This window comes from Muntiacus reevesi, chromosome 10 (genome assembly GCF_963930625.1).
Source record: "Muntiacus reevesi chromosome 10, mMunRee1.1, whole genome shotgun sequence".
Classification (NCBI taxonomy): Eukaryota; Metazoa; Chordata; class Mammalia; order Artiodactyla; family Cervidae; genus Muntiacus; species Muntiacus reevesi.
The window spans coordinates 49532002-50108717 of NC_089258.1; the positions used below are offsets into that span (position 1 = coordinate 49532002).

Sequence of the window (576716 nt, forward strand, 5' to 3'; positions counted from 1 at the left end):
TGTGTCTCTAAAAAGACACAGACATAATCTAGGTAAAAAATTCAACAGAAAGAAACTTAAATGTACTATACAAATGATTACTTAGTCGTGGTGAGTGTGATCTTATGAATTCTTTAGGAGATCTTTGATACTTATATCTGAAATAGATTTTTGGTAAGGAAATAAACTATTATCCAAATAACCATTTGCTTGCCTGACATGTTTGACATGCACAGCTTTTTATTACATAAGTATGTATTTTTATCTTAACATCAATTTTGACTTATTGATTCTGACAGAAATTAGTCATCTAGATAGGAAATACTGTCACTCTTAGTCATGGCACCTTGAGCTCCAGCTCTGTAAGTTGGCCATGCATTTAAAAAGCAAAATAAGTAAAGCTAAATAATGCTCTGGTTCCTGGATGAAAATCCGACAAATTTTCCAAGCAGTATTTACTGGTATCCCATTTAACTAAGTCACTTCTAGCACTGATAGCAGATAGCAAAGTAATGATTTTTCAGCATTTTAAATTTGAGAACTGAAGCTGTAATCAGGTGCATGAACGTTTCAGGTTGCTATGTCTTCTTGTTGAAAATCCACTTTGTCTTATATTTAAACAGTCATGACAGTCTTCTTTTGTTTAGGTTTTTTGGCATCTCTTGCTTGATCATTTTGCTTTTGACTTATCTAAGGCCACCTAGCTGTGTCTTCAGAAATAATATCTAGTTATGTCTCGCTTTCTTTTATTTTTTTAATCCAGCCTGAAAAGAGTATTCTTTTATTTAGTATCTACTGAATGTGTATTCAATTTGATTACTGATATGATTGGATTTAACCAGCATCTTCCTCTTTGTTCTGTTTCATCTACTGTTTTTTAAATTTCTTTTGATTAATTTTTTTGCTATTACATTTAATATGCTCTTTTAGAACTCTCATTGTATTATTTTAGTGATTATGTGTCCATAACTTGTAAAAGTACCTTAAATTAGAATTTTATCACTTTCCATAAAATCCAAAATCTTGCCACAATTTAACTGTACTTACTCTCTTGGCTTTTCTTTTATTGTTGTTATATAGTTAACTCTGTATCTTGTAAAAACACAAGCATAGTTTTGAACATAGCAATTATTGTTTCTTTAGGGACTTCCCTGGTGGCTCAGCTGGTAAAGAGTCTGCCCACAATACTGGAGACCTGGGTTCAATCCCTGGATTGGAAAGATCCCCTGGAGAAGGGAACGGCTACCCACTCCAGTGTTCTGGCCTGGAGAATTCCATGGAGTGTATAGTCCATGGTGTAGCAGAGTGGGACACAACTGAGAGACTTTCACTTTAAGTGGTTATTATTTTTTTCATATTTTCCCATCTATTTTCCCTTTCTAGTGTTCTTTATTTCTGCTTGCAGCTTTGAACTTCTACTTGGAATCATTTAAGTTCTACCTAAATAATTTAATGCTTCATACAGTGCAGTTCTGGACCTCCCAGATAGTGCTAGTGGTAGAGAACTCATCTGCCCATGAAGGAGGCTTAAGAGACTTGGATTCATTTCCTGGGTTGGGGAGATCCCCTGGAGGAGGGCATGCCAACCCACTCCAGTATTCTTGCCTGGAGAATCCCAGGGACAGAGGAGCCTGGTGGGCTGACTGAAGCACTTAGCACATGCTCATGCACAGTGCCCTTCTCTTGGACATGAATTCTCTCAGCTTGTGGCTATCTAGGAAAATAATCATTTTGCCATCGTTTTTGAAAGATACGTTGCTGAGCTAAAATTCTAGGTTGACAAGTTTTTTAAGACTAGTAAACTATTTTATTGTAGTTTTCATTGTTTTAGTGTAAAGGCATCTGGAAGTCTTACTGTTGCCTCATATGCCTTTTCATCCCAACCGTGGTTGGTTTTGAAGTTTTCTCTTTATGTTTGGTTTTCAGCAGTTTGGCTACATGCTTAGATGTGGTTTGTTTGTTTGTCTTTATCCTCCCAACAGTGTGGTGAAGTCCTTCAGTGTATGCATTGTATCTCTCATCAGTTTGGAGAAAGTCATACCATCTATCATTTCCATGTTGTTTTTGTCCCATTTTCTCTCTTCTTTCCTGCTGTTACCTAGTTACACCAAATTAGACTGTGTGACTGTCCTATAAGTTTTCCACACTCTGCAATCCTTCAAAAAGAAGAAAATACCTGCTACCAGCTTATTTAAAATAAGTGAACTTTCTTACGTAGTATGACATCTTATAGCATAGCATAGATTAGAAGACACATTTTGTAAATGGAGAAATATCATTTGAAAGTTACATGTATTTTCAAATTTTCAATCCAAGGGAAAACATTTAGAAATACAATATTGTTGTATAATTCCTTTATAGACAGCTATAAAGTAGATGTGTTTATTTTTTGATTTTGTTATACCTAGTGTTAAATGCATATTACTGGTCCAGTAGGCCATAGTACCATATATTGCAGTTGACTTCATGTGAAAAAAATTCATTTTTCTGGGCGTGTTTTTTCCTTCATCCCATAAGCCCAGCCTCACATCAGGGATAGTTTTACTCTTGAGTTTCGAACTCATTAGAGGAGACCACCCACCTCTGTCATTCTATAGAGATTTAATTACTTAACACTCTAGAATCCCCACTTCTGCAGCTTCTCTTTTTGGTAGTCCTGTTACCAACTTGCAGTGCCCTCAGAATCTCCCTTCCTTCCTTAATCAAAGCCCATGTAGAGAAAAATCATAAATCCCCCCCAAAATATATTAGAAATCAGAGGTGCTCAAGCATTTTGGCCTTGGAACCTCACTGTACTCCTAAAATTTATCAGGCACCCTGAAGAGCTTTCGTATATGGGGGTTAAATACATTGATACTCACCATCAGAAACTAAAACTGAAAGATTTGTTTAAAATCTTTATTTGGTAGTTAAATTTAAAATACTACTAATGAACTATTGCATGTTAGCATCAGCCACACTTTTAAGAAAAATAACTTTATTTTATAAAGTTAGAAAAAAGTGACAAGAGTGACAGTGTTGTACGTTCTTAGCAAATCTCTTTAATGTCTGGCTTAATAGAAGAGAGTGCTATTTTCAGATCTGCGTCTACATTCAGTCTCTTGTGAGTTTATGTCTTATAGAAGACTTCTGAGAAAATGGGAATTTTAAAAGGCAAAAAATGTCTTGGTATAATTATGGAAATTTTTTTCACCTTACAGAACCCTGAACGGGTCTCATCAACCCTTCAAAGGTCCCTAGAACATGGTTTGAAAACTGCTGATGTAGGTATTAAGATTTGTATGACTGGAAGGTATTTAATTCAGTATACATTCCAATGCCATCACTTTAATGAGGAAACTGGGAACTAGGGGTTGAGAAATTTTTATAAGTTCCCCCAGAGAGTTGGTGGCAGAGAAGCAGAACAAAGACCCAAATCTTTTGTTACCTCTGGCGCTCTTTACAGGAAGTAAATGGAATTAAAATAGATTAGATAGAGGCACGGAATATTAATGATGCAACCTCAGGCCTGGGTGGACAGATTGGGAGTTATTTTTGGAGTAGCAATATCTTCAAAATCAAACCAGTGAGACGGTTCCACACTTTCTATCACATCCAATGCCACCCTGTCCTATTTCCTATTGTGATACAAGCATGGAGAAATTCTGGCAGAATAATAATGATGATGATAAAAAACAAATAGCAAAAAGTCTCTTGATGTCTGTTATCACAGATATAAAAAAATCAAATGAGAGCAGGAGTACTCCCCCTACTGGTAGTGAGGCAGGTTGCAGGTCCTTGGCTCGGTCCACTGTTAACTAGTGCTTGGACTTTGTTGGTCTGTCAGTGCTCTGACTCTGTGTGACCCCGTGGACTGTAGCCCGCCAGGCTCCTCTGTCCATGGGACTTTGCAGGCAAGAGTACTGGAGTGGGTTCCCATGCCCTTCTCCAAGGGATCTTCCCGACCCAGGAACCGAACCCAGGTCTTCTGCATTGTAGGCAGATTCTTTACCCTCTGAGCTAATTAGTACAGCAGAGACCAATTGGATCAGGTCTGGATGACCTTCAGTGCCCCCAAGAGACTATGTGCTCTTTCACACCCGTGCCTCAGGATATAACTCACTAGACTCAAAGAGTATGGCTCAACAATGGGATCACACGTGGCCTCAGCAAGATGAAGAGAAACCCCATCTGGTACCTTCACTGAGTGGATAGGGATGTTACCCTGCAGGGTCCCTGTCACGTCACATGATAATGTAGCAAAAACTGGGTGCATTTGGGAGGCAGGCTGCTAGAGTTTATATCTAAAATCACTGTTTTTTGGGTTTTTGTTTTTTTACAAATTGAGTGATTAGAGAAACTTTAATTAAATTGTAACCTTAGACCATGCTCTGGAATTAATAAAGAGCAGTCACTGAGGGGGAATTTCAGCTAAGTAGCACAAACACAGAATACATGCCATGGTAGCATACTTTGGGTAAATTTGTTTGATGTAAATACAAGCATGTTTGTATGATAAAAAAAAATCACAGTGCTTTTCTTTTAATGCCAAAATATCATGCCATCTTGTCCTTATCATGCCATCTTGTCCTTACTGTAAGAGCCACACCAGGTTCTTTTCCATATTTACTAACAATAGTTTACAATTGCTTCATACCAAAAGATGAAACCCATTCTGAAACTTAGTAAGCAATTATTTGTGGAAGCATTTCTCACAAAGAAGATGACCAGTTTAAGGGATATTATCCGCTAGTGAAAGTTATGACCAACCTAGATAGCATATTAAAAAGCAGAGACATTACTTTGCCAACAAAGGTCCGTCTGGTCAAGGCTTTGGTTTTTCAGTGATCATGTATGGATGTGAGAGTTGGACGGTGAAAAAAGCTGAGCGCCAAAGAATTGATGCTTTTGAACTGTGGTGTTGGAGAAGACTCTTGAGAGTCCCTTGGACTGCAAGGAGATCCAACTAGTCCATCCTAAAGGAGATCAGTCCTGAGTGTTCATTGGAAGGACTGACACTGAGGCTGAAACTCCAATCCTTTGGCCACCTCATGCGAAGAGTTGACTCATTGGAAAAGACCCTGATGCTGGGAGGGATTGAGGGCAGGAGGAGAAGGGGACGACAGAGGATGAGATGGCTGGATGGCATCACCGACTCAATGGGCATGAGTTTGAGTAAACTCCGGGAGTTGGTGATGGACAGGGAGGTCTGGCGTGCTGCGGTTCATGGAGTCGCAAAGAGTCGGACACGACTGAGCGACTGAACTGAACTGAACTGAACTGAAAGATTAACCTGGCTACATATTTCAAACAGTGTTGAGGGGAAAAAAAGTGAACTATATAATTTATGTACTGTGTTAAAAATACACAAATCTGTCTCAAATACCTATTCAAATATGATAATATATAGAAATGATGTAATTCTCTTCATGGTAGCAGTTAATTCTGAGGAAAGCAAGGGGGGAGAGGGTTAATTCTGATAAAGACAGTGCATGTAGATAGTCTCCATTACTATGTAATTTGTTTATATTTTTAAGGAAGAGTAATTAGGAAATTCTTAAAGTATCCTCTGTATAATTTTCCAACTAGATGGACTGGTTTAAGTATTAATGAAACATGTTATAAATGAATACTGGAATGGCAGTGAACATCAATAACTCACCTCAGTTAACACTGCATCGAAATGTGTACATTTAAGTTCTACATCTGGTTGCTATCATCAGGCACAGTACTTCCTTCAGGGAACTTATTTTATTATTTTAAGATGATAAAGATAGCACATTATGCATTGACAAACCTGGATGATGAAGTTGTGTGTGTTTAGTATAATTATGATTTTCTATTTTAACATAGATGAAAATAAAGATAATACACAAAATTAAAATAATGCATCTAAAAAGTGAAATAAGCTCACACCCACATGAAACCAATGAGCTGTCATCAAACTAACTTGAGGAATATGGATGAATGATGGTGACAGCCATTCTGGGGGCATCCTTTCCAGTAGGGTTGGTGGAGCACACATGAGGAATATTTTGAGCTCCAGAAGAGTTGAGTTTCAAAGGGAGTGGGTTCCAATAACACCAGATTCTTGTATTTTATTTTTTAAAAATAGCTAAAATACAGTATTTTGAAATAGATACAAAGGTACTCCAGCCTATGGAATCCCTATGTATGATTCAGTTGAAACAGTCTCCTAAAAGACTTTGACAATTTTCAGGAAAATGTTGCCTTTAGAGGGTTCCAGCAAACCTAATCCCAGTTCACTCAAACTAACAAGTCATCCCATCTCTGAGCTTCAGTTTAGGAATGATTTTTTTTTTTTTTCCATATTCCAGTCATCAAGGTATGTGCCTGAGTGTGGTGGTTATGCGCTTGGGGAGGCAAAGTGGGTTTGTGGAGAAGACAGAGTAGAAATTTCTAGATTTCCCCTCTCCTACAAACTCTCTCATCTTTCAGATGCCCAGGTGAGCATAAACGCCAAACCTTCAGATCATTACACTCTGAAGCAGGGACCAAAATCTGCATTGCCCATGGGAGCTGCAGTCTGTGCTTGTCTTTTTTTCTTTTTTTCGCCTCTCACATCTCTGACAGCTTAACTTGGCAGAGTTCATGAATAAGAGCACCAAGCTGATTACTTTGCATTTTCCTGTCACAGAAATGTTGTCTGTGCAGTCACTTGGAAAAAATGAATGTAAATTCCACAAAGGATCAAGTTCGTGCTAAGGAAGCTTTTTGCAAACTCATTAAATTGATGGTTTTTTGGAGAGGGACCAAGAAGAGAAGCCATGATGGGGAAAAATTGTCAAGAAAGTGCTCAGTGTAATCTTCTTTCTAGAATAAGGTTTTTAGTGTGTATAATGACCAATGGGGGAAAATATACATGAGGCTTAGAGAAATGTAGTAGCAGTAAGTATTAAACTAAAATTATAACATGCAGAAAAGAAGGGAGGGAGGAAGAAAATAAGTTAAAATGCATTTGACAAAATGCGAACTAAGTCACTTCAGTCATGTCCAACCCTGTGATCCTATGCACTGTAGCCCACCAGGCTCCTCTGTCCATGGGATTCTCCAGGCAAGAATACTGGAGTGGGTTGCCATGCCCTCCTCTAGGGGATCTTCCCAACTCAAGGATCAAACTTGTGTCTCTTACATCTCCTACATTGGGACGTGGGTTCTTTACCATTAGGGCCACCTGGGAAGCCCTTTGCCAATTAGCCACATACATTAATGTATATCCGTAGAAATACAAACTCATTAAGATGTGATAAATGCCAAATACTCAAAGCAGAAAGGTTCTAAGAACTATTATGGGGCCACCCTTTTGTGTGTATAACATATACCATTGTGGTCAAGCAGGTAGAGCTGAAAAATTTAGGGAAGCACTCAAAAATGTCAGAAAAATTTCTCTCTCAAGAGGCTTACTTCAGATTACAAAAGGTCTAAGTCAGGGAACAGCAAGGTCATTTATAAAGATGTTCTCCATAGGAAATGAAAAGGATGCACTTTCTTCAGCCTTAGGCAGAATGTGGAGTAAAACTGATCCTGAACTGTACGTTTCCCTTCAGCTTTTCATTCTGTCTAAGTATCGGCAGAAGTTTAACATATAAAGGACCATGATGGGCCATCAAAATAGGCTACATGCGTGTGCCACAGGTGTGCCCTGGAACTAGGAGGTGCAAAGCGTGCAAAGAGGAAGCAGTGCAGTTGCGCTTTGTAGCGATGTTTCTGAGAGCCACCAGATGTCAGCATCCGATAACTCTCTGAAAGGGGCTCTGGCTGCCTTTTTTATTTGTCTCTGCGACAGACTTTCTGTTCAGCCATTTTCTCCATCCATAGCGAGAGTCAATGAGAAATTGTATAACATTTAAAACAATCCAGATTAAAAAATGTATGAATATCAGCAATTCATTGGATATAACTATTTTCCAGTCCCAGATTTATGATATGTTAAGCAAAGTTATTAGTAAAAATATCAGCGTGCGTGCGTGTGTGTATGTGTGTGTGTATAACGTACATTGCCGTGGTATAAAAAGGACCACTTCAGACATATTCTTATTCCCTTTAGCTCTTAACAAGTGCTTTCTTATCTGCTGCATCATGGGGAAAATGAGGATATCTGATTGTTTCTTTCCTGTTTTCACTCTTTTGTAAATTTAGCCCTTTCTACATTGTGTGTGGTTATTTTCAGATCTCTCAACATTTCTGCAGAGCTAGTACTACCTTGAAGGCTAGAAAAGTCTCTTGGTGATCACATGTGCAAAGTAAAATTAGTGAATTTGTGAATGAATCAATGTGAGGAATTAATTAATTCATCCTAGGGAAATAATTTAAAGAGCAAGTCACGTCTCTTAAGCCAGACCATGCGTTTTGAAGAAGGCGTGCTGGAGAATCCGCATCATTAAAGTTCTTTGGACTACAGGTATTCTGAGTCTGCAGATGACAACTAAGGATTTACCATTTGCCTTTCCCCCTTACGTCGCTTCCTCTTAGCACCTGGCTTTAGGGAGTGGAGAGCCAGACAGGAAGTCTCTGTCTTTCTCAACTGTGAGATATAATCCAGTGAGACCCATCAAAGTCCTCTGCTTACAGTCGACAAACGAATATTATACAAAGTCTGTGTATGTGCAGGCGGCAGTTTTGGGGAAAGGGAGCCACGGGACTAGGGAATTTTGACACTCAACAAAGGTCCTAAAGATTAGTTATGCAGTGATTTCCTGCTGAGAACTGGCTACAGTTTGGGCATATTTATCCCTCAGTTCCTTGGGTGAGGTCACTCTTTCAATCCCAATTCTAAAACAAGGTCTCCCCTTTTCTCTGAGAAACTGTAGCTACAGAATGAGATTGTAAAAATCTATTCATTTCGCAGATGTGTATTCAGCCCAGCTCTCTGTGAAGCACTGTGCTAGGTTCCATGGGGGGATACAAAGATGTATTCAAAACAGCCCCTGTTTCAAGAAGCTTAAAATGAATCATCTAATGAAACGACAACATATTTTAGTCTTAATGTTGCAGAATTCATTAATACTTGAAACTCCTATAGCACAATTAGGAAGAGGACGCCGAATCATCTTGCAAAAAAATCCTCATTGGTACATTTAACATACAGTGAAATTAAATCTTACCAGCTGACTTTTTATGATAAAGTAATTGAAGTTTTTAGAAGAAAATGGCTTGCCTCAGGCTATGGAGTGAGCTGAGATTATATAACCATTCTCACCAGCAAGCTGCTGCCAGTCTGTTCTAACTCCTAGTAAATCATGATTAAAAACACTTTGTTAAGCACCAGGTACAACAGAAAATGGAAATTCTTGGGTACTTTTACATTCAGTGTCACTGTTAATATAATAATTCTGGACTTGGGTTCCTGGGCACTAACTATTTGGCAGGGGAGAATTTATTTCAGTTTATCTCAGAAGGATATGTAGGATTTACCTCTTCTTTTACTTCAAGTTTGTGAAACTGAAGCACTTCCCCACTGTTAGCTGTTTCCCCACCAAATCTATCCACTTTTTAGTAAATACGTTAAAGCAGCGGCCCCCAGCTTTTTTGGTACCAGGGACCAGTCTTGGGGCAGACAGTTCCATGAACTGGCAGAGGGGGGTTTTGGGGATGACTCGGGTGCCCTGTGGTTCTCGTGCACTTTATTTCTATTATCATTGCATCAGCTCACCTCAGATCATCAGGCACTGGATCCCGGAGGCTGGGGGCCCCCGCAGAACATAGTGCAGGGGGGGCTCAGGTGTGTCTGTGCACCTGGGAACGTTTCCTTCCTCCTGCTACTAACGGGGGGCTGGCAGGAGCAGAGCCATCACTCAGACAAGAGAACAGATGGGGGAGAACATTCCCACATACAGCTCTGGGGAGCTGGGTGGAGAACAGATTCCATGCTCATTTAGCTTTCAATCTGCCTTCACATCATGTTTATGATTTTGCGGGGGAAAAAAAAAATGTCTAGTTAGGTTAACTGAAGGCTGAATTGAATTACCTCCTAAACTTGCATTCTGACCCAACAATAACTCTTCATGGACCATAAGGAAAAAGAATCCCAGATTCACACGGCTTGTATGTAGACTTGAGTAGACTTGTAGCTCGCAGTTTATTCCTTATTTGTGAATATTTGCAAACATGATATTGACAAGATGATGGAAGAGACCCATTAGTGCTAGAAAAATGACATGTGTATGTGCCCGTGTGTATCTGTCATTTAATAAAATAGAGATGAAAGACTGATGAAAATAAGCAAGAGAAAATATTTGGAAAAATAACTAGCTATCAGTTTGAGGATAAATAACTAACCAATTAGTTACTGAGCCTGCATAACACACCATACTGAGCAAGGGATTCATTTGAAGACGTTTGAGCCTATGACACTATTCATTTGATCTGTGTGCTTCAGATACTCTCAGACATTTGAAAGAAAAAGTATGTGAAGGAAGGACTAACAATTTTTACTTGTAGAGAAATGCTTTGAGATACAGAGATAATATGATTTTTTAAAGTTGGTTATTCACTGAAATTAAAAAACATTTTACATGCTAATGTAACGAACTCATGGACATCCAGTCTTATAGCTCCTATAGGCAGGACAAATCAAAGGAATAAGCCCATCTAATCATTGTACATTCCTCTCAATTTTGCTGTGAACCTAGAACTGCCCTAAAAAAATAAAATAAGGTACACTGGGTAGGATCTGTACTAAAATGTTGAAAAGAAATTGTCGTAAAAGATAGTCTTACCTTTTCCTGATCTCTGTGCAAAACATTTACCTTTCACTCTTATGTGCCATCATTGTTGTGGGTATTTGTAAATCCTCTTTATTTTAGCTTGATGAAGTTGCCCTTTATTCTTAGTTTCTTAGTGTTTTGATCACAATGGGTGTTACATTTTGTTAATTGCTTGCTCTGTATTAGTGAAGATAATTATATGTTCCTTCGTTTAGTGTATGTGTTGATGTGGTGAATTGAAATGTTTAATTTTCAAATGGGAGACAAACCTTGCTTTCCTGAGATAAATCAGAATTGAATTGTTCCTTTTTCTATTTTGCTGGATTCATTTTTGCCCAAACTGTGTTAAGTATTTTTTCATCTCTGTTTCTTGAGACGTGTTTGTCTCTGTTGTTCTGTTTGTAATGTTGGCATCCTCTTCTGTCAACTGGAAAAATTTGCACAAGATTGACATTACTTATTTTTTTAAACAATTACAGTTGTATATTTCCTTTGTGGGACAGTTTTAAACTACAGATTTAATTGCCTAGTTGACAAAGGACTATTTAGGTTAGTAGCTTCTTAGTAACTTTTGTCTTTCAAGGAATTTGTATGTTTCATCTTTGTTATCAAATTTATTGATGCATAGTTTTTAAAGATACTATCCTTTTATCATTCTACCTTAAGGATCTATAACATTGTCCTCACTTTCTTTCCTGATATTGGTAATTCATAGCCTTTACTTTTGGGGCTTTTCTGGATAAATGTTTATCAATTTTATTGAGCTATTCAAAGAATCAACTTTTCAGGTCATTGACTTTTCTCTATTTTTCTGTTTTATACTTCATTGATTTCTGCATTGTCATTATTGCTTCCTTTTGCTTACTCAAGGTTTGATTTGTCCTTATCTTTATAGTTTCCCAACACAGATTAGTTTTAAGATCTTTCATGTCTTCTAACATAGAGATTTAATGCTATAAGCCCATTTTCACCTGAATTCTACAAGTTTTGATATGCTGTATTTTCACTTACATTCCGTTCTAAACATGAACTGAATACAAAATCAAAATTTCTGTTTTGAATTTTTTTTTGACCTATGAGTTATGTAAGAGTGTGCTAATTTATTTCCAAATTTGAAAGACTTCATCAGATACTATTCTATATCGACTCCTAGATCATTTTGTTGTGGTTACAGATCACATTTTGATGGTTTTTCAATTTATAGCAATGTGTTACCACCCGGAATATAGCTTATCCTTGTGAATGGTCTGCATGATCTTGATATGATTAGTAATCTCTGTTGTTGAATCAGACTTGCTTTGGAGATTTGCTTAGGATTGACCAAAGCTTAGGATTGATCAAAGCCTTTGGTCCAGGGCTAACGAGGCCCCCTGTGGAGCTGATGTTTCTCTCAGGCCTGCGTCCAGTGATCATTTATTATGAAGTCTTTCTGTTCGGGGATTTTCCCTGCATATGCTTCAAGCAGTGTCTGTTCCATTGCTTTCCGGTCTTTCCCAATCTTCTGGTGGTGCCCTTGTACACATTTGCAGATCAGTAGTCCAAGACGTATGTGCATCCCTCGGCTGACCCATGGAGTTTGTCTTTTGTGACGCTCACTCCTCTCAGATGACCTGCTTCACACACTGGGCCCACCTTGGTGGACTCAAACACCAGTCTGTCTCCTCAACTGATAACTACTGCCTGGCTTCCCCAGCCTGTACCATGGCTTCCAGACCACTAGTTGAGGCAGGTACATGGTGGGCTTGATTTTTTCCTTCCTGTCAGGAGTCACAGCACACTGCTGCCTGTGGTCCAGTGTTGGAAAAGTATTGTTTCACTTTTGCCTAGTTTTTTAGTTGTCACGGCAGGACAAAATTCCCAGGCCCATGTACTTGATTGTGTTTAGTCTTTTTGCAATCTTCTGTTTTTGAATTACATTTGTTTCAAGTTCACATTTCTCACAATTACACCTATCTTTGAAAGAACGACAATTAATTACATATTTTACAGAAGAGAAAATAAACTTTAGAGAAATCAATAAGTGGGTTAGGCATAATATTTTCTTCCTCTTAGGCTGTACCCCACACTGATTCTTTGAAATCAGTTAGTTGTAGTTTTGAATACAGTACCATCACTTAATAACAAATTAATATCTCTGTTTTCTCATATGCAAAATGGAAATAACAACAAAAACTCTCAGTAGTACCTCATGATAATAAGCATTGATACATACAGAGTTACAGTTTGGATGATAAAGATGATGGTTAAAAATTGGTGCTCCCATAACTGGTCTTCATATCAACACTCCATACATATTCTGCATTGCTTCTCTCTCAGCATTAAAATTAGTGGTAAAAAAGGGGTTGAACTCTAATATCTTCATTGCTCATTTAAGGCTCAATGTAATACATATCTTGTTTTATGTTTTATCACCTTGAGCTGTCCAATCTGTCACATGAGTGTGTGATGACTATTTTTGTTCACCATCAGTGAATATTACTGTCAACTTTTATTTGTGCTTAGTTCATCTTCTTAAAAATAGTTCAGTTCAGTTGCTCAGTTGTGTCTGACTCTTTGCGACCCCATGAACCGCAGCACGCCAGGCCTCCCTGTCCATCACCAACTCCCAGAGTCCACCCAAACCCATGTCCATTGAGTCGTTGAGGCCATCCAACCATCTCATCCTCTGTCATCCCCTTCTCCTTCTGCCCTCAATCTTTCCCAGCATCAGGGTCTTTTCAAATGAGTCAGCTCTTCACATGAGGTGGCCAAAGTACTGGAGTTTCAGCTTCAACATCAATCCTTCCAACCAACACCCAGGACTGATCTCCTTTAGGATGGACTGGTTGAATCTCCTTGCAGTCCAAGGGACTCTCAAGAGTCTTCTCCAACACCACAGTTCAAAAGCATCAATTCTTCTGTCTCAGCTTTCTTTATAGTCCAAATCTCACATCCATACATGACCACTGGAAAAACCATAGCCTTGACTACATGGACTTTTGTTGACAAAGTAATGTCTCTGCTTTTCAATATGCTGTCTAGGTTGGTCATAACTTTCCTTCCAAGGAGTAAGCGTCTTTTAATTTCATGGCTTTAATCACCATCTGCAGTGATTCTGGAGCCCAGAAAATTAAAGTCAGCCACTGTTTCCCCATCTATTTGCCATGAAGTGACGGGACCAGATGGCATGATCTTAGTTTTCTGAATGTTGAGCTTTAAGCCAACTTTTTCACTTTCCTCTTTCACTTTCATCAAGAGGCTCTTTAGTTCTCCACTTTCTGCCATAAGGGTGGTGTCATCTGCATAGCTGAGGTTATGGATATTTCTCCTGGCAATCTTGATTCCAGCTTGTGCTTCATCCAGCCTAGCGTTTCTCATGATGTACTCTGCATATAAGTTAAATAAACAGGGTGACAATATATAGCCTTGACATACTCCTTTTCTGATTTGGAACCAATCTGTTGCTCCATTTCCAGTTCTAACTGTTGCTTCCTGACCTGCATATAGGTTTCTCAAGAGGCAGATCAGGTGGTCTGGTATTCCCATCTCTTTCAGAATTTTCCACAGTTTATTGTGATCCACAGAGTCAAAGGCTTTGGCATAGTCAATAAAGCAAAAATAGATGTTTTTCTGGAACTCTCCTACTTTTTTGATGATCCACCAGATGTTGGCAATTTGATCTCTGGTCCCTCTGCCTTTTCTAAAACCGACTTGAATATATGGAAGTTCACGATTCATGTATTGCTGAAGCCTGGCTTGGAGAATTTTAAGCATCACTTTACTAGTGTGTGAGATGAGTGCAATTGTGTGGTAGTTTGAGCATTCTTTGGCATTGACTTTCTTTGGGATTGGAATGAAAACTGACCTTTTCCAGTCCTGTGGCCTTTGCTGTTTTCCAAATTTGCTGGCATATTGAGTGCAGCACTTTCACAGCATCATCTTTCAGGATTTGAAATAGCTCAACTGGAATTCCATCACCTCCACTAGTTTTGTTCGTAATGATGCTTCCTAAGGCTGCTTGACTTCACATTCCAGGATGTCTGGCTTTAGGTGAGTGATCACACCATCGTGATTATCTGGGTTGTGAAGATATTTTTTGTACAGTTCTTCTGTGTATTCTTGCCACCTCTTCTTAATATCTTCTGCTTCTGTTAGGTTCCTACCATTTATGTCCTTTATTAAGCCCATCTTTGCATGTATTGGCTTCAAATTAGCTCTTGCTTGTCACTTGAAGATAATCATTTTGGGATTACATACTTTGATAAAGCCTGATGTAGTTACTATAGTTGCTTTTTATTCATTAAATGGGATTGTATCCTTTCAAAACCAAAATATATAGTAGTTTTGACGTAACATTATTTAAGATAACAAGATGCTCACATTGATGTGCAGCATTTAGCCTCTGCACATATGTCATCCAGAGCCAGAAACCAAGATTTTCTTGTTTTCAAAAAGGCTTGAACATTCAATCTGCTGTTAAATATTTTGTGCCTACTTAATCCTTGTGTAATCCTTGCATAATCCAATTTCTTGAGTTAATTTGTTCATTTATAAATGTTTCCACAGCATTTAAAATTAAGAGCTAATGTATTTCTAAAATAGAATTGCATCCTTCATAAATATAAAATGACTTTATAGTGAAGGTATATTTATATATTGTGGTTCAAGATTTCTCTAGTTTTAATGTAAGCATGCAGGATTCCATATTACACAGAACTGGACCAGCTGAGACCTGAGTCCGTCCTGTAGTGAGTTTCGGAGTCTGTAGTGATTTATCGCAATTTTCTTTCTGGTGAGATCCACACATGTGCACCTTGGAAGCTCATGATGCCCTCGCGGCGACTCTCCCCAGCTTCTCATTCTGTTTCTCTGCACAGTGCTCACCAGTTTCCCCTGGGCTCTCCTCACTTCTCCAGCTTCTAACTGGAGGTTCCTCTGCCTCATTCTGTCTGACATGTTTCTGTCGTTGCCTCTGCATCTGAGGCAGGAGGACAGGAAATTATTTAAAGTGCAATAGATGATCATGCCATCCTCTTAAGACAATAGTCCCGTCATTCTGCGAGAGGGATGCCTTTGTCACGGCTGTCATCCACTACCCCAGGCTTGCTAGGGAGCCGAGGTGTGAGAAAGTAAAGAAAATGAAACTAAATGGGATTTTCTCTTACCTCCCTCCCTGGTGGCTCAGATGGTAAAGAATCTACCTGCAGTGCAGGAGACTGGGGTTCACTCCCTGATTTGGGAAGATCCCCCGGAAAAGAGAATGGCTGCCCACTCTGGTATCCTTGCCTGGAGAATCCCGTGGACAGAGGAGCCTGGAGGGCTACAGTCCCTGGGTCGTGAAGAGTCAGACATGACTGAGCAGCTAACACTTATCACTTCCCTTGTGTGTTAGGAGATCACCATCGTGCTCCTCAAACCAGGGCTGGAGGACTCCCCTGGAGCTTCGTCTTGGTCCATGATGATGCCACTTCCAAAACTGTGGCTGCATTGAGCCAAGACCAAAGATAATAATTGGGGAAAAAATTAGGTAAAACCACCACTATTTGAGGTACTTCATATTCTAGTTAGTTCTTTAATAAGCCTATTACTATTTACTTTTTTAAAACTAGACTTTATTTTTTACAGTAGTTGTGGGTTCACAGCAGTATTGAGCAGAAGGTAGAGGCTTCCCACATACCCTCTAACACACAGCATATACCCTCCAACAAGACGGTACATTTGTTCCAACTGAAGACCTATACTGACATATCATTATCACCCAAACTCTATAGTTCATACTAAAGTTCACTTTCAGTGCTGTAAATTCTGTGGGTTTAGAAAAATTTATAGTGATACTGTTTGCCATTTTAATGTAACATGAAGTAGTTATACTGCCCTAAAAATCCTCTCCACCTAGTAATCCTTCTCCTCACTGACCCCCTAGCAACCACTGATATTTTACACACACACACACACACACACACACTCTCTCTATATATATATATGTATATAAGCATATATATGTGTGCGTGTGTGTGTGTGTGTGTGTGTGTGTGTGTGTGTGTGTGTACACCAGAGGATCCTCTCCTCTTCCCAAATATGTTTATTAGCATAATGAAAGCTGAAAGTTGTCACTGAATTCTTCCAGGTAGAAATGTTTCTCTAAAGTTATAAAGCAAAAATTAAGACGTACACAAACTGAACAATGATATTTATAGACTACATCTCTTATTAAACACGCAAACTGTTAACATGTTTTTAAAGGAAAATAGGTAAGCTAACACAGTTTCAGAAAGCTTGTAGACAAATATTCCCTTGTAGCATACTGTCATTGACCAAGACAAAGCTCTATCAAAGAGCAGATGCATTCCGATATCTCTGTTGTTATGAAATGGAGACCTAATCATTTTCTTAGGCAGTTTATTTGCCGTCCCAGGATCAATACTTTATATCAGAGAGTGAGCTTACTGTGACAGCGTGACATTCGAGTTGGCTCTCCTTCTTCAAGTGCTATAAAGCACACTAAAGAAAATCAACAAGCCACAGTAAACATCCCCTCAAGTACAATTTTAATTAAAAATAATAAGCCAAATAGAAATATAACAAAACAATATATTAATTTGCTACCTCAAGTTTGCATCCCAAAGTTAGTTGCAAAATTATCCTAAGGCAGGTCATTTAAAGCTACTGATGTCAGTTTCCTAGATATAAATCCTACAAAATAATGATTCCACAGAAAAGTGATGAAAAACGTCTAAGTACCTTTAAACTGAAAAGTGTTCTAAAGTGTTAGATTTGATAACAATGCAGAGACATGCTATATTATTGATCCCAGAGGTTGAGCCATGTAATGAGATGACCAGGAGCAAGCATGAGTTTATTTCAAAGTACAGGATGATCACAGACCTACTCTGTCATCGGGTTCTGATAGTGATTCCATAGTGCCATCTTAAAGCATGAAGAATGCGTGCACGCTAAGTCACTTCAGTTGTGTCCAACTCTGCGTTGCTATTAACTGTAGCCTGCCAGGCTCCTCTGTCCATGGGGTTCTCCAGGCAAGAATACTGGAGTGGGTTGCCATGCCATCCTCCAACAGATCCTCCCTACCCAGTAATTGAGCCCGTGACTCCTGTATTGCAGGCAGATTCTTTACTGTTGAGCCACTCAGGAAGCCCATGTAGAATAATAAAGGCTAAAAAAAATAAGCTTTCATTGAAAAGTAGCTTACATTGACATCAGCTTACATGCTAACTCATCTTCCTATTTTAATTCACTCATCACTGGAAATCTTTGTTCCGAGGTTTAAGCTATTTCTTTATCACGAAAAATCTGAAATGATGGGATAACTAAGTACACAAGTTTTTTCAATCCAAAGCCTGAGACTCTCCCAATTTGTGGTTTTTTGGAACTAAAGGCTAAAATACAAGATACTATCTATGCAAACAAAAGTAAAGACGTACCCTTTGGTATACACAATCCAGTATTGTGATTGGATCACCTACAATTGATTGTAATCATTTGTAAACTCCTTTACAGAATATTATTGTTGAAAGGACCACATGATGAAGGAATTCTTTCCTTCAAAAACCGATACTCTGTTTTTTATGTAAAATAATTGTCATTTCAAACATGACTAATTTTTAAACACTGATTTTACAAAAAAGACTGCAACTATTTTTTGGGAGGCCAACTGTTTTGCCTTTTAGTACGAGATTATAAATTATAAACACATAAATTCCCCCCATTTTCTTCATGAACAAAATGGGAAAATGGTAAACTGCTAAAATAGTCATTTGGGCAGATGTCTGTGAAATAGTTGTAATAAAGAAACAAGCTGTCATCAGTTTAGTCTATTTGGTTATATTATTCTTTTAATTTTTCTACAGAACGCTACATATTCACAGTGAAATCCTGAGTCCAGCGTCCTGTAGGAGTCACAGGAGCAAAGAAGAGATGACATGATGTTATCCCCTTCATCTACTCCTCACCTCATGTGAATCATAATGACAGAAAACTTGAAATATAATTCCAGGTGGTTTAATAAATTATTATATTTTGGGGGCAATTCATTTAATGTCTCTGAGTTTATTTATAAATGACAAATTTTTAAAAAATGATCTCTACAGTCCTTTTCAACCCTCAAATGAAATGATTATAGTGACATAGTCAACTGTTTAAGACAGTAATGTAATCAGATCTCATCTGTCAGCTACTTCACACACATCATTTTACAAAACGTTTTGAAGTCAGTACTATTTTATTCTGATTTCAGTTTCATAGATATGGATGCTGAGACAAAAAGAGATGCATGATCACAAGGGCAGAAACAAGATATGAACCCAAAGAGATGTTCTCAAAGGTCTGTATTTTCCTTCTTGTGCCTTTCATTTAGCTTAATTTGATTTTTAATGCAAGGGAGTCATCATGTAACACGTACCTGAAATGAAGTTGATAGACTGAAGTGTATAGGTTCATTGCTTTGGACAAATGTGTGCATCCATATGGCCCCCACCCCAATGAAGATCTGAGTACTTTCATCAACTCAGGAAGTTCCCTCCATAGCTTTTGAAAGAAGTGAGGTGTCCGATGACAGCCCACAAGGAATCCTGCCGCAACACTGTGGATGAGTGAGGAAGCTACAAAGGGGCTCCATCCCAGGCGAGCCTTGAAATGGGTGAGGTCTGCTACGAAGATCCAGAGCCAGATGACCTGGATGGTCTAGATAAACTGTGACTGGACTGCTGACCTGCAGAAACATAATACCTGTTGCTTTAAGTCACTACCGTTGGGATAATTTGTTAGGCAGCAATAGAGAAGGACACAGCGACAACAGGCTTGTAGTGAGATTTGCATTTGCTTTGGGAGACTCAGTGCAGTGCTTGAAGATGCATCCTCCAGACTGGAGGCTGTCAGAGTGAAGGCAATTCTATGGTTGAGCATCTCAATAGTTTTTACTTAAAAGGCAGGAAGAACATGGTGCCCTTAGAGGTCAGGTGGTAAAGAAGCTGCAATCATTTCCATTAGCAAGCACAGAGAGAAGTAGACTTCTTGTGAGGTTGGTTTGGACAGTTTTGTTTTGTATTATGCCCAAATAATTCTGGAATGCTCTTTGTTTTGTCTTGTTCCATCATCGTTGATTGACTTATTTTTGATTTGCTGATCTTTAAAATTGTTTATGTTCATCTGGAGAAAATTTCCAATAACCAAACCAACTACCTCCCAGTTGACAGCAGTGAGGGCTCTTTTCTCTCTCTTTCTCAATCCATAAATATGCTCCAGACATTCTTGCACAACTCTTTTTTGTGGAACCCCCCCCCCCGAGAAGTTCATTTCTCTTGAATAATATCTAGGAGTAGAGTGTTCATAGTCTAGGCAGACGTATAATGTCATAAGTATATTCTTTAAAAATTTTATTTTAATTAAAAAAATTTTTTTTACAATTTTGTGTTAGTTTCTGCCATACAATTATATTCTTATCAGTAATCTATGAGAATTACAGATGCTGTACATTTTCAAAACATAATGTTGAAAAATTTTCAATTTTAGCTATTCTAATGAGTGTAAAGTAGTGTCTTATTTTGGAAATGATTTTAATTCCCCTGATGATTAATGATACTGAGCATCTTTTCAGTGCCTATTTGGCCATCTGTACATCTTTTTTAAAATTTATTTTTATTTGGATGGTAGTTGCTTTACAATATTGTGTGTACATCTTCTTTCTCAAGTTTCAAGTCCTTTGCCCAATTTTATTGGATTTTCCCTTCCTTATTAATTTGTAGGAGTTCTTTGTACATGTTGAATATATTTCCTTTGTCTTTTGTCAAATATATGCACAATGAGTACTTTTATCCAGTTTGTATCTTTTGTTTTCATTTCTTTGTCCTTTAATAAGCTAAGGTGTTAAGTTTTGATGAGTCTAATCCATTACTGGCTCCTTTAGACTTTCACAACCTGTCTAAAAATTTTGCCTATCCAAGGGTCAAGATGATATTATTCTCTGTCTTCTTCTAGAAGCTTTACAATTGTAACTTTTATGCTTGGGTCTATAATCCACTTCAGATTAATATTCAAGCATGGACATGGAACAATGGACTGGTTCCAAATTGGGAAAGGAGTACGTCAAGACTGTATAGTGTCACCCTACTTATTTAAGTTATATGTAGAGTACATCATGTGAAACGCCCAGCTGGGTGAAGCACAAGCTGGAATCAAGATTGCCAGGAGAAATATCAGTAACCTCAGATATGCAGATGAACCACCCTTATGGCAGAAAGCTAAGAGGAACTAAAGAGCCTCTTGATGAAAGTGAAAGAGGAGAGCAAAAAAACTGCCTTAAAAGTCAACATTCAGAAAACTAAGATGTCATCTGGTCCCATTACTTCATGGCAAATAGATGGGGAAACAATGGAAACAGTGAAAGACTTTATTTTCTTGGGCTCCAAAATCACTGCAGATGGTGACTGCAGCCATGAAATTAAAAGATGCTTGCTCCTTGGAAGAAAAGTTATGATCAACCTAGACAGCATATTAAAAAGCAGAGACATTACTTTGCCAACAAATGTCTGTCTAGTCAAAGCTATGGTTTTTCCTGTAGTCATGTATGGATGTGAGAGTTGGACCATAAAGAAAGCTGAGCACAGAAGAATTGATGCTTTTGAACTGTGGTGTTGGAGAAGATTCTTGGGAGTCTCTTGGACTGCAAGGAGATCCAACCAGTCCATCCTAAAGGAGATCAGACCTGAATATTCATTGGAAGGACAGATGCTGAAGCTGAAACTCCAATACTTTGGCTACCTGATGCAAAGGGCTGACTCATTTGAAAAGATCCTGATGCTGGGAAAGAATAAAGGCAGGAGGAGAAGGGGACGACAGAAGGTTAGATGGTTGGACGGCATCACTGACTCGATGGACCTGAGTTTGAGCAAGCTCCAGAAGTTGGTGATGGACAGGGAGGCCTGGCATACTGCAGTCCACAGGGTCGCAAAGAGTCATATAAGACTGAGTAACTGAATTGAACTGATGATTTTTTTCCATTGGGTTACTACTTTGGCACTTTTGTCAACAATTTGTCATCTATCTATCTATAAGATCCCAACTCCTGTCCATTGGAATATTTGCCCATTTTTACTCCCAAATTAATTTTTATTATGAGAATTTTCAAATAAATCTTGATGTCAAGTGGTATAAGTGCTCCAACTTCATTTTCTGTTTTGAGTGTATTGCAATTATAGATCTATTGCATTTCTAATTTTAGAGTTGATTTTAAGTTTGTTCTTATTGTTGTTTGCTTGTTTAAAGATTGGAAAAAGCCATTAGAGAGTGAAAACTGATGATTCAGGAGAGACTGGGGGAGGGAAAACTTGCTGGAGTGATCTTTACCCTTCAGTAGGTGACAGGAAGTGGGATCTAAAATACATCAAGTGTGTCTGGCCTGAAAAACGTGAGCAATTCATCCAAATTGAAAAGAGAAAAAGCAGATATTGACACAGATAGACTAAGAGATTGGTGATGGGGATTCATGGAGATGTTGTTCTGTTTCTCATTTCCCCCTGAAATAGGAGACCATTTCTAACTGAATGAAAAGAAAGCACTGGAAGTTTGATAAGAGAAAACTGTGATACAGGAACCATCCAGAGGATGTAAAATGGTGAATGCTCTAGGGCAGAAGTCAGTAAATTATGGACCTCAGGCTAAACATGGGCCACCATTTGTCTTTGTAAACAAAGTTGTATTGGAATACAGCTATACCCATTTATCTGGAGAAGGGAATGACAATCCACTCCAGTATTCTTTCCTGGAGAATTCCATGGACAGAGAAGACTGGCAGGGTACAGTCCATGGGGTCACAAAGAGTTGGACACGACTGAGTGGCTAACACACATGCCCATTTATTGACACATTTCAATTGCTCTTCTTAAATTATAATGTCAGTTAAGAAGGTACCATAGAGAGTTCACGGCCCACACATAAATCCTTAAATATTCACTATGTGGTCATTCACAGAAAAAGTTTCCAACTCCTGTTTTAGGAAAATAGAGTTGATTTCTTGACAACTCCTAGAGCTCACCTAGACTTAAGTGATGTTCGTCAGTCTGAGCATGTGATTTTCTCCAGTCATGATTAGTTATATAGGTTCAGATGTGGACAGAAGATGAATTAAAGCAAGGATGGCATTTTACCCTGTGAGTTTAAGGAAGAGAGAGGGTCAAGGATGCTGAGGATTTGCCAAGGGAATAAGTACAATGATTGGTCATGCAATATAAGTTAGTTATTGGAGGAGTTGAGGACATAGAGGAGTAAAAAGCTGTAAAATCAAGATCAATAGATACATGGTCCCAGTAGAGTAAATAAGCAGGAAAGATATCAAATAGGAGTTAGAATACAAACAGTTTAGATTATACAGGGTTGACAGTTATTGAAAATGATGAGTTTGGGGATTAAGCAGTGGCAGTGGGTCTCATTTAATCAGGAGAAAGATATTTACATTTGAACTAGGAGCATTTTATACAGACTTGGCCTACACTGACTTTGAATAATCTGTCATCTAAAAACCTCGCTTATATGCATAGTACATCATGAGAAATGCCAAGCTGGATGAAATACAAGCTGGAATCAAGATTTCCAGGAGAGATATCAATAACCTCAGATATGCAGATGACACCACCCTTATGGCAGAAAGCTGAGAGGAACTAAAGAGCCTCTTGATGAAAGTGAAACAGGAGAGTGAAAAAGCTGCCTTAAAAGTCAACATTCAAAAAGGTAAGATCACGGCATCCAGTCCTGTCACTTCATGGCAAATAAATGGGGAAACAATGGAAACAGTGACAGACTTTATTTTCTTGGGCTCCAAAATCACTGCAGATGGTGACTGCAGCTGTGAAATTAAAAGACGCTTGCTCCTTGGAAGAAAAGCTATGACCAACCTAGACAGCATATTAAAAAGCAGAAACATTACTTTGCCAACAAAGGTCTGTTTAGTCAAAGCTATGGTTTTTCCAGTAGTCATGTATGGATGTGAGAGTTGGATCATAAAGAAGAAGGCTGAGTGCTGAAGAATTGATGTTTTCTAACTGAGGTGCTGAAGAAAACTCTTGAGAGTCCCTTATACTGCAAGAAGATCAAACCAGTCCATCCTAAAGGAAATTAATCCTGAATATTCATTGGAAGGACTGATGCTGAAGCTGAAACTCCAATACTTTGGCCACCTGATGCAAAAAACTGACTCATTGGAAAAGACCCCAATGCTGGGAAAGATTGAAGGCGGGAGGAGAAGGGGATGACAGAGGATGAGATGGTTGGGTGGCACCACTGATGCAATGGACATGAGTTTGAGTAAGTTCTGGGAGTTGGTGATGGACGGGGAGGCCTGGCGTACTGCAGTCCAAGGGGTCACAAAGAGTCGGACACGACTGAGCAACTGAACTGAACTAAAATATAAGCATATATTTTTACATAGAGAAATGAACTTTTAATTTTTCAAAGATTAAATTATTTTATAATGATCAGTTTTGAAAAGCATATATCATGAAATTTTTGTTCATGTCGAAGTTCTTTAACATTTAGTTCTTTATTATCTTGTTGCTATGCCTAGAAGGGCTTCCCAGGTGGCATAGCAGTAAAAGAATCTGCCTGCCAGTGCAGGAGATGCAGAAGACTTGGTTCCGATCCCTGGGTCTGGAAGATCTCCTGCAAAGGAAAGAGCGACCCACTCCAGTATTCTTTGTCTGGGAAAATTCCATGGACAGAGGAGCCTGGCAGGCTGCAGTCCGTGGGGTCGCAAAGAGTTGGACACAAATGAGCACAACAACAACAAAGCTAAGCATCTCATAAATATGGAAAGAATAAGAATTATTATTTCATGAGGTTTGAATAAGGGATAATTTTTTTATTGTCATCAAAGTGATTTTTTTTAAAACACGACATTTTCCCATGATCTACTTATAATTATTGTAGCTATTAGTAATTTAACTTTATGAAATTTCCAAATTGTCATTTACAATTTATACATAAATGAAGAATAATATAATTCCTTAGGTTTTATGAAAGTTTAGGTTTTTTAGATAACTATTTTATCATTTGTAAATTGCCATTGCTTGATTTGACCAGAAGAAATTACACCCAAAACAAATGAAGTCCAGAAAAAAGTTTTTTTTTCATTTCATTGGTCTCACCTTGACATTTGGAAGCAAAGCAATAAATCATTTTTTCTTTCTTAATTGCATTAGACATTTTTGTTTCTCTACTAGTTTATGAAACACTAAAGAAAACACAAAACAATAAACATTAGGCAAGGAAACAGCATAAACTGGGAATCGCTATCATCTGCTAAATGGAATGGCCTCCACAGCCTCCACTTCACCCTCTCCCCTCTGCCCAGCATTCCCCCACTGTAGGTCACGCACAGACTTTTCATTAAATTGTGAAGCGTTAGGTCGGCTCAACCAAGGCAATAAGCATCCTAAGGAATTAGCACCGATTGAATTGGAAAGAATGCACACACAGGAAAGAGGAATAAACAAAACAAGAAAGAAAAAACAAAAACACACTGCAGAAACTAATAATAAGTACACAAAGTACACGAGTGTATTTATTACATTTGCAAGCACTTTGTTCTACATTTCAAAAACGCCACCATCAAGCTGTTGGCACATTTATGTACAAAACAGATTAATTGTAATGCCTGCTACAAAGCACTCTTTGTGAAAATACAAACTCTAATACCAGAAAAAAAAAAAAAGCCAAAAACATCAACATCATTACATAAGTTTAAAAGACAGTTTTAAAAATCATCACAAACTGTTAAGACACAGAACCGAAACACTATAAGATAGAATTTAAAGAAGCCCATTAATACTTTTGCTGAATATCTGTAATACTGCATATATCAGAAAAATGTTGAACCAGTAAGATAACCTAAGTGTAAAAAAAAAAAAGAAGCAAAACCCCAAATTAATTAAATAATACTACAGAATGCATAATCATGCCACAGATAAGCCTAGTAATACACCCCCTACCTACTACAAGAATTGTAAAATTATGGATGATGCACAGCTAGTCATTGTACAAAGATTGTTTCACTCAATAAATTTTATTAGAAATGCACTTACACTGAGAAAAGATTTCACAATGGTCAAATAGTGCACAATACTACCTAGTTTTTATACACTGGCAAGAAAGTCTTGTCAGGCTACATCATTTTAAAAGACACTTTACAGGATTCTTGTAGCATTAGAAATAACCCGAAGAAGAGTTAAGGTTAAAACAAACACCAAATTTGGTCCAATAATACTGATTGTTTTTTTTTATTCCTTTGATACAGGTACGTCTTATAAATGAATACGAATGAACATTTGGTTAAAATGACTTACTTGAAATAAAAACACAAGATATCACTACACTTCGAAAGGATACATTGTATAGTGGCCTCTGACCTCACTTTAAAAAACACTACAGGTAAACCAACATAGATTGGAAGGCTGCAAGCAAAGCTATTATATTAATGGAAGCCTTTTCAAATATATCATACACATTGAGGGAATCAGTTACAGAGGTGCAATCCATTAAAATGCTTTAAAGTAGGTAAAACAACTTCGGAGGGGTTAGTGTGCTTATTTTTAATATACCACCTTCATAAAGGTAATTAATGTTCCACATTAGCATATTAAAAGTTCCAATCCAGCCACTGCTTAAGTCACAAAGCAATCATTCGTCAACAGTCCATGGTAGTTATTTCTGTTAAAGTTGTCTCTATACTAAACTTTAAAAGGTAAGCCTGGTGTAACTATCTTAAAAAGGTAACTAGCCATGCATTAGCATCACTGTTTCTACATGCTCACAACAGAAACATGAGTCATCAGAGAGAAATGCTTTTAGGTACATCAAGGAAAAAAAAACAGTGTTAACAAAGATAAGAAGCACTTTTTTTAAACCTACCCTTACAAATTTAGAAATTGCACCTTAGATTGATGAAAAGATTAACCAGGGCCTATAGCAACACGGCCACTGATCTTCAGACAGGACTTTTGTGTTTTGAGTCATGATATCATTTCTGTCTATTGTCATAATGTACAGTGGTCCCTTTGAAGGTTACCTGTAGTTAAACTAGTTACTGAAATCAAAACTAAAAAGTATAAAAAGCTACTTTTCTTTTCAAAACATAAGAAAGAATGCAAAAGGTGTAATGTATAACACATGGAAGTGGTTAGAAATCAAACCTCTGCATCTGACAATGTTAGTCTCTTTGATCTTACAGAATTAAGTGAGTTTGAGAAATTAAAAAAAAAAAAGGCTGGATAGGAGCTTGTAGAAGAGATCTGATTACACCAATTGAACAAATTAGGAAATGAAGTGCTACACAACAAAGACGTGTATTCGGGTAATTCATAAGTCACCCCCCATATCATTGATGAGAAGCACTTTCATTTTCTTTTTCAAAAGATTGGATGGTTGGATGGCCCTTAGTTAAACACCAATGCATTTGAGTGATAGAGCTGGAAGGTGGTGTTTATGTGTACGCATTGAGCCGCTCTTTGGAGCGAGTGGAGTGGATATCATGAAGCTCCTGCTCCTCCTTCGATTTGATGTCTTCATACTTCTGCATCCGGCAGGCGTCCTTCACATAAGCCCAGTTGGCAGACAGAACCATAAGGTAGTGAACCTAATCAAAGACAAAGATAACTGATGCGGGAAGTCTGTCCCATGTCTTCACTACACCTTGCTATTAGGAAGGAAATGTTCAAATGATATACTTCTGTAGAATATGTTCATTAACAAAATGGGGTGAAGATTTCTTCTGTAATAGAATATAAATAAAATATATTCCTTCCTCACTCCCCCAATGATGACAATATCTTCTTGGCTCACTTTTTTCAGAGTATCTTTCTTCTTCTTCAGCTTGGAGGTATCCAAGAGTCTTAATTCAGTATTTTAAAGCTTTTGTGTGATGCTTCCTGTCCTTCTGCCCTCACTTACTCAAACTGAAGACTACACATTTTATGGTTATGTATTTATGTTTTCTATTATAGGAAACAGTCTCACATACAGTGGAGTCCAGTGAACTGGGACTAATGAAATGATACACTGCCCAATGTGCAATAGAAAATGGGTTCATGGAAACCCCAACATAAACCTGTGGATTTCATTACGTTAATTTTCCATTCAATGAATTTTGCACTTTATGTTGCTAACTACAAGAGAGCAAGCAATGTGTCATGTGAATCTTGTATTATTTTGTTTAAATTTTTAAAAAATGTTTATTTGTCTGCACTGTTTATTTAGTTGCAGCATGCCAGCTATTCAGTCTTCATTGCACCATGAGAACTCTTAGTTGCAGCAAGTGGGATCTAGTTCCCTGAGCATGGATGGAACCTGGACCCCCTGCTTTGGGAGAATGGAGTGTTAACCACTGGATCACCAGGGAAGTCCCTGAATCTTGTACATTTATATACATTCATAATAGCTAGAATAGTTCAAGAAGGAAGCTCCCTATTTTTCCTGAGGAATAAAGTATGAAATAATGAAGCTCCTGGTTTTACCTGAATAGACTGAGCAATGAGATCACTTATTTGTTTTTCTTTCTTTGCCTTCCTTGTAGTCTTGGAGAGAGAAAAAGACATTTTCCAATTGGTGGATTTTGATGGATGAATAGGAAAGAGAAACTAAGTTGTCGGGTATGTACTTTCTCTGAGCCTTAAAGGGTAGCATTATTTCTACTTAAAGTAATATAGAACAGGAAAAGTTTTTATTGAATTATAGTGATATTCTATATTATGTAAGTTACAGGGATACAGTATAGTGATTCACAATGGCTAAAGCTTATATTCCTTTGATAGTTATTATAAAATATTGGCTATATTCCAGTGTTGTACAATATGTCCTTGTAATTTATACATAATAGCTTGTATCTCTTAATCCCCTGCCCCTATGTTGCCCCTCTTCCTTCCCTCTCCCCACAGGTACCTACTAGTTTTTTTTGTTTTTTTTTTCCTGTGAGTCTGTTGCTTTTTTGTATATTCACTAGCTTGTTGTACATTTTAGATTCCATATATAAGTGATATCATACAGTAGCTGTCTTTCTCTATCTGACTTATTTCACTTAGCATAATACTCTTCAGGGCCATCTGTGGTGTTGCAAATGGCAAAATTTCCTTCTCTTTTATGGTTGAGTAATATTCCATTGTATATATGGAATATTCCATTGTAGTGGAATAGTAATATTCCATTGTATATACACCTCATATTTTTCCATTCATCTGTTGATGGACAATTAGGTTGCTTGCATGTCTTAGAAATTGTAAATAATGCTGCTGTGAACACTGGGGTTCATGTATCTTTTTGAACTAGTAATTTTTCTTTTCCGATATATATCCAGAAGTGAAGTTGCTAGGTCATACGGTAGTTCTATTTTTAGTTTTTTGAAGAACTTGAAAATTTTGATTAGTCAAGATAGGAGCTAGGCTCATTCTAGAAAAGTACAGATGAACATAAAGAATGCAAAGTAAATTCTAAACAGTGACTACTGTGGTATGTTCATGTTCAGGCAGTCAAAAGGCAGTAGAAAGGAATTTTGACAAAATAATTTTGATACAGCGATACAGTAAAGCAATGAAATTCCTCTCAAATTCTGTGTTTTGCTTCATTTGTTTAGAAATTGTAAGCCACATGGAAGTAGGAGCTCTGAATTATATTCCTGCATTTTCATAGTGAAAGCTTAATCACTGTACGTATGTGGATTAAGTAAGGCTTGTACACGTAGCCAAATTTGTGTTGTTGTTGTTGCTGTGAAAATATCAAGGGCCTTGGAGAGTGCTTATCAAGCAGCTGAAACTCAGAATATTTGCCATAGGAATGAATTTATTTTTAGATGTTTAGAAACTTTCTCTTTGAAATCTGAGAAAAATATGACCCTTAAATTATTACTAACAATCTATGAGTGAAATACTGAAAAGAATGTCAGCGTTACTCTATTTTAGAGATTGGAGTTTCCCAGTAGGTTTTCAGATATTTCACCTGGCCCTAGGTTAATGCAAGCTCCAGGCAGATGAATCCCGATCACCGAAATCTAGAGATGCTAAGTTGACTACTTTTGTCAGCAGACAGACCTTCCTAACATAATAAAAAAAATAATGGAGTAGTGCTATGCCCTGCTGAGTCGCTCAGTCGTGTCCGACTCTTTGTGACCCTGTGGACTGTAACCCGCCAGGCTCCTGTGTCCATGGTGATTCTCCAGGCAAGGATGTGTGAGTGGGTTGCCACACCTCCTCCAGGGGATCTTCCCAACCCAGGGATCGAACCCAGGTGTCCCGCATGCAAGCGGAGTAGAGCACACATGAATCTTAGTCCACATTCTTACAACCTTTGTCTTAAATTACAGAGGATTTTTAAATACCTTGGTATTTAAGAGTGAAATTCATCTCAATTTTCTGATCTCTAATATAGAAATAATTACGGTAGCTGTCTTGTGAGAGTTGGATGAGATATGTTGAGGTTAATGACATTTGCTATCTTACAAGTACTGATAAAGCATTTGATGGTAACTTCAACCAAGTATATTTTAAAGAAATGTTAGCTAATAGCAGTGCTATGGTAGCTATATTAATACTGGGAACAACAGAAGTAGTTTTATCAGTATTTTCCCTGTTTCCAGAAATACAAACTTGGGATGTCAATCAATATTTAGAAGTTATTTACTTCTCAAGGAATTTATGCTTTGCCTTTATTTAGATATCTAAAAGGATGCTTAGTACTTAAGAAAGTAATCTTCTAAACTCTTGCTGTTTTTAATAAAACTTATTTATAAGTTAATTCCTAAATCTATGCAGATTTCTTAAGAAATATGTAACATCTAAATTTTCTATCATCTTAAAACCTTTTGATAATAGAATCACTTTATAGGAAGCATTTTTAGAGTCATTTAAACACTATTGTTCAGACAGGTATTTTCACTAATGTGTGCCTGAAGGCATGTGTTTTTACACAGAATTTCACACACACATATGTTGCAAATGCAAACAAATGCTTTATTATGTACTTCTTTTCAGAAAATGATTTGATAGATGTTTTATACATAGGTGTGTATTGCTTGAAGATACACGACCTAGATTTATCCACTGTGCAGAGATGTGTGTGTGGATGCCGGTAAACAGATGTTTCCTGTTGTCTCACAGCTGGGCTATTTGGGATTATGGGGTCTGGGATATCACTGCCCAAAACCCATGGATGATTCTATGTTAAGAATATAAGGCCTTTGCTTATTGTTTTATTGTGACCCCTCATTTACTCAGGCAGCGAGATCTTGTTAAACATCTCATATTCTGAAGTGAAATTCTTATGGAGACGTTTATACACCAAATCTACAATGTTGAGCAATTAGCATGATATTGAATTAAAATATCTGAAAATCCACTATTGCCCTGATATGGCTATTTTTGTCAGGTATTTTTGAAAATAGGGTGGTGCTAGTGGTAAAGAACCTGGAGACATGAGAGATGCTGGTTCCCTGGAGAAGGGCATGGCAACCCACTCCAGGACTCTTGCCTGTAGAATCCCATGGACAGAGGAGCCCCATCAGTGGGCCACAGTCCCTGGGGTTGCAAAGAGTCAGACATGACTGAAGTGACATGTATACACATCTTTGAGAACAGTTTTATAAAACAGAGTCAGGTCTTAATACAAATTTATTTATGAAGTCACTGAAAATAACTGGTCTGAAGTGGCTCACCAGCACATTGTCTCTGCTTTCCTGTTTTCAGTCTTTGACGAAAGAAAAGCACTCATTTTTTCCCGAATGTTCCTTTCACCAACACGTTGGATAATGTATTGGCACCATAAGGAAAGGAATTAGATAGTTCCAAAATAACTCATCATTTCTGGGTATTGAAGTAGCTGTTCCATAGCTGAGGTTACTGGGCACCTTCGAGAGCTCTCTGCTACTTATATTCTAGGACACGGAAATAAGGACCGAGCAACCCGGCCGCAAAAGTTCCTACAATGTGCAGGGTCCTTGTTCATTGTTGCCACTTGGCCTTCCACTAAACAAAATGGAACTCATGGTAAGTTACAAAGAAGAGACTGGATCTGGCAAAATTCAGGTCCTCAAAACTTGGTAAAACCTGACTTTCAGGACTTGTTCTTAATATTTTTTAAGAAAGTTATATACAGAAGACACGACAAGAAACTACTAAGGTTTATGTGAAGAAAAATAAATTAATCCTTTTTTCATAAATGACTCCATAAGGAGGAAAAAAGTGTAATGTAAGATAAGGAATTGATTAAATTATTCAAATATCCCATTGATGCATATGTAGTATATGCTAAATAAATGATTTTTTAATGTTACTAGTAGTCTCATATCTAAAATGTTAAGGAATTTACTTATTTTGGTTAGTGTTACCAATATTATGGTTACCAATATTATGTTACCAATATTATGAATCCTTCAACTGATTACTAAATGTCAATTCTATTGTAACGAATATCTTTCTTTAGATTAAGCCTTATTTTTCACTTAATTATTTGCCCATTCCCCTCCTCTCTTTTTTTAAATGATGCTAAAATACATATGATTCCTACAGACTTTGGATATTAGAGGCAAATGATCGTCTCTACAGGCAAAGTGAAAAACCAAGCCTCAGAGCTTTGAGGTCTTACCATAGCAATGACTGCAGCCCCAGCTCCGGCAAGGGCAACAATAAACAAGTGGAAGGTCATGTTCAGCTGCAAAGAAACCAGAGAGAAACAGACATGCATCAGGGTTACAGCAGAAGCGTGATAAGGCGTCTGTAGCCTTAGGAGTAAGAACTCTGCGCATCTTTAACAGAAGTGCACCTCACAATATCTTTTCTCCTGCAAGTTGTTTAAATCTTTGCAACTGCACCATTTTAGTATAATTTCATGTTAAAGATGAGATCATGATTAATAATGATGGTTTCCAGTAATATTATAACCATGAAGGCTATGGCATATCTTTTAAAATATAGCCTTATGATTTTTCAACTTTCATTAAAATGATACTTTCTAGAAAAAAATTTTTATCATAAGTTTTTATTGAAATACGCAGAGTATGTCATTCTTATTTATCTTCTCATCCCCCTGCATAACAACATTGCAAGTGAACTTGCCTCTGAAAGAAAAAGGCGGAAATTCGATGTCGCTTTAATTATATATTCAAATAACAAAATGAAGCTCAAATTCTAACAAAATTAAAGGCTGTAACAACACTCACCTCAGTGGATTCACACATTCTCAGGAAATTCTCAGAGACGGTGCAAATTTTCTTTTCCTCTCCAATTGTCACAATTCCTACAACATTCAGAAAATTACAGTTTAATATTTTACATATTTTCAGGATCCCAAAGAGAAAAAAAGAAACTTGAGTGGATAAAATATAAGTAAGTTTCTTTTTATGTTATATTGTAATGGAAAAACTCTTCCTCAGCTTTCATGGCTTGACAATAATCATGAAAAATAAAACTAAGAATGAAAGATCAAGACTATTCAAGCCTTAAGCAATTTAAAACATCTTCAATCTGAATTCAATGGGATCTAGCCACCAGAATCTTCAGATTCAATTGTAGCTATTTCATTGGTTTGGTCCATTAATGTCATGGTGTAGACATCAGAATTATTTGGATAACTATGCTCCAGATGAAGTCAGAATCTAAAAGTATTCTGCTTGTACAAAGCCTCTGTTAGTCTATAAAAGCATATTGCCCAAAGGAGCAATTTTTCTCTGCTAACACTGAAAACAGTGTTATTAGTAAGAAGAAATAAAAACCTGCAATTTCACTCCTATTTATCCTTGCTCCAGTTGGTTTATGGATCAACTGAATCAGAATCTCCTGACTAGAGATTTCTTCAAGAAAATTAGAGATACCAAGGGAATATTTCATGCAAAGATGGGCACAATAAATGACACAAATGGTGTGAACCTAACAGAAGCAGAAGATATTAAGAAGAGGTGGCAAGAATACACAGAAGAACTGTACAAAAAAGATCTTCATGAGCCAGATAATCACGATGGTATGATCACTCACCTAGAGTCAGACATCCTGGAATGCGAAGTCAAGTGGGCCTTAGGAAGCATCACTATGAACAAAGCTAGTGGAGGTGATGGAATTCCAGTTGAGCTATTTCAAATCCTAAAAAATGATGCTGTGAAAGTGCTACACTCAATAGACCAGCAAATTTGGAAAACTCAGCAGTGGCCACAGGACTGGAAAAGGTCACTTTTCATTCCAATCCCAAAGAAAGGCAATGCCAAAGAATGTTCAAGCTACTGCACAACTGCACTCATCTCACAAGCTAGAAAGTAATGCTCAAAATTCTTCAAGTCAGGCTTCAACAGTGTGTGAACTTTCAGATGTTCAAGCTGGAGTTAGAAAAGGCAGAGGAACCAGAGATCAAATTGCCAACAACTGGTGGATCATCGAAAAAGCAAGAGAGCTCCAGTAAAAACATCTATTTCTGCTTTATTGACTATGCCAAAGCCTTTGACTGTGTGGATCACAATAAACTGTGGAAAATTCTTAAAGAGATGGGAATACCAGACCACCTGACCTGCCTCCCGAGCAATCTGTATGCAGGTCAGGAAGCAACAGTTAGAATTGGAAATGGAACAACAGATTGGTTCCAAATCAGGAAAGGAGTATGTCAAGGCTGTATATTGTCACCCCGTTTATTTAACTTATATGCAGAGTACATCATGAGAAATGCTGGGCTGGATGAAGTACAAGCTGGAACCAAGATTGCCAGGAGAAATACCACTAACCTTAGATATGTAGATGACACCACCCCTGTGACAGAAAGTGGAGAACTAAAGAGCCTCCTGATGAAAATAAAAGAGGAAAATGAAAAAGTTGGCTTAAAGCTCAACATTCAGAAAACTAAGATCATGGCATCTGGTCCCATCACTTCATGGCAAATAGATGGGGAAACAATGCGGAACAGTGGCAGATTTTGGGGGGGGGAGGCGCTCCAAAATCACTGCAGATGGTGACTGCAGCCATGAAATTAAAAGACACTTGCTCATTGAAAGAAAAGTTATGACCAACCTAGACAGCACATTAAAAATCAGACATTACTTTGCCAACAAAGATCTGTCTAGTCAAAGCTCTGGTTTTTCCAGTAGTCATGTATGGATGTGAGGATTGGACTATAAAGAAAGCTGAGTGCTGAAGAATTTATGTTTTTGTACTGTGGTGTTGGATAAGACTCTTGAGAGTCCCTTGGACAGCAAGGAGATACAACCAGTTCATCCTAAAGGAGATCAGATCAGTCTTGAATGTTCATTGGAAGGACTGATGCTGAAGCCAAAATTCCAATACTCTGGCCACCTGTTGTGAGGAATTAACTCACTGGAAAAGACCCTGATGCTGAGAAAGATTGAAGGCGGGAGGAGAAGGGGATAACAGAGGATAAGATTGTTGGATGGCATCACTGACTCAATGGACATGAGTTTGAGTAAACTCCAGGAGTTGGTGAGGAACAGGGAGGCCTGGCATGCTGCAGTCCTTGGGGTCGCAAAGAGTTGGGCACGACTGAGTGACTAAACTGAATTGCATCAGAATCTCCTGGGGACTGTCACAAATTTGTATCTCTGGATCCACCAGAGGACTATTCTATCAGAGTCTGTGAACGTTTGCCAAGACTATTGCATTTTTAACAAGCACATAGGTGATGCACTGCCACAGACGTGATTTTACAGAAGTGATCAAGTTCATCCTAAAATGGGTCTTTGATTTTGTTTTGAGAACTCCTGAAGTGTTAAACACATATATACATGAAAGAAAAAATTCACAACTTCTGGGCAAACTAATACCTCAGCTTTTAGCACTTGCTGCATAACAATATATGGACATATTATTTAGTTTTAATGTGTACACATATTCACACATTCTTAGCTTTGAGGTGCACCATCAACTCTCCATGTCTATTGATCTGCCTATACCAACCTGCTTTGCCAATAGTATGGGCAATTATTTGAGTTAAAAAAATCTACTTGCAATATCTTGAATTTAGAGATCTTTCTCTGGGACCTTCCTTTTTTGCCATGGTAAGTCTAAGAGGGGTTAAAAAGAACCTCTGGAAGATGTATCTAAGAAATCATCATTAGTGAGAAATCTTCCCAGGAAGGCCATCTTTCTCCTTCCTGATCTGTTGCAGACTTCATTCATTCACATGAAACAGCCTGGCTATGCATGCATTTCATTGCCTATTTCTTTATTCGCATTTGCAGCAAAACTTCTAGGAAGTGTTGCTTAGGCTCAGTCTGCAATTCCTTTCTTTCTATTTTCACTTAAACCCCTTCCAGTCAAATTTCACCCCAATCCTACATTGAAACTTTCCTTGTGAAGATCACTCATGCACTCCACATTGTTAAAACTGAAGATGAATTCTTAGTTCACCTTCTATTCACCAGTCAGCAGTATTGGAGGCAGCTGATGACTCCTGCGAGGCTTCCCTGGTGGCTCAGTGGTTAAAGAATCTGCCTGCCAATGCAGGAGACGTGGGTTCAATCCTTGGGTTGGGAAGATTCCCTGGAGAAGGAAATGGCAACCCACTCCAGTATTCTTGCCTGGGAAATCTCATGGACAGAGGAGACTTCCATCCTTCCTGGTCTCTTTATTTGGATTCCAAAATCTACATCCTCCTGTTTTCGCCTTTCTGTCCTCACTGGCTTCTCCCTCTCAGTATCTTTGTTGGGTTACTCCAGTGAGCTAGGATCTCTTTCAACGGTGCTTCCCAGTGTTCGGTCCTCAGTTATCTGTCTCCTTTGCTGAGCTCAGCCGTTCTCAGAGCTGTCAACTTTAAACATTATCAAGATTCCTAAATCCATACAGGTGGCCCCATACTTCTCTCCTGAAACCAAGACCCAAATATCCAATTTCTTACTTGACAACTCTATTGAGACTTCTAATATGCATCTGAAAAATAACACTGCCGAAACTGAAGTCTGATCTTCTCCCTTGCCTGCCCCACTACTGAGCAAGCTCTTCCGGTTGGCTTTCCCATCTCATTTGATAGCTAATCAACCTTCCCAGTTGCTTAACCAAAACGATGAATTCCTTCTTGAATCCTCTTTTCCTGGCAACCCCCACATACAACCTATCAGGAAATTCTGTTGCCTCTGTCTGTATCCATTGTGATCCACAATTGGGGGGTTGGTTTTTTTTCTTTTCTTTTCTTTTCTTTTCATTTATTTTTATTAGTTGGAGGCTAATTACTTTACAATATTGTAGTGATTTTTGCCGTATTATTCAGCCATTGAAAAGAATTCATTTGAATCAGTTCTAATGAGATGCATGAAACTGGAGCCCATTATAAAGTGAAGTAAGCCAGAAAGATAAAGACCAATACAGTATACTAACGCATATATATGAAACTTAAAAAGATGGTAACAGTAACCCTATATGCAAAACAGAAAAAGAGACACAGATGTACAAAACAGACTTTTAGACTCTGTGGGAGAAGGCGAGGGTGGGATGTTCAGAGAGAACAGCATTGAAACATGTATACTATCAAGGGTGAAACAGACCACCAGCCCAGGTTGGATGCATGAGACAAGTGCTCAGGGCTGGTGCACTGGGAAGACCCAGAGGGATGGGATGGGGATGGAGGTTGGGGTGGGGATCGGGATGGGGAACACAGGTTTTTTTCTTTTCTGATGTCCTTTGTTTATAACTTGATTGCATATGAACATTAAGGATTCTTATTAAAGACATTATTTGGAGGGTAAATAAATGCTATCCAGGCAGTAGATTCTTTGTTAAGAGCAAACAGAAAGCTGTGCAGATGATGTGAAAGGTTGCATGATACCTCTTCACATCACAGAGAAAAGCTAAGCCTGAATAAATCCTGGATGAAAGTGTACTAGGAGAGTGAATAAGTTGGCTTAAAACTCAACATTCAGAAAACAAAATCATGGCACCTGGTCCCATCACTTCCTGGTAAATAGATGGGGAAACAGTGACAGACTTTATTTTTTTGGCCTTCAAAATCACTGCAGATGGTGACTTGCGGCCATGAAATTAAAAGACACTTGCTCCTTGGCAGAAAAGCTCTGACCAACCTAGACAGCATATTAAAAAGCAGAGACATTACTTTCCCAACAAAAGTCCATCTAGTCAAAGCCATGGTTTTTTCCTGTAGTCATGTATGGATGTGAGAGTTGGACTATAAAGAAAGTTGAGGGCTGAAGAATTGATGCTTTTAAACTGTGGTGTTGGAGAAGACTCTTGAGAGTCCCTTGGACTGCAAGGAGATCAAACCAGTCCATCCGAAAGGAGATCAGTCCTGGGTGTTCATTGGAAGGACTGATGCTGAAGCTGGAACGCCAATACTTTGGCCACCTGATGTGAAGAACTGACTTATCTGAAAAGACCCTGATACTGGGCAAGATTGAAGGTGGGAGGAGAAGGGGACGACAGAGGATGAGACGGTTGGATGGCATCATGAACTCGATGGACATGAGTTTGATCAAGCTCCAGGAGTTGGTGACGGACAGGGAGGCCTGGTGTGCTGCAGTCCATGGGGTTGCAAAGAGTCAGACATGGCTGAGCAACTGAACTGAACTATGCTGTAACAGGGCTAAGGTTCAAAGAGCACCTTTAATCATAGTCATGCTTTACACTTACCAGATGTATGTCCCCTACAATATCTGGGATGTACTGCACTAAAAAAATATACTGCTTATCAGAAATTCAAATTTAACTGGGTGTCCTGTAACTTACCTGGCAATCCTCTCTGTGAGACTAGCCATATCTCTTCCAATTTTAATTTTTCAGATTAGAAGAATTAAAGGAAGACATTTTAGTTGGGGGCTGGGATGCTGAAGTTAGGGCTGTGGTTTCCCGAGCAGCTATTTTCCAGTGACCTCCAGCAGTAGGTGCCAAGGCTTCCTTTCCTTGTGCTGCTGCTGCTAAGTCGCTCCAGTCGTGTCTGACTCTGTGCGACCCCATAGATGGCAGCCCACCAGGCTCCCCCGTCCCTGGGATTCTCTAGGCAAGAACACTGGAGTGGGTTGCCATTTCCTTCTCCAATGCATGAAAGTGAAAAGTGAAAGTGAAGTCACTCAGTCGTGTCTGACTCTTAGCGACCCCATGCACTGCAGCCTACCAGGCTCCTCCATCCATGGAATTTTCCAGGCGAGAGTACTGGAGTGGGGTGCCATTGCTTACATGGACATGATTCCAAGGTTGAAACTTTCCCCAGGGAAGACCTGTCCACGTTCCTTCCATCATCTTCTTGCCAAGAACCCCATGTACAGAGCAGATCATCCTGATTTTCATCTGCATCACACAATGGGGGCTGGAACTCCTAACAAGAGCGTAGATGGACACTGTTTTGGAACATAGGGCTAGCTGGTGATGGACTGGTTCAACCATACCCTGCAGTCTGTCTACAGTCTAACCTCAGAGCCACAGTCTAACCTTGCAATCCCCTCTACTGAACTGTTTCCCACTTGCCTGAAGTATGGGGACACCCGCATTAGAGAAAAACATTTAGAACACCCTATTAGATTTTAAAGGTCTTCCCTGGTGGCTTGGATGGTAAAGAATTCACCTGCAATGCAAGAGACCTGGGTTCGATCCCTGGGTCAGGAAGATCTCCTGGAGAAGGGAATGGCAATCCACTAACAGCTGTGTTGTAGAAAAAAATCAGTTTGAGCACATGACTTTGTACATCTTCTATAAATTCTGTAGCCCCCATATTATTACAAAGGATGGGATGGAATTCCAAACAGGTTAGGTGAGATTAGACTCAACTTTCCACATTCATAGTTCAGTACTTGTTTCAACAGGTGAGGCAGCTCACTTTGAACCAAAAACAGACTCTGAAACTGGATGGGGTGAAGCTGGTGCGGTCACTTACTAACTGTGTCACCTTGGACAGGAAATTTAACCTCCTGGGACCTCAGTTTTGTCATTTATAAAGAGGATAACCACAGTATCCACCACACAGAATTACTGTGAGAACTAAACAGGCAAACATATACAAACTCTTGTAAGCCCTTATACACATAAGAAATTAGTATTATTACATGAGGTTTTGGCCCTAAATAAAAATAACCAAGAGGACTACTGACTGATTTAGTATTTTTTGATTTTTTTTATTATGAAATGGTAAAGTTTAGTTTTTTCCCCTGTTTCAGAAAACAATGAAGTATCTATTTCTTAGGTGATCTTCACAGCAGACTTCACAAACTATATAGTTTATCAGGGGAGAATGAAAATACTATGCAAACACTACACGGTTCATGTCATAAGAGTAACTTGCAATCACTGAAATTCCCTTAGTTTGGTTTTAAAAGAATGACTTAAACATGAAGATTCTGATGCATCTATCTCTTTGGTAGAAGTAAGGATGGTTCCAAAGTGGTTTACACTAGTCTGCTCAGTTGCTCAGTCGTTTCCAACCCTTTGTGACTCTTAGGACTGTAGCCTGCCAAGCTCCTGTGTCCATGGGACTTTTCAGGCAAGAATACTGGGGTGGGCTGCTGTTTTCTCTTCCATTACGCTATTTTAAAATGAGGCAAACCGTATGAGGTGCTGTATTTACAGCCAGGGATCCACCTACCAAACTGACGAAGGTCCAGGCAGAGATTCGCTCCCTCCACTAAGGTGGTGTTTCGACATATGGTCCACAGGTTGAAATACATGTAAACCGGCAGTGAGGTGAATGCCGTGACTCCCAGCCAGGCCAGCATGAAAAGGTATGTCAGCATAATAAACTGCAACAGAGAAAAAGTCGAGACAGAAAACATATTCCTTCAGAAAACATCCTTCCTTCTACTGGAAAGGAGGGATTCTGTGTTTACCCTACACAGCTCAATATTTATCACAACTCTGGTAGGTCCTGCCACCAGTAAAGACGCTGAGAGATGGTGAACATCATGGATCACGAGAAGAAAGGTGCTGGAAAAACTGCGTCACAGAGGTTCTGATGGACAAAGGAAGAGTTAGTCCATTTGTATCTTAATGCCTGTTTCATTCATGTATTGATCTCAAAAATCTCACCACACATTTTTTAAACTTTAGAAAACATTAACTGATAAATTTAAGATGTGATCCTGCACATTGAGTTAAAACTTTGCCAGTAGCTTTGTATGACAACCAAATGGGCACAATTTCACCTCATAAATATTTAAGCTACTTAATCATGCTTACATTTAACATTCTAAGTACGATGACTCACAGGTCATTTTGGTATATACTGATATGAGTGTGTGTTTCTACTCCTCTTTTTTAATGACTTTTGTAAACTTTAAGTCTAAATCTTCTTTCATGCATATTCATTTTACCTTTGATTGACTGATTGATTTATCAAGCATTGATATGCCACTCATGTACTGCGTCCCCAGCCTGAATGTCATTATTTGTTTAGCAAGAAAGGGGGCCGTAGAGCATGCTGGTTAGAGGCACAGATTCCGAACTGGACTGAGTCTAGGCCGCTCTTTATGCCTCTTTGTGATTAATTTAGCAGAGGATGCCTGCTAAACTGACCCAAAATTACAATCACAATTGTAATCTACAGTTACAATCACGGTGTGATTGTGGAGAGGCTGGAATGAGGTGACTCGGTGAAAGCACTGAGCATCAAACCTGGCACGTAAGAAGCCCAAAGTGTTAGTACTCTTTATTCTAGCTAGTGTTATTGTGATTATTACAAACATATATCTTGCCTGAATGATAGGAATGTATAGAATAAGGAAATTAGGCTTCATTTCATGTTTGGAGAAAATAAAAAGCATGAGAAGTTCTCAAGTCTGGGAAAATTATTTAACAAGGGCTTCTGCTGGCAAGAAGGCTCTCGAAAGTCTGGAAACTACCCCAAACTGAAGAAATCTGTTAATGGGACTCCTGGGAGGAAAGAGCTCTGTTTATTAACATTTTCATTATTCAGAGTTGTAGACCTCAACGCTAATTTACAATCTCAAGAATAATGAATATGATACTGCCACTCCAGACGCAGTCCTCTGGAGGGTAATAGCAACTCAGAACCCACAAGAGAGTAATCAGCATGCCTTTTGGCTACGTTCTACCCTGTTTTCCTTTCGGACCCAGGGGACTTTTCTTTTTTTATAATTTCTTTTTTTTTTTTCATTTATTTTTATTAGTTGGAGGCTAATTACTTCATAATATTGTAGTGGTTTTTGCCATACATTGACATGAATCAGCCATGGATTTACATGTGTTCCCCATCCCGATCCCCGCTCCCGCCTCCCTCCCCATCCCATCCCTCTGGCTCTTCCCAGAGCACCAGCCCAGGGGACTTTTCAAAAGCTTCTTTTGATGGTGCTGTTCACCATAGAATGGGACTTTGAATTTGATGGGTTTACATTCAAACTGGCTTGGAATTCTCTGAACTGTGTTGCTGCTGCTACTTCACAAGGCAAATGGAAGGAGTGAATTCTGAAACCGTATTTGCTATAATGTCACAGCACAGTAATAAAACTGCATTTTATAGAATCAATCTTTGCTGCGAGAACATGTTTTCATGAGGACTAGTGCATTAACTTTTGTTCTAACATACAAAAGACTTTACATCTGAGTTGGAGTACAAAGCAGTTACATTTTTAGGGAGTTCATAATCACTAAAGTATCCATACTAAACATGCTAAAAATATGTCTATCTTCCTACTTTATGTTTTCCCTTAGAATCTGATAATTACTAAGATTGAAAAATTATTTGAATTGATAAAGTGTGATTCTAGGTAAAAATTCTCTATATGTAATAAAATATCCCATGATTATCATCTTATTTCTAGCTTTCCACTGCTAGTAATATGACAGGTATTTTGTTGTCTGAGCACTAAATAAATGAGCTACTCTTTTTTCTAAACTGAGGTATAGTTGATATATATCATTATATCAGTTTCAGGTGTAAAACATAATGGTTTGATATTTGTATATATTGTGAAACGGTCATTGCAATAAGTCTAGTTAACATCTGTCACCATAAATTGTTATGAAATATTTCATAAACTATTTATTCATGTGTGGTGTTTATTGCCTTGAACAACAACATATTTTACTTTCTAAACTAAACAGTAGTGGCCCTATTTATAGAAAGGAGAGAGGGAGGGGTCTTATGGAAGTCTGATATATAAAGTGGACTCACTGGCTTTTCCTATTTCAGCCACAGTTTAATGTATCTCTCACTTATATTAAAACACTGACCATTTCCTCCTAATTCACAAAGAAAAATAACTCAGTAAAATTTCTTTGGTTTGGTTTAGATTAGTTAACTTGTTGATCTTGGATGGCAAAAACTGTCATTTTTTTAATGACATTAATGCCATTTAATGCCATTAAATGATAAAGACCTGGGTGCCAGATTCATAATTAATACCCAGCAATCTTATTATCACATCATTATTGAGTACCATTTCATCAGAACATGCAAATGACTTTCACAATAGGCACCTTCTTGGTACCATAGTTCTTGTTTCATTTTTATTTTTATTCAAAATACATTTGTTGAGGGTCTAATACATGTTAGTATTACACTCAACAACCTTGCTGTGAATTCCTTCTTAGTGGCTTAAAATTTTAAAAAATATGTATTATTGTTTTGATTTCAACCTAGATGTTCTAATTATTGTTTGAAATTTAGAAGGGAAATTGAAATACAGAACTGCAAGAAACAAGGTTTTCTTAGTCTTTGGAAGAAAAACAGATGATTACCCCTTGCTGATGCAGCTTTGAGATTACAGTGTATTTAACTTAAGAGTGACTTGTAAAAGGTAATTCATTTTTCATTTGAGTGCCTATGAACTTAAGCTTGATGTCTAAGAAAATCACACTTGGTTGAGCCATAGACTTTCTGGGGGAACTTCAGCAGATGTGTACCTGGGTACACATAGTCTGGGTAAAAATAACATCTCAGATGTTAGCTGAACTGATGAAAAAAGAGTCGGCTGACTCTGACTCCAAGAGTCTCTAAGGACTATGTAAACACTGAAAAAGTTAGCCATATATCAAATTTAATGTTATGATATAATGAATAAATTCGGGCATAATGCAGACTCAAACTTCAGTGAAATGAATTAAATGGATCTATCAGTTCAGTTCAGTTCAGTCACTCAGTCGTGTCTGACTCTTTGAGACCCCATGAACCACAGCACGCCAGGCCTCCCTGTGGGTATATGCAAACATATACCAAACATATACTGTTGGGTTCCACTCAGCACACTGTCTATAAAGTCTCTTTCTCATCAATGTTTTACAGCACAGCTTATAAAAATACTTAGATAAAGTATTTGTTAACTCAGAGCTCCCTCATTTCACAAAAATATGTTTTCAATGACATTTCCTCATTGGGAATGGATTTGTAAAGTATCAGTTCAATCATGTCCCCATTTGAACAGCAAGAGGAAACAGCTGTAGATTTTAAGGCAGAAACATCTCTGGGTTTAGGGATCTGGTCATCCAGCAGTCTTGCTGGGTGAACGTGAGCTGAGGGTCATGGCCTCTGACAGAGGTTTCCAACCGTGGACACACTGTAGGATCATCTGGCAAATCTGAGAAAGAGATCAGGCTTTGCCCATGACAACTGTATCTGAATTTACAATACCTTTGCAGACAATTTTAATGGGTATCTGACATGAAGAACTACTGCTCTATGGGAATCAATAAAGTTCTCATGAGTACATTTGATGTGAAAACTTCTCTGATATTTTCCTTAACCTCTTCAGGATACCACACCTGAAGTCGAAAAAAAAAAAAAAAAAAGCACAATTGGAATGATTTGCCAGAAATCCATGCCAATGTCAACAAAATAGCCAAATGTGTAGATGAGTGAGGGACTAATATGAGCCAAATTTGAAATCAAGATTTCCCAGATTCAACACTATTGAAAATTTGGGCCAGAATATTCTTTGTTATGGATTGTATTGCAACATGTTTAACAACATCCCTGGTCTCTACTCAATAGACAATAGTTACATAACCAAAATTTCTGTGTCCCCTGGGGGAGAAGGCAAGGAGTGGGGAAACGGCATCTGGTTGAGAGCCACAGCTCTAATATGAAGCAAATGGACACCTGAATATGCTATCACTAAGAGTGCAAAATGAAACAGCACTAACAATATTGAACTCAGTAGGCTGTGAAAAACACAGTGTAAAGTTTACTGATGAAAAAATTACTCACGTTATAATGTAAATTACTTGAAAATATGCAATCATCATTATTGTCAACATTATGGCCTAAAACTATCTTGGCACAAGTGGTGATCAGAAACTTGCTTTTAAAAAAAACTATTTGCCATGTTTATACCTATTTTATTCATAACTGTCAAGACATGGAAGCAGCTAAAATGTCCTTCAGTAGCTGAATGGAGAAATAAACTGTGCTACATTCAGACGGTGGAATATTATTCAGCTCTAAGAGAAATGACTTATATAAAGCCACAGGAAAACATGGAAGAACCTTAAATGCATATGACTAAGCGAAAAAAGCCTGAAAAGATTACATAATGTATGATTCCAACTATATGACATTCTGGAAAAGGCAAAACTATGGAGACAGTCAGAGGACAGGTGGCTGCCAAGAGTGGAGAGAGGGGCGCGAACAGGTGGAGTGCAGGATTTTCAGGGCCGTAAAAGTATTCTGTTTTATGCTATAGAGGCAGATATGTGTCAGATACGTGTCTAAACTCACCGCATGTGCAACACCAAGAGTGACGTCTAGGGCAAATTATGGACTTTGGGTGATTATCATGCGTCAGTGTCGGGTCATTGATTGTAGCAAATGTACCACGTGGTGCAAGATTTTGAGAGTGAGGAAGGCTGTTTATATGTCGGGGTGGGGGATATTTAGGAAATTTCTATTAATATATTTTCTGTTCAATTTTTCTCTGAACCTAAAGTTGCTCTAAAAAATAAAGTCTATTAAAAATACACTAATTGTAATGCTCTTCTTTATTACCTTGCATTGGTCTTATGCATTCAACAAATCAAACTAAAATGCTTCAGAATATAGTACAGGATTCATCATGAGTTTGCGGTTGCCCTATCTGACACTTGGATGATTGCAGTATTCTAAACAGTTCATTCTAATTTGCATCCTTCAGGTTACTTATAGAGCTTCTTTCTATTTTCCAAACCCTTGATCAAAGTCCTTTACTTTTTAATTCATTAATAATTAAAATGTCCCCTGTGTCAACAATGTGTACTATACAAGGCCTTGGGTATATACTGGTCAACAACGTCTTTCGAAGATTTTAACCAATCTCTGAACAAACACTGTAAGCCATCCATGTTCATCAATGTGCTCAGCACGTGTGTGCTTATGTAGGCTTTACTTTTTCAAGTGAAAGCAGAATTCAAATCAAATCAAATCAAATTATATTAGAGATAAAAGCATCGCCAGCCTCCTTTCCAACAAATATTACCATAGAGGAAATTTCCCTTTAGTGAATGTTATTTTGTTGTCAATTACATTGTGAATATCTGAGAAATGGTCTTCTGACCAAGAATCCCAATATAATAATACTAGGCTTAGACATGGGCCTTCCTGGTGGCTCGGTGGTAAAGAATTACCTGTCAATGCAGGAGACGTGAGTTCAGTCCCTGGGGGGTGGGACTCGGGGTGGGGAATATCCCTTAGAGAAGAATATGGCAACCCACTCCAGTATTCTTGCCCGGGAAATCCCATGAACATAGGAATCTGGCGGGCTACAATCTATGTGGTCACAAGAGTTGGACACAACTGAGCAACTAAACCACCACCACAACCAGGCTTATTCATTCCTCAGTGAGCTTTTGATTTTTATATCCTTAATTTATATCATCTCCCCATAAAGTAATTAAAAAACATAAACTATGGTTGCTAATCCTAAAATGAGAAAAAGAGATAAGGAAATTGAGTCTCAAAAATGTGGTAAAATTTCATGTTTTGTAAAACGTTACTGGTTTAAAGGCAAAATCAGAAAGATGTAATTCCTTTTTTTCTAAAAGAAATGATAAAATAAAAATTTTTTGTGTGGAGGTTATTTCCAGTACAGTGGGCATGAGCCTTCTGATTGGAAAAGACAGGTATCTACTAAACAATAAGTATTGGCAAAAGACCATCTGTAATCCACAGTTATCACTGAATCCCCAATCCAGTAGCCTGTTTAAATTATAACTCTTACATGTATGGAAATATTTGGCACATTGAAATCAATTGAACCAATTAAAAAAAAACATTTCTATTTGCAGTTTCACCTGAACATATAAAATTGAGGTTACTCACAGTAGAAGCAGTTGCTGTGAGTGAATGGATTCAGGATGCCACATTAGGATTCATAAAGTCTACAAATTGGAGGATATTTTCTATCCTTAAGGTGAATTTCTAGCTTTATTATAAAATTTGATTAAAAAATCTATATGTGAAAATGACTTCATTTAAACTAGAATATCTTTATAAGTAGAAATTGAAAATTCATTAGTTATAGATATATTTCCTTAGAACTTTTCAGTTCAGTTCAGTACAGTCGCTCATTCGTGTCCAACTCTTTGCGATCCCATGGACTAGAGCACGCCAGGCCTCCCTGTCCATCACCAACTCCCAGAGTTTACTCAAACTCATATCCATTGAGTCAGTGATGCCACCCAACCATCTCATCCTCTGTTATCCCCTTCTCCTCCCGCCTTCAATCTTTCCCAAGAACTTTTCAGTGGGCATCGAATTATAAAATTTAACGTTATATTAATTAAATAAAAAACAGGGCTTTAAATATTCTGTAAAAATGAAAACGGAATATTATCCTGCTATGTACAATTAATCTATGATAACTGTATTTTAACATATTTCCCCCACATTTTATTTTATTTAGTTACTTTGCTTCCACTGCATGGCATGTGGTATCTTAGTTCCCTGATCGGGGATTGAACACTTACCCTCTGCAGCTGAAGCACAGAATCTTAACCACTGGACCTCTAGGCAAATCCATCAACAATTTATTCACTCTGTATAACTGAAAGTTTGTACCCTTTGATCACCGTCTCCCCATTTCCCTACTCTCAGCCCCTGGCAACCACCATTCCACTTTGTGCTTTTATGTGTATAACAGGATTGCTTTTAATAGAACTATTTCGTTTGGGAAGACATGAATCAGAGAGTGTTACTTCAGATCTCTAGCTTCCTTTTTCAACAGTTCATTAAATGTATGAGAAATGATGTGATGAGAAAGCAGTCTCTGTAGTGTTCCTTCCCAAAGTCCAAAGCCCCAGTTCAAATCATGAGAAATATACCAGGCAGATTTCAATTCAGGTGCATTCTATAAAATGCCTAACTACTACCCCCACAAAACTTTCTAGACCATCAAAAACAAGGAAAGTCTTGGAAAATGGCACAGATCAGAGTAGCCTAAGGAGAAATGACTAAACTGTACCATGCTAACTGTTCTCCCTGAGTGGGATACTAGAAGAGAAAAAGAACGTTTGGTTAATAAAAACTAAGGAAACCGACCTTGGAAGGAAAGTTATGACCAACTTAGACAGCATATTAAAAAGCAGAGACATTACTTTGCCAACAAAGGTCTGTCTAGTCAAGGCTATGGTTTTTCCAGTGGTCATGTATGGATGTGAGAGTTGGACTATTAAGAAAGCTGAATGCTGAAGAACTGATGCTTTTGAACTGTGGTGTTGGAGAAGACTCTTGAGAGTCCCTTGGACTGCAAGGAGAGCCAATCAGTCCATCCTAAAGGAGATCAGTCCTGGGTGTTCATTGGAAGGACTGATGCTGAAGCTGAAACTCCAATACTTTGGCCACTTGATGCGAAGAACTGACTCATTGGAAAAGACCCTGATGCTGGGAGGGATTGGGGGCAGGAGGAAAAGGGGATGACAGAGGATGAGATGGCTGGATGGCATCATTGACTCGATGGACATGAGTTTGAGTAAACTCTGGGAGTTGGTGATGGACAGGGAGGCCTGGCGTGCTGCGGTTCATGAGGCCGCAAAGAGTCAGACACGACTGAGTGACTGAACTGAACTGAAGGAAACCGAACAAAGCATGGACTTTAGTTAACAGTAATGTTTCTACACAGGCTCACTAGTTGTGACAAATGTACCATGCTAAAGTAAGATGTTAGTAGGGAAAACTGAGTTTGAAGTTCTCTGTACCATCTTCATGGTTCTGTACATCTAAAACTATTGTAAAATTAAAAGTTTATTTTTGAAAAAATGCTTTAGGATTTTAAAAATATGTGTGTGCATTAATTACTTAATCATGTCTAACTCTTTGTGACCCCATGGACTGTAGTCCACCAAGCTCCTCCATCTGTGGGGTTCTCCAGGCAAGAGTACTGGAGTGGGTTGCCATTTACTTCTCCAGGGGATCTTCCTCACCCAGGGATCAAACCTGGGTCTCCTTCATTGCAGGCAGATTCTTTACCATTTGAGCTATAGGGATGTCCTTTAAAAATACAAGGAGCATTTCACAAAGCATTTCATGAATATTATGAAATTATATCCTAGGATGATCTGATATATAGAGAAGTCTAATGAGAATTAAAATGCCACTGAATATACAAATGCAAAAAAGAACAATTTAGCAGAACAGTATATTTCATGATCTGAATAATCAAAAGAACAAAAATGAACACAAAACAAAACCTTGGCTCAATATTTTTGAGAAGTTATTTTTATTTGAATTCAATTCCAACCACGACCTATGGTGACTGGAGAGGAAGCAGGATGATTCAGACTTTTTTTTTTTTTTTTTCCAATTTTTGCTTTCCAGCAGTTTTAAGTATTTTGAATTAAAAATTCCAACACTAGATTTACTTTTTATAAGAAATTTTCCCATTCTGTCAATGTCATCTTCTAAGGCTAACCGAAATTTTTTGTTCATTTTTATGCTCGAAACCTGAATAGAACGAGACCATGTTTTCTGTTTTTGCCATAATTTATGTACCAGCACAGTTAATGACTGCATGGTCACACTGAGATTGGTCCACTGTCCTGTATTTACAGTCCAGTTCTGAAACCATAAGTGCATGCGTGAGATCTACTTCAGATACTTGCGGCAAATCTTTCTAAATATTACCACTATGCTTGAAGCAGTTTATGTTCCCCCATTCCCCTTTATGCCCAACTGAGAGAGTGCTAAAGTGTATTGCTATAATCTGAAAAAAAAAAATGATGTTGCCTTCTTGAGGTTAAATTAAGAATATCCTAGAGAGAGACTAAGCCTTATCTGAGGAATTTGGCAGTCTGGGATCAATGGTGTCATTATTTTTTAAAATTCACTTTTGAAGACACTGAATTTAAGAGGTAGACTAGAATGCAGAGTTCCTTGATGACAGCTTTACTTAGAAACTTACCTTAAGACTCTTTTAGAGGTTGTCATCAAAACTGACTACTGAGTTATTTCACCTTGCACAGAGCATCCTTGTCTTATAAAAAGAGATAATTCATGATTTTGGATAAAAGTCAAGGCTAAAATGAGGACATCTCTGCCATGAAAGAACTTTCCAGTCACCAATGAATGATATCACTAAAATGTAAGGGGCTGGTGAATTATTAAAAACTCTCACAGCCAGATAATTCTCCTATGAAATTAGCCCAAATAAAACATAAATGACAAGGCAAATCTTGATTATGAGGTTAGTGAGGGACCCTGTGCCACAGGCTTGAATGCAAATCTGACTCCACTACCCACCATGTACTCATTTCTTGGTAGCAGATTCATCATCTGTGAAATAAAGGTAATTATTAATATTTACATCACAATAATACTGGTACCTACTCACATAGTTTGGAGGATTAAATATCCTAGTATTTTGTAAAGTCCCAAGTATAGCAACTGGCATATATAAGTACCTAACAAACATTTCCTATTATTAATACTGGATTTATTATTAAAACTAAACTTAAAGTTAGGAAAATGAACCATGAGTCATGAAACACTCTGTAAAGGTAATTCTACAGAATATGTCTTATGAACACTAGTCTAATATGCTGCAGTCAAAATCTATAAATATCTGAGGCTAATAGAAAAGAATAAAATAACAAATACAGCTGGTCTTCCTTTTTGACATCCTTGAATTTAACCAATGATGAATGGAAAATATTTTTTAAAATATGCCAGAAAGTTCCAAAAAGCAAAACTTGAATTTGCCACATGCCAGCAACTGTTTTATAGCATTTATACTGACAATTACAGAGTTTATATTGTATTAGGTATTATAAGTAATTTAGAGATGATTTAAAGTATACGGAGGGATGTGTGTAAGGTTAAATACAACACTACACTGTTTTATATAAGAGACGCAAGCATCTATGGGTCTTGGTCTCTATAGGAGTTCTGGGACCAATCCCCTCAGATACAGTAGATGACTGTAAATACATATGCTTCTTTACCTGTAAAATGCGGTAAAAAGTAATGACTTATTTTTGCTACTTTAAACATTGTGTGTGCTTCCCAGGTCAAAAATCCACCTGCTAATGCCGGAGATACAAGAAACATGGGTTCGATCCCTAGATTGGGAAGATCCCCTGGAGGAGGAAATGGTAATCCACTCCAGTATTCCTGCCTGGGAAATCCCATGGACAGAGGAGCCTGGTGGATTACAGTTCATGGGGTCGCAAAGAGTCGGACATGACTGAGCACACACACACACACACACAATGCAACATAAACACTGTGTGTGGCATGCTGTTGCTGTTATAAGACTGTTGCTGTTTGTTATGAGTCAAAATTGTGTTCCTCTGAAATTCATATGATGAATTCTTAACCCCCCGTACCTCAGAATGTAACCTTATTTGGAGACGGGGCCTTTGCAGAGGTAAGCAAACTAAAAATGAGAACGCTAACCCAGTGTGACTGGGGTCTTCAGAAAGGGAAATCTGAGCAGCAGACCTGTGGACCAAACACCAGGTAAAGATGAAGGCTGTGGTTGGGGTGATGCTTCTACAAGCTTGGATCGCCAAAGATCACCAGCACCCACCAGAGCTTAGAGGAACAGAGCTTCCTCATGGCCCTCGGGAGGAACCAGTCTTGCTGACACCTTGATCTTGGACTTGAAGCCTCCAGAAATGTGAGAAATACGTTTTTGCCATTTAAACCACTCAGTTCATGGTACTTTGTTATGGCAGCCTTAGCAAATGAATGCATATACTTTAAAATTTTTTATTGTCTTATAGAATACTTAGAGCAGGTAGATTTATGGAAAATAAATATATTAATTTCCAAGGAAAGTACCACATTTAAGAACTCTGTTACTTCAAAGCTGTTGGGCTTCAAAATCTGATGTGTCAGAACTAGCATAGATAAAATTTGAGATCCATATTGCTGTCATAACGAGAAATTTTTAGAACAAGATAACTTAGTGATGGGTGTAACAAGTATCCCAAGATTTCAAGATGTGAGCCGCTGAATAGCTCCCAAGTTGCAACTGAATAAATGTACTTTTTGGTTTAAAAACTTAATGGGGAAGAAATTCAAAGGAAAGAAAATATTTCTATATTTATCAAATTTAAGTTCACATTTAATATATTCAGCAACATTTGACTTGTACTCATGTTGGTGCCATTTACTACTTAATTTAGATAAAAATTGTTACTGAGTTAAAGAAATTTTCACATGTTTTTAATAAACTAGTGGTCCTCACCCCTAAAAGTTAATACCATGCTATTGTGTTTTATGTGCCTCACATTTAGAATTTCTAGGGACAGCATTAAAAATCTGAAATAAATTTGAAGTGGTCTTGATGCTGCATGACAGAAGTGCACAATGCAGGTCAAGTTATGTTTTCAAGAGATTCATTAGGAAACGAGAATAGCATTTAGCATCTTCTATTCAGAGATGCAATGCCTCTTTAAAATAAACTGCATTTATGCATTGGGCATAATTCCATTTTGTGAGCAGAAAGCAGTTGCTAGTGACCACTTTACATTTGATACAGCATGAAAAAAGCAGGGGTAGAATAATAATTTTCTTTCAGCACTAACTCTGAAAGCTAATCCTATAATATTATAATATGGTTGTTTCAAAAAGTTTTTTTCCAACTGTTAATATCACTCAGAACTCCAAATAGAAACTCATCAATATATTTTCAAGAAGACATTTGTAAAGCTAAGGAAGACTGATTAAACAGGCTAACAGGTGAACTCATAAAACAAACAGTAGACTGTAAGATACTTTTTACCTACAAATGGGGGCGGGGGGGAGTGAAAAGCAGCAGAATGGAAACGAGAAAGCAAAAAACCTAAGCAGCAGGACAGTGTGACTGATAAAACATTATTATTTCCCCCTCTGATTCCATGGAGTCCCGAGGCCTGCAGGGAGCTGGGTGAGCGGCGGGGAGAGAGGCTGGCAGGGTTGCGCCCTGCGCGGTCCGCAGCTGCCGCTGCCCACCTCCGGCGGCGGAGCTGGCCTCTTTCTGCAGGCGCTGCCCCGGCCTGGAACAGCCCAGGCCTGACTCAGCGCCCTCCCTGCTGCACCGATGCTTCTGCAAAACCCGCAAAGCGCAGCTCTGCTTCTGCCCGGGTTCCGCTCGTCCGGGCGCAGGGGGCTGCTTGTGGAGCGGCTGGTCTCCGGTGTGGGTCCCCGCTGCCTCCCTCTGCGGGAGCCCATGCCGCTGCCGCCACCATTCCCGGCTGGTAAGTGGGACCGGTGACAAAATGGTTACAATTATAGAAAAAAAAAAGTGGCTCCTGGTTTTGCTTTAAAAATCCTTATTTGAGATATCTTTGAAATGCTTGAATGGCAAGCAGATAATCATTCACGACACATAGGCGGTTTCTTCCAGGACCTGCGTGCAATCCTATGCAGAAACTTCACAATCTCAATGAAACAACAGAGCCAGCTGCCCTCTTCCCGGCACAAAGTCACTCTTCAGTGGTAAATGTGTGCTCAGAGACCCTTTTTCTCTGTGATTCTAGCGCTTCAGAATGAGGGACTCTTCCAGCTAGACTGCGCTTTAGAGATGATCTAATGTCTTTATGATATAAGAGAGAAAACTGTGATCTGGAGGAGTTAAGTGATTTGCTAAGACAAACAGTGGTGTTACAATGATACTGTCCTAATTATAAGAAAAAGTCTATCATTAAGTGAAGTCCTCATACTCTATTGGCACAGTATTTGTTGCCACTTAGTGACTAAGTCACTTCCCACTCTTGCGACCCCATGGACGGTAGCCCGCCAGGCTCCTCTGTCCATGAGATTTCTCAGGCAAGAATACTGGAGTGCGTTGCCATTTCCTTCTCCAGGGGATCTTCCTCACCCAGGGGTCAAACTCACGTCTCCTGCATTGGCAGAACCACCAGAGAAGCCCTTGGCAGAGTACAAGAGAACCTAAAATCACAATGTCCCTTCTTAAAAGAGAAATCCCTTAGGTATCACTAAAAATTGGCCCAGTGAATATTCATATCTTACGTATTGATCCAAGATCTTTAACTTAACTTCCTTTGGGTCTGTAATTTGATATTGCCGATCCTAACACTGAGGTGTTACAATAAACAGTGTTCTCCAAAAGAGCCTTACAAGAAATTATTGCAGAAACAACAACAAATACCCATAACATGTGCAAACTATTTTCTCATGTTATTATCATTGTGGACACTGAGCGAATAATACAACTTTTACAAGCTGGTGGAAAAAACAGTTGGTGTTTTCGAACTTTTCTGTAAGACTGAAATAAATGACACCATCCTTATTAGAGACACCTTACATAATAGGAAATATATGCTGTAATTAAATATATATTCTCATATAATATTAGGAAATAAGAAAAAATATGTTAGTTAAAAATGGAAGCTCCCAAGTTTGTGAAAATTATTCTGCACAAACATATGAAAGTACTTTAAAGCATATTACTCTTAATTTTCATGTCATGTGGTTAAATTTTCTGCACTGCATTATTAAATCAAAGTTTGATTTACCATTAAATATCAATAAAAATTTAAAACCTAAATAAGTATAATATAGGGTAATTCTTACCTTACATCAAAACTAAAAAGAAATTACAGTTCCCACCCAAATTTACAGTAAAATATAGAAACATACACTTAAGGAGGAGAAACATACATTTATCTATAAATTGCAGATGGATTTGTCTATTATTCTAAACATTGTATGGGAAGCCCAGGGTCATTTGGAAAAACAAAATATAAATCCAGAAGCTCCAGAAGCAAAACAAGTTGTATTGCACATGATTTGAGAATTTGAACCTGAATTTTCACATGTAATAATCTTAAATTAGAAAATAATATCATTAAGATTTTAAATAGCCATCACAGGAGGGAGTGTTACTGTGTTAAAAAAATATACATTACTTCCATTTCTGGCAGATGAACACAAACACCAGAGAGCTACTGAAATAAACCCGCATGAAGCTCTGAGCACAGACAGAGAACGTACCCACGCGCTCACACATCTGCCGCAAGTGGTGATTTTGAAATCCCCGTAGAGATCTTTGATAGCCCCGGTCGTGAAGAAGCCTTCCACCATCAGCAGAATGCCGTACACAAAGAAGGCAGCTGCAATTCCGTAGATGACATACTTGAAGATGTCAATCCTGGAAGGAAAGACCAAGTGATTTAGTTTAGCAACTCTTCACGGCTGATCCACAGCGGCGGACGCCCACGTGCTCAGGGTCCTTTGGAAGGAAAGCTATGGAATATTTATGTTCATGATGAACGTTGGATTTTTAAAATATTTTTCTTTATATGCCTAATGCTTGTACATTTTCTTCTGCCACTTCCAGGATTTGTTGGTTCCTCTTGTTTCTAAGTTTCTTCCTCTTCCACTGCACCACCCCCTCTCCCCTGGTTCACACCAAGGTAGCCCTGGGTGAGCAGTGGATCATACTGGACTTTGCTGAGATGAATTTGATAAGTAGGATAATTACCGTATACTTCTTTAAAAATTATGACAAAATAGCAGATACAAAGGTTTAGGTATACAACACTTGAGTTTTTAAGACCTTACGACATTACAAGAGGAAGAAAGCTTTATGGCTAATGATGCATTCGTTTCTGATAAAGTTACAATGTCATATTTTTCTTCTAGTCAATTGTAATTATGTTTTATTTCACACTTACTGTGATGGTTTCATAACTAATAGTTTCTGTTCACAATAATGAAAAAATGATGGTTTTATAACTAAGTTACAATTTTGACAATTAAACTTTTAAAGCAGAATCACTAATGGCATATTATGTAATGGGATTAGCTGGGCCTGAGTCAAATTATAGAATAATTCCACAGAGAAATGGGAAAGTATTTTTTTCTCTTCTGACAATTGAGTGCCCAGGTATTGAAGGGGGAGAGAAATACACATTGTCTATAAATTGCAGATGGATTTTGTTGTTGTTGTTGTTGTTCTAGATATTGTATGGGAATCCCCAAACCCTTTGGAAATTAAAAAAATCATAAATTAAATTAATCAGTTTTTCTGCCTCTAGAACTAGTAGTTATGGAGCTATAGTATGTGGAGACATAGTATGAGGAGAGATATACATATTAGCTGCAGTTCCATGTTTGTGGTCTTCATATCCATTTGAAAGAGAATCTCTCTTTATTTCACTGGGCAAACTTGATTTTTACTCTCCTCAATAATTAAAGTGAGTGTAACAGACAGGGTGGCAAGAAATGAAGGACAGATGCTGTTGAGTTTATACAAAGGGGGAAAGAGTGAATAGGAAGCTCGCTTACACTGATGGAGCGTTAGAAACTTTGAATGCTATGACAATTTTAAAAAAATATATGTAATAGCATAAATGAACTTGTTGCATGTAAAAAGAGCAAGAAGAGTTTGTCAACATTCAGTGTACCAGAGCGATGGGTTAGTGACTGATTCCCACTGTCTGAAAAATCTAAGTATTCCACAATTCTCTTTGTCATGGGCAATGAGGCAGATGACGTGAATTGCATCAGTCTATCATGCGTGTGAAACAATCTGAGGATTTCAACATGCAGATCCCATTTGACATTACTAACACTTTGAAGAGTTTAGTTAGACCAAACTTGTATGGGTTTGTCGATACAATGCTTAGATTAAAATAACCTATTTTAAAATATATTTTAATTTTTATTTGAGAACGAATTCACATTTAAAAGAAAAGTTGCAGAAAATGAACAGTACGAAAAATCCTGTAAACCCTAGATCTACTTTATGACATTTTCCCTCATTTACCTGTGTTTTTCTCTTTTGGGATAATTTTATCTGAATGGAGGGAAATTCTCTGAAGTACAATGATAGATCTTAAGAAATATAATGTTTATAAAATAGACAGCCAGTGGGAATTTGCTATATGAAGCAGGGAGTTCAAACCCAGTGCTCTATGATAAACTAGAGGGATGGGATGGGATGGAAGGTGGGAGGGCGACTCAAGAAGGAGGGGACATATGTATACCTATGGCTGATTCATGTTGATGCATGGCGGAAACCAAAAGAATATTGTACAGCAATTATCCTCCAATTAAAATAAATTTTAAGAAGAAATATAATGTTGATAGAGTACTTGTGTCAATTCTATAATTTGTATTCTATATACAATTCTATATATAATTTTTATTAACTGGACTGACCCATAGCATTTCCTCCTTGCAACGTGGGATCCAGTCCAGAGGTAAGTACTGGATTCATTTGCCAGGTTTCTCCCTAGTGTCCTTTAGCTCAGAACACATCTTCAGCCTGTCTTTGTCTTCGGGACATTAACATTGCTGAGGAATACAACCCACTTCCTCCTTACTAAATACACTATTCTTCATCTGGGGTTTATCTGATATATCCTCATGGTTAGATTCAGATTACTCATTCTTGGCCACATACTAGGTAGGTGATAACTCTGTCCATCTGATACTAAAAAATTAGTAGTAATGCTGATTTTTATCATTTAGTTGGTGATATTTGATTTCTGTACTGACTTCTGAGTTCTTCTCAAAACATCCTCTGCCTGTCTCTCATAAGGATATATGGGATTGCTTTTAGTGCCTACCTGAATACTGCGGGATAATTTTCTCTTCCCAAGATCTCTAACTCAAAACCATTTACACCATATAAGGCAAAATTCACTTCTTTGCCACATAAAGTAATATTTATAGGTGTTAGGGATTAGGAAGTTAGTGTATTTAGAATGGAGCATTTGTTTTTTAATGTATTGCAGTAGCCAAGATTGCTTTTTTTCCCTCTTGTAACAACTGTTGCCTATAAAAATTTTTTCTAAGCATAGAAATATTGGTAACTTTTCGAGATATATGAGCAAAGTAAATATGCCTGTACAGTTCTTTCTGGAGGTACTTCTGATCCCCTCTTTTTTACTGTGAGAAGAATCCATGTGGGCCTAGGTAGCAACCTGGGACATGAGAATATATAGGCACTGAAAGGCAAAGTATCTTCCTAGATGCAGAGACTAGAGATCATTTTTACAAAATCTAAAAAGTGCACCCCGACAACCTCTTACTGATTGTCTTTATTTCAATATGTGTGTTATTCCAGTAAAACCACTGTGTTCCCTAAAAGATCCTAAGAAGTAGGAATGGGTGCATTTTTCATAATGGAGTAAGTGTCACAGTCCCAAACCCAGGATACTACTCACTAAGGCATTCCGATTCAGTCACAAGAAAACCGTGAATAATCTCTGCTTCTGTTCCACACTGTTTTGGATGGACTAGCCCATCAGAGGTCATCCTGTGTTATATAATCACAAGGTCGTAGTGATCAGAGATGATCACTAGGATCATGAACCAGAGATGCAGGAAAGTCAGGGTCAGATGCAGAGAGAAATCTGAAGACGCTCCACGGCTGGCTTTGAAGAGGGAAGGGGGCCCTGAGCCAAGGATGCAGGTGCCCCTGGAAGCTGGAGCAAGTGAGAACGTGGATTCTCTCCTGGAGCCACCAGATGGAGCGCAGTCCTGCCAATCCCTTGATTTGACCCCATTTCAATAAGCCCAGTGAGATCCACTTCAGACTTCTGACCTCAAGAAATGTTAAAAAACAATAAATATTTTTCTAGTCCACTGGATTTGTTGTAACTTCTTACAGCAGTAATAGGAAGCTACGCACCGCTATTACAAACACTATTTAAGATAAATCCTTGGGCAGTGTCGGTCATTTCTCTGGGATAAATTCCTAGAAATTTTTAAGGTATGTATTGTGAAAATAGTGTCCAGAAAGTTTGTGCCAAAATAAAAATGCATGGATAACTAGTAAGAGGGTCTATTCTCTGTTTCCCAATACTGAGAATTACCATTTAACTTTCCTAATAAACTGATAGTTTAAAAGCAATGGCATTATCATTTTAATTAATTTTCTTGGTTTAGTGGTATGGATAAACATATATTTACAAGCTATTAGTCATTTGCATTCTATAAGAAACATGTTTTTATATTTTGCCAATTATTCTACTAGAATATGTATCCTTTTCTTGAATTTATTCTATTAAATCTAGGAAATCTTGTAAGTGGTAAATATATTTCTCAGTTTTTAAACACCTTTTAACTTTTTATAATACTTTAATGAGCAAAATTTAATTTTTATTATCTCAAATCTATATATTGTAATTTCTTGTATTGTTTACATACTTCTTGCCCAATAAGAAGTAAAATTTTAAATCTATACTTAAATCTGTGTGTGTCAGTCGCTCAGCTGTGTCTGACTCTGTGATCCCTTGGATTGTAGCCCACTAGGCTCCTTTCTCCATGGAATTCTGCAGGCAAGAATACTGGGTGGGTTGCCATTCCTTTCTCCAGGGGATCTTCCTGACCCAGGGATTGAACTTGTGTTTCCTGCATTGCAGGAAGATTCTTTACTGTCTGAGCCACCAGGGAAGCCCCATTTAAATCTGAACTTTTAATATTAGTTTACTCTTAAAGTTTAACTTTAAATCCATTTGAAAAATTTCTGGTAAAAATGTAAGTAGGAACATAATTTTGTATGTACTTATAAGTACTTATAGGTATGTCTGTGCCAACACCATGTGGTATCAATTATTGCAGCTTCTCAACTTTCTCTACTTCATTAACCTGATGCATCCTCGAAATCAGCTCATGTACTAACTACCATTATCTGATTCATATCTGTTGGGTCTAATGTTTCTGAACTGTGGTGTTGGAGAAGACTCTTGAGAGTCCCTTGGACAGCAAGGAGATCCAACCAGTCCATCCTAAAGGAGATCAGTCCTGGGTGTTCATTGGAAGGACTGATGATGAAGCTGAAACTCCAACACTTTGGCCACCTGATGCGAAGAACTGACTCATTTGAAAAGACCCTGATGTTGGGAAAGATTGAAGGTGGGAGGAGAAGGGGGAGACAGAGGACGAGATGGTTGGATGGCATCACCGACTCAATGGGGATGAGTCTGAGTAAACTCCGGGTGTTGGTGATGGACAGGGAGGCCTGGCGTGCTGCAGTCCATGGGGTCGCAGAGTCAGATGTGACTGAGTGACTGAACTGAACTGAACTGAGTTTAATGTGGATGGCACTTTGCTAACATATCTTTCCTATGTCAGTACAAGAGGAAAAATAATTTGTTCTGTTCTACTTTGTGTCCCTAAAGATTAGCACAGTGATTTGCACAGAGTATAACCCTGTAATATTTGCTAAATGAATTAATTAAAAAACAAACCAGACTAAAGACTGTCTTGAAAAAAAATGTGAATATTTGAAAAGAAGTACATGGTAGAAGTATAATAAATTTAAGGAGTTTTAAATATATTTCCATACTTGATATTTGCAATAACCCAAACAGCAAAATAAACACTAATCCTAAAATAACTGTTCTTGAATAAAGAAGACTGAGGTTTAGCAAGTGAATATAAATTGTAATGTGTAATAGGTAAATATAGACTGTATTTTCTTGAGCTCCAAAATCACTGTGAACTGTGACTGCAGTCATGAAATTAAAATATGCTTGCTCATTGGAAAAAAAGCTATGGCAAACCTAGACAGTATATTAAAAAGCAGAAACATTACTTTGCCTACAAAGGTCTGTATAGTCAAAGCTATGGTTTTTCCAGTAGTCATGTATGGATGTGAGTTGGACAATAAAAAAGGCTGAGCACTGAGGAATTGATGTTTTTGAACTGTGGTGCTGAAGAAGATTCTTGAGTCCCTTGGACAGAAAGGAGATCAAAGTTCAAGGAAATCAGTCCTGAATATTCATTGGAAGGACTGATGCTGAAACTGAAGTTCCAACACTTTGGTCACTTGATACGAAGAGCAGACTCATTAGAAAAGACCCAGATGCTGGGAAAGATTGAAGGCAGGAGAAGAAGGGGACAGAGGATGAGATGGTTGGATGGCATCACTGACTTGATGGACATGAGTTTGAGCAAGCTCAGGGAAATGGTAAAGGACAGGGAAGCCTGGTGTGCTGTAGTCCATGAGTTGCAAAGAGTTGGACACGACTGAGCAACTGAACAACATAGATTGAAAGCATCTCAGAATTGGAGGTTCATTACTAGCCTTGTCTAAGCACATCCACTGACAGCAAATCACTACATTCTAAGAAGCCCATGTGTTCTTTAGAAAACTCTGACTTCTGAAAACGCTACCACTTCTCAGTCACTATGTGACCTTGGATGTACCGCCTGGTTTAATCATACCCAGGAGTTACTGGTACACATCTTCCCTCTGTGTTTTCATGAACTATTTGCCAACAGGAAGAGGGTTTTAATTCATTCGCTAGCTTCAAAGGGCTTAGGATAAGGGATTTTAGTTATCTGAAATATGAAAAGAGAGAATTTGAGCACTTGCTTTTATTCCAATCTAAATGGCATTCTTCTCATGCCAAAGATGCATTATTGATTTCACATTTCACTCCCAATATAAGAGATCAAAGGTTAAAGTTCCAAAGTTAGCATATGACCTCTGATTTTTCTGCTGCACCCGCATATGTGCAACCCTGTGGAACACTCATCAAGGTTTGTGCTCTATAAAGGTTTGTTGTCTAAATATCAACTAAACATGCTGGCAACTGGTTTTCAGCAGATTTATACAGTCAATCATTCCGTGCCACTTATTAAGCTTCTTATTTCTTCCAAACTTCTATAACTAAAAGTTAGCACTTTGGATGTAGCCTAAATATAGAGGATCTGTAGATCTTAAAGACATCTGTGGTAGCTTAAAATAATGCACAGTGAAAACATATTTTGTCCAGTGTAGGCTGAGATAAAACTAAAAAGAAAATGTCAGTATTGTCACATTAAAATATATCTGTGGAATCATTTGCTTAAGGCTCTTTGCAAACCAACATGTAATAATCCAAAGCATTTTCAGATAGTTTAATTATATTCCAAATGATGAGTATCATTCATAAACTTTCAAGGATCAATTCATGTTATATACCTAATTCAGTGTTAATCGATAAACTGTCTACTACAGGCTTAAAAAATTCAATTTAATGGATAATGCTGAATTTTCAGAATTTGTAAAATAAAGTTACACTGGGAAATATAAGGGGTATAATTTCCTTATTTCTTTTTTCCTTATTTTTAAAATTTTCTATTTATTCATTTCCATTTGTCAGTGACATTGACGAAGTTCTAAATTGATGCTTCGGAGTTAGGGACTATTTTAAAATAATTTACCTTCCTATCTGAGTGTCTAATCAACAACTACGTCCTTTTAATCATTATGTGTGTGTATGGTTTGGGGGGTGGGGCATTATCACACACATGTTTTGTTATGTTTCTTATTTTATGACCAATCTGTCTCCAATCTTAAGTGCCAATATATTTTAGATAAACATGAATTATTTCAATTTTTCCTGAAAATTTTGTTATCATTATGTCCAAGGGGACATGCTTTTCACCCTCCCTAAAAGTATTTTTTCTTCTATAAAATGCTGCCTCACTTATCTCTAGACTCGTTTATTTAACACACAGCATTGAGCACATACACTCTCAAAATGAGAAGCGATAGCAGAATGACCTACATGGTAAAGACGTCCAGTGTATCTCCAGCAGTTCTGGCCATCTCAAAGTAGGTTTGCAGGATGTTGACAGTTCCAGAAAGTGCTTCATGACCACAGCCACAGAACAGGGCAACCCCAGCATACAGCAGGATGGTAGCGATCAGAGAGGCATAGGGAATGCCACCCAGGCATTTAATACAGCACTCAAAACACCCTGCAAAAGACCAACAGAAAAAAAAAATTAGAAATTAATATTCCGTGTTAATCTAATGAAACTTTTTCTCAAACTTAAAGGAATATGGAACATATTATGTATTGCATTTATAGATGACATCAGATCAACCACACAAATCCAGTCCTATGGTGTCCTGGAAAGTACAGAAATCAAGTTTAACTAGCAACCATCCTCCACAGGCAAGAGAAGGCTTACTTCTGCTGGGGGTTTCCTCTTCTACCCCCAAATTACAGAAGCCCTTCCTTCCCAAATCAGATTTCCATTTTCTTTTTTTTTGGCTGCACCACAAGGTATGTGGGATCCTAGTTTCCCAACCAGGGATTGAACTCACGCCCCTTGTGTTGGGAGTGTAGAGTCTTAGCCACTGAACTACTAGGGAAATCCCAGATTTCCTATAATAATTAATCTTCACTATACATGCATATCATTCTATCTTGACTGTATTGCTCTCAAATTTCACATTCTGGTTTTTATTTCCATGACATTTATTCTTTTCAACTCCCTGGGCCTGTTTCTTTTACACAGTGAGTCAAAACCTGTTAGTTGTGTGTGAATTCAATTTAGTGAACGTTGACCAGCATTTATTAAAAGTGAAAGAGAATGCAGGAAGGCACTGCATGTAGGAAGGCACATTACTTTTGAATCACTTTGAGTTTATAAAAGAGAGACCTGAATGGGTTAGGGACTCCACCCCCCTGTGTTTTAGGGTGAGGTTATTCTTCTGAATTAATCATTTGTAAAAGAGTGACAATAAAATGGACTCAAGTGGTTCTTGTGAGCATTAAATGAGCTAACAGAAAACAGTGCATGACATAGAGTAACTACTCAGTGAATGTTACATCTATCATTATTGGATATATCTGTAACTATTATACAGATTAATTATTATTATGTTGTAATATGGTTTCCAAAAATCATTTGATCATAGTAATTATTTTTGCTTTTAGAAGTTTCATAATTTTAGTCTTCCATTTTCAAAAGATGGCTTTAAACTAGTCTGAAACATCACTTAACCTTGGTTGTTGATATTCAAAATAAGTATCAGAACTCTCTAGTCAACTCAGATATGTTCTTCTAAGGCATTAACTAGAAATGCCTAGGTATATATGTTTTGCCACAAGAAATACTGATGAGATACTGTTTCTCAGCCACTGCTGAGAAAGGGAAGTTCAGGTTAGATGGGCAGCAAGCACTGAGGAACTCTATGTATCAGTTTCACCTCTCTTCCCCACTGCTTCCCCACACATATCCTATTTCAAAAAGTTCCTCCGACCTGTCGTCTTTTGGAAATTTTGGATCAAATTTCCTTCTGTAATGCTGAAACCCGTCAAACTCTCCATGTTATTGACTTTTCATCTCTTCAGAAACTAATAACAAATAATATTGGAAAGTGGATTATTATGTACTGTACTTCATTCATGGGGAGATCTGTGTGTTGTTATATCTATAATGTGTATATGTGTATAAGCTACATATGAACCATGCAATGATTGCAAAGTTCCTGTGTGAGGTAAATTTACATTCAGAGGGGAGCTAGTCTGCTGTTTTAGTGTTCATTGAACTAGCCTCCTTAAGAGAATTATGGATCATCTTATCTGTCCCAGGAGAGGTTAAAAAAAGAAGTTTGAACACCTTCCCACTTCCACAGCTCTTGCTAGCACAGGCAAAATTATTTCCTAAACATTCCTCCCCAGACACACATGATACATACACCACACATGTGCATGCAATCACAACACGCATGTGCATGCACACACATACACACACAATGTGGTTAAGTAGAAAAGGTTAGAACCTCTTGCCACCTCATGTGATAGGAAGAAATTTCACTGGTAGTTGGGTGAGACCAGTGTGTGGAGTATCTGAATGTCACTGAACACAGTTTTGAGCAGAGATTAACAGGGTAGCAAAAAAAAAAAAAAAAAAAAAAATCTTTGGACTGTTTTTAAAAATAAAGAAAAATCCTAAAACTGGTACCAACCCAAAGAAGAGCTACTCTTAATTTTGGCAAGTGTCCCAAAAAGCCCCATGATCTCAAATCCTTGTCCTTTGTAGTTTCTCTCCCGATTTTTCTTGAAGGATCTAAATGTGTGGCATTTCTACTGCAGACACTGAGGTGTCTGATTAAAGTATCCACGAAACCCTTAGGAACAGGAGTCAAATATACAGGAAAGAGTCCAAACACTGAATTCATAGATAGGAATTACCTTTGCTGATCCTACACCTCAAGCTTCTAAGAGAGTAAAGATAAATTGTGACAGTCTCAGGATCAAAGGGAGTGGTAAGTCCACTGGTGGTCACCAGACTGTCATGAGTAACATGGAAACTCGCAATACCATATGCAAAATAGATAGCAAATGGGAATTTGTTATATGACTCAGGGAACTCAAACAGGGGATCTGTAATAATCTAGAAGGGTGGGATGGGAGGGAGATGGGAGGGAGGTTCGGGAGGGAGGGGACGTGGTTATACCTATGGCTGATTCTTGTTGATGTCTGACAGAAAACAATAAAATTCTATAAAGCAATTATCCTTCAATTAAAAAATAAAGTGGCAAAAAAAGAATTTCTGATTAATTTTGTTACTAATTTCAGTCAGTTTCTGCTTATTTCATGTTTTCTCCGTTGGACCAATTCTAGCCTAAAAACCAAGCCTGGTTGCCTAGACTCTATATATATGGTGGGAGGGGAGATGCTCTTTGTGCCATAGTCTGTATAGTATAAAGTATAAAGGGAAGGTGTGAGTCGCTCAGTCATGTCTGACTCTGTGTGACCCCATGGACTGTAGCCCACCAGGCTCCTCTGTCCATGGAATTCTTCAGGCAAGAACACGGGAGTGGGTAGCCATGCCCTTCTCCAGGGAATCCCCACCCAGGGATCGAATCCAGGTCTCCAGCATTGCAGGCAGATTCTTTACCATCTGAACCACCAGGGAAGCCCAAACATTAAGCATAGCTTTCATTGAAAACTGCCTTTTAAATTTAGGAAAACATGAGAGAATTTCAATACTAAGTAAACCCAAATCGATAAGCCTGAGTTAACAGGCATTTCCAGATGAGCTTAAAATCTCCAAATTAAACAGAAATATTTCTTTAACCTTCTATTTAAATGCTGTCACTTAAATCTCTCAGACTGACGATACCCTTATGGATAAGTATCAACTCCTCTAAACCTCCTTTACCATCAGATCAGGTTATAATCTTTCCATTTCAGTCCTGTGAAGTGAGAGTCACTCAGTCGTGTCCGACTCTTTGCAACTCCATACACTATCCAGTCCATGGAATTCTCTAGGCCAGAATACTGGAGTGGGCAGCCTTTCCCTTCTCCAAGGGATCTTCCCAACCCAGGGATCGAACCCAGGTATCCCGCACTGCAGGCAAATTTTTTACCAACTGAGCTACTAGGGAAGCCCCATTTTCAGTCCTGATCCTCTGCAAAACTTTTACTCAAAGTAAGAAACTTTTGATGCACATTTTGTACTCGTAATGGGCTGGACTCTGATCGCCCCACTCTTCTGAGACCCGAGTTGCCTATTGGCTTTTAAAGGCAGCTTTCAGAACTCCCATCTGGGGAAGCAGTGCACCATTTCGGTGCTCTCTCCAGCTGCCAGAATCCCACGTAGCTGCTGGCAGAGGAGCTTCTTTCCTCCCACAGAGAGAAGCAGCCTTGGCAGAGCAGCAGAGTTACCATGGCAACTGTGCTCCGGGGCCCAGGAGATGCTCCCAACAACCATCTTCGGAGGCTGAGGATTCTGCTGCCACCATCGCCATGTTTCTTACTGTGCCTCCAATGAGAAAGCACGCTATTAAATGATATCAGGGAAAGCATAGTAGGTGGAGGGCTGGCACTGGGGAAAATACCTTTTCTTGAAAACTCTATTAAAAACAATAAAATGACTTTCCCCAGGAAACATTTCCAATATTAGATATGATGAAAGTAGGGCCACTGATTCTCAAACAGAGCTGATGGTTGAAATCCTGAACCCAGAATTTACATGCTATAGACATACCTGTATACACAAACAAGCATTTCTTGTATTTAGTTCCTGTTTTTTGTATTTTTCTCATAATGAATTAATGCCCATGTTCTTACTATCACATAGAAGAAGAAATTACTAGACTTTCTTTTCAATACACTCTGAAATATTAGCAACTGTATCAAAATTTCAAAGAAGATAAAAGCTATATTATATATTAGTCTATAAAAAGTCTATTTTTTTAAGTGAGATGTATGCTGCTTAATTTTCTTTCATTCAAACATTGTGAAGTAAACACAAGCCTTCTCTCACTCCACAGAGTGCACCAAAATAAAGGGAGAAAAGTCTAAATCAACAAGAAAGAGAGCAAGAGAGACAGAAAACTGAGAGAGAGGCCAACAAAACGGAGGGCCCTGGAAGGGAGACTGATGTGAGGCTGACGAGAGACTGGCAATGTACTCACCGACAATTTTTTTCCAGCATCATTTACCAAAGAGTTGATTCTTTATCTTCCAACCTACCAGAACACCTTTGTCACTACTAAGTAGCCACAGAGGTCTGAGTCTATGAGGGTGGTCTAATTCTGTTCAACCATTGGTCTATCTCTACTGGTCTGTGTCCCAGCCTTGGAGCTTATCTTGGTTTGTTGTGGAGAAAATTCCCTCAACTTGCTCCTCTTCTTCATGTGTATCATGCCATTGATGGCACTATTACATTAACATACAAATTTTAGAAACAGTTTGTGTGATTCAACAATTTACCTTATTGGGGTTCAGATGGGTATTTTTATAATGATTGCATGTCTAGAAATTTTGCAAAACCAGTTTTTGATCCTCTGAATTATTTTAGATCTGTGAATTATTTTGTGTTGATAATTATACCATCTGTGAAATTTTTGAGCTTTCTTTTCATTATTTGTACCTTTCTACTACTGACCTTTCTCTTGACACAACTCTCTTGTTTGACCATCAAGCGTTATGTATGCTATTGGTTGATTGGTTAAAAAGGTATCTTCAGTTTTGAATTCCATAACTGGCTTTTCCCCATCTGTCGAAATAATTTTATGTTTTTCTTTTTATCTGCCATTTCAATATTTTTTTCAATTTTAAATTAAACTTGCATCCTTGAGAAAAACCCAACTGAGTCATACTGTATTTTTTAACATGTTGCTGAATTTGTCATGCTAACATTTTGTTCAATGCTTTTGTATGTATCAGTTCATTCCACAAATAGCTGTCAGGCCCTCACCAGGTGCCAGGCACTTTGCAAATTGCTGGTGCTGTGGAAGGAAGTCAAATTAAAAAAAAAAAAAAATTCTGCTCTGGTTGTAGAGGTGGAAGACAGACAAATGAGATGCAGAAGTAATATCTGTAAGAATGTGAAAAGTGCAAAGAAAAGCAAAATATGGAAGAGGGGTAGGGAACATTGGAATAATTCAGGGAAGGAATAACTGAGATGACAAATTTTAAAGGATGGGAGGAGGTAAAGGGGCCAGGCAAGAGAGTCTCAGGAGCAGAGGGCTTCAAAGACAGGAAAGGCACATGTGAACGTCCTGAGAAGGGCCCCTGAGGATTCGAAGAGTGTCTAAGAAGTCAGTGGTAAAAGAGACTGAAGCTGAAACAAAAGAACATAAGGGGAGATGATAAGGTGACCGATGTACCGGGTAAGAACAGGGATGCGCATGTTCATGAATGGGACTGACATCTAATTTGTGCTTTCTTGTTTTATAATCAAGTTCATACCAGCCTTGTAAGGTGATCTTTTTCCTGCACCCTGAGGTTGTTTGCATTAGGTTTAGCTGCATAATAAATATTTGGTAAAACCAGCCAGTAACACCATCCAGGCCACTTGCATACTTCATGGAAGAAGGTTAACTACTGATCTAATTCTTTATAGAACTAATCAAGCTTTCTTTTGCTTCTTAAGTTTGTTTGCTAGGTTCAATGTTGTAGGCATTTGCAAACTTAGTGTAAGTTTTCAAACTCTGGATGAAATTTTATGTAACTTGTATAGTATTTTTAACCGATTCATCATCTGCATGTATCTCCTTTTGTTTTCCCTGATGATTTCAGTTCCCTCCCTCCTCCTCTTCTCCCTTCCGTCTTTCAGTCCTTCATCCACACCTTCCTCTCACTCTGCTATTTCTACTCATGGTCCAGTGGCTAGAAAGTCACATGCCTCCCCCTCAGCCACACAGAGCAAACAGTGCAATTCTACCACGTATGCACAGGGCAGGGTCCCATAAATACTCAGCCGACAGCCCTAATTGCTAATGTAATAAGTAATGTCAGTGGCTTTTGAATACTACTGTCAGGCTTCCCTGGTAGCTCAGATGGTAAAGAATCTGCCTGCAATGTGGGAGACTCGGGTTCGATCTCTGGGTCAGGAAGATCCCCTGGAGAAGGAAATGGCAACCCACTCCAGTATTCTTGCCTGGAAGATTTAATTCCATGGACAGAGGAGTCTGGTGGGCTACAGTCCATGGGGTCACAAAGAGTGGACACGACTGAGTGACTAATACACGCACACACACACACATTCTTTTCAAATAACCCATTTTGCATGATTACTTTGTTTCCTTAGATTCATTCTTAAGTTTTCCGTTTTTACCATCTTTTCATAGTGTGTTCCTGTACATGTCATCCTGCCTAGAGAGAATGTGTCTGCTTAGGTGCTCAGTTGTGACTCTGTGACCCCAGGGACTGTAGCCTGCCAGGCTCCTCTGTCCACAGGATTTTTTCGGGCAAGAATACCAGAGTGGGTAGCCATTTCCTTCTCCAGGGGATCTTCCCAATCCAGGGATCGAACCTGAGTCTCTAATATCTCCTGCCCTGCAGACAGATTCTTTACCCACTGAATCAATGGATGCTGAGCTATGAATCTTCAGCCTTTTATCTTTTCTAATATAAACATTTAGGGGGATAAGATGAGTTCAAAATTGTGCTTATGAAGAAGTTTTATACTGTAAGATTATAGCAAACAGAATTTCTAACATTAATCCTTTGATTAATGACATGATCAACTAAAGTTTTAAAGTGTCCCAGAATATAGCTCAAGTAATCATCCAATATTTTTGAAATGTTAACACTTTATTTAAATATATTTCTGGCCAAATAAAGTACAGAGTTAAGGTAAATGTTTGAATAATTACAAATCAATGCTTCTTCATTCAGTTCAGTCGCTCAGTTGTGTCCAACTCTTTGCAACCCCATGGACTGCAGCACACCAAGCCTCCCTGTCCATCACCAACTCCCTTCATTACAACTTCACCAACTTCCTTCATTACAGTTTCACCAACTTCCTTCATCACAGTTTCACCAACTTCCTTCATCACAACTTCACCAACTTCTTTCATTACAAAGGGACAACAAAAGATCTGTAGATATTTGAGGAACACCTCCAACTTGAAAGAAGGAAACAAAAATAAAATAATAATAAAAAATAAATTAAAAAATAAACACAAAAAGAGCTCAGAGAAACGAAAGACAAAGCAGGCAGCTGGTGAAAGTTTAAATGGGTATGTGCATGCACACCCACATATATCCCTATGTTCTCCTAGGATATAATTAAATACATTGTACATGGGCTTCCCCGGTGGCTCAGATGGTAAAGAATCCGTGTGCAATGCGGGAGACCTGGTTCGATTCCTGGGTTGGGAAGATACCCTGGAGGAGGGCATGGCAACCTGGAGAATCCCCATGGACAGAGGAGCCTGGTGGGCTACAGTCCATGGGGTTGCAAAGAGTTGGACACGACTGAGTGACTAAGAAATAAGAGTAGATGCTAAAAATAGGTAACTGCAAAAAAAGCTAAAAGTTCTTATTTAAAAATAGCAGACGTTTAAAATTTAATGGATGAGCTAAAAGACAAAGAAAAGGAAATCTGTCTCAAAGAACGAAAAGGTGAAGGTGGAAATTGGAGAGAAAAGATTAGCAACTTAGAAGATCAGATGAGGAAGTCCAATTTTGATATTCAAATGTAATGAGGTCCATCAAGAAGAGCCGAGAAAATGAAGATTAGCAAATTATCAACTACTACAAACAGTCTCTTAGAATCGAAGAACACACGTCTCCAGATGAAAAGGACTTTTCCTCATGGGCTGGTTTCCTTTCTAGAGCCCTTACTCACAGCCTTATGATACCAAGAAGATAAGCGTCCTGGGGTTGGCTGTGTGCCTCTTCCAGTTACAACAGCTGGGGCCACAGACAATAAGCATCTTAGACAACACCATCACCAGACAAGAGAAATGGGAAGTTATCCACTAAAGTGAAAGCAGGTGACTTTTTAGGGGACCGTTTCTGAAGACGTTTAACAATTCCATTTGGCCTTAGGATCCTTAAGTGTTTGTGGAAATCTTAGTGACAGGAAGCCAGCCTCGCTTCCTCTTATCCTATTACACAATTCCTTGTCCCGTGGGTAGAAACAGTATAGCCACCATTAAGTCAGACTTGACTGTCCTAGGTTTATTTCAAATGCTCATTCATTGTTTTCCATGTTTTGCTGGCAGCTCAGTTACTGAAACCTCTACCAACATACTGTGAATGTTTTTTAAGCACCTACTAGTGCTATGTACTGAGTCTACAAGAGTGAAAGTCACTCAGTCGTGTCCAACTCTTTGTATCCCCATGGACTGTATAGTCCAGGGGATTCTCCAGGCCAGAATACTGGAGTGGGTAGCTTTTTCCTTCTCCAGAGGATCTTCCCAACCCAGGAATCAAACCCAGGTCCCACACTGCAGGCGGATTCTTCACCAGCTGAGCCACAAGGGAAACCCAAGAATATTGGAGTGGGTAGCCTATCCCTTCTCCAGAGGATCTTCCCGACCCAGGAATCAAACCGCGGTCTCTGGCATTGCAGGCAGATTCTTTACCAACTGAACTATGAGTGAAGCCCATATGAGGGAGTCTACAAGAGAGACAAGAAATATGACCTCTACCTACCAGTAGTGAGAAGTCCACACACTACTGGGAAATGAAATTCGAAATTTCTAGCACCTTTCTACAAAGTTTTCCAAAAATATTCCACCTGAGTATTTAGGATTATTGTGACGTCTTGCATGTCCAACCTGAGCAGCCAGAATCACCATGTTCATCAACCACTAGAAAGAGTGGCAGTGACCGTGGAGTTCAGTCACTTGAAGGACAGTAGAAAAATGTCCTTGGTGTAAAGTGTAGCATACTAGAAAGATGAGCAGTAAGATGAGAGTTCAGAATTGTGCTCATGAAGAATTTTTTATACTGTAAACTTTACAGCAAACAGAATTTCTAACACTAGACCTTTGGTTAATGACATGATCATGTAAAGTTTTAAAGCATGCTAGAATATACCTCAGATAATCCCCCAATATTATTGAAATGTTATTAACACTTTACTTAAATATATCCCTGGCCTATAAAAATTATAGAGTTGAGATAAATATTTAAATAATTCAGGATAAAGTGGCATTATAAAGAATATAAACACACACAACAGGTTTTAATGTTAAATACTTTACTCATTGCTACAATACTGTGATTAGATAAATTAGTTCCTAACTTTAAAAAGAACATCTTGGAAAAGGAAGAGAATGGGCAGAGTTTGGAAATATTCTTTATACTCTGCTAAGTTGTTGGCTAGGAACCAAAATCACCAGGAATTTTTCTCAAAAACAGAGATCCTAGGATCCCCTCCCCATTGAAAACACTGCTGTTTTTATCAAGTACTTCAGCTGACTCTGATGTACAGATGTAAGAGCATACGGAAACCATGCAGTATTCTATAAAATCATATTAAATATCTCACATACTCTAAAATGAATTGACAAACCAGATACACATGTAATACAAGGATTAAGAAGGATTTACTCTAGGAATTTTGAACAAATCATTAAACAAAACATGCAGTCTATAACTAAATGACATCAAAAATAATTTTTTGGACAATTCCAAAGCTTCACAAATAGTACCAAGACTTTTAGTGTACTGCCGGTTGAGTGTCATCTTCACAGTAACCCTGTGAAGGGGGTATAATCATTCATTTCTCAAATGATTATTGAGCACTGGTATTGAAAAAAGTTTGTGAAAGGCTGTGTATAGTGAATTTTTCAGCAGAATGATGACATTTTCCTTTTAAACATGTTTTTATTATGGACACATTTATAATACTATTTGCAACTCCAGAGTGTAAAAAAAATATCATTAATTACAGAACAATCTGTACTGGTCAACATGACTTAGCAAGAATGTTTTGATTAATTAAACTCATTTCCCTAAGGCAGAAAAACTAATTGTTTAGATAATGATTGGAGCCATACTCTTCTGGCTATGATAAATAAACCTCAAGGGCGAGGGAACAGTCAGGTGGAGACATGTTTTTGAGATCCAGCCAGAGCAATTCCTGGAAGGAAGAAAGGTAAGCCCCCAAACTGGTCTGAGTTCCAGATACCTGTGAGGTATTTGAAGAACCCATTGTGCTTGTGTGAATGATGTTTAGAGATCCAGTTAAAACCTTATCTCCCGCTCTATTGAGTGAACCTATCAACATAAACGTCAGTGTGGCCATATCCTCACAATGTTCAGACCTATGTTCAGAATGCCATTAGTTCTGGGGTTGATCCACTGCTGCCATCCCAAAGATGTATTACCTTAGAACAAAAATGTATTACAATTTCTTACAGTTGCATAGGTTTACTGGACTCTGATGGGCAGTTTTCACTTGGGATCATTCTACTGCAGCTGAAAGAGGAATGGGGACTGATCGCTTGACTCAGCTGGTTTCTCCACTTGCACTTGGCTAATATGGTGAACCAGGGATTGTGAAAATTTTTTTCTAATGTCTCCTATACAGCACAAAGAAGCTGCTAGAACTGTCCAGAATTTTCAGTGTAATAAGGTGTTCTGTGTTTTGAAATAAACATGTGCTATATAATGAAACAGTATGATATTGGGAGATTATTTTTAAGTTTTAAACAGTATACAAGACTTTGCAAAATTACACGTTACATACAGCAGTCTAGAGTCTAAATCAAGTATCATAATATCCTAATATTATATTGTTACTTTAAAAATTATTTGCAGAGTACTTATGCAGTACTATGCTTCCCTGGTGGCTCAGACGGTAAAGCATCTGCCTACAGTGCAGGAGACACGGGTTCAATCCCTGGGTTGGGAAGATCCCCTGGAGAAGGAAATGGCAACCAACTCCAGTATTCTTGCCTGAAAAATTCCATGGACTGAGGAGCCTGGTAGGCTACAGTCCATGGGATCACAAAGAGTCGGACACGGCTGAGCAACTTCACTTCACTATGCAGTACTATATGCAGAGTACTTATATGCAGAGTACATCATGAGAAATGCTGGACTGTATGAAACACAAGCTGGAATCAAGACTGACAGGAGAAATATCAATAACCTCAGATATGCAGATGACACCACCCTTATGGCAGACGGTGAAGAAGAACTAAAGAGCCTCTTGATGAATGTGAAAGAAGAGAGTGAAAAGGTTGGCTTAAAGCTCAACATTCAGAAAACTAAGATCATGGCATCCGGTCTCATCACTTCATGTCAAATAGATGGGGAAACAGTGGAAACAGTGGCTGACTTTACTTTTCTGGGCTCCAAAATCACTGCAGATGGTGACTGCAGCCATGAAATTAAAAGATGCTTACTCCTTGGAAGGAAAGCTATGACCAACCTAGACAGCATGTTAAAAAGCAGAGACATTCCTTTACCAACAAAGGTCCATCTAGTCAAGGCTATGGTTTTTCCAGTGGTCATGTATGGATGTGAGAGTTGGACTGTGAAGAAAGCTGAATGCAGAAGAATTGACGCTTTTGAACTGTGGTGTTGGAGAAGACTCTTTAGAGTCCCTTGGATTGCAAAGAGATACAGCCAGTCCATCCTAAATGAAATCAGTCCTGGGTGTTCATTGGATGGACTGATGTTGAAGCTGAAATTCCAATACTTTGGCCACCTGATGGAGAGAGCTGACTCATTTGAAAAGACCCTGATGCTGGGAAAGATTGAAGGTGGGAGAAGGGGATGACAGAGGATGAGATGGCTGGATGGCATTACCAACACAATGGACATGGGTTTGGGTAAACTCTGGGAGCTGGTGATGGACAGGGAGGCCTGGCGTGCTGTGGTTCACGGGGTTGCAAAGAGTTGGACACGACTGAGCAACTGGACTGAACTGAACTTTAAAAATAACAATAAGGGAATTTTAAAAATTAATCTTAAAAATGACATTTACAGTTTAAAATTATTTTGATCAAAAAAATTTAAAAAATTGCTCCATGTATAAACCATATGACAATTTTTTAAGAGTATTGATCAGTTTTATTTGAAACTCCAGTGAGAAAAGGCAAAATGGGATCATTTACTCACACAGTCCATGTCATGATCAAACAAATGTTTTCTATAGAACTAGAGCATATTTAAAAAATAATTGTGGAATTCGAAGATATTCTTGAAAATAAAAACATATCTTGAAAAGTTAAAGGTAGTAATTCCAAATTATAAATTAAAGTTGTGAAAGAAAAATTATAAAGCTAAAAAAATACAAATTCTCTTTTTAAACACTGTGAATTACTTATAGAAAGTTTATTTATTCAATTTAGTTTGTAGAAATTCACTGAGACATTTGCAGAGACAGCCATATTTCTCTAAACATAATGATAGGGTTTTTAATGTAATCTGGTATTTTAAAATTTAGACATTTATTCTAAATTTAATTTTTTTTTTAGAAAGGCAGGTATTAACATTTTCTGTTTCATAGTCCCTTGGTAGCTCAGTTGGTAAAGAATCCACCTGCAATGCAGGTGACCCTGGTTCAATCCCTGGGTTGGGAAAATCCCCGGGAGAAGGGCATGGCTACCCACTCCAGTATTCTTGCCTGGCGAAGCCCATGGACAGAGGAGCCTGGTGGGCTACAGTCCATGGGGTCACAGAATCAGACACGACTGAGAGATTGAGCACACACATTTCATAGTTACTAAAACATACACTAATCTGGTATGAGTCAAAATAAAAAGTCATTGTCTGAACCATCAAAATAATATTTTCAAGTACAATTTCTTACATCATAATGTTACTTCAAAATACATATGGAATAAAGAGCAAAGCAAACCACCTCTGGATAATCACAGTAAGATGTTTTACCGTGAACATTAGCAGAGTTTTTAAAGCGAGTATATTTTTTCCCAATTAGTTGCACGACAAGTCATTGTTTTCAGCCACAAACAACCTGTCATAATTTGTAAGAAGGAAAACTCTGCTTCCACAGTTGAAGCATTATTGAGTATCTAAATTATCTAATGTCTCTTTGGAAAGAGGCAAACTGGCAGCATTGCAAAGTAGAAATGTCACTTCTGCAAGTGCTATCTTTTCTCAAGTACCAGAAACTTGAAAAAGCTAGAATATATTTTTAAAATCAACAGAATAATATTCTTCTTTTCTCTCCCTCTCTGGCTTCTTCTCTCATCAGAGGGGCTATGGTCCTCTGCTCTGCTCTCTAAAGACCAGGGAAGTACTAGTTCAAAGTCTCCAGTAGATCTTTTTAAATGTTGCAGAAGAAATGTTGATTTTATCTGAGCCAAGCAGAAGCCTGCCATTTTGTTGCTTCTATTACAAACTGAATGAGCTTTGTGATCACAAAATATACATGCACTGCTTTTTAATTACAGCAATTTTCATCCCTGGTTAATTTGTCCCATGCCACACGTATTTCATGTCCTTTGCTTCTTTTGATTATGACCCAAATGACTCTTAGATGCTGGCAGTTGAAAAATAGAGGTTTAGAGACAGATGACTACAAAGCAGCCTTGAACATGTTATAAGGGAATCGGCCTTTAGGTGTTTTTGTATTCTGCTCACCACGGGGCGCATCTTTAAGAGAGCTCAGCTTATGTATGAAAACCTGCACTTCACACAAATCTTTTTATTTCATGTCAGTAATCCCCACAATTTTATGAATACAGACAAAGCTCATTTTCAGTTGCTGCCAGTCATCTCAAGTGGCTGTGGAGTTAAAGTAAGAATTGCTGCCAAAGTAATAGAAGAATGCTCATGGAGAACTGGAAAGGCAGATATATTACACAAAACATTAGATTTTTATAATCTCTAGTGTATACTCTACACTTTGGTATAGCGCGCCTGTGTTGTGGTTGCAGTGAGTTGACAACTTCTGGTATCAGGGACTAGGATTTACATATTTTTACACATCCGGGATTTCATAAAGCTTGGTTCATGCACACAACAAGCATGGAAAACTCCTAGGACTTATCTTCTATCTCTATTTGGTGGTGTGTTTTTTCTTGTTTTGATTGCCTATATACTGAAAGGATAAGTCAACATCAATTTCAACATGTTGTCCATTCAAATTATATTGGAGAAAAAATTAGAGTCACAGCAATAGCATCAAAAGATGCAGTTTAATTCAAGGAAACCTTAGAAGCATATTTCACAATGTAAAGGAAAACAGTCATTTCTGTCTTTGGCCAGGACTGGTCACTTCTGAGATATAATGGAAAGAACCCTGAAGAAAGGACCAGAAACGTGGCATTTCTGCTTTTTCTCAGTAAGTAGCAGTTCTCAAACTTACCTAGTGTTTGATTTTGTTTTTTGTTTTTTAATAAAGCAGAATCTAATTCTTAAAAACTCGCTTGGGGGGTTGTGTGGGCATACACAATTGACTTTATTACCCTGAAAGCTGCTCTATGAGCTCACTAGCTTGACATTTTTCTCTCATCATTGGAAAGTCTAAGACAGACAATCCTTTTAAGACTCTGCTTACTAAACAAATACATTGTTTGGCCTTAAAACATGGAGAACAATGTTCTGTATTTTTGATAAATACCACTGACACTTCCTGCAGTTTTGACAAGTATATGAGATCAAATTTAGATAACTGAAAGGATTATTTTTATCCAAGATCATCTGTCAATGCTCATGTTAAGAATGAACCTGGAAGTGAGTGAAGGGAATTGGAATGAAAGACATTTAAAATTGTTTAATAAGTGACAGTGAGTAACATATTCCAATGGTCTGGTAATTTTTACTATTTCCTTTGAGCTCTTAAATGTGACCAAACCCCATGTGATAATTTATGTAATTAAATTATGGATAATGTATAACATGTAAAGATTTCTCTCTACTGGTAAGAATAATATATATTTATAAAAAAATCCTATTATCATTTTTAGATAATATTATTCTGGGAGAAGAGTTTACAGTAACTTCAGTGATTTACCTGCACAATGAGACTCTAAATGAGACCTATATTTGCTGCCATTTAGTTACACAAACATGATACTTATGCCTAAGATCCTTCACTTAAGAAACCACAAGATCTGAAGCATTTCACAAACAGAATTGAATGAGAAAAATCCAGGGGAAATATGTACAGAAGTGACCTTGACCATCTCGTGCCCAGGAAGCAAATGTCCCTGAGGGGCTTGGCTCTATTTATGTTTGATCCCAAGCGTTCAATGAAAGCAAAGTCATCGCCTGTTGGTCGGGATTTTCTGCCTCCTTTTTCAGCATTATCATGACTCCCATTTCAACCATATATTTGATTTGTAAACTATAAAGATGTAGCTAACTAATTGGGAGGCCTACCCATTTAAAAACTGAGCAGGGGCTGCAACGCTAAAGAACAAGCAAAAGGGAAGCTTCTGAAGGAGTCTAGCCAGAAGATTGCATTTCTACCAAAGAGTCCTAGAATCTGAGCTGGCAGGCTTCTTATATTTACATGAGTTAAACCTAAATTAAGAGAAAACATGCAGCATTCATCTAATAGCTGGTTACTTTTGAAAAATGAAGATGAGTAAGAGGAAGCTGACCTTTATAAAGATATGAGTTACTAAACGTCAAATCTATGTCTGGACATACAATAGCTAAACTAACAGAACGTCTATGAGGCCAGATAGTAACACCAATATATTTGGAATTCTAATATTGAAAAAAGTATATTGAAATGTACCATGCAGTATATTTTATATGTGATTTGTTAATGAGAAATACATATGCATGACTGTACCACTGAGAGAGAGCTTGGGGGGGGTCAGATAAGAATAGAAAAACAGGAAGGCCTTGCAGGGGGTGCAGCTCATTTCCCTTGGAACAAAGCTAAAAGCCTTACAAAAGGGTTTGCCAGCCGCTGAGGTTCTCCCTCATTATCTCTCCAACCCCTCCCTCTCTCAGCAGCATCTTCCTTCCTTCTGTGAGAAACACCCAGCCTTGGGCATTGCTACAAGCTACACTTTCTCCTGCAAATATTCTTTCCTCGGATATCTGGGGACCCAACTTCCTCACGTCCTTCAAGTTTTCACTTAATTTTAATCCTGACTCTCCAATTTACAAATTGTATCCTGCTTTCCCCTTTTCACAGCTGTAGACTCCAGAGTCCTATTACCCTGCTCTTCTTTTTCTTATTTCCACGTGACTTTCAACACAATACAAAGTTTACTCCTCAGTACTATCTCTTGCTTACCTGTATTCTTCTCCTTGGGGCTCCCCTGGGGGCTTAGCAGTAAAGAATCTTCCTGCTGTCAATGCAGGAGACACGAGTTTGATCCCCAGGAGAAGGAAATGGCAACCCACTCCAATGTTCTTGCCAGGGAAATCCCATGAACAGGGGAGTCTAGTGGGCTACAGTCCATGGGGTAGCAAAGAGTCGGATATAACTTAGCAATTACACAACAACAACAAATTCTCCTTGAAGTGTAGGCTCCTACATAGTTGATCCTCAATTAACATTTGTTGAACGGGTATTATCTTTTATACATATAGAAGCTTATGCTTGTGATTGCCAAGTAAAAACCTAGAGTTCACTGTCAACAAGGAAAATAACAAAAAGAATTTGCTTAAATATAAGTTTCTATCCAATAGCCTAACGCATATGTATTTGGAAGAAATATACTTTTATCAGGCAAAGAAAAGATACTTAAAATATATTCCTAGTCAAAATACAAAATATAAAAATCAAATCCACATCCATAAAAGTGATAACTTCACATTAAAAACTGCACTATTTATTATATAAACACAAAGAAAAGACTGCACAGGCATTTGACTGGATCCTAGTTTTCCACAATAGCACAAGAGTTCTCACAAAACTCCTGGAAAGTAAAACTATAACATTATTTGGAGACATTAACAAATTTAGCAATAGAGTCCTTCCACAAAGATAGCACTGCCCAGTGCCTACAGCCACCAATCTAATCAATGTGGCTCATACTTCAAGAAACAGAAGTAAGCATAAGATTTAGCTCTTACTCAGTCTCACTCTGTAGAACTCTTCTTCTAATAGCTTAAAAATAACAAAGAAACACATCAAAATAAAAAGCCATAAATAAAAGGTTATGGCTATTATTATTGCAGCCATAAATACTGCACTGTTTACAAAAAAAATGGTACAGATATATTTACTATCTAGGACAATGAATTTTAAGCATATGTTCTAAATTATTCGATGGTAGGCAAGACAGAGCTTTTTAAGATTCAGTGGCAAAAAGCCTTGAGTAGGGAGCCAGCAACTTGGCTGCTAAATGAGTTCCACCACAACAGCTTTAAAGTCTCAGGGCAAGTCTCTCAACCTTCCTTCACTGTTAAAGGATCCAGTGGCTGAATGGTCTCTAAGGTCTCATTTTGCTTCTAAAATGTTTCTTAAAATCTTTAAAAAGAATTCAGTGGGTTTTATTTTCTTCCTCTGATGCTCAGTGGATCCTAAACAATGTATTCAGGACAAGAGGAGAAAGAGAGTATTTTTAGCCCAGTTATGACTGAGTATCATGCGATGAGAAGGTGTTTCATAGAACCATCCCCACACTCAGGGGGACGCAGGGAGAAATTGCCTCCGGAGGATAGAACACTGAGCTTCCCTTCCATTCTGCCTATGATTGCTCACCAAGGAGCACCCATGGTTCCTTGAGGCTCCCTTTTCCCAGGAGGTTTTGGGAGGATGAGGGGTGCTGATAAGGCAAGGTGGTCCATTGTTGCCACTGGTTCACCTACCAGACTCTAGGCAGGAAGTGTGTAACATTATAGCAGAGTGTAATGTTTTGAACTTTAGAGGCCTTTTAAAGAGTAGAGTTTGAAACTGTGTTATAGTGCTAAACCTAGCTCAGTGCTAAAGAATCCACCTGTCAATGCAGGAGATGTGGATTTGATCCCTTGGTGGAGAAGATCCCCTGGAAGAGGAAATGGCAACCCACTCCAGTATTCTTGCCTGGGAAATCCCATGGACAGAGGGGCCTGGTAGGCTATACTCCACGGGGTCACAAAAGGGTCAGACACAACTTAGCGACTAAACAACAAAAAATGTTTTTGCTTTGCAAATACTTGCTACTGCATTTGAAATCACAAGAAATAATTTAGTATGTTCAGTTCAGTTCAGTTCAGTCGCTCAGTTGTGTCCGACTCTCTGCGACCCCATGAATTGCAGCACACCAGGCCTCCCTGTCCATCACCAACTCCCAGTGTTTACTCAAACTCATGTCCATCGAGTCAGTGATGCCATCCAGCCATCTCATCCTGTGTCGTCCCCTTCTCCTCCTGCCCCCAATCCCTCCCAGCATCAGGGTCTTTTCAAATGAGTCAGCTCTTCGCATCAGGTGGCCAAAGTATTGGAGTTTCAGCTTCAGCATCAGTCCTTCCAATGAATACCCAGAACTGATCTCCTTTAGGATGGACTGGTTGGATCTCCTTGCAGTCCAAGGGACTCTCAAGAGTCTTCTCCAACACCACAGTTCAAAAGCATCAATTTTTCAGCCCTCAGCTTTCTTCACAGTCTAACTCTCATATCCATACATGACCACTGGAAAAACCATAGCCTTGACTAGACAGACCTTTGTTGGCAAAGTAATGTCTCTGCTTTCTAATATGCTATCTAGGTTGGTCAGTATGTTAAAGTCCTACAAAATGTAACATTACTCTATAAGGGGAAAGTAAACTCTAATACACATTTTACAAGCCCCAGATACTTAAACTTCATAGTTGCACATGTTCTGTCACTTTGTAACATCTACTCATATTGGGAGAATGAATGTTGGTAATAAAGTATCCATTTTTATATATAAAGCAAGGAATGGTTACTGACAAAGGAGTCCTAATACATTAGCAAAACCATGAAGTGATTGTCTTTAATAGTCATTCATTGCTTTCATTCAGATAGTTGTGTCTTGGTTTCACTAGATTTTGAGTAATTACTTTAAAATACAGAAATGACTTTAAAGCAGAAATGAGGTTGAAAATCACGACCCACTTGTGCATCCTGAGAGTCTAAGTGCTGCCTGCCCGACTGGTAAGTTTATCACTTGAGCTCTTCTTTTTCTGTGGAGGTCAGGCCTTTTCCTTAATTTTTAAATTTGGTAGAAAGAAAAAAAATTCAAAAGAACAAAACATATTTCCTAACAATTCCACCCAATAATAACCACTCTATACATAACAATAACATCTGTGTGTAACTGGATATTTTTGATATACATTCTGTATTATTAATTATCTACATTACATTCTCATCTACATTCTAATCATATTCAAGGAATGCTTTCATATATAAAGGTTTGTGTGGTTCTCCAATATAATGTTATATGCTATGCAAATTGTTACATTTCTCCTTATGCAGTCAACATAGAATGAAAGTCCAAAACTTTATTATAATGTATAATGCTGAGGAGTAAGGAGGCATAAGAACCAAACTGGAAAACTGTTACATTAACTTTCTGTAAGAAAAAATATCTCCCCATTAATTCCCAATTCTTAGTACTCAAGAGGGAGAAATGCTCAAATAGAAAATGGATTAATGGCAGAAATCCTACACTACATTTTACATAAGGAAATGAAAACATTACTGAATGACATTATGCCATCAGTATCACTGACAGATAACTTGCTTGCAATCTGTAACACATACTTTCAAAGAAAACAGGAAGCAATACTAGGCTTCCAAAAAGCAATCCAGCAGATAGAAAAACAAACTGCTACCAAGGCAGTTAGTCTCCTCATATCAGGAAATCTACAATGTAAGAGAAGAGGCAATAACCTTCCAAAGTTGCAAAAATGAGAAAAAAAAAAAAAAATCTCACTATATTTAATGGGAAAAGAAACACAGCAAAGAACAAGTTACCTTGTCTGTAGTCATTCAATATTATAAACTTTTGGTCAGGAATCTATGAGACATACAAGATATAGGATAATTTCTGGTCTTTTTAATTAAATAACTCATTTGCCAGAGTATTATGATTCATGGGGAAAATGCTAAACCACTGTGGTCTGGTTTGCTGTGGATCTGTGTCTAATAGTTGATTAGACAACCCACCCCCTAGTGATATACGGCCTTCTTGTTACCGACTATCCATGCATTTCTTCTATTAACATCAGTATATAATCACAAAAAAATTTCTACAGGGTGTGTCTAAGAATATTTAAAATAATTCCAGAAAGTATAGTTTCATATATACTACTCACAGCAACGGAGCAATTCATGGTCCTAGCGACTTATTACACATTTACTTTTTCATGGTGTCAGTTCTACCTGCCAAATGCAGATAAAGGTGAAAATAAAAACCACTATCACCACCATCTCAACCACTGCTAGAAGTTTCCTAGTTGTGGTGCAGAGACCTACAGTATTCAAAATAACAGTAGGCATGTTTCTTGTATCATTGTTTATATTTTCTCTATGCTCCTTCCAACTTCCCATCCATCTCCTAGCTCTCAGGAGCTCCCCGGGTCTAGCCTAACTCGGTGTCATGGGCACTATTGGTGCTCTCTTTGTAGGGCATTTGCTCTTAGTCACATGATAGCTCAACTTCCAATCTGTGGCATCTGCATTTTCCCCCCAAAGATGTCTTCAGTCCCATAAGCACTTTTTCTGCCAGTTAGGTGAGGACAAGGGAAACTAATGTCCATCTGAGGACCATCCTTATCTAATGATTGACAGGAACTGAGTATAAACATCCTGGTGTCTCTCCTATGGTGAGACGACTCTGCGGAGGTGTGATCTACCCTGGCTCCTAATGTTTCCCCAGCAGGAGGAGGACCCAGATGTTCAAAGTGATACCTGGCTTGTCACTGCATACTTTATCAGTGTCCTTTCTCTTCCAAACTTCATTAGCTGCCTCAGTCACCTACTTTTTTAGTTGTATTTCCTTTGCATATCAAACAAATAACCAACCTCAAATCTCTGTATCGGGGCAGTTCCTGGGGGAAAATAAGACAGTGACCATTAATTCTAGTACCCCAAAATACTCCAGCTTAATTATTAACAGTACCTACATTCATTCCTCAAAGTGTCCCAGTTTGGATGACAAATTGTATGGTCATTCCATTCTAGGGACCACAGAAACCACTGAATTAGAAAAATCTCTTCTTCCTGATGGCAATCACGCCCATTTGCCAACATCTTCACTCTGGACTCTTAATTTTATCCTATTTTAGACATGAAAATTCCTTCTCTATTGACAAGTGAGACGATCTCTGTACATATTTAAAGCTAATTACTCCCCCCACCCTGAAATCTACAGATTCTTATACAATCAATATGTTTTTGTTTTTCATGCATATTCAACTTCTTCTACACTGGACTTTCCCATTGGCTTCCAAAGATCCTTAAATCTCTCTTTTAGTTTGAAAATAAAATTTCAGAAAGCTTTCCCTTATTTCCACATATTCTGACAGACACCATGTGGCTGCTGTCCTGGATTCCTCCTCCCTCTCGTAGAGAAATGGTTTCTAGCCGCTGCTGACATATTGACCTCTTTTTTGTCATTTTCATCTGCTCGGCAAGCCATCCCTCCAGCCAGGCTTCCCAGTCCATCACTATCCTGAAGCCACTTCCCACGGCTTCCCATTTTCACCAACATACAGGATTCACATCTCCCCTCAACTGACCACCAGTCACCCCTCCCTCGTTCTTGACACTGCTTTTACTTGGACTTCATGATCCAACAGTTGTCTGGCTGCTTAGTTTTCACCCTGCCTTTCTGGCATCTCCTCCTCTATTTCTTTGCCTCTGTCTTCTTCTACCAAGGTTCTCAATCCTGACAGTCTTTGCTGCCACCCTCTCTCTTTTAGATACTGAAAGTATCCTTAATGGGTCTTGCTGCATCCCACTGGCCCATCTTAATCAGAACGCTTTGTTTGGATATAAATTTTATGTCTTTTCTCTGCTTTATAATTCATAAATGACTTACATCTTAGAATAGCATATAATGTTCTTAATTTTTGAATAGGGACAAGCTCTTAGCCTGGCTTTCGAAACCCTTCATTCTCTGGTCTCTGCTTAGCTAGATCTTCATCACTTGTGGCAGCTGACATTGGGCTCCTGGAGTTTCTCCCTGACACAGGACCTGAATATACACTGCACTGCCCCAGGGTCTGGCATGCGCTCCCATACACACACACACACACACACACACACACACACACACACACACACACTGCACCTTCATTTTCACCTATTTAACTCCTACACACCTATGATCGTTCCACTTAACAGTTACTTCCGGAGACAACCTTCCCTGATCTTCCTGACAAGGTCATTTCCCTCAGAACGTGGTCTCAAGCATATATTTGACTCTTAAGCTACGTCACTCTGCACAAGGATAAAGCACAACAGTTTTTTGTTCAATGTCATATTGTGCTTAGCACAAGGCCTGGAAGATATCTGCATGGATTTTCCCTTTACCTCATCTCTGCTCAAAGTGTTATTTTTAGAGTAGTCCCCATCTTTTAAAATCTTATCTAAAACTCCAGTCTCCCCATTCCTCAGTATTTTTTCCATAGTAATCATTGCCTTCTAGTATATCTCTAGTATACTATTTAAATTCAATATTCATATGCTTTTAGCATGAAAGATTCACAAGAACTTCTTGCCCACTCTGTTCACTGCTGTAGCTTCAGCACCTAGGACAGTGCCTGGCATAGAGAACACGCTCAGTACCTATTTGTTGATTACACAAAAATCATGACCATTACATTACTCTCTCTTAGCTACTAAGGCAGGAAAAGGAGTTTTAACCCATAACTGCCATGAAGATGAAATATATATTCTTTAAAAATATTATTTCTATTAATTGCCATTGTAAGCCTGTCATTACACTACAATTAATAAAATTAAATGTTTATCTTTTTTTCATAACAATAAGAAACTGAAGTCAGAACCCAGAGAAAAGGAGCTGAGACTTTATCTACACATGGCACAGACCTGCATACAAAAATAAAGGCATGAGAGTCAACAGACAAACAAAACACAACAGACAAACAAAACACATGAAGACCCTGGAAGAGTGTACAGATCATAGGCATGGAAGCTAGACTTTGATATTTCACTTGGCCTCCTCCATAACCTCTGCAAACCACAGAACATGCACCTCAAACTGCCTTAGCTTTTTTTCTTTTTTCAGCTATAACACAAGATAACGCTGAGTATCTGTGGGACTGGACAGAAATCAGAAATGAAAAGCATAGCAGAGGTGGGAACTAACAGACCTGGCTTAAAACTCTAGGCCAGCCACTTCCTAGGGGTATGGGTTTAAACCAGCTCCTTGCCCTTTTACAAAACACCCACCTCTGAGATCTTTTTGCAAGTACGAAATGTGACAATAAAATATACCTCCCAATTCAGAATACTTTTGAGAATAAGACAGGGTGCTCTTGATAATTAAGCATAGACAACAAGCAATAATTGAGATTCTTCTGGAAACACTGAGACTATCCTGAAAAACTTGGATACAGAGTCACCTCAATTAAAGGAGACTACATAGCTGGAAAAACCTGGCATCGATCATGTGTCCAACAAATACCTGTCTTAAAAAAGACTCAAGGGAGGGAGGCTCAAGGGAGATGGGACATATGTATACCTACGGCTGACTCATGTTGATGTATGGCAGAAACCAACACAATATTTAAAGCAATTATCCCTCAATTAAAAATAAATAATTTTTTTTAAAAAGGGGAAAAAAAGACTCAAATTACCTGCTACAATTGGAACAAATTAATTGCCTAATTTTGAGTAGGTCACTTAATTTTCAAATGCTGTAGTGCCCATACCTTTTATAAGGGGACAGGTTTTATCCATGAGTATTTGTGTGTGCCTGTGTATATGTGTGTATGTATATTTACACGTACTCTTTTTCATTAAGGTTTTCCATCTAATCTGAAGTAGCAAGACATTTTGGAGGATTTACCTTAGTTCCATAAATGACACATTTATATTAATAACAGATAAGAAATATTCTATCCTGTATGTTAAAAACATATAAAGAAAATCTTTGGACATGAAAATATTACCTGTATGCAACTAACTCAAAGATTTAATGCTCCAATTTAAATAGCTGATACCAGGAAAGCTTACTGTTGTTTCTGTATAGTATTCCTTTATATAATGGAAGGTTATCATTAACTGGTCACTGGCCTCAGAAATATAATGAAATAATACTGGGATTTACATATATACAGGAGCTTGAATTTTGAAGAGATGTCCCATCTATTAAGTCAATGGTTACTCAAGAACTTCTATGTTATTATCTATATTTTATAACCCGAGGAAACTCAGCCATGGAGAGAGGAACTGATTGGCCTAAGGCCACACAGATTGCAGGAGCAGAGCTAAGTTATAAGCCACATCTACTAAGTGTCAGAACTTCGTTAAGTTCAGGCAATGTAATGATGAGTGAAACTGACAGGCGACTTTCCTCTTGAAGCTTTTAGCCCAGTGATGAAATGGTTTTTTACTGAAAAACATCACCTCTTTAAGAAAAGTATGCTGCTTCAGAAAAACATAAAGACATTGAGAAATCAAGCTATCTAAACAGTTCATGTTCTCTTTTTAAAAGCTCCATTATCCTTTGTCTTTGCTGTTGTGTTACCTACGTGTGAAGAAATGTCCTTTCATTGACTATTTATTGAATATTTAATGGTCTTTCCTTTAAAAAAGATTTTTTTTTTTAACATGGATCACTCTTAAAGTCCTTACTGAATTTGTTATAATGTTGCTTCTGGTTTTGTTTTTGTTTTTTGGGGTTTTTTTTGGTGTTTTGTTTTTTGGCCAGGAAGCATGCAGGATCTTAGCTCCCTGATCAGGGATTGAACCTGCATCTCTACCTTGGAAGGCAAAGTCTTAACCACTGGACTGCCAGGGAAGTTCCCCCCCACCCCGCCCCACAACCACTTCTTCTTTTTTTTTTTTTTTTTAAAAGATTTAACAATCTTAATAGATTTCTGCAGGAAACAAATGTTTCTTGCAAGTCAGCATGTGCTTTTAACTTTACTCATGGGATATCTAAACTCATTCATTTTATCTCTGAGAGACCAGGAGAAGAAGGATACAAAGACCCAGGTTAGACAATGTCTTGTATCTATGTGTGCATGTGGACTTCAGTTGCATCCAACTCTTTGCTACCCCATGGGCTGTAGCCAGCCAGGCTCCTCTGTCCACGGAATTCTCTAGGCAAGAATACTAGAGTGGGTAGCCATTTCCTTCTCCAGGGTATCTTCCTGACCCAGGAATCGAACACGGGTCTCCTGCATTGCAGGCAGATTCTTCACCATCTGAGCTATAGTTAAAGATTTTTGGCCTGTTTGCATGTTTAAGAATAGTAGGTATACAGAGCACAGACACTTAATTTTGCATAAAAAGTAACCTTAAACTATCTTTAAAATAGTATTTTAATTCCAATTTGAAAACTAGTCTAATTTATATTAAAATGGTTTCATTCATTATAATAACATTATGGCGTGCATGCTGTCTCCTCAGTCGTGTTCGACTCTGTGCCACTCTATGGACAGTAGCCCAACAGGCCCCTCTGTCCATGGGCTTTTCCAGGCAAGAATCCTGGAGTGGGTTGCCATGCCCGTCTCCAAGGGCTCTTCCCCACCCAGGGATCGAATTCATGTCTCTTACCCACATCTCTTGTCTCCTGCATTGGCAGCCAGGCTCTGTAGACTAGCACCATCTGGGAAACCCCATATTAATGGCATTCCTATTTAAACTTTTGGGCTTCCCTGGCAGCTCTGTGGTAAAGAAACCGCCTGCCAGTGCAGGAGATGCAGGAGACTTGGGTTCCATCCCTGGGTCAGGAAGATCCCCTGGAGGAGGAAACGGCAACCCACTCCAGTGTTCTTGCCTGGGGAATGCCATGGACAGAGGAGCCTGGAGGGCTACAGTCCATAGTGTCACAAAGAGTCGGATGCAACTGAGCATACATGGGCGCATTTAAACCTTCATCCTAAACATCTAAATTCATGTCAATGTATGGCAAAAACCACTACAATATTGTAAAGTAATTCGCCTCCAACTAATAAAATTAAATGAAAAAAAAAATTCTATAGAGTGTGCCAAGTTTGATGTTTTGTCAGACTCAAAATTGTCAAAATTGAACTTTTACCATCTCCTGCAAATTGACTTCCATTATTCCAAGGCAGAAAAATTAAAGTGTATTTTGATTAAATCTCTCTCTTTGGTTGCCTATATTATTTTCTGCCAAGTTTTTTTTTCTTCAATATTTCCTTGCAATTTCCAGTGCTGCCATTATAATTTGTAATTCTTCAGTCCTGTTCTGTTTCCTTGCTTTGAGTCATTCTTTTTTCTAATATACTCACAAACAGTCATCAATTAATATGCTTTACCACCATCCATTCATCATTTCCCTATTCAAAAATGTGCAGCAACCTTCTGTTTTATGTATAATTGTCAATCTTTTTTGTGTGTGTTAGTTTTCAAGGTTCCTCAACTTACATCAAATTATTTCAAATGTGGTCAGTCAGTCCCTTACTTTACAAAATACTTTAATATTTACCTTATGTAAACTAGTCCTTCTTCTGTTTTGGAATCTCACCTTTTTCTGGAATTAGATTATACCTTTGAGAATGATTTATTTATAAGAACATTTTCATACCACCTATGCTTTCCAATAAGCCAGTAAGCAATTATTGAATACTTTCTTTAAAAATGTCATGAAACTATTTTTATTGAGAACAATGCTTTCTATTCTATATTTCATATGAGTCACTTAGCTCAACCTATAGTAAATTGTTTTCAATGTACATCCTTCTGGATTTTTCCATTGTTTCAGCATATTTTGAATTAATAGTAACACTTATACTTCCTGGAAAAATATCTTCCAGAAACACACAGTGTGAAGAGTGAATGTGGGAGTTAAACAGAAAAATAAAAAACAACTGGGTCTAGACTTTAGGACTTTAAGATCTTTAAGGTCATATAAACAGAAAATTGACTATAGTCATGTTCAGGTTTGGTCCTTAATTCTGTCTGATTTGGGAAACAAGAAGTTGTTATTCCTAATTATTGCTATTAAGTGGACCATTCTTAGCTTCTCAAAAGGACAAATACTTTCATCAAGCTGTAAATGTATTGGATGCACATACAATATCACTCTAAATTTTTCACAAATAAAAATCATGAACCAAAAGAATACAAATTATGGGCCTATATTACAAATAACCATCAGAACTATTTATGAGTCTGAGAGCACAAATGGGCCTGAAAAATAGAGTCATTTAAAAATTGATTTGTATGAAAATATGAATGCAATCACATCCCTTTCTAAACTCAGTCTGGTGGATTTCACCCAGGAGATTCCTAAGACTAAAAGATTGCTAGCTTACAGAAAGAACTCTTAGAAGAAGGCATCTATAAAATGTGAATAAACGAATCTATAGAGTCTTGACACATGAGGTTCCACCCACTTATTTTCTCAGATTGACCATCTTGCCACCTAATGATCATTTTCTGGGACACCAAATAGCAAAAATAATACCAAGTGTGGTTTTTTCCTGTTTGAAAATAATTTAAATGCTTTAATGAAGAAGATATTTTTTTCTCTATAAAAGTGCTTTATGTTGCTGAAATAAAAATAAATTTTAAATAATATCTCCAGACAGCTGAACTTATCAATTGCAAACTTCCAGCAAAGCACAGCCTTCAGATTTATTTTTAGCAAGTATTGTTGGTTACTAGCATACTTGTATAAAAGTCACTTCTTAAAAGACAGTTATAAATTAGTAGTACTAAGATAAAAACAAGCAAAACTATGCAAATTATTTTAATCACAAGATAAATTTCATGCTATTTTTGTTAGGAGACAGTTCTGGCATTCATTGATTTTGGGGTCAAAAGAATTTTCATAAAATGAAATATGTTTTCCTTAAAATATAATTACTATCAAATTCCTAGCTCTATGAAAAAATAGTTACAGACATTATTCAAAATGACACTATTCAGAAACTGACTTCAGAAAGTTAAAAAATTTACTACTAGTTCTATTTAACTGAAGGCATGTTAGTTCCTTTTGCATTTTTGGTATAAATGTGAAAGAGAAAGTGTGATTTTAAGGAGAATATTTTAATAGCTGAAGAGATACATGTCTATTAAAAGCTTATTTATTTCAAATGATGTCTTGATTTTTAAATTTACATCCAAGAAAAGCATGGAAGGAAAGTTTTAGTCAATATTGAACAGCATTTGTTGAGAACCTGGTGTATACTGAATGCTCAGTTTTGTATAAGACTTTATCCTATTTTAAGATGTTCCTCATCCAGCAAGACACACACAACAGACCCTGATCACTTCTGCTACTGTCTCACGGACTTCATGTCTTCACTCACCTCCAGCCGACATGACCTCCACAGCACTGGATCCCACCCTACCTCATGCCTTTTCACCGGTGTTCCTCTTCCTCAAATACCCGCAATTTCTACCAATCAAGCTCTTTTTCAGATGTGCTCTGCTCACTGGGATGTCCCTGACATGTCCCCCCAAGTAAAACTGTCAGCCCCTTGACTCCTGGAACCACTTACTCTCCTCCCATTCTTAACTATTTAACTTTTGGGTTATCTGTTTTTAATCGCCTACTTCTCTGTCACTTGGGGGTCTCTTCCCACGGCAATGTGAGATGAGGGAAGCAGGGATCCTGTCTTCTTTGTTCACTGCTATTCCCCCGGCAGTACTTGCTTCACAAACGGAACAATTCAATCTTACAGACGACGGAAGGGAAGCAAGCGTTTTTAGAGATAGTGACATTTTCAACGAGCCTCCAAGGAAACCCATCCTGGCAGGTAGCCTGAGACCATGTTTTCTAGGGAGGAAATTATGTGGAATTCAGCCTGCTTTCCTACCCCTGAGGCTGCCTAAAGCAAACTCGAAAAGCCTTCTATTGACTATTTTTAACCACATCCACTAAATGGTCTCAAGTTATCACTGACATTGCTTTCAGAAAAGTCTGACTGTGGGATTCTGTTGCCAATGCCCAAAATAAAAACCATTCTAATATTCTTTCACTCATTTGGTGGCATTTCCCTAACCATCTGGATTACATCTGTGAATGTCACAAAGATCCATGAGCCCACAAATCTTACATCCTGGAGTGTAATGAACAATAACCAAGAAAACACAATTTAAAAACACAGAGTAGGTTAAAATGTTACAAGAGTGGTAGCACAGAGAAAACATCAGAGCAGGATAAGGCTGATCCGACCAGCGAAGGGAGGGAAAGACCGGTCAGGAGGCAGCGTTAACAGGGCGGCCAGGGCGGGACAGCAGGCTTCACCGTGCAGGGGAGAGTTAAACAAAAACCGGACGCTTGATGGGGGTGGGAGGCAGGAGAGAGTCACCTGTGGATGTCTGAGGAAGAACGGCCAGGGCAGAGAAGCAGCTCCAGCAATGCCTTCAGCAGTTCCTTGAAAGAGAAGCCAGGCAGCCACCGTTGCTGAACCTGGGAAGCGAGAGAAGGAAGGGCAGGAGGAGATGAGGCCACAGAGCTCAGGGCTGATTGCATGTGACCCCAAAGCCGCGATGGGAACACCGGCATTGACTCTGCATCAAGAGAGAAGGGAAGGATGAGATAATCTAGCTGTTTAAGAGGATCGTTTTGGCTGCTTTGTTGAAGTGGAGGCACATCAGAGCAGGATGGTAGCAGCAGCAATGGTAGGGAAAGGTCCGATCTGATGCATTCCAATGCTATCGGAAGGCAGGGTTATAGGGTGTCATCATGGGATGGATGAAAGGACCTAAGAGAAACAGGAGCCAAGGATTTTACTTTGAGCGGATAGAAGGGCACATCTATCACCAACTTGAGATGGGAAGATATACCACCAGTGGTGGGACAGGGGGTCAGGAAATAGTGGATTCCATTTCAGATGGGTTTGAACTTCTCTTATCTTTAAGATATTCACGTGGAGACCTCAAGTAGGCCATTACACAGATGGGCCTAGAGTTCAGGAGACAGAATCAGTTTGGGAAAACGTGGACAATACAAGAGGCTGGAGAGCCAACTGTGAGGCTTGCTTCCACCTTCATTCTATCACAGGCCTAACTGCGCTCATCTTTCAGCACTGGCCAGGTTATAAGCCTCTGCTATTGGTAATCGAGGTTAGCCGCTGCAACCGTTGATGAGACTAGTGAGAAATAGGTAATCGCTGAGGATCAGGAAGGTAATATTCTTTCCCTGTGAAACATAAATCACAAATTTCATTTGGAGAAACATCCTATTTTGATGGACTTTGAAAATGATTTGAAATTTGTAACTGTGGAATCAAAAATGGCAGTTTAGCCTGGAAAAATACCAGTGAAAACATACTTTCTGCCCCCTTGGAGGAGGAGGAGGAAGAAGAGAGTGTAACCTACAAGGAAGGACCTGCTCAGCCTTTGGATTTCATCCAGGTGACCAGGCCTTTGTAATCCTGGGCATATGAGGCAAGTTGAATTAATTTAAAAGTTGCTACACAGGCGAATGAAGAGATAGAGCCAAAGCAAAAACAACACCCAATTGTGGGTGTGACTGGTGATGGAAGCAAAGTCCGATGCTGTAATGAGCAATATTGCATAGGAACCTGGAATGTTAGGTCCATGAACCAAGGCAAATTGGAAGTGATCAAACAGGAGATGGCAAGAGTGAACGTCAACATTTTAGGAAACAGCGAACTAAAATGCACTGGAATGGGTGAATTTAACTCAGATGACCATTATATCTACTACTGTGGGAAAGAATCCCTTAGAAAAAATGGAGTAGACATCATCAGTTCAGTTCAGTTCAGTCATTCAGTCGTGTCCGACTCTTTGCGACCCCATGAACCACAGCACACCAGGTCTCCCTGCTCATTACCAACTCCTGGTGTCCACCCAAAAACAAGTCCATTGAGTCGATGCCATTCAACCATTCATCCTCTGTCATCCCCTTCTCCTCCAGCCCTCAACTTTTCCAGCATCAGAGTCTTTTCCAATGAGTCAGGTCTTTGAATCAGGTGGTCAAAGTATTGAAGTTTCAGCTTCAACATCAGTCCTTCCAATGAACACCCAGGACTGATCTCCTTTAGGATGAATTGGTTGGATCTCCTTGGACTCAAGGGACTCTCAAGAGTCTTCTCCAACACCACAGTTCAAAAGTATCAATTCTTCGGTGCTCAGCTTTCTTTAAAGTCCAACTCTCACATCCAGTCAACAAAAAAGTCTAAAATGCAGTACTTGGATGCAATCTCAAAAATGACAAAATGATCTCTGTTTGTTCCCAAAGCAAACCATTCAATATCATGGTAATCCAAGTCCATGCTCCGACAATTAATGCTGAAGAAGCTGAAGTTGAATGGTTCTATGAAGACCTACAAGACCTTCTAGAATTAACACCCAAAAAAGATGTCCTTTTCATTATATGGGACTGGAATGCAAAAGTAGGAAGTCAAGAGATACCTGGAGTAACAGGCAAATATGGCCTTGGAGTACAGAATGAAGTAGGGAAAAGGCTAATAGAGTTCTGCCAAGAGAATGTACTGGTCATAGCAAACACCCTCTTCCAACAACACAAGAGAAGACTCTACACATAGACATCACCAGACAGTCAACACTGAAATCAGACTGATTATGATCTTTGCAGTCAAAGGTGGAGAAGCTCTATACAGTCAGCAAAAACAAGACTGGGAACTGTCTGTGGCTCAGAGCATGGACTCCTTATTGCCAAATTCAGACTTAAATTGAAGAAAGTAGGGAAAAACCACTAGACCATTTAGGTATGACCTAAATCAAATGCCTTACAATTATACAGTGGAAATGAGAAATAGATTTAAGGGACTAGATCTGATAGGCAGAGTGCCTGATGAACTATGGGCAGAGGTTCATGACACTGTACAGGAGACAGGGATCAAGACCATCCCCAAGGAAAAGAAAGGGAAAAAAATAAAATGGCTGTCTGAGGAGGCCTTGCAAATAGCTGAAAAGAAGAGAAGCAAAAAGCAAAGGAGAAAAGGAAAGATATACCCATTTGAATGCAGAATTTCAAAGAAAAGCAGAGAGATAAGAAAGCCTTCCTCAGTGATCAGTGCAAAGAAATAAATGAAAACAACAGAATGGGAAAGGCTAGAGATAGAGATACCAAGGGAACATTTCATGCAAAGATGAATTCATTACAGGACAGAAATGGTAGGGACCTAGTAGAAGCAGAAGATATTAAGAAGAGGTGACAAGAAGAACTATACAAAAAAAAAAGAACTATACAAAAAAGATCTTCACAACCCAGGTAATCACGATGGTGTGATCGCTCACTTAGAACCAGATATCCTGGAATGTGAAGCCAAGTGGGCCTTAGGATGCATCACTGTGAACAAAGCTAGTGGAGGTGATCGAATTCCAGTTGAGCTATTTCAAATCCTGAAAGATGATGCACTCAATATGTCAGCAAATTTTGAAAACTCAACAGTGACCACAGGACTGGAAAAGGTCAGTTTTCATTCCAATCCCAAAGAAAGGCAATGCCAAAGAATGCTCAAACCACCACACAATTGCACTCATGCTACACACTAGCAAAGTAATGCTCAAAATTCTCCAAGCCAGGTTTCAGCAATACACGAACCGCAAACTTCCAGATGTTCAAGCTGGTTTTAGAAAAGTCAGAGGAACCAGAGATCAAATTGCCAACATCTGCTGGATCATCGAAAAAGCAAGAGAGTTCCAGAAAAACAGATTTCTGCTTTATTAACTATGCCAAAGCCTTTGACTGTGTGGATCACAGTAAACTGCGGAAAATTCTGGATGGGAATACCAGATCACCTGACCTGCCTCTTGAAAAACCTCTATGCAGGTCAGGAAGCAACAGTTAGAACTGGACATGGAACAACAGACTGGTTCCAAATAGGAAAAGAGGTACGTCAAGGCTGTACATTGTCACCCTGTCTATTTAACTTATATACAGAGTACATCATGAGAAACGCTGGGCTGGAGGAAGCACAAGCGGGAATCAAGATTGCTGGGAGAAATATCAATAACCTCAGATATGCAGATGACACCACCCTTATGGCAGAAAGCAAAGAAGAACTAAAGAGTTTCTTGATGAAAGTGGAAAAGGAGAGTGAAAAAGTTGGCTTAAAGCTCAACATTCAGAAAACTAAGATCATGGCATCTGGTCACATTGCTTCATGGGAAGTAGATGGGGAAACAGTGGAAACAGTGGCTGACTTTATTTTTGGGGGCTCCAAAATCACTGCAGATGGTGACTGCAGCCATGAAATTAAAAGACACTTGCTCCTTGGAAGACAAGTTATGGCCAACCTAGACAGCATATTATAAAGCAGAGACATTACTCTGCCAACAAAGGTCTGTCTAGTCAAGGCTATGGTTTTTTCCAGTAGTCATGTATGGATGTGATAGTTGGACTATAAAGAAAGCTGAGCGCCGAAGAATTGATGCTTTTGAACTGTGGTGTTGGAGAAGACTCTTGAGAGTCCCTTGGACTGCAAGGAGATCCAACCAGTCCATCCTAAAGGAAATAAGTCCTGAATATTCATTGGAGGGACTGATGCTGAAGCTGAAATGTCAATACTTTGGTCACCTGATGTGAAGAACTGACTCATTTGAAAAGATCCTGATGCTGGGAAAGATTGAAGGTGGGAGAAGGGGACGACAGAGGATGAGATGGTTGAATGGCATCACCAACTCAATGGACATGAGTTTGAGTAAACTCTGGGAGTTGGTGACGGACAGGAAGGCCTGGCGTGCTGCAGTCCACGGGGTCGCAAAGAGTCAGACATGACTGAGCAACTGAACTGAACTGAACACAGGCGACCGATTGATAAATAAAAGTCTTTATCACTGGATATGGTATAGAGGAAATGGCCAATAAAGATGATCTTTATTTCTGTTTTACAGTGTTCAGAGGCAGCTTGTAGACATTCATAGCAGTTGGGAATGCTCACCACTCTGCTGATCTTACAGCCCAAAGCAACTCTTAGTCATCCACCTTCTAACACCAACAGTTCCTGAGAATGCCAGCATGTTTTATCCCCTCACTACCATCTTGCTTTCACAGGGTACATGCACTTGAGAAAATCACCTCCCTATCTTTTCTTGAAAGCACCCCAAACTAACTAAATGCAGACACTGAATCAGCACGCAGAGTCCTAGCAGTCCTGTATTCTGCACATTGCCTCTGAAGAAGTTCATGAGAAGGGAGTGAAAATGGCAAAATGGGGCCAGAAGAAATGGGAACACAAAGTGTTCATAGACGGAATGGAGAGTGACCTGAGGGTATTTTTTTTTAAACCTTAGACAAGTAGTATATAAACACTTTGATAAACAAAATGTAAAGATAATTTTTAAGGAAATTCAGGATTTAAACCAGAGCAGTGTGTACATATTGGTAAAAAATGATGTGTAGTTAAGTCAGAGAAATCCATGAATTTTCATTTCAGATGTATCCTACACTCTACACTCCCACCCTCCCCACACACCATCTGCTATTTGTTTTAGAAATATAAAGTTATAGGTGGGGTGGATATGAAATTGAGTTTTAAAACTCTTAAGAACTCATGGCTTATTTTTAAAGCCTAGTGGTCTGTGCTGTCATAAAAAAAATTAACCATAGAATTGACATAATTTGTGTAGGTGGTCAAATCTTGTTCTAAGACACTAGAGAGCTTTTGGTATAAGTCTAAAGCAAGCATTAAAAAGAGCTACAGCTGTGCCTGACAAGGTGTTGAATAGAAGGTATTTTATTTTAGTTTTCATTTGACAGGAAACGTTCCTAATTAGTCTCACTAAATTTGTTGCCTGAATTTAAAGATTGGTATATATGTTTCTGTTAACTTTGTTCTCTCAAAATTTAATGTCATGTCATACAGTCAACTAAGGTATATATTTTTGCCAAGAAAATGCAAATTCAATTATAAATAATAAATTAGATGCATTTTGTCAAATATCTATGTGCAGAGGTTTCTTTCAAAAGGTCTCAGGCACAAAATTCTACCATATTTTACACACACACATACACACATACAGTCTATTCCTAGAAACAAATGTTCTCTCTAAACTTCCATATCACTAACGCCTATAGTTTAATTCTGACAATTCCCAATTGGAGAACTAATAATAACAACTAAGTATTATTGAAAGGTACTAATTACATGTATAGAGGAAATTCTTTATATATGAAATGCAAAAGTTGGTAGACTAGCTAAACTGTTCTGAAAATAAAGAGCATTTTTTTCTTAGTGAATGTCATTAATGAGTCACATTTTTATAAGTAAAAGATCCTATAATATTAAACCTCTAATTCTGGGCAGTAAAACAGAACCATTTAAAAACACTTTGATGAGCCATCAGAAGCCTGAATTACTTGGTGTTTTAAGACACTGCTTCTTTTATTTTTCTTTTAACTGTTTCTTTTAACACTTTTGCTTTTAACACGTTCAGTTCTGTTCAGTTGCTCAGTTGTGTTCAACTCTTGGCAACCCCATGGACTGTAGCACACCAGGCTTCCCTGTCCATCACTAACTCCCAGAGCCTGCTTAAAATCATGTCCATCAAGTCAGTGATGCCATCCAACCATCTCATCCTCTGAAGTCTCCTCCTCCTCCTGCCTTCAATCCTTCCCAGCATCAGGGTCTTTTCCAATGAGTTAGCTCTTTGCATCTGGAGGCCAAAGTATTGGAGTTTCAGCTTCAGCATCAGTCCTTCCAATGAATATTAAGGACTGATTCCCTTTAGGATTGACTGCTTTGATTTTGTAGTCCAAGGGACTCCCAAAAATCTTCTCCAACACCACAGCTCAAAAGTATCAGTTCTTCAGGGCTCAGCTTTCTTTATGGTCCAACTCTCACATCCATACCTGACTACTGGGAAAACCATAGCTTTGACTAGATGAACCTTTGTCAGCAAAGTAATATCTCTGCTTTTTAATATGCTGTCTAGGTTTCTCATGGCTTTTCTTCCCAGGAGCAAGCATCTTTTAATTTCATGGCTTCAGTCACCATTTGCAGTGATTTTGGAGCCCAAGAAAATAAAGTCTGTCACTGTTTCCATTGTTTCCCCATCTGTTTGCCATGAAGTGATGAGACTGGATGCCATGCTCTTAGTTTTTTGAATGCTGAGTTTTAAGCCAGCTTTTTCACTCTCCTCTTTCACTTTCATCAAAAGGCTCTTTAGTTCTTCTTCACTTTCTGCCATAAGGGTGGTGTCATCTGCATATCTGAGGTTATTGATATTTCTCCTAGCAATCTTGATTCCAGCTTGTGCTTCATCCAGCTTGGCATTTCACATGATGTACTCTGCATAGAAGTTAAATAGACAGGGTGACAATATACAGCCTTGAAGTACTCCTTTCCCCATTTGAAACCAGTCTGTTGTTCCATGTCCAGTTCTAACTGTTGCTTCTTGACCTGCATACAGGTTTTGTAGGAGACAGGTAAGGTGGTTTGGTATTCCTCTCTGTTTAAGAATTTTCCACAGTTTGTCATGATCCACACTGGTAAAGAATCTGCCTGCAATGTTGGAGACCTGGGTTCGATCCCTGGGTTGGGAAGATCCCCTGGAGAAGGGAAAGGCTACCCACTCCAGTATTCTGGCCTGGAGAATTCCACGGACTATAAAGTCCATGGGGTTGTAAAGAATCGGACACGACTGAATGACTTTCACTCACTTATTCACACAGTCAAAGGCTTTAGGGTAGTCAATGAAGCAAAATAGGTGTTTTTCTGGAATTCTCTTGCTTTTTCTATGATACAACAGATTTAGCAATTTGATCTCATTCTTCTTCCTTTCCTAAATCCAGCTTGAACATCTGGAAGTTCTTGTTTCATATACTGTTGAAACCTAGCTTGGAGAATTTTCAGCATTACTTTGTTAGCGTGTGAGATGAGTGCAATTGTGAGGTAGTTTGAACATTCTTTGGCATTGCCTTTCTTTGGGATTGGAATGAAAACTGATATTTTCCAGTCCTGTGGCCATTGGTGAGCTTTCCAAATTTGCTGGCATACTGAGTGCAGCACTTTCACAGCATCATCTTTTAGGATATGAAATAGCTCAGCTGGAATTCCATCACCTCCACTAACTTTCTATGTAGTGATGCTTCCTAAGGCCCACTTGACTTTGCACTCCAGTATTTATTTAACATGTTAATACAGCTCTAAATATGAAGTGAATTTTTAGAAATTATCAAACTCTTCATATTTTGTTTTCACAAAAAGAGTTTTGCTATTGATCATTTTAGTCTTCAAATGAATGTGAGAATTATCTAAAACTATTACAGAAAATAAGATATAAAGCAAAGTTCTTCAAAAATATCTTTAAAAGTAGTAAATAATGTTTGACTGATAGCTTGCTAAGATAAATATATAGAAAATATTGTCTCGAAAACACAGGGTTTGTTTTTCTTTTGGGTTAACTTAGTTAAATTTTAGGGAATAAGGAAGCGACAGTTTAGTAAGCTTACATGATCATATCAAACATATTTGTGTTCACCTTATCTAAACAAGAACTCAAAAAATTACCAAATGACTGCTGGAAACATACTTTGTTGGGTAATGTATTTAAAGTAAGAATCTTATTAAAATCATTAGTTATAATGTACATGGGGAGATGAGTGTCTTAAGACACTCTACTACTACACATTTTTGGATGATACCTGGAACCTATTAAAAATTGTGCAGAATCATCATTACATGTAAATTATGAATAGACTTCAAATAATTTATAAATTTCAGTTAAAACCATTAAAAATGAGTTCTTTGGTGGAATCCAGTGTAAAAGACCAGCAAGTGTTATTGCCAACTTCTTCAGCAGAAAAACAACACTAACTTTGTTTTCCCTATGAATGCCTCTGAATAAAAAGAAAAAATTAAAACATCTCAGTATGGAAACATTTGGAGGTGGATGAATTTTGCTTCATATATATATCTCTGCAGAGAGATAAGCAGCTATTAGATTAGGAAAAAATGCTTCACTTTTATTTTATTGTCATTGATTTTACTGTTTTAGTTTTTACAAGAGTTTATTTCATGTTCATGTTTCTTTCAAAAACTGTCAAATGTAAAGGGCTTCCAAAATAAGCTGAAAGGGTGATATTTTAAGTAGTGCTACAGAGACCCAAGAAAGGCATTTTAGAAGCAGCCTTCTAAATGTCACCAGCAAATATGAAAGCATGCTCAGATAAATGCATACAGACCCAGACTGCAAGTTGATTCTAGTTTTCACCCTCAAGAGTTCAAGTGCTTAATAAATACTATTGAACTGTCACTCACTACTTCTACTTCCTTTCTTCCCCCAATCCTCAAATTTGAATACAATTTTAACTCTACAGTTGGAGGTCACCTGATCATTTCACTGAAATGGCTCTCCAAGAGGCCAGTAGCCAGTTATCATCTACATTCCAGACCTATGTGGGGGTGGTGTAGTTGCTAAGTCCTGTCAGACTCTTTGCGAACCCATGGACTGTAGCCCGCCAGGCTCCTCTTTCCATGAGATTTCCCAGGCAAGATTACTGGAGTGGGTTGCTATTTCTTTCTCCAAGGGATCTTAGGGATCCAGGGGTGGAACCTGGGTCTCCTGCATTGCAGGCAGACTGTTTACCAACTGAGCCACCAGGGAAGCACTTTTTTTAATTCCCTCATTGGGAGATTTCCACACGTACTTTTGATGTTGAATGGTGTACATCTGCAATATAAAAATAATTCCCTCTGCTCCTTCTGGGTGGGTTGGTCTGTTCCAGAGGAGCTGTAAATGCTCTATGTATCATGAATTAGATAAATTTGCACAATGTCTCACTTGCTTAAGATGTAAATTAAATACCCAGAAGCATTTATGAAACTGATATACAGAATACATCAATAATACATGGTTTATCAGTGACTTTTTAAATATTCATTTCCCAAAATTGAGTTAAGTTGTCTACTTTTCTCTACATTATTTGATCCTCTTTGTATTGAATAGCTATGTTCACAAAATTCATTATTTTGATTACAAAAGCAGACACAAGAAAAATAGATACTTAAATACACTTAGGATTGAGTTACTGGATGTTCAGTTCCAGTTACAAAATGTTTCTTGGAATAATCTTCTTGTAGAAAGCAGTCTGAAAGCTAGATAAATATAAAAGCTGTAACAAAAGCATATATGAAAGTCTCTATAAGTAATCAAAGCAGCTAAGATGTAAGGGACCAAGATCCTGGAGAAAAGTGTATCAAGAAAAGTCCTAAATGTGTTGTTTTCACAACACGAATGATAGAAGCAGAAGACATGATCTATTTAAAGAGTTAAAGAGGAAAAAGAAAATTTTTCCAAAAACAAAAAACAGAAAAAGGGAAAACAAACTATAGGAGTTTTTGGTTTTTTTTTTCTTTTTATAGTCACAGAAATCTAGAAGGAAAATGATACCAGAGAGAATCAGGGCAGAGAGAGGGAAAGGCTAAATTTGGGGGTAACTCTAAATGAATATTAACTGACTTTTAAAAATTAAAGTACTTTTAAATGCCAATTAAACTACATAAGGAGTGAGGTATGTAGAAACAAAGAGTACAAAGTCTGAAAATCTGTATATGTTTTCTTTAAGGTAGATTCAGATAACTTAAGAATGGCATGCTGTAATTTCTAGGGGAACCAATAAAAGAATTTTAAAAAGGTGTTAATGTTAAAAAAGTAATAAGGGGGACATTTTTAAGAAATATTATTAATATAAAATAAGGCAAAAGGAGAAAAGAATGAACAAAGAGAAGTAAAGACAAATAGAAGGAAAAAATGGTAGATTTAGACATAAATATATTATTAATTCACATAAACAAAAATGAATTAAGTACCACAACTAAAAGACAAAGGTCAGAAAAGAAAATGATATGCTTCTTACAGTTAAAAAATACCCTTTAAATATAAGGACACAGAAAGATGAAAAATAAAAGGGGAAAAAAAGGGTATAACACGCAAATACTAAACAAAAAAGTCATATGATAATCCTGATATCAGACAAAATGAAGGTTAAGGTAACAGTTATCATTAAAGACAAGGAGGGACATTTCACCTGATTAGAGATTTAATTCAAAAGGAATATAAAATATCCTAAATTTCTAGATAACCAATTAAACAGCATTAAATATTGAATGCAATAACTAATTGAGTTAAAAAGGAGAAATAAAGAAGGACAAAATGACAGTTGAAGAGTATAGCAGACATATGTTAGTAACTGAATGAACAATAATGCAAAAACCAAGAACAATACACAAGAGATTAACAAAATGATTAACAAATGATTAACCAAACTGACATACACTTAATAGTACAAACACATGCTGTAGGATATAGATTATTATCAAATGCATATGGAAAATTTACCAAAATAGGCCACAAAGGGAGCATTAAAGTTTCATTAGATGTCAAAAAAATGGAAGTATATTCTGTTCTCTCACCAAAGTGAAACTGTTACAAATGAAAAATTTTTAAACTAGGGAAAATTTCTAAATATTTCAATTTTAAGCAATATTTTTCCAAATCACTTATGCCAAAGGAGAAATTCTTAAAAATTAGAATGGTATTCTGAAATAAATAATAATGGGAACAGGGCATATCTCAAAACCTCTGGTATGTGCTAAATCTCTGTTACAGGGAATTTATGGTCAAAAATACATACATTTTAAACTAAAAAAGTTCTCCGCCCATGACTGTGCATTTTTATTGCAAAGAACTCTAAATTGTTCAGCATAGTGAAAAGAAAAAGAAGGAAAAATAAGAAAGTTTGCCAGGGCCTCAATGTCTACTTTCACTGATCCTTTTCTCTAAAGTAAAACCAAAAGCTTTTCCCACACTACAAAGATGAAGACAAGAAATTAATCACCCATGAATTTTGATGAAAATTCAGAAAAGGCATGAAACATCAGATTCTTTGCCACATACACAGTCTTTATGTGCTAAATCTGCTATCCTGACATACATTAAGTGTCTGCTTTTTTGAAACAGCATAACTTGAGACTATAGGCAATGCATTTATCTAGGATACCCATGGCAATTATTCATTAGTCAGCTAATGAATTTCATTGAAAAATGAAGCATATGAAGAGGGTTTTCTTGGGTCAATTCCTCCATACTGTGTGTCAAGCTGCAGCTGTCCTTGTACTGGGCATGTTTAATGTGCAAATTAGCAAATGACAAAGAGGAAGAACATGAGCTTTGTCAGTCAGCTAGGTGCTAGAAGTACCATTATTAAGAAGAGAAGTCCCTGCCTCAATGGACCTGGAGTAGCTGGCAGGCAGAAGGCAGTCTTCCCTCTAAGATGATGTGATTGTGTAGTTCACAAAATCTTCTTAAAGAGGGAATGCTTGCATTATTGTTATTATATGATACATAGGAATTATTCAAGTAAAGGAAGATAAGATTGGCAGAGGGTGCATAAAATACTTAGGAAACATCACGGTATATAGAGACAAATGCTGTCACTGTCGATATCAGCAAAGGGCGGAAAGACAGAATCTGAGTCTGGAGATGTGCGTCACGTGGGGGCAGGGAGGGCTTCTTCATGCTATTTATTCAGAGAGTGACATGGTGAGATTTACATTGGAGAGGGATCTCACTGATTGCTGTGTGGATGGTGAATTTAAGTCGGGGCCAGGCCTGAGGCAAAGAAATTGGGTGTCAGCTTTAACAGCTTGAATGAGAGACAACTAGGGTTCTTGTTAGGGCAGTAGAAACTGTAGAAGGAAAAAGGCAACTGGGAGTGGATTTATCACCTGCTGAGTTAAAAGTGTATGTTTTGAGCAGTTCTAGAGAGACAGGCTGAATTTTCCATATAATTAAATGTCCACATCAGCTTCCCTCCCCAAAAGCTTTCATTCAGGTTCAGACATGTACAAGATCTAGATTCATTAAAGAGAGAAAATTAGTATCTGATGGGGAAACCACTAAGAAAAACGAGGAAGAGAATCTAAACAAGGCCATTATAGAAACACTTTCTGTAGTCATCTTTGACTGTTTTTTTTTTTTAATTCCTTAGTGAGAAAGTATCTGAAGTTGTTTTGTTAATTTCTTACGTACATTTTTGCAAGTCACCTGTGTGTTAACCTGAATATGTCAGACAATACTGTGACCTAATCATTCTCAGCCAACCTGGTGTGGCCTCTTGAAAGATCAGAATTAAAGATTTATATTCTCATAGGTAAGTTTTTGAAATGTGAAACCCATCATAATAAGAATCGAACTTTAGATGCCCAGAACAGACATGTCAGAAACATGATTCCATTTGGATCATAGACCCTTTTCACACTCATTTTTTTCCCACAAGGACTTTATGTTTATATTTCTAAACTTAAGCCAGATTATATTTGGTCTGAAAAGGTAGAGTTTCTAAGATTAGCTAGATGGTAAGTATATCTTTTGAAATCTTAAATATTACACATCAGAAGAGCTGAAGCTTTACAAACTGATTTAAGACTAGGCCTATAGACTATTAATATATATCTAGATTATAAAATACATCAATATCTATAGATATGTAGATTATCAATACACTAACTGAAACAAAATCAGAAAGCCAACCTTATTCTTTTGCCTGATACCAATCAAGTCATTCGGCAAACTGCTAATGGCGCTAGTGGTAAAGCACCTCCCTGCCAATGCAGGAGACAAAGAGACGAGGGTTCGATCCCTGGGTCGGGAAGATCCCCTGGAGAAGGGAATGGCAACCCACTCCAGTATTCTTGCCTGGAGAATCCCATGGACAGAGGAGCCTGGTGGGCTACAGTCCATGGGTTGCAAAGAGTCTGACCTGACTGAAGCAACTTAGCACACACACATGAATAACTCATTAAAATAGTCTGGATCATCTCTTATCATGTAGACTGCAATACTTAAACATATTTTTAAAATAGAAAGAAAGAAACCTAGAACATAGTGCATTTTTCATGCCTTTTATAGTATTAGACTAAACTAATTATTAAAGCACCAAATGAGGGAATAGGAAGTGGGAGGGTGATCATTTTGTTAAGCCAACAGTTTTCAAACATACAGTACTGTGTTCTTTAGATCCTTTCTATAATAATTCATGTCTAGAAAAAGTTTTCTCACTCTGCTCAAAGAATGAACAGAGAGTAGAACATTATGTCTTGACTCCCACAACCGCAGAGTTCTACATGACACAAATACTTATGATAAACACATATGTAAAAAGTGATGAGTATCACCAAATCACAGTTTTGCTTTGTTTTCATCTTTAAGTAAAACATGGTTATCTGCACAGGAGCTCCTCTTTTTAGGACATTCTTCTGAAACTATTTTAGGACAATTTCCCCCAACTAATGGGCAATATGAGCTCTAAGAAGGAGACAGTTGCTCCAGCACAGTTTATTCCCTCTACCTCCTTCTGGTCTATTCTCTGGGACCTGCCATTTAACACTTGGTTGACAGGTGAAGTTTTCACAGCCTTAGCCATTTTAGTATGTGTGTAAAGATCAGATCCCATAACCACACTCCTGTTTAAAATGTCTATGGACGTTTATCCAAAGTACATCTAACTTACTTCTCTGTCGGCCCAAAAAACGATTTCTTAGAAATACTGTTGACACAAACAACCAATTGCATTGTAGGTGATTCTGCAATGCTTCTGATTGAGTCAAGGAGTCTGGTAATCCATCTACCCAGGTCACATTAATGAATTTCTGTTTTCATTCATTAGCATTTTACTTGATGACTTCTGTGTATCAGTCACTATGAGCTCAGAAGATCTGGAAAGTAGAATTAGTCATAATCCTTGACACCAATTAGTGTATAGGAAGACAGGAAGATGTTGGTTAGAATGTGAGGTTAAGGAAACCTTTTCTAGAACAGACAAATTTTGCCTGAGACTTGAAAGATGAGTTGGTGTTCTGTAGGTGACAGAGAGTAAGAGGAGAAAAGGCTTCAGGATGGAGTGTGTCATCATGGGACCCAAGATTGGACGCATTAGGAATTGCAAGTTGTTCAGATGATTAGGGGTCTATATGTTCTGAAAGATAGGGGAGTTGGATGGGGGTGATGAAGGGATCAGTCAAAGAAAGAACAGAGTGTAGAGTTATGTTACAAGATAATGAGAAATCACTGAAGGAGGCTTTGCAAGAATTTTATGGATGGAGGTGCCATGAGAGATAGAAACAAGGGTGAACATTTAAGAGATTAATGATAATAGTCCAGTCAGAGATGACAAGATTTGACTTATGATCATGGCAATGGGGAAGGGAAACACGGTCATCTTAAAAAGATATTGAGAAGTTAGACTCCATGAAACACTGAGACTGGCTTCATGTTGAATTTGAAGACAAGAATCTCAAATAACTGACAATGCTTGTCTTGTGCCACTAGGCTATGGTAGAACCATTCACTGAATTGAAAGGATAAAAATTGCAAATGCATTACATAATCTCCAAACCACAGCAGAAGCATGGGGAAATGAGCAGTGCAGCCTGTCCGTTGAAGAAGTGCTGTCCTCGGGGAGGGCGCAGGGTGGGGGATGGAGGTGGAAAGCTGTCAGTCTGATCAAGGCGGTCCTCACTTCTAGCCACTGGAGTGACCTGAGGCAACAAATCTACCCTCTCCAGACGCCTTTGTTGTAAATTGTTAGATCAGGATAATATACAAGAGCTACTGTCAGGTTTAAGACACGTATTACTTATTTTAGAACACCCAGCACAAGCCTGAGACATAAAAAACAAAGTGCTTAGCAAATATTCTTTACTTAATTTCCTTTTTAAAAACTGGAAAAGCATAAGAAAACAAAGGCATTTTGCTTTCTCATCAGTAACATCTTTCTGAAAATAAATAACAATTTGTGAGGAGTCAGTACACAGTAATACATTATATGAAAAAAGTCTTTAAAAAAATCTTTAAAAATGCTAGAATCAGTCAAATCTGCTAGCTTCAATAGTTTAATTCCAAGCATGTGATTATTATACACATGAAATATCAAACTGGACAGCACTGTATACATGTGAATTGGTGCTTAAGAGAAACCGGCAAAGGGCATCAGCTGAGCCCCTAGGGAGAAAATGGCAAATCACATCTAGAAATAACCATTTTCATAGATGCTAAAAAGAACATTGAGAAAACGTCTTGAGATGTATAAAAACAAGCAGCGTTTTTTTCAGTGATAGCTCCCAGGGTTGGAACAGTATGAAAATCCTGGTTTATAAAAATAAATACGAGATAATGAGCACACCTTCCTGGTCCTCCGTTGGGGCACAGCAGGCAATGCAAATTCCACGCAAGGGAAACATTCAGTTTACCTCCAGCCTGTAGGAGGCAGCCGGCTTTTTACTTCGCCCTTTAAAAGCCACCAAGACATCAAGTGCTCTTTCCAGTTTCATGTGAATTTATACAAGGTGGTTCATCTCTTCCATTTATAAGCTGATCAAAGGCACAAAAACTGCTAGACTCTTTGACAGTAGGGAATGGGTTTTGTTTGTAACGTATGACACAAAACAGACAGTTATACTATAAAAATAGCACTGGCCAAAATGAAATCTCTAGCCCATACATTCAGTCACTCACAGTACCCATCAGATACCAGCACAGCAAGAGTGTGGCGGTTCTTCAGGCTCTTCAAGGTATGTGGGTCTCGCTGTCAAGTGTCTGAAGAAAATACCCAGTTATTTAATGCTTGTGGCTACATGCACTTCCTGGAAGTGGTTATCTGCTTCTTGACAGTCATTTCCTCTAGAAAAAGAGTGAGTGTTTTGTGACTTTGATGCATGGAAGCAAACAAAAGAGAAGATAAAGGAATACAATATGAGAGGAAGACAAGATACTGACTTAATCATAAGTAGATAATTCTTCAAGAAAACCTAGCATTAAAGATAAAAGATCAAGATGATAACATATCAGATCTTTTAAATAAAAAGTGTAAAACCTTCTCCAAACCCATCTTCTCCTTTATGAAAATAGATGGACAAATAATTTATGTTGTGAATTTTGAGGATCTTTTATTCTTTCTTGAAAAAGACTTCAAAGGTACTGTGGCAGTCTACCTATGCCACTTAAAAAGACAACTAAGTTTACTTACTGACAGATTATAAATTGCTATTTGTTTGAATTGAAAATTTATAGACATAAATGAATCTATTAACGATTGTTACCTCATAAATGAACCTCAGGTTTTGGGGAGAATAAAAATGAGACTGCTAATTTTTGTCTGATACATTTTTATAGCTTTTGATATTTTAACATGATGGTGCATTATTTTGTAATAAAAATTTTATTATCTCTAAAATATGAAGAATTTGAATGGAGGGAGATAGCAATTCTCTCAGAAGGAAAGAATTGTATTCTTTGGAATATAACTACAAATATGCTTACTCAAACTCATGTCCATCGAGTCGGTGATGCCATCCAACCATCTCATCCTTTGCTGTCCTCTTTTCCTCCTGCCCTCAATCTTTCCCAGCATCAGGGTCTTTTCCAATGAGTCAGTTCTTCACATCAGGTGGCCAGAGTATTGGAGTTTCAGCTTCAGCATCAGTCCTTCCAATGAATATTCAGGACTGAAGGACTGACTTCCTTTAGGATGGACTGGCTGGATCTCCTTGTAGTCCAAGGGACTCTCAAGGGTCTTCTCCAACACCACAGTTCAAAAGCATCAGTTCTTTGGTGCTCAGCTTTCTTTATAGTCCAGCTCTTATATTCATATGTGACTACTGCAAAAATCAGAGCTTTGACTAGATGGACCTTTGTCGGCAAAGTGATGTCTCTGCTTTTTAATATACTGTTTAGTTTCTCACAGCTTTTCTTCAAAGAAGCAAGTGTCTTTTAATTTCATGGCTGCAGTTATTATCTGCAGTGATTTTGGAGCCCAAGAAAATAAAGTGTCACTGTTTCCACAGTTTCCCCATCCATTTGCCATGAAGTGATGGGACTGGATGCCATGATCTTAGTGTTTTGAATGTTGAGTTTAAGCCAACTTTTTCACTCTCCTCTTTCACTTTCATCAAGAAGCTCTTTAGTTCCTCTTCACTTTCTGACATTAGGGTGGTGTCATCTGTGTATCTGAGGTTATTGATATTTCTCCTGGCAATCTTCATTCCAGCTTGTGCTTCATCCAGCCCAATGTTTCTCATGATGTAATCTGCATATAAGTTAAATAAGCAGGGTGACAATATACAGCCTTGATGTACTCCTTTTTCTATTTGGAACCAGTCTGTTGTTCCATGTCCAGTTCTAATTGTTGCTTCTTGACCTGCATACAGATTTCTCAGGAGGCAGGTCAGGTGGCCTGGTATTCCCATCTCTTTAAGAATTTTCCACAGCTTGTTGTGATCCACACTGTCAAAAGCTTTGGCATAGTCAATAAAGCAGTTCAGTTCAGTTCAGTTGCTCAGTTGTGTCCGAATCTTTGCGACCCCATGAATCGTAGCACGCCAGGCCTCCCTGTCCATCACCAACTCCCGGAGTCTACCCAAACCCCTGTCCATCGAGTTGGTGATGCCATCCAGCCATCTCATCCTCTGTCATCTCCTTCTCCTCCTGCCCTCAATCTTTCCCAACATCAGGGTCTTTTCCAATGAGTCAACTCTTTGCATGAGGTGGCCAAAATATTGGAGTATCAGCTTCAGCATCAGTCCTCCCAATGAACACCCAGAACTGATCTCCATCTCTTTGCAGCCCAAGGGACTCTCAAGAGTCTTCTCCAACACCACAGTTCAAAAGCATCAATTCTTCGGCGCTCAGCTTTCTTCACCATCCAACTCTCACATCCATACATGACCACTGGAAAAACCATAGCCTTGACTAGACAGACTTTTGTTGGCAAAGTAATGTCTCTGCTTTTTAATATGCTATCTAGGTTGGTCATAACTTTCCTTCCAAGGAGCAAGTGCCTTTTAATTTCATGGCTGCAATCACCATCTGCAGTGATTTTGGAGCCTAAAAAAATAAAGTCTGCTACTGTTTCCACTGTTTTCCCATCTATTTCGCATGAAGTGATGGGACCAGATGCCATCATCTTAGTTTTCTGAATGTTGAGCTTTAAGCCAACTTTTTCACTCTCCTCCTTCACTTTCATCAAGAGGCTTTTTAGTTCCTCTTCACTTTCTGCCATTAGGGTGGTGCAGATGTTTTTCTGGAACTCTCTTGGTTTTTCAATGATCCAACAGATGTTGGCAATTAGATCTCTGGTTTCTCTACCTTTTCTAAATCCAGGTTAAACATCTGGAAATTCATGGTTCACATACTGTTGAAGCCTGGCTTGGAGAATTTTGAGCATTAGTTTGCTAGCGTGTGAGATGTGCGGTAGTTTGAGCATTCTTTGACATTGTCTTTCTTTGGGACTGGAATGAAAACTGACCTTTTCCAGTCCTGTGACCACTGCTGAGTTTTCCATATTTGCTGGCATATCAAATGCAGTACTTTCACAGCATCATCTTTTAGGATTTGAAATAGCTCAACTGGAATTGCTCAACTCAATACAGACATATCTATAAGATATCTGAGAAAAGTACAAACAAGTAACGGAGCATTCCTTGGGATACTGTTCTCTCTCCTTTACTTTTTCATATTATAGAACTCTGGAGTGCTTTACAAAAACATATTTAAAGACTCTGAGGTTGATGAAATGTGATCAAAGTTTTAAGATTAAAGTTAAGATTCAAAGATAGATTAAAAACTAGAGGACAATTATAGAAAAAGGACATATATTCTCTATACAAATTGATCACATACAGAATATTTGTAAAATTATGGCTCCAGGAGTAGTGAATAATTTAGTCAATAAATGCAGATGAATAGATAGAACATGACAGAGATAGAGATATATATCAAGATACTTGGTTGGGGGTGAAAATATTAAAAAATACTACTCTTAAATTGGGAGATGCTCATCTAGGTATGTTGGGAATGTAAACAGTAATGTTGGAAGATCAAAATATATATGTGAGCATTAAAAATAGTAAAAGCTTATTTTATAGCAGGGTCTTGAATTAAGACAATTTATATGCATTGTTCTTTTGTCAGTCCCTAAGTCATGTTCGAATCTTTGTGAACCCATGGACTGCAGAAGCCACACCTCAATGTCCATCGTCATCCCTGTCATTTATATGCATAAACTCTAGCAAAAACATATTAGGGGTATTCATCCTGTCATACTGAATTCAATGACAAAATAACTCAAGGAAAGAAGTAAAGAACCATTCAACAATTCAACAGATGCCACACTGAATATGGTTAGACACTAAAACCACAAAAATCACCTAAGGGTCCCTTATTACAAACACTAATGTACTTGCAGACAGCCTCAGCTCAGTATATGTGATGAATGAAAGAAATATGATTACTGTTCTTGGGGGCTTCCCTGGTAGCTCAGCTTGTAAAGAACCTGCCTGCAATGCAGGAATCCCCGGTTCGATTCGTGGGTTGGGAAGATCTGTTGGAGAAGGGATAGGCTACCCACTCCAGTATTCTGGCCTGGAGAATTCCATGGACAGTATAGTCCATGGGGCCGCAAAGAATCAGACACGACTGAGCAACTTTCACTTCACTAAGATACAGGACCTTCAATGTATATTTCAGATATGCATTAATTGGTAAAACTTACAAACAATTTTATTTTAATTCTAAGAAAGCAGGAGATTTTTGAGGGAAACCTGACAGAAAGGAGACATCTGACAGAAGAAAGGAGACATCTGACAGATAAAAGGAGATGCCTGAGGAAAACCTAAGAGAAAGAAGGATATTTCTGACTTCTGACAGAAAGAAGGAGATTTCTAAGGGAAAACTGACAGAGAGGAGATTTCTGAAAGAAACCTCACAGAAAGAAAATTTCTGAGGGAAACCTGATGGAAAGGAGATTTCTGATAGAAAGAAGGAGATTTCTGAAGGAACTCTGACAGAAAGAAGGAGATTTCTGACTGAAAGAAGGAAATTTCTCAGGGAAACCTGACAGAAAGATTTCTGAGGGAAACCTGACAAAAATAAGGAGATTTCAGAGGGAAATCTGACAAAGAAGATTTCTGAAGGAAATCAGACAGAAAGAAGGAGATTTCTGACACACAGAAGGAGCAGCATTCTGATAGAAAGGAGACTTCTGATGGAAAGATTTCTGACAGAAAGCAGATTTCTGAGGAAAATCTGACAGAAAGAAGGAGAGTTCTGACAAAAAAATCTTCACACTTCTATTTAATTTTTATATTTATGTTGGATCATTAAGTCGATGGTAGAGTTCAGACTTTGGATTAAATAACCTGGCAATGTATTATTCTATGATTAATAACATAGTGATAACTTTTAAAATAACTGCAATACTGGAACTATATGTTTCCCTCTCCCAGCAGAAGTTTAAAGATAAGGATTATGTTCCTTAACATTAATTTAACATTTGTACTGTATTAACCTGGTAAATATCATTCAGAATTTCTTAGCTGTCAATAATGAGCTTTATATCCTGACGCATATCATAGCTTCATAGAGTCTAGTGTTCTCTTAGCGTGCTTTGAATTTCTCATGAGTCTCAGGCTCACCAGACATCTAGTGCATTTGATCAGTTTGCTAGTTTTTAACTGATTCCATTTAATATTATTAACACTACCAAAGAAATACAGTCACAAGCATCTATAACTGGTATTAATAATATATGATATTTTGCTAATATATGATCAGTTTACCATGTTTTTATTTACTCATTCATTTACTTTTCATTCAGTCACTCAAAAAATATTTACTATATCACTATCATCCCCTCTATTTCATGTATTAATAGTGATGGTGTAAACTCATTATTTGTTGTGCCATTTTGCTGCTCTTTTAGGGATTATTTTTCTATTAATTATGAAATATTTTAAAACTCTCATTGAAATCAATACAGTACATTCATCAGACAAAAATGTAACGAAGGATTCAATGTCCAAATCTAAGTATATATTTCTGGCAGATAAAACGGTAATCATATATACTATAAAAAGCTGCTAGGTTTAAAAAACAAAAGGATTCTAAAGGAACTCCAGCTGGGGAAAACAAAAAGAGAAGATATGAACATCCTATAGTTGGCCAGAAATAAATACGATTGTTTCTTATTAGAATAAATTCTGCATAAATGGTGCAGATTGTTTTTTCTTTCCCCACAACCTCCAGAGTGTCACCTTAATTCAAATAGTAAGAGCACTAGAAATAAAAGCAAAATAGATTAGCACTTTAAAACAGAGCTGCCCATATACTGAAAGAGAAAGATTTACCAGTAATTACCTAGGATTGGGCTAGTGGGAGGGGAGGTGGATAGGGATGCCTGATGGGTAGGAGGCCACTTTCCTGGGTAATGAAAAGGTGCAAAATTAGACTGTGTTGATGCTTTCAAAACTCTACCTATATGTAAAAACCCAATGAACTGTAATCCTTAGAGAATGTTATGATATATGAATTACATCTCCATAAATCTGCTACCAATTTTTTCATAAACAATCCAATGTTTGGCAATTTATTTTGCAGTATTTTTGAAATTTATTTCAGAGCTGTTTCTACTTCCAAAAACACGTGTTGTAAAAAGGAATCCTTCCCTCTGGATGATCATCAGTTGACTCATACGCAGTCAGTTTCCTTCCTTTGATTGCCACTGAGCATTTTTTTCTTTTAAAGATATGCTATTTTTAATAACCAATTATTTAGACTAATATTATTATAAGTTTTAGGTTTTAAATACAGCATGAGTTACTCAATGACCTATGAAACTTAATTTCACTTTTCACTTAATGATGTGTCAAATTCTTAATATTTGCAATGTGGTCTCATTAAATGTAGTTTATCTAGCGAATAAAATGTAATGATGCAGAATAACCCCAGACTGCTTAACTATAAACTCTTTATTTAACAGTGAAACAGAATATTCTACATGTCTCAGTGATAATTTTTAGGTAATAATGCTGATTTCTTATGGAAATAGATATCCTTAGAAAAAAGGTAGTTTTTTCCTAAACATTCTATAAATCCAAAGAAAATAACTCCCTTAGAATTTTTCTTCTCTGACAGAAAATTTTTAATTTGAAAAATCCTAAGATCCTGTTAGTCTTAACAGAATATAATCAATATCCACATGAAGCTCTGTAGTGAGAATTATTAGAATTGTTTTTGTGCAGTCGCTATGTCATATCTGGCTCTTTGTGACCCCATGGACTACAGAATGCCGGGCTCCTGCAATCTCCACTATCTCCTGGAGTTTGCTCAAATTCATGTCCATTGGGTCAGTAATGTTATCTGACCATCTCATCTTTTGTCACCCCTTTCTCCTGTTGCCTTCAATCTTTCCCACCATCAGGGTCTTTTCCAATCAGTTGGCTCTTAGCATCAGGTGACCAGCGTGTTAGAGTTTCAGTTTCAGCATCAGTCCTTCCAATGAATATTCAGTGTTGATTTCCTTTAGGATTGACTGGCTTGATCTCCTTGCAGTCCAAGGGACTCTCAAAAGTCTTCTCCAGCACCACAATTAGAAAGCATCAATACTTTGGCACTAAGCCTTCATTATTAGAAGTAATCTCCAATAAACACTTTGTATAATTTGGGAAATGCTCTTTTAATCAGTAAATAGTTTATTTGATTTCTTTATGACTGTGGTAAAATGCATATAACATTTAAAATATTTTAAAGTACACAATTCTATGTATTTAGCATATTCATAATGTTGCGCAACCATCACCACTGTCTAGTTCCAGAATTTTCCATGATCCTTAAAAGAACTTCTATACCCATTAAGCAACAGCTCTCTCCTTCTTACCTCCAGGACCTGACAATGACTTATCTGCTTTCTGTCTCTATGGATTTGCCATTTATATCATATAAATAAAACCACACAATATGTGTCCTTTGTGTTTGCCGCTTGACCCTTAGTATAATGTTTTCAAGATTCATCCATAGTGTAGCATGCATCAGTACTTCATTCCTTTGTATGGCTGCATAGTATTCCACCATGTGTATATATCATGTTTTGTTTGTCCATTCGACAGCCTATGGCATTTGGATTGTTTCTACCTTTTGGCTACTATTTTAGCAGTTCATTTTGTTTGCTTTTATAGAATATATAAACACCATGTGATTTATTTCTTTCTCAAATACAAATCAAGAAAACATGAATATAAAATGTAGGGAAACATATTTTTTCTCTAAAGAAGAAAAACTTTTGCCCATTAATGACTTCATCCATCACATATCAAACAGAACATGGACACTTTCAATGAAGGATGAAACCCGCTGAATTTTAAGGATATAATAAAATGCTGAGACTGATAGCCAAGAACCCACTTTTTAATCACCTGGATATCCTGTATACATCTTGTATACATAAATACATGGCTGAATTATTCCATCTCCACATTAAATTTTCTTTGGCCGTCTTCATTTCTATGAAATGGCAACTCCACTCCGCTAGTCTCAGTCCAAAGTCTGGTGGCCATCCTTAGCACACTCTTCTCTCATTACCAGTGTAAATTCCACCTCCGAATCCTGTATATATGGAGTACAAAATGGCTTGAACTCCCACTTTTCTTTATTTCCACTGCCATTAACTGGAATTAGTCACCATCACTTGCCATCTGGGCTGTCCCCTCTTGCCTGGACCACCTCAAATTTATTCTTAGCCAAAAAGATCGGAGGGACGCTCTTAAGAATTTAACTAAATTACATCACTCCCCTGCTTTGAGCCCTTTGGAAACTTTCTGTTACCCCTAAAATAAAACCCACTCTTTAATACAACCTGTTCATCTCTATAGCTTGGATTCTGACCATAAATTGATCTAATAGCACTCTACCCGTTCCTTATTATACCCCATCAACACCAGGCTTTTGTCAGCATCTTCCTGCACCACACTGTTCTATAACTTTGCCTAATGTTGTTTTAATTCTCCTGCCATCACCAAATCTCACTCCTCGCCTAACAACTTCCTAATCACCTTTTAGCCTCTACTCAGATGTCATGTTCTCCAAACCACCTTCCGACACCCCAGTCAAAATTAGAGTGCCTTGATGTTTTTCCTTTGAAATAAACTCACTATTTTTTCCTAGCATCTAATGTGTTTTATTTTTTTATTGTACATTTATCTGGCTGTTTGTTTAATGTCCTATTCCCACAGTAGGTTGTAAAATTATTGGGGGTTTATATAGTAAGAAAAAATATCTCTCTTTTAAGTAAAACAATCATAACTCAGCTAAGTACATATTATTCTTTGGTTTCTAAAATGTATCATTTATTTAAGATGTTTCAAAAATGTTAATAATTAGCGATTTACCCCCTTTTTCATAGATTTATAGATGAAGAAAATAAAATCCTTGCCAAGGTAAGGATTCTGAAGCGTAGCAGGTTGAACTTTGTTTAAAAAATTGCTCATTAAAATTTTAAAATTTGGAAAAACGCATCTCTATTTGGAAAAAATAATCTGAAGGGATTCAACTCAAATTACATGAGTGACTTCAATTAAAGCAAATCCAAATTACACTAACCAGTTGACTTTTGGTCACTTCATTTTTCCTTCCCCCCCTACTCAGTTGTATTTGATTGTCTTTACTATATCAATTTATAAGCTTAATAGAGTTAAATTCATCAGGTACCTCTATTGTTGACATGGTTCTCATCTCACATTATGATTTCCAAAGGAGCGTTAGAATGTCAGTGTGTCCACTCACTCTTTACCTCTGAATCTGCCCTTCCAATCACAAAATTTCTCTGCAGTTAATGGATCAACTAGTTGGCTTTCAGCCATTACCTTTCAGGGAATGGAGAGAAGAAGCAGTCAAAGGGAAAGATGCTGTTCTCCTTTCTTTTCATAATGAATGAGTATAACACAGTTTCTTGAAAGAAAATCTATCAGAACTGTTTAAATATTCTGCAGGCACATCAGTTCTCCTGAAGACACATACCATTCTTCTAAAAGAAGTCAGAGAATTTATAGACATGATCAAGAGCTACAGATGGAACAGGTTTTTGAAAGCCAAGATTCATAATCTGCTCCCCTTTTGGCAACAGAAGGCTACATATGTTGTGTCGAGGTAACACTCCTGTGGGGGGCAGGAAGAGGACTTCTCTGTACTTGAAGATGTCTTGCAATCCAGCCAAAGAAAATGTGTGTTCACTATGTACAGCAAACCTTGGCCCAAACCATAAACCCCTGACTGCGCTGCTTCACAATGAGGACCTGAAAAGATCCTTTACCCACTGTCTGGTCTCACAAACCAGAAGAAAAACATAGTTTAAAAAAATACATTTTCGCAGAGAGAATATTTTTCACATTTGTTAATTTCTTTTTTTATAGGAGATTTTTTATATTGTGTACTCTTAAATCAAATATAGGGCAACAGCTATGACTTCAGGCATTGAATGACACATTTGAGGAGTTTGTAATTTTCTATTTTGTTCATGACACTAGCTTGAAAGTTTGAGTGTGCTGAGGTATGTATATACATCAGACATAGGCTTGGCACCCATGAATTTAGATGTGTGATATTGATACAGAGTGAATGGTTCATTCTAGAGCATTCAAAGGTCTCCAAGTTTCTACCACATGGAGAAAATATAGACACACAGATGACATCTAAGATGTCATACACTACAGATACACAAAAACTGAGGTGTCTGCTTTGAGATTCGAGTGGATATCACAATTTTCAAAAGTTTAGGATTACAACACTTAGTTTGGCATTTTCCAAAATGAATGCTATTTTTATATTCACCCCTACAATTGAGATAAAAATACAACTAAATAGGCACTTCCATTATAAACAACAGCATGCTTCATGTTTATCTTGAAAGTGAAAATCTGTAGTTTAATTATCATCTGATTTTGAATTACTGCTTGATTACAACATAATGGTGCTCAATTTGACAAGTATAATTCTAAGAAAAAGTTTTTACCTGATTAAGAAATGACATGAAATGCTTTGAAGTGCTTTTTAAAAAAGACGCTATTTTTAGACTGAATGTTGTATAAAAGAGTAAAAGTATTCTATAAAGGAAGTATCGTATCAACTTTGTGTCATTGATTACATTGTGACTTCCAGACTTCCAGAGACATAAACTCTATAGATGTATTAGACGTCATATATTGCAAATACAGGAAAAAGAGGCAGTCTGTTAGGGAGATTCAAGTGGCTACTCCATTTCTTGGTGATTTAGAAGTTACCAGAACATATAGGACAGAAAAGAAACAAAAAAGCTTTAGTTCTATACAGTGACTAAACTCAAAGAAGATGAGAAAGATACAGTGAAGGTAATGCAAAAAAAAAGGGAAAAATGATCCATTGCCTACAGATTTAATTTGTGACCCAATAAAAGTACTTTGTGGATTTTTAATTATTATCATACTATATACTCTATTTTACATTGATTACAAAAGTTGAATTTAAATATGTGGGCATCATTTATCATCTTCAATATAAACATTTAGAAGTAAAAAGCAACATTTGTGTGTAATGCAAATGAAGAAACTAAGGTACTATTTGAAAGGCAGTTTTTGGAAATATTCACTATATTTCTAAATAATAGAAAGTTAATTAAAAGGTAGTTTCCTAACTGGGATTGTGAATGATCTTGTTTTAAAAGATCTTAGGGCTAAATCTGGACTTTCCAATGACAGTGTTCAAATGAGTAATGGTGTGAATTTGGATAAACCACATCTTTCTAAGCCTCATATAAAAAAATGGGATATGGATACCAAGGTGGGAGAGAGGGGCTTGGAAGACTGGGACTGAGACATACACATGACTATGGATGAAACATAAGCGATGAGACCCTACTGACAGCACAGGGCGCTCTACCCGAGGCTCCATGGGAACTCAGACGGGAAGGGAATCCGGAGAAGAGGGGATATTCGTACACGTGGCTGACTCAATGCGCTGACAGCAGAAACGGACACAGCAGTGTAAAGCGACTATACCCCAACAAAAGTAAATAAAAACATTTACAAATGGGGTGATTTTCCTTACCTTATAGAGTTCAATGAGATAATACATAAAAACTCTTCTTGTAGTATTTATTTCAATTAAGGATAAAGGGCAGCCTGGGTTTGAAGTTGACACAGAGCATAAGGTGCATAAAAGAAAAAGGTGAGTTCACAGATACAGAGAGGTGGAAACTTCTCCCCAGCACCTCTGTGCTTCCTGAGGGTTCACTCCACGGTTGGCGATTCACCCAGCCCAGGGTGAAAGCTCAGCCAGATCTGGGAAGCCCCGGGCGGCATGGTGGCCAGCTTTTAGACCATCAGGTATAAGAGGGCTCAGGGTAGCATTTGAGGGTACATCATTTACTAAATAAATTCTATATTCCCTTCTCTTATTTCACATTTGATCATTGGACCTAAAAAGGCCAGGCCATGGATCACATGCTTAAGAGTCAATACTGAACTTGCCTGCTAATTGTTTCATTCTGCGATATTTTGTCTTTTCAGTTTTCCTTCCAGTGTAAAATTAATGTCGAGGAAAAAAGTCAAATTTATACAGTCTCCACAGGTTAGCCATCTCGGCAAAAGGCTGAATTTTATTTCTAAGTGACAACCTGCAAGCAGACTCAAGCAGAAGAATGGTATGGTAAATGTTATAAGATCTTAACACCTTTGGCCTATAACCTTACTCTGAAGTTCTGTGAACAAGAAAGGAAGATCTTTTTCATAGTCCTACAGCTGCCAGTCTTTCCAGCCTTTAATCTCTTAGCTCTTAATCTCATCTCTCTGCATCTCTCCAGGGTGACATTTCCAAAATGCTAACTTCCCCATATCACTTACAGTATTAAGGCATTTTCTAAGAGGTTTTCCACACCTTGAAATGAATTTCAAGCATCTCAGAATGGCTCATAACCTCCATTCTGACGAGGCACTTGCTTAACTGTCCAGCCTCATCTCTCAAACGTGCTTCTTTACACTTAATACGCTCATAATACTGAGTTACTTTAAATTCTCTTTCTTCAGGATTTTATGTGTGCTATATTGGTGCTGGGAAAACCTTTCCCTTCAACATTTTCCTCTGCAGGTCCTGACTCTGAAGACTGAGTTTTGGCATCCCTTCCAAGTCCTGGTCCTTCCCACCTGTCTGAGAGCTCACAGGATAGTTCCCACTGCTGCATCTTTAATACCGCTCTTCCTATTGGTTCCTTAGCCATCATCTCCAGACCTGCTCAAGTATGACCTGTATAGACCTTTTAAAATCTCTGCAACAAGGATCACGTCTCCTCTTAAGCTTCTGTTCAGTTCACATGCGTTGACCTTCCCAGGTGAACCACAAGAGGAAAGGCAAGGATATTTGACTCATGAACATCTCCACACACCCCCGGGGCTGTAGACATGACTCCCTTCACATGGGATCAGTATATCTGTCCATCACAACCTATAATAAGTTACTTCAAGTAGGACACAGCTCCTGCATTGTTCCTTAGGAAATGCCAGGTTTTAACTGGGAAGAGAGGGATGAATGCTGAGCAAAAACCACTGTGAAAGAGGCTTTGGTGGAAATCAAATCACTAGGAAAGGTTAAAGCACTGGGAGTTATAAAGGATGAAGAACAAGAATGCTGTGTGCTTACAACTGTATATCAGGGGATACGGTGCTCTTTTGTATCCTGTCACCAGCTTCCCTGGAAGCTCAGTGGTAAAGAATGTGCCTGCCAATGTAGGAGATGAGGGTTTGATCCCTCTGTTGGGAAGATCCCCTGGAGAAGGAAATGGCAATCACTCCAGCATTCTTCTCATACTGTTCATTGGGTCCTTAAGGCAAGAATACTGAAGTGGCTTGCCATTCCCTTCTCCAGGTGACCATTATATCTACTACTGTGGGAAAGAATCCCTTAGAAGAAATGGAGTAGCCATCATAGTCAACAAAAGAGTCCGAAATGCAGTACTTGAATGCAATCTCAAAAACGACAGAGTGATCTCTGTTCGTTTCCAAGGCAAATCATTCAATATCACAGTAAACCAAGTCTATGCCCCGACAAGTAATGCTGAAGAAGCTAAAGTTGAATGGTTCTATGAAGACCTACAACACCTTCTAGAACTAACACCCAAAAAAGATGTCCTCTTCATCATAGAGGACTGGAATGCAAAAATAGGAAGTCAAGAAATACCTGGAGTAACAAGCAAATTTGGCCTTATAGTACATAATGAAGCAGGGCAAAGGCTAACAGAGTTTTGTCACAAGAACACATTGGTCACGTTAAACACCCTCTTCCAACAACACAAGAGAAGACTCTACACATGAACATCACCAGATGGTCAACACCGAAATCAGATTGATTATATTCTTTGCAGCCAAAGGTGGAGAAGCTCTATACAGTCAGCAAAAACAAGACTGGGAGCTGACTGTGGCTCAGATCATGAACTCCTTATTGCAAAATTCAGACTTAAATGGAAGAAAGTAGGGAAATCAACCAGACCATTCAGGTATGACCTAAATCAAATCCTTTATGATTATACAGTGGAAGTGACAAATAGATTCAGAGGATTAGATCCGATAGGCAGAGTGCCTGAGGAACTATGGACGTAGGTTTGGAGGTTCATGACATTGTATAGGAGGCAGTGATCAAGACTACCCCCGAGAAAAAGAAATGCAAAAAAGGCAAAATGGTTGTCTGAGGAGGCCTTACAAATAGCTGTGAAAGAAGAGAAGTAAAAGGCAAAGAAGAAAAGGAAAGATATATCCATTTGAATGCAGAGTTGCAAAGAATAGCAGAGAGATAAGAGAGCCTTCCTCAGTGATCAGTGCAAACAAACAGAGGAAAACAATAGAATGGGAAAGATTACAGATCTCTTCAAGAAAATTAGAGATACCAAGGGAACATTTCATGCAAAGATGGGCACAATAAAGGACAGAAATGGTATGGACCTAACAGAAGCAGAAGATATTAAGAAGAAGTGGCAAGAATATGCAGAAGAACTATACAAAAAAGATCTCCATGACCCAGATAATCATGATGGTGTGATCACTCACCTAGAGACAGATATCCTGGAATGTGAAATCAAGTGGGCCTTAGGAAGCATCACTACGAACAAAGCTAGTTGAGGTGATGGAATTCCAGTTGAGCTATTTCAAATCCTAAAAGATGATGCTGTGTAAGTGCCACACTATATGCCAGCAAATTTGGGAAACTCAGCAGTGACCACAGGACTGAAAAAGGTAAGTTTTCATTCCAATGCCAAAGAATGCTTGAACTATTGCACAGTTGCACTCATCTCACACGCTAGCAAAGTAATACTCAAAACTCTCCAACCCAGGCTTCAACAGTATGTGAACCATGAACTTCCAGATGTCCAAGCTGGTTTTAGAAAAGGCAGAGGAACCAGAGATCAAATTGCCAACATCTGCTGGATCATCGAAAAAGCGAGAGAGTTGCAGAAAAACATCTACTTCTGCTTTATTGACTATGCCAAAGCCTTTGACTATGTGAATCACAATAAACTGTGGAAAATTCTTAAGGAGATGGGAATACCAGACTACCTGACCTGCCCTCTGAGAAATCTGTATGTAGGTCAAGAAGCAACAATTAGAACTGGACATGGAACTACAGACTGGTTCCAAATTGGGAAAGGAGTACGTCAAGGCTGTATATTGTCACCCTGCTTATTTAACTTATATGCAGAGTACATCATGAGAAGCGCTGGGCTGAATGAAGCACAAGCTAGAATCAAGATTGCTGAGAGAAATATCAACAACCTCAGATATGCAGATGACACCATCCTTATGGCAGAAAGCAAAGAAGAACTAAAGAGCTTCTCGATGAAAGTGAAAGAGGAGAGTGAAAAAGTTAGCTTAAAATTTGACGTTCAGAAAACTAAGATCATGGCATCTGGTCCCATCACTTCATGGCAAATAGATGGGAAAACAACGGAAACAGTGACAGACTATTTTTGGGGGGGCTCCAAAATCACTGCAGATGGTGACTGCAGCCATGAAATTAAAAGACCTTGCTGCTTGGAAGCAAAGCTATGACCAACATAGACAGAATATTAAAAAGCAGAGACATTACTTGGCCAACAAAAGTCCATGTAGTCAAGGCTATGGTTTTTCCAGTAGTCATGTATGGATGTGAGAGTTGGACTATAAAGAAAGCTGAGCACCAAAGAATTGATGCTTTTGAACTGTGGTGTTGGAGAAGACTCTTGAGAGTCCCTTGGACTGCAAGGAGATCAAACCAGTCCATTCTATAGGAAGTCAGTCCTGAATATTCATTGGAAGGACAGATGCTGAAGCTAAGGCTCCAATACTTTGGCCATCTGATGCAAAGAACTAACCCATTGGAAAAGACCCTGATGCTGGGAAAGATTGAAGGTGGGAGAAGGGGACAACAAAGGATGAGATGGTTGGATGGCATCACCGACTCAATGGATGTGAGTTTGAGCAATATATGGCAGATAGTGAAAGTCAGGGAAGCCTGGTGTGCTGCAATCCATGGGGTTGAAAAAAGTCAGACACAACTGAACTGAACTGAACTGAACCAGTATTCTTGCCTGGAAAATTCCATGGACAGAGGAGCCTGGCAGTCTACCATCTATGGCAGGCTACAGTCCATGGCAGAGCCTAGTCCATGGGGTCACAAAGAGTTGGACATGACTCAGCGACTGAACGACAATCCTATCACCAGTGTCTCACCCAGAAATGAGACAAGGAGATTATAGAAGAAGAAACTTCTGCCGACCCCAATCCAAATAGCCCCTGTTTAGATGGACTAAATTTCCTTCCTATCATTGTGCTGAGGTTAAGCACAGCACGATATTCTTAACTGGCTTCTCTCCACTCCCTCTGGGGGAAAGAGGAAAAAAGGAAAAGAAGAGTAGAGATAAAGGGAAGGGAAATAGTACAGAACAGACTGCAGTCTCACATTCTCTTGGGGTTAGCATCCATCTTCCTTTCCTACTGTTATATACTGAAAATGAAAAAGATAAAGAGATTCATCATATAGGAGAAAACACAATTATCTAGTATTTCAAAATCAAATGGAAGCAGGGAAAGTCCAATTACTCTAAAATAATGTGCTTACAGATGGAGGCATCTTGAATTTCCTCTGAACCCCATTGATCAATAAGTCATCCTAGGTCTTGACCAGGTCACTGGAATAAATCAGCATACTAAAAGCTCTTTTATATGGTTATTTAATCAACTGATGCCCTTCTGTTTGTACATCTTCATTCAAAGCCCTTCGTCCTTTTGGTGGAGATTCCATACATCCCTATCTCCATACATCCCTATAGACATTCTCATACAAGCATTTACCAGCCATCTCACACACTGAAAAACAGCTGAATGGCTTTTCAAGGGATCAGTTTTCTACATTCAAGGCTTATTAATCACTACCATCATTGTGTCTTGTCAAGGGATAAGATCAGCATATGCCTTTCAGGATTAGTGGAGAAAAAATCTTTATATTCTCATATACTCAAGGCTTTAAAAAGAACAAAAGCCTTGCATTGAAATTAGTATCAGACTCAATGTTGCATCTTCACAATAAATATAGAAAATAGGAGACCCTGTCTGGCATAGACTGATCACCAAATAGAAAACAAACAAAATCTTAACGTTCAAATTTTTTAAAAAGCATTTTTATCTGATACTAAAGAGGACAACTCGCAGAGTAAATATTGATTTTGTATTTATCAAATTGTCTTTTCAAATAATAGCAATACTAATCCTATGTAAAACTAATTTGATACAAAAGATTATATGTAGATTATAACACTTGTGGGGGAAATGAATGGAATTGTATCATAATGGAATTGCGTTAGGATTCCATTGTATTCTGGACTCCATATGAAAGAACTGAAACCACAATTTTATGTTAATGAATTGAAGGGAAGGAAACTCTGATTGGCTATCACTGTGCACTGTTGGGCAAAAGTATCTATACCTCAGATTCCTGCAGTTTCCATAGAAACAGGGCAGTGGCTAGCGTAAGAGCAATAGTTATCTCTAGACAAAAGACTTGCCTGAGCTTTCATTTCAGTGCATCAAAATCTTAAGAAAAGAAGCCTTTATCTTTAAAAATAGAAAGGAAAATTTTATTATGCTAAATGTCAAAACTCAAATGACATTTCATAAATATCTTTAAAAATAAATCCTTCAACATAAATTAACTGGAATAAACAAAATTCCCTTAATTTTTTCTTTGATCAAAATAATCAATATCAAAATAATGAAACCCAGCTCTCTCAAGTTTGTTGCCAACATGGCTTGCAGTTTATGAGCAAAATAGAAAATCCCAGTTGTCTAATGTCCATCAAGGATAATCAAGGTTTGTAGACAGAGTTCTATCAATACCACTGTTCTTAATTTAGATATTTGCTTAATAAATTATGATCCCATTAGCATGTATGAGGGCCTTGCTGGTGGGTCTGACAGTAAAGAATCTGCCTGCAATGCAGGAGACCTGGGCTCGATCCCTGAGTTGGAAAGATCCCCTGGAGAAGGGAATGGCTACCCACTTCAGTAGTCTTGCTTAGAGAATTTCATGGACAGAGGAGCCTGGCCCTCTACAGTCCACAGGGTCACAGAGAGTCGAGATTCGGACATGACTGAGTAACTAACAAGTGTGTATGAACACATGGGGGGAAGAAATTTGCATTTGTTTATCTCTTCTGCTTTGCCAAAGTCCCTGAAAAGGTCAGCAAAGAACCACTGGATTAACAACACAGTATCTAATATAACTCACCCTGGTACTTAATTAGAAGTATTAATAAACACTCATTTTTTCATATCAAATCTAAATTCTTCAAACAATATGTCATTAGATTCCCCTCCCCACCCAATCTATAATACTAATACTGAAGAATTTGACATATATATTCACAAAATGGGGATATTAATACAGTCAAATAAGAAAGTCAATCTAATTAAAAAAAAAAAAAACTAAAGTATTTTATTTTGGCATAGAATCCAACAGTACACAGGTCCCAAAGAGAAAATGAAAGCAATCAGGCACTAAACTTTTTAGATAAAGTAATTTAAGTCGTGAGTGAACTTGACAAAAATTTTATACAATGAAGAGTATTACAAGTAATGATAAGATCCTTGTAACAACTAAACAATAGAGCAAAGAATAATTGCTTACATCAACACTGTATCATCAAACTACAAGAAATCAGTAAAAAAAACATGTTACAATTGTGACTGTTTAATAAGGAGCATTTTTAAAGAGCATATAACTGATAAATTCGGCTTTCCTGGTGGCTCAGTGGTAAAGAACCCAGTTGCCAATGCAGGAGCCACAGGTTCAATCCCTGGGTCAGGAAGATCCTGTGGAGAAGCAAATGGCAACCCACTCCAGTATTCTTGCTTGGGAAATCCCATGGACAGAGGAGCCTGGCAGGCTATAGTCCAGAGGGTCGCAATACAGTGTGACATAACTTAGTGACTAAACACCAAAACAACAACTGACAAATCACTAAAAAAGATTGCGAAATACACTTTCTATCTCTGAAATTATAAAATGATGATGTATAAAAAAACTATGTCTTCAAATAGGCTGAATTAGTAATAGGTTGAATTTTATTCATTTATTCATTGTTTTAATTAACAATGTTCATAAAATAGTTTTTATTTTTAAGGTAACCTGCTGATCCCAAAGTTGTGACCAAGCACCATTTCAAAGTAGATACAAAATAAAATCAGGAGGTAAAGGGAGCAGATTTATGCAGTGCAAAATTTTTATTGTCTGTTTTGTATGTGAATGTGTAAAATCTACCAGGATGAGAAGTTTCACACACATAGATGTTTTAGGCTAAAACCAATGGAAGCAATTGCAGTCAGTCTAGAAATCTGTAAGACCATATAAAATTAGTATCACCAAAATATTTGCAGTTGAAATATCTGTGTCAAATACAGTATCAACCTCACAAAATTTCAAAAAGTTGAGGAATCTAACTTCAATCATGTACAGAAAATACATCTGAGAAGGATCCCAGACACTTTGTGACCAATAAAAAACACAAATGAGTAAAAACCAAAGTATTTCCTCTAAGATTCCTACTTAAAAAATCAATGTAAAATAACAACTATTTCTATAATGGTGTTTCTCCAAAGTTGTGGCCCCAAAAAGAAAGTGAGGAAATCTGACGCTTAGAAATGTACTCAAAATTTTATTAAAATCTCTGGATTTTTCCATTAACCCAAATGTTATTTCAGCCTGCTAGTAATTTTTAATCCTTTCCCACCCACTACCACGTTAGTTGTATTTCAAACTCAAGTGAAAAATGTCTGACAATGCAGAGGAAAAAAATGACTCCTTTCTTTCCAAAGTCTTGCCTTCACTACTACATATAAAGAACTATCTGGTGAAATTCAAAATAATCAAATTAAAATGGAGAAACACTTCTGATTGTCAAAAACGACACAAATTGTTATAAAGCAAGTCTTGTGTGAAATACATGCCAAAACATAATCGAATGTCTTCAGAAAAGTGAATTAAAACCTCATGAAAAGAGTTGCTTTTTCCTACCATGGATTAGCATGATGTGAAAATCTAAGTTATAAATCTATAAATCAGCCCACTGGGATGAAAGCCCAAAAAGAGAGGTTATATTTTGTTTTGTACAGAATGACATTGAACTAGAATACCAAAGAGGAAACTTGAGGAAAAATGTAAAAATGTCAACAGACAGTAATCTATTGACACTAAATTTGAGGAAATCTTCAGATTATTAAAAAAAAAAAAAAAAAAACAAGGACACAATATGCCTGGCATCACTATTAATGTGTGGTGTGAGAATCAGCATAAAATGGCGAGGAGTTAAGACAGGAGAGTTGTTTTAAAGGGACAATAAAGGCAATAACAGTGAGGAAAGGCTTCTTCAAAAAGAGATCTGTGGCAGGAACCTTAAAAAAACTTTCTTAGATAAAAATTTCAATTCAATATTATACTAATCATTATACTAAGTGTCTATCCTAAAAGTGTCTCCCATTTTTTACTGACTTACCCCCTGTGTTAAGTCAATTTATATGTAAATTCTATGGAGAATTAGGTTAATGTGCCTTTTTCATGTAACTGACAGTAAGAGCAAATGTATCTTTCCACTTGGCTTCCAAACAAAGACCCAGCCAAGCCCTGAAGAGAGGAAGAGAATCTAGAAAAGCAACAGAAACCCAGACTCTGAAAGAGCAAACTGTGCTGATTCATGATGTCAAAAACTTGAGCAGCTGCCAAAAAAGTCAGGTGTGTAAAGGGTCTCTGAGCATCTTTTAACTTAGTCTTTGATATATTCAAACACTGATCTTGGAAGCACGACAAAAAGACAAAGTCTTGGTTGGCAAGAGGAAGAAGCTGCCCTGGAAAATGAATTCCATGAATAGGTGGAGTAAAAATTCCCCCTCTAAATAATATTTAGTTTCACTGTATATTTAATTTCTAACAAAGTTTAATTTTTTCTGTTAAAGGTGACTATTCAGTTTCACGCTACAATATGACTCCCACTTCTAAAAAGATTCAAAGGTTGTGTCGTAAAATGAACTTAAGCAAAGGGGCAAGAAATGACATACCCAAACTTCAAGTTTCTCAACTATAAAACGTTAAAAAGTGGTACCATCTACCTCATTGGTTTGTTGCAAGGCCTGGAAAACAAGAAGGCTCAAGAAGTGCCAGGTAGAATAAGCATTATCACTTTTATTACCAAATTCCACTGTTTAGAGACCTAAATGTTTAGGCTAACACTGTCCCCTCATCTGGCCTTAATTTTATTTCACAGACCATTCTTCCATATACCCTGGGACAACAAAGAAAACATTTTTAATTTCTCAAAACTCTTTTTCCTTACCAAACCCGAGCTTTTGTTAAAACTGTTCCTCCTTAAGGAATATCATCTCACCCATTTCCACCTTTCAAAGTCTTAACCATCTTTAAACGGTTCACAGAAAACAATCACCTTTACACAGAAATCCCAAACAGAAGGGATAGCAGGAAAGTCATATCCAGCCTTGTCAGGTAAAATTTCACACTTAAGACCATCGCCTCCTCCCAATCCCCGCCACTAAACACATGTTCTTCAGAGACAGAAATAATGCTTTGTTTATTGTTGCATTCTTGATGATCCTTTGCTAAACAACTTAGCAAATTAATACAACTCAAATGCAGTTATACTCTGCAGTCTACATAAATTCATTACATTTGATTAACCAGCAGAAGAACAAGTAAATAAGAAACAGCACTTTATTATCCCAAAATACTTGCAATTATGGAAATCACAGGTAAGTTGTATAAATTACATTATACAACTTAGTATTAATAATTTCTATTCCATTATTTGCATATACCATAAGGAATACAGTCAATTAATAAATAGTTTTCAAAATTAAATAGTTTGTAAGACTTAAATAGTTATGCTGTTCTCCTTTCTTCTGTTAAGATGTGGAGTTCTCCTTTGAATTACTAAAATACTATTTACATTCACAAAGGAATGTTCAATGATTATCAGTCTAAAATAAACATTTATTTTGTTCTGAATTCACTGAGTAAATTCAGTGCATAACTGGTGATACTTTGTGTTTGTAATGCATATTGAAAAAAATATACTGTCCTAAATTATCAGCAACAATCAAACAAAACTCAAAAAGGTAATACTAATTCTAGGCTACTTTCAAAACTTTCCTAGTTTAAAAATCATTTATTAAACTTGCTTGTGCCTTTTTTTACTTATTAAAATGAAAACTGTTTTAAATTAACTTTGTATCCTTGCAAAGTAACACTTCTTTCCTTCCTTTGCTATAATAGTCATGTAAAACAAAAGTAAAACAAAACCACAAATTATTAAATAATTAGGCATGGCCCTGATATTCCCATTATCATCTACATAACAAGTCTTCCTTGAAGTAAAATTTGTTTTAGATTAAGTCATATCAATTTCACCAGTGAAAAAAATTTTTAAGAGTTGATAAAGGAACTGAACAATTGTGAAGTATTCAAGGCAAGTGTCATTTCTTGATTTTAATCAAAAATTTAAAAATTCTTTCTGACTTCCTTATTCTAAAGATGCTTTAAGAAATTTGATATCTGTAAAAGTCCAAATTTAATAACACAGAAAGAAAACTTGAAATGATGCACAATCTATTAAAGCACATTAAAGCCTAATTATGATTTGTATCAAATTGTATGCTTTGATATAACTACAGAAGATGAATGCATATTTTGATCATTAAGGCAGATCTAGTAAATGAAACATGTGGAGGTCAATAAAATTTTGTGAACTACATGTGTCGAATATGTTTTGCATTTTAACTTGTAAATAAATTACATTAGGAATTATATATGTTGATAAGAATTATTTGCACTGTATTATGGTCCTTCATTTTGCCACATTGTCCCATAGAATTTACAGACAAAAATATTGAATAATTATAAAAATAAATTCTGTAGACTAAAAGTTCAAATCTGAGGAGAAAAAATCAGGATTTTCTGGGGAGGTTCAGATTCATTCTGTGAATGGAATCAAACGCATAGCCTTTGAAATATTTATTAATGCTGGTTGGGTGGTTTCAGCACATTCACACATTTTTTGACAGCACTTCCTCTGAGGGGGGAAGCCTGAGTTGAGCTCCTTGATGATAGGATGGACATAATGAGCCATTTCTAACAAAAACTGTCTGAAAGGGAAGTTGTAGACAGTACAGTATCTTAACCAAGCAGCCAAGGATACCATTTGGTACACTAAGAATACCAACTCTGTGGTTTTCGTCCTCAAAATAAGAAAACATTGGACAAACACAAAATAAGGAAATTTTTTAAAATACTCTACCAGTACTGTTCAAAAATATCAAGGTCACATAAAACAAGGAAAGACAGAGAAATATTCACCCACTAAGGAAACTAAAGATATAGGACTAAACTGAGTTTGCTGGACTAGATCCTGGAACATTAAACAGCAACTGTGAATGACATTCAAATATCCAAATAAAGTCTGTAGTTAGTTAGATGGTATTGTATCAATGTTCATTTCTAACTTTTACCAAGTTATGGAAGCAGTCAATTAAGCTGGGTGAACCTGCACTGAAACTTTCTGTACTATCTTTGTAATGCTTTGGTAAATTAAAGATTATATCACCATTAAAACACTGAGGAAAGAACATATCCCATGAGTGAATAAAATAATCAATGTGAATTGCAATAAACTATGCAAAAACAAAGTATTATATAACTATATGACTATTAAGTAGCAACTGTGAATAACACTCACAGAATAAATGCATATTCAAATCCCTACCATTATCATCACTGTCATCATGATCTCTAAATTTACTGAATGTGTAATATATATGTGTGTATGTGTGTGTAATCACATATGAGAATGATCAATATTGCTAGAGGTGAAGCAGTAACAGGTTGTGACTAAGAGCATATACTCTGGGACTCTGAGTCTTGGTTGCTGCATTTATCATCTATAAATCTAAGTTACCATTTCTTCATGAATCTATCTCTCCACTTCTAAAATTAAAAAAAAAAAAAAAACTAGTAGCACCCACAAGAAGTGGATAGCCAATGATGGCCACTCTTGATTCGTTCCCTCTCCTTTTATGCTGCTTTTCACATTGATGAGTGGGATCTAACTCCCCCCCACTCCACCGTGAATCTGGGTGAGCTTTAATAATCCCCCCTCCGATATACAATGTGGCAGAGACGTTCTCAGGTTTCTGAGGCTAGAGTCTAAGAATCTTTGTGACTACTGCCTGGATCTCTAACAGTACTTGTTCCTCGGTCGCTCCCTCTCAGAATCCAGCCGCCACAATGAGACGTCCAAGCCACATGTGGAGGCCATAGGTGTATATATTGGCCCCGAGTCTCAGCTAAACTCGCAACCAACAGCCAACATCAACTGAGCACTCTCGGACATTCCAGCCCAGTCAAGACCCCAGATGACAGCAGATTATCTTGCAGCCAATACGACATGGAGCAGAAGAGTAAATCAGACAACACACACAACTGTGAAACAGAAAAAAATAATACTATCTTAAACCACTAATTCTCTGGGTAGCGTGTTAAGCATCATATTTCCTACCACTGTTTGGAGTTAAAGGAGTTAGGTGCACTTAATTTTAGAACTTTAACTATTGTTAAATAGAATTTTAGCTATTGTTAGTTATTATTCTCATGTCTACCACAATTCTCTTAAAAGTGTACCCAGATTGGCGATTCATGTGATTTGTCTTCTCTTATGCAGAAGGAAAAAAGCAATTCTTTTTTTAGCACTTGCATTCATTCTACTCAGTTATTGTCAACAGATTTCACATAGACCATTAATATGACTCCACTAAAAGGAATATGCTAGAAATTAACCTTGGAGTTTGAAAAGTGCATGCAGACAAATTAGCATTGTATATAATTAACCCATTCATAATTTGGACTAATTCAACAACTAGTTATTGAAGACCTGCCATGAGCCAGTGCTGGTTAGAAAGGATACAGCTATGAACAAGATAAACATGGTCCTCTCTTTGTGAAGTTTGTAGACTCAGTCTGGCAAAAAGGAAGGGGAAAAAAATCACACAAGTAATTATGATAGAGTGCAATATATATTGTGACACAACAAGAAGAACAAGTTTGAGAAAGCACATCATCAACATACGGTTTCCAGCTTGTGACCCAAGGCACCTACACTGCTGAGCAAACTCACAGGATACCAGTGGATATTTAAAACTGTCAACTGAAAATACCATGACACCTTTCAGACACTGTTGGACTACCATTAGTAAGATAACCATTTAATACATAATGTGCTAAGTATTTCTATCAGCCTAGAAACACTACATGTTTCATCAGTTTTCCCTCATATTTTTCCCTTGAATTAATGGAATCTTTCCAATGTGCAGCTTTATCTTGGTCCAGCCTCCATGACTTCCAATCTATAGTCTAATATTCTCCCATCTGTCCTGTACAATACCAGACTCATTTCACCACAACCTCAAACTAATTTCACCAAACTGTGCTTTTCCAACAGAAATATGTAAAACCAAACACACAAAACATGATACACATACATCTTCTTTCTTTGTTTTCAAGAAACAAAATGAAACTTCATTCTTTAAATAGGGATGGGAAAAGAATCCGTGGTTGTCTTTCAGGGTTTGTTATGAACCTTTCCAGCTGCACTCTAGATTTTAGCACCTCTCACAACTGACCTCCTTCTTGTTTTATTTTATTTTCTATTTCTCCCACTATCCTGATTCTTCACTCTTCAAATGTATATTCACATCCCTACCATATCAAAGGTCAAACAGCTCAGGAAATAAATGACATCACTTTTATAAGATATGACGTGCATGGATGCGTGCATGCTAAACCACTTCAGTTGTGTCTGACTCTTTGCAACCCCATGGTCCATAGCCCTCCAGGCTCCTCTGTCCATGGGATTCTCCAGGCAAGAATACTGGAGGGTGTTGCCATGCCCTCCTCCAGGGGATCTTCCCGACCCAAGGATTGAACCTGTGTCTCTTACATCTCCTGTACTGGCAGGCAGGTTCTTTACCATTAGCACCACTTGGGAAGCCCATCTTAAAACTTTAATAATATACTTAACATGGTATGAGTTACGAAGAAATATAGCAGAAAAGGTTTACTCAAGGGTCTGACTGACAATGTAATCTCCAAAGTTACCCTTGACCTTATCTGGTCTTCACAAGCACGGGCTACTGCTGGCCGCTTCTTGCTCGTGACTTCTCTTTGCCTTCCGTCAAAGGCCCCAACACATGCTTTCTGCCCACTTTAGCGCTCTCTTTCCTGTTACCAGCCTCTTTCTATGATGTTTTCCTGAAGTCTCTATTCTAGTCCCTTCTAGGTCCACAAATACCTTTAGGTTGGTTTAATCAATAACACTATCATCAATGATCACATACACGTTGATTTACAAGCGCAAAATTTCAACACAGATTTTTCTCCCAAATCTGAGTTCATGCATCAAACTGCTTACTGGACATCACTCATCACATCAGGCAAATAAATTTAACTTATTCAAGACACAACTTTCTGTGAAAAATCTTTTCCTTTTGTTCTTACTTCTGAAAGAAAGATACTCATCAACAATATAAAGCACCATTTTCTAAGCTAAGTTTTTATTTACTGGACTATAGGCGCCAGGAAGATGAGGACTCGGTGTCTTGGATTGTGTGTGTTCTGATTGCTACAACCTGAGCAATTCAATTAGAACTGGCAAAAGTGGGTACTCATTATATGTTTATTAGGTGATGAATCAATCATCTAATAGAGGATGAAAAAATATAAATATAAGCTGCGAAGTTTTAACTGACAAACTTAACATTCCTGTCCACTCGTTTATCCTTTTCCCCCTAGTTTTTCTATTCATGATCTTCTTATCTTTCATTTCATCTTTTACTTTCCTGCTCATCATTTCTCCATCTCACCTTCCTCCTCCACCCACTTTTTTTGTTCTTTCGAAGATGTTCATTAATGTGAGCTGATCCAGTCAAAGTAACGGGAAGGGGGGAGAGAGGATGGGTCTGAAAGGGAAGAACAAGACAGGGAGAGACCTTTAAAAGGAAGATGAGAAAGGTCTGAGCACAGACTAAAAAGAAGAAACAAAGGAGAATGAAAACAAAGAATGTCAACTGATGTGTCAGAAAAAAAAAAAAGACAAGGAAAGGCAAGACACATGTATTTTCAACCCTGAAATTAAGGAAAATGGTCAATATTTTTCTCAAAGAAATATCTTTAAATTTGTTAAGATATATTCAGTTCATATTTTTAATGAAATCACAGAAATATAAAATAGAAATACACAGATCATTGAGTTTTTAAAAATACAATATTTTTGAGTCTTGGAAAGTACTCAAAGAAAGTACTTTGGAAAGTACTTGGAAAGATCTAATCAAAACCTCATGAAAATAATATAAGAAAGAAAACACTTGCTTTCAAAACTAGAAAAGTTAAGGAGAGTGCCAATTCTGAAACAAACTGAAGCTAGAATTTATTATCAATCATTGGCTAGCAGAAAATTAAAATTTTATATTTTAATTTATCTGCCAGGGTAATTTCAAGAGTTTATATTGCTTTTCAGAGTTAATATCTAAATACCAATGGTGGATAATGTTTAGCCCTGTCCCTCCTTCAATAATTCTTCATGAGCAAATTAGACATTTAAATATAGTGAAAATAAAAATATGCCTCTCTCAAGTCAAAATTAAAAAGAAGCAAAAAATAACACATAAAGTAATAAATTAGAGCCCTTAGCTCTGAAAAAGGAGCTATGACAAGGAAAGAAAGGAATTTCAAAATAAAAGAATGTTGCCTTCTCTTGCACTAAATGGACATCTCATGCAACCAGGAAGTTATTATGTTTGACCACAACATGGATGGTGGGGGGATTAGCAGGCATCACAGTGCTATAAAAAGAGCCTGCATTTGAATGAGGCCAGCAGGGTTTTAGGCCTAGTTCTATCATTAATTAGCTCCTTAATCCCACACAGTTAATTTCCTCCTGTAGAGTGAGGATGACCTGTAAATCTCGTCCTCTCAAAAATATTATAATGAATAGTGATTTAAAAAAAATTTCTTCAACAATAGATTTTTTTATCTTGGCCTATTATAAATTATTTATATTTATATCTGATATTTATACTTTCCATCGATTAATCAAAACATCTATACTTGAATTTTTATATAAGCATCCTAATAAAAAAATCAAATTAAAACATACAACCTTCCTTACCTCATATATTGATTGTCAAAACTGATTTACAGAAACAGTTTAAATCTGTGCTGTCCATTTTATCTTGTCTTTTAAACTTTATTAGCCAGATCAGAGCAAACTAATTTTTTTTAAAAATCTTGCTAGACAGTCAATTCCTTCTCCTCCTACCACCCTAAATGTTGTCTGTATTAGATATAAAAGAAAATATATGGCAAACAATATGAAGTGTCTTATAAGGCATAATAATTTGCTTTCATTGACTACCTCCAAATTTCTTTTAGGTTAATAGCTATGTATTAGCCAAAGGGGTGGAGTTGAAAAATAGATGAGGAAAAAATGATAGTGAGCCATACCATCCGTCTTTGTCCAATGCTCTGCCTCTCTCGTTAATGATTTATCCTTTCACCATCTCTTCAGTCCCTAAATTTGGCTATGGTAATACTGGCCAGCAAAGGCAGTGCCAATCTATGCCATCTGTACATGTCATCTGCCATGTGCTTCACAGAATGGCTTGAAAGGGAAAGAGCTAGATAGAAATGATCACTTACAGCAATTATACTTGTTCTAAAGAATAATAAGTATTTTCCCTAAAAGAGGACTTTGTATTTTAAGGCTATTTCAACCATTTCTTTTTAAAATCCATATAAAATCAAAAACAGTTTTGGTAAACATCTAAATGTGTTTTTAAGGATCTAGCTTTTTGTACATATTATAAGCTGATCTTATCCATATCATATAAATGAATACGGAATAGCAGAGCAGTTCTTAGAACCCTCGGTCCCTTTTGCCACCCTCTGAGCAGGGCTCTCTTCCCACCAAGTTACTGTCTGAGAAGCACAGTTTCTCCATTTCTGAGCATGTTTAATCGACCACTGTGGTTGTCATGCCAACCAACGCAGAGAATTCTGAGCTTACATGGGGTATTTCAATACAGTGACCTAATTACTATCTGTAAACAAATTCACCAGCAAAATAAAGGGGCTAACACATTAGTAAGATTTATTTCCTGAATCTGAACTATAGAGATGTTTGCAATAAGACTGTCAACATTTTAAAAAATAATCAGAATGCTATAAGTATCACAACTATGATCCTTTTAATCCTTTGCCTTGGTTATTGTCTTCACGAGTTTCTCTATTAAAAAATGCCTGAAGTCAATATATATTTAGCTTCTCTTTTACGACAAAAGCAAATGCCTTTTGGCATTTAGTTATCCTCAATGTAAAGATACCATATTCTCAAAATAGGAAATCACTGAATAGCAAAATTACCTCAATTGTGTATCATAAAATGAAAATTTATGAAGACATGTGTTATGCTATATAATCTTGTTAGCTATTGTTTAAGGAAGTCTTTAATTCAAAAGCAAGAACAGTAAAATTCGAAGGACTGGAGGACTTTGCAAAATGATGAAGTCATTAATTGCAAAAAAAAAAAGACATATTATTCCTTCTTGTAGAGGAAAAGAAGACCAGCATAAAGGTCACCCTGGGTTGAAAAAAAAAATTCAGACTAATCCTTTAGATATAAGACATTCAAAATATTTTACTTTCACTTGGCAATTTATTATATTTATGATAGTTTGCTTTTGTTATGTGTGTGTTTATGTGTGTGTATCTGTCTGTATCTGTGTCTGAGAGAGAAATAAAAAAGAAGGGAGAAAATAAATTATTAAAATATGAAAGTTCCTATTTTCTGGTAAATATTTCTGTATGTTTTGGACAAGAAATCATACTTTAATATAATCATTCTATGTGTAGACTCTATCTAGTACCTAAAAGAATACTGACACTCAGATGAGTTTCTCCTACATAAAACATCAGATGAAAAATGTGCTTATTTTATAAGAAATAAGTAAAGATAAATAAAAAGCATCAATAGAAAATATATTCTACTTCTAGTAAAGCAACAGTCTAACAATGTTCTTACATTACCTTTGACATTATTAGGTTTAAAGAGCATGTCTAAAATTCATAGAAGCATAAATATGGAATTCTAGCATATTTCCTTAATATTGAAAATGGGAAATTTAAGGTCATAGAGGTGAAATGGTTTGCCACAGGCCACTCACCCATGCCACCCATTCAGTGGCAGTCACAGAATTTGGAGGTGACTTTATTACTCCACATGAATTTGTAAAGTTCTTGGGTGTGCTGTTATAAATGCTCTTATATGTAGAGAAAAACGAATTTATAAAAGACTAACTTTACTTGTGTAAGACTGAACTCAGGAACTGACTGCAATCATCTCAATCCAAGTTAGGAGAAGAGCATCAGTTATCTCTTTCCTGATAGAGATGACACAGAGCATGATGATATTAAGATACAAGCACTAGTCTCAAACACACAGAAGAAACTTTGAAAATACTTTTTTTATGATAACATAAACTTGATTCTATTCATTCACAATTTTCATCCATTTAGCTTTTCATCCAATTAACCTTCATCTTATAGTTTTTATTTCTTTATCCCTCTCTGATTTATGTTATCTCAATTTGGGTATCTTTGGAAACCAGTTACTTTCTTGAGTATTTGGGGTTAGATTGCCTCGGTTTAAGACCCAGCTTCACCACTTTCTAGTTGGGTGACTGTGGGAAAATCACTAAACATCTCTCTGCCTTGGGTTCCTTATCTTTAAAGAGAGAATCATAACATCTAATTGATAGAGTTGACAGGATTGGGTAAATTAAACATAAAGCGCTGGAAACAGTGCCTAGCAAATAGTGTGACCCTAATAAATGTTAAATTTTGTTATAATTTCTTTTAGATTTACATATGTAAGTCCCTAATAGGAACTAAAATCAAACATTTATCTTGGTCATAGTCCTTCTTTGGAACTTCTACATTCAAGTATTTTTTTTTTAAACACTGCAATTACACACAATAACTTAAATGAGAATTCACTTATTCAATCAGTATTTATTGAATATCAATTGTTATACCACTGTACTCAGAAGTTTGAATTCAAAATTAATAATTCGTGGATTTTATTTGAAAGGGAAGTCTAGGAAGTATAACTCAGTGAACTGAGTGACATGATAGAATCTTACTGGACCTTAAAGAAGTTCATGGCTTGTGATGAATGTGGGCGTCTGGCAAAGTTTCCTGAGAAACACTGGTTAAGCTGTGACTCAAATGGTGAATGAGATTAGCAGGTGAGAAAGAGCATAAAGCAGGAAATCAGGACAGGCCAGAACACATCACAACAGGGCATGCCATGATGAAAGAGTAAGGATTTCTGTGTGTGAAGGATGAAATCCAAAAACAAGGCTAGTGGGTTGGTTTTCCCAGTGTTATAAAGGGTCTGATATGCCAAAATAAGGATAATGGATTTATTCTTACAGGGAGTGAAAATAACGCAAGTCTTGAAGACACAGAATTCATGGATATATTTAGTGTGAGAAAAATTATTCTAAGTAAAGCAGATAGAAATTAGAGGAAGAAAAGCATAGTGAAGACAACTGCAACAGCTTAAGGCAAGAACTGACGAAGCCTCAAGACTACAACTGAACAGATATAGATGAGACATCAGAATCAAAAGACATTTCTGAGGAAAAAGCATATGGCGACCAATCTGATGCCGAAGAAAATGTGGAAGAGCTTAGCAGTGACCCTTTGGCTTTCAGGTTTTGACAAACCAGAGTGACGGGAGTCAAGAACAAAGGATGCAGAGTAGATTCAGAAGTAAATGAATTCCTTTCTCTCAGGACACGTTGCGTTTGAGGTACAATCTATGGCGTGGCCTCTTACATGGTACCCACAGATCCAGCCCCATAGTATTCACGTCTTTCTGAAATCTCCTTCACTTGAGTAAGGGCTACATTCCTTCATTCACTGATTGGCTACATTTACTGACTTGCTTCTAACGAATAGAATATGGTACACATGATGGAATGTTGTTTCAAAGATCACATTATAAAAGCATTGTGGCTCTCAGCTCGCATGTTCTCTTCCTGTACCTTTACATCTTTCATTCAGAAGAGCCAGCTACCCTGTCAGGAGGCAGACCTATATTGAGAAGGCTGCAGCAAGGTGACGGGTGAGTCACAAAACAAGTGTGCTCTGACAAGTCGAGCCTTCTGATGAGACTGCAGCCATTGGCCAACAGCTGGACTGCAGGCCTCTCAATTCTAAATCCCACGCTGCTTTTCTCATGAGTATACCCTTGATATTCTCATGTTTATTTTGTGTGTGGTTATTGTTCTAGTTATAGTCTGTATCCACTTCCACATCAAAATCTCCATAATCTAGTTTGCCTTGTTCAGTGACACTTAGACGAATGGCTGGCACCACGTAGTTATTCTAATATAACTATCTATGTATAACCACAAAATCTGCAGATTTGATGTGACTTTTAGCAAGGACAGGGAGGTCCTATAACATAAAGGAAAGAAAAAGTAACATATCCTAAAACATTAATAAAAATCGACTTTGATCACCTACGATTTATCAAGTCATTTAGATGATTTATAAAAGTTATCTCATTAAATAATTTATCAAGTTCCCTGGCGACTCAGATGGTAAAGAATCTGCCTGCAATGTGAGAGACCTGGGTTCGATTACTGGGCCCAGAAGATCCCCTGGAGAAGGGACTGGCTACCCACTCCAGTATTCTTGCCAGGAGAATTCCATGGACAGAGGAACCTGGTGGGGTACAGTCCACGGGATCGCAAAGACTTGGACATGACTGAGCAACTAATACTTTTACTTTCACAGAGATATTGTATTTTCCTATTTTACGAATGATAAAATTGAGACTCTTGGTCAGAAGCTAAGTCACTGGACCAAAAACAAAGCCAGTATATGAACAAGTTAAGATTCAAACCCATGTCTGCGCGACTCAGTTCCACCACCTCCCTTCTGACAGTTGAGAGTTTTTCATTACAAACATGTAAAAACTAGAAATATAAGCCATTTGTCCCATTCTATTGCATAAACAAAGCTATTAGGTCGTGTTTACCAAAAACAGATCATAATTCAGCAGAGCTATTCACATCTGGGAATTCTGGAAGAAGAGAAGCATAATTCCTAGGGGCAGTACTGATGGAAGACACAGTCTTCAAGCCTTCCATCTATGCAAGCTGTTTGCTGGCTTGTTTCTAACCCAATGAACCTGTAATAAGTTCCCACAGGCATTTCCTTCCCTAGGGCATACTGAATTCACTCTGAAAGCTGTTCTGATCTGAAACAAGAATTTCAAGAATTTCTATAAGCTTCTAAACTATGTTTTGTGTATGTTAAGCCTATGCTTTCATTATTTTATAGTAAAACAATTATCTTTGGTTCTTAAACATTCTGTTCTCTGAAAAATTACCTAAATTTGACTTCATATTCCATAACAATAAGTAAAAATTGCAATTATTCCATTTCTTTAAGATAATTTATGTACATTTAATAAGAAAATGCAAAAAAACACACAAATAAATTATAACACATGGTAATAACTGAGATTTCAAGTCACACTTTTTGCTTTTATTTTGTCAGTAAAACATAACTTGTGATCTTAGTTATAACTAATATTTACCAACAGTGATAACCAACTGATCCAACTAAGTTTAGAGCTGGTCTTCATGTGATCTTTCACGATCACTGACACAAAATTTCATTTATATTTGTTAACTAGCTAGTGAGAATGACAATAGCATTAATACCAGCAACAGGTCTTGGCAGTCAGGTGTGACATAGAATCATTCTCCTAAATGATTGAACTCTCATGCCCACTGAATACAAGACAACTGTTTTATTGGTACACACATAGCATTTTCGGTAACTGTAGGTTTCCTATCTCAGTCAATTTTGCCCATCAACCCATGATTATAATTTTCTCCTACAGTTACTGAACAATCCAGATGGAAAACTGTATATCATCGCACATTTCACAAAACTTTTTGAAGGCTTGCATAACAAGAATTTATGCAGATGATCACAGATTTCAAAAATCTGTTTGATTTTCAAAAGCAAAATGTTTGAATTGGTTACCCAGAAAGTTCTAATTTTTAATGACTGCCATTTCTATGTTTTTATGTAGTTACCCAGAAAGTTATTTAAATGATTGCTATTTATGCATTTTTGTCTCAGACTTCAAATCCATGATATCTTAATTTGGATATATATAAATTATAAATCTCTGTTGGGAAATTCACCATGAGTTTTACCCAGTAAAAATAATATACGAGACGAATGGCTCTCTATGTGTGGTCCCATGACTAGTCCCTACCGCATCGCTTGGAAATTGTTGGAAATACAGATTCTTGGGCCTCGCCCCAGGCTTACTAAATCATAAATTTGAGGTTGAGGGAGGAGGGGCAGCAACCTATGTTTTCACACACCCCAAAATAGGTGAGCATCAAGCAAAATAAGACTGAGAACTACTCTGCTAGACTATGGTCTTGCTACACTTACAAAGACACATAACACATAACGTAATAAAGACACATAGATCCCAAAGGCCCCCAAATAGCACATCCATTGCAAAGTACAGTTAATAATGATTCTTGTCTTACAAGTTATTCATTGCTAATGGCTTCAGGCAAGATCATCCCCTTATCTCTCCCAAAACCTGCTATGTATCATTTAATAATTTTTAAGGAAACTCGGTTGTTTCAACCTGAGATTATCTTTCAACCAAATGTTCTATGGTAGTGCTCAGTTCATGACTTCACGGTGAATAAAATTCTGTGTATGACATTTATAATATAGTTACATGGGGGTGGAAAAACATTTTCTTTCAGTGCCACTGCATCTAACTAGCAAGACAGAAGCCCTTGGTTCTGGAAAGAAGGGAACTTGAGGAGCACAGTGGATTAACAATCAGTTCATTTCCTTGGAAAAGCAGTTTTACCAAGGGAAATATAGAATGCAATTTTCACGCCACTCCGAAAGAGGTATTCAATATTTTTGTCTGGCAAATCCTCAGCTGTATTCCACATAAAAGAAAATGAAGGAAATTGGAAATCATTGCCAGAGGCTACTTATAAGCAGAAAGTTCAAAGATTTCAATGGCCTCATATGTAGTCACATTTTTTTTTCTTTCTCATTTTGCAAAATGGGAAACAACATTATGCTTTCCCAACCATGCCCTCTAATAGCTCCATCAGGCTCACTGCCAGCCCCTGAAGACCTTAAGACAGAGTCCACACTTCTCTTTGCTTAGTGCCTACGGACTCCAGCCAGCTCTCTTCTCTTGACTCTTATAGGCCTCAGGTCTCTTCTGAAATATACATCATTTCTTTTTTGGCACAAACATATACCCATTTCTTTAATGTTTGAACCACTGTCATTTCTTGGCAGTAGCACTCAACAATCTCTTCCAAATAATCAGACGCTGAGTTGATGGTCCTTAAACGTTCCCCTGTCACCCTATAAACTACTAGAAATTGCCACAAACCTAAGAATCAGCTGAACACAACTTTGGAACCTCAACTTATAATAAAGACTGATGTTAGCACAACAAAGTGAAAGTACATAAAGTACAGAGATAATATTGACATTTTCATAAATAAAAGGAGAATTTTAAATAATGCAGTGAGTGACAGGGTGGGCAGAGTACCACGGATACCTGTGAAAGGCATCTAAGTGTCACCTTAGAAACAGAACATTTTCAAAAATACACAAGCAACCCTTAGTTGAAAGACATGAGAAGAGCATGTATATTATCTATAGGAAAACAGATCACCAGCCCAGGTGGGATGCATGAGACAAGTGCTCGGGCCTGGTGCACTGGGAGGACCCAGAGGAATCGGGTGGAGAGAGAGGTGGGAGGGGTGATCGGGATGGGGAATACATGTAACTCCATGGCTGATTCATGTCAATGTATGACATAACCCACTGAAATGCTGTGAAGTAATTAGCCTCCAACTAATAAAAATAAATGAAAATAAATAAATAAATAAATAAACAGAACATCTTAGGGACATATTAAAAAAAAAGAAAAATAAAAAAAAAAGAAAGAAAGACATGATGAAATACCCTTTCCATAAGGATAGGATTCAAGTATATTTTCAGGTTTAGTTCTTTTTTCACTCAGCTTGTTAAGGCATGGCTTTTTAAGTGGGATGGATTTTTTTTTTATAATAAATTCTAAAGAAATTAAGAAAATTTTGTCTCAAATAATGTAATCCTGAGACTACAAAATTTTAAGCTTTAAAGATTTCTAAGTGGTCAGGAAGTGGTTAAATAATTCCAATAACTGTATAACTTGGGCTTCCTGGGTGGCGCTAGTGGTAAGAGAATCCACTTGCCAATGCAGGAGACACGATAGACATGGGTTCAATCCCTGGGTGGGGAAGAACCCCTGCAGTAGGATGTGGCAACCCACTCCAGTATTCTTGCTTGGAAAATTCCATGGGCAGAGGGGCTTGGCAGCCTACAGTCCATGGGGCTGCAAAGAGTTGGACACAACTGAGTGAATGAGCACACAACTGTATAACTTGTGGTAAATGATTCAACATTTTCACAGAGACTTAAGAGGAATTTCAAATTTTACAAAATTGAAAACATAAATAGTTAAAAAGAATATTAAAAATATAAAATAGAATTTAAATTTATAAAACAAATTTAGAAATAAATCATACTTGTACCAAAACCTTGGTTAGAGAAGTAAATTGCTTTATTTAATCAATGTATATATGGGCTTCCATGGTGGCTCCAATGGTAAAAAATCCACCTGCGATGCAGGAGACATGTGTTTGATCTCTGGGTTGGAAAGACTCCCTGGAGAAGGGAATGGCTACCCAATTCCAGTATTCTTGCCTGGAGAATTCCATGAACAAAGGAGAGTGGAGGGCTACACTCCATGGGGTTGCAAAGAGTCAGACTTGACTAAGTGACTAACATTATCACTTTCAATCAATATATACTAACCTGAGTTCAATTTCATAACATGATTTTTAATATTAACTATACTGAATGCAAAGCACCTGACCTAGGGATGGGACACTCCAACATCTGGGCCAAAACTGGTCTGAAACTATGAGCATCCTGTAATAAGATCAGAGGCATCCAAGTCTTTTCCATCCATTCTCACTTTTTCTCACAACCACATTTAAAAAATTAACAGAGTTACACGTATTCCCCATCCCGGTCCCCCATCCCACCTCCCTCTCCACCCGATATGAAAGATAAAAAAAATAAATAAATAAAAAATAAAAAATTAACAGATAAAATTCTGTATCTACATAAACTAAAGGGCATTCCATTGTTTTCCAGTGCTGTCCTGCATTATTGGGCACCTGAAGCCTAAATATTTTAAAAAATTATTATTCAAAATTATTGCTTTCTTATATTTCTAAAGCACAGATAGTAAGACCTCTTCAACAAAAGATTCTGTTTCTTCCACAATAAGCTCTAGTCATGGTAAGTGAGGAGTATTTCCACACAATATTCTGAGTTACATTCGATATTGAAATGGTACACAATTCTTTATCCCTCAAGGACCACAAACAGTCCTGTAAACTTATCTTAGATGATATTAAAAAAAAAAAACTCTCAAAAAATGGCATTATCAATTTGTGGGAGCTGAGAGTCCACTGATCATGCCACGTGTATGGAAAATGATCTTTGTAGTTTCATTTAATCCAAAGAAAAACATGGCAGATATTCCACCCACTCTCTAGAGGAAAGGACATGCCATCTACTCTGAGGCAAGCAAAGTAAATCACAGATCTGGAAGCAGTATGTTGAATAAGTCCCTAAAGTACCAACCTCACACAACCTTAAAAGTGAGAAAAGGTTAGCTTTGAGTTACATATGAATAAACCAATCAAGTTTTTTTTGCCAATTTTTGCTTAAAAAGGTAAAAATAGCACAACAAATTTAAAGAGCTCAGAATGATTTTGGAGAAAAAAATACTTGATAAGCTTACTGCATACTCCATGTAGACATGCAAACCATAATCATGTCATATCACATATTATTTTTCTATTTTCTATATAGGAATGATGAACACATTAAAAAATTTCATTAAAAGTAGCACACTGATAGTACAGACATATTGAAGTGCCATTTTTTAGAACAAATTGTCTATTATTAGAAATTCAACATGGTCAACCTAATACATCTATAATATAGTCAAATAAGTCATAAATCACCCAGGAGACACTTAAAGCAATTCATTTAATACTTAAAGACTGAAGTAAAAAAAAAAAAAGTAAAAAAAAAAAAAAAAAAGACTGAAGTAAAATGAACATACATCAATAAATAGGAGGAAATGTGCCAATAATCTGATAGAAATGGAATGAAGTGGCCAGTGAATCTGATTTTTTTTAAGTAGAGCATATTAGAAGAAAAAAAAGTACACTCTGTGTTTTTAATCTATTTTAAAAATTGTGCATGGGACAGGGGCCAAATAAATAAATAAATAAATAAGTGGCTTGAGAAAGCCAGGATTAAAGAGTATGGGTAAAAGTATACAGAAAGTGACTTACAGGGAAGGAAAAGAGCCCGTAGCAAACGTCATCTGTTCTGGAAACCCACAGAACATCTGTCTGGGGTTATGACAGTTGATTACAAAAATGACTCAGTTCTCTACAGGCTTAAAGTTTATGGAGAGAATCCAAGTATATGGTCTCTGAATTCCAGATCTTACAGCTTACTTACAACTTTCTATTGTGGATGGTGGAGTAAAAGGATTGAAAATGTTTTATGTTCAGTTATTGTATGAGTAACATTCAAAAGTCATCTTACTATAAAAGGATGAGTTCTTTTAATTGATGAAAAATTATAATAAAATTTCTAAAGTATTAAGTGAATAACATGGGGCTCTACTGAAGACCTTCAGAACATCTCAAAGTCTGCTTGCTTTAGTGGACAAATAATATTTAGTGTCATATCTGAGAGTTCCACAGTTCAGACAATGCTCAATCCTATCTTTTTAAACACTGATTCTAGTAGCAAAGTACTGAAAGATGTTTTATCAAAACTATAAACAATTCTTTACTAGCACTGAAAAAGAAATTTCCAGTCTAAAATCCCAAAATTTGTATTTGAATGCTTTTATTACGGGGGTGGGGGGGGGGGGAATGCTTTTTCTAACTAGACACATTTTTTTTTCTTTGAAATGAAGACTATCTCACTTCATTAAGTTAAAATCCTCCTTGTTCTCTGGATATTTATATAAGATTTTCTTCTAGCTCCTTTTAGAGTTTAGTTTGAATGAAATAATCATTGACTAAGAGTGTCCATAAAATCAAAGAATCTTTGAAATTGTTACTTAACATATACATGTTGACATTAGATACTTGACATGAAATGCTAAGAACAGTGCATAGAAAATTAAATATTAGCTATTATATTTACTATTTTTCCACAAAAAGTAAATCACGTTAATATAGGCAGTGAGCTATGTTTCAGACATTCAATCACTAAATTGAAGTGCAAAATTGGCATGGTATTCATACTACGAATGAAAATGTATATCCACTGATCCAGGAAATGTGGAAAGATGTCTCAAAAATGGAAAAAAATTTACTAAGCTTTCAAGGAAAGAGATTTGATCAGATACTATTTCTTTATTTGAGTTCTTTACTAGAACTTCTCATCAAATAACAGTGAAAGAATATAAACAATTATAAGGTTTTTCATCCACATTTTACATTATTAAGAAAAAACAGCTCATTCATCTTTCAAAGGATCTCTCTAATGGAGATCTCTGATGGATCTAATGGATCTAATGGAGATCTCTAAAGGATCTCTCTAATGGAGAAAATAAATTGTTTTTAAAAGAGAAAATATTTACCAAAACACTAAAATTTCTATTATTAATTAGTTGGAAATTATAGCTAGCAAATTTTTTAAATTCTCTCACCTTTACTTGAGAATAAAGAAAAGCCACACATGCTCCATAATAGGAGGCAATGTGAGCAACGTCTTATCTTCCTAAAGCCATTCCCAGGGATCAATTCCACAAAAGGGCTCTCTTTTGTAGAGGTAAGTGTACTATTAAGATTATTACTTCTCTGGTGATAGAAATTTAAGTCCAAAAACATTAAGCAACTTAAACAATATGCTCAAATGTCTTTCTTTTGGGAATTCTGGTTACACACAGTAGTAATGCTCTGACGTGTTGACATGTCTTAATACTTGAGGAACACATATCATTTAAAATAGCAGGCTTCCTTCCTTTTCTCTCTGATCTCAGACTTGCTCACATTGTAACTTAATTCCCCAGTGAACTATATACTCAGACCCTAATAAACAGACTTTCATCTGTGACCAAAGGTAAATTTTCCACTCACGAGCTAAGAGAAACAGCTATCTTCTGTTTTTCTTTCCTTTTATTTTCACAGAGCAAAAAAAGGAAGTTTCTTTCAGATTAAGAAAATCTAAGACAATGGACACCATTTGAGCAGAGAACACATGGGAAAACATGAATTATTTTTATAATGTCAGCTCATCCACAGCTGTGCCACCTGTTAGTATGGATGCCATCCAAAGGGATTCTGAAAAATAAGCCAAGCAGTCTGCCTTCAATGGATGACAAAGAAAACTGCCAAGCATTTTGCATGCTTGTGGTAGTGGCGGGTGGGGGAGGCAGGGAGGATGCTAAGTGTAGAGGACAATGGAGGCCAAAATCGACAAACCGGAGTCATTTTCTATATCCTAGGAATCCCACACGTACCACTGCCTTTGAGATTCAAGAGTAATTAATTTCTAAGAAACAAATTTTAAGATTTTTTTGATGTGAACATTTAAAAGTCTTTATTGAATATTATAATATTGCTTCTATTGCTTATGTTCTAATTTTTTGGCCATGAGGCACATGGGATCTTAGCTTCCTGACCAGGGACTGAACCTGCATCCCCTGCATTGGAAGCTGAAATCTTAACTGCTGGACCACCCAGGGAAGTTCCCTCTAAGAACCATTTTGAAGTCATCACTCTACCTACATTCTTCATCAGTATACCATACCCATATCTCAGTCCAACATACTGTTCTATTTCCTTAAATGTTTAAGATCAAGTTTCAGTTCAATGAGTTAATGACATAGCTATATTAAGCACCTTCATTTTAAAGTGAGGTCTTCCCTGGTGGCTCAAATGGTAAAGAATCTGCCTACAATGCAGGAAACTCGGGTTCAACCTCTGGGTAGGGAAGATTACCTGGAGAAGGAATTGGCAACCCACTCCAGGATTCTTGCCTGGAGTATTCCATGGACAGACGAGCCTGGCAGGCTACAGTTCATGGGATTGCAACAAGTTGGACACGACTGAGTGACTAACTTTCCCCCCACCATTTTAAAAGATGAATACACTCATTCTAATGATATGAATGGACTATAAAGAAAGCTGAGCACCGAAGAATTGATGCTTTTGAACTGTGGGGTTGGAGAAGACTCTTGAGAGTCCCTTGTACTACAAGGAGATCCAACCAGTCCATCCTAAAGGAGATCAGTCCTGAATATTCATTGGAAGGACTGATATTAAAGCTGAAACTCCAATACTGTGGGCACCTGATGTGAAGAGCTGACTCACTGGAAAAGACCCTGATGCTGGGAAAGATTGAAGGCAGGAGGAGAAGGGGATGATAGAGGATGAGATGGTTGGATAGCATCACCATCAATGGACATGACTCAATGGACATGAGTTTGGGTAAACTCCAGGAGCTGGTGAAGGGCAGGGAGGCCTGGCGTGCTGCGGTTCATGAGATTGCAAAGAGTCAGACACGACTAAGTGACTGAACTGAACTGAACTGAATGATATGGTCAAAAACTGACATATATCCTCTGTCCTAACGTGATGGTGTTGCTTGTGTTACTGAGCATGGGGGTCTCAAAGACAAGTAGCACCACAGTTAGAAAAAACCTAATTATCAGCAGAATCGGTGCAAATAAAAGATGACAATTCTATTTACATTCTATTCTAAAACATTAAATCTAAACTACAGAAGTCACAATAACCAGGACAATGCAGAAGTTCTGAGAATATTTACTAAATTTTATGAGATATATACATAATTGTGCCCCCTGACAGGCATCTTAGAACCACATTTGGTAACAACATGAAGTTAATTTCTGAAAGTGCAGCAGACACCAGTAAAGCACAGCTGTCAAATCACAGGACAGTGTTTTCTTATGTTCTTTATAAATTCTGAATCTCTAAACTTCTTCTAGCTTTTGTCCAAAGGCAGAGATGACATCTGATGATGCTTGTTGAGAATTTCGTCCACTTGGAACTACTGTCTATGCAAGGCAAACTCCCTTTTTCATGGGTCTACAAGGGGCTGACATCCAAAAAGCAAAAGGAGGCTAATTAATTCCTCCATTTCCATGACTGTTTAAAGCTTTTTGATGTTGTTGTTATTTTCCTAGTTTCAGGTCTATGGATTTCAATGTCAAACCATTGAAGATTCCAATTCTATTAATAAAGCAGACATTTTTGACTCATGCTGGTTCTTTCTCTTGCAATGGTTCTCAAAATATTTTATTACCAATGTTTACTTGGTAAGGTTTAAGGTGAACTAATTAATCAAATTATAAAGATAAAATGATGAGGGAAAAATTCAGCATCACCCAGGATGTGTTTGATAGTAGCAGAAAGTGGATAGTGAAGTATACAATGAGTGTACATTTGGTCCACTCTCCACTTAGCAGGTTAAACTTGGGAAACAGTTCTTAAGATTAAGGCCCTCTATATCAGATCCTAAAAGGATCTAGACATGTTTTATTTAGAGGTCTCTTGACGGCCAACAGAAATTCACTCAGATTACCTGGGGGCTGGGCAGCACAGTCACTCCATAGACACATGGAGAGATAAACAGACTCTGCCCACACCAAGAATCATCTCCTGATCTCAGCAGAGGAGTCTCATTGACCCAGCCCCTTTCTGGAGTCAAAACTTCTAGGTCATAGGTTGCTGGCTCACCTAGGGACTGGTTGCCCTTGGTGAAGCTGTTTCACATCTGGGCAAAAAAAGCCAGAGCTGGTGATAGAGAACTGCCATGATTGCTGCGCTTGGCTGATTCAGGCAGCATTGGGCACATCTTAAATGGAATCACTAAGAAGGGGGTGTGGCAGGCAGGTCACACTGACATCTAATGCAATGCGGGGTGTATTTGAAAGTCAGACCCTGGCCTCCTCTGTCTGACTGTATCGAACCCCAGCTCTTTCTACATGCTACTCTGAGACTTTGGTCCAGTTAATTAACCTATTTGATTTTTAGTTTTCTCAACGTTAGTACCAACAAAGGTCATGGTGACGAGTCAATGAGGTAATCTATGTTAAAGTCCCTAGGCCACCATCTGGCACTGAAATTGCAGGGTAATTTAAGTTAACCAATATCATCTAGTATCACAGAGCTGAAGCCGACTCTCTTCTCATTTATTACAGCGGTGTCTCTTCTCCAGGAGGACGTCTGTCTAAGGAAGGGTTCGGCTCCAAAGTCATCTGGCAAGGCAGAAATAACCCTAGTCAAGAAAAGTTCTGATACAGTAGCTGTAAATACTGTTTGACTCTAGGTAGGAGGTACCTGAAAGTGAAGTGAAAGTGAAAATTGTTCAGTTGTGTCCGACTCTTTGTGACCCCTTGGACTATACACTCCATGGAATTTTCCAGGCCAGAATACTGGAGTGGGTAGCATTTCCCTTCTCTAGGGGATCTTCCCAACCTAGGGATTGAACCCAGGTCTCCCTCATTGCAGGCAGATTCTTTATCAGCTGAACCATAAGGGAAGCCCAAGAATACTGGAGTGGGTAGCCTATTCCTTCTCCAGGGGATCTTCCTGACCCAGGAATTGAACCCGGGTCTCCTGTATTGCAGGCAAATTCTTTACCAACTGAGCTATGAGGGAAGCCCTAGAACAGTTAAATTCATACAGTGAGAAAGGACACTGGTAGATGCCAGTGGGTAAGGGGTGGGGAAGGGGAATGGTCACTTAGTGTTTAACGAGTACAGAGTTTCAATATAGGAAAGTAAAAAATATGGAAGATGGATGATGGTGAGAGCTGCACAATAATAATGTACTTAGTACCACTGCAACGGACAGTTAAATATGCTTAAAACAGTATGTTTTAGATGTTATGTGACTTTTACCACAATTAAAAAAAATTTTTTTAAGTTTTGAAAAGATTTTATCAGCCCATAAATACAGTATATATGCTTTTCTGATGTGTATCCTTTAATGGTGATATATGTGTATACATGTCCATGTAAACTGTATAATTATGAGCAGATGTGTCAAATATAATTGTACAGTGTTGTTAATTATGAGATAGACATTACAACTAAACTGGGAAAAAAAAAAAAGATCCGTGCACTGTCCTTTCACTGAGATACCCCTGTTGGTTTTAGTAAGTTAAGGAGATGCTGATGCCATGTGTTAGCGGTGCTGGGCTAAGGATGAATGAGGCCCATTAAGCAGGGGCCATGTGATGGGTGTTGAGATAAGGAAGCCGGGCTGTTCCCACCAAGTCTGATCTTCTGTGTCCTCAAGTGACCCAGTTTTTCAGGGTCACCAAGGATGGATTCTCGGAGGAAGTCAGTGGTGGACTCTGTTCAGCCAGAGAAGTTGATAGGTATTAATACGCTGCTGGTTAATTATGGTAGAAAAACATGGTGGATAACACTGAGGCTGTTACCTTTTGGGCTGATCAAACATTCCTGGTACACGTAATTTTAAGGCTTTGTTTCATATGCTGTTCCTGTTCTAAAAGGAAATCAATCAGGTTTTGGCTGTTTGGAACAGTCCTGCCAATATATGAAGATTCCAACTTGCTTGCTCTTCCTGTTCATTGCTCCTTTCTTTTTATCTCTGTATAACCACTCACTTGTTCTAATCATTGATTCATCAGTGACGATCTCTGTGTGTGTGTGATAAGTCACTTCAGTTGTGTCCGACTCTGCGACCCTATGGATTATAGCCCTCGAGGCTCTCCTATCCATGGGTTTCTCCAGGCAAGAACACGAGTGGGTGGCCATGCCCTCCTCCAGGGGATCTTCCTGACCCAGGGATCAAACTCTCATCTCTTATGTCTCCTACATTGGCAGATGGGTTCTTTACCACTAGCGCCACCTGGGAAGCCCTGACATTCTCTGTGATCTCTCCTAATTCATAATGTGTTCACTAAGGTTATCGACAAAGCCATGGTTAGTCACTTGGTGGGCCATAGAAACACACATTCTCACTAATACACTAACGATCAGACACCCTCAAATCATTTACTTTTCTTCCCAGAGGACTGGACAAAATGTTCTAGACATAGTTAAATATCTACAAGTTATAAATGTATACCTTTTAAATCTTTATAAAAAGAAAAACACATGTCTTCATGCACTTTGTTCAACTGTCCATGGTAACTGAAGCCCTTGTTCCTAGATCTGGTGACCATGTATCTTGACTTTTGATGACAGTGATGCTGGGCTTATGATGGCTGCATGTAAGCGCCAAGTTCAAAGGAGCCTCTTTTGTTTTCTTGTTTTTTTCCCCTCTGATACCAGTATACTATTGCTTTGATTGAACTTGAGATAAGATAACTGATTTCATTTAGAGGGCATGTTTTACAAAAAACATATTTACTTAAAACAGTAGACTCACTCTCAGCACAATAAGATACTCACCTTTGGGAGGCTGGCAGACACAGATGGAGCAACAGATTAATGACCCACATTTCAGTTTCACATCAAGACAGGTACTCACTGAGCAGAACGGCTCGTGAAGTCACCCCCTTATTACTATTCTCCTCCCGAACTGAACACATAGAGTTAAATTAGTGCAAATGTCATAGGATTGCCTTCAGTGCCTTTTATAAAGTAAGTGGAAAAAGGAGGTCTCATTTCGGAGAAAAATACTTTTCTTACAGAAGATCTTTTTAAGTCCTTAAGTATCAACTCTATTCTTTTTCTCCAAACACGTTTATGAAACCACCAACTTCCATTTCACATGGAAGTTGAATGTGGAAGACGACATGACTAACCATTGACATGAATGTAAGTCCTTTAAGTATGTAACAGGAAAGAATAGATTTAAATAGTTAAGAAAGGACAGAAAAGTCTCTTTCAAATCCAAGAGAATTCTCTGATATCTGAATTATTATTTTAAAAAATTCAATTTAAGGGAAACAGGATAATGGTTACTTTAAAGTGTTGCCATCGTTTAAGTGGATGGGTCATTAAATCTGTCTACCTGAACTCTTGAAAAATCTCTAATGATTTTTATCTGCTTGTCAAGGAACTCCAACTTAGATTTCATCACATTGCCTCCTGCTCCCACACAAGCAGAAAGAACATTTATACTCAAATATAACAGTCTAATAACAAACTTATATAGGAAAGGTGTCATAAGCATAACTGAAAGGAATGGAAGATTAAAAATGAAGAAAATTAAACCTTCTCTTTCTTCAGTAAGAGAAAAAAAAAAGCTTAACCACAGATATTTTACTTCTGTATCTCAGTATACTTATAGATCACTATATGACATTTAATTTTATTGTTTTCCACTACTGTTCCTAAACAAAACAGGCACATCTATGGTGAAAAGAGCCCAGTGAGATGGGAGCAGGTGCTCGACCCATCACCACTGCCCTGACCGCAATGAAGGAATGATTTTCAGTGGTGTTACTGGAGGAAAAAACATCACAACTAATTACATCATTTCTCTTGGTTCCTACATCCACCAAGGCATGCTCAAACATGCTCAGACATACTCAACCTGCTACCACAATCCATGGATTATCTCAAGGTTTCATTTAATGTAATGAATATCATTTCTCTATTTAAAATGATAAACTTCTATTTCCTTAAATAGAATGACTGGCCAAGAAGCAATCTTGCTGTGTGCTATAACACGGTATTAACATAAGGCATTTTATTCCTAAAATAAGGTAATCAATTGAGAAGTCTTTTAAGGATGAAAATTACCAGGAACATTTGCCATTTCATATCACTGATGAACATTTATGTTATTAGTTCACATAGTAAAGGTAGATGAGGATTTTTTTAAATTTAAAAACATATCATATGATATCTATGTAGATTATTGTGTTTCTGTTAGAATATCATTACGAAGTGTGCTAATGTCTAAAATTTGGGTACTGGTTTATTGCCTTTCTCTACTGCTTCTACTGCTTTTATTTATGGAATGTCTCTGGTTATATATATATATATATATGTGAGTACATGTATGTGTGTGTAAAAAAACCCAGCAAAGCTGAAAGGTTCAAAATAATAATAAAAAAAAAAACCCCACTGTATTTCCACTCTATTTTATCATGTAAATTAAAATAACGCATTTGTGTACATTCGAAATCAAATTTAATAGCTGAATCTTTTCCATACTGCTCTTAAATATAACCTTTAAGTAGTTTTACCTGTATTACTGTTTGCATCCTAAGAACACAAGAGTGTTTTCTATAACATTACATAAGCCTTAAAGAGACAGAAGAGAAAACGCTGCCAATCCTGGGGTAAAAGCCACAGTTCCCTCCAAAGCTACCCTTGAGACACACACAAATGCTAGAGTGTTGGAATCATTTAAAATTGCTGATATTTGGCCATTTCAACCTTTAAAAAAAAGGACAATTTCACTTTAACTTAAACAGCCAGATATACCTAACAGGCTTAGAAAATACATCTGAAGATATCCTTGACAATTATTATGCAGAAGTTAGTGACAATCAACTCCACAGAAATGAAAACCTTAACATCAGCATACGCTCTGAAAATTTATGAACCTTTGCTCCATCTTTATTAAAACTCAACTGCATCCATGCAAAGAAAAAACGGATTTTTTTTTTTTAAACAAAGGTGCACCAATGAAAATAAATATCCTCTCCGTCTTTGTTCTATCAGATGTCCATTCAAAGGTCGTGATTATGGTCACATCGCCAGATTTTTAACTACATCTAGCTCCCAATATTACATTTGTGGCTCACACCAGGAATCCCTTGACCCCGCTCGACAAGCGTGAAAACATGAAATAAATGAAGATTAACAAAGACAGGTCTAAGGGACAGCTTGCACCAACACCGCAATGCCCTCATCACTAATACTCGACTCTGCATCTGGGTACTTGTATCTGAAAGATTTGCAAATAGTGACAACGTTCACGCCAGACATGACTGCAAGTGGGGAACAGGCTAAAGGGGAAATAAAAAGAAATGCCTTCCAAGAGAGAAACATTCATTAGCCTTCCTGGCAAGTGTCTAAAGCAAACAAGGAAACTGCAAAATAATGACTTCGTTACAAATAAACCCTTTCGCACACAGTACCTTTTTGTGTCTGTCCCTCTTCCATATTCTCTTCCATGGCTACCTTTCTTCAGTAGAATCTGGTACACGGAATTAATCAAAAGCTCAATTAGATGGAGGAAAAGCAAGTGATTTCTTTTTTTTTTTTCCCTTGGGAAGCTCCCCCAGCAGTGGCTTGGGTAAGTCCTCGGAGCTTAGCTCAGGCTCCCTCGCGCCTCTTGTTTGCTTGGAGACAGGCTGTCAAGTGCAATTTCATTCAAATTACTCTTCCGTGAAGATTATCAATTTTTCTTCTCAAAGCTGCCCATTGTGCGCCACTGTAAGCAGGTATTCAAAGCAAAGAGCCTGAGAATTTTGGGGGGAAATTTGGTCTGAATCCCAGTGGCAGAGACTCTAGGACTCGAAAGGCTTGCTTTGCATTTCAAATGGGGAAAAGAAATTGAGGTTTGTATTGAAATCTGGGCTTTAAATGGGAAGCAGGCTGAGCTGGGAACAGATGGAGGGGTGTCCTCCTAACAGGAAGCAGACCACCAACCCACAATTCCCCCTCTCTGCCACCAGAGTGGGAAAGCCCAGCTCCCCGTGGGTTCTTTATGCTGCAAGCTTACTCCTCACCCAGTCAGATACCTTGCGAAACTGCGTTTTCCTGTTCCCTCCTCCCCAAGTATCTGGTTAATTTGATTTAAAAGTGCCAAGACAGGATGCAATTATACCATCTCAGGGTTTATCTCTAAGAGGTTATGATGGAGAGAGGACTTGCAAGCTCACAGCTCTCAGATTTAAAAAGATAGAGAAGTATGGTTTTCAAAAGAAGGAGTATAAACCTTTAAGCCTGAAAGATATGCTTAAGTCATTATTTCACTTCAGAGCCATGAGACTCTTAAAGGGAAGGGAGAGAAACTGAAATGCCTGTAGAAAGAAATCGATGGATGACTTTGTAATCTATCGTGATGATTTTCGCCCACAAAAACTGATTTGAAATGGGAATCTCTTGAAAGAGAATTGCTTCAGAGGGTCGTCATTGGGGAAGCAGAAGGAACAAATTCTAGATAAGGAACGACAGGATAAGCAATTTATAATGGGATTCTGCAGTCTGATTTGGAATGCAAATCACAACGCTGCCGTCTGGCAATAAATTAGCATTTGTACTTCAGTCTCCTGAGTCACAGGGCACGATCCACCAGTCTCAATACTTCACAGAAAGTAGAGGAAGAAAATAAACAGTACCCCTTTCTAGGGGGCATAAAGCTTCCTAGAAGATAAAGGCAGGAAGAAGCCTTGTCTCCGTCTCCATCTTTTAATCAGCAAGTACACAGAGAAACACACATATGTGTGCGCACACACAACTAATTCCTTACCTTTCATGAAAAATAATTTGCCTTCTAACCACCCACAGAATATGTTTCTCATATTACAGCACATATTTAACATATATTGTTTAAAGTGGGTCAGTAACATGTTCCATACCACCCTCGAAACCATGACAAAAGCCACTCTTGAGAAGAAAGGCAATTCTCATACAACATTTCACTTTATTTCTCATTATTACTCCTAAAAGAATGTTTAAGCCTTCTCACTTCTACGATCATTCGCTATTTATTTTCTCTAGTCAAATGATTTTAACCCAAAGGTAAATATAATTCAAATAAATCAAAAACTCATCTCCACTGAATAGGTTTCAATTTGTATTCAAGGGTTCATGAGAGAGCTGCTTGCTCAGGGCACGGACTGAAAGAAGGAAACCATGAGGGAAATCAAAGAGGCAAATCATAGCAGCATCCCTGCTTCCACTTGTCCCCAGGCTGACATAACCTGGCATACAGTCAAAACAGAATGAAGCATCACTTCTCATTAATATTCTCTATTCATTTAATACCACAGGAATCATCAGTGAAACACATCATTAATAGCAACAGCAGTAGAAAGAATAATGCCACTTGAAATTTTCAGAGCACTTTACAATCCACATGACACACGTGCACATGCATTAACCCATTTGCAAAACTAAGAGGGAAAGTGCTGTTTTCGCCCCATTTTATGCTGGAAAAAACTGAGACTCAGGGAGACCCAGGGACTGGACCAGTGAACAAACAAGTCAGTCTGAGATTCCATGTCAGCAATTCCTTGTCTAAGGCTCTGAACCACAGGCAGCTTTATCCCCTCGTGAGTGTCCTTGGCACCTTCACAAGTCAGACTCAGTCCAAAGTTTCACCATGTGAACCAATGGAAAGATATGGAAGGGAGACAAAAAGAAAACTGTAAGAAATCTTCACTGGGCAAAGGTAGATGGAAAAGTTACTATAACTTACTTCCCTTCTGGAAACTTTGCAACAAAGCAACAGATTCCTATAATGATCAACTTTTTTGTCTGAAGTAGACTTTTTCATGTACAAATCTTTAAAAGAAGACAACAGCAATTTACACCAATTTTTCAAATATACAAAGAAGCACCTCTAATCCAGGCTAAAAAGCCTCTTATGGGGAGAAACAAGCATGCACACAACTTCCTTATGGCAATCACTTCTTAGAGAGTGGAGATTAATTTCTTTATTGTGGTAAAATAGATATAACATGAAATGTACCATTTTATCAATAACCTCAGATATGCAGATGACATCACTCTTATGGCAGAAAGTGAAGAGGAACCAAAAAGCCTCTTGATGAAGGAGAAAGAGGAGAGTGAAAAAGTTGGCTTAAAGCTCAACATTCAGAAAACTAAGATCATGGCATCTGGTCCCATCACTTCATGGCAAATAGATGGGCAAACAGCAGAAACAGTGTCAGACTTTATTTTTGGGGGCTCCAAAATCACTGCAGATGGTGACTGCAGCCATGAAATCAAAAGATGCTTACTCCTTGGAAGGAAAGTTATGACCAACCTAGATAGCATATTAAAAAGCAGAGACACTACTTTGCCAACAAAGGTCCATCTGGTCAAGGCTATGGTTTTTCCAGTGGTCATGTATGGATGTGAGAGTTGGACTGTGAGGAAAGCTAAGCACCGAAAAATTGATGCTTTTGAACTGAGGTGTTGGAGAAGACTCTTGAGAGTCCCTTGGACTGCAAGGAGATCCAACCAGTCCATCCTAAAGGAGATCAGTCCTTGGAAGGACTGATGCTGAAGCTGAAACTCCAATACTTTGGCCACCTCATGTGAAGAGTTGCCTCATTGGAAAAGACCCTGATGCTGGGAGGGATTGGGGGCAGGAGGAGAAGGTGACGACAGAGGATGAGATGGTTGGATGGCATCACCGACTCAATGGACATGGGTTTGAGTAAAATCCAAGAATTGGTGATGGACAGGGAGGCCTGGTGTGCTGTGATTCATGGGGTCGCAAAGAGTCAGACACGACTGAGCGACTGAACTGAACCCTATATAAGTGGACAGTTCTGTGGCATTAAGTACGTTTATGCTATTGTACAACCACCATGAGCAGCCATCTCCAAAACTTTTTCACCTTCCAAAAGGGAAATTCTGACCCGTTAAACACCCTGATTCCTTCTCCCCCTGTTTGAGGGCAGGTGAGTTTCTGGGGCTGATTGGTGTGTTTAGAATTATTTTTTAAAGTCTTGTTTTCATTTAAACTAAATCTTTTGAACAACCAGTAATTCAAAACTGTTTCAAAAAGAAAAAGAAATATAGTTGTCATTATTGTATTAACCTTATGAATTTGAAAATATACTTCCATGAACCCCCAAGAATTGGCAATTCTCTGCTTTCTAGATTGTTTTTTTAATTTAATTTTTAAATGTCTTTTTTTTTTTAAACCATTTTGACCACATTGCACAGCATGTGGGATCTTAGTTCCCTAGCCAGGGATGGAAACCCATGCCTCTTGCATTGGGAACATGGAGCCTTAACCACTGGACAACCAGGAAAATCCCTATGTTGCATTTAAGACCTACAAATTGAGATGATGAGACATCTCATCTAACATGCTTTCCATCACATCACATTATGGGTGCCACACTCTATTTTCAGTAGATTAAAACATATAATATTTTATCAATGGGAGTTTAAAAATATGGTACTAAATGTTAAATATGATTTCCCTTTCAAACATCGCCTAAGAAATATTTGTGAAATATATGACATTTTCCCCATGTAAACTAGAAGACACAATTGCTCACTAAATCTAAAGCTGTTGTGAGAAGATACTTTGCAAATAGTACATCAGATAAGAGGTTAATATCCAAAATATGTATAAAACTCATAACTCAACAACAATAACAAAGGAAAAACCAATTTTTAAAATATGGTCAGAGGAGCTGGATTGAAGTTTTTCTAAAGAAGACATACAGATGGCCAACAAGATGCTCAACATCCCTAATCATCAGGGGAATGCAAATCAAAACCACAGTGAGATATCACCTCACACCTGTCAGACTGGTTATTATCAACAAGGCAAGAAACAGCAAGTGTTGAGAAGGATGTGAAGAAAGGGGAACTCTTACACACTGTTGGTAAGAATGTAAATTGGTACAGCCACTATGGAAAATAGTAAGAATATTCCTCAAAAAATTATTAACAGAACTAACATATGATGCTTATTAACTGCATATGAACTTACATGCAGAGTACATCATATGAAATGCCAGGCTGGATGAATCACAAGCTGGAATCAAGATAGGTAGGAGAAATATCAACAACCTCAGATATGCAGATGATACCACTCTAACGGCAAAAAGTGAAGAGGAACTAATGAGCTTTTTGATGAGGGTGAAAGAGGAGAGTGAAAACGCTGACTTAAAACTGAACATTCAAAGAAATAAGATCCTGGCATCCAATCCCATCACTTCATAGCAAATAGAAGGGGAAAAAGTGGAAACAGTGACATAGTTTATTTTCTTGGGCTCCAAAATCACTATGGATGGTGACTGCAGGCATGAAATTAAGACATTTGCTCCTTGGAAGGAAAGCTATGACACCTAGACAGCATATTAAAAAGCAGAGACAGGACTTTGCCTACAAAGGTCTGTGTAGTCAAAGCTGTGGTTTTTCCAGTAGTCATATATGGATGTGAGAGTTGGACCGTAAAGAAGGCTGAGCACCAAATAACTGATGCTTTCAAATTGTGGTGCTGAAGAAGATTCCTTAGAGTCCCTTGGACTGCAAGGAGATCAATCCAGTCAATCCTAAAGAAAATCAACCCTGACTATTCACTGGAAAGACTGATGCTGAAGCTGAATCTCCAATACTTTGGTCACCTGATTCAAAGAGCCAACTCATTGGAAAAGACCCCGATGGTGGGGAAGATTGAGGGCAGGAAGACAAAAGGGTGACAGAGGATGAGATGGTTGGATGTCATCATCAACTCAATGGACATGAGTTTGGGCAGACTCTGGGAGACAGTGAAGGACAGGGAAGCCTGGCATGCTGCAGTCCATGGGGTCCACAAGAGTCAGACACGACTAAGTGACTGAACAACAACAATGATCCAAGCAATTTCACTTCTGGGTATTTATCAGAAGAACATGAAAACACGAATTCAAAAACAAACATACACTCCTACATTTATCCTAGCATTATTTACAGTAGCCAAGATATGTAAAACACTTGAGTGCCCACCAATGGGTGAATGGATGAAGAAAACGTGATACACATGTTCAGTTGAAATGCCATGGCTTAGGAGTTGAAGGCAGAATGATACAGATATTTCATAAGTGAAACTGTAAAACAAACTGGCAAGTGGAAAATGAGTAATCATATGCCATGTCTCTTTTACCAGGTGCTTGTCACAAGCACTGATTAGTGTAAGGGCAGATAGAAAAATTCAAGAGGAACACTATCTAGACCAAATTAACCCTTTCAAAATAGGAAAAATCTATTATAAGTATTTATTGTAAACCAAAGTTGAGATCCTCAAAGTTACGTTAACTTTCTCCGGGTGACACAGGTTGTGAACTAAGGAACTGGGATTTGAATTTCAGTCTTTCTAAATCTACATCCACTCTCACAAGAAGATAAGTCATTCAGTACTTGGTTACCACAGTCATAAGACATGTCATGTCACCATTTCTTCATTTTTGAGTGAAGTCTTCATGTTAACACTAATGACAACAGTCATAAGTTATACCTTAGCTGAAAGATGGATTTTTTTGCTCCATTCATTTGAATCAAAAGTCAGCAATTTGGAACTCTCAGTTAAGTCCAAACTTACACATCACACTGGATACTGCAAATGACAAACCCTTAAAAATAAAAAGCAAAATGGGAATGTGTATGTGTGAGAGAGAGAGAAAGAGAACAACGAAGACAGAAAGGCTAACATAGAGCTTGCAAAGCTCATCAGAAGTGTTGAGTTTTGAAATACTGGTTTTAAATCTTGCTTTGAATGTTCCTGCAGACACAGATGATAGGAAAAATCCTTTGCAAAAGCTGATTACACAACATGGTGCTAAAGATATGATGAGGAAAAATCAGATTCAAGTCATCTAAGCTTTATAATGAGCACTCTGGTCTTTTTGGTTATACATTAGACTGCAAGTCCTTTCATGGCTCAAAAAAATATACTGGCGTCTACTCTTACATTTCTGGAGAGCATCTCGGGTAATCTAAACATTCTTATCTCAGAAAGAGGCTATGCACAGACAGACAACTTCTCTTCAAAATGTCACCTGCCAGTACATATGAATTCAAGACTCAGGCAGGTCACAGCAGGCTTGTCCCAACAGGCACATCAGGATGAAAGACACTTCCTCTCCTCTGTCTAAGAGGGGCGAGTGATCTATGCACTGTTCCTTTTTGGTGAATTGTACATTTAAGACATTTAGGGGGTTCTTAGTCTTGAGCAAGACACCTTTGATCATGATCTACACTCCATGAATTACAAGTGTAGAAGTGAAAGTTGCTCAGTCATGTCGACTCTTTGCCACCCCATAGTCTATACAGTCCATGGAATTCTCTAGGCCAGAAATCGGGAGTGGGTAGCCTTTCCCTTCCCCAGGGGATCTTCCCCACTCAGGGATCGAACCCAGGTCTCCCGCAATGCAGGCGGATTCTTTACCAGCTGAGCCATAAGGGAAGCCCATGAATACTGGAGTGGGTAGCCTATCCCTTCTCCTGCGGATCTTCCTGATCTAGGAATTGAACCGGGGTCTCCTGCATTGCAGGCGGATTCTTTACCAGCTGAGCTATCAGGGAAGCCCTAACAGCTAAGTCCTTTATGCACCAGAAACAACCAGAAAACTTTCTCCCAAGAGCTGTACTGGCAACGACGTAGGGTCTATTTGGATGACATACCACGGTAATGTGATATATAAGGAAGATGGACACACTCAAGCTTTCAAGCACCACAAGAAATTTACATCCTAAAAGTTACTTTGCTCCATGCGCACAGGGTAAATGAGCCCTGGAGAGCAGCCCTTGGTTCCCATCTGGTTGTGCAACAGCCACACACAATCCATCCATTTGCAACTAGTCTTTAGGTTTGCTGCAGGATGCTCCAGTCATCCCCAGCACCCCACTGCAGATGTCCAAGACGAATGCAAATCTATTTTTAGGATCTGATATTGCAGATATTAAGGGAAAACTGATGTCTTTCCTCCCTCCATTCCAAAGCCTGAATTTCAATATCTTTTGTCTACAATGTGTATTTGCCAAGTATCATACATTTTTTCCATTTTTAACATTTCAATACAAATGCTATTTCATTCAGATCTGGTTTCCTTGGTGTGTATGCCCAGAAGTGGTACTGCTGGGTCATATGGCAGTTTTATTTCCAGTTTTTTAAGAAATCTCCACACTGTCCTCCATAGTGGCTGTACGAGTTTGCATTCCCACCAACAGTGTAAGAGGGTTCCCTTTTCTCCACACCCTCTCCAGCAACAAATGCTATTTCAATATGTATTTCTCCTGCCTGTCAATGAGAGCAGAAGCCGTAAGTTGCACGTGTTTTCTCTGCAACCTTTCATCCAATGAAGCTGAGGACATACCTACTTTGAAGTGACAGGCTTCCCAGGGGCCAGGGGGAAACAGTGGCTGACTTTATCTTTCTGGGCCCCAAAATCACTGCAGATGGTGATTGCAGCCATGAAATTAAAAGACGCTTACTCCTTGGAAGGAAAGTTATGACAAACCTAGACAGCATATTAAAAAGCAGAGACATTACTTTGCCAACAAAGGTCCGGCTGGTCAAGGTTATGGTTTTTCCAGTGGTCATGTATGGATGTGAGAGTAGGATGGTAAAGAAAGCTGAGCGCCAAAGAATTGATGTTTTTGAACTGTGGTGTTGGAGAAGACTCTTGAGAGTCCCTTGGACTGCAAGGAGATCCAACCAGTCCATCCTAAAGGAGATCAGTCCTGGGTGTTCATTGGAAGGACTGATGCTGAAGCTGAAGCTCCAATAGTTTGGCCACCTGATGCGAAGAGCTGACTCATTCGAAAAGACCTTGATGCTGGGAGGGATTGGGGGCAGGAGGAGAAGGGGACGACAGAGGATGGGATGGTTGGATGGTGTCACCAACTCGATGGACATGGGTTTGAGTAAACTCCAAGAGTTGGTGATGGACAGGGAGGCCTGGTGTGCTGCGGTTCATGGGGTTGCAAAGAGTCGGACATGACTGAGCTACTGAACTGAACTGAACTGAACTGACTCAGTTTTCCTGTTCAGTTGATAAGTTGTGTTCGACTCTTTTGCAGCCCCATGGATATAGCACACCAGACTCCTCTGTCCTCCACTGTCTCCCAGAATTTGCTCAAATTCATGTCCATTGAGTTGGTGATGCTATCTAACCATCTCATCCTCTACCATCCCCTTCTCCTTTTGCCTTCAATCTTTCCCAGCATCAGGGTCTTTTCCAATGAGTTGGCTCTTCACATTAAGGGGCTGCAAGTACTGTAGCTTCAGTTTCAGCATCCAATGACTATTCAGGGTTGATTCCTTTTGGATCAACTGGCTTGATTTCCTTGCTGTCCAAGGGACTCTCAAGAGTCTTCTCTAGCACCACACTTGGAAAGCATCAACTCTTCAGCACTCAGACTTCTTTACAGTTCAATTCTCACATCTGTACATGACTACCAGGAAGGCCATAGCTTTGCCTAAATGGACCTTTGTGGGTAAAGTGATGTCTCTGCTTTTTAGTATACTGTCTAGGTTTGTCACAGCTTTCGTTCCAAAGAGCAAGTGTTTTTTAATTTTCGGCTGCCATTACCATCTGCAAAAGCATTTAATAAATACTTGTGTGGCAGCCACTGTATGCTAGGCACGTTTTTATCTTTCTGATCATTTGTGATCTTGGGAATAACTGGTATTCCTACTGCACAGGTCATAAGACTTAGACTAAGAGAAGCAATTAATTTACAAGGAAATCAGGAATGAGACAAAGGCTATCATATGTCCCACTTAAAAAACCCTGCTTTTTAAATAGAATATTCAGGTGACCACTCAGAATTTCTGTGTTGTTAAAAGATTTGTTTCAACACTATGTTGACTTCGATTACATTCACTAAAAAGAGGTAGATACTGACATCTATAAAGCTGAAATAGTACACAAAACTGGATCCTAGAAGCAAGTGGTCACAAGTAGCTTCTCTGGATGGTCCAGAGAGAAGAGAATGCAAAACGTCCAATCTGTTCAGTGACATCTAAAACACCTTTGGGAAGTCAACAAAAACAAGTTTCTCATGTCTCAAAAAATAGAGCTGCACATCAGTGTTCACTGCAGCAATATTTACAATAGCCAAGATACTGAAGCAACCTAAGTTTCCATCATCAGATGACTGGATCAAGAAGATGTGGTACATACACACAATGGAATGTTACTCACCATTGAAAAGAATGAAATCCTGCCATTGCAACTACATGGATGAACCTAGAGGGTATTATGTTTAGTGAAATAAGTCAGACAAAGACAAATACTGTATTGCTTCACTTATATGTGGAACCTAAAAAACAGAATGAATAAATATGACAAAACAAACACAGAAAAAATAAAAAAGATTTTAAAAATTACCAAAAAAAAATTTTAATAGAGCTTTTGGAGATTCTTGTCAATGAAGCCATATTATAACCCCCAGGTCCAAATACATCAAATCATGCAACAATATAATGCAGAGTCTTATTAGTCTAAAACTAACTAGGCTATTAGTTATTAGTTATTAATCACTCTATTAGTGATTTATTGCAATATTTCTATAGCAGGCATTCTGTCAGGTATTCTGCTTTGAGCTTTCCGTACCACTACCCACTATATGATTTTGGTCAAGGAGGGTCTGTCTCAATTTCCTCAAATACAAAATGAATGCATTAACACTTGCCCTGTTGTCTTCTGACTGCACCAAGTGCCAGACACTGTGCTAAGTGCTTTATGTACATCATCTCATTTTATCCCTCCAACATCTTCATAAGATAGGCCTTCATCAGTTGAAGCCACTTAGTAGGTGATGAAAGCAGATGAAAAAGTTCTTCCAAAAAACTGTACAAAAATAGTCTAATTATAACCCTTGTTAAAAAATAAATATAACCACTGTTAGTAAAGCGTGCTGTATGAAAAATATTAGCGTTAGAGTGATATAGAAATTGCAAGTTGACAGCAGCAGATTCGTCCACCTGATACAACTCAGAAAAGCAATGCTAAACATTTAGGGACTATTATATGCCACTCACAATTCTTAGCATTTGGGGCCATACGTTTGCTCAAGAATCTTCAAAATAACCCTCCAAGCACGCACTAATGTTATCCCCATTTTACAGATGCAGAAACAGAGGGAGAGAAAGAACTTGCCCCAGGGAACAATATAAATGGCAGAGCTGGGCAAAGAGACCAGGCAGTCCGATTTCTGAGCCTGTGCTCTTAATTCTAGCACTAAACCACTCCTGTGAAACAGGCTCCAGCAGATGCAAACCAAATAGCTGTTTATTCCCCAGGCTTAGGGAACAAATAGCAGGATTACTTTTTCTCACGTAGACGGCTTTCGGCCATTCTCTGGGCTCACTGAGGTCAGCGCAGTGCCCTGGCTGGGCTTGGCTTAGCAGTCTGTTTCCAAGGGCAGCTCTGCCTGCTCTGCACATCCTCCGTGACCTCTTTATGGTTCTGCTTCTCATTTGTAAACTAAGAAACAGAAAGTCTATTCATGGGGGATTTTGCAGGATCCAGTGCATTCAGCACAAATCTTGGCACAGGTGTGGCTGGCACTCGGTACACATGAAACTCCCTCCTTCCTCGAAGGTGACATCAGTTCAAATAAATAACTCTCCCATAAACTGCTTAGAAAAGAAGAGAGAAAGACCTCAGGTCTTGAAGTGTTAGGTTTGAAATGAACTATTACTGTCTTGAGTCATAAGGTAATCCACTTGGCAAAAACAATTTTATCCTGAGTATCTACAAATAGGATTTTTTTTCTTCCTAAAACAGTGTGTAAAGATTTTCTCAGGGGTTAGGAGATTCCCTTTGATAGACTGGGGGACTACTCTGGATTAGCAATCCCTGGGTCAATTCTAGACTTGCCCAGGTCATAGGTCTGCCTAAACCAACTGACCACAAAGTAGAATTGTCTCAGAACTGTTATCAGTTACAGTGGGAAGCATGGTATTAGCTTCCTGCTCATAAACCATGTTGAAGTAACCAAGAACATGTGAGTTTTCATACTATAAACTGTCCAAAGCTTAGTAAAGGGCATAATTTTGTCAAAACCTCATTTTAAAACTTTAAGATTTCCTAAAGTAGAAAAGACCAGGCAGGTAACAATCTTACTATGTTGCTTCAAGACAACAGTTATTCTCTGCAAAGCGGTTCTACTGTTCACAGACCAAATAAAATCCAACAATGGTCATTGCAATAATAATAAGAGCAAATGCTCAGATGAGCCTTTTTGATGTGCCAGGCGCCTCTAAGAAAAGGACACGTATTTCCCCCATTTAATCTTCTCAATAATTTTATGAGATAGGTAACATTATTATTCTCACCTTGTAGATATCGAAACTGAGGCACAGAGCGGCAGAGTTGAGAGTCAAATCAGGCAGTCTGTCTGCAGGGGCCACACCTGTCCATCCATTTCAAAGAAATGTGTGCACATAAAACAAAGCACTCGAATTCCAAAATACTGAAGGGAATTCGAGCGCTTTGTTTTATGTGCACACATTTCTGTGCTTGATCTGTTAATGCCATTTTCTTTCTCCTTTCTATAATAAAATCTGTGGCTTTTAAGAAAAAAAACAAAAAACAAAGCACTCTTCTTAGGGCTGTCATTGAGGCATGCCAGCTGATAGCTCAGTTGGTAAAGAATCTGCCTGCAATGCAGGAGACCCCGGTTCAATTCTTGGGTCAGGGAGATCCCTGGGAGAAGGGATAGGCTACCCACTTCAGTATTCCTGGGCTTCCCTTGTGGCTCAGCTGGTGAAGAATCCTGTGATCCCTGAGTTGGGAAGATCCCCTGGAGAAGGGAAAGGCTACCCACTCCAGTGTTCTGGCCTGAAGAATTCCATGGACTGTGTAGGTCATGGGGTCACAAAGAGTCATACACGACGGAGCGACTTTTTCACTTTCACTTACCACATTCCTCATCTAGCTCATAAAGGGGTCTTCAGTCCCTCATGTTTGTATCTTCCTAGCCAACCAAAATCTTTTTATGGAATAAGTCAAGGCAGGATCATGAAAACAAATAAGTATTTGTAGTCAGGCCTAATTCTGCTTCACGTTGTTCCCAGTGGAGAAAGGAAGGTGTACTACTTTCCCATGTAACAAACAGGGAGATTAAGGGACAGAGAGACTGAAGCAGTGCGCTCCGCGGGCGGCCCTTTGGCACCCGGAAGCCGTGATTCGCTGAGACCCTCTGCCCTTGTCTCGCTAGGCGCCATCCTCGGACCATGGCGAGGGGCCCCTCCAAGCAGCAGTACTCAGCACAGAAAACCCAGGAGTGGTCAGGCCTGAGTGGGACGAGAATGGAGAGAAGAATCTGTCTTACTAAGGCCTTCCTCGGGCCAGTGAGATTTAGGCCACCGTTTTTTTGAACGGCGAGTAGAGAAACTGGACTAGAAGGCTCCGCGTCCTCCAGAGAAAGCCCACAAGGCGAGGTCTCTGAGTCGCGTGAGGGAGACAGCCCTCAAGAGAGAGAGGCCGCGAGGGGCGACACCACAGAAACAGATGCCAGCGGACTCTTGGAGCCGCCCGGGTGCGTTCTGACGACTCAGCCGAGAGAGGTGTGGTAAGAGCTACTCAAACACTTGCCAGTGTCTGAAAATGGTGGCTGGGCTTTCACACGGCAAAGCTTAGACCCTCCTATAGGAGGCCCCCAAGGCTCCCTACCGGCTCCCAGCGCGGCGACCTGGGCGAGGGGCAGGTACAGGCTTCAGCAAAAGGACACAAGGCTCCCTGCCCCCCAGGACAGAGCTGTTCAGCTGCTTTTTTCGAGTTTTGTTTTATTCTTGCCTTGTTTGTTCACTCGGGTGATTACAAAAATCTTTCAAAAGCCAGACATGGGGATGAACTCTCAGTTCCCCGCCTCAGGGAGGCCGCCCGCGGGGGTGTTCACGGAGCAGGGCTGCACCTCCGGTCTTCACAGGTTGCTTCCCTTCCCCAGCGCCTCCGTGCTGAACGCTGGAGTCAACTCACCGTGCTGGTGTGTGGGTCCCACGGCTCTGTTACACCGCGAATCCTGAACGGAATGGAAGAAGCTATCACATTCTCTCACCTGCGCACTTTCCCCTTAACAAGAGTTTAAAAGAAAAAAAGAAAAACCAACATTTTTTATAAACTGACAGTGACAAGAGCTGCGAGAGCCTGAACCACAAAAAATAATAATTAAATATTAGAATTATGACCATCACTACTATAATAAAACAAGGCATGTCCCTCCAGTTTTTTGAAGCAAGCTCTCATGACTTTTTTGCATCATACATCTGCCCCCAAAGAGAGGGAAGAATAAAGCATGAAGGTCATTTGGCTGATGATTTGTCAGTTTAATTCTTTTCGTACCTGAATCCTCCAAATGGGATCAGAAGCCCCCTGACTGGACCTCACGCACCTCCTCTCTCCTCTGCTCTAGCACTTTCTACAGCACTCTGTTCTTCCTTGGCTTTGCTTATCTCTCCTGGTCACCCTGCCCTCACCACAGGGTCCCACCACATATTCGCGTGCTACTGCTGAGAAGAAGGTGTTGTAAACTGTATCTTGTTTTCCTGGGTGCTTATGAAAAACTGCCAGTTCCTGGGAGCTCAGGAAAGCCCACCATGACTACACTGCCCAGATCCCTTTATCCTGGAAACGCATTGCTATCATATTTCTCCTTAGGAACATATGACTACATAAATAGCACATGAGACTACTGTTGAGGAGAATCCATTTAAGTGATTAGGAAGCACAAATTTTATCATATGATGGTAAAAGATAAAGAAACTGAGGAAGAGAGAGGTGAAATAACTTGCCAAGATCACACAGCTTGTTAGGAGTAAATTCAACCCCAACATATCTCTCTGTAGTAATGAATTCTCCAGGGAAGTGGCTGCTGACTCATCAAAGAAAATGGAGGTCTGGTAGGAACTGGATAAATAACATGAGCAGTGACACTGTTCTGTTCATGTTTCTCATTTTTTTCCTACATAAACTGTACTTATACAACTAACAATAATGTGAGAGTGATATTCATTTTAAATGCTTGACACAGGAGCTGGAGTCTGCTTTTTTTTAAAACTTTAATTTTAATTGAAAGATAATTGCTTTACAGAATTTTGTTGTTTTCTGTCAAACCTCAACATGAATCAGCAGTAGGTATACATATATCTCCTCCCCCTTGAACCTCCCTCTCTGGATTCTGCTTTTTGTTTTCTTTTTCTTTTTTTTTTAAAGAAAATCCTGGTGTATATGTAATGTACACTCCTGGAAAATCTAACACTGCCCTACTCCTAGGTTTTTAAGAAATCTTATTGAGGAAAACATTGAAAGTTGGTCAAGATTGGTGTTTTTATTTAAAGGATAAAGATGCTTGTCCAAAACCAACTTGAAATGATAGGGAATCCATAAAAGGAAAGCACTGCAGATAAACCTACTTGAAAATCGTATTTCCATGACAACAGAAACAGCATTAAAGGGCCAGTACACCTCTGCACTGCTTCGTTGCCAACAGATTCTATCATCTGACACATTTTCAAGAAAAGAAATAATCTTTCACATATATGCTAAATCATAACTATGTATGAACATATAAAAATGCTAGCCCTTTTTAAGAACAGAGATAAAAAGCTGATATCCTTAATAGTAACATATAGACTAGCAGGTTCTCCACTGATGCTGGAAAATGTAGAAATAAAATGCAAGCTATAAACTAACATTGCATACCAAATGAGTTTTTTAGTTTCCATATTTGTCATTAAGTTTATTGCCTTTAAAAAATCCAGTTAATCTGTATTGTCTTAAGATAACACAGAATGTGCTTGCTCATGAATATATAAGTAGCTAAAATAAATTTTTATTCAGAAAAAATAAGATTATTTTATAGTATGAGACATACATCATTGTTTCTACTCAGTTTTTCTGAAACATGAGTTTAGTTCTTTTTGGTTTTGCATATATAAAACATTTGAGAAAATTATGGGAAAATAGCTTTGTTTCTCTAATGTAATAACAATATTTTGTACAGAACTCCTTTTTAAGATAATGTTTCCAAGACTTCCTAAATTTAAAGATTCTTCAAAGGAAAATTTAGCATTAAATTATGTAAAGTAATTTTGAATCTGCAATTTAAAATTATGTGTATATTGGATTATAGATTTTAAAGGCATTATGTGATTGAATTTGGTCTTCACAGAAACTCCCAATGTAAAATAGAAAGGTCGGATACCATTATCAACTTATTTTTCATTAATTAGGTATTTGATACTCACAAGCATTACATGCTAAGTGGCCATAAGAAGAATAAACATAATTCTATATATTTCTATGCTAAGCTTTTTCTTTTCTATGATGCTACACTCCACACTTAATTTAAAAGACTAAAACTGTCATCATAGTTTAATTTAGTCATACTTTAGTAAGAATGAGTTAATAGTTTTATACAAAAAACAGAACATTCTTAATCTCTAATATTTGCTAACTTAATAAGAATGCTAAGTACTTAGCAACTGATGTGTCTTTGATTTGAGGTTTATCAAAATTATTAACTATGTGCCCATTCTTTATATCAACCTGTAGATACAGATGATAGACAGATCTCAATCTTCAAGTAGGAAAGCGTTCCATCTCTAACTCTACAAAGTAAACAGGCCAATCTCTCTACACCCATGAATTCAAGGAAAATTATTTATGTGCCAAAAATCAAATGCAAAATTCCAAAGATGAAAGTCATGTAACAAAATACAAAGCATGAAGATTATTTCACCTAAAAATAGAGAAGAATTAACAAATGAGAATTTCATTAATAGTTTCTCCACATGTCTTTCTTTTCCACATTCTTTTATTTCCTGCCACAGAAAGTTCTAGAGCTGAATCTGGACCTGGAACCCTACTGAGCAGAGCCCTACCCCCAGAGCACGATGCAATGACTTGGAAGGCCCACTGGATTGGACCATTTCATTTGTAATCCTAATTCTACCACCAAAATGCTGAGTGAGTCTCACTGCTGCTAAGTCATTTCAGTCATGTCCGACTCTGTGCGACCCCATCCCTGGGATTCTCCAGGCAAGAACACTGGAGTGGGTTGCCATTGCCTTCTCCAATGCATAAAAGTGAAAAGTGAAAGTAAAGTCGCTCAGTCATGTCCGACTCTTCGCGACCCCATGGACTGCAGCCTACCAGGCTCCTCCGTCCATGGAATTTTCCAGGCAAGAGTACTGGAGTGGGGTGCCATTGCCTTCTCCGGAGTGAGTCTCACAAAACTACTTAAAACTGTTGAGTCTGTTTCAACATACACTTATTCAGGGCTTTCGCAGATCCTACTCTCAAAAGTTGGAAGCCGGGTCAACTTCATGGATGGGCATCCGTGGGGTCACACAGGACCCCGAACTCAAAAGAGCCAGTACTTGGTTTAGTGATCTGTTGTCACTGTTTAGAAATTGTGTCTTTTTAAATGTAAACTTTTTATTTGGACATAATTGTAGATTCCTATACAGCTGTAAGAAATAATATGTAAAGGTCTTGAGTATTAACTACCTTCTTCCAACGGGAAACATCTTGCAAAATTACAGTACAAATTCCAGAGGGGCATGATGTATTCTGGAGAAAAGGGGAAAAGCCAAAGCTTATTTTTGATTTTCTAAATAAAAAATGAGAAGATTAATGCAGAAAAGTCATCGAAACAGAAGGTAGATCTCCAATCTCAACAGGTGCTGCCTACCTGAATCAGACAACTGTGCCCTATCTTATCACAGGAACTTGCTGTGGTTGCAAAGGATGACCACCAAATCCCACTGAATTTTCTAGCACCATATCAGCGCCTTTGTTTTACAAAGCTTCATTATGAGATCAAAAGCAAATGATATTCTTGGAATACTTTTGTTGCCAATATAAACTGTAAAAATAAGAGCCAGAAATCAGTGAATTGCCCTTTGTTGGTTTAAAGCATACTAGAATATATAGAAAAAAGATACAGCAGATAGTTACCATACCAAAATAACAAGCCTGTAGGAGGCATTAGTTGGCCTAACAGGGGACAAGGAAGAGAATACTCCACTCAATACATAATCGAACAAATGAACTCAAGAGTACTTCACTGGAATACAGATTTTCATTCGAAACTATCCACTGGATGATGACTTGCCTTTCTTTTTCTTTTCTTTTTCTTTTTTTTTTTTTAAGTATAAATGCTTTACAATGCTATGTTAGTTTCTGCAGTACAACGAAGTAGATCAGCTATTCGTGCCAAGTCACACGGTCGTGTCCGGCTCTTTGTGACCCCATGGACTGTAGCCCACAGGCTCCTCTGTCCGTGGGATTCTCCAGGCAAGAATACTGGAGTGGGTTGCCATGCTGTCCTCCAGGGGATCTTACCAACCCAGAGATCGAAACCAGGTCTCCCGCATTGCAGGCGGATTCTCTACCACTGGGCCCCAGGGAAGCCATATACCCCCTCCCTGTTGGGCCTCCCGCACATCTCCCAGACCCAGCCCTCAGGTCATCACAGAGCACTGAGCTGAGCTCCCTGCACCATCCTGCAGCTTCCCACTGGCTGTCTGTTTTACATGTGCTAGTGTGTGCATGTCAATCCTAATCTCCCAGTTCATCCCACTCCTCTCCCTCCCCACCCCCGTGAACACATGTGTTCACATATACATATACATATATGTGTGTTCACATATACATATATGTATATATGTGTGCATGTGTGTGTGTGTCTATTAATGCAAACTCCTTTCCTGAAGAAACTCACAGCACGTTTTCTAACCAAGAACAGCATTCTGCAGATGAAATAATAAATTCTTTCATTCTCTCAAGATCATATCTTCATTTCCCTCTGCCTACCCCTTCAACTCCTAGCTTTTTTTAGTTGTTTGTTGGCAAGAAAGTTCACATCTCTTCCTCTTGAATAGTTGTCAAAACACCAAGGCTGTCATCTACCAACTCTCTGCCGCCCTGTGCTGAGACAGTGTTTTCTTGAACATTTGCAGTTGTGTATAATGTTGATGACAGCTTGTTTTGTAGTTGTCTTGCCTTCCTAGCTTCAAAAACAGCAGCCACTAGTGCAAAGAAAAGCCTTTTCTCACATGGACACACTTCCATTTTTTAATCTCTGAAAATTCAACGAATTAAAACTAATAGATGCCTTTTAGGACCCATCAGATGAGTTCTTAACAAGGGGGTCTTCTTTCTCGTTTTATATCTTCCTTCTCATTTTATACTTAAGTTCTAAAACTATCTTACAAACTTTAAAATCAAATATGTTGGAGATTAAGAGGCAAACTAAAGTCGTGATTAGGACCTCTACTAGTCTACCTGATGCATGTTATAGCTTAGAGACTAGAGTCAGAAAAAATGTGTATCAAATTCTACTGCTACCTTGCGCTAGCTGTGGTATATTTGGAAATATCCTATCTTAGCTTCAATTTCCTTACATGTAAAATGAGAATATTAATAATTTACCTACCAAAGAGGAATGTTCTGAAAATTTCAAGAGATAAGATACGTAAGATTTTGGACAACGAGTTTCTAGTTCACAGCAATAAATACTGTTATTTACTAACTAATAAACATACAACTTGTATATTGCTATTGTTTTTGCTATTGCTGTAATTATTAAGCAAAGGAGATATTATAATAATTTTAGAGAAAGTAAGAAACTAGTATGAAAATAAATATATACAATTCAGATTCATACTAGGAAAAGTGACAAACCACTCAATTTTAATTTTGGAGTTTTTGTTATTCAACTGATAAAATTAAATGGTATGAGATATTGTTCTATGTATAGAATTCATTAACTTCAAAATTGGTAATTTTATGAGTATTTATAGTATCATAGTATAAAGAATTTTCCTATTCAGAGGTAAGCACTGACAAAGTAAGTAGAGAAACATGATAGAGACAGGGTGTCAAACATTCACATGAAACTCAGTTCTTCAGGCACTCTTCAGTTGATTGGGACTTTGTGACTAATTATGACCAAGTAACTATGACTGTCCAGTCCATCCTAAAGGAGATCAGTCCTGGGTGTTCATTGGGAGGACTGATGCTGAAGCTGAAACTCCAATACTTTGGCCACCTGATGCCAAGAGCTGACTCATTGGAAAAGACCCTGATGCTGGGAAAGATTGAGGGCAGGAGGAGAAGGGGACGACAGAGGATGAGATGGCTGGATGGCATCACTGACTCAATGGACATGGGTTTGGGTAGACTCCAGGAGTTGGTGGACAGGGAGGCCTGGCATGCTGCGGTTCATGGGGTCGAAAGAGTTGGACACGACTGAGGGACTGAACTGAACTGAACTGAAATGGACTATGACTGAACCTACAAGTGTTACTTTTAAGCAGAAGCCTAGACAACAGATTTAAGAAACAGAAAAGTGCTTCTACTTTTTTTGATTGATGCAATATTTGCCCCCTGCCCTGAATCACAATGTGAAAATGAGTTACCCTGATGATCCACACTGGATCTGTGCCATTCGCAAAAAATAATCCACTGATGTGTTAAACCACTAAGATTTGCAAATTAATTTGTTATCGCAGCATGATCTAGCCTGCACTGATTAACACTGGAATGGTTTCACTGACAAAGAGCTGAAAACAATAGCTGCATGGCATTAAGATTGACCCTTGATAACTGCCTTTATCTTTAATATTTGCCAATTTGATCATCTTTCCTTCACTTAACAAACAGATATTGGAACTTGAATAAAAGCACTTGTCCTGCCCAAAGTAACTCACTGTCTGGTAAAAAAGAGAAGACACATACATTTATAATAAAGCACAGAATCATAGTGATATAAGCTCAGATAAAGTCTTAAATGAATTCTGAGAAAAGAGATACAAGTCCTACTAGAAGATTTCTGGGAAGAGATTTTGAATGGTTTACATCTGAAAGAATGGGATGCATTCAAACATGTGTGGGTGAGCAAAATATGGGAAGAGCAGTGAGTAGCATTCCAGTATCAGGGACCAGCAGAGAGAGGGACTGGTTGAGTGTGGAAGGAATGAAGGATGCCAACAAATAAATCAATAAAAATTACCATCTCCCCTCATGTACTTCTGGGAAAAATTAGAGGTAATCTAAAATGCTATTGAAGTAAACAGCTGAGGAGAGAGATGGGAAATTTATTCAGTGAGAAAGAAGACAACCTTGAAAGATCTTAATCAGGAGGCGAATATGATTCTATAACCTAAGAACCTTATGCTGCAAAAGGGATGGGAAAGAAACATGACTACTATAGAAAGTTGAGTTTATTATCACTATTATTAATATTCCATATGGAACATAATAAGAAACTAAGGAAAATGGCAAGGGGCTAACATGTAGAATTCAGATGAGATGATGAATTGAAACACTGTTTAGGAATGCACATTCAAAAAGTTCAGGAAAACAAAAATATGAGTATAAAGGTAGTGGGACCAGAAGACAAACAGATGTGAATCATTAAGGACTGTAATTAGAATAAAATATTTAGACATGAAACAAGAGAAACAAATTTGGGATGAGGCAGATTTTGGATATGCTAGCTTTGATATACTAATAGCATTCAGCATTCATATAAATATATATGCATATACATATACAAAACCCAGTATCTCTTACATATATACACATATATATCACATACATATACATATGTGGTGTTGAAGAAGACTCTTGAGAGTCCCTTGGACTGCAAGGAGATCCAACCAGTCCATCCTAAAGGAAATTAGTCCTGAATATTCACTGGAAGGACTGATGTTGAAGCTAAAACTCCAATACTATGGCCACCTAATGCAAAGAGCTATCTCACTGGAAAAGACCCGGATGCTGGGAAAGATTGGAGGCAGGAGGAGAAAGGGGTGACAGAGGATGAGATGGTTGGATGGTATCACCAACTCAATGTACATGAGTTTGGGTAAACTCCAGGAGTTGGTGATGGACAGGGAGACCTCACGTGCTGCAGTCCATAGGGTTGCAAAGAGTCAGATATGACTGAGTGACTGAACTGAACTAAACTGAACCTATACATATAGTTCCTCTTTCTCTTCCTATTATTCTCTCAACAATTATTCTTACTCAAAATATCCCTCCCAAGATGTAGTGTATGACTGCAGCCCATTTTCTCCTTTTTTCTGCCCTTCTGCTTTCTAGAGGCTGAACTCTCCAACCTAATACACAAATACTCTTCATGTGCCATGAGAGGAGATACTCTTCGGGTTACACTAAAGAGGGATGAGCACCCAGTCCTCCACCTGGTGTAAAACATGATCATGGATATAGTGGTTTTGGAGGAGGAGGAAACATGAGACCCTCCATTCAGATGGACAGTTCTTTGCAACCACAGGTGGCTAAAGACACAAACAAGTTGTGATTCGCAGGTCCAGTTTGTATACTACAGACATTTCATTCACATTCAAGGTCTTATTTGGGTTTAATCATGAATATCAACAATTTTCTGTCCTGTGTTATCATCTTTCCTCTATTATCCTTTCAGTTCAGTTCAGTCACTCAGTCGTGTCTGATTCTTTGCAACCCCATAAATCACAGCACGCCAGGCCTCCCTGTCCATCACCAACTCCCGGAGTCCACCCAAACTCATGTCCATTTAGGCGGTGATACCATCTAACCATCCCATCCTCTGTCGCCCCCTTCTCCTCCGGCCCCCAATCCCTCCCAGCATCAGGGTCTTTTCCAAAGAGTCAACTCTTTGCATCAGGTGGCCAAAGAATTGGAGTTTCAGCTTCAGCATCAGTCCTTCCAATGAATATTCAGGACTGATCTCCTTTAGGATGGACTGGTTGGATCTCCTTGCAGTCCAGGGGACTCTCAAGAGTCTTATCCAACACCACAGTTCAAAAGCATCAATTCTTCTGCACTCAGCTTTCTTTATAGTCCAACTCTCACATCCATACATGACCACTGGAAAAACCATAGCCTTGACTAGACGGACCTTTGTTGACAAAATAATGTCTCTATTTTCCAATATGCTGTCTAGGTTTGTCATAACTTTCCTTCCAAGGAGTAAGTGTCTTTTAATTTCATGGCTGCAGTCACCATCTGCAGTGATTTTGGAGCCCCAAAAAATAAAGTCAGCCACTGTTTCCCCATCTATTTGCCATGAAGTGATGGGGCTGGATGCCAAGATCTTAGTTTTCTGAATGCTGAGCTTTAAGGCAATTTTTTCACTCTCCTCTTTCACTTTCATCAAGAGGCCCTTTAGTTCTTCTTCACTTTCTGCCATAAGGGTGGTGTCATCTGCATATCTGAGGTTACTGGTATTTCTCCTGGCAATCTTGATTCCAGCTTGTGCTTCCTCCAGCCCTGCGTTTCTCATGATGTACTCTGCATATAAGTTAAATAAGCAGAGTGACAATATACAGGCTTAACGTACTCCTTTTCCTATTTGGAACCAGTCTGTTCTTCCATGTCCAGTTCTAACTGTTGCTTCCTGACCTGCATACAGGTTTCTCAAGAGGCAGGTCAGGTGGTCTGGTATTCCCATCTCTTTCAGAATTTTCCACAGTCTATTGTGATCCACACAGTCAAAGGCTTTGACATAGTCAATAAAGCAGAAATAGATGCTTTTCTGGAACTCTCTCGCTTTTTCAATGATCCAGCAGATGCTGGCAATTTGATCTCTGGTTCCTCTGCCTTTTCTAAAACTGGCTTGAACACTTGGAAGTTCACGGTTCACGTATTGCTGAAGCCTGGCTTGGAGAATGTTGAGCATTCCTTTCCTAGCTTGTGCAGTGAGTGCAGTCGTGCGGGAGTCTGAGCATCCTTCGGTGCTGCCTTTCTTAGGGAAATCCTTTAGCTCTGAGTAAAATCTGGCTCATGCCAAAGACATGTGTCAGCAATGCCTTAAGCAGAAAGAGGGCAGTGGCCACACACAGGTACAGCCATGGCCGGGGGCAGGGGGCAGCCTCAGGAAGTGACTGGATATGAAAAGATCAGTCAGAGCAGGATTTAAAATAAGATACAAGGATGCCAAGGAAGCCAGGTCTCAGGAGAGGGTGTTGACCTGCCTACAGTAATTGGAATGGGACCAGCGGTCATCTCACTAGATGTTAAATAAAGGGATGAGATCAGAAGGTAAAATCAATATTCCTAGCATTTGGTACTATTCCTAGGACACAACAGATAATCAGTTTATCAGGAATAAACATACAGATAGGTAGAAATGCGGGAGAACCTGAAGGAGCAAATAGCAAGCAAAAAGATAATGGAAAAAAGGATACTTTTTGGAAGACCTATACCATCAAAATGTACTAGTAAGAAAACAGATGGACAAGAAAGAAGGGACGGTTACAGAGGCAGGCGGAGCACTGGTACAGAGGCTAGTACAATGAGACCAAATATAGACTGGTTTTTAAAAATTTAAGTGTTCTTTCAAGTCACAGACTCATCTTCATTTTTTCTCTAATTTGCACTGTATTAGAGTCGGACACGAATGAGTGACTGAACTGAACGGAGAGATGACAAAGAAAAATGGAAACATTCCCTTCCTTGTGTCCTGTCAGAGCTTTATCCCAAACCCTCCCATTCTGAGAGTTCTTAGAGTTCATATTAGTAATCTTTCTGCTCTTGAATTCAAAAATGCACTTAGCCTTTAAAAAAAAAAAACTTAAGGAATGGAGTGTGGAAAATAATTTCAGAGCACTAATTATATAACATTCAAGTTTCTCTCCTACTTGTTTAATATTCTGTTGCCTTTGACATATAAAAAGGAAATTCTTTTTTTGCTCTCAGAAAAAAAGCATGAAAGAAAAAAAGCTTTGAAGCTTTAATGAAAATTCATTAATACTAATCAAATAAAATATTTCACAGTCTTACTGCAAGGTGAACATCAGAAAAAGATATGTAGCCTTGTTTCAAACAAGGAATAGATTATGTAAGACCTAGCAGAGAGTCTGGATCAACATTCAGTAAACAATGTTTTCCCTTTGTTAACATTGGACCCAAACGGGCCATCCAGGTACAGCTGCCATCATATTTCTCAGTTTAACAACCTCTTCTCCACAGTATACGAATCCTATAAAAGTCAGCTTATAGAAAACCACAAGGATAACTGAGCATTACAGGTAACTTGCATTATTTTTCCTTTTTCTCCTTTTTAAAAATTTTATTGAAAGATAATTGATTTATAATGTATCAGTTTCTGCTGCATGGCAAAGTGCCTCAATTATACATTCATATCTATTCTTTTTCACTTCCTTTTCCATTGCGGCTTGTCACAGGATACTGAATATAGTTCCTTGTGCTATATAGTAGGACCATGGCATTTATCCGTTCTCTATAAGCTTACCTTATGTTTCTCCATGATTTATAGTTTAAGGAAAAAATTTCAAGCCACTTGGGTACAAAGAAATCAAAGCACTTTAAGACTAATTTACCACTTTTAATCCTTAATAACAAATATTTACAATCATTACTTCAGCTCAACTCTTGAGTATGACTGAAACGAGGCTTTTGGGGCACTATATCAGAAAGGATTATTTAATTAAAAAAAAAAAAACCCTGGAGCTAAGTTTTCAAGAAAGTATTAACAAAAGAAGCTTTTCTTCCTTCTCCCACTTTTACCTTATCTTACCTAAAAACTTGAGTTGAAGTTTATCACAATGTTAAGGAAGTATTAAATAATAGTGCAGCGCTAATCAGGCAATAATGGGCAAACAGAACAAGCTCTTCTTTTGTTTGTTTTCCTGAGCTTTGCAAATCCTCAGAAACAATGAGATCAAAAAGTAAGAAAATCAGGAAATCTTCATTGCTCTTTACAAAGAATTAATAAGATTACAAGCAGAGTTATTCTATGCTTTTACGTAAGGGGATAGGTTCTAAGGAATTTTTTTTTTAAGGGAAAGGACAATACCTAACAAACAAGAGTGGGGGCAACTTGAGAACTCACATGACTTTACTTCTCAGCAGTACTTTTATGTGAGGATATTACAGTATTAATATCACTCAGTTACCAAAAATAAAAACTTTAAGCCTTCTTAGCATGTTCAGACAGTTGTTGTGAGCCTAAACACTCTTAACTATTTCACTATCAGAATCTTTATGCAATATATTTTATAACTGGTCCATATTAATTTGAACATTAGACACTAATGTTACCTTGAAACGAAAAGCAAGCTCCCAAATGACTTAAGCCAATAAATTAGATTAAGAAAGAAGGGACTCTCATGAAAGGAAAATAGGATAAACCTGGGAAGCATATTTCTGACTTAAACATGTCAACTGAAAATATTGCTAAACAGAGTTCTGGGGATCTAATTTTAATTATAAAAGAGGAGGTTATTTTGGAAATATGTGTGTGTATCAGCACAAGTTAGCAGAAGGTAAGTAACTGCAGGAGAAAGACCCTGAGACCATCAATTTCAAAAGCAACAATTCAAAAGCAAACCAGAAAAGGAAATGGCAGAAGGGAGGAAACTAAGAAAGTTTTGAAGGTAGTGTGAAGATGTGTCATCCAAAACTTACCAAAGCCTCCTGTACATAAAGATGAGTGAGGTCAGAGCCTACGTGTCATGAAAAGCTGTGTTATCTGATACCACTGAGAGTTCAAGAGGTAGACGTCCCAGGACTTAAGAGGAAGGAAAGTCTTAATGAATGACTAGGGGCTTAGACTGACTAACTAGGATTGGATTTACTCTCACAGATGAGACAATCAAAGACTGAACACAAGATCTTTTTTTTTTTTTTTAATTTTTTTTATTAGTTGGAGGCTAATTACTTCACAACATTTCAGTGGGTTTTGTCATACATTGACATGAATCAGCCATAGAGTTACACGTATTCCCCATCCCAATCCCCCCTCCCACCTCCCTCTCCACCCGACTCCTCTGGGTCCTCCCAGTGCACCAGGCCTGAGCACTTGTCTCATGTATCCCCCCTGGGCTGGTGATCTGTTTCACCATAGATAATATACATGCTGTTCTTTCAAAACATCCCACCCTCACCTTCTCCCACAGAGTTCAAAAGTCTGTTCTGTACTTCTGTGTCTTTTTCTGTTTTGCATATAGGGTTATCATTATCATCTTTCTAAATTCCATATATTTGTGTTAGTATACTGTAATGTTCTTTATCTTTCTGGCTTACTTCACTCTGTATAATGGGCTCCAGTTTCATCCATCTCATTAGAACTGATTCAAATGAATTCTTTTTAACGGCTGAGTAATATTCCATGGTGTATATGTACCACAGCTTCCTTATCCATTCGTCTGCTGATGGGCAACTAGGTTGCTTCCATGTCCTGGCTATTATAAACAGTGCTGCAATGAACATTGGGGTGCACGTGTCTCTTTCAGATCTGGTTTCCTCAGTGTGTATACCCAGAAGTGGTATTGCTGGGTCATATGGCAGTTCTATTTCCAGTTTTTTAAGAAATCTCCACACTGTTTTCCATAGTGGCTGTACTAGTTTGCATTTCCACCAACAGTGTAAGAGGGTTCCCTTTTCTCCACACCCTCTCCAGCATTTACTGCTTGTAGACTTTTGGATAGCAGCCATCCTGACTGGCGTGTAATGGTACCTCATTGTGGTTTTGATTTGCATTTCTCTAATAATGAGTGATGTTGAGCATCTTTTCATGTGTTTGTTAGCCATCTGTATGTCTTCTTTGGAGAAATGTCTGTTTAGTTCTTTGGCCCATTTTTTGATTGGGTCATTTATTTTTCTGGAATTGAGTTTCAGGAGTTGCTAGTATATTTTTGAGATTAATTCTTTATCTGTTTCTTCATTTGCTATTATTTTCTCCCAATCTGAGGGCTGTCTTTTCACCTTACTTATAGTTTCCTTTGTAGTGCAGAAGCTTTTAAGTTTCATTAGGTCCCATTTGTTTAGTTTTGCTTTTATTTCCAATATTCTGGGAGGTGGGTCATAGAGGATCTTGCTGAGATTTATGTCGGAGAGTGTTTTGCCTATGTTCTCCTCTAGGAGTTTTATAGTTTCTGGTCTTACATTTAGATCTTTAATCCATTTTGAGTTTGTTTTTGTGTATGGTGTTAGAAAGTGTTCGAGTTTCATTCTTTTACAAGTGGTTGACCAGTTTTCCCAGCACCACTTGTTAAAGAGGTTGTCTTTTTTCTATTGTATATCCTTGCCTCCTTTGTCAAAGATAAAGTGTCCATAGGTTCGTGGATTTATCTCTGGGCTTTCTATTCTGTTCCATTGATCTATATTTCTGTCTTTGTGCCAGTACCATACTGTCTTGATGACTGTGGCTTTGTAGTAGAGTCTGAAGTCAGGCAGGTTGATTCCTCCAGTTCCATTCTTCTTTCTTAAGATTACTTTGGCTATTTGAGGTTTTTTTGTATTTCCATACAAATTGTGAAATTATTTGTTCTAGTTCTGTGAAAAATACCATTGGTAGCTTGATAGGGATTGCATTGAATCTATAGATTGCTTTGGGTAGAATAGCCATTTTGACAATATTGATTCTTCCAATCCATGAACATGGTATGTTTCTCCATCTGTTTGTGTCCTCTTTGATTTCTTTCATCAGTGTTTTATAGTTTTCTATGTATAGGTCTTTTGTTTCTTTAGGTAGATATACTCCTAAGTATTTTATTCTTTTTGTTGCAATGGTGAATGGTATTTGAACACAAGATCTTAAACAAATGATGCTCAAGACCAATGACCTCACGCAACAATAGATGGAGCCTGAGAGATGGAATGCAAACGAGGTGAGCTCTGTAACTGCCCAGGTACCACCATGCAAGAACTTCAAAGGTTCCTCTCATGGACTGAGGAGGGGAAAGCAGGGAGTGCTTGCTGACCTCCCTGGGCTGATGGCACAGAAAGACCTGGAAGGGCCATGGCCAAAGAGCCAGAGAGGAGACAGCTGAACAGAGAGGGCAGTCTGGGGACCCCACAGGGTCTGCCATGAGCATCAGCAGCATGCTGCTCAACAAAGACGCGTGAGGAGGCTCCCAGAGGCCAGAAGACGACCCCCGAGAAGACCCAGAGGACCAGCACCACGACGCACGCAGAGCTGGGAAAGGGATTCCTCCACTCCCTGGGAAACTGAACCAGGCATCTTTGGAGAAACGGAAGACTCTAGAACAGGCAGGAAAGATACAGTGTGAGCCTGGAGCATCTTATAGTGCTAGAAAATCAGAAATTGCTCACAAAAACAAAAATATGTAGAGACTTCCCTGGCCATCCGGTGATTAAAACTTTGTCTTCTAATGTAGGGGGTGTGGGTTTTCTTCCTGGTCAGACAGCTAAGATCCCACATCCCTCACAGTCAGAAAAAACAGAACATGAACAATAGAAACAGAATCGCAACAAATTCAATAAAGGGTTTAAAGAGAGAGAGAAACAAACACACTGATGATTCAACGTGGTTTCCTGGAACAGAAAAAAGAATACCAAGAAAAAAAATCAGAATAGTGTATAGACTTTGATTAATAACAATGCATCAAGGGGACTTCACTGGTGGTTCAGTGGCTAAGACTCCATGCTTCCAATTCGGAGGGGCGGGGTTTGACCTCTGGTCAGGGAACTAGACTCTGCATGCTGCAACTAAAGATCCTGCATGCCACATCTAAGACCTGCTACATACAAATAAATAACATTTTTAAAATATAATAATAATGTATCAGTATTGGTTCATCAATTATAACAAATATGGCATACTGATGTGAGAGGTAATTAATCAAAAAACCTGTGCGTAAGCAGTATATGGGAATCCTCTGTACTATCTTTTAAATTTTTCTGTAAATCCAAAATTAACACCTAAATTTTAAAGAACACAACTGATTAAATAAATGAAGTGTTAACATAGAATGTGACTTTCAGGACACAAAGACAGGTGATAGGAATTCATATGGGGTGCTCTGGGATTTTCCTGAAGAATATCACAAAACATCAAACTGCTAGGAGCTTGACGCCCAGAGACAAAACCAGCCATGCTGTATCTCCATGAATTTACAAAAACCATAAGTAATATCTGATGAGCTCTAATGTAAAAAGTACACAACCTAAAGATAGCTGGAAAAACCCAAATATTTGAAAATTAAGCAATACACTATTAAATGACACATTGGCCAAAGATATTTCATGAGAAATTCTTAAGTGTTTTGACAAAAATGAAAATACAATTTATGGAAATTTGTAGAATTTAGTGAAAGCAGGATTTAGAGGAAAACTTATAACATTAAATTCATATATTTTGCTGTTCATTTTGCTCAGTTGGGTCCGACTCTTTGTGACCCCATGGACTGCAGCACGCCAGGCTTCCCTGTCCATCACCATCTCCCGGAGCTTGCTCAAACTTATGTCCATTGAGTCGGTGATGCCATCCAACCATCTCATCGTCTGCCATCCCCTTCCCTTCCTGCCTTCAATCGTTCCCAGCATCAGGGTCTTTTCTAATGAGTCAGCTGTTTGCATCAAGTGGCCAAAGTATTCGAATTTCAGCTTCAGCATCAATCCTTCCAATGAATATTCAGGACTGATTTCCTTTACATTGACTGGTTTGATCTCGTGCTGTCCAAGGGGTTCTCAAGAGTCTTCTCCAGCACCACAGTTCAAAAGCATCAATTCTTTGGCACTCAGCTTTCTTTATTGTCCAACTCTCACATCCATACATGACTACTGGAAAAACCATAGCTTTGACTATACGGGCCTTTGTCGACAAAGTAATGTCTCTGCTTTTTAATATGCTGTCTAGGTTGATCATAGCTTTTCTTTAAAAAAAAAAAAAAAGACTAGCTTTTTTTGGGCAAAATCTCTGACTTTGCCCTTATTATTCTAATGGGTCATAGGTAAACGAGGGCTCATATTCTGCCAAATGTCTTTGAGAAGCTGCTACTCCCAGGCTGGTTATAAATAACCAGTGATAATGCTGTGTCCTATAAACTTATTCCACAAACTAACCCAGGAGAGTTCTGACATATTGTCCACATGTTCACTTTCCTAATTTCCATGCTCTTGATCCTATTTCAATATATTCTACTAAATAATTTATCTTGTTCTGTGGGGTTTATTTGCTTTAAATATTTATAGGATATTAAACAGGAACTAAAATGCTTTCTGCTATATATGCTCCAACTTAATTATCCACATTTTTCAGACTTGAAGAAGGGTATCCTGTTTTTTTCTTCTGTTTATAATTAGTTTAAATTTAGCCTACTCAAAGCAGTGTTAGTCGCTCAGTCGTGTCTGACTCTTTGTGACCCCACGAACTGTAACTTGCCAGGCTCCTCTATCCCTGGGATTCTCCAGGCAAGAATACTGGAGTGGATTGCCATTCCCCTCTCAAAAGTTATCTGTTATCCAAGAAATTGTACATTATAACGGTTTTTCCTAAAACAAAAATTATGTACTTTTCCATTTATTAAGATATATGTGTGAAGTTCTAAGAAACATAAGCGTACCCTAGGACCCTCATACTAGTCTACCAGCTGAGAAGAATCTACGGCAAGGTTGTGGTTTAGTAGGATTCAGTTTGGGAGATGAGAGACATGTAACAGTGTATCCTCAAAGGTTCTCATTCCTTTGCCCACGGCACCCTTCAAAGCACAGGATTCCATCTAGAACCCTGAAAACATCCTCTTTTAAATATGAAGAAGTCCTGTTTCTACTACATGATTTCTTGTCTCTCCTAACCTCTCCTCATTTCCATATGTTTTTCTTTGTCAATAAAATTTGCTCTTTCAGCAGGTTTTGTCTCCTTTTTTCTGCCTAGTGACTAAGGGCTCTATGGCTGGACAGCTCAGAAGTGAACCAATTTCTACCAGCTTAGATCCTAGACAAGTTCCTTGGTCTCTCAAAGCCTTGGTTTCTAGGTTTATAAGATGGAGACTAAATTCTTATTCGAAGCAGTTGTTGTAAGGATGAAATAAATACACTGAAGATGCAAACATCTGCAATACAAAAATTAAAAATGTTCAATAAATGTGAGTTGCTCTTATTATCATTTATTATCTTAAGGGTGTTAGCATCATGATTTTAAAGCTTATTTAAAATTATGCATCCCTTTTTCTCCATAGCTCTTATTTATTTGTCCACTGACGGGTATGTTGCCCCAGTCTCTCCTTCTGATTATGGTCACTTTCCCTTTGCCTTAGATAAACAGTTTTAACAAAAATATTGAAATTTTTATCATCAAAAGAACTCAATCTTACTAACAAAACTGGCTGACTTTCCCCCATCTCTGAATATTTCTCAAGCTCCTTTTTTTTACCCTGGTCATTACTTTTGTCTAACTTCTCATGACCTCTATTGGCAAGTAATGATACCAATCCCTACACCAACCCACACCACCATTTCTTATTTATTTTGATCTTTTCTAACCCAAATATCCTGTCTTTATCTTTCTCTTTATTAGAACATTTTATGTTCAGGATCTTTGGATAAAGGGCTTCCCTTGTGGCTCAGCTGGTAAAGAATCCGCCTGCAACACGGAAGACCTGGGTTCGATCCCTGGGTTGGGAAGTTCCCCTGCAAAAGGGAGAGGCTACCCACTCCAGTATTCTGGCCTGGAGAATTCCATGGATTGTGTAGTCCATGGGGTTGCAAAGAGTCAGACACGACTGAGTGACTCTCACTCATTTCTTTGTGTAAAATACATAACATGATGATGGCTCTTTCACCTTAGCCCAGTATAATCTATAGTGACCATTTTATACATGAACATCTGTGATCTACTCACAATTTTTGCTGCAGAAACCAAGCAAAAGTTTTATTTCTTTTTCTCCTCCAGATATTCCCAAAGGAATCATAGACCAATTCATTACTAAAGCTCCACTAACACATTTTTTACCTGACATGTGCATTCAGAGAAAATGTCTGGCACAATCCAAAGGGAATTTACAATTATGGCACAATTATGGCTTTGAAAGAATAGTCTATGTTCTGTTTTGCTGTTGTTCTCTTATTCTCTTATTTACCTCAACTGGCCCTTCCTGTTTCTCCTGGTAAATTAGTCATGCTAACATGTTGAATCGATAATAAAAGTCTCTCATTTTTACAGATTACACGTGTGCCTCTTCACCATGTGGGGGACCCATAGCCCTGAGCTCCGTGCCCCTCTGGGGTGTCTCTGGCCCTCATTCCATCCCCGGGCCCCAGGCAGCGTCCACCTCCTCTGCTCACCACCATCTTCAGGCTTACCCTCTTCTCCTCTATTACCAAGCACTTCTTGAAATTGCTACAAAAGCTTCTTTCATTTATTTCTTTCTCTTTGAAGCATCAACCATCTCGGGTTTTGCCCAAGAAGCATTAAAATATTCCTAAAAAGTAGATAGGCTGAATTGCCACACAAATGAAAGTATATAAAACTGAGGCAAAGAGAGAGACTGAAATAGTTCCAAAATTCATATGCTAAAACTCTCTACTTGGTTTTCTTTGAGAATTAGAAGAAGCATATAAATTTCTTCTCTTACAGGGAAATCAGTATTAATACTCTGGTCTTTAAAGTTGCTTTACTATTTGAAGTATGTAGAATAAAAGTCATTCAGTTCTAATTTAGGAATACAAGGGTTAAAAAGTAAAAATGCCAAAATTTATGTGACAAAAGGTGCCAAAAAGTTAATGTATTTGAAGCAATAAATTAACATGGAGACAGATGGTATAACCTTCCTGTGAAAATAAGATTCTAAAATTCACACTTCTGTGAAACCAAAATGTGATTATCAGAGTTCTCTGTAACAAGTCTTATTAGGATTGATTGAATTATATTCCTCTGGGTTTAGAATTATTGCTAATTAACTCTCATAAAGGACTAAAAAGAAATGGCATGTGTACTGGACAAATAGAAACCAAGTGATTTTATTTAAGGTATTTGGGGGAATAAGAAGGATAAAATATGAAGGCATATCTAAAAGACTTTTGTTTTTCTGTATATATGTGCACGTGTATGTATGAGTCTGTGCTTTAGCTATTTCCATTAAATACGTGTGTGTGTGTGTATATACATATACACATACACACATAATATGCTACTTTTCAGATGAAAGGGAGATGTGTGTGCCATCCTTAGCTTAATGAGTTAACAATTGCAGTTTTTAAAAAAAATAATCATTTACCTAGGGCTCCTAATTAAATGTCATATTAAGATTTTTTAATTAAATTAACGACTTTATCATTTGTAATTTTATGTCTACTGAAAACTTATCTGCCAGTGTGCAACTAACTTAGTAAAGAAGAAAAGAAAATGGTCACCATAAACATTTTGTATGAGATGTTGTTTAAATTACAATTAAGAACATAATCACATTTTCTGCTATAATAGGAATCTGTTTACATTTGAAAATGTACATAATCACTACATTTCTTGCTATTCAGTTACATCATTATAATTTTCACAATAATGAGAAAATATATTCTAGTAAAACTATGAAAAAATATTCTAGTGAAAACATGATCAAATTATGAAGCAATTAATTGGAATAAATCAAAGATTTGAAAGAGCAACACTGATTTTTCTCATCGATGACTAACAGTCATCAATGAATTAATTTCATTTTTTCCCAAAAAGCACTTAATTCCTAAAATAAACCTTTAATTTTTAACAAATAATGCAATGTGATATCCCTTGTATCCTTTCAATATGGAAACAGATCCAAATATCTGTAATTCAAAAGGCTCAGTAAATAAAGATAAATACTGCATGATATTACATATGGAATCTGAAAAATACAACAAACTAGTGAATATAACATAAAAGAGCAGACTCACAGATATACAGAACAAATGTGGTCACCACTGTGGAGGGGGTGGGGAGGGGAAATCAGTGATACAAACTATTGGGTATAAGATGGGCTAAAGGATGTACATACAACATGGGGAAAATAGCCAATATTTTGTGACAACCATAAATGGAAAGTGACCTTTAAAATGGAATAAAAATTAAAATTTAAAGAACAAAAGAACAAAAAAGTCAGTAAACAGTTATGTTTGTTTTGAATGTGCTTATATTCATAAAATTTAGTGTGCCTTAACTTATGTTTGATTATCTAACACCTGTCTTTACTGTACTCCACTTTCCTACCTTCCCTCCATTTTCCTTTAATCATGTTAACTTATTTCATTAACTTTGCAATTATTTTTTGAGCAACTGTCATATAGTAAAAAAAAAAATAATAATAATGAAAAAGTCCCATAAACTCCAAAAGCTGACAATTTACAAAAAACTAGAGCAAATACATGAATAGCTGGTCTAAAAAGCTAAAGAAAAAATGACATTTTTCATGAAAGAGCTGCAGTGAAATTACAAGAAACAACAGAGTACCAGAGAGCAACACATCTCCATGTGGCTGCAGGTCAGTAAGTGAAGTGAAGTCGCTCAGTCGTGTCTGACTCTTTGCAGGTCAGTAAAGGTTGTGGAATAAGAGAAACAGAAGCGATGCCAAGTCTAAGGCTGTATCACTGATGAACACCCACGTGGAATTTGTTAAGAGAAACAAGACGTTCCAGGAGGAAGACAGAAAACAAGAGGTCAGAGACATGTTAAAAATAGGAAGTAATGCTGTGAAGTTAAAGGAGGAGAAAAGTTTCAAGAAAAGACAAGCAGTTGGTTTCATTTGGGGTACAAAGGGGGTGAGGATGGATAAGAGGTCTTTCGCATTGTGTCAGGTCTCTGGTGACTCGGAAGCAGTTCCAAAAGAAAGAGAAGAGGAGATACTGAAGGAGCAAAACTAGTGGGGATGACTTTTATTTGAAACTTTCACTGAGAAATGGGGCAGATTTGATGGTCCTTAAAGACAAGAAAAATGTTAAAGGCAATATTTTAAAAATAATTTGTAAATGAGGAGGCCCTTAAAGCTCAGGAGGAAAGAGACAGTGATAATGAGATTGAGTATGAGAAAGAAGGTACCAGTGACAAACAGATGCCTCCAGGAAAAAAGTAGATGGGACTGAGACTAAAAGAACCTCACTTTGAAATACACAGGAAATGGGGGAAGAGGAAAATCCATACAGCTGTCCCCAGTGGGCACGCATCTTTCGATCGATCCAGGAGCACGGTCACCTGCCAAGAAGTAGAAGGAAAGGATGCTGGATCACTGAGCAATGCTGTTTTCCACACTGCATCCTTTCCTAATTCCTAATACTTCTTTCCGGCTTCAATTTCCTTCTGTGGCATAGCCTGCACCCTGACATTTGTGGATGTGCTGCAACATGAAATCCAGGTGCCTGCTTCCAGGGAAAAGAGCTGAAGAAGCAGATCTTACTTCTCATCACCCCCTCCAGCCAAGGGGAGGCCACGTGTCCTAAGCTCAACCAGATTCACTCCTGGGACACTCCTGGGAAGCTCAGTGTAAGACTGGAGACTGGGCGGGGGTACGCACTCCCCAGCAGCTGTGCCCACATGTTCCTGCCCAACAACCATTCTCACAGCTGCTGCCTTCTTGCTCCCCAAGCTCCTCAGTCGTGTCCTCCCGAAGGCTGTTCCTCCAGCCTTCCTGCAATTCCATGAGCTTTTGATATCAAGCCAGTACATTTCACTTGACTGAACTTATACATAAGCAGCTTTATTTCCTGCAACTGGCCCCCACCCCCAACACACACTCAAATGGAACTGGCCCAGGAGTTCAAGACGAAAGGGAGAAAGCATGCAGACATCATTGTGATCACGAGATAATAAACGGAGAGACAATTCAAAGTGGAAAGATCAGTAGCACTGAGAGTCCAGTTACAATTAAAGGGTATAAACTCACAGTTTTACCCTGGCCAAGTATTATATAATGACCTACATGATAACTATTTTCCACATCTTACAATTTTTATAATAAATCAGGTGATGCACTCCAAGATTTAGATGGTCAAGATGCTGGCTACTGGTAAAAGCATTGTGCATGGGTTTCCTAAAGACACCACTGCATTTGCCAAATAAAAATGCAGAAATATCCAGACACAGCAGAATGATTTATGGCACGGTGAATTTTTCAAGGCTCAGCAACCTGTAGAAAAGCAGCAGATGATCACTCAAGATTGTTCCAAATTCCCTTAAATCCTTTTAAGAATGAATGCCTTGGAAGCAGAAATAGCACACTTGTTCTCAAGAGCAGACTCTAAAGAGGATGACCTGTCATTAAGAAATATGACTTCCCTCCGTGTCTTGGAATGATGAAATAAGCAGTAGAAACCTACCAGCAGGTGCAAGAAAAGGAATCCCAGATTTAACAGCAAGGGCTGGTTTTATTTCTAATCACCTACTTGACTAGGTAAGTCAGATATCCTTTTTTGTCTTTTATTTTCCTCATCTGCAAATTGAGATTTCTGTCAAAAAATTTTCACCCAGCACAAGTCTTCCAGAATCTGTGCTGTGACTTCTCTATGTAGTTTGATTCCCATATGGTACATAAACCTAAAAATAGTCTTACTGTGGGAAGAAACCTAGGAGGAGTGTGGTGACAGTCCCACGAGTTTCAGATGAGCTGTTTTACGAAGTACCTTCTAATAGATTTCTAGAACCCTGACTCTCTTACCAGCATGAGCTACAGAAGTAACGGCATGACTCATGTCATGGCCAACATCATAATAAATTCATAAAATAGATCTCAAGTAATAAGGACATTTTAAAAACTAAAATTACACTAAGGTATACTGGACTTTATGTCCTCTATTTCTGGGGAGAAAACATGCCAATCTATTTTCAGGTTTTACTTCTGTTCGTGGAGAAGATACACGTCTCTCTGAGAGCTGTTTTCTGAGTACCATGGTAACCACATCTCTGCTGTCAAGGCTGCCCTGTCGGATGCGCAATTTAAGACATTTGCAAATGCCACCTAAGATCACGTGAAACAGACCGGAAAGGGTACACTTTCATATGAATGTGGGACCGTTGCTGGTGTTATTCAACACAAAATGCCAAGAATGGGGAAGAGGAATGGGATTCAACCAACATAACAACTTTTGCCACGACTCTGAACTGCTGCGCTTCTCTTTTTTTTTTTTCCTGTCTATCCTCATCTGTTGTTTGTACCTCTCCTGGTCCTGTGCACTGGGGCTGAAGTTTTTCTCTTAAAAAGAGAAGGACCAGAAATGATTAGATTCCAGCTAAGGGGTAAGAAAAGTATAAAAGGACCAATGACGCTGTCCTGATAGGATTCTGCACAGGCAGAGTGTCTCAAGGTCCAATCCTGGAGGCTCTAGAAGCATCACTAGAAGAAGCACACCTTGATGAGTCCTGGCCATCAGGGAAATGAAAGTCAGTGAGTGTCACATAGCAAGTTCAGCAGGAAGTGACACCGGCCCTGAGGCGAATGCAGTAGTAGATTGATCCGTGGGCCCCCATGAGGCAAGGCCACTGTGGGCTTCGCTGGGGAAGAAGTTTAAGCCCTGCTTCAGCTACAGGAGAAGAGGGGTGGTCAGTAATCAGTGTCAGTCAACACAAGTGAGTCCAGATGTAGCAGGACAGCAACCCAGCTGCAGGGCTCTCTGCCTTTATAACAAAAAGGCCAGCAATGTTACATGTATGTGTGTGTGTGTGTGTGTGTGTGTGTGTGTGTGTGTGTGTGTGTGTGTGTGTGTGTGTGTGTGTGTGTGTGCGCGCGCGCGTGCTCAGTCATGTACAACTCTTGGCAAATCCACGGACTATAGCCCATCAGGCTCCTCCATCCACGGGATTTTTGAGGCAAGAATACTGGACTGGGTTGTCACTTCTTCCTCCAGGGGATCTTCTCAACCCAAGAATTGAACCCGTGTCTCTTTCGCCTTCTGCATTAGCAGGTGGATTCCTTACCACTAGCGCCACTTGGGAAGCCCCAGCAATTTTATTATAGGAACATTGAAATAGTGGAGGAAATGGTTTTCTTTCCTTTGTTAAATGTTACATGTAAGAAGTCGGTGTTATTTTTGATGAAAATTTTTGGTTAAAAAATAATGTTCCTTATTATTTAATGTTAGAGAAAAAAATCAAGATAATAAGGATAATAATAATATTGAAATAGCTTTTTCTAAACACATGTCAATCAACAACCAATATATATAAGTTGGAGTCAAAAGAGTTAAAAAATATTTGGTGAAGTAGTTAATTAAAATAACATATCTGATTTTTTTAGATTAACAGTTCATAATACATTTATAAAGAAATATATATTTATGCTTGTAAATATATGTGTAATTACCATTTCAATACTTAAACATTAATTTATTAGTAGTAATATATTATTATCAATTTAATCAATTAAAATTAGAAACCCTATCACTCATGTTGGGGCTTCCCTAGTAGCTTAACATAAGGAAAGGAGAATATATATTTTCCATTTTGCCAAAGGCAGTATGCTTCTTTAATAATAACTATTATCATTTTAGTGACATAATTTGTCTGTAATATTTTCCATGAGGTCTGCTGTGTACTTATCAAAATATTTAAAACTAGCTGACACAACTGGTAATTTAATGCATGAGTGAGTACTGAAATTATTTTATGCTTCTGGATGGTTAATAAAACTATCAGTAAGGAATGATAAGGATTCAATATTAATATCTTGGATTTATATAATAGTGAATTTCATATTAAATAAAAATTGAGAAGCTCATCCTTTTTCATATTATTTACCCTCCGAGTTTCAACAAACAGTTAAAATTATTCTCCCACAAATTTAAAAAGACTGCTACAGAAACTCACCTTACCATCTTTATAAACTTTAAAAGTTAAAATTTTCCCTTTATCCATCTCATCCTCTTTTTGGAATCAGATGTTTTGCTTTATTTTCCTCAATCATGCATTTAAAAATATTAATATATGTATTATGCCTATAAGGAATATCTACCTCCTATTTATACTATGCAAGGAACAAGGCTAGAAAGAATTCACAGGCTGACAGGGAAATAGATTTGTAAAATAAAAAATAATCTGATAAAGGGTAATGAGAGAGGTGTGAGAAACGCACAGTGGTTACACAGAGGGAGATTAACCTTCCACTGGGGAAAGTCAACGTCTCAAACAGGAGAAAACAAGAGGAGAGTCTTGGAAAAATGAGTAGGAGTTTACCAAGCATTCAAAGTGATGAAGGAGCAGCAACAATTCATACAAATGTTAAAAAACTGATGAAACTGCATGATATTATCAAAGATATTTAAAAGAGTCAATTTTTTAATGGGGGAGATCACACTGTGAACAGGAGTCAGAATCTCACCACAGAATTCTACCATCTAAAAGAACTTGTATAACCTCTTGAAGCCCATGGAAACCCACAGGATCAAAACATGGGATAATCAATTCAGTCTGTTCTGCAACATATTGGTATGGGACTTTTTGCTCTGAAAACAGGCACATCTAAGCTACTACACTACATTATCACTGTACAACAGAAATATAAAGGCAGTCACATATGTAATTTTAAATTTTCTAGTAGCCATACTTTTAAAAAATACAAATTAGTGAGGAAGTTAATTTCAATAATAAAATTTATTTAATAACCTGATATCCAAAAGAGCCAAATATCATCATTATAAATCTAATCAATATTATAAATTAAGAAGATATTTCACATTACTTTTTTTTAATTAAGTCTCCATAATCCACTATATATGTTTCTACCTATATTACATCTCAATTTGGATACTTAATTTTCATCAGAAATACTTGATCTGTACTTACACTGCATAAGGAAGCATATAGGAAAAGTAGATTCACATTTCCAAGTATTCCAAATATACTTAAAAGTTTCCTAATAATTGAACTGGATATCAAAAATCATTTTCCTTTGATTTCTGCAATAATATTAATAAAACTGATTCATATTTGTTAGAATTATAGATTTGGCTTTAAACAAAAGCTTATCAGTTTCAAACCATGTTTCAAAAGTATACTCTCCAAGATAGGTAAATTAACTTTTGTGTCAACTCAGTGTTAACACCTAATATAGGGATATTGAATGAACTGAAAAGCAATTTTAAATTTATCAATAGTAAAAACATACTACCCCAATTTTTCTTGTTGCCTTTATAGTCAATTTACAATTCTTTTAATTACAATGTTCTACACATTGACTCCTAGTAGAAAACTGTGTAAAATCATCATTGATTTGTATTAGGAAGAATTTTTATTTTGAAAAAAATCTTCACTGCTATCTAGCTAAATCAAAAATAAATTTTTACTTTCTTTGGAGGTTCAAATTTAGGTTACGTGTATGCAGTGTGATACTGATGACAAAATGTAAATCACATTGCCATTTCTGTCTCCAATGTTTTAATATTTGGCAAGCATTATTTCTGGTTCAAGAAATTCTGAATGGAGTTAACAGAGCTACAGATTTTATAAAAAATCTTCTATGACTCAACTAGCAAGCACTGGCAAAGAACACAAGATTCTTGAATTCATTGTCTTCTACTTCTTTCAACATTTCCATTCACTAGTGACTATTCAGATCACTTACACATACATTCAGAACCATCTTACAACTGTAACTCTGACTCTTTCACAGAATCTGCTTTAGGAAACTGACCACAAAATTTTTCAAAATGTATCAAGCAATGGAACAGAGCAAGAAGCAAAGGTTGTCTCTTGAATTAAAATTCCAATAAATCTGATATTAGACTTAACATATGTCAAGCATCATTTATTGTTAGAGATGTTTTCATATCAAGATGAAACACTTCTTTGACATATGTCAAATAATCAAAAATATCAACTATTGAGTTCAAATGTCATTGTAAGTTCGGAAGCTCTTTGAGACAAAATGGTAAAATGAAAGAGGCAAAACTAAGTGCTGATGAAAATATCGAGCAACTGGAACTCTCCTATGTCTGATAGAAACAATGTCAATTCAAAAACTCTTTTATATTAGGTACTAGATCTGAAAACTAACCAAACTGATCACATGGATCACAGCCTTCTCTAACTCAATGAAACTATGAGCCATGCCGTGTAGAGCCACCCAAGACGGATGGGTCATGGTGGAGAGTTCTGACAAAACGTGATCCACTGGAGAAGGGAATGGAAAACCACTTCATTTTTCTTGCCGTGAACAGTATGAAAAGGCAAAAAGCTATGACTCTGAAAGATGAACTCCCCAGGCTGGTAGGTGCCCAATATGCTACTGAAGAAGAGTGGAGAAATAACTCCACAAAGAATGATGAGGCTGAGCCAAAGGGGAAACAAGACCCAATTGTGGATGTGACTGGTGATGGAAGTAAAGTCCAATTCTGTAAAGAGCAATATTGCATAGGAACCTGCAATGTTAAGTCCATGAATCAAGGTAAATTGGAAGTGGTCAAATAGGAGATGGTAAGAGTGAACATCGACATTTTAGGAATCAGTGAACTAAAATGGACTGGAATGGGCAGATTTAATTCAGATGACCATTATATGTACTACTGTGGGCAAGAATCCCTTAGAAGAAATGCAGTAGGCCTCACAGTCAACAAGAGTCCAAAATGCAGTACTTGGGTACAATCTCAAAAACAACTGAATGATCTGCTCATTTCCAAGGCAAATCATTTAATATCACAGTAATCCAAGTCTATGCCCCAACCACTTATGCCTAAGAAGCTGAAGTTGAACAGTTCTATGGTGACCTACAAGACCTTCTAGAACTAACACCCAAAAAAGATGTCCTTTTCTTTTTTTTTTTTATTTTTAAAAAATACTTTATTTGGCTGCACCGCATCTTAGTCATGGCACGTGGGATCTTCAATCTTCATTGCAGCACGAGGCATCTTCAATTGCAGCCTGCTAACTCTTCGCTGTGGCATGCGGGATCTAGTTCCCAGACCGTGGGATTCTGACTGGTACGGGTGTTCTCAGTCGTGTCCGACTCTTTGCGACCCCGTGGACTGTAGCCCACCAGGCTCCTCTGTCCGTAGGATTTCTCAGGCAAGAACAGTGGAGTGGGTTGCCATTTCCTTCTCCAGAAAAGATGTCCTTTTCATCATAGGGGACTGTAATGCAGAAGTAGGAATTCAAGAAATACCTGGAGCAACAGGCAAGTTTGGATTTGGAGTACAGAATGAAGCAGGGCAAAGTTTTGCCAAGAGTTTTGCCAAGAGAACACACTGATCATAGCAAACACCCTCTTCCAACAACACAAGAGAAGACTCTACACATGGACGTCACCAGACGGTCAACACCAAAATCAGATTGATTATAATCTTTGCAGCCGAAGATGGAGGGCTCCATAATAGTCAGCAAAAACAAAACCGGGAGCTGTCTGTGGCTCAGATCATGAACTCCTTATTGCCAAATTTAGACAAATTGAATAAAGTAGGAAAAACCACTAGACCATTCAGGTATGACCTAAATCAAATGCCTGACAATTATACAGTGGAAGTGACAAATAGATTCAAAGGACTAGATCTGATAGAGTGTCTGAAGAACTATGGATGGAGGTTCATAACATTGTATAGGATGCAGTGATCAAAACCATCCCCAAGAAAAAGAAATGCAAAAGAGCAAAATGGTTGTCTGAGGAGGGCTTACAAACAGCTGAGAAAAGAAGAGAAGTGAAAGGCAAAGGAGAAAAGGAAAGATATATCCATCTGAATGTAGAGTTCCAAAGAATAGCAAGGAGAGATAAGAAAGCCTTTCTCAGTGATCCGTGCAAACAAATAGAAGAAAACAATAGAATGGGAAAGACTGGAGATCTCTTCAAGAAAATCACAGATACTAAGGGAACATTTCATGCAAAGATGGGTACAATTAAGGACAGAAATGGTATGGACCTATCAGAAGCAGAAGACATTAAGAAGAGGTGGCAAGAATACACAGAAGAACTACACAAAAAAGATCTTCATGATCCAGATAACCACGATGGTGTGATCACTCACCTAGAGTCAGACATCCTGGGGTGTGAAGTCAAGTGGGTCTTAGGAAGCATACTATGAAGAAAGCTAGTGAAGGTGATGGAATTCCAGGTAAGTTATTTCAAATCCTAAAGATGATGCTGTTAAAGTGCTACACTCAATATGCCAGCAAATTTGAAAAACTCAGCAGTGGCCACAAGACTGGAAAAGGTCAGTTTTCATTCCAATCCCAAAGAAAGACAATGCCAAAGAATGTTCAAACTACTACATAATTGCACTCATCTCCATGCTAGCAAAGTAATGCTGAAAATTCTCCAAGCAAGGCTCCAATAGAATGTGAACTGAGAACTTCCAGATATTCAAGTTGGATTTAGAAAAGGCAGAGGAACCAGAGATCTAATTGCTAACATCCTCTGGACCATAGAAAAAGCAAGAGAATTCCAGAAATCATCTACTTCTGCTTCACTGACCAGGCTAAAGCCTTTCACTGTGTGGATCACAACAAACTGTGGAAAATTCTTAAAGAGATGGGAATACCAGACCACCTTATCTGCTTCCTGAGAAATCTGTATGCAGGTCAAGAAGCAACAGAACTAACAGAAGTTAGAATAGGACATAGAACAATGGACTAGTTCCAAATTGGGTAAGGAGTACGTCAAGGCTGTATATTGTTACCCAGCTTATTTAACTTCTATGCAGAGTGCATCATGTGAAATGCCAGGCTGGATGAAGCACAAGCTGGAATCAAGATTGCCAGGAGAAATATCAGTAACCTTAGATATGCAGATTGACACCACCCTTATGGCAGAAAGTGAAGAGGAACTGAAGAGCCTCTTGATGAAAGTGAAAGAGGAGACTGAAAAATCTGGCTTAAAACTCAACATTCAAAAAACTAAGATCATGGCATCCAGTCCCATCACTTCATGGCAAATAGAGGGGGAGACAATGGAAACAGTGACAGACTTTATTTTCTTGGGCTCCAAAGTCACTGCAGATGGTGACTGCAGCCATGAAATTAAAAGATACTTGCTCGTTGAAAGAAAAGCTTTGACCAACCTAGAGAGCATATTAAAAAGCAGAGACTTTACTTTGCCAACAAAGTTCTGTCTAGACAAAGCTTTGGTTTTTCCAGTAGTCATATAAGGACATGAGGGCTGGGCCATAAAGAAAGCTGAATGCCAAAGAATTGATGCTTTTGAACTGTGTTGTTGGAGAAGACTCCTGAGAGTCTCTTGGACCTGAAGGAGGTCAAATCAGTCAATCCTAAAGGAAATTACTCCTGAATATTCATTGGAAGGACTGTGCTGAAGTTGTAGCTCCAATACTTTGGCCACCTGATGTGAAGAAGTGACTCACTGAAAAAGACCCTGATGCTGGAAAAGACTGAAGGCAGGAGGAGAAGGGGATGACAGAGGATGAGATGGTTGGGTGGCATCACTGGCTGAATGGACATGAGTTTGAGCAACCTCTGGAAGTTGGTGATGGACAGGCAGGCCTGGCATGCTGCAGTCCATGGGGTTGCAAAGAGTCAGACACGACTGAGTGACTAAGCTGAACTGAACAGACTAGATTTGAGCATGTCTAAAGTATGACTCAGGAACTTCACTAACATGGAATGTATATCTGTATGCACAGCAGAAGATGTATACAAAGTGTTCAAAGTAGCCCTTTTCCAGCCCAAAACCAAACAACCCAAATATCCATTAATGTCAGAAACAGAATGGGGTATAATGATACAATGAAATATCATAAAGCAATGAGAATGAATGAACTACTTCCGTAGGCAAAAAAAAAAGGAAGAGACACAAGAAGGCTATTAGGTGATGGAAACTAGACACTGCAGAGTTCCTGCCTAATGAGGACTCAAAGGTGTGAACAAACCACTGGCAAGTTTCAAACAGAACAAAAGAGAAAAGGAAAAGACAGTTTTAGATGGAATAGACTATAACTGTGATAAAACTTTTGAAACAAAACACTAAGAACAATTTAAGTATATTAAAAAATGTTGATGAAACAGACATTTTAAATGTTTCAAGGGAAATAGAAAACTTGAATATTGTTCAATTCAGTTCCACTTAAGTCGCTCAGTTTAAAATATTATTTTTTACATTAGGTCTTTGGTCACATGATGCTTTTGTATGGGCAGGGTACATAGGCGTTTGTTTGAAATAGGCATCTGATTTTCTTTTTGGACCATAGAGTTAGTCTGTTATCCAGCACATCTTTCCTTCTAAATGATGCTGTTATCTCATTGCTAAGTGAAGTTTCCATATATACTAGGATTTATATCCAGGGTCCATATTTTCTTACATTCTTCAGTTTGTCAAAGGCAATATCATCCTGTTTTGGTTATTCTTTGTTCTTCTATTTCTTTAAAACTAATTTACCTGTTTTTGTTACTTTATGTTTCTATATTATCTCAGATTCACCATGCTATGCTACTAAGGTTGCTTTGTGAATTCAGTGTGAATTGCATTATTTTTTTTTAGAATTATGGGGAAAATATTCATCTTTAAAAATCAAGACTTTCTTCCTTGGCAACATGGTATGATATCTGCATTGTATTTATCATTCTAATGTTAAAGCATCTTTGTATTCATATGTTAACTCATATGCAAGTATGTCACAGATATTTATACTTATGTTTTGGCAGCACTACTGAAAAAATTATAATAGCAAATCCACATAATTAAACTGACAGTCCACATATAGACCATTCAGTGTGGCTTATTCATACAATGGGAGCCCATACACACACTAAAAGTTGGGAACCAGACACTTCAAGATGTCATTTGTATAAAATTTAAAGAAAATACTGAAATTATGATATAATAAGCTATATACATATGGATTGTTGTTGTTCAGTAGCTAAGTTGTGTCCAGCTCTCTGTAACCCCGGGGTTGGATGTAGCCCACCCACCTCCACCATCCAAGGGGTTTTCCTGGCAAGAACACTGGAGTGGGGTGCCATTTCCTTCTTTAGTACATATGGATACATACACATACATGTGCAGAGATATACACAGATATCTGAAAAAAGAGCCCTTGACATCTGTGACTGGATCTGGTCCTGTCAACTAGGAACCGGCTGGTACTTACCTCTATGGGTTTCACAACACATGGACTTTAAGTTCTCCTACTGAACATAAAGAATTTCACAGAATGTCACCATCAAACAAGACCACACTGTGACCACTATGGATCAAGAGAAAAAATAAGCCCACTATGAATTCATGTTGCACAAAGGCAAGCCAGGAATATTGACCAAGCATTCCCTATCCCAGCTAATACAATGGACTTGCTTCTTTATCAATTATAGCTTTAGCGTCACCTACTCTCCCCTCCTTTAAGGTAAGATATATTAAGATACCCAGTAATAGAATTATTCCTGCTTCCGAATAGTAAGGGATTGCAATAGTAACAATTTCTGCTTTCTAATTGTTAATAGTAAATCATTCAGAGAAGAGACCCATTTCCCGAATTCCTACCCCAAATCACCTAACCCGATTCCAATCTCAAAGGTCTTTCTAACACCCTCTGAAATTCCACACACTTCCCTATGATGGTATGCTCCTTCACTGAAAGACACCAACTTATTCAGATGCAGGCATGTTCCTGATGATCTCTGGACAGCACTGACACATATAAGTAATTAACAGAGAAACATATAAAGGTCTGGTGGCTTAGATGGTAAAGAATCTGCCCGCAATGCAAGAGACCTGGGTTCAAAACCTGGTTCGGGAAGATTCCCCTGGAGAAGAGAAAGGCAACCCACTCCAGTATTCTTGCCTGGAGAATCCCATGGACAGAGGAGCCTGGTGGACTACAGTCCATGGGGTTGCAAAGACTCGGACATGACTGAGCGACTAACATTTAACAACATAGAGAATAAAAACCATTCTAGTTTCAGGACAGCGGTTATTCCTTGGGACAGAATAAGGGGAAAGGGCAGGTGGTAAGAACCTAGCTACGTTTTGAAGTTATATTGCTCTCTTCTCTCTTTAAAAAAATCGTAAAACAGAGAACCAGATTCAGATGGGAATAGCAGAGTCAGAGACGAGTCTGAAGTTTCAACTCATAATTTCAAAGCTCATTTAGATAATTACAGCCTAAATAAAGAATCAAATGAAAAGGCAAGGCTATGATTCATAGCCCTGCAAGCTGTGCTTCAGCAGCGCTGCCAAGATCAGGGACCAACACTCAGGACTGAAATCTTCAAGGTGGCTTTTCCCCCGTGTTCTACTGCATGCTGTCTGAGCTGCCACTGAAACAGAATGGAATCAGAGGGCTCCTTTGGGAAGTCAGATACTGTTAAAAACTACCAAGCATGTAACTTTGCCACCTTTTGGTAGCTCAAGCAAACTACAACTTCCACTCAATAAGAACAAATTTCACAAAATGGCATCTTGTTCATATGAAATCTCCCCCTCTGAAAGATGATATCACAGACTTGAGTAGGAATTCTAATGTATACCCTTATCTCATCCCAATTGACTGTTACGAGTCTTAAAAATTTCAGATCTAGGAAAAAATGTGCTACTCATTGCTTTCTATTCTTTCCCTGTTTCATTTTTCAGGTCTCAAGGATCATTTAGGTCTCAAAGCTCTCTTCTCTCTGCATGTTCTACCCTCTTCTCACATGTTCCAATCTCTCTCTCCTCCAGTATGTAATTCATGTGCAATTTCATAAATACTCTTGAACAGTCTTACTGGAAGTAATAGGTCACTGGTAAGAAATCCTGTTGCACTTGATTTCTGCTTCACTTGTTTACTTGTTCCTTCTTTCATTCATGTATTCAATAAATACATTTACTCACTTTGTAAGAGGTGCTAAAGAACTAATACTTTTCCACAGTGGCTCTTGCATGTCCTCAATCTCCACAGCTGTGCCCTAACCCCATCCTTGCACATGGCCTTCACCCCGTTCCTCCCACTCTCTTCATTTAACAGAAATGGCCCAAACAATGACAAGAGATGCACCAAACCAACTCAGACCGACTAGTCTTGCTTTTAGGTGAATATCAACTGCGCTCTTTTGTTAAACTTAATTAGCTATTCCATCTTTCTTCTGAGCTGTCCTTGCCTGGCACTTCAAAGAGAAGTTTTGTTCATGTTCTGGTTAATCTCTTTCTGTGGTTTTGATGCTGACACTCAGGTCAGCAATGGCACCCTTCCTTATGCCAGGCACACTGTGGATGTTCTAGAAGCTCCTTGTAACCATGGATAGGCTGTCCTCCTGCTCCTGATCAGTGATCTCGCCCCTCGGCTTGGAAACCCTGCTTAAACTTTTACTCTGCCATCTGTATCACCTCTGGCTTTTCTTTCACTTTGTCTCACTACTTAGACAAATGAGATTAGAGGACAGTGGTAGCAGACCCAAGATTCAAAGGCTCTGATCCTCAGATCCTCTTATTTTCAGCCAACTGCCGGGTCATTTCAATGAATCTGTGGGTTGTTATCCAGCTTCTTAAACTCTGGTTGGGTTTTATCACAGGTAATATTGAATTTGATGGAGCATGCTAGGAGAATGGTGTATAAATAAAATAATCATTTGTGAGGTTCCTTAGAAAAAAGGCTTTGGCTTAGCTGGTAGAGTATCTGCCTGCAATGCAGGAGACCTGGGTTGGATCCCTGGGTTGGGGAGATCCCCTGGAGAAGGGAAAGGCTACCCACTCCAGTATTCTGGCCTGAAGAATTGCACGGGCTGTATAGTCTGTGGGGTTGCAAGCAGTCAGACACGACTGAGCAACTTTCACTTTCACTTTTAGAAAAAAGGGGGTTAAAAACTGCAAAATTCAATGAGCTACATGTTTTAAACTGTTATGAGGAGGTCTCTAAAACTTGAAATGAGTCCCTTAAAATGACTCATTTGCCTCATGAATCAGTCAGGGCTCAACCCGGAAAACAAAACAAAAAAAAACATTCAGTAAGAACTGAAGCGAGAGATGTCAGTACAGGGCCAAGATGACACAGGTGAGGGGCTGCCTGGGAAGTCAGTGGACAGTGAGGGGTCCCCAGGACGAGCAAGAGCTGGAGGTTGATGTGGTCCTGCCGCCAGAGGAAGGATGCTGGGTTCTCAAGAGTCCTGGATCAGCTGAAGTAGCTGAATCTACAATGGGCTTAAATGGCAGGAGCAGCAGCAACCACATGAGTTGTGACAGACACTGCTGGGGTCAGAGAAGGAAGAGGATAAACCCAGATTTATGTGGGCGTCAGCATCTCCCACACACCGAGCATGGGCGTGGTGAGGACTGAGCCTTGGCGTGAGCAATCCAGAAGCTGGAATGTCTGGGCACTCCCACTGTAACACAGGGCTGAACTACACTCAAGCACTGAACAACACTTCTAGCTACCACTTTGGGTTCTTCTGATGAATTTGCTTCTGCCCAACTGGAAAAATATTACAGAGCCACTCTTTGAAGTGTAAGGTACTTAAGGTCAGGGAGGCATGCAATGGAGGACCCAAGAGAAAAATGTAGGGCTTGGATACTGCATTTCTGTTCATGGAACGGAACCATATTGTGCAATATTCATATGTGTGTGCCTTTTCCTGGAGAATTCTGCTAGTCCTGGAAAGCCAGAGACAGGGAAGATCATGACTCTATAAAATATTCCTACATCTCAATAACATAAAGACGAACAGTACATTTTAAAAACGAGCAAAAGGACATGAAGGGATGCTTCACAGAGAAAGATAGACAAATAGATGCGAACACATAAAAAGTGCTCAATATCATTAGTCATCAGGGAAATGCAAACAAAACTATAAACAACAGAACAGTAACACTAAGTGTTAGCTAGGATATCCAACTACCAAACTGCCAGATATTTTTGTTGGGAAATTAATATAGTAAAACTATTTTACAAAAAAAAATAGATGAAGACCCAAAGAAGCAGTTAGTCCCAACAGTTTATATACCATTTTAACAAAGAGAAGTAAATTGTGGAGATGAGAAAAAGGAAAAAGAGTTAAAGCTTTAAGGGTGGTAAATTGTAGGAAGGTAAATGTATAGGGGGAACTAAATAAAAGACAAGGGTTATTGACTAAGGTTTGTTATTCAAATTCCTCTCCTTGTAATCTCTGGGCTAACCTGACTCCACCATCCCTGGGGCAAGAGACAGAGGGTTTGGGTTCATACACAGGGAGACGGATGCCCTGCTGTTAGGCAAACGGTGAGGGTAGAGAACCTTTCTGTCTGTTGCTTCTAACTTGCCTTCAGCTAAAAATAATCCTTCTGCCAAAGTGGCATATTTGGGGGTGTTGTACTTTAATCTCCTTCAGTATATATCTTCTCACATTAAGGAACCATATTCTAAAAGAACTGGTCTTTACATTACATAAGAATGCTAATGTGAGAAAAATGTCAACTACCAGGCATGCATTAAACCGTGAAACTGCAATGCCCTTTTGTCCTTTCATCATTAAGAAGAAAAGAGCATTTTAGTGGAGCTTCACAGAAAATGAGCACTTCATTTCTCTCTAAATTAGCCTGACACAGCTGGTGTGGGCTGCATTTCCTTGCCTCTTTGCTTACAAGAAGCATTTGGGAAGTAGAAGGAGTAACGTTTCAGCAGGGACTTCTTTTGGTAATGAAAATTGCAGAACCGCTTCAATAACAGTAAACATTGAAGACCCATTAAGTCATCTCCCTTATTGTGTTTAACACCATCCGATTCAATGAGGGAATCAAGGGCCACAGCTGGATGCAAGAAGCATTGGAATTCAAGCAACTCCCTCCCTGCATCAGTGATAATGTCTAAGAAGTAGCGAGTGAAAGATAAAAAGTCATCACTGAGTTTTGATTGTAGATCAGCAGTCAGTGTAAAGGAAGACTTGCTAGTTCACACGGATTTGTTAAACATAACACGTGTGCTGTCTGGAGGAAGGACAGAAAGCACAAATATTCTTGACTATTTAGCAATGAGTATTTAAAGATAAATTTATCATTTGCTTTAGAGACAAATGAGATTGTTTAGAGACAATCCTGCAAATCACAGGATCTTTTCATTTGATTAGACAAGTAGATAAAAACCAATCTTAGAAAAAAAAAATCTTCAAACTCCAGCGCTCTTGTTTTTTCTTTTCTTGTCTCATTATTTTTATAGACTGTAACCATGGTGCTATTTAGAATATAGCTCTGTTCCTTGCATAGCTTCGAAGCTCACAGATCTGAGTTTCACCACCTCCGTGACAGCAGCCTGACTCAGAATCCTTTGAAATCCAGCTTTACCTTTCCTTATTTCATTTCCTTGTAATGCTCATGAGTTCACTTTGATGCTGCTGACTTAGGGAGACCATCCAACACATCTTCTCCTTCCCAGAGCTATAGGCAATGACACTGCTGTTGACTTGGATGGAAATTTACTCTGATGAGAACCAAATTAAGTGGGGAAATCTCAGCTACAGATGTTTAGGAACATTTTCAACCGTTGAAGTAGATCAAGTGAAAGGCATTTATAGCATAACAGCATATATTGTCTCCCAGTGTCTGCCAATCTATAAGAGCTCATGTAGAGTCAGAGCCTCCACAAAGACAGATGACTTGTGATGAGTTCAGTTGAATGGCCAGCATTTCTCCTCCATCATCCTGGATATACTTTGCTTCCCAGTCATCACAGCTGATGAGCTCAGTGGGCACTTCAAGACTGGTATGTGGCTCGACACCACCCCACCTCTTCCTGGTCGGCCTTACAGAGTGCCTGCTGCCTCTTACCTGGTCTTCCTCACCTAATACCACTTGGCTCTGAATTCTGTGTCCCTCCAAAATCTGTGTGTTGAAGTCCTAGCCCCAGAGCGATGGTATCACAAGCAGGGGCCTTTGCTGGATGACTAGGCCAGGCGGGTGGGGCCCTCATGAACGGGATTTGTGTTCTTGCAAAGAGACCCAGAGAGCCGCTGCCCCTTCACCTGTGAGGATGCAGAGAGAGAGGAAGGCTGCCAGTGGAGAAGTGGGCCCTCACCAGGCACCCAGCACCTTGATTCTCAATATGCCAACCTCCAGAACCGTGGGGAATAAATGTCTGTTTTTCCCAGGGCATGGAGTCTAAGGCGTTTTGTTGTGGCAGCAAAAACAGACTAAGACGGTACTCCTCTACCCCTGAGCGTGCATACACACATGCCTAAAGGGCTGACTGACATTCCCATAGAAACCCTCTCATTTCATTTCTGCTCTTCTCCCATCTCAATCCTGACTAAATCCCCTTTGCTTCTCCTTGCCTTTTATTAAATTATTACCAGAGGTATAATTTATTTGAGGGGCCCACCGGTATGGTAGGGTGAACACCTAATTATACAACATCAATCCAAGGAGCTCACACGCTTTATCTATTGTGATCATCCCCACAACCTAGGAAGGTAGATACTGTTAACTTTAGCTCAAAGACAAGAAAAGCAGATGCTTAGAGAGGAAATTCACTGTCTAAGCTGATCTGGAAGGGAACACAGTTATGAATTTTAATTTTTTATTAAAAATGGTTCTCCTTTTATATACAGCTAAAAGCCATCTGCTGGTGAAAGTTCCAATATCCTCTATCTACCATAAGACCATAGTGAAAGTAACTAAATGTAGAGTATTTTAATATATCCACTCATGAAAGGATTTTTATTAATATGTTTATCATAAAATAAGTTTACATAATACTATGAACATGAAGGAGAAGGCAATGGCAACCCACTCCAGTGCTCCTGCCTGGTGAGGGAAGAAAAAACAGGAAGGACACAAATTTAAAAGCCACACAGTAAGTTACATTACATATTTATACAATAAAACACGAATAGGAATGGAAGAGCGATAAAGAGAAATTCAATACCAAATGAAGTCACCTGGGAAAGATTTAAGAAATTGTGGACACTGTAGAGTTTGCAGTGAATCTTAAAAATTGATGGGATTTGGCTAGGATGACCAGACAGAGAGAAACATTACTCTGAACAACACAGGTTAAACAACACAGTTAATGAGAAACAGCCATAGTATATTTAGGGAACAGAGAAAATGACAACAAGATGTTTATGAATCAGAGGAAAAGGAATCAAGTATAACCATTACATTAAACATGAATAACTCACAGGCTATAATGAAAAGCATGTGTATTTTGCCTCCTACTGCACTTTCAAAGTAGTCAGTGTGGCTTCTTATGATCCAATGATGTGCTAGAAAATCACCTTTCTCGGGGGGAAAGTCCTGATTTGTCCCATTTACTAATTTCTGTGTTGTAAATACTTCCATTGTGGCCAATTTCAAGCTACTGATGCTTTACCTGCAGGCTCACATGGTTCCTAAATATTGAACTATCAACCTTCATAAGCCACAAGGTTGATCCCAAATGCTTCTGGCTCCCCCTTCCCTTTGATGAAAATTTGCATTTTTTCTTGTTTTCTCTGGTTATCGTGAACACCATAAAAATCCCACAATTCCTTTAAGTTGCAAAACAGTCCAATTTGAAGAATTAAAATGATGAAACCTGAAAGTGAAAGTCACTCAGTGGTTTCCCACTCTTTGCAACCCCATGGATTATACAGTTCATGGAACTTTCCAGGCCAGAATGCAGGAGTGGGTAGCCTTTCCCCTCTCCAGGGGATCTTCCCAACCCAGGGATTTAACCCAGGTCTCCTGCATTGCAGGCGGATTCTTTACCAGATGAGCCATAAGGGAAGCCCAAGAATACTGGAGTGGGTAGCCTATCCCTTCTCCAGGGGATCTTCCTGCCCCAGGAATCAAACCAGGGTCTCCTGCATTGCAGGCAGATTCTTTACCAACTGAGCTATCAGTGAAGTCCAAGTGAAAGTCGTTCAGTCATGTCCAACTCTTTGCAACTCAAAATAGTGGAGTGGATAGCTGTTCCCTTCTCCAGGGATCTTCCCAACCCAGGGATCGAATCCACATCTTCCACATTGAAAGCAGACTCTTTACCAGTTGAGCCACCAGGGAAGCCCATGTAATAATAAAAGCTTTGAACCTGATTTAAAGCTGGGCAAAGTGCCCTCTCTTTTCCCTCTTAGTGTTACTACTTCTCTGGTTGAGAACCCACTTTCTCAGCCCTCCTTCCTGCACTGGACGTGGCTTCTCTGGACGTGGCTCCTCTGGCCCAGAGTAACAGGTTGAGTGCAGGAGAGGCTATTACACACATTACACACCATTACAAACTATTACAGGCTATTACACACATCGAGGGGAATTTTTAAGCTCTGAAACATCTTCATTTTATACCCCAAAGCATTCTGTGGTTGATAGACTTTTTCCTGCCTAATAAATCCATACACACAGGGTTTATTTACTACAAGCAGTCTTTAGCCAAAGACATCCTGCTAAAAGCATTCCTGATACAGAGATAATGTCTGTTTCTCTGGGAAACTATCACTCGTCTACAGGAGTCCACTTAACAAGGAAATGAGACAGGGTCACTGTTTACCTTGCCTTGGACAGGGGATGGAGAAAGTCATCTTCCAACTAAACCAAGTGAATGGATCACAGGCAGCTTCCTATGGTCTGCTCTCCACAGATCACATTTGTCTAGGGGTCCTAACAGTTAAGATGCCCTCGTTTTAATCCCCTAAATTTAACCCATCCCCTGCGCTTAGCACTGCCCTTACCTGCACTGCAGGGCCTGCTGGAGGCTGTTGTTGGTTGTATGTTGCAAGAAATTAAATATTACCAATAAATAAGCAAAACAATGAAACATCGGGGCTTGAGATAGCAAATTCATGTAATCCTAACAAAAACACGGAAATCCAAAATAGGCTGATAAGATTTTATCTGTCCCTGTATGAAATCATAATAGTGTGGGCAGCTATTAAAAGTCTGCTGAACAGATTATTCTTTTTCATTAATTCTCCTTGATGCAAAATTTATAAAATGCAGGAGGTGGGGAAGGTGAACCATAATATAATTCAGGACAAACAGGTTAAAAACTCTGAGTTGTTAATATTATATTAGAGTTGATATTCCATTAGACTTTATATCTAATAATATTAGAGTGTGGGAGAAATGGGATGGCATAAAAAAACAGGAAAAAATAATCAAGGGAAAAATAATATGAAATGGTTCAAGAAATCTCAACCCAAGAAGAGGAAAGCTTTCAAAGAACGCAATACAGACAACAAAGTAGCTTCACAGGTGGGTAATTATTGAGGAATTATGTACTATTATTGTAATGTTTTTAAAAATTGGATCCTTTTTCCCCCCAAGTTCCTTATTTTATGAAACTCAAAACAGCTATCTCATCTTAAAATTCACTGGGAAAAAAATGCCTTAGTAATAAATCCCACCAGATAAAGTAAATTATAATAATTCTTTTTCTAATATATTATATTCTCAATATGAAGAGTTTCATGGGGGCATAATCTGCATACAGAATTTAAAAGCCTGACAACTGAAAATGAAAAAAAAAAAGAATGAGAGAAAAAAGAGAAACTTTATGATGAAGAGTGTTTTCAGACAAACTTGATGATAACCACATGTATAAGTTCTGAATTTTCTCCAAAAACACTGGACAAACTATAAGGATGTAAACTGGGAATTTGTCAGTTTGTAAGAAAGGCAAAATGTTGCTTAGGTAATGAAGAGGGTGCTAGAAACAGCAGTTGTTGAGTTATGTGTGGAAGAAGCCTTATGGGGGGGCGGGACCAGAATCAAGAAGAAAAATCTTTAAATTGGGGGGGAAAGGAGAGATAATACTGCAGTGGTTTCTGAAGAAACACCCATGAGATATATATACATATATATAGGTAATTCTGAGGTGAGTGTTTATTTCTCAGTTGAGACACACTAGTTGATTTATGTGAAAATGATTCTGCAATATCGCTAAAGCAAGAGCTGTAAAAGATAAAAGTACTCTGCAAACACCATGAGATAGCAAAGCTACATATTAGAAAAAAAATTTAAGATTAAACACAAACTGCAAATCATCCAGAATATGCAGGCACAGATTCCATTCAGACTAAGCTAACTTTATATCATAAACATAGTTAAATTAAAACCATCCTCTAAAAAGAACACTTACAATAGACAGCCATGACTAATTTCTTTCCTTAAAAAAAAAAAAAGGAATGCCCAAATAGATTATAAATTCATGTGCATAACGAGTCAGGCAATGTAACGACTTTTAATCTCCAGTCTGTGGGCTCATGGATGCCTTCCAAAGCCTGTAAACTGTCTAAGGCGGGAAACAAAATTTCATTCGCACGTGGACAGGAAAAATTCAATATTTTAACCAGAGGGAGTTCATGCCCTGCCCTACCCACCAAAAAGTCAAGGACCATTGTTCCCAATGAAAACAATAGGATACAAAGATGATTGAATATTCTACAACCTGTGAAGGACCAGGAAATAACTAAATCACCAAGGGGGTCCCAAGAACAGTACTATGTGGACCTAATTTGGGGTCCCAGGGAGTTTAATGGGGCTTCCCAGCTAGTGGTAGTGGTAAAGAACCCAGGTGCCAAAGCAGGAGACATGAGACACGGGTTTGACCCTGGGCGGAGAAGATCCCCTGAGGAGGGCTTGGCCACCCACTCCAGTATTCTTGCCTGGAGAATCCCATGAACAGAGGAGCCTAGTGGGCTACAGTCAATGGGATCACAAAGAGTTGGAGACAACTGAAACGACTTAGCATGCACACAGTGAGTTTAATACCTTCTGGAAACCCAGTTTTTTATGGAGGAATAGAATGGGACAGATTTTCTGCTACAGAACACATTCAAATATGATCATGATCTATCATCCTGTTTACTATATTAGGTTTCTTAACTCCTTCTTTTGTGGTGTTTTTTAATGGGATTTTGCATTTACTTCTTGGCATTTATCATACCAGTAATATTTACATGATAAAATTTTTGTAAACCCTTGAGCAAAATCCCTAATTATTAGTCATTTTAAGTCAGCCTAACATAAAATTTAATTGATTAAGACCATCCCTTTTAATTTTCTTTCATTCTTATTTTATTCATTTTTCTCAGTGGAAAGGGATACGGAACTAGCAATTATATATGAAAAACATACACGAGATGGTTAGACAGCATCATCAATTCAATGGACATGAATTTGAGCAAACTCCAGGAGTTATTGGAGAACCAGAGAAGCCTACTCCAGGAGATATTGGAGGATATGGACATAGTCCATGGGGTCACAATCAGTCAGACACAACTCAGTCACTTAACAGCAACATGAAAAACACATTACTGTCCACCAGAATACTGCTGTCCTATAATTTAATCCATGTACTTCTAAGTGCATCTTTATCTTAATATTGCTTTTTTAAAAACTTGTTATTTTGTATAGGGGTATCACAGTAAACTGTGGAAAATTCTGAAAAAGATGGGAATACCAGACTACCTGACCTGCCTCTTGAGAAACCTGTATGCAGGTCAGGAAGCAACAGTTAGAACTGGACATGGAACAACAGACTGGTTCCAAACAGGAAAAGGAGTACGTCAAGGCTGTATATTGTCACCCTGCTTATTTAACTTATATGCAGAGTGCATCATGAGAAACACTGGGCTGGAAGAAGCACAAGCTGGAATCAAGATTGCCGGGAGAAATATCAATAACCTCAGACATGCAGATGGCACCACCCTTATGGCAGAAAGTGAAGAGGAACTAAAAAGCCTCTTGATGAAAGTGAAAGAGGAGAGTGAAAAGGTTGGTTTAAAGCTTAACATTCAGAAAACTAAGATCATGGCATCTGGCCCCATTACCTCATGGGAAATAGATGGGGAAACAATGGAAACAGTGTCAGACTTTATTTCTTTTGGGCCCCAAAGTCACTGCAGATGGTGACTGCAGCCATGAAATTAAAAGACGCTTACTCCTTGGAAGGAAAGTTATGACCAACCTAGACAGCATATTAAAAAGCAGAGACACTACTTTGCCAGCAAAGGTCCGTCTAGTCAAAGATATGGTTTTTCCAGTGGTCATGTATGGATGTGAGAGTTGGACTGTGAAGAAAGCTGAGCGCCAAAAAATTGATGCTTTTGAACTATGGTGTTGGAGAAGACTCTTGAGAGTCCCTTGGACTGCAAGGAGATCCAACCAGTCCATCCTAAATGAGATCAGTCGTGAATATTCATTGGGAAGGACTGATGCTGAAGCTGAAACTCCAGTACTTTGGCCACCTCATGCGAAGAGCTGACTCATTGGAAAAGACCCTGATGCTGGGAGGGATTGGGGGCAGGAGGAGAAGGGGACAACAGAGGATGAGATGGCTGGATGGCATCACCAACTCGATGGGCATGAGTCTGAGTAAACTCCAGGACTTTGTGATGGACAGAGAGGCCTGGTGTGCTGTGATTCATGGGGTCGCAAAGAGTCGGACACGACTGAGTGACTGAACTGAAGTGATAGCCAATTAACAATGTGGTGATAGTTTTAAGTGAAGAGCAAAGACACTCAGCCATACATATACATGTATCCATTCTCCCCCAAACTCCCCGCTTCCATCCAGGCTGCCACATAACACTGAGCAGAGTTCTATGTGTTATTCAGTTAAGTCCTTGCTAGTTATCCATTTAAAATACAGCAGTGTGTACATGTCCATCCCAAACTCCCTAACTACCCCTTTTCCCCATACTTTTCCCCACCAGCAACTATAAGAAACCATAGGTTCATTGAATTATAATGCAGTCTACAAATGTTATTTATCTAAGATACTATAATAATAGCACCAGACACTCAGTCCTTATCCATACCACCACTGATTTTTAAATACCTTTCTCCCAGAAACAAGGGCTGAGTCTCTAGCAGTACCTAAGTTAAGTAGATTTAACACATGTTGTCAAAGGCAGTTTTTATCCATTCAGTTCAGTAGCTCAGTCGTGTCTTGACTTTTTGCCACCCCATGGAATGCAGCATTCCAGGCTTCCCTGTCCTTCAGCAACTCCCAGAGCTTGCTCAAACTCATGTCCATCAAGTGGGTGATGCCATTCAATCATCTCATGCTCTGTCATCCCCTTCTCCTCCTGCTTTCAATCTTTCCCAGCATCAGGGTCTTTTCCAATGAGTCAGATCTCATCAGGTGGCCAAAACACTGGAATTTCAGCTTCAGCATCAGTCCTTCCCAATGAATATTCACGACTGATCTCCTTTAGGATGGACTGGTTGGATCTCTTTGCAGTCCAAGGGACTCTCAAGAGTCTTCTCCAACACAACAGTTCAAAAGCATCAATTCTTTGGTGTTCAGCTTCCTTTATAGTTCAACTGTCACATCCATACATGACCACTGGAAAAATCATAGCTTTGACTAGATGGACCTTTGTCAGCAAAGTAATGTCTCTGCTTTTTAATATGCTGTCTAGGTTGGTCATAACTTTCCTTCCAAGGAGTAAGCGTCTCATAATTTCATGCTGCAGTCACCATCTGCAGTGACTTTGAAGCCAAAGAAAATAAGGTCTGTCACTGTTTCTATTGTTTCCCCATCTATTTGACATGAAGTGATGAGACCGGATGCCATGATCTTAGTTTTCTGAATGTTGAGTTTTAAGCCAACTTTTCCACTCTCCTCTTTCACTTTCATCAAGAGGCTCTTTAGTTCTTCTTCACTTTCTGCCATAAGGGTGGTGCCATCTGCATGTCTGAGGTTATTGATACTTCTCCCAGCAATCTTGATTCCAGCTTGTGCTTCATCCAGCCTGGTATTCCTCATGATGTACTCTGCATAAAAGTCAAATAAGCAGCATAACAATATACTCCTTTTCCTATTTGGAACCAGTCTGTTCCTCTATGTCCAGTTCTAATTGTTGCTTCTTGACCTGCATATCAGACCACCTGACCTGCCTGGTATTCCCATCTCTTTAAGACTTCTCCACAGTTTGTTGTGATCCACACAATCAAATGCTTTGGCATAGTCAATAAAGCAGAAATAGATGTTTTTCTGGAACTCCTGCTTTTTCTATGATCCAACAGATGTTGGCAATTTTAACACATGTTGTCCAAGGCAGCCTTTATAGTTCCTGACATGTGGTAGGGTGAATAATATATATATGCCATACAACTGGAAAGATTATTAAGATGAGGACGTTCATTCTTTAGAAGAATATTTTACTTCCAAAGGCAGAGAGCCATGGGAACGTGGAGTGGGAAGAACATGGCACTGAAGCATCCAGGTTCTGGCCATGAGCTGCCTGAGGCCATCAGCTCCCTCACTGAACAGGCAGAAGGAAGCAGGAGCCCGCCACGCTCACAGAGGACACGGGAGCAGAGCCTGCGGGGAGCAGGGAGGTTCCGAGGAGGCTGTTTCCTGCACCTTCCTGTCTCCCTCCCCACCCTGCTCACCTTGCTGCTTCTGAGCTGAGGCCACGGCCACCAGGGAAACACCCACTTGGATGCCACAAGACGATAAGCATGAGGAGGGACAAAGGTGACAGCTCCCAGCTTGCTGGAGGTTATTTAGGCTTGCCTGGGGGCCGCCCCTTTCGTTTTTGCCCTGACACTCTTCTTTTCAGATAAACTGCCATTATTTCCAACTGCGCTCAAATAAGCTAAGATGGGCTGGGCAGCCCTCTCCCTTCCACTTGCTGCTCCTGGCTCAGCCAGGCTAGCCGCTCCCGACAACAGGCGCAGCAAGCGGCCTCTCATTTTAAAAGTCACTTACAGCTAACAAGCGTGGGGGTGCAACGCCAGACCACAGGGTCTAGGAAGGAATGTGCCCCCTGATTAAAGGAACGTGTCCCCCTGATTTATTCCCATGATTAAATAGTCTATAACCCGTGAAAGACCAGGAAATTACTAAATCACCAAGAACCCCAAGAACAGTGCCATGTGGACCTAATTTGGGGTCCCTAGGGAGTTTAATGGGGCTTCCCAGGTAGTGCTAGTGGTCAAAAACCCACGGCCCAAAGCAGGAGACATGAGATGTGGATTTGACCCTGAGTGAAGAAGATCCCCTGAAGGAGGGCATGGCAACCCAGTCCAGTGTTCTTGCCTGGAGAATCCCATGGACAGTGTTTGGAAGTGAAGAGTTAGCTCTCTCTTATCCTGGTTCCCAAGGAATTTATGTATTCCTGCGGAAAAGGCAAACCTCCAGGTCATTCCACCTCAACCCCCTTCCTCTTCCTGATTTCAGCACAAACAACCCCCAGCAGCTGTTTTATTTTACAGGATGAGCCACTCACACTCCAGAGAGGAATGAACATGGACACAGAAACAACACTCAGTCATTCTCCGCTGAGCCAAGATGCTCTCCTTAATAAAAACACCCAGTAAAAATGGTTCCTCTGATTGAAAACAGCATCAGAAGTTTCCAAACAAAACAAAAGCAGAGCAGTTTAGTTCACAATGAAGATTACCTCCATGTAAGTAATCTTTTTATAGAGGTTTTTAGATGAGCTCACATCATCAACAACAAAAAGTATAACATAAACCTCAACTTAAAAAACTTTATAAGCCTATTTTCTGTTATTTTTGAAGAACATTTCAACATGAAGTCATCTTCCTGAAATGCATTCTGGGTAGTATATAGTTTATTTTATGCACCTCACAAGCTAAATTCAGACAATTATACTCAACTCTGAATTAAATTAAAAAAAAATTTTTTTTTCTTGGTGAGGTTCTTTTGAGTCTCTAACGCTGAACTTTGCTTTGAATTCTTCAGAATAAAAGCTATTCAAATAATTCGAAAACTTCTATCAAGAATCCTGGCACTTTTCCTGCAGATAAAATGGGCATTTCACTCACTCCTCCCACATACCAAACAGTGAAGGCAATATAACAATTTCCCAAACACAGCATTTTTTCCTCTGTTAATATAATTTTGGCATGATGTATTATTAAACAGTTGGGTGTATGCATGAGTGCTAAGCTGTGTCCAACTCTTTGTGATCCTATGGACTGTAGCCCTCCAGGTCTTTCTGTCCATGGGATTTTCCAGGCAAGAATACTAGAGTGGTTTGCCACTTCCTAATCCAGGGGATCTTTCTGACTCAGAAATAGAACCCTTGTCTCTTGTATCTCCTGCATTGGCCTGCAAATTCTTTACCAGCTGAGCTACCAGGAAAGCCCACTAGACAAGTCAATTGATTAATAACTGTGTGATGCCACATATGAGATTTTAAAAATCCATGGCACAGAATATTGTAAATTATCCATTACTGTGATGGTATTTAGCTCTTCCCAGCTAATACTTTTTTTAAAATAACAACCTCCAACCAGAAATAACCCAAGTGCCTGTCAAAGTGTGACTGGATAAACTGCAAATCCAACTAATGAATTACCATTCAGCATCTAAAAGATGTCCTTTTAACATCTACAAGGACATGTATGAATCTCAAAAGTTTAATGGTGAGTGAAAGCAGCCAGACACAGAAAGCTACAAATAAATATTTAACTTATATTAAATTTTATAAATTCTGTAAGTTCTATTGCAGACAAAACTAATCCACAGTGGCAAAAGCAGATCACTGATTGCCTGGGGGCAGGGGGGTGGGTGACAAATAGCACAGAACACAATATCATACGTGCCTCCAGGCACATTTACAAATTGTATCACAAACTTCTTCCTGATGGCCATGTTAGCCATAAAGCGCGGTCCCATTTTTTAGATTGTCACCTAAACTAGCTAACACTGTGTATATTTTTTAAAAACAATAATGATAAAATTAAATTACTGTTCAAATCCCCATCTCAAGGTCAAAGGTCACCACTAGACATAAAATTCCAAGGTGGATATTATTTTTATTGTTTGCTATTTTAAGAAGGAATGGTAACCTCTCAGCCCCATGTTGATAACAGTGACTAGCTATGGATCAGAGAGCAAAATGGGTGGGAGAGAGGCCAATGCTGTGGGTCTATGAAGACATTATATATTGGTTTGGAAAAACAAAATTTTTGCCCAATTCAATACTTGCTTGAATTTTTTAAACAAGTTATTTTTGAAGTGTTGCATTTACAACTAATTTCAGTGAAAATCTAAACAAAGTGAACTATCCTTAAAAAAATAAAAGCATTAGTTAGCACAAAGCCAAAACTTAAATAGGCCAATTTTCACAATGCAAAACTGCATTTAAATTGACAAATGCCACTGAGATCACAAGTTGAAATCAACAATTAGTTTGATCAGTAAGGTGACTCTCAATAGACCAGTTTAATTTAAAAACTGTTAACCAGTTATTTACATACATGTGAGTGACCTCAAGTGACCGGATAACATAGAGTCTGGGTTTCATCTTTTTACTCCTCAGGCTTACTCTCAAATCATTTTATTTTAAAAAATTAAATAATTTAATATGCAAATTTTCTAAGTTTACTCATTAAAATTGTTTTGAAAATACTTGACTTGAAAAAGTCAACCCTGTTTGTTATGATTGCCAATTGACGGTAACTGCATAGAAGTCTAAATTATGTCTGTCACATGTGCATTATGGTTTGAATTCAGAAAAAATTCTGAGAAGATCCAACATGGTTCCAGCAAATATAGCTAATGGCACTCAGCTGCTGCAGTCCAAAGGAGTAACAAATAATCCTTTTAAAAAATGACAAGCTTGTTTAATAATCTTCATTATGTCTACAATTTCATTTCTGAGTATTTAGAATTGTGAACGATGTAATAATCTGTATTCTTCCTGATGGAAAACCTGTTATCCAAATTAAGAGCTTTTTGTCTCCCTTAACTCAATTCAGCTAATTAACAGACTCATGCTTTCCCAACTGATTTCCATTTGCTGCCAGGCAAGTTAAAAATACCATATAAAAAGCCAATAAATATGTCTTCCCCAATTAACGAGAGGCCCTTCTACCAGTTTAACTGGAAGACTAAATAGTGCACTAATTTTAAAGCTATTTCAGTTAATAACATATACCTATTATACGTGTCCATTAACTGTGATATAAGACTACCCAATGGAAAAAGTCAGAAAAATTCAATTGGAAGTGAAAATTTATTTTGTAATGAACTACCAATGAGCAGATACATATCTGGAAGTAGAACCAGAGTAGGACGATTTTAAACAGAAGAAAACGAACCTAGGCTTTGCAACAGGGAAGTTTTCCTGTTTTTAGTCTGTATTTCTCTGCTTCAGTCTTAACAGGCAGGAAAACATTTATAGTTTGGCAGTCGTGGGTTTTCCCATAAGCACGAGCGGAACCCACAGGGCCTGCTTCCAGGCTGCGAGTGTTACTTCTGGGAAGATCACACACGCTTTAAAGATCCCAAGCTAGTTAAGGTAGGAACCCAGCAGCAAGCGACTGCCAAACAAGGCCAGATCCATGACAGTGCACGTATCTCTTTATTATGTTATGATGGAAGTATACTTTGTGTGATTATGACCAGTTCTATCAGTGAAATTGAACATGCCTGTCAGACTAGCATTTGTGAAGTATGCAGCAGTTTTAGAACCAGAGGAGTCCTAAAACACCATACATTTACTGCTTTAGAAAATGTATATGCCAACCAATGTAAGTATGATTCAAATACATTTGGGAGCATAATCAAAACCCATTTAAAAATTATTTTGAAAAAAAAAATTATTTTGAACAATCTAATAGAAAACATTTTCCCATAGGTTTAAGGAGAAGATATATTGTAATTTTGTGGGAAAAAATAAAGCCCTTTTTGTCTGTCAAACATTTTACTAAGGCAGAAAAGAGGGAATACACTTGAATTAAGAATACTAAGAGCATTTTCAAATTATCAACATAAAAACCCATAAAGTAATGATACTCTAATATCGCTACTGATGATAATAATTCATTTATATTTTAAAACTGCTACTGAACTGCAAATAATAATGAAAGTGAATAAAATGTCTATAACACTTTTTCAGTATCTGTCCTAACTAGATTGATATAATTATGATAAGTAGAAGAGGAGCTAGAATGAATTTTGATGTAAACTGTCCCTTTTTTAAGAAAATATTAATGCTCAAATAGTGATAGCTGGCTCAACTGCTTAGTCACAACAACTTAATAATTTTGGTTTCTAAATGATGAACATCATTTTAGTAATATTTTCTGAGTGGAATAGAATACATATTCATTGCTATTAATTAACATTTTAGGGATAACACAAATGATGTCTCAACTTGTAATAAACTGTCATCTCTTCCAAACCTTTCGTATCACTTGTTTTAACATCAATTCACTTGACAGAATTATTTTCATCTCAATAAGATGGCAGGAAATAATAGTTTTAAAATGATGCACAAATGTCTGTTTCAGAATATATGGTATAATAACAAAGTGCCAAAAAACAAGCTGCTTGTGGCCTAAGATATGCAAAGAATTAATTTTTTTGCTGGCATCTACTGTAATTAGAAATGGGTCTGTGCATCATGATTAAACCAGTAACTATGGTAATGAGAGCGGGAAAGCATAAGTGCAGAAAGAGGGAGGCTGAATAAACCAGTGATAAGCTGCTTTTCATCTGTTTTATTTTTAGAGTCTTTGTAATAAGCAGAACTATCTATAAAATGCATATTAACCTTATTCTACTTCCTATCATTCGTTGTCAGTAGATTAAGACATGTCATTCCTTAAACCGACGCGCACATCACCAGGGAGCACCCTGATAACCACGTGCACGCTGCCCCTGGGTTCACGGGGCTGCACGGAGACAGCGACGGAACAGAAGATTTTAGTAATTCACTTCTTGGTGTCTTAACCTTCTTGCTATAAATTTATAGCAAAGCCACCTGTTTTTCAGTTGCATGTGGCAACACGCTCACAATAGTAGGGCTCAAACACGAACAGAAAGCAACCACTAGCTCCATGTCTAGTGCCGGGTCTCAGCAGCTCCCAGGGCAGTCTGGGGGACCGCAGTACACACCTCCCACCTCCCAGATCTGAAATCCTTGGCCTCTGAGTACATTTTTTAGTCTCAAAACCATGCACCAATAGGAGGAATATTTAAAGCAGTTTCAAAAGAGAACATCAATCACAACTGATGACAGGTATAGAAAATAAGCCATTTGAGAAGAATTTTTTTTTTTTTTTATCATTTATTGAGGCTAGAAAAGACTGAGGAAGCCAAGAATGTGAGTGTGAACAGTGATTATCTCTTTATGGAAGATGGAGCAAGATGGAACAGCATAAATTTCAGAAAAACAACCATAATTTATGAAATAGCTTCTTGTACAAGAAACAATGTATCACTAAATAAGCTGTTAGAATGGAGCTGAATTTAATAAAAGACACAGAAATAAAGACATCATGTTCTTTTTTAACACAATGTGCTGTGCTGTGCTAAGACACTTCAGTCATGTTCAACCTCTTTGTGACCCTATGGACCACAGCCCACCAGGCTCCTCTGTCCATGGGGATTCTCCGGGCAAGAATACTGGAGTGGGTTGTCATGCCCTCCTCCAGGGAATCTTCCCGACTCAGGGATAGAACCCGAATCTCATGTCTCTTGCATTGGCAGGTGGGTTCTTTACCACTAGCGCCACCTGGCAAGTCCCTTTTAGCACATTAAGAACTCACTAAACATTTTCCCCACATGACTGAGCGGCGTTTTCACTTTAAATTTCATAATTCTGGAAGAGGGCTTCTGTATAAGGAATACAGGCAGGCTTCCCAGGAGTCGGATAGGACTGAAACAACATCACATAAAGAATTACAAGCTTTTACAGCCCTTATTTCAATTAGGAAGTTCAGTTCAGTTCAGTTCAGTCGCTCAGTCGTGTTCGACTCTTTGCGACCCCATGAATCGCAGCACATCAGGCCTCCCTGTCCATCACCAACGCCCGGAGTTTACTCAAACTCATGTCCATCAAGTCGGCGATGCCATCCAGCCATCTCATCCTCTGTCGTCCCCTTCTCCTCCTGCCCCCAATCCCTCCCAGCATCAGGGTCTTTTCCAAGTTAAGTGATTTCAAAGGTGAAAAGTCTCAACTAAGATAAGGCACCAAAGACTACTCAATGTTTCAAAAACGCTTTAAGTGACTGGCACCAAAGCGTTGATGATAGGGTCATTTTCCGTTTGGGTATTCATTGTGTCAACCCAGATGAGGCATCTGCCAGATGTGAAGCACTGTTCTCGGTTCTGGGATACAAGTGTGAATAACAGAGACACATCTCCTGCCTCATGTCACTTCCATTCTGGGTAGGGATACAGACAGGAAACAGGCAAGTTAACTAGATTGTTGTAAGAGCTTTGGCTGGTGTCACAAAGATGAACTGTTAAAAGGCTACTTTGCTAGGCTGGTCAGGGAAGACCTTCTTGAGGCAGGTGAGCCATAGGTTTCAGGCCATAGGAGCCAGTGATGTGATGAAGAGCATCCCAAGAATAGGGAACAGCAAGGCCAAATGTGCAGTATCCGGGGACATGAGACAACAGCACGTTTGGACCTTGGGGGGCAAAGGGCAGAACAGGATGGTGCCTGGCCAGCAGGGGAGAGCCCACTGGGGACCTGGTTAGCCCATGTTAGGGGCTGGATTCTTAAATGTATCAATCTTCCCAATAAATTGAAAAAAAAATTTTTTTTTCCTTTTGGAATCATTTCTTAAAAAGTACCAGTTAGAAAGTCCAAATAGGCTTACTCACCCAGAACTTCTGTTCAGCTTCCTACAAGGAAGCCAGGATTGCAGCTCCCTGCTGTACTGAACACAGAACAGGAAAGCAGACAACAGCATGTCAGGACCTGTGGCTGAAAGTGTCCCTCGTGGCCCTGCTGAGTGGAGAGGGCTGCCTTCTTTATCGCTTCTTCCAAACCAAAGACGTCTCAACCATCGTCTCCATTCAAATCAATGAGATACCAGAACAGGAGCACAGAATTTTCTTCCTCATTTTCAAAAACTGGCTGCCACAAAATGTTAAAACTCCAACTGGAGAGCCTTTCAAAAATAGCTAACATCTTCTCAATAATTCAGAGTAATTTTTTTTTTTCAGTTCTCTTCAGTTTGTTTTCCACTTGTACCATTAGAAACTCCTCGTGTAGTTTCCATAGCAACCACTAGAGGGAGAACGTCTCCTGAAGAAAGTTATTTAAAAACACCACTTGTTTCCTAAATCTGAAGAACTCAAAAATAATGATGCCTCCCCAAGATGAAAGATTATACAGGCACCTTGCAAATATCAAATGCATTTTTTAATGAGTCCTGATAATAAGTAATAATATATATTCTGCAAAGAAGGGAATGGCTACCCACTCCAGTATTCTTGCCTGGAGAATTCCATGGACAGAGGAGCCTGGCGGGCTCCAGTCCATGGGGTTGTAAAAATTGGACAAGATTAAAACAACCAACACTTTCACTTCAGAGACTTTTACATGCATTATTGATTTGCTTCTCCAAATGAATGGCCAAGGGAACAGGTATTACGAACACTTGGCTAAAATTTAAAAATGCAAATGATTGAACCAAAGACACACAAGATTTTAATTGAACGATCATATTAGGACTGAGGTCTGAGTATTTTTTTCAAATACATTATATTGTCTCCTTATCACTTTTTGTTGAGAAAATAGAAAACTTTATAGTCTCAGTTTTCCATCATATTCTAGATTTCTAGATAAATATCTGGAAACACAGGAGACACTTAAATAACTACCGAATGTATGAATGAATTAACATATGAATAAGAGTGAATGAAAGAAGTTTCACTCTGTTTCTCTGCAGCGCTGTGTGTTAACATAGCACCTAGCAAGAGGACACCTGTTCTCTTTCCAACCACGTCTCATTTCCGAGGCAGCAGTTGCAAGGATGCCTAAGGATATTACTTGCAGTTTAATAAGCCCCATGACGAAGAAGAGAGCTTTGTAATCCTTTCTCCAAGATCATGGAATCCTCATGTAATGGACTGAATGTTAGTGTCGCCCCCAAAATTTCTGTTACTATCCTAACTCCCGTGTGTCATGGTGTTGGAAGGTGGGGCCTTTGGAAGGTGGTTAGCTCCTGAGAGAGGAGCCCTCATGAATGGATTAGTGCCCTTAGAAGGAACGAAAGAGGCATGAGAGAGATGTTCTGTTTCTCTTTGCCATGTGAGAATACAAGGCAAAGATGGCCATCTGTGAATCATAATCAGGGCCCTCACCGAGAAATCGACCATGGTGGCACCCTGACCTCGGGCCTCCAATCTGCTGAACTGCAAGAAATACCACCCATTTTATGGTATCTTGTTATGGCAGCTGACAGATACACCTCTTCTTGCTCCACCTTCTCTAGACCGATTTTAGAAAATTTAAACTAGGGAATTTTGATTATTCCACTAAATCTTACACAAAGCATCATTATGACTCAAATACAGAATTCACTCACATGGATTAACCTCAGAGGAAAGAAGAAACAATCAACTAGAAAAAAGAAGACTTAAAACTGTGACCTACCCCTTCCTTTTGCTCAGATGGTAAAGACTCTGCCTGGAATGCTGGAGACCCAGGTTCGATCCCTGGGTTTGGAAGATCCCCTGGAGAAGGGAATGGCAAGCCACTGCAGTATTCTTGCCTGGAGAATCCCATGGACAGAGGAGCCTGGCGGGCTACAGTCCATGGGGTCACAAAGAATCGGACTCAACTGAGCGACTATCACTTTCACTTTCCTTCCTTTTGCAGGAATCTTGAAACATTTGCCACAAAGGTATACTATGGGTCTATGTCAAATCAAGTAAAATAAAAACATCGATACTATAATAATAAATAACCAACTGCGATTATAGTAAGTAAAGGACAGTTATTGAAATCTACTAAAGATCCTTGAAAAAAAAAAAATTCCCTGAGAAAGACTAGACACTTCTTTTCGACCAAGAAGGCTGCATTTGGTGGGATGTGTATACGTGGGGATGGGGTGCTGCCTCTTCTCCCAGAGTTAACTTCCTCTGCACAACTAAGGAATCAAGAAACTGGCTTCTAAGAATTCCCTGGAGATCCAGTGGTTAGGACTCCTCACTTCATTACAGAGGGCCCAGGTTGCATTCCCGGCTGGGGAACTCAGACCCTGCAAGCCATGCAGCACAGCCAAAAAGAAAAAAACAAAAAAGACAGTGCCTCCTAAAATGAACAGATAATCCACAGTCTCATATAATTCCAAATATCACAAACTATTTTCAGAAGAAATCCCGAGAAGTGAAAAGTTTTTTAGTGCTTTCCTATAATTTCAATCTGCTTACAATGAAAAAATGAATTAACTTTTTTAATAAGGGGGAGATATTTTTAATTCAAGTTATATAAATTTCATATCTGATCTTAAAATTATCTCTGTTTGGCACATACTTTGTGTAAAAAAAAAAGTTGAGCTGTTTTCTTGTTGTTTAATCTAAGGAGATAAATAATCAAGTGCTACTAGACACAGTCGTACCTAGTACTCCCTGTTTCTTCTTATCAAGAGCTGAGTTTACCAAAGATTCCTTGGAACTGGCAAAGAAACAAGGGCGTCTCCTCTGGCCGGTCCTTCCAGAGCCCATCACCAGGCTGATTTCAAGTACACAAAGAAGATAAAGTTGAACTGGTAGGCTTTCTCATATCTGCTCATTCTGCACATTTAGTACATTCCTTGAGTAGCTGGTTTTTAAGAGGATATTTAAAAATTATCTAATTTTGTGCATTAAGTTTTTTGGATGATATTTCATGAAATCAAACAGAAAAAGTTCTTGTAGCTCTGTGACCTCACGTACCACATTTCTAGTGAATTTTTAAAATCCATGAGTGAAAGGAGACAGTTATTGGCAATCAGTTCATATAACAAGCTCCACTGAATGACAAATGATTTTGTTAAAAAAAAAAAAAAAGTCAGAGCCCACTGGGAAAATCTTAAAAGCATACAGAGTTCACCACGAAGAAAAGTAATTCTGTTTACAATGAGTATCAGAGGGGAAAAGATTCAACACATTTTGACAAAGTTAATATATTTGCTTTCTACAGTACTGTGGTATTTTCACAGACCTCTTGTCCATTCAAACTCAGAAACCTAACTTATCATTAGAAAAGAATAAATAAAATTAGATTACCTGGGGGTCTAACAGAGCTCTAATGAGATTTAATAAATGCTTATATGTATTCAACTTTTATTCACATTATTTTAATCACTTTACAAATTAAATATAATTAAAAGTGTCATTGATATTGAGTCAAAGAAATTCAAGCATATGACAACACTTCCTATATAACTTGGAGGTAATTTTGATATATGAAAATAGGACTATAACACTTGGAGAATTATTCTTAATTGCCAACAAAATGCAAATACTCCAAGTTCAACCATAAATTTCAAACAAAGAAACTGAAAAATAATTTCTGGTCACTGAAATGTGTTTCAGGAGTGAAAAAAAAATAGCTTCTGGAGCTTTTAGATACAGATCTACTCTCAGGAAAACCTAGGACACTCTGCTACAGTCAACAGACCAGACAGTGCTCATCAAAGTATTTTTTGCTGTGATTAAGTGGGTGTGTTAGGGGTTGGGGGGGAGGTAGCAGAGGGGGCTGGAATGGGGAAATGAGGGCACAAAATCTTCACTTTAGTTCGGAGAAAAAATACTACTTTAAATGGCACATGGTAGTTTTAAATGCCTTTCTCCCGTTGTCTTAAATGATTAACAGCAAGAATCCTATTATTACAGCAAAAATTACCAACCATAAATTCAACTATGTTAATTTCCAAACTATTGAAAATATGTCACGTCAGAAAGTTGAGCTCTCAAAATGGAAATATGTACCCGTGTATCCAATAATGTTGAATTAAAAACATGGTGTTTACAAGGAATTTTTTCTTTCCTATGAATATTTAGAAACTTTTTAAAAAAATTATTATTTCAGGCTTTTGCTACCGTGAATACCACCCCTTCCAAAAATCTCTGAGAAAAGAGGTTTTCCTCTCCACCAACTAGAGTTTACTACTCTCACAGGTAAAACATTAACAAATGATGGAAAACCATTTCTCATCTTGCCTACTGATCTCACCATAGGACAAAAACATGTTCCTTTCTCAGGATGACTCTTTGTCCAACCAAGCCTTGGAGCAAGCCATTTTCTAATTGTTTTTCTTTTTTTTTTAATTTATTTTTAACTGAAGAATAATTGCTTTACAAATTGTGTTGGTTTTTGTCATTTATCAACATGAATCAGCCGCGCATCCCACCCCTCTGGGTCGTCACAGAGCCCTGGTTTAAGTTTCTTGAGTCACACGGCAAACTCCCGCCAGCCATCTGGTTTACACACGGTAGCATATATGTTTCCAAGCTGCTCTCTCCATTCACACCACCCTCTCCTTCCTTCTTCTTGCCAGAGTCCATTAAGTCATCCTTTTTACATATATTTGCCTGGAATTTTCAGTAGGACCAGTAAGTGGAAGAATCACACACCACGAATTCTTTGCTCTTTAGTTACAGTAATTAAAGGCAAGCGACAACAAAAAGGGTGCCGCCAAAGGAAGGCATTGTTACAGCATTAATCAGTTACTTTCCCAATTACTGATTACAAGGAACTAAGGCTCTGATTTGTGCAGTCAGTTCAGGCACTCAGTCGTGTCCGACTCTTTGTGACCCATGGACTGCAGCACACCATCACCAACTCCCGGAGTTTGCTCAAACTCATGTCCACCGAGTCGGTGATGCCATTCAACCATCTCTTCCTCTGTCGTCCCCTTCTCCTCCTGCCTTCAATCTTTACCAGCATCAGGGTCTTTTCAATGAGTCAGTTTTTTGCATCAGGTGGCCAAAGTATTGCAGTTTCAGCTTCAGCATCAGTCCTTCCAGTGAATATTCAGGACTGATTTCCTTTAGGATGGACTGGTTGGATCTCCTTGCAGTCCAAGGGACTCTCAAGAGTCTTCTCCAACACCACAATCCAAAAGCATCAATTCTTCAGTGCTCAGCTTTCTTTACAGTCCAACTCTCACATCCATACATGACTACTGGAAAAATCATAGCTTTGACTAGATGGACCTGTGCTGGCAAAGTAATGGCTCTGCCTTTTAATATGCTCTGTTAGGGTAAGTATTTTTCAAAGAAAAAATTAAAATTCTTCTACTTAAGCAACATAAAACTAGAAATATTTAGAAAGCATTAGTTCATTCACCTATCCCACAAACATTTTTGAGTGCCTCTTTTGTGAAAAGATTTATGAAGTGCCTTTCCAGAGTCCTTCATAAATCTTTAATATAATCATATAATAATTTAGACGGTGACCTATCTTCTCCACTAATGAGTCCAGTCCTATTGTAGTACAATGCCCAAAGAAAACAGAAATCCCTTCATCATGCTGCTGCTGCTAAGTCGCTTCAGTCGTGTCCGACTCTGTGCGACCCCATAGATGGTAGCCCACCAGGCTTCCCCGTCCATGGGATTTTCCAGATGAGAGTACCGCAGTGGGCTGCCATTGCCTTCTCCGCCCCTCATCATGAGAGACAAATAATGGGAAGGTTCTCTTTTGACCATGGAATATGGCATGCACTCTAAATATCTACAATCCTAAATTTTATCAGATAAGGAAGGATATTAAGGGCAAGGAGATTTCATTTTCTACCAACCTGTTTCCAGAACTCTGTAGTTTTTGCAGCTGAAAAACCTATAAATATACAGTGTTGGAACCTCTGTTATATCATGACAATTTTCCACAGAGAAGTACTCTAAGAGAATAATAATTTGTGCACTAGATGTGAAAATGGCTCAGGAAATAGCACTTTCAGAAATCTAAATTTATATCCATTTTAAAATATATGGTACAAAGGGTTGGGGGCAGAGAAAATTCTAACCACAGCAAGAGCAACCAAATGCCTGCAAAGCAGAAATAGAGTAGAAATTTAAGTGATCCTTCCTTTGATTGTCATTACTCTTAGTTAACACAGTAATGTCTCTTTCTTTATTACAATGCACTACGCAACTTTGAAGCCTGCAGGACAACATGGCAGATATATGGTGTATACTACCACGGTGACTGTCAAAAGGGAGTTCGCAATGTTAACCCAGCTGGTTTAAAATTATCTTTTTTCAGAGTTGTGATAAACACTGGCAGCAGTGTAAGCTGGGGGATAAAAAAGTGTGCAATTAACTTTCCTTGGCTCGTCTTTCCAACCTAGGGTGTAAATTGACTCCTCCCAGAGAGGCAGTAGTGTCAGGAGCTTCACTAACATGGTAGACTAATTTAGACAGATGATCCTTGGACAGAGAGTTCCTTGGACGGCAGGGAGATCAAACCAGTCAACTTTAAAGGAAATCAACTCTAAATATTCATTGGAAGGACTGATGCTGAATACTTTGGCCACCTGATGCAAAGAGCCAACTCATTGGAAAAGATCCTGATGCTGGGAAAGATTGAGGGCAAGAGAAGAAGGGAACGACAGAGGATGAGATGGTTGGATGGCATCACCAACTCAATGGACTGAGTTTGAGCAAACTCCAAGAGATGGAGAAGGACAGGGAAGCCTGACATGCCACAGTCCATGGGATCTCAAAGAGTCAGACGGGACTTAGTGACTGAACAGCAACAAAAAGTCACGGGTTTACATTTAAATTTTGTAATGGAAATATAGTTGACATAAAATTAAGCTGGTTTCATGTAAATCCATGGCTGATTCATGTCAATGTACGGCAAAAACCACTACAATATTGTTAAGTAATTAGCCCCCAACTAATAAAAATAAATGAAAAAATAAAAAAGCTGGTTTCAGTGTACAACATAGTGATTCAATATTTGCATACATTATAAAATGATCACCATGGTAAGTCCACCAAGTATCTGTCCCCATACAAAGCTATTAAAATATTATTAACCATATTCCTCTTGCTGTAACTCACATCCCTGTAACTTACTTACTTTACACTTCTTATAGCCTTCAGCTATTTCACTCAATCCCCATCCCTCTTTCCTCTGGCAACCACCAGTCTGTTCTCTGTATTTATGAGGTTGTTTTCATTTTGTCTTGTTTTAAGATTTCGCACATAAGTGGAATCAAACAGTACTTGTGTTTCTCTGTCTGACTTCTTTCCCTTAGCACGATACCCTCCAGGTTGATCCGTGTTGTCACAAAGGGCAAAATTTCCTTCTTTTTTATGGTCTAGTAATATTATGCTATATATGTGTGGAAATACTCTGTGAAAATGGACAAATGCTTCAAATAAGAGTTTACCTCATGCTGCCCAGAGAACTGGTTGGTAAACACACACCCCCATGCCCCTGGGGTCACAGACCGGCATGGGCTGGAGCATGATCGGTCTGAGTGGACCTGACCCACACAAAGCCCGACGTTGAGCCACACAGACTGGAAGGGTCCCATTGAGGACTTGTCAGCAATTTTAAAAACTGTTCTTGAAAAACGCACTGGCCGAAATTCTCCCTTATATACCAGAAAGACACATGCTCTGGCTTGTTTTTATCCTGTGGCCCAGGATGTTCACGGATCTGCACCCCTTTTGTATTGGATATTAGAAAAATTAGACACAGTTTGCAGGATACATATTTATAGGATTTAATGATATATACCTGTGTGTGTGTGTACATATATACAGCTTGCTTAAGAATCTCACCCAGTTTCACTTCATTTTTCTAAATTAAATTCCTTTTGCTCTGGTTCCACTTTACCATTTTTTAAATCTCATCTTTCTATCTCTTTGTTTACATTTAGAAATTTATATATCTTTGCAAGGTACCAACACTTTTAAAATAATGTTTCAAATAAATGATTAGGCTGCATAATTTGACTGTCAGATCCAAAATTATTTCTTATTCAAATAAAAAATTTTAATTACTTAGGTACAGATTCCATGAGAGAGGAAGCTATTCCCCAGCTAATCTGTAGACAGAGGTGTTTAATGGATTAGGCTTGGCTGGAACGTTGATCAAGTCATCCTCTGATGAACCTATCCTAATTTTTAAAATTTTAAATATTCAACTGAATAACATAGTCTTAAGGAATGTAATGCAATTTTATCCCATTTTATGAAAGCAAAAATACATATGAAACACAGGTGGTGGGGAGAATGAGGACCATTTGGTACAGGTAGCAGAGTGATGGTATTTGCTTATTCTCTATTATAAATATGAGAATAAAACATTTCATGTATGCTAGTGCGCATATTGTCAGGGGTTACCTCATGATAACTTAGTGGGGAAAACATATAGAAATGACTCAGTGGCCCAGACTAAATTAACGCCTATTGAAATATACTTAGTAATTGTTCAAATAAATATAGGAAAAAGAGGGAAATGGAAAAAACACACTCTCCACCTGAAAGGCTTGCCAAAAAGACTAACTTTTACAGAGCACGCAGCTTTGAAATGTTCAGAACTGAATCATCAGGCTTTCAGTAAGTCAGTCAGTTTAGCTGCTCAGTCGTGTCCGACTCTTTGCAACCCCATGGACTGCAGCACGCCAGGCTTCCCTGTCCATCACCAACTCCCGGAGTTTACCCAAACTCATGTCCGTTGAGTCGGTGATACCATCCAACCATCTCACCCTCTGTCATCCCCTTCTCCTCCCGCCTTCAAACTTTCCCAACATCAGGGTCTTTCCCAATGAGTCAGTTCTCTGCATCAGGTGGCCAAAGTATTGCAGTTTCAGCTTTAGCATCAGTCCTTCCAATAAATATTCAGGACTAATTTCATTTAGGATGAACTGGCTGGATCTCCTTGCAGTCCAAGGAACTCTCAAGAGTCTTCTCCAATACCACAGTTCAAAAGCATCAATTCTTCGGCACTCAGCTTTCTTTATAGTCCAACTCTCACATCCATACATGACCACTGGAAAAACCATAGCTTTGACTAGATGGACATTTGTTGGCAAAGTAATGTCTCTGCTTTTTAATATGCTGTCTAGGTTGATCATAACTTTCCTTCCAAGGAGCAAGCATCTTTTAATTTCATGGCTGCAATCACCTTCTGCAGTGATTTTAGAGTCCCTCCCCCCCCTCCCAAAAAAAAGTCTGTCACTGTTTCCATTGTTTCCCCATCTATTTGCCATGAAGTGATGGGACCAGATGCCATGATCTTAGTTTTCCGAATGTTGAGCTTTAAGCCAACTTTTGTACTCTCCTCTTTCACTTTCATCAAGAGGCTCTTTAGTTCTTCTTCACTTTCTGCCATAAGGGTGGTGTCATCTGCACATCTGAGGTTATTGATATTTCTCCCAGCAATCTTGATTCCAGCTTGTGCTTCATCCAGCCTGGCATTTCTCATGATGTACTCTGCATATAAGTTAAATAAGCAGGGTGACAATATACAGGCTTGACATACTCCTTTTCCTATTTGGAACCAGTCTGTTGTTCCATGTCCAGTTCTAACTGTTGCTTCTTGACCTGCATACAGGTTTCTCAAGAGGCAGGTCAGGTGGTCTGGTATTCCCATCTCCTTGAGACTTCTCCACAGTTTGTTGTGATCCACACAATCAAATGCTTTGGCATAGTCAATAAAGCAGAAATAGATGTTTTTCTGGAACTCTCTCACTTTTTCTATGATCCAACGGATGTTGGAAATTTGATCTCTGGTTTCTCTGCCTTTTCTAAACAGTTTGAACATCTGGAAGTTCACAGTTCACATACTGTTGAAGCTAGGCTTGGAGAATTTTGAGCATTCTTTTGCTAGTGTGTGAGATGACTGAAATTGTGCAGTAGTTTGAGCATTCTTTCGCATTGCCTTTCTTTGGGATTGGAATGAAAACTAACCTTTTCCAGTCCTGTGACCACTGCTGAGTTTCCCAAATTTGCTGGCATATTGAGTGCAGCACTTTCACAGCATCATCTTTTAGGACTTGAAATAGCTCAACTGGAATTCCATCACCTCCACTAGCTTTGCTCGTAGTGATGCTTCCTAGGGCCCACTTGACTTCACATTCCATGATGTCTGGCTCTAGGTGAGTGATCACACCATCGTGATTATCTGGGTCATGAAGATCTTTTTTGTACAACTCTTCTGTGTATTTCTGCCACCTCTTCTTAATATCTTCTGCCTCTGTTAGGCCCATACCATTTCTGTCTTTCATTGCGCCCATCTTTGCATGAAATGTTCCCTTGGTATCTCTGATTTTCTTGAAGAGATCTCTAATCCTTCCCATTCTATTGTTTTCTCTTAAGGGGGGCCACAAACGAAGATGTAACACACTGAACAGATGAACTTTACCCATTACTAAGCCTCTGATCTGACCATCTGTTCCCATTAACTCTTCTCCAGCCTGTCGCCCCAGCCTACACCCACATCCTGAGCACAACTTCTGTGCTTCACAGGAAGCTTGGTGCCAAGACAGATGGCAAAGATGCACAGCAGGGCACCTGCCCTCAAGGAACTTCATTCATTTACTTTCACTGAACATGTCAGCCCATCAGCCTTGACTTTATACCTGTGACCTGCGTACACCTTGATACCTATGTACCTAACATACTACAAGATGATCAAGGCGCCCAGAAGAAATAGCGAATTCCTTCCCAGAAATGACCTATAGCCTGGTTGAAAAACCAAATAAAAGAGTTTTTACAACAAACTGAAAACTGTGTGGTCCAGAAGGAAGAAGAAGGCTGGACGTGGTGGCCAGACCAAGCTAGCGGAGGGATCAGAGGGAAGTCGGCGTGATGCTAACAATCATAATGACAAAGCTACTCTCTAGCCATTTACTTTGGCTCAGGTATGAAGGTCAGAAATAAGTTTTAGGCTGACTATCTACATAAAGACCCACAGGACTTGTCCAGTAATAGAAAGAGGCAAGGAAGATACTTCTGCTATCTTTTGCAGAGTTCTGCAGAATTTAACGGAGAAGGCAATGGCATCCCACTCCAGTACTCTTGCCTGGAAAATCCCATGGATGGGGGAGCCTGGTAGGCTGCAGTCCATGGGGTCTCAAAGTCAGACACAACTGAGCGACTTCACTTTCACTTTTCACTTTCATGCATTGGAGAAGGAAATGGCAGCCCACTCCAGTGTTCTTGCCTGGAGAATCCCAGGGATGACGGAGCCTGGTGGGCTGCTGTCTATGGGGTCGCACAGAGTTGGACACGACTGAAGCGACTTAGCAGCAGCAGCAGCAGCAGAATTCAAGAATTCTAAGAGTTGTGTCCCAATGCATGTTGCATGTGTTTCTTGTGCATGGGATGGACGGTAAGTACAAAGGACCTCAGGAAGACAGGAAGCCAAGGGGTAAACATTGCAGAAAGTTTCCAGATCAAAGCATAGAGCAGTTTAGCAGGTCTATTCTGAGATTAACTGTATGAACAAAGTTATGAATATAACAAAGTAGGAAAAAAAATCACCAACAGGAAGATAAACCTCTACAGAGATTCTTCTACATAGTCTCAAACAGAAAAAGAAAATATTTTGAACAAAATACTGAAGAACACTTGAATAAAAGTACAGAATCACTTTTGGAGTTGTCTTAGGGTAACCAAAAATACAAGAAGCAGCTCATGCTTTCAGTAATTATAACTAACCCAAAGCAAACTGAATTTGTCAGTGTCTTTTCCCAACACCACATGAAATCTGAGAAACATCAAATAGTATCCCCTTTAAAAATGCAGAACAGAATCAAAACCAAAACTGTTACATGTTGTTATATAAATTTTCTAGATTCATAAAATTTAAAGCAATGAGTTACATTTATGTGTCAATTCTCTGCAAAGTCAAAGCAATTTCTTTGTCCTGTGTTGATCTGCACTCAAAACAAATGAAACATAAGGACACAACCTAATTTTTGTTTGTGCCTGCATCTATGAGAACAGCAAGGTAACTTGTGATCCTGGCCTGTGACTACTGACTCTGAATGCTAGATCACTGTGTGTTTTTTCATTTCCTATAAAAAGTGAGTTGAGTCAAACAAAGCACTTGAATGGTATCCTTCACATTCAAAGTTCTTTTCAAATGATGGCCACTTAAAGAAATGAATGCCTCCTTGGAGTTAAGGAAACCATTGTTGATTGAGGCAAATTTACTGTTCTACTTTGTAGGATTGGGTTTCAGGTATAAGAACTGCAGTGTGCTTGAAAGGTATTTTCAAAGACACTGACATGGAGAACTATAAAGTAGCTTTCAAGCCCTGTTTCCAAATTCATTTGCTAAGTGATAGGGCAAAGTGTAAAACAATGGCCGAAACTTTATTCTAAACAGAGATGTTGGTCTTTTTCTTTTTCTTTCTTTTCCTGACCAGAAAGACAAGCTTCCAGATATCCCTGGAGATCTCTGGAGAGCTCTGCCTCTGGTGACTCCGAGTGTATATTAGCAGTCCATTAAAAGCCTGCATCCCGATCATATCTTAGAATGAACTGTGGGGTTATCTGCTTATACTTGCATTGTCTGCTTTGCCACAGCACCAGGGTTCCCGAAAGGAGGCACGGTTTCCACTGGAGGAACGCTCTCTCATTTCACCCACAGAGCCACAGCTACCCAACGACTGCTCCATCACAATGAACTTCACTTTGGACAAAAAGCCACTGCGATCCACTTGCCTCCTCACTTGTAATGACTAGGATTTGCCTTCGGATCCAATCACAAGCCTGCATGTGAGGTGAAGGAATGAAGAGTGTCCCTGGCATCTGAAAACATACTACATTTGCTTAGAATTTCCAGCTTCAAAAAAGGCTTCCACTTAACCTACCACCACCGGAGCCGGACGGTTGCAGTACAGGGCGGCAGAATGCCCCAGTCAGTCTACGAAATCAATTCAAGTGTCAAAGAGAGACACTGCTGAAATGAAACACAAAAACAGATAAAATGAACCACTTTGAAAATGTCTGGACAGATGGGGACTGACAGTCCTGGGGAACTCGACATTCACATTCCATACACAGTAACATCTCCGTCCTCACAGGACATAGTGTAATGGTCCATATGTGATGGGTGCGCACAGCACAGCCAGCCCCACACACTGCGAGGATGTGTAGCAGGTTACCTCTGCAGGACTGCCAGTCCATAACCTCTCATGCACCAGGAAATGATCCTCAACACACACATGCGCGCGCGCAGACACACACACACACACACACACACACACACACACACACATACACACACACACACCAGACATATCACATGCGCACAATTCAGTGATTGCTGTAATTATACCAGTTTACTGAACATCACCTAAAAACAAGATAAGAGAAAAGGTGAACATCAGATGTTAGTAGAACTGGCGATTTGGGGCCTGGGCTGGTTCATTCACTTCAGACGCACGGGGATGTGCAATGCCTTTTAAGACTAGACTTGGCTGCCCTGTGTAGCCACAGAATCAGTGATCAAACCTTGGATATATTCCTGCCTCACCACTCCACACACATAGAGTCATACAAAATTAGTGAATTAAAGCAAGAATTTTAGAGCTAACATAGAGGAAACATATACACTACCGTATGTAAATCAGACAGCCAGTGGAAATCTGCTATATGATGCAGGGAGCTCAACCCTGGTGCTCGGTGACAACCTGGAGTGGTGGGAAGGAGTGGGAGGTGGAAGGGAACCTCAAGAGGGACGAGATATACGTCTACCCGGGGCCTATTCATGTTGATATATAGCAGAAACCAACATGGTATTGTAGACCAATTATCCTCCAATTAAAAATAAATAAGTTAAAAAAAAATGACCAATCACCCATCCAGGAGAGTTCTAGATGGTTTTAAATGATATTTTTTAAGAATAGTTTTAATGATAGTTTTTAATTTTTGCAGGCTAAAAATGCAAATCCTGAGAGTCTGAGTCGCTGTCCTCTTTAATTACAAATAACATTAATTAGGAAACTACTGCCAGATGTTGTTCTAAGCAATGCATAGACTCAATTTTCTGCAATTATTATACCAACGCTATGAGACAGAAACTATCCACATCCCATTTTAGAGAGGATAAAATTGAGGAGCCAACAGGTGATTAGATAAATAAATTGTGGTATATCCATACAATGAAATATTATACAGCATTAAAAAGCAACAAGTTATCAAGCAATGAAAAGAAGGAATCTTTCTCTTAGATGCATATAAGTTAAAGAAGTCCATCTGAAAACACTATATCATTATATGACATTTTGGAAAAGGCAAATGTGTGGAGACAGAAAAAGATCAGTGGTTGCCAGAGGTCTAGGGTGATGAAGGGAGAGATGTGTCCATGGAATACGGGGACTGTTACTGTCTGAAACTATTCTGTTTGATGTATAATGGTAGCTACCTGTCTATGCATTTGATAAAACCCAAAGAACATGCAATACAAAGAATGAACTCTAGTGTAAACTCTGGACTTGAGCTGATAATAAAGTATCAATGTTGGCTCATCAATTATAACAAATGTACTACATTAATGCAAAACAGTAAGAATACCAGAAACCATGTGCCTGAGGAGGGATGAGGGGATAAGTATGAACTCAATACTTTCTGCTCAATTTTTCTATAACCCAAAAACTGCTCTAAAATATGCTTATTAATTTTTTCAATAAATGCAACAGAATAGCACACAGCGCTGTTATGAAGATGCGTGCCAAGTTGTCTCAGCCGTGCCCAACTCATTGCGACCCCGCGGACTGCAGCCCACCAGCCTCCTCCGTCCATAGGCTTCTCTAGGCAAGAATATTGGACTGGGTGACCACGCCCTCCTACAGGGATCTGCCTGACCCAGGGATCAAAGGCTGCGTCTCTTACACCTCCTACATTGGCAGTCAAGTTCGTAACCACTAGCACCACCTGGAAAGTCGTTTTGAAGATGAGCTATCATTAAGTATGAAAAAGAAAGCTACTAAATTAGTTTTACTCGCAAAGCCAATTCAGCAACAGCTTTCAGATATTATTGTTCTTTACAACACAATGATACTGAAATATTCCACTGTGTCCTTCCTTTTTCCTTGTTTTCCTTTTTCATCAAAGAAAACTTTTCCTACCAAAAGATATTTGGCAAATTCTCTGGAAATAAAAGTCTTCTGCCCCTGTACTTTGCCACCTCATGCTAAACAAGTTTGTTTTCACCGGAAATCTGCTTTGGGGGCTTTTGCAAAAACACACCACGCTTGTGCTTTATAACAGAGAAGGAAACCGAAGGTTGGAGGTCACATTCTAGTTGCAGTGAATACACGGGCCACTTGGCTGCTGAAAGCTTGGCAGTTTTCAGAACTACAATCAGAAGACTCTTGATGGAAAAGAAAATATAAAGAAATCAGGAAAAACGAAGAAAAATGCTCGCAAACAGTAGCAAGCGACTCTGCAACATAGTTCCTGGTTGGTTGTTATGTTTGTAGATGTGTGTGTGTGTATTTTCTGTGTGTATTTTCACACATGTATCCACTGAGAAACGTTTATTAAATAGGGAGCTAAAGGAAATGCACACAAAAGCCTCTGGGCATGGCTTCTTTCCACTTTGAAAGAAAAACCCAATTCGTTCTAAGCTGATTTCTTTTCTTATTCAAATTAGATTTAAAGGGTCATAAGCAGGGTTGCGGAGCTTATCACCATCACAAGTGAAAAACAAGTCCAAGAAAGCCTTATCTTCGAAGTCACAAGAGGACTCCCTTGTGCTGAAATAAAAGGTCGCGTTAAAAGGCAGCAATTGTAAGAAACACAAGTTTCTATGTCCTTTGTCACCCTTAATTCAAATGAGCAACCTCTCGGAAGCATCTTCCGAATGGCAGGTCCACTGCACTACCCCTCTGTCAGCATCAGCTGACACTCACAGCCTTTCCAAGATGCAAGAGCAGGGCCTGCGGGACAAAGGAGCCGGCCAGCGCCTGAAGTCACGTCCTGCACTGGACCAGCGCGGGGCAGCCCTGGGGAATTCAGCAGGAGTCCCGAACACAATACAGCCCTAGTGAGCAAAGTCAAGGAAACAGACCCCGGAGAGAGACCACTTGCTAGAGAAAGCCTGCTTGTCTTCAGCATCCATCGCCTTCAAGGATTTATCTTCAGCTCAACTTTATAATACAGAACATGTTCAGGTTTTCTGTGGCCCCCAATGTCTCAGCAACTCGAGTTAAAACTGGCCTTGTCCTGCTACCAACTCCGATGAAAATCTGTCCTTCCGGGCAGCACTGAGCTGTACTTTCCCCATATTTGCTATGAAAACGTGGTTTTTTAAAGGAGCCTGCCCTTGCCTTTAGGTTACTACTTATCTAACCCAGATAAGCCTGTTTTCTGAGTCATATTTATTTTCAAAGCTCGACTCAAGACAAGGAAATAGAGTAGGTGTGACATGCCTAAATAATGTGTAGATATGTGTTTTAAAAATTCATCTCTTCCATATAAAAACGAGGACCAAACACACTCATAAAGACATCCCACAATGCCTCTCCCCAATCAACCTCCTCTCCCCTTTATACTTCCCCTCCCAAGAGAGAAAGCAGAACAGGATGCAACTAGCAAGAGAACCAAACAGCAAAGGTCTGGAGACGGACAAGGTAATAAAAGAGACAGTACAGGAAAAATAAGGGCCAGAAGCCTCTGACTGAGGCTGTCTTCCCCTTTTTCTGAGGTTTTTGACATAGAGCACTTAATGGATTTTTCCAGAAAAATGAAAGTAGGGTAGTGACGACGCTGAAATCAGCAGTAGGGTATGGCTACAATTTAGGAATGTGTCAGTTTAGGGGGTTTGGAAAGAGAAACAAATAGAGATAAAAATTACATCTGGGGAGAAGTCAGTTCTGAGTTCTCTGGACTTTGGGTGGTGGAAACAGAGTTACTTCCTGGGCACAAAGGGGGCGGGGAGGTGGGCGGAGCCGAGCACCCGTTCCCTACTTGAAAAATATTTCCAGTCAGAAGAGAGTCACGTGCGGTGTAAACGACCTAAATTCTCCCTGCTGCTACTATTCATTCTCCCTTCCTTTCACATTATGATTCCCTGCATATGCTTTATTCTCCATCAGCTCATTCAGAGAACCCTAGCTTTGCTCTAAAACTTATTTTAAAAACCACAATGTTTTTTAGATTTGTATCAGATGCAGCTACTAAGCTCCAGAAATTTTGTTTCAACCTTTCTTCAGCCGGAAAGGCATTCACAAACAATACAATATTCCAGTGTATCTTACTGCTACTAACAACAAAACATACAGAGAATCTGCTCAAAAACCATTTTATCTGCATTAACATGCAAGATCTTTGATGACGGTTAAGTTCATGCCAGTAATTATTTCTAGCAAGATCCACAGATAGAAACAACAACAACAACAACAAAAAAGAAAAATTCCTGAACATGGGATTTTAAAATATGAACATATTCACTTGCAAACTGTTTTCCTTTACCAATAATCCTTTTAAATTTTCTTTGAAATCTCTGTTATTGAAAACTGTCAGTTCAAAACTTTTTAAAAATGACATGGGATTTGCTGAAGACAAATCTGGAATCCACACTGCCTAGGCAGAAAAAAGCAAATGAAAAAATATCTCCCTAAAACCTTCCATAATTTAAGAAAGTATAACTGGTGTATGTATGTTTATATATTCTAGGAAATGTGGCCTTTGCATTATTGATACTCAATATAATCCCTGTGCCCAACAACTGCTGAATGGGGAGCTGTGAAAATGAAAACCTCTTGGGTAGAACAGATGCCGCTGTTATTCCCTTTGTTCATCTAGAAGATGAGTATGTTTCTTCACAGCTTTTCTTTACTTATTGGAAGTCGACAGGGACTTGAATCTCAGACTCAAAACCTCTCTCACGCGGTTATTCTATTTCCTCCATAACACATTTTTTGTTCAAACTAGAAAAAAAGTAGAACAGTTCATTACTCTTCCAAAGTGCTTTTATCTTGAGCTGAGACTAAAACCATCTTCAGCTGATTATACATATTTCTCTGGACACTCCAGACACAAGCCTCCACTCAACATTATCTTCAGAGGCAAGTATGTGGTAGGGTAAAGGGTGCTGATCAAGGATGCATCAGAACATCTCAAACAAAACTGTGGCTTCCATCAACCCTGAAAACATCCGTGTTCTCACAAGAGCGGAGCCTTGCCCAAGGATTCACAAAGAGGAACAGAAAATATGGGATCAAAGATAACAGCAGAGAGGCTTCTCCTGTCTCCACTAGGGAGGTCAGACAGTGTGGTTAGAGGCCGAATGACAGCGGGAAGACCCTGCTCTGCCTTTGATCAGCTGCATCACTTTGGGCAAGCTTCCTGGCATCAAGCTCTACACTACAAAATAAGTGGTTTGGGACTAGGATCTTCAAAGAACATTTATAGCTCTCATAGCTCCAGGATCTAACTATCTATATTCTATAATCTGATATTTAAAGAGATTGCTCCCTGATAACACAATGGAAAATAAAAATACAGGACACTTCCATTATCTTTGTTTCTGGGCTTTTTTTCTTTTTTTAACCTATGCTAATACCTCTGCTTGATTTATTCTCACTTTTTTTGTGTGGTTTGGCACACTCCTTTCCATTCTTCAAACCCTTATTCAAAGTTTCCTTCATTGATAATGAAGGGAAAATGAGTCATTCCCTTCTCTATGCTGGGTAGCAGCTACCTCTGTTAATACTGTTAATACTGATAATATCATGAGCAATAATATCTATAATCCTTATATATTATTATCTTTGGGTACAGAGGGCAGTAGTTAGTGCTAGGCACAACAGGAATGAATGGGCTAGCACATGACTATCATCTGACTATTAATGATACCAATACAATGTCTGTGAAGACAAAATGTGTGCATAACAGTGAAGAGCCATCTCAAAATGATGGTAAAGCACAGAAGCAGACAGGTAAAGAAACATCACAGCAAAATTAACAGGACTTAACTTCATACATAGAGAAGCTTCTAAAGTTAGGTCAAGGATTATAGACACACATACATACAACAAACTATTCAGTTCAGTTTAGTTCAGTCGCTCAGTCGTGTCTGACTCTTTGTGACCCCATGAATTGCTATTACTCAACCATTAAAAAGAATGAAATAAGGCCATTTGTAGCAACAAGGATGCATCTAGAGATTGTCATATTAACTGAAGTAAGTCAGAGGAGGAGAAACATTATGAAATCCCTTACCTGTGGAATCTAATATGAAATGATACAAATAAACTTAATTTACAAAACAGAAATAGACTCACAAACTCAGAGAATGATCTTATGGTTGCCAGCGGGGAAAGAACATGGGTAAAGGACAGTTAGGGAGTTTGAGATGGACATGTACACACCACTGTATTTTAAATGGATAACCAACAAGGTTCTACTGTGTAGCGCATGGAATGTGGCGGCCTGGATGGGAGGGGAGTCTGGGGGAGAACGGATATGTACGGCTGAGTCCCTTCACTGTTCACCTGAAACTATCACAACATTGTTCACTGGTTATACTCCAACATAAAGTAAAAAGTTTTTTTTTAATTTAAAAAAAGATCAGACAACATTGGGACTACTGAGCCATTGGACACACACTGCCCACTCCAGGTCTTCGTACCTAAAGCAATCCAACTTCACCGAAGTTTACCCCACGAGGAAAAGTTTAGTCTTAAAAGAAAAACCTGCAGGATCCAAGAAAGATTTCCCTTCTCATGTAGTCCCAAAATGAATTTCACAGAACCTTAGAATGCAGCTTTGCTGCTTGGGCTGCTGCTGTTTTCAGGGCCCATCTCACTGAAGCCGCGATTGATGTGATCAAGCCAAAAATATGCAGAAAACTTACAAACTATCACAGGAAAGAAAGTGAAAGTGTTAGTTCCTCAGTCATGTCCAACTCTTTGCGACCCCATGGACTAGAGCCCACCAGGCTCCTCTGTCCATGGAGTTCTCCAGGCAAGAATGCTGGAGTTGATTGCCATTGCCTTCTCTAAAGGATCGTCCCGATCCAGGGACTGAACCTGTGTCTCCTGCATCACAAGCAGATTCACCTCTGAGCCACCAGGGAAGTAGATCACAGGAAGAAATAAAGTCAATTAAAAGGGTCAAGTAAATAATTAAAATCATTTCCGACTCAATCATACATGCTAATGAGATCTTGGGGCAGGATGAATCAACGAAATTTTCAGTTAATCCCAAACCACAATTAATTGCAATTAAAAAAAAAAAATGACTGCTCATTCGTCAGAATGGTGGTTCTGAAAGAATGCTGGGAAGGTCTGATTCAGCTCCTGTGTCCTCCCTCTTGGTGGAAGTGCTAATGAGCCATGGAATGGCTATGAGGAAGCCAGAGATGAAACAGCAAATGTCTCCCAACTACGCCACACAAGCTCTTACTACTCCTGTTCACGCTGCGTGGTCTCTGCCTTCTGGCATGAAAACCACCTGTTGAGTAGATCCTTCATTCTGTTTTGTCCCTTTCAGATTCACCCTGCACAACCGTGACCTTGTCAAACTCCTGTTTAAATCCCTCAATGGCTCCATGTTGCTCTCGGAATAAAACTGAAATGAACCAACATGACCCGAAGGTCTGTGCCACATGGACCCCACTTCTTCCTCCAGACATCGCTCCCTTCATGCTATCTTTATATACCAACCTGAACTACACTGAGTTCCCTAAAGTCCACAGTCTCCCAGGTCCCCACCTTCAGCCTTCATACTTGTCTAGAATTCTCTGCTCCTCCAAGACACATTAGCAGGGGGACAGGCTCTGAGAAGTGGCCACTGGTCCACGATGCTTGCGTCTGAGTAAGTCTGCCCAACGCAGAACTGAGATAAAAATGCCCCCTTGGAGAGACCAGCTAAGATCTTGTTCTCCAAGATCACTATCAGTAATGAAAGAACTAACATTTTCAGCTCCATCTCCCAGAGCACTTGTCTTCAATCCAAACTTGAGTGACTAATAAGGGTTATTTTTTACTGGATCCTGTCAAATATTGACGCCTGGGCTGCAATTATCTATTTGTGTTTCTCCCCCATTAGTTCATGAATATCTGTGATACCTCTAACCATGTTTACTTCCACCATCATTATATTTTCAGCTCCTAGAAGACTGCCTGGTGCAGAGTAGGTACACAGTGTCTTTCAATCAATATTTATTTAGTGAGTAAATGAATGAAAAAACAATATCACAACCCAAACTCTTTAGCATTGCATTAATGCCTCTAGAGGTTCAGTTCTTATCAGTTTCTAGCAAACTATTTAGAAATAGTTAAACTCTTTAACTGCACATGAAAATAAAAAATTTTATTTAGTTAATTTATCACTTGATCTTAGGTTACTGTTTACTTTTATTCAATAAAAAGATTTATTAGTCAAAGATAAAGTAATATAATTAGAGTCACAGAGTCTTAGTACTTTATCAGTTGTCTATCTGGAAAATGAACTATGCAAAAATAATATTAAATTGATTTCTGTATAAAAGGTGCTGAGGTAATTTAAAATGATTCTGATTCATTCACTGAGATATTAGAAATAGAAGATGTTTCTTTCTAAAACCATCGTAATAGTTGCTTTGAAGTTCTCACATGCACTAAGAATTAAAACAGGCTATTCACATTTGAAAATTCGATGATTTAGACTTTTTAATTCAAACTTGTCATCCAATTTTAATAAATCATCTTAAAATACTTTACGCTGCTGCTTTTCGCCAGTTTGGGGGTTTTTACTTAAGTTTCTAACTCACTGTCTGTGGTTTATAATACAATGTCTCTCAAACTAGTTTCTTATGTCAAAAACATACTTTTGTTCACTGCGAGCAATGAAATAAACCAAATGTTCTAGTAGGACATTGCAATTCAGAACCAGAGGTATGTACCACACAAACTCAGTAAGTCAAGGTTTACAACAAGGAGCACCAACTGTCACAGAGGCTTGACTGTGTCTATAGAGAGAGAAGGGTAATGTGGTAGTAAGCTCCCCTGGCCGAATCCTGCCACCAGTCGGGGACTAGGCGTTCGCACAGAACCCACCGCTGCTCCTCATCATTGTGACCCTGCTAGTAACGCAGAGCTGCCACAACGAGAGCTACAGCTCAGAGAACACCAGCATGTTACACAAACTGCATAACCAACACGCAGAAGCACCTAGACTTAAAACAAAAACAAACAAAAAAACCAGAATTGAATAAAATCAGGAAAATAAAACAAACATGAACTCCTGCATTTCCTAATACGGTTGGATATGAGGATATTTACATGATTAACCACTGCAGACTACCTGGCTCCTTAAAAATCATTAAATACTCTGCAAACTGAAAGACTAAAATGTTAATATAGTCATTGAAATCAGTTTTAAATACTAAAATAATATTTCATTCTTTGGATACATGATTGATAGACAAATCAAAGAAACAGATTTTTAGAACAGCTTGAATAATTAGTGACCAAAATTAATCATATCTGAGACAGAAGAATTCATCAAAGTTACACTTTAGAATATAACATGACTATAAAATAATCAGAATGTGCTAATAATGGAAATTCCAACCATCAATTGAGAAAATTTTCACATCTTTAATATTCCTACATAATAAAAAATATTCACATAAAACCAACTGTTTGTAGTATTTTATTTAGCATTATCTCTTGAGAGTTTTGTCAAATGTTATTAAATAAAATAAGAAACTTCAATGCTTTGAATTTAAAATAATAAAAGTCTTATTGCTCTTTAATAATATCTTGGAATGAGGGGTTTAAAATTTGCTTGATGAATGCATTCTATACAGACGGACTTCACATGTTCCGATTTTTAAGATCATCCCTAGACATCTTTTGAGCAGTCTTAATCTTGAGCTTATTCCTAATACTATGTCCTATCCATAAAAGCCATAGCTAATCAGTTTATCCCTAAGAAAACATATGACTACACTGTGCATTGGTTTTGAAAAATAACCACCAAGGGTTTCCCTGATAGGTCAGTTGGTAAAGAATTCGCCTGCAATGCAGGAGACCCCGGTTCGATTCCTGGGTTGGGAAGATTCGATGGGAAAGGGACAGGCTAACCACTCCAGTATTCCTGGGCTTCCCTTGTGGCTCAGCTGGTAAAGAATCTGCCTGCAATGCGGGAGACCTGGGTTCAACCCCTGGGTTGAGAAGATCCCCTGGAGAAGGGAAAAACCCACTCCAGTATTCTGGCCTGGAGAATTCCATGGACTACAGTCCATGGGGTCGCAAAGAGTCGGACACGACTGAGCAACTTTGATTTTCACTTTTTCACCCACAGTTTCCTGTATGATAGACTTAAAAAAATTAAGACTAAAGACTTAGTAAGACAAACTTACTTTCACAGTGTCGTTTATGTGTGTGTATGTCCACACTCACGTATGTTTATATGTATCGAGTATTATCTCTTAGTCCGACATTGCTAAATTATTTTAATATGTTGTTGTTATTTAGTCACTCGGTCCTGCCTGACTCTTTGCAACCCCATGGACTGTAGCCCTCCAGGTTCCTCTGTCCATGGATTTCCCAGTCAGGAATACTGGAGTGAGTTGCCATTTCCTTCTCCAGAAGATCTTCCTGACCAGGGATCAAACCCATGTCTCCTGCATTGGCAGGCAGATTCTTTACCACTGAGCCACCAGGGAAGCCCTTTACTTTAACAGATTTTTAATAGATTGCATCATTTATTCTTCGGAACTTCAGGTGGTCCAGGGTATTACTATTGTGTCTACAAATAAATAAAATACACTAACTAAAGCTCAGGGAGTTCAGATCACCTTCCCAAAGCAGTGACTCCAGGAACTGAAAACAGACTTTTCGAAGTCAAAAAATGCAAAAAAGTGCCATGAATTTGCCACGAAAGTTTATTTGTTCAGATTCACTTAGAAATTAATGAACTGGAGAATACAAAATTCTATTCAAGTTGACTTCAAAAGTAAAATAACATAACCTTTTTTCCTCACCATTAACCCATTTGGGAGAAGCTTAAACTTTATATGCCTCTAAAAGAGTCCTTATGTCAGGAGAAATTACAAATATACATGACTTGTAAAAAAAGAAAGAAAATTTTCTATTCATATTTTACATCATAGTAGAATTTAATGCCAAAAATTAATTACTCACCAAATCTACCTTTCCCTAGAAAAATAAAATAATTATAACTCTTCTCAAGATAGCATGGTCAAGTGCAAAATGTCCTGAGTCTTTGTTGAAAATAAAACCTGAGTATTTGCTGTCATTGTAGCAAGTTCAATGAACTTCTTGTTATTGCTGGATATGTTTATCTTTGTAACCCAAGCAATGGTACCCAACAACTTGGCACTTAATCATTTTAAAATTAAAAGATTAAGTCCACTGAAAGCCTAATTATGAAAGCTGGAAGAAAAAAATAGGGGGAAAAGGAGTGCAAATAATTTCAAGCTTAATACACAAATAAACCTTGGAAAGAAATGCTTAATTAACTCTATGGTGTTGTTCTCCAAGAAAAGAATATATTCATTTTCCCTAGGAAATTAAACTTTTCTGTAGTTAGATATTCAAAGACTAAAGAAACTTAATTGAGATTCTTAAAAGAGAGTAAGCAGGACTTGTTGCTATGACTCCAACAACCAGCATGCAGTTTAATCAGCACCCATGGCAATCACTGGGAGGAAATGGCTATTTTAGTTCTTAGTTTTACTTCTAAAGATGCAGGGATCAAAACTGAAATTTGACCTAGAAGCTGTCATGGTTCTAAAGCTGCATGACAAAAGGTTTGGCAAGTGTTAATAAGAATTGGAAAACAACAACCGACAAAGCAGTCAGATTTCTCAAACTTTCAAGACAGTAAAGTGCAGCAGACCAGCCAAGAGCCTAACAGCCAAAGCTTACACCCAGTGTACCGTGATGGGCATGCTCACTGCTCTAGTCTGTTGTCAAGGATCAAAGACGCAATGTTTTCTCATACTGAACACCCAATAAACAAACAGTGAGCTACAGCCACTGGGATGGAAGAAGCAAGCCAGTGACCAAGAAAACAGAAGGACCGGCTGGACTTGAGAGCAAATAGCTACTTGCACCTCGATCCTGCCATCTGCGCAGGAACTGAAGGATCAGGGTCAAGTCTGCTGGTGCTTCTGAGCAGTCAGAGGTAGAAACATGCTGCCTGAACACACCTGCTCCCAGAGCTTCGCCCGCATGGAGCTTCACATATGCAGAAAGCCGCAGTGGAAAATGAAAAGACATCCTTACAGATACCCAACTAGTCTCTGGAAATTCACCTATCCAGAACTCTTTAATTATATAGTGTTTCATTTTAACTATGTTGCTTTGGATCAGTCCCTTACACAGAATATGGGAGAGAACTGAATGAGCCTTTTAACCCCAAGGATATAGTCTTCTTCAAAGATTCAAAGGGAGGGGATATATGTACACCTGTGGCTGATTCAGTTTGTTGTGCAGCAGAAACTAACACAACCTTAGAAAGCAACTATACTTCAACAAAAATTAATTAAAAATAAATAACTTTATAAAATAAAAAAGGTTCATCATTTTGAACTTTAAAAGCCAAGGAAAAGCAAAAAAAAAAAAAAAAAAAAAAAGGAAAAAACAGAGTGGCAAAAAAAAGAAAAGAAATAGAAGAAAGACCCAAAATTAGGGCGAAATTTAAGGTGTTAAGAAAAAGGATCTTTCTTCTTTGCCCTTCATCTCAAATCATGCACAATAAGTATAAAGACATTAAAAAAGGAGACAATACTGCATAATGCTAAATAATTAGGGATTTAAAAAAACTATTATATCCTCTCATTATCAATACTTAACTATATCACATTCTTTGATATCAAAAGTTTAAAATTTTTAATTTTCAACTTAGTTTGAATAGTGTAATTGTCCATTAAGTTATAATCTGTAATTAAATACATTGAATTATTTCATTCATAATTAAGTGGATGTCCTAACATCTCTGAATCAAATTTTTATAAATGTCTGATTATACCACACAGTCAATGGGAAATTGGACCTTAAGAGCTTGTTTGAAGGTTCTGTTTCTAAGGAGGGAAGCCAATTGCATACTCTTAGTAAAACACTCTTTCATCCGGAAAGCTTGCCATCTTGCACAGTTTCTAGGGAAAACCATCTGGGTAGCAGGAACTAACAGAGCATTCCTCTGGACAGGTTGACCCACACAGCAATCCTGAATCCTTGGGTTGACCTAAGTCATACCAGATCATCCTCGTACTTATTGATGTGGGTTATGTGAAGTTTAGTTCATTAGCAATTTCCTGAATTGAGAATATTTTCAGTTTGTTTATGTTGGCTCTTGATGGCTTCATCCTCTCTTTCATCAGAACACCACCTTCCGGTTGGTATTCTAACTGAAAGTTTCTCTTCTCATTATCTCTTCTGATTCCTTCCTTTCTGCTACATCTGTAACTAAATCTGATAATTTCCCTATCACTCCCTGGCTGAAAGGCTACAGTTGCACGATCTTGCATTAGAACCATTTTTTCAATCCTTATATGAAGACTTCCTCCCGTCTATGCTACAGTGATCCAGGTTCTTGGACAAAAAAAACATTTCTAAAGGGTGCTTGGGGCTCTGGGCCATGACTGAATAGAAGGGGAATAATGATGCTTATGCTGAAGCTGAAGCTCCAATACTTTGGGCACCTGATGCGAAGAATCAACTCCCTGGAAAAGACACTGATGCTTGGGAAAGACTGAAGGCAAAAGGAGAAGGGGGTGGCAGAGGATGAGATGGTTAGATAGCATCACTGACCCAGTGGACATGAATTTGAGCAAACTCCTGGAGATAGTGGAGGACAGAGGAGCCTGGTGTGGTACAGCCCATGAGGTCACAAAAAGTCGGACATAACTTAGCAACTCAATGACAATGATGGGCTAGCGCAGAGGGAAATCAAATGAGGTAGCCAGGGCTCAGAGGACAATGAGTGGGTTTAGAGGTGGAGTACCAGAGTGAGGGGCAGAGGGTAAGATGCTGTGACCAGCATACCCTGCTTTGCCCACTGCCAGGCCCCATTTTCAGGTGTTCTACATGATTGGAAGCCCTTGGGTGCACAATGGGAATCACACTCTCCAGAGCTGTGCATTGTTACTGATGCCATAGCAAGACTGGTTTTAATTTAGACACTCAGCAAATTCCACTTAACGACAAAGTCCAGGGGTGAGTTATGAGAACCTGCATCAAGGGAGGGTGGGGAGGGTGGAAATGATTAATCCCAAAAGGGTCGAACCCTCTCATAAGCTCTGGGGGGACATCACAGAAGAGCTGACGACGTGTTCTGCAAAGGAACGGGAGTGGCAGGAAGTCAGTCAGCTGCAGCGGTCAGTCAGAAAGCCAAGCAGACAAACAGCCTGAACATCAAAGAGACAGACTTCCATGAGGGTGGCACTCCACGTCCCAGTCCAGAGGTCATGGGGGGGGAATGGGTGGGTGCGTGGAAAAATGCATAGCAGAGAGCCGGAGGGGGAGCAGACTCAGGTGGGCCCCGAGCACGCTCAGCCCACCTCCATGGCGCTGGCCACACCTCCACCCCTCCTTCTGACAGAATCATACAAGCCCAGATTCCCTTCACGGTCCCTCACTCAAAACACCTCCCTGGATGAATGCAGCCTCCAGGGGTCTCTCCCATTCTAGACAGATGGCTTTAGCAATTATTGCATTAGTCTGCTGCTGCTACTAAGTCACTTCAGTCGTGTCTGACTCTGTACGACCCCAAAGACAGCAGCCCACCAGGCTCCCCCGTCCCTGGGATTCTCCAGGCAAGAACAGTGGAGTGGGCTGCCAGTTCCTTCTCCTTACATTGGTCTAGATTTCCATTATCTAATTTTCTCAAATTCTCAGCTGGTTTTCTATGCATGTGAGTTTTGTAACTCCCAATTAATATACAAGTATTTTTGGAGCAGACATAAGAATCTGGGCTTTATGCATCTTTTGCTGTCATAATGTGTAGAAGGGCGGGCATGATTGGTCAAATCAATATTAAAACACACTTAAGAGGCTGCTTGTTTTGGAAGGAGTACTCTTTTCAGTTTTTTACTTTCTTAAATTTTTTTCAGCTTTGATGAGGTATAATTGACAAACAAACTTGTAAATATATATATATATATATATATATACACACATATATAAAATATTTAACATGGTAATACAGGTATACATTGCAAATGATGACCATGACTAAGTTAATTAACACATCCATCACCTCACAAAGTTACTTCATTTTCCATGGTGAGAAGCTTAAGATCTACCCCCTAATAATTTCAGGTATACAATATAGAGTATTATTTTACTATGGAAGTGTTGCTGGCCTTAGGTACAATGATTCTGTGACAATGATGATTTTAACATGAGGCAATGAGGTTGTTGTCGTCCGGTCGCCAAATCGTGTCCAACTCTTTGCAACTCCATGGACTGTAGCACTCCAGGCTTCCCTGTCCCTCACCATCTCCCAGAGTTTGCCCAAGTTCATGTCCACTGAATTGGTGATGCCACCCAACCATCTCATCCTCTGTCACCTCCTTCTCCTCCTGCCCTCAATCTTTCCCAGCATCAGGGTCTTTTCCAAGGAGTCACATCAGGTGGCCAAAGTATTGGAGCTTCAGCTTCAGTATCAGTCTTTCCAATGAATATTAAAGGTTGATTCTTTTAAGACAGACTGGTTTGATCTCCTTGCTGTTCAAGGGCCTCTCTAGCACCACAGTTCGAAAGCATCAACTCTTCGTCACTCAGCCTTCTTTATGGTCCAGCTCTCATATTGTACATGACTGCTAGAAAGACCATAGCCTAGACTATACAGACCTTTGTCAGCAAAGTGATGTCTTTGCTTTTTAATACACTGTCTAGGTTTGTCATAGCTTTTCTGCCAAAAAACAATCTTCTAATTATCATTGGTATTTTTAAATTGTTTTACCTCCTTTAAGTTTAGTTGTCACTTTACCTACCTCCCAGTTAAACAGGATGTATGTATCATGTTATATAAAAGGAATCCTATTAAGGTAATGGTTGAAACTAAATAATAACATTAAGTAGTGATTGCTGCTTCATTTATACCTAAGGAACCAATTACTTAAAAATTGTGCACTTATATTAACAGTTGCTCTGGATTTTTCTTCTTTAGAGACTTCTCACCCTGAGTTTAATTTCTCATCTATAATTAACAAAATTATATTCTTTGTAAATTTTTCTTTAGGAAGGAAAGAATCTGTAAAACAGTGACAATAATGGATCTTTGTCACACATATATGTATCATCTTATTGTGAATTGTTGTCCTTTTTGTCCTATTTCCTATAAAAACTGAAACAGGACTGCAGAAAACTCCCTTAGTATCCAACATTTGTCGTTTGTGCTTCAAATCTAGACTGAAGTAGATAGATGACTTATCTCAGTAACAGAAAATGTCTATTAAAATAAATATATTACTGTGTATCATTAGATTGGCCATAAAGTGCGTTCAGGTTTTTCCATAAGATGGTTAAGGATAAAATACATGTGAGATGAGAGCAGGAAGTGAAGCTGGAGAGGACCAATGGGCCAATAAGAACTATGCTTGCGTGGGTGCTTGGATCATCACATGGGTGATTTGGAAGGAGACCAAGTCGGGGAAGTAACTGGCAGTGAAAAAACCACCAACATCCAGGCTGGAGCGGGTGAGGACCCAGGACGAGACAGTGTGGGCATTCAGAAGTGTGATGACACCCAGTCAGCAAGGCCAGGTACACTGGAGTCATCAAGAAAAATAAAGAGAAGGAAGCAGGCAGAGGAAGAAAGGAGGGAACCAGTTAGACTCAGGAAGGAGGAATTCCATCTTGCAGGCATTGAGACTGAAGCCCCAGAGGGGCAGCTGGGTGGACACCGCGGACACTTGAGCACGCGGAGCCAGATTTATGTGCACATAAGTAACGCTTGAAACCCTGAGACAGGAAACCACCAGTAATCTTCTGGGGAAGAGTTACCACAAACTGGAGCACATCATCCCATCAACAGGCTAAGGTGTGACTGGTACGATTGACAGAGGAGCTCAACAGAGACTTAGACTAAGTCTCAGCAAGGCCCCGGTGAGGAGAAGCAGCGTCACAGACCTCAGATAGCCTGATGGGGGACGGAGGCTTCTGGAAGAGCCAGTTCTCCAGGCGTGTCCCAGGCTTCATCCTCAACACTGGCTGAACCTCATGAGAGAACTGCAGGTCCACCTCTCACGCCCAAAGTTTCTGATCTCAAATCTTGGCAGTGGGACCCAGAAATCAGTACTTAGCATATTCTCCAAATTACTGTATTCAGACAATAACCTTAGAGACTCTAGAACAACATGTCTTACAGAAACAGCCAGAGATATTGATTTTGCTATCATTATATAGTTTGGGTGTATCTCAAATATTGTAGAGAAAGTAGTGAGTGAGTATTCTGATGGGTTGTCTTAACAAACTAAAGAAGAATTTAACTCCATGTCATCTTACCTTCTGAACTCCTCAGGCACTATTCCAGTTCTGTTGGTTATATAGGTCAGGCCTTTATTTCTTGTTGAGATGTAGTTCTGTCTGTCCGTCATGTCATGAGTACCAAGTACAGAGCATGTGGCTTCGTATTATCTATCTCATTCCCTCATCTCTTGTCAAACAGTCGAAAATAGAATGACCTCAAATCAGTCAGGTTGCAGCCATCAGAATCTAATTCTTTTTTAAGATCTCTAAGTTTCTAGGTTGAAACTAATTCTGTTCTTGACTTTAAACCCATCTCATTTACCCTAATTTTTCTTTGTTTTTCAATCATCTAAGGAGAAAGACCTATATTTTTGTAACCATAAATGTCAGCTCTCTCTCTAATTAAAAATAGTAAAATGAGACTTACACTTAAAGTTTTAATAAACTGAATGTTACACATTTAATTTAGAAACATATCTTTAAAAAAAAGGTATAGTTAAGACTACACTTATTTTTAGTTGCACCATACCAACTGCGTATTTCATACAGTCAACACATTCTTGAAAAATAAAGCAATCTTCTGAACTGTTCACTATAAAAAGTTTAGTGTGACAAGAAGACATTGAATAAAGGATTTATACATTTCAATTTATGACAAACTCAAACTTAGGTAAACAGTAATTTACAATAGCCTTAGAAACTTCTAGTTGAAATTAAAATACAAAATACCAGCTGATTGTATTTGAAATTATTCTGAGCAGAGCTTACCCCAGCATTTCACTAACACACTTCCACCCAGGCATGAACCTCCACACTCAAATGTTTTCCTGTGAAACTTCAGTGTGACTATCTGGACGTCTTTACAGTTCTCACGAAAGTATCAACCCTTTATCACACGTGTTTCAGAAATTTGCTGCATGACACAGGGAACTCAAACCTTGTGCTCTGTGACAGTCTGATGGGGTGGGAAGTGGGAGGGAGATTCAGGACGGAGGAGGTATATGTATACCTATGGCCGATTCATGATGATACATGGTAGAAATCAACATAATATTGTAAAGCAATTATCCTCCAATTTAAATTTTTTTTAATTTTAATAAAATATCAAATTTTCAGAGGTAAACCTGATGATGTCTATATAGTAAAACACATTTACCAGGCATCTCTTCAGAATGAGCTTAAGTAGCTGGTTACCACACTTCCTTCTCTCCTTGAACTGGCATGCTCCTCCCTTGAATCTCCCTTGAACCACTGAATCCTCAATGATTTCTGTGAGCAGTAGCATGCAGCAGAGGTGGTGCTCTGGGACCTATGAGGTCCTAGGTTATAAGAGGCCTTGCAGCTTTTGCCTAGGTTTTTCCCTAGAACACTTTTCTAAGGATGTACCCTCTTGGAACCCAGCCAGTTCCCACCATGCTGCAAAAAGTCCAAGCCACTTGCAGGCAGCCCCACCTGAACTCCCAGCCAGTAGCCAGCATCCACCGTCAGCTACAGGTGGGAGCCACTTTAAGCGAACAGCCCAATCAAGTCTTCAGATGCCTGACCCCCAGCATATACTGAACTGCAAGGCAGGAGACCTCAAATAAGAACTGCTCGGCAGTAAAGTCCACAGAACCATAAGAGATAATAACAAACTGTTTTAATTCACTAGTTATAAGGATACATGGTATGCAGCAAAAGTAATCAAAATATTAATTTATCTTTCTCTGCTCAGCATCAAACTTTTATAATTTTCTAAGGCATATAACATACTGGGGGCTTCCCAGGTGGTTCAGTTCAGCCCAGTTCAGTCACTGAGTCCTGTCCAACTCTTTGTGACCCCATGGAATGCAGCATGCCAGGCCTCCCTGTCCATCACCAACTTTCAGAGTTTACTCAAACCCATGTCCATCGCATCGGTGATGCCATCCAACCATCTCATCCTCTGTCGTCCCCTTCTCCTCCCACCTTCAATCTTTCCCAGCATCAGGGTCTTTTCCAATGAGTTGGTTCTTCGCATCAGATGGCCAAAGTATTGGAGTCCCAGGTGGTGCTAGTGGTAAAGAACCCACCTGTCAATGCAGGAGACATAAGAGACACAGGTTCAATCCCCGGGTTGGGAAGATCCCCGGGAGGAGGGCAACCCACTCCAGAATTCTTGCCTGGGAAGAATGGACAGAGGAGCCTGCAGTCCTCTGGGCTCCTCTGGCAGGCTACAGTCCATAGGGTCACAAAGAGTTTGACATGACTGAAGCGACTAAGCGTAGCAAAGCCAACTGACCCTTAAAAAGTTTCAACTAGTAGTTAAGCATCTTTAAAATATTCTTGGTTTGCTTCAAGAAAATAGTTCAAGCTTATCTTTTTACATGTTTTTATTAATTATTAATAATTATTATTAAATCAAGATCTGAGCTACACAAATCTATAGAATCATGCATGACCCTTCATCAAACAAAAGAGAAAACAGGATCCCCAGTGTCTGCATAATCCACCTAAAGATTATCATTTGCTTCTCTGACTTCAAATCCTGACTCTCTGTACCTTGTTCATAACTACCTCTAGGGGGTCATACTTTCCTGGAAAAAAAAAAAAAGTATGAATTCGAGATGATACCATGTGTCATTATTCTTGGCTTAAATTTGAAAATAATTTTCAGATCCTTAACCAAGATCCTTTTTACTGAAACTGAATGACATCAAAATATTTCCATCTGATGTTCTCCTCTTGTCAAAATTTGTGGACTCCTAGATCTAACACTGAATGTTAAAGATGTCACACTTCACTGTTCTAATTTCAGGGCACTGATACATGTTATGTGGCTGATATTTCTCTTCCTGCAGATAGTGTTTATCCTCCTTCCCTTTCCCTCAACCAGCCCTCCATATACCTACTTGTTCACCTCCAAACAGGTAATTTATTACATAGATTTACTACTCACCAAAGGTTGGTGACCTTCTAACCTTTATTTTCCTTCTTATTCTTGTGCTCTGATTAATTTCTGACTATATGTTTCCAATTTACTAACATATGTGTTAATATGTTTAGCCATCACCATTTAATTAACATCTCAAAAATGAAATTTATCTTCTGTCCAAAGCATCTGGAGAATAAACCATCTGTTTTATCCTTTAAAAATCCTCTCAAGGGACCTACTATATCCCCAATCCTCAAGATTTCAAATCTCCAGAAAATGCTTCTTATTCATCCTCCTTTTTATCACTTAATTTCCTAATTTTAGGCTTTTCATTAGAAATATCATTCATCCATCTTTCTTTCTCCATTTCCACTAGTGCTACTATTTCACTGTGACTGGTTCTCTCCTAATTTATCTTTTATCGTAAACAACACTGCTCAATTTGTCTTCTTGAAACACTAATTTCACTACAATTCCTCTCTACTCAAGAATATTCCATGATTTCCTCTTTCCTATTATATACATTCTAAATTCCTCTGGTTGCTTTTGAAGGCCATCCAAAATCAAGTCTCATCCTGCCAATCCATTCTGTCAATCCATGTCTTATTGCTCCCTGAAATTTTTTCAGCCCTGCTCAGGGATCCATTATTCTATCTGGAACACCTGTCTCCTTCCCAAATCCTCCACATCCCTTCAAATATCACCAGGTTCAGGGCCACTCCCTCCATGAAACGTTCCATAATATATTCTGTATAAAGTTCAACCTCACTGTTTAAATACAACAAAGAGCACTGAGGGATGTGGTGAGAGGAGAAATTTAAAATATCCCCTACCTGTCTCACACCGGAGCCTGCAATTTCATAACTAGTGACTGTGCAGGTTCAAGTCAACCTTTCAGCTAAAAAATAAATACTCCTAGCAATGAGTTAGTCCCACATATTTTCAGTATGAAATATTTCATCATATCCTTTGTGCAGAGCAAAACTTGGGGGTAGAGAGGAAGTCAGTTGCACACCTTGATAAGCTGAAGGCATCACTGAGAAAATAAAATAAAAGGAGGAAGCAAGGGATACCAAAAATCTCAATTTGCCTACTTAGCAAATAATGCGTTTTTTTTTTTTTTTGAGAAATAGCCTTGTGCATTATAAATATGATAACTATCAATTATTCAGAATATTTTGATTAACCAACTACTTTCATTCTTCCATGATGCTAGAGCATGGATTTCTTCTTCTGAATCAAGCAAGAATTGATGGCTATATTCACCCCCAAAGCACCATCTTCCTTTCTTGAAATGATACATTTCAGTTGTCATGACACCAGGAAAAGATGGACTTATCCTGCTGGCACAGTCAGGCATTCAGAGCTACACTGCTTTCTCTCTTATCCCAGCAATTTGGACGCCAATGCTAAATCCTCACCCCCCTACTACCTCTAAATAAAAGAAGTGCTAAGTAATGAAGTTCTGTGCTTTTCACAAGTGAATTAAAAGATGAGGAGAGAGATGACCTTAAGTGACCAAGTATTTTCTCTCTCTAGTTTCTGGACAGATTTCCTTCCTTCCTTCCCTCATGCTGTCCACCCCTCCTTCCAGGGCCTTTGCTATGTGTGGACCGCACGTCTGGGTCTCTGTCCTGAGCTCTGGCCTCAGATCCTCACTCCCAGGCCACCCAGTCGTCCTTTCCTCTGCCACCCCACCCACTAGGTTCTCACCTGCTTCCTCAACCCACTCTCTCCTACTAGCCATCTGACAGCTCCGTGAGCTTTCAGTGACCTCAATCACAATAAGAAAAGGCAGTCCATTCATGGCAGTAAAAGGAACAGACAAATTTCAGCTGTCAGTTTACAGGTAGGATAGAGAAGTTCTAAGCATCAGAGACCAAACTCAGTCTGATCAGAGGGGTTCAGGGGCTAAACCCACCTCCTCTCCAGGAGAACCCTCTCCTGTAACCTGAGATCCTGTCTAATTTGTTGAGGTAAAAGCCAAGACCTACCATCTTCATTACAGTTTGGAAATGCAAGCTGGGGAAATAATTAACTTCAAAATTATGTGCACCTTACCCTTGGATAGATAGTCCTCTCAAGCCTAAGGTCGCTCTTCCCGGAGACTTTATGCAGTATACAGAACAGCATCTTAAATGCTTTCAGTGAAGTGAATAGACTACTTCACTGAAAGTCAATTATGTTGGTTTTTCCATTTATGAGAGCTTTTTCCCTCTATGTGTTATTCTAACAAGAGTTTATATGACCATGGACAGCAAGAGAAAGAAAGAGCCTGAAACACATTCTGCCATGCTTGGTAAAAAAAAAAGAAGTGTTTTATCTTTCCCTTTTAAATGGAACATTTTCCTTCTGTTTCAGAAAACTTTTTAAAGACAGCTCATGCTGCAGATCATTTGCATGACTAGTTTATTCACAGGCCCTTAAAAATGGGACTTTTTAAAACTTTTCCAGAGTCATGCAACAGACTATGAATGTCCTGATCACAATTAACATTCATAGGCAAAAATGTCCTCAGCTTTCTCTGTCCTCCTTTCTTCCAAGTTGGCCAGCGTCTATAAACCCCACCGATTAGCAGTCAGAGCACCCCCTACCCCTCGAGCCTGTGGGAACTTAGGAATTTCCACCGGAGCACGTCAATCCCCAAGGCCTCCTTCGCTCTGGAAGAAATCCTCACAACAAAGGACAAGGGAGAGGCCGGGGGAGGGGCGTAATGGACTTGGCGGAGAAGAAACGGGAACACAGGCACTGCAGGGTCAGTCCGGGCTGCCCGCCGGTCCCTAATCAGTAACCACGAAAAGCGGCCGCGCCGGCGGCTCCTTGGACCGCGCCTGCGGGATGCGTGGTTCCAGCCCTCCGCCCCACGCGCGCGGCTCCGAGCTCTGCTCCCGGGACGCCACCTCCTCGGGCACCGGTCCCCGCACCGGGTCCCCTCACCCCAGCCACTCACATCCAGGTGCCGCCCCTAAACTCCAAAGCGGAAGGGGGCGCGGGGGGCACTCGGTCTAGAAACTTGAGCGGAGCAGCGCGCGCGCACCTCAGCGCCCTGGGACCTGGACCGAGTCGCGCCCCCCTCCCACTGGCCCGTCTCACCCCGAAGCAGGTCAGCCTTCAGCCTCAACTTGCAGCCTTTTGCGCAACGATGGCACTCGGTGGAGGCGGAGGCTGTAAAGTGTCCCTCCTCACCCTGCCCCTGCGCCTTCCCGCACGCAAACCGGACCGAGTGGAAGTTGCACGAAGTCCCCACTCCCCGCGCCCCGTCTCAGCTTGCTCCTGGGGCGCACGTGGGCATAGCCCCCCAGCCTCGAACTCTGCGCCCCCCGTGACGCCCACGCGCGGCGACCCGTCTGGAGCGCGGTCCTCCCCCGACGCCCACCTCCGAGGGCCACCCCGTTCCCCCGCGTGGCTCCCGGAGAAAAGTCCACAGACTGCTGCGGGGAGGTGTGCAATCCCAGGCCGGCCGACCGACACCCGCTTTCTTCCCGAGGCCGAGCCCCGGGGCGCCCCGCGGGCTGCACACTCACCCATGGCGCCGCGTCCCGCTGCCCGGCGGCCCCTCCAAGCGCTGGCGGCCGACGCAGCGCGGGCCCGAGAGCTCCGCGCGCCTTTCCTGCTCCGCGCGCCTCGCGAGTGACAGCCTCGCCCCTCCCAGCGGAGCCGGCTCCCGGGGCTCCTGGCACCCGGCGGCAGCGCAGACCCCTCCCTCGTCCCACCTGCTCCGCGGACAACTGGCTGTGGCCTCGCGGTTCCCGCCGCTCTCCTCCCCGGCCCCGTTTCCCGCCCTGATCACGTCCACTTGGCCGGCCACTTGCAGACACCTCCCCCTGGAACACGTTGAATACACATTACACACGCGCCCCGTCTCAGGGCACACGATGACCTGGTAGCCAAGATCATAACCCCTAACCTGGAAACCCAAACCAGGAAAGCTGATTTCAGAGGAGTTTGATAGGATGATTTCCCTAAATATCTTCTCTTGCTTTCAATATACCAGTTTTTCCCTTAATAACAATGTTAAGGTAACAGGAAGAGAAAATTCTCCCATGAATGTGTCTCTCTCTTCTTTCTTCTATGTCACATACGTTTGTTTCTATAACCTGGCAAGGCTGTAAAGTCCCTCCCTGCCACACACACATCACAATATGCACAAGTCACCTGGAAAATAAATGACTCAGTGCAAGAAGCAGTAGATGCTGCTGGAAAAGCACTGGGCTTCCCAACTGGAAGGACTAGGTGGTGATTCCTGCTTTACTACTAATACACAGCGACTCAGTTTCCTAATTTGTAAAATGAAAGATCTGGAAAAAGTGATCTCTAAGGTCCCCTTCAAGCTAAAAAAAAAAAAAAAAATTATATAATTCTTCGGGTTATTGGCCTAGTTCTTACAGGATCCATGGTGGAGAGTTATTTCAGTAAGTCAGTCCCCAAAGTGTCTTAAGCTACTTTTTCATACAGGACACACCCTAAAATACACAAATCTATGCCATAAACAAGCAGAAGAATGAAATAAAGTACATGGTTACTAACCTCCAGGAACATTGCTAAATAATGGAGAAGACAATATGAAAAATAATTAAGAGCATGTTTGGCAGAAAAAACATGAAGAAATGCTGAGCACATCGCTAACATGGCACAGAAATGTTTGCACAGCTATTCTTCAGGTAATGGAAGAGACACACTCCTGGAAGGATACTGCAAATGCATTTCAGTTAAATGGAAATAGAAAGTTGTTCTTATGGGTGGGGAAAGGAAGTAGTCAATAAAAGTTTAAAGTGTGCAATATCCCATTGAGAAATGCATCATCCTTCTGGAAACTGACTAACATGAACTGTGACTGCAGCAAAGGAAAAACTTATACTGGATCTATGAAAGATAAATGATGAATGTTTGGAGATTAATTCATAAGTACAGCTTTTGGGGATAACCACGATGGTGTGGTCACTCACCTAGAGCCAGACAACCTGGTGTGTGAAGTCAAGAGGACCTTAAGAAGCATCACTATGAACAAAGCTATTGAAGGTTATGGAATTCCAGTTGAACTCTTTCAAATCCTAAAAGATGATGCTGTTAAAGTGCTGCACTCAATATGGTAGCAAATTTGAAAAACTCAGCAGTGGCCACATGACTGGAAAAGGTCAGTTTTCATTCTAATCCCAAAGATAGGCAATGCCAAAGAATGTTCAAGCTACCACACAATTGCACTCACTTCACATGTTAGCAAGGTAACAGTCAAAATCCTTCAAGCTAGGCTTCAACATTACATGGAACGAGAACTTCCAGATGTTCAAGTTGGATTTAGGAAAGGCAGAGGAACCAGAGATCTAATTGCCAACATCTGTTGGATCATAGGAAAAGCAAGGGAAATCTAGAAAAACATTGATTTTTGCCTCATTGACTACACTAAAGCCTTTGACTATGTGGATTTTCCACAACAAATGTGGAAAATTCTTAAGGAGATGGGAATACCAGACCACCTGACCTGCCTCCTGAGAAACCTGTATGTAGGTCAGGAAGCAACAGTTAGAACTGGACATGGAACAACGGACAGGTTCCAAATCAGGAAAGGAGTCCGTCAAGGCTATATATTGTTGCCCTGTTTATTTAACTTATATGCAGAGTACATCATGAGAAACGCTGGGTTGGAGGAATCACAAGCTGGAATCAAGATTCCCAGGAGAAATATCAATAACCTCAGATATGCAGATGACACCATCCTAGTGGCAGAAAGCAAAGAGGAACTAAAGAGCCTCTTGATGAAGGTGAAAGAAGAGAGTGAAAAAGTTAGCTTAAAACTCAAGACTCAAAAAACTAAGATCCTAGCATCTGGTCCCATCACTTCATGGCAAATAAATGGGGGGGAAATGGAAACAGTGATAGACTTCATTTCCTTGGGCTCCAAAATCACTGCAGATGGTGACTGCAGGCATGAAATTAAAAGATGCTTACTCCTTGGAAGAAAAGCTATGACAAACCTAGACAGCGTATTAAAAATCAGAGACATCACTTTGCTGACAAAGTCAAAGTTACAGCTTTTCCAGTAGTTCCATATGGATGTGAGAGTTGGACCATAAAGAAAGCTGAGCACTGATGAATTGATGCTTTAAAACTGTGGTGCTGGAGAAGACTCTTGAGAGTCTCTTGGACTGCAAGGAGATCAAACCAGTCAATCCTAAAGAAAGTCAGCCTTGAATATTCATTGCAAGGACAGACGCTGAAGCTCCAATACTTTGGCCACCTGACGCGAAGACCCTCATGCTGGGAAAGATTTAGGGCAGGAGAAGAAGAGGGCAAGAGAGGACAAGATGGTTTGCTGGCATCACTGACTCAACTGACATAAGTTTGAGCAAACTCAGGGAGAACAGGGAAGCCTGGCAGCTGCGGTCCAGAGGGTCGCAAAGAGTCAGACACGACTGAAGTGGCTTAGCATGTAGTACATATATTACATATCCTGTTAGTTTTGTCTCTGTGGAGCCCTGACTAATACAATTCACCAACTAACTGGTCATCATAAAGGGATCAAAACACAGTAACAGATAAAAGTTGCCAATGACCAATAAACGTTTATGGAAAACATTAGCACATTTTGATTGTCCTCAAAGTTAAAAATTTTTTCATATTTACTGTCTTTCTTCCCAGAGTTGCAAAACAAATTTTAAGATATTTTAAAGAGTGTTTGACATTGATCTAAACGAAAAATTAGGAAATATGGCCATGATCCATAATTTTATCCAAGAGTGATAGGTGACGTAATACATTGTAAATTAACACATGTGCACGTTATATAAATAAGCACAATCAATGCCATTTTACAAATTCACACAAAAATGTTTAAGAAATCACTGAGGCCCTTTAAAAAGTCAAGTGTGAAAGGCAGAAGTTAGAATGATTTGTGTGAGAGGAAAGTAGGTTCTGCACACAAAATAAGCTCATTAAACAACATGCCATTCTACATGCCCCAAAGGATATGGGAAAAGTTAAGAAATTTCATTTTCAATCTATTGTGAAATGTGGTCCAGTTACCAGAAGCAAATGAGACGTAATTTTTTCCACCAATGAAGCAGTTTTGTATGTGGTTCAATTTACTCTAGATATCATAAAGATAAAAATGATTTGATATTTTTCTAGTGTGAACAAAACTATATTTCTCTTCCAGACTCACAGTACTTTGGCATTGTTTTGTTATTTCTTTGTGTTCAGATTATTTTCCCATACAGGGCAGCACCGAGTGCTGAGCAGAGTTCCATGTAATACACAATATGTCCTTATTAGTTACCTAGTTTACATACAGTGGTGTGTATAGTATGTATGTGTCAATACCAATCTCCCAGTTTATCCCTCCTTCCTCTTTCTCCTTTGTAACCATAGTTAGTTTTCTACATCGATGACTCTACTTTTCTGCTTCTGTTTTGTAAATAAAATTAAAAAAAAACTTTCAGAATTCCCAGAAAGAAATCAACATATCTGTAGCATAATGAATTATTTCAGGACCTTGGAAACACAACAGTTAAAATGCAATTAAAATGAGATCTACTCTTAATGTAGAAGAAACAGACACTCCTTGCTTATCTAACACTCCTGCTGTGAACTATACACTGGGGAGGTTTGTTGTGTGTGTGGCCACGGAGCCAGCCTTCAAAGCCCCATTTAAGCCACATCACCCCAGTCACACCTTGTATATTTCTTTAATGAAGATAAGCACTTTCTAGTTACTTTATTCATTTGCTTCTTTGGAAAATCCTGATATTATATTTTTACTGCAACATTTCAATTATGATACTATCTTTTGTGTCGATAGACCTAAATATGGTTTAAATTTATCCTGAGTCCTTTCACCTAGGTAATCAAGGCAAGGAGTGACATGTGTATTAGAACATCCAAGTCTTATCAGGATGGATCTACTGGAAAGGTCAGATCAACCGTAAATAATAGTCATGTATCAGAGTACCTACTATGTGCAGCAGAAAGTGAAGAAGAACTAAAGAGCCTCTTGATGAAAGTGAAAGAGGAGAGTGAAAAAGTTGGCTTAAAGCTCAACATTCAGAAAACTAAGATCATGGCATCCGGTCCTATCACTTCATGGCAAATAGATGGGGAAACAGTGGAAACAATGGCTGACTTTATTTTTCTGGGCTCCAAAATCACTGCAGATGGTGCTTGCAGCCATGAAATTAAAGACGCTTACTCCTTGGAAGGAAAGTTATGACCAACCTAGACAGCATATTGAAAAGCAGAGACATTATTTTGTCAACAAAGGTCCATCTAGTCAAGGCTACGGATTTTCCAGTGGTCATGTATGGATGTGAGAGTTGGACTATAAAGTCTATAAAGAAAGCTGAGTGCAGAAGTATTGATGCTTTTGAACTGTGGTGCTGGAGAAGACTCTTGAGAGTCCCTTGGATTGCAAGGAGATCCAACCAGTTCATCCTGAAGGAAATCAGTCCTGGGTGTTCATTGGAAGGATTGATGTTGAAGCTGAAACTCCAATATTTTGGCCACCTAAAGCGAAGAGCTGACTCATTGGAAAAGACCCTGATGTTGGGAAGGATTGAAGGCAGAAGGAGAAGGGGATGACAGAGAATGAGATGGTTAGATGGGATCACCAACTCAAGGGACATGAGTTTGGGTGAACTCCAGGAGTGGGTGATGGACAGGGAGGCCTGGCGTGCCACAGTCCATGGGGTGGCAAAGAGTTGGACACGACTGAGTGACTGAACTGAACTGAACTATGTGCTAGGTCCTTTGCATAAACATCGCATATGTAGGTCTTCCAAGGACTCTGAATTCAGTGTATTATTACTATTAATTTACAATTAATAAACTGTAATTTATTACAGTTTATTAATTGTAATAAATTTCTACATGTTTCTACATTTCTAAATTCTGCTAATTTCTACATGTGGAAGCCAAGTCAGAACATCTGTCACATAGCACAGTGAGGCTCACATCCTCCAGTGACTCACAGGTCTGGGAGAGACCAATCAGTGGCATTCTTAGCCGAGTTCCAAGGACAAGATCCAAACACAATGGTGAAGTCTGAATTAAGGAAAGGCCTAATTCAGAGACCTAATTCCTGAAACCACCAAACAGCACGAGTAGCTTTTGATTCTGTAAACTGGATAGTGAACATCTGGACCAGAGTTGAAAATGACAGCAGCATTTCAGAGCAGCATGGGATGTCAGAAACCGTCTGATTTACAACATATGATTCCCCCACCACCATTTCATCTTCTATTCTGAGGTCAAATTTATCATCCATAAAACGTAAATCTGGTTATGTAATTTTCTGATTTAAGATTCTTTACCTAAATGTTAAAATAAGACAAACATTGTACAATTAATTTTTACTGGAGTATAGTTTATTTACAATGTTGTGTTAGTTGCAGGTGTGTAGCAAAGTCAGTCGGTTATATATAAATCCACTCTTTTTTAGATTCTGTTCCCATTAAGGTCATTACAGAGTATTGCGTAGAGTTCCCTGTGCTATACAGTAGGTCCTTATTACTAATAAGGCATTACTGAAATAGATAAAAGTTATCTATTTTATAACCAGTAGCATGTGTATGTCAATGCCAAGGAACCTATTTGCAAAATAGAAATTGAGTCACAGATGCAGAAACCAAGTTTATGGTTACCAAGGAGAAAAGAGTAGGGAGAGGGACAAATCAGAAAATTAAGAAAACATTTCAAACAGCATAGAGGGGACATGGTGCTGTGGCAGCCCTCCGATCGGCTCTCCAGTCTCAGCTCTGGAGGCGGTCATTCCTTGCGTCAGTCCTCACGCTAACCCTGCACATCACTCTATATGCATGCATGCTCAGTGACTTCACTAGTTTCAGTTGTGTCTGACTCATTGCGACCCCATGAACTGTGGCCCACCAGGCTCTTCTGTCCATGGGATTCTCCAGGCAAGAATACTGGAGTGGATTGCCATGCCCTCCTCTCTTGCCGATCCAGGGATCAAACCCACATCTCTTTCGTCTCCTGCACTGGCAAGCGAATTCTATACCACTGGGCCACCAGGGAAGCCATCACTGTTAAGGTTCCTGTAATTTGCCATGTTTTCTCTCTTCTCAGACCTTTGAATATGCTATCCCTTTGGCTTCAAACAACTCTTTCTCCCAACAAGTCTCCTCTCCTACTTTGCTCTGTAAATATCTACTGTCTGGATTTTGCAGCTTGGATTCGGGGGCTGTTCATGACCTGGAGACTTGGACACACCATCTAAATGCTCCAAGCACAGCCTGTCTTCCCATCACAGGAACTGTAGCTTCATTTCAAACTGCCTGGGTCTCTTAAACTACAGGCTCTGGAAGGGCAGGAACCAGGGTTCTTCTCAGCACTGTGTGCCCAGCATTAGGCATAGTGTTTGATGCAGAGTAGGTGCTCAACATTTTAACAGAAATTTTACATACACACATATGCACACATACAATTTCTATCACAGACATACAAGATATTTTGATTTGATGATCTCCCATCCTCCAGCTTTTTTTTTTTTTTTTTTTTTCTGAGTTTGAAAATTGTAATTTATTGATGAAAGTGATGTCGCTCAGTTCTGACTCTTTGAGATACCCCATGGACACCAGGCTCCTCTGTCCATGGGATTTTCTAGGCAAGGGTACTGGAGTGGGTTGTCGTTTCCTTCTCCCATCCTCCAGCTTTTGTATAGGAAAACACTGCTGCCCAGAAATCTTAAGTAATTTGCTTTAATTCATGTTTTATTAGTGCTTTATAAGCACAAATCTCAGTCCACAAAATCCAATGCATAGAAAAAGTTTTATTTTCTAAAAGTTAATTTGGCAGCAACTTAAATTTAAATTCCCTTAGAATGGATGGCAGGCCACTTGACCTTGAGGGTCCCAAAGCGTCTCCCCACAAGAGTACTGCAGATAAGACCCTGGGGTCTTAGTGTTATTTTCAGAGCCTGGACTCGGGCTCTCACCGTCCCATTCTCCGTGAGTCCTGCCAGCCAGCCAGCTCTGCAGCAGCCATGCCCACGCTTGGCTGTGGTTTCTTTGGAGAAAGAGATCGCACTGGAGCTGAGTCCCGCCTCACAGGACTGTCACCTCTTCTGAGCCTGGCCACCTCCTCCGGCAACACCAGATCCTAACTGAAGTCTCCTCCACCCACTCCTAAGCTCCACCTGACAAAATCTGCTTTTGAATATTGGAAAAAGCCCTTTTCTCTCCATATTTCTCTCCAAGGAATTCTTTCTTCTCACTCTCTTCTCTCAAGGCATTTAAACGTTGGGCTATAAAAGTCAAGAAGGGAACAAAACTGCAGACAATTTTAGCTTTCTACTTTTGTGAGTTGGAACCCTTCCGGTCCAGTGAACTCACAGGCGTTTTACACACAGAGAAATGAATTGTGTCACAACGCTGAGAAAACCCAGGTGGAGCTCTGGCCTCCAGCGAGCTAGATCCAGGACTCAGTTATGTCATCAGGGCCTGGTTTTCCTCCAACCTGGGTCTCTACTCCTTGCTTGAATCTATTCTCTGATGACTCTATGTTATTTCTGGTTACCGTCACCATTTTAACTTCAAGACCACTAAGGAAGAGAATGAGGTTCTCTATCTCAGAATGACCAAGAAAGCAAACTTTATTGCACCCGCCTGACTGATGAGATCACAATTTCACTCCTGACCTTAGTGGTCCATGTAATACGATGCACTCAATGACCTAAACCCAAGTCCCCTGCATTACACTTGAGCTAGATACGGGACTTCCCCCAAAGCATTTGGATTGAGAGTTGGCAGAATACTTTCTTGAGGGGAAAATGGATATGATTACTGAAAAATGGGAGAAATAAATCTGAGCAGGATTGAAAAATAATGTACCTTTCTTACAGATAGTTTCCAATATAAGCTGCCAACAACTCCTCACCTCCCTGCATGCACATGACATTAATTCCATGAAGACGTGGAGCTCCCTTCCTGCTGAACCAGGCTGCCTTGCCCAGTAGAATGTGACCTGCCCAATAAATGCAGCACTCTGCCGGTCTGGGGACTAGCCCTTCACAGGTCTGGAGACTTTGACATTTGCTGTCTTAGATCCTTGAGCTTCAGGGTAAGAAGTCCAAGATGTCTTGACAGAAAAAGGGGTCAGGTGAAATTAGGCAGCAAATGGGGAGAGAAAGAGGGGCTCTGCCGATGGCTGGTACTAAGGCCCCAGACGCGTGAAAGCGACGTTCTTGGATCACCCCACACAACACAGGTATCAACTTAATGAAGTCACACCAGTGACTCCAGCCAAACCCTCATGGAGCGGAGAACCACCCAGTCAGTCTGTCATGAGATACAGTCAATCACAGCTGTTTCAAACTACTGCATTTGGGGGCCGACTGCTTACACATCAAAAGGGAACTGATGAACTGATACATCTTTACCTGCTACAGATAAATTACAGGGAGGTAAGGAAGCACAGAACTGTCACTGGCTTGAAGGGGAAGGGGAGACTGGAAAGGACTTTACCGTTTATCAGCCTTCCCTACTTGGAAGCACTCTGGTCTCTGGCTCTGAATTCAGGGCTCTTCTCATTAGGATTCACCGCCAACCTTACAAGTGTTCCCTACTGTTCAGACAGGCATGTACTGTTGCTGAGCATGGATCAGTCTGGATGAAAAGGTGCCTAAGCAATTTAGACTCTGGCCAGAGAATAGACTGGAGAGCAGGCAGGAAGAAGAAATCATTAAAAAGAAAAAATGACTCTAGTGGAAGAAACACTGTAAAAGTGATTTGATCATTTGTACCAACAGCAGCAAACAGCTATGATCATAAGCTAGTTCATGTATTTCACAGCAAAAAATAGGATCAAAAGAAGCCTTGAGGCTATAGTGCCCTCTCATCATTATTTTTTAAGACTATTAAAATAATATGGCTAATGCAAATAATTACTTATTGCAAGAAGGAAATGATCTATAAAGCCCGTGCTTTTTACCAAATGACCTCGGCAACTTTTACAGATCTCTTAGATAAAACTGGGAGAAGGAAACAGCAACCCACTCCAGTATTCTTGCCTGGAGAATTCCATGAGCAGAGGTGCCTGGCAGGCTACAGTCCATGGGGTCGCAAAGAGTCAGACACGATTGAGTGGCTAATGCTAGATAAAACTAGCAATGGGGAAAAAAAATGAGAATGTACAAATCCACTAAGAAAATAATTAAACGATGAGAAGATAAAAACAATTATAGAATATATCTCATTTCTGATTAAAGCAACACTATTACGGAACTAGAGAATCACCATTTGGCAACCCTTATAGTCATAACTGATTTCAAAAGAATCATTAGCAGATGCTAAAACTAAATCTGGTGGATAAAAAGTAAGTCTGATGAACAACAGGAATTTTATGTTCCTAACTCACAAATTATCTCGTGTAATATGCTTATTTATTACAATGAAAAATATAACTTTATGTAGGGAAAATGGGTAGACATCACTGTAATGAAGTCATAAAGTCAACAGCACTAGTAGCAGTAGGACAAATGACATCTTGAGCTTCCTGATACAATGGATGCACAGGAAACACCACATACTTCTACAATATTCTTGCCAAAAATGCAGAATGTACATCCAATCACGGACTGTGTCCCATCAAAGCAAGCAGAAGCACAGCCTACGAAATGACTGGCCTATATTCTCCAGAATTATCAAGGTTATGAAAACAAAGACAGACTGAGGAGCTTTCAGAGTAAAGCAGAGCGAGAAGACAGAACAACAGGGGGGAACCTGACCCGGGATTTCTTCTCCTTTACATCCTTTATAGATATTATTGGGACAATTGGCAACATGTGAATAACGTCTGTAGTTTAGATCATAATACCAATACTAAGTTTCTATTTGATAATTCTACTTTGATTAAAAAGAGAATATCTTTGCTTTCAGGAAATATTTACTGAAAAATTCAAGAGTAAAAGAGCATCAAGTCTGATGCTTACTTTCAAAAAATGAAAAAATATATATACAAGAGAGGGTGTGTGTGTATATGTAATACATTTGAGAAGGAAAAAGCAACACAGCAAAATAGAAGTAGGAAATGTTAACACGGGAATCTGGATAAAAGAAATCTTTTTCAATATTCTTGCAGCCTTCCTACAAGTCTGAAATTATGTCAAAATAAGAAGTGAAAAAAGAGCAAAGCACTGCTTTTTATCATTTTCTCTCAAGTACTACCAGCATTATGATCTTCTCAGAAATATTTTCAGTTAAAAATTCAAAAATTTTTAACACAGTCCTATTTAAGCAAAGAATATTAACAAGAAAAATAGTTCTTCTCTGATATTGAAGATGTGTAGCATGGTTTACTCTGTTTGTATGGCCTTATGTATAAGCACCAGGTAGCCTTAGCTAGACAATATCAAGAACAACATTACTTATCTATATTTGGTATGCATGTTTTAAAGGGCATAATATATATGCCTAATAATATTTTAGCCTTTTAGAAATGTTTAAGATTGATTTAACATCAATAGAAAAATGAGAGAAGAATCTCTCACTGCCTTGAAATTCTGGTTCAATTTAATAAAGCAAAAATAGCAGCAAAGTTGCATTCAGACACCTGTGAGTGACACACATGCGGCTATTACCATCCTATTTCCACTTTGTGAAAATAGGTAACTAGGCCGTTTACTTGTGAAAAGACAATCTACAGTGTGATTTCTTTTCATGAAAACTCTTCTGTGCAAGGACTTATACATTGTGTTTGGCTGCTCAGTGTTTCAGAGGATGGACTGTAGGCTAATGAAAAACTGACCATTCATTCAGTCATTCAAGAAACACATGTTGTTCACCTACTGCTGCCTATAATACATCCTGTTCAAGATGCTATAGGTATGGCAGTAATCAATATAGGCAAAGACCCTGCCTTTTTCTAGGGGCATGCAGTGATGGATGGATCAATAGACAGAAAGATGAGAGAGAGAGAGATGAACAGATTTCAGGTGTGGCGGATTGGTCTAAGGAGGACTAAAGTAGAAAGAGGATAGAAAGTATCAGGGAAAGAATTGATGTTTATCCTATGTAGTCAGGAAGGACTGTCTAATGAGGTAACGTTTAATCAGAGATCTGAAGGAAGCAAAGGAGAAACACACATAGAAATCTGGGAAAACTGTATGGAAAGGCAGAGGACACACAAGATGTAAAGGCTAAAACTTAGAGACTCAATTTTAAGTTTACGATCTTGTTAGGCTTTCCCTGATGATAACTAAGAAAAACACGGGACCCAACGGCATGACTTTCCCCGCTCTGCCATTCCAGCGCAGCCCCATAGGGCTGGTCTGCAGCGTCATTACAGAGAGGTTCTGCCATGTACTTAACGTCGGAGGAGAAACTTCATTTGAAGTGTATTTCATTCTGAATGGAAAAGAAAATAAAAGACCTTAAAAGAAAAACCCGCCTCTCACGTGATTGTGGCTGAGAGTGCATCCCCACCAGAGGTCAGCCTAACCACACGAACGCACTGTGGGACTTGACACAAGCACCATTTTCGTGAAATTGTGACTTAAATCTCTCCTTTCCTTCTTGTTTTGCAAAAGCATAATTGAAATGCTAAGCCTTTGCACCCGCTGTGTTGTCTTTGTTGCCATAGCTGGCTCCTGGTGATAAATTCTGCTGCAGTCTAGGTTTGCCTAGGACTCCAGGGGGTTCTCAGGAAACTGGACCTGTGGCTTTCAGTGCTGGAACTGGGGAGGACCTGGGCAAATGGGGAGGAGGTGGTCCTCCACCGTGTGTGTGTGTGTGTGTGTGTGTGTGTGTGTGTGTGCACGTTAGTTGCTCTATGCGACCCCATGGACTGTAGCCCACCAGGCTTCTCTGTCCATGGAATTTTCCACCCAAGAATACTGGCGTGGATAACCATTCTCTTCGCCACGGGATCTGCCCTACCCAGGGATCGAACCCAGGTCTCCTGCATTGCAGGCAGATTCTCTACAGTCTGGGCCATCAGGGAAGCCCCACTATGGTCACTCCTAAACATTTGTGTTTAAGCAAAACTTCTTTTTTTTTTTTAAATTTTGAAGCAGCTTAGCAACACAAAGTTCTGGGAAGTTGAATTTTAAGTAAACTTCTTGGTAGTTTTGCTACAAGTAGACTTTGCTTTAAGAAACACTGATTTTAAGATTTTGTATTTAAGTTCTCTGAAAAGGAGGGTATGTGATGTTAGCTCAAGAACATAAACACACACTGATTGAGCAGAACAATATATTACAATGACTTCATTTTATCTCCCCCTTAAAAAATTACTTTTACTTGGCAAAAACAAATAATTAATCCTCTATTAAATTGATTTATATATAAAGGTAAGTATTTTGTCCTCCCGTTTGAAATAAAAAATAGTACTTCAGAACTGATATTATCTCACCTATAACCATAATAGTGAAATAATGTTTAGCCAGAAATAATGTTTCAACAGCTATCCAGTCACCTCCTCCCCCAGTCAAGTTGATCCAGACAATGAAGTATCACATGCATCACATAAATCTGGTACACTAACTGGTTATCCTGGATCCTTCAGAAATCCAGTCTTAACACTGATGCCCCAAAGATGTATGTTGCCCAAAGCCAAACACACTGGAGCACAAGGTTGTCGGTGCATGTGATGGGCTGAGAGGCCTGATTGCTGGACGGTCACCTGGAAAGATGCTGACCTCTCTGACCAGAAGCAGGACTAGAGAGGAAGACCTTGTGCTGGAAGCTAAAGTCTCCAACAAACCAGGGAACAGAGAGGAAGACAGGCGTATAAAAGCTAGACAGACATATAAATGGAGGGCAAAGGCTTCAAAAAAATGCAAGTACTTTTATTCACATCACTGTCTCCTCTGAGCAAAAAAAAAGAACTCCAGAAGGTCAAGGATCCCAATATACTAGTCTTTCCTTTACAATACTAAGATTCTAAGGATTAGGGTCGGGACAGGAAAGCGAGAAAATGAGGACTTCCAGAGGTGAGTCAGCAAGGATGCTAGGCATGTGCTCATATGAACCCTGGAGCAGAGTCGGTGGAGAATGTTCAGTCCTTTTAGTTATATTAAATAAATTAGACCTGCATTTTTTTAAATCGCGGAGATAGAATTGAAGTGTTTTATGGTTCCTACTATTCTTAGATGCCCTTTCACTTCATTAAAACGTTTACGAAATGATACAATTTTTGACATGACAGTCATGATGTACATGGAAACCCAATGTCAAAGGAGCAGCATTTACTAATAAGTCTCAGGCAGTGAAAAGGTTTGGAATGTCTTGTTTATGTTGCTGCACTTGCTTGCTTACAACAATAATTGTGTTTCTTTTCATGTTTCACTGCTCTGTGAACTGAGCTTTTTTTGTTGTTAAAGCACAGGAGAAGAGGGATGGAGGAGTTATAGGCTCAGGGCTTACAGAAATGTATTCACCGTGAAATTGTAAATTTCCAGTAAACATACATATCTTTTAATCCAGAGAGTGGATTTTCAGGGCTGAATAAGCAACAAAGTTGTATCTGATTGTTGCTTCGAGTGAAACTTAACGAGTGAGCAAACGGGACCAGGAGAAGAGGCTACGAATGGAGCCTGGCCAGAGGGAACTTGCATTGCCTCCGGGATAGACGAGGGATCAACGGCCTCGCTGTCTAAGGGTACAGTAGTGCCACCTAGTGGCGACTCAAAATTGTCACTTAGACATTATTAGAAAAATTAGCATTGCCCTGTTAAAACAATCTATACGCTCTTTCAGATAATGTCAGAAACTCCATATCTTAACCAAAGAAAAAATCACCAGGATTTTTCACTATTCAGACGTTAACACTTGTCCCATTATAATCATAACACACTCCATCTGTTACCCCCACCAAAACAATCTCAGCTATGAACAACAGTAAATATGACAATAAAGATTTGGGAAAAACATTGGCAAGTAGATAGACTAAGATGCTCTTTTGAAGCCTTGATAGCTATTAGATAATCCTAGTTTACAATTGTGCCAATGCGTATGCTATTTTAAGCTAAGCCTTAAATACTACTTCATTTCTACTCATTCCTTGAGATTATCTTTTCTCCCCTGTGAAGCTGCACGTAGTGTTTGTTAGGAATCAGTCACGTTGATTAAATTTAAAGTCTACAGTTCTTCACCTCAATGAGTACACTATGGAGCCAAAGCTAGATCCCCAAATATCACCAGCACAGCTGTTGAAAGGCCAGTGGAAATTCACGCATCCTTCTGATGGTCCAATTTGAATCCTACTCATCATTTTGAGCTGTTTTACTCTTCTCTTTTAAATTGCAGGTGACAGATAACGTAAACATTGTTCCGTCTGATAAAGTTTCAATTAACTTGCTCCTCTTTCCCCACAAAGACAATTTTTGCTTGCATTTGAAATTCATTTCAATATTCCTTTACACATCATGTGCATTTGTGAAGTTTTGAAATTTTTTTGAACTGGTTATAACATCTACCTGGTTCCTTCCTATACAGGTAAAATGCCTGTAACTGGTGAAATGGCATGTGATTGAACAACATACTTCTCAAAATTTAATTGTGTTTTCATGAACAAGAGGGAAAAATCCATTTGTATACCAAAAGCAATGATACTAAAATGCCCAGGCGATTAAAGCGTTTGAGAATACTTACAAATTAATCCCTAAGGATCTTGCCTCATGATCACTCTCTAAGTTTCAACATGAAAATAAAGTGTTATGCAATGCAAAGTCTTGAAAAGCTAATTATAAGCATCTCCTTAAGTATTAATTTATCAACCATAAATTAAAAATTCTGAACATTCATTTCACAGAACAATTTAAGTAAGTGGCAAATATTAGATGTCCACTAACCTGCTTAATCAAACCCTGGGAGATGGTGAGGGACGGGGAAGCCTGGGATGCTGCGGTCCATGGGGTCTCAAAGAGTCGAACACAGCTTGGTGACTGGACAACAACAACAAGAAATGCGCTTAATAGACATATAAGACTGACTTGCTTATTTACTGAATTACTTTGGCCACACTTTCCTTTTGAGAAAAAAATTTTTTTCAGTATAACTTCTCCAGAATAGAACGTGGATCCATTACTTTCTTACTCCTCTTTCACCTCTAAAAAGCCCCAAACTATAATACAGTTGTGGAGCCAGAGTGACACAGAGCAGGGGTCCCCAACATCCAGGTCACGTACCTCCTATTAGATCAGTGGCAGCATTAGATTAGAAATAAAGTATACAGTTAATATAATGCACTTGAATCAACCTGAATCCATTTCCTTCACCTCAAGTCCGTGGAAAAATTGTCTTTCTCAAAATCAGACCCTGGCACCAAAAAGGTTCATAGGGACAAAGGAGTGGAAAAACAACATGTCAAAAAAAAAAAAAAAAAAGGACATACTTATTATTAAACTGTTTTGCTCCTTAGAAAAAATATTTTAGGCCATAAAATCAATCAACTGATAAATCTGGCATCTGGAAAAACACAATGCAACATATATTGTGTTCATATTTCATAAAATACATATTTAAGATTTTTCTTTTTCTTTCTTTCAGCAAGATCGCTATGATTAGAAACAGAGTGACTCAGAAGTCGTCCTCTCAGGTTTAATTTTACGACTGCTCTCAGAAAACATGGCCAAAGGAAATTTGGCCATGTGCTGAACAAGGTTTTTAAATGCTAGATTTTAACTTCTTGCTGATGATCTTAAGCATTTTAAAAACAAGTGAGAAATGACTATCCTCTTCAACCTGGTGTCACTAAAATACTAAAATTGTGGATTAAAGATAAATTGTTGGCAGTCATCCCTAGAACAAAATGCTTTGTCTTAGGGGCCCAGAGTCTCCCGAGATGTTTTCAGCAAATTGCTTCATGTGGGACTCTCATTCATAGCAACAACATCTTGTCTTGTTTTCACAACAAAACAGTCCAAGGCACGTGTTCCACAGCCAAACGGCTGCATCTTGCTTTAGTTTCACTCAGCGTAGCCTGTTGCACTCTCAGTCTATCATATACACTTCTTCAAGGCTCTTTAAAAAGCTTGGATAACTTCTATTTCAATACATAGGCAGTTTTATATACACATAAAAACACATTTATATGTATATAAAAACACATTTATATGTATATAAAACACATACACAGGAATAGAATGCCCATATTAGAGAATTTTAGAATTAGTGTGTTATAACATGTATCTCAGGCTTCCCAGGTGGTAAAGAACCTGCCTGCCAATGCAAGAGGCATAAGAGACGCAGGGTCAATCCCTGGGTCAGGAAGAACCCCTGGAGGAGGGCAACCCACTTCAGTATTCTTGCCTGGAGAATCCCCATGGACAGAGGAGCCTGGGGGCTACAGTCCATAGGGTCACAAAGAGTCGGATATGACTAAAGCAACTTAGCACGCAGGCATGTACAATACCTATCTCAGATAAAATCTATCTGTATCTTACACCAAAAAACATTTCCATTTGGAATATAATAAGTTGAAAACATATTATGATTTAAGAGGAGTGGGGTAAAATTAAGGATATAAACTCAGGTGGCTGTCCAAATAAACAAGAATAATTTTGCCTATGTTGCTACTGTGCTTAGTCGCTCAGTCATGCCCGACTCTTTGAGACCCCATGGACTGCAGCCTGTCAGGCTCCTCTGTCCATGGGATTCTCCAGGCAAGAATACTGAAGTGGGTTGCCATGCCCTCCTCCAGAGGACCTCCCAACCCAGGGACCAAACCCAGGTCTACTGCATTGCAGGCGGATTCTTTACTGACTGAGCCACCAGGGAAGCCCCAATATTCATTGCAAATATACATTCAAATAGAATCTTCCATTTAAAATAAAAAAGGTATTCACATAATTTTCTTTCTCTCTAGCTGGAGACAATTAGTCACGTGCCAAAGTTAATCAATTACTATTGAGAGAAACGCTGGGCTGGAAGAAGCACAAGCTGGAATCAAGATTGCCGGGAGAAATATCAATAACCTCAGATATGCAGATGACACCACCCTTATGGCAGAAAGTGAAGAGGAACTAAAGAGCCTCTAGATGAAAGTGAAAGAGGAGAGTGAAAAAGTTGGCTTAAAGCTCAACATTCAGAAAACTAAGATCATGGCATCTGGTCCCATCACCTCAGGGGAAATAGATGGGGAGACAGTGGAAACAGTGTCAGACTTTATTTTTGGGGGCTCCAAAATCACTGCAGATGGTGAGTGCAGTCATGAAATTAAAAGACGCTTACTCCTTGGAAGGAAAGTTATGACCAACCTAGACAGCATATTAAAAAGCAGAGACATTACTTTGCCAACAAAGGTCCGTCTGGTCAAGGCTATGGTTTTTCCAGTGGTCATGTATGGATGTGAGAGTTGGACTGTGAAGAAAGCTGAGCGCCGAAAAATTGATGCTTTTGAACTGTGGTGCTAGAGAAGACTCTTGAAAGTCCCTTGGACTGCAAGAAGATCCAACCAGTCCATCCTGAAGGAGGTAAGTCCTGGGTGTTCATTGGAAGGACTGATGCTGAAGTTGAAACTCCAATACTTTGGCCACCTCATGCGAAGAGTTGACTCATTGGAAAAGACCCTGATGCTGGGAGGGATTGGGGGCAGGAGGAGAAGGGGATGACAGAGGATGAGATGGCTGGATGGCATCACTGACTCGATGGGCATGAGTTTGAGTAGACTTCGGGGGTTTGTGATAGACAGGGAGGCCTGGCGTGCTGCAATTCATGGGGTCACAAAGCGTCAGACATGACTGAGCGACTGAACTGAACTAACTGACTGACTGAGAGAAAATTGACATACTATAAACGTGTGGTTTTGGCAAGACACAGTAGTGGTGGATTCTGAGCACAGTACCTGGGGTCATCTGTCTTTGGTGTTTCCCACAGCTGGAGATGAGTGGCACATTTTCAAGTCTATGATAGATAAATAGAAAGACAAATCAGTGGGTACGTAGACTGATGGCTTTAGAAACACCAAGAATCATAATGCACACTTTGTCACACTTTTAGACACATTTAAGAACTTTTTTAGGGTTTTCCTGGTGGCTCAGTTGGTAAAGAATCCGCTTGCAATGCAGGAGACCTGGGTTTGATTCCTGGGTCAGGAAGGTCCCCCGGAGAAGGAAATGGCTACCCACTCCAGTATTCTTGCTTGGAGAATTTCATGGACAGAGGAGCCTGGCGGGATACAGTCCATGGGGTCGCCAAGAGTTGGACACGGCTTAGGGACTAAACCACCACCAAGTACTTTTTAGTGACGTGCTAATGAATATTTAACAACAAGTTCTCTGCATAAAACAATGTGTACATATGTAGGTACACAAGTTTATTACAGATTTTTCTGAGATAAAGGGTGTGTTACGTGCAATTTACACATAATAATACAATATTTTTATTTTACATTCCATGTAGCTAATTGATTTTCACGTAATTCTTTCATAATTTTTGCCAAACTCTTATATTTGTAGCTAAATCACAGTTGCAATAGGCAAATAAACATAGTGCTTTAGTACTGACTGATATTTTCCTGTTAATGAGTCAAAAGCAAAACAAAGAAGGCTTTTTGTCATTGACTTTACCAAGTTCTTTGCAGTACTGGATAATAGTTTTTGAATTTTAGAAGGAGAATGCCTCAATTTTTTGTGCTATTCTACTGTGATAATGACAGACATATTCCAGTTTACAGTTGAATTGCATTATTAATATTATCACCTAAGTTCATACCAGAGATTGACAGATAAACTGTAGGTCAAATATAGTTTGTTTTTGTAAATAAGTTTATGGGGGACATGGCCACACCTATTTATTTAAGTCTTATCCGATTGCTTTCAACAAAATTGAGTAGTTGAGATGGAGGCTGCATGGTTCTCAAAGCCTAAAATATCTACCACATGGCTCTTTTCAGAAACAAATTTTTGACTCTGGAAATGAACCAACACTTACCAAGAGGACTTTCTGTGACAATGAAGATGATGAAGAAGATGCCCTTTATATGTGCTGTTTAATACAGAAGTCACTTAACTACACTGGCTATTTTATTTATTTATTTGTAATTGACAGATAATTGCTTTAAAGTATTGCAATGGTTTCTAGCAAACATCACTGGCTACTGAGCACTTGAAATGGGCCTACTGCAACTGAGGGACAATACTTTTCATTCTTTTTTAACTAATTAAAAAGTCCACATGTTGCTAGTGGCTACTTTAATAGACAGCACAGGTCTAGACAGTCAACAGAACCATGAATCCTGCCCTGATTTGCAGCATTTGCTGATTTGGGAGTTGTAAACACACTGATTTTGGCCAATTTCAAGTACAATATCCCATCATGGAATGATGTACCGGGAAGAAATATTATATAGTATTATAATATTACATATATATATTATATAGTATTTCCCATGCAGGCATAGATGTAAATAGACATAATAGACATAACCTCAATAAATTAGACACAGATAAAATAATAAAAATAATTAGAAAGTGATGAGTTTTGAGTATTTGTTTTTAGTAACACTTTAAAATTATAAATTTATATCATTTAATTTTAATAAGAGCTGTGTACAACAATGGGTTTCTAAAACCCTAAAAACCATGACAACTGTCTGTCTCAAGCCAGTGCCATCTGGCTTCAGTCAGAGTTTTTACACACAGGAAGTTTCTAAGTAGTTCATTCTCTACAGTTTGATCAGTTTTTTCCTTTGTCATGTTTATGTCTATTTTCTTACTATTTTTTACATTAAAAATAGTATGAAAAGGCTTTTCACTTAGGTGAAACTAAAGCCCTTTAATATACATTTTCCTAAAATTTAAGTTAAGGAATTTCTTCACATTAATTTAGAATATTCACTAAAAATGCACTTGTCACATTAAATGGCCTTGAAAACCTTTCCAAAGTCAATACTCTCATAGAACATGTTTAGCCATTAAGACATACTGGCTGGAATCAATAGATTCCCTAAATTACTCTGCTAGTTAAGACCCAATGATTGCCCTGAAACTGTCAGTCAGTCTAAATGACTGACAGCTTTTTGCATTGCATTAAATATTTGTTGAATAAAAGAATGAAAACCACAGTAAAAAGATGTTTTCCTTAGAAATTAGGTTATACTATTTCTTTGAGTTCTGGATCTAATTATACCTATGACTGTTTAAACCTCTCTTTCAAGACTTACAAACAAAATCACAGGAAAGGGAGAAGAGTACTGAATAGGGTGTCTGGGATCATGATATCAGTTCTGCTACTATTAATAATATAGCTGTAGGATCTTGACAAATTCTAATATTTTCCAGGCCCCATGACCTTCATCTCTAAATTGTGAGTGCACAACCAGATAATTTCTCATGTCCCATTTGGTTTCTGATTTTTAACTGCAGAGCTGAAACAATTATGAACAAATTATTTAGATGTAAAATATATTTTTATTCAACCAATGGACCAAGCTAGACATTGTGTCTTTTTTGACAACTTTTTCTCTTTGTGCTTATCGGTGACACTGTAGCAAGCAAATATCTGTCATAAACAAAAATGACAGTCTGTTTTCCCAGAAATGTTTCTTTCTATCTGCCCTCTTTAGCATTCTTATTTTCATGGTCTTAATTCAGGCCATCTGTATCTTTTCCCTAATTCATCATGCTTTTCATTTCTCTGCACCCTTCAGTTCAGTTCAGTTCAGTCGCTCAGTTGTGTCCGACTCTTTACGACCCCGTGAATTGCAGTACGTCAGGTCCATCACCAACTCCCGGAGTTTACTCAAACTCATGTCCATCGAGTTGGTGATGCCATCCAGCCATCTCATCCTCTGTTGTCCCCTTCTCCTCCTGCCCCCAATCCCTCCCAGCATTAGGGTCTTTTCCAATGAGTCAACTCTTCGCATGAGGTGGCTAAAGTTACATACCCTCATTTCGAAGGTAACTTTTCTCAAGGAAAAGCTCTGGTTTTAGAGGTTAAGGTCTAACCTAATTTGGGTGTTCAATGTCTTTTCAATCTAGTTTTCCAATTTTCTCAGTTTAATCTTTTACCAATTTCTCTCTCCCCTCATATCTTTACATATCTACCTTCACCTCCTCCAGAGAATGCAAACAAGCCAAAATTAGTTACATCAGTCACGCTTTTACCCATTTTGTTTTTGGCCATGCTGTTCCTACTGCACAGTATGTTCAGTCCTTTTTTCCAACAGGTAAAGTCTATTTGGTTCTTAAATTCCTGTCGAAAATATCACTTATTGCAAGTTTCTCTGAAAACAATGAAAAAAAAAAACTTTCTCCTTCCCTCATCTGAAATTATCTCACAGAACTTTTACATAACCCCATTTTAGGACTTAACACATCAAATGTACTTAGGCATTGTCCTCTATTTTCTCTGGTAGAGTATGTGCTTATTTATTTGTTTATCCATCCATTGAGCCAACATTTATTGAAGATCTGCTATTTGTTAGAATGAAGGGAACAGACTCGTAAGAACTGATTCTAGCTTTTAAAAAGCTTGTCTATGTGGAGAGGTAACTTTTAAGCCAATTTTAATTTGCAAAATAGAATGTTAAGTGCCGTGGTAGGTAACAGACTACGCAGAATACTTTGGAAGAAAAAAGTCTATGGCATAAGAGGGTCAGGATTAAGTCTAGGGAATGAAAGTCCCTGGTTGCTTGGTTGGAGTAAACCATTAATTTATTAACTATTCAGAGTCTGACATATAGTGAAAACTCAATGTGTTATTAAACACACTTCATTCCGAGTATCTGAAGGCTTATTTTCTCCTGTGTGTTTGATAAAGGACATTAGCAATGAATTGATTTCAGAGATATTAAGAAGGAAATGTAAATGACAGTACTATTTCCATTCAACCAGATTCCACCAGCAAAATGTTAAATGGCAACCCACTGCAGTATTCTTGCCTGGAAAATCCCATGGACTGAGAATCCTGGTAGGCCAGTCCATGGGGTCGGACACGACTGAGCGACTTCACTTCCCTTCAAATTAATTACACACAAACCCACTAAGAGTGACAAATAGCTTTCATAGGGGTCCTGCACAGAGCTTCTTGAGCCTAATCAGACAATAACGAAGTGCCAAAGAGACAGTATTCTGTATTCACACTCCGGGTGATGTATTCAACTCACAGCCTCTGAAGGAGGCTCAGCTCAAGGAAGCCCAGGCTCTCCAAGGAGGTGAGGTGACTTATTCATGGCATATTTGACTCATTTTCCTAGAGGTGAAGGCTCCATATGTATTATGAGAAGACTCTATAAGCGTTAGGAGAAGGCAATGGCAACCCACTCCGGTACTCTTGCCTGGAAAATCCCATGGACGGAGGAGCCTGGTGGGCTGCCGTCTATGGGGGTCGCACAGAGTCGGACGCGACTGAACCGACTTAGCAGCAGCAGCAGCTATGTGTGTTAGGGGGTGAGAACGCCGGTGGCTCACTGCTTCTTCCTCCACTTTCAGCCTCACCACAAACTCCGGGAATCCGGTCTTCAGAGCCGACTCTGGGTTGCCAGGTAACCACCTCCGGGAGCCTGGGCTCCGGGAGTCAGCAGCCGCCGCCGCGCCCCCGGCCCTCCAATCAGCGGCCGGCGTGCGGGTCACGTGGGGTCCGGCCCGCGGCGCCCGCCTCCCCGGCCCTCGGAGCCCGCCCCGCCCCAGAGCCCGCGGCTCCGGAGAGGAGGGCGCGGCGGGGCGGGCCCGGGAGCCGCGCTCGCGCAGCCGCCGCGCGAGCCTCGGCACCTTGCACCGTCCGCCGCCTCCGTGGTCGCCGCCTCCGCCAGGTAAGCAGCGGCGGGCCGCCGGGCGAGGGGCCCGGGAGGGCGCGGGCTGCAGGGGAGCAGCCGTCGGACCGCGTGGCGTCGCGGGAGGGGCGCGGGGAGGTGCGCGCGTTCTGCAGGGCTTCGCGCGCGTTGATGCCCCTGGAGTCGGCGCCGCTCACCAGGTGTGAGTCCCTTGAACAGCCCCTGCCAAGGCTCCTTGTCTTGATTTCATGTTTTAAGCTGGTTCGGTCTGTGTGCATCTAGCTCTAGATTGGAACTCTCATGGCTGTGTCCGCGGGCACTTGTGTAAGCTCCCCTTTGAGGATGTCTTCATATACAGGTTGTACCAAGAAGTCTTTGAGTCGGAAGGAAATGTGTTTTAGAAAAATAGCATTGAATGTCAGAGGCACAGGATGTCTTAAGTAAATCATAAAATATAATCTTTCCTGTTTTTCAGAAATTAACAAATTTCTGAAATTTTTTTACTGTATTAAAAATATAGTTTATATATATAGATACTGACTTTTTCTTTACTATCTTAATTAAAAGCATTTGATTTGAATGAAATTTAGTGATAACTTGGGTCATGTATCAAAAATAAATCACACTTGTTTTGTAACTTTCATATAAACACATATGTATATATATTTATTTATTTAAAAGTCTCCAACAGTGATTTAAAGAGAGAGATTACATTTCTAAGTCTGTCAATGTCTGAGTCTTTCAGAAGTACCCTTCAGAAAAACTCATCATTCTTTTAAAATAATTATTGATGTACTTAAAACTTTTGTTATCCACTAGTCACGTAATAATTTTATATATCAGAAAGACAGATTAGTTTAGAAAATGATGTTTTTAAATTTCTCTGCGCTCAGTAGATGGACTACCAGGGCTAAAGTGTTTTTGTTGTTTTCTATACTCTACCTTGAAACCCTTAACCTGGATAAGGATGAGCCACAGCAGTTTTTATATTACTAAGAGTAGGAACAGCTTTATTTATTTATTTTTGTTTGTTTCTTTTGCCCAAATAGATACTAGAAGTCCAACATGAGTGATGAGATTGTCACTATTAGTAAAATATGTGGAAATTCTCAAGACTACCTGATTTTACTTGCCTAAATGCTATAGTGAAGACTAAAATGAAATTCAGTTTCAAAAGATTCGCATTTTTTTCCTGCATTCTAGAATTTATTTGAAGTCAGACCTAATAAACAAGAAAGGTGACAGTTTACCAGATTGCTGAATAATATGTTTACCCAGCCATTCATGGCAATGATTGTATACAAACATTGCTACTACTTTATGCAGTTGCTGAATTATCTCTGCTTCTATTTTGTACATCTATTCCATTTAGCTTTTAAAATGAAGTCATGTATGTTGTTTCTAGTGTTTCTTCAGGAACAGAGATCTTACTGAGAATACTTTAATCCATGGAAATCATATTAGGAGATCGAGAGGGATTTCTTAATAACTTACTAAGTGAAACGTATATTAGACTAAGTGGCTGGCATTTTTCAACATCCAAGACCATGTGATGTTCTATGATAGTCACATGAACGTTATTCTCTCATTGTTGATGAGACTATTCCTTGGAGATTTATGAGCAAGAAGTTAGATATGGATACCTGGAGAGAATCTGAGAAATTCCCCCAAGAATTTACTCTGCAGAGAAACAAACCCTAAAGGAAAACCTTTCTCTTCCTTGAGGTTACTTAAATGTTCAAGAAGAACTTGTAACTTCAGTTATAAAAATTGGTAGAAAAATACAATGATCAACTTTGGTCAATGCCATTGTAGAGGGAAAGAAAAAAAAATCCCTTCATGATTGATTTGAAAAATTTCTAAGATTCTTTTTTTTTTTTTTTTTAATTTTTCAGTGGGTTTTGTCATACATTGATATGAATCAGCCATAGAGTTACACGTATTCCCCATCCCGATCCCCCCTCCCACCTCCTTGAGATTCTTGTGGTGAAACATGGGCTGTTGCATGAGGAGACAAGATTCAGGCTGTTGTTACTTGATCTCAGTGACTAGAGAGATAGAACTTGAAATAAGGCTAGACTTTGTGAACAACAAAAAAAGGCAACCTGAAGTTGGAGCCACAGGTGGCACATGCATCTAGATGTCACATTATCAGCTACTTGAGTGAGGTAATCTTTTTAGAAAATAATGATAAAAGTCTTGCTTTCTATTGCTTTACATGTACTAACAACATTGATTTTAGCAGCCTGATTATCTCCTAAAGCACTGGAATTCTATATTCTAATTCAAGAAATACATATGTCACAGAAACAGGAATACAAATCTTACACAATAAGATCATAGGAGATAATTCATCAGTGTTATTTGCTATTAGAGGGATAAATGATAATTGTCATGTTCAGAAAGGCTCTTATCAGAAGATGCAAGAAATATTTTTCCATGCTTTGATGAGGGTGCTACAACATTCAGAATTTGGTTTCTAAATTTGAATTCCCAGACATGCATAACTTATAAAAGAGGTCTTAAATAATTTTCCTTATGCCCAGATTCTTGTTTTCTTCCAAACTGTTTAAGTTAGGAGCATGGGCCAGTATCCCATACAGACTCATTTGTAATTACATTTAATAAGTTCAGTTGCATATCTAATACACACACAAAAAACTTGCTTTGAAATTGGAAAGTAGAAAATAGCTCTCATTATTGAGCACTCATATTTGATGTACTGTTGGAAAAACTTCATTTTCCAGTATCACATCTCCATGTGGAGTCCTGAAAAATTGAATAGTTGGTTAAGAAGAAGTTGTTGTTTATTTGCTAAGTTGTTCCTGACTCTTTGCAAACCCATGGACTGTAACCGGCCAGGCTCCTCTGTCCATGGGATTTTCCAGGCAAGAATACTGGAGTAGTTTGTTATTTCCTTCTCTAAGGGATCTTCCCAGCCCAGGGATCAAACCTGCATCTCTTGTGTCTCCTATATTGGCGGGTGGATTCTTTACCACGGAGCCACCTGCAAAATCCCTTAATAAAGGAATAAGCAGTACTTAATTTTGACTCCATTAAGATAAAACATTTTGCATAAGTCTTAATGAAAGGAGTCATACACATTTTATTTTTAAGGTAAACATGGTAGCAGGTTTGGAGGGGTCATTTCCGAATGTAAGCTAGAAGCTTTCTTAGAGACCAGTCAAATTAGCACCATTATTTTGTAGATGGGGTCACTCAGCACATAAAAATTAAGTTGCTCAAAACTGGGAAAATTTCGAGGGGGAGCTGGTCTACCATCTCAGGCTCTAACACTCAGCATTGTGCTGCTCCCCAAAGAGGTGTAAAAATATATCACCAACTTCATTTTCTCTTTTATTTTATTTCAAGTATTTCAAAAGTTTGATTAAGATTTAGATCATTTTTGTACCTTTAAATGATTATTGTACATAATGAACAAATTATATGTGTTTGGTCTCCTCATATAGAAAGTTTGCTTAAAATATTAGTTAACAAGTATTTTCCCCTAATTTGTGGATTTTTTTGATCTAATCATTAATATGATTTAAGTTTTTCTGCAAAGTCTTCCGTGACTGGGGAGGGGTCCAGTTGTCTTATAAATTCCTTATCCTAATGTACCCCAGTGAGATTTGAGTGTACATAACCATCACATCTACAATTGAATGATAGAAATGAGAAGCTTCTGGAGGTTATATCTGAAGCCTGGATTATGTTTATCATTGGGTGAGATTTTGAAGCTGGACGCATTTATTTTCTAGACTCTCCACCCTTTTGGTATCAGAGGCCATCTAGAATGGTGATACTGGGTATGTAGTTTAGACCAGCAGCGGCAGCATCTCCTGGGAACGTGTCAGAAATGCACAACTCCAGGCTACGGCCCTACTAAGTGAGATATCAGAGACAGCCCCTGGAATCAGTGTTCACAGGAGTCTTAACGTGATTCTCATCCAAAGTAGCACTTGAGAAGTATCTTGGAAGGTACATTGTGCCTTTGGACCTGACCTCCTCTGGGGCTGGTGGTGTTCGCAGCGATTCCACTGTTAAAACTTTCCTTGAACTACTAAGTAAATGAACTCATTCCTGAAAATACAATTGTGCGTATGTTTCATAAACATCTATTTTTCAATAGTTTTCAGAACATAATATCTCACTTTCACCATTAATGACAGTGGTTTATCTTTGTGGGGATTTTATGTCGGCTAAGAGTCTAGTTTTTGACAGGTGGCCTATTGACTGGATTAGCAGTCTGTCTCATGTAAGTATCAGCCCTGCCTGAGCTGATACAACTCTTCACTTCTTAAATGTTAGGATTTATTTCTGGCCTCCTATCAATGTAAGGATGCACATATTAAAAATGCAATTTTGGATTTAGTGACTATGTGTGAGTGATTTCTTTTCATCTTAAAGCTTGAAAGCTTTTAATCCATTTGATTTCCTTTGATGGTTTTTCTCAATACATGCCAAAAATAAATTTTAATACCTTTGACCAGAACATAAAAATGTCAGTGTAACTGACTGTTTCTGCCAAATGAGTACCCTGATTCTCACAGACAGATAAGCATAAAGGCCCACCCTACTTTAAAATCTCATATTCAAAATCCAGGTTACAAAGCAGATTAACTAAAAGGGAGACAGGAATCCTCAGGTTTACAGAATGATTCCTGCCATAGCTTCTCAGATCTTCCTTCGTGAGAAATGAGCGTGTTTATAAAAATACTTATTTTTGCCATACCCTATTTCCCAGTGGTGCAGTGGTAAAAAAATCTGCCTTCCAATGCAGAAGATGTAGGAGATAACAGGTTCAATCCCTGGGTTGGGAAGATCCCCTGGAGAAGAAAATGTCAACCTGCACTATTACTCTTGGCTGAAGAATTCCATGGACAGAGGAGCCTGGCAGGCTACAGTCAGTGGGGTTGCAAAGAGTCAGATGTGACTTAGCACACAGACACATTATAAAAATAATCCTGTATCTTTTTGTGATGAGTATTTACATGTTTACTTTCATAATGTCTCTTTCAGTGAAATATTTACCTCTTCTTGGTTTATGGGTGAAAATTTGTTATTTCACTCCTCTATTTCTCTCTGGCTGAGCTTCTCAAAATGGTTAGTTGAAGTATATAAGTGACCCTTGTTCAGGAAAAGTGGATTAGGCCTCTGATCAAATTAAAACTGATTTCTTCATTGCAGCTCAAGAAATTCTGTAATCCTTGGAGCAACCTGGAAAGTCTAATTTCATTCATAATCATTTACTTTGGTGGTTAAATGTAGGAAAATATAAAAATAAATATCTAGATGAACGATAGATTAAGTATATAGATGGATGATGAAGTAACTGCATTCACATTGCCACATCTCTGAATCAGTGTCTTGGTCTTCTTGGTATTACATGTAATTCTGTGTTTGGCTGATCAAGTGGGAATTCATAGTGGTATAGTGGTCATTCTGAGTCCAAACTACAACAACCATAATGGCCTTGTTCTTTTCTATTTGCCATCTAATCCCGGATTTTAACGTAGGTTAATACTGTACTTGTGACCTATTTTATCCTCTAAGCTTTTAAGAACATCAGGATTTGACATATGTTGGCAATACTTAGATATAATGTGGTTGCCCTGCCAAGCACAGGAAAGGTAAGTTTAGGAATGATTGAAATTGAAGAGATTAATCTTGGCCAGTAGAAGATAGCAGAGGCAATTTATCTGCTAAATATCTTTACTGTTGTTGAGCTGAGCAAGTAGTTCTCAAGCTGTTCTGTGGTATATAGCTTATCTGGGAACGGTGCTAAAAAAGCAGGTTTCCAGACTACATCCTAAGATTCTGATCTACTAGCTTTAGAGTGTGATCTAGGAACCTGCATTTTTAGCAGGTTTCTCAGTTAATTGTGATGCAAGAGACCTAAGAATCACACTTCAAGTTGCACCAATTTAGAGATCTTTAAAGTTATATTTATCCTTGATAATCTATGGGTGTACCTATCAGTGAGAATAGTGGTCATTTAGAATTATGTATACTAGACAGAGGAAGATCTCAAGTTGGTGGGCTGATGGCTGCTTGAAAAAAAATAAACCTTCCAGTTTTTTGTTTTTCTTTTTACAATTTCCAAATGTTTTCTAATGAACACAGATTGACTATCTGTGTTCATTAGAATTTTTTGCATAACTCTGAGCATACAGTGTATTTAGATTTTAAAAACTAATTTTAACATAATGTCTTTAGGGCTTTTATATTAATACAGGCAATAGATTTCTATTAAAAAACTTACAAAATTCTGAAGAAGACAAAGAGGATTTCAAGAAAACTACCTTGAATTTCTGCATCGTGGTATATCTGTGACCCTGACTTTTGAATTCACATTTTTATATGTTTTGATTGACTATTCAGACTCTTTCTCAAGCCTTCCAGGAGCGCTCTTGTCTCAGAGTTTCTGCTTTTGCTGCTTTCCCAACAGAGACTTTCATATTCTGTCTTCTCTTCTCCTTTAGATCTTGCTCAGCATTACTGCAGTGGGGCCTCCTTGCGCCAACTTTTGGAAGTTTATGGTGTCAACTCATCTCCAGAACCTGTCTTGCTCTTTCCCTGTGTTCTTTTTCTCCAAGCCAAACACTACCTTGTAATAGTCACCATTTACATATTTGTTTTGCTCATTCTGATTTCCTCCTTAAGAATATCAACTATAGAAGGGCAGGAGTCATACCTATTGTACAGGATCCTCTATCTTCTGTGCCTGCCTGGCACCTACTTGGTGCTCAATACATATTTGTGGAATGAGTGGATGGGTTGAAAAATGATTATTAGACTTTTAGGAAATGTGAATAAGTCCAAGGACTAATACATTTCCTACTATTCAGTTCAGTTCAGTCGCTCAGTCATGTCCAACTCTGCAACCCCATGAACCACAGCATGCCAGGACTCCCTGTCCATCACCGACTCCCGGAGTCCACCCAAACCCATGTCCATCGAGTTGGTGATGCCATCCAACCATCTCATCCTCTGTTGTCCCTTTCTCCTCCTGCCCTCAATCTTTCCCAGCATCAGGGTCTTTTCAGATGAGTCAGCTCTTCGCATCAGGTGGCCAAAGTATTGGAGTTTCAGCTTCAGCATCAGTCCTTCCAATAAATATTCAGGACTGATTTCCTTTAGGATTGACTGGTTGGATCTCCTTGCAGTCCAAGGAACTCTCAAGAGTCTTCTCCAGCACCACAGTTCAAAAGTATCAATTCTTTGGCACTCAGCTTTCTTTATGGTCCACCTCTCACATCCATACATTACTACTGGAAAAACCATAGCCTTGACTAGACAGACCTTTTTTGACAAAGTAATGTCTCTGCTTTTCAATATGCTGTCTAGGTTGGTCATAACTTTCCTTCCAGGGAGTAAGCATCTTTTAATTTCTTGGCTGCAGTCACCATTTGCAGTGATTTTGGAGCCCCGAAAAATAAAGTCAGTCACTGTTTCCTCATCTGTTTGACATGAAATGACGGGACCGGATGCCAAGATCTTAGTTTTCTGAACATTGAGCTTTAAGCCAACTTTTTCACTCTCCTCTTTCACTTTCATCAAGAGGCCCTTTAGTTCTTCTTCACTTTCTGCCATAAGGGTGGTGTCATCTGCCTATCTGAGGTTATTGATATTTCTCCCGGCAATCTTGATTCCAGCTTGTGCTTCCTCCAGCCCAGCATTTCTCATGATGTACTCTGCATATAAGTTAAATAAGCAGGGTGACAATATACAGCCTTGACGTACTCCTTTTCCTATTTGGAACCAGTCTGTTGTTCCATGTCCAGTTCTAACTGTTGCTTCCTGACCTGCATACAGGTTTCTCAAGAGGCAGGTCAGGTGGTCTGGTATGCCCATCTCTTTCAGAATTTTTCACAGTTTATTGTGATCCACACAGTCGAAGGCTTTGGCATAGTCAATAAAGCAGAAATATATGTTTTTCCAGAACTCTCTTGCTTTTTTGATGATCCAGGGATGTTGGCAGTTTGAACTCTGGTTCCTCTGCCTTTTCTAAAACCAGCTTGAACATCTGGAAGTTCACGGTTCATGTATTGCTGAAGCCTGGCTTGGAGAATTTTGAGCATTACTTGACTAGCATGTGAGATGAGTGCAGTTGTGCGGTAGTTTGAGCATTCCTTAGCATTGCCTTTCTTTGGGATTGGAATGAAAACTAACCTTTTCCAGTCCTGTGGCCACTGCTGAGTTTTCCAAATTTGCTGGCATATAGAGTGCAGCATTTTCACAGCATCATCTTTTAGGATTTGAAATAGCTCAACTGGAATTCCATCACCTCCACTAGCTTTGTTCGTAGTGATGCTTTCTAAGGCCCACTTGACTTCACACTCCAGGATGTCTGGCTGTAGGTGAGTGTGAGTGATCACACCATTGTGATTATCTGGGTCATGAAGATCTTTTTTGTAGAGTTCTTCTGTGTATTCTTGCCACCTGTTCTTAATCTTCTGCTTCTGTTAGGTCCATACCATTTCTGCCCTTTATTGAACCCATCTTTGCATGAAATGTTCCCTTGGTATCGTGAATTTTCTTGAAGAGATCTGTAGTCTTTTTCATTTTGTTGTTTTCCTTTATTTCTTTGCATTGATCACTGAGGAAGGCTTTCTTATCTCTCCTTGCTATTCTTTGGAACTTTGCATTCAAATGGATATATCTTTCCTTCTCCTTTGCTTTTCACTTCGCTTCTTTTCACAGCTTCTTAGGGTGTAGCTATTTAATATCTTGGAAGGTCTGGTCAAAGCATGAAATGCTGGCATGGGAGCTGTGTGTCTCTACAGATCTCTGCAAGCATTTAGGAGCCAGCTGGGGGAGATTGCTCAGGGAACACTCCTGTGGAATAGTGGGAATTAAGGACTCAGAGGATCTATTATGGGCATGGCATTAACAAGCATCCATTGTGTATCGATCATGGCCAAGTCATCAGACTCTGTTGATTTTCCTGTGGACCCCAATACACATCCTTACCCTAGCCCATCTCATTCCCCTGCCCTTGTTCAGTAGACTCTGGTCTTCACATATTTCCTGTTTTGAGATTATTCCTGTGACAACCTTCCTCACCTGCTTGTCCCTGATACTGCTTCTAAAACTCGTTGTGAGTTAAAGAAGTATTAGTGCATGTCTCTGAGAGAGACTTAACACATTGTGAAATATAATGACTGGGGCCCATAAAGGGGCAGAAAACTCCAGGGGGAAATGAAAAGATAAATGAAAATGTCCAAGGGATGGTTGAAAATGTAGCCGTTATCCAGTACCTACCTACTTGTGGACAAGTTCTTTTCAGTTTATTTTCCTCTCTTAGTTTTGTTAATACTAGAAAGCAGTGCTGTGGACTTTTAGTGTATAATTTCTCTTTATTTAGATTATATACCTGATTATATACCTGAAATGTGCACTTTACTGTTGTGTAGCTGCAAATTTGCACGTGAGCATAATGAGCATGAAAGAAGCACCCGTGAGCATCCTAGGTATTCCCCCTTGTGGCTCCTGTCTGTCATGCCTGCCTTTTTTCCCCTGAAGAAAACTCTCTGATAACTTCTAACAGCATAGATTGACCTTGCTTGTTTTTAAACTTTTATGAATAAAATCCTGTGATATTTATGTGTGACTTTCAGGCCAATTACATCATGTGGTTCATTCATTTCATTGTGTGTGGTTCATTTTAATTAGCGTATGTGACTCTCCTGTGATTTTTAATCTCCGTGACTGGGGGGAATCTGGTTTTGAAGAGAGGTCTGTGTGTCTCCCCGTCTTCCTCCCTCCTTGAGGCAGCCGGACTCCACTTGGCCCCTGCGGCGGGTGCTGAGTGAGAGACCCTTTTGCCTCTCTCCGGTGAGGGAGCCGGGTTTGTCTTGGCTCAGGATGGGAGCCTGTGGCATTTTCCTGCTCCGGCCTCAGGCGGGGCAGGGCTGGTAGCTCTTCTTCCTTCTCCCCGCTCTGGGGTTTGGGGAGGGGGCGTCTGTCCCTCCCTAGAGGCACGTGAAGTTTGCGTTTCCGCCCTCCTCGTCGTCCCTGGGAGGGAGGGTATGTGTCTCTTCTCTGAAGGATTCCTGGCTGAGGAGTTGTGCTTCGTTTGAGAGGAGGATTCAGAGACCTAGGCCGAGTTCCCCGCCTGCCGGCTCCCAGCGGCCGAGTGCTTGGACAAGGTCTGACCTGCGCCCCTTTCTCCTGAGCACCCCGTTGAGGCCTGAGGCGATCTTGCAGGCGAGGGCAGCTCAGCTCCATCAGGGACCTGCAGTTCTAAACTGATTTTCTGGTCACAGCAGCCATGAAGCCTTGACCATCCCAGTGTTACCGACCCCTTCCTGCCCGCCTTGGTGGCTTCCCCTCTTGGCCACACCTCGTCTCGGGGGAGCCCTTAGTCGCTTCGGTCTCTCCGGTGGCTGGGCTCCTCCCTCTTCGGAATTCCCCTGTGTGCTCTGCACTCTGTTAGGTGAGGTGCTTAACTTTTTGACGCACGTGGGCAGTTGGCAGTCAGCTAACTGGCTTTCCTCTCAAAGGTGCCAGCAGGTGGAAACACTGGATCGGCCTTGTCATTTTGTTGCAGGAAGGGGGACCCCTTCCAGGGCCCGAAACTGGGCTCTTGTCTAACACTCGGAAATGAAAGGCGCCAGGGTGGAGGGCAGAAGGGTAAGGGAACCCAGGAAAACTGCTCTGTCACATGACTCGCAGTCTGGGGTTTTATGGTGATGGGATTAGTTTCTGGGTTGTCCTTAGCCAATCATTCTGACTCAGAGTCCTTCCTGGTGGCGCACGCCTTGTTCAGCCAAGATGGATGCCAGAGAGGAGGATTCTGGGAGATGATCGGACAGGTGGTGTCTCCTTTTGACCTTTCCCGAACTCTTCTGGTTGGTGGAGGCTTATTAGTTCCCCGTTCCTTACCAGGACCTCCTGTCCTAAAACAACTCATGCAAATGGTAACTCATGCAAATGGTTACTATGGTGCCGGCCGGGGCTGGTTGGTTTCAATCCGTGTGCTTCCCCTAACAATTGTACCCTTATAACCTGGGGGCTTTGTTCTAGTTTTATATCCAGCTGCTGATGTTAAGAACGGAACACATTTTCTGTTTCTTGTTGTTTTGTGTTTTCTTCTGAATTCCTTACTTTTAACTTGATTACTTTTAGAAATAATTTACCTATTTCTTGCAAAAGTTAAATCCAAGATGCTTTTTAGACTGAAAACTGAAAGCCTAACAAAATATTTGACATAGCATTCACTAGTACTATACAACATAATTATTATGTGATCTATTTCTTATTTGACTATAGGCTTGCGTGTTCTGGTTAACATTATTTTTACAGATACTGTTATTTCTAAATCATTAAAGCTGTTGCAGCTGAAATGTGTTTGTACTTCTAGCTTCTCATGCTGAGCAACATTTCAGGAGACAATTTGGTAAACCCGTTTGGTTGAAACGCATTGTTATTACTTTAGGTGCGGACTGTTCTGATGCTGGTTTCCAATTGCCTTGATTAAAGTAGAAACGTTCTATGGCTTGGATGACTTACATTTCACATTGGTTTGAGCAAGATGATTGGTATGAAGGACTACAAAGAGTAAGATACATTTATGTTGTATTTATAATTTTCTGTTTTGTTTTTTTTACTTCTCATGCAGTTGTATTTCTATGTCATTTATATTGTGGACATTTTTGCACTGCAGTATTCTGAGGATAAATAAGATACTTATTTGATAGATTGAATAGCAGAGGTAAAAAGATAACATATAAGAATAGTCATCATTATAAATTGAAGAAAGGTGTTTTTTTCCTATCCTGTTTTCAGATGAATTCTTAGTATTTTCAGATTGTCTTTAGGCTTTAAAGATAAAATAGAATTCTTTCTAATGAGATTAATGGATGAAAATAGAAATAATTTCAAGAAAGTCTGTTTACTTAAGGAAAAACATTTCATGATAGAAATGTGCTAATACCATGTATTATAATATTGTAAAAGGAAATGAAAAAAATGTTCTGAAGAAGAGTGAGTGTTCCATTTGATAAATTTTTAGGCAATTAATTATGTTTCAAAGGGATTTGCATTGTTACTATGGCAACTTTGGCATAGCATAGCTATTCTGATCTATTATTGCAATGGCAGAAAACTGCCATTTTATTAGATACCTTATCAGCATGGGTTTAGTTTAGAATAACATAGGATTTCTCTTTGATTATGTTCACCTTTTAAATGAAAGATCCCTTGATTGTTTAAATGAAGGCAATTTGTGGATTTTACTTTTCATTCATGAGTGGAACAAAAGAGACAGAATATCTTCATGCAGTTTTACCAGCTTTTCCCCACTGTGGTTTGTGGGCAGTGCTAGCGCTCAGTCGTGTCCGACTCTTTGCGACCCCGTGGACTGTAGCCCCCCAGGCTCCTCTGTGCATGGAATTCTCCAGGCAAGAACACTGGAGTGGGTTGCCATTTCCTTCTCCAGCGGCTTGAGGGCATATATTACTAAAGTTACACAGTACTGAATTGTTCTTTCTCCTTACTTCTTCAGGGTGCTTTCCTAATCACATCAATCAAAGATATTTTCTCAGTATTTTAATTTATCTTTTAGTTTATCTTTTTAATTTATCTTTTAATTGTATCTTTTAATTTATCTTTTTAGTTGTAAATCCTCAGCAGTTTAAGCCTCTTGGGTTTTTTGGTTGCAGATTTCTTTTTCAGCTTCAAACAAGCTGGTAAACATCTCTGGAGGCAGTAAATATCTAACTCTGGAGAATAATCCTCGTGTTGTGGATTCTAAAGCATTCTTCATAAGGGAGGCTGAGAGTCAGTGGGTAGCTTACTAGCCTGAATTCCAGCCTTACCCATAAGTGATAGAAATGTTTCAGCGTGTGAGTTTAATAGCAGTATTTGAAGTTGCACTGGACACCCGGACATACCCACCCACCAAGACACGCACACACACAGACGTACACACAGTATAACTCTAGCATCCTTTTTTGTGTTGTGTATTTTAAATGTAATAACAGTGCATTTCGGATGTTCAGACAGAAGGCTCTTTTTCAAGTGCAGACTGTATATTCCTCTGTGGAAAAGAAAGGGGATGATAGTCTAATTGTGTGTGTGTGGGGGGGGTGGCTGATTTTTTTTTAATTTTTTTTTTTTTTTTTTTTACTAAAATTATGTGTTCTTTTATAGTGATTTTTAAGGCAGCTCATGGGGTTTTTGTGAAGATTCAATATCTTTCTCTCCACCATAACTCCAGTCTGCCCTTTAATACACTGTTGGCCTTTATTAGTGAATTTCTTGTTCTGAGACATCTTAAAAGAATAACCTGTTCTCATACATAGATGTAGTTCAACCCTCAAGTTGCCATATCCTTTTCATGAGTTTGAGCTTTTCTTGGGTCAAGTTTTAATCTGTTCTTATACAGACTTAGATGACAATGAAACATTGTACTCTAAATAATGAAAATTGAAACATGGTTATCTAATTTCTTCTAAAATTCCACCGTATGATTTTTCAGATGATATGTATGTGCATATATATCCTATATAATGAGCATTCATCATGCCGTATTTTTCCATAGTTGTTTTTTTAATGTTTACTGGAAAAGATAAGTTGATTTTAAGTAAAAAAATTATAATTTAGAAATGAGTGTTTGAGAAATCACATACAAGTATGAGTTTTATCTTAACATCACTAAGTTGACCTTTATACTTTGATATAAAATATCAAAAATATTTATATATTTGACATAAAATATAGCTTTTGATAGAAAATATGTATGATATAAATATATATTCAATGTCAAATATGTATTTGGTATAAATATATTTGATATGAAATATAGAAATATATGACATAATATATATGTCAAAATATATTTGATGTGAATATATATTCAATGTCAAATGTATGTATTTGGTATAAATATATTTGATATGAGATAGCAAATATATTTGACTTGCTATATAAATTTGATACAATTAATATGTATAGCATATGTATATATTTCTACAAACAGGGCACATGTATACGCACTGGATTTTAACTTAGTTTTATAACTAATTTTGACAGTGTTGTAACTCTAGCTGGATTTAAATTTCATGGTTATGTTATATTGTAATCTTGCCTGTGCAGAGATGAGCTTTATTGTTATACATATCTATTTCAGGTATATTCTTATAACTTGTGTTTTTGCATTTTATACACTTAACCCTTCACAGTAATTACAATGTATGTGTCGAGTGTTTCATCCAAGACTGAAACAAAAAATAGAATTTAGGTTGAAAAGATAAATGAAAAAGATAAAAATAGTATTTCTGCAGGTCTGCAGTTGCCAGACTGCTGACATTGTCAGTTGCTTGTGAGGTGACAGTGCTCAGGATTTCCTCCTGACTCCTTTGGAAACCCGCATTATCCGCGAACTGCACCTTAGTACTTCATCTTCACCGTGTGTGTTTTGTTTCTGGGCCACAAAGACAGCGTCTTCTGAAACAGCAGATGTTTAGGATGGACATGGAAATACTTAGGTGGTTCACATAAAAATGAAACATCCTCTTAAGTACAGATAAAAAGAGTACATAATATTTATCAGACATATAAAACTACCTGTCACATACATTTGAAATATATTGGATTACCTATATGTGTGATGTGTTTTGTAGGATTTGTATTTAAAATATAAATGTGTGTTTTGAAATGGGCCTTCAGTTGAATGTTTTCTATTTTCAGTGATCCAGAATAACTAACTGATTAACCTTTCATGCTGACCATGATATCAAAAGCTTCTGGACACTTTGTCTCTTCAGCAGTTGTAGATATCACTTAATAAAAGTTATATATATATATATATATATATATATATATATATATTATGATAATTTTGAAAAATAACAAGTTTCAAATACTAGCAGTTTAAATAATTTAGATTTGTAGATATGATAGTATTCATATCTTTAATAATCCATGATTTTTAGTATCTCATTCAAAAACCCTAATTTTTTAAAGAAGCTGCCATTTTGCTTTTTCCTGTTTATTATTTTAATGGCTGGTTTGGAAAAGTTCTTCAACTCTGAATTCTAAAGGCTTTAAGTTGTTGGACTATAATAAGACTTGTAAAAGCTGCCCAGGAACATACCACAGCAGACTCAATTGTATGAAAATATTGAAATGTTTATATTACCTGAATTTAGGAATTAAAAAGAAGTAAATCAAGATACATGATAAAGTAAAAACATATTAGCATGGATTTAGAAGTTTATTTTTTTAAATAAATAGTTAGCAGAAGGACTTAATAGTTTCTAGTTTGGCATATGAGGAGCTCAGAAGTCCTCACTGTGGCCTAAAACGAAACAATGAGAACTGAAAAATCAACAACTCCTTCTTAGATTCCTAAGAGACTTAAAGTCACCAGGCCAACTGCTGCTTCCAAATTGGAGAGACAGGCTTATGGGGAGAAGCGCAGTGTGCCAGAGCAGAAACCCACCCGCAGAAACCTCGGTGGGAACCAGGGTCAGAGTGGAGAACCTCAGCAGTAATTGGTGACTTGCTGGAGGCTCGTGTATCAAGTCCCAGAGTGAAAAACTCCCAGGGGACCCAGTAATAAGGAGGCTTACAGCCTTTTCTGAGTTTTGTCTCCAGGACTTTTACTAGGTTTTCACAGTAAATATCAGAGAAAGAATCCTACATGCTTCTGGCAAGGGGAGAGGAAAAGGAATTGTTTTGAAATATGTCAGAGCATCCTTCTTCTTAACAAGGCTGCTCTGTTTTACCAGAGCCTGATCTGCAGAGGTTTTATCTGCACCCAACCTGTCTGGGAGAAGGGAAAGAACCAGCCCCTGCTAACCATCCTGTCCTACCTAGGGGAAGAAAATCTCCGAGAGTACTGGTGGAATTCCCACTCCACGGGCATGGACTTATTGGAAGACAGAGAACTAGCTATAATCATGGACTGCACAGTCATCTTAACATCACAACACTGAAAACCTATTTCTGGCCACAGTTCTTTTAGGCAGTGACATCATGTCCTCCTGTCAACAAAAAATTACACGGCACGCTAAAAAGCAAAAAAAGAAAAAGCACAGTTGAAAGAGATTAACTAAGGATTGGCACCAAAGTCAGATACGGCAGGGATGTTTATCTGTGTCCAGCTATTATAGTTGGAAACCTTAATACTGCTCTGTCAGAACAGATCTAATAGACACAAAATTAGTAGAGACATAGTTGAACTCAGCAACACCTTCAGGCAATTGGATGTAATTTGATGTCTATCAGCTATTTCATCTATCACCAGCAAATTACACATTCTTGTCAAACTTACATGGGAGATTGACAAAATAGACCATATTCTGGACCAAAATCACACCTTAACAAATTTAAAAGTATAGAAATAATAGTGTCTGCTCTGAGACAATGGAACTAAACTAGATTTCAGTAACAGAGAGCTGGAAAGTCCCCAAGTACTTAGAGATTAGACAAGACAACACTTTTCTAAATAACATAAGGATCAAAGAAGAACTCTCGAGAAATTAAAAATCATTTTGAACTAAGTGAAACTGAAAGTACAACTTAAGGAAATTTATGGGAGGCAGGAAAAGGAGTGCTTGGAGGGAAATTTATTGCATTGAATGCATTTATTAGAAAAAAAGGAAGCGACAAAATCAATCATCTCAGATTCTGCCTTAGAAGACTAGAAAAGGAAGAACAAATTGAATCCAAAGTAAGCAGAACATAAGAAATAATTAGAGCAGAAAATAAAAGGGTGAGAGACTTGAAAAGACACCTCACTGAAGATGATAGATGACATGCAAGCTTATGGAAAGATGTCCAACATTACAGGTTATTAAGGGAATTGCAGATTAAAGCAACAATAAAATGCTGCTACATGCCTGTTAGACTGGCCCATCTAAACCACTGACACCACTAACTTCGGTGAGAAGGTGAAGTAGCAGGAACTCTCATTTTTGTCTGTTGGGAATGCAAAATGGTGCAGACAGTCTTAATGTTTCTTTCCCAAATATAAACTCAAAATTTGTTTATACACAAACCTTACATCCCAAGGATAAACTATAAAAGCCTATTTAATTCACATGTAGTTGAAATCATGTATATTTTCAGTGAAAAGTAATATTGCTGTAACATTGTGAAAAGGGAAAAAGTGTGTATTTCTTTTTTATTTATCAAGAATGCTTGGTGTCATTAGGGGAGGAAGAAACCAGGTATTTGTAGCAGTTTCTTATACTTGTAAGCTCTCAAAAGCACAATTTTTTGTTATGCTAATTTTCACTGCAGATTATTTACTTTTTTGGGAAATGTATCACTAGTTCCACTCAGATAAGGGAATTTAATGAAATTAATAAGGGAATTTAATGGGGTGAAGAAAGAAAAAATTGGAGTGAAAAAAAGAGATCTTTTCAGGAAGTGGAACTATGAAATAGAAGAGATATAAAGAAGAAAGTAGTTTTTTAAATAAATGAGAATTAACATAACTGACTGGGCTTGTTTACTCTCAAATCCTCTCCCCTGCCATATAAACGGTGTATATTCTGTAATTTCCAGTTTCCTTCTGTCCCCTCTTCACAGTGAAGACTACTGGTAACCCAGCTTTTGTTCCTGCCTAATGTACCTCAGATAGTGTTTGTAAGGATGCTAGAGGCAATGTGAAACTCAAGTTCTGAGACAGAGAATACTCCCAATACTGTGTTGGCTCACAGTGTTTTACGTTTGAGCTTGCTGCCTTGAATGAATTGCCAGTATTTAAAAATTGGTACATTTACATGAAATTCTGGGTGTATCTGTCTCTTTGGGAAGGGTCAGTGGTACTAGACCCTTTGGATAGGAATGTGCACTTTACGTTTCACTCTGACCCCTGTCACTGCTGGTGGGATTCCCAGCCCTCTATCAAGTGTCATTAGTCATTTATTTTATAATCTCACTTCCCTAATAGAAATGGCCTGCCCTGATGTCTGTTGCTATTTGGAGATTTCAGCTCCTATTCTTTGAAAGCATACACTGAGATTAATAGTGCTAGCAGAACATTTTTTCAGGGCATAGAGATAAGGATTTAGGAACACAGATATAAAACAACGAAGAGGCGATTTATTGAATAATGGAGATGACCAGCATTCCTCTGAATTTGCTTTTCAAGGTGAACATGTCCCAGGTAAGGCAGGTGGGACTGCTGGCCGCTGGGTGTCAGCCGTGGAACAGAGACGTGTGCGCTGCCAGCGAGGACAGGTTTGCATACTGTGCTACCCTGGCCATCTATGTTTATCAGGTAAAAGAATGCTGACTCTTTTCAATTTTCCATTTTCTCAGGTAAGATTAATATTTAATTAAGTTTGAAAAGCTGGTGAAATGCTATTAAAGTCTGCAGTTTCGTTAATAAAAATATTTAATTAACTCTTGATTTGCAATTCCTGACTTCAGTTTTCTGCATTGTGCTCAAGAGCCCACGTGGGTAATTTTAAAGTCAGACAGGACCACTGACATGCAGAATGACTTCTTCATGCACTTGCATTTATAGAGTCTTCCACCGAGTGGCTTTTGCAGCAGTTTTTTCTATTAGATGCTTTGCATCTGCATTATCTACCTTTGGTAACCTAAATCACTAACTACTTTAAAACTTGTAAACCTGTTCATCCCTCCATGTACAGAAAATGCATTTATATCTTTAAACAAGCTTATGGTGTTGGGTGTAGGCGACTATGTTAGCAGTTAAGATTTTACTGCAAGTATATGGTTAAAGAAAGACTGGTGGCATTCATAGATAATTTAATAATGATTTGAAAAAGTACCATATAACACTGTGAGAGGTTCGTTACGTGTTCAAGGGAAAAACCAGATTCGACAAAATACAAATACAGTATATAACAGTATGTCATAAACATGTTAGAAATGATAGATGAATTGATCTACTAATTAATGGCACAATTACAAAGGAAATAGGGAAATTAGGCTATTCATTTTGTCCACTTGCATGTAAAAACAACATAATGCCCTTTCCAAGAAGCAATAACATAAAACAGGTCCAAATGATGCCATTGCTTTGCAAACCTCGCATATCTTAATAATGCAATAATGAGCTGTTGGCTTACTTAACGTACATTTTTTTATTCAAATACAAGTTAAAAACTGCAGAAAATTATTTCAAGACCAAGGTATTTTTCCCTCATAAATAGATAGGGCTACAGAAAATATAATAAATCTCTGAATTATGCATACTTAAATGTACATTTATTTTTGCTTGTTTTAAAATTGATATGTTTAATGTCAGTCCTCTTTTTTTTTTTCAGGAATGGTCCTCTGTTTTTTTTTTTTTTTTTTTTTCATTTATTTTTATTAGTTGGAGGCTAATTACTTTACAATGTTGTAGTGGTTGGGATTTTGTTCCATTGAATACATTTGAATTCACTTGAAAGTAGACCAAAGCTTGAGTTATACTCATATCTTGTTATTAGGCACACTCATTTTCGTGTGTGCAGCTTTTAAAAAATAATGTGATTATTAATGGAAAGTGTGTTACCTAAAAAGAAGCACTGATATGTTTTATTTATATTTTTTTTAGTTGGATCACCATTATAATGAATTCAAACTCCACGCAATTATGTCTGAACATAAGAAAACAATCACAGCTCTCTCTTGGTGTCCACATAATCCTGATCTGTTTGCAAGTGGCAGTGCTGATAATTTAGTGATCATTTGGAATGTTGCAGAACAAAAAGTCATTGCTAAACTTGACAATACGAAAGGTATATCTCTTAACTGGGATTTACTTCATTGAATGAAATATTTTTATTTCAATAAGCAAAATATTATACTTCAATAAGCTCAGGTTTTAAAGTAGTGTTTTCCAAGCTTTCTAATGAAAGTCCATGTAAGAAACACATTTCATGTCATGATTCATGGTTGTGTGTGTGCATGCGTACAAACCAAAACACAGTTTCATGAAATAATCAGACTTAGTACACTGATCAATTAAAAAACATAATCAACACCAGATAATTTGTTTAAATATAACATTAAAATTCAAAAATAAATATCAAAACAATATTTAGAGATAGTTTTCTCAGTGAGACAATTATAAGAGATTAATAATTAACCTTTGTATGTTGTCTTTTAGTTTTAAAAGGGGTTATATATACATCATTGTATTTTCTTGCCCTAACATTCATGTGAAACAGGTGGTCAGCTAGTTTTAGTCAGATCCATTTTATAGATAAAGAAATGGGCTTAGGTAACATGACTCATTTAATTTAAGGCAAAACTAAAATTTAAGTCTAAACTCCTGATAAGACTGTAGTTGTAGCATTAACTTTGGTTTGGAATTAAATGCGTATAGTAGCATTTAACTTTTCATACATTTAATCCTTATGCCTGCAATGCAAGAGACCTGGATTTGACCCCTGGGTTGGGAAGATCCCCTGGAGGAGGAAATGGCAACCCACTCCAGTATTCTTGTTTGGAAAATCCCACAGAGGAGCCTAGTGGTCTACAATCAGTGGGGTCACAAAGACTCAGACTCAACTGAGAGAATAACACTTAACCCCAATTTATATTTAATATCCTTTAAAGCAGAAATTGTATCCCATGCTAATTTATACACCTGAATCACCTAAACTAGGTCTTATGCACAAAAAAAACTCATTGTACGTTTTCATTGCTTACAGTAAGAATTCATTGCTTTAATATTGGGTTGGCCAAAAAGTTTGTTCCAGTTAGAAAAATCCAAATGAACTTTTGGGGCAACCCAATATATAGTTTCCTGAAAGAAAGAAAGAACTCTTAAGTTTCTTTGAGTATGTGAAGCATATGAGCATATGAGTAGTTTTAAACCAGAAACTAGGTATACTTTTTCATCATAGACGTACTCTCCGCATGTTCCTTGTAGTCTTTAGGGTTACTTTATAAATTAAATTCCCAAGTAAGAGGTAGTTTTTTTTTAAATAATGAACATAACCTTGTATTTTAGTTGTCTTGGAAGCGTAGGATGCAGATAATATTGAATGGGATGATCTTGTGCCACATCTATTGTGTACCTGTATTGAATTTACTCCAGGGACGCCTGCCTCTCTTAGCTGGTGCTGGAATGCTGGTGATGCCGTGGCGTTTGCTTCCCACAGAGGCCCGCTGTTCATCTGGACCATCTCAGGACCAGACAGTGGCGTGACTGTGCACAAAGATGCTCACAGCTTCCTGTCTGATGTCTGCATGTTCAGATGGCATACACAGAAAAAGGGGAAAGTCGCCTTTGGTCATATTGATGGAAGTCTGTCAATTTTTCAACCAGGTAAGAATTTTCTTTTAGTCAGATGTCTTCGATTTTATTTTTCTTATTAATATATGTAATTTCATGTTTACATGGCACAGAAAGTTAACAGTATTTTAATTTTTAAATAATAGTTGTGCTTGGGCTTCCCAGGTGGCTCAGTGGTTAAGGATCCATCTGCAAATGCAGGAGATGGAGATTTGGTCCCTGGGTCGGGAAGATCCCCTAGACAAGGAAGTGGCAACCTGCTCCAGTATTCTTGCCTGGGGAATCATACGGACAGAGTTGCCTGGCCGGCTGCGGTTCTTGGGGTTGCAAAAAGGTGGACCCGACTGAACACACACACACAGCACAATAGTTTGCAAATATTATCCAGTACTATTCCAATTCCAAATAACTATTAGAAGTAAATTTTATTTATAAGACATTTTAGTACATTTCACCATCTCTTAGGGACACAATTCAACCCGTAACAACCCCATACAGATTCCTTGACTTCATTATTCTGTAGGATGTTTAGCAATTAACGTGCACAGAACATCAGTATAGCCCTGTGGTGTGTTTTCCTTACATATGCAAGAGTTAATGGGTCATGAAGGAAGCCCCACTTTTCAGTTCTGACACTGCATTCTAAACTGTGAGTTTGAAACTCTGAGACCATTAGCACCAACAGCATCAGGTCTTGTCCTGAGGGGTGGTCACCCTTCCCTTCTGAGTGACTGTCACCACAGATGGTGTTTCTGTCCTCTGGGTTCTCAGAGCAGACTGTGATCTCAACCTCTCTGCTGTCCTGCTTTTATCTCACTTGGAAGAAATAAATAATCATGGAGGACTGCCCACAATAGTGCAGTTCATCCATCATTTGGAAGCAGTGATTTTTAAACCCTGCTTAGTATGTTTGTGAATTTCTTTGTGTGTGTTGGGCAGGGGTGGGGTGGGACATCTTGGCAGGTGGTCCAGCTGAGGCTTCAAGCCTTCTGATCCCTTTCAGTCTGAAAAGCACCACTTTATTCTGTATTGGACTTCATGTAAAAATTCTCATATTACCATATGACCCAGCAATCCCACTTCTGGGCATACACACCGAGGAAACCAGATCTGAAAGAGACACATGCACCCCAATGTTCATCGCAGCACTGTTTATAATAGCCAGGACATGGAAGCAACCTAGATGCCCATCAGCAGATGAATGGATTAGGAAGCTGTGGTACATATACACCATGGAATATTACTCAGCCATTAAAAAGAATTCATTTGAATCAGTTCTAATGAGATGGATGAAACTGGACCCCTTATACCGAGTGAAGTAAGGCAGAAAGATAAAGACCAATACAGTATACTAACGCATATATATGGAATTTAGAAAGATGGTAACGATAACCCTGTATGCAAAACAGAAAAAGAGACACAGAAGTAAGTACAGAACAGACTTTGGGACTCTGTGGGAGAAGGTGAGGGTGGGATGTTTCGAGAGAACAGCATCCAAACATGTATATTATCTAGGGTGAAACAGATCACCAGCCCAGGTTGGATGCATGAGACAAGTGCTCGGGCCTGGTGCACTGGGAAGACCCAGAGTAATCGGGTGGAGAGGGAGGTGGGAGGGAGGATCGGGATGGGGAATACATGTAAATCCATGGCTGATTCATGTCAATGTATGGCAAAAACCACTACAATATTGGAAAGTAATTAGCCTCCAACTAATAAAAATAAATGGAAAAAAAATTCTCATATTAATAGGGGATTCTAGGGCCAAAAGAGGGAGAAGGCAATGATACCCCACTCCAGTACTCTTGACTGGAAAATCCCATGGATGGAGGAGCCTGGTGGGCTGCAGTCCATGGGGTTGCTGAGAGTCGGACACTTCTGAGTGTCTTCACTTTCACTTTCCTCTTTCCTGCATCGGAGAAGGAAATAGCAACCCACTCCAGTGTTCTTGCCTAGAGAATCCCAGGGACGGGGGAGCCTGGTGGGCTGCCATCTGTGGGGTCGCACAGAGTCGGACACGACTGAAGCGACTTAGCAGCAGCAGGACCAAAAGAGGTGGAGAACTACTGCTTTAGCTATTTCAGGTTATATCCTTAGACAAAACCAGGTCATTAGAAAATCTGTTTTCAAACTTCATAGTAGAAATGTTTTAATTAAATTGACTTTGGTGTTATTCCAGGGATATGCACTAATCAAATTTTCATTGTTTCCTTTTGGAAATGTTGTTGATGGCATAGTGCCTATGTAATGTTGCTTTTATAATCTGATATGTTGGAGGACAGTATGTAATGATGACGTTGCAGGAAGAGCTATGGTATCTTTCAATTATCTTATTTTTTGAGTAAGCACTTCTTTTAAAGTTTATGATACTTAGGAATAATTGGTACTTCTGTTAAGGTTGTAATCTCTAAACTTAGCTGTTTCACTGCCTTTCTGTTGCAAACGAGAGGAACATTTAATTGCAGTTCCCGTGTGGTATATCAGCAAAAGCCTTTTTTTCATTATCACCAGTGTGTATATAATTTGGAAGAAATAAGAGGATTGTTTGCTGGTCCTTTTCTTCACTTAATTTCATTTGTTTCATCTCCCTGTTTTTCTGGCTGCCTGTTTGTTCTAGTAGCCAGGAGTGAATTACGATGTGGCAAATGATAGTATGAATGAGGACAGATGACTGTAAATACTGGGATGCTGTTTATCATACACCCACTTCAAGGCAATTAACTCATTTACTCTTAAAAAAAAAAGACCTCTGGTATCGTCGTGTTCTCTACCATAGAATAAAAAAGTGAGCACACAGATATTCAGTATCTTGGGACTAGAATTTGGACCCAGGCAGCCGTCCAGAGCCTGTGCTTTCAATCAGAACACAATATTCTTCCTGTTGGTGAGCACCTCCCTACCCCTATGCTATTGTAACTTAATGAAATTGTAATTGTTGACAAGATCATGTGGGTTGTTTTTCCACTTTTTTTTCCTAACAGCTTCTCAGTAGCAAATAGAAAGATATCCAGGATACTGGGGATTGCCTAAGCAAAGCCGTTCTGTCCAGCTGCATCCTTGGTTGTTTGGGCGCCAAGTCATATCTGACTGTTTGCAACCCCATGGACTGTGGCTTCCCTGTCATCCTTCGGACAAACTCTTAATTCCTCTGCATCCACATGTCAGTTATGACTTCCACATAGAAATGCCAGACCTATATTCCAGGACTCTTGGGATCAGTGGTCTGCAAAGAGGAAATTCAGATGGTCTCAGTTGTTAGTCTTATTTTGGAAATTTTGTTGAAAATCATGTTCCTTCCATCTGAATAGGTAATAAAAGCCAGAAGCATGTGCTGAGACCCGAATCTCTGGAAGGGACAGATGAAGAGGATCCCGTGTCAGCCCTGGAGTGGGACCCGCTCTCTACTGACTATCTGCTCGTGGCTAATTTGCATCATGGACTTCGCCTGGTGGATTCCGAGTCACTTTGTTGCATCACGACGTTCAGTTTGCCCAGTGCCGCGGCGTCCGTGCAGTGCCTGGCCTGGGTTCCCAGTGCTCCTGGGATGTTCGTAACTGGAGGTAACTTGGCCTCGTTCCCCAGAGCTTCACATATGTGCATGTTCTTTAATTGAGTCAGGGAAATTGTACTCTTTGATTGACTGATTTTGTATAAGACATTAATATCTCAAATATTACCATTTTTTACAGTAAATGCCAGGTTTACTTTTATTTCTATTGTGTATCATTAACATAATGACAAATAAAAATGAAAAGAAGACTCAGGTTTCTGGTAAAAATCATAATATGTCATGTATGTACACATGTGTGTGCATGTCTGGGTTTGTGTATATGCAAAAGGGAACAGCAGTTCAGTCTCAGCCATGGCTGGATGGCAATAAAGGTACTGGCTAGAAGAACAAGTTATATGAATGAGAGGTCGCTTAGCTTCACTGATAGTTTTGAGTCATGTTTTCCTAATTATAAGACAGTCAGCAAATCTAAGAAGTGATGGAGGATGGGAAGATGAGGAATTTAAAATAGTCATTAGGAGTTAACTATGTGAGTGACTTACCACTCACATAGGTTCAGAGAAACTGAGTACTTTCAGTATTTCAGCAAATACTGCCCATATTTGCTAAGTCTAAAATAAAAGACAAAAGAATCTTTATCCTTTCAACAGCTTTAAAAGAAGTTTTTATTTTTTAAGTACTTTAACTACACATGGAAGTAGACAGATTCTTTTATATATGTTAATTGACTTATATAATTATATATATTATATAATATATATATCATGCACACGATATAATTAATGATAGACATGGGAATTGTATTTTTATGTATTATTATTACTGTCCTTATTATTGAGATGAAATTCACATATCATAAAAATCACCAAGTTAAAGCTTACAGTTTAGCTGTTTCTGTGTTCACAGCATTGTACAACTGTTACCACCATTTACCTCCAGAATCTTTCCTCATCCCCCTGGTAGACTCTGTACCCATCAACAGTCAGTCTCCATGACCCCCAACGCACTCCCTAGTCACACATGTATGTACATTAACCACTAATCTGCTTTCTGTCTCTGTGATTTGCATAATCTAGATTCACAGGAATTGAATCATTCAGTGTGTGGCCTTTTATGTCTGGCTTCTCTGATTTAACATCAGGTTTTCAGGATTCACCCGTGATGTAGTGTGGATGAGTCCTCATTCCTTTATATAGATGGATAATGCTCCATTGTATGGATATGCCAAATTTTGTTCCTTCGTTAATCAGTTGATAGACACTTAGATGGTTTCCACTTTTGTGCTGTTACGAACGATGCTGCTGTGAACTTGTGTGTGCAGGCTTTATGTAGACATGTCTGTAATTCAGTGGGGTGTGTATGCAGGAGAGCAGTTGTTGGGTCATATGGTAATTCTGCATTTAATCAGTTGAGGAACTGCCAGTCTTGTTTCTGGAGTAACTTATTAAGGTGGGAATTTTGGAAGCCGGGGGTTTTCTAGTTACTCTTCAGGCATATCAGCTAGTCCTTGTTTGGCTGCAGGTGAGCAAGGAAGCAGTTTACAAACGTCTCAGAAGAGGAGGGATTGTTAATGGCAGGGGTAGAAAGTTTTCTGTGACTGGCTTTCCTAGAGCACGTTGTCACTGGGTGCTTTATTGTGATAAAATCGTCATAACTGTCTTTTCTGGGTGAAGCTGCAAAAGCAAGCAGCCTCTTAGCTTAGAAGGCAATTTGGAACAGAAAAAAAAAACCTGCCAAAAATTTAAGGGATGAGTATCATTTCAGCTGCTTCTTTGTATTATTATAGAATATTGTGTGAAGAATGTCAGTAAGTGGTGTTAAAAATCTGGCAAGTTGAAATTTTGTTATTGCTTTTATATCTCAGCATTTTCTGTTTCAAATAAAATGTACTAAGAATGCTTTTCTTTTGATCTGACTAGATTCCCAAGTGGGTGTTTTACGCATTTGGAATGTTTCTAGAACAACACCTGTTGACAATTTTAAATTAAAGAAAACAGGATTTCACTGCTTACATGTACTGAATTCTCCTCCAAGGAAAAAATGTAAGTAAAAATGTTAAAATTTAATATTTAAAAATATCATATTTGCTGCTATCAAATAAAATCATATAATGATATAAATATAACAAATACTGGATGATACTGAAAAGCAAATTTTTAAAAACTGCCCTTGATAATACGTGTGCTAAAGATACTATCAAAGCCACACAATATCTAATATTGCTAAATTGAAAATATTTAGAGCAAAATTACATTTTTAAATGTTATTGAATGAGGATATTAAAATAATATTAAATTGTCTACATGGGGAAAATGAAACGATGATACTGGTGAAAATAAGAAATAGAGTGATAGGGTTAAGTAAAATTGCTCTGAATCAAAGAGAAAATATACTGGGAAATATTTATCTATATTCCAGTGTGTAATTAATATAGATTGACCTAATAATTTACAGTGGTGTCATTATTTTAAATTATATTTGCAAGAGCATATTTACATTCTAAGGGAAAGTTTTTTTGAAAGAAGACAAAATATGTGATAATCCAGTGATACCTGTATCAGATCTGACCTGCAGAATTTTAAGATAATAAATTTGTACTGTTTAAGCTGCAAAAAAACCAAGAATATACAGAAAATGACTAAGCAAGGAGACTTTTATGCAGAGTTGGGGAAATGAAAGTCTATGAAAAGTAAACGTTGACAAAGAAGAAATTAAAATGCACATGTATGTCAGACAGTTGTGATTGTTAAAATAGGTGCTAAATTAAGTGAAAGTCGCACAAAGTGTCTGACTCTTTGTGACCCCATGGACTATACAGTCCATGGAATTCTCCAGGCCAGAATACTGGAGTGGGTAGCCTTTCCCTTCTCCAGGGGCTCTTCCTAACCCAGGGATCGAACCCAGGTCTTCCGCATTGCAGGTGGATTCTTTACCAGCTGAACCATAAGATAAATTAAAGTGAATCATAAATAATCTCAAAAATAGTTATTTTCATTGGATTGAAAATTTATGGAAGAGGGTTATTAGTTTTAAAAGAAAAAACTTCACATGTATGTTTGCATGTGTAGAGGACGCAATAAGCTTTTATATCAGCATTTTGAAAGAAAATTCTGATTCCAAAATAGTCATGCTGTGTTTTAATTTATGGGGCAGTAAGAAACTAAATATTCACCACATATTGTGATTCCTCACACTAATTTTTATTCATCGTGTTTCACCTGCACCCTATACACCTCTTTTCAAAATAATATCCCATTTTGTATATGTGTGTGTGTGTGTGCGCGTAGGCAGTTCTGCAAAAGTACACCTGTGGCAGAAAATCTGATCATTGCTTATTAAGAGTTTGCTGATACAAATTCTAGATAAAAGAAAACGAAGGAGCATCTATATAAATTAAGTCCTTTGACTTCATTCCAGCGTGTGGGAAGCCACTGGCATTAGGGTTGATTATTTTCTTTCCTAGTTTCAAACCAGTCCCCAACCAAAAATCGTTACACATCCTCCACCAGTGAAGCAGTCCCACCCCCAACTCTGACGCAGAATCAAGCGTTCTCTCTTCCTCCTGCTCACGCCGTGTGCTGTTTCTTGGATGGTGGCGTTGGACTTTATGATATGGGAGCCAAGAAGTGGGATTTTCTTAGGGACTTGGTATGTCTGTGGTTTTTCTTTCTATTTATAATGCAATACTTATTTTGTGTATTAAGTGATATTTACTTTTACTTATGTATTAATATTGTCCTCAGATTATTTTTGTAGAGAGCCATACATTAGGAATTTATTTCGGTTGACTGAAACTTTTTAGAAAGATGTCTAGAACTATTAAAAGTATTTAATTGTAAATATTGTAAACATTAAATTTCTTTAAATAGTACTTTCTGCTTAGCTTATCAGGACTATTCTGCATTGGGCAGTGTTCCCATTATTGTTTGGGCCATGTTACCCCTATGGGTAGTATCAGAAAATCATGTAGTTGCACCGTGTTTTGGAAGCAAAATGAGAAATAGAATATTCTTTCAGGACGAAGGAGAAAGTCCATCTCTGCCAGTTACTCCAAGCTTTCTTGTTCTCATTCATGAAATGAACAAGGTTGGATTAAGCATTTTCTAAGGTTTATTTCTATTATTGAGTCATAATAATTCTGTGAGTCTATAAACTTCTTTTGTTATGATCATGAAGCCTCTGTGTCAAATAGAATACATCCCTGCTGAGAACTCACATTTTGCCTGGTTTTCTTCTGTGCTTTTTTATGCTGCATTCCTAGGGTCATGTGGAAACTATTTTTGACTGCAAATTCAAGCCTGACAACCCCAATCTTTTAGCAACAGCTTCATTTGACGGCACCATAAAAGTCTGGGATATAAACACGTTGACTGCGGTATACACTTCCCCGGGGAACGAAGGGGTTATTTATTCCCTTTCATGGGCTCCAGGTAAGAACCTAAATTTTATTAAAATCAGGAGTACAGTGGAATGACTCTCCTAACTTTTATGTTCATCTGCATTATCTTCTGTCTTTCAGTGCTGTCTTGCTCCAAATGATTGTGGAGGCAAATTAGTATCAACATATGTGTTGGTACAGTTTGGGGGGGATTTAGAATAAACTCCCTGAGCAGGCACTTTGATTTCTGGGCCCTTCTGTATGGTGTAGTCACATAGAAAAGCCACAGTAAATCAGGGTGATACTGACCCATCTCATTTTAGCTGCATTTGTATAGATCTGCCTGTAAAGTGTTAGTCGCTCAGTCATGCCTGACCCCATGAGCCATAGCCCACCAGGCTCCGCAGTCCCTGTAATTCTCCAGGTAAGAATACTGGAGTGAGTTGCCATTCCCTTCTCCAGGGGATCTTCTCGACCCAGGGATCAAACACAGGTTTCCCGCATTGCAGGCAGATTCTTTACTGTCTGAGCCACAAGGGAAGCCCTGTAAAGGTGTAATGTATTTTACATGATGGAAGTTTTCCTTAATATTTTCATGTGAATCAAACATATAAAAATAAAATATTTTTTTTCTAAAAATTATGCTACCTGTCTTTCCCTGGTGCATGTGTTTTGTGAACAAGAACGATCATCAGTTTGATTATGAGCATGTGATTTTGTATAAACTCCACTTTTGTAATATTGAAGGATTTTATGCAATACAAGGGTCTTTTCTTGGACTCAGTATGATGGAACCTTTATACTTTCCTATCCTTAAAAAGAAAAGAGATGTCCTGTGAAACCGCTGGCATTTTCTCCCAAAACATTAAATTTTCCTGTAATGAATAACTTTACAAACTAAACTGAGTTTTTCACTTTAAAAAGTATGTAGAATGTTTTATTTGTTCTAATACTAATATATGAATTAAAAACTGACTTATAGCCAGTATATAGCTTATTTTTTAGCTTATCTCCTCATTCACATAAATTTTTAGCCCTGAATATATATATATATATTATATATATATTTTAAAATATATATATATATTATATATATATGTTTTAAAGGGTTTGATGTCTATTTCCCTATTTTTAGAGAAGAATCACAGGAAAATTTTTAGAGGTGCAAATATATGTGAAAACTTTTTCCCTAGTAATTTTAGAGCCCCAACAGGGTAGCAGAATGAAAATCCTAGAAAAACTGGTGAGGACTATTTTTTAAAGTACTTACAGTCATTTATCACAAAATAATTCCTCTATATTTTTTCTCCTAGGTAGCAGGTACTAGCTGTTTTGTTTCTTCTAATGGAGAAAACCTCTTCTTTGATTACCTTGTAACAAATTCAGAATCATCTACTAAGCAGTAATTTGATTTTCATAGATTTTTTTCTTAAAAATAAAGAGTATTATGTTTTTGATGGAGAAAATGAATTTTTTCATGTGTCTTGCTTACAGAAATATCTACTTTCCTAACCATTAATAGATTACGAAAATTGTTAGATGGTCAGAAAAATGTAAATGCTGACTGGATATGTAATAATACTGAGGAATTATTGATAGTTTTTCTATTTGTGATTATACTAGTTTGATCACATTAATTTATTTTATTTTTAGACATCTGTATTTTAGACATCTGTCCTCAAGTGTTTATTGATGAAAGAACACAATGTTAGAGCTTTACTCCAAAAAATCCAGTAGGAGGCTATAGACGAAAATAAGATTGACCATACTTTGATAACTGTTGAATTTGTATGATATATTTATGCACTATACTTTCTGTCTGTATTTGCATGCAATTAATAATTTTCATTATTTAAAAAAATACTTGAAGCACTTTGCAAACTCGTCTTTTTCAAAAATTACATTTTTAAAAAGAATTGCATTTGTGGCAAACATTTCATATAATATCTAACAAATTGTTTCCCAAGGTGATTTAAATTGTATTGCCGGAGCAACTTCCCGAAATGGTGCTTTTATTTGGGATATTAAAAAGGGCAAAATGGTACAACGATTTAATGAGGTAGGATGTATTTATTGCTAGCTAAATAATATAATGTCTTTTATGGCCTCATGTATTTTCAGTGCTTTTCTCTCTTAATTTAATAGTTAATCAGCAGGTGGCATTATATTCTCTTAATTAGAAGAAAATCCAAGAGGACATGCATATGCTAAAATGAATTCTGAAAAATGTAACTAGGATGCAGTTACTCAGCTAAAGTTGCATTAGAGGTTCAAAGGAATTTTAAGCCATCTTCCACAAAATCGTCCAGGCAAATATTCAAAAGTTAGAAAAAGGTTAAGCTCAGAATGTGTCCCAAATCACAGTCCCAGTTGTGTCACTTGTTAGCTCTTGACATAGAATCATTTTATTGGCTTGAGCCTGAATGTTCACCTATAAGATGGTAAAGTTGAATGTTTTAGTTCTGAGTCTCAAATTTCATTTTTCTATAACAAGTTGTAAAAACTCCCTCTCTCCTCTTTGCAGTGTCACAGATTGTCCTCTTCCTTCTGCTTAGAGTTGAATTGTCCTTCCATTTGTTCCCTCTGTTCTGTTAATATTTGCAACACGTTAGCTGTGAAGGGAGGAAAATAATGAACAGGGTCTAGGATTGTCCCTCAATTTCCTGAAATTTCATTCAAGTGGTTACAGTGATTATTGTACTTAAACTGTGGCTGGTGTTAAGGGGAGACTAAAGTGACTTTTTCTCTGGAGCTTTAGGGCTGTTTTACTAAGGTGGTCTTCTGTTTGCTATTTTTAACTTTTTTGGGGCGTCCACCTTTATAAAGATGGACACAGGAATGGAGGTGATCTTTATACTCATTCAGTTGAAGAACTTGGGCTCCTCCATTGGCTGAGTTCATCCTCATGAACTCAGTGCACTTAGGGGTCAGTAATGTCTTGCGTTTTATTTTGTGAGGCCCACGTGACAGTTAATTGAAGTCAGCAGTGTTAATTTTCCCCACATTTATTATCCTAAATTTAAGCAATTTTGATACTGGTCCTATCTATGCTACTGGATACTGGGAAAGCCGTGAATGACATGAGACGTCCTGGATGCTTGGGGCTGGCTCTGGGGTCAGATTGGGGCTGCCTAGTGCTAATGAGAAGGTACCTAGGTCACAAGACACCAAGATGCTGGGAGACTTGAAAATTAGTTGATTACACCCATTAGCTAGTTGATGAGTGACATTCCTGTGTATAGATTATATTCTTTGTGTTTTTAAAAGTTCTAATCATACCAGCTGTGATTATATTCCCTTACCCTGCTCCAGTCTAAGAGTACAGATAAATGTAGAGTACAAGTAAGCATAGAGTGATTTGTTATAATAATAACCTTAAGCCTTCCTTCTTTTATAAAAATAAGATTTTGAAATTTAGAAGAACAATAACAGTTGCTTGCAGTATATCTTACACTGTAGTTTTAATAGCATTGGGTTTAAAAAGGATAACTATCTTCATCATTATGGGAAAGATGGGCTTTCCTAGAAAAAGGTATAAAACTGAGCTTAATTCTACAGATGACTGACAGACTTTGGGTCTTTATCAGTGTCCCCCAAAAGAAAATAGAGCCACCCAGTTTATGTCTTAAAACAGTGGTTTTGTTTCTTAAGTGTGATAGCTTTATGCATTCATAAAGTGTATATTCAGCTTTCTGTTGCTCACAATAATGTCTCTGTAGCATCATCTAGAGCAAGTTCCTAATAGAAAAGTAATATTAGAAGAAGTAAATAAATAAGAGAAAAAAGGGGTGAATTATTTCTTATTGATAGGTATTTTGCATTTTTTGAAGCATGGAAAAAATGGGATATTCTGCATTGCCTGGAGTCATAAAGATTCCAAAAGAATAGCAACCTGCAGTGGTGATGGTTACTGGTAAGTACTGTGTATGAAATCACACTGTTTATAAAACATGTGTTTGATAATATCAGTGTCTCATGTTAGCACCTGTATTAAAATATTTGATAAGATTCTGTTTGTACAGCTCTGCCAGCTACTATCATAAATATTATTTATGGTGGCTTCCCAGGTGGCCCTAGTGGTAAAAAACCTGCCTGCCAATGCAGCAGATGAGACCCAGGTTCGATCCCTGAGTTAGGAAGATCCCCTGGAGGAGGAAATGGCAACCCACTCCAGTATTCTTGCCTGGAAAATCCCATGGACAGAGGAGGCTGGCAGGCTACAGTCCATGGAGTCTCAAAGAGTCAGGCACGACTGAAACGACTTAGCAGCTCCATGTGTAGGCACATGCACTGCTGTGATATATCAGTAATAAATAACAATGCAGTGATGTTTAAAAATAAACCAGTAATTACTTTCTAGATGTAAAACTGCTCAAATTATAACTAAAATACTGTGACTTGCTTCAAAGCAACTTAAAGTACTTTCAGAGTCTAATCCTCATCACGTTTTGAGGAAAGGGTATTTCATTTCCCAAGTGACTCAAGAGATATCAAGTGCTCTAGAAACTAGTTCACAGTATATGTTATTCCTGTAAAAAGGATAAAAAAGCTTTGCAAGGAGGAATAAGGTCATGCTGTAGGCAATTTCTAACTAACTTCTCTGACCCTGTGTTTCAGAAATATGTGAGTCCCAGGGAAAAGTAATTTTCCAAGAAACATATGTAAGGGAAGAATTGACCTTGAATTTAAAAAAGTTTTTAATCCAGTGGTACTACCATATAGCTATAGGTATTGTCATCTTTGACATGTGGTATAGGAATTTATTGTTGTTGAGAAATAGTTTATCTCCTCTTGGATTTTGCTATACCCTGCCCCATCTTCTCACCCTCACTTTTTAACTTCACTGGGAAATACAGAAGTTGTAGAAACCAAAGATCTGTACCAGGAAGCTAAAATTTTCAGAAACAACAGTATTAGGAATTTTTCCCTTGAAAAATGACTATTTGCTAATTGATACATACCAAAATACAAAATATGTACCTAAGAGTTTTTTTATTAGGGGATATGTAGTTTTACCATGTATTTTCAGGGCAATAACTTACTTGATAAATACCACAGTCAATCACTAAACATTTCTGAGTGTAGGTTACCACCACTCCCTAGTAGCCTCAAAAGTTTTGGTGGGCCTAGAAAGATCCCCTGGGAAAGAGAATGGCTGCCCACTCCAGTATTTTTGACTGGCGAATTCCATCAACAGTAGAGCCTGGTAGGCTGTAGTCCAAGGGTTTGCAAAAAGTCAGACAAGACTGAACGATTATCACATTTCTTTCACATAACAGGGATATTTTAAAAGGGTCTTTTCCAAAGACTTTTCAAACTTTGCAGTACATTAATTTACACACAGCTTTGTGTTCCTGATGGAATTAATAGCCCTTGTATTATGGTAATAATATAGAAGGATATTGTGTGCTCAGTCACGTCCAACTCTTTGCGACCACATGGACTGTGACCCACCAGGCTCCTCTGTCCATGGAATTTTCCAGGCAAGAATACTGGATAGGTTGCCATTTCCTACTCCAACAGTAGAGTATTAAGCTTCTTTTATTTTTGCATTGAAAGTGTATGAAGTGTGTTTGGAGAGAAAGGGTCCTCCAGATTTCTAGTTGTATCCCTTGAAAATGTGCCATGAAAATGTTAGAATAACTTACATGTCTTGGACTTGGTGTAATAACACATATAACCAACTCTGTAAATAAGTTGCTTTAAACATAAATTTTCAACTGTTAAATTTTCAACTGTTAAACTGAAAATCTAATGCTTATGTTTTAAAATATATGTATTATACTATGTATTTCCTGAATAAATATAAGAAAATATGTTCTAAATAAAAAGGTATCTCCTTTAAGTAGGTTTCAGTGGGTTGCCATAATTAATACTATGTGATGTAAACATACTTATCATATTTATAATATCATTTACATGATCCCATACTTATCATATTTATAATATCATTTACATGATCCCATACTTATCATATTTATAATATCATTTACATGGTCCCATACTTATCATATTTATAATATCATTTACATGGTCCTTTTAAATGTTCCCTGTTCTCTGCAGACAAGGTCTCTATCCTAAAACATTTTGTTTAAATTACACAGTTTTGGCTTTCTTTCTTTGAATAATGTATTTAGAATGTTGTAATTTTCTATTAACATATTATGCTTAATTTCAGTATAATTCGAACAATTGATGGTAAAATACTGCACAAATATAGACATCCAGCTGCAGTATTTGGTTGTGATTGGAGCCAAAACAACAAGTAAGTATTTTTCCCTGAAATAAGTTATAAGCACTTTAAAAGATTTTGAATAACCATAAAGTTTGATGTTATTCTCATAAGTAACATTCATCACACTTTTTAGGTGATATTCCCCTTACCTCGTCTTGTAACTGCATGTTTAACCATCTATTTTTATTCCATGAAGTTTTTGCATGATTTAGGAATATTGATTCCTACTTTCAGACACCTTGCTGCTGCCTTAGGGAAAAGCATACAGCTCACTAATGAACATGGAAGTGGGTCCCGTCTGTGTGTGGCTTCTGAGAGGTGGCCCTTGTCCAAACCCTCTTAGGAATCTCTGTGGTGGTATTCTCCCCAGGACTTCCCATTGCCTCCGCCTGATGCAAATGCCATGACATGGGGTGATTTCCCAAGACGTGGAGCTTAGAATGGTTTTGAAAGGTCAACCTTGCTTAGGAGCCTGGTATTTACCACGTAAAGATCAGCTTAAATTTAAAAATTAATCCACATCAAACCTCCACTAAAATTGATCCTTTAAGCCCCTGCACTTCCAAGAATCTTGTGTTTCACACCTCTCTTTGACAGGATATAAATTACATTTATATGCCGTCAAATATGTGGGATCAATTATATCCTGTCAAATATATGGGAGACAGTGAAGGACAGGGAAGCTTGGCATGCTCCAGTCCATGGGATTGCAAAGAGTTGGACATGACTGAGCGGCTGAACAACAACAAATTGTATTTGAAAAGTCAAATTTTCTTTAAATATGGTGAAAATAATATGAATTATGCTTTTGAAATATACATGTCAGATATTCACACCTTATTGCACTGGGTCATGAATCAAATCACTATTATACAAAATGATGAACCTGTGCGTTTCTTCCGGTAAATATGGAATTTATAACACAATAAAGATTTTGAAAAGAGCACATGGCCAGCTCCTCTGCAGCGTTTTCCATCTCGGCTGCCTGAAAGTGCCAGCAACAAACTGCTGAAACCCAGATGCTTGTTCTCCTTTTTTAGACCTTATCATCCCTCAGCTGTCACTTCCAGTCAACCATCAACTCCTGTCATAGCCTCCGTCTGATTATTCTTTTCCTAATCACCCCCCAGCCCCTGAGCCAGTGACGTTTGTCTGTTTGGGGACTGCTGCAGAAACCTTCTAAATCAATTTCAGAGTTCACACCTGCTGTCACCACTTCCTCTCTCTGTGTTCTCCAGGTGGCTGCCAGAGTGAGCGTGGAGAAATGCAGATGTGAGCACAGCTTTCTGTTGCTTAAATCTCCCAGCAGTTTCCCACTGATCCTGGGATAACATGCAGAGTCCTAGTCAGGCAGTCTGTGTATAAGTCGGCTCCTCTGTGCCTTATTATCGCATCCCAGGCCTTGCTACCTCTGCTTCTTCAATCCAGCCACAGTGGCTTTCCACTTCTTGAACCAGCCAGCTCATTTTTGCCGCAGGGCTTCTGCTCCTGTTTTCAGCTGCATCTAGGATTCTGCTTCCCACCCCACCCGACCCGGTCCGCCCTGACCTGGGCATACAGAACTTTTCCCTATCCCTCAGCTCAGGAACCACTTCTGCAGAAAAGTCTTCCTGAGCCCCATCTTAGGTAAATTCCCCCTGTGGTATCGTACACCTTAGGACACTTAACATCAGAAAATTGAGTTTTAGTTGTGAATTGGCTACCTCTCCCTGAGATCAGCAGCGGTTCTCTACTTTTCACAGTATATTCTGAACAGAACACTGTGGCTTCTAACCCTCACTATGCCTTAAAAAAAGTAGATGTGTAGTAAATACTTGTTGAACATACAAATGAGTAGAATTACCTTGTATCTGATCAGCAGAACAGTTCCACATTCTTATTTCCCTCTTTTATAGGGTTAATAAGAATTTAAGAATTTGACCATTCAGGGGGAAAAAAGATATGAATACAGTATGCTTTGTTGGTTAAGAAAGCTTAAAAAAAAATCCTTTATACTTAACTATTATGTTTATTGGTAAGCCTGTCTGATAAATTTCATTTTTCATTTTGACATTTTTGTTTTTAAGAATCTTTTCTTAATGTTCTGGTTTCTGTATTTATATTCTACTTAGTGTCTTAGGAGATAAGTGAAAAACGTCTTGAACTTATAAAAGTTTATTGATATTCCTGAATTTATAATTTGGATAGCTGGTGTGTACATTTTTTGAATTTTTTTCATTTCTAAGATTTTATATCTGTGTATCTGCATATATGTAAAATATACTCCTATGTACATGTAACTATTTGTATTATGCAAAATATATTTTCTCACATAGAGAAACACGCCTGTTTATCAGTGAGCCTTGGGTGCATGTAATCTATACATTTACAGACCAACCAGCATGCTAGTTTAAAGATTTCTGTATTTTGACATGTAAGCTTTAATATGTATAGATATTATAACCGATATGACAAAAATCAGCAGTTCGAAGTTTGGAGAAGGTTTTGATGACAATTGGGTCCAAAATGTGTAGCTTCCCCTCTTTAGCTTTGGGCCTGGGGACTGTCTCTATGGTTGTTAATGTTCTTGGAGAGACTGTAGTGTCTGGCTCTTGATTCCGCAGGTCTGTCTAGTACTTGAATTCCACTGGGAACAGTACTCCAGGCATGACCACTCGGGTACAGATAGTTGCTTAGCTTGTCTCACTGTCTTAAGAATAATGAGCAATGATCATTAAAAGATCATACCCACATATTATATTTCTAAAGGATTCTTCTGGATCCAACGGTTAAGCATCTCAAGTTGGGGAAACCACCAGAGAGATTTGGAAAACAGGACTGTGACTGGCTTACTGTCAGATGAGTCGACCCTGGTCTTTGGGGAGTCCTAGTACACTTCTGGGGGAAACACTGCTATTTGTACCAGTACCACAAAAAAATCTACTAGCAGTCAGGGCATGAGGTAATTAATAACTTGCCTACCAGCAGTTCAGCAGATCTCAATCACTGACCATTTGAGACCCTTTTCAAGTTCCAATAGTTGCAAAATACAGACATCTGAGAAATAGTCAATTTATGAATCTGGGCATTTTGAAAAAAAAAAAAACAGAAGTAAATATACCATTATCTCTCATCTGAGGGAAATAAAAAATTTACCTGATTAAAAGGGAACCTTAAGAAACTGCACTAGAGCAGTTTCTATAAATGATGTTTTTACTTACATTGGTTTGTAGTGTAACTTCATGAAGGGAGCAGAGTATTCTGGTTTTAGAAATTAGTACGGGGTACATTTAAAAGCTATCAGTAACAGGTATTATCAACCCTGTCATTTTTTTAATGGGCCATTGATGATGTTTCAGAGACATGATAGCCACGGGCTGTGAAGACAAAAATGTTCGTGTCTATTACGTGGCCACCAGCTCGGACCAACCACTGAAGGTGTTCAGCGGGCACACGGAGAAAGTGTTCCATGTGAGATGGTCTCCTCTGAGGGAGGGGACTCTCTGCAGCGGCTCTGATGATGGGTATGTACTTTTGGATTCTTGTTTCTAGTCCTGAAACTCAAAAGCTTGCGATTTTCTAGAAATGTGCTTATTTATATTATCCAACTTGTATGTGGAACTATTCTAAATATGTACTTTATAAGTAAGCAGTTAACAAGTATCTAACTGCATACGTCTAAATAGTTTTCCTTACTTACTGTCATATTCATGCTTTCTGTATCCTTATTTGGGCTTCCGTGGTGGCTCAGATGGTAAAGAATCCGCCTGCAATGTGTGAGACCTGGGTTCATTCCCTGGGGTGGGAAAATCCCCTGGAGGAGGTTCTTGTGCTTGCTGTAGCTGCTTATTTCTATCTTACTAAGAACAAAGTTACCAGAAATGAAAATTGCAGAAGGGTCTGTTGGGGAAAATGTCTGAAACAGTAAATCCTTTTAAAATATAGAGAAGAGTTTATTTTTAATAATGTTCTCATTTTTAGTATGTACTCTGTTTTCATTAAGAATGGAGTAAAAGATGATTATATGTGTTAAAGTGAAGAGAGGATATTTTAGAAATGAGAATGATTTAACATTCTTTTCTGAGTTTGTGAAAGTTGCTGAAATCTTGTCTGTATTTTATATCAGACATATTTGCATAGTGCAGTTTGGGCTATTTGAATAGGAGATAAATTGAGATAAGAAAAGTCTTACTTTGTGCTAGTAAAAATTGTAATAGTAACCACATTATCCTGTCCTAGTATAAAAGAGAAGAAGAGAAGTCTTTTTATATAAAGTGAAAAGATATATGCCTTAAATAAAAATATATGATGTATGTTCTAATGGTGTAATATAACCTTTGGAGTATTAATATTTTGATATTTTCAGATTGATATAAATCTGTAACTAAAAGATAATTATGAGTTACCCAAGCAGAGTTGGCATCTAGAGGTTTTAAATTGATTTTGAGTTAAAATTTTACTTCAGTAATATTTGTATTCTACAGTCAGTAGACTCCAATAGTATTATGAATCCATTTGTATTTAAATTTTGTACTTGATCTGAGAGTGATTTCACAGACTAAGAAACTTACTTTACTGACATAAACATGAACGGTTTACTGTGTTGATAAAAGCATAGAGCTCTGTAATGACCTAGAGGGCTAGGATGGGGGCAGTGGGAGGCTCAAGAGGGAGGATATATGTATATCTGTAGCTGGTTCACTTTGTTGTGTAACAGAAGCTAACACAACATTGTAAAGTCATTATCCTCCAATAAAGCCTTTTTTAAGAAGCATAGATAGGAATTGATTTTTCAAATAATATCCATCATCATATGTGCTATATTTTCATGATACAAATAATCTGAATGCATTTAAGTGATTGTACACATGTTGTTAGTCATATTTTTTCTTTGGCTTTACCTGCTCTGGATAATTTAAGAAAGCAGTTTTTTCAAACGTATAAATTGTGAAATCATATATGTAGTATCAGTAGTAAATGACCAGCAAAAGTAAAGAAGAAATATTGTAATAGGCTGTCTCCAGCCCAACTAATTATTCATTCTTTGCGCTGGTGCGCTGTGGAGAATCAACATATCTTGAAACATAAACTGCTTTTTCAGTATGCTAAGAAATAATCACTAACAATATGTGCTCCATTAAAAATATATTGACCCTTTAGATAAATTATAACTTGAATGGTATTATATGCATAACATTCTGTTTTCAGCTCTGTTCGAATCTGGGATTACACTCAAGATGCGTGCGTAAATATTCTTAGTGGACACACGGCGCCTGTGAGGGGACTGATGTGGAATACTGAGATCCCGTACCTGCTAATATCTGGCAGCTGGGACTGCACTATAAAAGTGTGGGACACACGAGAAGGAATATGTTTGGATACTGTGTGTGATCATGGTGCAGATGTGTATGGTAAAGTGTTTTCCATGTACTTCTAAATTTTGCTGTGTTAATGATTCAGTTTCTGTGGAATACACTGTTTTTGAAGAAATCTTGCAGTAGTTCATTTTGAAATAAGACTTACCTTATTGGAAAGTGTGCATTCAAGAAGTTTACTATTTCAGTAGCAGAATACACAGAATAAAATAGAAAGCATCCCCAGAAATGATCAGAAGATAGCTATTGTTAGCTCTGTGGTGTCTCTGTCTCTGCAGAGAAGCAGACACCCGCCGAACACACACCCTTGGGTTTTTCTCACTTAGCATCATCCCAGCAGTAAGTTGTAAAACAGGAAATCAGTCATAACTTAGTTATGACTTACCTAGCCATTCTTTTACCTCTGCTCTTGGATATTTAGGGCAGTGTTTTATTTTTTAATATAGTACAAAGTTTTGTAGTATAAATGAGTTGGGAAAGGGAAAATCAGATTTCTTATTTTTGCACATCACTTTGCTCACATGTGTGGCACCCAAACGTCGATGGGGTTAGATAGTTGAATTATGAATGCAAAATGATGATTCAGGGACGCTAACCGTAACTAACCCACTGCAGTACTCTTGCCTGATCCCATGGAGGAGCCTGGCGGGCTACAGTCCATGGGTCATGGAAGAGTCGGACATGATTGAGTGACTATACACACACAGAACCCTAATCTAGTCATTTGTAACCATGTGCTTGACCCCAGTGGCCTTTTGGTTACTGCAGTGCAGGCCTGAGGATGGGAGAGAGCCCCATTTGTGGACGTTCTAAAGTGAAGGTTCTCAAATCTTTCTTTATCTTGTAATGAGAACAGCCAGCCAGCCAGCCATTAACTCACAGATCACTGTGTATGCCATTGATATGACTGCCAGTTTGCTGATAGAGCAGCTGAAATGTAACTTCAACATTGTCATCCAGGACCATCTGCTTTCTAATAATTATTCAACCCTGTATTCCTGTCTATAGAAGATACTTAGTACTTTTTTGTTTTAAACATCCTTGTATCATTTACAGCCAAGACAGAAATGTTATTTAGAACATTTCTTCATAACTTCAGCTCTGAGGAAGTAGGGCTTCCCTGGTGTTTCAGAAGGTAAAAGAATCTGCCTGCCATGCAGGAGACCTGGGTTCCATCTTGGGGTCGGGAAAATCTGGAGAAGAGAATGGCAACCCACTGCAGTATTCTTGCCTGGAGAATCCCAGGGACAGAGGAGCCTGGCAGGCTCCTGTCCATGGGGTCACAAAGAGTCAGATACAGCTGAGCGACGAACACTTCTCACACTTCGGAGGTACACGTAAATAAAAGTTTTTCGGTGCTGCCTTTAGTAAATGGCTTTACTTCTCCCTCCAGGTCTCACATGCCACCCACGCCGCCCCTTCACACTGGCCTCCTGCTCCCGGGACTCTACAGTGAGACTCTGGTCACTGACGCCGTTAATCACTCCTTTACAAATAAATATTCTGGCAGACAGATCCTGGGAAGAAATCATCGGGAACACAGGTGTTGAAACTCTGCATGTATTAGACCTTCTTTCTAAATACGATTTGATAAACACTCTTTTCTCATTAGGCTGCATCCCTCCTCCAGATTCTGCCATAGAGCCGGGCGCACCCCCGCTGCTGTGTGGCAAAGTGTCAAGAGATATCAAACAGGAGATAGAGAAACTAAGCGGAAACCTTCGTGTGAAAAAACTCAGATGGTTTTCAGAATGTTTATCCGTAAGTATTGTAGGAATGAAATGTGAAAATTTCCTCTTTAGCCAAAACAAGTCATGACGACTTGCTGTCATTAAGTTCACATGTTTACTTGTATTGGCCCAGTGTAAGAATGCAAATGGAAACCAGAAAAGCTAAATAAGGTAGGAATCTCCCTGGCGGTCCAATGATTAAGACTACATGTCCCAATACAGGGGTCCGGCTTCGATCCCTAGGCAGGGAACTGAGATCCTGCATGCCACATGGTGTGTGGTCAAAAACACAAATAAAAATAAAGAGACACAAATTTCTTTAAGAAAATCAACGGTAAGGAAAATACTGTTTTGTTAATTTTTCAAGTTTTATATGCCTGCATTATATTTTTAAAGGTGCAGAATGCTCTGAAGTTTTTACTTCATTATTATGTCTTTGGGTGTCCTGTGTCAACTTTTCAGCCTCCAGGTGGCAGCGACAATTTATGGACCTTAGTTGCAGTGATAAAAGGGCAAGATGATAGCTTACTCCCTCAGAACTACTGCAGAGGAATAATGCACTTGAAACATCTGATTAAATTCAGAACAGTAAGTAGCATATGCAGTTGTGCTGTGCTAAAACAAAAATTACTTTTGCCTTTTTGTCATTAAAGAATGAAAATTATTTTAATGTGTGTAATTAGAGTGGATAGGCTAAGATAAATGAATATTGAAGAGATAAATCTTCAATAAAAATTGATCATGATAGTACGAATTATTTGAGAACAGACTAAGGCAGTCATGGTTTTCACAGATTGAATCTCATGAAATTCTTCAAACGTCACTTGGAAGACCCTTGAAATGCTTTACCTTTACACTATTACCAGATGATCATATGTGTGATTTTTGTCTCAGAGGCCTGCTAGGCTGTGTTCTGGGATATGTTTCATTAAAAATGATCATATCTTATCCTTTAATGGATTTCAGTACACCTTATACATGAAGTGATATGCAGTGCCAATAGCAAACCAGTCCTGGGACGAGAAAGAAGAAAAAGCTTTTATGTTTGAAGTATCAGTGGTTGACTTAACTGTTAGACCATGGGGAGACTCGTGCCAGAGGTGTGGATTCAGTGCTGTAAGAAACAGTCATTTCCATAAAGAAGCACTTCTGTGATTCAGTCAGTTCACTTCAGTCGCTCAGTCGTGTCCAGCTCTTTGTGACCCCATGGACTGCAGCACTCCAGGCCTCCCCTGTCCATCACCAACTCCCGGAGTTTACCCAAACTCATGTCCATTGAGTCAGTGATGCCATCCAACCATCTCATCCTCTTTCGTCCCCTTCTCCTCCTGCCTTCAGTCTTTCCCAGCATCAGGGTCTTTTCCAATGAGTCAACTCTTCGCATGAGGTGGTCAAAGTATTGGAGTTTCAGCTTCAGCATCAGTCCTTCCAATGAACACCCAGGACTAATCTCCTTTGGGATGCACTGGTTGGATCTCCTTGCAGTCCAAGGTCTCTTAAGAGTCTTCTCCAACACCACAGTTCAAAAGCATCAATTGTTTAGTCCTCAGCTTTCTTCACTGTCCAGCTCTCACATCCATACATGACCACTGGAAAAACCATAGCCTTGACTAGACAGACCTTTGTTGGCAAAGTAATGTTTCTACTTTGATTATAAGCACCTAATGACTATAACAGTTACCTTTGACAGTATAGAAGCCAATGAGAGTGAGCCAGTAATTTTTAGGTTTTTATTAAAGTCCTTTATATATATTTTTTCCACCAGTCATATACTACTTTATCATTCACTACCTTTTGACCTCTGGGTTTCTGGTGAGTTTTAAGAAAAATCGGATTCAGCCTCTTCCCACCAGCACCAGCCACATCTGGACCCCCCTCTCTACCATAACAAAATATTACACTTAAAGAAGTATTATACTTTATGGGCAAAAAGCAGTGATTTTTAAAAAGTATTTAATTTCCAGCTCTGTATGTTTATGAAGTGTGTATCCCTATGATGCTTTTATAATCGTCTGTTATCACTGGCTCTTGCATAATGAAATTTAGGAAATTTCGTTTTCTTCTTACCCAGTCTGAAGCCCAAGAACTCACCACAGTGAAGATGTCTAAGTTTGGTGGTGGCATTGGTGTCCCTACCAAAGAGGAAAGACTGAAAGAAGCTGCCCAGATACACTTGTGGCTGGGACAGATTCAAAGATACTGTGAGCTGATGGTTGAACTTGGAGAGGTAATGGGCTGTTAAAGCAAAATCAAAAGAGTTTAATGCAGTATTCTTAGTTAAATACTCAATTTCAGGCTTGTCTTTCTCCAAATCTGGTTGGTCCTCTGCTCACCTGATAACAAGGGTGTGCCTCAGAGCAGGAGTTATTGCAGAGAGATCCTGGGCGAGCAGTGTCAGCCTTGTTGTTAACATATGCATCGTTAGACATGCATTTCCCACCCAGACGACAGGATCGGGAGCTCGGGGGATGGAGCCCAACACGGGGGCTTTTCTAAGCAAGCCCCGGGGGAAGAAATGGCAGCGCAGTCCAGTATTCTTGCCGGGGAAATCCCATGGACAGAGGAGCCTGGCAGGCTACAACCAATGAGGTTGCAAGAGTCAGACATGATGGAGTGTGTGCGCACATGCACGCACATGCGTGTACACACACACACACACACACACACACACACACACCAGCTTTTTCTCACACAGGCTCGCCTTTGAGAACCACTGCCTAAGCCTGGAGTCTCTGATTCCTAAAAAAATCTGTGTTGGCTAATTTGCTTCCAGTGGACTCCCCTAACACTGTCTGTCCATCTCACACTGGCCCAGAGAAGCGTCTTCTCTGAGGGTCAGCTGCTGAAGAGTGCTTCTCCAGCATGTCCCAATCCTTAGGGAGCACAGAGTTAGTAAAACAGAGTTCTCCAAAAAGGTTAGGATGGATCCATCCTGTTAAAATTGAGAACGGTGGGTGCCTTCTGGAGGTGGGTGGTGACTGAAGCAGAGCCAAGCAGAGGCGTGGCTCCTGTCCCGCCATCTGAGAGTGGCTTTCCTGAGTGTATTCAGCTTAAAAACATACATTGTAGATGTGAGTTCATTTAAAATAAATGTCTGTTAAGAGACCACACACTCCAAAGGGGTCTGTTTCTGCTTTTCTCCCGTTCTAGTGGGACAAAGCCTTGTCAGTTGCGCCAAGTGTGTCTGTGAAATACTGGAAGAAGCTGATGCAGAGGTGAGGCGGACCATCTGTGTCCAGATGGATGTTTAACATTTTGTTAAAATAGAAACAACATGTACATATGCTAGTAGCCCTTGAGATTTTTTACTTTCCCGTTGTTTTAAATGATAACTGAATTTTGTATATCCTGATACAATAAATTAAACAACTCGGTTATAAGTCATTTTGGCATTTTTGTATTTGACCTGACGTCTGATAAGAACAGTGGTGGAAGGCAAGTTTCCCCCTGTTGATGAAGGAAAGGATGGGTCGGTCGCTCACCGCTTAACGTGTTGCAGTTGATAAGTATGGATATCAAGTAGTGCTGATGGTCAAGACGTTTTACCACTGAACAGGGTTACCTGGAGGTCCTTGACTGGAATGCAGTAAATGAGATTTTTTTCTGAGGTGTATTGGTTTACTGGAGCTGCCGTAACAGAGGACCACAGAGTGTTTCGAACCACAGAAACATGTCCTCTCCCGATTCTGGAGGTTCTGAAGGCTAGAAATCTGCTATCAAGTTGTCGGCAGGGTTGCTTTCTCTTGGAGGTTTTGAGAAGGAATGAGGTCCACTCTTCTCCCCTGGCCCCTAGTGGTTACAACCCTTGGCACTTCGGCGGCCCCCCTGTCTTCACATGCATGATCCCCCATGTGTCTCTGGGTCCACATTTCCCCCTTTTAAACGAGGATACCAGTCATATCAGATTTAGAGTTTACCCTAATCTAGTATAACCCTATATTAATTAACTATTTCAGTGAAGACCCAATTTCCAAATAAAGTCATGTTCACTTTAAAGAATCTGCCTGCAATGCAGTAGACACAGGTCCTGTCTCTGGGTCGGGAATATCCCTTGAAGGAGGGCATGGCAACCCACTCCAGCATTCTTGCCTGGGAAATCCCATGGACAGAGGAGCCTGGTGGGCTGCAGTCCATGGAGTTGCACAGAATCGGACACGACTAAACAGACTAAGCACACACATGTGGGTTAGGGCTTCCACGGGTCTTTTGATGGCGGTGAGGGGGAAGCAGTCCAACCCATGACGTAAGACTATTCTCTATCCTGTTCTAGTCATTCATTCCACAAATATTTAGTCCTCACTACGTGCCAGTTACTGACGAGTATTGTTTACTGAGTAATTGCCTTGTTTCTGGCATTAAAAATGAAGCATTTGGTTTTCGTTTCATGGTTTAGAAAAAATTCAGCTGTGACTCACATGTACCAATAAAATCAATCAGAGACTAAGCCTGAAATCCAGGGGGATTAACACATTAACCAAGGGAAAGGGAACCGTTTCCATCAACTACTCGCCCCAAATAAGTGAAGCAATAGGCTGGCTCCAGCCCTCAGACTGCAGGCTCCTTATCCTAAGCTCTAAGAATCCTGAGTGATTCTCAGTTCATGTACCCTCACTGAACAATTGTAAAGTCCTTGCTCCCACTGAGACCTTAATAAAGTCGAGTTAGCAGAGGATATTTATGTCACGAAACAATTTTGTTTCAACCTGCCTGATTTTCTCTGCTCCTTAGTTCACGTGGTGGCCAGAAAATCATCTCCCTTCAACTCCCAAGTTTATGTTTTATGGATTCAGCCATTCACAGAGATTGATAGGCAGTCTCTCAGTCCAACTTACAAATGTCCAGGAAGAGCGTGTTGTTTCTTAACAGCTGTAAGAGGCAAGTCAGAGTCAGATGGTGAAAGCCTTGTTGTTGGGAAAAACGCCAGGAACTGGAAACTGTTAACAGTGATCCGTTAGTCGCTCAGTCATGTCCGACTCTGCAAACCTGTGGCTGTAGCCCGCCAGGCTCCTGTGTGCATGGAATTCTCCAGGCAACAATACTGGAGTGGGTTGCCATTTCCTTCTCCAGGGGATCTTGCCGACTCGGGGATCGAACCCAGGTCTCCTGTGTTGCAGGCAGGTTCTTTACCATCTGAGCCACCAGGGAAGGCAGACCATATGAAAAGTGTCTACTGTACCCACCCAGAGATTGGCAATTGAAATGTATTTTAATGCAAATGCCAGCATAGATTAAATATGCCAGATTAGTTTTCAACAAAACTAAGGTTAAACATTGAGAGTAGGGTTAGTGAGGTTGGTTGTTGAGAAAGTGGGACCAAAAACAGGAAAAGAGAGACAGACAGACAGTGATGGACACACAGAGAGAGAAAGAGACAGTCAGACATGTGTATATCCTCCATAATCTCCAAACTCAGGTCCCCTCTCCTCCTCAAATATCTGGAACATTATTTTTCTTTAAACTACCCTGCTTGAGGCAGTAACAGTGTTTTGCATTTTACTATCAATATCTGTGTTCTTGAATTATCCTTTTTAATGATTTTAGGCTACTTGAATTTAGAGTTTCTCCATTCATTACAGTGCCATGAAGACATTTAAAATTCTCTGTCTTTAATAAAGTAGACATTAATCCAGTTGAGAGTAGGTATTCCATCATACATGTGTAGGTAACAACTTATTTTCAGAAAGATATATTCCTCACTTTAGTAGATAAGTATATCGATTTAAGACCTGTTCAGTGCCTTTAAAATAGGAAAATCTATAATGTTTTCTGGAAGAAACAAGTGCCTATAGTATTGCTTCAGAAAAGTTTTATCCTCCAATAATGATGTGATTATAAAGCCAAGTCTTTGGGAATGGTGGTCAAATTTTAGATATTTTCAGCATTTCAGAAAATCTGAGTCCAGCTGAGAACCTTGAAATTAGGGTTTCATAAAAAACCTTGTTACTTTATTAGGAGAGCTGATCAGTTAATCCAGGAAGATAAGGATGACGTCGTTCCGTACTGCATAGCCGTTGGTGATGTGAAAAAATTAGTCCATTTTTTTATGTCAAGAGGTCAGCTTAAAGAAGCTCTGCTTGTTGCACAGGTAAAAACATGTAACTTAAGTGGGCTGCCCAGCTTTGTGGGGGCGTGTTTGGGAGGGGGGTGGTCGTGTTCAGGTGATTGATAAGGTTGTAGGTGCCTTGACTTCTGCCCATATCCTGGCCGCCTTTTTTGGACATTTCCACCACCCTGCCTTTTGCTCTGATCACAGGGAGTTTCTTTTAGATCTTTAAACACACAAGCATCTCTGAATTCTGATGGGGTCTGTTTTGCTGAACATTGTATACACTTGAACAACTCTTTGAAGGAAACTTGATGCTTCATGTTGATAGAGTGTAATTTATGGGTTTGTTGGTTTGTTTTCCAAATTCTAAGGGTATCTCCAAATTGTAGTATAAGTTTCGAACATGGTTTGAATATACTTTGTTCAAAATAATATTCTTAAGTTGGTCTATTATCAACAGCTAAAGATTAACCAAAGATCGCATTAAATTCCAGGCTGCTTGTGAGGGGAATATGCAGACCTTCCATGTTTCGACACCCAAAGGACCTTCTTTTTCTGATGATATCTACAAGGAAGACTTCAACGAGTGAGCGACTCATCCTTGGCTTGGAGTTGATATTTTTTGTGGCTTGTTTCCCTTTAGAGGCTTTTGAGGTCCTCCTTCCTTGTACACAGACCACTTGGCTGTCCCGTGTCCTCAACTGCATTTCTCACTGCAGTCTGTTTCATCACAACATCTGCCCCTGGATGAGGAGGGAAAAGTCAGGCATGTAGACACAGCCTGCACATATCTTACATAGCTTTCAGAAAAGCAAACTGCATTTCAGTACAGTAATTGCTTATAAAGCACCTAAATCCTTGAAACTCTGATCAAACCTGCTAGGGGGGAGAGGCAGTGAAAATAAAATGTGCTGTTTGTGAATGTTTCACCATAGACTCAGTGTGGATAGCATCTCCCTGACATCACTCACAATCCAGGACCCCGGTGTCCAGCATCTAGAATGACATCCGGGCCTCTTGACACACACACACTAGTATATATAAATCAGATAACTGATAAGGACCCACTGTATAGCACAGGGAACTTTACTCAATCCTCATGTAATGACCTGTACGGGGAAAGAATCTTAAGGAAGAGTGGGTGTGTGTATGTGTGTCGGTGATTCGCTTTGCTAAACTACACAATGTTATAAATCAACTGTAATCCAGTAAACTTTTTTTTTTTAACTCTAAAAAAAAATCAAAATACTTATGTTTTTAAAAGGAATAGAAATTAGGCTTCTCCAGCCTTTTGACCTTTTTCAAATATAATAATCTGCCTTTCTCTGCGTCTTCTCTTTGCTCCTATCATTGCTCCAGAAAATAGGATATTTAAACTTTTAGGACACTCATCAAGTGAAAAATGATCACAAAACGTTAAGCGTATTAAGACTGACATATTCCTTCCTGGTCCTTTGCTGCTATCCCCTGCCATTTCGAAACTTGGCATTTAATGATCTGTTAGCAACATACACTACCCTTGTTCCCATCTCCACATAAATTTTCAACCTGTAATTCCTTTCATGTTAATTGCCCCCATAGCTGAGGCATAAATTATCCAGTGTAGGATAAGAAATTCTTAAAATTAGGCTTTTCTGAAAAGAGGAAAAATTGGGAGAGGGAGGTGGTTCAGGTGGTTCGTCAGCTCATCTACTAAGAAAGACTGCTTTCCTGATTTTTACCCCCAAATCGATCTCTATAGCTAAACCAGGGATATACAATTAAATCGTGTTTGATCCCTTAATCAGCTTATTATAAAAGAGCATCCATTCACTTTCATGATGGAGTCCGTGTGTTTATATTGAATACGTGCGCTTTTTCTTCCTAGACTGCGGCAGGAAGCCTGCAGAGAGCTGGCAGAATGGTATTTTCAGGATGGCCGAGCAGTTCTAGCCGCCTGTTGCCACCTGGCTGTGGACAATATCGAGGTACATTTCAAGGTGGCTCATGTGTGTCGTGATGTTTGAGGGGGAAAAATGCGGTCTTTCTGTGTAAGACCTGGTTTTGCATGCTTTCCAAGCCTGAGCTACTCCATACCCAATAAACACAGGTTAGCTCTGCAAATTATGAAATCTTTTATTCACCTATTTTTAAATTTTTATCACAAGATACATATTTGTGACAACCTTACTCTAAGTTTTTATCATATATGAGAAGCACTAGCGTGGGAAGGCAAAAATCACTGGCCTGGAACTCAGACTCTCTGACTTTTGAAAGCAGTTGTTTATAAACAGTTTAGCATGTTCTTTGCAAGTTATGTTTTTAAGCTATTTTTTCATTCAGCCCACTAATGTCATGGGCAAACCATTAAGTAAAGATATCGGCTCTACTTTGCATGTATCCTTAGATATATTGACCTTAAGGGATAATTGATAATCACTGTACACTATTGAGGAAGATTCTGAGAATTTACTTTTTTTCCGAGGGACTGAAGGACATGTTGAGGCGATTGCAGACAGACTGTTGTTAATTAATCCCCAAAATGTAAGCAAAGGTTCAAAAGTCTTAAATTATAAAAGTTACTCTATATCCCTTTACCAGCTTTCCCACCTGGAAATTGTCGTTGCCCTTGCCTAAGTACCCTATGGGCTTTCCTGGTGGCTCAGATGGTAAAGAATCTGCCTGCAATTTGGGGGACCTGGGTTCAGTCCCTGGGTCGGGAAGATCCCCTGGAGAAGGGACAAGAACATTATAGAAATATCACACTCACTATTTTACAAGAATAATCGGCTACAGGTTAATACAACTTGATCTGCTTTGTGAGCTTGGCGGGGAGTGATGATCCTGCCGATCCCCTGTGAAACTGGAGACGTTATTTTCTCATTGAGCAAGCTGGCTATGGCGTACCTGATTCGTGGAAACGAGCTGGAGCTGGCTGTCTGTGTGGGCACCGTGCTGGGAGAGCCTGCAGCACCCGCAACCCACTATGCCCTGGAGTTACTGGCGAGGAAGTGCATGATGATCCCAGCGTGGTGAGCGTTCTTCTTTTCTAATTGGGAGCGTGATGGTTCTACAGTATTATGTAATTAATAGTTTCTGCTGTACCGGGAAGTGAATCGGCTACATGCATACGTGCATCCTCTCCCCTTGGACCCCCATCCCACCACCCCTCTAGGTCATCACAGAGCCCCGAGCGGAGCTCCCTGTGTTACACGGCAGCTTCCCACACGCTGCTTTATGCATGGAAGTGTACATCAGTGCCACTCTTTCCTTCCCCTGCTGTGTCCCCAAGTCCATTCTCTGTGTCTTTGTCTCTATTCCTGCCCTGGAAATAGATTCACCTTTGTCATTTTTCTACATTCCACATATATGCATTAAAATATGTGATGTTTGTTTTTCTCTTTCTAACTTACTTCAACTGTGTATGACAGACTAGATCCAACCACATCACCACAAATGACCTAATTTCACTCCTTTTTATGTCTGAGTAATATTCCATTATATATATGTATGTATGTATGTATGTATGTATGTATGTATGTATGTGGTGAGCATTTCTAAAGTTAAAGAATAGTTTCATAGTGATGAAATGCATTTTTAAATATAAGTTGCATGTGATGTTTTAAAAATGCAATATTTTTAAATATCACATTTAAAAATATTGCATTTTTAAATGTCTCCTTTTTAAATAAAACATAAGATTGTGAAGGAAGTGGTGCTACGAATATGAATTAATAGTAAGAACTACTGCGAGCATATAATGAAATCTACCATCACTTATTGTGAAGTAACCCAGTTCTAATTCGTGATATTTCAAGCACATAAAGCATCGTTAAACAATAGACATGCACTTCCTAAGATTATCAGGACCGCACATTCCCACATTGGAAATTCTACATATCTACGCTCATTCTTCCTGGATCTTGTGTATTAGTTGGAGGTTTAGAAAATAAAGTGTCTTTTCTAATGGAGAGTAATAGCAAAGATGGTATGACTATACACTTGTAATCAACTTGGGTGATGCTTTAAGACAAGTCTCCAACCTTTTGGCACCAGGGACCAGTTTCGTGGAAGACAATTTTTCCACACACCGGAAGTGGGGAGGTGGTTTTGGGATGATTGAAGCATACTACATTTATTATGTACTTTATTTCTATTATTATTAATCAGCTGCACCTCAGATCATCAGGCATTAGATCCCAGAGGTTGGGGAGCTCTGCTGTTAAGAGTTAAACCTGGGAAAGACCCGGGGAGGCTGAAGCTCAGAGCAGTTCCCCCTCATATCTCAGAGCCTGGTTCCTAGGGCGGACCATGCCTCATTGGAGACGATGCTTCATTGATGATGGAGACAGTACTGTCTCTCAACAGGGGCTTGTTGAATAAAGATGATTTTAGACTTCTGTCTTCTCTTTCCCCAAAATACTTAGAACCTTGAGAAATTTTAAATGAACTTGCTCGTCAGGACTTCACTTCTCTGCACTGCCTGCACACACACCCCAGTCAGAACAGTGACTGATGCAGACGCCACTGCTGAACAGTACAGAGGACAATGATGGTGATGATCACAGCTAACGACACTGCTGTCCCTGCATATGCAATTCACTGGATGCCCAACAGTAGCATAAATTTACTGAGACTTGTTGGTATCAGTAAATTTTATGACCAAAACTACAAGTTACATAAATTGGCTTTATAGTTTGTACTCTTAGCTACTATCTTAGTGTAAAATACCACAGACTGGGTGGCCTATAAACAAGAGAAATTTATTATTCACGGTTCTGGAGAGAGAGAAGTTCAAGATAAACTGGCAGATTTGGTGTCTGATAAGAGCGGGCTTCCTGGTTCATACCGGCTGTTTTTGCTGTGCCCACATGGAGAAAAGGGTTAGGAAACTCCCCGTGGCCTCCTTTATCAGGCCACTAACCCCTTTTCTCGGGGCTCTGCCTTCATGACACTGCAACCTCCCAAAGATTCTGCCTCCTAATACCATCACATTGGGGGTTAGATGTCAACTTAGGGCTCCTGGGGGAACACAGACATTGAGCTGACTACAGCCACGTCAGAAAGAGAGCAGTGCTTCCCACTCTTCTTTCCTGTTGGGTCTGGGGACTTCAGAGTGAATCGATACTCTTAGAGTTACTCTAAAATTGATGCGTATCTCACAGTGACGTAAGAGCTCCCTGCCCCCGTAGAACTGAGTGGTACCCCACTCTCAGCATCAGATGCGAATGTATCTTAACACTGACTGTCCCTCCTGAGGACCCAGTCCCCTACTGCCTCAGACCCAACCAGAGTGTGAGGTCTAATTCAGACAGCTTACCCACAAAGGTAACTGACTCTATGCTAGAAGTCATCATCTCTTTCAAATAAAATGTGACTACTTCTTTCTAAACACTGAAAAAGGAGCAAGCCATAAATAGTAAGTTTTGAAGAGGATTAGAGATCTCTCAACTGAGCATACATCCTGTGTTGCGTGCATGCTTAGTAGTTCAATTGTGTCTGACTCTTTGCAACCCCGTGGCCTGTAGCCCACCAGGTTCCTCTGTCCATGGGATTCTCCAGACAAGAATACTGGAGTGGGCTGCCATGCGCTCCTCCAGGTAATCTTCCTGCCCCATGGACTGAATTCATGTCTCCTGTGGCTCCTGCATTGCAGGCAGTCTTTACTGCTGAGCCACAGGGGATGCTTTTAATAGAAAGCAAACTTCTGTTTCTTCTTAACTCCCTACAAGAGCCCTTCCTTTATGCAGCCATAGGTGTGTGTACCAGAAACCAGGATCAAGTGCATACGCTGAAATACGTGGATCAGGCTTATCTCCAGGTGAAGTGTATAATCCTCAGCTATTTGTAGAGCTCCACAAATTTAAAACACAGTAATTAAGATAGCTGGATTATCTTAAGAGAATATGCTTTCATAAACCAAGAACACTTCTTTTTTGCTTTTACACTTGTGAAAGTTCGCCTTTTCTTGGCTTTCATCACATATTCATGATATTCAAATTTATTTTCTCTTTAGCTTTCCATCCGTTGGATACAGGTATTATCTAGTTTTCCTTCGTGCCCTTTGGTTTCTGTAATCTGCATTTAGAGGAGTTTCATAATTACGTAGAAAATCAGTACTCTATGTAAATAGGAAGGCACGGGAGACTCTCCTTCCTTTGAAAGCGTTCTAAAATGTTGTTTCTCAGTTTTTTCCTCATTGAAGTTTCCCCTTTTGTCATGTGAATAGGAATCTGGCGACTGACCTTCTCCTCATGACTCCGGACAGTGAACTTCAGTTAGTCAGACTCTGCGCTTTCTACCCAGGGTGTACGGAAGAGAGAAATGACCTTCATGAGAAGGTATGCTGGCAATCCTCCGTGTTCCCATTTGGAATGTCGTGCTGTGATCTCGTTAGTAGTTTTAGGTTTGGTCAAATAGAAATTCTTGCAGAGAAACAAACAGATGATCCTTTCAGGATCCTCTTATAAAGACAGCAAAAATTATAACAGCAACATGAAGCATTGATTGAATTTCTACTGTATTTTGGGGAGCTATTCTAAATTTTCACATCTGTTGGCTATTGACTCAAGTCTCACAAAACCCTGAAAAAGCAGGGGATGCTGTTCCTAATTTATAAAGAAGGTGAACTCAGAGAAGGTAGGGAACTTGCCATAATTGGTTAATGTTGAAGTGAAAACGTCAACTCATGTAGCTGCCCACTGCAAGCCCTTTGCATCCTAAGGTACCCACACCTAGGGAGTCCCGTGGACAGAGAAGCCTGGCCGGGTACGGTCCATAGAGTCGCAGAGAGTGGGAAACAGCTGGAGCGACTTGGCATGCACACATGCATGCTAACTTTTAAAAAATAGTTTAGGATCTTGAAAAGAATTACTGAAGTATAATGAAATTTGCATGCTTATTCTAAAGTGCTTTTTATAAATGCTCCATTACAGAATATAGGAATCTATCAAGATTACATACAAAAGTGATCAAAATATTCAGCAACAGGGAGATTGTATTAATTATGGTACATTTCTATGTGTCAGTGCTACTAATCTGTTAAAAAATGATGAAGTTCTGTTTTTATTGATGAATGGCTATAGAACAGTAAAATAAAAAGCATATTATTAAACCGTGTACACACCATGTGATTTTCATTTTGAAAATCATATGTGAACATAGTTTTATAACAGTGTTCACCTGCTCTTTTTATCATACATTCTGAAAGGGTATAATTGGACTCTTGGATCAGACTTCATTAATAACTCTTTAGAAAGACTAGTTATATGTGTAAAGGTGTTAATAACTGGAGAATTTCACAAGACTAAAAATCCATATATGTGTGTGTGTGTGTATTTATATATATATTCAGCCACAATGCACAGCTTGGGGGATCTCAGTTCCCCAACCAGGGATTGAACCCAGGGCCACAGTAGTAAATGCCTGGAATCCATTAGGCCACCAAGCAACTCCTCTAAAAATTATATTTAAATATTAAGTTATATAGCTTTGAGAATTTTAAGATAGGGTAAGAATTGCAGGAATGATCAGCCTGCTCTTTGCACATTCTGTGTCAGAATGCAATTTCGGTGGGGCCTGTTCTTTAACTCCCTCTGCTCTCAGAGCATGTAGCAAAGTGAAAAAATGTTTCTTCTGTCTAACCAGGCACAGTTCCTGTCACCTAGTAGTTGCTCAGCAAATAACTGGCTTTCAGGGAATATAGGTGGGGAGTGTCAGATGAAGTGTCACGTACACATGAGCACTTGTAATTTAGTTTGTAAATTTTTTGAGAGATTGAGGGATCTAAAATATTCCATTTGAGACTTTCCTGGTGATCAAGTGGCCAAGACTCCATGCTCCCAAAACAGGAGGCCTGGGCTTGATCCCTGGTCACGGAACTAGATCCCAAAGGCCACAGCTGAGACCTGGCGCAGCCAAGTAAGTCAATTTTTTTTTTAATTCCATTTAGTTAATTTTTAAACAGCAAAAAATATGAAACTATTGAATAAATGCATTAATAAATAAACAATCTTAGTAACTTAAAGTGAAAGTGAAGTCGCCCAGGCGTGTCCAACTCTTTGCAACCCCATGGACTGTAGCCTACCAGGTTCCTCTGTCCATGGGATTTTCCAGGCAAGAATACTGGAGTGGGTTGCCATTTCCTTCTCCAGGAGATCTTCCCGACCCACGATTGAACCCGGGTCTCCCACATTGTAGGCAGATGCTTTACTATCTGAGGAAGCCTTAAGGGGATATTAAAAAAAGAGAAGTCTTAAGGGGATATTAAAAAAAGAGAAGGGATGAGAGTGACAGATCTCAAAGGAGACGTCTGACCTTGTGGAGGAACCACATCACCTTCCATCGCGACACAGATGTTTCTGCATCACTGTTTGCAAAGATTAGCGAGACAGGGCAGTAAGCTATGTAGCCTCGCTTAGAAGCAAACCAACACACTCTTACACCCGTGCTTCAAAAATCATGAACATATCAAAAGTTTACATGAAAGGTAAATTAATCCCCACCCACGTTTTGGAAGCAGAACTTCCGTGAAGGAGGAGTAGATTCTCAGTTTTAACAGAAAAATTATTTGAAAAGATTATTTGAAAAACCGTTGCTTTTCATTTTACACTAATATAATTTTATAGGCTCGAATCTCCACTTCATGGCATTTCAGAATGTCAAAGCTAAAAAAAAAAAAAAAAGCTTTAAAGAGCTTGTCCTTTTTTGCCTTCCTGCTCAAAATAAAGTTGCTGTGTCTCAAGGTCAAGTGAAAGTTAGTTACCGTGTAGAGGACACATAAGCATTACCTTTTGTGTTTTCTGCATTTAATATAATTTTTGACACTGGTGAGTATATTTGTTCTAAAATAACTAATTTCAGTATTCCTGCTAAATGACATTTGTGGGTACTAATCCCATTATCACAATCAGGACAATTTTCTTCCACCTTTTTTATTGGGTGTTTGTGTGTTTAAAAGTATTGACTCATTAGATAATATCATATTTATTGTTATTAGAGCTTAACGATATTAACATAAATGTATGCTCCCGGTACAGATTATTTCATTTGCATCCATTTTCAGCAACTTTAATTAGAGAAACATACCAGGTATATTGGAAATACTTAGCACTTATATTAATACTATTGCTTTTATTCCTATAAATATTAGTAGCATTGTCATCAAACCAATTCTTTTCTAGTGCAAGCTACCCACAGTAGAAGAATGTATGCAGTTAGCTGAGACAGCCCATGCCGATGGCAAAATATTTGAAACTATAAAGTATTACTTGCTAAGTCAAGAACCTGAAAAAGCCCTTCCTATTGGTATTGACTTCATCAAAGGTATGTATTTAGTTGGTAGTATAATTTAAAATCTACTATTTTATTTGGTATTTTCATTTGTATTGATTTTTTAAAAAGGCTTAAAAAAAAGTACTAGCCATCCTGAATTTAAAAAAGAAAGAGATTGCTGGTGGTTTGGTATCGGGACCTGACTAGGATCTAGAAAATAAAGAGGTAGTTAGCATTGACCAGAAAAGAATCAATCACACAAGTTAAAATTTGAGTGAACAAGTTTTAATCCTTTTATTTAGAGACTCTGGTTTTATTTTGCCAGAACACATCAGTAGTTCAGATTGGACTTTGGACACCATTTACCCCGTTCTTGACCTGTTGAGTTATATTCGTACTGAAAAATTGGTCTTGCATACATGTACTGAGTGAGTACTTTTTCCCCAAAATATGTAACCAAACTTATGCAATGTTTCAAAATGACTGTATTGGTTTTGGTGTTCAGATGAAGAAATAAGATCTCTTGGACAGATAGGTGCACATGTAGAAAAATTACATTTTGTTTTATCCTTAAGTAATAATAGAGAGGTCACTTTGAAACCTAAGATAAATCTTACTGGCCCCATTTCCTAATACCGTGTGTGTGTGTGTGTGTGTGTGTGTGTGTGTGTGTGTGTGTGTGTGTGTGTGTGTGTGTGTGTGTACACAGAGACACACACAGACACACCTTGTTCAAACAGGGCTACTTCAGAGCTTTGGGGTCATTTTGGACCACGTGTGTGTGTGTGTGTGTGTGTGTGTGTGTGTGTACACAGAGACACACACAGACACACCTTGTTCAAACAGGGCTACTTCAGAGCTTTGGGGTCATTTTGGACCACGTGTGTGTGTGTGTGTGTGTGTGTGTGTGTGTGTGTGTGTGTACACAGAGACACACACAGACACACCTTGTTCAAACAGGGCTACTTCAGAGCTTTGGGGTCATTTTGGACCACGTGTCTGCAGTGGTCTGTGTAGTGGTCATAGCTTTACATTTTGTTTTATCCTTAAGTAATAATAGAGAGGTCACTTTGAAACCTAAGATAAATCTTACTGGCCCCATTTCCTAATACCGTGTGTGTGTGTGTGTGTGTGTGTGTGTGTGTGTGTTGTGTGTGTGTGTGTGTGTTGTGTGTGTGTGTGTGTGTGTACACAAAGACACACACAGACACACCTTGTTCAAACAGGGCTACTTCAGAGCTTTGGGGTCATTTTGGACCACGTGTCTGCAGTGGTCTGTGTAGTGGTCATAGCTCTTAAAAATCCACGTATACAAAGCAGAACTAGGGTGGGCAAAGATGCGAAAGTGCTAGAAAGTAAAAAAATAGACACTGTCCTCGAATTCAGGTATCATTTAAGGACATTATTACCCATGTAGCTGAAGGCCCGAGAACCGTGTATATTTCTTATAAAGGCTTTAGGCTGTTTCTGTTGCGATGCCACATGGGAAAACTGCTGCAGCTGCCTGTGACTCTGACAGGAGTTGCAGGAGCAGGACGGGAGAGAGAAAAACAAGAAGGCAAGAGTCCCATATTATTTAAAGACTTCTATTTTAAATACAATTTGTATTATTCTGTACATGTCTGAATAGGAGCTAACTGATGAATAAAAACATCTTTACATTTAGAAAATTTTCTAAGCATATTTTGCTATAAATGTTACTCATCAAAATGAGACGCAAGTTCAATAACTATATAAGAGCAATGTTCTGTACCTCAGATTATAGAATTTTTAAAAATAAATACATTCTCTTCTAGAGCTCGAAATGAGTTGCTGATATTATGTGGGTACGTTGGCGCGTTACTGGCTATCAGAAGGCAATATCAAAGCATCGTTCCAGCACTGTATGAGTTCACGAGGTAAAAGCAGTTTCTCTCCAAATAAGACATTAGAGAAGTAAGTGCCTTTCAGTGAGACGGTTAGCGTCTGAAGTGCATTGTAGAGGCAGCAAGTACATTTTGCACATGTCCGTTTATTTACTAAGCATATGCTTCATAATAAAGCAGCAGTAAAGCGATGCAAATTAACAGTGAGTGATAGTATTAGTCACTCAGTCATGTCCAGCTCTTTGCGACCCCATGGACTGTATCCTGCCAGGCTCCTGTGTCCATAGGATTCTCCAGGCAAGAGTACTGGAGTGGGTTGCCATTTCCTTCTCCAGGGGACCTTCCTGACCCAGGGATCAAACCTGGGTCCTCCTGCATTGCAGGCAGATTTCTTTACCATCTGGGCAGATTCCATCAAGGATCTGGATTCTTCCTTTCTTTCAACTCTGACATCCTTGGCTTGCTTCCTCCTGCCTCAGTGACCCAGAGTTACCAGCTAGCTTCTTGCCCTCTGTGTATCTTGCCCGCATTTGAAGTGGGAAGGGGAGGTGAGGGTGACCACATGGAGACTGCAGAGAGCAGGAGCTTCTGATTCGGGAAGGAAAGTCTTCTTCGTGCTGTGCACCTGCAACCCACTGGCAGGACTGTGTTATCCACTTTTAAAGGAAGATGAGAAACTGTATTTCAGCTTGCCCATTTCCACAGTAGAAAAGTGCAAAGTAAAGAGGTTGGTCAGTGGCAGGTACTCCCTATTTCATATTTTATATTCAGATAGAACCTACCTGCCAAACTCCTGTGTTTTCAGGACAGCTTGCTGAACTCAACCATCATGCATAAAACTTGTTGTACTCAAAAATAAAACTCAGTGCCTTCCCCACAAAAAAACCATCTCCAGAGCAGGTGACTCCTAAAGGTGCGGAGAGTCCGTGGTGAAGCAGTTTCTCTGAGTTTCCTTCCTGTGGGCACAGGGTTCTGAGACAGGCAGAGCTCTCTCCTTCCCGATTGCCCCTCTCGTCAAGCTGGAGGGCTGTGTGACTGTGGGCCTGCTCCTGGAGCTCTCGGAAGAATCTCTGATGTCAGGGCACTCCAGGAAAAATCTATGCCAGCAGCGTAGCCACAGATGGAAAGCAACTCTCAACAATATTATAATATAAGGGAATTTCTCTGAGTGTTACTCAGCATTGCTCATCCTGTTATCCAGCATTTATTGAATATGTTTGACTTGCCAGAGAGTTACAGACACAGACACACACACAGACCCACACACACGCGCGCGTGCACACATATATTTACATATACACATAGATACGTGAACAACAGTGGTTATATCTGAAATTACTGTTTAAAATTCATTTGCTTTTTTGCTGTCTTCATCGTGGATGTCAGATGTTAATTTCCTTCTGGCATGTTTCAGTCAGCTGTTAAAACGGCGGAACGTGTCAGTGCCTTTAAAAATTGAGCACCTTTCTGAGGAACTGGACGCATGGAGAGCTTGCACACAGATTGTCAACCCGTGAGTGAATATAACCTCTGATATAAAAATTGAATACACAATGTGTTGCTTGATACTGTAGACAGACTTGTAAATTGTTGTCTCATTATTTATTTTGGCAGGAGAATGAATCTTGGGTTGTTTAGCACACACTCAGTAATAATTTATAACACTCCTGCCTTTTTCAAGTCCTTCCTTTTACTATAAATTAAGTCTAAATTAATTTGCCATCACTTACAAAGGACTAAATTATCATTGGGGAGTTTTTAATCTGAGCCTTGACAATCCTGTGATTCTACAAAAATAAAAATGGAATATCTGTTGGAAATATAGATCATCAGAAGACTCTCCATATACACCCCCTTCTGATTCACAAAGACTGGTTTATGCAACTTTACTGAAGAGACTAAAGGAAGAACCACTCAGAGGAATTGTTGGACCAGATTATGTGACTGGGTCGAATCTTCCCAGTCATTCCGACATTCACATCTCTTGTCTCACGGGATTGAAAATCCAGGTACAGCCTAATGTCAAGCGTAAATTATGCATGCCCATCATTTTTGTTTTTTCATTACCTTTTGAAATGAGAAAATAATCTGAATCAAAGTGTAGGAAACCTGAGGACCAGTGAGAAAATACTGCCCTTAATAAGCTTTTGTATTTGATATAAGTGGTTTCTCTCTCCTTAAAATAAATCCAGACATAGTCATTGTACTTTTTATTATAAAAACAATTCATATAATAGACACACTTAGTAACAAATGGCATGTATACTTAGTAACAAATGTTTTAAAAGAGATCATTTCCTTAGGGAAATTAAATAGGGGAGACAAAGCAGCAGTCAACACAGTTACACATTGTTCTCTCAGTAGATTAACTTTATAGTCTCCATTGGTATTTTCTAAACACAAAGCAATTAAAAACTGATAGATGTATAATAAATCTACATATTAAGCATATTCTTACGTTGACTTAGTGAACTTCTCAGTGATTAAAAATTATGGGGCTCTATCATGAGGGATGGCTAATTCCCAAGAAATGGCCCCTCGTGTGCAATCAAAGTAACAATGCTGAATAATGCCAGGCCTGCCCGTGTGGCCCAGGGGTGCCTTCACTGCCAGAAAATAGAGAAGCTTTCATCATCCAGAGCCAGGAGCAGTTGTAGGTGTCCCCAGGAAGTAAACAAAGCCGAATCCCCATGAAGTGCTACTGGAGACCAGATGGGACCAAAAGGATGCCATCTCCCAGGCATCATCACGTGTCACCAAGTGGATTCTTGTGTTTCTAATGTAACGTAGCTAATTACATCTCTAACTCCAATGTGCCACATCAGTGGAGAAAGGTATTTGGGGGGGATAACTAGTCAGATGTTTTGTTACCAATGAAAAGTCTTAACTGCAGCTTGACTTGACAGTGAAAATTAAGTCTTCAGAACACACCAGTATATTCCAAACCACAGACAGGACGCCAAGTAGGATATGTGTTTACTATCCACTTATGTTCAGAGATTAAGAACAAAAGCAGTAAATTCAGTAATTTATAATTATTAGCAAAACCCATCTTGCAGCTTTTCGACTGTATCCTCAGTGCCACTAACTGCCCTGCATGTACCACTTCTAGTGCTTGATAGACTTCCTATTTCTTCCTCCTCTTCAGGGCTTTTTCTCCTTCTGAGACAGACAATCTACTCCCCAGGCTGTCTAACCTCTCTGCACCCAACCCACCTTAAGCAAGGATCTACTAATTATCTGACATACACTCAGGCACAAATGACTGATTCAGGGGGAGTTCTACCCCCCTGGGATATTTCTGTTCCTGCAGAAAATTAATGTGTCTTGGTTAAAACTGAAATTTCAAGTACCTGTGAATAGGAAACTGTCTACTGCATATAAATGGATTTTTGAATATAATAATTTTGCTGTCTGAAAATAATTTGCTAACAACAAGGTCTTCTCATTTGAAGTGTTAGTGGCTCAGTCATGTCTGACTCTTTGCAACCCCATAGACTGTAGCCTACCAGGCTCATCTGTCCATGAAATTCACCAGGCAAAGAATACTGGCGTGGGTTGCCATTCTCCATTTTCCAGGAGACTTCCCAACCAAGGGGTCGAACACAGGTCTCCCTCATTGCAGGCAGCTTCTTTACCATCTGAGCTGCCAGGGAAGCCCCTAATCATTTGAAATCAGGGTCCAAAGCCTGATAACTTTAGAACATAATGAAGAATTAAGTTTTTATTGCACTTTTGTGTTTCTGAAATCATGCTTTTTCTTCTAGTAGCCGGGAGATACAGATTGAAAGGTTTTTTTGGATTTAGTTCTTCAGAACTACCCTTGATATACAAAATAGCTGATGTAACGAAATTATAGATAGGCTTATAAATCACAGAATTGACATGACTCTATATTATATATACATGTATATAGCAGTGTATTTTTCATCTTCTGGAGAGCAAGCTGAGTTTCTGGTTTAAATAATTTACCCAGCTGTATTGATGTAGGCTGTATGATGAAAAGGATGAAGTATATTAAAGTCTATTATTAGGCATGTATGCCTTTATAAATGTTAATTTTGTAGTAATTAATAGATTAACAATATCTATTGTCATTGACAGCACTGTTGTAATTAAAGAATTCAGATGATAAAGCCAAATTACATTTTGAAAGACATCAGGGCATTTAAAAAATGTTTCTCTATTTAGTAGCAATTCAAAAAATCTAGTATTTCTCCTATTTTTAAATTTCCTATCAGCATTGCCTGAATATCACCAGTGATTTTTTTGATGACAGTGATTCTGTGTCTGGAAGTTTAAAAACATACTGCAAATTCATAATCTCATCCTCTCTTCCTGTAACTCCCACTGTGCAGGGTCCTGTATTTTTCCTTGAAGATGGGAAATCCACCATCTCCTTGAATGATGCTCTCATGTGGGCAAAGGTGAACCCATTCTCACCTCTGGGGACTGGAATACGACTCAACCCATTTTGATGGAAGGTTTTTCTCCATGCTTAATTGTTTTTTTTAAGACCTTTTGTGAGTTACTATTAACTTAACCTCTGTTGTCCAAAAGGCGGAGGTCTGGAGGAGAAGAGGGGCGTGGAGGGCTCACAGTTGATTTTAATCATTAACTTCAACAAATAAAATATTTATATAATTTCAAGGAAAAAAATAGGTGTCTGTCTCCTTTATAAAATATAATAGCCATATTTGGGAGGAAGGTAATATTCAAATTATAAAGGACTGATGAATATAAAAGAGCATAGAAACTTTTCCCAAAGCATAAAAGGTACCAACCATTCTAGTGTTAAAACATTGAAAGGTATAAAATAGTGCAACACCTATAAATAGTGCTTGACGTACAGTAGATACCTAATGAATATTTGAATGACCGAATATCTCCCAAGTCTTGAATGTAAGGTACATACAGCTGATCTTCAAGTTAACTAGCACCGATATTGTCCTCTACAAAATGCATGGTAAACCACTAGTTTTAGTTCATATTTAATCAAAGTTTTCAGTTATAAATTTAATATACATCAATAAATGGGTATGCAGTCAAAATACTTTTCAGTTTTATTTTTTTAAAAAGAAAACATTCCCAGGTTTTGTACCTGAAACTTAAATGTCCAATTACAAAAGGAATGAGTTATATAAGCATGAAAAAAATTGAGGGGTAAAAAACAAATGAAGTGAAATATATGTGAAAATTTACTTGATAATTGACTCTTTTAAAAGATATAAATACTAATTTTGGTAATTTAATATTCACAATCTCTAATCATTTTATATTAACTCTATAATTATAATAAACATGATTTATTGGAAGTTAGATCATGAATGCTTTTGCAGGAGATTGAACACAGAATCAAGAGAAGAAACATACTGTTTACCCACATCTAATTCTTTGCATGTTTCTCCAGCTGCGTTTCAGGAGACTTGTTTCTAAAAAGTCTTTCCTAAGGGACTACATTTTATGGTTTAAAAGATTATTCTCAACCTTTTCTAAACTCATTCCCAAGAAGTCATCTTTATCAGGACTCTCTTTAAAAGAATTTCTTTTACTAAATATTATCTGTTCAGAAAGATAAAGTTAACCAAGAAAGTCTCTGGATGTTGAAATTCTCATGAAACTGTCTAAGCCTTCAAACATGCAGAAAAATGAATAGAGTTTTGTTGGAAATTGACAAACATATCATGAGATTCAGCCTTAGTAATACTTATCTTGGAAGTCAAATGACACTATTAGTGAGATAGCATAAAAACATGAATAATTCCACTTAGTGAAAATTTTCCAAATAATGAATTTAAGATTACCAAGAATATAGGAAGTATAATTAGAATACCAAACTGCTTTTGTTTCCCTTTGATAAAAATATGGGGCTTGGAAGCAAGCAGGAAGGATTTTTCAATCAAACTAAATGGTTTGCTAAACACCAGAATGAGGTTCCAAGTGAAGCATGATTTTCCTTCCAGTATCAACAGGAAAGATACATATTTTAAAAAAATAGCTTAAGTAAAGCTATTTCTAGAGGTGGGCAAGATTTTCAATGGACTAATGTATAATAGTAATATTCAGAAAAAATTTTATTGATGAGCATGACATGACATGATATAAATGATATCAGGCAAACTAGTAGTGTAACTCTTTGCTAGTGAGGAAAACGTATTACAAAGTAGATTCACATTACCTACAAAAGTTATGAGAGAATTCTTACTCATCAGGGTGAATTATATTTAACTGCACCTTTAAACTTATTTTTGCTCATTCTGGACTAATGAAGGGGCTTCCCAGGTGGCTTCTTGGTAAAGAATCTTCCTGCCATTGCAGGAGCGCAGGAGATGTAGGTTTAATCGCTCGATCGGGAAGATTCCCTGGAGAAGGAAATGGCAACCCACTCCAGTATTCTTGCCTGGAGAATCCCGTGGACAGAGGAGCCTGGCAGGTTATGGTCCGTGGGGTTGCAAAGAGTCAGACATGACTGAGGGACTAAGCATAAACATGCATACTAATAAACTGATTTTGTGTTTTCAACAGTACCAGGCAGGCACAGGTGTTGAATAAATGGTTATTGAATTGAATTTTTAAAAAATATGTTCTTCAGCCCAACTATGGATAAGACACACTTTAATTTAATATTGAAATATATCCAAGTGTAGATGATTGTATCCTATTAGGGTGGCAAGAGGTGGTAACATCACTTCTTCAAAGCCATTAGACAGGTGCTTCTTCGGGTTCCTTTTCCACATTTCTGGGAGGCTTCATACCGTCAAAAGAATGTTTTCCGGTTTGCTTCACCTCAGTTTCTTTAGGTGGATTGACACTATTACCTGTATTTGGTGGGATATTTAAATAAAATTAAGATCCACTGTGGTTATTAAATATGTACACAACCATCAATGTTTCTAATGTACCAACCATACACAGAATAATTAGCAAGAGGCTGGGCACAAGTTAGTCTAAAATCTCAAGTAAACAGAACATTTACAGCATGCATTATAGTAGTTGGAAATACAAACCCGGAATACCAGTGCCTCCAGAAGTCATCTGCAGAGCCTAAAAATACCCAGGGCTTATTGGGTGCATCTGATACTAAATATGACTACTATTTTTAAATGTTGCTTCAGAAAGCAGGTGAGGCAACAGTGATTTTAATAGTGCTTAGATTTGCAAACACAGAATTCAGAATTAGGTTTCTAGAATTCTGTGCTGAGGCATCCAAGCTGGCCACTCACACTCTTCAGCTGATTTGGTTCAAATAGGATGGGCCAGAGATAACAGAGACCTGCATTTCCTTGGCCCATTGTTGTGGTTGATGATAGATTTAGGTAAACAAAGGAACTGAAGTGTTAAAAAACAAACAAAAAAAGTAACCTTTCTTATAATTAATTTTTACCACCCCCACCAATATATTGAGAGAAACTTTTCAGATGAACAGCTTGTGATTTCAGTACCAATCAGTGCCAAGTGCGATCTTAGGTGGTAAAATAGGGTTAAATTCCTTCAGTCGAGGGTTGTTGCCTCTCCTGTTAACTTTCAAGTTCTGTTAGCTTACCCAAGGTAATCACTCTGCTCTTATCAGAAATGACTGAAACGGCACCCAACTCACAAATATGGGGGTAAATGATGTAAACCCCAGGAAAAGGGGCTCTCATCCGTATAATTACCAGAGTCAGGTCCACACCATTTATTAATTCCTGTTGTGCATCGGTTGACAGAGTCCAACGATCTACAATAGGCTGGAGAGAAGGAAAAAGATAAAAGCTCGTGTCTTGGCATCCTGCTCCGCCCGGCCCTGTGAGGGCGCCCGTCGGCCATTTTGAAAAGGAGACGACAAGGCCGCGGAAACGAGGGAATCGGGACCGAGAGCGCAAGATGGGGGATGAGTTATTTACAGCAGTTCGTCCTTATTAAACACGGAAGAGCAAGAGGCCACGCTACGAGGAGTTCCCATCTGAAGTAACGATAGCATTCAGTTTTTCGAAAAACTCACCTGTAAGTCTTGAAAGTTTCCTGAAAAGACAACAGAAATGAAGAATACTCTTTAGCAACTCCGACATCAGTAGGCAACTTTTTTTGTTTGTTTTTAAAGCGTGGCACCTGACATGTTTGTTATACAGGCAGAAAAGCTTGCTTTGGCTCACGTCCACCGCTGCTCTCATCCGCAGTCAGGTCTTTGAGCCCCATTACAGAGACGGAGGCAGGCAGGTAGACAGGGAGGGCCCACTGCAGTCTCCTCCCTGCCCACCACAGCCCTCCCCACGCCAGCCCGCGGGGTTCCAGCGCCCACCCTGCTGGAGCGTTTGCTGCAAACATCCCTGATGGAAGGAGACTGAGGCCGGCTGAAGGGGAGGACGTGTTCTCAGAACCTAAAGGTGAAACTAAAACTGCTCTTCTTTCCCTCATAGAAGCATTGGAGTTCACTTCTGTTAGATTCTGTGGTGATGTATTTGAGGCACTGGCTGGCCTAAGGTCTCAATGTCAAAAAGTGTGCTCTGGAGAACAGGTGTTCTACCAAGCCATAGCTGTTAGTTGCTCTGTGGCTGCTGCCGGTAAGTCACTTCAGTCGTGTCCGACTCTGTGTGACCTCTTGGACGGCAGCCCACCAGGCTCCTCTGTCCCTGGGATTCTCCAGGCAAGAACACTGGAGTGGGTTGCCATTTCCTTCTCCAGTGCGTGAAAGTGAAGTTGCTCAGTCATGCCCAACTCTTTGTGACCCCATGGACCGCAGCCCACCAGGCTCCTCTGTCCATGAGATTTTCCAGGCAAGGATACTGAAGTGGGGTGCCATTTCCTTCTCCAGGGGATCTTCCCCACCCAGGGATCAAACCCAGGTCTCCTGCACTGCAGGCAGATTCTTTACCAACTGAGCTATCAAGCCATAGCAAAAGAAAACTAAGTAATAGTGATGCGTGATCAAATTGTTGTTGTTAAGTTGCTAAGTCCTGTCCAACTCCTTTGTGACCCCACAGACTGTAGCCCACCAGGCTCCTCTGTCCATGGGATTCTCCCAGCAAGAATGCTGGAGTGGGTTGCCATTTCCTTCTCCAGGGGATCTTCCGGACTCAGGGATGGAACCCATGTCTCCTGCATTGCAGGCAGATTCTTTATTGCTGAGCCACCAGGGAAGCCCCATGTGATCAGATAGAGTTTGAAAAACACTTCATTCTATATACTTTTCCCTTTTTATATTCATAATGCATATTAGCATATGAAAGGTTCTGAGAAGTCATTAAAAAAAAAAAATCAGTTGACACTGCTTTCCCAGAGCTAATAAGTAAAGAACTTCCGCCCCATCTTGCCCAAGAAGTCCCTCTTCACACTTTAGACAGCCTGCTCTGTAAAGAGTTTTGAGGCACTGGCTGGTCTAAGGTCTCAATGTCAAAAAGTGTGCTCTGGGGAACAGTTGTTCTACCAAGCCATAACTGTTAGTTGCTCTGCGGCTGCTGCCGGTAAGTCACTTCAGTCGTGTCCGACTCTGTGCGACCCCTTGGACGGCAGCCCACCAAGCTCCTCTGTCCCTGGGGTTCTCCAGGCAAGAACACTGGAGTGGGTTGCCATTTCCTTCTCCAGTGCATGAAAGTGAAAGTGAAATTTCCATCAAGGGCATGACAATAAATATATTTCAAGCTTTGAGTAGGGTTTTCAGATAAAAAAGGGACACTCTGTTAAATTTGAATTTCTGATACATAGTGAATATTTATTTTTAGCAAAAGTATGTCCTCAACATGTCTTAAAGAGTATTGGTTGTATTGCCCTCATCTTTTTATTTGCTAAGTCTGGGATCCTACGTTGTGAAGCCAGTCTCTGTGGCCAGTACCAGGCCTGCTGCTCTAGATGAGAAGCAGCTACAGACAAGGCACAAAGGCAGAGGCATGGCTGTGTCCCAACACAGCTTTCCTTAGCAACATGGAAACTGGAATTCCATTGCATTTTCATGTGTCAGGAGATACCGCTTTTCTTTTGATATGTGTCCAACCATTTGAAGATGTCAAAGCCATTCTTCATTTGCAGGCTATAGCAAAATTGTCAGGCAGAGACTGACATTAGCCCATGGTTTGGCTACAGTTTGCTGTGGTATACAGTGTTTTCTGAATTCACAGGATTTAAACTTGTGGCTTTTTGTAGAACAAGTGATTGGAAAGTCTAGGTGTGCAGGTTGTCTGCGTCTGCCTTAGCATTGATTCATCATCCAGCTGCTTGAGAACTAAGTTTTGAGCTCTGCCACTGCGCTTCCCCTGTTTCAGACTCACTTTTTAAAGTAGAAATCAGGACTGGGATGGCTCGTATGGAAGAAGGTTGGGGGGGCACCCTGGCTTGGGGGTTTCCCCTGTTTTGACTGGTTCTTAGCCCTCAACGCGCTCATGCTTGCACCACCTACAGAAAAACACAGCACATCAACCTCCTGTGCAGTTCTAGACTGAAGGCCTAGACCAACATTTTTACTATTTTAAAAAATTTAAATGAACAAAATAAAAGAACATCATCAATTTTAACAGGTTAAAAAAAAAAAAAAAAAAACTTCAAAAAAACTTACAAGATGCAGGAGCGGCTCTGTCCTTTGAAATGACCAAATTGCCTTTGTTCCCAGAGGCTTTGGCAGGACGGTGATCGAGAGTAGATTCTCCCACTGTTGGTTTGACTGCAAACCATTCTATAAAATACAAACAAAACATTTTTTCTTAAAAATTCATTGTCAAAATACAACACTACAATTTTCATTTACACAGGTTATTTAGACATCAGGTATTCCCTGGTGGCTCAAACGGTAAAGAGTCTGCCTGCAATACAGGAGACCCGGGTTTGATCCCTGGGTCAGGAAAATCCCCTGGAGAAGGAAATGGCCACCCACCCCAGTATTCTTGCCTGGAAAATCCCATTGACGGAGGAGCCTGGCGGGCTACAGTCCTCGGGGTCACAGAGAGTCAAACACGACTGAGTGACTTCACTTTCACTTTCACTTTTGTATCATATTCCTGAGAGTGGTGTGAATACATAGGTTAATAGCCCTCTCCACCATGGTTCACATCTCTGATGCACAGAATAGTTGCTTCAAAAAAGTTACTTTAAAGACACTATCCCTGTGTTCCTATTAGTCTTTTGATAAGCTTTTATTCAATAATAATATATGTACAGAAAAATGAACAAATCGTATTGTTACAGGTTGATGAATTTTTGGAGTGAATACATACCTGGGTTGCCATCACCTTAATCCAGAAACAGTATGGAAACAGTATAGTACCAGCACCCCCAAACCCCCTCATGTCTCTCTGTTGTTGTTATTTAGTCACTAAGTCATGTCTGACCCCTTGTGACCCCATGGACTGTAACCTGCCAGGTTCCTCTGTCCATGGGATTTCTTAGGCAAGAATACTGGAGTGGGAGGCCATTTACTTCTCCAGGGGATCTTCCTGACCCAGGGATCGAACCCTTGTTGGCAGGCGGATTCTTTACCATTGAGCCACCAGGGAAGCTCCAGAACTCTAAAAAGAAAACTGTCTTGACATCTATTGTCATCGTAGGTTAGCTTTACATGTTTTTATATTTCCTATAGATAAAATCGTACAGTATCTTTCATTTTGCAATTATTTTTATACTGTAAAAATGGTGACAAAATTATTTTCCATGTTTCTGTGTTTCTTACTAATTCTATCAACTGCAGCACTTGGGCATGAGTTTCACTGTGCTTCTAAAGACCACTTACTCCTCTGAGCTCATCCTCATGGAGGCTAGAAGACATGTCCGAGGTCATTTCTACTCATCAGCTGTGCCCCGTGTGTACTAAATACCACTCTGGACAGTCATATTGCACAGAACTGTTACAATCACTTTGGCTGCTTAAAATCAGCAGTCTCAAAAATCAACATTGATGATAAAAGAATTCTGTTCAATAATCTGAAGGGTTGAGGCGTCCATGGCTAAACAGAAATTGTGTTCCAAAGCAAACAGGGATGCAGGTCAGCTTTGCACTAAAATGGACTTTTAAATTGAAGATTAAATGGAATGGATGTGTTTTGTTCCAGAAATTCCTACCAGAACCAATAAGTAGAAGTAATAGTAAGACAGATTAAATGTAAGCAAATATTAGGGACAAAAAATGATGCTTGATTTTGTGGTGTTAAAAAAATAACTTGACAAAACTAAAATGCTGAACAACAAAAGAACTTAAGTAGGGGGACTTCTCTGGCAGTCCAGTGGTTAAGAATCTGCCCTTCTATTACAGGGAGCACAGATTCAATCCCTGGTGGAGGAATTAAGATCTTGCATGTCTGTGCAGTGTGGCCAAAATAAGTAAATAAATAAAAATAAAAGGGAGAAATAGCATAAACTTTTTAAAAAAGAGAACTTAAGTGGGACAGGGGGCTGGCAGGGTGTGGGTAGTGTTCTAAGGTCCTTACAGTTTGAGGAAGAGAATAAATATATTACACTTAGACTAAGATACATATGCATGTTAAAATTTCTATGGTAGCACTAGAAAGAGTATAAATTTGTAATTTTCCAAATTAGTAGCAGGGTCTTTGGAAAAAAGTTCAGTCCTAAAGAAGAAAAAAACAGGTAAGACAAAAAATAAGAAATAGAAAATGTTAAAAGCACAAAATATGATAGATATGAATGCATATATGACTGAATTAATATAAGTCACAGCAGATGAAATTACAACAGTCCATGAATCGGGGACAGTGGCAGGCTTTTTTTCTCACTTGTGCTCAAGTAGAGCCTCGTTAAGCTTGGACTAACCCAGTTGACTACTTCCAAGGAAAACTTACTTGGGTTCAGTTTTCTGCTCAATTTCCTTTGCAACATTTGTAAAAGGAAGAGGAACTCTACTTTAAGTTCATTGTTAAGTTTGTTGGGATTGCCTATTACTTCTGATAGCCTAATGTTATCTTTAATAGACTTTGATGCTGTCGACCTAGGGACCAGGGGCAGCTGCATCTGGTAACTGTAGTCTGTGAAATTCACGAGGTCATCCTGGATACTTTTAATTCTGGAAAAATAAAATAAAATATTGTTGACAAATGCCATTTTGGTAATAAGATTTATATTATCAAAAGTTTAATATTAAATTATATTACTAGAAAATCCCAGATAACTCACTCTCGATGTGTTAACAAGGTGTACACCTCCTGTATCAGTATTTCAGGTACTCCAGCTTTACAGTGAATTGTTCCGTGGATTAGTTCTTTAGGTAATTTAAGTTTTTTTCTTGCCAGGAACTTTAATAGTGGAAAGAGAATACTTTCATCATAAGAAGTTCTAAAAAAGTCTCCAATTACTGTGAATTCACTTTAGTCTCCCTTTAATCCTCAACTAATAGTTTGAGGTTTAATGTGATAATTATTAAAAGATATTATTACTCAGCAAGAAAATCAACTATTATATCCCACTTCCAATTTGAAATGAGTATGCCAAGTTTCATAGGTGACTCTTGAAATAAACCTTAGTAACCTTCTTTTCAATACAAGGAAACAAGCTGCTAACCCAGCACATGGCCACACACGCATATACAGAGAAATCCAAGATCTCAGGAATACACCTCTTCAAACAAACTTCTCAACAGTTAAAAGTGGCAGTGATTGCTAATGTACCTTTTCCAACTGTGCCCAGTTATCCAACTTGACTTTTAAAGAAGTTCCATTTTCAAAGGATGACAATTTAAGGTCCCAGGGGTAATATGTAGTGAATATTTCTGCTATCAGGAAGCCATTTGAAAAATCCCTGTTCCATAGCGATAAGGAAATGAAATAAAGTGCAGTTACTTATACAATTTGTATTTATAGTTAATTAACACCACTTAAATATTCTATACTGACAGCAGCTAACTTATGGAACTTACTTGGATCACTGATCTAAGGAAGCCTGCTATGGAATAGCATTTGGGTAAGACTAGGCACACCAAAGCCTGTGGCATTCCTTTTATGAAGCCAAAACCATTATTTTGTATTGAACATGCATTTTAACAAGATCCCCATGTGATCCCTGTATCCACTGAAAAGTTCAGGCATCTTTCTTAAGGAAAACTGAAATTAATACGCCAGAGTCATTGCCTACAAACAAAGTCATTATTTTTCTGGAATTTAGTTTGCATTCCCAGAAAAAATATTAACTGCCAGTTATGTTCAGCAAGTGAAATTAAAAGATGCTTGCTTCTTGAAAGAAAAGCTGTGACAAACCTAGACAGCTTTCTTTGTTAAAACGCAGAGACCTCATTGTGACAAAGGTCTGTAGAGTCAAAGCTGTGTTTTTTCCAGTAGTCATGTACAGCTGTGAGAGTTGGACCATAAAGAAGGGCTCAGCGCTCAGATGCTTCGAACTGTGGTGCTCGAGAGGACTGTTAGTCCCTTGGACTGCAAGGAGATCAAACCAGTCTATCCTAAAGAAAATCAACTCTGAATACTCATTGGAAGGAGTGATGCTGAAGATGAAGCTCCACTTCTTTGGTCATCTGATGCAAAGAGCCAACTCATTGGAAAAGACCCTGATGCTGGCAAAGATTAAGGGCAAGAGGAGAAGGGGACAAAGGAGGATGAGATCATTGGATAACATAACCAATTCAGTGGACATGAGTTTGAGCAAACTCCAGGAGCTAGAGAAGGACAGGGAAGCCTGGAATGCTCCACCCAATGGGGTGGCAAAGAGTCAGACTGAGTTAGCAACCGAACAACAGCAGTGTTCAGCGAGGCTGCAGTTAGACAGCAACTTTTTTCAGTCCCTGACAACTCTCAAACTAGATGCTAGATCTAACAGAAAGTAAACTGATCCTCACTAATATAAATCTCCAATGTCCCTGAAGAAAGAGCCTGGACTTTTTTTTTTTTGAGTTACCAAAGTATTCTCCATTGGCTTAAGTCTAAGTAATGATTGATTGACTGAAATGCTCCATCCTGTTTTTTTAGGTCATCTCCCTAAGAGAGCAAGGAATATGTGAGTGTGTGTGTATTTGTGTGTGTGTGTGTGTGTATGTGAGTGTGTGTATATGAATGTGTCAGTGTGTGTGTATGTGAGTGTGTGTGTATATGAATGTATGAGTGTGAGAGAGAGAGAGAGAGAGAGAGAGAGAGAGAGAGAGAGTGTGTGTGTGTGTGTGTGTGTGTGGTGAGTGGGCGCGGCGGGGGCAGTCCCTGGAAAGAGCCCCTGAACGGATCTCCAGGCTGCTCTGCTGGGCCCTCGGCGCCCGCTAGGCGTGCGGGGGCCGGACCTCTTCAGCACCTGCTGATGTTTCTGGGGAAGAAGGTGAGATCGAGGCCCTGGAGCCAGCGCAGAACCGACGGAGACAGGCGGGAGCTCTTCGGGGGATGAGGATAGACCAGACACTTCCTAGGCTTCCCTCCATTGGGAGCTGCTTGACTTGGCAAAATTGACCGTGACTTGGAGCGGGCTGCCGCCGGCTGTGTCAAAAGCCCTTCTCCAGGGCCGGCGGCAGCCATGGCGCCGTCTGGGTTTCTATGGCAGCACCGGTGGGGGCGGGGCCTAGTGTGGGCGGGGCCTCAGCGCCAACGCCCCGCCTCACGGGTCCTCCAGCTTGGGGTCCTACCACCCTGGGTTGGTGGACGCGCATCCCTGGTCCCACTGGGAAAGGACTCGGTTCCAGGAGCTTAAACCTTGGGCGGAGCTTTCAATCTCCGTTTTACCCTTTAAGAAGTAACCGATTTAGAACACTCACTCCCATCCGACTTTCTCTTAGAAACTGACATTTTGAATGTTGTGGTTTCTGTAGTCAAGCATTTTGAGGAGGTTGAAGACGTTTCAGAAGACAAAGACTGTTTTTGTTTGGAAAATGGAAACAATAGAAGTTTTGTTCCAAACTGCCAATGGAAAAAAATCTTCAAAATTAAGATGAATAGATGCTTAATGTCTACAAAATTTAGTGTACCTATTTCCTTAATTATTACATTGTGTTCATAAAAATTGCATAATATTTGAAGGCAATTTGTAAATTAGATCATCACACTTCACAAGGATGCCCCAGTGTGCATGATTCATTCATTCATTGGACAAGTATTTACTGAATCCTTGCTAGGCCCTGAGCTAGTCACTTGAGATTTATCAGTGAAAGATATAGATGAAAGAAAAAAAGATTGCAGACCAGGCACAATTATAAATTAAATATTTGCACATCAGAGTTATTAACATCTTTTAAAAACTTTTACAGTAAAAGATAAAAATCAATGTGGTTCATAGATACATATTATTATGCAAGATAAAATATGGGATAGACTTTAGAGTAAGGCTATATAGTATTTCACTGAATGTTTATTCAATACATGTTTATTAATATAGTAAACCAATGTGAGTCTGTATATGGTGAAAAATAAAAACCAGAAATGGGGTCTTACAAGGGTTTTTTCTTTACCCAATATGTTTTTCATGGATAATTATTTCATTCAGTGAATTTTTTGAGGAGTTATTGTTCTGTTCTTTGCTGTGCACTAGATCATCACTATTCAATATGGTAGCCACTAGCCCCATGTGGCTGTTCAGATTTAAATATTAACAAATTAAAATAAAGTGAGTAACACTGGCTACATTTCAACTTCTCAGTAGCCACATGGGACTGGCTAGTGGCCACCGCTTGGTACAGCATAGACACCACGCTGTCATTGCAGGAAGTTCCATTGGGTGGCTTATTTATAGAAGGTACAGAGATATAAATATCTGAAAAGTTCTACCATGGTAAAAATATATTAGTGTCAGGGAGGAAGCAAATAATTTGGCCTGAGGGAGTGTAGGAGTCCTCTCAGAGGAGGTGACCTTTGATGTGACTTTATTATAAGGCAGTATTTTGAATCGGTTAAGACACAGGCTTTGGAGCACCAGCCCTATCTTTTATTAGTTATGAGATTTATTATGCGATGAGTTATTTATTTTTATTTGTAAAAGATGGAAATAAATAGGATATGCCTCACTGTGTTGGGCTTAAATCAATAAGGGCTGTGTTGGATTAAATCAATAAGTTAAATGAATGAAGAGTCTGGATCAGTTTGCACATATCACAAGGGCTCAGTACGTTTAAATATTTCTGAGATGATCATGGAAATCTGTGGAATGAAGAAGAAAGGGGACGGCTTCACACGGAGTTACTAGTGTGAGCAGAAGCAGTTGATATCTATGATAACCTCAGATACACAGGTGACGCCACCCTTAAGGCAGAAAGCGAGGGGGAACTAAAGAGCCTCTTGAAGAAAGTGAAAGAGGAGAGTGAAAAAGCTGGCTTATTCAACATTCAGAAAATGAAGATCATGGCATCCGGTCCCATCACTTCATGGCAAATAGATGGGGAAACAATGGAAACAGTGAGAGACTATTTTCTTGGGCTCCAAAATCACTGCAGATGGGCAGCCATGAAACTAAAAGATGCTTGCTCCTTGGAACAAGTTGTGACCAACCTAGACAGCATATTAAAAAGCAGAGACATTACTTTGTCAACAAAAGTCTGTCTAGTCAAAGCTATGGTTTTTCCAGTAGTCATGTATGGATGTGAGAATTGAACTATAAAAAAAACTGAGCACTGGAGAATTGATGCTTTTGAACTGTGGTGTTGGAGAAGACTCTTGAGAGTCCCTTGGACTGCAAGCAGATCCAACCAGCCCATCCTAAAGGAGATCAGCCCTGAATATCCATTGGAAGGACTGATGCTGAAGCTGAAACTCCAATACTTTGGCCACCTCATGCGAAGAGACTCACTGGAAAAGACCCTGATGCTGGGAAAGATTGAAGGCGAGAGGAGAAGGGGATGACAGAGGATGAGATGGTTGGATGGCATCACTGACTCATCGGACATGGGTTTGAGCAAGCTCCGGGAGTTGGTGATGGACAGGGAGGCCTGGAGTGCTGCAGTCCATGGGGTCGCAGAGTCAGACGACTGAGTGACAACTGAACTGAATGTAGTGTTTCCTTTGCTGAGCTGTATTAAATTCTACCACTAGGGGGAACTAGAGAGAGAGAGAGAGAGAGACCTGGAGGCCAGAGGAAGGGAGCAAAGCAAGGCTGTTTGGATGAAGGTCACCAGGGCAAGAAAGCTTCCCTAGGTAGCGGCAGCTGGGGTCAGTTTGCAGTTTCTGTCCCCACTCTTGGAGCAGGTTTCATCGTAGTCTCTTACAGGTTTCAGTGACCACTGAGAAGGGCTGACGCTCAGAAGGCTGAGCCCCAGACTCTACACTCACATCCCTGCTCGAAGTTCCTCAGGAACCAGCACCCGCTGTGTTCTCTGCCCCTTCAAAAAGCCAATCTCTAGGGCTTTCCCTCCAAGTTCAAGGCTCTCCGAACTCCTGCTGCTGCTGCTGCTGCTAAGCCGCTTCATTTGTGTCCGACTCTGTGCGACCCCATAGACGGCAGCCCACCAGGCTCCCCCGTCCCTGGGATTCTCCAGGCAAGAACACTGGAGTGGGCTGCCGTTTCCTTCTCCACTCAAAAGTCCTGCCCCTTCCCTTTGCCCTCCCTCTTGCACTAGAGGTCTGGCGACAACAGAGGACGAGATGGTTAGGTGGCATCACTGACTCAATGGACATGAGTTTGAACAAGCTCCAGAAGGCGGTAACGGACAGGAAAGCCTGGCGTGCTGCAGTCCATGGAGTCCAAAGAGTCATGATATGACTGAGCAACGAACAACAGCAATAACTAGAGGTCTATCTCTGTTAATTTAATCGTCTCATTTTAGTTGTTTAGCTCTTCATTATCCATTTAACCATTTCTTGATGTTAAATTATTGTTGAATTCACGAAGTTACTTCTGTTTCCCTGATGAACAATGCCTGGAGTGTGGTCTCCCTCTACCACTGGCTCATCTCCATCTCACGAAGGCAGCTGAAGAACCTGCTACTCCTATTCATCAGATCCATGGTATCACGAATAAAGTGGGCCAGCCGGATGTCCTGGGGGATGTTAAGATACTCAAAAACTTCTGCTGATCTTGTGGCAGAGAGCCAGAAAATTGATTTGACCTAAAGCAGGATGATGAACTTGCCCTACTGCTCCTGCTAGAAGAAAGCAAGCCACTTTGTGTGGTTCTTGCAGATTGTTACAGAGGAGAGAAAGTATCAGATCAATAGCAGGATAACAGTTGTTAGGGACTGTGGCGGTTTATTCCAGTAAAGAGTCCTCAAACAGAAAAGCAGCTGTGACTGAAGTTACCTCCTGATGAAGTTCAGAAATCCGCAGTCATCCTCCAAGGCCCAGCCAACTTCCCACATAAGCCAAACAGCTAAGTCAATAGCTGTTGTTGACCTCTCACATGTCAAAAGAAAATTCAGAGAGCATACTTGATATGAGTATTTTCTTGATCGAGAAGCACACTTGTCAGAGTTGCAGCAGAAGGAGCTTAGAAGCTGACTTTCAGCAATTATAGTGCAGTTTATAAAGTGTGTTTGTGTGAATACAGTCAGCCCTCAGACCCATGGCTTCCATAACTGTGGATTTAACCTGGCTCAGATAGAAAAATGTTAGAAAACACAATTCCAGAAAGTTCGGAAAGGCAAAACTTGAATTTTCCTCCTGCCAGCAACTATTTATACAGCATTTGCATTGTATTAGGTATAATAAGTAATCTAGAGATGAGTTAATGTATACAGCAGGGTGTGCATAGCTTATAAGCAAATTCCACATCATTTTTAGTAAGGACCTTGAGCATCCTGGGATTTTGGCATCCTCAAGCCTTTAAGGGGTGACTGTGCACTGTTTTCTATTGTGACTGGTTACTGGGAACTTACACTCCTTTTCCTTGGTTGTAGCCCACTAGCTAGGAAGCTGTAAAGTCTCATTGGTAGGAAGAAAGCTTAAAGTTTTGTTTAAGGTTGGAATCAGCATTTGGGGACATCGGGACAGCTTAGGCTTTAGTTAAGTGACAGTGGGAATTTGGTCTGGGGGGATTTTCAAGCTGTGGTCTCAGTTTTGATTTCTCTACACCACACCTCTCTTCCACTGTGAAGGCGACGGGGTCCAGACAGTGGGAACCGACTCTATTCTGCTCAGCCAGGGCCATCTGTGCTGTTCTGGGCATAACCAGTCCCCCACCGCACCCCATCTGCTTCTGCCCACAGGGAGGGGAAGTCTCCATCTCCCGAGTCATACAGAAGGATCTCTTGATTCTCCTCCTGAGCCCTCCAACCTGGACTGTGTCCATATTGAAGTGACATTTGAAAAAGCACCTCTGGTTATCCGTCTGGTTCTTTTAATGGGACAAGAATTACCTGAGAAAGCTCCACGTGACTTATCTGTGGAGTCCTATCCCCAGGTCACAGGTGCGAGGCCTTGCACCAAGGCCTCAGACGTGGAGCCCAGAGCCAAGGTCACCCCTGGAACTGACTGAGCCCCATTGTAACTGCAGTCAAAGCCCCCTGATCCTTACCAGCCAGCTTCCTGACCTCAAATTAGGTAAAAATGCCCACTGTGGCCCCTTAACCAGTCACCTAATGCCACCCTTCCAGCAGGAATATTCTCTGTCTTGAGGCTATAAAATTTGGCTGCTAGCCTATGAAAAGCATCAACCGGGAGGTCGGCCAGCTGTGCTCACAGCACCCACATTATCTCTGCTCTTTGGTTCTTAAACCCACTGCTTTCTGCAACATTCTGTGTCTAAAAATTCCTTTCCAATCCGTGCTCGGACTGCAACATCACCCAAAGATGAAAACGTGCCTTCACATGGATGTTAGTCACTGGAGTATTTATAGTGTCACAGCAGAATCGGAACAGAATCAGAATAAAACTGTGGGGCCCACTGTTGAAAAATTAAGCATTTCAAGATGACCATTAAGCCAACCATGGGATGCTCTGAGTGTGGGACCCTGGAACAGGGTCGAACCCAATGTTCCTAAAGTTGGCATATGTGGCTGGGTTGACCATGTAATTTTCCTCCCATGCACAACTCAAGAAGTTTGTGAGGTTCCTTTTAATACCTTCAGTTTTTTGGTTTTTTTTTAAGGAGACTATAACAGAGTCCAGAATTACTGCTTCCCTTCCCCCAGACTGAGACCATTAAATTGAGTCCTTCTTTTCAAAGTCATTTAGTGCCTAAGGCCTTATGCCTTCCTGTACATAATGGATATGAATCTGCATAATAATTTGAAACATAAAAATGTAAAATGCTGACTTCACTTTGAGAGGGAGGCCTCAAAAATTATGAGCTAGTTAGGAGAATGCTTCTGTTCCACCCTTGAATTGTGTTTGAATTGTCCTGTCCCTGAGAATTAATATTTGTCCTTGGGAAGTGTAGAACTGTGTGTGTTTGTGTTTAACTTACCTTCTGGGTGATGCTAGGACCAGATTGGACAGATCCAGAGCTGAGGCCCATCCCCCATGCTCTGTGGGTCAGTCACTACCCTGGGGGAAGGGGACCAGTGATGATGGAACCCCTTCTCCTTATAATGGGGCAGGGGGTGTTGGCAGTATGAGGGGCAGCTATTGGAAGCCTGAATCCTGGCCCCAGACGGAACTGCCTTCACTCTCAATAGTCCTGGGTTCCCTGAAGTCCAGGGTCTGAGAGATGGTGTCAAGTCTCAAATGCTAGCTTGTCCCTTTTGAGGAAGGGACAAGCTAAGAATCCTGCCTTGGGCACAATGAATGAATGATATGGAGAGATGGAGTCACCATTCTCCCCTGCCAAAGAAAAAACAAAACAAACAAACCCAAACTCTTTAGAAAAATCCCTGGCGTAGGGTGTTAGTTCTGTCTTGTCCCTGGTGCAGGAGGATCAGAAGCAGGGTTTTCTGCACGCCTTTATTCCTTGGTCTAGAGCAGGACGCCGGTACCACATCTCCCTGTCCTCCAGTCCAGCCTCAGCTCCCCCCTGGGGAAGAAACCCTGTTCCTCCTTCTGCACGTTTCATAGATTATCTGCCTGCATGCCTCACCCTGACGAGGCATGATTTTGACAAGGGATGAGCCGGGGAGGCGGATGTTCCCGACCCAGGAATCGAACCTGGGTCTCCTGCCTTGCAGGCAGATTCTTTACCCACTGAGCTATCAGGGAAGCCCTGAGGGGGGAAAACGGTCTTCCTGTGATGGAGCCGTCCTGAGAGCGAACGTCCTGACTCATTGCGTCTCCCACCCCGCATCCAGCAAAGCCTCTCCTGGTTGTTACCAGGGTCTGTGCCACCCTGAAGCACAGCCTTTCTCTCCTTGAGCCTTTGGGAACCTGCATGGTCTGAGGGGTGAATCACTGGCATGACCCATTTGTGTTGGGACTCAGAAACACTGAACTCACCTGTTTCTCGCAGGCGGACCTAATCCACTGCACTTAGCGGTTCCAGTGGATGTTTCATTTTATATATTTAGGTCATTTATATTCCTCAAAGGGCACCCCTTTTTTTTGTTGAAGCCCTAGAGCAGATAGAGAGGTAACAAGGCCTGAATTTTCTGAAAAAAATTTGCTCCCAAAAAAGACTGAGAATGATTGTTAAGGCTTTTAAGAGAGAGGGCAAACCTTAAAGCAATTATAAATAAGAAAGTAGAGAACTTAGAGTAAAAAGGTGGGAATAACCCAAAGGAGTGGATCATTTGTTTAAATTGTTGGTAGTAAATGGAGAACCAGTCACCTGGCTTCAGGGCTGTCTAAGGAAACACAGTGGATGCTCTTGGACCTTTTCAGAAGAGGCCATCCTTTCACACTGTGTTTCTGTTTACTGATTTCTGAACATCTGTACTCTGTGGTTACAACAATAATAGACATTAAGTACTTTTTCCTACAAAAATAAATGTGTTCAGCACAGCGCATTACTCCAGCATTTATTTCACAATATGTCTTTAATCTCGTGTCAAATACAGATGGTCCCCGACCTACTGGTTTTTCGACTTTAGGATGACCTGAAAAGCATGTGCCTTCGGTAGAAATCATACTTTGAGGGTTGCACCTGGGTCTCTGTCCCAGGCCAGTGGTCGCCTGTCCCACCAGATTTCTCGATGCTGGGCAGGACCCGCCGCTCCCAGGCAGTCCCCTGACCACAGAACCGAGCAACTGATACACGTGTCACCGTCCTAGACCCAGACAACTGCCTACTTTTCACTGGCAGTACAGTATTCGGTCAACTGCATGGGATAGTCAACACTTTATTATAAACTAGGTTCTGTGTTTGATGATTTTGCCCAACTGTAGGCTAATGCACGTGATCTGAGCACATTTAAGGTGGGCCAGGCTGAGCGCTGATGTTCCGTGAGGAGGTGTATTAAATGCATTTTCAACATATGATATTTTCACCTTATGATGGGTTGATAAGAGGCAACCCCATATTAAGTATGGTATAGGACTATCTGTAGTATTTTTTTTAATTTTGCCTTTGTAGAATTTTGTCCTTGGATCTTTACACATATATGTAAAAAGATTTTGATTAGAGGAACTTCACGGTGTCAGTTGGCATTACGCCATACTTACTGCTCCTGATACAGTGATTTGAAAACCAGTGGTAAATAAGACTAGGACAATTGAATCATATTCTCCATTACCTTCCATTATAAAATCAAATACTAGTTAGAACAGAAAAAAAAAAAAACTGGTTTATTCCAGGGATAAACATCACACTTTAATATAGTAACATACATATGATACGTTTAAATTAGAACAGTTCTTTGATACGATAATCATACTCAAGCTAATATACAAGGTACCAGCACTCCAAAACTTTCCAGGTGTCAATTTTTATTTTAATATTTGATATTTACTTCTCTTACTGACATAAGACCAATTAAGAGGGATGCCTTGTACCTTAAGATGACTTCTTGCTCAGGAAAAATACTAGTAGACACTGTTTCACTGAAAAGCAATTTTAATATGATTATGTTTAATAGGGTTACTCTATAATAAAAAAGGTTAAATGCATATTATTCTGAGGATATTACAAATGTATTAAACTGAGATATTTTGTAAAACAGACAAATTTAAAAGTCTCTAGCCACATAGAAGACATTTTTTTAAACAAACATGCCACAACCTTATTTTGACTTTTGAAAATCTAGAATGATTCTTTAAAAATGTAGTCTTAATAACTTTGGGGTTATATACAATAATAGTTTATTTCCCACAGGTCTCTGGCAGTCAGTCAAGAATTAAGTAAAAAGGAAAGGCCCCAGGCTATCAAAATGCTTTATCAAAATTTGATAAATTTATAGGACTCATCCAAGTATTTTCTTCTACTTTACACAGTGTTATAAGTATCTTATTATCTTATAAATTCAAACAGTTTAAACTACAAAGTAGACACAGAGAGGTTTTTTTAAATATTTAATTTTATTTTTTAAATTACTTTTTATATTGCACTCAAATACATTAAGCAGAAGAGAATAAGCCCCCACAGAGGAAACCTTCTTATGTACAGCATCCCTTTATAGTCTAGTCTATGCTGAGCCTGGAAGAATTAGAAACACCACAATGAAGGTCCACAGATGGGGACTTTCCTAAAGTTTCTATGTTTGCTAAGTAATACCCTTTTTCCTTTTCTTTGAAAACCCCACATTTTAAGGCACTTGCTATCTTCCACTTTCTACAGCCTTGGGCCCCCCTGATTCCTAGAGTGTGACCCAGGGCCTCTTTATCAACTAGATATGAAGTTCATTTTCCTGGTCCAAGTCTCACCAGCTCCCAGCAGCCTCTGAATGGAGGAGGCTGGGGTGATACATGTAAAAGCACAGAAGAGAGACCCTGAGAGACCACTCATGAGTAGGAAAGGGTCTTCAAATACACTGAGCAGGTGTGTAATGTTCCAGACTTCTCAGGGTGAGAGAGTTGTAGTGATCATTCTAGTCCTGCCAGTTTCTGAAACAGGTTTACCTAAGGCAGTGAAGTGATCGCTGGGACCTTTGCAGGAAAGGGGCAATTTGTCTTTTCTTTACTGAATTGATCATTATAATGATAAGTAAACAATGAACATAGTGGGTTTCCTGAATGACAGTCATGTTTATTTCAAAAAATATATGAGCTGCTCTTTTCTAAACTATACTCATATTTTGTATTAATGTCAACAATACAGAAATAATCAATTACAGAGGCCAAAACTTAAAAGCATAAACATTAATTGAATATAGACCTTCAAAAATATATGAATACTTTTAGTAAGGGTTCACATAGATACTTTAAACATATTATAGACCCAAAACAGTAAAAATGCATAAAACATACTATGAACTAGTACACTTTAACTAAAATTGCTATTTCACTTCTTCCTGGGTGTTCTCATATCTCTACCATCTGTTTAGCACATTTTAATATGAAATATACACTATGCAGATGAAATAGAAATTTCTGATTTTCAGACATTTAGAATTATTTTACTCCCTTATCGATACTGTAAGAAATTCTGCAACAACGTTGGCAGCTGGAGCTGTGGGATAAGGTGTAACCTTGGTCTACCGATGTAGTTTCTGATACAGAGTCTGCAGAGCTGGCATAGAGAGCTTGGGGTGGCTGTAAGAAGCGTGAAAGTATTTGTTCATTAAAATCAAAATGGATTTTTCTGGGTTGTAAGACACATGAAATCAAACCACACAAAAAACCAACAGAGCTTTGCAATAAATTAGGGCAGTATGACCATCGTGTGTTTGTGCATGCTCAGTCTTGTCTGACTCTGCGAGCCCATGGACTGTAGCCCGCCAAGTTCCTCTGTCCATGGAATTTCCAGGCAAGAACACTGGAGTGGGTTGCCATTTCCTCCTCCAGGGGATCTTCACAACCCAGGGACCGAACACAGCAATGTAAGCGTATACTTTACCACTACACCACCTGGGAAAACCATTAACCTAGGGAAGTTTATATAAGCATATGTATTGCTTTTATTTGTAAGACTTTATTATAATTGAGATATAATCCATGCATGTTCTTTAAAATATTTTAATCTTTGGGCTTCTGAAATTATTGTTGTTTATAAAGCCTCATAAACAAGGCTTTTTGCTTTTTGAAGGAGACATAAATCTCCTGCTTTATGAAGGACATATAAATCAACAGCTCCAAGAAGTGTTATGCACTAAAGGGGTAATTAAAACAAATTATTTTTCTCAAATTAGGTTAACTATTTAAGACGAAGCAAATTTTACTCTAGTGTCTACCCCAGGCTTTAGAATTTCTGTTTTAGAACAAAAATGCATCATGATTATGTTTCTATAACACACTGTAGATGATGCATATCCTTATAAAATGGGGCATATTTCAAGATATATATTAAGAAATATATATTTAAACAGAATCAACATATTGTTTACTGTCAAAAAATAATATATTTAACTTAACTGAAAGAATACAGAATTTAGGGAAGATGAGAACAAAGAAAATCAAAATCCTCATGATACCTTCTTTATGGATGCAACCCAAGTTAAAAAGTTATCTTCCTTCAAAAAATATTCCAAATGTTATGCCATTGTTATTTTACATGCCAACAAAAGGTCTTCTAATTTCATCTATTTCAAGCTCTTCAAAATGTTTTTAATGCCCTCATAGATTCTTCTTACCTTCATGCTGAAGCAATAATCTTTCCACCAAACTATTAGAAGTCGCCACATCGACAGGTCGCAGAAGATCTGTGTTTTTGGCATTGATGTCCGCTCCAAATTCTAGCAGTAAGTTTACAATTTCCGTACAGGACTGTTGAGCAGCAGCGTGTAATGGAGTATCCCAATATTTGCCTTTTTGTACATCAGCTCCTGCACGGAAATGAGGAATGATGGTTTGTGAGACGAATCACCTACCTCAGCAAGGGGAGGCAGATGTGTCAGCCACAAAGAGGACCTCAGTTCTCTACAATGAGCTGCTTCTTTGTATGCAGTATATATGCACATGCAGATTTCATAAATATACTTCATACATACATGTATTAAATCTTAAAATGCAATACACCTGGATGGACAGTTCACACTTCCGTTAGGTCCTCTAATATTTTCCTCTATGCTTGAAAAATCTCATAATTATTTTTTTAAATTTTACACAATTCCCAAAGTAATCATATTAACTAGTATTTACAGTGCACAATTAGGTTGACATAATCATTTTCCTCACAATGGATCATTCTTAGGATCATTTAAGAGCTTATTGTTCTTATTCTTTTCATTTATTTTAAGACAATAGAGCTGTTTGGTTTCTTGGAAAACTTAGGACTGTAGATATGTGAGCTCTTTGGGTAAAATGTATACAAATTTGTCCCCCTCTCACTCAGACAGTTTAATTCAATAAGTATATAAAGGTGCTGAGCCTTTTAAATAGAAAAGCACATTATATTTCTGCATGCAAAGTAAGTTTTTTAAATGCTTAAAATAAAATGTCCTTACATGTTAAATTATTACACAGTTATTTTATCTTGGTGCAAACCCCTGGCACATGGTGGTCATTTGACACACATGCAATGAATATGTGCTGTTTAATACTGTAAAGAATAATGATCCAATTTTCCAATACATAAAAAGTTACAACACCAAGACAAGCCTGTTAATAAAAATCCATTAAGTCCTTCTCAGCTCTGCTTTGTGACACCATCAATAAAACCGATGATATTTATAAGAAGCAACACATTTCATGAGTCCCTCTATGGCCCTCCTGATACTCTCAAGTTTCAGTAAATGTATTTGTTTTCAATATTTTTAAATCGAATATAAAAGATTTAGTGAAAAAATTATATTCCAAAACAAAGTCTCCACAGAGAAAGCATAAATTTCATTGGTTATACCAATTTTATGGGAGATCAGAGACTGCAAATAACAACCAATCCACAATTACTAACAATACTGCTTCAGCTTGTTTTTTTTTTTTTTTTTTTTTTTGGCCCAATATAATATATTGGGAAGAGAATAACATTGCAAGCAAAATAAAGAAGGTTGTAAAGAATAAATTCTTCTGGTTATACAAATTTATGGGTGAACAGTGCCAGAAAATAACAATCTGCCAGCCATTATTAGCAGAACTCATGTTTAAGACTCTTACTAGGTATAAAGAGAAAGAAATAGTGGATGCAGACACTGCTTGAAGAAGTCTATAATTTAGCCAAGATGAAGTGAGTAACAAATAAAAGAATTACTAAAAATATACATGACTTCCCTGGTGGCTCAGATGGTAAAGAATCTGCCTGCAATGTGCAAGACCCAAGTTCTATCCCTGAGTCGGGAAGATCCCCTGGAGAAGGGAATAGCAACCCACTCCAGTATTCTTGCCTGGGAAATCCCATGGACAGAGGAGCCTGGAGGGCTACAGTCCATGGGGGTCACAAAAAGTCAGACACGACTGAGTGACTAACACTTTCACTTTCATATATCAGAGTCTGAATGAGTGTCATAAACATTAAAAGCCACAGAAATCCATTTACTCATTTTATCTATATTTTGAGCACGTGCCACATGAGAGGCACTGAGCTAGAGGGAAGAGTTGATGGAAAAAAAGATCTAATTCATATCTTAAAAGGGCTCAAAAAAAATTAAAAAAATAAAAATAAAAAAGGGCTCGCAGTCCTAGAGTAGAAGATACTACATGGTCTCAGAAGATTATGAATAGTTTCTTAGGGGCTGAAGCTGAACTTTAAGGAATTGGCTTATTTCAAGAAAGCGAAAGGGTATTAAGTCTTTTTGGGTAAATTACAAACTGAGGCAAAGTCTTGAAAGACAAGGTTACCTAAGCAGTTATAATCCCTAACGTTTCTTTTGATAGGTTTGTTCACAGAGATAGAGATCTTTGGCACCATTATATCCAACCTTGAGGATTTTAATTTTATGACCTTTTATAGGTAGGACTTTTGGAGTTTTGAGGTCGAGTGGAGTTACCACAAATGTGCTTCTTTTTATGGATTTTAGAGTTATAGGTGAGGATGCTTAGAATAAGAACATTTTTATCCATAAGGTGTAATTTTTAAAGAAGCTTATTTAGAAAAGTCAACATGAAGCTGAAGAACCACTTGTGTGTACAGACAGAATGGAAGATGGGGTATAGAAAATTACCAGCGTAAAGAAGCTTCCGGACGCAATGGAACTGCTGAGACATGCAAGCTACATACAGAGGGGTTCCCAGATGGGGAATGTCTTGGTCAACATCTACACCCCAGGATATCAGGATTTCCAGACATTCGTGGTGACCTGCCAACACAAAGTACAGGTGAGCTTGAGTCTCCTGAAGCCCCACCTCCAACACACAGCTGCACCCCCAGGCTTCTCCCTGCAGCCTTATTCACTGTGCCTGCGGCTGAAGGGACTTTTCCCCTGTCACTTCACCCAGCCACAGTCACCTTTGCTGGCCGCCTCGTGCGTAGGGGAAGGAAGGCAGGACTCCAGCTGGGGCTTGGCGCCATATTCCAGGAGCAGTTCTGTGCAGCTGGTACTGCCTTGTGAACATGCGTTGAATAAGGGGGTCACGCCGTCTATGGTGATCGCGTTCACCTAGACCAAACCAGAGCTCTGAGAATGAGAGTCACAGAACCACTCGCCATTCGCTGTCAGGCATTCAAAACAGGTACGTGTGTGGAAACAGATATTAACTGAGAAGGAGTGTGCAGTAAACGTAACAAAGCCTATTTAAGCTCACACACACATCCGTAAGCGGAGCTTGAAAATGCTAAGGGATAAATGGAAATATGAAGTGGTGGATAATGCACAGGAGTGGGCATGAAACTAGTGGAATTCTGGGAATAAATACTCTAGAATCAAATACACAGAAATGAATTAAATGATTAGGTACTTTGTAGTTAGGGGGGAAAAGGTACAAATGTAATAGTGATGAAGCCACTTTGCTGGGTTGGCAGCTGAAATTGGAAATCCTATTTCTGAGAATTTATCTAAAAAAATAAATTCAAAAGATGAGCAAACATTATAGCTTAAAGATGTTCATCTATTGTTACTTAGAATCGCAAAAGCAGGAAATAGCCTAAGGGATACTCCATACCCTGCAGCGTGCTACGCATTCTTTTACAAAGATTGGAAGTCGTGCTTGGAGTGCTAACAGGCAATTTGAGAGCTTTCTTTTTGCTCTATTTTTGAAAACTACTAAGAAGGCAAGAGAAGCAAAATGAGGACTTTGCCTGCTTCTCTCAGGCAGCCCATGTGGGACGGGGAACGCATTCCAGGAGTACTTACGTTGGCTCCAGCTTGCAGAAGTGTCCTGGCACAGGCCACGTGATCTCCAAGGCAGGCTTCATGTAATGGCGTGACATGGTCTATGGTCACTGCGTTGACATTATAACCCTAAATATGACATCAGTAATTTTGAAACGTGGGCAGAAAGTCAGAGAAAAATCCCCTGTGTAACTGTCATTAGAAGGTGATAGCAAAGACCAGAACACCTCAGGAAAATCTGGTTTCAGATTAGCAGGCACGACCAGTTCAAACACCCAGAGCCATGCAGCTGTGAGATCCCCTGAACCAAATTGTTGTAACTATCAATATTGCATCCCACACAGCCTTAAGTGGTTTGTCCGACAGATTCTGAGCCACCTTGACATATTTGGGGCAGCCCGCTCTGAGCCACATCAACTAGATTATATGCTGGTGGTTAACAAGTCTCAATATAGAGTCAGTTAGATGTGAGTTTGAAGTGCCATAATGCAGTATTTTTTAAATTCGGATTGCTACTCTAACCTCTAAATATATTGGTACGATTAAATGAGATGATACATGCAAAGCAAAAATGATTAAAATGCCCAGCATACAGAAAATGTCTTATTTTATTATTCAATCAAAATTAAGTAAAACCTAAATATTTTTATTCCAAATAAACTAATGATATCAGTCTAAAATATTTAACTGTTGCTAGGGAAAAAAGTTCCTTGCCTTCCTGCTATATTTGATAATTCACTCTATGGACAATCATACTACCACCATCACAGGAAGATTTTTGTGGCCAAAGCCCCATAACATCTTACAGGTTACCATGATCTATAATAACACCAGGAAGGACACGAAGAATCTTAAAATGAATGCAAGAAAATAAATGTCATCCCAAATCTTTGCTACTAGCGAGTGGCAATTTTTAAAGATCCCTTGAATCACCCTGTCAGAGGTTTCAAATTGGCCAGTCCGCAGCCAGACCTGGAGAGCTGATTACCAGCCACTGCCCACATGGGTGACCGATGACAGAAGCCTCTGCAAGGGTTCTGGCTCCATCTCACAAGGGCTCCGGACACAGCCTCTGACCCTTTTGACTGGCCTGTCTGTGGACATGCGCTTACAAATCTCCTAAGACTCTTCTCCTCTCCAAGAACTGCATGACCCTTTCAGAGGGGTTGCCCCTCAACAGTTAGTGATGGTTTTGCAGTTTTTATTGTATATTTCATCAAGTGATGAGCGAACCACATAGTCAGCAGATTATCCCAGAACTGGAAGGCCCTAAGGAGTGTCTTGTTCTGCAACCTCAGTTCACAGGAGAGTAAAAGGAAGCTCTGACAGGCTGTGGTTCACCTCAAGTGCCAGACTGCAGTCCAGGTGACCGGAGCCCGGGGCATTGTTACTTAAAGTGGGTAACACAACACTTCCTCCCCTTGTAGCCCTTTGAGAAAACTCCTGTCTCCCTGATTCTGAGAAGCACCAGGGCAAGGACTTCCGGATCTGGGTGTGCATTCATATCCCACTGGCCAAGCCAGAGTCCTTTAAAAGGACTCTGTGCTTTTCTTTTTTCCTCCAGTGAGTCTGATATCAGAGAGGTGTAAAAATGACTGTTCTGTAGCTTTCATAGCAAACCCCCATAACTTACTACAGATTACCATAATGTAAAAAGCATTGTTACAGCATCTGGTCTGATTATCCTTTCTTGGATATTTTATGACCAAACTAAGCCTACAATTAGTTGCACACCATTGTACTGATGTAAGCATATTTAAAATGTGTAATGAATAATACATACATCCAATTACTTTGTGCTTAAATATGTCTATCAATGAACAAATATACTGTGTGAGAAATTTGAAATACTGAGACATAAGACTATACCAAAATGTTTTAAAACACGTTTCAAAAGATAAATGAGAAACTATAGATTTGGCTAACAATATGAGTTAAAATAAAAAGCTAGTAAAAGTTATTAAGCAATTTTGTTGTTTTTGAGTTGATTACTATTGATAATGAATGCTGTATGCTCAGGGAACAGAGACAAATTTTAAACTGTAGGTTATATCATAAACTTATGTATTATAATATATTACATTATAAAATTATATGTTATATTTTACCTGTGATAACAATGTTCTCAGAGCTAGAAGACGACCTTGACTGGCTGCTTCATGTAGTGGTGAACGATCTGCCCAGGAACCTTCCAGAAAAGAAAGAAAACAAAAATCTATGAGTTAGAGCAAACCCTCATGGTGGTGGTTGTTGTCAACTCTTTTCTGACCCCATGGAAATGCAACCCACTCCAGTATTTTTGTCTGGAGAATCCCATGGACAGAGGAGCCTGGCAGGCTACAGTCCATTAGGTCTCAAAGAGTCGGACACAAAGGAGCGTGCATGCACCCGGCACCAACTCTTTGAGGTACGTATCGTTATTATTTCTGTTTTAAAGTTGAGGAAGTGAAAGCTCTAGAAGAAATGAAAACATTTAAAAAGAGTCACATACTCTAATTCCAGAACTGAATTGTTACAACTCGATTGCCACTGTTTTGCCTTTCCACCCAGCATTATTTCCTGCTTATCCAAAAAATTAATAGGCCCAACATCCAATTCTTTGAATTATCAACTGAACAAAGAGTTATCTTTTATTAGTTTTGGGGTATTGTTTCTTTCCAGGATCCAACACTCCCATATCATATTAAAAGCAAAATTGAATTAGTGTACCCCAATAACTGTTAATAGGGCAAATCTGACAGGAAAATAATAGTCTATAAGAATTGAAGCCTTATGTTCTCACAAAATAAAATGCTAAAGTCATCATCATAAGTAAGTCTTTGGGGGGAACAGTTATGTTTCAAGTTCCATCTATAAAGATAAAATTCAATGCTTTCAAAATCATATGCAATTGTTTGTTTAATCATTAAACAACTTGACTACAGAGCACAATTCTGGAGGACTTCAGAACATATATCAGTTTTCATGGTGAATGTTCAAATAAGCAAATTATTAACTTTCCAAACAGATTGCATGTGTAAAACCACTTTGTTCATTTATTCAGCACAGCAGTAGTAAATTAACAAGGTTTTAAGTAATCAATGCTTAAATAAATATTTGAATTTAAATATGCATTATAAATATTTATAATGATTTATAATGCTCCCTCCTATATAATGGGTTAATAAATTTCATTATCCTTACTTTATCGCTGAACACTGTATGCTGAATTGTATGAGAATGATCTGTTATCACCGCCCGTTCTTCCACCGTCACTGGCTAATGTGGCAATTAACCAGATGTGGGCACTCAGAACAGTCTACAGAAATGGCCTTTTGGATTCATTTTGGACTTATTTCTTTCTAGTAAACTATTAAGACTGTAAGGGGCAGAAAAATTAATAATACTTACAACTGAGGGGTACTAGATATTCCTATTTTACATACAATTTATCCATCAAAATGATTTCATTAGTCTTCTGGACCATTCAGCATTGCTTGCTGTTGTTCACAAAAGACAGAAAAAATGGAAAAGCATCATTCAGAAAATAGGCCACATCAGGGCCAAAATAAAGAAATGTAAGTGTTTACTGAATTTACCACCCATCACAGCCCCCTGTTCTCCTCCAAGATGGTCACAGAGCTTTCTGTCCCCATTGCCATTTTTTTTAATCACCAAGCCTCAAGTCCTTTATGGTAGAAGAAAAAAAAAAAAAAAACACTGAAGCCAGAGTTTTGTATGTGCATTTGCTATTATCTCTATTTATAGGACCTCCACTGGCATGAGAAGGGAATTAAATGTCTCACTGTCTGCAGGAGAGTGTGAGTGGTGGTCAGTGAGAAGCCCACTGGGAATATATGGTGTGGGAGAGGGCTCCCTTGGCCTGAAAGGCGGAGGCCAGTCTTCTGAGAGCCGCTGACCCGTTAACTAATATTTTCCTGGCTGGACTCAGCTCTGCTCACCTGCCCAGGAGCCCTGCTGCTTGTGGCCTAAAAGCAGTGGGGTGGGCTAGAGGAGGAGGAGGTGAGAGAAACGGAGACCAGGAGAAAGAGAGAGATGAGATGCAGGTTGGAGCCCAGAAGGGTCATGGAGGAAAAAGATGGAGTGACTGGGCAGGCCTGGCCTTGAATACCAGATTAGGGTGGTGGCCTTTAGGGAGGACCTAAACTCTCTGCGGGTCAATTTGCTCATAAAATAGGAAAAATACTACCTGTGAGACAGGATTGAGAGCAGGCTGGAAAGGAGCATGCTAAGTGCATGCCTGCCATGTAAATGTACAAATAATACCTTGCATTCTTTGTTAAATATGAACCAATACATACAGGAGGTTTTTAATATGAATTTAAAGGAACAATTCTCCAAAATTAGGGAAACTCAAGCCATAAGTAACAGCATCTATTGACCAAAATGATTTTCAGTGCTATCAGCTTAATTAAATAAACCATATAAAGCAATTGAATGGTTCATAAATGTATTTAAACCAATGATCAACACTGTTGCTATCTTTTTCTTTCCTAAGTAAGCTCTGAGAAATAAAGTCATAGCAATCCATTACAGGAGTAATTTATAGTACATGCTGGCAAGTCAATGAAAAAAAGTTTTTGTTTTGAATTCTGCTTACTTAACTCCCAAGCAACCCAACCTGGTCTGCTTCCTTATAATTCCTTAGATGAATTTCTATAATTAATCTGGTAACATGTGAGAATCAGAGGATCCATCACGCTCCAGTTTCTGTTTTGAACTAAACCTTCACCCCTCCCTGCTTCTCCCTTTCAAACATCTGAAAATCAGCAACTGCAAATTTCTATTCATATATATTCAATATTAAATATCTTACCTTTCAATACAGATATGCTTTACAGTATAAAGATTTATAAGCTTTCTCAAGACCAAACAAAAGATAAACATCTTCATTTACAACTTTTTAAACTCTACAATCTTGTTAGACTTTACATTGGGTATCTAAGATTTAAAAAATAAAAGTTCAGTTGAACTCCTTAGGATTAATTATTCAATGTGAAAATGTTTTACAAAAAGTCTGTAGCTTTCACCAGCTAATCTAATGCTCACTGCTTCGGTCTCCCTGCAGCCACACGGGAGGCGAGTGCCTATATTTAGAAATAACACCGGTTCCAGGGCATCTGGTATATAATTTACAGGGAGCAAGCCTGTCGTATTCTGTAAACAACCACCTTACCAGAGCAAAAACATTCACGTTCTCAGATATTTACGGGTCCATAGGGGTCTATAACATACCTAAATCACCATCTCCCCACGGCACTTCAAGCCAGCCACTGTTGAGGTAAATCCGACTCATATCTTTTTCTTTTGATCAGCATTGAAAAAAAGAAAAAGTCACTTGCCATGTATGTGTTAGCTCTGTTCAGCCATTTTATGGAGCTCTAAGCTCCTTGTAACATGACCTTTCACCTCCAAAAAGAAAAACAGCTTTTGGAAAATCAGATTTCTTTTCAGAATTGCCTCTTATTATTGCTCACTGCTTTTTGAGAAACTGATTGTTCCCAATTCATTTCCCACCCCCCTCTTTATAGGATGTGCTCTGCAATGAAATAAAAGTGTTACACTTGGATCTCTGCCCAGGGTTATGATGAAACCATTTTATTTTTCAGAAAGTCTTTGCCTTCTCCCCATCCTAGTCCCATCAGCAGACGTGGAAGCAGGACTCATCAGAGAGCAGATTTAGGAGCGGTGCAGGGGTCTCTCTGGGTTTGGGTTGCACCGGATTCTCCTCAGTGGCCCCAAACGGGAACGTCAGGACGGTCATCTCAAACAGGAGATGACAAGGAGAGATGAAAAGCAATGACATCTTCATATATGAATCAGAGAGCAAAATGCTAATACACGTTACAGACTGTAGGTCTTAAATCAACAATCCTTGTGATGGATGTGGATTTACTGTGAAGTCGAGAACCTGGAACTTCCACGGCCACTTTTTAAAACTATGCAATTTCATGTTATTTGTCTTAAAGATCCAAAGATGTGGCGAAGCTTCAGACTCAAGGACATTTAACGCATCCCTATCCACAGGTTTATAAAATACTTTTAAAATCACTGGGGATTTATTGACCCTTACTGAGTACTTTTCTGATGAGCAGATTAATAGAGCCACACAAATCCTTGAGGATGTGGTTGATTAGGGAAGTAACATATTGCCAAAACTAGTCTCTTCAAAGACTGAGACCATCCTTGTCTTTCCACTCAGATTATATCCTTGTCGTTTATTTCCTGAACATAATGGTAGTCTGGATCTGAGACCACCAGAGCGAGCTGTACCTTGGGAACTTTAGGTACATGTGCGGACTTGCACGGACCTGCCACTTATTCTGATTGATTTCCTGCTCATGATCTAGCAGCCCTCAGTTTTCTTACAAGAATACAGGGTATGGGCCGGAACAGAAAAAAAAAAAAAAAAAAAAAAGACACCCACACAGATAAACGAAAGCATTGGTGCAGTTTGTCTCAAGAAATAGGACTAAATTTTTAACGAAGTAAAGATAGTAGTTCTCCCATGAATATCCAAAATCAAGGGAGAAAGACTATTTAACACATTTCATAAAAACCAGTGACCATTGCTGTTGTGGACAGAGCCTGCTAGACTTCATCACAGAGACCTGAGCTCAGAGGCCAGCACAGATGGACTCTTGAGCCTCAGTTTTCTCAGCTTTAAAGGGAAGGATAATTCTGTTTCCATCATAGGATTGTAGTGATCGCGAATATACTTAGCACATTTGTACTAAACGCATTTGAAATATGACAATATAATCCAAATTCCACTTTTTTTTTTTTTTTTTTTTTATAGGGGAAAGTGCGAACGCAGTCCCCCACTACCACAAACTATGCAGTCGAGCTTCCCACATTTGGGGAAATCGCAGGGGTCAGCACATCCGGAGTGCAATGGATAAGCCTCGCCCTGGGAAAACCACCCTCGTGATCATGGCATCTCCCCTGCCAGGTAAGTATCCAAATTCCATTTTAAACAAATACCTCTGTATGTCTGTCCTATGAGCTTGTCACTGCATCTTCTATATAGGAAATATAATAATTTATTTAAGATAACAAAACTTTAGCTCATCTTATTCCTCTTACATGTATCTGTAGGAGATATAAATGGACAGAGAATGGTCAAAATTCAGAGACAGTGATCACATCCACACAGAGAGCTCTTCAATCAATACCTCTATGCCTGGCCTTTTCTATGAATTTTTGTGACACATTACAAAATTTAATTCTGGACATTCCTGTAGATATTTTGCTGACATCTCAAGACATCTCTAAAAGGAAAGTCATCACCTTTCTCTCAAAACCAACTATTCTTTTTGCTTCTCCATTGTTTTAAGACAGGGTTACCATCCTTTCTGTCACCTGGCACTAATAATATGATCTTAAATTTAAGCACAGCAGTTTAAAGGAACGCTTCATATGTGTTGACTATTTCCTGTGCTTTTTGCAGGGAGGCAGTTATTATTAAACAAGTTACTTCTCTTTAGTCTTTTATTTTTTGTGGATCCGCATCTCAAGCTCAGTCCTTGCCTCATCTACATTCATTCTTGGGAGGATCTTTTCTAGTCCCACTGATGTAAATATTATCCACATGTTGATCACCCCAAATTTGTATCTTCAGACCAGCTCTGCCCTCTAAATTCAAGATGTGTATTTCCAACTGACTCTTCACCTTTTCCGTTTGGCTGTCTAAGCAGACCATGCAACTGAACACACCGCAGACTGAGCTCTGGCTGTGATCCTCCCAGGTCTCCTTCCTATCAGTAAATGGCAACTCCACCATCCAGGTGCTTCAGGACCAACAGCCTTCGTGTATTCCTGAATTTCTATTTCTCATACCCCACAGTCAAACACTGGTAGGTCCTTTTGCTTCGCCCATTCAAATATAATCCAGCTTCCACTATCGTCTCATAATGTCCACTGCTACTACCCTAGTCCAAGTCACCATCATGCCCGCCTGACCTAATGCAATTGCCTCCTGACAGGTCTGTGCATTTCCACCCATGTGCTTCCAACAGTCTATCCAAAACACGAGGATCCTTTTAAAGTGAGAAACATTCCAATGGCTTTCTTTCTCCCCCAGAGTAAAATCCAAGGAATTTCTGACCAGTGTGACCAGTTCCACTCGTTCCCTACACCCGCGGTCCTCTTTCAGCCATGCTAAACATCTGGGCTTCTGTGCCCTCTGCCTGCGGGGTTTCTTTCTGGGAGACACACACAGCTTATGGCCAACTTTTATTCTCCACTGAAATCGCCTCATAGGGGAGCTCTTCTCTGACCATCTTTTATGAGACCATCCTACTCCTACGACAGTACTCTTGCTGTCTCATTTCCCTGATCTGTTTTTCTTCGTAGAACTTATTACTGCTGCAGTGGAAGATCTTAGACAGTGGGATGCTACATTTTGCTCATTGCATATCCCGAATACCTACCACATCAATAATGTCTATTGGTGGATGAATAAATGCTTGTTGATTTGTTTTCTTTGTAGTCACCTGTTTTTTTTAATCCATGCTTTTGCTCTTAACCTTTATTGACCACCAAATTGTTAAAAAGTAATGCAAAAGAAATGTATGTTGGGCTGGGTTGTTGGGGTGGGGGGAAAATCAGATTGCTTTCTCAGTCTATTAAGGAAATCAGTATTTTATCCTATTTAAAAATACATTTGCATGTTTTACAAATTTATAACAATTTCTAAACAATATCCATCAGACCCCAACCATTCTATAGTAAATGCAACTTTTACATTGTAGGGGAATAGGGGGTTATTTTTATCTCTAAATCTGCACTTCCAACATTAAGTCTATCATCAACCACATTGATGTTTTACAAAAGTGTACACTTGTTCTTTTAAAAAATAATTCCCTTGCACAGTTCCTTTTTGGCACTGTGCTCATTCTCCTCCATGGCTTTCATATTTTTATTATTAAAATTAGGAGCTCTATGCTAGGGCACTGAAAGGAAGTGCTTCTGTTCATTTTCTAGCCTCCTACCCTATGGTTCCATTTAAATGTTTTGAAACTCTCATATTTAATTGCTTGGAAATAGTCTTTTCCTGCTCCATAGCAGCTTTCCTGGCTCCCACACCAACTTAGAAACACCTGCTGAGCCAGAAAGGTAAGCAACGCAGGGAGTTTACCCAGGTGTTTAATACACAGTCCTAAGAATGAGTCTGCAGGGGCATTTTCCAGACACTCTAAGGTGAAGGATACAGTGCAGCCCTTGGCCATGCCATACGCTTCCAGGTCAGAGTCCACATTCTGGAAAGCACCCACAGCTTCAAGTTAGTACTTGCAAAGACAATATCGTTTATTTCCGGACACCGACAGACTTGCAATGGCCGCTCTACTAACCTTGACTGGTCAGAATACCCCAGCTAGCTTTTCGCTTAGAAGAACATTCTTCTACGCTCGCTAGCCTTCTTTTCGGGAGGGTCTGCTTACTACAGTTCCCTTCAACAGAAGCACCGTCTGCGGGCATAGTGGGGTTGGCGTTTCTGCCTGGACAGCCAGGGTCACGAGGCAAGGGCTCCAGCCAGCAGCAAGGTCAGCAGCTGGATTTCTAACTACTTTCTCTCCTTCCCTTCGTGCTTTCACAGAGATTCCTGTGAGCTCCCTGGAGGAGGGCCTCCACGTTGAACTCTGTGCAGAAACACGGGGAGCAGGGCTGGCAGGGGTGGGGGCTGGGCCAGGGAGGCAGTAGCTTTTCTATTTTTAAAGTGGAGACCCAGCTGTCACCAGAAGTATTTACTATCTGCGTGACACAGAAAGCAAAAATGTGCAAAAAAAAAAAGAGACACCTTTCCTAGTCACAAACAGAATAGAAATGTGCTCTCTCTTGCAAGCATGAAAGCCTGTGTGAAATCTCTACAGATCCATCCAATGTAAAATCGCCTGTTGACAACAGCAGTAAACAGCCTTGCAGCCAGAAAGCTCGGTCGTGACGGGTGACCAGCAAGCTTTTCTCCTCTATCCTCAGGAATAAATAGTGTGTGCATTAGGGTCAGCTGGTAGCGAGCTCATGTTCTCATCTTGTAAGGATCTAAGTTTAGAATTGGCTTCTGTACAAAATCAGTCTTCCTATTTATATAGGCATAGTTCCCTATTGTGATTTTTTTTTTTTTTTTCTGGAGGTCATTTCTAGACCAAAAGACGTCAGAAGTCAATTTAAGTAGAGCCGAGATTTTTCACCCTAAAAGGCAGAGGGAGGAGTAGCTGGACAGAAGAGAGGAAAAACGCGAACATGTGCCTGGTATTTTTTTTGTTGGCATGTAAAGCTGAACAAGGAGCATGGTCCACGACTGAGTCAAGAGCAGTGGCTGAACCATCACAGGGTGCCAGGGATTAACTGAGCTGGTGATCCTGTTACACGGATGGGTCTAGATGAAAAATGGTTACAGATTCCATTATCTCTATTTTTCACCCACTATTATTAGGTTCTACTTTCTGCCGATGTAACAGGAAAAAAATTGTTGGGGTACTACTTTCTCATAACAAGCTAGATAAGAGGAAAAAAAGCATCTCATGAGTAAGATTATTTCTCCTGTTAATACTTGCTGCCACATTGCATTGCCAATATTTACTTCAAAGTTATCATGAATGAATACCAAGAATATCTTTTCCTTATCTCGGATTAATTTCTAATCCTTGGAACTATGTGACCTGGAGCAAATAGCATGATGATACCTCAGTTTCCTTTTCTATAAAATGAGGAGCTTGGAGGAGATGGTTCCTTTCTGGCCCCAACATTCTTTGATTCAGAGTCTAGGACTGATATAAAAGAGCAGGGTGGTTATGTGAGCTCTGGGCATATTATATCACTATACAAGAGGCCAGACATTTCCAATAAAACTGGAACTTGGGATCAGCTTAGCTGAGGCTATTTGTATGGGGGAGACATTCCTAGGTGGTGAGAAAACCTTAGAGGGTGGTCTAGAAAGGGGCTTTTTGAGTCCAGCGTGGTTACAGGAGGCAGTTGTCACAAACCACTAGTTCTTCTTATGGGTACAGGCTGGTACCCATAAACAGAGTTCAAGGATCTAAACAAGATGAACAGTAAAAGTAAATACTGATCTTTGTTTCTAAAAACAAACTTCCATTTTAAGCTTTTGACATTTCGGCTTTGCACTTTTCTTTTGTTATTGTAAAATAAATATAGAATCCTTTATTATAAGAACTGGGGCAGCTTTTGTTCTTAACAATTTTGGACTTCTGGTTTTATAAGGATCTATGTCTGTCTCCCCTATGAGGCTGTGAACTCTGAGTACGTACATCTGTCATTTGACAAGTCCACCACTGCAGCTCTTAAAATGGGTAATCAAAAAAATGCTAGTTTAAAAGAGTAATTTGAATACAGAATTCCCAAGAAGCCTCAAGAGGGCTTTCTATAGTCCATAGTGGGAAATAAGCAAATTTCCAGTGCAATGGGGGAAAAAGTCACTGGATTTGACTATAACCACATACTTAGTTAGGTGAGATGTGTATGGCTTGCAAATACCTATAATAATTCACATAAATAATTAGGTGGACAAAGAAGATCACAATTACTTCTTCCAAAAACTTTACATATATCAAAAGTATAAGTAATTTTTTAAAGCGACTCTATAGAATTGAAGGGAAATGTTTCAGTTAATTTGCTGGAGAAAATTAAAGGATGGAAGATTGAACTGATTGTGCACAGCTGTATGATTTCATTAAAAGATGCACAGTGAAGGGAATATGTTTGAGACAGCATCATTGAAATGCTGGGTATCTATGATCATATGAATAAGAACGCACTGTGAAATCTACAGACATAGCATCTTCCCAAGTGTAAATAAAAAAGTGGATTAGATAAATCACAGGATATTTTCAGGCTCTGAGTAGGCAGATGTTTTAAAGCAAAGCAGGATTAGATAAAACACTAAGGAAAAATAAGAAGAATTATATTTCATAGCTCATATTGGTCTCTGAACGTGTCTCAGAAAAAGTATCTGAGATAGACTATAGGAGGGAGATGGCATTCTATTACTACCCACGAAGACTAAAATGAAATTTTACACCTTGTAGGAAGGATGTGGGAAGTGAACCAGGTCAATTCTCTTCCCAGGAGTCATTCCATCCCTGTTTTAACAATGCTAGTGTATCTGAAAACACCAGGACCTATGTTTGGTCTGGTTACCAGTCCTCAGTGATAAAGGGACAATTAAAGTTGAAAAATCAAACTAGTCAATCCTAAAGGAAATCAACCATGAATATTCATTGGAAGGACTGATGCTGAAGCTCTGATAGTTTGGCTACCTGATGCAAAGAACTGACTCACTGGTAAAGACCCCAATGCTGGGAGAGATTGAGGGCAAGAGGAGAAGAGGGCAGCAGAGGATGAGATGGTTGGATGGCATCACTAACTCAGTGTACATGAGTTTGAGCAAACTCCAGGAGATAGAGAAGGACAGGGAAGCCTGATGGGCTGCGGTCCATTGGGCTGCAAGTACTTGGACATGACTTAGCAACTGAACAACAAAGTTGAAAAATCTTCACAGAAGGACACAGAAAATCATCAAAAAGATGGAGGGGCTTCTGCAGGAGAGAAATCTTTTTACTTTTAGATACTTCAAAATAAAAAGTTGGAATCTAAGAGGGATTATGGTAGAAATCTACATAATCATATAAGTCACAGTTAAGTGTACAAACTTTTTCAAGACATTCTGAAACACTAGGAAGTTGGATCAGGTTCTGACAGTTTTAAAACCTGTATCTAGGGCACAAAGGTAAACTCTATTTTTTGTTTAAGTTTACACAGTTACAAACTTTAGGAGCTTGCTGCTCCAGAATGGTGGTATTTAGGTAACTAATGAATGAGCAACCAACAGGTAAAGATTTCTGAGGGTGTATTCCTGAGCTAGGGGAATTAGATCATTGGTGTTCCTCCACCGCAGGAAAGGAAGACTAAGATGAATAGACTCCTGCGTGGATTGGGGTTGATACCTTCCCTCCTTATAACTACAAAATATTTCAAACACATATGCCATATCCATCATCCAGGTTCATAGTTACCAACTCATGGTTAGTCTTGTTTCACCTACAGTCCACCCCTGTCCCTCCCCATCTCTATTCCTATGATTATTTTGAAGCAAACCTCATCATGTCTTGCCACCTACAAATATTTCAGTATGTATCTTGCCTCTTGAGAAACCTGTATGCAGGTCAGGAAGCAACAGTTAGAATTGGACTTGGAACAACAGACTGGTTCCAAATAGGAAAAGGAGTACATCAAGACTGTATATTGTCATCCTGCTTATTTAACTTATATGCTGAGTACATCATGAGAAACACTGGGCTGGATGAAGCACAAGCTGGAATCAAGACTGCCGGCAGAAATATCAATAACCTCAGATATGCAGATGACACGACTCTTATGGCAGAAAGTGAAGAGGAACTAAAAAGACTCTTGATGAAAGTGAGAGGAGAGTGAAAAAGTTGGCTTAAAGCTTAACATTCAGAAAACTAAGATCATGGCATCTGGTCCCATCACCTCATGGGAAATAGATGGGGAGACAGTGGAAACAATGTCAGACTTTATTTTTGGGGGGTCCAAAATCACTTCAGATGGCTACTGCAGCCATGAAATTAAAAGACACTTACTCCTTGGAAGGAAAGTTATGACCAACCTAGACAGCATATTAAAAAGCAGAGACACTACTTTGCCAACAAAGGTCCATCTGGTCAAGGCTATGGTTTTTCCAGTGGTCATGTGTGGATGTGAGAGTTGGACTGTGAAGAAAGCTGAGCACCAAAGAATTGATGCTTTTGAACTGTGGTGTTGGAGAAGACTCTTGAGAGTCCCTTGGACTGCAAGGCAATCCAACCAGTCCATCCTAAAGGAGATCAGTCCTGGGTGTTCATTGGAAGGACTGATGCTGAAGCTGAAACTCCAATACTTAGGCCACCTCGTGCGAAGAGTTGACTCATTGGAAAAGACCCTGATGCTGGGAGGGATTGGGGGCAGGAGGAGAAGGGAATAACAGCAGATGAGATGGTTGGATGGCATCACCAACTCTATGGGCATGGGTTTGGGTGGACTCCGGGAGTTCGTGATGGACAGGGAGGCCTGGCGTGCTGCGATTCATGGGGTCGCAAAGACTTGGACACGACTGAGCAACTGAACTGAACTGAACTGAACTGAACTGATCTTTAAAAGATGCAGGCTCTTTGTAGTCACAACTACTATATCATAATCTCACAAAAACACTATTTCCAATATATCAGCTTCTACAGGTCAGCAGTTCTTATTTTCTAAGGAGCCATCCAGTTCATAAGCTGCCCTCATGCCTAAATTGATTAAATCCTTTATCTTGGGGCAAAAGCTGTAGTCTCTCCCCTTTCTAAATGTCTTAAAAAATGTAAAATTCCTATTCTTAAAAAAAAAAAAAAGAATGCCTGTTTCTCTAAGGTACCAAGGGTTCACTAACTATAGGACACTATTATCACCTTAAATCATCACCAAAATACAGAGGAGTCTCCTTTACCTGTTAGCGTCAAATTTCCACCCTTGCAAAGTCGCATCTGGAATAGGCCATTATTCAGTTCTTGGCAGCTGCCTTGCTGTGGGCCTCGTTACAAAGCTACGTGTACATATAAGTCTTAAGCGTCATTACTGAGCCCCATTCTTGCTCCATTTTACTTTTCAGTGTTTTTTCTAAACATGAATACCTACATCTAATGGCTTAGTGATGGGGATAAGGGCAGATGGGGTCTGAAGGTAAACTTGATCAAGGTCTCTTGGGAAAAATAGAGGGGATTGTTACCTAATAGTCAATCCTTGTTTCAAGGGTCATCCACCTCTTATATAAAGGTTGCCGGGAAACCTACAGTGACATCTTGCGGTCCATGACAGCTCCTGTCTTAGTTGGAATTGAGTGCTGAGGAGAGGCCAGAGGGGTCGGAAAAAAATCCCAATTATCAAAAATATAGTTGGTGTCAAAACACAGCAGTGCCTAGATGCTGTGTGAATGACACTTTCTGAGTTTGAGAGCATAAGAGTTTGAGAGTAAATGTTATATAAGAAGGGCTTCCAAATTTTGCCAACTTTGGGGGCTACGATTAAAAAGCTTTAAGCATAATTAAAAATTCCAATTAAATATAGTTTGAAACAGTAATATATATGCACACACAAAACATCTTTTCATGGTAGATCCTGAAACAAGATGGTAAACGGCTTCTATGGAGGAAAATAAGTCTGTCTCCATTGTCTAGGGAACTAAGCAAGGAGGAATCATTCTCCTTCAGCTGTTCCTACAGGTGATTTCCACCAAACTCAAATGATTGTTATTATTGAGAGCTAAAAAATTTGAAAACATCTTATAAAACATTATAGGTGAAATATCAGCAAAACAAAGCTAGCATGAGAAATAATTTCTCTAAGAAATCTCTTATAATAAGGTTTCCTGTTTTTAAATAACATCCTGGCCCATAAACAGAGCAGAAAGATGATGTCCTGTTAGGAGATCCAACCTTGCTTTTGAAGGAGCAAAGCTTCCAGAGGTATCTTCCAAAGCTTCCAGAGCTGCCAGAGGTATCTTGGAATGATTCTGAAGCAGGTAGCTAAGGTAACACCAAATAAAAACATCACAGGTAGCAGGCACTTGCTCCATGAGATGAGAGGAGCTAGTCTCTTGGTTTCTCTACTGTCAAGGTTCACTTATTAGAAATATTTCTGTTATTACCTACAATGCTTGGTAGAAGTCACTGATAAAATCATCTACTCTTGCAGATGGAAGTTTAAAGACTAGTGATTATATTTATATTGTGATTTTTGGACTGTTTAGGTTCTTCATTTCCCAAAAAATTCAGCTTTGGTAAATTGTGCTTTTAAGAAAATGGTCTATCCCATCCAAATAGTCAAAATTGTTGGCATTAAGTTGTTATGTAACAACCACTTATTGAAAAATTTCAGTAACATCTGCTATTATGGTCTCTCTAATTCCATCTGTTGTTTATTTGTAGCTCTGTTCCGACAGAGGTATGCTAATCTTAGTTTTTCAACAGAATATCTTTTAGTTTTGTTTATAGTTTGTTTATAAGAAGTTACTTTATTCATTTCTATGGGCAGCTTTGTCATTTTCTTCCCTTAGTCTCTGGAAGTGGATTGTGTTGTTCTTTTCATAATTTTGATTACTTGACCTATGAGTTACTTGAAGATGTTTTCTCGGTCTCCAAACATAATGAGCTTTTTGTTTTTCTAAGTGCATTCTGTTACTGATTTCTACATTAATTTCACTGAAAGCAATGTATGTGTTCTCTATCAGAGGTCAGCACACTGTGGCTCCTGGCCCAAGTCTGGCCTGCCATCTGTTTTGGTAAATAAAGTGTTATTGGAACAGAATCAAATCCATTCTATGGCACATCATCTGTGTTTACTCTGACACTATAACTGCAGAGCTGAGACTGCTTGGCATAACAGTAACTAAAACATCTATTCTCTGATCCTCCGCAGAAGTTTACCAATCTCTGGCCTATATAATATTAGACATTTGAAATTTCTTGAGATATGCTTTATGATCCTTTGTATACTCAATTTTTGTAAATATTCAAAATATACATGAAAAGAATGTGAATGTAGAGTTCCATTTCTTAGTAAGATCTCTGTTTTAAATTTCTTCTATAGCTGTAGAAACTAATATTGCATGGTGTAGATGTGGAGAAAGTTCACAAACAGACAGGCATGATAGATCCTAAGCGTATGCAGAGTGGGCCCTGTAGCAACTGTAAATCATAGAATGTATGGCTGACCTTCCACTAAATGATGTGAATATAATTAGGCATCCACTTAGGAAAAACTAGACTTACATCATTCCAAAAATCAATTCCAAGTGGATAACTGGAAAGGAAAGCGTTAAGAAGAGAGTATAGGAAAATACTTTCATTATCTTGAAATACAGCAATATTTCTTAAAAATTAATTACAACAAATTATTAACCAAAATGAAAAAGATTTTGAAATTTGACTTTTAAAATTAAGAGCTCCTGTTCACCAAAAGAAAAACCTATAACAAGTGAAAAGTCAAGCCATGAAGATACTTATAAAGAGCTTCTTCACACTGTCTTCATTTTCTATCTAATTGTTAGAATATAAAAATAACTTCTAAAAATCCATGAAAAAAGGAACAGACAACATAATCAAGTGGATAGCAAAATATTTGGCAGGCACATCACAAAAGAGAAGTGCAGATGGCTAATAAACATGAAAATGGCAATACTAGAGAAATGAAAATTAAACCTATGTGTTCACTAGATTGGCAAAAATTAAGAATATTGGCAATGCCAAATATTAATAATAGGAAGCACCACAAATTTATATGGTGCTGGTTTCACTGCAGACACAACTATGTTGGAAAACACTGTAACACTATCTAAAAAAAGCCAAAGATATTCATGTTGTTTGACCTGGCAATTCCCGTCCTAGAGCCATACCAACTGGTTAGTGCTGGACATTTATAGCAATATCATTCTTAATCACCCTAAACTGGGAATAGAATTTATATCGTTGAACATGAATAAACTTCACACACACACCGGTAAATCTTCCTATCATACTGTTCAGTGAAAAAAAAGCAAGTCATGAAAGAATACTTAGAGAATGATTCAATTTACATAAAATTTTAAATCAGGCCAAACCAAACCTTATCAATTTAGGATGTACTCAGTGGAGTGAAAACTATAAAGGTAAGAAAATGATTACAGTCAAAGTTAGTCACTCTCTCTTTGGGGACAGGGAGATGTTGTGGTTACAAAGTTTCACCTGGAGGGCTTCCAGGGTCCCAAGCACGCTCTAATTCTTGATTTGCTTGTTGGTTCCATGGGTTTCTGCTTTGGTGTTTTATTAAATTCTATAAATGAGTTCCCTGATAGCTCGGTTGATAAAGAATCTGCCTGTAATGCAGGAGACCCCAGTTTAATTCCTGGGTCAAGAAGATCCGCTGGAGATGGGATAGGCTACCCACTCCAGTATTCTTGGGCTTCCCTGGTGGTTCAGCTGGTAAAGAATCTGCCTGCAATGTGGGAGACCTGGGTTCGATCCCGGTTTGAGAAGATCTCCTGGAGAAGAGAAAGGCTACCCACTCCAGTATTCTGGCCTGGAGAATTCCATGGACTTGTATAGTCCATTGAGGTTGCAAAGATTCGGACACGACTGAGCGACTTTCACTTTCACTTCATAAATGAGTTCTGTTCATTTTTTATTTGATATAGTTTACCTTTTGATCAAGAAGATGCCAATTAACAAAGAGAGGCTAGCCCAAATAGGTTGTAATATTGAGGGGGTGGTGGTGGTTGTTGCTTAGTTGCTAAGTCATGTCCGATTCTTTCGAAACCCCATGGACTGTAGCCCACCAGGCTCCTCTGTCCATGGGATTTCCCAGGCAAGAATACTGGAGTGGATTGTCACTTCCTTCTCCAGGGGATCTTCTTGACCAGGGGTTGAACCCACATCTCCTGCATTGTAGGCAGATTCTTTACCATTGAGACACAGGAGAGCTGGAGGAGTAGGTTAACAGAAAACAGAACCCCGGTAAGAGACAGGAAGGTACTTGGTTCTTCTCACCCTGGTGTCCTTTATGCTAGGGGCCTCCCCTCCAGCCCCCCCCCCCCACCCCCGGCAGCCTAAATCTGCTGAATACCTGCCCTATGACTGAGAGGGCTTCAGATCCTCTCCTAGGCATGCAGACAGATTACCATTCACCTCCAGGGGACACATAGAGATGGCCCAGGAACTTTCTCTTAGCACAGAAAATGCGCACCGTGGGAGGAGGGAGCAGAGCTGCAGAGAGGCTGACGGCAGAACTGTCAATCACGTGGGCATCAAACGCCCTTGGGTGACAGTCAGAGCGAATCAGTGAGAACGTGTCTGCAAGAGCAAATAGCTGGGTCTACTGCTATAAAATCAGGTAGTTCACGTTACTCAGTGACCCACAACAGTTGTTCTGAACAGCTCACTTGAGAACATTCTCCGTGCTCTGGAATAATGCAGGTGAGGTTATGGGGGTGATAAATTCATAGAGAGTAGCTTGGGTTCTGAGTGCTAAAAGCTTCTCTGGTACAAAAAGGATTCAGCAGTAGTCAACATAACGTGAAAGAAACGCTCTGTGTTTCAGAGTCACCAGTGGACTTCAGATACCATCAACTTCCTCCACTCACAAACGGCTTCAAAAGCCCCGTGAGTTTAGCAGAGCCACCTCGAGTGCGTTTGCAAAGCATGGGCTCTTTCTTCAAACAGTCCCGCTGCCACTCCACCAGCTTCATGGTTTGAACTTCCAGACTGACACACACATACACACCCAGAGTCAATGGCTTAAAAAGAAAAGGTCCAAAACCCACCCACCCATCTTGCCTAACTCCTCCCTTCTGCAGATACCATGTAACTCCATGGCTGATTCATGTCAATGTATGACAAAACCCACTGAAATGTTGTGAAGTAATTAGCCTCCAACTAATAAATAAATAAATAAATAAATGAATAAAACAAAACAAAAAACCCCCCATAATTTCCTATAGCACAAGACATGGAAAACTAAGATATAAATTTAGTTACAGATATAAAATCTATGAGGAAAATTACAAAACTATGATGAAAATATCAAATAAAATCTAAATAAATGGAGATATATATTATGAAAAAAAAAAAGAAGCTGAAGTCGAGAGAGGGTAGGGGGTATCCTCAGAGTCACCTGGAGCGTTACCAGCAAAGCAGGACTGAAAAGGAGACTGTCTGCTCCCTGAGTGAGTTTTCCCAACCTGCAGTGTTGCTCCTGAACCACAGGACAAATCAAAACCAGGCAACATAAAATAAACAAGGCAAAACAAGACCTAATTACCAACAGTACCTAGAGCCTCATGTTCTTGTCGAGATCCAAAGAGTTTATGACTATACCTGAATATTCATTGGAAGGACTGATGCTGAAGCTCCGATACTTTGGCCACCTGACGCGAAGATCCAACTCATTGGAAAAGACTCTGATGCTGGGAAAAATTGAGGGCAGGAGGAGAAGGGGGCGACAGAGAATGAGATGGTTGGATGGCATCACCGACTCAATGGACATGAGTTTGAGCAAGCTCTGGGAGATGGTGAAGGATAGGGAAGGCTGGCGTGCAGTCTATGAGGTTGCAGAGTTGGACGCCACTGAGTGACTGAACGACAACATAACTGTGCCTGTTTAGAACAGCCCCTGGCGGTGGCCAAGAACTGGGGTAAGTGTTTACTGTTCTCATGAAATGACACTTTCTCATCCTTTCCGTCTCTTCACCCAGTTTGTTAACACACTGTTCTGGCGCTACTGAACATCAGCGTGAAGTTTCAAAAAGGCCACAATCCCATACAAGGAATGCAACCAGCAACGTGCGCTCTCCAGTCGGAGGACAACAGCTGCTGGGAGGAAAATCTGATATGCATCCGGACAAGAGCTTAATGCAAGAACAATTTTACACATAATCCACTCCTCCCCATAGTTCTAGCCACAAATAGTTTCATCACCACTAACCATGTGCTCATGGCGGGTTTAGAGGCTGGGAGTAGCTGAGGGACTTGATCTTGACATTTTTCATGAAAACTGAAGAACGGGTACACTGACACGTGTTTCTGCTGTGTTGAATATACTTGCAGAAGCAGGTCTTGGAGCAGAAAGCATAGAATGTCGAGGGTCCCAAGTGTTCTGGCCTCAACTCCAACTTTGCCGGGCAGGGCGACATCCCAGACACTCGGGCGGAGAGGCCCAGTGTCCCAAGGCAGTCTGTCCTTGCCCATCCACCTCCAAACAGGAGGCCACCCCACGCTGGGGGCTCCGACTCTGTCTTGCCCTTTTGTTGCCTTAACCACGGAGAAGGGAGCTCCTGACACTGACACAGATCATTCCTCCTACTGGAATCCTCTAGCTGCCTGTGCCTGAAGAAGCCAGTCGGGTGCCTAGGCAAAAGCAAGATTTTTTTAAACATTTATTTTTATCATTCCTACCACTGTGCTAATCAAATAAAGTGAAAGTTGCTCAGTCGTGTCTGACTCTTTGCGACCTCATGGACTGTACAGCCCTTGGAGTCCTCCAGACCAGAATACTGGAGTGGGTAAGCCTTTCCCTTCTCCAGGGGATCTTCCCAGCCCAGGGATCGAACCCAGGTCTTCCCATTAAAACAGATACTAAAGAATTTGGGGCCTGGGAGTAACATAGAGAGGTTTCCCAGGTGGCTCAGGGGTAAAGAATCTGCCTGCCAATGCAGGAGGTGCAAGAGACACAGGTTCAACCCCTAGGTTGGAAAGATCTCCTGGAGAAGGAAATGGCAACCCATTCCAGTATTCTGGCCTGGAGAACTCCATGGACAGAGAAGACTGGCAGGTTATAGTCAACGGTGTTACAAAGAGTTGGACACAACTGAACACACACACACACACACACACACCACAGTGACATACAGACTGGCCTGAAGGGGAAGAACTGAAACCTGGAGGACTTGTTCCAGCAGGTATTGATTCAGTTTTACATCAGCCAAATCCCTTCCTGCAACATCCAAGACCCGACAACTTCCTGGTCTGCTTTACAGACAGAAAGAGCGATCCCCTGTCGGTTCAGTTCTGGTATCTGGTTTCGGGTATGTTTTCTATTCACGGCGCACATTTTGAAGTACCATGTTCACTTTTAAATGAAGGAGAAAAAAATGTTTAATAACATTTGAAGCTTGGCTCAGAAAGTTTTAAAAGAGTAAGAATAAAAATGCCTTTGCTTAAAGTGAGAAATCAAAAGGTAAACAAGTAGCGTTCTTCTCCAAAAGGCAAGAGGTTTTTGAGTTCCTATGAGGTGAAGAAGCTACTTGGATATATTAACAAACATTAACTGATCCCAGTAAACAAAATACACATAAAGGATTTGTTTTATTTGGGGAGGAAGTCTAATGTCAACTCATGAGGTTAGAAGGAAACAGGGAAAAGGGACAATAAGTCTGATTAAGAAAAAAAGAGGAGTGGGTTAAAGTTAAAGTTAAATCATTATAGATTTAACTTCTGGACAGGATGGATTTCCTGCCTTCGTTTGTTCTCCCAGAATCTCCGGATTAACATTCACTCAGTGAGCACAGAGGCCATCCCACTGGCAGAGGAAGGATTAGAACAGGTGATGCCTTATAAACAACGGAGCGTGATACCGTCCAGTAGTTGGCAGAGGACCGTATGTATGGAAAGTCTTTGTGGATTACACCAAAAGCACGACATTATCATCAGAAAGGGTGGGGTAGGTTTTATGCGCAACATATGAAGCAAAACTGTGCACATACTCTGGAATATATACATTTGATTGGTATTTTGCCAAGTTCCCAACATAGCTTTCAAAGCTTCTGCATGAGTGCTAAGTCACTTCAGGCATGCCCAGCTCTCTGGGACCTTATGGACCATAACACGTCAGGCTCCCCGGTCCATGGAATTCTTCAGCAAGAATACTGGAGTGGGTTGCAATGTCCTCCTCCAGGGGATCTTCCTGACCCAGGGATCGAACCTGAGTCTCTTAGTCTTCTGCATTGGCAGGCAGGTTCTTTAACATCAGATTCACCTGGGAAGCCTCTAAAAGCTCCTATGTTCAAGAGCATTGCTGCTGGACTATTATGATTCTGATATTATAAGAGAACTGGATTTCAATCATCTCATAAGACAAATGGCCAGTATTCTAACAGAAGCATGACTCCTTAAGTGTCTGTGAAGACTGGGCTAGCCTGAGCTCCCTTCTGATGATAATCTGGGAGAGTCATCCTTCTGATAATCTGGGAGAGTCGTGATGTGCTGCTGTAGTCTCAGAAATGCTACTCTCCAATTTGTGAAGTGGCTGTAAGACACTGATCTGAGAAAGTTCTTTGTCCATCAACATATTCCAGCCAAGTGTTCGGTAGCAAAGCTGGTTTCTGACTTGAGCTTCACCCTGATCGCAGACACTGCATGAGGACGCTAGCCCCTGAGACCTACCAACCAGCAGGCTTAACATTCCTGCTGTTTGTATCATCACTTTGTTCCCATTTACAATATACAGTTTAATGCTCTCATTCTGAAGAGAGAAGACTCGGTCATTATTTGCAGTTCATTTTCTGAGCAGAGGCTTAGTCACCTTCATACCATCCTTGCAGTAGCCTGATAAAGAAGCAACGGTTCTAGAGTGGGACGAACTGAGAGAGCAGTGCTGAAACGTAGGTACTAGCGTTTGTCAAACAGACAGCCAGTGGGAAGTTGCTGCAGGACTCAGGGAGTTCAGCCTGGTCTCTGACAACCCAGGGGGTGGGGTGGGGTGGGAGGTGGGAGGGAGGTTCGAGAGGGAGGGAAAACTTGTATACCGATGGCCGATTCATACTGATATACTTCAGAAAATAACACAACACCATAAAGCAATTATCCTCCAATTAAAAATAAATACTTAAAAAAAAATAAAAAAAGAAGCAACAGTTCCTTAAAAGCTCTTGAAGGGGTATTTTGCAAACATGTGTCTAGGTTTCCAGATAATTTAAATACTGAGAGACTTTGAAAGTAGTCAATGATTCTATGAAATAATTCTGCACCCTCTTCCCAAATATAGTCCACTCATTTTTTTAAAGGTTTATTTTTCTCTTTCCTCATAAGAAAGAAAAAACAAAAAAAACTTTTTTGTAAGACATGTCCAGTGAAAAGCTGTTTTGCTGGCTTCCTGGAGAGACCAGCTGGTAGAAAATAAGCAGAGAAAATAAAGGGAAAAAGCCAACTTCCTAAACAGGCTGACTCAGCTCTTTGCTGTTAGTGTTGACATGATTGGTTTGTTTGTTCGTTTTTTTTTTTTTTTTTTTGTCTTCCCTATTCAGCTGCCAGGAATTAAGAGAAAAAATAAAAGCGTGAGAAGGACAGTTCGGTGGAGGAAGGGTTTTGCAATGTTGGAGGTTCAGAAGCGTCAGCCCCTCCTCTGGGGGCTGCCATAACAGGGCAGAAGAAGTGTGCTGTTGTACATCACCGCCACACACCACTACACACTCTTAGAACCCTTCCAGAAGAGCCCTAGAACCCTTCTGGAAGAGCCTTAGAACCCTCTCGGAAGAGCCTTAGAACCCTCTCAGAAGAACCTTAGAACCCTCCCAGAAGAGCCTTAGAACCCTTCCAGAAGAGCCCGGCTTCCTACAGTATATTCACAATCAGGTATTTGACCAGGATTGCCCAGGAAAACGTTTCTGTCCAAAGAATTTTTGTCAAGAGGAGTCTCTTAGACAGGGTAATAAGATGGTAGGAAAAAATGTCTGCAAGTCATTGAAAGCTGTGAACTAGCCCGCCCACACCACAGCATCCCCTCCAGGTCCTCGCCATTCTCACCGATCTGCTGACCCCTGGGCTGAGATCCCACATGACAACTCAGACTGTCTTGCTTTTTCTGTGGAGCCTGTCAGAGAAAAATATCTGAACAAGAATAGCTTGAGTCCTGAAGGCACATAACCAAATTCTCATTTTTGCTTGTGGTTGGGGGAAGTTCTACATATCCAATACTTTAAAAAATTAAAAAAAAATTTTGTCTATTTATCTGGCAGTGATGAATCAGTTGCAGTACGTGGGATCTTCACTCTTCCTGGCGGCATGCAGAGGTTAAGGCTCTGCGCTCCCAAAACAAGGGGCCCAGGTTTGATCCCTGGTCAGGGAACTAGATCCCACATGCTGCAATGAAACACTTTCTAAATAGTTAATATTCTGTTTGGAAAGGGCCAGTGGACAAATCCCGTGGATGACACAGACACCTTACAAGCTAGAGGCTTGGCATGCTGCAGTCCATGGGGTCGCAAAGAGTTGGACACGACTTAAGTGACTCAACTATAACAACAAAATCACTATGCTGTCTGCAATATGATTTATGCAAAGCTCAGGAAGCCCAAATTATAATTTCCTTCTCCAGAACAGCAGCAACTTACCCCTAAATATTGAGCTTACTTAGACAGAAACCCTCTCTTTCCTGGAATGTCATACCAATTAGATATGCAAACATGGTTTCAGGGTTTAATATTCACTATACAGGAGCGATTCTCTCCAAATCAATAAGGTCTTGTTCTGCTCCTTCCTTTGAGTAACGTTAAGGATACATAAAACTTCATTCCTCTACTAGATTTTACCGGATGAGCAAGTTCATCCTAACTGCAAGGAACAGAGAGAGACAGAAAAGCTCAGAACTCATGGACTGCAGCCTGCCAGGCTCCTCTGTCCATGGAATTTTCCAGGCAAGAATACTGGAGTGGGTTGCCATATCCTTCTCCAGGGAATCTTCCCGACCCAGGGACTGAACCTACATCTCCTGCATTGGCAGCCGGATTCTTTACCGCTGAGCCATCAGGGAAGCCCGTGAGGTTCTATGTACTTTCACTGTAAGAAAACTGGTAATTTTCCTGTCCAAATTCCCCATCCTGGACCGTGGCTCAAGAGGGAAATAAGACACAAAACTTTCAGTGCAGAAACTCCTTTGGCACATCATTTCATCCCCTAGATTACTTACTACTTTCACTTGATGGATGATGGGGATCGTCATTTTCTCTAGTGAAAGAGGCAGAATTTGGAAAACAGAAGGGCTCATCAGTCTTCTCAGTGGTTAATCAAGGATGCATTTGGTTGTTCCTGAGGGATTCACTCAGAGAGTCATCATGACTTATACGCTCATTATTTAACTGCTATCCTGTCTCGGGGTGCTGAGAACTCTTTAGAAGATCATCTGTTAGCACTCTGACGGCTGACTACCTTCTTCAATCGACTCACAAAGACCGCTGCAGCGTTACGATGGGAAAGAACAGATTTTCAGTGTACCAGCCTTAACTTTAACTGCATCCTTGTCAGTTTTCACTTAAATCAAGCTGCACACTTGATGACGGAGATGCACTGATGTTTCTATTTAAGAACATCAATGGCATTTCCGTATTAAATGTCAGTTTGTTTGTGCTCTGCCCATAGCTTAAGACCGTAAGCCTTCTGGAAAGAGTGCATGTATTTCTGAATGTTTCTATTTTGCTCAGTAGGGATGATGGTGACATGGAAATTTTAGCTCCTCTGATGGAGAGAGGATGCCTTCATGCCATTGGACATAGTTATGCCCATTCCTACGGGCCCCAAATGTTTTCTGTTGTTCTAATCCCTAGGAAAGAATGTTGAATGGATACTCAGTTATGACTCATTTTATAGAGTGGTTAGGGTCTGCAAAGATGTGTTAACTCACATCATATTTTAAATAAAACGGGACAGTTTAAACATTAAAGAAAAGTCCCTCTTGAAGTCCAATATCTGAGGATTCATAAAAGTCAAGTGGCTCTATTCATGAAGGAAAAGGGGCCAAGGGAACCTGTCCCCTCACATTACCCTAGCCTCTCAGTCCTTGAGGCTCTTCTAAAAATCTCCTAAATCTTCTTAGGGGACTGATTTTAAAAATCTTGTCCCCCAGTTGTCCATGAAGAATTACAGGATTGAGAAAAGAGACCATTCTAATACATGTCCTCCTCAATCTACATGTCACAGGATATGCTTGTTTAACTACAGGCCACCTGGAAGTGCTAACAATTGAACAGTTTTTAGACTCCTTAAGCCTCTCCTCCCATGACCTGATATTCTTGGGGCATTTCCAGTCTGAAAAGCCAATGGTCTGCTTTGTAGCATTGCTGTGAGAAGGCTGGAAAGAATGAATGATTTGTTCTTTGTGCAGCTGGTGAAGAAGAAATGCCAAAAGTTCTTCATAGGCTGTGAGTGGACACTTTCTTTCTTTAAGAAACTATTTGATTGTGGTTTCGGAAAAGAGGCATTCCAAATAACCCCCCTTGCTTTCAATGGCGTAGCCTGTCTGTCACCAGGGATCAACTTTTCCTCTCTCTTCCCCAGGTTAAAAAATGAGCTTCCCGTGCTGAGATGTAGCAGGAGTCCAGGAACCTCTGTGGGTCCACCCTGAGAATGTGCAGAGCAGATTCGGCACCCAGGAGGTATTTGACCTTCTCCAAGATATAGTTCATGGAACACACGTGATGACATGTTGATTCATTACACCTGGGATTTTACAGAAGTACACATGGTGGTGCTGGTTTCCCTCATGAGTCGGGGGCTCTTTCTTGCAGGCTGAATCCAGTAAATGCATTAGAACACTTGTAATAGAACTTTTGACTTTCAGACATGCAATCTGAGGATGCATGTATTTTTCACTTTGGCACCAACCATCTGACTCTGTCTTTTAGCAAATATTTATCCTTCAGCCTCTGCCCCCACGAACCAGGCTTGCTCAGTTCCACATCTTAAAGTTCTCTTTTTTTTTTCTTTACATTCAGCTTGGTTCCATCAGCACTTCTACATAATCAGGTATGTTCTGCTTTTGAAGTTTTTCCTGCAGAAAAACTCCACTTTCTTTAGGATCTGATACTCTCAATGGACTTCCTCAGGGAACATTCATGGCAGAACTTAACTGTGTTCAATGTAGCACCTTATGAATTTCCTATGTGCTTGCTGTTTGCTGGTTTTACATGTACAAAGAATGGCTTCACTGACCCAAGTTTCCTATGACACAAAAGCACCTCATACACTATATGTGTTAAATACATGTATGTACACCCACATATATGCACATATATGCATTCATCCATGTGCACATAGCACATAATACGGTGCCAGGAGCAGAGTAGGTATTTAAGTGTTTACTGAACTGAATTAAATTCAAAATTGTATCAGTTATGTCAATTAATAAGAAAAGTAGCTTATTTTCATAATTTACCATCCTCTAAAAGACAGTGCAAATTGAAAAGCAGAAGGTCTAGGTGAAGTGTTATTCTTCAACTATAGTTATTATATAATTTTTTTAGAGGTGACTATAACCATGCCACCTATATACAAAATTCATTTTAAAATTATTCACCAACATACTTTTCATTCTTCAAAAGGCTTAATGGATAAGCAATGAGCACACTGGCTCTTGTCTAAAACATTTCTTTTGGCAAGAAAACTGTGCACCTACAGGTAAAGATTTAGGCAGGAGATATACGAGCTAGAGGGCTTCCCTGGTGGGGAAGGAAGATGGTAAGGAATGTGCTTGCAATGTGGGAGACCTGGGATCAATCCCTGGGTTGGGAAAATCCCCTGGAGAAGGAAATGGCAACCCACTCCAGTATTCTTGTCTAGAGAATTCCATGGACAGAGGAGCCTGGTGGGCTACAGTCTATGGGGTTGCAAAGAGTCGGACATGACTGAGCAAGTAACATACACACATATGAGTTAGAGGTTATAATAGGTTGAGAGATGAAAAGGTGCATGGGGAGGGGTGATGGGGAACTGGGAAGTTCTGGAGCATGATGAATGAGGACATTGGCATGATGATGGAGAGAAGATGCCTGTGGTTACCCGGGCAGAACCTTCTTCTCTCCACACTCTCTCCTCTGTGCTCCCCGAGCACCCCTTCAACCGTGCAATCAGCACTCACCATGCTCCAGATTACTTGGTCATCTGTTTGTCTCTCTCACTAGACTATACACACCTTTAGGAGACAGACAGTGATGTGTTTGTATAGTTCATCCTTGATGCTGAGCACTGCACCTTTGATACAGAATACACACAAGTAAAATGTATGGAAGAATATTCCTAGGAAACCAGTCTCCTCCTAAACAATAATGAGCTATGCTGCCTTCTTTAATTCCAAAAATCTAAGCATTTCTCCAAATACAGAGGAAGAGGAACAATATTAATACATTAAAATATGACAAAGCCTTTTGCACCCTGGAAACTTTGTTCTCAGATTCCTGTTTAAATTCACAGTATTATATTCATCCCTTCCAAAAAAAGAGCTCTGGCATTTCCAAAAAAAATAGTAGAAATGTGGGCAAAATGAAAGTCTCTTAAAAACCTTTTTGGTAGAAATTTTGATTATAATGTCATATTTCTTGCCATAGAAGAACTGTTCCATTTATTCCAGCTATTCTTATCTAGTGATTTTTCCATTAAGTATAGAAAATGTGTCCCCAGACTCTCACATCTTCAAGGTATTTTTATACCTTTATACAATAAGCACTATAAAAGAACTGAGCCTACAGGTTGACTTGACATTTTTCAATGCTGAGATTCTGAGAAATGTTCCCAACATAACTAACCTCACAATCAATACAGGAGCACTGAAACCCACAGGAAACAAGCTGTTCCCGGGGAACAGGTATAACAGGCATGCCTGTTGCCCTTGCTCGCATCAGCCATAAAATTAAATTTCTTAAGTTGTTTTTAAACCTGGGATGGATTCTACTGACGGAGAAAAAAGTTACATCACACAAAGTTCTAGCTGCTTTTCCTACCCAGGTTCCAGTGTTCTCCAAAATGATAACTCCTTTGTCATTGACTCAACTCAGAGTGCACGTTTACCCTGTATCCTATTTCCAAGTGTCAACAATAGACTCACTGGGGAAAAAAAAAAAAAAAAAAAAACTGCATGCTTAATGGCAACCCTGAAACCAAATTTCTGAAATCTCAAGCACAAATATTTTACCAGACGATTCCTCATACATTCTATATTCTATATCAAGCTTCAACCATGAGAGGAGTGCTAAGGAGGCTGGGTGTCACAAGATTGGTTTTCAGGCAGCCTCATGGTGTCATTACCTCGATGAATTTTCCACACTCTGAAATTTGGTCCATGGCCTTGCAGGCTTGGAAACCTGATCTGTCGGCAAAGCTGGAGCAAAGTCACATCTCGGAGGTGGACTTACAACCCAAAGAGCCCAGAGCACTAAAGAGTGATGTCAAGATGCAAACATATTAATTTACCTCGAGAACCATAAATGTCAGATGGACTGAAACCCTCCCAGGGCAAGCCAGCACATTCTCTCTCTCTGTGGACAGAGGCAGAGGGGGAGCCAAGTCATAACCAGGAGGTTACTTGGTGATGAAAAAGTGGAACAAAGGAAATAAACAGTAAATAAATCAAAGACAAGACAGGAATTCAGAGTTTAGCGCTACGATTTCCTGACTCACCCTGACATTTCACACTAGAAGAGGTGACCCATCAGACTTGCCAGGCAGCTGAGGACCCAGCTCTCTGTGGTGGCATTACCTGGGTACTACAGACCCACCTGGGTGGGTAATTAGTCCTTCTTCTGATTGACAGACTTTTCCTTTAGGTATGTCACTATCTAATTCTGGGAGACCCTAAGGTAACCACTACTCTCTCTGCTGGTGTATTTAAAGGTACTATCAAGTTCATTCATTTCTTCTTCTTTTTGTTTATTTTTTGTTGTCATTCTTTTCTTTTCATTCAGACCACCACCATCAGAAAATCTAGGGCCTCATCTCCTGATGGTGGGGTCTAACTGATCTACCAACTTCAACCCGTCCCCTTACTCAACTCCAAAGATCACTACTGTATAAATTGACCTTAAATTAGCATTTTATATGTTTTCCAAACTTTCCTCATACCAGACACTCCCAGTGACTCCTACTGCTGTCAAAGTAAAGTTCAAATTGATTAGCCTGCTATTCAAATTCTTTCATATCTGTGCCCAATTTATTATCATTTTTTCTATTGCATGAACCTTCAACTCCAGGCAAATCTACTGTCTCTTATCATCATATGTGCACCCTAACTCCTGCCTCTGTTCCCTCCTGGGTTCCTGGAAGTCAACTCAAGATCTTCATCTTCCATGAAAATATCTCTGAAGGTCCAAATCTGAAACTGACCTTCCATTCTTTAGGCTCATTTGGTATTTAGTGTATCTGGGAAGTAATTATTATACATCATCCCGAAGGACCAGGGGAGCCTGACATGCTGTAGTCCATGGGTCTCAAAGAATCAGACACATCTTAGTGACTTAACAACAGACATCTCCTCAATTAGAATAACCTGCTTACAGTTGGGAACAGTACATTTTGCTTTTTTTATATCTTATTTCTTCAATGCCTTGTTACCAGGGTGCTCAATAAACGGGTACTTAGAATTGACCTTATCTACATGTAGGTTAAAATACTGAACTCTCCTAAGAGCCTAAGATAAAACTTGAAAGGTAAACCCTTAGCTGTTTCTCTAGGTGTCTGTGAGTTGTCAGTGGCACATGCTTCTTCCACACCTTTGGAGGGATTTAATAAAATCCGCAATCTCCCCCACATCTCACTTGCTCTCTGTACTGTCTGATGTAACAGTTGGAGACACCTTTCAACTCCTGTTAGTTTCACTGAATCAGCCTCAAAGTAAAGTGCTGGCTTTAAAAATAGACTAGACCTCAGATAGGTGGAGACTGTCATTAGGACATTTAACTGGCAAGAACCATATGGGAAAATAGTTACATAGAAAAGCCTAACAGGTCCCTCCAATATGATGGTGGAGTTGATAAAAGGGTGAAAAGTCAGATTTCTATGGCTTATTGGAATGGCAAAGGGATCAAGAAGGAAACAATCTTAAACAATTTTAGTTACCATATTGCTTTTTGGGATTCTTGTGTGATCCCACCAGGTCTCCAGCCTGATTGGAAAGTGCATTAAGAAAGATCACCCAGTATTTGTCTAAGACAATGAGCTGATTTGCAACAGTATCCGGGAAGACAGAGTTTCTTTTATTTCCTACCAAAGAACTATTGCTCACTGGGAGGACATCCAGACTGTTGTCAACAGGGTCTTCCGTGATTATGAAAGATATGAAAATACACACACCATCTCATATTTCATGGAATTTGGCAGCTCCCCATCAGAAATGTTGGGGAACAATCTGGCTAAGTCTTGAAAGTAGGAACAAGAAATCTAACTCAGAGTGGAAGGAAGGTGATAATCTTTCCTAGGAAGGAGGAAATTGCTAGATTAAGCAAAGATAATTAAGCCTGATTGGTTAATTATAAAAACATAAACACAATAAAAATAGTTTAATCATAGTAAATAAAAGAAAAACCTATATTAAAACATAGTATAATTTCTTCCTAGGCAAGGAAGAATTAATTCTTAGAGGTAGACCAAGAGTTTGTAAGGTTCCCGATTGTCCTCCTAATATTAAATAAAATTGGAGACTGATTATTCTTACACTGAATACAAATTATAATATATTGTATTGGTCAATATATATGTGAATGCAAGCTATAGAAAGTGAGAATCTTGTTAAATAGGTACAAAATTAAAAACAACATATAACAGATGTGAAAATTTGATGTCCCCCATTTACGTTCCCAGAAAAAGTATTTTCTATTAAAGAGTGTTAATTCCTTTCTCTCCTTTTTGGAATATAGTCCTAGAATTCTAATATATCTTAACACAAACTCATCAAAACAGATGGGAACATGGAAGCCATTTCCCAGCTTCCCGGGGGCTTCCCAGCGTGAACAGACTGAAATCATGCTAAAGAGGGAACAAGTGTTTCTTTTATTTGTAAATAAGTTCAAAAGGAGATTTCAAAGCTTCCTCTAAAACCCTTGTCAATTCACCAGAAATGTTGGATTTCTAGCCAATATTTCAGTTCTTGTGTACGGCAGTTCTCATAACACGTAGACGGGATTTGATTATGAAGTAAGGAGTTACGGGCTGCCTGTGACCGTAAACTTCATCACCTTATGCATGCATCACCTATTTAGTCTTACCTCTAAAAACATGAGGTTTACTTTAAAATCTAATCTCATATGCTTGCTTGTTTTTAAAACACAATATTTCCTTTACCCAGATGGTATATACGGCATTTAAACAGTTATCCCTATTCTGAGCTGGTGGGTGAAAGATAAAACGTTGCCTGTTTCCTCTAGAGCCCACCTTCCTCATCTGGGTTTCATCCTGGCATTTAGATTTTCCTCACTTTGAACGAACACATAACTTTCTCACTTTGCATAAGGACGGTCTTCCTTGGGGGGAAAATGTATTTCTTATGTACCACATACACCAAAAAAAATTTTCTACCTTTGTTCAATTTTACATATACCTACAGAGTCACCTAGAGTTTTAAAATAAGTTATTCCACAAATTAAAAAATATAGAAAAGCAGATACAAGCTTTCTATTCTAAGCATTCTTTAAAAAAATACATTCTCTAATTATGTGGTAATATATTTTGATTTCAAAAATTTAAATTACTTTAGCGGTATTTAGGGGTCTAAAATGTACATGCTTGCCTGATGATTTTCAAACCAGAAATAATCAAAAGACTTTAAGAAAACTGAAATGTCACCTCGAAGCCCACCATAAGAATTGCTTTTGTTGTACAAAATACCAGTCCAATAGAATGAAAATTGCTTTACAACCTTTCAAGTCTATGGTTAAAATGATTGTTTATCAAAAAAAAAAAAAAAAAGATTGTTTATCACTTAATTTCATACTTCAATTTCTTCCAAGAAATATAGATGGATGTACTTGGCTGCATACATACAACATTTGTTCATTCATGTTCCTGTCCGTTTGTAATCAATTTCTTACAAATTGAGCAAAGCGACAAAAATTCCATGAGGAAAACCCATGTCATACATCTTAGTATTTTCCACAGTGTGCTTTACTTTATAATGAAGTGGCTAATCTCAGGCAAATAAAAACTGTTAAAAACAAACAAAACCTTCAAATCTTTTCCTGTAACGATCATTTGACATATTCCTAAAGATCTGATTTAAAAAATCATAAAAATTCGGGTATATTAAGGACAATTGAAGTGCAATCAGTAGTTGAACCCTGTAAAAGTATGGCTTGGCAAGTGAAACTTTAAAAGTTTAAAAATATTTATGAATAAGAAAACATCTTAGAATATGTTCCCATTAGATTATTTTGCAACCATACCTCAATTTGATTAAACCCCAAAATGTAATTTTATTTTCCTTTTTTTTTTCCTGAGGCCAGGAAGTGACTTAAATATTTTCCATGACGAGAAGTTGGCAAAACAGTCACTTTGAATCGGTCCCTAGGGGAGGAAACCTGAGGTGTTTTCTTGGGTTGTGGATGAAACATAAAGTCGGCGTGAAACCAGAGCGGAGGCCGGACACATACCTTGTCCTTGGGTTACTCCGTAAAACTCGGCCGCTATCCGAGCCGCTTCCTTGCGGTTGCCTTTCACTATGTAGAAGTGGCTGAGGATGGCCAGGCTGATTTTCACAAAGAGCTTGAAGCAGAAAAGGGAGAGGATGGTGAAGTAGACGTTGGAGAGCTGCTGGGCGAACGGGCGGTTTTCCTCCACCACCGACATCGCTGCGCAGGCCGGGCCGCCGGGCCGGGTCAGATCCAAGTCCTGAAAGTGCTTGGCTCCGGTCCGGGATGCTCCTGAACAGCTGGTCCTGAGGAAAGAAAATGTCAGCTGGTGGCGATGCCTCCAGCTCAAAATATTTATACTGTCCATAAAAGTGCCTCGCACACGCCTATTGGTCTGACAATATTCCGGGGGAGCGCCGGCAACACGTGCCGGGTTCGGAGACGCCTGACTTTCCGAGCCGGGTATAAGGTGACGCCGCGTCTCCCTGCTCTGAGTTTCAAAACCCAGGTATTGACGTTAATGTACAGAGTGTTTCCTTTTTGTTGTCTGTTGTTTAGCCGCTCAGTCATGTCGGACTTTTGCAACCCCATGACGGACTTGAGCCGGCCAGGCTCCTCTGTCCATGGGGTTCCCCAGGCAGGAATACTAGAGTGGGTTGCTATGCCCTTCTCAGCGGGATCTTCCTGACCCAGGGATGGAACCCACCTGCTTTATCAACTGAGCTAGGCAGGCAGCTTACTTTTGGGGGAGGAAAGAATTGTCCTGAGCGCTCTGAAGACTCTGAGTAAGGGGTTCCTGGTGTGAATGCAAGCGAATTTCATGATATCAGGGTAAAATGAAGTCCATCAATTCAAACCTTCGAAATGGTCCTATTTGTAGACTATGAGCTAAATTATCGAACAGTTCATGACTTGTGGATTTAATGACCACTCATCAAATTAGCCAATTATGTGGCTTCTGTCATTGTCAGGAAAAAAAAATGTGTAAGTGGATAGACTGGAAAGCCACAGAGTCATAACTTCAGGCTATTTATTCATCCACTGAATACGTTTTAAGCACCTGCAATGTGTCAAGCATTTTGCTGGATGCTGGAGAGGCAGAGAATGTCACAGCCACAAGGAACTCAGAGTCCAGAGGAGGAAAGAGAAATAAGATAAAATACAAGTGAGGACAGGGTAATGTAAAGAGGAAGGGTCTGATCCTGGTAGGGAAGAGTTCCGAAAGGCTTCCTGGAGGAGGCACCGTATTCAGAGAATTTCAAGCAAACCGAAGTGCTTCATCTTTACTCTCGCAAACCAAGCAAGAATATATTTTTTTAGGCTCACAATCTTTGTTAGTTCAGTTCATTTCAGTCACTCAGTTGTGTCCAACTCTTTGCGACCCCATGAACTGCAGCACGCCAGGCCTTACTGTCCATCATCAACTCCCGGAGTCCACCCAAACCCATGTCCATCGAGTCAGTGATGCTGCACAACCATCTCATCCTCTGTTGTCCCCTTCTCCTCCTGCCCTCAATCTTTCCCACCATCAGGGTCTTTTCAAATAAGTCAGTTCTTCTCATCAGGTGGCCACAGTATTGGAGTTTCAGCTTCAACATCAGTTAGACCGTATCTTATTTAGTTTAGAAATAACATGCCACTATTTATATGGGGATCCTCAAGCAAGCTATATTTTAAAAAGCAAAATAGAGTAAATTATTAAGAACAGTAGTGTAGGGTGGCAGTATTTTGGCCCAGAAGTCAAAAATAATATGCCTAGTTACAAAATGACATATCATACAGGGAGTTTATTTATACATTTGTATGACCTGGCTTGAAGCCTGTTTGTTGCTGTATTGCTTCCTGATTCTTCTGAGAAGTTCCCAAATCACAAATAATAGCAAAGACATAAGGGAACAGAAGTGGCTCATTTTGGAATAAAGAGGCGTATCAACGATGGGTCGTGCTGGGCTTTTTTATGCTGCATGTCTTATCCGGTTGCGCTGACTTACACAACACATGCCTAAGACAAAGGAGGTGTAGCTGTAAAATAAATGTGCCAACAAAGCAGGCTTCTCCTTTCCCCAGGGACTGAGTGGTTCCCAGAAAAGTAAATTAGGTCAATGGATTAGAAAACCCCCTGGTCTTGTTTGCAGAGGCAGAGAACTAGACTAAGTGGCTGCTCATAGGCCCCTGTGGAGCATTCCACATGTGCTCTGGGAAGCGATGAAAATGGACTGCAGACTCTTGATGGTGGAGTGACTGACTGTGAGGTTGTGGGGGGCGACCCTCCCGCTAGTCTTCCCCCTGGCACGGGGAGGCATGTGCCCGCACCAGGGAGGCATGCCAGGGACAGCTGGTCCACCACAGCGCTCTGAGTCACCCGCACCCACTTCCGTGCTGTGGAATCAGAAATAAAACCCACCTGAGTCACTCCTCAGTGTCTGCTCAGGTTTCACTCCTTCCTCTCTACCCGTAAGTGCTATTATAAATAATTATCTCCACATCAGCTCATCAGGGGACTGGATTCTTTGGGGCTGAGGAGCACTTTTATTTCGATAAGGCTGCTATCATTGGAACATTCAGTTTAACTCCCTACAGTTTTTGCTAGTAGGAAAATACTAACTCCAGTATCTAGGACTTTATGTCAAGATGTCATGCTTCATTTTAATGAGATCCTTGATTTCCCACCTTTCTTTTGTTAGTATGAACTCTCCTTTGACAACTTTTACCATCTCTATTTCTTTGAATCACTAAATAAAAATTAAGTCTAAATAGAAAAGCTCATAGTAAGTGAACTCTTCAAATATAAACTAGATGCTGTATTTTTTACCTTATAGATCCTTCCAAGCAACACCATAAGTTATTGATATTTTATTAGTATCTAAAAGACACATGAAAAATATTGTGCACCTATTTTCCTGGCACTCATGTTTTCTTAGAAAATAAAATATTGATTAATAATTTAAGCGATTTATTGAGATAAATACTTTTATCATTTACCATGTTCAGAGGATGTGGTAGAATGATGTGGGTGATTACCTAGCATATCCTAATCCATCTAATCATGCTGGTTTTGATCAATCAAACTGAAGTTGAGCCCAACAATTGTGTTACTAGAATGGGTGATGTGAGGGGAATTAAAAGCACAGGGAGAAATCATTTATTGAGAGCTTACTATCAGCCACATGTTTTACATAAACCTCCTCATTTGCAATCTTATTCTATCCCAAAGGAGTGTCTATTATAGTCATTTACATTTTAAAAGATGAAGAAAGTGGAGTTCTGGGAGTTTTGGTGACCTATAAAAAGTCCATCTGAGCAACAGCACTGTTTGAACACAGTTATGACTCTAAAATAGGTGCTCAAGTTACTGCCCATATTTTCTATTTTTAAGCACTTACTGTCAGAATGAGCAAGTATGATTTGTGCATATGGAGAGTGAGACAGAGTCACACAGAATCACACACACAGCAGAGAGGTCGGACTAAGATTGCATTTAATCAGGTACCTAAATTAGCGTCTAAATCAGGGGGTGAGCCATCCAGGCTCTGATGACTCCATGAGATGGAATCTTGTGTGTGCTTGATACCTGGGAGCCAAGGAAAAGGGGATTGTTTGGTGACTGGGCTAATACTTCTGAATTGTTCAAGTCTAAGATCTGGTGAGCAGCTCCCACTGAAGCAGCAGAGGGGAAGCAGATGGGGGGGGGGGGCAGAGAACAGGGCAGTCGAGATGCAGGACACTGAAAACCACGCTGAGTGCTCAAAACAGGGTCAAATGACTGAGGAAAAGCAAAATGAATGAGGACCAAGAAACGGACAGGGGGCATCACTGGTGAGCTTCAACTCACTATTTCAGTAGGTTAATGGAGGAGGAATTTTAGGACATCCGAAACCAGGGGTGATTCTCAGAGCAAGTTTCAAAGAAAATAAAAAAGGCCCCTGGGCTTCCTCTTTCGGGCACCTTTCTGGTATGATCTCTGCTCCCCCCACCACACAGGTGTCAGAGATAAGACCACTCCCTGGGACCCTGATCTTTCCTGTTTCAAGTCTCTCATTCAGCTTCCTTTAGCATCCCGAGTACTACATGCATGAGTTGACACTGTGTGTGTGATGTGTTTCCGACACTTAATTTCATGTCATTCAGATGTCAGCTATCATAATAAGTCTCAAATATGGCCAGATTAGTCTATAAATTTTTAGAGATAATGGGGCTAAATCGTTTTGACTTAACTAAAGCATTGATTCAAATGATTATACTAAACATGTTAAGAGGATATAATAAAAATTGCCTGTTTCTAGTGTTTTCCAATTATTAAATCTTAGCATAAATATTTTTTATGTAGAGGAAATAGTGTCACCCTATTGAAATCATGATTTCCTTGTTGTTGTTTTTTTTTTTAAGAAATATGATCCTCTTCTCTGGCAGAAATCTAAAGGCTCTAGTTGACTTTTTACCCAGTAATATATCCTTTTAATGTGAATATTAATAACTACTTCAACTGGTTGTCAGGACTATTATATAAGTTACTATTTAAAAGTATTTGGAACAGTGTCTAGCACATACTAAGTGGTGCTTTATAAAAATCTGTTGAATAAATTAATTAAAAAAAACCAAAAATATGGCAACTAAAACAAACTGATGAAGATGAGGTTGGAAGGTGTAGCTTGGTGTGTAATGAGGTGTAAGAATATCCAATAACATACAGATGCCCTAAATTTCAATATAAATGCCCTATCATTTTCCATGTGAAATAAAATTCAAAAGATATGAATGAATCCTAAAAAACTGTTCAAAATAGATATATTAATAGGAATCAAAACTGGAAATAGTCCAAGTGTCCATCAATAGGAAGTGGATAAACAAACTGTGATATATTTATAAAACATAATACAGTTGAACAATAAAAGGATTAAGCTACTGATGTGTGCAAAACATAGAAGATTCTCAAAAACTTCTGCTGAGCAAAAGAGTACATATTGTATGATTTCTTTTTTATGAAGTTCAACATTATAAATATCATATAAATATAAGAATATAAACATATGGTGATATGAATTAAAAGGCTGGTTTTCAGGGATGGTGTTGAGGGTTGATTGAAGAGGGCAATGAGGTATCTTTTCAGAAAAATGGGAATATTATCTGTCTTTATTTGGGTGATGGTAACATGTGAGGGCAAAAGGAGAGGGGGGCGACAGAGGATGAGACGGATGGATGGCATCAATGACTCAATGGACAAGAGTTTGAGCGAACTCCAGGACACAGTGAAGGACAGGGAAGCCTGGTGTGCTACAGTTCATGGGGTCCCAAAGAGTCAGACACGACTTAGTGACTAAGCCACAACAACAACAGCATGGAGTATATATAGTTTAAATAATCTTATCAAGTGTACATTTAAGTCTGTGCATTTTACTGTAAGTGAATGACACTGCAATAAAATAAAAGTTGACAAAAAAAGTGTTGGCTTTTGGTAATGGCAGGCTAGTTAATTCTCCCAGCGGAGACAACAAAAATTTCTGGGTGAAATATTAAAACCACATTCCTAGTAATATCCACAAAGTATGAAGAAAGTGAGAAGTCACTGGCCCAAGAATGTAGGACGAGAGGAAAATCCAGAGAGGGATTTCGGGCTGTGCTTGCTCCAGGGATTGGGAGAGATGGTAGAGAGATTAAGCAGTCCTCCAACACTGCCTGAGGGAAAGGACACATCAAATGTGATGTATATGGTCTGCCAAGATTGAGGGCCATGGTAGAGGGCTCACACTTAGAGCTGATGTCCAGAAGAGGCAAAAGAGGAGTGAACCGGAGGTCAACCAGACGCTTTCAATGACTACAATCTACATGGTCTAGAAAATTTCTGTCCTGGAGATTGGATTAAGGTGATTCAAGATTGCTAGCACCCATAGGCATCTGTCAGAAAGAATCAATGAAAAGCATTCTCTCTGGAGGAAGATAACATCACAGGCCTTAAATTACTTCTTTACGTTTTTAAAAAGACGTATGTAGCACTCATTCAAAAATAAGGAAACACACAAAAAGATGTATCAATATGAATCAGAACCAGCACAAACCAAATGACAGAAAGAAGCCCGTAAGTAATGGGGACAGTGAAGTTTCCAGAAATCTAACGCGTGTTGTGTTTTTTACTAAGCCTATGGAGACGGAATCCAATGTAGTCACTCTGCCAGGAGTAGGTTGGGGGCTTGCCCCAGGCCATGCATCTCCCCTCACAGGGGGACAGATGATGGGGTCACGTCTGCTGCAGTGCTGGCCTCTGCACCCAAACTGGGCTCCTTCCCTTTGCCAATCTGCGGTGGTGGATGTGTTACTGTGTTCTGTGCCATGATGGATGCAGGCAGCGATGATGCCAACCGGCTGGTGCAGTCATCAGCTTGGCTTGGTCTCACCAGGATAAGCCCTTCCCCTGGGCACCCAACAAGAGACTCAGATGGTTCAGGTGGTACCACGGTTTGCTATCATCGTGTGTGGCCTCCAAGAGGAGTGTCTTGCTTGTGAGCTTGCAGTTTTCCAAGTGCAGACTGAACAGTTAGGCCATTGGCAACAACCCCAGAATCAATAAAAACCTCACGAGGCTCATCGAGGGGCGTGCTGGCTGGAACTGTGAGACGGAATTCCACCAACCGAGCGGACAGACCACGTCCACTGTCAGGTCTGCATCGCGGGCACTGAGGCTGAACAGCTGCCGCGGCAGCAGGACAGCATCTGGTTTCAGCTTGGCCAAACAGGCAGTGAAACAGGCCGCGGCTTTCTGTTCCTGAAGAAAACAAACAGCAGCTGTGCACCCCCCGGCTCTCAGACACAGTGCCGAGAAACAAGTCCCTACCTCCCCCAGAGCACTGCCGCTTTCATTTATATGAAGTTCACACAAAGGCTTCCCAGGTGGTGCTAGAGGTGAAGAATCCCCCATCAATGCAGGAGACAAAGGAGACGGAGGTTCCATCCCTGGGTCTGGAAGATCCCCTGGAGGAAGACATGGCACCCCACTCCGGTGTTCTTGCCTGGAGAATCCCATGGACAGAGGAGCCTGGCGGGCTATGGTCCATGGGCTCACAAGGAGTCAGACACGACTGATGCGACTACCACAAACATCACACAAGGGCAGGCCTGAACCACTGCTTTTAGGGACACATGCTTAGGTGGTAAAAATGAAATGAAGAACAGCAAGGCCGTGTTTACCAGGTTAGTGGCTATTTTTGAGGTGCAGGAGGTGTGACAAAGAATGTGTATGTGGCAGGGGACAACATCCTGTGTCTCGAACTTGGGTTACCACTTTGCATATTTGTTTTGTGCGTTTTGCAATATTGTTGAATTTCACAAATTTTAAAAAGGGCGGAAGTCACTTAGCATGTTAATGTGTAAAGGAGTTGGAATCTACAGTTAAAATCATTTGCTCATGTGGGTTACCAAAGTTAAAAAAAAAAACACAACAAATTCAAGCTAAATTAAGATCCGGACATGATTCTACCAATTTCTTATTCAGCTCAGTCAGAGGAGTTCTCACTCAGGAACAGGGCGGAGGGGGTGTCCCTGCACCTTCTCCAGCCAGAATTCTCTCCTGAATGACTGTCAGGGCCACGGGAGCCCTACCAGCTCAAGGCCAGGCCTCCAGTGTTCCTCGCTTATCAAGCAGTTCAAACAGATACCAGGTCGGAAAGGATTGTCCATAGCCCTAGCTCTCTACCCAACAAATGCAAAAAACAAAACCAGTCCTTGCTGCTGGCAGTTATCTCAGGAAAAATTACATTCCTGGAACACTGTATTAATATTGCCAAAACCACGGCAGAAACTCAATGGTATCTGAGTGTACTGGCTGAGGGAAAAAAAGAAAAATCTGGATTTATCTTGATCAGATTGCCTACAAAAGGATGGGAACTGTAGAACATCTACACACTGGGCGCTTAGAAGCGATTTCTCAGCAAGAGCTGAATTCAGGCACTGTGTAAATTACTAGGTCTTGGGAGGAAACGCCCACCCAGAGGAAACTCTCCTCTCTCACCGTGACATTTGTGACACTGAAATCTTTTTGCAGAGATTTTGAGTCTGCAACAGAGAAAGTTCCAGCCATCGGACCTTGTTTGGGGGACTGTTCGGCCACAGGTCCTACTTTGCATTTCCCCTCGAGCCTCGCATGTGGGCGCTCCGGGCTCTGTGCAGGAGCTCCATGTGGCAGCTGGCCCCTGGGTTTTTTCTGAGCAGACCCTTCTAGTCTTGTGCCCCAGAGGCTGCTACCACTGTCTCTTCCAGTGGAACTGCTTAGTTTTAAGAAACTTGGGTCTCTGAGACAGTGTCCATCAAGTTCTCCACATCTGTTCCAACAGGAAAAATCACCCTCAACAAACTGCTGAACTGAAAGCTACTTTTGGAGACTTTTAATGCCTGTTCCTCGGGGGACCTTGGGAGGCATTTATGAACCCAGATGCTTCGTTTCCCCGAGAGCTCTAGAATCCCAGTCTGGGTCACATGTGTTTGATCAGCAGCTTGGTTCCAGTCTTCTGTCCCTTTGAAGCTTATCTGTTGAATCTATGAGTATTTTTATATTTGATCCCACAGATAAGTCAGATGAATTCAAAGATGTTGTTCCTCAGCCCAGCTTGCACCTACATGCAGATTACTGTGCTGCGCTCAGGCGTCTCTGACTGTTTGCAATCTGATGGACTGTAGCCTGCCAGACTGTAGCCTTTGTTCATGGGATTTCCCTAGCTGCAGATTGCGGCATCCAAATTTTAATTCCAGAACCTTTCTAGTGTTTTGTATGAGCAAAGCAATAAACTATCCTGCCTTCTGAAAGCAGCAGATACATTCTATCTTCTTAGGTCTATTTCTCTGTAACTGTGTTAGTGGCTCAGTCCTGTCTGACTCTTTCTGATCGCATGGACTGTAGCCCGCCAGGCTCCTCTGTCCCTGGAATTCTCCAGGCAAGAACACTGGAGTGGGTAGCCATTGTATTCTCTAGGGGATCTTCCTGACCCATGGATCAAACCCAGGTCTCTTGCATTGCAGGAAGATTGTTTACTGTCTGAGCCACCAAGGAAGCCCAAACCTATTTCTCTATAACCTGGCAAACACTTGCAGAGAGTGGGGCCTCAGTGATGCTAGTGTGATGAGCCAGAATGAGACCTTACGGAAAAATAAGTGGCAGTCTAGGATTTTGATTTCCCCGGACCTCATAGAGGGCCGCTGTGCCTGAAGTCAGGCATGAGATGGTGCTGAAGGAGGGAACATGACCCTATTTTTGAGCCACGGATACTGGACACTGTCAAGTACCCCGCAGACTCTCCTCTAGAACTGGAGCATCTTCTCCCAGCTGCTGATGGTGACGCCTGCCGACTGCCCTCGCTGCCGGTCCTCTTGGGGACCGCCCGTGATGCTCCCCACACCCACCTGCATGCGGGGCTCTGACTCAAGATACCTTCTCAAAGAAGCAAACTGCCACATCACAAGTCCATGGGACTTCATTCTAAATTAAATGGAAGGTGATTGAAAGGCTTTCCTAAAAGCAAGGGGGGATGATTTTAACTGGTGTATACAGAATCACAGAGGACAGGAACAGAATCAGAGGACCAGTGAGGGCGTGGCTACAGGTGCGGGTCAGCTGAGGTGATGCCTGGAACTAGGGTAATGAAGTGAAAACTGAGAAAAGTGGATAAAATGCAAGACACACGTAGGGACAGAGTTGACAGAAACTTGGTGACTAATTGGATAGTGAAAGAAAGGAAGGCATCAAAGAATAACATCTTTGAGATGGCACAGCACAATCTTGGACATGCGGGGGCAGAAAATTCAGAGCACCAGAATTCCACATTGATTTGTGAAGCTTTACACAACTACAGAAAAGAAAGTGCTGAGAAAAGACTCCAGGGTTAAACATCTTATGAGACAATACGTGGGCTTCATTTCAGCAAATCGTATCCAAAGAAATAGGCTAATTGGTGTAAATTTTAAAACATGGCCACGGATGGTTAGCATTTCCATATTCTAGCACTATATATTACACGGTGCTTTTCCTATTTCCTAATAAATTACTGGCAATGAGCTGCCATCTGGCACTTCATAACTAAGTATAAACACTGTAAACTGAATGACAAAAAAGTAAGAAAACATGGTTCATTGTGATGTACCAGTTTTAGGCTCAGAAGTCAATCACGGCTTAATATTCCAGAAAATAGACTTTAATTTAATGATAAGTCTAACGCCACATAATGTCATTGTCGAATAGGAGTTTGTTTTGTTTCGTGGCAAATTATGCTTGCTCAGAGACCCAGAGTGTCTTTGCCAAGAATTTATAACAACAGGTTCCCTGTGGGGATTATAATAATTTCACAGGCCAACAGCATACAGGATAATGTCTCTTAATAAACCAATAAAGAAATAACAGACTCAAGCCAATAGGAGATTAATTATACCATCACCCCAGACAAGGGGACCTGTACATTTCTATGAGCTGGTTTTCAGGGGAAAGGCTTGACCAACCAGAGCTAATGGCCAGCCACCAGCACAAGAATGAAAATTCCCCTGTTGGTAGAACCTGTGGCTTGGAATGATTGCAGCAGAGTTGATAGGCAAGAAGACAGTCCCGCCTGGGGCCACTGCTGGTAACAGTTGCCTTCACAGCAGGAGCTAATACCCAGAGATCTTTGGAGAGCTGTTTAGATCAGCAAAGGGCAGCCTTTGCCTGGACGCAGCACTCTCGAGTGTCTGTGACCTAAGTGTCCCCTTGGCTCAGCTGCCTCTCACACATTCTTAGGGACCAGCCCCCAGTGACCCCTCAGCTGCGGAGCAACTTGGTGCTCAGCACGGACGTGGCTGATGACATCCTCACACACAATTTCACTTTCACATCAAAACGCTAACTTCATTGGGAAAAGAAGCTAAAAAACGAGTGGGTATATGTAGCAGATTGCTACATGGCAGAAACTAACACTGTAAATCAACTATATCCAATAAAAATTATTAAAAAAAAAAACACTTCGTTCTTGAAAACCACTTCACTCTTAAAAACAGCTTCATTTTGTCATAAACAAGTGGATTTGAAATCATAACAAACCACTGCAAAACAGTTTTAAACAAGGTAAGCATTTGGGTAATGACTGGAGTAAAAGAAAGCAGAAATTAAACAGCACAGATTTAAAAAACAAAGAAAAACCAGCAGGGAGAGAAGGGTCATGGGACTGGCTGGCTTATCTGACCAGTCCTGCTTCTATCACCAGTGACCACCCAGTTACATGGCCTCTGCTGTGACTCTCCAGGCTGGTTCACTCACCCTCAAACTTACACACCCAGGCAAACTTGGATGTCAGTCTCCTGTTTCCTTATGTTGTCAACCAAATCATGGGTTCATCAGGCTTTATCTGATGGGTGAAATCTGAGTCACATGTCCCTACCTGGCAGCAAAGTGCTGGGAAAAGTGGTTATTTTTCGGATTCTGCACTGGGAAGGAAGAATGCACAAGGTGCAGAACTACTGATATTATCATGTGGGGAAAGCACTGAGAAAAATTTAGGTATGACAGACGTCCACGATAATTAATGTTCCAAGCTCTTCACTGGAGTTTAAACTCTATTGATTCTATCGTCAATATTCTGTTTCTAAATTTATTTTTTACTAAATAATGGCCAATGCAGGAGATGTAAGAGACATGAGTTTGACCCCTGGTACAGGAAGATCGCCTGGAGAAGGGCATAGCAACCCATTCCAGTCTTCTTGCACGGGGAATCAAATGGACAGAGGAGCCTGGTGGACTACAGTCCATAGGGTTGCAAAGAGGTGGACATGACTGAAGTGACTTAGCAGCAGGACCACTGAAGTAATAAAAAAATTAAGAATCAAAGAATTTTGGATGCCTGACTTAGAACATTTCTTATGAATAAAGATTGTTTGAAAACCGACACTAATCTCTTTAGGAATGGATCAGCTGTTAGCCTGCTTTTTGGCAAAGTTGAACATTAAAAAGCATCTCTCTCAGTGGAGCTGTAATTGATTACTTGAGCTCACTGGAGAGGGTTGCTGCTTGAGAGATTTATTTATAGTGACTCAGATCTACACACTGGATTGATAGTCTAATGACATGCTTCTCTTATAATTCCAATTATAAATGGGTCTTCAAATAATTTACTCCTAGATGAATCAGAGGCAGTGAGGACATGCACCGGCACCATTCTCAGGAGGCAAGCTCAGAATGCTGGCCTTAGGGTTTTCTGTTTGCTTTGCTTTGAGGGTTCATCTCACTGCACAGCAATTTTCAGGAGTAGGCTGACTGGCATTGGTTGTTCTAGTATCCTTCTTCTTCAAAGATTTTTGGTTATCTAATACAGTTTCTGGTAGGAGTCTCTATTTGTCTCCTTTCAATAGTATCAGAGAATTTCCCTGCTATTGTTCAACTTTAAAAAAAAAAAAAGATTCTCTTCTTTGTTACCAAACATTCTTGGCTTAGGCAGGAATAAAGCGGTTAATGAACACGTCTTCTTTAAAGCATGTCTTCTAAAGACACAAAATCCCTCTGGAATAACAACAATCAGATACAAGAAAAAAAAACCCACAATGGGAACATTAAACCAGTGTTTCAGGGCCAGTAAAACAGACTCCTACTCTTCCCATGGTTGGTTAACCAAAGAATTATATTTTGTTTTGAATAGTCTAATAATAAACTATTAATTTTAAGGATAAAAATATATTAGTTAATACATATATATATATATATTGGATTTAGAAATTATATACATAAGCTAATAGAAATGATGGAAATTATATTATATACATATATTATTGATTCCAAGTAAGTTTAAAATATGCGTGTGTGTGTGTGTGCATGCTCTGTCGCTCAGTTGTGTCCGACTCTTGGCAACTGCATGGACTGCCAGGCTCCTCTGTCCATAGAGTTTTCCAGGCAAGAATACTGGAGTGGGTTGCCATTTCCTACTCCAGGGGATCTCCCTGACCCAGGGATCAAACCCTCATTTCTTGCATCTCCTGCGCTGGCAGGCAGGTTCTTTACCACTGTACCAAAAGGGAAGCCAGCTTTAAAATACATTATCTTATTAATTCCCATAATGCATTGACTGAACAAGAGTATTGTGTGGGTTGAATATGCACTTCATATAAAAATGTCCTTTAATGATATCAAATCATAGAAAGCAACTTTTTAGATAATGGAGTATGAGAATAGCTAAACTGACGTTTACTGTAAGCCTCTGAACCAAAGGGAAGTACAAGTGTCATGTGGGTCGCTCTCAAGATTCACATCTACATCCAAAGGCTCGATGAAGATGGAAAGGGAAGAAATGCAGTTTGTAGACTGACTGAACTTTTGCTTTCTCTTTATACTTATTTGAGAAAAAAAGGAAGACATGATCTATTCACTGCTTTCTTCCAGGGATATTGGTGTTAAAGAGTCATCTGGTGTCAGGAATCACTTGGTGTTAGGAATCACTTGGGATCTTTCACAGGAAAGTTGTCAAAAACATCACCAACTGCTAGATGATACTGTGTTTTACACAAACAAGCAATGTTAAGTGCAGAAAGACACCCAAAGTGTTCATGTACAACTGAAATCATATGTTGATGTTCACCAGAACCATGGGTCTTGCCTGCCTATATGGTAGTCAGTGCACCTGGCAAGATGCAGGTGTCTGTTAACACCTGTGTCTGTTAACTCAGTGTCTGTTAACAGATCTTATACCAGGTCACAGGTTCTTTGCTTCCCCACCTGTTCCTGGAATATCATACACTTATGACTGACTCTTACAACTAATGATTAAACCACAGAAACAGAATTTGTGCTTCATGAATTTCAGTTTTAGTAGTATATTCACATCCTTTGAATAGTACTTTTTACTTCCTTCCAATATAAGGATTCAGACTGTATTAGTGCAAAAAATTTGAACATACTCCAGCACCCAGAAGCTAAAATGCAATAAATTCCATTTACACAATTTTTTCTTCAGAAGAGACCTTTCAAAGGAAGGATATGAAGAATTCAAATATTTCCTTATTCCCTTTTTGCAAATTACTAAGATAGAATAATAAGAGTTGCATACGGGATTTTTAACTTTTTAAGGTATTCTTCTTGGTTCACAGACCTGCAGTCTTCTTACATTTCACAACATGAAGGGAGGGGTAGGGACCTCTCTGGGGTCTCTTTAGAAGGGCACTCATTTTACTCATAAGGGTTCCACCCTCTTAACCTGATCACCTACCAGAGGTCATCTCTTAATACCACGACATTGGGAGTTAGGATTTCAACATATGGAGTTGAGACGAGGTGGTCACAAACCTTCCATCTTTAGCACAGAGCTCCCAGAAAAATCATATGATCACATCCAAAGATACAGAAATACATTTGAAAATAATTCAACACTCTTTCATGTTTAAAAAAAAAACTTTTCGATATAGAAGGAATTAATGGATACTTCTTTGATATCCATATTATACACACAAACATCTCTGTATCATGTGCAATACAGTAGATGTTCAACAAATCATTGCTTCATTTAATTACTGTGCTGCCTGGGAGATAAGAATTTAGGGCTTAAACTTAGCTAAAGATCTCTCTTTAGTTTATAGCTTGTTTGGTTTTCATTACTTGGCCCTACTTCAGTTTAGCAGGGCCTTTGTCTTATTAGGTCCTGTTCTCTCAGAGCCTGCTGTACCTGGCATACTAGGCACTTAGTAAGAATTTTAACTGTATGGCTGTATGAAAATTGAGTGATTACCGAGTAATACAAATAAACAAGGACTCAACAACAGGTCAGGTAAACCAGCAATAGGGTCAGAGTATCATTTTCTGGTCTGCAGGTATCTCAGGTGTTCACACTCTTAGTTTATGGACTCAAAACTTTTTAAGAAGTTAACTTCAGCGTATTACTTAGCTCATTCAATCCTATTTTTTAAATTAGAAAAAAAAAAACAAACCCCAAACATACACCCTAGCTGCTAACGCAACAAAGGTGTCGGCAGTTTATTTAAGTTTATTGGCAGTCTGAACCCTACGATCTCTCAGGGCCATTATGTATTGATGGCTTGCAAAATTTACACTATAAATTTATATATTTTATAAAATTTTATTTTATATATTTTATAAAAATTTAAACTACCCTTTATGTGGCATAGCAATTCCACAGCGTTCACCTTCTTTGATCCTGAGAGCCCAGTGAGGTCATCCTTTCAGTTATCCGATACATTTTGTAGCCCACGCTCTCCCCAAAAGCTGATGTTCTAACTTTAATCAGGCCTGACAAAAGGGAAGACTGGGCGCTTTGTAAAGTGCGCTGTTCTCAAAGGGTGACCCGTCGGGACACGCACCAAACGATCTTGCCCCGATACTGGTTTTAAACGCAAAATAACGGAACCTAAGCACCCAGGAAGCCCACACAAGTTGACAGAGAGGCGGAGAAAGGATGCTGGGCTTGGAGTCTCGGGCCGGGCTAGCGGACGTAACATCAAGTGGGCGGACCTTTTCGGCGAAACCCCGCCCCTCCTCGTCGCTGATTGGCGGCGGGACAGGGGGCGGCCCGCGCGCGCCCCGCCCGCCGGTGGGTGTGTCCGGGCCGCGGGGGCGCGCGCGCTCGGTCGCGTCCGGGACCGGAAAGGAGGCGGGGCCGCGGCGGCGCGCGTCCCCGGAACGCGCGGCGCAGGCGGCGCGGATCGTCGGGAGCCGGTCCGCTGCCGGAACGGGGTCCCGGCTGTGGCTGTGCAGCGGTGCGCTCTCGGGGCGTCAGCCGAGATGAACACGGTGCTGTCGCGGGCGAACTCGCTGTTCGCCTTCTCGCTGAGCGTGATGGCGGCGCTCACGTTCGGCTGCTTCATTACCACCGCCTTCAAAGACAGGAGCGTCCCGGTGCGGCTGCACGTCTCGCGGATCATGCTGTGAGTGCGGCCGACGCCGGGGGGCGGGGATGGCCGGGCAGGGCGTCGGGGGGCCGGCCGGGCCGCGGGGCCCCCTCACGAGCAGCCGGCGCCCCCGGGCGGGCGGGGCGCCCCCCTGCGCCGCGCCTTCGCGGGCTCGCTCTTCAGTTTTCCTGTGGAGCGTTGCTCGGGTCGGCGTCCGCGCTTCCTTCCGGTTCCTCACTTCCGCGCCCGCGCGCAGCCAATGAGGGAGCCCCACGACAGCGCGGCGCGCTCCCCCCCGCCTGCATCCCCCACCGGCGCGGGGTGCTGCGACCCCTCACCTACCCGGGTCTGCCTGCTCCTCCAGCTGCCGAAGGTGCCTGCTGACTGGGCCGGAGGGGTGAGGGTGCCTGGGGAGGACGCGACACCCCGGCGCTTCGCGACGGCATGCTTTGAATTTTAAAATTTTTGAAGGTCCAAGCTGCATGAATACATTCTGCGAACATGCCCCCAAGTAGAATTGAAAATGACATGGTCCTTCCGCTAATGCCCATTAAAAATTTTTTTTTTTATTTTAATGCTGAGATTTATTCTCCGGGACTTTCTTCTTCGATCCGTAGAAATTTTTTTTTTTTTTTACTCCTCCCTGGTTCTCCTGTCGTTTTTCTCTGTGCCATCTTTCAACAAGTGCCCCCTCGTCTTCAACCTTCGTTTTATTTCTTAAGTCGGAAATGCGGACCAGCTGATCATCTGATAGCTATCCCCACACTATTTTTTCCCCCCCTGCCTATGTTGATGGTTTGTAGCAACTGCTTTTTTTACATGCAGATAGACCCTGGCTGGAACTCCTGAGTCTATCTGCTCTGGGAGAGTAGAAAAGCGTGGCTCATCGTAAATCCTGAACTGATAGCTCCTGTATATCTGGAGCTAGCTTCTTACCTTCCTTGGTCTTCATTTGCTTTTGTCTGAAGTGGAAGTAACACCCAACCTATAGGCATGTTGTGAGCATTGAGATGATTGTCAAAAATACATAGTGGACCTGGCAGAGACACATAGTAAACGCTCAAAAATAGCAATTGTTCATTTTGTCTTGGTTTCCTTATAGTCTTCTGTAATTTCTTCTTCCCCTTCTTCCAGATCACTTGACCTAAAGTATTTCATATTCTTTGAGCATTGTTTATCTCCCTCTGGGTTTTGTTAGGGATTCTTTTAAGTTAAATAGCAATAGCTGAAGACCTGTTTTAATAGTGAATTAGAATGTTTGCTGATACACAAGTTTCGCTGATTTTTGCTTGTTTGTGGAGTGCAGCTAGACTTTCACTTATATAAGGAATTTTGTATGCTGTTAAGTTTGAAGGATGGTGAAACTTAACTATTTTTTGCTTCTAGAAAAAATGTAGAAGACTTCACTGGACCTAGAGAAAGAAGTGATTTGGGATTCATTACATTTGATATTACTGCTGATATCCTTTTGAAAAAATATTTCATTGCTTGTATAATGATACACATATCGTTCAGTCACTTGGGGGGCAATAAGTACATTTATCCACTGTTATCAGTCAGACCTTGGAAATTTCTGTGCTTGTGTTTTCATCAGTATAATTGTGTTATTGTCCCCTCATACCTTGAGAAAACTTATTTATAGATTCATGAGTTAAATCTAAAGCTACGAGAGTTTGAATCTGGATTTCAGAAAGAAAATAAAGTTAGATCATTTAGCTTAAAGGAGGAAGAATGTTACCAGTACTTAGCCTACCTAGATGCAGTGTTTCATGTACAGCCCCAAAGAATTTGTCCGTACTTTGTGATAGCAGAGAAGCATATGTTAAAAGTGAATTGCATGTGCTGTGGTTCAGAAGGTCATTATCAGATGATTATTGGTAAAAATGCTAGCATTCTGCCTTATAGTTCTTTTATAAGTACTTATATAGTAAGAGAAATCTTAACAATGAAAACAATTACTTAAAATGGAGGTGATTTCAGTATTTTCTCTTTATTTTGAATTTCCACCTTTTAACTTCTTTTTGGCCAGTTTAATCTTCTTTTAGGGGCTTAGATTACTATTTTGGCAATTTTCTTTCCAGCCACTTCTAGGATCTCACCTGCCTTTTTAGGACCCCAGGATTAAAATTGAATATGGAGATTGAACCGTCTGTACTTGTGTAAAGCAGCTGTCTGAACAGTGGAAGCAGATTGTGTACCTGGGAAGTTTGCCTGACATGCCCCTTTACTATCCTGGAATTACTTTTAATTTCATTTAAAAAAAATAAATTATGGGGTTTAGAAGTAGACCAGTAATTAATTCTGTAGGCACTTTTTTTTAAAAAAGGAATAGGATACACCATCAGAAAAGTCCTGTGGCAGACTTCTGCTATTAAGTCTTCATGTCTTTTTTTTTTTTAAGCTAGTGAGGGAGTTTGGATCTAGTGTAAAAGTAGGAATTTTGTGTATTGGGCAATTACAGCGGAACTTCCTGATATTTCAACTATTATATATTCCCAGTTTCATCATTTGTAGTTTAGATTCTCTTAACATGGCTGCTAAAAGTTGAAATTGTACCTGCCCATATAAAGAGATATCCAAGACTTCAATTCTAAAATAGTGATTCTTAGTGGATACACATACCCAAGAGAGGAGTGTCATGAACATGTACCTCTTAGCATGTAAATGGATATAATGAAATGACTTAATTAATATATGATGCTTAATGAAATCCAGACATTAACTCAGTTCATTTCTTAGTGCCACTGTGCTTAGTCGCGCAGTCTGTGTCCTGCTCTTTGTGACCCCTTGGACTATAGCCCAGCAGGCTTCTGTGTCCATGGGATTCTCCAGGCAAGAATCCTGGAGCGGGTTGCCATGCCGCCTCCAGGGGACCTTCCCAGCCCGGGTCTCAGTGCCCCTGGTGTTGTAATTAATCCTGGTGAGGTTCTTCACTCTTGTAAACCAAACTGGTATTCATACCCTTACTTTATAAAGCACATCATGGGACATTTTGATCTCTACTGGCATGTGTTCATAAACAACATGTACAGTTTACTGTACTTGGTTTAGTTACTTGAGCCTGTTCTTTTTTGCACAACGTGACGTTGTCTTGTGATCATTGGTTATACTCAGAACTCCAGTGGAGTCATGTATGTTTAAGATACTAGGTCCTCTTTCTTTTAGACTTACTGGGTTGATTTTACAGAAAACTAAATTTTTATTTCATGGTTAATTTCTTATTAATTGAAGTATCTCAGGTAGTAATGCTTAGAGGAGCAGGGAAGGATACTCTTAATCTCACTGATATTTTTTGACTTTGGAATGAGCTGGATTTTACACTATATTATCTTTTATATGTTTTTATTAGTGCACCAGTATGTTTCTGGGCCACCTCTTTTTTATTTTAATTTTAGTATCAGTATTGCTATGAATTATCAATTTAAGAATAACTAAAATCTTTTTTAAAGTTGTATGCTGCTTTATGATTTATATATTCCTTAATTTATTTACATCTAGAAAATATATTTGATTGGAATGTTAAGCAGTTGTTTCTTTACTTATCAGCTGAATATTCAACAAAAAATAATGTAAGTACATGCGTGGAAGTATTTTTGTAGATATTTAAAACCTCATTCTTTAGAAAAGAATATAAATTTTATATATTTGAAATATTTGACCTGGAGTAATTTAGTAAAAATCACAAGCCCATGGAGAAGGTGACTCTACTAAGAAAATTCTTTTGTAGCTTCTGTCTTTTTTTACAGATGTGTTTTTTCTCCATTTCATGTCCTTAATTTCCCAAACTTGTTTGTGATCTGTCAAAGCAGTGACTTGAAAGGATTGTCTGACTCCTAGGATTTTACCATAGTGAAATTTCTGTTTCTCCTAGGGCCTCGCTTTGAAGAGCACATAAGTCTAAAACCTGCATTGAGCTTTAAGGGCTGTAAATAATATGGTTGTCTTAGCAAAAGAGGTGATTTCCCTTAGGGAAATGTCTTTTGTCCAGGAGAAGTTGAACTCCTGTGTCTATCCACTTGTATCGTTTTGTCTGCTTTAAGATTTTAACAGTTCCCTCAAAGTTAGATTCATTCATATAAATAAGACTTTATTTACCAATACATTTGAAGTGACCAAATGCTAATTTCTATTGAATTATCTAATTAATTTTTATTTTAATGCAGGCTCTGAACCAGGTTGTCCTTTGGGACAAGATTGTTCTGAGAGGTGATAATCCGAAGCTGCTGTTAAAAGATATGAAAACAAAGTATTTTTTCTTTGACGACGGAAATGGTCTCAAGTGAGCAACTCTTTGTCATTTTTTACATGCGATGCTACATGAAGGGGAGAGAAAAACGTGATATGTTTTTAAAGAAAAACATTGCAGGCTAAAAAGAAAAGTTGAGAGAGAAGAAAAGTATTCACATAGCTCTGAACTGAAAGATTGAGTAGAAACAGTGCTGTCCAACCGGAATCTAAATGCTTGGTTCTCTTGCCTTCTGAGAGCTTAAGTCAGACTAGGAGGGCCTGAGGCCTCTGCTCTCAGGAGCACAGGGTCCTGGGCTGCTGACCCTGGGGTGGGACTGTTATCCCCAGAGGGCTCCTCTAGGGGTGTCGGAGGAACTGCCAGGGAACCTGAATGAGGAAGCAGCCTGTTGGTCCAGGATTTGATACTGAGATTCCTGGTCTTGGTTCACATAACCTCTCTGAACCTCAGCTTCTTTTTGTAGAAAATGAAGGAATTAGAATGAATGATCTTTTGGGTCCGCCTTGGCTCTCATCTCTCTGGGTCAGCTTTGGAAAAGATTTTAGGGAAGAGCTATCTTAACCAAACTTGTTTATGCAGATGAAAATTTTACAGCATTGAGAGATTTTGATCAATTCAGGTTTGCCCATGTAGATAATGATAGAGTTAAGTTTCAAATCGTTTCCCCTTGGTTTTTAGCTCAAATGTGTTTATGTTCCCTGTGTTTTACACATTTAAACATTTTGGTTGATGGCTTGCTTAACTGACTCTGAAGTAACTTTAGGTGGGTCATTACGGGAAGCCTGCAGTGAGAATGCTGGGGTTTTCCAGCGTTGTCTGAGATTTCAAAAGACTTGAGAAAATGTGTTTGTAGATTAGAATTCCACTTAGAGCTGGTTAAAACATAAAGTATCTGACACCTCAGTGCTTGAATTACAACATTTTTATTGAACTACAAATGTTTCTGCTGACGTCTGTTTATGATGTCTCGTTACAGGGGAAATAGGAATGTCACTTTAACCCTGTCCTGGAATGTCGTACCAAATGCTGGAATTCTACCTCTCGTGACAGGATCAGGACACGTATCCGTCCCATTTCCAGATACATACGAAATAACGAAGAGTTATTAAATTATTCTGAATTTGAAACAACATATTTTTATATCTAATGAATTGTATCTTGTTTCTCTCTTCCTTGCATCTTCATTTGTTTTGGGTTAATTTTTTTTTTGGTATAAGAATGAACATCAGAAGGCATATTTGAAGGGAAAGACTAATGTACTACCTGATTTTCCAAATAAAAACAAACAGAGGCCACCAGAGTGGAGTATTGTAAGAGTAAGACTGCCGCATCAGAAGATTCTGTGAAGTACTTGTGTTTGAAGTCGTTGCTGTATTTCCATTATTCTGGATGGAATATGGGTGATCATGAAGGATAGTCAATGCTTTCAGGTGCCTGTGGAGTTGAGAGAACTCTATTTAAGCCTTGCATTCATACAGGCTCACATTGGATGTGATTTAGAAGCAGATATTTTCTTTTATCTCTTTTAGGGTATGTTTCAATACTGGAAAAATTAATACACTTAGGAGTGAGAAGCCTGGTTTACAAAACAGCCAAACATGATGGAATTTTATTCCATTTGTCTTAGGAATGCCCAAATGCTTGTTTTTCTGACAAGTGACTAGCAGCTTTCTCCACTAAAGACTAAATACCTCTTTAAATGCAGTAAATCATTCTCAAATCATTTTAAAGTCACTTAAGTCTGTGTCTTTCAGTGCTTTCTTTAAAAAAGCTCCTTGATGTTGTATCTTTGTGTGATTTTTTTTTTAACATTGCCATAGAAAGTTGAAAATGTTTGCATGGTTTACCCTCTGAGTTAAGTTTGTTCTACTAAGCATGCCCAGTGCCACTGAGTGGTAATATTTAAATTTTTTCTAGGTCCACATTTTAATAATTATTGGGATAATAATAATCAATATTGTTGGTGTGCTTTTCCATTTATAAGCACTCATGTATATTTGACTGTATGCGATTCTCAATAATCTAATGAGGTAGGTAGTGCAGATGTTAGCTCTTTGCAGATAAAGAAACTGACCCAGAAGTTTATTGAATTGCTTCCAGGTTATTATATAGCCAGCAAGGAAGGGCATTGACCCTTGAACTCAGATCTGATTCTCTGAGCATGTCCTCTCTTCTATACCTCAGATGACAGACTAGTCAAAATTCACTTCTGTAATTTTTAATGCAGTTTTTGTTACCCTGGACACCCTTTCTATTAGTTAGAAGAGTTCCTTTTCTAAATGAAAGTGACTGATTTTCAAGTTGCCAACAATTTATATAGAGGTAATATGTCACTCATCCTCTGCATAAATTAATTCTTCTCGCGTTAAAAGTAAAAGAATCCAAGCGTATGTAAAAATAATTTAGAGATTGATTATATGATCATATTTGGCCATGTGTTTTCCTACAGTGGACAAATAAACATCCTCAAAGGAAGCAACTGCAGATCAATCACCCTTAAAAGCTAGACCAAACACACTGCAGGAACAGTGTCAGCAGTAACCAAAAAGGGCTAATGTTTTCTAAGCATCGTTTATACCAGTGGCTGACGTTTGTTATGAGAAACACATCTCCATTTACTTACATTGCCTGGAACAGCTTGGCTTGTAAGGACATGTGTTCTGTGGAGGCCAGAGGTACAGTATCATGAATACTAGACTGGGTTTGGCTCGCAGCTTTTTTGTTAAACTTTTCAGGGTCTCCATTTCTTTATCTGTAAAATGACAAAAGTTGGACTAGTTAACTTAAACAGTGATTCTTTTATACCGTACACATCTGTAAAATTTGTTGTATCTCTGGCCGATTGAACAGAAAAGCACCTTAGTAATGAGAGGGCAGATGTAATGTGACTGAAAGATGAATTAACATAATTCATAAGTGATCTGATTTTATTTCTGTTAGATTTTACACCCAGAAGATTTAACTTTTTGTATAGTTTTTGTACAAATATTAGACACAAACTTAACATCTGTTGGCATCAAAGCTTAAAAGGGTGTGTTCTTGAGGAGGGTGCTCTCAAGGGGCCTGCAGCCCAAGGCAGACCTAGGGCCAGCTGAGGCGCTCAGATGCTGCTGGACACCTGGGTTTGTATTTGCTGCACATGAACGTGGAAATTTGCTCCTGCTACTGTTCAGTCCAGGCTCACCCCCTTTTTGGAGTTAGGTGAGGAAGGGGGGTAGAGAGGCCCACTTGCACAATGGAGTTTTTGCTTTCATTGGAAAGAGAAGCTGCTCAGGACAGGATGATCCAACACGGGAACACAAAACCTTTCTCTCAGGAACTCATTTTTGGGTTTGCACAGCTTTGTAAGTCCACTGTAACTGCATGAAAAAGTTGGACCTCTGTTTAGTTGATAACATTGTCTACCTTACCATCAGTGTTTTCAAAAGTCTTGCATTTCCACAAGACTGAAAGCTTCACACTTTGGATTAGAAACATCTGAGTCCCGGGATCATCCTGGAAAAGAAGAATTGCAAGACCCTCTGATGTGTTCCCATGTTCCTTTCTCCTGCGGTTTAACCTGGACCAGCACTTAATCTGTTTTTCATGCCCCACAATTGATTACATTTGGTTTCTTTGTGCCTAGAGGATAACAGGAGACCAGAAATCCTTTATGGTGTAATAGGAAAAGGGGTTATTTTGAGTTTCTGTTTTTGTAATTATCTTAACAGCTCTTTGGTGGGTCTGGCCAGCCTAGAGAGAGAGGCTTTAAGGCTATAAGAACTACCTAAACCTTAAAGCTTTGGATCTTTGGGGTACAGGTTAATGGGGCTGTGTTTTATAATGCTTTGAATTGACATGAAATGAGTTTATGGGGGGAAAAACCATAAGCTGTGAATTTTAATAGTCAACATCTGTCCATTTCAGAAGCCTCCCTTGCTTTTAGCAGACAGCCTATGTACCTTTCATGTGACTGCCAGTGGTTTAAAAAAATCTGTTTTCAAAAAATTGTTGCATGTTTTGATGCAATTTGGGAAACTGTTTACTTTAAATTCATAAGAAAAACATTCGTGTCAATACTGAAGAAACGTTTGAGGCTTTTCTTAATTGCAATAAATAGTCAACATTTTTCTAATGAAAATGAATTTTGTTTATGAGTAAAAGGTATGCATTTAAAAGACTTTCAGATTGATGCTTTTTTTTAAATGTGAAGCTGCTGAACTAAAAATGGATGAAACCAAGTCTAGTAAACTTGAGTTTTTTTCTTTTTTCCTTATCTCTCTTTCTGGGGCAGGTGTGGGGGAGGGTAGTCACACCTAGCAGATCTCCAGAGACTGGGCTCCTACCCTAGACTGTAAGCTCTTTGAGGGCAGTCTTGTGGGTTTATCTTTGTATTTTCCCCAGCGCCTGGTGCAGTGCTTTGCACAAAATAGGCACCCAATAAATGATGATGATGAACCAAGTCATTGTCTCTGTAATCTGGCCAGACCGTGGGGACTATTTTGCAGGTAGTGTGTGCTCCTTTGTCGGAGAAGGCAATGGCACCCCCTTTCAGTACTCTTGCCTGGAAAATCCCATGGAGACGTGACCGACTTCACTTTCCCTTTTCACTTTCATGCATTGGCGAAGGAAATGGCAACCCACTCCAGTGTTCTTGCCTGGAGAATCCCAGGGACGGCGGAGCCTGGTGGGCTGCTGTCTGTGAGGTCGCAAAGAGTCGGATTCGACTGAAGCGACTTAGCAGCAGCAGCAGCAGTGCTCCCTTGTGAAGGCTGCTGTTGTCACTCGAGCTCCTGGTGACGTTAGATCTGACTCTTCCTTCCACACTTTAGACATTGCCCAGGCCAGGCAAGCACTGAGCTCCTGTCGCCAAGACCCGGGTTCCCCCACTGCCAGGCTTCTGGTAAGAGCCATGGGACATTAACTGAGAAGGCAGATAACAACTGAAAGTCACCACACAGACCTGACTCTAAAGATGCTGGTTGAGCTCATGAAGAAACAAATGGGTCAGATTAGACAGGTGACTGCATTTGACAACGCGGTGGGTCCAGCCCCCCTCACACTCATGGCTTCTGGGCCCTCCCTGGGAGCCCACTGAGTTGTGAGAATCCTGTCGTTTCCGTTTCTCAATGTTTCCCAGGGAACTCAAGACAGCCGCAATGATAGAAATACTCCCTCAAGAGGAAAGCGGATTGAGAGGGGAAGTTACTTTTCTTTTTTTTTTTTTAAACCAAAGTATTTTCCTGGGACGATACAAGAGGTCAGCTGGGAGTTCTCAGCCCTGCCTTTATGATTTGTCCAGGTACAGAGTCAAGAAGTAAAACACTGTAGTCGTTATTAATGACAGGAAAAACATCCCCTGGAGGAGAAAATGGCAACCCACTCCAGTATTCTTGCCTGAGGAATCCCATGGACAGAGGAGTCTGGTGGTCCATAATAGGTGGGGTCACAGAGATGGATGCGACTGAGCGAGCGACTGAGCACTCCAGGGTAGAACGTGAGTTGCATCACCTGCTTGGGGTGACTCCAGGAGGCCAGAGAGACCCATTCTTACAAATCTAAGTCCTGTTGACCAGTTCCCTTCCAGGAAGACACATTCGGTGAGGAAAGATCTACAGGGAAATCTGTGACAGGCCATGGGTCTCTGTCCAGTTCAGTTCAGCTCAGTCGCTCAGTCATGTCTGACTCCTTGTGACCCCATGGACTGGAGCACGCCAGGCCTCCCTGTCCATCACCAACTCCCGGAGCTTGCTCAAACTCTTGTCCATTGAGTCCGTGATGCCATCCAACCATCTCATCCTCTGTCGTCCCCTTCTCCTCCTGCCCTCAATCTTTCCCAGCATCAGGGTCTCTTCTAATGAGCCAGCTCTTCTCATCAGGTGACCAAAGTATTGGAGTTTCAGCTTCAGCATCAGTCCTTCCAATGAACACCCAGGACTGATCTCCTTTGGGATGGACTGGTTGGATCTCCTTGCAGTCCAAGGGACTCTCAAGAGTCTCCTCCAACACCACAGTTCAAAAGCATCAATTCTTCGGTGCTCAGTTTTCTTTATAGTCCAACTCTCACATCCATACCTGACCACTGGAAAAACCATAGCTTTGACCAGACGGACCATTGTTGGCAAAGTTATGTCTCTGTTTTTCAATATGCGGTCTAGGTTGGTCATAACTTTCCTTCCAAGGAGTAAGGCGTCTTTTAATTTCATGGCTGCAATCACCATCTGCAGTGATTTTGGAGCCCAGAAAAATAAAGTCAGCCACTCTTTCCTCATCTATTTGCCATGAAGTGATGGGACCAGATGCCATGATCTTAGTTTTCTGAATGTTGAGCTTTAAGCCAACTTTGTCACTCTCCTCTTTCACTTTCATCAAGAGGCTCTTTAGTTCTTTACTTTCTACCATAGGGTGGTGTCATCTGCCTATCTGAGGTTATTGACATTTCTCCCAGCAATCTTGATTCCAGCTTGTGGCTTCATCCAGCCCAGTGTTTCTTCTGATGTACTCTATCTATATAGATGTTAAATAAGCAGGATGACAATATGCCTTGACGTACTCCTTTTCCTATTTGGAACCAGTCTGTTGTTCCATATCCAGTTCTAACTGTTGCTTCCTGACCTGCATACATGTTTCTCAAGAGGCAGGTCAGGTGGTCTGGTGGGTCAGGTGGGTGATATTCCCATCTCTTTGAGAATTGTCCACAGTTTATTGTGATCCACACAATCAAAGGCTTTGGCATAGTCAATAAAGCAAAAATAGACGTTTTTCTGGAACTCTCTTGCTTTTTCGATGATCCAGTGGATGTTGGCAATTTGATCTCTGGTTCCTCTGCCTTTTCTAAAACCAGCTTGAACATCTGGAAGTTCATGGTTCACGTATTGCTGAAGCCTGGCTTAGAGAATTTTGAGCATTATTTTATTAGCGTGTGAGATGAGTGCAATTGTGGGGTAGTTGGAGCATTCTTTGGCATTGCCTTTCTTTGGAACTGGAATAAAAACTGACATTTTCCAGTCCTATGGTCACTGCTGAGATTCCCAAATTTGCTGGCATATTGAGTGCAGCACTTTCACAGCATCATCTTTTAGGATTTGACATAGCTCAACTGGAATATCATCACCTCCACTAGCTTTGTTCAGTGATGCTTCCTAAAGCCCACTTGACTTCAAATTCCAGGATGTCTGGCTCTAGCTGAGTTGTCACACCATCGTGATTATCTGGGTCGTGTAGATCTTTTTTGTACAGTTCTGTGTATTCTTAATATCTTCTGCTTCTGTTAGGTCCATAGCATTTCTGTCCTTTATCGAACACATCTTTGCGTGAAATGTTCCCTTGGTATCTCTAATTTTCTTGAAGAGATCTCTAGTCTTTCCCATTCTATTGTTCTCCCCTATTTCTTTGCATTGATCACTGAGGAAGTCTTTCTTTTCTCTCTTTGCTATTCTTTGGAACTCTGCATTCAAATGGGAATATCTTTCATTTTCTCCTTTGCTTTTCACTTCTCTTCTTTTCTCAGCTATTTGTAAGGCCTCCTCAGACAGCCATTTTGCTCTTTTGCATTTCTTTTCCATGGGGATGGTCTTGATCCCTGTCTCCTGTACAATGTCACGAACCTCCATCCATAGTTCATCAGGCACTCTGTCTACCAGATCTAGTCCCTTAAATCTATTTCTCACTTCCACTGTATAATCATAAGAGATTTGATTTAGGTCATACCTGAATGGTCTAGTGGTTTTCACCTTTCTTCAATTTAAGTCAATAAGGAGTTCATGGTCTGAGCCAGTCAGCTCCTGGTCTTGTTTTTGCTGACTGTATAGAGCTTCTCCATCTTTGGCTGCAAAGATTATAATCAATCTGATTTTGGTGTTGACCATCTGGTGATGTCCACGTGTAGAGTCTTCTCTTGTGTTGTTGGAAGAGGGTGTTTGCTATGACCAGTGCGTTCTCTTGGCAGAACCCTCTTAGCCTTTGCCCTGCTTCATTCTGTAATGAATTAATTCTCTATCAGTACCTGTGCTTTTATGACACCTTCCTGTCACACACATGTAAAATTGCGGTTGAAGTTTCACAGAGTAATACTTTGGACTATGAAGACAGGCTGGTTCCAAAGTCCAATACAGTGTCCACCACCAGGACAGATGCTAGTTACTGCTCACCTATGTGTTACCTATCCTAACTCTGTGATGCTCGCCTCACATTTCCTGGTGAACTGCAGGAGTCAGGTGCCCCTGACTAGAAATCACATAAAATAAAATGCTTATTAATAGAAGAAAGACACTCAGGCCCAACAAGCTTTAAGATGACCAGGGGAAAGGAGCAAATATATATCCAGTGCCTCTACTTACTTAGTGAGATGGCATAGGAGAATTGTTTTCTCTATATATTCATATGTATATTTTCATGTAGAATTTAATACATTCCAGTCATGAAATTTTCTACATATACATTCATATTCTACATGATGTATTTTAAGTTCAGTGGAACCTATAAAATCACTAAAAGAACAGAAAGTGGATGTCGCTCTGTCGTGTCAGACTCTGTGACCCCAAGGACTGTTGTCCATGGAATTCTCCAGGCCACAATTCTGAAGTGTGTAGCCGTTCCCTTCTCCAGAGGATCTTCCCAACCTAGGGATCTAATCCAGGTCTCCCACATTGCAGGCAGATTCTTTACTGTCTGAGCCACCGGGGAAACCCAAGAATACTGGAGTGGGTAGCCCGTCCCTTCTGCAGCGGATCTTCCCGACCCAGGAATTGAACCAGAAAGTCTTTCATTGCAGGCAGATTCTTTATCAGCTGAACTACCAGGGAAGTAAATAAATAAATCACTAGAGAGGGAAGTAATTTTCATCAATACAGGTTTCCTAGTTTCCTGATTTTAAATTTCATTTTTTTACAGTAAGAAACTTTTGTGTCCAACTATTTTATCTCCCTGAAGTGGAAGTTCTTCCCCCTGACCAGATGTGTTCTTTTTTTTTTTTTTTTACTTTATTATTTTTAATTTTTTAAATTTTTTTATTTATTTTTATTAATTGGAGGCTAATTACTTCACACATTGCAGTGGGTTTTGTCATACATTGACATGGATCAGTCATGGAGTTACGTGTATTCTCCATCCCGATCCCCCCTCCCACCGCCCTCTCCACCCGATTCCCCTGGGTTCTTAGGAAAAGCTGTAGAAAACGGATCCACCGCGGCGCTGCTTTTCTCAAACGTGCCTCTTTCGCTGATTAGTGGAGCTCTCGCGCCCCCTCTTGGCAGCACTGAGGAAAACAAGTAATAGGTCGGCAGTTCACACTACATGGTGTTGCTATGTCCATGGACCTCTGCCCTCCAGGAAATTCTGAATTTTGGTTTTGCTTACTGCTCACATTTAGGTTTTAACTCACTGGTCTTTTCCTCCTTCCCTTGGAGCTTTCATATATGTTCCTAAGAGCTAAGCATGGTGATACTGTGTGTGTTCACTTCATCTGGGGGCTGGCTGAATGGCTGCAGGAGTGTTTTAGAGTTTCACGTGCAAGATGATGCCAACACGGAAGCTGAGGCATTTTTTTGCTGGTGAAGAAAACAGTCCTCAGCAGCTTATACAGGTAAGGTAATTTAGTAAACACATTTTCTCTCTCTCTCTCTTGCCTAATAACGCCAGAAGTTTGCTTTTATAAAAGCTCAGGTAGATTTCACTGTCTTGTCTCCAGTCATCAATGCTCTGTTTTCTGCTATAATTTAATGAGCATGGAGCCTAATTCTACCCCATCTCACAAAATGTAACGCTGATTTAGACCTCTGGGGCCTTCGTGTTGACAGAATTCTATGAGCAGGGTATCTATTAATGTACATGCATACCAGAGGATGGGGGTCCCTTTCCCACAGATTTCAGGGACTTGCCACTCTACTGTGAAGTGTCTAGAGATCAGAAATTTGGGGTGGAGATAGAATTTCACTTTTGAAGGTGAATGGTGACCCCCTGTGCCCCCTACTGCTGTAAAAGTTCTACCTTGTCCTTTTAGAATTTCTTTGCCCCCCTTTCAAGTCTCTTGCTCATTTATTAAGGTCCACCTTTTATTTTTAAACATTTCCTATGTTGTCATGCTGCATTCAGGAGGCAGCATGTGCCCTATTGTGGTGTCTGCTCCAACCCAGATGCTGAAGCACCTGGTAAGTCAAAGGCTGATAGACTTGAGTGGGGCCCAGAATAAGAGAAGAGCCTTCACTTCACCCCGTCTGCTTTGTGAGCAGTTCTGCCAAAGTCCTAGTGGGCCCAGGGGTGCTTCCTGAGTCTGCACTGGCCTGGGGTGCTGGGAGAGCCCAACAAGGGCTCTGACGGGTGAATCAGAGCGAATGCCCTTAGGGTTTTGGAGTAAAGCCGTGCTCTCTTCAGAAAGTAAATGTTGTTCTGAGAATAATTCTTGGCTCACATATTAGGCCCCGAGATGCCAGTAATCATGAAACTTGAGAGGCAAATCAAAATAAGTTTTGTCTGCTCTCGTAAGCCTCAAGTCATTACAACTCTTGGACATTTAATTGAAGGGATTATATAGGATCAGGCCGGCCCTGAATGAACTGGCAAACCCTGTCATCCAAGCCTTTCTCAATTTACATCTCTGACCTTACGTGGAGTTATATGAAGATGAGAAAAACCAAGATTGGCTTATCGATGGCTCCCTGTGACATCCTGCGTTATGCAAGAGAGATAAACCGTAGAACCATAGTCCATGGGGGTGACTTAGGATCATCTGATATGATGGGAGACTGGTTATTAAGAATAATAGGAGAAGGAAATGGCACCCCACTCCAGTATTCTTGCCTGGGAAATCCTATGGACAGAGGAGCCTGGTGGGCTAGTTCTTGGGAAAAGAAAAAAAGAAAAAAAAAAAAAAAGAATAATAGCTCATAGCTAGATATTTATGTTTTTATAATATCCAGGTAAGCTGTTTGCTATATCTCATAAATGGGAGTTTAAGTTATTCTCAAGCAAATAACATTTTTGTTGCAAAGAAATACCTGTTGCAGGAAGGCTCCCACCATCCTTTGAAGATGAGGCTTAGTTGTTGCCAGAACCTGGGAGGAACCGCAAAAGAAAACAAGCATTTCTTGCTTATTTCCACTAGGTGGAGCTAGTGAGTTTAAGAGTCAACCTGCTGTATCTTTTAAGGCAATAATTGAACTAATTATAGAAGATATTTATATTACTTTCCCCTTTCACAGTAAAAGAAGTAGTAAGACCACTTTTATTCATTGTAGAAGTAAAATAATCACAACTGTAACCTCAGGAAATTTGAAAACCCTGTTAAATTCTTAAGGAGCTAGGTTGATACTATCTGGTATTTTTACTGTAATTCATAGATATGATCTTTTATTAAAAAATGTAGTTTTGGTGTCATTTTTACATGTGTTGTGAGTTTTGATCGTAGCTATTTTCCTCTTTGGGCAAAATGAAGTTTTCATTTTCAGATGACTTAAAGAGTAGGGGCTATGTGTTTTCAATTTTTTTTTCTTTATCGGGCAAGAAAATATCTTGAAAGCCTGTGCTTGTGAGTTAAAATAGGCTACCTTTGAGTGCATCGTTTCATTTGAATTGTCATTAGACATTGTAAACAAAAATAAAAATTTGAAAAAACAAACAGCACTTCTTTCAATGACTGAATGAATAGTAATTTCAGTGACTGATTCTGCGGGTGTTTGATTGCAGAAAAGGAAAGAAACCAGTAACATGGTTTGGGTTTCTGTCCTGTGAGTACACAACTGGGAGAGACCTTCGGATTACCTAATCCACATCCATTGCTTTAGAAATAAAGAAACTGATACTCCAGACCACATTTAAAAATGCACTTGAGGAAGGAAAGATGCTGAGTACAACTTGACTGGCCTTCAGGTCTTTACGAAACACTTGCTTGCAGTGTTCAAAGGCAAGACCACGTTATGAGTAAAGAATCAAGGTCTTTGGTCAGTGTATATGGACCATTTTCTGTTGTCTTTAATGAAAATAGTACAGTTAATGCATGAAATGGCCTTGGCACTGGAATTTACAAAAAATACTGTTTCCCCAGAATCAGCTTGTGTAGTGAAAAGGGCAGACCTAGGAGTCATCTAGAACTGAAGAATGACAGATTCTTTCTTTACAGCCTGCGTAACCTCGGACACTGAGCTTCACTATGTGCGTGTGCGCTTGCTCAGTCGTGTCTGACTCTTTTGTGACCCCCAGGGACTGTAGCCCACGAGGCTCCATGGACTGTAACCCACCAATCCATTATCTTTAGTTAGTCCATGGAATTCTCCAGAAAAATACTGGAGTGGGTTGCCATTCCTTCTCCAGGAGATCTTCCCCACCCAGGGATTGAACCTGCATCTCCTCTGGCTCCTCCACTGGCAGGCAGATTCTTTATCACTGAGCAACCTGCAAAGCCCCCAGCTTCTCTATAACAGGAGTTAAAATAGCTATAGCATGGAGGTGCAGGACAGCCTAAATGAAATAACATGGTAGGCTCTTAATAAAGAGATATTCTGTTACCTCATTAAGAAATAGTTTTTAAAATGGCAAAAATAAGTTGAACTTAAGGGATGAATGAGCAATGTCTGACATCATGGATCTGTCCATTTAGGGGCTGAGCTATGTTCTGACCCTTCTCATGATGGTTCAGATGAATTTCTTGGTCCTAGATCTGCAAAGCTCATTTGATTGCTTACACAGATCCAGCCAGAGTCAAGCTGACGGAAGGCTGCAGATGACAGAAATCAATGATGAGGTGTAGCAAACCACAGGCAACAGAAGCACCGTGTTTGTAACAGTTGCTCTGGGGCTGAAGCTACCTTGATTAGACCCACAATAATACAACAGCGCAGAATTACACCCCGAATCTCCTCTCATCGCACCCCATTACCCTTTCGTTCCCAAGGATTTATGCCAACATTGTTACGTTGTTACAGATAGCAGACATCACTGGATTCTAGGATGTTGACGAGTATTTACATAGCTGACTTTTTTCATTTCTGTTATTATCCAGCAGATGTCACTCATTATCTTTAGTTAGCCCACATTTTGTCTCACCTGCCTAAGACCAGCTGAAGAGAAATCACCTTTGGTTATTATGTCAAAGTGACATGTTTGTTGAACTGGAACAATAATCCTTCTCCCCATTAGTCTATCGGGGACTCGAGGCATCACTGTACTCAAGCAGTGATGAACTTTTATTTTCTCATTTAATTAAAAAGAAAATGTCTATAACAGGCTCCAAAATGTATAACTGGGAAATAAATGAAGGAAAAAAAAAAAAAAAAAAAAAAAAACAGGGAAGACACGTAGGGAATTTAAATTTGCCTTTGTGGTAAAATACTTTGTAGGTTCACGAGAGAGGACAAATGCATCGTTGATGCCAATGTAAGGTTGTGATTTTACTCTAGAGTTTAGATTAAAAAATACAGTTTATGTAGTTCATAGTGTGTGTCTGTGCGGATGTGTGAAATAATGTGCTTTTTAATAATTTCTACTGCAATAACAAATAATCATTACATTCACGCTGGGTTTGGGCTTGGTAGCTGGAGCCGATTTTATAAAACTGGAGTAACACAAGCTTAACATAGAAGAGGCAAGTTTTCTTCAGTTTCTAAAAGGAAGTTAGAGTTATGTCTCTCAGTCGTGTCTGATTCTTTGCGACCCCGTGGACTGTAGCCCACCAGGCTCCTCCGTCCAAGGGATTCTCTAGGCAAGAATACTGGAGTGGGTTGCCATTTCCTTCTCCAGGGGATCTTCCCGACCCAGGGATCGAACCCAGATCTCTCGTATTGTAGGCAGATGCTTTAACCTCTGAGCCACCACGGAAGCCCCTTCTAAAAGCAAGTGTCTCTTAAAAAAAAAAAACAAAAACATATTGCAAGCAAGAGTCCATGTATCCTGTTTCTCCAACTACCTCTGTGTTTTAAATCTACTTTTTCCTTTTAATAGGGATTACTGGGTGATTCTCCGAGTATGTTCATTAAAGGGAAAGACATTGTCAGCAAATGCTGAATTTATTATGGGAGAAGAGATCATCTCACTGCAAGCCTGTTTTTGACTCTTATACTTCCAGTTAGCCTGTTGAAACAGTTGGACTGGATGCTCAGCTTCAGTGTAGGCGTTTATGTTCTGAGCTGATGGTGTCTCCTGACGGAAGGGTTCTTGAAGGGGGGGGTGCTTCGCTGGGTGGGAGGTGGGGGCTCAGCTTAACCTGCTTCTGCTCCTGGTGCAGCTCCATGTCTGCGGGTCATCTGTAACCAGAAAAACAAACAATAGCCAATTTCTCTTCATTTTACTTACTTAGAAATTTTTGGCTTTGGATATAATTCATGCAGTTTTTAAATACAAAAAGCCAGTTTGAAAGCGTCTATTAAACAGCAACTATTCATCAGGAAACACAGAAACAATCAGTGACAAAGAGATGCCAAACTAATAAAATTCAGGAAAGAAGAAACCGACTTGGATACTGAACAACTATTCAATAACTTTATGGAAGAAAATAGTACAGTTTAGTAAAGTGAATAGGAAAATAGGCTACTATTCAATTTTGAAAATCTGATATGCAAAGTTTTACAACATAACAGTAGTATCCAGAATAGATAGCAAAGATCTTTTTTATACTAGACGTTTCCTCATGGACCCCGGTGATACCCTAAATGTTACATTACTGATACATACATCAGAATTTACCAGAACAGTCCTCTCCTGTCTCCGGGACTCACACTTCATTCAGTTTTTTAAAGATGTAAAACTTTTTCTAAATTTTTATTTTTTAAGTTTATTTATTTATTTTTGCCATGTGGCATGGCTTGTGAGGAAGACCAGGGATCCAACCTGCGCCTTGGGCAGTGAAAGCTCGAAGTCCTAACCACTGGACATCCAGGGACCTCCCATAGCTTAGAAGTGACCAGTATTCAGTTCTCTAACCTAGGCCATCCATGTGGGAAAGGGAACACATGATAACAAAGGTAGAAGCAAGAGAATATCATGGAAATGATAATGAAGGTCCAGGACAAGATGCAAACTGCAGGATGAAGTGGGGGAGGGGGAGATGCGTGCTCCTGGGAGAACCTTGCACTGATGAACTGCTAGCAACCAAGATACACCGATGAGCTTTTCTGGCAGTTTCTCTGCAGCCGTGTTCCCATGAAAAATCACAACCGCTATCACAAGATCAAAGCCCAGCGAAATACACACACTACTTTTTGCATGAACTTGAATATTCAGTGCCAGAGATGGGTACGATGAAGGTGAATAAACTGTTTCCTTCCCAGATTCCCACATCTGCACTTTTAAAGAGACGTCCCAGCTGTAGGAGGTTTTAGGTCTCTGTAGTTTATTATTTTTCAGGACCGTTTTCAAAATGCAATAGAGATCTCTTGAATTTGAATTTACACTACAAAGACTAGTGATATGAAAGTTTTGTTCAAATGAGTCCTCACTGTGAAATATATTGTATATAAATGTGACAATTATCTTTCATTTGAAATACTGTGATGATTGTTGTTTACAGAATTAATTGAAAGTAAAACTTTATATATTACTATGCCTTCTCCAAATGTTTTGCAAATGCAGTTTCTATTTCAGGTGGCTGAAAATGTAGGATAGATGCTTAAAACAGGAATGGCAGTCAGAACTAGGGTCTCGTCTACATTCGACAGTTGATTAGTATTTCCCTCTATCACCTGACAATCACTTATAATTGGGCTTGAAAGTGGAGATAGGTTTCTGGTCAGAAGCTGGACTCTCTACTATCATCCTACTTCAGGCTACCCATCACCTCATTTTGGGATTACAGGTTTTCCCCTCTACCTGAAACTAGAGTGTTCCTATGAAACCCTTTTTAAGCCAATAAGGCATAACATCAAGACTTTAAGTCAAGGCATGAAGCAATGACTTCAGGACACACCTTGCTAACGATGCGCAGAATAAATGGAGGTAAAGCATAGATGCTCACACAAGTCAAAGCCTGATGCTGGGATGCTGGGTACAGTTCCAGGAAAGGAGTTGGGAGGGGCTGGCAGGCCTTCTTCCTCACCACGACCTTGTGTATCTACATCCTATCGTGGTGTCTGCCTTCTGTTAGAGATATTTTGATTTGACAACTAGAATGACACTTTGATTTCTACTCTTCCATCATAAGACTTAAAATGACACATTTTTGCCTCTTTTACAAGGAGCCATTAAGGGATAGGTGTCTATATTTTCAGAGTTAACCCAAGCATCACTGTTTGTTTATTGATCATTCTTAAAGTCATAGCCATTACAATTTGGGAGTCAAATAAACAAGTAATAGGGGACTACCTATTTCTTCAAGTTCTGGACACTTCTTAAAATATACCAATGCTACCACTGTGATTTAAGAAGTATTCAAACATTATCCTCATAGCTCAGTCATGTCTGACTCTTTGCGACCCCATGGAGTGTAGCCCACCAGGCTCCTCTGTCCAAGGGATTCTCCAGGCAAGAATACTGGAGTGGGTTGCCATGCCTTCCAACAGGGTGTTTTCCCAACCCAGGGATCGAACCCAGGTCTCCCGTATTGCAGGTGAATTCTTTACCATCTGAGCCACCAGGGAAGCCCTATCTTCATAGCAGATCTACAAAAAGATTCAAGCATATACATTCAGTAAAAGCAGAAGTAAGGGAAAAATCTAAAGCTCTATTCCCAAACCTTATAAGAGGGGGAAAAGAAATGAAAATGTATTAATCATCTTACTATGTGAGTCATGTAATTCTATATTTGAAATCAGTTATGTATGAACTTCAAAATATGCCTTAATAAAAAAGTCAAAGCAAAATTAGTGAATTTATCTTAGTGTATTTCTCACTCTGTATTCAGTGTACATTTTAAAGCACTGGCTTTTCTCATTACTACCTTTTATTCTTGAGAAAAGGGAAGCAATGCAGGATGAGATGGTGAGAATAGCTAAAGGAAACAATAGTTATGAGTCACAGTGTGAATCTGGGTTTCATAGATTCCCATGTTAGCAAAAGTGCTTTGTCGAGGGAGATGAGAGGAAAAAAAAAACAAATCCCAGCTGTTTTAAAAAATATTAGGGTAGCCAAGAAGAAAGTTCAGATTTAAAAAAGCAAAATGAACGTCCACGTCATACCTGCCGCCCCATTTCCTTGAATTATGGCCGTGTGAAATTGATTTCTGCGTAGATTGGGCACACTGGCAGTTTCCTTTCCTACAAGGCCCTGCAGTTCCTTTTCCTTTTTTTTAAAGAGCAAACGGACCCCTCAGATTTGTTATCAGTCGGCATGTCCATCCTTCTAACACAAACCGCACTGATACGGCACTTGATCTGCTCTACAGAAGAGCGCTTCTGAGATTTCCACTTTCCTTTCTTGCAGGCCTACGCCTGATAAGAGAGGCTGCCCCGCTTACAACAATGCGGCCCTATTTACACTGGCAAGTGGCGTTTCCTGGCTGGTTGGAAATGCAGCTGCCCCGCTTCAGGGTTCTCCACCCGGAATCTCTGCAAGTGCGGCCTCACTAACAAGCATTTCTACAGATGATAAAGGGAGAGTTTCCTTGCACTGAAAAATGAAAGTGGGCTTTGTTTCCTTGAGAACCTGACCTTGACAAGTAGAAATCTACCTGACAAGTAGATTTGCTTTTTCTGTGGCTAACCTTTCTGCATATGGATCTTGTTAGGGAGAAGCATAGCATTGGAGACATTTATTTTCTAATAAGTGCGATAGTTGTCATGCTAAAAAGTAGAGTTTTGAAAAATTATCTTTCTCAAGCTAGTCATTTTGTAGTGATCATAAAGATGTATGAGCAGGCCTGTCCTTCTTTGTTGGCTAAATCTACCATGAACAAGGAACAGATGAGTTCGCCATTTTCCTGATCGAGCATCACTACTGTCTCCCATTCTTATCAAGCAACGTGGTTAAGAAGAAGAGAGAAACGACTCTAGCTTTAGTGTAGGAGGGTTCCTGCTTGCAGGCCTGCCTCTACCATTGGCCGGGTCTGGGGGAAAATTACAAAAGTAGGTCTACATAATTGACAAACGATCTAGAAATTATAAATCAAGGTAATAGCATGTTAAATGTTTTCTATAATCCTGTCTTAACAAATTGACCTTCATTATAGCTTGGACGTGCAAGTCTGAATGAAACATCTTGGACCACTGCAAGTTCTGGGGTGAGACCAATGGCAGGGGTTCCAGCTGACCTCTGGCTCATGACCAGACATTTCTTTCTCCATCCTCAGCTTTGTCTCCCACCTGAGAGGCCTCATCTGCACAGGTGCGGATACTCCATCTTCACATTTCAGAGGAGGAAAGTGAAGCAAGGACAGGTTTTAAGGCACTGAAGTTTGCATAGCAGGTAAATAATGGAGCCATGATGACAAGCTGAGTCTTTGTCCGGTCTCTTAATTTTTATCGTGATCTCATTCGTCCTTCTAAGGAAAAATGCATTTTCTGACCTGAGGTAAGAGCTAAGTACATCATATCATAATTATCATAATTGAGCAATACAAGGGGAGTCAGGAGAGGTACGTCAGAAGTACTGGGTAAGTTTGGATGGAGGATGGATAGACCAAGCTTTCAGACAGAGCAAACTAAATGCAGTGGGTCAGAAGAAGGAACAGCGGGTGTTGAAAGGCCACCGGGACTTGAGAGAAAGGTAGGAAGTAGCAGGACATGGGGGCTGAACTGTGGGCACCCCATAAGCCAAACTAAGGAATTGGGGTTTGACTGTGTAAGAAATGGAGGAGAGGGTAGATGGACAAACTTAAACCCTGGGGCATCGGGTAACTTCCTGGCTAATGTGATAGTCTGCTATTGATAATGAAAGGCAAATTTAATAATCCACAACCCATACTTAGGGGACCCATTTAACTCTAAATGTTGAGGGCAGTGATTGCAGTCCAAAAGTCAGCCTTCCGCTAGCAGAAAAACAGAGGCTCCAGCCAACATGGAGGTTGCATCTCCTTTGATCCAGAGGCTATAATGAAAATATGGTAGTTTTTTTTTGCTGCCTGAGTATTATATCCTAATACATGGTTTCTTTTCTTTATTGAAATCCCCCAATGCTGATGGGATCCTGAAGGTGAACGTCCATGTTGATTGCTGGTTGGATTTTTACCCTTTCCCATATTGAAATAGATTAAAATAAATTTCATGTAATTTTTACAGTGGACTTCCTCCAAATAGACAAGAATGCATTTCTTGGTATAACATATTTCTCAATTATTTCTGAGGGTATTTTAAGTGCAAGTTAGTGTGATAAGTAGTGTGCAGGGAAAAAAGATATAAAAAGCTGTAAGTTAAGTAACCACTTCATATAATTACACAATTTTTATATTTCAAATGGGTTCTGTATAGTCTATTTCATCCTTAACTCGGACTTTTTCTTGTAATAATTCTGCAAAATAATTTCCCAGTCTTTCCAAGTATGTATTTCTTCCCCCATCTCCCATGTCTAATGCAAAGCTAAGTTGTTTATCTAACAATTATGAGTGGATATGATGGATTAGTATAACAGTGTAAGGCTGGTCCAACTATTTCCCTAAGGGTATGTATCATAACATGAACATTTTGGCAGAGTCTGTGTAGTGCTACTGTTTTTAAAGACCGTGTTTTGACTTTTAGAAGACTGTATTCCAGAAATCTTAGCATATCATAGAATGATTTAAAATTTTTCTATATGTGAGAATTCTCACTGAAATCAAAGTAATTAAAGATCTAAATTTATGTGCTTCAAATATTAAACATATGTAATGTTAATACCTATGCACAGTATTCATTTATATGCAAGACCGTGGTAGAATGGGGTGGAAGTATTGGTTTAGCAATTTTGACTGAATTGTTCTAGGCAGTTGGACTGGCCTTCTTTATGAAGTCCATTACTCTTTAACTGAGTTAATTTTGTTGACTACTTATCGTAGTGTCATGAATAAACTCTTGCAATATATTTTTATACTTCGTGTTCGGGGTGGAGACAATGAAAGCCCTATATTAAAACCATCCTAGGAGGGTGCTACTATACAGTTTTCCTTCTGCCAGATGGACTTCTGAGTATCTTCTTATGAGTGCTATAGCTGACCCAAATCTAGTGATTATATGAGGTAATTTCTTAGTAATCCCCTTAGTCGTCATATCCCCTCACTTTTCCAGCAAGACCACTTGCAGGGTCTTGTTTGCAGGTACAGTTTACAAGTCTTAGGGATATGTGACTTGATTAAAACCCAAGAAAGCCTTAACCAGTTTACAGTTTAGAAATAGCCAGTGACTGTCTTATTAAAAGCAGTTAATAAACTATAGTAGAAAAGAATATAAAAATGAATGTGTATATATATATATATATATACATATATGTATAGATAGATAATTTCTGCTCTGCAGCAGAAATTAATAAACATTGTGCACCAAAAAAATAAAGTAAAATTTTAAAAAAGCAGTTGATCAAGCTGATGGTTTCCTTCTGGTACTGTAGTAATAATGATGATACTACTACTATTACTATTATTTATTGAGGAATTGAGGCTTCCCTGGTTGCTCAGACAGTTAAGAATCCGCCTGCAATGCAGGAGACCTGGGTTCGATCCCCGAGTTGGGAAGATCCCCTGGAGAAGGGCATGGCAACCCACTCCAGTGTTCTTGCCTGCAGAATCCCATGGACAGAGGAGCCTGGCTGGCTATAGTTCAGTCAGACATGACTGAGCAACTAATACATACAACACATTGAGAAATTACTATGTTTTGAGATCCATGAAGAAAATGTTGTTTATAAAGATTAAGCATCATGTTCAAGGTCACACAGTCAGTAAGTGGCAGGATGAACATTTGAACCTATGAGTGTTTCACCAAACAGCAACTGTTCTCAACAATGAAGATTAAATCCCATGCTTGTGATCTGATGTATTCTTCCTTGTGTCTGTCTTTTCCTTTAGCTAACATTTATAGAAAAATTTACATGCCAGGTAGGATTTTAACACTTTTCAATATTTTAACTCCTTAAATCTGCACAACCATTTATGATCTACTTTCGATTTTACATATGAGATGCAGACTGGTTAATTAACGTGGCTGATACCCACTGAGTGACCATGAAAGATGTCCACAAGTGATACTACTTCTGTTGTTTATACGTCCCTGTGATGGTGAACTGGTTAGTCATGATTCTAGAGATATAATTTCATTTTTATTTGCAGAGCAAAAATAAGCTTTATCTTCCTCCTGTGGATATTGTAACATAGAAAACCCAGAGAGCAGAATCAGATTACATTAAGCTTACATAAAAGGCAATGCCCGACTTACAGAGAGTCATGTCTAAATCTTAATTATTTAATTGAATAAGAAAAAATTATATTTTGGTCACAATCATGTGAAAAACTATTATTATTAAGACTTTAAAGGTTAGACTTTATTTCAAGTTGTTTGTGAAATTCAGCAGTCTTGAGGTTTTGTAATCCTCAAATCGGCTTTAATTAATTTATCAAATCCTTTTAGCAGAATTTGTTTCAGTGTTTTTGTGCAGCACCAAAAGCAGAGCCTTATTAGTTTTCTGTAATCTTTAAATTCGGTTTGCTCATATGACCTAATACTCCATATGAATAATCTAAGTTATAGAACCACCAACCAAAAGGGGAAATTTCAATCCTTTATTTTGGTTTCTAGTGTGATCTGTGCCCTCTGAAATATGTTGTAGTCATACACATTTTCTCCCAGTGGCAAATAAAAACCATTGATGCCATAAATTTATATGAATAATGTAAGAAACTACCACTATGCCAAGATTAAGATTTGATTGCAACTTTACCCAAGGACATACTCAATAAACATTGATAAAAGCTGATGCTTTTGCTTAAGATGGAGTCCACTTAGGGTTGTTTTAATTTTAATCTTCCAGATTAATTCACCCGACCATGGGGGTAAGTTTCTTATCATGCCTTAAAAAAAATCTGTGATTTTTTTTCTGTGATTATGCTGATCAACTCTTTCTTCATAAAAATGAATAGAATGGTATTTACAATCAAACATATTAAATTACCCCTAAAAAATTCTCAAAACAGTTAAATAGAAAGATAAGTAAAAGGCAACATACAGCTAATCTAGATTTTTCTTCTGGTATCTTAGACTCACTAGTCAAAATTTAGTTAAAACTAAGCTTTTAAAAGATCATATACCTACAGTAAAATAATACTTTTACATGAGTTGATTAAACTTCAAAGGTTAAGTGGTATTTTCCATATAAAGAAAAAAGATATTTCATGTAAATAATATGGTGAGATATTGATTTGATCATATTGGAAGACTATGGCTCATTCAAGAGTTATTTGTGAAAAAAAAAAAAAGTTATTTGTGTGTGTATTTGAAATAATGGGCTATGGTTTCTAGACTGAAAATCAAGGAGTGATGACTAGAAGAGGACCTCTTGAGAGAACAAGAAAGCACTGAAGAACTTATGGTTGTGTGAGGTTTCAAAGCATCTTTAGAGAAAGCAAGGGGGCCTAAGAATTAGGAAAGGAAATTATTTTAAAAGAGTGCAATTTCAGAGTATGCCGTTGGGCTGATACTTAGCACTTTGCAATATCCTATTCTCCAGTTTCTCTTAACCTACTGGCTTTAATATGCATTGTTTGACTAAATCATTGATCAATAATAACTATTGATTATTTTCACTGAATTTTTTGTTTTTTGTAGTCTGAATGCCATTATGCCAGTGAGAGGACAACTGAATAAAATAAAAATCTAGGAAGTGTTTTTATTTCTATTATTTTTGACACTCAAACAATCATCTCAAGTAGGATCTATCATTTTCTTTGTTTTTTCCTTAGCATTTAATAGTGTAAGGCCTTAGCTGTCTTGAGGAATTCACCTTCTTGACTTGGCTGAGCCATAATCTTACATTTGTCCTCAGCTATGTGCTTAATCTTCCTGCTATTATACGCATCTATTATGACCTGAATTAACTGAGAACAGTCTGTGAAATTCAAATAGTTTTTCATTTACCTGTCACTTTTCTGCTTCATCAGAATAATTAGTTATTGCCTAGATGATTATATTTTTAGAGCTTTCAAACCCTCTTAATCCATCTTTCTTAAAAAAGACCCAGAATAAAGAATCAAATTCTTCCCTTTGTATTTGAGGTTTGTTCCAAAGAATTACACAAAGGAAGCTTTCTCCATTACTCTCAAAGCACTTACCTGTTTTGTTTCCCATGATAATTTTCCCATTGCCAATACATTTCTCCCTGATGGTTGGGATAAATTCTGTTGTGACAGTCGCCCTCCATGCTTCTTCTGACTTCAGATCAATGAAAGTAGCAGCAAGGTCAGACCTTGACAGGTGTTCCACTTTGAACAATGAGTCATTGTCAGCTCTCTGAAGGGATGCAGTTTCCTATCACTGCTATATATTAATTCCATGTCAGCTTTACTGTCTGTCTCCCTTCTTTAGCTTTACCCAAATGTACTTTAGTAATTTTCCTTCTCCCAAAAGTTTATTGCTTTCTAATTGGCATCCCCTCTCTCTCAACACAATATATCTTCAAAACAAATTCTGTACTTTTAAAACCATAAGAAATTCTTTAAATTTAATACTGAGTTGGCCAAAAAGTTCATTTGAGTTTTTTGTAACATCTGACAGGAAAAGCCAAATGAACTTTTTGGCCTACCCAATGTTTAGTTCCAATAAAGTCATGTCAAAATAGTGAGGATCTGTTTCTATATTGCTGGTGACATTTTTAAAAAAATGATACAATCTTACTGGAGATCTTGCTATATATCTGTGTCAGTATCTGTATCTTATCTATACTATATATCACATTTATTAAAATGGTTAATATACTTCACTTCCAGAATTTATCCAAAGCAAATTATGAGAGATACAGACACAGATATTTGTAAAACTACTTTTCTCTTTAGTGTCATTTATAATTTTGAAATTATAACTTAAACAATCAGTGACAGGATAATGGGTTATACCATTGTAATACAGCCTACCATAATTAAAAATAGGGGTTTCTCTGGTGGCTCAGGCAATAAAGAATCTGCCTGCAGTGTGGGAGACCCGGGTTTGATCCCTGGGTTGGGAAGATCCCCTGGAGAAGGGACTGGCAACTCACTCCGATATTCTTGCCTGGGCAGTCCCATGGACAGAGTAGCCTGGTGGGCCTCAGTCCATGGGTTTGCAAAGAGTAGGACACAACTGAGCGACTAACACTTTGACATGATGAAAAATATATTCTTACAACTTATTTTGCCTTGACAAAATAACTCACAGTATGATGTTAGTAAAAGCAAGAGGATATGGAAGACATTAAAAAAGGTTATCAGTTTTGACTTTTAACCAGCTTACCTATCCTGTGAGCCAGGTTGCACAGGCGAAACATTTCTGTCCCTAGTCCTTAAAGCATAGAGTATTGTTTTTGCTAAGCACTGCATTTCCCATTTTTCTTCCCACATTCCACCCTAGCTCCATTGGGAGTTCCGGAAATGAGGGCTTACAGAACTGACGCAATGCTCCAGCCCATTTTATTTTCTAAAGAGCGTGAGTGAATAACCTATCAGGCAGTAGAGGAAGGTGTGGATCCTCTTCTGACAGTGTCGTGTGTCCTTAGTGACTCTTCTCTGAGAAAGACACTAAATGAGTTAGAGGCAATAATTTTTTGTACCATCTTCAGAGTAAAAATTGTCCTAATACTAGGGTATAGTATAGAGTTCTTTTCTTTTCTTTCTTTTTTTTTTTTTTTTTAATATAGACTTACTCCTACTGTCATAGCTGCCAGGAGCTGGCCACAGGGTCCATGTGTATGAATAAGCCATCGACACGGCGGAAGAGGAAACGTGCAGAGTGGTACCAGCTCCCATAACGTTCTCTGGGAGTCCTCCCGTGGTGAGTGCGGCAGCCAGAGGATCCCACAGCTTCATCCCGCTGTTTCTCTCAGGCTCCACTCTGCAGCCTCAGCACTGCCCTATGTATCACAGAAGTGAAATGGACTCCTTTCCTGAATCATCAAACTATTTCTCCATCCTTCCTCAATACCCACTTTCATGATCATTCTCTAGAACTTATTACCAACATCTCTGTCACTCTTCATAAGCTTAACTTCAAGTGTCTCATTCTCTGAAAACTGTATCTTATGCTTCCCATTCATTTTCCCCAAATGTTAACCTCACAGGGAACTCTGATTGACTCCAGTGCTGTCCCAGAAACCCCTCAATCTTTCCTTAAATCTTGCTGTGAATATCCTCATCTAGGTAGCAGACCAAGTATGGACGAAAGCACACAACTGTGACAACTTTAAAGAAAAAAATAAATTAATGACCACTAGTCTCAAGTGGAGTCTTCGCATTGGCAGGAAACACATTACTTCTCTCTACTGCCTTGAGCTTTCCTGGTGGCTCAGCAGTAAAGAATCTGCCTGCTAGGGCAGGAAAGCTGGGTCAGGAAGATTCCCAGGAGAAGGAAATGGCAGGCCACTCCAGCATTCTTGCCTGGGAAATCCCATGGACATGGTGGGCTATAGTCTGTGGAGTTGCGAAGAGTCGGACATGACTTAGCAACTAAACAACTGCCTTTGTTCTCCAATTACTTTAGGCTATTGTTCTACAACTTTCCACCAAAGGCCCAAACCTCCCTCTCAGTAGTTCTCATCTGATGATCTTGCTAGGTATTTCCTTGAGAAAACTCAAGCAGTGAGCAGAGACCTTCCGTGTGATCTCAGCACCCCATCTACCGCATGGCCTCTCTCTGTGCCCTGTGGCATCCCTCTTAAACCATTCCTGCTCAGTCTGTCCTCTTGGCTGTGGCAGCCCTTCTGGGTCATGGCACCCACCCCCTATTATCTGCTCTAGGAACGTTCTCTTCAAATGCCTCCCCTTGCTCCTGCTTTAACATTTCCTTTTTGCACAATCACATTTAATATTTTCCATCTTAAAAGAGCCCTCCCTCAATGCCACAGTCCCTTCTACCTCTGACCTTGCTTCTCTTGGCAGCAAATCTCCTCAGAAGTGATAATTATGCTTACCGTCTCCACATCCTTTACTTTTCTCCTCTCTTGAACCAACTCCAACCAACTTCTTGTCCCTCTGCTGAATTGAGACAGCTGAAGGCTTTCATAGACATTTACCAACCCAGTGGTCAGGTTTTTAGTTCTCCTCTTACTTAGCCTGTAGGCTGTCTTCAACATAGCTCATGTTCTCCTTCACATGTCTCCTTCACGCGCTTCCAGAATACAGCTGTCTCTCGCTCCTTCTCCTGTATCCTTGGTCGCTTCTTTTCAGTCTCCTTTGCTCTCCTCACCTTGATTTTTGTGACTCCATAGGCATAAAGTTATATTTTTTCTCCAGCTACTTCTGCTTCCTAGGTGGACTCATTTTCCAAGGACTCTTGCCCTTGGAAGCTCAGATCTTATATACTCAGAGTATATAAGCTCAGATCTTATATACTCAGTGACCTGTTTAACATCTCCACCTGGATGTTTACCAGACTTCCCAAAATGTAGCACTCACGATCTCCCATCTTTCGGAAAGGTAGAATCTTCTTCCAGCTTCTCAGGCCAAAATCCTCAGTGATTCTTGGCTCTCCTCACACCCAGGTCCAAACCTTCAGTACCTTCTGACAGTTCTTCCTTTGTCCTGTGAGTCAAACAATCTGACCACCTCTGACAACTCCCACTACTGTTTTCCAACTCCTCATAAATTCTCACTTGGACTTTCCCAATTGTTTCTTGTTATCCTAGCATCTGAACTGGCCCCTTTATGGTGTACACGTCACACACAACCAGGAGGATCCTTTTAAAACCTAAGTCAGATCATGACACTACTCTGCAGAAAAGACCTCGAGGGCTCCATCTCAGGCAGAGATGTCTGACCTCATTTCCCATCGCTGGCCTCTTTGCCCTGTTTAGTCCTCTGAGCTGAGGATACCGCAGGGCCTTTGGATGTGAACTCTCTGCCCTGAGCTCATGCCATTTCGTTCTTCTCCACAGCCCTTTCTACCATCTGGAAAATCATATATTCTTTTCTTTATCTGTCTCCCCAAACAAGACGTAAGTTTCCCAAGGGGAGAAGCTGTGTTTTGCTCATTATTATACCCTCAAGGCCTGGAACAGAGCTTGGAAAATGATAGGCTTCTGAAAGAATGTACTTACTTCACAAAAATTAAATTATCCACACTTCATAACAGAAAATTAAGATGTTATTGGCTTATCTGCCTTCAACTTATTCTACATGCTTACCCCCCAAAATCATAAACACCTTATAAATTTCTTTTATTCATACAATCTGCTGGCTAAGCCGAAGCCTGCAGAATATTTGTAACTTTTTGAAGGTCAAGGATGAAGCAAAGGCCTAATTTAAAGATTTTCCTTCAACCCAGTACAATACTCTTAGCAGTTCAATATTTCTGTTTAGTGATGACACCATCTTTATGTGAAGAATATAGCCCATTATGTTGATAGGCAAATTGAAAATGGGCACCACATTTATGAGGGTATAAAAAATAAATGTAATGTTTATTACCTTGAAATGTGTCAGCTACCAGTTTCTCAGTTTTACAAGAAATGTAGGAGACACAGATGTTCTATTACCTATTCCAGTTAATTTCCTCTCTTTTTCAACATCATTAGCTTCTTCTCAGAATTATAAGCTGCTTCTTGGGGAAGATAAGACAAGAGTAGTAATTTTGGTTGAATGCTCTGCAGTTAGTTTCTCAAGGTGATCAAAATACTGAAAATGTGAGGATTCAAGGAGAGTGGGTGCCTGGGGAGGGGTGTTCTTTCCTTATACCAGCTCGACCACCGGGCTGCTCTGAATTCTATCCTTTCACAGTAAACCAGTGATCTCACAGACCATATATATAAGTATAAATATATATATACATATGTACATACACACACACACACAGTTGTTGCTTAGTTGCTAAGTCGTGTCCAACTCTTGCGACCCCAGTGACTGCAGCCCGCCAGGCTCCTTTGTCCATGGGATTTTCCAGGCAAGAATACTGGAGTTGGCTTATCATTCCCTTTTTCAGGGAATCTTCCCAACCCAGGGATTGAACCTGCATCTCCTACATTGTAGGAGATTCTTTACTGCTGAACCATTGTCGAAGCTCATTAAGTGAAAACTGCAAACTAATACAGTATAATTTTTAAGTATTCATCATTTAAATCTTTATAAAAGCCTAGTAATGTGACTAGGTAAAGAAACTTGCACATGGATTATAAGAAGGGTAGCCTGTTTTCACTTCACCATTCTTTGACTTTTACAAGACAAAACACATACTAGAGAATATATCATTGATTTTGCAGCATGAAGTGTAACAAAATGAAATGGGAAAATGATCCATTTGCCATTGGTAAACAGGAATTTATTAAAAAGACAAAGAAAAATATGATATGACTTGAGACAAAGTTTATCACCTAAACTAGACTATTCAAATGAGAATTAAAAGATTATAATCTTCACAATGCTTATCAAAAAATAACATTAAGAATTTTAATATATATATTAGTATTTGCTGTGCCAGAAATTTCCTGAGAACTTGACATGGTCTGATAATCTGGGCTCTAGAGGAGATTTTGTTATTGTTCACTGTGTGTGTGTGACCTCAGGATTATTTCTTAAATATTCAAATTTCTTTTTGAAAAGGTTTCTATGCAAATGATATTTTTGAAGGAAGATATCAAGTAATATAATGCATCTGATGTAGTTCATTGAAATTACTACCATTATTGGAAGGTAATTATGTCATTTGGCTTTTGTGAAGAAGAGTTTGCCATAAATCAGTTACTTTCAACTTCTCATCAGTGCCTGAGTTATAACACTGGCGTGATCCAGACAAAGTTATGTCTATGAAAATATGCATTATTAGCTTTCTTAAACAATGGACTGAAATAAGGAAACACATCATCCTAACAAACACAGTATTTGCTCTCTGAGGTCCCATTATTAGAATTGAATGTAATTGTTATTTTTAGAGGGCTGATATACAATTAATCCTTGAAGCTTTTGACAATTTCATGATTTAGAAATTAATACTTGCCAGGCAATTCCCTCAAGGAGCCAGGTCTAATACTTGTGAGCCTACCATGTCATGTTAGTGCTTGAAAGGCCACACCAGACAACATTCATAAAGCAACACAGAAGAGCTTCAGCCCATGAAACTCCCCATCAGCTCTTGAAATTCAAAAATGTTTGTTTGCTGTCTCTGAAAATATTAAGTGCAACCAAAGAATGTGTTTACCTGGCTAAATTTCCCATTAATAGTACAATATATCAGCTATTTTCAGTTCGTGAGGGCCCCCATTGTGGCCATAATACTGTTGGGTAAGTTGGCAAAAAAGAAAAAGAAAATAAATTTACCTAAGGCTTCCTTAACTGCATTCCATGTTATAATTTGTTTGCTTCTTTGTCCTGATATAGCCCTCACTTTATTTTCTATTTTATTTAATGTTACTTTTGAATCTAACATTATGCAACCAATAGTTTTGATTAATATTTTTCAGACCTGAAGTTCCTTTATTCTATTATTATTTATCAGAGGAATACACCATGATATTTAAGAATAAACAAAGCCTTGTTTTGACATTATTTCTATTGGTTTAGCAATTGAAAGAACTTGTCAATGACTGGCTTGTATACACACACAGTTTTGTTTTTTATTTAAAAAAACATTAAATCAAATATGCAGAGGATTTATGGACTAGACAGCAAACAATTTACTTATTGAATATTTGGATGGAAATAACACCAGATATTTTCTGGAATATGTAAATGTTTATAAGAATTTTCTTGCAGTTTAAAAGTACTGTAATTATTGGCAAGCCTGAAGAGGATGTAGTTAAAGGTATTTTCATGGGAGACCTGTAAATATGCTAAAAAGGACTGACCCTACAAGACCTTAAACATTTTTCCTCTTCGAAGTAATTCTTTAAACGATGCAAAGTGATTTTCCAAAAACTTTAAAGTGATTGGCTTATGGTGAAATTTACACTCAAAAATAAAGATTTAAATTAAGCTGTTCAGCCATTTTAGATTTCAAGAATTGATTCTGGGTTTCAAGAGCTGATTCTTCCCGATTTGAAGACTTGATGGTGTCTTTCCCCTCCGTGAAGGTTACGCTGTTGCGTTATGACATTGGAGGTTGCTGGCTATTTCATCTAGAAGAAATTTCCCCTGGGGCCACATGAATAATCATTAGTCATTTTCCTGTGAGCCTGAAAAACTAAGACAGCGAAAATAAGCTCCATGGATAAATGACAAGCAAATTGACAACCAAATTTAATGAACACTTGTGCTCATAACCACTTCTTGAGGGAATTTTAAAAGGTCTTTGCAAGGGATCCTGTGCTATTTTTGCTAAAGAGTAAGATTTTGGGGAAAGACAGTGAGTAGCAGCACTGGTCTGTTAGAAATGGCAATGAAAGAGCCGGACAGGGTTACCACAGTTACCATAGCTGCTATGTATTTGCTGATTTAAGTATCATTAGAGCTTAATGCAGAGAAGGTAATGGCACCCCACTCCAGCACTCTTGCCTGGAAAATTCCATGGAGGGAGGAACCTGGTGGGCTGCAGTCCATGGGGTCACTACGAGTTGGACATGACTGAACGACTTCACTTTCACTTTCATGCATTGGAAGAGGAAATGGCAACCCACTCCAGTGTTCTTGCCTGGAGAATCCCAGGGACAGGGGAGCCTGGTGGGCTGCCGTCTATGGGGTCGCACAGAGTCGGACACGACTGAAGCGACTTAGCAGCAGCAGCAGCAGCAGAGCTTAATGAAAATTCCTTCTCAGTAGATAAACAATATTCAAAGCAAACTCTGGGTTTCAAGTTATAGTATCTTCCTTAAACAATCCTTTCAGGGTTTTGGATATTGACTTGAATATTTAAGTAGTGATAAAAATGAACTTCTAATTCTTCTGGAATATGTCAACTTTTTCAATGATGGCACTTTAATAGGTTGTTCATAGTATAGACATTGGCACAATTTAATTGAAATTTAGAACCAGGAGTGAAAATTGTCTAACTTAAGAAAGTCTTTTAGAATTCAGATTTGGAAAAACTAGTAATTAGAAAAATGTGGTTTTCTTTGTAAGGTCTTTCGCTTCTAAGTTAGTGAAGCTGAATAAGGTGACTCTGTAATCTCACAAGACACAGAATTTCTCAAATTCCATTTAATTTAGGTTGGAGAATCAGATAGCAGCACCATAGATTGGATCATCATGGGTAAGATGGTAAACATTCAGTATTTATGTTTAGAAGTAACAGTAAGATTAAAATAACAAATCATTAAAAAAATAACTGTCTACTAAAAGTGAGGCAATATGTCACAGTCCACTCAAACCAAACCAAATACCGGAAGGCATAGCGTCTGTCTTCCAGCCTCAAGACTTATCACCTTCTGCCGATGCATTTTCTTGACTGTAAAATGGGAATAATACAAACAGCTTTCCATTCTTCACAGTATGAACTATCAGAGAGAATGATTAGCCCTGTCCCCTCCCCCAATGCCCCACTCAAGTCCACTTCCACCTGTGGAGTATAACAGGCCTTCCATGGTAAACTAGTGACCTCTCACTCTGGCTCAATTTCCACTCAACCATTTCCAGGCACTTCCCTCATTTCCCTCCAAGGTTGTCCAGGACTCTCACATAGCATCCATGTCCTGTGTCGAGTCCTCTCCAGATCCTTACGGTGATTGTGAGTGACTGGCGGCATCCACAGCCACTCCTGATTCACAGAGCCTGGTGTGGATTCTACCTAAATCTTCATAAACCCAGACTCTGAAAGCAACCCTGACACGACAGCAAAACATTATATTCTGCTTTGTTTCTTTCTTAAACTCCCCTTTCCACCATCACTGATAACTTGTGTCCTCTTCCATCTCTTCAAACTCATATTTTCTTCTAATGATCTTTTATACTTCCTTGAAACCAGAATGGTGTTAGATGGTTATTTCTGTTGTATGGATATACCACATTTTGTTTATCCATTCATCAGGTGATTGTAATTTTGGAGTATTTCCAGTTTTTTTTGGCTATTATGTGTTTCATGTGCTTGGCCATTTGTATATGTTGTTTGATAAAATGTCCATTCAAATCTTTTGCTCATATTTGTTTTTTGTCATTATTTTTTGTTTATTTGTCATGTATTTTTATATATTGCACGTTCTACTCCTTTGCCAGATATAGGATTTGCAAATATTTTCTCCTAGTCTGAATTGCCTTTCTCGATAGTGTCTTTTGACTATTTTAAGTGTCTTTTAAATTTTTTGATGAATTTCAATTTATCACACTTTTTAAATAATGGATTGTGCTTTTGGCATTAAGTCTAAGAATTCTTTGCTCAACCAAAGGACATGGAAATTGTCTTCTGCATTTTATTCTTGAAATTTTATAGTTTTTCTCTTTCAGTATTATTGAGATATAGCTGACATACAGTGCTGTATATGTTTAAGGTGTAGGGCATACTGATTTGGCTTACATACATCATGAAATAATGACCATAATAAGTTTAGTGAACATCCATCATCCCACATATTAAAGAAATAGAAAAAAATTTTGTGATGAGAACTCTTTGATTTACTCTCTTAACAATTTTCATATATAATGGACAGAAGTGTTAATTACATTTATCATGTTGTACATTACATCCCTATTATTTGTTTATCTTATAACTTGCAGTTTGCAGGACCTTTGACTGCTTTCACCCAATTCCCCCTCCCTCCACCACCCATTTCTGGTAATCACATATCTGATCTCTTATTTTCTCTTTCGTTTTTTTAGGGTCTGTTCAAATCTTTTTCTTATTTTTAATTTGCTTTCTTATTATTGAAATTTTAGTGCTTTTTATATATTCTGATATGCCCTTTTTCAAAAAATTTTTCCCCCAATATGTGGTTTGCCTTTTTCTTCTTTTCATTTTTAAAAAAAAATTTTTTAAGCTCTTACATTTAGGTCTCTGATTCATATTAGGGGCGATTTTTGTGTATGGTGTGATGGGAAGCCCTTAAGTTCTGTGCTTTTTCTTTTTTTGTGCCTTGTTGCTGATGCCACAGAGTTCTATTGTTTTTATCTGAAGTCAAGGGTTTTGCAAGCAAAAATGTGTATGTCAATTATATCGCAATAAAACCAGGTGGGGGGGGGTAATCCTCCTAGTTGAGGTAGGCCAAATATCTGACCTACACAATTCTAAGCAAATAAAACATTTGTTGCTTTCAGCCACTTAATTTGCAGTGGTGTGTTATATAGTGACTGATAATCAAGACAACATATCATACTCACTTTAAATTTTCTCTGTAAATGATTATGCCTGAACAGGACATCTTAAAATAGACACTATGGTAATTTTTACTCCAAAATTTTAAGCATATCTCCTATCAGAAAAGACAGGGCTTCTTTGTGGCTCATTGGTGAAGAAGCTGCCTGCCAGTGCAGAAGATACAGATTCGACCCCTGGTCTGGGAAGATGCACATGCCACGGAGCAACTAAGCCTGTGGGCTGCAACTATTAAGCCTGTGCTCTCGAGCCCAGGAGCCACAGCTGCTGAAGCCCTTGCACCCGAGGGCCCGTGTTCCAGTAGCTTCTCCAGGAGAGAAGCCACTGCAGTGAGAAACGACTATACCGCCACTGGAGAGTAGCCCCTGCTTGCCACAGCTAGAGAAAATCCTGCACAGAGACGAAGACCAGCACAGCCAAAAATAAAAAAAATAAATAAATAAAATGAAAGAATAAGAAAGTACAGACTTTCTGATCCTTTGTGCACTTTCGGGCACAGTAATCCCTCCTTACCCACAGGGGAAACATTCCAAGGCACTGTCCCCCGCCGGTGGATGCCTGAAACTACAGATAGCACTGAGCCCTATATAGATTGTGTGTTTTCCGACACACACACATACACACATCTACAATGAAGTCTTATTTATCAGTTAGGCACAACAAGAGGTTAGCAGTAACTAATTGTACATTACAACAGTTACAACAAATACTATAATGAAACATGTGAATGTCATCTCTCTCAAAACGTCTAATTGTTATATACTCACCCTTCTTGTGATGAGGGGAGAGGAAGGGAGGTGAAGGACGCGGGCGCTGTGATGTAGCCTTGGACTCGTATTGACCTTCGATGACACGCCAAGAGAATTATCTGCTTCCAGTGACCCTGGATCGTCAGCCGTGATGAAGCGGCTGGTGGGATGTCGGGAGCAGACAATGTCGACGGTTGGGATCCCAGGCAGGTCTGAGCTGGATGGAGAGAATTTTTATCATGTGACTCAGAACAGACGTGCAATTGAAAACTTACTCATTGTTTACTTCTGGAATTTTCCATTTAATATTTTTGGACCTCAGCTGACTGCAGGTAACTCAAACGTTGGGAAGCAAAACTGCAAATAAGTGGGGGAGATGACTAAAATAGATGCATATCTTTGGTATACATCTTTTGAACTTGGGCTTATCAAGTTTGACACTTATATCAAAGTTAATGAAATTGGTGTTGTTTTTATGGGATTGCATGTGACTTTTAAAGCTGTTGGCTGTAAATGTATTAGTTTCGTGTCTCTGGTTAAAGGCTACCAAAGTGGCTTTTTTTTTTTTTTTTTGGCTTTCATTGCCTGCAGTATCTGAGTAAAATGCAACTTTTTGGAAGAAGGGAAAAACTACTTTTCATTATGGATTCTTTAATCAAGAAAAATCAACTCTTTGCCTTTTAAAACCACTTACAAAGAAAATGATTCTTAATTTCCCATTTCCAAAATGTCCAAATAATAGATTTCTAACTACTTAATTGCAAAAGCAAACACCTTCTAAGGTTTGCTCAGACTTAGGGTATATAGGAGTGATTACCAAATGTGTCTGGTTTCCTAGACACCAAATGCTAAATCTATTAGGATTTCCTGCTATTCTTCTGAATTTTGAATACTGTTCATGTAAATTAGAAAGGTCATTGTATAGGGACATTTCTGTAACTTTCTCCTTAAAATTATAGACTGGACAGGAAAATGGAGCAACAAGTTTTTTAAATAAAATTCATGCACAGTTCAAATCTATAATTTCTTTTTACACTACAAACAAATTATTTTTACTATAGTTAGCTAAATAAAGATATGTCCACATAATTGTTAATAGAACATCATATTTTTAACTTGTTTGAGGAAAGATACACATTTCATTAGTCCAAAGTTAAATTATCTAGCTTAATGCTTTACTATAGAGACATTTAGATTCTAGGAGCCCAACGCCTCTATACAAGCTTGAAGAGAATTTGACAATTGACTGTAAGGACACGTTTTAAATATAAAAATAGTGTAGCCCAATGAATATTACCTTTGTATTTTAAGTAGCAAGAATCTGAAAAGGCCATCCAATGGAAAATATGCGAATTAAACAATTCTGATGTTCATTCCTACTTGGAAGCAGCTTTGGGGTAGGATTTGTTCAGTTATAACTGTGTTTCATCTTAGCATGTTTCTGGCTTGAGCAAATTTTTAATCTTGGCAGATCATAGAGTAGAAAGATTCCTTTTTGTACATAATGCAAACATTAAACACTGAAGGAAGGGAGTGGAGGAGAAACGTTCAGGTTCCAAGTTTCTTTACAATATTCCTCCCAAATGGACTCTGTAGAAACTTAAGAAGATTGAATCTAAACCTGTTATACAGTCTTATTTGTCCTCAAAGATGTGATGATTATTCCTCCAGACAATTTCACTGGAAAGCTGGCTATCCCTTTATTTTAATTTGAATGAATCTACTTTTTAAATTTTTTTTAAACTAAATGTTCATTCTCTGAAGTCAATTGAATTCCTCCTTTCAAAAGTGTTCTGTATTCACACTGTTCTGAAGTTGTGTCTTTACTGACCTGCTGCCCTGAGGTTAAGTGAGTTGAGGAAATAAGAAAACATATAAAAAAGAAAGAATTTCCTCTTCCTTTCACCTAGAATATAGCCATTAAAGTGAGTTTTACAGACCAGGGTCATCTGCATCATTTGAAAGATTTCTCAAAATGCAGAATCTAGGGCCTCACCTAAGACCCAGTGAATTTGAATCTGCACAATGACAAGATCCCACGTGACCCCAAAGTTGACATGCACCACCCTAGCAGAAAGCACTAGATAAAATCCAACAGACTTCCCCTCCCCCACTTCTCAGAAGGACCCCTCTTCTCTGGGATACTGCTAAGAAAAAGCGTGGGGCAGAGGCAGGCAGCTTGGAAGTTCACTTCCCATAGGTTTGGCTTTGAGGAAATAGTTTCATTTCCACGTTTCTGTTTGCTCTTTGTCAAATGGTCTAGTATTTTCTGACATACCATATCTCATGTGGGTTAGCATGTGACTTACCCTTTTCTGTTAACATTGAGCCCAAATCATCATATAGTAAGAAGTCTCCTCCTAATTTACCCAGGAGACAGATGTTCACATCATCAGCATATTCTTATCCTAGTCAAACTTAGGCCAACTCAATTAATTTCACTTAATTTAAGCTACCATACACTAGACTGATACGAATACAGTTGCCAGAGAAATATATTCTTAGGTAAAAATAACCGATCATTAATATATTGGTTGATTCACATATTTCTCCAAAGGAAAAATTGTAATGAACTTCTATTCATTACAGTTAGACTATATTGTCTTTAGTTAGTTGGCTTCTAGAATACCGCTTGAGATTATAGTATACTATAAACTAACTTTCTGCTGCAGATATATAAAGATGTACATACTTAAATTTATCTTTAGATTCAAAGAAAAATGCTGAAAATAAAGATACACTTTGTATGTTTACATACAAGTGCTTCACCCACATGAGTTCATTAAAATAAGAAGTCTGGGACTTCCCTGGCAGTTCCTGCAGGGGTGTGAGTTTGATCCCGGGTGGGGAACTAAGATCTCACATGCAGTGACCCTTAGCCACACAAAAATAACTCAATCAAATCAAATCAGGTTATTTGTCTTTTAAAAAATATGAAGTCTATGCAACTTTCAATTTTAAAATTATATGCTTTTTAAACTGACTTTTATTGTAGATTTTGTAAATACCTTTGATATCCTTCACTTAAAGCATCATAAAAGTGGGTTTATTGACATTTATTATGCCATAGTTGTGTCTAGGATAATTATTTCATAATTGTTCCTGTGTGTTGGTGTTCTAAGGGTTTCAGTTAAGGAAATTGTTGTTTCTCTAGAATTCCCTCCCACTACATATGTTAAGTTCAACATGTTCAGTCTAGTTGACACAAGGTGCAGACACTGAGGTACCAATCTACCAGCCTGACAATACCTAAGACTGATATTCTTAATCAATATCTCACTTTCAAGATATATGAGACACTATAGGCTTTGGAATAAGAGTGCCAGGTTACTCTTAGCATCTAACATGATTTTAAATAGCTTAGTGACAAAAGATGATAAAGGATTGAAGATAAACATTGTAAAAAAAAATCCACTAAAATTGGCCCTGGGAATAATGTGGAAGATATTTAGATACCAAGAAGTGTCACTTCTTTCAGGATAAAATAGGAGAAAACTGAACACTCTTTTCCATAATGTGCTCTTTTATTTGATTATGAGACAGATCAGCAGTCTTTTTCATAATCTCTAAACACACACATTCTTCCAAACACATGTTAGTAGTTAAAAATCCACCACAAGCAAAAGCTCAGGTATAATGACCAATCATTATTAAATATATAATAATAAATATAAAAAAGTATAATAAATGTATAAATAATAAATACTTAATAATGACCAATCACTATTAAATGTTACTTTTGATGATTAATTTTTAAGTAATGAATAGATCATTGAAATGAAAAGTACTTTTTCTCTAAGAAAATGAGCCTATTAAATGAAGAACAACTAAAACCTTCCCTAGCGGTCTTTCCTTTTTTTCTCCTTTTTAAAACAAATCTTTATTGCATCCCTATTATGTGTTAGATGTTGTATCGAGGTTTGAAATAAGACAAATAAAATGCAGTTTATGTCATTGAATATTCTAGAGTTCAGGAAGATTGAAGAAAAACCTTAGGAATGATAGATTTGTTACTTTGTTGAAGATGGAATTGCCTTATAATTAATTTATAAGAAGTTGAAAGCATAGTGATTAATATGGAATAATCATGATTCCATGTGAAAGAATGTCAAATCTTTATTTTAATGTCAAAATCCTATGAGATTAGTATTTTTCAACAAAGATATATGTCACCAAGTGTTAAACTCTGTACCAGGTTTCAGGGATATAGGTAAACAAGACAGACCTGGTTCCTATTTTTATTGGTCTTATGTTCTAGCAATAGAGTCAGATGGAAATTAAGAAAATTGAAAAATAAGTACAGTAACCACAAGTAGCAATAAGTCTGAATGTCATCAACAAGGGGCCATGATATTGGGGTAAGAGTAGGAAAGATTCACTGAGGATCTGAAACTTCAACGGGGATTTACTCCTAAGCACACACCCTCTCCTACATCTGGACTATGTTTTCAGGAAATCACAAGCTGTTGCTGGCTATCATTTATTATCAGCTGAATTTAATTTGTAATGGGCATTGGAATTATACTTTTTCTCTTTTCTATCTTACTCCCTGGAGGCAGCTCTTTATTACATACCAAGAAGTCTGTATATGTGTATCATTTAAGTTGATTATATTCTTTATATATATTTTAAAATTTCTTACTTTGGGTGACAGGGTGAAAAAAATCTCCTATAAAAAGAGAGTTCATTCCTCTCTAATTCAGCAACATGTTTGTTCCTTATCACTACGCAATTTTAGACAACCAAAAAAACTCCAACTTACATTGTCTGTCTATTGACAGACTAAATTGTTGTTTAGTCGCTAAGTCATGTCTGACTCTTTTATGAACCCGTGGACTGTAGCCCACCAGGCTCTTCTCTCCATGAGATTTTCCAGGCACAAATACTAGAATGGGTTGCCAGTTCCTTCTCCAGGGGATCTTCCCAACCCAAGGATTGAACTCGCATTTCTTACATTGACAGATGGATTCTTTACCACTGAGCCACCAGGGAAGTCCACTTGTCTGTCTGTCTGTCTGTCTATCTATCTAATCTCTTGATCCACAGAAAGGCAGTGGACTCTGATGGTTTAGGGATCATTTCTCACACCTCGTTTTCCCTCCAGAATCTAGCCCGGTGCTTATATGCAATGCCAGGAATGCCTGAAGTTCTCAGGACTTGGTTTCTTCCTGAAACCTCACTCAATAGACACTCTGCTTCTGTAACCTGTAGTCTGATGTTAACTACCAAGGCAAGAACATTCCATAGGATGTTAAGACATAAGGCAAGAAATTTGTTGATTGGTCCATTTAAATTACATGAATTTAATCCTTTAAAAGTACTTCAGATGCCAAAATGCATGATGTTTGTCTTCATATCGGAACAGGTAATTATAATTGTGTTGCAGATTGGAGGATCTGAAGGTCTGATAGAATGATGAAGAGATCATTATGACCAAATGATTACTATTGAGACTTTGAGAGACAAACAAAAACTGGGGATCAGGGAAATAATATTTATTGTGGGAAAACTTTGTTCTTATGATATTGGCTATAATTACCATAATAATTAATTATTAATGTGTCCTCTAACAATAAAAAAGACTTGGCAATTTCCCTAAATCCTATCTATATTTTTCCAAAGGTACTTCTCATGTCTCACTTTGTACTGTTTTTTTGATCATTTGACCAACTTTCTACTGCAGAAATTTGCTCTTTTTCAAGTATTCACTATCTCCCTGGATGGCACCACCACCTGCTTGGTAGCCCAGGAAATACTATGAAGCTCCATCCTTGAAGCTTCCTTCCTTGTTGCCCTGATGTCCAGATAATCTGAACGGCTGTCAGTTTCATCCATCTTTATCTTAAACTGGCTCATCCTTAGTATCATCCTCCATCACCTCCTTTCTCTAGCTGAGCCGTTCTGTCTCTTCCTGCTGTTTTCTAATGGTCTCTCAACAAGAGAAATCATTCCCTACACAGACTCTGGAAATATCTTTCTAAATGTAGATGTGGTTACCTTTTCCTACTCAAATCTTTTCAATGATCTCATTGTCCTAAAGACAAAGCCAACACCCTCCGGATGTAACTTCCAAGGCCACCACTACCATGGTTCCCTGACCCCCCCTCAGTATTTCCATCCTCACCTCTCCTCCTGCCTTTCCTCTGCCTCCCCACGCCATGCAACATACAACACACTATTCTATCTAGAGTATTTCAAACCACTTTCAGTTCTCAGCTCTCTCTTAACCTCGACCTTCTCTTATCCTGTTATTTCCCATGGAATGCTCCATTTACCCCTCCCTTTCCTCAGAACCAGAACCAGATCACTTTTTTCTTTTATTGGGATTGCCCATTTACTATTAAATTTGCATCCTATCCTACAGGTTCACTTTATCCACACGTGGTGAGGCTGCTGGAGGATTGGACACTGCCGAGGTCACTGTTACAACCTCTAACATCAGGAAGATGTCTGATGAATGCTAAGTTAATCAAACTTCTCTTTAAAATTCCTTCCACACACGTAATCCTGTGAAAATCAAGTAAAGTATGTGTGGTGGGGGTCGTCTTGGAGAGGTAAAGTATGCTGATTTTCAGTGAGATGGATGGAAGTCTTGTTTTCCATGCAGTCTGCTCAGCATCAATATGACTTGAAGATCTAGTGTAGAAACCATGGTCTAGGTTTTTGAGTTGCTGTTATTCTAGCTAATGGCAGTGATCATGTTGTTGCACTTCTGTTGATATTTAATAAAACTCAGAGAACAGCATGCAAAAGGCAATACTGATTCCTGCTGAGAGAAAAAGGGAAGTAAGTGAACCATCTCCCAAGCAATTTCAAATGTTTCTGCTGTAACCTTAATAGCATAATTTTAACTTCTTGGCACTGGATGAAGTCAATGTTGGTGTACTTTGAACTAACGCATTATACTGGAAAATTGGATCCAGAGGTAAAGTGGAGTTTTCTTTTCTTAGAAATTGTTTAGCCAAGATACACAATCCATGAACAAGAGTAATTTGGTGAGAATACTAGAAAAGTGTATATCTGGATAAATACTTGTTTTTCCCATGTTCTAAAATACCAACACTTTCTTCCTTCAGGTTATCATTTATATTTACTATTATTTTTATTTTATATTATTTCATGTATTTTAAACTGCAATCTAGTCTAATTTATTTTATTAAGAATATTTAGAAATACCTATTTAAATTGGTACTTCTTGCATGAATAAAATTTTAGCAATTACACCTGATTGTGAGGAACTAAGGATGCATCTAAAGCTTCTAGCATCTAAAAAAACCACACTTAATTTCTAGTTTTAAGAAAGTGATGACAGCTTTTCCTTTTTAATACTTCCAGACTCTCCAAGGGTCATTCAAGTCAATTGTATGCTAATAATTGAATTGGCATTGTGCTGGCTTGAGGTATGACCAAATCCATGGATATGGATTACCAATCACACTGTTAGCAATTTAGGCAAATTAATGACTAATATTGCATTGGGTAATGGTAACCATTTTCAGATCAATAAATAATATCTAATTACTAATTAAGACATGAATATAGCTAAAGAAAGATTATATGAAAAATGATAGATTCACAGTAAATAGTTTCTAACTAAAACCCAAGTATCAGTAAGAGATTACTGGGAAGGGATTTATTTGAGTAACCTCCCCGCCCCCCCCCCCCCAAAATTTAGTGTTATTTTTCTTCTGAATGCTATCTGACACATTTCACTCTCTGGACTGTGTAACCTGGGCTAGAACTCTCTCAGGACCCAGCTCCCTCACTATCTTTTTGGTGTTCCCTGTATAAGCCATGGTGGAAACATCTCAAATGGGCTCTGTTTTAGGGATTTGGTCCTTTGCTTCCATAAGGAAGTGACCACGAGATTAAAGAAACAAGAGCAACGCAGACACACCATGGTTTTGATTTTCCTCTTTCCGTTTAAAGAGAAAGATTGATGGATTGTGGTCTTTAACCAGCCATTATATATAAAACAGTATTTAGATGCTTTCTTTGCTTACTAACTTAACACATCACTGACTATAATTTCATTACAAAGTGCTTGAGTCAGGGTTTGAAAGATTTAGACAGAGGCAAGTCTGGAGCTTTGCAAGCAGAACAAGGGTGACAGCACCATAGATAGTTCCATGAGCTATAAATCTGTGAAGAGACGATGCAAGTGTGTTATAAGGAAGATCAGATGGTTGGGAGTAGATTCAGACAATAATGTGTTGTTGCTTTGGGCTAGATATTTTACCCCCTCAAGCTAGATGTTTCAGGGTATTGAACTCAATCTTTTCTTCCTTCTTTCCTTTTAGCTGTGGTCCTTTAACTGTGTAATCTTAAGCAGAATCTCAGTTTCTACAAGTACCTGTTCATTCTGTCATTCAACAAATACTTACTGAGTACCGATTATGTGTTGGGCACTATTCAAGTGGCTGGAGCATGACAGGTAAATTGAAGTAGGGATGATGAGGCAGATACAGAGCTGAGGAGCAAGGATCTAGTCTTCAGGATGACCTCCCTGTCATCCCCTGAGTCTGGCAGTGGCCCAGGACATTCTTCTCTGAATCCTAGTTTTACTGGAGGACAGTCTGAAGATCATGGAGATCTCCCTTATCCTTCTAATAATCTCTGATTCCACAAACAGAGGGTGCACATTCATTGGCCACTGCAGTTGCCACCACAAATGCACCCAGATTGTCACAGTCAAGTTCTTGGTGTAGTGAATCATCCTATTGGAGCTGACATTTCCTTTCTAGATGATACCCTACTTTAAAGAGAAAGAGGCAAAAGAGTCACTTTTTTTTTTTTTTTTTTTTTACTGGAGGATAATTGCTTTGCACTTCTCTACTAGTTTCTGCTGCACAACAACATGAACCAGCCATAAGTATACATACATCCCCTTTCTCTTGGGTCTCACTCCCATTCCCCTGCCATCCCATGCCTCTAGGTCATCACAGATCACTTCCTGTGCTATGCAGCAGATTCCCACTTGCTATCTATTTTACACATGGTAGTGTGTATATGTTAATGTAACTTTCTCAATCTGTCCCTACCCTGTCTGTCCCCCTGCTGAGTCCACAGGTCTGTTCTCTCCATCTGTGTTTCTATTCTTGTCCTACAAATAGGTTCATAGGTACCATTTTTCTAGATTCCATATAATGTGTTAATGTACAATATTTGTTTTTCTTTTTCTGACTTACTTCACTCTGTATGACAGACTCTAGGTTCTTTCACATCACTTCAACTGACTCAGTTTCACTCCTTTTGAAGGTTGAGTAATATTCCATTGGCTATATGTGCCACATCTTCTTTATCCATTCACTTGTTGATGGACATTTAGATTGCTTCCATGTCCTGGCTGTTGTAAAGAGTGCTGCAATGAACACTGGGGTACATGTGTCTTTTTGAATTATAGTTTTTCTCAGCATATATGCCCAGTTGTGGGATTGCTGGGTCATACGGTGGATTTATTCCTAGCATTTTAAGAAATCTCCATACTGTTCTCCATAGTGGCTGATTTTATTTTAATGAGATTTTCCCTCTCCATTTTTTGCTTTCAGTGCTGAGGTTCATTTTTATTTCACTACAGAGGTCATTAATGGCCTATGATCTACCTTTTTTTGCAAGACCATTAAAAGAATTCTTAATCATGTGTTCCAGTTTTAACAAGTAATGGTTCCCCTTTGAGGAGACCTTGTACATCCTGTTTGGTACTTGAATAAGTTAAACAAGAGCTGAAATATATTCTAATTTCTTACCTGGGTATTAAAAAAAAAAAAAAAAGGCCAGAAAAGGAGGGGCAGAGGAAAAGCAGTTGCCATTCAGGATTTATAAGGAATAGTTACATTTGACAGCTAAAATATAAAACCACTTATCTTCGCTGCCAGTCAAAGATAATTTCCTCTGGTTCCTTCTATTTGAATTTGCCCAATAATGGACAAGGTGTTTTTCTCTTAAGAAGAGAAGGTAGTCTCTGAAATTATATGAAATTTAAATGATTTAAATCCTAGCTAGAAAATTTAGCTTGAGATCTAATGGTGATCATCACCTTCTATTCCAATAATATTTCATTTCCCACACCTGCCTTCTAGAGCTGTTTCAATCATGAGTAACAGTGGGGGAGAGAAACGCCGCACATTAAGTGTGCAGCAAAGGTCTTAGTAGTTATGAGCCAAGTTGGAAAGTGGAACAACCGTCACCGCAGGTCTGGACCTGCAGGGAGCCTGGAGTTCTGCCCTGACAGCAACCGAACTCGGCAACCTCACACTCTCTGTGGCTTAAAAGAGACTCGATCTTTCTCATAGTACAGTCTGAAAGCCAACTTCATAGATACTCTATTTCTGGAGAGTCATGCAGCCAGAATTATGGGAGATTCTTGTGGTGGTGGTTGTGTTTTTTGATGCAGGACAAAGCTCATCAGCGATGAGGCTGGTCTGCGTGAAGTCTCCGCATCCGCTGACAGCGGGCCTGAGCGGAGTCCCCTTTCTGCCGCAGGAGAGGAGGAGCATCCTCTCCAGCAGCGGGAAGGGGGCTCGGGGCCTGGCCGATGTGCCTGGAGTGAACCCTGGAAAGTCAGTGCAGAGTTTCGATGAAGGAGGGAAGCCGAGCTGGCACTTGCCCGCTCTGGAGCAGGGGTGGGCCCGGGTGCTGTGTCCCGAGAAGAGGAAGGAGGCTTCGTGGGCAAATCCCCCGCTTCCGTCGTCCGTCACGTTAACCTGCAGAGCTGAGCACATCCTGTTTTCCTGAAGTCTCATCACCCAACGCCTGGTGTTTAGGGCAGAGTTGGCGGGGGTTTCTTAGGTCTTCTTTCTCTGTACACCCATCATTCCCTCACCCCGACTCAATTCTCCTCGCTTATTTTTTTTCCAGAAAATGTATGTAACTTTCTACCTGCTCCTTGGTTCCACTGCTAACTGTGTGTCTCTTAAGGCTCATGATGGATCTCTGCTAAACCATGGGCTAAGGGTCCCCTCCTTTAGAGGTCTAGAAAGGACAGGATTTTAAAGTCATTCTTCCTTCTTTCCTTTCCCACACATTTCTGATGGGAACTGAGAGGGGTGTAGACATGCATGCCTCCAGAGGAACTTCCCTTCCTCCAGCCCCGCCCCAGGCTACAATGCAGTGGCTACAATGAGTTCTGCTCTAATCACATCCCCTCCATCCTCTTTGTTCCAGAGCTGCGTTTCTTTAACACGATTCAGTTCAGAGTAAACCATCACGTGCCCCTGTATGGCTCTAATCAAAGATCTCTTCAAGCTAATACACTCTCAGGTCAAGTCCCTATCCATAATCATGAATTAACAGTCCACCCAGAAAAGTTAGGGGCCTGTCCAGAACAGGAAAACTCATTCCCCATAGAAAGCAGTTAGTGTTAAATGCTGAGTGAGGAAACAGTGATATAGAATATATGAGCTTTGCTTTCTCAATATCCTGCACTTCCTCACAGCCTTTATCGCAATTGTCATGCAAGATTAATCTGGATATTATTTGTTTAGCATCTTGTCTTCATGCTGCATCATCCCTTTGGTCCAGGGTCCTTGCTGGACTTTGGTTACCAGCGCATCCCAAGGGGAGAACCGTAAATTCAGAGAGGAAAGCCCTGCTGTCAGTTGTGCTGGCCACCCGCCGCGGACCACAGGGAAGCCTTCTCAGAGGTGTTTTGGATCCATCAGGAAAGTCCAAAAATTGCCAGGGGTTCGCCACGTCAGCCTAAACCTCTGTCTACACCACAAAGCTGTCATGACACACTTCTGTATCTGGGAATCTCCAACCTGTGGTTAGAACCAGAAAGTGGTGTTTGTCTCCCCTCCTGGTGTGGCTTGGACAGACTGCCCGTGTCCTCCTGCCTGACCTGCCCCCATGTGTGGCCCAGATTTCACTCACCACAGAGACGCATCCAGTTTCCATGAGTCTGGAGTGCCAGATGGCATCCAGGGCTCCAAGGTCGCCCCCACGCTCGGGCTGTTATGATGGTTTCCATCTGAAAGATGCTCTGGGCAGCAGCAGCCCCCTGAAAGCCCTTCCTGTCTTCCCTGTAGTAGTTCTCCGTCTTTCATTCTTGGTTCCAACTCTCCTGAGATTTGGAAGAACATAAAAAAGAAAACGGCAACCAACCTTGCTGTGGGCTTCATAACTTGGTGTGCAGTGAGGTGTGAATAGGAAGAAACTGTTCAACCATAAACGGTTCTTTAAACTTCTGTGCTGCCCCTGGTGAGAAGGGGCATGCAGCTGGTGGAAGACTGGTCTCCATCATCTCTGCTTAGTGCCTGCTCCAGAAGAGAACGAAGCATCTCTTCCCAGCTGTGCTGTGGTCCGTGTGTGAAGATGCACAAGTAGCAGTCTAGCCTTGGAGTCTTTCTTTTCATATTTTTCCAGGTGGCTTCAGTCTAAATAAGGCTCTTACTCCTCCTGAGATAATTCCTAACATTTCTAAATGGGTTTCAAATTCCCTGCTAACTCCGCTATCGGTAATTAGCGTGACATTTCACAAGTGGGCTGGTGGGTTGTACACATGCACATTATATACCTGTACTTTCATTTTGCTTGAAATCCTTTTAGGAACTATGGGAAAAGACTGTTTTATTAAAAATCAGGGGTAAACAGAACCTTATAAGTGTCACGAGAATATGGGGGATTCAGCTCAATTCAGTCGCTCAGTCGTAGGAAAACTTAAAAACACCGCCACCAGCAAGATTCATGCTATTCCGCTCTCTCTTCGTGCCTTGAAATATTATGCATTTTGCTCCATTCACTTGATTTTGGGCTCCATTCAAGCAAATCACTTCAAGTGTCTTTTTCAGAAAATGATGACTAGACTTTGTTGTTCATTCTTTAGGGAAACAAAACATAGAATGAGCCCAACGAATGAGGGGAATGATCATGGTACATGATACCAATTCAGTTTTAAAAATAAAAAAAGGAAACTGAAAATGTTTCCTCTGTTTAGCTTTTTACACTATAGCATCTATGGGCAAATACTGTAACCTTACCAAAAGCGTTTTATAAGAGACTGACTCTAGATTGGTAATCTTTCCACTCCCACCCCCGCCCCACCTTCTTATACAGGTTCTGTGTATTGTGATTTTATTTATGCTCCAGTTTGCATGGAATTATGTCCCTAGGTAATGCCACTGGAGTTTAGTCTTACAAGCTTCCTGGAATTCTAGTCCACTTCAAACAAGTGTTTAATATACCAAATTAAGATAATTAAATTGTGCTTTTGCTTTGCAGCACACAAAAAGCAAAATAATTCCTATATTGCCAATACCATTTTAAATGCTTTGGGAAATGTTAAATTATCTGTAGGTGTGCACACTAGATACTTCGTTCAAGGGCAGATGGTTCCTTACATTGTTTTGGTCACTCCTAGGAGGGTGGATTCAATTAAAGTTGCCTGACAGGGGAAAATCAACATTCTCCAAATATGCAGGCAAAGCTTTCCTCCGCAGGGCAGAAGAATTGCTCTGCTCCTTGGCCTCCACCGCCGATTTGTTTTCACTTTTCTTCCCCACCCCCTCGAGTTCACACTTAAGGCCCATTTTAATGCTGTGTGTCTACCACCTACTTCCTGTTATTGTGTTTCTTATTATAGGCTGCCCTCCTCAGAACTCTTACCTTTTCATCATCTCCTAGACCTTTTCGCTGAGATGAATTTGCCAGAGGCAGAGAAAGACTGGATGGATTCAGCTCCTACCTGAGAGGGGGCCACACTGTAACCTGTTAAAATAAACGATGACGGTCTGATGCACTTACCCTTGTGTTGTGGCTTTATTATTGTTTGAACTGCAACCCAGACTGGAACTTTTTTAAATTTCAAATACTTTATTTGTCCTCCACATCTTTGTTTTTTAATCTAATTTTGAACCTTAATGTGTCAACAGATCTCTCTTACGTTATTTTTGGCTGAAGCCAGAAACAAATTGTGTTGAAAAATATTATGAGAGTACCTCTCCTTCTAAAATTTCTAGCCCAGTATAGTAGACTCCAGAGGTTTGGATTAATCAGATAAGCCTTAGAGAAACATCCACTGTTTTAGATGATCTGCTTAACCAAATCCCAGTACTGAAAGGCTAGAGGTTTTCTTATCTATCAATAGAATGAACTAACTGTGTATTAGGGGAGTGACTTAATGAACTGTGACTTACATATGAAGAGAATCCAAAACCTCATAGTGACACTTTAAATAATGTGGCCCAAAAAAGTCACGTTCATGTACATTTCGAAGGTTAATATATATTTTTCAAGATGCCTATCTCTGACATGAGTAAATATGAAATATACAACTGATTAACCTGATTATTCCATAAGAAAAGCCAAAAATACTATTTTTATCATACTAGTCATTTTGAGATTATTTAAAAACACATTTTACTGGTGAAAATTTGATTCTTATGTTTGGAGGAACAAGCAATTAATTTCTTTTTCAGTTTATGAGCAGTGGCGTCCAGTGAACACTTTCTGAGAATCTTCCCTGCTGTGTTTGGGGCTGTGACAGTCATGGATGATAGCTGGGTGAGAGAACAGTGTCCCTGCTCTGGAAGACTCCATCTCATCAGAGAGACAGACAAGTAAACACACGTCTTCACTGTGAAGGTGCTGTGAGCTTTAACACAATTACGGAGAGGGATGTGTGAGAACAAAGGGGTTGACACTTAAAGCTGCAGTGATGCCTTAAACTACACAGTGGTTGCAAAATCCTAAAGGTAAAGCACAAATTTCTGCCACAGTGGGTGGGTTGAAATGAGTTTTAGGAACTATATCATAGTGATAGTTAGAAAAACTATCATAGGTGATAAGTTAGAAAGGTGATAAGTTAGAGAACCAGATGCTGTCATTCATTTTGTGTAACTTAGTCTTTTGTACCTACATTGTACCATGTTCTATGCTAAAAACTATATACTCTGAGGGTCTTAGTTTTTCATGTGTAAAATTGGGACCATGTTAGGGCTTCCCTGATGGCTCAGCTGGTAAAGAATCCACCTGCAATGGGGGAGACCTGGGTTCACTCCCTGGGTTGGGAACATCCCCTGGAGAAGGGAACAGCTTCAGTATTCTGGCCTGGAGAATTCCATGGATTGTATAGTCCATGGGGTTGCAAAGAGTTAGTCATGAATGAATGACTTTCACTTAGATTTCTCTGAAAATTAAATATATTAATCCACATAAAGCACTTAGAACAGTTCCCAGAATATACTAATACAGTAATAATAAGTTGACAATTATTAGCTATTATTTTCAGGTATATCCATTCTAACTGATAATGCTACCCAGCAAGATGGTGAGATGGGTGATCAATTCATTCACTTATTCATAAATATTTATTAAGCACTTATTATGCACCGGGCTTTGGAGATTCAAAAGTGAAATGAAAAGCTACTTCCATGTAGCTTGAGATTCCAGTGCTAAGATGAAAGAAAAGCAAGTTAATCATCAAACAAATAAATTAATTCAGAGGCCAATATGCATGGAATGAGCATAACAGTGCTTGGGGATGGGGGAGGCATTTTATAGATGGTCACTGTTGAAAGCCTCCTGGAAGAAGTAACAACTTGAATGTTAACATGGAACCAGTGCTGCAAAGATGCCATGTAGGAATATGCTTGTCTTGTTCCAGAACAGACAGAAGACCAAGGGTTTGGAATAAAGGTAATAGAGGGACAGAAACAGGGGATGAGGCTGGAGACACAGATTCATGCAGGGCCAGGGTGGGATTCTAAGAAGCTCAAATCATTTCATATGTAATGAACAGTCTCTGCAGAAAAAGTTACAGCCAGTTTCAAACACACACATACATTCTTTGGTTTGTATTTACATTTCACTGTTAGTTACCTAGATTTAAATGTAAAGAAAGTAAAGCAAGGTATTAACTCTGCATTTGCTCCTAGGGAGCTCAGTGCCAAGAGCGGTCAACAGACACATTAAAAGACATCAAGAAGTGGGCCAGGAAGTGTAGTGATTGTGTTGAGCTCAGGGACAGTGTGAGAGCTCCTGGGAGAAGCAGTACATGTGATCTGAGATGAAGCTAAATTCCCAAGTTTCACTCAAACTCTGTTGTTTCTACTTCTCTAGATCCACACTTGAGTAATTGGCCACTACTGCCATTGTTGTCAACCTGGTCTTCAATAGCAGTGTGAGTTTTGGCAAGATATTGACTTTGAGTATCAGTCTCTCCCCATTTAAAATAGGGGTGCAAATTTATATGTCAAGGTGAGAGAGAAATCCATGCCTTACAGGATGGATTTATAATAAGTATATGACATATAATATACACTATATATGATTAAATAAACCTCATGAGGACGGATATTGCTAGCAGAGAAACTGGCATGTAGAAAGTGATCAATAAACATGAGTGTAGTTCTATTCCTCAGGTATCTTTAAGAGAATATATTGATTGTTCAAATCCCTCAAAACACTACTATTGCTTCCTAATACATTGCTTATTAAGGGGCCTCTCATTCTTTCTACCGGAGAAGGCAATAGCAACCCACTCTAGTACTCTTGCCTGGGAAATCCCATGGACGGAGGACCCTGGTGGGCTATAGTCCATGGAGTCGCCGAGGAGTCGGACACGACTGAGCGACTTCACTTTCATTTTTCACTATCATGCACTGGAGAAGGAAATGGCAACCCACTCCAGTGTTTTTGCCTGGAGAATCCCAGGGACTGAGGAGCCTGGTGGGCTGACGTCTATAAGGTCGCACAGAGTTGGACATGACTGATGCGACTTAGCAGCAGCAGCAGTGTTCTTTCTACATTTTCCTTAAGCTCTCTGTACAATATGACCACTCCTGTCCACATCTCGTCTATCTCCCACCTCAACTAAAACTTATGCACTGACTCTCTTTTGAAAGCACCCACTTTCTAAACCTAAACCTTCTCTCAGGCTTACAGTCTTATTTACCATTTTGTACAGTTTTTTTCTTCCTTCAGTATCCTCTAAAGGCATTTTTCTATTGATGTGCAATGGAAAGAGAAACTGCAAATTCTCCCAGAATATAACTTCTTTAAATCTGACACTCCATAAATCAACTCTGATAAACCCTTCCTTTTTGGAAAAATGAGATTGAGATATATTTACAATTTTCCTTTTGTCTCCATTGTCTAACTATTTTGATGATTGAAATGAATAATACCCCTAGAGGTATTCTTCTTATTTCCATTCTTTTTCCATCAAATCTTTGAGGAAATAAAAAATAGAACAAGGCCACCTAGGGCCCCAATTTACTGATCAAATACCTATGCAGTGATTGTTTTTGCGCACACCCTGTATGAAGCTTTGTGATTGAAGAGGGCCCTGTGCTGAATTTCTGGGTTTCCTGGGAAGCTGGAGGTAGATGAGGTACAAACTATAGTTTGGGACCATTCAACTATCTGTTGAATTGGAAACCATCTGAGATAAGCTAGCTGAAGTCTACATCATAGAGTCAAACTAAGACATTGATAAGTTTAATAACATTCCAAGAAAGTTCTTCTGTTCTCATGACCTCATCTCACCAGCTCCTTCCCTTATCCCATTTAGCACAAGGATTCTAGACACACATTGCTCCAGACCTTACAGGAAAACTGCAGGCAGCAAGTCTCTCATTAAAGGGCTCTCTTGTCTCTTGAAATAGATGATCCTTGTTCAGCAGATTTGAATTGAAGATATTTGAATCTGGATATAAAAGCCACATTGACTTTTCCTCTACTTTGACTCTCAGAAGGTGAGACCATGTTATACACAAGGAGAAAAGGAAAATCCTGCCAAAAGTACCAGTGAACCTCATTTAGCAGTTGCACTCATCATATCTTACCCCTCCGTTGGGCCCAAAGGATCAAAAGTTTCATTTTCACCTCATTTTAGGGAGCTGGTTTGGATTGAAGTCACATACAAAATGAACCGTCTCCAACATCTACATCAGGGAGTAACTCAAGCTCAAGATGAAGGTCACTGGCGGGGCAACAGGCTTGGGTTGCTTATTCTGGCTTCTCTCTCCTGTCTTGGAGATCGTCTGGAAGGGCCACCATGACTTATTCTGTATAAGCTTTACAAGTTGGAAAGAGAGCTCTTGCATGGTGATGAGCCCTTGATGAAGTACACAAGTGTAATGTAAAACAAAGTGGACTCTGCTCATGATGGATTTGAACGGTCATTCCACAGAGGTATCCTTGAGCCAAGACCACAATACTTTGGCTCCTACTTACTCATGGAAACTTTTAATTGATTGCTTCAAACCACTTGCCAATTATTGCTCTGAAGAAAATCCCTTGAAGGAGAGCTTATGAGGGTCCATGCCTCTCTAATGCTAAAATTCATTTGAACTCTACTGTGTCTATTGTCTCTAACCCACTGAATTTATTTGGAACCTTGTGGGATATTTAATAGGAGATTATATTTGGAGAGGTATTAGTATAATATGTGAAATTCTAAATAATTCATCATCTTTTAAAATGACCATTTGATTACACCATTTGAAAGGCATTAAAACACAATATTTATAAGAGGGATATTTTTCAGATGTAGAGTGTTTGACTACTTTAAGTGAATTATAAAAAATATCTGTTGATAGTTAAACTAATTTTAAGGTTCCTCGGTGAAAACCCTTAAAATAGAGCAGTTTATGTAGGTATTAAACTATACAATTAAAAATCATCTTTTTACTTACATGGTAATATGTTTGATTCTCCATATTTTGAAGGGAAAAATACTTAAATGGGCTTATAACATTGGTCAATGATATTAGAAATAAATACTAATCTGGAATCTATTCTAATTTGTAAAAGGTTTATTCCAATGTCCATATCTTCCTGTAATTTCAAAGAAATGAATTCAAAACATTTATAAAAATTAAAAAATATCAATAAATATAAAGTGAAAAAATAAGTTAGCAGAGACCAATCTAATTTCTTCTAACATCTACCTGAACCAAGGATTTTTTTTAAAAAAATCATGAAATTCTATGGAATATTTTTTTTAAAAAATCAGATAAGCAGTAGGATTCTGTATTTTTAATAAAACTTATATATAAATAAAATATTATATAAATTGCTTAAATAAAGTTTGTGGCTGTTTCACTACTCAGAATACTCTGAGTATGTTTTGTGAACATGGGCTATGAGAAAGTGTTTCATCTGTATCTATATTTATTCACTGATTAATTTTTATATGTTCACGTATAAACATTTTATTTATCATATAAATTTTTAAGAATATATGTAAAGAAGAAAACATTGCTAAAATCTTTTACCACTCTCACCATTATGGTTTAGAGATTTTCAGTCTTTTTAGATGTATACATCTGTCTTTAGATGTTCTGTGTAATAGCTGAAAGGTTACTTAGAGAGCTCTTTACTGTGTAGTTAGGTATGACCTGTTATCATAGTAACCAGATGATGCATCACATTCTGTAATTTTATGTATTTGTGTACTCTGCTAACCCTCTCTGATCCTCTCAAAGACTCAGCTTGGATTCTATCACATACAATAACCTTCAATATTGATTGCTTGGAGAAGTAAAGAGAGAAAAAATGTGTTCCTTCTTTGGGCCAATGGAGTGGAAAAGATGCCAGAGCTGGCATGATGTGAATGGGATCGGGATTTCACGAGGACAGAAAACTGAAACAAGTGGTGACTATGAGATCATGAAATCGTTCCACCCTCCCAGCTCCGTTTTCGAAGGATGAGGCCTGAAGAACTGTGTGCTCGCGAGGTAGCATCTCCTTTGCTGACATTTGATTCACTCTCAGCCCAAGTGCTGCGCTGTTGTCCTTTAAATATCAGCTTCCAGATACTTGACAGCCTCTCTAAAAAATTTCCCATGCTGCCTTTTGATCTTAATCAATCAGGACAAAACCTTCATATTTAGTTAAGCCTAAATATACCACGTTTAGTTTAGCTTTATGGAAACTTCCTCATCAATAAAGTGATAGATGTACTAATAATATAAGGTGTTACAACAAGGATTCAAGAAATTTGAAGAATTTTATCTGCAAGTGGTGAGTATAATCAGAACTGGATTCATGTCTCTGCTCTGCTGTTTATTAGCTTTGAGACTCTGGGCAAATTTCTTAACCTCTATGTGTGTCAACTTGCTTATTTGTAAAATGACACTAACAGTGCCTGGTATGGGTGTGCACTGAGGTTTGATGAGATAAAGAACATAACATGTGCAGTGGACTGCTGGTCGCTGCTATCTACTCTGGAAAAGTCAGTTCGTGTTACTCTATCTGGACTAAATATAGTTGCTGTTGTTTTTTAAAAACATATCAACAAGAAGTAAAATGAGATTGGCAATAAACTGTGAAATTCAGAGTTATCAGGCCAGATATCTCATTAAGAGTAAACGGTGGGCAGAGAATAGAATTAGAGAACATAAACTCTAAAATATGGGTTCACATTATTGCTGTTTTGCCCTTGTTGCTTACTTGCTACATCATGTCCGACTCTTTGCGGATAATGACATTTAAAAATAAAGGTCAAATTTTCTACTCAAATGTATGATGCGTGTATTATTGTATTCTGAAATATAAGTTTGGCACTTCTGACAAATTTTGTTGCTTTCCATTTTTTAAAGTGAAGGGCAGCGAGGCCCACTGAGGACCACTCCTGCTGACGGCTCACATGGTCGCTGCCCAAGGCCAGAACCACGCGTTCGAAATTCCTCTTCTTCACCATTGCTTTTTCTGGACATATAAACAGATTTCTTCCCCACAAGCCTTCATTGTCGGCAAAATGTTTTTAAGTCTCTAGTTTTAAGTTTTAACTTAAAAGATTTTCATAAATATAGGTCATAATCAAGTTGTATACTTTGTTTGTATTTTATTGGCTTATTGACACAAATATTTAAACTTTACTGCTGAATGTGTCACCATCAACCAGTGCTAAGATTTTCCTTATAATCATCTATAAATAAAATGATCACTTCAGCCAATAATATAGTTATATTCATCCCTAATGGAGTCAACACTGGTGTAACAGGCAGACACTAGTATGTCTTATTTTGATAAATGACATGCAAGATCTTAGAAAACAGAAGTGTCATGACTTTCACTGTCCAGATTAAATAGATATAAATCTTTAAAATAACTAAAATGCTTCTGTAGTAAGAGTGAAAACACTCAAAATTAATAGCTATTTGCCCACATGCTTATAATAATCCAGATCAATGTGTCTCTATATTTAATTTGTAACTTTCTTTTCAGAGCTTTATGTTTCTTGATTTTTATTTTGCTTGAAATCCTTTTGACACCCAAGAGGTCTCATACATTAAAAAAAAATCAACTAAGACTTTTAAAAAGGTACACACTGAGATTTTCAACTATGGATTTTCTAAGATGAAACACTGCTTACTTCTCTTTTTGGAGCAATTTCCCCATTCATTCCTGTTCTCTCCTGTTCTCTAATTGCACATATTTGAAAAATCAGTCCTCCAAAACACTATGTCAGCTGTCTCTCCATTTATAACAATGGTTGTTATAAATGAAATAACTTTTTTCCAGATGGGCAGCTATTCATTCTTTCCTTTATTTAGTATTATTTAATATTTTTAAGGGCCGGGACTTTTGACCTTTATCTGGCCACATTTCATTTTCAAAAGATTTTGGATTGAGTCTTCACAGAAAACAGACTAAAAAGCCTCTTCTATTATTTTCTCATCAAAGTATCATCTCAAAGCTAACTACCACTGGATTCTGGACACAACTGTAAGAAAAAGAAAAGATCTGATATTATCATTATCTAAGAAGAGGTAGAAAACAACCTTTACAACAGATACAAATAAGAAAATTGAAAATTAATTTCTCTATACTGCCTAGTACTCACTCTCTTTTGGAAATGTACATTATACTTTTTATCTTGCTGTATGAGTTTTTCTCTCCTGAGTTCTTTTCTTCTCATTAATTGGCTTTCCTTTTCATCACATGAATTAGATTGCCCGCAGCTGCTTCCCCCTTCCTCCCTGAAGTCTTTCTGAGCCTTCATATTCTGTAAATGAACTTGGACAATTTATAAACAATGACATAGAAACAAAGACATAGTATGTAAATCTTTCCACATCCAGCTCCACATTTTACCTACACGACTTATTCCCGTAGATGGCGCACATTATTTTTAACTGTTTCCACTGCTTTAGGATAGCATCATCAGACTTTGGTTGTTGTTGTTGTTGTTTTAACAAAGAACATTTCAATTTAAGAATCACCTGCACAACGTGGGCAAGCCCTCTCACATTCCACAGTCGGTCAGTGCTCTGATTCATTTGGTGCTAAAATTTTAAGTCACATGAAATATTTCTAAACAAGCAGTTCCAAAGCATTTGTTCTAATTTGGTGTTTCTGCCCAATTTAACAGAAAAAGAGAGGCCGTGGAATAGTAAATCCTTGCGAATCTGTCAGCGAAGGAGAGGACAGTAGGATCTCAGGTTCATTTAGGCTGTCCTGTTGATGGATTAGCTTATATTATCCATGTGTTATGTGCCAAATGATGTCTTTTGATTCCGATTCCAAGGAAAACAGCAGGGATCTGGGGTCCTAGAAGTCCTGAAGGAGTTGTTATTTCTGGCCTTTTGATAGAAATAAAGGGAGACTCATGGTTAAAGAACATCAAAGTGTCAAGAGCAACTTCACATGTAGTTTACTCTGCTAATGACACATAATGTGAGAGTGAGAGCTGGTCGTGATTCAGTGGAGTTTGACAAAGTTTCTCTGTGTCCCGTTAGCTGAAAGGCTTCTTTCTGTGTCTCAGGTACTTGGGATGTGTGGGCAGTGAGGTCCAATGTCAGCCTCCTAGTCTCAGGCATCTCCCTGTAGCCTGGGCAAAGCAGGCAAGCATTCCCACCCCCACCACCCCCAAAGTCTGCAGAAGTGGCTGAACAGACAGACAGACAGACGACTGGCATTGAGGCTGAGGAGCACGTTGGAACAGGGACCTGATGACTGGAGGCCGTGTGTGGATGTCAATGCCGGTAGAAGAGGCTGCAGGCCAGGGGTCAGGGCTCAAGGCCAGAGGCGCAGGCCATGTGAGGCTTGTGAGGGCGCCCAAGACAGGACCACCTCCCCGCCTTGCTGGGCAATGGCCTCGCCGCCCCAGCCACCTAGACGTCACCCCGGAATTAGAGCCGCAAGGAGCGCGCTTCCTGAACTGATGGGTATGCACCCTGGAGGGTGTGACGTGCACCTCGAGGAGAAGGTGTTTCACTGCCAGGCAGCACTGGAGTCTCACGAGCTGAGTTTAATCACAGAGAAATAAAGCTAGTGTCTATACATCTGGGTGTGTGACCATCTAAGATGTCAATACTATACTTCACAATGTGCTACACGTGCAGAAGGCAGATTTTCCATTTCATGGTGACAGAGCTATTCCTTTATTAATCTAATACCAGTCTGTAAGTTTGTAAGAAGAAATGGCTTTCTGTCCTTTGATTTTCTTTTTTTTAAATAGGATATACAACACACACACTCCTTGGTTTGTGTTTCCATTTCACTGTTAGTTACCTAGATTTAATGAAAAGAAAGTAAAGCAAAGTATCAAATATATATATATGTGTGTGTGTCTAGTGTATATATATATATATATATATATATATATAGTATATACTATGCATTTGTACGTGTATATATATGACTGTGTGTATATATAAATATAAGTGTATATAGTCTAACTCTACATTTTAAAATTTGCTCTTTCCTGGTGTAATTCTTACTTTCCTTGGTGATACTGCTATGAAGATCAGATTTACTGAGAGGTAGCATTCACTCTTTGAGGCATCACCACATGTGTAAGTAGGGTCTTTGTCCACTAATGAGCGTTCCTTCTTGTTATGGGTTTTGTAAAGCCTTGAACTGTGAATGGACCCTCAATCAACTCACAGCTGCACCGAGGCTGTCAGATGGCCGTATCCATGGCGACGTGCCAAAAATGGCGACACAAATTAATCCATTTGTGTGAAATTCTCAGTGAGAGTCCACTTTCATCTTTCAGAGACTACTGTTGGGAAGTGGGGTGGTAATGTGAAATACGGAGCAAAAGCGAAATAGTGATGGACTAGCCATGGGACCTTCTCCCCACAAACAGCAGGGCTTCTCTTGCTTTTCATCTGCCAGAGATGACAGAGAACAGTTGGGGATTTGATAGTGCCACCATAATGTTCTTTTTAATAAAAGTGATATTAATTTAATGCTCACACGTAAGCTCTTTCTTTTTTCACCTTCTCTCAGCAGTGCCATCCAATCAGCCTTGAAAATAAGTACAATGATGTTCACAGTGATACAAAATTAAAAAGTAATCTTTTATCTTGCTGTTTTATTGCTAATTGCATTCATGTAGCAAATAGCATGAGAGATGTCTAAAATATCAGATTTGTAATTGTTATCCTCTATGAATAGACGAAACTAAGTCTTTTTTTTTTTTAGAAAAGTAAAAAAATAGACAAAAACAAAAAATCATTGAATGTCTTCTTTGCCTTTTTAGAACCAGATAAGTCTAGTCTTCAGTTACATTTTTGGAAACCATATTATCTTGCCTCGTGTTAGGACGAATTTATATAAAGTCAAATTGCATTGTCAAAATTATTTGCTGCACTGTTGAGGCAGGATAACTTTTCACAGACTGAACATATGTAGAGAGGATACTGCCTTTTAATTTGGAATGTACCTTCATTATTTAAAGATATTAAAATGAAAGCAAAAAGTAATGCATTTTATATTTTCTTGTTACTCCTTAGCTTGGGGACCTGAACATTGATAGATGAAATACAATCAATTGGATCTTTGACAAAGGAGCAAAGTCAATGAAGGACAATGAAGTCAATGAAGACAATGAAGTCAACGAAAGTCAATGAAAGACAGAACTTATAACAACAACAAAAAAATTGCTTGTGCAAAAAGAAAATGAACCTAGAGACCACAGAGGTTTCACAAAAATTAACTGAAAATATATCATAGACCTAAATTAAAAAATACCAGACAATAAAACTTCTGTAAGAAGACATAGGAGCATGGCCAAGCATCAGAGGATGTTTTTTAGATACAGTACCCAAAGCATGATCCTTGAAAGAAAAAAGTGAATATGTTGGGCTTTGCTAAAATACAAAACCCCTTTTCTCTGTGAAAAAAACTAAGAGAGAATAAAAAGACAAGCCAGAGACTGGGGGGAAATATTTGCAAAACACATATGTGATAACTTGCCTCCAAAACATACAAAAAACTCTTAAAACTGAACAATAAGAAAACAAACAACCCAATCAAAAAATGGGCAAATGATCTGAAAAGACATCTTACCAAAGAAAACAGATGAATGAAAATTAAACACATGAAAAGATGCTAAAATCGTTTCTCACTAGAGAATTACAAATTAAAATAACAGTGAGATGCTACTACGCACCTATTTAGTATAGCTAAAATCCAAAAACCTGACAATACCAATTGCTGATGAGATTGTGGAGCAACAACAACAATTATTCAATGCTGGCAGGAAGACAGAGTGGTAACAGCCTGGGAGACAGTCTGGTTGTTTCATACAAAGGTAAACATAGTCTTATAAGGTCCAATAAGCATGTTTTTGACTGAGTTGAAAATGTACAACCTCACAGAAATCTGCATGCAAATGCTTATCGCAGCTTAATTCTTACCTGGCAAAATCTGGAAACTGAGACATCGCTTAAAACAAGAATGAATAAACAAATTGTGGTATACCCAGGCAATGGAACATTATTCTGCAATGAAAACAAATGAGTTATTAAGTCATGAAAAAGACACGAATAACTTAAATGCATATTACTATCTGAAAGAAGCCAGTCTATTCACTGTATGATTCTAATTACATGATATTCTGTAAAAGGAAAAACTTCTTACTATGGACATAATCAAAAGATCAGTGCTGCCAGAGGTTCATGGAGAAGTCAGTGAGCTTGAACAGGTAAACACGGGGTTTATCTTTAGGATGGTAAAAATTCTGTGTAACAGTTTGACTCTGAGTATGTAACTTTACGCATTTGGCAAAATTTACAGAACTTTACCACAGAGAACAAACCTTGATGAATGCAAATTTTACACACTCATTTTGGAAGCTGGGAACTCTCAGGATGAAATGCAGAATGTGACAAAATAATCTGTATTTTGTATGAATATATGTGTGAAACAGTCTTAGTGAAGGGATGGGGGAAAGGTGTTGACTAAAGTACTTTGGAAATGAATAGTATGTAATACTAGAAGAAAAACACAAGCACTTTAGTTGGTAAAGTTGGTTCCCTAGGTGGGTGGACTTAACATTTCAGACGCTGTTACGCATGTATACTAGAAATGAACAGTTAAGTAAATGGATGAAGGATTTTGTAAGTTATTTTCATCTTCAGCCAAAAGACTATCATTCTCACATGGATTGCTGTATTGTTTTCTAACAAATCAGTTCCAGAACCATTTAAGATATTTGTAAACTCTCAGTTCAGTCGTGTACCCAACTCTTTGTGACCCCATGGACTGCAGCATGCCAGGCTTCCCTGTCCATCACCAAATCCAAGGACTTGATCAAACTCAGGTCCACCAAGTCCGTGATGCCATCCAACCATCTCATTCTCTGTTATCCCCTCCTCCTCTCACCTTCAATCTTTCCCAGCATCAGGGTCTTTCCAAAGAGTCAGTTCTTCACATCAGGTGGCCAAAGTATTGGAGTTTCAGCTTCAACATCAGTCCTTCCAGTGCATATTTAGGACTGATTTCCTTTAGGATTGACAGGTTGAATCTCCTTGCAGTTCAAGGGACTCTCAAGAGTCTTCTCCAACACCCAGTTCAAAAGCATCAATTCTTCAGTGCTTAGCTTTCTTTACAGTCCAACTCTCACATCCATACATGACTACTGGAAAAACCATAGCTTTGACTCTATGGACCTTTGCCAGCAAAGTAATGTCTCTGTTTTTCAATATGCTGTCTAGGTTGGTCATAGCTTTTCTTCCAAGGAGTAAGCATCTTTTGATTTCATGACTGCAGTCACCATCTGTACTGATTTTGGAGCCCCCCAAAATACTCTCTCACTGTTTCCATTGTTTCCCCATCTATTCGCCATGAAGTGATGGGACCAGATGCCACGATCTTCGTTTTCTGAAGGTTGAGTTTTAAGCCAACTTTTTCACTCTTCTCTTTCACTTTCATCAAGAGGCTCTTTAGTTCTTTTTTGCTTTCTGCCATAAGGGTGGTGTCATCTGTATATCTGAGGTTATTGCTGTTTCTCCCGGCAATCTTGATTCCAGCTTGTGATTTCACATGATGTACTCTGTATGTAAGTTAAATAAGCAGGGTGACAATATACAGCCTGGATGTACTCCATTCCCTATTTGGAACCAGCCTGTTGTTCCATGTCCAGTTCTAACTGTTGCTTCCTGACCTGCATACAGGTTTCTCAAGAGGTAGGTCAGTTCATCTGGTATTCCCATCTCTTTAAGAATTTTCCATAGTTTATTGTGATCCACACAGTCAAAGACTTTAGTGTATTCAATAAAGTAGAAATAGATGTTTTCATGGAACTCTCTTGCTTTTTGATGATCCAGCGGATGTTGGCAATTTGATCTCTGGTTCCTCTGCCTTTTATAAAACCAGTTTGAATATCTGGAAGTTGATGGTTCACGTACTATTGAAGCCTGGCTTGGAGAATTTTGAGCATTACTTTGCTAGCATGTGAGATGAGTGCTGTTGTGTGGTAGTCTGAACATTCTTTGGCATTGTCTTTCTTTGGGTTTGGAATGAGAACTGACTTTTTCCAGTTCTGTGGCCACTGCTGAGTTTTCCAATTTTGCTGGCATATGAAGTGCAGCACTTACACAGCATCATCTTTAGGATTTGAAATAGCTCAACTGGAATTCCATTACCTCCACTAGCTTTGTTCATAGTGATGCTTCCTAAGGCCCAATTGACTTTACATTACAGGATGTCTGACTTCACATTTCAGGATGTAAACTCTAGGCATGCTTAATTTTAGAATCTATAATCCTCATCCTATCAGCTATGTTAAAATATTCCCACATCTCACATTAAAAACAATATTTTGCTTCAGGAATAATCTTAAAATTTGTTTATGAAATTATTTGATGGTAAGCTTTTAATAACCACCAGATAATTTGTTTTTCAAATATTTATTTACTTGGCTGTGCTGGGTCTTAGTTGCAGCATGTGGGATCTAGTTCCCTACCAGGCATCGAACCCAGGCCCCTTGCATTGGGAGCTCACAATCTTAGCCACTGGACCACCAGGGAAGTCCCACCACCAAATAATTTAATCAGTTAATAATTTTGAGAAAATTTATGGTGGCTTATTAGAAATTTTCATATACTTAGAACTTATAAATGGAGAAAACTAACCCTCAAGTTGTTTTTTTCAAATGTTTTTTAAATCTAATAACATTTACATTTAAGAGAAAAAATTTTAGTTTATTATTTTTACAGACATTCTTTTAAACATTTGTTAGTTTTGTTGTTATAACATTCTTTCTCAGTAGCCTTATGAGATTAGTACTATTCTTCAAATGAGAAAATCAAAGCAGAGCTCTCTTAAGACTGTGCAGTTAAGAAGCTTTAGAGCCAGAATGTGAAACCAGGGAGTCTGCTGCCAGAATGTCACTCTAAATCATTACCATCTTCTGAACACTCCAGGAACATTATTCCCTTGGCTTTTTGATAATTTTTGTGGCCCAGGCCCATAACTTTTGTGCCCCAGTGAATTGTTATGTGAATATGTCTGCTAAGTAGGTGATTCTGATCAAGTATATTAAACTAGAAACCACAGAACCTGTGGCAGGAAAGTGGAGAAAATCTGGAACAGAAAATAATCCCAGAAGAGTGATTCTGCACTGCACTGGGACCTGAAGTAGGAATATTAAGGCATCTTTGGGTTTGGCTATTTTCACACTTCTTTTTAATCCTTGAAAACGCAATCCAATAACACAGAGACAGCAGTGAAAAATAATTTGTTTTACTTCTCTCCAATCCTTGTTCAATGATCTTTTTTGTTCTTTTTTTTAATAGGCATTACTAACCTGGATACTTATGAGGAGGAGACAGGTAATGAAGATGGCCAGATGAAATATTTGGCTTTTTCCCTTGATACAGGAGAAAAGGGCAAGTGTGGTGGTAAGTGACAAGTGGGACTCAGATGCAGTTTCAGAGGGGACAGGGCTGAGGCCAGTTCCTGGACTGCTCTGGACCTGAAAGGAGCCAGCAGTCACCCAACTCCACCCATCTTGCCCAATTGGACTATGGCTCACATTGCCTGATCTCACCAAAAAAAAAAAAAGCAAAAGTCAGACTTTTTTATCTCCTAATTTTAAAATTAGGAGCTTTCAGATGTTCAAGCTGGATTTAGAAAAGGTAGAGAACCAGAGATCAAATTGCCAACATTCGTTGGATTATCAAAAAAGCAAGAGAGTTCCAGAAAAACATCTACTGCTTTATTGGTTATGCCAAAGCCTTTGATTGTGTGGATCACAACAAACTGTGGATAATTCTTAAAGAGATAGGAATACCAGATGAACTGACCTGTCTCCTGAGAAATCTGTGTGCAGGTCAAGAATCAACTGTTAGAACTGGACACGGAACAGACTGGTTCCAAATAGGGAAAGGAATATGTCAAAGTTGTTTATTGTCACCTTTACTTAACTTATATACAGAATATATCAGGTGAAATGCCATGGACTGCAGCACACCAGGCCTCCCTGTCCATCACCAACTTCTGTAGCTTGATCAAAGTTATGTTCATCGAGTCCATGACGCCATCCAACCATCTCATTCTCTGTCATCCCCTTCTCTTCCTGCTTTGAATCCTTTCCACATCAGGGTCTTTTCCAATGAGTCAGTTCTTCGCCATCAGGTGGCCAAAGTATTGGAGTTTCAGCTTCAACATCAGTCCTTCCAATGAATATTCATTCAGGACTGGTTTCCTTTAGGATTGACTAGTTGGATCTCCTTGCAGCCTCAGGGACTCTCAAGAGTCTTCTCCAACACCACAGTTCAAAAGCATCAATTTTTTGGTGCTCAGCTTTCTTTATAGTCCAACTCTCACATCCATACATGACTACTGGAAAAACCATAGCTTTGACCCTATGGACCTTTGTTGGCAAAGTGATGTCTGCTTTTAATATGCTGTCTAGGTTGGTCATAGCTTTTCTTCCAAGGAGCAAGCATCTTTTGATTTCATGGCTGCAGTCACCATCTGCAGTGATTTTGGAGCTCAGGAAAATAAAGTCTCTCACTGTTTCCATTGTTTCCCCATCTGTTTGCCATGAAGTAATGGGAATAGGACTTTTATATTTATATCCTTTGGCCATTTTCTTTAATCTTCTTGGAGTTTATTTTATGTTGTGATGTACATTGTTTCATCCCTGTTTCTTGCTTAATCTCCTTTCCTATCCTTCCAATTGCTCCCTGTTTAGTAATGTTTATTGTATCTCCTTTCTATCCATTTTTCAAGCAAAGAAGTATAAAAACTTAAGACATGTTTGTATTGCTTGATACCCAGCTTATAGACATCAAAGCTGTCTAGTTTAGGACATTTACTGGTTTTAGCTCATGGACAAGTAGTCACTGAGGTATGGCAAGAAGAAATTAAAAATAAACTTTAGTGGAAAAACTCAAGACATTATAGAAGTGCAGCAGTTAATAGTTTAAGGTTTCCTTTGATTAAACATTTTGTTCCAGCTATTTGATTTTAGGTACTAAAGTCTCAAATTAATTCTCCCCACCAAAAATGGGGGAAAGAAGTTTTTATCTGTTTATTCTATGTTAAAGGCTTCATAATATGTCAGCATCTGTACTATGAAAACACTAAAGTAAAATATTTTTGTTAATTGCAATGGCTGTATCCACTGCCTCTTTTACAAGGGCTTCATGGAAAAATGAAAAATGCTCATCTTTATAGTTATCGCCTCAGATGATGTAAGTCTACTCAGTATAAAGCTACACATAAGCCTAGAGCAGAACCATTTAAGGAAAAAATTGTTCAGAATTAACTATTTTGAACAGAAACAACAGAAACACTATCTTTAGAGCTCTTAACTCAGTAATTCACTCAGTTATGAAATACTACAATGCTGTTCTCTTTCTTTCCTTACACTCTAAAGATGTCAGTATTCCTCTTTTCATTTCTGGTATTTTTCATTCTCCCTGGCTTGTAAATCTATGCATTCCGCCTGCTTTGGTCAATGGACATCTACACACTACCTTTCTTGTTCATCCACCATCTCATCATCTGGTGGATTCCAGACCAGTCTTCTTCGTCTAGATTATTTTCGCATTCTTTCCAGTCCTTCAAGTCCATATAAGGCCAATTGTTGTGTGCTCAACTGAAATCAGATTCTCTTTTATCAATCAACATAAGATAGAGAGAGGTGTCCATTCTTTTGTACTTTGGATTATTTGATCCATAAATTGAAAAATGCTTAAATGTTTGAATTAACACCTCCTCCATGGAAGCTTAATGTAAGTTTGCATTTCTCCAAACTTATATTAACAACTACTTTTTCTTGACAAAATATATTTTCAAAAGGCTGGTTTGAGTTGATGTATGGTGAAAGCCAACACAGTATTGTGGAGCAGCATCCCTTCAACTGAAAATGAATAAATTAAAAAATGTGTGGTCCCTTCAATGTGTATTTGTTTATTTGTTTCTCTCCTTCTGTCTTCTCCCTTCCCTCAGGCGACAGCCTGGGTAATTCCCAAGAAATACTGAAGCATCTCTGTAACCTTTCTTTCCAGGCTCAAGTCCTCTGCTCTAAGCTGTGAGGTTCACAGTGACAGTTGCTAGGGGTGAGCTGGCAGGCTTTGACGGGAGTATGTTCAATTCAGGAAGCTGAAGTGATTTCCTGCATTTTGGGCAGGAAATGTTGAGATGTGGATGGGAGGAAACCAGGGAGCAAAGCAGTTAACGGCCTTGGCTGGAGCTTGGGCGAGACGTGGCTTTTCACCTGGGCACTTTACCACCAGTCAAGCCTCACAGAAGTTTCTTGGTAATGACCATGTCATCTTGAAACAAGGGCATTTTGATCTCTTTTTATCTCAATCAAACCACATTTCTATCTTTTCCTGGTCCTCAAGTATTTTTAGAGATATCCACAATGTCTTCAGCCCAGCACAGTGATAACTGGTATTTTTTACTTGATCTTGACTTTAAGGGAAAATAATTCAGATGTTTCCATTAAATATGGTGATATCTTGTAATTTGTTTTGCAGGTGTGTGTGTGTGTGCTCAGTGGCGCACTCATATTAGACTCTGCAACCCCATGGCTACAGCCCATCAGGCTCCTCTGTTCATGGAATTTTCCAGACAAAAATGCTAAAAAAAAAAAATACTAGAATGGGTTGCCATTTCCTTCTCTCAGGGATCTTCTTGACCCAGGGATCGAACTCATATCTCCTGCACTGGCAGGTGGATTCTTTACCTCTATGCCACTGGGAAGCCCAGGAAGTGTATATCAAGTGAAGAAAATTTTCATTTTCATTTATTTCTATTTATAATAGAATTTCATCATAAGTGGTTGTTGAATTAAAATTCTTAAGATTTTCCTTCAGCTATTTGGATGATAACAGTTGTTCTCACATAAACAATGTGGTGAATCACACTGGTAAGATTTCTGCTACTAAATCATCTTTGTTCTCCAGTAATAAACCCAAGATGGATATATTTCACCTAGAATATTATGTGGGTTACATAACTCAGGATTTATTTAGGATTTTGATACCATATATATAAGATACACTGGTATATAATATTTTGTGTGTGTACTGTCTGTACTTGGGTTGGTTACAAAGTTATGTTTGCTTTATATATTGAGATATGAAACTTTCCCCCTCTATATTCTGTTTCTACAAGTTATACATTCATCTTATCTGAACTTTCCAATTTATATACAGTTATGTATAATTATTTATAATTTAAATGTTTTATGTTATTTATTCCATTACAACTTAAATATATTTTCCTTTTTTGTCTTGTAAAGATTACCTTATTCATCTTTTTAAAGATCAAGCCTTTGTTTTGCCAGTATTTTGTAGCTATATTCTATTTCATTCCTTAACACCTTTTCTGTGCACCCTTTCCCCCATTTCCTTTATCTTTCTTGAACCTCAGAACGAGATTTGTTAATCATGTATCTGGGGTCACTGTATGTATGAGCACTGAGTCAGACAAGTTTCCCTTGCTTGTCTGCCTATCTGAGCCTGGTTCTCCAGAAAACAGAGCCCGAGGAAAAGGTGATGGTGGTAACGTACTATTAGGGGATGCAACCTCAGGGGACAGAGCTGAGGATAAAGAACAGGGCAGGGTGGGAGGAAGAGTGGATAGGAGGCATTAAGGAAATATGGCTGCTTGGTTTGTAGAATGTATCTTCCAAGAAGCCATATAAATGGCTGTTTTTCAGAACCGTCCTTGGGGGGAAGAGAGAACTGTGACGCTGGCTCACGCCTCCTACTGGTGAGTGGTGAGCAGCCCTCGCTTAATGCTGCAGCTACTTTGCACAGCTCTGGGTCAGCGGGCAGCTCCCGGGCGGCAGCCAGTGTGTCTAGCGGACGTGACAGCAGCTGTGCCGGCGGGCGGCTGGCCCGACCCGTGTGACGACTCAGCAGCAGCAGCATGCGGAGAGCGAAATGCCGAAACCCAGCAGATGAGCCTGAGAGGCTCTGAAATGTCGCTGGAGAAGTGACTGAACATCCTTTCTCTCCGCCTCATCTCTCTCTCCTTTCGTTTCTATACCTATGAAGTCACGTTCTCTGCCTTGAAATTACTCCCTTTTTCCATTCAGCACTGCATTTTTGGATCTTGCTTAGGATTTGTCTGATTTTAAAATAGGCGAATTCTAATATTCCTCCATTAATTATGAGGCTTGTTGATGATTTGGGTTTACAGCTAGATCATTTGTGATTCTCTGTGGCAGACCATAGATTCTCTTCTAGCTAATTGAAGCAGAAGAGTGTTTAGTAGAACATATTATCTGCAAGGAAGTCAGATACCTGGTCTTGGAGCCTGCCTCGTCGGGAATAATTCAGCAGGAGAAATGACCGGCACCGCAGCGGCGCTGTGGGGAGTAGTACCCTGATGGGACCTCCACTCAATGCCCAGGTCTCTTGGGACATGATGCTCTGCCCCCTGCCTCAGCTTCCCCAGAAGAACCACACCTTCACCGCCACAAGCCAGCCTCTCTACCACTTCGCTCCAAGTCTCCTGTTGTATGTCTGTTTGGCAGAAGCAAGGTCCCGTACAGAACTCTGGCTACAATAAAAGCATAGAAAGCATAGCTTTTAGCTGTCTGACCTTGGTAGTTCAAGAATTCTCCCAGAGTGTATTTAAACGGGTGCTGAGTCAATGTGTAGTATACACCATGAGTTCAGGAGTATGGATATAAGCAAATACTTTCCTATTCATAGTTTTTCAAATTAAAAAAATTAATTTCTACTGGAGGGCAGTTGCCTCACAATGTTGTTAGTTTCTGCTGTTCAGCACAGTGAATCAGCTGTTTATGGACACATGTATAGGTATCCTCTCTTTCTTTTGGATTTCCTTCCCATTCAAGTCATCACAGAACACCATGTAGAGTTCTCTGAGCTATACGGTAGGTTCCCATTAGTTATCTGTTTTATACATAGCATCAACACTGTATACGGGGCTTCCCAGGTTGCACAAGAGGTAAAGAATCTGCCTGCCAATGCAGGAGACTCAAGAGGAGACACAAGAGATGTGGGTTCAACTCCTGGGTCGGGAAGATTCCCCTGGAGAAGGCAATGTTAACCCTCTCCAGTATTTCTTGCCAGGAAAATACCGCGGACAGAGGAACCTGGGTGGGGGGCTAGAGTCCACGGAGTTGTGAAGAGTTGGACACGACTGGTGCAACTAAGTATGCAGAGAAGTTGCTCAGACTTAATACACATGCATGTGTAGGACACTACACCCAACAACAGCAAAATACGCATTCTCCTCAAGAGCATGTGAAACAATTTCCAGAATCAGTCGTACACCTTAAAACAAGTTTCAGAAGATTAGAGTATTATACTTAGGGCATTTATTCTTTAAAATTGATATGCTTCTCCATTGCCATTAGAATGCTTATTGGTGGTATAGAAATGAATTCCCTTCTTCTGCAAATATACCTTCTATTTTATTTATTTTTTTATTTTTAAATTCATTTTCTCTATCTTATTTTAAATCCCAAATCCCAATTCAATGACAATGTCACCTAGCTGAAAATACTCAACTTCATTTTGGTTCTTTAGGATTAATTTTATCAGCTGATATTGGTTTTGAGCCTTCGGGAGCTATTTTATGTTATTTTCTCTTTATCACCCAACTTTTCACTCAGTAGGAGCAAATCTAGATTCTGGTCTACATTATTTTAGTATTGAGCTACTGTTTAGGGAAAGTCCTTGTCATGTACCCCAAGTATCTTAGAATGCCATCTGATTTAGAAGGCACACCTAAAACCAAGGAACAAATGACCAACTTCCCCCTCAGCTCTCTGTGACTAAGAGGGAGTGTCTCATCTTCACAATAAGAGGAAATCTCATTTCTTTGGAAAAAAAATTTTCAGTGTTATCTCTACTCACATTGCCTAAGAAGAAATTATAATAGCAGATTATTTTGTTTTAAAAGGAAGGATGATATGACGTTATGAAAAATTGTCTCTTTAAAAAAAAATCTCTGAGTCAGCATTAAGGGCAGATTTATTTGAAATGGCAATGCAATCAGAGAAACTTGAAAAGTTCTCAGCAATGTGTCCGTGGAGTGTTTATAAAGTCCATTTCAAGTCTCATCTTCATGCCCTACTGCAGAGTTAAAATTTGTGACTAATTACATTCACTATCTGAATTCACAGTTTTCTTTTTCAAAATTCAAAGCAGTTTGATTACTTTTGTATTTCTAAAGACTCAAAAGAAAAAGCATGTTCATATGCTCAATGTTTTATAATAGCACATTTTCTTGTAACGAACTGAACTAATAGGCTTAAGAAACTTATAAGAGAGAAGCAATTTCTCAGTTAGGTGACTTTTATGTGAAAATGATAATACCTAACAATTTGCTTTAAATGATCTTCTTTCTTCCCAGAATGGATCACGGAGAGACATCAGTTATTGGCATATTCATGCATACAGATATATTTTTTGCCTGATTGGCTATAGTGAAATTTGTCAACTATATTTATTGTTATACATAGGATTACATTTTGAGAAAGCAATGTAAGACAGGAAGAGAGAAATTATGTAGACAAGCAAAGATAGAGTCAACCCTCAAAAGAGTAATATGACGAAAAAGCTAGTTGAACATTTTAGCATAATGATAGCTTAATATGTAAACAATGACCTAGAGAAAAATAATGGGAAACACAAGCAAATTCACTGGTTAGTTGGGTTAGAAATAATAACACATTTAGTTGTGTTACATGAATAACATGACTGAAATAGTCACTTTCAAGAAGTTGTGCTAATATTGCCAAAGTGGGAAGGAGAAAACATCCTTTAAATTTTTTACTTTGTTTTTTAGCCAATATTATCTGGAATTGCTCATAGAATATTTATTATAAATTAAGCACTCATAATATGAATGATATGGCCATTATGCACAATTATTCTTTTTCCTAGAGAAAATTTTGTTTATGGCATCAAACATAGATAAATCACACCATAGTAGTCAGCAATCTTTATCAGCACTCTGAGGACCAGGAAATGAAGCAGCTCAACACAATTCGGGCTTTAGGATATTACTCATGTTGAAAAGCAAGGTTCTCATGTTTGGTTGGAAAGAAACCTGAGGTATCACTACTTCTTATTTATTATAATAACATGATACAATTTCTTCATCCTGCAGGTCTGTTAGATTGCTGGGGAGGACTCTCAATTCAAGGTGCAAAGCAGGAAGAAGCACATGCATTGCCATCTGTAGATAAACCTGAGTAGGGAGTCATCTATTGTGCATCAAAGGAGAACAATTATCTGCAGGACATCAGACTCTAGACTCTAAGATTTGGGATGAAAGGACTTGGCATAGCCTGTGTCAAGCTAAGCAGAAAGGCGCAGCCTTTTAAAAACTTCATTGTGTAAGACTTGCTGCTTACCTGAGTGGCTGGCTGTTCTGGGTTGCAGTCTATTCTGGGCTTTAGAAATGTGATCACAATTTTCAGCTGAGATCCAAATGTCTCTCTCTAAATCTATCAGGAAGGGCTCTTTAACTCAGCACCCTATAGAGACAGCAAGAATTCACAGGCTCAGATTTTAGTCGCAGCTCTGCTACAAATGACCTCGTGCTCTGCATGTGTCACTTGGCCTTTCTCTTCCGTGTCCTATTTCCTGAGACCTTTTCACATGGGCAGCAGCAATGTGTTCATTATCTGCCAGTAGACTGAGTCCACTATTTGCTTCCTTCAGAGTCTATTAAAGAATGTCTTAGTCGAAGGCTGAGGACAGGTTCTGGGGTGAGCATGTCTCTTGTGTGGAATTTAGGCCATGTTCCATAGCTAGCTATGGAAACCTGATTTCTTAGTGTGTTAACTGAAGTGATTGGACATGCTGGTATGTCTTTCTAAAATGCCAGTGCTAGCTTATATAATCCGTCAATAAACTCACACATAATACCCATCAGAGCTTTGGAGGGTCTTTAAGTCTATTTTTTTTTAAGATGCCAGGGAGTGGACACTTATTTATTTTTTGAAGTAGAAGCAGGATTACAATATCCTGTTTTTAGCATTTGAAAACCAAAGCTCTTAGCCTCCACAGAGAGCAGGCAAGGCAGGAAGTTCATGGGGACTTGCGGGTGGAAGGGGAGTCACATTTGAGTAGGGGGGGGATGATATTGTTTAGAGGTTAACTGTCCCCTTGTCCAGTAGACTTCTGTCTTTTAGACCTTGAGATGGAAATAAAAGTAAGGGAGCACAGGCCCTAATAGAAAGAACAGGATGGAATATTCTCAGTCACGGTCCTTGAAGGACAACCCATCATTGCCAGAAGGTTCTACGGAGGTAGTTCAAGCTGTGGACCAACCACCTTTTTGTCCTTGGCTCCTTGGACAGCTAGCATTCAATGGTAAGTTGTCTTATTTCCAACCTTTGTGAAATTAGATAGTAATAAGATAAAACGCCGAAGAATTGATGCTTTTGAACTGTGGTGTTGGAGAAGACTCTTGAGAGTCCCTTGGACTGCAAGAAGATCCACTGGTCCATCCTAAAAGAGATCAGTCCTGGGTGTTCATTGGAAGGACTGATGCTGAAGCTGAAACTCCAGTACTTTGGCCACCTCATGTGAAGAGTTGACTCATTGGAAAAAACCCTGATGCTGGGAGAGATTGGGGGCAGGAGGAGAAGGGGATGACAGAGGATGAGATGACTGGATGGCATCACTGACTCGATGGACATGAGTTTGAGTAAACTCTGGGAGTTGATGATGGACAGGGAGGCCTGGCGTGCTGCTATTCATGGGGTCGCAAAGAGTCGGACATGACTGAGCGACTGAACTGAACTGAAGATAAAGAATTTGTCTTTTGAAAATGCTACTCCAGACTGCACATAGTATAGCATTTCCTATCTTAATTCCATAATTTCAAATTCTGATTTTAAGTTAGAGTTCATGGGGTCACAAAGAGTTGGATGCAACTGAGTGGCTGAACTGAACTGAAAAATATCCTAATTTTTCACTCTCTCTTTGGGAATTTGGTGAGCTTACTTTCTAATATGGCACTTCCTACGGACAGCTGACTGAATTCAGTGGGTGGGTTGGCCCAACTGGGAAGGACATGGCGCTAATGAGACCCAGTGGACCGGTTTGGTTTCTGCCTCCACAGAACACGGTGGATGGTGATTTGTTCCCTGGCCCAGGCTGCAGACCTAGCTTAGCGGTTATCTATCTCCCAGATGCTTTGGCCCACAAAGGGGTGTGGACTAATCGTGAGAGTCCTTCACTACCCCTAGGAAAACAGAATTCCTAGGATGGGTCAACACATGTATATGACCAACACAGCATTTGAAATTCCAAAACTAGGGGTACTATAAGTTCACTGTATTGCTGATCGAGTCCAGACTCTGTAAAAATGTAAAAAGCATGTGGTTTATATTTTAAAGACAGAAGACAATGTGTTTGGTTGGTGTATTTGAGTGTTTTTTTCCTTAGAGATTTGTCCTGCTAAATGGGAATTTTGCAGTGGGAGAACAGCATGTGTAGGCAAGATATGTATGAAACTTCATATTTCTGAATTAGCTGTAACAAAGCATGCAATTCTTTCTAGGCCTTCCAGCATGGTTCTTTCCAAATTTGGAGCCCCAGAAAGGATAAATTATGCATGAAAGCTACCTTCATCTTCTCTAATTCAGTTCAGTAAAAAACTCCATTCCCGCAGTCACTTTGCTGTTCAATACACTGAAGAAAATAGGCCACACTCACGATTTCCAGAGGTTTACGTGACAGTGAGGAAGGGGGAATGCATGAATTAAAGGTAATAGAAAGCAGACCCGAATAACAATGCACAGGGAGGTACAAGAGAGGTTAGCTCGCCAGGGAAGGCGTGACCACTTCCACCTGGGGAAGCTGGAGACGGCTTAATGCCGAAGTTACTCAGCTTTCAAAGAATGGGTGATTCTTTCTCTCCTCCTTCCTTTCTCTATTCATTTATTTAACAAATATTTTTGAATTCCTATTATGTTCCAGATATAGTGGTAGGTGCTACACTAAAAGATGAAGCAAATTTCTGGTGGACACAGATTTTAAGCAAATTATCACATTACTCACTATGAACTGTTTTGAGGAAAATAATTGACTACATGAGCTCATACACAGTGATATGAGCTATAACAGAGGGAACAGACTTAGACAATAAGTTCAGGGAATGCTTGACCTGAAATCTGAAAATGCTTAGGTACTGAGTAGTGGTAAAAGGCCAGTGGGACACACTTTTCAGTTATAAGGACAATCAGGAATATAGGTGAGCCCATGCTAGTGAAAATAGTAAGTTTTTTTCAGAGACAATTTGCTATGTAGGGAGAGAGAATATACTTTTTAAAAGCACTTACTCTAGAGTCAGTTTGCCTGTACAGTTGTCCTCCAGAATCTGCAGGGGACTGGTTCCACGGCCCCTCTGGGTACCAAAGTTTCAGAACGCTCAAGTTCTTTATATAAAATGGGATAATATTTGCATGGAACCAACACATCTCCTACCCTGTTGTTATTACTATGTAAATAGTACTAGTTGTTGTAGTACTAGTTGTAAATAGTAACTAGTTGTTACTATTAGGTAAATGTTATGTCACCTGCTCTTGGAAAATTCAGGTTTTGCTTCTTAGGACTTTTTGGAATATTTTTTAAAACTATTCTCCATCTGAGGTTGGTTGAATCCTCCATAGATGGAGAACCCATGGATATGGAAGGTCAACTGTATTAGAATCCCAGGTCTGATCCCTACTGACTATGTGGTCTAGGCACTTCGTTTTCATTGGTAGGCCTATTTTCTTCTCTGCACAGGGGATAATCATAGTACTGAACTCAGAGATTTGCTTTAAGGATTAAATATGTATGTATAAAAGATATTATATACACACTCATGTAGTATATATAGTATGAATGAATTAACCTAAACAAATAAATATATTAATGTATGTTACTATAATACTATTAAGGATTAATTAATATCAATAATAATAATTATATATATTAATAATATATATAAGGATATATATATATATATATATGCCAGTCCTTAAAATTACATCTTCAGGTAATACACAAAGATAAACTCAAAATGGATTAAAGACCTAAATGTAAGACCAGAAAGTATGAAACTCTTAGAGGAATACATAGGCAGAACACTTGATGACATAAATCAAAGCAAGATCCTCTATGACCCACCTCCTAGAGTAATAGAAATAAAAACAAAAGTAAACAAGTGGGACCTGATTAAACTTAAAAGCTTTTGCACAGCAAAGGAAACTATAAGCAAGGTGAAAAGAAAACCCTCAGAATGGGAGAAAATAATAGTAAATGAAACAACTGACAGAGGATTAATTTCCAAAATATGCAAGCAGCTCATACAACTGAATACCAGAAAAACAAACAGCCCAATCAAAAAGTGGGAAAAAGACCTAAACAGACATTTATCCAAAGAAGACATACAGATGGCTAACAAACACATGAAAAGATGCTCAACATCACCCATTATTAGAGAAATACAAATCAAATCTACAGCGAGATATCACCTCACACCAGTCAGAATGCCATCATCCAAAAGTCTGCAAACAATAAATGCTGGAAAGGATGTGAAGAAAAGGGAACACTCTTGCACTGTTGGTGGGAATGTAAATTGATACAGTCACTATGGAAGAGAGTATGGAGATGCCCTAAAAATCTAGAAATAAAACCACCACATGACCCAGCAACCCCACTCCTAGGCATGTACCCTGAGAAAACCAAAATTGAAAGAGACACATGTATCCCATTGTTCACTGCAGCACTATTTACAATAGCTAGAACAGGGAAGCAACCTAGATGTCCATTCACAGCTGAATGGATAAAGAAGTTGTGGTACATATACACAATGGAATATTACTCAGCCATACAAAGGAACACACTTGAGTCATTTCTAATGAGGTGGGTGAACCTAGAACCTATTATACAGCGTGAAGTGAGTCAGAAAGAGAAAGATAAATACTGTGTTCTAACACATATATATGGAATCTAGAAAAATGGTACTGAAGAATTTATTTACAGGGCAGCAGTGGAGAAACAGACATAGAGAACAGACTTATGGACATGGGGAAAGGGGAGGAGAGGGTGAGATGTATGGAAAGAGTAACATGGAAACTTACATTACCATGTGTAGAATAGATAGCCAACGGGAATTTGCTGTGAGGCTCAGGAAACTCAAACAGGGGCTCTGTATCAACCTAGATGGGTGGGATGGGGAGGGAGATGGGAGAGAGGTTCAAAAAGGAGGGGATGTATGTATACCTGTGGCTGATTCATGCTGAGGTTTGACAGAAAACAACAGAATTCTGTAAAGCAATTATCCTTCAATAAAAAATAAATTAATTAAAAAAATTACTTCTTCAGGTAAATCCTAAACTATATACATTATATAATTATATTAGAATATAATAGATATTATAGATATATAATAAAATATATATTAGAGTCTGATACATACATTAGAAGATTATGTGCTTCTTCTTCTTCTTCTATTTGGGTCCAAATAGGAAATATAAAACTCTCTGATTTAATAATTCTGAATTTGGCCATATATTCCTTTCTCCTTACATGACACCTTTTCAATTCTGAAAATGATTAGAATCTCTGAGTTTTCTTTTACCTTTTTTCCTGAAAGAGATTATTCATAGGACATAATCTCATCATAACTATTTAAACCATGTTGCTGAAGCAGAATGTTCTTACTCAGTTGAAACAGTGGGCTTCTTTTAGAGAAGCCTCATACTTTGAATGTGTTTTATGAAAGTGGGTTACAAAATAGTTTTCTTTTTTACAATCATCTTTTTTCCACCAAATCTTTACATTTTGATCCTTTTTTGCAGATTTGCCCATCTCAAGATCAGTAACATATGATTTTGTGGTGCAGATAATTTTACTCCTATCTGTTGATATTTGCAAATTCATTTGAGTGGCATGTTCTTGAATTTTTGAGCCACTGTGCCATTTCCTTGACTTTGTTTTGATTTTGATATCTAATCTCTTAAGATTTTGAATAGTAGAACATCTTACTTTATGCTTTACAGTTTCAGTACTCATAACTCTAATTCTTTTTCTATTAAGATTTCCCCAAGATTTAAATAAATTCCTGTCGATTGAACAGGAATTCAAGCATACCATTTCATTAGTTTATGTTCCAGCACCACACAGGGTACTCAACACATAAACCTGTATGAAAGAACCATGCATGTATATGCTATGTCATTCCATTTAGATTAACCTTTGAGAGTAGGAGCCATGCTCATAATTCTCCTGTAATTTTCTGGAGTCTCCAGCCATGAAATCAGGAAATCCTAGTTGAACTCAACTGAAATACTTCTGTATCAGAGCTTTGCAGGATTTACTTGGGAGCAGCTTCCTCAGCTTGTAAGTATAAATGAGAGCTTAAGTGACTGTGAAAGAAATTATCTTAAATTAAATCAAATAAAAATGTCAATAATGTTTCCAAGTTTCCAATTTTGTTTGAGTTTTTAAGAACAAAAGAAGACTTGTTCATTCTCAACAGCTAAGTTGTCATACAAAAAGACATCTGAATAGAACAATGAGATGGTGTAGTAATATGCTATACATATTGAGTGAAATTCAGCTACTTGAATTTTGAAAGTAATTTTAGTGGCCTAGAGAGATATCAAATGGAGAGCTATTGTGTTTTTACAGGAATCAAGTTCAGTGCATGACTATCGTTATAAAAATATGTCATGTGAAGTTATCAATCTGTTACATCATTTTCCTGACAGAATTCGTGCATGCATATGCTTCATTTCTAAATCCATGACTTGAAGATAAAAGCCTGTGACTGAAAACTGTCAGCTCAATCACCTGGCTTTCTATTACCTTAGTCTAATAGTTTACTGAAAATTACTACAGGGAAAACTCAGTCATCTCTTATGAGTGACATGATTTATACTTCACTGTGCCAACTGATTTAGTGATATTATAATGTGAACATTTAATGACCCACCTATATTTCCAACTATAAAAAGACTAAAGTTTTATATGTGAAAAAAATCACTTGGAGTGTATAGAGCCTTTGCTTATGCTATATAATTTGGTTTATATAGCACCATATTTCTAGGTATCAAATGCTTCTGATTAGTTAAAACCACATGAAATAAAATATGTTAAAATCAAATTAAATTCTTTGAAGTTTTCCTTTTTGGATTGCAACCTAAGTGCATCCTAATCCTTCCATCACATGCCTTTCTACTTCCTAATTCCTTGCACCTCCACGTCGACTCTTTTCTTCTTTAGGAAAAACATCTTCTTAATGAAATTAACTCAGATTTTGAGTGGGAGCAGCAGAGCCAGTCCCATTGTGGAAATAATATGACATGGGGAGTTTAGGCCTTTTTGCGTGCCTTGGGGGTGAACATATTGAGAAGAGTTGGTAGCAAGAAACTCAGGCAGATAAGCCATGGATAGGATGCAGACTTTATCTTGTAGGAACGGGGAGCCAAAGAAGCAGAAATAACTTGGCATTGACTTTAAAATCATTTGCTAATGAGTACATTATTTAAATGTCCATATTTTGGTCATATGTTTGAGTTTTCTAAAACTGTAATATTTTAATTATTCTTTTTTTATTTCTTCTTCTAAAAATTATTTTGGGAAAAAACAAAGAGAGTAATTCTTTTTCTCCTGCAATTCATAGGTGTTTTCCAAAATACTGTGGTTTGTTGGGGTAAGTAAAAATGTAAAAGAAACCAGTTTGTGTCTAAATAACATAAACAATCCAAAACTCTAGCTCTCCTTAAAACTTGGAACAGCGCAGAAAATTAGTATAAAGTTTAATGAGTAAAAACTACAGTATGTTGCATCTTGCTGCAGTAATTTGTTTTGCCAGGTGCCAAGGTAGGTAAATGAATATACCTCTCCTTGATTATGCCTGCAAAACAAATGATATGGCTCTCACTCACCAGATTTTATCTCAAAATGAGATAATAGATTGTTGATTCAGAGCCAAAAAGTCAATCAGGCTAACCTCAATGCCAGACCTGAAATAATAAATCTCTCCATTGTACAGGAGGAGCTCATATTTGACTGATGAATTTATTTTAATCCTTTTCATACTTTATTTGCATTATACCCTTGACTATGGCTATCTGGGCAGTAATAAATGGCTTCATTAAACAAGCAACTAATTAAATAACTACCTAGATACCAATAAACAGTTGAACATAGAAACCAAAGATGCAAACATAATTTAAATAAAGGTAGAGTTAGTGTCATTGTTTCTAGTTTCTTGCTAGAACATTAATGACTTATTTTATATACACTGGAGTGGGTTGCCATGCCCTCCTCCAAGGAATCTTCCCAACCCAGGGACTATACTGATAACATTTCTAGTTTCTATTTTAACCTGGGAGGTACCTTACTTTTGGGGATTAACTCATAAACATCCACTGAGTTACTGGCTACTAACATGTTACTTACTTTGGTCTTAAGAACTGGGCTGCATTCATGAGTTAGATTCTTCCTACAACTGTTTGTTTTTCTCCCCAGAGACTTCTCCTTATTAGGAAGAACTGTATGTCTATTTCTAACTAGTCTCAAGGCTAAATCCTTAACTTGGTTTCTGCTTCAAGTAGCTGCACATTTGTTAATTCATTTTTTTATGCATTCACTTAGTAATTATATTAATCCACAAATATATGAAAGTGGTAGTGGAGGGTGAGGGTTGTAGCCTCCCTCATAGGGTGGGTAGCTCATGTCTTCAAAGAGCTTCCCATTTGTGAGAAGCCATTAATTATACAGTTGCAACACAAGTATTTAAACTCAGATCTTATGTCTAAGGTCAGGTTGATGGGAAGTGGTTGAAGGGTTATATCTCAGAAAGAGTAGCAATCTAAGATGTACTTTACTAGGAGTTAATAGCCTAGGAATGGTGGGGGCAAGGGGAGTTATTGCTAATGTTGGAGAAATAAGAAGAAATCAGATGATGAAGAGAAGTTCATGCCAACCTCCTGAGGTTCACTTTTATCCTGGAAACCAGTTTGGAGCTTGAGAGGAGTATTCTTAAGGATTTCCAACAACAGCGTGATGACATTTGAAGTTTGGAATGGTTTGAAACCCTGTTAAATAAATAATAGTTGATTAAATCTAAGATTAATGGATGGATTTGATCACATTCTGCTTCTTTTGACCCCACACGAGTGCTGACATTCTGGTTAGCTGCAGCCTCACTGTTGTCTCATATCATCTCACCATCTCATGTGTTTGAAAGCAGATTTAAATGGCAGTAGAAAGAGATCCACAGGGAATTTAAAATTATTTTACTTCTTGTGTCCCAGTAAATAAAAGACAAGGTGAAGAAGTTGGACAGGTAAGTGAAAAATATAAAAGAAGATAAAGCAGCTGGTAAAGAATCCTCCTGAAATGTGGGAGACCTGGGTTCGATCCCTGGGTGGGAAGATCCCTGGGGGAAGGGAAAGACTACACACTCCAGTAATCTGGCCTGGAGAATTCCATGGACTGTATAGTCCATGGGGTCGCACAGAGTTGAACACAACTGAGGGACTTTCACCTTCACTTCAAATAAAAAAGACCAATAATAGCAAAACTAAGAAACCAATTTAAAAGACTCTTACTCATTGGGAGGAAAGTTATGACCAACCTAGAAAGCATATTAAAAAGCAGAGACATTACTTTGCCAACAAAGGTCCGTCTAGTCAAGGTTATGGTTTTTCCAGTGGTCATGTATGGATATAAGAGTTGGACTGTAAAGAAAGCTGAACGCCGAAGAATTGATGCTTTTGAACTGTGGTGTTGGAGGAGACTCTTGAGAGTCCCTTGGACTGCAAGGAGATCCAACCAGGCTATCCTAAAGGAAATCAGTCCTGAATAGTCATTGGAAAAACTGATGTTGAAGCTGAAAATCCAGTACTTGGCCACCTGATGCAAAGAGCTGACTCATTTGAAAAGACCATGATGCTGGGAAAGATTGAGGGCAGGAGGAGAAGGGGATGACAGAGGATGAGATGGTTGGATGGCATCATCAACTCGATGGACATGGGTTTGGGTGGACTCCGGGAGTTGGTGATGGACTGGGAGGCCTGGCGTGCTGTGGTTCATGGGGTCTCAAAGAGTCGGACATGACTGAGCGACTGAACTGAACTGAACTGAAGAAACCAATACAGTTTTAACAATGGATTAGTCAGAGCTAGCTAGAATTAGTGAATAAATGGGTAACCAATTGACTTAGTTACTGAATGACTTTCGGTATAGCACAGAGCGGATGTCATACCTTTTTAACGACTGCCTTCTGTGATGGAGCCCACAGGAACAGGCGGTGTGAGAAGCAGCATTGTGATGATTGGGTCCAGCTTTGGCTTTATCATCAGTGAGCTATGTCATCTCGGCTAATTGAATTCATCGCTTTGGATCTCCATCCCTTAACTTTAAGATGTTTATTGAGATAAATGCTTATTTAGGGAAAGAATAAAGGATAAACTGTGTCAGAATTTATGTGGTTATAGAAACCACTGGTAGAAAAACCAACTCAATATGTAGGGATAACTTTGGTAATACTTGGAGACATTTGTAACAACTTGGGATGGGAGTGGGGATGAGGTACTGGCACTCAGGGGTTGGAAGCCAGCGGTGCTGCTACATATTCCACGAGGCACAGGATGACTACTGCTACTCCCAACAAGGAGTTCAGCTCAGTTCAGTCCTTCAGTCATGTCTGACTCTTTGCAGCCCCATAGACCGCAGCATGTCAGGCCTCCCTGTCCATCACCAACTTCCAGAGCTTGCTCAGACTCAGGTCCATCGGGTCGGTGATGCCATCCAGCCATCTCAGCCTCTGTTGTCCCCTTCTCCTCCTGCCTTCAATCTTTCCCAGCATCAGAGTCTTTTCCAATGAGTCAGTTCTTCGCCACCAGATAGTCAAAGTATTGGATTTTCAGCTTCAGCATCAGTCCTTTCAAGGAATATTCAGGGCTGATTTTCTTTCAGATCAACTGGTTTGATCTCCTTGCAGTCCAAGGGGCCCTCAGGAGTCTTCTCCAACACCACAGTTCAAAAGCATCAATTCTTCAGCACTCGGCTTTCTTTAACAAAGAGTTCTTTAACAAAGGGTTCTTTAACAAAGAGTTATCCAACTCAAAATGTCAAAAATGCTGTTGTTGAGAAACCTCAAGATAGAGTAAAATGGGGCCAGCTGGTTATCAGGATAAGGCCAAAGGAGAAACACGCAGAACTTGATGACAGGGGCTACTAATATAAAGCAGAGATACATCCTATTCACATAGCGGAGCAAAAATGACTATCTTTTGGAACACTGATAGCAAGACTATCAACACAGTGGTGGGTGGCATCGTGTTTCAACTTGCAAGGCAATGACCACAGATGGACATGAGCTTATCTAAGAATGCCTCAAGCGAATGTCCCTAGGGCATTTTGCGATTACGCACATCCTGGCTCATTTGTCTCTAATTGCAGAAAAGACCATGCTCTGTTATATCACTAAGGTGAAGATCATCAAATTTTACAGGAAATAATTTCACAAGATGCTCCATAAAAGTAACCTCTACTTTTTGGCACCCAAGTCTATCAAGCATTGATGAGGCAAGCAGGAAACCTAATGAAAATAATACAAGGAAATCTTTTCATCAACACCCATCCCTAACGTCTTGTCTCAGCTATCAGGTCATTGTTTTTGCTTCTGTAGGTGGAATCTGCATGAGCAGCCAACATAGGAAGCTCGGATTTTAAACTCGGCTAAGTAGTTATTTTAACCAAATGACCAAAGCCAGTTAAGTGGTGCCAACCCTGCCTGAGTTAAGATGTGGTGGTTTTTAAGTGTGTTTAGATAATAGTTTCTCTCTCTTTCATGCACAAGTGCATATACAAACATACTTAGAGATGCTGGGATAGGGCTTTCAGTGTTTGTGATGTAGCTATTTACTTTCCCCCCCGCCAAAGAACGTGCACAACAAATTTATGAGTCTAAATATCTTTGCTTTATTGGCAAGGATACAATGGAATTAATTTGGTGTTTTGCAATGACTCCCTGTGTCTCTTAATGTGAGTTAAAAAATGAACAATTTATAATTCTATAATTGCCTTATTTTATCTGTAAAAAGGGTTAGAGATGAAAATGACTTTCTACTGTGCTCTCCAAAATATTGTGGTGAAGTTAATAGAACCCTGGATAAAGGATGAACCTCAGGACATAAACCTCAGCAGGGTGTATTTGTTGAGGTGAATAGAGCTGCGTGTGAAGGCGAGGACAGGGGACAGGGTGGGGACAGGATATCCTCCTCATCAAACATTATACATTGCTTCCCTCATCACCAACGCAGCAGAGTTACACAAAGTGTCCTGGCTCAAACCCTTGGAGGATCAGAAACTGAACCCACCCTTCCATTAGGTTCAAAGTGAAATGATCACACAAGGAAACTTGCAACGTCCTGTCTAGAGAATGGGGCCAGATAATGAGGATTTAAAACATGGCCTGGTGGCACTGGGAATAGGTTAACTACTTCTGCAAGGTGCAAAGGAAACATAAGTGATCTAAATGCTGGAAGAAAATAAAGCCTGTTCACGGGATTGTTTATATTAGACTGGACTCCGTCCTTTCTAACTCTTCAGGTAGAATTTTCATCTTGCTTCCTTGGAGAGAAAAGCTCAGAATATGAGCAGGCATTTTACTGATGCTTTGGGGCTTGGCAGGAGTTCAATAAATAATTATATATTTTAAAAAATCATTGAATAAGCACCTATGTTATATCGGGCACTGGCTAGGAGATATAAAAATACAACAAAATAAGGATGTGGTTCCTGACCTCCAAGAATTTAAAATGGAGTTTAAGATGATAGATCCACTTATTATAATTTGCAGTGGCTGGTAAATGATGGGCTGTAGGCCAAATATGGACCACTACCTATTTTTGTAAATAAAGCTTTATTGGAAAACAGTCATGCCCATTCACTTGTATTTTATCCATGAGTATTTTCACATTACAGCAGTAGAATTAAAAAGTTGCAACAGAAACCTTGTGGCTGTCAAAGTCTAAAATATTTGCTCTCTGCTCCTTTATGTGAAAAGTTTGCTGAATCCTGGCCTAGAATGTCATATACATGAAAATAAAGATTTTATAAACTTTATTGAAGTTACTTCTCACCATTGTCCATTCAGATAACTACCCTATTATCCCTTGTAGGTCATAAGACTGTCGTTTAAAAGATTAAATATTTTAAGTTCTCCATGTTACACAAGCAATAAGTTGCTGATTTGAAATAAGTTGAATTTGAAACCAGGCAGTCTGATCTTACAGCCCATGCTCTTTACTGACTTACTCTATAGACATAGTTATACCCATCCAATAGGAGGAGGTATATCTTTCAAATATTCATATCAAAATGTCCAAGAAATTAATCTTGTTTATTTTTCTGTAACAACTAAATGTCTCACTTGTCTTTCTTTTTTCTTGCTGGCAGAATTTTATTCGATTTTCGCCAGTTCACAATGTGCCCTCTCCCTCCTTCGTGAGCCAAGCTCTGCTATGGTGGACTGATGGCCATAGTGGTTTTATTCTTCACACTTGCCATGTTCAAGCCCTTTGTCACATAACTTTGCAGTGTGTTCTCCAAAGAGCCTTGACTTCAAAGAGATGTCCATAACCATTATGTCCCAGTTGCCAAGAGCTGGCTAAATAAAAACTCAAAGAAAGAACCAATGGAACTTCTTATGGCTACATAGATGAAAAATAGTCATGAAACAATATCTTCAGGACTACTGGATTGGTTTTATTTAACCAAATCATAACTCAATCATGTATTTAGGAATTTTGCTCCCAATCATGGTGGAGTAACTGGTACAGGATTTGCCCTCTCACCATAAGTTATTAGAGAAGTAGAGAAAATATAGAAAAAAAAATCTGTTTTTAGATAGTGGATGATGGGCAGCATGGGACTGTGATTCCTGACAACACAGGAACACATCAGATGAGCCCTATAATTGCTCCTTTCTGCTGAAAAGCACTTGTCTGCCAGGAAAGCAAAACTCTACACTCTAAAGGAAAACAAACAAGGCATATCCAGAACATCAATATCACTTTATTAATGCTATCTACCACCCAACAAAAATATTTCCAAGAAGAAAAATTTTGCAATTAAAAATAGGAAGAAGAGAAATATGAATCATAACCTGTAGAACTCAGTGGAAATAGGTCTGGAGATAACAGTGAAAATAAAGACTTTAAAATGGTTATTACACATATGCTCAAGGATTTAGAGAAAAATCTGATCCAAATAATAGGAAAAGTGGAAGATACATTTTTTAAAGAAAATGGAAATCTGGAAAAGAAAAATGCAACATTTAAAATGAAATTTTAAATGGATGGGCTTAATAAAAGATTGGACATTGAGGGCGAAATAGCCAGTGAAACTGAAGATTTTTTTTTCAAAAGCTGCCTTTGATAATAGGAATGAGGAAAATAGTGGTGAACAGAATAAATATTCTTGCCCTCATGGCTTATTTAACACAGAAAAGAAGAAATAAAAATAAGAGTATCACCAAAGCATCAGTGTCAACAGCATAAGCATCATAAATACATTGATGCTGAAAGATATAAAAGGAAAACTTAGATTAGATTTGTAGAGGGAGTGTGTAGAGAGCTGGTAGAAAAGACATTACTGGAGGATAGGTAATGTGGAAGTTTTAAAATTAATTTAATATGGCAGTTTCATTTGAATTCCCTGTTACTCAAACCACTGTTTAATGATTTTGTAGCTCAAAATAATTTTGGCAATCTTGTAAGTTGGAGAATTTAGGAGGTTCTATAGCACTTTTTTTTTTTTCATATGTTGGTGTGTTCTGGTACTATTTCCTAGGGAAGTTTCTGGCTTTGTCTTTAGATATCCAGGTGGCTACATTAATATGGAAGATCATTCCCACTCCACTTTGCTGACAGATGGGATGTGAGAAAGTCTACAGTTGAGCCCATGGTTTCTCTTCCTATATGGGTCTACATGTAATCATCATCTGGACCTCACATTAGCTACAGTTTATTGAGCACTTACTGTGTTCCAAAGGCAAATTCTTTCAATATTAACTGTTATAACATATAGCTGAGATGGGCAATACTCTTACTTTCATTTTAGAGATGAGGAAACTGAGGTACCCCAGAAGTGAATGACTTGCTAAAGATTACTTAAATTGAAATGGGAATCATGGCCTTGTGACTTCACACTCCTAACTTTTCCATGGCACCAAGTCACAAAAATAATGGGGCAGTTTGCCTTATCTATAAACTGAATTTAATCCCTTGCCTTTTCTCATAGTTCTTCAGCTTGCCTAATAGTCTGACGGTTTTCAAAAGAGCAACTTGTCTTGAATGACAAGCATGTGGCATTAAAAACCAAGGGAAGAGGGAAATGGAATGGAAAGAACAACTTACAGGGCCTGCTATTGGGTTTAAAAGCATGTTACTGGGTGTAGTTAAACATCTTAAAGTCTTAGTCCCTTTATACACAAAAGGTTTGAAATTAAATTAGGAAGTTTATTCTTAGCACCAAACAAGGAACCATCATCAACATTTGGGTTCATGTTATTTTATTAGAAATATTATTTTATGTGGTAGTGAGTAAACAGAGTACAGAATGAAGCAGGGCAAAGGCTAATAGAGTTTTGCCAAGAGAACACACTGGTCATAGCAAACACCCTCTTCTAACAACACAAAAGAGGACTCTATACATGGACATCACCAAACAGTCAATACCAAAATCAGATTGATTATATACTTTGTAGTCAAAGATGGAGAAACTCTGTACAGTCAGCAAAAACAAGACCAGAAACTGACTGTGGCTCAGATCACGAACTCCTTATTGCCAAAATCAGACTTAAATTGAAGAAAGTAGGGAAAACCACTAGACCATTTAGGTATGCCCTAAATCAAATCCCTTATGACTGTATAGTGTAGTGAGAAATAGATTCAAGGGATTAGATCTGATAGACAGAGTGCCTGATGAACTATGGATGGAGGTTTGTGACATTGTACAGGAGACAGGGATCAAGACCATCCCCAAGAAAAAGAAATGCAAAATAGCAAAATGGCTGTCTGAGGAGTCCTTACAAATAGCTGTGAAAAAAAAAAGCGAAAAGCAAAGGAGAAAAGGAAAAATAAACCCATTTGAATTCAGAGCTCCAAGGAGTAGCAAGGAGAGATAAGAAAGCCTTTCTTAGTGATCAGTGCATAGAAATAGAGGAAAATAATAGAATGGGAAAGAGTAGAGATCTCCTCAAGAAAATTTGAGATACCAAGGGAACATTTCATGCAAAGATGGGCTCAAAAAAGGACTGAAATGGTATGGACTTAACAGAAACAGAAGATATTAAGAAGAGGTGGCAAGAATACACAGAAGAACTATACAAAAAAGATCTTCATGACCAATCACGACGGTGTGATCCCTCAGCTAGAGACAGACTTCCTGGAATGTGAAGTCAAGTGGGCCTTAGGAAGCATCACTGTGAACAAAGCTAATGAAGGTGATGGAATTCCAGTTGTGCTATTTCAAATTGTAAAAGATGATGCTGTGAAAGTGCTGCACTCAATATGCCAGCAAATTTGGAAAACTCATCAGTGGCCACAGGGCTGGAAAATGTCAGTTTTCATTCCAGTCCCAAAGAAAGGCAATGCCAAAGAATGTTCAAACTACCGCACAATTGCACTCATCTCACATGCTAGTAAAGTAATGCTCAAAATTCTCCAAGTCAGGCTTCAACAGTACGTGAACTGTGAACTTCCAGATATTCAAGCTGGTTTTAGAAAAGGCAAAGGAAGCAGAGATCAAATTGCCAACATCCGCTGGATCATCGAAAAAGCAAGAGAGTTCCAGAAAAACATCTATTTCTGCTTTACTGACTATGCCAGTAAAGTGTGGCATAACCACACTTGACTTTGTGGATAACCACACACTGTGGAAAATTTTTAAAGAGATAGAAATACCAGACCACCTGACCTGCGTCTTGAGAAATCTGTATGCAAGTCAGGAAGCAACAGTTAGAACTGGACATGGAACAACAGACTGGTTCCAAATAGGAAAAGGCTGTATATTGTCACCTTGCTAATTTAACTTCTATGCAGAGTACATCATAAGAAACACTGTGCTGGAAGAAGCACAAGCTGGAACCAAGATTGCCAGGAGAAATATCAATAACCTCAAATATGCAGAAGACACTACCCTTATGACAGAAAGTGAAGAAGAACTAAAGAACCTCTTGATGAAAGTGAAAGAGGAGAGTGAAAAAGTTGGCTTAAAGCTCAGCAATCAGAAAATTAAGACCAAGGCTTCTGGTCCCATCACTTCATGGTAAATAGATGGGGAAACAGTGGAAACGGTGACAGACTATTTTGGGAGGCTCCAAAATCACTGCAGATAGTGACTGCAGCCATGAAATTAAAAGATGCTTGTTTCTTGGAAGAAAAGTTGTGACCAATCTAGATAGCATATTAAAAAGCAGAGACCTGGCTTTGCCGACAAAGATCCATCTAGTCAAGACTATGGTTTTCCCAGTAGTCATGTATCGGTGTGAGAGTTGAACTATAAAGAAGGTTGAGCCTTAAAAAATTGATGCTTTTGAACTGTGGTATTGGAGAAGACTCTTGAGAGTCCCTTGGACTGCAAGAAGATCCAACCAGTCCATCCTAAAGGAAATCAGTCCTGAATATTCATTGGAAGGACTGATGATGAAGCTGAAACTCCAATATTTTGGCTACCTGATGTGAAGAACTGACTCACTGGAAAAAGACCCTGATGCTGGGAAAGATTGAAGGCAGGAGGAGAAGGCAACGACTGAGGATGAGATGGTTGGATGGTATCACCGACTCAATGGACATGAGTTTGAGTAAACTCTGTGAGTTGATGACGGACAGGGAGGCCTGGCGTGCTACAAGCCCATGGGGTCACAAAGAATCAGACATGACTGAGTGACTAAACTGAACTTAATGAGTAAAAATGAAAAATGATAATGACACAGATCTACTAGAAATCTGTCCTAAAAATCACCAGAAGTTTCCCTAAACATACTATTTCAGTATAGTTTGTAATAATTCAGGAAACCACCATTTTGCTTCCCAATTTTTGCTGGTGGTGGATAACAAAGGATCATAATACAACAAAGCTTTCTAATTTATGTGTTGCTGTAACTATTATCTAATGCTTGTTAGGTCACCAGACAAGCCAGCCTGCTAGGGATGGCACATCTTTCATGGGTTATGCTTCCCTGTAAGGAAAATCATGAAGAATTTGGTGACTTTTCTGTGCTTGGTTCACTTTTCATATTTTTGTCACATGAGATAAGCTTTCTGAAGCTTGACATGAAATCTCTGCTTTGAATTCTGAAATGGTTCCACTAGGTCTGCATAGATCATCTGATTGATAAATTGCAAATCATATGGATTGTTTATGAATTGTGGTTTTTCTTTGAAATGAGTAGGTTAGAATCAGCAGAAAATGAACAAAAATATGATGCATGCACAGGTTATTGCAGCGTTATTTGTAACAGCAAAATATAAGAAACAATGATATCTACCATTTATAGAAATGGTTGGATAAATTATGAGGCATCCACACAGGGGTGTGGATACAGTTGCAAAATAGAATGAATAATATCCTTATGCATTATGATATGTTATCCCAGGATGTTTTTTAAATGAAAAGAAAAAAGCAAAGTTCATAGTAGTGTTTACGATACAAACAATTTGTTTATGTGCTTATATATTTGTGTAATCTTGTGAGTGTGTACGCTTGTTTATATTTTCTGAAAGAAACAATGGGAAGTTAATTCAAAAACTAATGAATATATTCACCTATCTGGAGAGAAAGGATACAGGAGGAAGTAGGCTTGGAAGCTAGCATTGGTAGTTAGCTTGGTAGTCTGAACATTTTTATTTTTCACTTTGACTTTAGAAAGATCCAACGTCTTACAAAATAATAAAACCAAAGAGAAATAAATAGTTGTTCTTCCACACCAAGTGAATCTAAAACTAAAAAAATGTTAGTTGGAAACAAATCTTAATAATCATATGGCAATAAAGTGCTAAACAGTGCAGACAGTTAGATAGATGAGGCAATTTATTTTTATTGAGAAGAATTATCAGAGGAGAAAGTTAGCCTTTTCTCCATATGTCATTAAATTCTAAATCAATTACTGAGGTTTTGATATTTGCCGTGAACAAGATCTAATATTGCAAAATGTCTTCTTGTCCTCTGGGTACAGAGAGAAACTCAACAACACATGGAAATTAGACCAAATATTCACTGGATGATCAAAGTGGAGTGGGGAGGGGTCCCTGTTCCTGTCTGTCTCCCCTCCACTGACTGTTCAAGTTTCTTGCCTGTCAGGGTTATAAAATTCATTGTTTCATCTGATTTCACAGGTTTGTTAGAAGGCTGACCTTGGCGGGTTTCCCCTTTGCCTGATGTCATGGCTGTTGTGTACCAGGAGGTGGGGGTCCTTGTGTTTTGTCTCCAGATGGATTAAGAACTACCCCTTGACTCCTGATCTTCTTGGGATTTGGAGGATGATTCCTGATTGTCCAAACTTTCCTTCTATACTTTGCCTGCCTTATTGAAACAGCTATCAGCATGACTGTTTTAAATGGGTTTGTCATTGTTTTTATCAGAGTGTTTTTTAATTTTTATTTTTTTTAACTGGAGGATAATTACTTTACAATGTTGTGTTAGTTACTGCCGTACAACATGAATCAGCTATAAGTATACATATATCTGCTCTCCCTTGAGCCTCCCTCCCACCCCCTCCATCCCACCCCTCTAGTTCATCACAAGACCTGTATGCAGAAAACCGTAAGACACTGATGAAGAAATCAAAGACGACACAAACAGATGGAGAGACATACCATGTTCTTGGATTGGAAGAATCAATATTGTCAAAATGACTATATTACCCAAAGCAATCTACAGATTCAATGCAGTCCTTGTCAAATTACTAATGGCATTTTAAATAGAGTAAGAACAAAAAATTTTATAATTTGTATGGAAACACAAAAGACCCCAAATAGCCAAAATAATCTTGAGAGTGAAGTAAGTCAGAAAGGGTTTGTCATTTTAATTGTTACAGATTGTTTGAGTGAGTGACAAAACAAGAAATGAAACAGAGAAAATATTGACTAGAAGCAGAACAAAGGACAATGATGGTATTTTAAATTGAATGGATTATACAGTTGTGAGCAGTTGGAAGAGTTGCAGAAGAGTTGCTGGTGATTTAAAGGAGGTGAACTGCTCCAAAGACAGCTGTGTCAGAAACAAGCAAGCTACATAATTTGATCTCCTGGAAGGTTGCAATTCGGAGAATCAATCACCTTAGTATACAAACCTAGTTTTCTTTTACTTATTTCATAAAGTGAAGTAAAACTCCAGAAAATTTCTTAGGGGATTTCTGAATGAAATTGATTAGAAATTGGACTGTTCCTTATGAAAATACAGATGCTGCCATATTTTAAGAATTTTTAGTTGATTTTCCCCCAAGATAAACAGCAACTCTTTTTTTTGACACATTATCTTCTTTATAATGAAAAAATTTTGAATCTAGTTATACTTAGAAAATGACCACAAAATGTAAAGTGCCATACTGCCCCTCTTTTCATTAATCTAGGAGAGTTTAAAAATTTTTTTTAAAAACTCAAAAGTAAATTGCCAGGTTTTAATCAGTTTCTTTGGTCTAAATGTAGGAATAAATCAAAAACATTTGTAACCAAAAGGATCCTGATAGTGTTTGTTATTTTTAAAATGCTGCAAAGCAACCCAGCAAACAGGTTTGAAATCTGAAAATCCCTGGAGCCTCCCCAAATGTTTACACATTCTTTTATCAGAATACAGAAATAGAGTAGTAGATAGGCTCACTTACAGTTCAAATTAAACTTGACTTCTCAAATACCCAATACCCAACTCTTTATTTCATTGTAGTATAAAAATGTGATCGAAGGAAAAATTAATACTGTTGATGAAATATATGGAGTGTTTTTTTTCCTGATGTACTTAATTAGTAGTATTCTGTTTATGTGAAATAGTTCAAAAATTTTATTATCATGTTATTACTTCTAGTATCAATTATCTTCCTTTGAATGTGGGTATTCAGAATGCTTATCATTTCCCATAAATCTCTTAATCCATTCCTAATCCCAGAGATTTATCCATAAGGACTAAACAGCAGTTTGGTAAATATTCTACTCCTCTTATCATCTGAAGGAAGTGGACAAAGATAGCAACCCTAGGCATTCCAAAGGCACTTAATCCAGTGGGAGAGGACTCTCTAATCCTTTTGTTAATTTTTTGTTATCACAAAGCAGTAAGCTCTAATGTGTAACAGGTTTAAAATACAAAAACAAAAAATTGCCAAAGCTATCTAGAAGAGATGTTGATAGTAAGGACCACATGGGAGGTCTCTTACTGTGAACCGAGATGCCCAAACATGCTAGGTGACAGAGCTGACATATCAGTCTCAGAGGAAGGTCTCCTGTCTCGTGCAGAGACTGAACTGCAGCATGGAATGCGCAGAAGTCTAAGAATCAAACCAGAACATTCACTATGAAGAACGGAATGCTGACTCTGCTGTTGTAGGCTTCCTTGGCATATAAAACGGATGACCCTCACACACAGGCTCAGATGCCAGGCTGCTGGGTGGATCATCTCCTTTCCTGCTCTGTGACCTTGGACAAGTGAACTGGCCACTCAGCTCCTTGTTTTCCTTATCTGTAGCCCCTCCTTCACAGGGTTATGTGAGGATTTAGTGATTTAAATTCAGCTGGGTGTCCCTGGTGGCTGATCTGATAAAGAATCTGCCTGCAATCCAGGAGATCTGGGTTAGACCCCTAGACTGGGAAGATCCCCTGGAGAAGGGAACAGTTACCCACTCCAGGATTCTGGCCTGGAGAATTCCATGGACTAGTCCATGGGGTCACAAAGAGTTGGACACAACTGAGCAACTTTCACTTTATTCTTGAGGGACTTCACCTGGGGTCTAGTGGCTAAAACTCCAAGTTCTCAGTGCAGAGAGCCAGGGTTCAATCCCTGGCCGGGGAACTAGATCCCACATGCTGCAGCTGAAGACCTTGTGTGCCACAGCTAAGACCTGGTGCAGTCAAATAGACAAAAAATATTAATAATTTTTAAATTTTAGGGCTTCTCTCATAGATAAGTCAGTAAAGAACCCACGTGCAATGAAGGAATCCTCCTGCAATTCAGGAGACCTAGATTCTATTCCTGGATCCAGAAGATCCCCTGGAGAAAGAAATGGTAACCCACTCCAGTATTCTTACCTGCAGAATCCCATGCACAGAGGAGCCTGGCAAGTTACAGTCCATGGGGTCATAAGAGTCAGACATGACATGGCGACAAAACTACCACCACAGTGATTAAAACCCTAAATCTTCAGTGCACCTTAAAGCAATGCCTGGGACATAGTAAACTTTCAAAACAATAGCGTCTAATACTCCTCTTTCAGAAGAGTTGTGTGGCTCCATAAATCGTAAAAAATAATATAGGTTCATGACAAAGAGGACATGTTAAAATTTTATAAATCCTTTTCATAAAGGAGAGATCATAATCTATAAAAACTGCACTTAAAGAGCTGTTACTCTTTCTACGGACGAAGACTGAAAATCATCACTGTTATTTCATAGCCTCACAAAGATATCAAAAAGAAGTGTGTTCTGGTTAGGGGTGTCCATCTAAGATAACTTTACCCAGAGCTGGTTTACATGTAGGAGGTCTTGGTGCTCCTTGCGCAGGCTGGACACCCAACTTCCCCTGTGGACCAAACATTCCTTCTAGAGGCTCCTGGAAACCTCTGCCCAAGGGCTATTCTGAGGAGTTGATACCCCCGGATTAGCCTCTGGGTGATGATGGTTAGGAGTCTGGGGATAAGCAGGCCAGCTTCCTGCCCTCTGAGGGAGAAGAGCAAAAGTAATTTCCACAGCATCTCCTCAAATCACTAAGCAGTAATCTGCTCCTGGCACACCCTGTGTCCACATCATCCCCTTTCCTTCCTGACATTACCTCCCAAACTCACTCTTTAATCCTTAACTCCATCTGCTTCTAGCAGAATCTCAAATTCCCCTCTACTAAAGAGTGCTAAGAAAATGATACATAACACATTTTTTTAAGTGACTTGAGGAGTGTTCTCTCAGGGTCAGGAAGAGAGATTATATGGCATTCAAGAACTGGCTTAAGTCATGTCGTTCTCTACAAATATGTGACATGTTTTTACAGACAAGGATTTTAACGAGGGTTTCTTTCTCCTACGAGATGCTACCATAGGAGAAAGGAAATAGATGTGTGGCTGGAATTCTGAACCTTGAATTTTCCACCAGCTTCCCTCTGTTGTTCGGGTACACAAAAAAGATATGGAGAAGAGACACTCCGAAAAAATTATCCTGTTAATTATGCTAAGTCTTTGGCCTCAAATCCTAACTGAGCAGTGGGCTCTTATGAGTCTCTTGTGTCAGCTTCTGGAAGAAGGGAATCTCATTTTTCTTTCTACTCTCACTGCTTCTTAGGGAGGTGAGGCAAGGTTTTGAATTGTTCCGATTTTAGGGTTCTTTTGCTGGAATGGTGACTTGTAGGTAATGGAGACATGGTGTCTACATTTGTTTCTGATTTGGGCAGGTGGGGTTTGCATCCACTGTTATGGTGAGTTCTGAGATTCTTATTAAAGCTTTGGGAGAAAGAGAACAGGCATTATACCCTCCTTGTTTCACTAATATTTAGACCAAACTAGCGTAAGAAAAATAAAACGCTCCCATTGGATTCAGCCTGACTCACTGGTGTTCTACTTTGGCACAAAATCCTAGCTTGCAGAAAGTACTATATTTCCCATATTGCCATGATAGTGCACACAGGGCCTTTTGAGAAGGAAGTTGGCTAGCCAAGGCAGGGATCAGGGGATCTCAGGGTTCCTGAAGCCCCACCTCAATGTGACTCCTGTCTAAGATCACCCTCTCATTTTCTGGAAAGGTAAGAGCCAAGGTGACTTCATTTGTATAGGCTACACAGAGTGCAGGAGTCTAGGCTAAAAATAGGCTTTATTTACTCTTTTTATCCAATCCAAACCTCAGTCACCAGATAGACAGTTCAGATTACAAGAGGCAAAGGAAAACAAACCTCACAAAAATTACACCAAGGAAAAGATATTTTATACTCTAAAATCCAGAGCACAGCAGGTATCAGCTAGGATGCTCCATATCCTGGCATCTCTGGGGGCTGCAGGGAAGATTTCTCAAAGAGCAGTCTTTGCAACTCATTTCACATTTACTTTTTGAGAATCTTTTGAACACTAGGAATTATCACAGTGAAAACATTACATGGTACATGTCTTAATAGAACATACCCTAACCTGTCTGCATGGTTATAACAAAAAATAGAGTCCAGAGAGAAAAGAGAAATTCCTACTCTAGTGTGTCGTTTCAAATAGAAAGGATTTTTTTCAAGCAGAACTCACAATGATAAATGTACATTAAAGGATTTAACTTATTCACATGGCAAAATGACAGGAGAAAAGCCTGCTAGAGGCTTCCACCCAAGATCTGCTTATTCAAAATACAGAGCCAAAGAAAGACACACTTTCTCTTGTAGAACCTGCACTGATACTTCCCAGAACTTCGAGTGAGATAGCTTTAGGAGGAATCCAGAACTCTGCAAAGCAGAGAGAAGAAACAAATAATCCAAGACCTGGCTGACATTCCTGCTTCAGGGAATTAAGTGATTCTGAAGCCTGTACTCCTTATGGGTTTTGTTTTATGTGAGATCCTAGAGTATTTGCACTAGTGTTGAAGGGGTTTCTATTTTTTTCCCTACAAATATTTTCGTGGACTTAGAAATTGATTAGGAGTGGTTGCAGTCAGAAGCCCCAGGGAATTGAAAGGTATCTGAAATGGGTTATTTAGTCATCTGAGCTTGAAGGCAGTGTGGCATCTAGATAGTATTAAGGTATGGAAATGTGTTTGCTCTTGGCATGCAGTGGTAAACAGCTAAACCAGATACAATCAGAAGTATCCATCAGAGGCAAGGAGGTAAGGAGCTGAGCTGCCATTGCCAAGAAATAGCATTTATGTTATGTGTTTGATAGCTGATTCTATGGACAATTAAAAGATTAAAGATTAAAAACAGAAAATGATTAACCAGTTTTTAAAACTCTCAAGGTATAGACTAAATCCAAGGGGCTTCCCAGGACTGCTAGATAATTTCTTATCATGAGCGGAACTAAAATAGCTAAATGGCAAATGTGCTATATATTTCTTCAGATTGTGGGTTTCCACACCAGTTGACTTTACAACCTTAGCAGAATCTTGTGAGACAGTTAGGGCTACAGCTAGTAATAATGAAACTTCTGGCATTGGAACTGGATTATCTAGTATGACTTCTAAGTAAAGGAAAGGGATCTAACTCCAATTATCTTTCCATATCAGAGAGTTTGTTCCTGCCTTGTTTAAAGACTCAGAATCTCATTGCTTGGAAGGAATTACATTTCAGTGGAAGGAATTATATATCATCACCACCCTGATACCTAAATCTACAACTAAATTAGTCTCTTCACACTGGGACAGAGAAAGGGAGATTACAAAGCCATAGGATGTAATTTCCCCACTCAAAGAATTGGAGCAATTTTCAAACTCATATCAGGAAAAATTCGGGGACTATGTCTGTGCTTGCTTGAGCAAGGACAGAAAGTCCAGTTTTAGACTGGGTTGAATTTCTCTATATAAGTGCCAGAATTCTGGATTCAGTGGAACTTCAACAGCTGGAAATAATGATAATTGTTTCATTGAGTGACTAAAGTAAGGTCTTGGGTGGCTATTGCTAAATTAAACTGAGAGGGCAGAAAAATTCGGGAATAATTAAGTAAAGAAATCCAAAGATATTGGGATGTAAAATATGTTGGAAGTAAATTTAACATGTGTGGCTGGCTTCTCTCCACCTCACGTTGACCCAGAGAGGGCTTTGACGAGAGAGCGTTCATCAGAGCCTTCTGAGAGCTATGCCAACAGGTCAGATATCTTTCCTGGCTGTGTTCAGGCCGCAGCTGACAGAAGATGTTGAAATGGAAAGGAACTCCTTGATTTCAGTGGGTAAGGGAAGCTCCTGGGGTGAGGGAAGTCACGAGGTCACACTTAATCACCAAAAGCGTGATGGATGCGGTTACTGCAGTAGGCATCCTCCACTGTGTGGTAGTCAGTGTCTCCAAGATCAGTGACGGAGGCTGGAAAACTTGGGGTTCCTAGGGTGGAGACAGATGGCGAGCCCATTAAGGTCCTACTTGATTTGTGGCTCTGAGCAAGGATAGGTCAGCTGAATAGAGGTCCACCTCAGACACAGGGGTGATGGCAATCCTTCCTTTGATTTGTACCCTCAGAGCCCTTTGACAGAAGGAGGAGTCAGGAATATATGAGAAAATCTGTGCAATAGCAACCCAATAATATTCTCTGAATCTCCTTATTAGCATTCCTCAAAGGACTCTGAAGTCATTCTAAGAATAACCATAAAAACAAACAAATGAATATAACAAAACAGAAGCAGACTCTAGAAAACAAACCAGTGGTTACCAGTGAGGAGATGGCTTGGGGACGGGGCAAGAGTGGGGAAGGGCGCTGAGAGGAACAAACCACTCGGTACAAAATAAATAAGTTATTAGGATGGAATGTACAGCACAAGACATATAGACAACATTTTATAATAATTTTAAATGGAGTATAATCTATAAAAGCATCAAATCATTCTATGTACACCTGAAACTAATATAATACTGTAAATCAACTAGGTTTCAAAAAAATTAAAAAAAAAAGAATGACCATAAAATGGAAGAGGGAGATTCTCAGATCCTCATGATCAAAAGATAAGTATGATACATCTAACTCTGATTCCCAGGAGGCAAGTCTCTTTGAACTGTGATGATTCCTATTGCAAAGTTGGATGAAACTACCATGTATTTCTTAGGGTTGTTAGGAAGTCAGATGGATTAATAGATGTAAAGTTCTCAAAATAGTGTCTGGACAGTAGTAAAAGTCATATAAGTTTTTGTGATTAGTATCATTGTTAGAAATGGCTAAGTTAAAGTTTCCAGAGATCTTTCCTACCCACAATAGGAATAAACCAAAGGCAGTACCCCCCACCTGTTAGAATTATGGAAATTTTCAATATTATCAAAGGCTTTAAAGATGTAGGAGTGGAGATTACATCACTTTCATGGTTAGCTGTCCAGTTTGACTAGTGAAAAAGACAGACTGATTTCAGAGAATGACAATAGATTATCAGATGTTTAATTAAGTGGGGATTCAACATTGCAATTTTATATGTGGTGAGGTCTCTTCATTGGAACACATCAATATAGTCCTTCCTAACCACCCAGTGATTTGACAGATGCTTTTTTTCCCTCTATCCCCCAAAGCAGTAAATAGCAGAAATTTGTTTTCATGTGACCGAGACAGCCATACATCTTCACTGTCTCTCCACAGGGTTATATCAACTTTCTAGTTCTGCGTCTCAAGTCATTCTACAAGGATGAGTAATTACTTCATCAATGTCTGGACATCACACTGCCCACTACCCTATCATGCGGATAGAAAACCATGCAGGGTCCCTATTACCTTGGTAAGATGAAGGGCATAAGTGCCACAGCCTGGAAAATAAATACCACAGAAGTACAGGGACCTTCCACTTCCATATGATTTAGGAGTGTCCTATAATCTAAAGTATTTGCTCTTCCAAAACAAACAAAAAAATAAAAAATAAAAAGCAACTCTTTGGTTTTGAAAAAAAATAATAAATTACAAATCTGAGAACTGCCCTGACCCATATGCAGTGGCCCAAAATAATAGCCAGTTTGACCCAAAGAACAAGGATACTTTCCCACTGGTGCAATGCAAGTGACTCTTACTTTTGGTCTTAATGGTTCAGTGGATCCTATGGATGCTGAATAGACCTTGTGAAGATAGACATAGCAGGGGCTCTGATGATTTGGGAGAAAAATCATGGCTTCTCTATAAGTAAAAATTATGACTTCTCTTTAAGTAAACAGAATTGCCACTGAGCCCTAGAAGACTATGAAGCCCTGAAGGTAAGATCTCTTGTGACTGTTAGATCTTGGGCTGCTCGATATCAGCTGAATGTTGCCTGACTGTATCATAAATTTTGGTATTCATCGTGGTTAAGTTTTATACTTAGTAAATATGTGAACCTGGACAAGTTTCCTTTTTGTACTTTGGTTTCCAAATTAACCAGAGGTTAATGATAGTAAATAACTGACAATGTTTTGATAGGATTAAATGCATCAACAAGTAGACTACTTATAATACTGTCTGGCAAATAGTAGGGGTTTATTCAGGGTTAACTGTTGTGGTTCTTATTCTCCTTTGAGGACTAGGACCTGTAACCCCATAGAGCCTAGAGGTGTAAGGTTGGGTCATTTGGCTACTTGTTATTCCTGCACCCAAACCAATGTACTTTTCCTGTTGGGGACCAAAGCATCCCATACAGTGATACAGTGAAGTCACTCAGTCATGTCTGACTCTTTGTGACCCCATGGACTGTAGCCTACCAGGCTCCTCCATTCATGGGATTTTCCAAGCAAGAGTTCTGGAATGGGTTGCCATTTCCTTCTCCAAGAGATCATTCCAACCCAGGAATTGAACCCTGGTCTCCCACATTGCAGACGGATGCTTTACCGCCTGAGCCACCAGGAAAGCATCCCATACAGCTTTCTAATTCAGTGTACAGCATGTACTCTGGGAGAATGGACCCCATCTTCAGAGTATTACTTCTGAGCCAGTGCTTTACTGTGCTTTTGGATGCTAATTCCAGGATACTCATTCTCCCAGAATATGTCAGAGCAGTAATCCTAGGTCTGGAATGAGCTGTCTCCATTCCTCTCCATGAGTCAAATCCCATTGACTGTACTCTGATACTCTGATCTTGCTGGTCATGATCATTGTGAACCCTGCCTCCCATCCCAGCTCTGATGTTTAAATGAAGTAACTAGCTTCAGTGCTTCAGGCCTAATATCTGTGTTGCCATCAGGGAGGAAAGTGCTATGACAGCTTCTCTTACCCTCTGCCCTGGTCTGCACATGACACTCACCACTTAGTGACATCAATGCCCTCTTACCAGCTAATTCATGAGCCTGAGTCTCCAATGTCCCCTGAGTCTTTCTGTGGAAGGGAAAAAAATCTGAATGGTCTTTTGACCTCACAAGAATATTACTTCTCTAAGCCATTTAATCAATTATCTACAATTGGCCATAGCAATTTGGGAATTTCAATTCTGTTCAACATGGATCATTGCTTTCTCCATGCTGCTAGAAGCCATCCCTACATAATTCCCTGGGGTCTGTGGCAGAGTGTGAAGTCCCGTGTCACAAGAGAACACTCAAAGTCAATAAACTCTCCTTGGTCATGTCTTATTTTCCAGTCCTCTGGCTCAGGAAAACTCCCATTGCAATCTCTCCTGCCATCCTGGATAGTCATGTCCACTAATTCCTGTGGTTTCTCTGTGGCCTCAGCCTGTATTTCTCTAGAAGATTAATAAGTCCCCGTCTGGGTGATGCTGTGACTTAACTACGGCTAAGGTCAGGCAGCCACAGGGAGTGGGGGACACATTCCGAGACAAGCCCTGTGGGTTGAGCGGAGAGTGCTGCACTGTCCTCCTTATTGAGCGTGGCCCATTCTTGATGGCGGGCCAGAGGGGTTCATCTCAGTGGGCTCTGAGGTTCAAAAGAGTCTGGGTGCCCTGGGCAGGGAGGCTAAGCATACATGGAAATTCTCTGTACTTTCCATTCAATTTTGCTGTGAACCTAGTGCTCTAAAAACAAACAAACAAAAAAGGTGTGTGAATAAAAATTTTTTTAATTCTGAGGAAACAAAATCTCAAGAGGGATCTACTCAGATATCCTCATCTCAGGGCCCTGAGTTTGGTGTAACATACTTGCTTCAGAAGAACTTTCAATTGTCTCTGAAGATCAGGGACAATAGATTAAATCCTCAGTTTTGCCTTAAGCTTTTCTTGTCTTCTCCCAAGAGAGGAAATTGGCATCATTTAGCTACCAAGGAAGTGCTCTGCTCTTCACATTTGCTTTTCAACTATTTGTTCAATACTCTTAGCTTTTCATCAGGAAGGAAAGTGCCGTGACTTAATGACAGCTCACTAAGTCTGCGGTCATATGCACTGTTTTCATCAGTTAGGTCAATTCTTTCGAAAAGAAGTGGCTCCCAAGTCACCAGCTATTAACTTCTAAGCAGCTGGGCTGCCTCCTTGTGCCAGGGCCTAGTCTTGCCTCACAGAAAGATGGAGATGGTGTCCTTAGTCCCAAAAGGTGGCCAGAGAGTCAGTCCTGGGACCATGTCTTTCCTTCTGGCTTTCTCGAACTGCTCTTGGAGTCGGCTGAATTCTCCGGGAAGCAGACATTGGGATGGAGACAGGGCTGCAGAAAAGTTGTGCAAAAAAAAAAAAAAAAAAAAAAAGGAGGAAGTCAGATTGCACAAGCAGAACTGTCAGGCTAGGATGCAGAAGCTGCAGACATGATGCTATCTTTGTCAGGCTGTGGGCAGCTCCAGAGTGAGGTCCCTGTGGTGGAGAGGCTCTGAACTGGGAGGAAGTGGCCAGGCCTTTGCAATTCAGCCTTGCTCGTCAGCGTCCTTCTGGAAACTGTGACCTTGGCTCTGAAACTGTTGGCTGACCACCCACCTCAGACTGAATTCTGTACAGAGAAAGGATTTGAGCCAGGCAGTTCTACTTCATCCACACATGTTTACAATGAATTCTGGTAGGATAGTCCCTCTGTTCTGCAGTTTTCACTTTCGGAGGTTTCCCTGGTGGTAAGTTTCAAATCCCACGTGGTTGAGCACCGCTAGGAAATCTCTGGAGGTCAGCTGCCTGGGTTGCCGGAATCACTGCTGTTACAGCAAACCCCGCCATTAGTCACCTAGGGGCCGCTGTGTTATCAGAGCCACGGTCTCAATATCGCGATACCTGTGTTCACGTGACCTTTGCCTTAATGGCGACCGCAAAATAAGTGGAGTGGTGCTGGCAATTCAGAGATGCCCAAGAGAAGCCTGAAAGTGCTTTCTTTCTGTAAAAAGGAGAAAGTCAGCAAGTAATACGGAAAGATAGAAATGGTATGCTAAGGTTGCTGAGATCTGTAGTTAAGAATGACCTTCCAATCTGTGAAATTGCGAAGAAAAGAGAGGCTCTTGCTAGTTTTGTTGTGTCGCCTCAGACTTCAAGTATGTAAGTGCATAGTTAAGATGGATGTTAGGTAAGATGTTAAACTTACACAATAAGATATTTTGAGAGAGAGAGACTGTAAGTGCAGTGAGCCCAGTGGGAAACTGGCAGCCATTGCTGAGTGTCATTTCAGCCATACCCTGTTGCCAGGCAATGGCTATTGCTCAGTCATTGGTCAGTGCCATAGTGGGCCTTGCCCACAAGCAAATAACTGTCAAGAAAGGGCAGTTAATGAGGGGGTTCAGTCAACAAGGGAATGGTGGTCCTGAGGTGGAGAGTGAGGTAAGAGTTGGGATCCTGGCCTTCTCCCTCAAGCCCTCCTGCTCCCCCAGCCTCGTGAACTGGGGGACCCAGAAACTGCTGGGGGTCTGTGCCGTGCAGGGCTCCAAAGCCCTCACCAAGGCCACCACTAGCTTTGCCCCGGGCCTTGAGGCTGGGAGCCTTTCCCCCACCCCTGTCTCTGCGACCTAATAGCAGCAGCAGTCTGTCTGGGTCACCATCTGTGGGATCTGGTCTCCTCTGCTTTGGGTGGCCTGAGGAGCCTGATGGCCAGTTGGGTCCTTGTTGCCCAGCTCATTCAGAGGTGATGCCTGGGCAAGGTGTAGGGGACCTGGCCCTGAGGGAGCCCCCAGCTGAGCTTTGCCTTCCTCTTAGCCAGAACAGGGACCTCAGAGGGTGACAGTTGTACCTTGGGTCCTTGCCCTTTCTTGTTGGGACAGAAAATAATATTCATTTGGTAGAGACTTATAGGAACATTTTTGCTGACCATGACCTGACTTCAAAGACTGTGACACCAAGCAGTTTGCAACAACTAACTGCAACCCTTCCCACCTTTTGCTTTGAAAAGGGTTTTGATGAGGGCTTTCAGTAAGTTTGGGCTTCTTAGGGCACGAGCCACCATGTACTTGCATGGTCCTGTAATCAACCTTTCTCTGTTCCAAATGCCAATGTTTTATTATTGTTTGGCCTTACTGTGCATCACATATGTGGACTGGCATAGTCAGTGACAAGAACACATTCTTTAAACTTTTGTTACAGTATATTATTATAATTGTTCAATTTTATTATTGATGTTAAACTCGTACTTTGCCCAACTGATAAATTAAACGTTGTCATAGTTATGTGTGTGTAGGAAGAAACATATATAGTGTTTGGCACTGCTGTCATTTCAGGCATCTACTAAGGGTCTTGGATGGTATCCCTCACAGATAAGGGGGAACTACTGTAGTTACATACATTTATGAGGTTTATTTATGATTTTCATAATGGAACCAGAACATATCCTCCTCAGCAGGAGAACTTTCCAAGACTATTTGCTTTAAAATAGTTCATTTTAGAATCAGTGTCTTTCTGAGAGACAGAGAACAATGTGAATCTACTTTACAATGAAACTTCATTTGTTTCATTTAATGACTATTCTTTATCATATAGTTGAGATCAAATAAGAGATCTAATCTGGAAGATATTCAGAGTAACATTGAGAATTATTCTGCTTTTCACATGTATTTTTAAAAGTACTTATATAAACACCTCATTTGGTTCAGACAATAACCCTAATCTGTCAAGTGGGCAGAGCAGCATCACAAATTCTCTTGGTCAAATTTTATTATTATTTATTCCATAAATTCTAAGAGATTTTCATGTTACCAAAAAACTTAAACCCAAGGACCACTAAATTAAAAAGTGAAATACCAGCATATTCTTAATAACTACTTACTTCAGTTTTTGTTGTGACTTTAAGTTCATGTGAATCTGATGAATTTAAAAGCTAAGTTATGGCAGTCCCAAGATGGCAGAGGAATAGGATGGTGATCACTTTCTCCCCCACAAATTCATCAAAAGATCATTTGAATCCTGAGCAACTTCCACAAAACAACTTCTCAATGCTGGTGGAGGACACCAGGTACCAAGAAAGGTGGCCCATTGCATCCCATTCCCTTCAAAAGGAGGTAGGACAAAATATAAAAGACAAAAGAGTTAGGGACAGAGACCCGTCCTGGGGAGGGAGTTGTGAAGAAGAAGTTTCCAAACAGTAGGAACCCTCTCACAGGTGGGTCTGTGGGGAGTTTTGGAATCTCAGAGGGCAACATAACTGGGAGGAAAAAAAAAACAACCCACAGAATAGGTGCCTAACTGCAATTCCCAATTCTTGAAGTAGCCCAAATGCTTGCCTCTGCCACCACCGAGCAGGGGCTGGACAGGGAAGTGTGAGCGGTATCATTGGTCCTTAGGGTAAGGAGCGGGCCTGAATGCCCTGAGGACAATCTGAGGGAGTTAACGTGAGACAGCAACCCAAACTGTGGGATCGCCAGAGAGGAAAAAAAAAATAAGAGAATTTTCCCATGAAAGGCTCTAACGTGCAGCCTGGCCTGCTCACAGAACAAAGGATTGAGCTAGCTGGCTGCATACAGGCCCCTCCCTGCGCTGGAGGCAGAGAGGCAGGCAGGCGACAGCCAGAGCCGGAAGGGGAGGGGCAATCCCAGCCCCAGAGACCGGCATCCTCCACCAAACTGTGGGCAGCTCCCAGTTGCTAACCATGTCTTCCTGGGATCCTGGATGGTTGACATCAGTCAGGAGGAGATCAACTCCCCAGAGGAGACACATGGCACACCTGAGACGGGGCTCTTGCAGCTCACCTGGGAAACCTAGTGGCCAAGACCTGGAAGGGGATTAAGACCCATGGCCCACCTGGGACAGTGTGCTCGCCAAGCACCTGGTTGCCTGAGCTGCTCAGAACTGGGAAGAGCACAAAATACATGCCCAACCCGGTCTGTGCCCTTGCAGAGAACCCGAGAACCTGGACCTGAGCAGCTTAGTCCTGGGAAGTGCATGAAACACAGGGTCTGCTTTGGAGAGTGCCCTGCAGAGCCTGAGCCTGAGCAGTGTAGACAGGGAAAGCACGCACAGCTGTGAGCTGGGGCAAACCTAGTGTGGTCTGGACACTGCCAGCACTCCCCACACATGCTAGTGATATTTGTTGGCAGTGTTCCTCCCTCCCCACAACACAATTGAACAAGTGAACCTAAATAAGGGACCACCTTCATCACCTTCTCTCTGGAAAGAAATTAGACACTGAAGAGACTTCCAAACAGATGAAGTCAAAATAAACAAAGAAAGAACTGCTCTGGAAGTGACAGGTGCAACAGATTAAAACCCTGTAGTTAACATTGGCCAATCATTTGAGGGAGCCTATAGAACTTGAGAACGAGTACAAGCTGGAACAAGGAACTATCTGAAACTGAACTGACCCCAGACTGCCCATAACAGGTCCAGAGAAACTCCTAGATAGTTTTTACTATTATCACATTTTAATTTTTTTTTTAAAATTTAAGTTCTTTATTACTGCTTTAATTTTCATTTTTATGACCTACTATTACATTGCAAAAAAAGGACCCTAGAAGCAGATTATATATATATGTATATATATACTTTTTGTGATTTTTTTTTTGTATTTTTAATATTGTATTTTTGAAAGTCTAACCCCTACTCTAGATTTTTAATCTTTGCTTTTTGGTATTTGGTATCATTTTTGTACCTTTAAAGATCTAATCTTCAGTATCCATTTTCATTTAGAGGTGTGATTACTGGCTTGATTGCTCTCTCCTCTTTTGACTCTCCCAGATCACCTCTATCTCCTTTCTTCCCCTTGTCTTCTCTACTTAACTCTGTGAATCTCTCTGGGTGTTCTGGGCTGTGGAGAACACTTAGGAAACTGATTACTGTCTAGATTGGTCTCTCCCCTTCTGACTCCCTCCCCCTCTTCTCCTCCTGGTCACCTCTATCTCCCTCCTCCCTCATCTCTTCTCTGTGTAACTCTGTGAACCTCTCTGTGTGTCCCTTGCTGTGGAGAATTGTTTCAGCATTAACATAGATGTTTTATCATCTGTGCTGTATGGATGGAGAAGTCTGAAGCCTATTGTAAGAGTAAAACTGAAAGCTAGAGGCAGGAAGCTTAACTCCAAAACTTGAGAACATCAAAGAACTCCTGATTCCAGGGAACATTAATAGACAAGAGCTCATCCAAAAGCATCCATACCTACGCTGAAACCAAGCTCCACCCAAGAGCTAAAAAGTTCCAGAGCAAGACATGCCATGCTAATTCTCCAGCAAAGCAGGAACACAGCCCTGAGCATTAAAAGACAAGCTGCCCAAAGCCATACCAAACCCATAGACGCCCCCAAAACTCACTTCTGGACACTTCATTGCACTCTAGACAGAAGAGATCTAGCCGCACTCACCAGAACACAGACATGAGCTCCCCTAAACAGGAAACTTTGATAAGCCACTAGTTCAACCCCAGCCACAGGGGGCAGACTCTACAACAAAGAGGAACCACAAACTTCCAGCCTACAGAAAGGGCACCCCAAACACAGCAATCTAAACAAAATGAAAAGACAGAGAAATATTCAGCAGGTAAAGGAACATGATTAATGCCCACCAAACCAAACAAAAGGGGAGGAGATAGGGAGTCTACCAGAAAAAGAATTCAGAATAATGATAGTAAAGTTGATCCAAAATCTTGAAAACAAAATGGAGTTACAGATAAACAGATTAGAGACAAGGATTGAGAAGATGCAAGAAATGTTTAACCTAGAAGAAATGAAGGACCTAGAAGAAATAAAGAAGAGTCAATCATTAATAATGCAATAACTGAGATCAAAAGCACTTTGGAGGGAACCAACAGTAGAATAACTGAGGTAGAAGACAGGATAAGTGAGGTGGAAGATAGAATGGTAGAAATAAATGAAACAGAGAGGAAAAAAGAAAAAAGAATTAAAAGAAATGAGGACAACCTCAGAGACCTCTGGGACAATGTTAAATGCCCCAACATTCAAATCATAGGAATCCCAGAAGAAGAAGACAAAAAGAAAGGCCATGAGAAAATACTTAAGGCAATAATAGTTAAAAACTTCCCTAAAATGGTGAAGGAAATAGCCACTCAAGTCCAAGAAACCTAGAGTCCCAAACAGGATAAACAAGGAGAAACACCCAAGACACATATTAATCATATAATGAAGATCAAACACAAAGAGCAAATATTAAAGCAGCAAGGGAAAAACAACAATTTCACACAAGGGGATCCCCATAAGGATCTTTAAGCTCTTCAACAAATGCTAAAGGTTCTTCTCTAGACAGGAAACACAGAAAAGGTTTATAAACTTGAACCCAAACAACAAATGCCAAAGTAAATGGCAATTGGATCATACTTACCAGTAATTACCTTAAATGTAAATGGGTTGAATGTCCAACCAAAAGACAAAGACTGGATGAATGGATACAAAAACTGTATTTGCTGTCTATAAGAGACCCACCTCAAACCAAGGGACACATACAGATTGAAAGTGAAGGGCTGGAAAAAGATATTTTATGCAAATGGAGACCAAAAGAAAGAGGAGTAGCAATATGCATATCATATAAAGTAGTCTTTGAAATAAAGACTATGAAAAGACAAAGAAGGACACTACATAATGATCTAAGGATCAATCCAAGAAGAAGATATAATGATTATAAATATATATGCACCCAATATAAGAGCACTTCCGTACATAAGGCAAATGATAACAGTATGGAAGAGGATATTAACAGTAACACAATAGTAGTGGGAGACTTTAATACTCCACTCACACCTATGGATAGATCAACCAAAAGGAAGATTAGCAAGGAAACACAAACTTTAAATGATACGATGATACAAAATGATACAAAGACAGACCTAATTGATATATATAGAACATTTCACCTCAAAACAATGAATTTCACCTTTTTCTCAAGTGCACATGGAACATTCTCCAGGATAGATCACATCCTGTGCCATAAATCTAGCCTTAGCTAATTAAAAAAATTTGAAATCATTTCAAGCATCTCTTCTGATCACAATGCAGTAAGATTAGATGTCAACTACAGGAAAAAAAACTATTAAAAATACAAACACATGGAGGTTAAATAGCACACTTCTGAATAACCAACAAATCATGGAAGAAATAAAAAAGGAAATCAAAATATGCATAGAAACAAATGAAAAGGAAAACATGACAATCCAAAACCTATGGGATTCAGTAAAAACAGTGCAAAGGGGAAGGTTCTTAGCATTACAATCTTACCTCAAGAAACAAGAGAAAAATCAAATAAACAACCTAACTTTACACCTAAAGCAACTAGAAAAAGAAGAAATGAAGACCTCTAGGGTTGGTAGAAGGAAAGAAATCATAAAAATTAAGGCAGAAATAAATGAGAAAGAAACAAAGGAGACTATAGCAAAAATAGCAAAACTTAAAGCTGATCCTTTGAGAAGATAAATAAAATAGACAAACCATTAGCCAGACTCATCAAGAAAAAAAGGGAGAAGAATCAAATCAACAAAATTAGAAATGAAAATGGAGAAATCACAACAGACAACACAGAAATACAAAGGATCATAAGAGACTACTATCAGCAACTATATGCCAATAAAATAGACAACTTGGAAGAAATGGATGAATTCTTAGAAGAGTATAACCTTCCAAAACTGAAGCAGGAAAAAAAACCAAAATCTTAACAGACCTGTCACAAGCACAGAAATAGAAACTGTAATCAAAAATCTTCCAACAAACAAGAGCCCAGGACCAGATGGCTTCACAGGTGAATTCTACCAAAAGTTTAAGGAAGAACTAACAACTATCCTACTCAAAATCTTCTGGAAAATTGCAGGGGAAGGTAAAATCCTAAACTCATTCTATGAGGACACCATCACCCTAATAACAAAACCAGACAAAGATACCACAAAAGAGGAAACTTCAGGCCAATATCACTGATGACATAGATGCAAAATTCCTCAACAAAATCCTAGCAAACTGAGTCCAACAACATATTAAAAAGATCGTACATCATGACCAAGTGGGTTTTATCCCAGGGATGCATGGATTCTTCAGTATTCACAAATCAATCAATGTGATACCACATTAACAAAATGAAGGATAAAAAGCAGAGAAAGCCTTTGACAAAATTATCTCAATAGATGCAGAGAAAGCCTTTGACAAAATTCAACACCCATTTATGATTAAAAACTCTCCAGGAAACAGGTATAGAAGTAACATACCTCAACATAATAAAAGTCATATATGATAAACCTAGAGCAAACATTATCCTCAATGGCAAAAAATTGAAAGCATTTCCCCTAAAGTCAGGAACAAGACAAGGGTGTCCCCTCTCACCACTACTATTCAACATAGTTTTGAAAGTTTTAGCCACAGCAATCAGAGAAGAAAAATAAAAGGAAAAGAAGATTGGAAAAGAAGAAGTAAAACTCTCACTGTTTGCAGATGACGTGATCCTCTACATAGGAAACCCTAAAGACACCACCAGAAAATTACTAGAGCTAATCAATGAATATAGTAAAGTTTCAGGATATAAAATTGATACACTGAAATCCCTTGCATTCCTATACACTAATCATGAGAAAAACAGGAAGAAATTAAGGAAACAATCCCATTCACCACTGAGACGAAAAGAATAAAATACTCAGGAATAAAACTGCAAAAATAAACAAAAGACCTATATATATATGTACAGCTCATATAAAACTAAAAAAACACTGATGAAAGAAATCAAAGATGACACCACAAATAGATGGAGAAATATACCATGTTCATGGATCAGAAAAATCAATACAGTGAAAATGAGTATACTACCCAAAGCAATCTACAGATTCAATGCAATCCCTATCAAGCTATCAACGGTATTTTTCACAGAACTAGAACAAATAATTTCACAGTTTGTATGGAAATACCAAAAACCTTGAATAGCCAAAACCATCTTGAGAAAGAAGAATGGAACTGGAGGAATGAACCTGCTTGACTTTAGACTATACCACAAAGCTGCAGTCATCAAGACAGTATGGTACTGGCACAAAGACAGAAATATAGATCAATGAAACAAAATAGAAAGCCCAGAGATGAACCCACGCACCTATGGACACCTTATCTTTGACAAAGGAGGCAAAAATATACAATGGAGAAAAGATAAACTCTTTAACAAGTGGTGCTGGGAAAACTGGTCAACCACCTTTAAAAGAATGAAACTAGAATACTTTCTAACACTATACACAAAAATATACTCAAAATGGATTAAAGATCTAAATGTAAGACCGGAAACTATAAAACTCCTAGAGGAAAACATAGGCAAAACACTCTCTGACATAAATCACAGCAAGATCCCCTATGACACACCTCCCAGGGTAATGAAAATAAAATAAAAAATGAAAAAATGGGACCTAATTAAACTTAAAATCTTTTGCACAACAAAGGAAACTATAAGCAAGGTGAAAAGACAGCCTACATTGTGGGAAAAAATAATAGCAAATGAAGCAACTGGCAAAGAATTAATCTCAAAAACATACAAACAGCTCATGCAGCTCAAAACCAGAAAAACAAATGATCAAATCCAAAAAATGGGCCAAAGAACTAAACAGACATATCTCCAAAGAAAACATACAGATGGCTAACAAACACATGAAAAGATGCTCAACATCACTCGATATCAGAGAAATGCAAATCAAAACCACAATGAGGTACCATCTCACGCCAGTCAGAACGGCTGCTATCAAAAAGCCTACAAGCAATAAATGTTGGAGAGGGTGTGGAGAAACGGGAACCCTCTTACACTGTTGGTGGGAATGCAAGCTAGTGCAGCCACTATGGAGAACAGTGTGGAGATTCCTTTAAAAAATAAAAATTGAACTGCCATACTACCTAGCAATCCCACTGCTGGGCATACACACTGAGGAAACCAGAACTGAAAGAAACACATGTATCCCAATGTTCATTGCAGCACTGTTTATAATAGCCAGGACATGGAAGCAACCTAGATGTCCATCAGCAGACAAATGGATAAGAAAGCTGTGGTATATATACACAATGGAATATTACTCAGCCGTTAAAAAGAATACATTTGAATCAGTTCTAATGAGGTGAATGAAACTGGAGCCTATTATACAGAGTGAAGTTAGTCAGAAAGAAAAACACCATACAGTGTTTTAATGCATATATATGCAATTTAGAAAGATGGTAATGATGACCCTACATGCGAGATAGCAACAGAGACACAGATAGAAAGAACAGTCTTTTGGACCCTGTGGGTGAAGGCGAGGGTGAGATGACTTGAGAGGATAGCATTGATATATGTATATTACATATGTGAAATAGATCACCCGTCCAAGTTCGATGCATGAAACAAGGCCCTCAAAGCTGGTGCGCTGGAACAACTCAGAGGGATGGGATGGGGAGGGAGGTGGCAGGGGGGTTCGGAATGGAGGACACATATAAACTTCTGACTGATTCATGTCAATGTATGGCAAAAGCCACAATATTGTAAAGTAATTAGCTTCCAATTAAAATAAATAAATTAACTTTTAAAAGCTGTTATATTATTTGTTTGCATTTGAATTTTAGTATTAACATATAAAATACAAAGCATTAGGAAATTTTATAAGACATAAAATCCACTAATTACAATACATATTTTGAATATCTGTTAGCTACCCATCTTTATTTATGTTTTTTACATTACTATAAATATTTACATATGTATAATTTTCTACTTTTCCTTTTTTCAACCTTAAAATCATTCCAAAGGATTTCCCAAGATCTATAATTCTATAGTCACTATTACTGTAATTTTAAATGGCTATCTAATATTATATCTAGTTTATTTTTAATGTTTTAAACATGGTTTGAAAGGATATTTTAAAGACAAATCTCATGGGAGATAGACTTTGGGGATATAAAAAGTAAAAAAGATTTTAATACAGATGCCTTTCTATTGTTTAGAAACTGGACCAAAACATGTTAGAAATCGTTTATAATGTTGTTCTTCCCTGTGAGACTTCTCATTGACCTTTCAGCCTGACACAAAAATAGAAGACTTTATCATGGTTTTAGCCTGTAGGCCTATTTTTAGACATACCACGTCATGACCGAAACTTAATAAAAATCCAACACAAAGAGATGAAAGTGGGAAACTTCTTTGCAGAAATTCCTTTGAGGCTATATCCTGCGTTAATTCTACAAGAAGAATTCCCACAGAAATCAATAGGAGATTAAAATAAATATCAATGGCAGGATACAGTCCAAGTTATGAATGAAAAACTTTAAACTTGACAGGTTAATTGTTTTTCAGAAAGAGTGAAATTTGGGAGAAGTATTTTCATGAGGGAAAACCAACATTTTGACTGTAGATAAATGCATACATAGCATTTTTCGTAGCAGAACCTTGTGCACCCATTGTGTTATGACATTGGTTTCTGTCATTTTAAAGGGAAGTTTTTTGACCTGCACCCAAGTTTTGCATTCTTTGTTCAAGTTTCTAATATGCTTTTAAGTAGAATAAACATTATACAAGATGAAAAAAATGTATTTCAACTCTCCTTGCTTAACCAATTATTAAGAAACAAATTTTAATAATACTAAACATGGAAGATTCAAAGGTTAAAATTGGGTAATCAATAACTGGATACCATTTGGCTACAAAAATGTTACAGTCAGTATAAACGTATACAAAATGTTCAGGCTCCTAAGTTTACTGTCTAGTAAATTTTACACTAACAATTGAATAAAACAATTATATGAAAGTCAACTTCATTCATTACTTAACCTTGCCTTCTGCAAAAGGAGGGTGAGATTCAGGATAGTGAGTATAGGAGTATTATCCTATGAGTATAGGATAATATACTATTGTTAAAGTACTAGATATATAGGGCACAATTTTACCTCAGTGTGGTTGGCACATAGTAGATGACCAAGAAATTTAAGTGGCTGAATCAAGACAACAATCAATTTGATTAACATTCAATAAGTTCCTATTATACTCAAATTGTGTGCAAGGGCTATAAGAAATGTAATGCTTCTAGTAATGTCCCTATACTGAAGGCCAGGTAAACTTGAATCAAGCCCATTATAATACCAAATCATATGCATTAGGAGCATAACTAGAGATTAAAATAAAGTACTCTAGAAATATAAAGCGATAGCTGTGATTTCCCACTGAGGATTAATTGGGGAATTAACTGGAAGACTGACGAACACATGGAGGGAATAATCTAAGAGGAAAGGATCAACTTCTCCAGTAGCAAAGATTAAAATGTCAGTGACAGTACTTCACAGGATGATTCATGTTTCCTTGGAAGTAAAAGAACAGACTTGTGAATGATTCTTCTGGGAACAGTGACAAGAATGGTGGGTTTGTTTACCAATTGAAAGGAAAGTACATAAAAATGACATCTTTTATGACATTAAGCTATTCTAGTATGAAGATAGCAGAGAAGTAGAATATGGAAGTTAAAATGAGATGTCTCATCCACAAGGAATAAAGAGTGCTTGGTTGAAATAGAGTAAGTTATGGAGTTGTTTTTTGTTTTTTTTGTTTCCTGTGAGACAAACCTAACCCTAAAATACTGAACAGTAAGAACTAGAGAAAAAATTAAGTACTTTTGGAAAAATGACATTGCTTCTGATTAACTTTAAACACTAAGCATAAACTTGTTATCAAGGAAGCTGTTAAGGGAGCTCCAAAATAAATCAATAAAAATAAATAAATATGATTCCAGATTTACCTTAGGTTGAAAATGGTCCAGTCAATTCTTCCCTCATACTGTGTGGAATGAAAACCTCTATCTAAAGCATGTCAGTGTCGCTACATTAATTTCTTCGAATACTAATTTCAGCAAATATTTTAAGATGATCAAGGCATGAAAATCTGTCTGAGATTAAAAACCTGCTGTTGTCTATGGCCATACCACCCTGAACGCACCCGATCTCGTCTAAAAACCTGCTGTTAGCCCAAGGAATGTAAAAGTAATGAAATGTCAAGAAAAATTTAATGTACATGTTTGAGCTTGTAGAACAATTGTGTTCAAAGTAAATTAAACTGAGAAAAAATTGTTTCAATATAGCCAATGCATGACTAACTTAGATAAACTCTTACAAATAAGTACACATTCCCTTTCCAATGAGCTGACAAAAATATGGAATTCTCTAGGCCAGATTACTGGAGTGGGTAGCCAGTTTCCTTCTCCAGGGGAAACTTTCCAATCTAGGGATCAAATCCAGGTCTCCCACATTGCAGGTGCATTCTTTACCAGCTGAGCCACCAAGAAAGCCCAAGAATACTAGAGTGGGTATCCTATTCCTTCCTATCCTATCTCTTAGTGGGTATCCTATCCCTATCAAACTGGAGTCTCCCACATTGCAGGCAGAATTTTTACCAGCTGAGCTACCAGGGAAGCCCCTGATGATAAGAGCTAATGTTTATTGAGCATTTATTATATTTCAGCTACTGCATGAATTACATTAGACATTTTCTCATTTAATTTTCACAGCAGTGTAATGAAGTAGAAACCATTTTAAATTATCTATCAGTAATAAAACAGAGAAGTTGTCTGTGGTCATGCAGTTATTAAACAGAAAGGCAAGACTGGACCCAGGACTCACTCTAAATCACTCTCTGATGGCCTGGAATCACCAGGTATGTTCAAAAAAATTAAAAAGAATTTATTAGTAGACATAATTGTGTAGTCAGTTCCCAATAATGATTAAGCTTATCTCTGGCATGAGTTGTTCTCAATGTGTGAAAAGATTTTATTTATTTTTCTAGGGAAATGTAAAATCTGTTCTATGTTATAGTTCCTTAAAGCATTAAGAAGTGTTAAGAGTATAGTACTCAACTGTTTCTTCTATATAGTCTCATTAATGTTTAATGAAGATCTCCCCTGTAGCTCAGATGGTAAAGAATCTGCCTGCAATGCAGGAGACCTGGGTTCGATCCCTGGGTCAGGAAGATACTCTGGAGACGGGATTGGCAATCCACTCCAGTATTCTTGCCTGGAGAATCCCATGGATAGCGGAGCCTGACAGGCTACAGTTCGTAGGGTCGCAAAGAGTCAGACACAACTGAGCGACTCACCCACCCACAATGTTTAATGAAGAAATTTTTTGTTTGATTTTCCTTCCTTAAAAGGAGAATGTTCATCTCCTAAACTATACATTTAATTATTGTTTTATTCCATGTAAAAATGGTTTTTAAAATTAAAGAAAAAATACAATCACGGATAAGCCACACCAGGAACAGAGAGTCTGTGTTTGAATACTATTATTTATCATTTTAAATGGCATTATACTGAAATTACAGTCTTCTTTCATTAAGTAGCTGCTTGTATGGCTTCTACAAGCCATTCTTTCCCTACATTGAGTGTGGTCTTGGGGAACTAGGTAAAAGTTGGGGATGATTTGAGTTGCCTGAGGATTTGGGGGTATGGAACAAAGGGAAATGGAGATTTGAGGGAAGGGAGAGAGTAAGCTGGAAGCTGGAAATGTTGAAAAATTTAAGTCTATAAAATCAGACAATGCAAACACATGAGCGCAAGGAAAGTATCTTATGGAGCATATCTGAGCCAACTTGGAAAGTTGAGCGTAAAACATTCCCCTTGGGCACAAGATACGAGATAAAGCTTCTTTAATAGCTTGGCAGCAGTAAATCTATATGCTGGGAAAGAGATCAATTTTAGACACTTAAAGTTACTAAAGTCTCATTTTCACAACTGAGTCTCTCAGTAGTAGACAGTGCAGCTAATGGGATAATTTAACCAAGAAAGGAATTTATCCAAAAAATTCCTTATGGACTGATATAAGAAACTTTTTACTAAAGGAAACAAAACTAGACACTCTACAAGTAGATCTAATATTAAAAGTATTAAAAGATCTTTTACAGCAATACCCACAGAGACTTTTTTTCCTTGACTTAGTTTGCCCCAAGATTCAAAATTCATACAAATTAAGTGGTGAAAGCTGAAAAAATGCTTGAATTACCTCAAAATGGCACGTTATTAATTTGAAGCAGAAGGAGGGAAGATAACCTAACACTTGTTTAAAGTAACATATTTACTAATTGCAAGCTTAAGAGAAAAGTTGTCTGTGATAATGAGAATATCTTAAGGCAATAACAATTTCAGGAAATTTTCTTATGAAGGAAAAATCCTTTGGTGTGAGAAAATTTTGTATCTAGTGAATTATTATAAAATAAAACTAAATAGACATTAGGATCTGATAATCACAGCTCTCACATATTTGGTGCCCACTGTATACCAGACACTGTGCTATGCGTGTATTATCTCATTTAATCCTTGCATTAACCATGCAGAGTAGCTGCTATTTCATATTGTAGAGATAAAGATGAAGACACAGAGAAATGCTTCAATGAAGTTATGTGATTTGCCAGACCTGGGGTTAGAAGTCATATGTGCTTGGTCCCAAAACTCCATTTTTGAGCACAGGATAAATGTGGCAATTCATGATACCATTTCCTATGTTATTTGTTGTTACATAAACAAGGAAAATATATATCCCAATGGGGCATCCTATGAACACTCGAATCATATTTAGGTTGATTGTGATAAAAAGCATACAATCAAAAGGACATTTTGTATCATTACCTTTGATCCTTTCAGGCCAAATCTTTTCAGTTACTAGAATTTTGACAGAAGTGTTGGTTTCCTCAGTGGGCATATAACCCCCTTCTTCCTTTTCAAACTCAAAACAAATTGAATGAGATGAAGAGTAGAGTATATGGAAAATCAGAAAGTTGCTTTTATTTTTTTTATTTTTTTTTTCAGTGGGTTTTGTCATACATTGATATGAATCAGCCATAGAGTTACACGTATTCCCCATCCCGATCCCCCCTCCCACCTCCCTCTCCATCCGATTCCTCTGGGTCATTCCAGTGCACCAGGCCCAAGCACTTGACTCATGCATCCCACCTGGGCTGGTGATCTGTTTCACTATAGATAATATACATGCTGTTCTTTCGAAACATCCCACCCTCACCTTCTCCCACAGAGTTCAAAAGTCTATTCTGTACTTCTGTGTCTCTTTTTCTTTTTTGCATATAGGGTTATCATTACCATCTTTCTAAATTCCATATATATGTGTTAGTATACTGTAATGATCTTTATCTTTCTGGCTTACTTCACTCTGTATAATGGGCTCCAGTTTCATCCATCTCATTAAAACTGATTCAAATGAATTCTTTTTAACGGCTGAGTAATATTCCATGGTGTATATGTACCACAGCTTCCTTATCCATTTGTCTGCTGATGGGCATCTAGGTTGCTTCCATGTCCTGGCTATTATAAACAGTGCTGCAATGAACATTGGGGTGCACGTGTCTCTTTCAGATCTGGTTTCCTCAGTGTGTATGCCCAGAAGTGGGATTGCTGGGTCATATGGCAGTTCTATTTCCAGTTTTTAAAGAAATCTCCACACTGTTTTCCATAGTGGCTGTACTAGTTTGCATTCCCACCAACAGTGTAAGAGGGTTCCCTTTTCTCCACACCCTCTCCAACATTTATTGCTTGTGGACTTTTGGATAGCAGCCATCCTGACTGGCATGTAATGGTACCTCACTGTGGTTTTGATTTGTTGCTTTTAAAAAAAAACTGATAAAGGTTTAGTTGTCAGGACCAACGGGGCCTCATATATAAACCCAGAATAGTCAGACTTACCCACCCAGTCAAGGTGTGTATGTGGGCACTGGTGTTGGGGAAGAGCCTGCCCCCGTGAGGGCTTCCCTTGTGGCTCATATGGTAAAGACCTGTTTGTAGTGCAGGAGACCCGGGTTCAATCCCTGGATTGGGAAGATCCCCTGGAGAAGGAAATGGCAACCCACTCCAGTATTCTTGCCTGGGAAATCCCATGTACAGAGGAGCCTGGCCATGGGGTCACAAAGAGTCAAACACGACTGAGCGACTAGCAGCCCCTGGGAGTATGGAGAACAAACGTTTGCAGCAGGGAGCCTATAGTGCTTAAGAGGGAAAATGTTTGGGCTGGCTCTGTAAGCCTAGTTTTTTTTTTTTTTTTTAAGTTATAAATCAGAACCAACAAGGTCCTATTGTACAGCACAGGGAACTCTGCTCAGTATTACGTGGCGGCCTGGCTGAGAGGGAGGTATGGGGGAGAATGGATACATGTATAAGTATGACTGAGTCCCTTTGTTGTCCTCCTGAAGCTGTCACAACATTTTTGATCAACTATACTCCAATATAAAATGAAAAGTTTTAGAAAAGTCATCAATCAGATAAATCATGCCACCCACTCAGAGCAAAGGAGAGAGTTTTATGGTAATAGAACAGCGCCACAGGAAGAGAGCGTCGGCACTCCCCCCAATACCCCCAAGTGTGTTCTGCTCTGCTTTGCTTTGTTTGGTTCCCTCCACTTTACAGGATGCTCCTCAGCCTACCTGGTTAGACAAGGGTCTCTTCATCTGGGAGATTACACTCCTGAGGCTGTTACTTTCCTCCCTTTGAAAGATGGATCATGACTCCTTTGTAGTCCTCTTGGAACCACTCATAGGAAAGATACATTTTGTCCTGAAAAAGCTCCAGAATGAGTTTTCTGCTCCATTAACTAAGCTACTTCAGGGCTACTCTATTTAAGTTGAAGATATACTCTGTTTTGTTTCCCATCCTCCATTATGTCCAACCATGCTTTCCAAGGTGACATGGCACTGGTTCTGCAATGAGATTTAATAACATTATTAATAAATTCTGCAATAATAAAAGGTCAGAAAATGTCAGTTGAAGCCCTCTCATGCTATCCAATTTGAAGGGGAAAACTAAAGGCCACACCCATTGATTAAGAAATTAATATTTAAAATTTAACTTTCTTGACAATATGAGTTAAAAGTTAGAAAATAAAGTAATTCCCATTTGTTTATTCTGCCCAATGTGTATTAGAGGTTTTTCTCAATTTATCTGAATACTTGAGAGTGGAGGTTATTTCTTCAGGTTTTCATACATTTAATTAATTTAATGCAAGATATCAGATATACCTGTATTTCTAGTGTCCAAAGATAAATAGGACATAAGATTATTACCATACTGCTCCTGTAAGAAAAACAGTCAATCCTCAGGCCCTCGAACAGTTTTCCTGGGTAAAATTCCCTTGAACTCATTAAACGTTAGTTAAAACTGTGGTTAAAACTCAGTTATTTCTAAATGAAAGGCAGCATACTAATTTATCTATTGCTGTGTGACTAATCACCCCAAAAACTTAGCAACTTAAAACAACAAGCATATATTATCTCACAGATCCCATGGTTTGGGAATCAGAGGAAATTTTCTGGTTGGTCCTGGTTCAGATTCTCCCATAAGGGTGAGTCTGACAGTCAGCAGGGCTGTGGTCATCATTTCCAATTACTGAAGACTCATTTTCAAACTCGTCTCTCACTGGCTGTTGGCCAAAGCCCCATTTCTTATAAGCTGAGCCTCGTCATGGGCGGCCTGACGCCCTCAGCACATGCGGTTGACTTCCCTTGGAGCCCGTGATTGTGAAAGGGAAAGCGAGACAGTGACACAGCACTTTCATCTCTGTCCTAACTTCTGAGTCAAGCAGTGTCTTCTGTCTTATTCTGTTTCCTAGAAATGAGTCACTATGTCCAGTAATACCCTCAGCAGAGAGTATCACACTAAGGTTTAAATACTAGAATGCAGGGAACATTGGGGACTGGCTCTTCCCAAAAAAGATGATGGGAAAAATCTTAATTTTTATCTTTTCCAAGGTACCACTGGTCAGTTGATATCTGACTTGTCAGTTTATATTCAATAAGGGTCAGTCTCCAGTAAAAAGGACTTCCCTGGTGGCTCAGATGGTCAAGTGTCTGCCTACAATGCAGGAGACCCAGGTTCAATCCCTGGGTCAGAAAGATCCTCTGGAGAAGGGAATGGCTACCCACTCCAGGACTCTTGCCTGGAAGATCCCATGGACGAAGGAGCCTGGTGGGCTACAGTCCATGGGGTCGCAAAGAGTTGGACACGACTTCACTTTCACTTTTTCTCCAGTAAAAGGGTTTAGTACAATGAACCTACCATTTCTAGAAGAGAACTCTTCCCATGCACAGTTTCTTAATTTCCATTTCCTCTTTGAGTTCTGTGTTCTCACCACTTTGGTCTATGTAAACAGTTAGCTCTGTCTGGACATATGGCTACCATATACCTGGCAGAAAAACATGTTTAATCCTGTGCCATGGTGGCTTAGCCTCTGTCTCTTGTTCTGGAATTGTCTAAGCCCAAGAAGTTTGCCTTTTAGTGATGTTTTTCATCTTATGCCTGTATTTATTTCAACGTTTTTCTAAAATGAAACTACCGTGGATGTTTCTGACACTTGTGCCCCTTGGGCTCTGATGCAAACCGAGGTCTCTGGCATGTGCTTCTGAAGACACTATCTTTCCTCTGCTTGGGAATTCCTTAAGCTTCTCAGGCAGATTCCCTCATAATATTAGGAAGCCAGTGAAAGCTCCCCTACAGTAACCTGTATATCACTTCGAAAACTATCCTGTATATCTTTGAGTAGTTTCCATTTTAACCTGTGGACAAGCCTCATAAATCGACGCTCCTTTTCTTGACTGTGGATTGAGAAAATAATTTGAAGCAGTTGATCATTGGTCCCTTACTGCTTATCAAAGCTTAGTGACAACGATTTAAAGATAGACCCTCAGAAAGACTTCCCCTGCACACCGGAGATTCAGCTGCCTTGTAGTTTAAAAGCAACTCTATCGGGGTCTACAAACTTATAGGAAAGCTCCAATTCTGTCTATAACTTAACTCTTGCCTCAGCTGCCCTTCAGCACTAAGACCGCTGCAGCCACTGGCAGCTGTTGTGGGTTCTTCTATGTATCACACGGCAGGGATATTTCTAGTCAAGAAGCAACAACGGTTACCTTGAGCTGCCTGTGCCTGCCAAGGGCTTTCACCTTCTCCAGGATCTTTGTCAAGGCCCTTCTAGACTTGTTAGTTGCTCAGTCATGTCTGACTCTTTGTGATCTCATGGACTGTACCCTGCCAGGGTCCTCTGTCCATGGCGTTCCCCAGGCAAGAATACTGGAGTGGGTAGCCATTCCCTTTTTCAGGGGATCTTCCTGACCCAGTGATGGAACCCAGGATCTCCTGCATTGCAGGCAGAATCTTTACCATTTGAGCCATTGGATTTACTTCCATGAAAAGTTGCTGTCCTGTAGAGAAATATGCCATAATCTGCATCCAGATTAAAATATCATGACTTTTTAGTCTTAAAAGTGCTGGCCCATGCCACAGTGACTGAAAATTTGTTTCATATAAGCTGTTACAGACAAAGTCTTTGCTGTAAAATTATGGTGAAGACCCCATATGTTTTAGCCCCAGTTAAAAGTCTCATGCATTTGTTTTCTTTCTCTACTCAGCTTTGTTCTTTCGCCTTGTTTCACAGTGGTTTCAGCCAGTACACCAAATGCTGGTGTCTTTCAGGTTACCCTTCAGAACTACAGCACCACCATCCCCACGCCTGCACACTAGAAATGTAGGAGACCTGCCTGGAAACCGTGACTGTGCTCTTCCTGCCCAGAGGCTGGTTCCCAAAAGAGATCTGTGGAAAGGAGCTCAGCATGCCTAGTTTATCTTCCAAATGACCAGCTGGCTAAATCGTTCACTTTTGCTGTGTTTGAGTCAGAAAAGGGGCAGAATACAACTAGGAGCAGGTTATAATGATTGAGTGTCCTCCAGAGTAACAGGACGTCAGGACTGAGAGGGGAAACTCTCTGCTTTAACAAAATGATTGAAAGTCTCTCAGACATAACACAGACTCAAGGAGAAATACTTTTGGACTCTGGAGTTGGAGAAGATTCTTGAAAGTCCCTTGAACTAAAAGGAGATCCAACCAGTCCATCCTCAAGGAAATCAGTCCTGAATATTCATTGGAAAGACTGATGCTGAAGCTGAAGCTCCAATACTTTGGCCACTTGAAGAGAAGAACTGACTCACTAGAAAAGACCCTGATGCTGGGGGGAAGATTGAAGGGGGGAGGAGAAGGGGACGCCAGAGGATGAGACGGTTGGATGGCATCACTGACTCGATGCACATGAGTTTGAGTAAACTCCGGGAGTTAGTGATGGACAGGGAGGCCTGGTGTGTTGCAGTCCATGGGGTGGCAAAGAGTTGGACACGACTGAGTGACTGAACTGAAGTGAACTTTCCCTCAGAGCATGTTTAGCTTTCTTGTAAAGCTAGCTGTTTCTTTGTGACACTATCATCCCTCCACTAAGGGATTTGAGGAAGCGGTGACCATATTCACTAGGAAAGAATCCATTGTGCCAGAGGAAATCACCCTCTTCCTCAAGGGCCCTTCATACTGTGTATCATAGTGATCTGGTGTTAGATGCATTTCTGCCTTGAACCATCCTGCTTAAAACATCAACAGTGATCCCTCAAATGCCAAATCCAACAAATATCCTTCAGTCCTCTTCCTATGTATCTCTCTGATATTTGAGACTATACTTTTGGAAATGGTATGTTGTATTTTTCAGTATCTCTTGTTCAAAACTTTCTTCTGCCTTGACTTTCTTAATGCTGAATTCTCCAGGGTCCTTGACCACCTCTCTGGAGTTTCCTTCCCATCCTTCTTCTCAGAGTCCTTGTCCTCTGAGCCTTCCTTAAAGGCAGGAATGCCCCAGGCATCCGCCCCAGTTCTGGGGTCTTCTAACAACATGCTCCGCTGAGGGAGCACGCTCTCTGGTATGGGGTCTCCAACAAACCTCCATGACAGTGACTCGGAGCACATTAACCCTAAGTCAAACTTCCATGTAGTTTCAACATTTAAGGTTAAGGTGTTCAACACTATGTATACATATATATATATTTACACAACATTTTCCCTGAAACCTGCTTTCCGTCATATATTCCTTACCGAATACATGGATGCTAAGTCACTTCAGTCCTGTCTGACTCTGTGTGACCCTATGGGCTGCAGCCTGCCAGATTCCTTTGTCTGTGGAGTTTTCCAGGCAAGAATATTGGAGTGGGTTGCCATGCCCTCCTCTAGGGGATCTTCCCGACCCAGGGATCGAACCTGTGTCCCCTAAGTGTACCTGCATTAGCAAGCAGGTTCTTTACCACTAGGGCCACCTGGGAAGCCTATTCCCTCTTCAGTCAATGGAGTTCACATTTTTCAAGTCGTGCAGGTCATAAACAAGATGGTCATCTTTCATTTCCAGTTTCCTTGTTTGTCTTGCTCATCTAGGCAGGCTGGAGGGTATTTATCATAGGCATCTGTCTTGCTGGGTTCAGTCCCAGCTCTCCCGTTTCACAGCTCTGTGATCTTGAGTAAGCTGCCCCGCTTCTCTAATCCTCATTTCCTGACTCTGTAAAGCACATATGAGGAACAGAACATGGCTCACGGGACTGTTATGAAGATTTAAAGAGACAAAAGTGTGTGGTGCCCTTAATATCGTGATGGACGCCGAGAAATCGGGCTGTGTATATTTTACTGCTGGTGACCTGTGGGTTCTGACTCTGGACTATCTTTTGACTGCATTCTCTTTTTATACTTCCGCTGTCACTGCCTTTATTTATGTCCTTTTCTTTTCTCATGGGGATTATTGCATCTGACTAGCCTCCTTGTTTATAGCTTCTCACCCTTTAAATCCATCATTCATACTGTCACAAGCTTTCTCCTACTAAAGCCCAGACCTATTCATGCCACACTCTGCCGCTTTCATGCTCCAGTGGCTCCCTGTGGTCTGCAGGATAACATTCAGGCCCTGGTACGGCATCCAGGTTCTCAGTAATCTGCTTACAACTTGCTTTCCTCATCACACACTTCGGGCTGCAGCCACACTGGACTCCACTGTTCCTGAGTGCATTTTCATAAGCCCGGGACTTTTTTACCAAAAAGAAAAAAAAAGATCCTGCAGCCTCAGCCTGAAATTCTCTGTCCTGTTCACCCTTCAGATAAGACCTCATATTCCTTTCCTTTCGGCTCTGATAGCAGATTTCCCTCTTATGGTTCTCCCCATTTTGAACCTCCTCACAGTGGTCTGTGTGTTCATTTCTGCAACAACGTTGTAAGCTCCTCCAGATCAGGGACCCTATCTAGTTCTTTGGACAGAGTCCCAACAGTGAGCTAAACATGGCAGACAATTAGAAAACACTAATGTGAGTGAATCTGTAAGTCTAGTAAGCATTCTTAGTTAGGATTTCATAACCGTGAATTCTGCTCCTTCTCCAGATTGGTTTGTTTGTGTTTTGATCGCTGCTTGAGTCTCCATTCTTTCGATGGTCCTGAGCAAGGACATACGTGGCCCGTTACCGGCCCTTTCCCCTGCTAGCCTGACCACGAAGAGCAGAGGGGGAGTGGGAGCTGCATGTTCACAGTGGCATAAGTAAGGTGTTCAAAATTAAATCTGAGATATAATTGCTAGTAAACAGATAAACAGATTGATAAATAAGTAAACAGATTGATAGATGATTTTTTAAATTAAAACAGCGAAAATAGTAGCAACAAGAATCCAGATGGAAGGTGTTTCCTGGAATTACAGTCTCTCACACCCTGAGAATCATCAGTTCTAACTTAGAAACAGGTACAGTTAAAAGAAATGCGGCTTTATTTTATACCACATAATTGACAGATACCTTTCCAGTGTTCATGCAGTTTTATTTCATAGTCTCATTTATTTCTTGGTTTTTTGAAGTTCCAGGCCAAATATGAGCCCTGTGGAGTTAATGAACAAAAGCATTCTTTTCTGTTTCTATTAAAACCTTGACTATAGGCTGTTTCACAGCAAATACCCCTCAGTTTCTTAAACAAGGTGCCAATATGCCCTGAACCACTTTTAGAGAAAGTTAAGGAAGGTGCCTACCTCAGTGTCATGTAGTGGAACCATTCCAAGTCCCCAAATGACTGCTAATACAGTCTTTTTATTTTCAAAATAAATGAAAACTCCATTCACTTGGCTGAAACACAATTTATTTAAGCTTCTGCTTTTAAACATTTATTACCCCACATAATTCCTCTTGTGATTCTACTGTCCTAATTGTAAGACCTACCTTCCAACATAAACGCTAGTAAATATAAATTTTTTGGTCTCTCTTTTAAATAAAATATTGATTACTTCCTAAATATAAAATCCATATTTGCTATAGAAAAAGAAAATATAAAAAAGAGAAAAAATTTGATTTACCCTCCGAATATAGCTACTCTTTGTATTGTAACATTTTAGATATTTTCTTATATGGTTTGCATTTTATATAGTTGTGATCTGCTAGATAGAGTCTTGTAGAGTTATATCCTTATTCTGTCATTTAACATTTAACACATTTCCCACATTAATAAAACTATTTGTATATAAAATTTAATGGTCATATGAATATATCATCATTTATTAACCATCTCTTATTAATGAGTATTTTAGTGTGTTTTAAAGTTTTAGTCATTATAAATGATGATGCTCTGAACAGTTTGTATAACATTTTTCTTCATGGTTAGGATAGGCAGAAAATCAACTGCCTTTGAAGCTTACAGTTCTTCCCATTTCATAGAAACAGAAACTCAGTTCCTATGGGAAATACATTACATCATCTTATTGAAATCAGTGTCAGCCATGCAATTAGATGTGTGGACGTGGTCTTCAGAACACTGCCTCATTTCCTGGAAACTGTGATTGGTTCAGGGAAAGGCATATAATGCAGGCCAGGATAATCAGAGATTCGTAAAGGACTTCTTGGGTTGGGCTTTTACTCAGGCTACTAATCTGGTAGGCAGTTTTGCTTGTTGTTAGGAGGAAATCTGCCTGGATGTTGGGGGAAAAAGAACTTTGAAATATATCATTTAAACCATATATAGAACATTTCAACCCAACAGCAGCAGAATGCATATTTTTTCCTCAAGTGCATTTAGACCTTTCTTAAGGATGGAGCTCATTAGATCAAAAAACAAATCTTAACAAATTTAAAGTTGCAACCATATTAAGTATCTTCTCTAACCACAGTGGGATGAATCTAGAAGTTAACAGAAAAGGAAAACTTGAAAAGTTACAAATATGTGGAAATTATACAACACTCTTGAACAACCAATGACTCAAAGAAGAATTGAAAAGGAAAACTAGAATATATCTTGAGACAAATGAAAACACAATATACCAAATGTGGGATGCAACAGAAGCAATACTGAAACGAAAGTTTATACCACTAAACACCTACATTATGAAAAGAAAAATTATCTCAAATAAGTGACCTGGCGATACACATCAAGGAACTAAAAGATGAAGAGCAAACTAAATCCAAACTTATCTGAGGGAAGAAAATAATAAAGATTAGAGAAAAAATGAATGAAATATAAGATAGAAAAAAGGAAAAAAATCAATGAAGCTGAAAGTTGATTTTTTAAAGAAGATAAAATTGACAAAACTTTAAGGTTGTCAAAACTTCTAAAAGATAAACAAAATTGACCAACCAAGAAAATTTAAAAAGGACTTAAATAAATAAAATCAGAAAAGAAGACATAACAACTCTTACCACACAAAAATAGAGGATTGTGAGACTGCTATGAACAACTATATGCCAACAAATTGAATAATCTAAAAGAAATGAATAAATTCCTGGAAAAAAATATGTTACCAAGATTGAATGATGAAGAAAGAGAATATTTGAACAGAACTAAAATTAGTAAGGAGATTGAATCAGTAATCAAAAAAGTCCCAAAGAAGAAAAGCTCAGGACCGGGTGGCATCACTGGTGAATTCCACCATTTAAAGAATTAATGCCTATTCTTCTTAAATTCTTCCCAAAAATTGAGGAGTGAGGAACACTTCTGAACATATTTTATGAGGCAAGAATTGCCATGATACCAAAGACAGAAAAAGCTATTACAAGAAAATTATAGGCCAGTACCCTTGATAGATATAGATACAAAAAATCTTCACCAACATACTAGTGAATCAAATCAAACTCACAGCACATTAAAAGGATCAGATACCGTGACCAAGTGGGATTTATTCCTGGGATGCACAGATGGTTCAATGTGCAAAAATCAGTCAATGTGACCTTTTACCACAGAGGATAAAATCACATGATCATCTCAGCAGATTTAGAAGAAGCATTTATAAAATTCAACACCCTTTGTGATTAAAAAGCACTCAACAAACTAGGAATAGAATGAAATTTCCTCGACATAATAAAGACCATAATTTGGAAGGCCCACAGCTAACATACATAATATTGAAAAACTTAAAACTTTTCCTATGTGGTCAGAAATGAACCTAGGATGCTCCTCTTCACAACTTCTATTCATCATACTGGAAATTCTAGAAAGAGCATTAAGCAAGATAAAAAATAAAAGACATTCAAATAGGAAAGGAAGAAGTAAAATTATCAGTTTGCAGATGACATAATCTTATATATAGAAAATCTGAAAGATTCCACAAAAAGTTGTTAAAACTAATAAGTGAATTCATAAGATGCAAGATATAAAATCAGCATACAAAAAATAGTTGCATTTCTATATATTAATAGTAAACAATCTGAAAAGGAAATAAATAAAATAATCCCATTTACAGTAGCATCAAAAGAAATAAAATACTTAGGAATAAGGGCTTCCCTGATGGCTCAGACAGGAAAGAGTCTGTCTGTAATGTGGGAGAGCCAGGTTTGATTCCTGGGTTGGAAAGATCCCATGGAGAAGGAAATGGCAACCCACTCCAGTATTCTTGCCTGGAGAATCCCATGGACAGAGGAATGTGGTGGACTAGATTCCATGGGGTCACAAACAGTTGGACATGACTGAGTGAGTAATATTTAATACTTAGGAATAAACTTAATCAAGGAGGCAAAACAATTTATACACTAGAAACTATAAGATATTAAGAAATTAATATTAAGATATTAAAGAAGCTACAAATAAATAGAAAGGCATTCTGTGTTCATGGTTTGGAGGACTTATTATTGTTAAAATGTCTCTGCTATCTAAAGCCATCTATAGATTCAGTGCAGTTCTTATCAAAATTCCAATGGTGCTTTTTATAGAAATAGAAAATATAATCTTAAAATTAATATGAACCACAAAGGAACCTGAATAGACAAAATAGTCTTGAGGAAGAACAAAGCAGGAGTCCTCATGCTTCTGACTTCAGGACATATTACAAAGCTAGATCAAGAAATTGTCTTCCAAAGTCTTATATCAAATTACATTTCCATAACATTTATTAAGGGAGTCCCTTTTACTGCATCCTTGTCAAAACTGAATATTCTCATTTTTAAGTGTTGGTTATACTTTATTGCCAAGAAATGATTTACCTGTTTATTTCTATGTCTTCTACTTCCTGTAAGTTTACTGCCTTTCTTCATATAGAATTGGTTGTGTTTAAAATTTTTAAACATTGCTTCTCTGGCATATAAATAGCTCACTATTGTCCTATTTGTCAGTGGAGGGTATGCGTTAAAGTGGAACAATGTGGGTGGTAAAGAGGCAACTAATTATGAAAAATTTTATTATTTTCAACCTGCATGTCAATAAGTTAAAAAAATTCAGAAACTCAGGCATTAGAATTCTTCCTTGCTATTTTCTTCTCCTTTTCTACTAAGAGAGTAAGTAAACATTCTTGGAAACAGTGCGTATTTGAAGTCTGTGGTTGATTCCCTTAAGTTTTCAGGAAAAGCAAAACTGTATAGAACTGATCCATTGTAGAAGCATCTTCTGAGAAGCCTGAAAGGTACTCAAGTCCATAAGCCCTGAGATTCTGTTATATATATTCCCAGTTATCCTGTCCTTCAGGGGAGAGGCTTATGAAATAAAGTTTGCCATAGCAACTTCATTGATTCCCATGTATATTTGACATGTCTTGGTCAATACTACATTTCAAGTGTCCAGTGCTTTACACAGAATCAGTGCTCAATAAAAATGTGTTAAATACCAACAAATGGATTTTTAAAAAAGAATATCAATAGTGTTAGGATGGGGAGAGATTCTTCCTAACCCATACCACTTTTCAGTAATTAGGAAAATTACTCAGAATCTTTTACCAAGACATTAGCAAGTCTTTTCCTAGGGTTCCAAATTTTAGAGCTGCAAGGGCCCTCAGAAAATATCCAGTCCAACTCTTTTGTTTACACAGACTAAGATACACTTTTTAAAAGCCGAGACCAAATTGGAGGCCAGCTTTCCCATTTTAATCACTGTGCCTTTCTTTTGAAGGAAAACCATTTTGCATACATATAGTCATCAAATCTTTAGTCTGATCCCTGGAAGAGAAATGATAATTCATCTAATTTTTTTCATATGTCAGGATAGTGATTGCAAATGAGTAAATATATTTTGTTTGTAGCTTTTCCCTTTGAATTTTAATGTGAATTTTATTTTGGTAAGAGTGGGCTGAAATTTCCTTTGGCTAGAATTTCATAACAAAGATTGATGTTTGCTCATCAGACACAATGTGAGCAACAAGACAATAGAATGGCACATTTAAAGTAGTAAAAACAAAATAAGATTGCCGGTGAAAATTTAGTATGGATGGGTGAGAGTGAAAGTTGTGTCTGACTCTTTGCAACACCATGGACTGTATTCTCCAGGCCAGAATACTGGAGTGGGTAGCCTTTCCCTTCTCCAGGGGATCTTCCCAACCCAGGGACCAAACCCAGGTCTCCCACATTGCAGGCAGATTCTTTCCCAGCTGAGCCACAAGGGAAGTGCAAGAATACTGGAGAGGGGAGCCTATCCCTTCTCCAGGGGATCTTCCCGACCCAGGAATCAAACTGGGGTCTCATGCATTGCAGGTGGATTCTTTATCAACTGAGCTATCAGGGAAGCCCATTCTTCAAAATAAGGGTGAAATGAAACTACTTTCACGTAGGGAAAACAGAAGATATAAAAGTAAAACAATAAAAACAGAAAAAGTTTCCCATGGAGTTCTTAATAACACATTTTCATCACTAATATTTATAGAGCCCCTATATAAGAATATGATACTTTAGCAGTTTTTAAAAGTCTTTTTCCCTTACTTTGTGTTCTTATTAGAGATACTAATTTCTTCAAGGATTATTGAATACTCAGCATTAAAAAGTGCTAGAAGGGTTATGAAGAGGAACAGATAAAAATTGCTCTTTTATGAAATTTATAGGCAGGTAAAAATTTACTTAAAGTGCCATGATATAATGTAGGAATCAACAGGGACACTAAGACAGCAGATAAAACACTGGGAATATATGGAAAGAAAAGGGAATACTTTAGAGTGGGAGAATGTAAGATAATTTTTGAGAAAGGCTCTGAACTGGCCAAATTTGTTCATTATCCCTTTTCTCTTGTACACAATTTCTCTTTTTCTGTGGATTTCTTCAAAATTTTCTTTTTCCTTGCATTCAACAACATGACAATGATGTGCCTAGGTAGAGTTCTCTGACATTTTTTTTGTTGTTCATTCACTAAGTCATGTCCAACTATTTGTGACCCCATGGATTGCAGCATTCTAGGCTTCCCTTTCCTTCACTGTCTCCTGGAGTTTGCTCAAACTCATGTCCATTGAGTTGGCGATGTCATCCAACCATTTTGTTCTCTCTCACCTCTCTCTCTTTTTGTCCTCAATCTTTCCCAGCATCAGGGTCTTTTTCAATGAGTCACATCAGGTGGCCGAAGTATTGGAGTTTCAGGTTCAGCCACAGTCCTTACTATTTGTAATTTACTGAGTCTTTTTCTAAGTCAGTGTTTTTCTCAAATTTGAAAATTCTTGTACATTATTTTTCAAATATAATTTTCTTTCCCAGTCTCATTCTCTTATCTTTTTAGGACTCCAGTTAAACATAAATTAGACTAGTATGGATTTTTTTCCATACATACCTGAGGGTTTGTTTATTTTTCTTCACCATTTTATCTTTCTGTTGCTGAAAGCAAATTTACTGACTTTTTAAAGCCTATGAGTAAATTTTTAAATTTCTACTTTTGTTCTTTTCCATCCTAGCATTTCTTTTTTTAACAGTTTCCATTTTTTTTCTGCTGAAATTCTCTACCATTTCACCCATTAAGATTAAATTTGTCTTTTTAAGATAAATATATAATATTGCTTCAAGTTCTTTCTCTTCCATCTCAAATTTGGTTTCTATCAATTACCTTTTTTCTTCACTATGAATTAAAATTTTTTGTTTCTTTGATTGTCTTTTGATTATTTAAATGAAATACTGGACTTTCTGATTAATACATTGTAGAAACTAGATGTTTTTGATTTTTTCTGAAATATATTCATTCTTGCTTCCCCAAAATGTTATTATAAACAAAAAGGTAGAAAAAAGGGCAGATATGATTTCATTCTATAATATTCTAGAATAGAGAAAACTATAGAGGCAAATCAGAATAGTGGTTGCCTGGGACAGGGGATGAAGTGAATTGACTACAAGGGGGCATGAGGGAAACTGTTGTTGATGAAAATGTTTTCTATCTTGAATGGGGTAGGAATTATATGGTTACTTGTTAAAAGTCATCAACCTAAATACCGTATAATGTGTGAACTTTCTTGTATATAATTTATAACTCAGTAAAATATTTAAAATATAAAAAATATTTAAACATTGTTAAACACTAAAATGATGTGTTACAGATTTATGTTGAATTTATAAAATGTGTTGTATTTTGAAATGTTTGAGATGAAAAAAAATTTGAGAGGAGTTTTGTTTTACTCACTTTGGTATACCTCTAATCCTAGCATGTTGCGCACTGAAAGTTACCGCTCAGTACATTATTTTAAAAATTCATGTTTACTTCCAGAAAGCCAATTACCTTGAAATGTCAAATGATCTGGATATTTGAACATATCCTGTTCATCTCTAAGTTAAAGGCATCAGTTCAGTTCAGTTCAGTTGCTCAGTCATGTTCAACTGCAGCACGCCAGGCCTCCCTGTCCATCACCAACTCTCAGAGCTTGCGCAAACTCATGTCCATTGAGTCAGTGATGCCATCCAACCATCTCATCCTCTGTTGTCCCGCTTTCAATCTTTCTCAGCATCAGGGTCTTTTCCAATGAGCTCTTCAGTTTTAGGTGTCCAAAGTATTGGAGTTTCAGCTTCAGCATCAGTCCTTCCAATGAATATTCAGGACCAATTTCCTTTAGGATTGACTGGTTGAATCTCCTTGCAGTCCAAGGGACTCTCAAGAGTATTCTTCAACACCACAGTTCAAAAGAATCAATTCTTCAGTGTTCAGCTTTCTTTATAGTCCAATTCTCACATCCATACATGACTACTGGAAAAAACGTAGTTTTGACTAGACGGACCTTTGTCAGCAAAGTAATGTCTCTGCTTTTAAGTATGCTGTCTAGGTTGGTCATAGCTTTTCTTCCAAGGTGCAAGCATCTTTTAATTTCAAGACTGCAGTCACCATCTGCAGCAATTTTGGAGCTCAAGAAAATAAAATCTCTTGCTATTTCCATTGTTTCCATTGTTTACACCACTTTACTTGCCGTGAAGTGATGGGACTAGATGCCATGATCTTCGTTTTCTGAATGTTGAGTTTTAAGCCAACTTTTTCACTCTCCTCTTTCACTTTCATCAAGAGGCTCTTTAGTTCTTCTTCACTTTCTGCCATAAGGGTGATGTCATCTGTGTATCTGAGGTTATTGATATTTCTCCTGATAATCTTGATTCCAGCTTGTGCTTCATCCAGTCCAGCATTTCACATGATGTATTCTGCATATAAGTTAAATAAGCAGAGTAACAATATACAGCCTTGACATACTCCTTTCTCAATTTGGAACCAGTCTATTTTTCCATGTCCAGTTCTAACTGTTGCTTCTTGACCTGGATACAGGTTTCTCAGGAGGCAGGTAAGGTGGTCCGGTATTCCCATCTAAGAATTTTCCACAGTTTGTTGTGATCTACACAGTCAAAGGCTTTGGTGTAGTCAATAAAGGAGAAGTACATTTCTTTCTGGAACTCTCTAGTTTTTTTGATGATCCAGCGGATGTTGGCCATTTGATCTCTGGTTCTTCTGCCTTTCCTTAATCCAGTTTGAACATCTGGAAATTCATGGTTCATGTACTGTTAAAGTCTGGCTTGCAGAATTTTGAGCATTAATTTGCTGGTGTGTGAGATGTGTGCAATTGTGTGGTAGTTGGAACATTCTTTGGCATTACCTTTCTTTGGGACTGGAATGAAAACTGAGCTTTGAAGTTAAACGTATAGTTTCCTAAAGGAGAGATCTTTATTTTAATAAGTAATGAATCTTTGTTCTTATCAAGTGCTGTGCAGTTGCTTACATCATTTGGTGTTTCCAACACCTCAACCTAACCACTTTGATCCACATTCTCCTTTAATCCAAGTTCGATTAGGAAATTGGTTCAATTTTGTACCAAGTGAAATATGGATAAAAATAAATTTCTGTCAGAGGGGTAAACATTAGCAATGCAGGAGACACAGAAACTGTGGGTTTGCTTCCTCAGTCAGGAAGATCCCCTGGAGGAGGGCATGGCAACCCACTCTAGCATTCTTGCCTGGAGAATCCCATGGACAGAGGAGTCTGGCAGACTACAGTCCGTATAGTCACTCAGAGTTGGACATGCCTGAGCGACTGATCATGCACCCTCGCATGATTGATTTCTGTGGAAGATTACGTTTTATCATGTGTGAGTGTCATTCCCCCCCCCCACAGCTTTAGTGAAATATTATTGACATACAAAATTGTGTAAGTTTCAGATATATAACATGATGATAAGATGCATATATCTGTTACTGCATTGTTACCACAACATTAGTTAAAACATTAATCCCCTCATATAATTACATTTTTTTTGATGGTAAGAATGTTTACAATCTATTCTCAGCAACTTTCATGTATATAACACAGTGAATGTCTTTTAGAAAGTGGATATATTAATTTCAGCTCAGACAGTTGCTCTCTGAAAATGAGATCAGGGTGAAGAGCAGAAATTTAAGTTTGCATGGGAAAATTTGCTTCGAATTGGGCTGAAGAGATCCATTATAATACAATGCACTTGGAAACTGTCAGGCTTGTGAGTTGCCAAATGCTCCTTGGAATGAGGAGCTGCAGGCGATTTTGAATCTGAGCCATTTGCTGTCACATAAATAGGAAGGCCAACTTCCTTAAAAGATATAACATTCTCTTCAACTCTGGATATCAGAAGATCACTGATAATTTTAAGTGTGATTTTGTACTAAATGTCTGTATCAGAACTCTTTTGTCTTTTCTTAGGAATGCATTCTTGGAGTTCAAGTCCCTGCATATAATTTATCTAGGATAAAAAATGGGATCCCTCTCAGTTTTGATTATAAAGCTCTTTGGGGCTATTTTCCTTCAGTCTAATTTGATTGATTTGCTGCTTTTCATACTTGCTGACAGATGTTAATATAATATTTTTACTTTAAAAATAAAGGATAAGGTAACTAACTTGTGGAAGATACTTAGTGATGGGGTATTTTTTATAATAAAATTTATTTAACACATTTGGAAAAAATACTTCTAAATATTTTATTAATTATTGTAACTGTATCCTATGTAAATAATTCTCCATATAGGTCAAATTACTTACCAGGTAGTGAAATCCATGCTATATTACTAACAGATTAGGAATTGATATATAGCTCTGGACATATTAATAAAATAACAGAAGTGAAGCAATAAATCATGACCTGATTAAGGTCCTTCACTCATCAAATGAGAACTCAGAGCTCAGTAAGATAAATCACTGATTTTCCCATTCTGACTTACTGTCTCTCACTCTCCTCCCACTTTCCCTCCTCCTTCATTTTAAAAATAACAATAATTTCCTACAACAAGCAACTCTTTTCTGAAGGTCAGTCTGAAGTCAGTGCCCTTATGAACAAACTCCACATTAAACCTTGTGAAATCTTGCAAACAAGGACTATACTTTTAAGGTCTTTTGGAGAAACTCAAATGGTGTACCCACTAGAATCCAACTGATTTTCTTTCTTTTTTTCCAGTTGATTTTTAAGACAGATCACATGGACTGGGAATGGGGCATTTGTGGAGTCCCAGGCCCCTGTGGACCAATTTTCATCCAGTACTAACCTAGACACCTTTGCTTGACTGCAGATAACATTGACACCCTAGACAGAAAATTAAAGGCCACTGGGATTGCATAAATAAATAAATATTGTATAACCATGCATACAAGTAGGAACTTAAGTGTGTTTCATAAAAAGGCAAGTGAAAGACTTGTATAAATATAAACTTGTATATAAAATTAGGTATAAAATATAAAATTGTATGTAAATAAAATGAAAATCTCAATTCAATAGCTGAAAATTTTAAAGTAATTAGACCAATGATTAAAAATATTATAGATATATCTGTATCTATAAAATATGTGTCTCTATAGTATATAGATATATAAGATTGAGATATCTATAAATATATACATAGATAACTATATAAGATATTTATAAATTATAAAATATAGATATTTATAAAACTTTTAATCATTGGTCCTACTGCTCTACAGTGCTTTTCAACTATTCAGTTGTGATTCTCAATTTCTGAAATATGTATCATTTATACACTTTGTGTTCAAGGAAATATTTTCAAATCTTTCTCCTTCTTTCATAAGTAGAACATTTTCCCAATGATTTCACAGTCAAGAGGAAATAAAAATAGATGAAAAGTCTTTTATGCCAATTACTTTTATAGGATACATATCCTAAATGTTAACATTCTCAGCTTGAGTTCCCTTTAATGACATCAAAAGGGTAATAATGAAAATATGATAAACATATTCATCATGAAATTGCTAACTTTATTTTTTTATGCTTCTATTTGATTGGCATTGATAAATTTATGCTCTACCATGATTGTTCAGCATAGATTCTTGTGAATTCCATTGCTGTTTATAGCATAGTTTCCTGTTCCACTAATATGTGTGCGTGTTTATATAGGAAACATCTTCATTTTAGATGTATGTTTTTATTTGCAGTTATAGGGCATCAGAGATAAAGAAATGATGGGATCCATATTGTCCCTGCTGTAGTAAGTCCAGTTCTGAAACTAAGAAACGGTAATAGTTTTATCCTTGACACAATGTATTGTGCAAACAGTTATACTTTTCTATTCTGCTGATTTAAATTTCCCATGTTAAAGTAGACAGTGCAGTGCATGTGTGCGTTCTTTAGAATGCTTTCAATCCCAGCAAATTTTCATCTACTAAATTGCAAGTTTTAAAGTAAGAAAATGGACGGCAGGTTCTGTTTATTTGTTTGTTTTGGTACCTTTGTGATTCTGCAAGTAGCGTTAGAAGCAGAAAAGAAGCTCTGGGCTTAAGATGAGAACACACTAGGTGGTGCTGCTATCCTGACGGCAGGGATGCGCAGGATGCAGTGCTGGTGAGAATAGAGCTGGGATGGAAGGAATCACGTGCAGGCTGCATGCTGGATTTTGTCTTCCACCAGGATGCACTAATACAAGATCACGTAATTCACTTTCACAGCATTTGTGTTTTTCTCTGAAATGACTTGCTGAAGCTTTGCCTTAGCACAGCCTTGCTTTAATAGACAGGTGCATGTGCGTGTATGTGAACACACATCTGTGTTCAAGATGGGGCAACTGTTCTTTCTGGTTTTACCTAATTTTATCTCCTGGGTCTTTCTTTCTTTTTTCTTTTTTTGATTTATTTTTTAATTGAAGGATAATTGCTTTACAGAATTTTATTGTTTTCTGTCAAACCTCAGCATGAATCAGCCACAGGTATACATAGATCCCCTCCCTTTTGAATTTCTCTCTCATCTCCGTCCCCACCCCACCCATCTAGGTTGATACAGAGCCCCTGTTTGAGTTCCCTGAGCCTCACAGCAAATTCCCGTTGGCTATCTATTTACACGTGGTAATGTAGGTTTCCATGTTACTCTTTCTGTACATCTCACCCTCTCCTCCCCTCTCCCCATGTCCATAAGTCTATTCTCTATGTCTGTTTCTTCATTGCTACCCTGTAAACAAGTTCTTCGGTACCATTCTTCTAGATTCCATATATATGCATTAGAATATGATATTTATCTTTCTTTTTCTGACTCACTTCACTCTGTATAATAGGCTCTAGGTTCATCCCCCTCATTAGAACTGACTCAGATGTGTTCCTTTGTATGGCTGAGTAATATTCCATTGTGTATATGTACCACAACTTCTTTATCCATTCATTGGCAATGGACATCTAGGTTCCTTCCATGTTCTAGCTATTGTAAATAGTGCTGCAGTGAACAATGGGATACATGTGTCTTTTTCAGTTTTGGTTTCCTCAGGGTATATGCCTAGGGGTGGGATTGCCGGGTCATATGCTGGTTTTATTCCTAGCTCTAAAAACATGGAATGCTTGACTAGTTTGCATTTCATCCTGTGCAGGGGCCAAGCTAATCTCTGTATCATTTCAATCTTAGACTATGTGCTGCCAAAGTGAGCACCTCCTGGGTCTTTCTTAAAGACACACAAGGTTCCCATCAGATTTCCCTGGACCTGGCTTACATCCTTCCAGCTGTTTGTCCCTCATGTTTTTTTCCCTCCTATGGGGTGACTCCATCACCTGTTTCTAACAATGTCTTGCTTATTCTACAAGACCAGGTTCAAATGGTAAGCCTTCCAGGATGCTGTTCCAGATTGCTTTTTATTCTTTCTTTGCTTTGAAGTTCTGTGAGTCCTCCTTGTACTTTTCTTATGCACATCATACTCTGCCTTGTGTTTTTTGTATACTTGCTTCTGCTGTTGCTAAGTCATTTCAGCCGTGTCCGACTCTGTGCGACCCCATAGATGGCAGCCCACCAGGCTCCTCCATCCCTGGGATTCTCCAGGCAAGAACACTGGCGTGGGTTACCATTTCCTTCTTCAATGCATGAAAGTGAAAAGTGAAAGTGAAGTTGCTCAGTCGTGTCCAACTCTTAGCGACCCCATGGACTGCAGCCCACCAGGCTCCTCCGTCTATGAAGGATTCTTCAGGCAAGAGTACTGGAGTGGGGTGCCATTGCTTTCTCCAACTTGTATACTTACTATCCTGTAAACTCCTGGAGAACATGGACAATTTTAATGCAATTTTGTCTCCTTCCTGTTCCTTTATCAACTTTTTCATAAAGTGCTACATCTTGTGAGTAGCTGGTACTCACAAATGTGCATGCAAGGAAGGATTAAAAGAAATAGGAAATGGATTTCTTTCTTTTTTTTTTTTTTAACATTTGAGAACAACGATTAATTGCCTGGGAAAAAAGTGATCCACAATATTAATAACAGCTTTCTTTGTATATAGCCTAAGTGATATTTACATATTTTCTCATTTTAAAACATTCTATTGGGTTTTTTTTTTTTTTTTTTTTTTTGGCTGACACACAGAATCACTGACTCAAACAACCAAGACAGTGGGTTTGAAGCCACTCTCTGAGGGATCTAGGATTCCCAGTTTAGATTTTTTTCTTCAACCTAAAAAGCAAAATGCATTTGACTTTGGATCTTTTAGTGATTATCTGATCAAGATGGGAATTAAGGTATCAGAAATTATCTGAAAATGACAATATTGAGCCTGTCATACAGTAGGATCTAGATGAAAATCTTTGCTGCTCACCGAAAATGACTTATTATACACGTTGAGAAATCCCTTCATTGATTCATAGACAATAGGGTGTGAACTTTTTTCAGCTATAAAATGGCAGTAATTTATGTACCTCACAGAGGTTTTAAGATGATTAAATGGCATGGCATATACACAGCAGCCTGCTTAGAACTGGTTTATATTCGTTTTCTTTTCATCAGAGTCAGTCAGTCTCTTTTTAGATAATTACACCAAAGCAAAGGCCTCCTGACTTCACGTTCAGGGCCGCTTCTACCTTATGGATGCTGTCTGGTTTGCCTTTACATATGTCAACTGAAAAAAAAATGTACAACTTGAGAGTTGTGAGTTAAGTTTTATTTGGGGGCAAAATGAGGACTGCAGCCCAGGAGTCAGCATCTCAGAGAGCTCTGAGAGACTGCTCCCAAGTGGCAGTGGGAGAAGGTCAATATATAAGGTTTTGGTGAAGGGGGAGTTCAGTGTCATGAAGCACTCATTTTACTAAAAGCTTTTTGTTAATCATGAGGATCTGATGTCACCATGAAGGGATTAAGTGCTTCTCTAGGTATGAGGAGATGCAAGGGTTGAGATAATAAAATCTGTTCCTAAAAGCATCCAACTATCTAAAGAGCTGTCCCACCAGATTCCCTGGGGCACAGAGTGCCTTACTCCACTCTGGATTCCCTCAGGGGGTATTGAAGGCCAACAGCTATAGTAGCATGTAGTTCAATCGCAGTAGAGGCAGATGGCAAATGCCTTTGTTGTTCACTCATTGGCAATGCCCTTGGTAAGTACCAATTTGCAGTTGATACATACTTTAATTTCTTTTCAGTTATAATAGCTTTCTTTTTGCATCCGTAAAGAATATAGCATGTCAGGGAAATATAGGTTAAGCTGTAGATTCTGCTCAATATTAGAATTTCCACAATTATAAACAGTCGATATTTTAGACATTAGTTCATTCCCTTCCCAGTATTTCTAAACTTTGAAACAAAGTCAAAGCCTGGGTGACTAGAGCATTTGAGCTTTCACTCATAATTTGCTGTCTTTTTTGATATTGTGAATTAAATGATCCCTTTGGCTATATTTTTCTTCCCTGGTGGCTCAGATGGTAAAATAAATCCACCTGCAATGTGGGAGACCTGGGTTTGATCCCTGGGTTGGGAAGATCCCCTGCAGGAGGACATAGCAACCCACTCCCGTCTTCTTCACTGAAGAATCCCCATGGGCAGAGGAGCCTGACAGGCTATAGTACACGGGGTCGCAAAGAGTCAAGGACGCGACTGAGTGACAATACATTGGCTGTATTTGTGTTTCTGGCTTAATCAGTAAGGGCATTCAGATTCTTAGTTGTCAATAAGCTGCCCCCTGACCTCCCTGATACGTCTTCCAATTATCAGAGCCAGAATTGCAGCACCTCTCTCCCCACCTTTCCAACCCACCGTCTTCAAGGGCTTCATAGATTAACAAAGATCTAGACTTTTGAGTCAGCACTGCATCTGCCTAAGACCTTGTGTCTTCATTTTAGTAGCAGCAATCTTGTGTTCTCCCCATGAGAAGTCTAAAGTCCAGTTTTTTCTGGCTGTTTTCTATAACCAGCTCATAGTTTCTTCTCTGTGAGAGCTCCTAATCTGATGATGATTTTTTATATTAGTGCTTTTTTTTTTTCCAGTGTGAAGCTTCTGGAGATTCGGATCCATCAGGGCAGGTAGTTCTAGTTTACTGACCCAAAGAACTATAGGAAAATATTTAAAGAGATTTATTGAGAATGACTCTACACCCTAGAAAGAGAACCAAATGGACATCAAATAGTTCTGATAGGAGAATCCATCTCCATTTACCTCTTAACCATCAATTGTGCCAACTCTTTGCCATTGTGATTTAGAGAAAGACCCTTTCCAGGCCTGCTGCCTCTTTCATTCTGATTCTGGTCTGTGCCCCACAAGTGATGTAGAGAACTCCTAGCACCCAGAACTCTTAAAACTACTTTCAGATTTTACATTTCTGTTGATGCAATTGCTTAGTTTGCCTCAAATATTAAATGTTTATTACTCACTTTTTATCAATGTTTAAAGTGCCCTGGAGAATGCTGGTTGCCAAGTTGGGATCTTAGCATGGGAATGGCTGGTTTCCAAGGTCTCTGTCTCCATGAGCTCTGTTTTCAGCTCTCTCTGAACTGCCTGCTTCCCTGCAGCAAAGAGGAAGGTTATCGTCCACATTTTCTCATGAGAAGAGTTCCCTCTTGGCTTGAAGTACAATTTGTAAATAATAAATGCAACCATATTAAGATTCTTTTCATTTTACACAATTTAACATCCCTCCTGGTAGCAATGGTTCAGGGAAATACTAGTTTGTATTTTTACAGTTTTTTTCTGAAATTCTTCCTCATTATGGTGAGGGTTAGCATTATACGTTAAGCTAAACTTTGTTATCATATGAATTACAAGAACAATGTTTGGCTTTGGGACCTGATTAATTCAGCACACTCTGTTGATGCTTCCAAGTTTGAAATGTACAGGGGTTTTGTTGTTGTTATTTTAGCTTGTTTTCTTCTGTATATTCACAAGCAGCTTCCAACCTCCCATTCACAGGAAGACATCTAGAAGCAACAGCACTGTCTGTTCTTCAGTCTCTATGTAATTCACTCTATAGCATGTTTACATTCTTCTGGGAAAAAAAAGCTTAAGATTCTTTACACTGTGACTCTCATAAAAATTCCTTGAGAAATTTTTATCATCTGTTATGTAATCTATGTCCAAGAAGTTAACAAAAATTTAAAAACTAATTTATTAGTTAGCGAAGGCAGTCACAAGATTGGTTTGTCACAAGAGAAACCGGATCCAAATTCATCATCAAAGTCTGTTAAAACATTTTTTGTAATAAATTAGGAAGTAGAAAGACACATCATGTATTTCAAATGCCTTATTGAGTGCTTGAGTCATTGGCAGTGATTTCCCAGACAACTGGAGGTCTATTAATAGTGAACATATTTAAGTCATTAAATTACTGCATAGCTTTGACTGACAGAAATCCTAATTAAACATTTCTGGGAGTGGTTTTATTTGGTTTGACAGGAAATGATTGTAAACTAGTATTGCATTGCAAGAAAGAATCATGCTAACATCACTGAAGCCATCTTTGAAATGTGCTTCCTGGTTTGGCAGGACACCTGCAGAAGATGATGACCAGTAGGCTGTTCTGAAACATTGCTGTGTGTTAAGAAATGGGATGGTTGCAAGGAGGGTAGGGTGGAGAAATGCCTTCAAGTTTCTCTAAAATACAATCTCAACAATACTGAATGGGAGGGGGGTGAATTCCTAAGAAAGAACAGTAGCATATACCAGTCAACCTGAATCTAAGATCAGTGTGCAAACAATGTTAGATAGTTGAAAAATATTCTGAGAGCAGTTTACAGCCCAAGGAATGCATTACTTTATGTATAATGGAAGACACCATGTATCTTTCCTACAGGAACTATACATACCTATAGTGATCCTATCCTAAAATCCTATAATTAAGTAGGATTTATTGCTGTATATTAAGGATATTAATAATTGATCTGGCAAGTTTAATGAAACATAAGTATGTTTTATGAAACAAATCAAATTTTTGAAGTAAATGTCATTTGGATCTCTTACTTTTCACTTACACCTGAAACTCTAAACACTTTTTTTTTCATGTGTAAAGCTTCCAATTCCAATGGAGATACGTCACTGTAAACACCTTATTTACCTTTCTCTAGAAAGCCCATTAATTCTAAAACCTGTCCTCTTAATTTTAATTCTTAATCCTTTACAAGAAAATTTTAGATACCAAGGGAATATTTCATGCAAAGATGGGCTCAATAAAGGACAAAAAACAGTATGAACCTAACAGAAGCAGAAGATATTAAGAAGAGGTGGCAAGAATACACAGAGGAACTGTGTGATATTGTACAGGAAGTGGAGATCAAGACCATCCTCAAGAAAAAGAAATGCAAAGAGGCAAAATGGTTGTCTGAGGAGGCCTTACAAGTAGCAGAGTTCCAAAAAATAGCAAGGAGGGATAAGAAAGTCTTCCTCAGTGATCAATGCAAAGAAATAGAGGAAAACAATAGAATGGGAAAGACTAGAGATCTCTTCAAGAAAATTAGAGATACCAAGGGAACATTTCATGCAAAGACGGAAATAATAAAGGACAGAAATGGTATGGATCTAACAGAAGCAGAAGATATTAAGAAGAGGTAGCAAGAATAAACAGAAGAACTATACAAAAAAAAGATCTTAAAAAGATCTTAATGACCCAGAGGATGTGATGGTTGGATGGCATCACAACTCATGTCCAACTTGATGGACATGAGTTTGAGTAAGCTCCCGGAGTTGGTGACGGACAGGGAAGCCTGGCATACTACAGGCCATGTGGTCACAAAGAGTCAGACACAACTGAGAGACTGAATTGAACTGAATGACCCAGATAACTATGATGGTGGGGTCACTTACCTAGAACCAGATATCCTGGAATACAAAGTCAAGTGGGCCTTAGGAAGCATCACTAGGAACAAAGCTAGTGGAGGTGATGGAATTCCAGTTGAGCTATTTCAAATCCTAAAAGATGATGCTGTGGAAGTGCTGCACTCAATAGGCCAGCAAATCTGGAAAACTCAACAGTGGCCACAGGACTGGAAAAGGTCAGTTTTCATTCCAATTTCAAAGAAAGGCAATGTTCAAACTGCCACACAATTTCACTCATCTCACATGCTAGCAAAGTAATGCTCAAAATTCTCCAAGTGAGGCTTTGATAAATGGAGACCCTCCAGATGTTCAAGCTAGTTTTAGAAAAGCCAAAGGAACCAGAGATCAAATTGCCGACATCTGTTGGATTATAGAAAAAGCAAGAGAGTTCCAGAAAAACATCTACTTCTGCTTTATTGGCTATACTAAAGCCTTTGACTGGCTGGATCACAGCAAACTGTGGAAAAATTCTTCAAAAGATGGGAATATCAGAATACCTTACATGCCTTCTGAGAAACCTGTATGCAGGTCAAGAAGCAACAGTTAGAACTGGACGTGGAACAATGGACTAGTTCCAAGTTGGGAAAAGAGTATATCAAGGCAGTATGTTGTCACCCTGCTTATTTAATTTATATGCAGAGTACGTAATGTGAAATTCTGTGTGAAGTATAAGCCAGAATCCAGATTATCGGAAGAAATATCAATAACCTCAGATATGCAGATGACACCACACTATGGCAGAAAGTGAAGAGGAACTAAAGAGCCTCTTGATGAAAGTGGAAGAGGAGAGTGAAAAAGTTGGCTTAAAGCTCAACTATCAGAAAATTAAGACCATGGCATCTGGTCCTATCGCTTCATGGCAAATAGATGGGGAAACAGTGGAAACGGTGACAGACTTTATTTTCTTAGGCTCCAAAATCACTACATGTGGTGAGTGCAGCCATGAAATTAAAAGACACTTGCTCCTCGGAAGAAAAACTATGACCAACCTAGACAGCATGTTAAAAAGCAGAGACATTACTTCGCTGACAAAGTTTCATCTAGTCAAAGCTATATGGTTTTTCCAGTGGTCATGTATGGATGTGAGAGTTGGACCATAAAGAAAGCTGAGTGCCAAAGAATTGATGCTTTTGAGCTGTGGTGTTGGAGAAGACTCTTGAGAGTCCCTTGGACTGCAAGGAGATCAAACCAGTCAATCCTAAAGGAAATCAGTCCTGAATATTCATTGGAAGAACTGATGTAGAAGCTGAAGCTCTAATACTTTGGCCTCCTGATATGAACAACTGACTCATATGAAAAGACCCTGTTGCTAGGAAAGATTAAAGGCAGGAGAAGGGGATGACAGAGGATGAGATGGTTAGATGGCATCATCGACTTTATGGACATGAGTTTAAGGAAACTCTGGGAGCTGGTGAAGGACCGGGAAGCCTGAGGTGCTGCAGTCCATGGGGTTGTAAAGAGTTGGACACGAGTGAGCGATTGAACAATGACAACAGAAATCCTGTTAATCCTGAAAACTGACCTCTTAATTCTATTAGATTTATGTTCTGTACAATTTGACAATAATGAAAAAACATCGTAGTGAACACCAGGATAAAATTCTAAGTGGTACAAAACCCTGTGCATTGTATGATGCTATGAATCTGCCATGATGAAATAAGGGAACTAGCACCTTCAATTTGCACAGAAGACATTTTCATATTCACAAAGGATTTTGGGAAAATAGGTGCTTGATGTTAAGATACTGACAAATGAATTCGCCTGACATTGGCTTTTGAACCTGGGACATATTAGTTTAGTGCTGTACAGGCTTGGTATATCCCAGAGTAAGTCAATGTGGTAGCCTCAGATGTGGACTCTGACCAAACTGTATCTCATTCTCTCAATTTACTCTCTCTCTCCCCACTGCTCTCTCCCACACTCTTGCTATCTTTTGCTTAAGTCTGAACCTTAGCATTATTGCAATAATATAGTTTGCTTGTACCAATAACTTTCTTGTCAGGAGACATCTGTTCTGTTATGAACAGTCTCTCTTAGTAAAGCATCAATCATGTCTTACTTGTAAAGCAAAACACATTTTTGGGGTCTCTAGATAGCAAAATACTGCTGAAAAAACAAACTGTGCAGAAATATTAACTGTGGCACATTAATATATGTATTCTGAGCACTTTTTGTTTGTCTACCATTGGTGCCATGTGATTCTGACAGTATGAGCTGCTGACCTCTCGTCTCTGGAACCACAGAGGACTCATCAATGTCCTCCCTAGAAGCTTGTAATGGGCTGATTGCCATGGAGATCCACACGATGAGAATATGATGCTGCATTTTAGCAGCTTTGGTCCAAAATGCTAAAAGCACAATTGATAAAATGTTGCAATTGTTCTGAGTGACTTTTGAAGCTTGAACCCGTAGTGTCAAGCTACCTGTGAAGTTTGAGTCAGTCATCTGGGTTGCTCTGCTTCATGGACATCAGACATCTGGATGGTGGACCTGAGCTTCTGATTAGCATTCTGATGACTTTGACAGCCCTTTGCTGTCAGGCTCACTGCTTGCATTTATAAAATGAGATTCTCTGCTTTGGGACCAGATTATTACTTTCTAAGCGCCCGTCAACTTCATGTGTAATGGCTTATATTGGATGTGTTGTTCTTTGTCTGCATCAAGGCTTCAAGTGGGGTATAAGAGAGAAATTATTATAGTTTGGGTAAATATTTCTGTACCAGAAGCCAACCTTGGATGTTGTTAGAGCTAAAAGTAATGTGTCAGTCTGTGTTCAGTTAGAAAAAATAAAAAAAATCATGGTATGCATTTCAAGTGGGAGGGATTGGGGACAAAGGACTTATGAGGATTGGCGGAGCAAAGGGGAGGAAGTGAAGGAGACAAGGCAATAAAAAGGAAGGAGTGATGTGCAGAGATCAGGATCCTGCCAGTGCTCCTAGCTCAGGCCCAGAACTTGCACCTGCAGCTTCCTGGAGCTTCCCGAGCCAGCAGGCACCACTCGGGGGGCACGGGGGCAGGCCTTTCCCACCGCCCCGACAGCAAAAGTCCCCAGTTGCCAGCAGCGTCTGCTGCCATGGGAACCAGAGCAGGAAACTTCTCTGTTCCTTCTGCTTTCTGATCTCTTGACCACACTTTCAAATGACAGAACTGAACAGGGAGCTGGATGACCAGGGAAGGGAGTGTGGGGAGCATAGTCTGCAGAACCCCAGAACCCAACTCAGACAATAGAGGGACGGGGGTGGAACTAGAGACAAGGGGTGAATGAACAGCACCAGGGCACATCAGAGTCAGTGGTGTTCTGCTTGGCTAATGTTTTATACTCATAAAATCAGATGATCATTAGCATCTAAGACAAGACACGAAGATTGGTTATAAAGGGAGGTACAGAGAGGAGAGAGTTGTTACAGAAGCACAGGGAGTGATCAGTGGAGTTTGTCAAGGTGGGAAGGATACTTTCCTGTATAGCCTCTCAGCCTGCCTTTCAAGTAAACTAAGGCAGCAGAGCTTTTAAAAATTATTGCTTTTCGTTTCTCAAGCAATACATAAGTGCATTCTCCTTCTAAGACATTGGATTTTTTATTGAAGTACAGTTGACATACAAAATCATGTTAGTTTCAGGTGTATAGCACAGTGACATGACCATCAAATGTGTTATGAAATGTTTATGAGGCAAGCTCAGCCACCATCTGTCACCCATATAAAGTTATTCCAATGTTATTGATTCTATTCCTTATGCTGGGGCCGATTTGTTTTATAATTGCCTATATTTGTTTTATAGTTGAAAGTTTGTATCTCTGTTGCTGTTCAGTCGTTCAATCGTGTCCAGTTCTAACTGTTGCTTCTTGACCTGCATACAGGTTTCTTAGGAGGTAGGTAAGGTGGTCTGGTATTCCCGTCTCTTTGAGAATTTTCCACAGTGTGTAGTGACCCACACAGGGGCTTTAGTGTAGTCAGTGAAGGAAGCAGAATTGTATCTCTTAATCCCCTTCATCTGTTTTGTGCAACCCCTTCACCCCGCTCCCCTCTGTGACCAGCACTTTGCTCTCTTTATCTGAGTCTGTTTTCTTTTGTTTGTTTTACTTTCATTTTTCACAAATAAATGAGACCATCCATGTTATAAATGGCAAGATTTCATTTATGACTAATATTCTATTATATATATATATATATATAGTGTGTATATGTACACACATATTATATAAATACAAACAAGCACATCTTCTTTACCCACTTAACCATCCACTGATGGACATTTAGGTTGCTTCTATAGCTTGGCTATTGTAAACAATTCTGTAATGAACATAGAGATGTATATACGTTTTTGAATTCGTGTTTTTATTTTCTTCAGTAGATAACCCAGAAGTGAAATTGCTGCATCCTATTGTAATTCTATTTTTAACCTTTTGGGGAAACTTAATACTGTTCTCCACAATTTATAGTTCCATTCAGTTTAGTCGCTCAGTTGTATCCGACTCTTTGTGACCCCATGGACTGCAGCACTCCAGGCTTCCCTGTCTATCACCAACTCCCAGAGCTTGCTCAAACTCATGTCCATTGAGTCAGTGATGCCACCCAACCATCTCATCCTCTGCCATCCCCTTCTCCTCCTACCTTCAATCTTTCCCAGCATCAGGGTCTTTTCCAATGAGTCCATTCTTTGCAACAGGTAGCCAAAGTATTGGAGCTTCACCTTCTACATTTGTGTTTCCAATGAATATTCAGGACTAAATTCCTTTAGGATGGACTGATTGGATCTCCTTGCAGTCCAAGGGACTCTCAAGAGTCTTCTCCAACACCACAGTTCAAAAGCATCAATGTTTTGGTGCTCAGCTTTTTTTATAGTCCAACTCTCACATCCATGCATGGCTACTAGAAAAGCCATAGCTTTGACTAGATAGACCTTTGTCAGCCAAGTAATGTCTCTGCTTTTTAATATGCTGTCTAGGTTGGTTATAGTTTTTCTTTCAAGGAGCAAGCGTCTTTTAATTTCATGGCGGCAGTCACCATCTGCAGTGATTCTGGAGCCCAAGAAATTAAAGTCTGTCACTGTTTCCACAGGTTACATTCTCTACCAATTTACATTCCCAAAAACAGTGTATGAGGATTCCTTTTCTCCACATCCTCACCAACACATGTTATTTGTTATCTTTTTGATGATTGCTATTCTGGCATTTGTGAGGTCATCTCTCACTGTGGTTCTGATTTACACTTCCCTGATGACTAGTAATCTTTCCACATGAAGACATTAACACTTATAGGTGCAGGCTTATCCTCCTTTGTTTCCCAAGTCAACCCTAGTAACTTTCCGAGAAATAAGTCAGTTTGATATGTATCCAGAGCCTGAAATATCCTTCAGTAGAAAAATGACCTAGTAAAATGTAGCATCATTATTCTATGGAATATTTATGCTGCTTTTTAAGAGGACAAAGTAGATGTGTGAAGTTTTCATGAATAGCAAGTGAAAAATTGAATTTGTAGAATACACCATATGTCCACTTATAGGTTTCTTAAAGGCACAAAAAAATGACATCTTATTCCATTTATCTAACATTTAGGTGGTTTCCATCTCATGACTATTGTAAATAATGCTGCTATGAACTCTGGATATGCATCTTTTCAAATCAGTATAGAGAACAAACTAGTGGTGGGTTATTGGTTGGGAGAGGGAAGGGAGGAGGGGCAATACATGGGTAAGGGATTAAGCAATACAAATTATTAGGTTTAAAATAAGCTACAATGAGACTTCCCTGGAGTTCCAGTGGTTAAGGCTCCTACTCCAAATGCAGGGGGCCCGGGTTCAATCCCTGGTTAAGAACTAAGATCCTACATGCTGCCTGGCCCAAACCCACCACCACAACAAAATAAATCCCTTGAAAGCACACACAAAATATGTAATTGTCCATGAAAATAAATGCAAATATTTACTGGTATATATGTGTTTAAAAAAATCTATAAGGATATATTATACAACATGGAGAATACTGTAAATATTTTATAATAATTATAAA

At 39.1% G+C, this 576716-nt stretch overlaps 5 protein-coding genes and 2 non-coding genes across 16 annotated transcripts; 2 read left to right on the top strand and 5 right to left on the bottom strand.

Moving 5' to 3' along the window:
* Positions 1–24736: 24736 nt before the first annotated feature.
* Positions 24737–284241, bottom strand: GPM6A (glycoprotein M6A). Of its 4 annotated transcripts, XM_065946711.1 has the most exons (9): positions 284182–284241; positions 279588–279646; positions 276595–276687; positions 62513–62705; positions 54993–55149; positions 40218–40371; positions 32866–32942; positions 32292–32357; positions 24737–27300 (listed from the first exon to the last, which is right to left on the bottom strand). In XM_065946711.1, exons 4-9 carry the CDS (start codon positions 62551–62553, stop codon positions 27148–27150), a joined length of 648 nt encoding a protein of 215 aa, XP_065802783.1. In that variant the 5' UTR covers positions 62554–62705; positions 276595–276687; positions 279588–279646; positions 284182–284241; the 3' UTR covers positions 24737–27147. The 4 variants fall into 4 exon arrangements, with proteins under 4 accessions (XP_065802783.1, XP_065802782.1, XP_065802784.1 ...); XM_065946710.1 differs by lacking the exons at positions 276595–276687; positions 279588–279646; positions 284182–284241 and adding an exon at positions 261323–261535; XM_065946712.1 differs by lacking the exons at positions 276595–276687; positions 279588–279646; positions 284182–284241 and adding an exon at positions 170241–170246.
* A 123-nt stretch (positions 284242–284364) lies between these two features.
* On the top strand, positions 284365–348693 carry WDR17 (WD repeat domain 17). 6 transcript variants are annotated; one of them, XM_065947286.1, is made up of 30 exons: positions 284365–284495; positions 295900–296021; positions 302569–302697; positions 303988–304171; positions 305479–305709; positions 308985–309236; positions 311107–311229; positions 312651–312835; positions 313449–313617; positions 315533–315624; positions 317396–317478; positions 319744–319830; positions 323139–323303; positions 324988–325190; positions 326548–326697; positions 326785–326915; positions 327347–327472; positions 328956–329111; positions 330035–330099; positions 332837–332969; positions 333425–333516; positions 334798–334897; positions 335802–335941; positions 339139–339250; positions 342092–342233; positions 342508–342610; positions 343979–344080; positions 345462–345560; positions 345873–346056; positions 348406–348693. In XM_065947286.1, exons 2-30 carry the CDS (start codon positions 295956–295958, stop codon positions 348523–348525), a joined length of 3924 nt encoding a protein of 1307 aa, XP_065803358.1. In that variant the 5' UTR covers positions 284365–284495; positions 295900–295955; the 3' UTR covers positions 348526–348693. The 6 variants fall into 6 exon arrangements, with proteins under 6 accessions (XP_065803358.1, XP_065803362.1, XP_065803361.1 ...); XM_065947287.1 differs by lacking the exon at positions 284365–284495 and adding an exon at positions 295207–295276; XM_065947288.1 differs by lacking the exon at positions 284365–284495 and adding an exon at positions 295403–295422.
* A 2056-nt stretch (positions 348694–350749) lies between these two features.
* On the bottom strand, positions 350750–359463 carry SPATA4 (spermatogenesis associated 4). Its single transcript, XM_065947626.1, has 8 exons — positions 359246–359463; positions 357625–357754; positions 357134–357252; positions 356803–357023; positions 354573–354689; positions 354289–354412; positions 352029–352048; positions 350750–350865 (listed from the first exon to the last, which is right to left on the bottom strand). The coding sequence occupies exons 1-8, from the start codon at positions 359461–359463 to the stop codon at positions 350750–350752; spliced, it is 1065 nt and encodes a 354-aa protein (XP_065803698.1).
* Positions 359464–367501: 8038 nt separating this feature from the next.
* On the bottom strand, positions 367502–408255 carry ASB5 (ankyrin repeat and SOCS box containing 5). Of its 2 annotated transcripts, none has more exons than XM_065947465.1 (7): positions 407956–408255; positions 376139–376218; positions 374052–374159; positions 373208–373358; positions 372924–373058; positions 370458–370649; positions 367502–369420 (listed from the first exon to the last, which is right to left on the bottom strand). In XM_065947465.1, exons 1-7 carry the CDS (start codon positions 408149–408151, stop codon positions 369293–369295), a joined length of 990 nt encoding a protein of 329 aa, XP_065803537.1. In that variant the 5' UTR covers positions 408152–408255; the 3' UTR covers positions 367502–369292. The 2 variants fall into 2 exon arrangements, with proteins under 2 accessions (XP_065803537.1, XP_065803538.1); XM_065947466.1 differs by lacking the exon at positions 407956–408255 and adding an exon at positions 379266–379381.
* Positions 380827–380990, bottom strand: LOC136143944 (U1 spliceosomal RNA). Its single transcript, XR_010658441.1, has one exon. It is a non-coding gene; the product is annotated as a U1 spliceosomal RNA (small nuclear RNA).
* A 15270-nt stretch (positions 408256–423525) lies between the features above and the next one.
* SPCS3 (signal peptidase complex subunit 3) lies at positions 423526–432256 on the top strand. The gene is made up of 5 exons (XM_065946682.1): positions 423526–423798; positions 425149–425222; positions 427255–427331; positions 427926–428041; positions 428985–432256. Exons 1-5 carry the CDS (start codon positions 423656–423658, stop codon positions 429115–429117), a joined length of 543 nt encoding a protein of 180 aa, XP_065802754.1. The 5' UTR covers positions 423526–423655; the 3' UTR covers positions 429118–432256.
* A 132729-nt stretch (positions 432257–564985) lies between these two features.
* On the bottom strand, positions 564986–565088 carry LOC136143901 (U6 spliceosomal RNA). Its single transcript, XR_010658408.1, has one exon. It is a non-coding gene; the product is annotated as a U6 spliceosomal RNA (small nuclear RNA).
* Between the last annotated feature and the right edge of the window lie 11628 nt (positions 565089–576716).

Excerpts from the sequence above, each read along its gene's own strand:
- GPM6A (XM_065946709.1), bottom strand. The coding sequence starts at position 156,735 with ATGGAAGAGGGACAGACACAAAAAG. Across the intron at positions 32,943-40,217 it reads CCTGGACCTTCGTCAGTTTG|GAATTGTGACAATTGGAGAG; the intron begins GTAGGTGGATCC and ends TGAATGTTGTAG. Across the intron at positions 32,358-32,865 it reads GAATGTGTGAATCCACTGAG|CTGAACATGACCTTCCACTT; the intron begins GTGAGTGTTGTT and ends GTTTCTTTGCAG.
- ASB5 (XM_065947465.1), bottom strand. The coding sequence starts at position 408,151 with ATGTCGGTGGTGGAGGAAAACCGCCCGTTCGCCCAGCAGCTCTCCAAC. Across the intron at positions 376,219-407,955 it reads CGGAGTAACCCAAGGACAAG|GTTCCTGGGCAGATCGTTCA; the intron begins GTATGTGTCCGG and ends CTTTTCTGGAAG. Across the intron at positions 374,160-376,138 it reads TGAGAACATTGTTATCACAG|GGTTATAATGTCAACGCAGT; the intron begins GTAAAATATAAC and ends TGTCATATTTAG.
- SPCS3 (XM_065946682.1), top strand. The coding sequence starts at position 423,656 with ATGAACACGGTGCTGTCGCGGGCGAACTCGCTGTTCGCCTTCTCGCTG. Across the intron at positions 423,799-425,148 it reads CACGTCTCGCGGATCATGCT|AAAAAATGTAGAAGACTTCA; the intron begins GTGAGTGCGGCC and ends TTTTGCTTCTAG. Across the intron at positions 427,332-427,925 it reads AATATTCAACAAAAAATAAT|GCTCTGAACCAGGTTGTCCT; the intron begins GTAAGTACATGC and ends ATTTTAATGCAG.
- SPATA4 (XM_065947626.1), bottom strand. The coding sequence starts at position 359,463 with ATGGCTGCCGCCGGCCCTGGAGAAGGGCTTTTGACACAGCCGGCGGCA. Across the intron at positions 354,690-356,802 it reads GAGCAGAAAACTGAACCCAA|AATGGTTTGCAGTCAAACCA; the intron begins GTAAGTTTTCCT and ends TGTATTTTATAG. Across the intron at positions 354,413-354,572 it reads CAGAGCCGCTCCTGCATCTT|GTGGTGCAAGCATGAGCGCG; the intron begins GTAAGTTTTTTT and ends GTTTTTCTGTAG.
- WDR17 (XM_065947286.1), top strand. The coding sequence starts at position 295,956 with ATGGCTTGGATGACTTACATTTCACATTGGTTTGAGCAAGATGATTGG. Across the intron at positions 332,970-333,424 it reads AAGCTCTGCTTGTTGCACAG|GCTGCTTGTGAGGGGAATAT; the intron begins GTAAAAACATGT and ends ATTAAATTCCAG. Across the intron at positions 335,942-339,138 it reads TGCATGATGATCCCAGCGTG|GAATCTGGCGACTGACCTTC; the intron begins GTGAGCGTTCTT and ends TCATGTGAATAG.